Source organism: Balaenoptera musculus, chromosome 7 (genome assembly GCF_009873245.2).
Source record: "Balaenoptera musculus isolate JJ_BM4_2016_0621 chromosome 7, mBalMus1.pri.v3, whole genome shotgun sequence".
In the NCBI taxonomy this organism is placed as follows: domain Eukaryota; kingdom Metazoa; phylum Chordata; class Mammalia; order Artiodactyla; family Balaenopteridae; genus Balaenoptera; species Balaenoptera musculus.
This window is the reverse complement of record NC_045791.1, coordinates 112,484,909-113,041,455: the sequence shown is the minus strand read 5'-3', so window position 1 is coordinate 113,041,455 and position 556,547 is coordinate 112,484,909. Positions and strand designations below refer to the sequence as shown.

Here is a 556,547-nt window from a genome sequence, read left to right as displayed (position 1 = left end):
CAAGAACAGGGGAGCTAAGGGGTGCCTGCGGAAGGAAGGGAGAGACCCCCGGTGACGGAGAAAGACGCAAGAAAGCCCTCTCCTTCCTTCCTTCCCTCTTATTAGTGCTGGAAAGTTGGTGCTTTACGTTTATGGGGATTAGAACTAGGAGAGCTTGTACAATGAAAGCATATTCTCTGCAAGGTACAGGGGACAGACCGCTCTTACATTCTACTTCTGGATTTCTTTACTTGTGCAAATGGTGCCAACAAGCAGCCAGTTACAGACACTAGCTCTTGAGCAAGTCTCTTAAGAGATTTCATCTTCTTGAATATGGAAAAGAGAAAGGCTGTACTACCATATCTTGTCCACTGGCCATGGTCCAAATCAACGTGCTTTATTTATGCTAGCATTTGCTGTATGGTTGGCTTTGTGATATCAGATCTCACTAGAACGCTCTTACAGAAGAAAATACTCCTTCCCTGTGAAATTCCTCATTTAAAATGCCGTAATTAAAATGACTTAAATTGTCTCATTGTTTTACTATACACAGCTACCCCAAACCCAGCAATCAGTCACCAACATCACAGACTGAAATACGCGGAAACAAGCGTGAGCAGGCACACGGCCTCGTCACCGGCGGGGCTCTGGGGCACGCACCAATCCCTGCAGTTGATGGCGTCCCCGTAGCCTGGCGTGTCCACCACGGTCAGCCGCAGCTTGACCCCTCGCTCTTCAATCTCAACAGTTGAAGCCTCAATTTGGACAGTTCTTTCAATTTTCTCTAAAAAAAAAAAAAGAAGCAAACTTAATAAGAGAACGTACCTTAAAATAGAACCAGTTTGCAAAAATGAGAAATTACCTGTTAGTTACTTTATTATTAAACAAATGACTCAGAAGTTCACTATCTCTCTTTAAGGACAGTTCTCAGAAGGTAACATGAGGACTGTGTAAAAATGACCCAGGGTCAGCACGGGAAACATCGCAGCTAAGATTAAAGGGCTGCTTGGGAGTTGAAAATTATAATTTCTGATTCCTGGGGCAAAAAGAACAATTAATGAATCCATTTAAAAACTGTCCAAGGGCTGCAGTCGTGTTGTGGTGGCCCAAGTCCCAGACTGATGTATGCACAGTTCATTCACTCAACAGCCTCACAAAGCCCAGTGTCCAGTGCTGGACGCTCACACCTAGGGGAAGAGGTCAGACGACACCTGTGCCCACAGAAATCTTCTGTGTATGCCGGTTTTTTCATGAGAACACTGATCCTCCCATCAAACATACAACATAGGCAGGAACTATTGCACTTTGTAGACAAAGAAGACAAGCTTGGAGAAGATGGACCATGGTACATGGTCAGAGTGTGTATAATCGAGATCCAAGGACGTCAGGTGCAGCACACCTTTCCCTACCTGACTGACGTTCTCCTTCTGTCTACAGCCAAACAAAAACAAACAAAACACAAAGCTAAGGCACAAAATACTAATTATGCACTCTGTAGCAGCTTTCATGTAGTGCAGCGTGGAAACTTCTGTACCTGCAGCTCCAGGTATGACTCTTTCTGGGTAGAGGTCAGTCAGGAAGAGGCTGTTTATGAGAGTTGATTTTCCGAGACCCGATTCACCTTGAAACAAAAAGGAAATTGATGTCGTGACGTTATATGTGTGACACAGTCAAATCTGTTGAGTGTTTACGTGAGGCCCGGCCCTGGACTAAGTGCCTCACAAACATCCGTCTCTGCATCCCATGTGACGACCGTGAAAATGGCACAACCCTCCCGGTCCCACTGATGGGGGAATAGGGGCTCCAAGGTCAGTAGCCTGTGCGCTCAGTGCTGTCCGGAGCAAGGCCTCAGCTGGAATCCAGGTCTGTGACGCTCCAGAATCCGTTAAGATCATTAACACAATGTGACCTCTTCCCAAATATGTGGAATGGACTTGAGGTGGGTTTTTATTTTTTGAGAAAAGGAATGCACAGTAGGTTTTCAGGTATGGGCTCCGCTAACCCTTAAACTCATCACGTTTCAGAGAACTGAACACACACAACACCGTCAACACCACCCAGCTTCCCCAGCTGTGGGATCAGGGCACGGAGGATGGATGGACAGCTAACCCTTGCACACAACCGGTCCGCCACCTCCCCGGTGACAGCAAGGCAGCAGCAGGCCCCCTGCCCTCTTCCTGTTTCACTCACAGCCCCGCATCCCACCGCTGGCAACCACCGCACGTCAGGCAACTTCCTGCTCACTCTGCTGAGTGTAACGCGACCAATTCAGGCAGCGCATAGCCACTCCAGCACTTCACGAGTTAAAAATTCCACTTAAACCACTGTGTATCACGTATTCTGAATATTTGAAGTTTAACTTCAAAGAAGATGCAAAACACCAAAAATTAAAATTTCTATTCCAAGGAAGCATGAACAGATTCCAACACTTTACTGGAAGTCATCATCTAAGGCTTAAGTTTGCATGTATTGGTCCGACTGTCCCCTGGGCACCTTGGTGTGACCCCCCCCCCCCCCGCTAAGTGCCTGCACAGCCTGTGGAAGGAGCATACATCTGATTTAAAAATTACCTCTGGGAAAATCAAGAACAGAAGATTGAATCTGAAATTTGTAGACATACACAATTAGGACTGCACTTTAACTAGACTGCAATTTTCATAGATGAAAAGGAACATTAAAAGGACAAAAACAGAATTACATTTTGAACATGTCCAAATATGAGAGCAAGAATATGACTAAATACACACTATCCCAGCAAGTTGTCCTTTTAATAGAGTGTCCAGAAACGCCCTTTTACACGTTCACTACGTTTGCAGGGGACGTTACCAGGATGTGCCAAGTCCTCTCCCCGAGTGCCGGGCACAGGTGTAGGTGCGGGGACCCAGCGGACAACAGGACGGGTGAGTCCCTGCTCCCACGGAGCCTGGCAGTCCAGCAGGGGAAGATGACAGGCAAAGCCACTGTCACCGACTGAATGGTGAGAGCTGTAACTAATACAGCTGAAAAGGGACCAAGGCCAGAAGACAGCTGAGCAAACGTGTCTGAGTGGAGATGGCGGATTCTAAATTATGAATCTTAATTTTAAAGGTATAAGTGATTATTTCACTTGGAATAGCTTTTGGGTAACATCTACAAATAATTTGCTTATTAACTCAGAACATGATGCCACCTTTGGGCTGAATCTCTGAGCACACCTAGCTTTGCTGTTCTAATACTTTCACTAGTATCTCTATCCCAGCTGGGAGTGTCCCAAATAGGTGCCTTTAGATGGGGGAAACAAGACACGCATGAAGGTGTGGACCAGTATAAATCCATCACCATCCAAACATTCTAACACAAAACAAACAGCACGCCCTCTCCGCTGTGTCTGGCAGCTTTGGCTCAGCATACAATTAATTAGCTTCTGAGGTTGGTCCGTGCTCCTGCCCCTGTTGGTAGCCTGTTTCTCTGCACTGCCGAGCCATGTTCTGTCGTGCGGATACAACACAACCTGCTGCTGGACAGACACCTGAGCTATGTCCAGAAAACTGGCTTCGAGCATTCACACACAGTCTGTGACGTGCTATCACTTCTCTCGGGTAAACACCGAGGAGGGGACCGCTGAGTCACAGGGTGCGCATGTAACTGTGAAGAAAGGGCACACTTTGCCTTCTCACCAGCTGCTCCACTGCTAACACTTGCACTGCCTGCCTGTAGCACTTCAGCCAGTCTGGAGGGTATGCAGGGCTACCTCATGGTGGTGTTCACGTGTGTTTCCCTGATGACTGAAGAGGACATCATTGTGTGTTTACCACCCATCTGTTTACCTCCCGTGAAATGTCTCTTCAAATCTTTTGACCCTTTTTGTAATTGGGTCATTTGTCTTCTAACTAAGCCTGTGAAAATTTTTATATTCTAGATGTAAGTCCTGTGTCGCATAAACTACGATATGAATACTTGCTCAGTTTATGGCCTATCTTCTTACTGGTGCCTTTTGAAGAAGGCAAATCTTGAGTGAAGCACAACGTATTATTTTCTTTTGTGACTAGTGCTCTTCGTGTCCTAAGCAATCTGCGTGCTCCAAAGTCATAAACGTTTTTAAAGCAATTTTCTCCTAGACTTTTTATAGCTTTCCAACTAGGTCAACAATCCATTCTGAGTTCATTGCTGATGTTCAGTGTGAAGGAGGGGCTAGAGTTCATTTTTTTCCCAAACAATCAAGCAATTGCTACAGCACTATTTGTAAAAAGACTAACCTTTTCCCATGCTGAATTACCTTGGCACTTTAGTCAAAAATCAGCTGACCGTATACATGCGGTCTGGGCTGTTATTTTATGCAGTTGATCTCTATGCCTACCTTACACACTGCTGTGGATTTTGTTGGAAATCAGATTGTTGTCATATTCTAGGCCCTCTGCATTTACATTTGCACTTTAGAATCAGATCGTTAATTCCTGTTTTTCAAAAGTCTGCTGTGATTTTGACAGGGATTTAATTGACTCTATGGATCAGTTTGGGGAGGTAGGACATCTGAAGAGCCCCGCTCCACGAGTGGGTGAGGTCTCGCAACTCAGTCAGCTTTCCTTTGGTTTTTTCAGCTGTGTTTTGAAGTTTTCAGTGTTGGTCTTGCACACATTTTGTTAAAAAAATTTTTTAAGTTTAATACTTTAAAAAAAAAAATTTTATTTATTTTTATTTTTGTCTGTGCTGGGTCTTAGTTGCGGCATGTGGTATCTTTTTGTTGCGGTCCGAGTGCTCAGTAGCTGCAGCGCGCGGGTTTAGCTGCCCCACGGCATGTGGGATCTTAGTTCCCTGACCAGGGATTGAACCCGCGTCCCCTGCACTGGAAGGCAGATCCTTAACCACTGGACTGCCAGGGAAGTCCCCACATTTTGTTATATTATCCCTAAGCAGTATGTACCTTTTGTATTACTATAAATGGTACTGTCTTTTAAAAAGATTTTATCATTGTAATTGTTTTTGATATTGTATTTCTATGTTCATTTTTAAATTACTTGCTGGTAATTACAGAAATAAAGTTGACTTTTGTATATTGACCGGAACCTGCAATCTTGCTAAACTTTACCTATTAGATCTAGCAGCTTTGTAGTTTTCTTATGATTTTAACATACACAAATCATGTTATTTGCCATTAAGGAGACTGTACTTCTTTCTCTCTGTTTTTCACGAGTAAGAGTAATGCTAACTGTAGGTATTTCCCCTTTAGGACCAAAGTGATTCATTTCCAGTGTTAATCCACACATTCCTGCGATCAACCCCATTCGTTTAGGATGCACAGTCAGTCCTGCCATGACACTTGCTTTGAAAGTGACAATTTGTTCCAACACAACTGATATATTATGTAACAATTTCAGCATAATACAAATGTTGCATTTACTTATGTGTGATTTCACTGGTGAGAAACTAGGTCTACCCAGCAGAATCAAGCCACAAAGGAACACTCCCAAGGCATACACCACAGCTACCAGCTGATGTATTACAAGCCACAGCCACTCACCTCCAGTGTCCCAACTGTCCACCCATCCTCAGACAGCCCTCCTTCCACAACCTCACAATAACACACAGGCTGCAACCGTCCTGATGCCCACTTTCACAAACTTCAGTTCAGTGGCTTATGTGGTGTAGTAATTTTGATTTCTTAACCATTTAACGTGTGAAACTGAGATCATTTTTACTATGTTCCTAACACGTCACTGAGGAAGGTTTTGAGTGTTGTGTCCCTATTTTCCCCGCATGGTGATTTTTTAGGAACACACATATATTGTGTTACAGTAGAACTGACTGTATTAAGGGCTCGCTACAATTTTATTAAGGTGTCTGTGTCTAGGCTCATGAGGAATTAAGTCTACTTTTCTCATCATTTGCAACAGGGCAGTGCTTGGCCTAATACTCTCATAATGCAGAGCATGTCTGGTGAATGTTCCACGTGCCTTCGAAGAACGGGTGTCCTGCAGCTGTTCAGCACAGTGCTCTGCACGTCAGCTGGGCTGTATTGTTTGACAGCATAACTTAAACATTCCACAACACTACTGACTTTGTATCTGCTTCATAAGTTACTGTGAGGAGTGTCAAAAACTCCTGTCCTCACAGATTTATCTTTCTCCCATCAGACTCTGCGTCATGCATATTTTAGATGACGTTGTTTTGAACAGATCCCTTTCTCGTTATGATATAAAAAGTTCTTCCTCTCTGGGAATATTCAGGTAGTAGACCTAAAGTCTGCTTTGTCTGATAGTAATTCAGCCACTTCAGCTTTATGACTGGGGCTTGTATCACAATGTCCCATTCTTTTATTTTTAACGAAAAGGGTTTTTCCTGTAGACCACAGGAGGTCATTTAGTCTGATAACGCCTACCTTTCCCTTATACTTTGCCTTGTCCATTTACACATAATTATCGACAAGGCTGTGCTCAAGCCTGCCATCTTGCTGCCCTTTTTCTATTGTCTCATCTATCCTTTTTTCTTTTCCTGCTTTCTTTTGGACTGAATACTTTTTTATATTCTATTTTATCAAAGCTATTGGCTTTTAGCCAAATCTTTAGTTTTCTAGTGGATGCTCTTAAGTTCACAATGGCACCATTAATCCAGCATCTTCCTTTCAATAATGTTCTATCACCTCACACGTAATGTAAGAAGTTCACAGCTGCACACTTCTACTCACCCTCTGTCCTCTGTGCTATCCTTGTTCATTTTATTCCTACATGTTACACACTATCAATTATCTTTGAAAGAAATTAAAAAGCAAGAAGTCTTACTTTTACCAACACATGTGCCATTTCCAGTGCTCTCCCTTCTGTGCCAACTTGAAAACCTCATTTAATCTTCCTTACAGTATACGTCTGATACCAATAAATTCTTTCCGCTTATTTATCTGAAGATGTCTTTATCTTCTTTTTAACCTTCATTTTTAAAGGTTATTTTTGACAAACACAGAATTCTAGGCTGATACTTTTATACTTTCAGTACTTTAAACTGTCATTCCACACGGCTTACATTATTCCTGATGAGCAGTCAGTGGTCTTTCTTACCTCTGACCCTATGTAATGTTTTCTTTTTTTCTGGCTTCTTGTAAGATTTTTCCATTTATCAGTGGTTTTCACCATCTGATTACATGCCCTGGTGTGCTTTTCTTTATATTTATTCTGCTTGGTGTTTTAGTTTGGATGCTTTCTATTGCCCCAGCTCTTCTGCAGTGTACAATTTGCTGTTAGGCCCATCAGAAAATTTTTCATCTCAGACGTTGTATACACTTTTTAACCTCTAGAAGTTCCATTTTGTTCTTTTCTGGATCTGTTTCTACTGCTTGATCTCTGTCCTGGTTACGGGCCATTTTTTTCCCCTTCTTTGCATATCCAGGAACTTTTTACTGGATGCTTAGTATTGTGAAGGTTATACTGTAAGTGTCTAGATTTTAATGTCCTTCTTTAATGAGTGATGGGTTTTTGTCCTGGCAAGTAGGTAATTCATTTGTAAACAAGCTTGATCCTTTCAAGGTTCGTTTATAAGCTTTGTTAGACAGGGTTTAGAACAGCCTTTATGTGAGTTTAGCCCTACTCCTAAGCAAGGACTTTCCTGAATGTCATGGGTGTTCAGTAAGATTTCCCCCCTGGTTGGCTGGAATTCCAATGTCTCCTTGACTCCTTTCCGGCTCTCCAACTCCATGCAGTCTCCTTCCTGGTGGTTCTATTTTGCTTGGCTTCATGGAGGCTTCCCCTACCCATATACAAGTTACTGTTCAGCCATGGTGCCAAAAGGAACCCCAGTGCAGATGTGTGAAGTCGTTCTCTTCTGTGGAATTCTGCCTGCTACCTCAGCTTCCCCGAACTGTGGTCTCATTCTTTAGCCGAGACTAACCGTGTTAGGTTTACTCCTCCATGGGAAAAGGGCAGGTGAATGGCAGAGAGCTGGAGTAACTTTATAGTTCATAGAATTTTTTTTCCTTCTCTCAAGGACCAAAGTCCTGCATTGCCTGTTCAGTGTCTTAAAAGGGCTGTTTCTTATATCTTGCCGAGCCTTCTGCTTATTCAGGTCAAGAGGACTAGTCTGGTACAGCTTTTTCAGGGTTTGGCAAACTGTGGCTCTCCTGCAAATCTAGCCCTCTACCACATGAACAAAACAGAGCTTCACTGGGACAGCTATGCCTGTTTGTTCATGTGTCGTCATGCGTCGTCACTGTCGTGGAGCTAACAGCTGCACCAAAAGCTGTAACGCTCACAAAGCCTTAAATATTTACTATCTGACCCTTTACAGAAAGAGCTTTTCAACCCCTGAGCTATTCTATCAGGGCCAGAAGTAATTGTCTGGTTTTAAAGCTCTAAATTAAGTAACCGTGTGACAGACTGCACTGTGTTTCTCTTTTCTACCAGGAACCGGAATTTGCATTATTATCATCATGTAATTGTGCTCCTAAAACATGTCACCATTCACTTCTCTGGGCCTAGGGTCCCACAGTTTTTTTCATCTCAGATTTGTGAACTGTTTATCCCAGGAAACAATCGTTTGTCCCACTCATGCATGACCACCCATCAAGCTTTTCCAATGGCTACCTTGGCATTTGGGGAGAATTTTGTGATTTTCAGCAATGAAATAAAATGTGATATGGTAAGCAGAATTAATAGTTCATCAAGTTAAGTTTGTTATGGACACACTGAAACAGAATATATATGCTATAATCCATGATAAAATATATCTGATATAATAGAAATTTCAGGTAACCACTCAATTTCAAACGACTTTAAGTACTTATTTTAAAATACGTGTGTGTAGTAAGAATTGTTCCTTGTTTAAAATACACCCACCAGAAAAAGTTGAACAGTTCTTTTTATGAGTATTAAATAAACACGCTTCTGGTTAATTATAAGTATTTGTCATCTTTCAAGTGTAACAAATTACTGTAAAATCCAGAGGCCTAAACCAACAACAAACATTTATCGTCTCATGGACTCTTTGGGTCAGGGGTTCGGGAGTGTCTAAGGTGGGCGGTGATGGCTTGAGGGTCTCTCTGTGGTGACAGTGATGTTGGCCAGGATGGCAGTCACCAGCAGGCTTAACTGGGGCTGGAGGACATTTCTGAGACGGTCACTACACGGTTACTGGCGGGCCTCAGTGCCTTGCCTTGCAGGACTTCTCTATGAGGTGTCCCGAGAGTGACTGACTCAAGAGAAGGCAAGGCGCAGGCCACAGTGCCCATGACCCGGTCCCCACGGCACACACCTTCATCTCCACAGCGTCCTACTGGCTACACGAGTGAGCCCTGCTCAGTGGGGAAGGGGCTAGAGAGCGTCATGGACACCAGGCAGCAAGGATTGGGGGGTGGGAGGGGGGGCTTCAGAGGCCAGCTGTCACACTGAGCAAACACTTTCACTACATACAAGCAAGGAAATGACAGAAAAATTATAATTCTGCACTTCAGCAAAATTTTCTAAAGAAGTTTTTTTTCAAATTCCCAAGTTATTTGACTCCGTCAACAAAGGAATCTTCCCTGTGACTTTATAGGTCACGTTATTATACTCCACAGGTTGGGAAAAGGAGATACCCACATATTTAATAACTTGAGAGTACAAGTTAATTTCTTACCAACCACCATTAGCGTGAATTCAAAACCTTTTTTCACTGATTTTCGATGAACTTGATTGGGAAGATTTGCAAATCCAACATAGCCAGGAGTTTCTGGATTTATAAATTGAGTTGGTTGTTGCTAAAAAAAGAACAAATAAACACCTTATTAGTTGCTTTTAAGACATTATTAAACCTGTGACAAACATAGATATCATTAGTTCTCACAAATCAAAAAAGTATACACATAAATCGATACTTCCAAAAAGTCACTGCTATCAGAAAACTGATGGTATTCATTTGAAAATATTTAAAAAAGAAAAACCAATCCAGTATCATTTCATGCCTACATGCTGACCTAAAATAACATTTCTGTTAAGCAATTAAGCAATACATAAAAGATACATGCTTAGTTCATCTTAGTACAATTTCAAATCTCAACTTAAAAAATTGTCTATAGAGTTGAAGGATAATCTGTCAGACGTACAAAGTAAGGCCACACTTACAGTGGTCTCATTCAACAAACTTCGCTAAGGAACAGCTTCCAAAGTAAAGACTTCGTGTACCAGGAGTGGTGCACTTGTGAAAAGTAGCCAGGAAACAGTCACGTCTCTTGCTGCATTCCTAGCTCAATGGGACCGAGCCCCACCAAGGGTGAGGCAGCCCACTTAGGGGTGGGATTCTGAGAATCTAGCTTCACAGACCAAGGGAAAGAAGACTGAGAGTGAGAAAGGGGTCACAGCGGACGCCGCTGAAGTGTCAATATTCCTTGACAGATGGATACCTGACACAAGGAGATTCAAAAAAGTATAGTAAAACAGTGAAATCTAGGCTATGATATACTAAAAATGGGAAGAAATAAAAAAAGATACAGCAATTGATTTATTAAATGTAAAAGGCAAGATTTAGAATAGTATTTCCTTTAAGGTTACCTTTTGTAAATATATAGTCACACATGCAAAAAGAATATTCACAAAACGTTACAAGCAGTTATTCTGAATAATGGAATTATGGCTAATTTTTATTTTCTTTTTCGCTTATCAAAGTTCCACACTGACACTTGTATAAAAAATGAAAATCACTATGACTGCGCATCACAGTAAGAAACACCCGAAGACTTAAAAATAAAAGGTAAAGAGAAACAATAATCTTGCAATTTTAACTACAAGTTCTGCTTTTCTCAGCATGTCTTTTAGAACCTATTCCTTTCCGGGCTCTGGGCTAATTTGCAACAGCTGACGTAAGCCAGTTTATCAAGTCTGAGAACCCCATAAATTTCATCATGATGAATTATTACAATTTTAAAATTATTACTTGAATGGTCTGCTGGGAATGATCTAGGGAGGCTAAATGTATTGTCACTAATGTTTTTAGAAACAAATTGAAAATCTGAAAAAAGCAAGCTCACAGCTTTTAGGATGACTGTTAAATTAGAACTCTGTCTTAATGAATCAAATATCAGTTATATTAAAAATAATGAATCATAAAAATCTTGACTATAAAAGGTTTCAAACCATAAAGCAGTTTCTCCTTATACTGTAGATGCATGAAGTGTGATCTCTTACCTTAGACATCTTTAGTGAAGTTTTGTCAATCTGTCTAAAAAAAAGAAAAATACATGTACATCCATACACATATACAATAACATGAACTGATATGTAAAAAGGCTTACATGAGGCAACAATAGCTTCTGTTTCACTCAGCTTCTCATTATGTCAAATACTTCCCCAGAAATGATGAAATTATCACCTCATTATATAAATTAGATATAAAAAATTAAGCTAATGAAAGCGACCATCTATACACATGTACACATGTATACATTCCATGTCTTCAACAATACCTTTTTTAGTACTGATTATGCGTTAGGCACTGCGGAGCAACAGGAGAAAAAGACAAATTCCCATAACCTCTGGAATTATGTAATTTCCTTTCTCTCTTTGAAAGCTTTGTACAAGGAAGGGGTGCCTGTCGGAGCCCATCTGTCTGCTGTGTGCTGGAGACTTCCTGAGCTCCTGAGAACTGGACCTTGACACTGGGGCACACACAGCAACACAACTACACTTACAAGTAAAGGAAAAAGGACTGAAGGCACCTGAGTGCTCGAGAAGTGTGACGATAGTTCTGAAGCCTCGGGAGATGTGGGGTCTGCTGGCTAACCTTTGGTGGCAAAGTCAAGAGATGTGAATGCAGTCAAATTTGATTCCTTCTGGCGCTTAGAAACTTATGAGAAAACTTCTTTCACTTTCTTGCCTCCCTATTTCCCCCAGACTGAAACATTCCTGAATACTGCATGCCCCCAAGTTTCCTTTTTGAATGGACATGTTCCCAAACCACCTCTGAAAAAATGGTTAACCAACGTCAAGACAGCAGTAGCATGTGTAACTCTCTAGCTCTGTAGTACGACGTCATAGAAGGTAAGGATACAGTCTTGGTTCTCCCTCTCATCCGTCTGGCAGGAACTAGAGGGGAAGAGGGGGAGGGGTCTGCAAACTGCTTCGTGCTCTGACAGATCATCACTAAAGGCGGGGAAGGAGTATTGGGTGCAGGCTCGTGTGCAAAGGAAGGACCACTTCTGACTAAGGAGACAGGTAAAGCTCCATCTAGGTTGTCCAAAATGCTTCAACCTAGGCAGCAGAATCAAGGCAAGCTTCCAGGACAGCAGAAACGCTAGGCAGCAAGAGAAGCAGAAGATGAAGGGTTCCTCAGAAGGAAGAACCAGAAAGGAAGGAAAAGAATACAGTGAACCCTGGAAGAGCTTGGGAACAGAGACCTTGGGTGTGAGGACTCGAGGGCTAAGGTGACAGGCCCATGTGAGTGTGCCCTCGTCCCCCTGCCTCCAAGATGAGCTCAACAGCCAAGCTGCAGGAGGAGGAAGACAACACCTGGAACCAAGAAACGGTATCGCTATGATGAAGATGCAAGCACAGTAATTCAAACACAACTTTCTGGACCTAAAATCCACCATTTTCAAACCCAAACTGCTGTAGCTGAACTAAATGAAAGGTCACAGTAGAGACTCGGAATGTGACATGGAAGACCAAATATCAGAAATCTTAGTGCACAAGGCAAACAGCAGGGAGAGAAATCATGGGTAAAAGACAGCCTCAGAGACAAAATCTAGGAAATCTACCTGTTAACAGTAAGAGTTCCCATAAGTAACAGGGGAAGTTGGAGGAAAAGAAAACAGTAATAACAGAAGAAAAATTTCCCAGGAAGAGCAATCCCAGAGTTTCCCTGGGACTGTGTACTACACGAGTGACTTAAGATCTCTTGAATAGAAGGAACATCCTAGGGGAGCACTATTCATAGTCCAGAATTTAAAATATTAAACTTCCTCAGCAAAACCTCAGAGTTGGGGGCAGGAGTGACAGCAGAGAGGTAAAACTTTCAAGAGGGAGAAGGGAGCAGTCAGTTGGAAAATAGATAGATGGTCCTGGCAGAAGAAGCAGCGGACACTTTGTTTTAAATAATAAAGAGGTAAGTGTTCGATAACGAAAAAAAAGGAGAAGGTAGCGATTAAAAAAAACTTACTTCCAAATTAAGAGAAAAATATGGAACAGCAACTTGATCAAACCAGTAAAAATATGGAAAAGAAACAGAAAAGTTCAAGAGTATCAGTCACCAGTCTAAATGTGAAAGAAGCAAATTTTCTCCTTAAAAGATGGAGACAGGTTGGGGGTGGCGGGGTGGAGGGAGAACAGCAGAAAACCAAGGTCTGTTACATGGAAGAAATATGCTTAAAGCAAAGTAGCTAAAAAAAAAAATTGCTGAAAACAAAGGGACAGGCTAAGAGATACCAAGCTAGTGCAAACACAAAAGAACAGGGAGAGACATTGTTAATAACCCAGTTGGGGTTTAAGCAAAGTGTGGTCATGATAAAAGGAACAATTTATAAAGATAAACCATTCATAAACCCGTATCTATGAATACCTACAGCAGATAAATACATAGAGCAAAGACTAGAAAAAATACTATGTGAACTTGACAAAAATACAATTCAAGTGGGAGACTTTAATAGCTTCTCTCGGAACTGGACAGACTCCATACACGCAGTATGAGCGAGGGCAGAGGTCTGAGACCACCGACACATCCGAACTAACTGTTATAGAGAACCTTGAGTCAATAGATCAAGAAAGGTGACTAAAGAAAAACACTTTATTTACCGTATAACTGCTGTGAAGAAAATTTATGCAAAGTTATTTTTACAGTCAGTGTTCTCAGATCATGATCTGTTAAAACAAAGATAAAAAGGAACTCCTAGTTATTCAGAACATTCCTGGATAACCCTTGGATCAAGGAGGGATAAAAGTAAAGCCATAAGTTATCTAGAAAGCAATGGAAAGAAGATAAAAGCAAAATCAGTGGGGCACAGTAAAGTTTAATAGACTCAAATGAGAATTTGGGTTTTACATATTTTCACTATTAAAGAACACCAAAAATAACTCAATAGAAGGGTAAATAAAACCAAAAGCTGGTTCTCTAAAACAAATTCCTCACCAGTTCCTTTGAGGAAAAACAAGAAGATATAATCACAGACACAGGAGACCACATGTATAAAGATGGCCACAAACTAGAAAATCTGGAAGAAATGGATGATTTCCTAGACACTGTAAATTACCAAAATTGAAGCAAGAACTGAAAACCTGACTAGAACAAATGCCACTGAACAGGTGAAGAAAAAGTTACCAATGAGGACTTCCCTGGCGGTCCAGTGGTTAAGACTCTGCGCTGCCAATGCAGGGGGCACAGGTTCGAACCCTGGTCAGGGAACTAAGATCCCACATGCTACATGTCGCGACCAAAAAAAAAAAAAAAAAAAGAATTGGGAAAAAAAGAAAAAAAAGAAAGGGAGCAGGACCGGACAGAACTAGACCTGAATTCCATCCAAACCTGAACAGATAACGCCAGTGTCACTTAAGCCACTACAGAAAAAGGGAAAGCACTCCAAGTTATTTTATGAAGACAGCACAACTCCAACAACAAACCCAGACGGAGAAGAAAGAGCAAGCAAGCTGGCTGGCTGCAGGTCAATCTCACTTATGAACAGAAATGCAAAATTTCTCAATGAAATACTTGCTAGCAATTATATCCCGGAAATGTACCAAAAGCATCTATCAATACAAGCTGTTACAACAAATTAAAGGAGAAAACCATATGTGAATGGATGCTGAACATGCATGTGATAAAATCCAACAACCAACTCTAATAAAAACACTAAGTGAGGAAACTGCTTAAATATATTTCGGGAAGCCAACGGCAAACGTTATCCTCTAAACAACAGATGCTAAATTATTTAAATTACAATCACTAATTAGGAAAGGATGCCCATTACCACCACAGTTATCTTAAAACACTTATGAAAAACTCCAAACATATTCAAAAGTAAAACAAAAGCCACAAGGACCACCCCATCCTCCAGATTCAACAGTTACCAACTCAAATATCCGCTCAACCACTGTCCCGGATCCCTGATAATGAGTACTAGATATTTCTAAAAATAAGGACTGAAAAGTGACAAGCCATTATCATGAGGAAGATTAGCAATAGTCCTTCAATATAACAAAATATCCAGGGTTATTTTCCTAATTGTCTCTTTTTTTCGTCGTTGTTCATTTGAAGCAGGATCCAAATAAGACTCTGATGTTGCAGTCTCACCCTGATTATTTACTGCTACTCTGGCAGGTTTAGTGAAAATGATTTTTCTGATATGACTGAATACACACCAAAAACCCCACAAACACTTTGGTTAAAAAAGACTCCAGAATATGGTAATTTACTTAAGGTGGCTGCATACAGGACAGGTGTAACTCAAAAGTTCTATTTTGCGCTAGCAATGGATACCAAGAAATGGAAATGGAGGGAAAATGCCGTTTATAATAGAGCAAAAACAAAACAAATGTAGGAACAAATTCAGAAAGAAAACAGGCCTTGCATGAACCAAATCATTTTTTATTTCTTAAATCAGTAGATAAGTGTGGTCCAATCCCAGCTGGACTCCCTAATGATGAGGTTTTTTTTTTCTTAAAGGACTGGATAAAATGACTTTCAAGTTCACCTGGAGACAAGATGCCTGAGGATAGAAAGGAAGAGCAGGCTCTCGCCTTACCAGCTATCACACGCATGTGATTTCACACCAACCTGGCGGGGCAGAGGACTGCCATCAAAGTCGCTCCGGAGCGTCCACACACCCGCTCCTCACTCAACTCTGGGCCCCTGCCTGTACTCCCAACCAACTTCACGTGAGCACCCTGCCGGTACTGCTGCACCTTGAGCCTACGCATGCGCAGGCCCTTATTCTGGTCAGCAGGCGAGAAGGGGACCATCACTCCTATCGGTTTCCTCCCACTTAAAACCTATCTTGATGCACACATACGGGGAAGTGGAGAATACTGTTGTAATATTATTGGAACAGGATGTTAATTCTCAAAAAAACACTTACTTCAACTTTGCTTTAATTTTACCAAGTTTCTCTTACCACAACCTATTTCTTTCATACTCAGGTTTTTTTTTTTTCCTGAAACATAATTTGGATCCACTACAGTTTTCCAACAGTTTAAGTTATTAACTGACCAATGTAAAATGAAAGTTGAATGAGAAATGTTGAACTTCTGAAGTGCCTGGTTTTCAGTGAGAAAGCCTTGATCCAGCAACACAAAATGCAAAGCACTGTGATTAGTTTAAACCTTGGATGCAGATCAATCAGATCCCCCAAACCTCAGAAATTAGGTCAAATGAAAAATTTATGCACTCATTCTAGATACTAGAAACTATTTAAAACATTTTTTCTCTTTGACCCATGGCTTCCTTCTTCCACAGAGCAATACTTCCACCCCAATCCACACAGAAGAAATCAACTTTTCTAAAACAAAAGGGGACAAAGAACAGATGGCTAAAACTGGATTCTCGGCAACAGAAACTTGCTTTGCTACTGGCATTTCTGTGTATCAGTGGACTACCCAAAGCCACCATCCACTGACACGTCATCCTTGCATTTACATTCACTATCCCCATCCACAAACGACCCTGCAAAGTAGGACCCAAAGGTCCACAGTCCCTCATCCAGAGCCCTTGGAACATCTGGCATTCAGAGCCTTTGGATTTGAGGTCCATGTACAGTATACCACACTCTTAACAGCATGAGGGCAGCACCCCACAATCAAATGAGTTTTCTCTAGTGACAAGTATGACGATGAGCACAAAATGAGATAGTAAGACTATACAAGTGGCTTCACCCCAATTCTGCGGCCAAATGAGCTTTGGTGTCCCCTTCTCTCTGGAGAAAAAAAAAAGGCCAACTTTTCCTTTTACAGCAGTTCCTGTCTTTCAAGTTGAGTATAGAAAGGACCTGAATCACATTTATTTAAGTCCACAGAGGGAGGTTCCCGCCCATCCCATCCTCATTTCCCTAGGTCACCCTACTAGTTCAAGAGCAGTCAGAATGCAAATCTGATTTGACTGAAAAGCCCTTGTTCTTTACCCTGGGCTGCAGTGCTCGCTGAGAGATCAAGACAGAAAACGGGCAAAAAAAAAAAAAAAAAATCAGGGTAACTTTATGGCCGAAAAGACCACTGCCGTAATTCATTGCGAGTTAGGAGGCTGGGCGGTGCAAACAAAGCCTAAGTGGGAGCTACCAAAACCGAAAATAACGAACCTTAAATTACAAACACCAGGAAAGCAGCCTGCACGACCCCTACACCATCATACATCTCTCCCTGTGATGGCAAGGCTGCTTTGGGCATTAAGCTTGTCTTGAGGTATTATAATGATGTGAGTTGTTCAAGAGATACCTGAAAACCTGTTTCGTGCTGACCACCGTCCTAGGCAACAAGTAAGGCTGGGCAGGTCCACACACCCCTGCCCCTCACAGGACAACAACCGCACGGACCACCAGAGGCTGACAGCAGGCGGACACCTATTTCAGGGGGAAGAAGTCTAACCCGGGCGCAGTCCTGAATAACAGAGCAGGAACTAGGCAAGCAAACGGTGGAGATAAGCGGACTCCAGGCAAAAGGCAGGCTCTGAACCAAGGCCAAAGGTGAGAAAGACCACAGCAGTCGGAACTGAGAGTCAGCGCGGTTGGGTCACGCGTCCACGTGCTGGGAACACAGACCAGGCAGCGAGGCACCGACGAAAACTGAGGCCGTAAAGGTAACAGGCGGCCCTGCGGGCCTTACTGAGCCACGGCGGCCACAGGTCGGCCCCATCTCGGGCCTTCAGGGGAACGGGCCCTCCCCGGCGGTGCCGCCCGTCCCTCCGGATTCGGCCCTGCGCGGGGCCTCCCCTCCCCTCCTCCTTCTCCTCCCGCTCTGTGTGCGGCCAGGCGGGGCCTGCTGAGTGCAGCGGGCGGCCAGCGCCCCGCGAGCTTCCTCTCGGCCGCGAGGCTGCGAAGCGGAAGCGCCCCTGTTAGCGCGACCCGCACCGTCCCTCCCGGACCACGACCGCCAGCGAACGCTCCACATCCCAGGCCCATTATTGACCACGCCCCACGTAACTCCCACCTGGTGAGAAGGGCCACTCGGGTTCGCCCGGGAAACACCCCGCCGCCTCCGCCGGCGCCAGGGCCCGGGGGGCGGGAGCCGGGACCCGGTAGGGCCGAGAAGGGCGGAGGAAGGGCCGGAAGAGCGAGAAGAGCGCCGGGGGATGGGGGGATGGGGGGAGATCTCGGGAGGGCCCAGGATGCCGGGCCGGCCGCCCCTCCCCCACACCGTGCGAGGGGCCCCGCCCGCGTCCCCCCCCGGAGCTGACAGACCACCGCCCCGAGCCGGCCACCGCCCCTCTGCGTCGGCCCACAGCTCGCGCCCCGACGGCGGCCGAGACCCACGGTGAGATACTCACCGCGGACGCACCGAAGAACTAGCGCCGACCGACCGCGCCGCGGATCCGCCCAGCACCGACCGCTGACTCGCACCCCGCCCCGCCCCCGCGCGTGGGCGGATTGCGTCAACGCGTCGATCCGCCCCCTTGCCAACGCTTTCCTCCCCGCCCCCATCCGCCAGCTTCCGAGTGCGCAGGCGCAGGCTCGTCCGCGGTTTCCGCCTCTGCGCAGGCGCCGTGCCCCTCCCACGGCGGTTGCCCATATAGAGGCCGGGGGTGGGGGGGAGGTCAAGCGTAGCCTCTTCTCCTTTACCAAGATGGCGGCTCGTCCCTGTTTCGCCACAGTTCCTACCTTATGAGCTTCGTTTCCTTACGCTGATAAGGGTGGAACAGGTAATGTAATTCATTGCTTTGTGAATAACTAGAATGGGGGGAAGAGCATTTCTTTAGATGGAGCTAAATGACCGGTGAGAAGCGAGGTGGACGGGGGGAGGGCAAGTGACGGTAAGAGTTCGGAACGACCACGGGGAGGGGACCTTTCGCCTCTGGTCCTCTCCTCCAGGAAGATGGCGGCAGCACCGAGCAGGGAGCACCGGAGCGGGACTGGGGAGGGACGGCGAGCGGCCGGCGGGGCTGCTCTAGCCCCGGGCCGCCGTCGTCTCAGTGGTCCGGGCCTCGCCTCGATTGGCTGCCGTGGGTCACGTGGGGGTCGGCGACTGGTGCGCGGACCATAGAGTTGGGCGCCCGTCCCCGGGGACGTGGCCTTCGTGCGCCCGAGGCTGGTGCCCGCGCCCGACGGGGAGGGGGGAGGGCGGGCGGCCCCTCGCTTTCGCTAGGTGAGGCCTGGGGGCGCGTCCAAGTCCACTGCGGCGGCGCGGCTCGGGGGCGGGAGGGCGACGTGCCCGGCGGGGGCGTGACCGGCCCGGGGCGTCCTTCCCCCCTCACGCGGCCTGCAGGCCCAGCAGCTGGCCGATGCTTGCTGGGAGGCTGGGCGCAAACGCTCTCGTACAGGAAGCCTTTCTGGGTTACCCACGACTGGCAGTAAACACGGCTTTGGAGTCTTTTCTGGGCGGTCGCGTAGCGTGGGGCGCCTGAAGCTCTTTGTGACCGTTGGGCGTCCTGACAGGGTGTCTTTGGAAAGTGGCAAAGTGCTCAGGGCCGGGTGTCCTCTCCCCGCCGACTCAGGAGATGGGGAAGTCGGCCTGTGCGTGGTGTCCGGGCACCACGTAAAACCAAAGGAAAACTGACCTCTGTGTTTTATTAAGCAACGCTATGGTCAGATGAAACGTCCGAAGGAGTGTAGATGAGTCTTAGAGGAATCTTCAGGAGCAGGATGGTTTACCCTTGAGCTGCGGGGTTTCTGTGTCCTCAGCTGCAGAGCTGCCGAAAACACTCAGGCGTTGCTTTCACCTGCGTTTGGGTGTCTGCCGCAGAACTAAGGACGGACGGGCGCTCTCTTGGCAGGTAGCTTTCTTGAGGCCCTGTTAACACGGGGTGCGTCACAATTAGGATTTTGTCTAAGGCAACTGGTAGTGCTGTTCTACAAAATACGCTCAGTGTTCTTTTATGGGAGCGAACCGGGCTAATGAGACATTGGATGAAGCCTAGCGCTCAGGTTGATGTTCGATCACTTTGAACACTCTAAGCAACCCTAGCTACCCTTACGAAGTACGCTTAATGTTAGGGTGCTTGGAAGCAGTGTTAAAGTGGTTGAGAAGGTATTTGGTTCAGAGTGGCTTCTGTCATTTGAACTCCCAGTTCTCTGGATCTGAGACATCAACCACCCACGTGTCATGAGAGCTTTAGGTTTGGAGAAAACTGAGCATACCCCCTCAAGTCTTGAAGGACAAAATTTGAAAGCCATTGAAAACAGTGAAGATTAAACTTCCCTGTAACTACTATTAATTCTGCTGTGTGTCACGTCCCGAATGGGGCTTACCTCCTCTTCTCTAATCAGGCTGAGGTCACCTGAGTAAAGGAGCAGCGCGTGTAAGGAGAGCACTCCTAAGATGCCTTTGGCCCACATTCCTGGGCACTTGAGGACCCGCTGGAACCCGGTCACAGTGCCCCCTCCAGGGGGCCAGGCTGACTTCTCAGCGTCCTGATGGGAGAATTTCTTCTTGAATCATCAAGTATTTTTTTTCCTTTGGATTTGTTGTTTGGGGTTTCTGGCGGTCTGACTTTGACTTCATGGCTTTACTTCTTTCACAGTAGAAAATATTTCAAAAAAAAATTTATTGGAAATGGCTGTGTGCCAGACATTGTTAAGGGTTCTGGGGATGCAGAGGTAAAGACACAGACTTTTTTTTTTCTTTTCCTCAAGCAGTTTATGGTCTGGTAGGGGAGATTCACTTGTAAAGGAAGAGATTACGGTGTTCTGAGTGCAGTAATGGAAGTATGTACAAAGAGTGGAGGTAGGACAGAGGGGGCAGTGATTACCTGTTGGAAAGTTTTCACAAAGAATGTGGTTCTGAAACTGGGGTTTAGAAGATGAATAAGAGTTTTTCCAGGTGGAGTTGGCAGGATGGGGTGTTCTAGACAAGAAGACTGGCTTATGCAAAGGGGACAAGTGACAGCTATCCACTTAGGGGGTGGCATATATGGGCAAGAGGTTGAGAATTTGGTACGCTGCTGGCATCTCAAATGGTGAAGGACTTAATGCCCTAAGACACTCTGACTTGGACAGCATTTCAAATGATTACACTGTCCACCAAGATGACTTTGTGATCTTTAGTCACAAGTGGATCGGATAGACTTGCCATTAATGCTTGGCAGCTGGAACTTATTTACCTAAAGGGCTTGAGCAGAGAACACTTTTTAAAGTGCAGAGTGATGCTTATATTTGGTATGGCCCATTCAGCACACATGCACCTCACAGGGCTAGTGATCATAGGAACGCATGTCCCTTTCCTATTCAGAAATGACCAAGCTCCTGGAAGAAACATAGCACACAGCTGAATTCTCAGTTGCTGACTTTTGGTGGCAAAAAGTCCAAGGAGCATGTTGTCAAACTTTTTGACTAAGTGTGGAAAGACAGCCAAAGAACCTTAATGTGTTAGAATGCCTTTTCTCTTGAATTATGAAGGCACCACAACATTGAACATTTGAAAGCCAAGAAAAGAACTAAACTTTCTTCAGTGTGTAACATTTAAAAACTTGATTACACAAGTTACTTTGTGGTAAAGCAGGATTTTCATTTATTTTTTTCCTTTTTGTATTTCTAATATCAGAGACATTTTAGAGGTGATATTCCTAGTCGGCCGCTGTTTTACCCGGTGAGGTAAAGTTCCTCAAGTATCATTTAAGACAAGCCAGACTTGTCTGGGTATCCTGTCATGTTAGTCATCTTGCTGATGCTTGCTGTTAATTTGATAACAATGCATTGGCCATGCATGCTCTCCCTTAATACTGTTTATTGGCACTCATTTGGATTTTAACATTAAAACTTAATTTTACTTCAAATCAAGGTTATATCTTCATATACTTTTTAAAAGATCAAGTAAATCTGGAAAAGCTTGTAAGGAACAAAAACTGTCAGTTTTTCCTTCCTCCCATCATGTCTCCTCCGCTGCAGAACACCCACGTTGGTCTCCTAGCTGGTGGCTTTGGTCTTTGCCTCTGTCTGTCACATCCATGCCTGATTTGCTCACTTCCTGCCCTTCCCTCCCCTGTCCCACACATTGTCTCTCCACTCAACCCTGAGAGCAGATGTGACGTCTTTCACTATCTTTCACCCCTCTGCCTTCGCCCTGCAGACAAATCCAGGGCTGCCCAAAGCAGGTGCACCTTTAATTTGCTCCTCAGGTATTTAGTGTTTATATTCTGACTGCTGGTACCATTCACAGTTGGGCCAAATGGTGTGATGGGATTACTTTTCCTTTCCTGGAGAAGTTTTTGTTTTCCCTGAAGTTCTTATCAGTGGTTTGTTTTTTTTTTTTTTTTGGTTGCATTGGGTCTTCGTGGCTGCGCACGGGCTTTCTCCAGTTGGGCCACTCCCCATTGCGGCGCACGGGCCTCCCACTGCGGCGGCCTCTCCCGTTGCGGACCACGGGCTCCAGGTGCACGGGCTCAGCAGTTGTGGCACACGGGCCCAGCCGCCCCACGGCATGTGGGATCCTCCCTTATCAGTGGTTTTTGTTGTTTTCTTAGTTTTATATGCATTTGCCACCAAAAGTCAACCCCAAATTCACTAGTTGTCTAAATCTCCTTTCAAGAAATTCAGTTCTTTTTATCTGATCGAGTTCAGTAGGCGCAGACCTCCAACCTGCTGGAATCTCACTGCAGATCTCACTGCCCTCAGTTTCCTGGAACCCATGTCCTTCTTTTTCTTGATTTTTTTTTTCTTTTTTCTTTTTTTTTTTTACTCTCTAATTTTGATGGAGCACTTCCACAAGGAGTTGCCTGGGAGATAAATTTTGAGAGCCTGGATGTCGGGAATGCGTTATCCTGCCCTTGTACCTGTGTTGAGGTTGGACATCAGTTTACCCCTCTGTCTTCCATCCCCCAGTGTTAGCCTTGAAGTGTTAGAGCTTTCTGATTCTTGAGCCTTTATATGTGACTGTGTTTTCTTTTTTGAAGCTTGAGGGATTTTCTGTGAAATTCAGAGCACCCAGTGCAGTGATGTCCCTTGGAGTCTGTTTTCATCTCGTGTCTTGCCTGCCCTTTGGGCCCCTTTATTTTGGAAACTTCTGTTCTTCAGTGCTGGGCATTTTTCTTGATTTATTACCTTCATACCTTTCCATTCACTTTCTTTCTCTTTCTAGAATTCAACTATTGGACCTTCTGGATTGACAGTCTGATTTTCTTAGGTTTCCCATTTCTTTCTGGAAGATATTCTCAACTTGATCTTTTAACCCTTCTGTTGAGTTTTTCTCTCTTTATTTCTAGGAGATTTCTCTTATTCTTTCTGTTCCTATGTTATAACCTCCTGTTTTTGGTCCATGGATATAGAATCTCCTCTTACCTTTCTGAGGACATTGGTGAGTTTCAAAGTTTTCTTTTCCCCAAAGTCACTGCTTGCTTCTGGCTGCTTTTTGTGTTGCAGTTTTGGCTTTCATATCAGAGCCTTTTCTGGGCTCTCCGGTGATGTTTGCTTGCCCACTTACATGTCAGAGGGACTCGGAGCTTGTGGTTGGTTGTTGGGGCTGGCCAACTGTGACATTCGCTGTAGAGGCATCTGGCTGGGCCGTTTCCTTACAGCACCCTGTCAGCTTCTTCAAGTCTCTTTGGGTTCTCCAGAAAAATACCTCCCAGCCTCTTGCCTGGGGGCCAAGTGAGGGGAGAAGGCCACAATCTTAGCAATAACTATGGAAGAAGTTACTTCCCCTGTCTTCAGAATGGTTTCCCATCACTCCACTGTAACTGGTGTCCCCAGTCCAAAGATTCTATTTCCCTTTCCAGAGGGGGAAAAAACCACACCCTTTGACTAAGAGGCATGAGAGGCCAAAAAAAAAAAAAAAAAAAAAAAAAGAACAAAACGCAGAAAACTGTCCTTTTTGACAGTATTTTCTTACTACTTTTGCCTGGCTGCCCTTTAGCAATGTTATTTTTAGCTTACAACTTGAGTTGCACTTAAATTCATTGTTCTTCTGTTATTTACTACACCTTTTATAGCCCAGCTGTGGGTTTTACATTGTCTTAAATGTGTGCTGAAGGCCCTGGTAGGAAAGTGGACGGAGGTTGTGAATAGGCCGGTCTTCACAGTCAAGAAGTTCACATGGCCAGTATGCAGAGCAAGATTTTTAGTTTTCACTGATGATCAAAGACTTGACATTAAAATCATATTTCCCCTACAGACTGGGGAAAATAAACGTGACCATTTGAGTTACCGAAGGTGAGGGGGACAGGTATACCGCGATGTCGTGGAGTGTAAATAGCTTAATTCATTGGGAGGGTAAATTTTGCCTTTGCAGTGCTTATCCACGCATCTCCTGTCATCATGTAATTGTATTTCTAGGAATTTAACCTGTCGAGGTACAGGCTCGAGTGAGTAGATGGTACTCTTTTCTGCAGTGCTTGTAATCGGAAAAAAATAAAACAACAGCAGGGGGGTGATTTCATGGTTATTCCATGCAACGTGCAGTTGTTAACATAGGTAAACTTGTGTGTAAAACTTGGAAAGACAGCCATATGCATTTTTAAATGGGAGTAAGTGTGGCAAGTGGTGAAACAATGCATGTAATGTGATGTTATTTTTTATTTAGACCACGTATTAATATATCCAAGAAAAAATATTAGATAAAACAGTAGTTTTGGAGATATTTGTTGAGGAAGAATCAGGAAGATTGCCAATTTTTATTTCTGTTGTTGTGTTCTACAGTATTTTTATGCTAAAGATCATTCTTTGGTCGACCGTATTATCATATTCATGCTATCAGTTAATAAAACTGGTATGAATGTAGTCCCCATGGCCCCTGCCCCTCCCATCCCAGGCTCTGCCATGGGTGCAGGATCCTCTCAGGAGGCTTATCTGTGCCCTGAGACCCCGCAGCTGGAACAGCAGCCCTCATCTAGGTCAAGGAGAGGCAGGAAGTTGCTGATGCAGAAACCAGTAGTTAGGTAGCAAGTGCCATTGAGCAATTAGGATGGATTCTTTTCTGAAAGCGCTCTCAGGTTTGCCTTTTATTTGTGTGAATTGCTATTCTTAGACGTTCCTGGCTGTGGACTTTGTCAGACATGCAGCGGTGCTTGGGTCTTAGGCATTGGTTCTTTCTACCAGACAGGGCAGAGGGTGGAGATGTTTGTACAGGTGGGGAAGGTCGTCCTCCACTGGACCAGGAGTCAGGAGACCTGTAAGTGCTTCAGTTTAAACTTGTTCTTAATCAGCCTTGTGATTTTGGGTGTTTCTTGATCTGTAGGACTTTAGCTTCTTCCTCTCAAAGATAAGAAAGGAGTCTCTGAGGTGGTTTGTTTTCTTTCTTCCTTCCTTCCTTTCCTTCATTCGTTTCCTCCCTCCCTTTCCCCCTCCCCTCCCAGCGTTCTGCGCCCCCCCCCCGCCCCGCCCTTGGGCAATTCAGTTTATCAGAAACTTAGTTTTTCAGCTTGGAAGGGTGACATCTGGAGCTAATAGTCACTCATACAGCATCCCATTTTGTGATCTGTTTCAAGGATGCACGAGTGATACAAAAAGCCTTGCCTATTAAAGCTTTTTTTGTTGCTTCCTACACTCCAGGCATCAGGACCTTTATTTCCAGCAATGGTTCAACCAGGCGATCTTACCCCCCCCCCCCCCCCCCCCCCCGAATATCTCGAAACATTTTTGGTTGTCATGAGTTGGGAGTGCTGCTGGCATCTCATGGTTAGAGGCCAGAGGTGCTCACCATTCTGCAGTGCCCAGGACAGCCCCCACAAGGAAGAATTGTGTGGTCATAAGGAAGAACTGCCTGGTCACAAGGTCAGCAGCACTGAGGTTGAGAAGTCCTGCTTTACCGGCTCCGTCCTTGGAGGGCTCTAGGATGTAGCGGTCACAGGCCCCGTTTTTCAGTCAAGGAGAGTGGAGCCTGGTAGGGTGAGGCCACTGGCAGGTGCGGCTGAGTTACTGCTGTGCTGCCTGCACTGCCAGAGTTCTTGTGGCTGTCACGGATACCGAGGAGGGCCATGGTCACAGAAAGTTCTCCCCAGGCTTACTCTGCCAGGCCCGGGCTAAGCGCTGCGTGTAAGCCCTCATAATCCTCACAGTGACACCAAAGGGTCGATGCTAATGTCCGCTCCCTTTTGCAGGACAGGAGACAGGCACAGAGAAGTCAGGATCTGTGATTCTTTTTCCTTGTCTTGGTCCTCATTTTCAGAAGTTCACACATTTAAACATTCAGCCTTGACAATTTACCTAGTGTTTCCTCTCAGCATCTCTAGAGTTTCTCTAAAATTTGGGATCCAGAGGTGATGTAATATCCAGGAGCGGGGCCACCCAGGCCTTTGCAGCAAGGTAGATATTCTACCCTGAAGGAAACACACTAAAATTGGTCTGTGTCCCTTAGAATTTTGAATATCGTTGATTCCTCATCAGGCATTTATTTTTCACCAAGTACATATCTGTCAGTAGGTTTCCCGGAAGGAAGTGAACAAATCAGAGTCCCAGACCTAAAGCCATTGAGCACTCAGGGCCCATCTCTGCAGTAACCTGTAAACGGCTGCTGTCGGTCAGACGTCAGCCACCGTCAGGGCGTCAGCTTTCACTCTTGCTGGACTGGTGTTTCCATCTTCCTATCGCAGCAACCCCGCTCCACCGCCTCTGGCTGCCTCCGTGATGTCATCGTATGACTACACAGGTCTGGTGGGGTAAGTCCCCCCTTAGCTTTACCTGCCCCACCCTTCATCTGGGTTACAGGATAAGCCACTGGTAGACTTGTTCTTGTTTTGGACCCCCTGGCGCAGCAGGGTATCCTGGCTATGGCAGGTGCCCTATGTGTTTGGAGGGGATGAACAGACGGGCCAGTGTTGATTCTGGACTCTTGTCTTTCCTGACTTTTGGTGAATTACCACGGGCTGCTTGCAAGCCAGAGCAGCTTTCTAGGCTCTGAGGGGTGTGCTGGACACAGAAATAAAGCAGTCTGTAGGCCACATCGCAACCTGTTGCTCTTGTGTTCTTCAACCACCATTGACTCTGGGCTTCACAGATGGTTTTGTAGTGCAGCTTTCTCCAGAAGCTTGGATGTGCTCGGCCAGCACGTTGCTGAGATCTGGAAGCATGCTGAGCACGGGCCTTCTTTGCGGCAGTGCAGCTTAGTGCCATGGGGCTCACCGATGCTTGGGAAGCCAAGTGTCCTCCTGCCTGTTTTCTATGCCGCCTCAGTTGTATCGGCATGATTCCTTTCTCTGAGCTTCTAGCATCTCGTTTTGGGGCGTGGGTTGAGCTGGCCTCGCTCTGCTGGCCGAGGGAGAACTCCGCGTAGCAGTGCCGCTGCCCAGCTCTGTCCACGGCCAGGGTTCGCTGTCTTCCCAGCTGTAAGGTCATCGACGGCACTTAGAGTTTCTAGACACGGTGCGGGCTGGACCAGTGCTACTACTGTTGGTTTCTTTCTGGAGGAAGGAAATACCTCTGGCCAGAGGCATTCAGTGTGCAGCGTTACCTCTGTTGCATAACCTGTTGTGCCCTTCCAGGGGAGTTCTGTGCACCACCCGTTAGGCCTGTGCATCGCTTGGCCTGGGCGACTGGAGTTAAGTGAAAGGGCACTGGGTGGGAGGGAGGGCGCTGTGAGTCAGGAATCTCTTTGACTAACGAGGGTCAGGTGCCAGGTGGCGTAGTGCCGAGCTCCCTGCCCCTAGGCATCCTGCAGACCTCTGGGTGGATGGTTCCTGGGGGAGGGAAAGCAGTCTTCGTGCAGGTGCCTTGGTAGCAACGGCTTGCATGGCAACTGCTCTGGCCTCTTAGGAGGTTTCCATCAGAGGCTCTGGAGAGAGCTGCGCTCATGAGGAGGTTACCACAGCAGACAGCCTTGGGGGAAGTGGAAGCTGGAGAACACGCCCTGACCCCCGGGCCCCTCAGGACCAGCAGAGGCCAGAGGGAAAGAGAAAGCAATGCAAGTGCAGAGTTAGAAGAAATAATTTTTGAAAGGGTGTCGTGTATTTGGCGTTTTTTGCTGTTCTTGAAATTCTGGTGGAGGTGAGTGACTCGCTGAGAAGTGGCTCTCCCTCTCGGGGCTCCCTTCTCAGTATACAGGGTGTGGTTTCTGATTCCTTGATGTATAGAGTTGAAAGCTTTTCGTCCTTGTTTTAACTCTTTTTCTTTAGAAATTAAAAAAGAGTAATAAAAGAGGAAAGGATGGCTCTATGTGATCTTTCCTGTCTTTCTGATGTACCATTCTGACAGCTATGAACCGTGTTAACTTTAACTTGGTGGTGTCCTGTAACTTATAAATAGAAGACTTTGAGGTGTCTGGGTGGGACTTTAAATTCACTTCTCCCTCACTTGAGATGGTGCACTGACTCCTGGACGTGGGGTGTTAGGTGATGACAGGTCAGGTGCGAACAAAATCAAGGATGATGCGTTATCCTAATCGGTTTTATTTTGTATGTTACTGTTCATTTCAGTCTTATGTGACATGCTTTCTAATTTTATTAATACTTAGCTCATTTATAAACACTTTTCAGATGGAATTACTGAATTATATTGACTGTTTTGACTTTTTCTCGTAAGTGTAAAGTTAGTTAGATGTTCTTATAGCACTGGCTTAAATCAGTGTGTGTGAGATCAGTTTGAAGAATAGAGTTTTTTTCTTTAGAAACAAGGCTTCTGTTCTGATACATTTGCTTTTGCTTGGAGCTGACTCTCCTGCCCCTGAGACCACAGTGCTGTGTTGCCTTTGTCGCCAGAGCGGTGAGCTCAGCAGTGCTGCCAGGCCGCCGGTGCCCAGGGCCCCTTGGCTCCTAAGCTCAGCCCGGCAGTCTCTGGGACATCCAGACCAGAGCCAGGGGACCCATCAGGCTTGCTGCTGTTTGGGGCCATCCCTTCATTTCACAGGTGCTGGAGATAATCACTGTGAGATTGGGTTAAGTGTAGCTCTTTTCTGAAAGATAGGGCAGGGAGGAAACGATGGTGTTACTGGGAAAGGCAACACTCTCTTTCTAATCTTTGAAAACACGGGTTGGCTTTCCTTTGACCCGTGAGACGTGCCTTTGCTTTTGGAGCAGCGTGGCGTGACAGCCTCACCTTCTCGTCCTTGGTTGCTTGGGGCTTCAGGTATGCCTACCTGCCAAAGATGCCGCTGAGCTGGAGAGAGTGTATAAACCTCCAGCCCTTGATTTCTTCTGGATGGTTCCACACTGTGTGGGTAGTATTAGGACCACATCTTCAAGGAAGAAATGGCATGTGAAGGATTCCCTGGTGATCTGTGGGAATTTCCATCAAATCTCACAGGATTGTGTAGTAATTAGGTTTTTGGTGTCAGTTGGTGTATGGCTTTATTGAAGATGTATGATTTTGGTTTTAGCCTATTTAGAACTTACTGGATATGCATTAGAAGACTTCTTATAGGACTGTTTTAATTCACAAAGGTAGCTTTGCTTGTCTTGTTATCTCCTCACCCCAGTCCTGAAGTGGTAGGGGTATGTGAGGGTTTTTCTCTCTTTTAAGCCGTTGTTGACTGAGTGGTCAGTCTCTTTGCCCAGCCTAAATATCGCTCCCCTCTCCTTGGGCCATGGTCCCTTACGTGGCATGGCTGGCTCCAGCTGCTGGTGTCTCTGAGTTTTGCTTCTCGCCCAGAGAACAGTCTGTGATTGGTGGCTGGCTCAGATGGGCACGTCCCTTGTGCTCCTTCTGCATGTGGTGTCTGAAAAGCTCTCGGAGCACCTGTGCTCTCCCGCAGGCCTCCCTCCTCCTCTGCAGGAGCCGGCGGGGAGTCACGCTGTGGACCCTGACGTCATTTGGGGTGTGCTGCTCAGCATGTTGGCGTGGTGCTGTCAGCAGCTTTCTTGACACTGTCTGGTGGTTTAAAATTCTGCTTTTGGACTTCCCTGATGGTCCAGTGGTTAAGACTCCACGCTTCTACTGCAGGGGGCACGGGTTTGATCCTTGGTTGGGAAAGTTCCACATGCCGCGGTGGTGCGGCAGATAGATAAGTAAACAGATAAATAGATAGGTAAGTAAATAGATAAGTAAGTTAATAGATAAATAAATAGACATTAATAGATAAATAGTTAAATAAATCACAAATAAGAAAATTAAAAATAATTTTAAAAAATAAAATAAAAATCTGCTTTCATGAACTTTGAAAAAATGATGTGTAAACAGGCTTTAGTATCATCACAATATTATAAAATTGAAGTAAAACTTTGTTATGCTCCATAAAATGTGAGTGAGAAGTGCACTGATGTAAATAGGTGAACTCATAGTCAGAAATACATTATTAAACTTGGGTTTGACTTGGAGTTGGATGGTCAGTGTCTTTTGCCACCCCCTCCTACCTCAATGTGTTTATTTCCAAATTAAGGCATTTATTTTTTCTAATTACAAAAGTAGTACTCTTCTCTATTTAAAAGAAATGTTTTTTAATTCTCATACTTTAAGAGCAGTTTCAAGTATGGTACAAAACACTTTTTTCTGAACCACCTGCAAGTAACTTGGGGACATGAAACCTCATCACCCTTGGCTATTTCAGTGTGTTTCCTGCAAACAAGACGCTTAGTACAACCGCTCACACACATGAATACTTTGCTACCTTCAGACCAGTTCACGCTTCACCAGAAAGACCCAGTTGACAGCCCTGTGTTGACACTTTTTGTCAGGTCTCTAGTCTCCCCTACACTGGAGCGTTTGCCCCATCTTACCTTGGCACTTGATGACCACAAGCGGTTAGTTTGCAGAGTGTCCCTCAGAGTGGGTTTGTCTGTTTCCTTCTGATCCGATTCAGGTTTTGCGTCTTCGGCTGGAATAACACAGAAGGCGTGCTGGGTTCTTCTCTTCTTGGCGTCGTATCAGGTGGCACGCGATTTCGATTTGTCCCGTTACCAGTGGTGCTTGCTCGGCTCGCTTGATAAAGGTGATGTCTGCCAGGCTTCTCCACCGTGAAGTCTTTGTGATTAATAAGTGTACTGTGGGGGGAGATGCTTTTGAAACTGAGTGTCTGTTCCTATCAAACTTTCAATTTACTCGTTTTTATCAGTGCAGGCTAAGAGTTTCCCATTTTATTCAGTTGGTTGTCATCTTTTATTATCATTATATATTTTGATGTTTGGCCAGTGGGAGCCCCTTGAAGCCAGCTCCTGTGTCCTGGCTTGGATAAGTCCCCATCATTCACTTAATACTTCTTGCTTTCTTGTACAGCAAGGTACTCTGGGCTCTTCATGTACAATGCTTTCCTGCCCCAGACCTGAAATCAGCCTTTTCTTTGAGGAGGCCCAGTTCCATTTTATGACAGTTGGTACTCAGAGAAGCAGAATGTGGGCACTAGTTGGGCTGTTGTTGGGGTGTTAATGCACTCAGGCCCTCTTAGTGGACAGAGATGGAGTGTGTGTGTGGGTGTGTGTGCACGTACATGTATACGTGCACACACACAGATATACAGATGCCTGTGTACTTACAACACGTTTGTTTTTACATCTCTGTATGTTGAAAGACATGAGTTCATTTCAGAACCTCGGTTTCTATCTAATACCACAGGGTTCGTTCCAGTCTCTCCCTTTCCGAATTGGTAGCTCCCTTTTCCAACAGTGACAATCCTAGGTGCCAGTGTCCCTAATATATTTACTTATTTGATTAGTCACCGTGTGTGTTCCCAGTCTCCTGTGGCTGCCCCCTCTTCTGCACGGGTGCCCTCTGCTCTCTTCATCTCACTCAGCCTCTGATACCCTAGGTATGTGGACACCCCCTTATGTGGAACTCATATCCCAGTTTCTAAAAATAAAATGCTGTGCACTATCTTTTTGCCCTTTCGAGGCTGTTACCTGAGCCATCGCTTCATTGTTGGTGATGCCTGCTGTATGGTATCGATGCATCACTGTGTAGTTAGTTACCATTATCTCACTGGTGCACAGTTGCGTTTTTCCAGTTCTTTGCATGTCACTATGCTTCTATGAGCCTTCTTATGCCTATTATACCTATGCCTTCTGTGTTCTTGTGCAGGTACTTCTGGAGAGTAGCTTCTTTGGAGTGTAACCACTGAATTGGATTATGTGTATGTCGATTATTTGTGGGGTTTTTTTAAAATTAATTAATTTTATTTATTTTTGTCAGTGTTGGGTCTTCGTTGCTGTGCGCCAGCTTTCTCTAGTTGCAGAGAGCAGGGGCTACTCTTCGTTGCGGTACGGAGGCTTCTCATTGCGGTGGCTTCTCTTGTTGCGGAGCGCAGGCTCTAGGTGGGCAGGCTTCAGTAGCTGTGGCTCGTGGGCTCAGTAGTTGTGGCGCATGGGCTTAGTTGCTCCACGGCATGTGGGATCTTCCTGAACCAGGGCTCGAACCTGTGTCCCCTGCATTGGCAGGCAGATTCTTAACCACTGCACCACCAGGGAAGCCCGATTATTTGTGTTCTTAAATTGAGTTCTAATGTTACACATCCTCAGCGATAGAGAAGCCAGTTTTCCTCACCATTTCAAAACCTGCATCACTTCTGTTCATCTTTGTAGATCTCATAGAATAAGGCAGAATGAAGATGAACACATCTGTTCATGGGTTTATGTGCCGTATGTCTTAGTTTTCCATGAACTGTGTGTTGATAGGTCCTAGTCTATTCAGATGTTTCCCAACCAGACAAAAACTCTGTTTTTGTCCTAACTTCTATACGATAGCCTTTACTGTACAAAATTCTTAAGCTCTAATAGGGTCAAGTGAGTCAGTATCTTCCTTGATGATGTCTACAGTCTGTATTATCAATAGGCCTTTGCACCCTCAAATCACAGGTTTTTCTCCCCAGTCTTCAAATTCCTCAAGGCTTGATTTTTTACGGCCAGATCTCTAATCCAGCTGAAATTTATTTTGATGTATGGTGTGAGGTAGGGATCAACCTTTATATCTTTTCCAAAATGGATTGCAAATGGGCCCAGTTCTGTTTATTGCCTAGTCCATCCTTCTTTGCTGATTTGAAATGGCACTTGTTTCAAATGCTAAACTCATAGATACACATGAGTTTGTTTCATTTATCCTTTTTCTTTTTCCTTAGCAAAAACCACCAAGTACTAATTACTATTGCTTTATGGTGTGTTTTACTTAACTTTAGGTTGAATGTTTTTTCTTTTTCCCTCTTTTTTTTTCTTTTTTTCAAATAACCTAGAACAGTTTTATTTTTAGGTGAATTTGGGAGTCTTTTTTACAGCGTATATATTGAAAAACAAAACCTACGGGGACGTTGTGTTAAGTTTCCTAGGGCTGCGAAAATAAATTACCACAAATTTAGTAGCTTAAAACAACACCAATTTATTCTCTCACAGTTCTGGAGCTAGAAATCTAAAATCTGGCAGGGCCACACGCCCTCTGGGGGCTTTAGGGGAGAAACTGTCCTTTGCCCCTTCCAGCTTCTGGTGGCTGCTCCCATTTTCTTTGGCTTGTGTGTTCCAGTGTCTGCCTCCACCTTCATATAAGCTTTCTCCTCTGTGTTGTCTCTTTGCCTCTCTTTCAGAATGACACTTGTAATGGACCCATCCAGATAATCCAGGGTAATCTTTAAGCACTTCTGGAAAGACTTTTTCCAGGTAAGGTAACATTTAAATTCCAAATATCAGGACCTGATATCTTCGGGTGGTCATTGTTTAGCCTACCGCAGATGTTATTCGGCATTTCCTTGAGGGTGTAGATGAACTTGTGGAGGGGGGGGGAACAGACATCTCTGTGATGAGTGTCCTGGATGATGAAACTGCTCCATGACTCGGGCATCTAGTGTGTGTGTTGTTTTGCTAACACTGAACTTCCCTTCAGTTTTCCTAGCTTTTCATTAGAGTAGAGGGGTTTTCTAGACAGATGGTCATCTGCAAATAGTGGCATTTGTGTCTTAGCTTAATTATTTCTCCTTAGGTTGCGTGTTTGACGGTCTTTGACCGTGGTAGACGTCTTTGCTGTTTTGTTACTTACTTTAATAGGATAATTTTGGCTTTTCACTAATTGTGATACATTTTACTTCTGGGAAATAACTCTTCGTATTGCCACATCCTTCTATTCCTGAAGTTACATTCCATAGGAAGCAAGGAATAGGTGGTTGAATTTCATCAGTCAGACGGACGTTTTTTAAATGGCCATCTATCAGTCATGTATATATGTTTTTTGTCCTCCTTTGAGCTTTAAATGTGAGATGTATACATTACCTAATATTGAATCCTTACTGCATCCCTAGAACAGACCTACTTAGTCATGGTGCCTTATTCTCTAAATTTAGAGTGGATTTATTGGGCTGGTGTTTTGTTTAGAATTTTATATGTTTGTAAACTGGTTTGTAGTTGATAATCTCTTTTCTTTGCAGCACCCACTCATTGTTCTGGGGAGGCAAAGCAGTGCCCTAATTTTCCTCTGGGGAGCCACCCTTTTTACCATGTACAAGCCATGTGTTTTGGATGAAATGGCCCAGCTGCGTGGGTGGACCCTGATTGGCTGTAGCTAATAGACATATTCCATCCCCTTGGCCCCTTGACTATAGTTATTGGTCCTCTTATGGCCTCAGAACCCAATTAATGCCAGTGAGATACAAAAATAATTCATGGGGCAAAGAAGCTCCTACTTCCTTGGGAACTACCAGAAGATGTAATTACTGCCATTTATAACACTTGTTATTGCAATACTAGGCAAGGATAATATTGTATCATTGTGCGCTTGTATTCTTTGTGTGCTCTTTCCTTGTCTTTATCAGACTTGGAAGAGTTAATTGCTCTTTAATTGCTTTTTTCAGAGAAACTGATTTTGGTTTTGATTGACCACACCAGCTGTATTTTGTTAGTTTTTGTTTTCTATTTCACCTGTTCTTCGTTTATTTATTCCATGTACTTTCTTTGATTTTCTCTTTCCATCTTGATTTGAATGCTGATTAGCTCATTTATCTTCATTTCTTCTTATAATAAAATTTACAGGTTTGATTCATCCTCAGAGTATAGCTTTGGTAGCATCCTGTATGCTCTGATAAGTAGTGCTCTTTGATCTTTTTCTTTTTTTACACCTTTTTGTTAGGAAAACCTTCAAACATATCCCAAAATAGGAGAGAATATTGGTATTTCATATACCTGTCACCCAACTTAAAGAGTTGTCAGCATTTTGCCATTTTTATTTTATCTTTCCCTTGCTTGTTCCGCACTTGTCATACTTTTAATTTTGAGTTTGAGTATTTTAAAGCAAATACCACATTTCATGTCACTTGTAAATAGTTTAGCATGTATCTTCAGTAGATGAGGGCTTTAAAGAAATTTTACCTAGCAAAATTAACTATATTTTGTTAATATCATCCAGTATCTATTCTGTGTTCAGTTTTCTCCAAATGTCATAAAATATGTCTTTACACTTGGTTTGCTTGAGTCAAAGAAAACCCAAAGAAAGTGTCCACACTGCATTAAAAATCTAAACAATTTTAAAATCTGTAACAATCCCTTTTCTTGTTTTAAAAAAAATGCTACTTGTTTATGAAAGCAACAGGGCCATTTGTGCTGTGGATTTTCCCACATTCTGCATTTGGTTGATTGTATTGTTGTGGTGGCATGTGGTATATTCCTCTGATCCTCATATTTTCTGTAAACTGGTAGCTAGGTTTAGATGCTTAATTGGTTTGGGGGTGGTTATTTGTTTTGGGTTTGGGGTTTTTTGTTTGTTTGTTTTGGCAAAGCTGGTGTAGGGAGGGTGTCAAGAACACATCATAGATTGTGCTGTGTACTTCATATTGCATTATACCAGGAGGCGTAACGTCTGGCTGTCTTTCTCTTCGTTATGTTACAAGTGATCAGTGAATGAAGTGTCCGCAGGCTGATTCTGTCCCTTATTATAAAGTTTTTTATCAACCAGTTATCTAAGGGGCTTAATAGCCATTTTGCTTATATTCACTGTTTCATTGGTGTGTTAGTTTCCTATTGCTGATGTAACAAATTACCACAAACTTGGCTGAAACCATTCTCACTGGGGTTAAGTTAAGGTGTCAGCAGGGCTTCCTTCTGGAAGCTTTAGGGGAGAATCTATTTCTTGCCTTTCCCAGCTTCTTGAAGCCGCCTGCATTCCTTGCGGCCCTTTCCTCCATCTTTAAAGCACATGATTTTAAGGATACTTACTACATTTAGGTTCCACCTGTATAATCCAAGATAATCTTCCTATCACAATATTCTTAACTTAATTCATTTGTAACATTCACAGGTTCCAGGGCTAAGTACCTGGATATCTTTGGGGGCCGTGATTTAGCCTACAGTTGGCAGTGGCAAAATGAGGATTTTTCTGGTTCTGTTTCTACATTTATTTGTTGGCATTTTTACATGAAGAAGGTTTCCCTGATCAATTCTGGTTACTCTAAAATACAATTCCTCCTGAAGAGAAAGGAGAAATGATTTCTTTGCTTTATTCATATTTAGAATATGTTTGGACTAGCAACTTCCAAAGCAACAATGCATTTTTGTTGCTTTTCCCCCCTAGTATTATAAACTTGTAGATGTGTATGTAATTGTGTTTCAACCCATTGAAGCCAATTTTTGATGCTTATATTGTTCCCCCAAGTTGGCTTCTGTGTTCTTTGGACGTGACCCCATTAGTCTGTGACTCCTTCCTTGCTCTTTGCCACAGCGAGATGTCCCATCTTGTGACCTGGACTCAGCCATTTTTCCAAGGAGACTGGTTCCTTTTATTGGGGAATGGTGTTGATTGCCACAGTCTGTGTGCTCAGGGTGGCCAGTGCCACTGCATTGCTTCTCGTAGCAGACAGGCCTAGGAACCGATCATGAGTATAGATATTTCCAATTCAAATAAAAACCTACGTGGTTTTTGCTAATGCTGAAAATTGTTTTTTAAGGATATTAACCTTATTCTACAACATAAAATATTTTTAGATAATAGTAACTAATGTTATTAGATTATATCCCACTTGGAATATACTGTCAAGTTACTGTGTTTTAAAGTTATGTTTTTCTCTGATGCTTGCGCCACTGTTGTGACATTGTTATTTAGGTTCATTTCAATTTTTTTTAGTAAAAGTGTTAAAGAAGTGTAATAAACATACAGAGACCTGTGCAAATCCTTAGTGAAAATTCATTGAGCCATAAATGTTAACTGAACCCAACCATATAAACACCATTAAGACAGAGAAGCAGGACATATTTGTTTTTAGAGTTTGTTCTTCTCTGATTTATATGGTTCTAAAGGCAGAAGGAATCAGTGGTATATTCAGATGAGTTGGCGTCCATTCCTATCCCTCCTCCCTTTTCTTCTCCCAGTGTTGCCTCCCATTGTTTCTTCTTGCAAATACGAGCAGACATAGGTACACGGGTGTTCCTGACACCTTCTTGGAGTTAGGTAGCTTACTCTGCACCTCCTGCCTCCTTCGCCCTTTCTCACTAACCTCGTCCCTAGAGACCATGCGTAACAGTGCATGGAGATCTTGCCATGCATGCCTCTTATGCTGCCTGTTATTTTGTTGCATGGACATAGCATGGTTTATTCAGTCTGTCTCCTCCTTAGGGAATTTGTGGTTATTTCCAGACTTCATCAGCTTTTTTATTTCTCACTTTTTCTGCTCTTGCATTTCCACAGTTCTTTCTTCACACAGTAGCTAGAGTGCATCCCAAGTGGGTGCTTCGTGTCTGCGTGGAGTTGGCCTCTGTGCGGTCACCTTAGTCTGGCACCATCGTGCTGATGCGGGCCCTGCTGCCCTCCTGCTTCCCATCCTCGGCTCCCTGTGGGGCCAGAGACAGGTTGTCTTTATCTTCCTCCCCTCTTTGGTTCTTACCGGTTTTCTAGTAGGAGGGTTAACAGTTTTTTCTTGCCCTGTCCAGGCTTCTCTGTTGACAGATGAAACCTCTAAGGTCCTGCACCCCAGATGCTCTTACAGCATGGTGGTCTACCCTGAGTCCTGGATCTCAGGTGTTTGACTTAGGACAGAGATTAACTATCTCTGCTTTGGTCTGTACCTTGTATTTGTTTTGTTTTTGTTTAATGCTTAAATTTTTAAATTTATTTATTTATTCATTTGGCTGTGCCAGGTCTTAGTTGTGGCACTCGGGGGATCTTCCTTGTCGTATGCGGGATCTTCATTGTGGTGTGTGGGATCTTTAGTTGCGGCATGCATGTGGGATCAAGTTCCCTGACCAGGGATCGAACCCGGGCCCCCTGCATTGGGGGCATGGAGACATAACCACTGGACCACCAGGGAAGTCCCTGTACATTGTACTTTGTATGACTGTGCCTTTATGTTGAATCAGTTCTTTGAGCGGTTGGGGACAGCTGTATCATTAAGGGTTTCTAGGAGGTCTTTAAATCCCAAAGTGAGGTTTACTCCCTAGAGTAGACTCAGAAAGATAGTAGTGGAAGAGATGATGGAGTCCCATCTCCTCGTCTGACAAACGAGGAAACAGGCCAGCTGAAGAGGTGTGATGTGCCCAGTGTCACCAAGCAGATGGCACTTGAGTGCCCGCCGAGGCTTAACAGCCTGCAGAGGAGAAAGTCCGAAGACTTGATGTTTCTGAGGTTTGTTTCTTCCTTTGTAGAAAAGCATTTCATTTCTCTTTGGACGGGACTGGTTCTAATTCTTAAGTATCCACCCATAGCTTTAGCTAGCTTTGTATCCATTGCAAAGTTTTTTATAAACATGAGCTAAAAGCTCATTCTAGCTCATGGAACTTTTCTATGTAAATTGTAGGAAGAAAAAAACACCTTCAGGTATATTGCTCTAGGTCAAACTTGGAATTATTTTGTTTCTTGTAGTTTAATTGTAGGACTGAGGGGGAGAGACAGCCAGAGCCCTCCTCCGTGGCCGTTCCATTCCGTCCTTCTCTTCCCAGAAACGCCCTCCAGCTTGAGGCAGAAGGGTGGGCCTCCAGGCCTGTGTGTGGAGGCGCTGCTCTGAAGCATGGTGTTCAGAGACCTCACGGATGCACTTCCCTAGAAGCAGTGGTTGGTTTCTTTAAGGACACAGAGACTTGTCGAGGCGGAGACCTAAGGAGTCATCTAATCCAGAGGGTCGCCCAGTGGGGAGCACGCCACCGGGTGGAAAGTGCTCTGCCTAGGTTTCCGGGGCGCGGGTCCAGCGAGGTGTGCTCCCTCGGGGACCTTTGTCTTTGCGCTGAGGTGAAAGGTGTCTGTACTCGTTCCTAGTTGTGCTGTTGGCTGCTGGCAGAGCTCGGCCTTCTGTGCTGCCCTCCAGCCACGTAGAGACACCTGAGGTGCCTTCCGATTCCCAAGGGCTTTAATGGGTTAACGTAAAGCCCTGTCCTCCACAAAGAAATTCACCACAAAAAAGCTTACTTCAGACTTCTTGCTGATAACATGGTCTAATGAAACAGAAAAGAAAATCCTTGTGCCTCAGGCTTCCACTCATTTATAGTAGCTAGTGCTACGTAATAGCACCTGTTTCCCTCCAAGTGGAAGTATCTTTGTTGAAAAAGTGAGGCACGTCATATCATACAGCTTCTCCCCCCCCACTCCCCATATACACTCTTGTGAACATTTAGCATATGTCCATCCATAATTTTCTGTACCTGTTAAAACACACTTTTTTTGGTAAGTGGTATATGAAATATATGCTTTTATGTGTGCTCACCTACCAACTTAACAGTAAAATTGCTGACTTTTTGAGTCAGTAAGTGCAGTCCCCCCTCATTTACCCTGGCACTGATACTTCTCAGTACCCGACTCTGTGCTCCTATTCTTTCTCCTATTCACAGAACTCTGTGTTCTCAGTGGCCTGAGTGTCCTTCTAGAGTTATTTTTGCATAGACAAACGTGTCTCTCTAACACCACGGGTTACGTATTGGTATAACATAGAGCTGCCCCTTTATTTTATTTTATTTTTTTTTAAATTTTTTATTTATTTTATTTATTTATTTATGGCTGTGTTGGGTCTTCGTTTCTGTGCGAGGGCTTTCTCTAGCTGCGGTGAGCGGGGGCCACTCTTCATCGCGGTGCGCGGGCCTCTTATTATCATGGCCTCTCTGGCTGCGGAGCACAGGCTCCAGACGCGCAGGCTCAGCAATTGTGGCTCACGGGCCCAGTCGCTCCGCGGCATGTGGGATCTTCCCAGACCAGGGCTCGAACCCGTGTCCTCTGCATTGGCAGGCAGATTCTCAACCACTGCGCCACCAGGGAAGCCCGAGCTGCCCCTTTATTGACACGGATACTGGGTATGGGGTGTAGGTGGGGACGTTTGCTCATTCACCAATCATTTGATGCAGGGCTGTGGGTACTTGAGTGTCTGCTGACTGTATCCTACATAATCTCTTCTTGCATAAACCAAGCTCGTATAGTACGTCATCTAGGACATTCACCATCAGATCAAGAATTTAAGACACTTAATAAAGCAGTTAGAACGCAGGATTCCTTGAGGGTTTTAAGATTTTTTTTCACCTGACATTTTTTTTAAAGCAAACTGGCTTTGTTGAGAATTTCAATGCGGTAAACTTAGTGTTCACAGAAACATTTCTCTTCACTTTTATTTCCTTATTTTTTTAAATTAATTAATTAACTTATTCTTGGCTGTGTTGGGTCTTAGTTGCTGTGCGGGCTTTTGTTGGCGTTGAGCTGGGGCTACTCTTCATTGGGGTGCGTGGGCTTCTCATTGCGGTGGCCTCTCGTTGCAGAGCACAGGCTCTAGGCGAGCGGGCTTCAGTAGTTGTGGCTTGCGGGCTCCAGTAGTTGTGGCTTGCGAGCTGTAGAGCACAGGCTCAGTAGTTGTGGCGCACGGGCTTAGTTGCTCCGCGGCATGTGGGATCTTCCCGGACCAGGGGTCGAACCCGTGTCCCCTGCACTGGCAGGCGGATTCTTAACCACTGCGCCACCAGGGAAGCCCAAAATTTGTATTTTAAATTACAATGTGTAATCAGGTTGCTCCTCAGAAAGGTCATTCAGTTATTATTCTTCCAGCCACACCAGTATGCTCACACCGTTTCTGTCCTCATACTTTATTTTTGCCAATTTGAGAGGTGAAATGTAGAGTCTCATCTTACTTTCAAATCTGTTTTTTTTGTACAAATTAAATGTTTCCTGCATTTCTGTGGAAGATTTTTGTATCTTTTGCCGTTTTTTTTTTGTTTGTTTTTTGTTTTTTAATGGGTTGTTAGTTAGAGTGCTTGGAAATACTGTAAACTATACTTGGCCACTTCTTTCTCAGATCTTTGAGACTATACCCTCTACCACGTGCCCCTGGGTGTTTGTGGTACAGGAGATACTTTCGTGACTAAGACAAGTACCCGTTTTGTATTTTTTCCCCTACTCTAAATTTATTCATTATAAACAGGAGATTTGTAAAAAAATGACTTGAGATTTTCTTCCTTTAAGACTGTTTTGTAAAGTTTATTAATAAAAACTTATTGTCTGGTTACATTTCTTTCTGCTTTGATTTGGAAAACCGACTATAGCACTGCTGTTCAATAAGAGCTACATGTATAATTTAAAATTTTCTAGTTTCCATCTTAAAAATGTAAAAAGAAACAAGTGAAATTTAAGTTTGATAATATATTGTTTGAACTAATGCAAGATATTATCATTTCCACATGTAATCAACATAAAATCATTAATAAGATGTTTTACATTGTGTTTGTTGTACTAAGTCTTCAAAACCCATGTGTATTTTAGCCTTACAGTCTATGTCAGTTCTAACTAGCCACGTCTCGAGTGTCCATAGACACACATCGCCAGGACATATTGGTCAGCATGGCTCAATAGAGTGGTTTCATTTCATTTCTGTGGAAATCCATTCACTTACTCTTTTGAACCTAACCTTTGTCCCATCTGCTTTTTAAAAAGAGTTATAAGGTGTATTTATCTGACACTTGTTCTTGATGTAGGCTCTAAATAAATATTTTTCTTTACTCATCTGTGAAAAGATATTGCTGATTATTTCAGTATTTGTAAAATTAATGTGCTAGAGTATTATGTTAAATGTATTCATTTAGTGGAACGTGGTGATGTGTTTATTTAGTGCAATTAAACACTAATATCCCCAAACAGTGGGATACCTACTATAGAGCAGATTATCTTCCTTGATCTTTTTAACAATTTACGAAGGCCTCAGAAGTTGATAGAGGTGGGAAACGTAGAAAGTCAGAGCATAAACAACCAGCCAGGGTGACCCAAGTAGTATCTGGCAAGATTCTGAACGTAGGTGTCCTGATGGCAGGTGTGGTGTTAATTACACAGTCTCCTCTCACTAGAGACACCTGTCACGACTTAACTAAAACTTAGTTTTTACCTATTTTCACATTATGGAGAAATACATGTCATTGAAGAAAATACTAAGTTACCCTTTCTGTCACTTCCTAAAAAGAAGTGACACTGGGGGCTTCCCTGGTGGCGCAGTGGTTGAGAATCTGCCTGCCAATGCAGGGGACACGGGTTCGAGCCCTGGTCTGGGAAGATCCCACATGCCACGGAGCAACTAAGCCCGTGCGCCACAACTACTGAGCCTGCGCGTCTGGAGCCTGTGCTCCGCAACAAGAGAGGCCGTGATAGAAGCCTGCGCACCGCGATGAAGAGTGGCCCCCGCTTGCCACAACTAGAGAAAGCCCTCGCACAGAAACGAAGACCCAACACAGCCAAAAATAAATAAATAAATAAATAAATAAATAAATTTTTTTTAAAAAATTTATTTATTTATTTATGGCTGTGTTGGGTCTTCGTTTCTGTGCGAGGGCTTTCTCTAGTTGTGGCAAGCGGGGACCACTCTTCATCGCGGTGCGCAGACCTCTCACGATCGCGGCCTCTCTTGTTGCGGAGCACAGGCTTCAGACGCGCAGGCTCAGTAATTGTGGCTCACGGGCCTAGTTGCTCCGCGGCATGTGGGATCCTCCCAGACCAGGGCTCGAACCCGTGTCCCCTGCATTAGCAAGCAGGCAGACTCTCAACCACTGCGCCACCAGGGAAGCCCTAAATATTTTTTTTAAAAAAAAGAAGTGACACTGATAGAATTAGTGGAGAAAGAACAAAGCCAGGTAAAGGAAAACATGGACCACAGCTATTTGTTTCTCTCTCATCTGAACTTGTACTACTATATTTGGGGGGAACAGAGCTGCTGAGTTGAATGTACATATGGTAATAAACACTATCTCTGAGCCAAAGAAAGGAACCTAGTTTTGAGGTGTTCAGTATTAGAATGCACTACAAGTCAACTTGGGTCAACACTACAGTTTATATTTATAGCTCCATATAAATAAGCTTAATCACAAAAGGAGTTTACTGGTATATTTCAGCTATCAAGAAGGATGAAGGCATACTCTTTGCCCATACCTGAACACCACGCTCAGTGAGGGAGAGCAAACTGTGCTCGGCACCCCCGCCCCTTAGCGCCAGTCTCCCACAGGGTGGCAGGGCTGCCGAGGGAGTATCAGACCTGAACGCTCCCACTGCCCCAGCGATGCCCCCTGGCCCACTGCTCTTCCTGACCCCCATCAACGTGACCCTGCTTGGAGGGGTTCCTGTCAGGTAGGTGGGTAAAGCAAAGAGGGTAAGTAGCCTAGGTTACACACCTCAGTTTGTCCATGTTCGTCTGTTGACAGGTTGTTTACAGTTGTTGGCTGTGATGTGGTTCTTGTATACAATTCTCTCACTCATGTGGGAGAGCTTTTTCCTGTAGTATATATATCTAGAAGTGAGGTGGTTCGCTCACAGTATTTGCATCTCAAGCCTTAATTGGCCTTGTGAGTGGTGTGAGGTAAGGACTTAGGTTTTTCTCATGTAAATAATCAGTTTTCCCGGAGGCATTGATTGTGTAGTCCATGCACAAGGTCACCTCTAATGAAGTCTGTCTGTTACATCCACATCTGGGCTTTCTCACCTGCTCCATTGTCCTCTGCCCTTGCTCCTGCACAAGCACACACTGCCTGAATTACTGCAGCTGAAAATCTTGGCTTGGGGAGGGCACGTCCTCCCCACCTTGTTTTCCTCAGAGTTTTCTGTGGCCCTTGATCTTCTGTATAAGAGTTGTTGTATACATATAAATTATATATTAAATATTTTGTATAGATGTACATAGAAGTATTGTATAAATGAAAATTGTATAAAATTGTATAAAATCTGGTTATAAAATTATACACACATATGCATGTGCATACCTCTCTTGGGATTTAAGTTGCATTTGCATTGAATTTCTAGTCTAATTAAGAGAATTGCAGTCTGTATGGTTAAGTCTTCCTATATAGGTGAACTTGGCATTTCTCCATTTGTTTTGGTCTTTTCTGTATTTTGACAAAGATTTTTACAATACTCTCCATAAATTCTACTTTCCCATTAGATTTATTTCTAATAGTCAGTTGCTGGTGTTCTGGAACATAATTGATTTTGCGTGCTGGTCTTGTTTCCAAAAAATGTACGAACTCTTTAATTAGTTCTAGTAGTGTATTTATAGATTTTCCTGGATCTTGTACTTGGACAGTTATATTGTCTGTGAACGCTGGCAGTTTTGTTTCCAATCCTCATACCTTCCTTTTTCCTGCCTTACTGCCCTGGTTAGAATCTCTAGTGTAGGTTTGAATAGAAAATGCTCAGTGCAACCTGCCTTCCTCATGATCCCAATATGAATGCTTCTAATGAGGACTCTTGGTAGGTGCCCATCACTGAGTTAGGGAATGTGTCCTTGTATTCCTGTTTTATCAGGAATGGGTAAAGTGTATCAGATTCTTCATTTGAATGTTTTTTGAGATGATCAAATCATCTTGCTCCAGTGCTAATAATGTGGTGAATTACTTTATTTTTCTGATATTGTACCATGTTGCATAACTGGATTAAACTTGACTTTATCATTATATATTACGTATTTGTTTTTACGTCTCTGGATCAGTTTGCTAGATTATTTTAGGCTTTTGCTTTTAAGTACCTAGATGAAATTCACATATTCTTTTCTCCTGCTACCCTTGTCTGGTATTAAATTTCCCTGGCTTTAAGTGAGTTGGGAAGACAGTCTCTTGGGGCTTCCTTACAAAACCATCTGGGCCTGCCTTTTTGTTGTGATTTTTATATTTGTTTTTTCAAATATTGGAGAGTGTTGGTTATTTAAACTTTCCATTTCTATCAGACTCAGTTTGGGTAACTTACTTTTCTAGAAGTTGCCTATTTCATCTAAGTTTTTGATAATACTTTTCTCAGTAGAATTCTTGTATGATGTTTCAAAGTCTCTATTTTAGTTATAGTTTTTGACCCGCTTTGAATTCTTAGTATTTCCTATTTTTACCTATTCTCTTTTTTTCATTGATCATTTTTGCCAGAGATCTAACTAGTCCTTTTAGATTTAGCTCAGTTTATTTTCTGTGGTATGTGTCTTTTACTTCATTGATTTCTTATCTTTATTTCTGTTTTCTTTAGTTTTATTCTGTGGTTTTTCTAATTTTAGAAGAGGGTGACTAGCTAATTTTTACATTTCCCTCTTCACTCATATGGCTAAGATTATAGATTTGTTTCAAGTAACACTCTGGCTTCATTCCACAAGTTTGGATATATAACTGCTTTATTCTAAATATTTTCAGATTTCTTCTTCGACCCATGAGTTATTTAGGAGCAAGTTTTAAACTTCCAGGATTTTTAAAATTTTAACTTGACTTCTAATTAATTGTGTTATGATCACAGAATGTTTATTAATTTTTTGTCATTTGTTGGAAAAAAATTTTGGGGGGACCTTAGCTCCTGACCAATTTTTGTAAAAGTTCGATGTATACTTGAAAAGAATGTGCTTTCTAGTCATTGGGCAAAGGATTGTATAAGTCCAATAAAGTAGGTTTTAATTGCATTGCTTTAATATTCTGTGCATTTTTAATCTCCGTAATCTATGTTACCAAGAGTTGAGTCAGTCTTCCCTTGTAATCTTGGCTATATCAATTTCTAGTAACCTTCAGTTTTTATTTATACATTTTGTAGCTACGTTATTAGATACCGTACATACATGATCAGAGTTGATTTAATTTTTTATTCTTGACCTTCTTTGTTCTTAATAATGCTTCTTATCCTACAGTCTGTTTTATCAGAAAATAATATAGATAGCCCAGCTTTAATTTGGTTAGTAGTTGTCTGGAGTACTTTTTCTTTCGCTTTACTTTCAATGTCTGTGTCCTCATGGTTTGGGATTCTTAAGTAGCTTATAGCTGGATTTTGTAACTGGCTAGTTAGTGTATTAACATTAGATTATTGCCACGTTTGGATTCATTTCTTCCATTGTATTTTGTGCTTTATTTGCCTTGCTTTTAAATTGCTTCTGTTTTACTTCTCTTGCTTCTTATTTTCTTTTTTTCTCTTTTATTTAATAATTAGTAATACAAAATAACATAACAAATAAGTAATAATGTATATTAAATAAGATAAAGAATTCTAGGGCTTACCTGGTGGTGCATTGGTTAAGAATCCGCCTGCCAATGCAGGGGACGTGGGTTCCAGCCCGAGTCTGAGAAGATCCCACATGCCGCGGAGCAACTAAGCCCGCGTACCACAACTACTGAAGCCTGCGTGCCACAACTACTGAAGCCTGCGTGCCTAGAGCCCGTGCTCCGCAACAAGAGAAGCCACTGCAATGAGGAGCCTGTGCACCGCAAGGAAGAGTAGCTCCTGCTCGCCGCAACTGAAGAAAGCCCGCGCGCAGCAACAAAGACCCAATGCAGCCAAAAATAAATAAATAAATGTATTTTTTTTAAAAAAAAGATAAAGAATTCTAAATTGACAGTTACTTCCTTCAGCGTAATTTATAGGTGTTATTTCATCGTCCTCTGGTAGGCATTGTGCTGTGACATGGTCTGCCCTCAGTCTCATGGTATTCCTTTATAGGTAACCTGTCTTTTCTCTCTAGTTGCTTTTATGGTCTACTCTTGTCTTGGTCGTTTTTGAGGTTTCACTGTTCTGCGCCAAAACGCAGGTTAAATTATCCACCTGGCCAAGTGTTCTGTCTCTTTTAAGGAGGGGAGGGAAATGTAACATCTTTACATTCTAAAATTTTCTCCGTTATTTTTCCAGTATTTCTTCTCTGTTCTTTTTTTTTTTTTTCTTTTTAATATTTATTTATTTGTTTGGCTGTGCTGGGTCTTAGTTGCAGTATGCAGGATCTTTTAGTTGTGGCATGTGAACTCTTAGTTGTGGCATGCATGCGGGATCTAGGTCCCTAACCAGGGATCGAACCCAGGCCCCCTGCATTGGGAGCATGGAGTCTTAGCCACTGGACCACCAGGGAAGTCCCTCTTCTCTATTCTTTGTATTTGCCTCCTGTGGACTGCCTATTAGACATGTGTTGGACTTCCTCATCCTTGTATCTGAGGTTCTTAACCTCTCTAATTTGTTCCATCTCTTGGTTTTTTTAAAATTGTAAACTTTATGTTTTATGTTTCTAGTCGCTTTAAATTTTTTTTAATAGCCTCTGATAGTTCTGTCACCTGGAGTTCTTAAGTCTAATCGTCTTTCAGTCTTAGTTTTTGAACTTTGGACTTCAAGCTTCTCTACAGTGTTGGTAGATCTGTGGGTGTCCTTTGCAGCCTGGTGTGAGGTTCATTCCCTCCCAGGTGGGGTTGCTTTCTGTTTTGTTAATTTCTAGGTTTGGGCTAGGCCTTGGATAAATGGGGTTGTAGGAATTTGAGCCCTAAACCTTTACTGAACCTTAATTAAACTAGTGCATGGTTGCTAGTGCTCGAGAGGGGTTTCCATCTCCCAGCACTGGCCAGTGGGGAAGCGTCCTGTAGTCTCTCTGTGCTAGTGGGCCAGAACCTACCTTATGTTGAGGGTTAGTTTTTGGGGGGGATCGTGGCTTTAAGTGTGTGTGTGGTGATATCTCTGTTCTAACCTTTTTTTTTTTTTTTTTTTTTCTTTAGACATCTTTATTGAAGTATAATTGCCTTACAATAGTGTGTTAGCTTCTGCTTTATAACAAAGTGAATCAGTTATACATATACAATAGGTTCCCATTTCTCTTCCCTCTTGCATCTCCCTCCCTCCCACCCTCCCCATCCCACCCCTCTAGGTGGTCACAAAGCACCGAGCTGATCTCCCTGTGCTATGCGGCTGCTTCCCACTAGCTATCTATTTTACATTTGGTAGTGTATATATGTCCATGACACTCTCTTACCCTGTCCCATCTCACCCCACCCCCTCCCCTTGAGGAGCCCCAAAGCTTCTCCCCTGTCCCCTTGAACACTGAAAACCCAAATGTCACATACTGATGTTCACCTTTCGAGGCAGCCATAAGGGGTTTGCACGTTATCTTGTATGAATATTGCTGGACCCAGATACTCAAAATTTGCCTCTGCAGACTGTTAGTTTCAATGTAGTAAAGCTTGCTGGGAAGGAAAGCTGGTTGTAACTATCAGCACAAAAGCATCCTGAGATGGTTTGTAGCACAAATTTAACATTTGATTTTATAATATCTTTTGTTAATTATATGTTGTTGTTGTTTTACAGTTTTTTAAAAAAATTATTTATTTTTGGCTGCATTGGGTGTTTGTTGTGGTGCGCCGGCTCCTCATCGCGGTGGCTTCTCTTGTTGCGGAGCACGGGCTCTAGGCACGCGGGCTTCAGTAGTTGTAGCACGCAGCCTCAGTAGTTGCGGCTTGCGGGCTCCAGAGCACAGGCTCAGTAGGTGTGGCGCACGGGCTTAGTTGCTCCACGGCATGTGGGATCTTCCCGGACCAGGGCTCAAACCTGTGTCCCCTGCATTGGCAGGCGGATTCTTAACCACTGTGTCACCGGGGAAGCCCTAATTATATGTTTTTAACCATCTCTCTTAAGGCGTCCTGTGCACCAGGTACTCTGTGAGCTTCTCCTGTGGTGACTTCCTAGCTTCCTTGGAAGTTCCTTGACAGTGGACCTGCCTACTTTTTCTGAATCCCTCCCCTCTTCCTCCCTTCTCAGATCCCTCTGTAGTGCTGAGCCCTCAAAAACAAAAAATAACAACAAAACGCACTTGTCGGAGTAGCTGGTTGGTTAATCCGCATGGAAAGACTACCTCCAAACTGCAGTGGTAACATAGGAAGGGATGCTTACAGAGATTCTTCCAAGTCTAAGGAGGTGCCACCTGCCCAGGTACCATCCTGGTGACTTAAGGTACAACTTTGATGACAATGTCCTCAGCTCCATGGTTTCTTCCTCCAGTGATGTCATGAAGTGCTGTCGTATTCTGTCAGCTGTGATGGGCTTCTCCCCAGCCTTCACCTTGTACATACAGTTGCCTACTTGACATCCCCACTTGGCCATCCAGTGGGAATGTCAGACGGCATATCCGAGTTTTTGCATCACACTTCCCCTTACCAATCTAGGCTTCCTTCAGTCTCTCCATCTCAGTGAGGGCAGCCAGGAACCTCCCTGCCGTTCTTTTTTTTTTTTTTTTTTTAATGTTTATTTATTTATTTTTTTCTTATTAGTCTCCCTGCCGTTCTTACTTCTGTCATTCCCCGTGTCCAGTTAATAAGAAACTTCTGGTGCTCCTGTCGGAATCTGTCCACTTGGTGCATCTGCCATTGCCAACCACAATGGAAAGCCATTGTCACCTTTAGACTGAACAACTGCTGTGGCCCTGCCCCGCCCCCCTCTCCATGGTGTACATACTTTGACAGTGTTCCACTGAAAGGAATACCCTGGTCCTGCCTTCTCCCCCTCAACTACCCCCCCACCCCCCGCCCAGCTTCCCATCATCCTGAGCAACATGTGTATCATGGCCGCAGGCAAGCTGACCTGGCCCTGGGGGTCCTCTCTACCCTGACCTCGCCTTCCCAGTCCTGCCAGGGCCCTGGCTCGTGCCCTGTCCTCAGCGTGTGGTGCACTCCTGTATGTCATGTAGGACTCTACTCATGGGCGGCTTCATCAGAGGTGCAGGTCCCTCCACCAGGCCTGTCCCCTTATAAAAAAAAAGAAACCGAGGCCGTTGTCACATATTACACAAGGACTGCAGACCTGGCTTGTCATTCTCACCCAGCAGGGTGGACGCCCCCTGAGGGCAGGGGCTCTGTTCTGCTCCTCTTGTTTGTTTAGGCTGTGAGGCTGGAGACACAGCTGTAGGAGTGGAGTTCTTAAAAGAGGGGTCTACAGTTTTTAAGGGAATTAAACTGGTAGTCAAGGAGTAGAGTAGGGATATTTTATAGACGTGAAGGACACAAGTTGCAGAACCACAGGCGAGTGCGCCAGTGAAAATCTGTGCTCCGAACTTTGGGGGCATGGGATGTGTTTCCATGCGAGTTTATTAGGCCAGCTTGTGCAGCTATTGGAAGTTGTAGATGGTTGGGGCTAGCAGTTCATTTCCTTTGTGTTGTACCTCGAGGTGTCTTGTTTCTTTTTTGGGTGGGGAGGCGGTATTGGGGACCTCAGTGCTAGAGCTGCAGTCCCGCCCGCCTTCGCTTTATGAAGGTGGAGACTGATTTCCCAACTCCCCGACACCCCCCAGCCCCCCAGTAAAAGGCTCCCGAGCCCCCGGGGAGTTGGGTGCTGTAGGAGCAGCGGGCGGGCGGGGGCGCGGCGTTGGCCGGCCGGCGGGCGGGGCGGCCGCGGTCTGACGTGTCCGGGCGGGATTGGAGCCGCCGCCCTATATAGCCGCGGGGGCCCGGGCGCCGGCCTGGAGGGAGCCAGCCTAGAGGGAGCGAGCGAGCGAAGGTCCCGGCTTCTTCCGCTGCGAGCGGACGGACGACGGACACGGACGGACGGACGGGCGCACCGCGGGGTGAGCAGGCCGGGGCGGGGGGCGCGGGCCGGGGTGCCGGGCGGGGGGCGGCGCGGGGAAGTTGGGGCGCCGGGCTGCCGACGTGGAGCCCCGGGCGGGGGGAGGGGGCCGGGGCCGCCTTTTGCCCCAGCGCCCCCAAGCCGATACCCCCCCAGCCAGCACAGCCCCCTCCCCCCGCGGGCGCCCCCCCTGACCGGTCGGGGGTGGGGGGGCGGCTACGTGTCACCACTGCGCATGGGCCGCGGCGCTGGCACGGGAAGAGTGAGAAACTTTCTCGAGTCCCGCGGCGCCGGTTCTGCGCTGCCCACCGCCCTCCCGAACAGCCCCCAAACCCCAGTCCGGGTCCCGCTCCCTCCGCGCGCCCGCCGCTGGTGGGGGTGGGGGGTGGGGGGGCCGACCTGGGCCCAGGTCGGTGACGTTGGCGGCCGGGCCCTGCCCCCTCCCCCCTCCTGCTCCGGCAGGGGCGCCCCTCCCCCCAGCTCGGCCGGCCGGTGGGGGCAGGGGCGGGGGGGGCCGGTGCCTGTCCCGCAGGGCATCCTAGGCGGTGGGGCCGGACGGGACGGCGGCATGGGGCCCGGGCAGGCCGGGCCTCACCTCCACTTGCTGCCGCCTGCGTGGTCGGCCAGGCCCTGCTGCCCTCCTCGGGGCTGGAGCGCAACTTGGATGTGCCCCAGGGTCCGCGGCCGAAAAATGCATTACGGAAAAGTACCGAATTTGGATGAAAGGCGGGGAGGCCCAGCGCGTTGCTGCCCCTTTAAGCCTGTCCCCGCCCGCGGGCTCGCGTGGCCTGTGGGAGGGCCTTGCTGAGGTGGCATCTGCGAAAGTTCCTCCTGCAGGATGGGTGCAGACTTCCAGAACTTGGTGAAACGCACAAATGCCCGCCTTCTACTCCCAGCCGTGTAGACCTTGTGCGGGTGGCCTTAGATTTATGCTTTGTGATCTCGCAGCCATCGGGATTTTATGTTCGTATTCTCAATTGGTTTGTGGGTCTTGAGAAGGACTTTGAAATTTTTTTTCCTTACAAGCTTGCTGTGGAGATAAAAGTAAATAATTTCAACTTTGGAAGAAGTTGACAGAGGTCCTGGGTTTCCTGGTGGTTTTTTGATACCCTCCATACTCAGTCCTGTCTAGTAGGTAAACAAAGCACTGAGATCTCGTTAGTTGGCTGAGATAAATAAAATTCTTCCTGAACTCATGAGTTCTCTTTGCAAAAGACTTTTTCTTTTGAATATGTAATTGGCAAAACATTACAAGGGAATCAACTTACATTTCCTTGTTTACAGGCAAAAAAGTAAAATTTTTCATTTAATCTGTTGTACATTTGTTAGGACCGAGCTTCAGGTGTAATCCATATATGCTGTGACTTCACCTGGGGACCCTGGTGCATAACTGTCCATCCTTGTGGGAGTGCCCCCCCCCGGCCGCTGCACCCCACCCTGGGGAGGGGGGGAGTAGGAGAGAAGAGTCTTTGCTTCTGTCTAGCCTTCTTCCTTTGGTTCTAGTTCTTTCTTACATAGTTGTATTTTGAAATGTGTGTTTTATACTGTGCATATTTATACTCTGAGAAACAAGACAAAGTCCAGGTTGAGAATAGTTTGAGATTTGCATCGGGTGGATCTGCATGCTTCTCACGTGGAAAGTAGTTGAGAGCAACCAAAATGATGAAGGGACTAGGGCATCTTGGGAATCACTGAAGGGGGCTGGAGAATGGGCTGAATTCACGTACCTGAAGGAGTCTTGTAGGAAAGATGGACTTGTCCTCTGTGGCAAGAAGGGGGAAGAAGGAGCAGATCTGGGCACGACCTCAAGCCACCTATCCTGACAGCTACACAGAGATGGAGAAGCAGCGGAGCCCGGGCCCCCCGGGAAGGCTGTGTGGCTCCTGTCCCCCGGGTTATTCAGAGAGTGGGACAGCGTCATCGCTGAGGTCCCTTCCCATCCTGATTTGAGCAGCTGTACCCAACTAAGGAAGGGGCTGTGATAGCAAATGTTTGGCCTCTGCCCCTCGGGAGGGGTCCTGGGTAAGGTCCCCTGGGACTGGTGGCCGGTAGGGGAGCCGGGGTAGGGAGCACACACACGCCTGGACGGGCGTGAGGTGGTTGAAGGATCTCCGAGGGTTGGGGGTAGCGCTGTGGGGGACGGTTTCTTAGGTGCTGCTTTGTGGAACTGGCGGCAGGTTGACAGTCGGGCGGGGGGGGGGGCACGGGAGGAGGACTGGTGCTGGCCTTTTGTAAGATCTACCCCGGGGCCTCAGGTAGGTCTCAGGTCTGCACTTGCATGTGGCTCAGCAGATCGGTTTTAAAATGGATTCTTTAAAGACAGGAGTTTGAGAAGTTTATGAGAAAAACAACACCCTAATTTGATCATATCACACCCTAGATGTTCACCTGTGGCTCGCTGTGATCCATTCATTCCCAGCTGGGACAAACTGCCATTTGAAATCTGGAAACTAGAGACCAGTGTGTCCTGTCAAACCAGCCTGGAGTTTTCTGTAGGTCCACCCTCCGTCCTTAGCTGCCTGAGGGCCTGTGCACACATGGGGGCGTTAGAGGCTCTGCCGGGTTCTTCCTCCCAGACTCGGTAGGTTCGGCTGTACTGAATGAAGCCCCTTTCTCGAGCCGAGCCAGTGAGGAATGCGGGGCTCAGTAGAAAGGCTCACCGGAACTGACTCGTGCAGCATGTGTGAGCTGCTCAGAAGGGGGCCTCAGGAGCCCCTCCCCTCTTGTGTGTGACGCCGGGTGCGGGATGGGGGCTTCTCGTCAGAAATCTGTGGCTGGGGTGGACGTGGACGGTGGCTGCGCTGCGCGGGTTTACCGTGTAGCTGTCAGTGGGCGCTGAAGACTTGCCTGTGCAGGGAAGCAAGAGGAGTGGTCAGTTAGGAGCACAGAGAAGAGGGTGTGGGCGTCATGGTGGTCGCGTGGGTGAATGCAGCTTCTTCGAGGGTGGGTGTCAGTGGGTGTTGAGAAGGGATGTCGGCACCTGGCGTGGGAGGCTGTTCAGGTCGCAGGTCAGCAGTCAAGAGCTGCCAGGAGAGCGGGGCAGACGCCTGGGTCCTGGCTTCCCGTTGGCGCTTTGACCTGGAGCACCGCCATCCTGTTCCTAGACGGGCTAAGTGTGGGCCCCCTGGACACTGGGAATCCCAAGGCGGGCTCACCTTTTCCAGCCCGTCAGGACCCATGCGTGGATGTGCTACTCGGACAGTTTGGTTGAATGGAAAGGGTTTCTTTCTTCCTTGCCTTAGTCACTGAGACTTGCGATTAGAATTTGTTGGAGGCAAATTCTTAAATAAAATAGTCTCGGTCAGTTTGTCTCCACCTTTTCCACTTGGGTCTCAGGTGCCTTTGTGTGTTTGGTGGGACTGGGGCCCCAGAGAGGGTCTGGCCTCTGGCTCATGGTACTTCCCCCATGTGACTCAAGCCCCTACATTGAGAGATTTTTTTTTGTTTTTTTTTATACCACTGGCTCATGTCCCCAGCTGGGACATTTGAGACCCCACTGAGGCACCCCTGACTGCCATGAACCGTCTTCCTAGCTCCTGAACCACGCTTGTATTATGGGCAAGAATTTGGGGGTGTTACTCTCCAGTTAGGTAGGGTATTCTTGTTACTGTTGGGAATTCTCCCATTTTAGCCCATGCCTCACCACTGCCATAATGTCTCCCTTATCAAGCGCACGTGGTGGTTTGCGTAAAGCGGCTGGTAACCTACCTGGCAGCCTCACTATCCTGAAGTCCCCCAAGGCAAGGTGACCCACCCCTCTTTCTTGGTCCTCCCAGGATGGCCTTTGAAGGTTCTTTCCAGCCCTGCTATTTTATGGCCTGGTTTCTAAATCCCCAGTGGATTAGAAGGGACCGAAGAACTTTTATAGGATAACAGCAAGAAGAGCAAAGTAACTACAAAATATACAGGGAACTCTTAAAGACAGTAGCCCTCAGTCACCCTAAAAAGCTCTGGAGCCCCCAAGGTCCACAGTCTGTTCTAGATCATGAAGCAGTGTTGCAGAACCTTTTTTCTTCTGACTCAGCATAGATTAATAAGAGGAATACAGGAAAAATTACTCAGCCACGCGGCAGAACAAACATCAGTTTTGTGAGAATTTTACTTCAAAATGATTACATGTAAAAGGGATACACTTACGGGATTCCCTTGGGTCCCTGGAAAAGTTGCCCTCTAGAAGTTCTAGATGGTTCAGGTTTTACTGTAATATGTTTGTTTTAAGCTAATGGCCTAGGGGCTTCCCTGGTGGTGCAGTGGTTAAGAATCCACCTGCCAATGCAGGGGACACGGGTTTGAGCCCTGGTCCGGGAAGATCCCACATGCTGTGGAGGAACCGAGCCCATGTGCCACAACCAGTGAGCCTGCGCTCTAGAGCCCGCGAGCCACAATTGCCAAGCTCGTGCGCCTAGAGCCCGTGCTCCACAAGAGAAGCCACTGCGATGAGAAGCCCGCGCACAGCGACAAAGACCCAATGCAACCAAAAATAAATAATAAATTAATTTAAAAAAATATAAGAAGCTAATGGCCTAGTGAAAGGGTTTCTTCCATTTTTTTCCCCCAAGCAATTTGCCTAATATTGGTATTAGTAGCCAAAGTATAAGTAATACTTTGACCTTTTCTGGTTGAGAGGTGAAGGGATCTGGGTTGTAGGATGCAGATAAGTAACTTTTCTCTGGTTTTCTCCTTGCTCCCTCTCCCTTCCTGTCCCACACCAGAAAAAGCTGGCAGGCTGACAGAGGCGGCCTCAGGACGGACCTTCTGGCTACTGACCGTTTTGCTGGTAAGTGTGTCCTGTCTCAAGGCTTCCTGGTCCTGGGCTGTGTGTGTACCTTCTTTCGTTATGTTTTATCCTTAAGTTTCGAGCGGTTCTCCGGAGAGAATCACTGTGGCTGACCCCCCAGCGCGGAGTGGCGTGTTTACTTCAGGTCATCTGCTTTCCACCTATTTGTAATCTTGTTTCCTTAAATGTGAATTATGTTTGCTCGGGGTATCTGAATTTGTATCTTGCTTCTCTTTAGAAATACAGAGTTTAATTTTCTTGAACTTGGGGAGGGGTCTTACTGAGTTGTAAAAATGATGAAAAAACTCACTCTTATTAAATTACTTGACCCTCTTATACTTTTTTGCCATGGTGGTACAAGAAGACACTTGGTGCAGAATTGTGTGAAGAGAGTGGGTTCTTCCTCTTTGCAGTAGCATGGGCTCACCTGGAGTTGGAGAGGGGCAGCCAGTGCTGAGTGAGCCCCTTTTCCAAATCAGGGAGCTGTGGCTTTGAGAGCCAGAGTCTCGCCGAGCACCGCGGCCACTCAGGAGTGGGGTCCGGAGGCGGACTGCGGGATTCCTACCCTGAACTGAGGAACTGTGTGCCCTTGGGCCAGGTCCCACCTGCTGCAAGTCCCCTCCCACACCTGGGAGACCAGACGTGGGAGAATAACCAGTCACCACATGTCAGAGGCACTTACACTGCTACCCCTCCTACCTCTTGCGGTTAACACTGTCGCCACAGAGCAAGGGAGGCTGCTCTTCAGGAGCTCTTTGCAGCTACTGTCAAATGATACATTTTATAAGCATTAGGAGGCATGGGGATGAACAGGTTAACCAAATAACTGAGATAGTTGTTAGTAGAACCATCCAGATGTTGATCTGCATCTGGGGCTGGGACAGACATGTGTTGGGTTCCGTTGGGGCCCCGTGGGTGGAGACGGGGGTGGCCCCTGGGCGTCCTGGTCCTGGACCTCTCAGCGGGAGCCTCCGTCTGCTCTGCTACGGGCAGTGGGGGCGGGGAGGTTTTCCAGGGCGCCCCCCACCCTCCCTTGAGTGTCTCCTTTTCATCACTTGGTGAGAGTTTGGGAATCACCTTATGTCAGCAGTTGTAAGTGAGGAAAATAAGGTGTTGCTTGCTGGTGAAGCAGAGTGAGACCCTTGGCTTAAACTCTCCGCTGAGTGGACTCGGGTAGCTGCGAGCTGGCTGTGCTGGACTCGCCTCTCTGACTCAGCCCCTCCCGCTTCAGTGGCTCGCCCGGATCGTGTGGACTCCTGAGATCAACCATGAGCTCCGTCGCAGTTCTGACCCAAGAGAGCTTTGCTGAACACCGAAGTGGACTGGTTCCGCAACAAATCAAAGGTGACGGCCCCTTCCTCACTGCTCTCGTTGACCGTAAGCCTCGGCTCTTTCCGATCCTCGTGAGAGCCTGTGGCCTCTCCAGAGGTGCCGCTCAGCCCTGTGCTTGTGGGGTGGGCCAGGACCCACCAGTGTTGTGTGCTCCGTTTTGCACTGCCCTCGTGTGCGGGGTGAAATTGGCCAGGAGTGGCGGATGGATCGCCTACAGTAAGATTTAAAATGTGGACAACCTTCTGGAAAGCCAGTGGATTTGGCCTTTGTGATTGTTAGGATTCTTCTCCAAAATTGCTATTGCCCAGTTGTGTTGAACTGGACTCTGGGATGGGAAGCGTCCCAGAGCTCTGTCGGGAGGTAGCTGTGAGGATGAAGGCCGGACTCGGGCCCTGCGCTGGCCCAGGCAGCCAGCCCCAGTGGAGACTAGTGCTGCCCAGGAGGGACAGTACACGAGCTGCGGCATCTGCAGGACGGTCACTTCAGCGTCTCTAGCTCATACTTCACAGTCTTGTCTTTCCCTTCAGAGTCTGATGTGTACGTATGACTGCAGGACAACTTGATTTGAATGCTCTGTTTCCATCCAAAGCCCTTCATCTGTAGTTAGATTTTATAAAATTTGCAGCTGAAAGAGTAGCTTGTTCTACCCTTTGTCGTTCCAAACATTCTTTAAAGTTTTCCAATAACTGAATGAATATCAGTTCTTAAGTTTAAATTAATTAAAATTAAAAGTGCGTTTCATCCGTCACACTCACCACATTTCAAGTGGCTTGCTTCTCGGCAGTGGAGACGTAGGCACTGCCACTCGCTTGGGCTCTGAGTGCCTGCAGGCTGGGGCTTCCACGCGACCCAACAGCCCTGTGGGGTCTGCACCCCGTTTTTGGGGGTGGGGGGGACCGGGCACTGGCAGACCGGGACAGCTTGCCACACGGAGTCTGTCTTGGCATCCAGGGTAGCACGGCTGCACGGCTAGAGTCGCGACCCCGGAGTCGGACGTGGGCCTGTCCGGCTCCAAAGGTCACCCGTCTGCTCTGCATACACATCTGTTCACAGTAGTTTTTATTGAGCCCTGCCATTGCCGAATACTGTGTTCAGGCCCGGACCCTGGGGAGACCCAGACAGTCACACTCCTGCTTCCATGGAGCTGTGGTGCACGGTCAGGCGCTGTGGAGGGAGGAGCAGGTGGTCACCGGGCCCTGATTTCCTCCAGTGCTCCCTGCGTTGGGGGTACGGGGGGCCGAGACGGCAGGTCCTGCGATGCTTTCAGCATGGTACGTTACAGTGGGAAATCAGCTGCAGTTTACCTCGGGGTTCTCACGGGCAGTGCTGGGCAGCAGCAGCATTTTGTTCTGCAAATTTAAGAGCTGGCTACGTGCCAGGCATTGTCGTGGTCGTGATTGTTTCTGAATACAGGATTGGAAGACTCTTCAGGACACAGGTCTGTGTCAAGGCCTTCCATCAAGGAGCTCACCCCATTAGGGGAGCAGTGGGGCATCCGGCGTCTGAGCTGAGGCTCACTGAGGCTCACAGGGGAGGCTGCGCACAGGGCAGGGGCGCCATCAGGTTCAGAGTCTGGCCCTTCCAGTTGACAGGCTGAACTTGAGGGCGCTGGGCCTGCGGAGCGGCGGGGGCCCTTTCCTGTGACCGAGGGAAGAGGTGGGGGGTTGTCAGCAGTCAGTGCTCTCTCTTTTTGGCATTAAAACCCTCCTCGTGTTTTTTCCATCTAACACTGAAAGTGGTGTGCTTCCTCTTAATCTATGTTGGCCGGTCCAGTTGCCACTTTAAATTCAGAAGAGGAGAGCGACCCTCCAACCTACAAGGATGCCTTCCCCCCACTCCCTGAGAAAGCAGCTTGCTTGGAAAATGCCCAGGAACCTGCTGGCATCTGGAATAACAAGATCCGGCCCATCAAGGCTTCTGTCATCACTCAGGTAGAAAATCCATTCTTTTTTCACCTGCTCCTCCAAGTAGGAAGCAGTGGCGTCTGATGGGAGGGTTTTGTTTTTGTTTTTGTTTTTGTTTATTTTCGGCTGCGCCGCGCTGCTTGCTGGATCCTAGTTGCCTGACCGGGGATCAAACCCGGGGCTTCAGTGGTGAAGGCATGGAACGTTAACCACTGGACTGCCAGGGGATTCCCGGGAGGGTTTTTGAACATGCAGATGTGAGAGTGCTTTGGACATGAGAGGAGGCCTTTGGACGAAGTCGGTCTCCCCTCCCCCCAGAGCTCTAGGGAAGCACAGCTGCCCTGCACCCCAGCACCCAGAAGGGACGGTCCCATATGTTTTCAGTCCGCTGCAGTCCGGTCTGTGCTCCAGCTGCTGGAACTGCCCTTGCTTTCCGTGTCAGCAGCGTCAGCAGCTGTCCCACTGTCCTGAAGCAGTTTTCTCCTCTTGGCTTTCTGGGACTCCACTAGCCTGTCTTGCTCCCTGGAGCTGGGGTGTTGGCGGGCTCCGTGCTCTCTCTGTGTGCCAGTGTTGGGTCATGGTTGTCGATCACCGCCCGCGCACTGAGAAGTCCCCCTAAGCCCAGGACTCCTCACCGGCGGTATTCTGGTTCCCGCAGCCTCCTGGTGTTGTAAAGGCACCACACTCCACATAGCGGCTCAGGCCCTGAACCGCAGTGCTGCTGGGTCCCTGCTTCCGCCCTGCCTCTGCTCAGCCCAAGTCCTCAGTCAGACTGTGTCCTCCTTCACACCCGCCACTGTCTTCTCATCTCACCCACGGGGTGGGCTGAGGGACCAGCACTTCCCCTCCTACCTCGTGGACCCCTGCTGTGCTAGATGCTCCCCGCCCCCTTTGTGAAGCTCTCGCCTGCACTCCTCCCTTCCCGCTCCTCTGCTCTGGCCCCTCCCAGCATAGCCAGCCAGGTCCTTCTCACCTCCCAGTTTGTTTCCTTCACTGACCTTGCTCATTACTGTTACGTGATACCCCTTGCCTTCATTTGTACTCGGGGGGGCGGGGCGGGTGGTGTCTTCTTCACTAGGACCACAGTCTCCTGCTCTTAGGCACTTTCACCTTGTCTCTTAACTGCCCTCTGGGACCTTAGGGCAGTAGGCAGGGCTGATACTTAGTGAATGAACAAACTCACGTTCTTTACTCTGTACGTTCGGTTTCTGGACACTCCTGTCTTCTTGGTCTGTTAACCTTCCCTTTTTGACCTTTTCTGAGCAGGTGTTCCATGTACCCCTGGAGGAGAGGAAATACAAGGACATGAACCAGTTTGGAGAAGGTGAACAAGCAAAAATCTGCCTTGAGATCATGCAGAGGACTGGCGCTCACCTGGAGCTGTCTCTCGCCAAAGATCAGGGCCTCTCCATCATGGTTTCAGGGAAGCTGGACGCTGTCATGAAAGCCCGGAAGGACATTGTTGCTAGACTGCAGACTCAGGTGGGTGTTCCCCGGCCGGGTCCTCCCCAGGAAGGGCACTCCAGGCACTGCGGACACGGCTCAGACCTGATCAGACTCTTCCCACCAGTGGGCAGGGCCATAGAGTTTGCGGGGAGGACAGCAATATTCAGAGCCTCCTGGCACTTTTAGTGTAAAACCACTAACTTAGTAATAGGACTAGGACACCTACCATTTTTGCTCTTTCGGTGAATGAACTGAAAGTTAAAGGGGTATCCCAGAGTGTCAGACACTTAACTGAGCTTGCCCAGATGGTAGAGTGAGGACATGTGTGTGTAGATCAGCAGTTCCCACTTCAAGCTCTGAGGATCAGTGAGTACGTGCCTTGTTAAATACACACTTCCAGGCCCCAGGCTTGGGAGATCACAAATTCCATAGTTCTTAGCAGTCTGATACCAGTTACTTGGAATTTATTTGGGAACCATTGTAATAAATGAGTAGATCAGTGATGCATTTCTCCCTAAGTGGCATCACTTAAAGACCAAGATAAATGCAGAGAATCGTATTAAAATGTAGTATGACAGACAGGTCTTTAGATGGGTTTGGTTAGAAATGAGGGTTCTTCCCACCTGTTGCTGAGTCTCTGAGCTTTTAGGGGAGCTGGCTCGAGATGTGGTGGTTCAAAGATGGGGATCTGATGCAAGAGGGACCCCAGGGGGCTTAGTGGGGAGGGGGAGCACTGTCCCAGCTCTCACACTCACAGCCGCGGGGCACCTTGGACCTTCCCTGACCCACGCTAGCTTCAGGGAATCAAGGCATTGAATGTAGGAAGCTGAGAATGTGTATAAATTGCTTTCACATTGTGGCTGGCACATGGTAAGCTCTCAGACTTTCACTGTTATCTGCTAGTAGGTGAATACTTGAATATTTTGTGATTGAGCACTGGACAGGGAGAGAACACTTCTGAGGCATCCCTCCCATTCTGTCCCCCTGCCCCCCACCCCCACTTACTTTAAAGCAAATCCCAGACACATTATTCACCTATAAATCTATTTGGGCCCCCCTCTTTTTTGTTTTTTTAAAATATAACCACATCCTGTTAACTCACTTATTAAAGTTAATAGTAATTTCTTCATATCCCCGCATCAACCCAGTCTGTGTATGGCCTTCCCTCATCATCTCAAAGGCGTCCTTCCTGGTTGGATTTTTCCTCAGTGTCCAGGTGAGACTTGCCCACTCGTTCATCCCTGAGCAGCGCCTTCCTCTCCTTTCCTTAATGCCGTTGCTTCGTTCTGGAGGGACAAGCGGGTGTTTGGCTTGTCCCACTGTCCATTATTACTCCTGTAAATCGGAGGGTAGGTCTAGGGGCTCTCGATTGCTTTCATGTTCAGCTTGTATGTTTGGCAAGGAAACGTGTGGGTAGTGCTTTTGTACTTGATGTTGATTCCAGGATTGATCCGTAGACTCAGGTGTCTTCAGCAAATCCATCCATTATAGAGTTCCTGACCAATCTTTTGCTTAATACTTCTATCAACCATTGCTGATCGCTGCCTAAATTCATCTGGGGTTGCAAATGATGGCTTTCTAGTCTCTTCCTCCACCTGAATTAGTTGGTATTCTGATGAAGAACTTCCGGGTGGGACGTGCAGGATAAATCATTGATCCTGGGCTTCCCTTGTGGCACAGTGGTTAAGAATCCGCCTGCCAATGCAGGGGATATGGATTCGAGCCCTGGTCCAGGAAGATCCTGCATGCTGCAGAGCAACTAAGCCCGTGCGCCACAGCTACTGAGCCTGCGCTCTAGAGCCCCGGAACCACAACTACTGAGCCCACGTGCCACAGCTATTGAAGCCCACGCGCCTAGAGCCCATGCTCCGCAACAAGAGAAGCCACCACAGTGAGAAGCCCACGCACTGCAATGAAGAGTAACCCCCCTCACTGCAACTAGAGAAAGCCCGCACACAGCAACGAAGACCCAGTGCAGCCAAAAATAAATAAATTGAATAAATAAATTTATTTTAAAAAAAAATTGATCCTTTTCCCCTTAGTTTTTAGACCACATTGGCACTCTGGCATCTTAGGTCCATGGGTCTTTTCAGTGTCATCATGAACTTCTGGTGTGTTGATTAGTTCTTTATGCAGAAATTGCCTTGTCTCTGGCCCACGGGAGCTCCTTCAGGGAAGCACCCTGCACCTTCTGACATAACTGTTCATCTTGAACCACTTCCTTATTTCTAACACAGACTAACCTTAGCCATTTCCTTCCGCAGACCTGAAATCAGTTGTTTGTCCAAGAATTCTGGATGTTTATGGTGGGAAGTTACATGAGTTCAAACACATACTTCTAATTAAGATGAAAGATCGTGGGGTTTTAAAATCATTGAAGTAATTCTTCTCTCTCTCTTGAGGTTATGCTATCATCTTGATATATAGTTAGGTTCATTTGTTTTTAGTTTATTTTCAGTTTTTAAAAAATACTTAAATATTCCATGATTGCAAAGTCAGAGCCATATGAGGTCCTCTTAGCCCCTTTCTCCTCTGCTGGGTGATCATTCTTGGTCTTTGGGGTATTCTTCCATTGTTTGGTTTGAGAATAGAAGCAAAAGGTTAACTTGCTGTGAACTCTGTTCTGCACCTTGTTTCTTCCTGCGGTGCAGTCTGCATCAAGGCAGGTAGTGGCTTTCCTTGTTTCTTTACACAGCTGCACAGTGCCCTGTGGGTGTGCTGTGATTTGTTCAGGCATTCCTCTTGATGGGCACTTGGGTGGCTTCCAGACTTTTGCTTTTAACAGATCATGTCACAGTTAAACACCTTGTGCACCTGCTATTTCCTGTTTTACCCAGTTATCTCGGGAGAGATTTCCTAGAAGTGAGATGGCTGGGTCAGAGGGCATCTGCATCTGTAACTTTGCCATCACAGCCAGATCCCTCCCCTGAGGTGCTGTGCGTTTGTCCTCCTATTGGCTTTCTCAAAGCCTTTCCATGGTCGTCAGGTACTGGGACTTTCTGGACTTTGGAAGATAGCTGCGTGTACTTTTCATCTGCGTCTCCCCCGTGCACTGGTCTCCTGCCCTTTGCTCTCCAGGTAAAGGTTTCCGTCCTGCTCGGCGCAGTGGGGCTCTTGAAACTCTGCATCAGTCACACGTGTTACAGATGCAGTTCCCAGTTTGCCACCTGGGTTTTGATCTTGGTATGTTTTGCTGTGTGGAAGTTTCATTCTTATGTAGTCAAAATTCGTTAATCTTTTGGTTTTTTGAGTTGTTGTTAGGAAAGTTTCTTTTTACTTTGGGTTGTAAGAAAGTTTATTCTTATTTTCTCTGGTGCTTATAAAGGTGTTCTTATATTCCAAGTCCTGATCTGTTGGGAAGTTACTGTGAATGGTGCCACATACGGATCCAGAAACATCCTTTCTCATATGGCTGTCAAGTCATCAACACCAATTGTACAAGAGTTTCCCCGCAGTGATTTGAGTGGCAGTTCTTATCACGTCCTAAATTTTCATACTGACTTGGGTCTGTTCGTAGGTTTTGAGCTGGCCTGTCTCTCCGTGTGCTCGCGTTCTCTGTTTTAGTGGCAGTGGTTTTGTATTTTCATATCTAGTCCAGTTACTGCCACCACTCCCGTACTGTTCTCTCTCAGGATTTCCTGTCCATTCTATTCCCTTTTGTTCTGCCCTGCAAGCTTGATCATCAGCTTTTTGCTCAGAACGGTGTTAGATCACCCAGGGCTGTGCTCTGCCTTGTGGGACACACGTTCCACCTACTGTGTTTTGTGTACAGCTGCTGAGATGAGTGGTCTTTCCTTTGCATCTTCTAACCATGTGTTGTCAGTATGAGTTAAAACTGCTGAGTCCGGATCCTAATTTTTTCTTCCTCTTACGGACAGTAAGAGTTGGGTCAAGTAGTGGTTTTCCCCAGGGTTCCCCTGTGTGCAGTCACGTGCTGCTTCCTCTCCAGCCTCGTGTCTGCTCTGCTTTCTCGTGTCTCCTTCCGTGGGAAATACTCCGGTGGAGGTTGGCAGTGGCCGTGGACGGTGCACGGCCTTAGTGAGCAAAGCTTTCCTGCCAAATACAGCTCTGGGGCTGAGGGCGCACGTGTATTGGGTCATGTTACAAAAATATACATCCACTGATTTCTATTTTCTTGCAAATTTTTATCATGAAAGGATTTTGATTTTACAGAGATGATCATTTGATTTTTCTTAGATCTAACAATATGATTTGTATAAATGGATTTCCTAATATTGAACCATTTTTAGAATAAATCTCATTTGCTCATAATTTATAAGCCACTGGTCTTACTTTCTGTGCTAGTTGGGAAGTGAGGACCTTTTTTATTGCCTCCGTGATACAATTTAACATTTCTGTTGTGAGTGTTGAAAAGTTGGCTGTGAAGCTGTGTCCTTTGGGGAAGGAGGGAAGCCGGCTGGTCTGTGACTTCTGCTGCACTTGTGGTGGGAACCTTAACACTTGGCCCTTTTCTTTTCTTTTTTTCGAAGTCCTCTTGGTTGATGACTGTTTACTCTATAGATCTAGGAAGACTGGAAACCTCTGTCTTCCTCCCAGATTTTCCTGTGACTTCAGAAAGTTGCTTAATTTCTGGCAGTTTGAGGATTTGGATTATTGTCGTCTTCTTTCCTCAAATGAGTTTTCTATTTTAACTGGTTGTAAAAGAGATAGCAAGAAGAGTTTATTACCACATATAGGGCTTATGTCTGAAAAAAAACAGCATAGCGCTCCAGAAACAAAACTTCATCAGGTTAGTCAGTATGTGCCCGCTTTCCTACTGTGTCTTAGCATGGTGTGAGGAATCACTGAGATGGGAAACAAGCACATACCATTCTTGAATATTCCTGTCCTCGTGATGGCTTAGAGCTGGGCTGAGAAGACATCGAAGGAATAGTTATGATGGCTGAAGGGGTGATGCAGGACCATGGGTCTGTGTCACGTTTGAACTCATTCTAGCCTGAGGCTTGGTCCTGCTTCCCCAAGAAGGTGATGTTTAACCTGAGACTGTTCTGAAGGACGGGGTGGGGCTGACAAGGTGAGAGTAGGTGGGGATGGCATTCCAACCAGGGAGAATGTCGTGGAAAAACGTGCTTTTTCGGAACCTGCAAATATTTTTGCTTTCTTTGGCTCTTTTCCTGCCGTAGGCCTCAGCAACTGTTGCCATTCCCAAAGAACACCATCGCTTTGTTATTGGCAAAAATGGAGAGAAACTGCAGGACTTGGAGCTAAAAACTGCAACCAAAATCCAGATCCCACGCCCAGATGACGCCAGCAATCAGATCAGGATCACCGGCACCAAAGAGGGCATCGAGAAAGCTCGCCATGAGGTCCTGCTCATCTCCGCCGAGCAGGTGTGGCCGGCCACGGGCCTGGTGTGCATGGTGGCCTTGCCCCGGCCGCCGGGAGGCCCGGATCTGTGCCCTCATGGCTCTGTCCTTCCCTCTCAGGACAAACGTGCTGTGGAGAGGCTGGAAGTAGAGAAGGCGTTCCACCCCTTCATCGCGGGGCCGTACAATCGGCTGGTCAGCGAGATCATGCAGGAGACGGGGACACGCATCAACATACCCCCGCCCAGTGTCAGCCGGACCGAGATCGTCTTCACGGGGGAGAAGGAGCAGCTGGCCCAGGCTGTGGCTCGCATCAGGAAGATTTACGAGGAGAAGGTAGCAGCCGGGAGGAGGCCCGAGAACAGCCCGGCCTGCCTCTGCGGCCTGGGCAGCCCCAGTTCCCACAGTTAGCAGGTGGCACCCGTGCCACCCCGTAGCTGTGGGGCAATGGGCCAAGCTCTGCTGGACGGCTGTCCCCACAGCTTCCCATCCGAGCTCCCCCTGCCCTGTGTGCCCCTGGGCACGTGCTGCTCAGAGCTGATCGGGCCTTTGGGTGCGCTCTTAGCCTGAGTCGGTGGGCATTGAGGTCTGGCGCTGGTTCCTTTATTTGGGGAGAGGACGGGGTGTTTTTGTTTCTTCCTAGTTGCAGTGATTACTCTGGGCTTGACTTAAATTCTGCCGTAATTCTTTTGAGGAGAAAACCCAGTCCTTGATTAGTGGAGTTTCTGGGGATTGACTGGTCATCGTCTTCACTTTTCAGGGCTCACTTGCTGTAGTCGGGGCCCCGTGTCTTGCTCCCTGCCCTTCCCTCTGACACCCTTACGGTGCTCTTACTTAGAAAAAGAAGACCACAACCATCGCGGTAGAGGTGAAGAAATCCCAGCACAAGTATGTCATCGGGCCCAAGGGCAATTCCCTGCAGGAGATCCTGGAAAGAACTGGAGTTTCTGTGGAGATCCCACCTTCAGACAGCATCTCAGAGACTGTGATACTTCGAGGCGAGCCTGAAAAGCTGGGGCAGGCGTTGACTGAAGTCTATGCCAAGGTAACTGCTCCCTGTGGGAGACTCCGATTAGCGTTTCCTGGGACCGTGTCAGGAGAGGGGAGCTCTCACCTGTCTCTGAGCCCTGGTGAGCCACCTGGCTTGGTGTTCACGAAACCTGGACTCTGCAGACCCACGGGTTTGTTTCCTGGTTTTCCTAGGCCAACAGTTTTACGGTCTCCTCCGTCTCTGCTCCTTCCTGGCTTCACCGTTTCATCATTGGCAAGAAAGGGCAGAACCTGGCCAAAATCACTCAGCAGATGCCAAAGGTAAGGAATTGTTGTCTGCCGCGTTGAGTTGATCTTGGTCGTCCCATTTCTGAGGTTGGTTTTGTCCGGGGCGGGGGCAGTGCCTTTGAAGACGGGGGCACGTGTTTTAAAGATCAGTTGTTGTGGGTGACAGTCAGCTGCTGCGTGGTTAGCCAGGGGTGAGCAGAATACGTTTTTTCAAATACCTGTGTCACGTCTTTGGGTCTCTTTAACCAGGGAAAGAGTGTATTGCTAAGTTTAATGAATATCTCAAGAAGTATCTCATTTAGTTGTTACGGTGTCGTAACCTGTGAGTAGTTAACATCTGAGAATTTCGTGGAGAATCGTGTGCAGGTGAAGTTCGTGGGCCTTTCTGCCCTCCGCGTCTCTGTCCTTCGGGCGGCAGTAGGTCCAGGAACCTTGGCCGAGAACGCGTGTGTCGTCTTTCGTTCCTGTTCCGTTCAGAGCCCTGGTTCCCGCAGTGGGGCTGGCTCCGTGGCGCCGGCCTCCCGGGTTGCCCTCCCTGTGCGTTATTCCTCGCCTGGTGTGTTGGGCCGGGTCGGGGGGCGGGGGGCGGTGGTGGTGACGTTTCACCCCCGTTGTCGTCTGTCTCATCCCCCTCGCACACCGGGGGGCGTGAGCAGTGAGGTGTCGGTGTGCTTCATGCCAGTGGTTTTGGTGGCGCACAGTGGGGAGGCCTTTGCGGTTCCCACACAGGGTTTAGTACCAACATCATGGTCATCCCCAGACCGCCTTTCCAACTTCTCCTGGTGTCCGTGGATCGGCTGCTGCCCCGGGAGAGCAGCCCAGGCTCTCAGAGGAGCTTGCTGTGGCCGTGCCGTCCCGGTGGGCCGACTCTTGTTTTGGTGCGGTAGGTCCACATCGAGTTCACAGAGGGCGAGGACAGGATCACCCTGGAAGGCCCCACGGAGGATGTAAACGTGGCCCAGGAACAGATCGAAGCCATGGTCAAGGACTTGGTAAGGGGCCCCGGGTGCTGGCCGAGTGGGCATGGGGCATAATCCCGGCACTTGCCAGTCAGACTTCACGTGGGGGCCCTGGAGGCGCGGGAGGGGGGCCCAGTCGGCAAGTGGCGAGTTCTGAAACGGCTGGAAGCTGGCCGGAGTCCGGGAGAGCCGTGGGTAGACGAAACCTTACTGGGAAGGAGGGTCTCTCGAGGGTGCCTGCAGGACGCTCCTGCCGCAGATCCTGGCGCTGAGTGGGAAGAGAGGGCCGCCGCCGCCGGCTCCTGGGCTTTGGTTCTGGCTCTTTGTCTGCGGATCTGGGCCCAAGTCTTGGACTCTGGTCTCCACTGGCCTGCTCTGTGCTTCTCCCACAGATTAACCGGATGGACTATGTGGAGATCAACATCGACCACAAGTTCCACAGACACCTCATCGGGAAGAGCGGGGCCAACAGTGAGTGGGGGGGGGGGCACGCAGAGGGCAGGTGGGGTGTCCTCAGCAGAGCACCAGCGGGGGGTGGCCTAGACTCCTAGCCGGGGCCTCCCCCAGGGCCGAGGTTGGCCTGGAGCTGATGGGCCTAGAGGTGAACGTGGTGAGCCTGGTAGTGAAGGCACGCAGGGGGCCGTGTCCTCGCAGTTCAGCCAGACCTGCTGGGGTGGGGTCTGCCGTCTGCCGTCCTCACATGCACCACTGACCACGCCCCTGCTGGGCTGGCCAGCCCAGGCTCAGCCGGGGACTGAACCGGGTCAGGTTGGAACGTGCCAAGTGAGCGCTCTGCTTGAATCCGCGGATGTCAGATGTTTTTTTAATTCCACTGCTTTGCTCAGTTTAACTTCAGTGCCATTCCAGGCATCACGGTGCTCACCAGTCCTGAGAACAGCTCTGTCCCCTGTGTGTGACCTTTGGTGGAGGTGAGGTAGCGGGCACCCCGCCAGTGTAGGTAGGACGCCTCCGTGTGCCTGCCTTCTTGGGTTTTGCCCTGTGCAGTCCATTCTTTGTTCAGAGTAAACGTAAACTAGTTGCTGCTGCTTTATTTGGTGTCAGTTGTGAGTTCTGGAGCGTTTTAAACAACGGGCCCACGCCCGCACGGAGTGACAGCAGTCCGTGCTGCTTGCACCGTAAATTTGCTTTTCTTTCTTTTGTTTTCTGTTTTGGTTAACTGCAGTGTTTTCTTAAACAGGAAATGTAAGGAAGTGCAGTTCTGATGTTAATTTCTGGTTTCTGCTCCCTGGGAAGTGCAGAGCCACTTTGCGTTGTTCAGAGAATTGTGTCTGTTCCGTTTTCTTCTGGTTCAGTTCCTCACCTTCGTTTTCTTTCATCTAAAATCTGCCGCCCAGCTTCTGTGTCCTTGGCTCTCGTCCTGTGTGGTTCCACCCTGGAACAGCCCCTCCTCACAGCAGCCCCCGAGCGGGTCGGCTCATGGCTGTGTCCCTGTTTGCTCACATCCTTCCTTGGCGACCCTCTAAGGAGCTTGGTTCCCCTTTACTACATGGTGGGCAAAGTGCCACCCCCATTTCCTCGTGATGAGGCTTCCCCAGGGTGTGGGAGCCTGGGTCTCTGTCTAGAGAAGGTGACAGGAGGAGGGTTGTCAACACCACTGGTTTTGCCAAGGCAGTGAAGTGCTCAGGCTGGAGCTGAGCTGACGATGGAGTCTCCTTAGACAGCATGGCCTCCATCGGCTCCAAGGTGGTCGACGGGGGTGCTTTTATCTTCAGGTAATGTGGGAGCTTCTGGTTTTTAATGGCTTCTTATTTTTGTTATATTTTTGAGAGTAATTTTTTTTTTACTTGAACAGTAGTTGTCTGTCTCCACATTAGAAATGCCCTGGCCATGCCCAGACCAGCTGTATCTCAGGCACCGAGTGGCCCTCGCCGTAGGACACTGCAAGTTCTCAGGGAGGTGCCAGCATGTGGTCCATACCAGGCTCCTTGTAGAACATGGAAGGTCTCGCTGTGGAGTTTGAAGGCCTAATCATCCTTTTTGCTTATGGGATGAGTGGTTAGCTTTGGGGGGGCTTTAGCCCTGTCCTGCCGCGTTGTGAGTCATTGGTGGAGCAAGGTGGATTCTGCATCCAGCTGTGTGTGTCCTTTTGTGTTCTTCAGTAAACAGAATCAAAGACCAGTACAAGGTGTCTGTGCGCATCCCTCCCGACAGCGAGAAGAGCAACCTCATCCGCATCGAGGGGGACCCTCAGGGCGTGCAGCAGGCCAAGCGCGAGCTGCTGGAGCTCGCCTCCCGCATGGTAAGCCCGCGGCCGGGGCTGTGTCTGCGCGGCAGCACCTTCCTCCTGTGCCGTTCTAGAGGGTGGCCGGTGCGGCTGTGACTTGCTGGTACCGAGTTTCCTTCATTCCCCCCCATCCCCAGGGCCCCATGTAGTGCTAGGGAGGTGCTAGGGCTCTGCAGTGGGGTTCTCAGCCTTGGCCAGACCCCAGAGTCCCAACTGCAGTGATGACTTTTCTGGAGGTGATTCTCGTGTGCAGCCAAGGTCTAGAAGCACGGCTGTGTGGTTATCTGCACACCCGGGGTGGGGGTTGGTGCCTTGTTCCCCGTCCCTGAGACTAAGCCACCAGCCCTCACACACGTTTCTTGGTTTTCTGAGTCAAATGCAGACAGATATATCCTTGCTCTGGGGTGTCTTATCCTGGTACTGGGTTACTGAACCCTTATTTCTCTGTCAACCTGATGCCAGTCTGATTCAGAACTTCCCAGAATTGTTTGAAATGTTTGGTTGGCTGTTAGTGTTTGTCCCTGTATTCCAGCTCTGCTCGTTTTCTTGTATTTTTCCCACGTTTTGATAGGACCTCTGGGGGAGGGTGAGAGCCCCACAGGTTCAGTGCCCTGTGTTGAACCACTTAATCATCCGCACAGGGACGCGGTCCGAGCCACCCAGTGTTCAGGAGGGCCGTGCGGAGCGCGAAGCCTCGCAGCCCTCCCGTTAAGTAGAATTGCTGGACGAGCTGCTGCAGTAGCACTTCTGCGTGAAGGGTGCTGCGCTCCGTGTTTTCGTGCTACTTTGTTCAGGAGAATAACACGCAACCAGAGTAACATGCAGTGTGGGCATTGCTGGAGAGAGCAGGTGTTCCGTGAGCGGCGCTCTCTGCCAGCCGCTGATGCCTGGCACTGCTGCAGGGGTGCACCTGGGCGCCCCTCACTCTGGTCAGTTGTATTTTTAGGAAAACGAGCGTACCAAGGATCTAATCATTGAGCAGAGATTTCATCGCACAATCATTGGGCAGAAGGGTGAACGGATCCGTGAAATTCGGGACAAATTCCCAGAGGTAAAGGTTTCCCAAAGACATTCTTGATTCAGTATTTTGGAATCCAGTCCTCGCTAATAATCAAACTTGGTCTCCTGATGATTTGTTCTAGGTCATCATCAACTTTCCAGACCCAGCACAGAAAAGCGATATTGTCCAGCTTAGAGGGCCCAAGAATGAGGTGGAAAAATGCACAAAATACATGCAGAAGATGGTGGCAGATCTGGTAAGGGGACGTTTTCCATCCTTTGTTGTGCGACAGTGTCAAGGGTAGTAGGGGGCTGGGGGTGTTCCCCAGAACCCCTGCTTCGGGGAGCACACTCGGGCACTGGGGCAGCCCCCCCCACCACGGTATTTAGACCAGCAGAAATCCTTTTCCCCTGCAGAGTTACTTTGTTTCTTTTTATAAATTTATTTATTTACTTATTTTTGGCTGTGTTGGGTCCTCCTTACTGCACGTGGGCTTTCTCTAGTTGTGGTGCACGGGGGCTACTCTTCGTTGCAGTGCACGTGCTTCTCATTGTGGTGGCGTCTCCTGTTGCGAAGCACAGGCTCTAGGCACGTGGGCTTCAGTCATTGCAGCACGTGGGCTCAGTAGCTGTGGCTCGCGGGCTCTAGAGCGCAGGCTCAGTAGTTGTGGCGCACGGGCTTAGTTGCTCCGCAGCATGTGGGATCTTCCCGGACCAGGGCTCGAACCCGTGTCCCCTGCATGTGGGATCTTCCCGGACCAGGGCTCAAATCCGTGTCCCCTGCGTTGGGAGGCGGATTCTTAGCCACTGCGTCACCAGGGAAGTCCCTGCTTTGTTTCTTGAGGGGTCTTCGGATACCTAGGCAGAGAAATTCTCCCATCCAGTAAGGAGAAGAGAGGTTTTACACAAGTAGCCTGAGAAGTCACTTATTGATTTGTCATCTTCCTCAAAACTTGGAATGCGAAGAGGCAGTTTGGAAAGTGCTGAGGGCGGTTGGTGGGAGGGCTGCAGATGCCCCGTGCTTTCCAGGGGTTCTCGGGGCTTGGACTTGACCTCCTCAGAGAGGTGATGGGGAGGGCTTCCCAGCGCTGCCCTGGAGGGTGCTGCTTTGATGTGCATTTTGAGCTCTCTCCTGGGCCTGGCATCCCGGCCTCTGCCCATCCTCAGGCAGCTCTGCTCCTGGGTGTGACACCCACAGAGCTGGTGTGTGTCCAGGCACTTCTGGATTGTAGAACACGTGTGTAACAGATGGCAGGCGCTCTCACAGGCTGCTCTTCACGAGGGGGACTTTGCGGTAGCTGACGGGCACGCCCCGTTGGTCAGTTGTTGGATAAGTTGTCTCACCTGTTCCTGTGACAGATCTCTGGAGGTCAGGCGGGGAGAGAAGTGGGTCGCAGAATCCTGTCCTCCCGTCCCACCTTCAGGCACAAGAAGGACAAGTCAGTCTGTAATACGACGGTTAATTGTACCATCTCTTGTGTTTTTTAGGTGGAAAATAGCTATTCAATTTCTGTTCCGATCTTCAAACAGTTTCACAAGAACATCATTGGGAAAGGAGGTGCAAACATTAAAAAGGTGACCGGCCGGCGTGTCTCCCGAATCTTGGCTCTGCCCCCCCTGCCCCCGTAGCCCTGGGCTGTTCTGGCTTCAGAGCTGAAGAAGGGAGCCTTGCTGCCCAGCCCTGGGAAGTCAGCCCCTCACGGTCCCCTCGCTCCTTGTAGATCCGGGAAGAAAGCAACACCAAGATCGACCTTCCTGCAGAGAACAGCAACTCGGAGACCATCATCATCACAGGCAAGCGAGCCAACTGCGAGGCCGCCCGGAGCCGCATTCTGTCCATCCAGAAAGACCTGGTAACGGGACGCTGTGTGGTGGGGTGCTCTAGCCTGGGGCCTGGGGCGCGGGGCCGGGTGGGCCACCGAGGGATGCCTGCCGCTTGTCCCACTCAGGTGCTTGGAAATCGTCCCATTCTGAAGGTGTTACTTTTTTTTTTTTTTTCAATTTTTTGAAAAATTAACAGGCAAGAGACTGCACGTGTTTAAAGTGTGCAGTGTAAGTTTTGACTGCTGGAGTCACCTCCACAATCCAGATAGCGCACACCGTCACCCCGAAATACCCTTGTCCCCCTTCACTCCCGCCTCTGCCCCACTGGGCTCCTGGCGCCCCCCCATCCACCCTGGTCTCCGTGCCGCCGTGGGTTGGGGTGAGTTTCCTGCTTCACTGTGTGAGGGGAACCGTGGCGCCTCCTCCCGCACGCAGGCCTAGCTGCGCTCAACCCACAGGTTCCTTTCAGATTCACCACGTTGTCACATGTGTCGGTGCTGCTTTTCACTGCCGGTGACGCTTCATTACAGGAGGTCACGTGCCTTCTCGTGTGAGCTTTGTAGTTTGTGTGTTTCAAAGGGTTTCCTCTTTTATCTAAGTTGTCAAGTTAACTAGCATAAAAATTTTCTTAATGTTCACGTATTATCTCTTTCCTGTCTCTGGTAATGTCATCTTTCTCATTCCTAGTATACGTAATTTGCAGCATTGTAGAATGATCTCCTTTTAACCCTCGTAATATTCTTTTCTCTGAAATCTACTTTTTCTCTTATCAAAGTGAGTTTCTTTTAGGCAGCTTGATTTTTTATTCAGTCTGACAATCTCTGCCTTTTAAATAAAAGTGTTTACATTTTAATCACGTTAGTAATTATATATGTTTGTGTGGTATGTTATGTATGGCATGTTTTATTACATACACTTAGCAAGTTAATTAAATTACATTTAATGTGACTATAATTTTTTCATTTTTAAAATTGTGACGTTTGAAAAACAAAATTCAGCATCCTAACCACTTTTAAATGTCCAGTCCAGTTCAGTGGCACTCAGGCCATTCACACTGTTGTGCAGCCGTCACCACCGCCACCTCCAGAACTGTTTCATCTTCCCAAATGGAGACTCTGTCCCCACCAAATAACAGTTCCTTCCTCCTCTCTCCTCAGCCCCTGGCCCCCTCAGTGTGATTATTTTACGTAGAGCACTTGGATTAAACCTGCTGTCTTGCTATTTGTTTCTCTTTGTCCCATCTACTTTGTTCTCTTTTCTGCCTTCTTTTGGGTTAGATGTTTTTATGATTCCTTTTAACCTCCTTTTTTGGTCTATTGGGTGTACCTCTGTTTTATTTTAGTGGTTGCTTTAGGGTGTTCGGTATACATCTTCAACTTACCACAGCCTGCCTTCAAGTGACTTGATGCTGCTTGAGACGCAGCGTAAGGAACTGAGAACAGTGGGCATCCAGCCCTGCCCCCGCCGCTGTGTTTTGTTGACATACTGTAAACCCTGCACGCATCTTAATAAGAAAATATACGCACGTCACCATATCCTCTGCGCTCTAGCTGTTCATCCCTCCCTCCCTCCAAACCGTGACAACCACCAGTCTTTTCACTGGCCCCATCGTTTGCCTTTTCCAGAATGTCAAATAGTTGGAATAGCATGCAGCCTTTTCATACAGGCTTCTTTTACTTAGCAGTAAGTAATAAGATGGATCGTATCATAATAGTAACATCTGGTTTTGTAAGAAACACCAGACTGTCTTCCCCAGTGGCTGCACCACCTCGCATCCCCGCCAGCCTCCACATCCTCAGGCTGGCGGGTTTCATTCAGCACTCGAGGCTTTGCCTCAGTGTCTCTCACTTAACAGTGGTTTCCGACGAGACACCTGATGTCATCCTTGCTCCTCTGGCCTGTCTGATGATCGTATCACCAGCTTTTAGCAACGTATGAGGTGTCCTGGTGTAATTTCATTCATGTTTCTTTGGAGTTCAAAGCCCTCATCTAGCTTCTTGGGTATGTGAGGTTAGAGTTGTCATCAAAGTTGGAAATATTTGGGTCATTATTTCTTATTATTTTTTTCTATCCTCCAGAAACTCAGATTACCTGGTGGTAGGCAGCTTGACCTTGCCCTGCTGTCCTCCAGTGCTTTTTTTATTTGGTGGTTGGGGAGGAGGAGTGCTTTATTTCCTCCTTTAAACGGTCTCTTCAAATTCATTAGTTTGTTTTTTTTTTTTTTATAGCTACTTTATTTATTTATTTATTATTTATTTTTGGCTGTGTTGGGTATTCGGTTCGTGCGAGGGCTTTCTCTAGTTGCGGCAAGCGGGGGCCACTCTTCATCGCGGTGCGCGGGCCTTTCACTATCGCGGCCCCTCCCGTTGCGGGGCACAGGCTCCAGACGCGCAGGCTCAGTAGTTGTGGCTCACGGGCCCAGCTGCTCCGTGGCATGTGGGATCTTCCCAGACCAGGGCTCGAACCCGTGTCTCCTGCATTAACAGGCAGATTCTCAACCACTGCGCCACCAGGGAAGCCCCAGATTCATTAGTTTTTTGCAATGTCTGATCTGTGATTACACCAAGTATATTTTTCTCTTTCCATATATTGTCTTCACCTCTACAAGTTCAGTTTCAACCATTTGTTTTTATGCTTGACACATTCAACCTTGCCTTTGGCTTTTTGACCTTGTGTAGTCTAGTGATGAAAATACCTGTTTTAGTGTCCTTGGCCCGCTGGCTCTAACATCTATGTCATTTCTGGGTGGTTTTCCATTGTTCATTCCTCGTGATGGGTGGTGTTTTCCTACTTCTTTGCATGTCCGGTTTTTTTGTTTGTTCTTCTTTTATATTGGATGCTAGATGTTATGAAGTTTACTTTGGTGGGTGCTGGATATTTTCGCATTTCTATAAATATCTTTGAGGTTCGTTAAGTTACTTTAAAACAGTTTGCTCCTTTTTGGACTTGCTTTTTAGATTTGTTAGGTGGGATCACAGCGGTGCTTAGTCCCGGGTCTGTGGCGGTCCTTTCCCTGGCCTGGCTGGTCTCCCTGCACGTTCAGCCCGTGAGCCTGCAGTGCTGGGGGCTGCTCTCTCCCTGGACGGTCAGGGCTGCATCCTTGATGCAGGGGCTTGGCCGCGGGCAGGGACCGGGCTCGGCCTGTTGGCTTCCTGTCTCCGGCGTCTTGTCGCTGCGTCACGTGGGAGGTGGATCCAGTCCCTGGTGCTCCGCCTTGAGTAGAGGCAGGGTCGTTGCTTACGGGGCTCTTGCAGGGGTTGGTCCTCGGGCATCTCGGCCCTGCCTCTGCTGCAGGCGCCTGAGGGAGACATCTTGTGTGACGTCACGGCTTTCCCTCCGCGGCATGTCTGCCCTTGCCCGCCACACAGAAACCTGGCTCACTCGCGCTGTGTGTGATTTCAGGCCAACATAGCCGAGGTGGAGGTCTCCATCCCTGCCAAGCTGCACAACTCGCTCATCGGCACCAAGGGCCGCCTCATCCGCTCCATCATGGAGGAGTGCGGTGGGGTCCACATCCACTTCCCCGTGGAGGGTTCGGGAAGTGACACCGTGGTCATCAGGGGCCCTTCCTCGGATGTGGAGAAGGCCCGGAAACAGCTCCTGCACCTGGCGGAGGAGAAGGTGAGCACTGCCCAGGAGGGTCACTGTGTCCGTCCTCATGTCACGCTGGATGCCTCCACACACCCTCTCTGTGTGGCAGGTTAGCAGACACCTATGTATACCTGTATGTCTCTGATTCTTGCCACCGCTGAAGGGCCTTTCCAACTCAGATGCCTACATATTCAGTGTAGAAAATTTGCTGTTAGGCTTGTTATTTGGGGCTTTTTCCCTCAAGTATGTTTTACATACAGTAAATCTTAGTGTATAGCTCTGAGTTTCGACAAGCATATGTTCATGTGACCGCCACTCAAATACAAACCTTTTGACTGTCACCTCCCAAGGTTCTCCGTTGACTCAGTCGCCTTTGTCCCTTTGTTAAAACCCAGGTGCCCCTCTGTTTGTGGACTTGGCTCCTTTTCAGCAGCACCGCAGGTGGATGCCAGCTTTATGGGACGTCTCGGGAGTCCTTCAGCTTTGTGCTTTTTAAAATTGCTCTGGCTATTCTAGACCCTTTGCCTTTCCATGTGCATTTTGGAGCCAGCTTGTCGATTTCTAGACGGAAGTCCTGCTTGGATTTTGATTGGGGTCATGTTGAATCTGAAGGTCAGGTCAGGGCAGGGAGAATTGTTGTCTCGGCAGGTTTGAATCTTCCGGTCCACATCGATTCAATTTTTAAACTCTCTGAGTTTCCATTGGTGTTTTGTCGTTTTTAGCATGAAGGTCTTGTTCGTGTTTTGTTCGGTTTGTATCTGTTTTGTTTTTAGTGGCATCATAAATGGTACTTCTTTATACAATTGGCACTTCAATTTCCAGTTACTGTCACACGTAGAAGCATGTTTGATTTTTGCATATTGGCCTTGTTTTTTGCATCTGGTCTACAGCTCACTTATCAGTGACAGTACCTTTTTTTGTGGATTCTTGTGAGTTTTATAGGTGAAACCCACCATCTGTGAATGTGCAGTTCTTTCTTTCTGAGCCGTACCGCCTGTGTGTCTTGTTTACTACGTGGTTTGGGCCTCCCGCGTGCCGTTCAGTAGCCGTGGTGAGCGGAGAGCCTCTCCTGGCTGTGGACTCGGGGAAGCCCTCGCTCCCGCACCGTGCGGCGTGAGGTGCGCTGTGGGTCTTTGGCACTTGCTCTTTATCCAGCTGAGGAAGTTCCCTTCTGTTCCGAGTGTGCTGAGAGTTTTTATCAGGAACGGGTGTATTGTAGGATCTGTTGACATGATCACCTGGTTTTTCTTTTTTTAGTGTAAATATTAGATTGATTTGGTGTTTAACCAACTTTGGCGTTTCTGGGGTGAACCCCACCTGGTTTTGATGCATCATCCTGTATCATGTTGCTGGGCTGGGCTCAGCTAACTCGTTAGCTTTTGTAGAATGCTGCTATTTGTGAGTGTCTGTCTGAAAAGTTGAGGATTCTCCATGGTGGTCTGTGAAACCGGCAATTAAAGATAACAGAATTTGGTTGTTCACCGTTTAGCTTGGGGGCCAGGTTTCATGACAAGAGAAAGGAGAGTGCGTGCCCGGCGTGGGCCTGTCCACCTGGGGTGTGTCCCCCTCACACTCTCCTGACGCCTCTGCCAGAGGAACCGGCATCTCAGCGAGCTCGCTGGGCCAGGGCCTTTCGTGGTATCAGATGAGGGCCTTGGTTGGCTTGGCCGTCTCCGAGCTGGAGGTTGCAGCTGGTGGTGCGTAGGTCACCTGGAGCCCTAGGGAGTGAGGACTGGACAGGGCGCCGTCCACTGGCGTCGGGAGCAGTGTGGGTGCCCGGGCCTGGGAGGGGCTCCCAGCGTGCCATGGGCTTCCTGTTGTGCGGGTGCAGTCCCCCCAGCCCACGCCCCCTTTGCAGATGGAGATAGAGAGCAGCTTGCAGAAGCTTGGTCACTGCTGGTCAGTGGCAGGCCTGGGGCTCTAGGCTGAGTGCTGTCCCCACCTTGGTGTCTCTGATCATGGAGGGGAGGAAATGCGAGTACCATGTTGTCCGGGTGTCTGTCCGCATGCTTGCTGAGGTTTGAGTAGCCCCCTTGGGAGGGACGTCGGTGACACTGTGAGGAGAACTCCCCCTCACAGCGCCATCCCCTAGGCCCTCTTAGTCACCTGTTCCAGGGCCCAGGCAGGTGGCTCAGGCCAACAAGTGTGGGGTTGGTTTCTGCAGCAAACCAAGAGTTTCACTGTCGACATCCGCGCCAAGCCAGAGTATCACAAGTTCCTCATCGGCAAAGGGGGCGGCAAAATCCGCAAGGTGCGTGACAGCACCGGAGCCCGCGTCATCTTCCCGACGGCTGAGGACAAGGATCAGGACCTGATCACCATCATAGGGAAGGAGGACGCTGTCAGGGAGGCTCAGAAGGAGCTGGAGGCCCTGATCCAGAGCCTGGTGAGGCCCCGGGGGGAGCCGCGCCCTGACCGTGGGTCCCGGGACCGCGGCGCCGTCAGCAGGGCGGGTCACACTGCGCCCTTCTCTCAATGCCACAGGACAACGTGGTTGAAGACTGCATGCTGGTGGACCCCAGGCACCACCGTCACTTCGTCATCCGGAGAGGCCAGGTCCTGCGGGAGATCGCCGAGGAGTACGGCGGGGTGATGGTCAGCTTCCCGCGCTCCGGCACGCAGAGCGACAAAGTCACCCTCAAGGGGGCCAAGGACTGCGTGGAGGCGGCCAAGAAGCGCATCCAGGAGATCATCGAGGACCTGGTGGGCGCCCGGGAGGCTCGGCAGGGCTCCGGGCCCCAAGGCGGGTGGGCGTCGCACAAGGACCGGCCCCCCCAAGGGGAGAGGTCCCCTGAAAACGGGGGCAGTTTCTGAAGCAGCCTTTAGAACCTCGCCCTCCTCGTGGGTCAGCCCGGCCTCCGGACGTCCTCTGGCCCTTGTGGCCACGCTTGCGGGATGGCACCTAACGGCACCTCCTGCGGTGCGGCGGGGGAGGGCCCTCCTTTGTCTGCAGAGCAGTGGGATGTTGTTACGTTCCAGTCCTGGGCGGTAGCCGCGTCAGTGCACTTTTGTACCATAGTCTTTTTGGGAAACGCTTCAGAAAGAGGCCTCCCCTTTGGCCCTGCCCTGCGCCGCAGGCTGTCCATGTGCTGGGAAGTGGCTATAGGGGGACGGAAACAAAAGCGGTGGATGTGAATTTGACCCTAAGCAACGAGCCTTTGCCGGTTTTTTTCTTTTTGCTCTGTCTCCCCACAGGAAGCCCAGGTGACCATAGAATGCGCCATACCCCAGAAATTCCATCGATCGGTCATGGGCCCCAAAGGTTCCAAAATCCAACAGATTACTCGGGACTATAACGTTCAAATTAAATTCCCAGACAGAGAAGAGAACCCAGGTGAGTCCCTGCGGTGAGCCCTGTGCTGAGTGGGAAGCGGAGGGGGGTGGTGTGTGTGTGTGTGTGTGTGGTCCCGGCCTGGGGGAGGTGGTGGCGGGCGGCTGTTGGGTGTCCTGGTGAAGCTCCTCCCTTCCTGGGGCTCCTGCGCGGGTGCACTGCCTGTGCGGTCGGCTGTCCTGGGGGCTTCCAGAGGTTCAGGGTCACTCCCTGGTTTCTCAGAGGTGGGCTGTGTTAGTTGCTCCAGGGTGATGAGGTGCCCTTCAAATGTCCTAGAGGTTCACAGCTGCTGGTGACCAGGCCAGGGGAGAGCAAAGCACCTGCAGCCTCCTGTGCAGTGGGGAGCCCCGAGTGCAGGCCTGCCGCTTTTCCCGGGCCCTCTGCGTGCCACGTGTGCTGGGCTCCGTCCCCGGCAGCACCTCCTCCCCGTCGCCAGCACCCCTCTCGTGAGGCAGCCACTGACCCGCCGGAGGGCACCGTCTGAATGGCTGGCTGCCCTTACGGGATGGCCCTTCAGCTCCAAGTGTCCTGCCTGTCACCTGGTTGTGCTTGTGCCCCCGGGGACGGGGCAGGGCGGGGCGATCGGTGGTCAGGGAGGTGACCTGCGGGGCACGGATCTAGCTGGTGTCTCAGACCCAACTTTGTAAATCCCGTGTCCTCCTTGCTTGCCCATCTCCTCCCTGTTGACCCATCGGGTCTGGTGGCAACCCTGTGGCCTGCAGGGTGCACTCCCAGCGCTCTGTCCTCTGTCCTCTGCGGAGCTTGTCATGGCTGTTGAAGCGCCTAGTTTCCTGAGAAGATGGGCTCTTTTGAGTAGAAACGAGTTAAATCGTATTTGTCACATTTATGTTTCACACTTGAATGTTTACTTCCTAATCTTGAAACTTCACGTTAAAGAAAAATTACACAGGACGGTGTAAAGATACATCCAGATTCACCCCCCTCACTTACACACAGGCACGCTTGTTTTTTCTGAGTTATTTAAGTGTAATCTTGAGAGCCACCCTTTACCTGTAGTGGCCTCTTCGTAAGGATGAGGGCGTTCTCCTCTGTCACTGGGGAGGACCGTGGCACGCTCACTGGAGTCGGAAGATGCAGTGTCACGTGATGCTGCTGCCTGGTCCGTTGCCCACATGCAGGTTCTGCTGATCTTAAGAGCGTCCTGCCGAGCCCACGCCTTTCCCCAGCTCAGCCCAGGGTCACGATTGCTGTAGGCAGTCGTGTCTGTGTGCTTATTCGCCCCTGGGTTCTGTCTTGCTCCATGAATGTCGTGTTGTTTATTTCGGTCACACCCAGATCCTAGAGTGGCCAGGGGAGCCACGCCGGCCGGCTCCCGTGCCCCAGCGCTCTTGGATTTGCTGGCTTCCTGGCACGAGAAGCTGGCCCCTCCCCAGTCATCTTCTCCAGCCCCTCCTGGCTGCCTCCGCCCAGCACGGGTCGCTTGGGTTGTCATGACCGTCCGGGCACCGGTCTCCTTCCCCCTCGGGCGCAGTGGGCCCTGCTCCACGCCCCTCCCGGAGGTCTGTCTCCTCCCCCAGCCAGACAGCGTCCTCCCGGAGTCAGGCGGGACTCTTCCCTCCCCACCAGCACCCCGTAGGCACTGGACTGGTGTGCGGGTCTGGACAGAGGCGAGCGTCCTGCGGTGGCCCGTAGGACGGCCTGGGCCCGGGCGCTCGGCAGCTTGAGCTGCCCCTTCCCTGTCCCTAGTGCACAGTGTGGAGCCTGCTGTCCAGGAGAACGGCGACGACGCGGGGGAGGGGAGGGATGGCAAGGAGGCCGAGCCCGGCTCCCCCAGGAGGTGCGACATCATCGTCATCTCCGGCCGGAAGGAGAAGTGCGAGGCCGCCAAGGAAGCCCTCGAGGTGCGTGCAGAACCCCACCACCACCCCTGCGTCCCTGGGGGCCCATCACAGGCACCGGAGTGGGGGCGGGGAGGGGGAACGGGTCTAGTCACTTGAGCCCAAGGCCCCAAGCACCTCGGCTCGCCCTGCGGAAGGTGCTGGAGTGGGTCACAGCCCAGGAGCGGGGCTGCAGGCCCGGGACCGAGGACGGGCGCGGAGCTGGCGGGGCTCAGACTCCCCCCTCCGCGATGTGCAGCTGCCGGGGCCTGTCTCGGGCTCACGAGGATAAGTACTCGCTGAGCGCCACCTCAGTGGACAGGACAGGGGTCCTGTCGTATCATAGGTCAAGTGGGGCAAGCAGCTTGCCCAGGTAAAGGGCACAGTCGGGGCCACAGTCGGGACAGTGGAGTCGGTGTCCCATCACTCTGACCCACTTTAGGGTCTCAGCGAGGCTGGGATCAGGGCGAGCCTCTGTGTGAGCCCCACTCCCCTCCTCCGTGGGCCCCGGATGCCTCTTCCCCTGGAGTTGCGCTGCTTTGCTTCTGCAAGGGGGCTGCTGTGTTGAGCACAGGCCCGGGTCTGTTTGCTCTGCCAGCGTTGACCTGAAGACTGCATTCCACGTCCTCTGTTGAGTCAAAGGTCTGGGCGGCATTCTCAGTCCAGGTGGAACGGTACAGAAGGTTCAAGAAAGCAGTCTGATTATCACAGGACTCTTCGCCTGTGCTGCAGGAAGAGCTGTTGCTGAGCCCACAGGGTCCCTCTGCTCCTCGCTCGCAGGCCTAACCTCAACCCCTGCCCTGCAGGCGCTGGTTCCCGTCACCATTGAAGTGGAGGTGCCCTTCGACCTTCACCGGTATATCATCGGGCAGAAGGGAAGCGGGATCCGCAAGATGATGGACGAGTTTGAGGTACAGCTGTCGGCGGGTCCTTTCCCTGGAGACCAGGTGTCGGCAGGGGGCGGTGCTCCCCAGGTCGGGAGGTCAGCCCTCGGAGTGGGGCTTCACGTCCCACCCGCCTTGTCCCGAGCCTGCAGTTGTGCCCCTGGCCAAAGGGACAAGTGGGCAGCTGATCACGGCTCCCAAACTCCCCGCTGGTGGGGACCAGATAGACACGTGTCTGTCCTGCATGTGCATCAGGCCTGTCCCCGTCTCCGCACAGGTGAATATTCACGTCCCGGCACCTGAACTGCAGTCTGACATCATCGCCATCACGGGCCTGGCTGCGAATTTGGACCGGGCCAAGGCTGGGCTGCTGGAGCGGGTGAAGGAGCTGCAGGCAGAGCAAGAGGACCGGGTGAGGGCCGGGCGGGGCCGCGTGGGCCAGGGAGGATCGCCCGGGGGGCCCAGACCTCCAGCTCCCGGCTGCCCCTCAGCCAGTGGAGTCAGGTGGCAGCGGGAGAGCCAGGTGACCCCCCGTGCAGCGAGCTTTCATCAGAGGCCATGTTGGGGCCGTGGCCCTTTCTTCCTGACGTAACGGCGGCAAAGGTGGGCTTCCACGTTAATTAGCTGTTTCTTAAGTAAATCTGAAGACATTTGCCAACCTTACGGGGAAGGTTCAGCTGGGGAGGCCTGGGAGCCATTGCTAGGAAAGACCCCCTCGCCCCCCAACGTGTGACTGTGGTCCCAGGCGGCTCCCACTGACGCGCTCTGTGCGGTTTCCCAGCCGTTGGGTGGACGTGAGAAGCCGCTTCGCCTCTCTGGGGGGCTGGCGTTTGGAGGATTACATGAGTGACGCACGCAGGGGTGGGTATTCGGGAAACTTGAAGCACCGTTACATTTTATGTGGGGGTAACGGACTCCTTGCTGAGGGGAACCTTCCTGGCGTCTGGTGATGGGGCAGGGCCCGTGAACCTCACGAGTCTGTGGTCCCCGCTTCTCAGCCTCAGCACAGGCTTTGGGGGCCCTTCTCTGCCCAGGGCTTTGCCTGAGCCTCTGCCTGTGGACATCCCTTAGCGCTTTTGTTCCCTTTTGTGGGTTTTTGGTTTGTTTGGTTTTGATTTTGGTTTTTGGGGGTTTTTTGCCTGCTTTCGTACCCCTACCGCAAAGACCCAGAACTTTTTTATACTTACTCATCAGGTCTCTGTTTCACAAGTTAGGGTAGTAGAGCCCAGGGCTTGCTGCGTGCTGTGCCAGGCCTGTCGGTTACCGGCACGCAGCTTTCCCTCTTTTCTGAAGGACCTGTGCTCGTGGTTGTGGAGTGGTCAGGTCCTCGGGTTCTCATTACTAGCTGATGGCGGAAGGGGCGCAGCGGCTAGCGGGAAAGCCGTGTCTCGTTCTTGTTGCAGAGGTGACGACAGATCCCTTCCAGGTTGAGGATGGAAGGGGCGCGTGGGCGCGCGATGCTGAGGGCCAAGGCAGACGTGCCCCCCCTCCCCCTCACTCTCCCTTGTCTCATCTGCAGGCTTTAAGGAGTTTTAAGCTGAGTGTCACTGTAGACCCCAAATATCACCCCAAAATCATTGGGAGGAAGGGGGCAGTGATCACCCAAATCCGCTTGGAGCACGACGTGAACATCCAGTTTCCTGATAAGGATGATGGGAACCAGGTAAGGAGGACCGCTTGAGTCAGACGCCACGGTGGAGCGCTTCAGGGGCAGAGGGACTCTCACTGGTCTGTGTCCCGACCTGGGGACAGTGGCCACGCAGATTTAGGACGTATCCAGAGGGGCGGTGAGAGCAGCAGGTCTCCGAGGAGCTGATTTGGGCTTGGGGTCTGGGCCCATGTTGGCCCAGGCCAGCGCATGAGGCTTCTCTGTCATGGCTCTGTCGCCCTGTGGGCTTGGGGCACTTTTCCCGTGCCCACCTGGCCCTCCGCCCGCTGCACTCAGAGGGCAGTGGAAGGCGGCCCCTCCCCCGGGCATCGCCCCCAGGCCGTCACACACCCCTGCCTGCCCCCTCCCTCGCCCTTTCTGCCCCTCAGGCTCAGCCTCTGGGAGGTGACCTGGGCCCTCCTGCCCCCCGCCCTGCCTTCCTCTCCTCCTGGCCTCTTACTGCTCTGGAGTCAGCCCCCGGCCTCCTCACTGACCCTGACCCTCCCCGTCCCCAGGTGCATCCTGGGCAGTGCCGTTTCTTCACCTCTGTATTTCTAAGTAGTGTTCATAAAACTACTGTTCTTCTTCATTTGTGATTTTTTAAAATTATCTTGACCTTGAGAATTTAGCTCAGACTCCTCGCCTTCACTACCTTTTATTTCCGCCAACTTTTCCACCTAGTCATCAATTTTTTAGTCACTGTTTAGTGTTTAGATTATTTCGGTTAATATTCCATGAGCCAAGTGGGGTTGAGTGGTCATGTGTCGCATTCATGGCTTTTTCCTGTGAGGCTTATGCTGCGTTTGCAGTCTGTTCAGTGCTGTTGTGTACTTGGCGGACGATGGGCCTGCTGGCTGGTGGGAGTCTGGGCTCTGCTGGGCTGGGTTCTGGGTGGAGCCCGCCGCCCACTGTCTGCATTTGCTTCTTCGGGACCAGAGGCACCTGGCCGCGACCCTGGTGCGTCCTGGCCTTTCTCTTGTCTCTGTCCTGCTGTGGGTCACCGAGTTTCTGCTCTTCTGTTTTGTGTCCAGGTGTTCGTTCTTGTCGTGTTGTGTTCTTCGGTGTGGGTGCAGTGTTTTTCCCTGTCCTGAGGAATGTGGCTTTAGGTTGTACTTTCTAGTTTCCTTCTCTCTGCCTTGAGTTACCCATTTGCTCTGCTCATCTTTACGGCTCTGGCGTCTCACCTGCTGGTTTGAGGGGCAGGGGTGCCGTCCACGGTTGTCTGCACCTTGTCTCCAGGTCGGTCTGTCTGTCCAGCGGAGACGCCTCCAGTGGAGGTCACCCACCCCCGTGCCCTCAGCTGCCAGCGTCCCCTCGGCTTTGTGGCCCGGTGCCCTTCCTCCTCCTCGTCAACGACTGTCTTTCTGGTGGAGTGGGGGGGTGGGGGCGGGAGAACACAGGTGCTGTTAAGCTGCTGTTTTAGGCGCTCTCCCTTCTGAGCTGGTTGGGTTTCCCCTTACGGTGAGGTCTTCCTCACCCAGGCCCGCCGAGCGCCTGCCCCACTTCTCAGCTGTGCCCCGCTGGGTCGGTGCTCGCAGTCAGGCATCCCTGGGTGCCCCCTCTTCTGACTGGATTCTCCTTTCTCAGCCCCAGGACCAAATTACCATCACAGGGTACGAGAAGAACACAGAAGCTGCCCGGGATGCCATATTGAAAATTGTGGGTGAACTTGAACAGATGGTTTCTGAGGATGTCCCGCTAGACCACCGTGTTCACGCCCGCATCATCGGTGCCCGTGGCAAAGCCATCCGCAAAATCATGGATGAATTCAAGGTGAGTTCCCGACCTGATCGTGAAGGGCGTTGAGCCCTAAAAGCACAGCAGGGGGGATCGGCTGGGTGCTCCCTGCGCCATCGAGCCACTTCTTTCCCCGCGAGCCAGTTGAGGGGGCAGCGGGGGCCACCTGGGGCTTCACCTCGTCCTGCCTGGGTCGCTGACCACACTCGGGATCCGGACTGGGAGACTTCTGAGGCTCAGGTGCCCGTCCCTAAGGTAGAGGTCGCGTGGGGTCACAGCTGTGTGTAGTTGACCCTGTCGGCGGTGCCCTGCATGGCCTGCGGAAGGTGGCGGCCCCGTGGTGGCCGATGGCTCTGCCTCTGCGAGGGCACATGCGGCTCTGAACACCAGGTGCCCCACAGGGCCCCGGTCCTCCCGGGGGGTATCTTCACTAGAAATGGACCGTTCCCGGCCGCACACGACGGGGCCCTCAGAGCCATCTCAGCTGCCGTGTGCTCCTTCCAGGTGGACATTCGCTTCCCCCAGAGTGGGGCCCCCGACCCCAACTGCGTGACCGTGACGGGGCTCCCGGAGAACGTGGAGGAAGCTATCGACCACATCCTCAACCTGGAGGAGGAATACGTGAGTCCGGGCTGGGCAGCAGGCCTGGGGCGGGGCCGGGTGGGCGCCTCGCGGGTGCGGGGGGTGCCCGTCGGCATCCCTGCTGCGAGCCGACGCCCCCGCCTGCGCCCACAGCTGGCCGACGTGGTAGACAGCGAGGCGCTGCAGCTGTACGTGAAGCCCGCCCCCCACGAGGAGTCCAGGGCGCCGTCCAAGGGCTTCGTGGTGCGCGACGCCCCCTGGACCGCCAGCAGCAGCGAGAAGGTGAGGCTCCGCCGCCCAGGCCCTGCACGCGCGCCTCGGCGGCCATTCCAGACGCTGCTGGGGGGGCGGGGGGCGGCCTCATCACTGAAGCCGAGCCCCCTCTCCCCCCACAGGCTCCCGACATGAGCAGCTCCGAGGAGTTTCCCAGCTTTGGGGCTCAGGTGGCCCCCAAGACCCTCCCGTGGGGCCCCAAACGATAATGATGAAAGAGCAGAACCCTCTCCAGCCTGCTGACCTGAACCCGCCACGCGATGGTGCGTCCCAACCTGACCCAGCGGCTGGGCCCTCTGAAAATTGTCGATGCTCCCCTTCCCTGAGGTCTCACAGCGAAGCCGGCGCCCCGCGCTGTGTGCAGCCCGGCCCCGGGCCTGGTGGCACCCAGCGTGGCGCGGGCCCTGCTCCCAGCCTTTGCTCTGGGCGGCTCTCCACTGTCGTGAACACTAAGGAGGTCACGGAACGGTGTCACCCAGCACGTCGGTGAGGCTGTGGCCTCCGCCAGGAGAGCACCACAGGTGCAGCCGAGTCTACTTCCTGTGTCATGACCTCAGGAAATAAATTTCCTTGACTTTATAAAAGCCAAAACGTTTGCCCTCTTCCTTTCCCACCTCCCTCTCTCTCTCTCGTGCCTGTCGTCCAGATGCTCCTCCGGTAGAACGCGCTCCGCCTTCTTCCAGCTGCCAAAAAGCCCGCTTACCCAGGCCACAGGGCAGGTCGGGAGGCCCGGTGTGCACCCTGGGCGCCCGCAGACCCAGAGGAGAGCCCAGTGGAGCCAGAGGGATCAGGAAGGCAGGAGGCAGACGCGGTTCTTGGAGGGCCCTGGCTTTCCCGGTGTCACGTCGGGGTCTCTGCCCCGGACCACACGGGTGCAGGCCCCGAGTCTGGTGAGCCTGGTGAGCACGGGGCCTGAGGAACGCCAGGCGGAGAGGAGGGGGCTGGCCGGGGAGGTGGAGATCACCCACGCCTGCTCCGCGGAGGCCTCGCCCTTTGCACACTGGCTGACTTGTTTTTACACCACCTTCCGCTCCCTCGCACCCACCCCTCCCCAGATGCCCCCTGTTGAGTTGCCTCTTTCTACCTCAGAGCTGGTATGGGGTGTCCCGAGCTTCGGGCTGTGTTTGCTGCAGCCTTGGGGGCTGGAAGCCGAGTGCCCGGCTCAAGGCTGTGCTGTCCCTCACCCACTGGGTCGGTGGCCAGTGGGCCCGTCCAGCAGGGAGCACACGGGCCACCCCCCCAGGTGGCCGCTGATGCGTGCTCGAAAGGCAGGCCTCCTGGCCCCGGGGTAGAGAGAGGCCGCCGCTCGGCCGGGACCAGAGGCCCCGGTGCTGCTGGCGGTCTCTTTGTCAAGTGTGTGGTAGGTCAGTCCCGCGGTTGGACCCCAGGCCTTGGCGGGTCAGGGTGCCCCGGCCCCAGCCGGCTTGGTGAAGGTCCACCCTGAAGAGGGAAAGGTGGGGCCCCGTCTCCACGGAGGCGACGGGCCACTCTGAGTTGTCTTGTCCCAGATGCTGGGCTTCCTAGAGGAGCTGCCTTGTGCCCCGGGGACAGTCGTCTCTGCTCTGACCACCTTCTCCCCACCCTCAGAGTTTTTCTCTCAATTTATTAACTGGAGCTCGGCTACCTTCTGACTCTTCGGTTCCGGAGTAGACCCCGAGTCTAACTGCGGTCGCCTCTGCAAGTCCCCGCTAGCTCCGGCAGCCTTAAGTGTGCCCACTCAGAGGCGTGAGCAGCTGGGAGAGGAAAGAAGGAGCGTTTGCTCCTGCTCGGCAGGCTGCGTGACCCCGGAGGAGGTGAAGTTGATTGCAGTAGGAGACAGGAGGAAAGGCCCCGCCTCTGGGAGCCTGGCGGGGAAGGGCCGGCCCTCCTCTCTTTTTGCATGAGTCAGGAGCCTTTCCCACCGCCCCCTCCCTCTGTCTTTCCTACAGCATCCAGCCCTGCCCTCCCCAGAGGTAAATTTTTAATTCTCACAACAGATTTTTGCACACGTGCGTTTACTGCTAAACGTCATAGATGCAAACTCCCCTTTCCTAAACTCTGTTTGGGGTCTTGCTCGCTCTGTTTTTGGTTGTTGTTAAAGGGGATGAGATGACTGTGCCCAGGCCTGTCCCCTGCGGCCTCCGATGCTGCGGGGAGAGCCTGGCGGGAATGGGCGCGTGTGTCCGTCTCCTCCTCGTTGAATGTCTTCCATATCATGTGTGTCCATGGCTACCATCCATCCCTTGGCCTTAACTTTAAAATTTGGAGATTATATGCAAACATGTGTAAAGGCTCATGAATATGGATGACACTGGAATTTTATAAATTCTAAAATAAAACCCAAAACCAGATATAGTGTGCTGGGACTCATTTTATCACGTCCCGTGTGTGCTCAGTCTGTTTTTTTTAAATGGTGGATTTTTTTTTTTAATTTATTTTATCTTTGGCTGCGTTGGGTCATCATTGCTGTGCGCGGGCTTTCTCTAGTTGCGGCGAGCGGGGGCTGCTCTTTGTTGTGGTGCGTGGGCTTCTCATTGCGGTGGCTTCTCTTGTAGCGGAGCATGGGCTCTAGGCGCGCAGGCTTCCATAGTTGTGGCTCGAGGGCTCTAGGTGTGCGGGCTTCAGTAGTTGTGGTGCATGGGCTCAGTAGTGTGGCACACGGGCTCAGTAGTTGTGGCGCACGGGCTTCGTTGCTCCACGGTATGTGGGATCTTCCTGGACCAGGGCTCGAACCCGTGTCCCTTGCATCGGCAGGCGGATTCTTAACCACTGTGCCCCCAGGGAAGCCCTTGTGCTCAGTCTTGTGAAACCAGGGGTGTCTTCAGCATGCTCTTGAGTGGTAACTGGACACCCACAGATATTTGGTGCAGTTCTCCCAGCTGGCCTAGGGTTCTCAGCCATGTGTTAACTGTTCCCGCAGGGGCCACCACGCTGGGAGGAGGCGTTGTTGGGGGTGGACAGCGACCCGGCACCTCCCACTCCTAAACGTGCGCCCTGCGGGGGCGCCAGCGGGCGCCAGGAGCTGCGGACGAAGTTTGAAGGCAGCGCTGTCCCCAAGAGCTGGGCAGAACGGCTCAGTGGCCGTCTTCCTTCAGGGAGCTGACACAGCAGCCGGGGTGGGCCAGTTACGCACAATGCTGCAGGGAAGGCTTCTGGTGGTGCGGCCCCTGGAAAAGGTCGCACCTGTGGGTTCCATCGTTCCGTCCCTCCAGTGGAGGCCAAGGTGGTGGCTACTCTAGGTGGGAGGAGGAGGGTGGTGTGGGAAGGTCCTTGTCAGGACCGCGTCCTCGTGATCAGGGCTGTGTCTTCGTTCAGAAGCTGGTTACACTGGTGTGCTCACTTCATGAAAGCCCAAGGTGTGACCTAGCGTTTCTTATGTTTCCATAAATTTACTTTAAAATTTAAAAAGTTTGAAACAGAAACAACAACAACAAAGCAACCATCTGCAAGAAAATACTTATGGATTTGGTGACAAGGGCATGGTGCGTGCAGCCCCACCACCCACAAGCGGAAGGACAGCTCATTTTCTAAACAGTGGGTGAGCAAATGGCAGATTCAAAAAAAATGCCAGTGGTCACACCACAGCCTCAGCCCCACTGGTCAAGAAATGCTCAGTGCTGCCTGAGGCCCAGAGCAGTGGGTTTTTAAATGTGTCAACCGGCAGTTCTGGGGAGAAGCTGGGCGGTGGTGCAGTGCATCAAAGCGCTTTAAAAATCATGTGCCCTTTTTGACACTGCTGTGCACTTTGAGGAGCGTCCCCTAAGGAAATCGAAGGTGGGCACAGTGTCTCCGGGCGTTTATGCCATGTGACTTCTAACCGCAGAGCAAGAGAACGGTAAGCAGATGGCGAAGTTGGGAGGTGCTGTGTGACCCGAGCGAGGAGAAGGTAAACACAGAAAGAGGTCGTGAAGCCAGTCAGCGGACGAAGTCGAACTGCAGGTACCGTTAAGCTCCCAGCTCTGAAGATGACCACGTGCACCCAGACAGGCAGACTTCCAGAAGGAGATGCACCAAGCATCGCAGGAATGTCCTTTCCTCCAAGCACTTCACTGGTCAGGGGATAAAGTTCAATCTCCTTCCAAACCTTCCCCATCTGGGCGCTCGCTGCCCGGAGAGACGGGGGTGCCCCCTCCTCAGAGCGCACCGCCTGGGGCGTCAGGTGGTGCCACAGGAGGAGAGGAGAGGGCGGCTCAGAGGCTGTGGACAGGCTGGAAGGGAAAGGGGCTCAAGATGAGAAGACAGATCTGCAGGCCTTGTGGGGACGGGGCCGCAGCGGACAGGGCGGGGGTGGTGAGCAGACTCCCAGCAGGTTGCGCAAGACGCTGCGTGGACAGGGTGGGAAGGGGTGGGGCTGGAGAGGGGACGCCGCCGCCGCCATCGCCATCCGAGGGAGAGCATGTGCAGGGAGCACAGGAGAGAAGACGGAGGACAGGAGATGAGCCTCGCTGAAGGGCCGAGGGGGATGGAAGTGTGAATGGAGCAGCCCTCGGTGGAAGCCACCTCCTGTGCCTGCGAGAGGATGGGGAAGGGGGAGGGGCAGGGGCTGGAAGGACCGGAGCCGTCCTGCCCCAGGGGAGTGAGGAGACAGCACTGGTCCGTGGGGCTGGGCATGAGCTGCCTGATACCCCCGGGGCCCCCCGGGCACGGCGTGCCCAGCGCTCCAGGTACCACGCTGCAGTTGGCCGGCCGTGGGCGCCACAGCAGGCCTGGGAGGCCTGAGGGGCCAGGAGACGGGCTGTGGCCTCTGAGGGTGGTGAGCCTTTGACAGCTCCGCATCTCCCGCCCGCCCTCCAGGTGGGGCTGCTCTCAGGGCGACCCCTGTGCCTCTGGCTCCTGGCAGCCTAGGCTTGTGGGCCCAGATTCATCTCTGAGCCCAAGGGCTGGTCCTCTTCCGCCCCGTTTGTTCCAAAAAGAACCTGTTTTCAGGAAAGGGCAGAGGAGGCGCGGGACAGCAGCAGAGCACGGGTGGCGGGGCGCTCACCTCGTTCTCGGCCAGCGCCTGCTTGGCCAGGTAGCACTCCCGCTTCACCTTGATCTCCACAGATCCGGGGATGTCAGGCACCAAGAGGTCAAGGACTCGGCCGACGGAGAACGCCATGTGCTGGGAGCAGGGGGCAGGGCGCCCTCACCCCTTGGCAAAACAAGTGCCCAGAGTGGCCTTCGTGGGGCCGTATGTGGGCACCTGCTCCCCAGGTGTGGGTTGAGCTGGACAGCAAAAGCATCAGTGCAGAAAGGGAAACTCCTGGAAGAGGCAGAGGCCACAGCGACAGAGACCACCCCCAGCTTCCACGGGACACTCCGCAGGGCCCAGGGCATTCTGATGTCCACACGGCTGGAGACGGGGGCCAGGCAGAGGACTGTGACCTGACCAAGGTGACACAGCAGTGAGCGCCCTTGGTCACGCCAACCCCTGCGCACCTTGTCCTGGGATTAGGCAAAGTACTGGGGGTGGGGAGTGGGGCCCACCATGCTGGTACCTCACACACGATGATGAAGGCCAGGCGGATGGCCAGAAGATTCCAGTGGGTCCGGGCATGACGTCCATCATCCCCCCTGAAAGCCCGATACCTGCAGGAGACACGGGGCTCAGTGGGGAGCTGGGCTGAGGGTGCCAGACGCACTTCTCAGCTTCTCCTCCTCCTCCCCACCGGCTGGGCTTACCACCGAGGGTGCTGGAAGCAGGGAATGTCCCCACGCAGGCTGCTCGGACAGTACCTTTTGCTGTAACTCTTGGGGTTTCAAAGGGGTGGAGGGGCTGCCTTGGCCCATTCCCCTACCAGACTGAACTGAGCCCCACGGTGGCAAATGCCTCCTCATCCCGCAGATGTGACAACCCAGTACGTCTGTGCTTCTACAGGTGATGTCAACCTACCTACACCGGGAGAACATGCCATTATGTGAGACCAGCTGTCCACCCTGCCGGCACTGCCTGCCCGGCCAGCTCCTCTACTATCCTGAGCATGACGCTGGGCTTTGCTGGCTAGTTCAGATTGAATGGTCATCTTGCCGTCCTTTCACATCCTCCCGTATTTCTGTGTTGTGGTAAGAAAGCATTACCAGGGCCAACTTTGTAGGAAAAGAAAAAAGCCAAAAATCTTGAAAATAAAAATTCCCCAAAGAATGGGCTATACTTTAAGTGGCTAAACGAGACAGGACAGAAGGGACACACCGTGGGAGCTGGGAGACAGTTATGCAGTGCTGAGGCCCAGAAAGACAGATAAACAGGAGAGAGTGCTCAAGACACATGGGGGAATGGAGATGCTCCAACAGCAGAGAAGGTAAGGGAGCCGGAGAAGCACTGCCTGAAGGCATAGAATGCAGTTGTTCCAGAACTAAAGAAAGGCATCACTCTAGACCAGTGGCACCTGCTGAGTCTCAGTGAGAAACATAAATAAACCCTACCATGACAAGTACCTGTTAGTGACACAAATCAAGGAAAATGAGAAAAAAATCTTAAATGCAACGAATGCTTCTAACAAGAAAAGCCAGTGCACGAAAGAGAAATATTTAGAAAGAGCTGAGGGAAAATAACCCTTAACCTAGAATTTTATACCTGCCATTTGAAGGACAAAGTGAACATACTTAAGAGTTTACCAGCCACACCGTTCCTAAAAGTGCCTATTAAAGGATAAACTTCAGGGAGAAGAAAAATGAACTCAGAGGAAAGACAATGCATAAGAAAACACTGTAGCCACAGAAGTTAATGAAATACACCAGAGTTGTGATTAACAAATGACTAAAAGTGTTTTGTCTTCTTCCAGTAGTAAAATTAAAGTCTGAACAATAAAGTTTAGAAGCCTGACCTAATGGGTATGTATAGAACCTTGCTCCAAAATTAATAAAGATTCTGTTTAGGTTCACTTGAAACGTATGCAAAAATCCATTGTGACCAGCAGATCCTAAAGGAAGACTCAACAAGTGTGAGGTTTACATCATATCAACTCTTCAGGCTCTCTGACCTCCATGCAGTTAAACTACAAATGATTTTTTAAAAGTAGCAAAAACAGGGCTTCCCTGGTGGCGCAGTGGTTGAGAATCTGCCTGCCAATGCAGGGGACACGGGTTCGAGCCCTGGTCTGGGAGGATCCCACATGCCACGGAGCGACTAAGCCCGTGAGCCACAATTGCTGAGCCTGCGCGTCTGGAGCCTGTGCTCCGCAACGGGAGAGGCCACGATAGTGAGAGGCCCGCGCACCGCGATGAAGAGTGGCCCCCACTTGCCGCAACTAGAGAAAGCCCTCACACAGAAACGAAGACCCAACACAGCCATAAATAAATAAATAAATAAAAATTTAAAAAAAAAAAAAAAAAGCTCTTATTTAAAAAAAAAAAAAAGTAGCAAAAACAAAACTCTGTGTGTTTGGGAAATTACTTTCCTAAGTGATTCATGGATAAATAGGTAAATCACAATTGAAGTGATGAAATATTTAGAAGTGAAGGATAGAAGTATTATCAACACTAGTGGAATGAAGCTTTTAAAAAGTATGTTCAGGGGCTTCCCTGGTGGTGCAGTGGTTAAGAATCCGCCTGCCAATGCAGGGGACACGGGTTCGAGCCCTGGTCCGGGAAGATCCCACGTGCCGTGGAGCAACTAAGCCTGGGCGCCACAACTCCTGAGCCTGCACTCTGGAGCCCGCGAGCCACAACTACTGAAGCCCGCACGCCTAGAGCCTGTGCTCCACAACAAGAGAAGCCACCGCAATGAGAAGCCCGCGCGCTGCAACGAAGAGTAGCCCCCGCTCGCCACAACTAGAGAAAGCCCACGCACAGCAACAAAGACCCAAAGCAGCCAAAAATCAATAAATTTATTAAAAGTATGTTCAAATAAATTTATAGACACATAATTTGTTTATTAAAACCCAAGAAGTCTGAAATGAGTTAAGGTTTCAACTCCAGAAAATTGATTTTCAAGAGGAAATACACGTACTATATCTGGAAAGAAAATGGGGCCATAACTACAAAACGAGGTCTTAAGAGAATATAAGTTCATGTCGTTACATTCTAAAGCTTAACTGAAACAGTTTTCCGTAAAAACAAATACTAAATACCAAAATTGACTCAAGAAGAACTAGAAAAAGTAAAGAAGCTTGTACCCATGAAAGGAATGGGGTTGGTGATCACGACCTCTCCCGCAAGGCAGCAACCCGGCTGGCGAGGCCCCGGAGGCGGGAAGCGAGGGGCGCGAGGCCCTCCCCGCCCCGCCCCTCCCGGTAGGAGCCCCGCCCCCGGCACCGCCTCACCTGCACGTGCGGTGGGGCGGGGCGGCAAAAGCGGGCGGGGCGCGCGCCAGCGTGAAGTTGACGGAGCCGCGCAGGTTGCGGGCGCGGCTCCACTGGTGGTAGGTGCGCGGCGGCAAGTCGGACGAGAAGGCCAGCAGGAGGGCCTGGGCGGCCGGCGACGCCGCGCGCCCCGCCCGGCCCCGCCCGGCCCCGCTCTCCCCGCCCCGCCCCGCCCGGCCCCGCTCTCCCCGCCCCGCCCAGCGTAGCCCCGCTCTCCCCGCCCCGCCCCGCCCGGCCCCGCTCTCCCCGCCCCGCCCCGCCCGGCCCCGCTCTCCCCGCCCCGCCCCGCCCGGCACCGCTCTCCCCGCCCCGCCCGGCACCGCTCTCCCCCGCGGACACTCCCCGACCCCGGGCCGGCCCCGCGCGCTCACGTTGCCGATGACCGCCAGGCGGGTGATGGCCGCCAGGATGTGGAACCAGATGCCGATGTCCTGCGCGCACTCGGCCACGGGTCGCCGGCGCTCGCGGCCGAACTTGAGCGCGTCCAGGCGGATCTCCACCCGGTCGTTGAGCAGGGCGAAGAGCGGCGCGAGGAGGCAGGCGGCCACGAAGACGGTGATGAAGCCGGAGTGCAGCACTGCGGGGGTCGGTGGTCGCCGCCAGGCCCTCCGGTAGCCACGGCCCGCCAACCCTGACCCCTGCCCGCCCGGTTGCAGCTGGTGGGAAGGGCCACGCGCGCCTGCGACCAATGGCCGACACCGCCCACCGTAAACCCTTCACCTGCGCCCTTCAGGGGAAGCCCCTGCCTGTGCACAGCAGCCCTGGCCTCTGGCCATTCCTGCTCCTCCTGCCTGTTACTCATCCCGCAGGCTCGGCAGCAGGGCTCCTTCCCTCAGGAAGCCTCCCGGGACTGCTCTCCCCGAGTTGGATGCGTCTCTGGCTGGTCCTGGGCCACCCCATGCTCCCTGAGGTCAGGGACTCTAACAGTCCTCCCCACTGCTTGTCACCCTGTGGACTCGTGGCAGGCGTGGCAGTAGAACCTGCTTCTGATTTTAGGGCTGATTCTAGGAAGGGGCTCCTTGAAAGGGGTTCCTGGCCCTTAGGTAAAATTCCTAAGGAGAGCATGGGGTCCCATTGCCTTTTGTCCAGTGGAGTAGAGACACAGGTCAACCCGGCTCACGTTGTCATGAAAAACCGTGTCTCTCCCTCGTGAGCCTTCTCCCTTTTCTCCACAGAACTATGCCACTACTGTCACCCCTTTTGCTGTGGCTGCCGGGGAGCTCACAGCAATGTGTTGGCTCAGATGCAGCACTTCAGATTGTGCCATGATTCTCTCCCCTATTATCAAAGAGAAGGGCCTGGCTGCAGGGACCGGTGCCCGCATTAGATGCGGACTCTGGCCTCAAAAACTGCAGTCACCCCATGCGGGGAATGAGCCCCAGGCCTAGGCCTCCACCTGGCAAGGGCACTGGAGGGTCCAGCGAAGAGTGCGGGCATTGAGAAAATGTCTGGACAAAATCAACTCCCCAGAGGTGTAAACTTACCTCTCAGGGGGCCTTTGCCCTCACCCCCAGGGCTGGCTCTCCTGAGTACCCCACTTCTCTCCTCATTTCCTACAGGGGGCTCTGGCCCAGGCTTTCCAGGGCGGGGGGAGATTAAGGCCACTCCAAGAGAGCCCCATCAACTGCCCCAGGTCCTCTTCCAAACCCCAGCGCCCAGGGTGCTGCCATTGCTGCCCTCAGCCAGGCTTTCCTGGGCGCTCCCCACTCTGGCCGCCACAATTCCTGATCTTTGCAGGCCTGGCTCCATCAGGGACCCTTACATCATGTTTCAAGGCAGATGTAGACAGGAATGCTGAGACTGGAAGCCCCCCTCAGTAGTACGGCTGCCCCTCCCCGCGCACGGTGGCCGCGGCCACCGCCATGGCTCCTACCCATCTCAAGGTGCCCGTCAAAGAGGCCCTGGAAGGGCAGAAGCTCGAAGTCTGCCTGCCTCCCAGGGCACCTGGCCAGCCCTGCCTTCCTCTCCTTGGAGCGGAGCCGGGACCTCTGCCACCAGCCCCCTAGCTCCCTGGAGACAGAAACCCCCAGGACGATGGTCCTGTCCTCCCAAGCCGGGTCCTGGTCGCTCTGCAAGCAAAGGTCAGCAGGAGGAGGAGGGTCTGGGGCCACAGGGTGGGCAGTGCGAGGGTGAGGCCTTTTGCACCTACGGCAGCAGGGGTGGGGGCGAGGGCGTGCCAAGCTCCCCTGCAGAGCCCTCAGGCAAGTCAGCGTCACTCAGAGGAGATGTGGGGGGATTGATTCCTCCCGGAACGGTAAGGAGGCGCAGGGAGCTGTGTCAGGGCTGGGAGGGAGCAGATGAGGACAGTGGGGTGCACGTGTGTGCATGTGTGTCGCTCACTAGCCCAGCTACACCTGCCTGTTGTAATCTTGAATTCAGCTTCGTGGCACCACCTGCCCTGAGTCAGGGCCACGCCCACAGAGGGCACGTGGCTTGGCCAAGGTCTGACAGCCACGGTTTCGGGAGCCCGGGAGTGTTGCCAGGGAGCGGCCATCACAGGGAGATCGGGTGTGTGGGGATGCTGGAGGGCGTCCAGGTTGGGTCCAGCCTCGGGCTGGATAAGAGGCCATGCCTGGACAGGCCATTGCAAGGGCTCTGGCATGGGAGGGGCCCCAGTTGCCTTGATTGGGGCCCCAGTGGTGCCAGTGGGTGGCACTGGGGAGCTGGGACCCCAGTGTCCCCGTTAAGAACGCCCCGGCCCAGCCACAGTGGGCTGCAGACAGGATGGACCGGCATGGATGGGGCAGGGCACAGGAACCCAGGCTTCCTCCCCTCCAAAGCTGGCCCCTGGGCAAGAGAACTCAATAAGCACCTGCCTACACGGGTGGAGGCGTCAGAGAGCCTGTGGGGCAGGTGGCTGGGGCCGACCCTCCCCCACAGCACCGGAGTCACTGGGGTCCAGGAGGGGCCGGACCTGCCTTCCCGCCAACCTCTTCTCCCAGCTGGGGCTGGACTGGGGGCTGCGGCCCCAGACACTTCCGGGTCCCACGGTCCCTGGATGCTTCCCAGGGACGGGTTGGGGTGGGTGACTCACGGGACAAGAATCTCCTGCACGTTGTAGATGATCTGCTTGCCCACCATGATGACCAGGAGCTCCTGTGCCAACTCAGTGAGGCAGCCTCCGGCCGCACACTACAACATCAGGGCTCCAGGTTAGCTTGTGGGAGGGACCAGCCTCACGGCTGCCTATCCTTCTCTGTGCCTTGAAGGTGGCCCCTGCCATGCCCTCATCCCCCTTTCAGACATGCCAGGGGCACCTTGAGGACTGCAGAGACCCTCCTTCCCTCCCTCCCCCTTCCTGACCTCATTCAAGCCCCCGCAGTCTTCCCCAGGTCCCGCGGGCGGACTGTCACGGGAACACCAGAAGCACGGCTGTACGGCAACCCTGGGCTCTTCTGGGAACCCACATGGGGTCACATGGGGTTGACCCTAGCCTGTGGCTCCAGGGAGGACCCAGGATGCAGGCAGGCCTCACCAATCAGTGACCTGGTCAAGCCAGTGAGAGGTGGGCCTGGGGCTTTTATGGGGAGCTTGTGGGACAGCATGCCTTGCACTGGCTACTAAGCTAGAGGGTGTCGTCCTGTGCTCTTGGGATGTCAGCCCACACTGCAGAATGTCTTCCCTACCAGGTGAGGAGAGCCTGCTTAAGGAACCAGCCGATGCTTGGGAAAGCAGTGCAACATTGTTTAAACACCTGGATCCAGCCATACCTGAGTTCATAGAGTCCTGTATTTTCAACAGAGGAGCCAATGAAACTCCATGTTTTGTTGAAACCATTTTGAGTTGGGAACTTTTCCCACTGATAAGTGATAACAAAGCTGCCTGACTGCTGTGCATCATGTGCAGTCATGCCCTGAGTTGTGGTCCCATCTGCCCTGTCCCTGGAAAGCCCCTCCCCTCTCATGCGAAAATGGAGAGTGTCCCTTGGGGGGCAGCCACTTTGCAGGCAGCTGTCGGGTTGGGTCACAGCCCAGACCCATGGGAAGTTGCTGTTCTCCCTCCTGCATCAGGGAGAAGAGGGTCTTTCAGGTGAGGTGCTCCACAGGAGCTGTTGGACTCCCAGCCGGGTCCCCTTGGCCCAGCCTAGAGGCCACCTGTGGACTGTTCAAGACACCCACTCATGCTGCTTCGTGGTGTGCTTGGCCCTCAGCCAGTAAGGAACCACATGCACATTTTGAGGGATTTTCTACAATGTCTCAGAGGGCGTGGGGCACGGTTGAGCTCACAAGCCTACAGTGGTGACCCCCCCCTCAAGTACTCGTGGGTGCACCTCCTTCTGCACAGCCCCTGCCCCTTGCATGCTTCCCAGGGTGACACCCACACCCATTACTTGAGTCCGGGTCTTTGCCTGGGGGTCTGCTCTGGGGGAACCCACCCTACAGTGATTCTTCATCCTGCACAAACCAGCTTCCACTTTCTGGAAAAACAGGTTCACCCTGGCTCTCAAAGCTGCTGGGCTGTGCAGGTGAGCCTGCTTGTGCTTGGGGGGTGGGGCGAGGGGGCGCCTTGGGGAGAAGCCCCGTGAGGGTCGCCAGCCTCTGCACCCCCCATGTGCCAGCCGAGCTCGTGGCCGCGAAAGCGGCTCACGGTCCATCCCTGTGACTGGAGCTCGGCTCAGGTGTGAATCGGGTGCCATCGGGGACACGCGGATTGTGAGTGTTCCGTGGACGGCTGTCCCGAGTGGGGTCTGGGGAGGGGCAGAGCGGTGCGCAGGGGTTGGCGGGGCGGGGGCAGAAGAGCGGCTGACGGAAGGCGAAGGGAGCGCACAAGGCGGGGTCCTCGCGCGCTCACCTCCTCGCTGCGGACCCCAGGCGAGGTGTGGCAGTTGCCCGGGTGGCCCACGAACCTGGGGGAGAACCATGCCCTCTGCTCCCGCGGCCGCCTGCAGCCCACCTGGCGGAAGCACGAGGGGCACCGCGAGCCGGACCCCTGCGCCGCCCCCGCCTTCCCCGCGTGTCTGGAGCCCACAGTGGGCGGGGCGAGGGCGGGACCGACGTGTGTGGCGCGGCCGGGCCGCGGGTGGCGGGGCGGGGCCGAGAGCGATGGGGGTGTGGCCGGATGGGGGCGGGGCCAGCTGGGCGTGGTCGGTGTGGGCGTGGCCGGGGCGCGGCCGGGCAGGGGGCGGCGGGTGCCGCGCGCTGACCTGCCCTTGAAGAAGGCGATGTAGGTGGGCGAGGAGTAGAAGTTGACGAACTGGAAGATGAACAGCTTGAGGGTGAAGGCGTCCTCGAACTTGGTCTGCGTCCGGTGCGTCTCTGCGGCACAGCGAGCGCCTGTCGTCAGCACCTCACCGGCGCAGGAAGTGAGGAAAGGGCCGCGTCGCCCGGGTCTTTTAAAGAAATTCATTCAAGAAGGGGGCCAAGTGTGGCGTTTCTAACTGTAAAACCATCTAAAAGCGTTAGGTTGGTAAAGGAAGAGCTGGGGCAAGTGACAGTAAAAAGTAACATGATGCGGCTCAGGAAAGCGGACTGGGGCACCGGTCTGGGGGCTGGGCGGAGAGGGTGCCCAGCAAGCAGGTGCTGAGGTGGAGGTGGGGCCGGAGCGGGACACACAGCCCCACCGTTGCAGGAACGTTACCGGTGGCTCCCCCAGGGCCCTGTCCCTGGACCCTCACCTGGAGCCTCTCCCCGGGCCGCCTGCCCACCCCCCATTCTCTCCGCGGCACTCTGGGCCCGCACCGGCCTCCCTCGCTGTGCGCTGACCTCTGTCCCTCTCCTAGACCAGGACTGCAACTTGTGCAATTTGTGGAACGGATGGATTTGTCCTTAGGAAATGGAAGGGGGTCAGAGAAAGGGGGGAGAGGCAGGCAGAGACGGGCAAGGATTCCTGCCGATGCGGGGCGAGGCCTGGGGTGCCCCCCTCTCCCCCCACCGAGGCCCTGCTCACTGCCATTTAAGGGACCTTGGGGGGAGGATGCGGCACGTCCCACCCGTGCCTCATTCAGATATGACAAAAGTCATGTTCTGATTCGGTCCAGCAGGGCTGGGTCCCTGGTCAGCACCCCGCCGGCCTCGGCACTCACCCCATTTCGTCAGGACGCGGGCCAGGGCCACGTAGACCTTGGAGAGGTTGAGAATGAAGACAAGGTTAACCGTGGACCGCATGAGGCTGGCGACGCATGACGCCTGATAGGAGATGGCAGGGTGACGGAGGGGTCATCAGAGCCCACCACCTGCCCAGCAGGAGCAGTGGAAGCTCACCCAGGCTGCGAGGGGGGTGTTGTCTGGCCTGGACACGGTGACGGCCATGATGGCCCGGTGCAGGACGATGGACACCAGGCACATGACCACCACGGCCGCCCGTGGGGCAGCCAGGTGCTTGAGCCCCGCTGCTGCAGCCCTGGCACCCCAGCGCCCTCAAGCCACACCCCCCACGGCAGCTCCGTCGCTGCTCCCACTCCTAGACCAGGCTGTGCTCCCTGCCTCTTCTTGGTGGGGTTGCTGGGCAGTGGGGGGGTGGCAGGCAGGGAGAGGTGGGGGAGGGCAGTCATTGAGAATTAGAGGGTGGGTGACCTCCGGCTGTCAGAGGGGCCTCTGTGCATTGTTGTCAGCCCCAGGTGCTCAAGACCCATTCCTCCTACTCCCCTCGTACTTGGGAATTCCTTGACATCTAAGGGGGTCAGTTAGAAAGCCCCTCTGACTGGAAGACAAGACAGGGTGAGGTGGACCCCTGTGCTGGGATTCCCCCCCCCGCCCCGCCGCCATGCTTGAAAGATGCCCTGGGCCCACAGCCATGCGGGAAACCTTCCCAGAGCCCCCTGCCCGACACACACCTCTTACGTCCCAGATCCCCTAGCTTGGCCCCTCCCTGGAACCCAGGTACACGGGGGCCTTTCTGAGGACATCAAGGGTCTTGTGGGTCCCAGAGGAAGCATCAGGCCCCAGCCCCAAGGCAGGAAGGGGGACGCAGCTGCCCCATGAGGCTCAGGAGGGCAGAGGCATGATGGGGGGCGGACGGCAGCGGGGACCCCTCACCATCGTCATGACCACCGCGGAGCCGGCCAGTACCCGGTGCAGGCGGCTTCTCTTGGGGAAGTAGGGCTCACCCTCACCGGCGATGGGATTCACAGCTGTTGTGGGAGCAGAGGCGGCAGACTGGGGCCTCGGCCGCTCCTGGAGGGGAGCCGGTGCTTAGCGGGGGTGCGCGCTCAGGGAGCGGCCTCTGTCCGGGGACGACCCACCTCGATGTCCTCGTAGTCGGAGCAGCCCCAGCGGCAGGCCAGCGTGGAGCTCTTCCGCTCCCAGAACTCCCAGAGCGGCATGGCCCACAGCGCCATGAACAAGCTGAAGAAGACGGTGCCGCCGTGGTCGAAGAAACGGCCAGCCTGCGGCGGGGGCGTGCGGTTCACGCGTGCTTGGGACTGGTGGTCCTTCACTCCCTTCTCTCCCTCCCTTTAGGAAAGGCCACGCCTGTCCTATGTGTGCCCATCAGTGTATTCTAGAGGCAGTGACTCGTCTCCTAGTGCACAGGGAGGGAGGAAGGTTGCCCCAGGAGGGCCCACGCCCGGAGTCTCACCGTACCCAGGTTAGATAATTTAGATGAGATTGGGGACTTTTTGCATTGTTGATATTTAGATGAGATTTTGGACTTAGAGTTGATGCTGCAGTGGGTGAGACTCCAGGGACACTGGGTTGGGGGTGAATGTATTTTGCACATGGGATGGACATAAAATTTTGGGGGCCAGAGGGTGGACTGTAGTGAATTGAACTGTGGCCCCCATAAGATATGTCCACCTGGAACCTCAGAATATAGCCTTACTTGGAAAAAAGGGCTTTGCATGTGTAATCAGGGTAAGGGTCTCCATATGAGAGCACCCTGGATTAGGGGGAGGGCCTAAAAACAATGACAAATCCCTATAAGAGAAGGGGAGACAGACACAGAGACACACAGAGGGAGAGGCCATGTGAAGACGGAGGCAGAGATGGGAGAGATGCAGCCTCAGCCAGTGAACAGTGGGATTCCTGGCAGCCACCAGAAACCAGGACAGAGGCCCAGAGCCAGTTCTCCAGAGGGAACCAGCCCTGCTAACCCTTCCATACTGGACTCTGGCCTTCAAAACTGTGAGAAAATCAATTTGTTGTTTTAAACCCCCCGTTTGTGGTAATTTGTCACAGCAGCCCTAGGAAACTGGTACAGATGGATTCCCAGCAGTGTGTCAAAGGTGTCTCTGTCTGTGGGTCCTTCCTGGGCACCAGGGCTCGAGGCCCAGGGAGTATGGGATGCCGGTGAAGCCGCTGTTCCCACGGAAAAGCTGACACACCCTGGAAGTGTGCGGGCTGACGGGACCCAGAGGGCTTGAGGACCCCAAGGAGCCCCTCGCCCCGGCCTCTTGAATTCTGCTCAGTCCGGCTGTGCCTGAGAACTTCAGGGTTTATCTGCTCGGGGGTCCTCCAGTTGACCTTCTTGGCCAGCCGTACATAATAACAGCAATAACAGTAAAGGCTCCAGATGGACGTCTGCTGGTGCAGGCTCTCTGCTGAGTGCTGCGAGGGGGGCACCAGTCGCAGTTCCAGCCCAGTGGGGACCTTGCCGCCGGGTTACGTAACTCACAGAGGGCTCTGCCTTAGGTGGTGACCGAGCTGGGCTTACGGGCGGGGCGGGGCCAGAACCCAGGGGACTGCCTTCCTCGCCTCACCTGCCCCTCGTACCTGGACCAGGGCACAGGCGCCAGAGAGCAGCCAGAAGGGGCAGTCCAGGGCTCGAAGCTGTCCCCACTGCCGCACAGCTCCTGCCTTCCGGGCGGGGAGGGCAGCTGTGGGGGCTGGGGAGGCGGCCCTCCCCCAGCCCCACCCTCTTGCCCTCTCCTTCCCCACACTGTCTTTGCCAGGCCCAGCATTTCTTTTAAAAAATGTATGCAATGATAATTTTGGAGATAACGTTTTGAAATTTCAGCTCCATAATAGGATAAAACCCAAGTCCAGTTATTTATTTATTGTAAGAAAAGCTTACACTATTGTAAGAAACAAGGACGAGTGCCAATAAAATTAACCTGGGATCACCCTGCCCACCTGTGTCCACCTGGGAGCACACCTGCCCACGTGTGTCCACCTGGGAGCACCCTGCCCACCTGCCAGCCTTCCAGCCATGCTCGCGGGCAGGGCCCTCCGTGACATCTGCCAGCCTTCCAGCCACGCTCGCGGGTAGGGCCCTCCCGTGACATCTGCCAGCCTTCCAGCCGCGCTCGCGGGCAGGGCCTCCATGACATCCTTAAGGCAGGGGTGTGCTCAGTGCTCACCTCTACCCCCAGCTCTGCACAGGGCCTGGCACCTGGGGGTCCCTCTGACCACACACCCACCTCAGGAGGCAAGGGGCAGGCCTGGGAGCTGAGGGGAGAGGACACTACCTGGGTGCGTCTGAGGACACCATGAGACAGCCCACCAGGGACACCAGTGTGCCCGCCCCCGCCGCTGGCACAAGCCAGCCTGTGTAGAGCCCTGCAGGGGGACGCCGGGGTCAGCTGTCAGGGCCCGGGCGGGGAAACCCTGGCAGTTGGCTGTGGGTGGCCTGGGTACCCAGCGCAGGGCTGAGCCCCAGGTGGGGGTCTACACAGCCGCATGTCCTCTGGGGACCACATGCAGCCAGTGGGGGTGGGGGCCTTCTAGGAAGCTGTGAGGGGACCGGTCCTCAGGGAGGAACCCCCTGGCAGCTCTGGGCACAGCTCCGCCCTCCTCGCCCCACCCGGGACTCTGGACCACCCCCATGTTGACCTCGGCACCTGACCCCCCAGGGCTCCAGCCCACTGTGCTTCCCGCCTCCCGGACACCCCTTTCCTGAGCCCCATTCACCTCCAGCCAACATGCCCAGGATGGGTGTCCCCTCCTTGAGAGGCACATCACCCACCGGACTCCAGTCCTGGGTGACTGGGGGTCATTGTGGATGCCTCCGGCTCTGCACCCCACCCCACCGTGGCCAGGCCCCTCAGTCACCCCCAAGCCCTCAAGTGTGCACCCTGTCTGCCTCTCACGGGTCAAGCCCAGATCCACCCCAGCCTGGTGTCCTGTCTGCCCTGCGTGGGCCAGAGTGACCTCTGTAAAATGCAAGTCTGTCCAGGACCGAGACGAGGACCCCACCTGTCGTGCCCCCCATGGCCCTGCGGTCTGGCCTTGCCCTCCTGGGGCCCCGGCCCTCCTTGGCCCCGAGATGCAGCTGCGGGTCCTTCACACGTGGGCTGTGCCTTGGGCGCCAACGCCCTGGCCACAGCCACACCCCCACCCCATCCGGGTCCCCAGTGGCTATGGGTGGCCTCTCCTTGTGTCACCCGAGGCCGGTACACTCCACAAGGGCAGGAACCGCCGCCCTGCTCAGCACCCCAGCACTGCTCGCCATCTTGACAGACGTGTGCATGCGTGATTGAGGGCAGACACATCGCTGTCTTTGGGGCGAGAAAGTACTTCACAAGGTTGGAGCGCAGGACAGGGGGTGGGCGGGGCGAGACTGTGCTGGGCGGGGGTGGGGGGCATGAGCCCATGAGGAGAGCAAGACCTGGGGCCGCCCGGGACAGACAGCTATCCCCAGGGTGCCAGCCTGCCTGGAGGAGGTGAGAGGGCGGCTCTCCCTGGACCCCGGGCAGGGGCGACCTCCGCCAGGTCGGGAGTTCCTGGGGTGGCCCAGGGCTTCCCGGGACGTGTCTGGTGGGCCAGGGACATTGGGGGCTGGAGTCGAAAGGGGGCCCTGGCTTGCAGAAGGGGGTTCCCGGTCCCTCACCAGCGCATGGGGGGTCCCAGAACAGTCCCAGTGCTGGGTTACCTTATGGGGCCAGGTGGTGGGGCAGGGGCGGGGCTCAGCCAGGGAGCGCTGGCCTAGGAAGGGTCAGCATGGCTGGTGGCTGAGCCCCCGGCCCAGCGCCCCTCTTGGGGGCACCCATTAGCAAACTGTTACCCTGAAGACCAAGCTGGGGTCCCAGGAGGCCCCGAGGGCGGTGGGCACGAGATTCACTGAGCCGGGCGAAGTAGAAGGCCACCTTCTCCCCGAAGTACCTGCGCACGTGGTCCAGAGGCTGGTACTTGTGCCACTGGCGCCAGCGGGCCCAGGGCTGGAGCCGGACCTGCCGCTGGGTGAGGCCCAGGGCCCGTGGGCCCTCTGAGGGTGTCGTCAAGGGGCCCTGGGGATGAGAAGCGGTCGGGCGGGGAGGATCCAGGCTGGTCTGGGCACCCTCCCCCAACCCGGCACTAGTCTAGGTGTGGGGGGCCTCAGGGCAGGGCGAGGCCCACAGGTGGCCCCTGGCCCAGCATGGGCACACGGCAGACCAACCCCAGGATGCAGGGTTGCTGCTCGAGGGCAAAAGAATCACTTTGGGGGCTGGGGGTCCAGGAAGGCCTCTCTGAGGAGGGGACATCTGTGCTGAGCCCCTCGGCCTGGGGTCCGAGTCCAGGGCAGAGGAAGGGCCTGGAGGGGTGGCCCTGGGAGGAGCCAGTGACCGTGGTCCAGAGCGGGCTCCGCGTCTCTGGGTGAGGGTTCTGCCGACCCCGTGCCGTGCAGCCCTGGCCAGCAGGGAGAGCGAGGCCCCCCGAGCGTGATGGAGCAGGCCTGAGTGCCCAGGCACTTCCCGTGCACATCCACATTCACCCCCGCGGTGGCTTCCCGGGACCGACTGTGCCCCAGTCACACAGCAGTGGGTGCGGGACTGACCTGGGGCCCTGAGGCCCCGCTGCCCCTTCGTGCGGCTCTGGGGGCCTCATGGGGAGTAAACAGCCTCCTGACCCATGCAGTGGGCATTTTGTCAAGGGTGACGGTAAGGCTGACCGAGTCCGGTACGGTGGCAGCTGGCGTGGTGAGCACATCCCCCACCCCGGTCTTGTGAGGAACTCGGTGACCTCCCCATCCCCCCGAGAGAGAAGCTGCTCGGGGAGACGACAGGCCGCAGCGGGGCCCTGGCCACACCACGGGTGTGCTGCTGCCCCGCATCCCTGGGCGGGACCTGGGGTCCTCGTCATCCAGAAACTCCCCCCCCCCCGGCGGCAGCCTGACCAACCCGCCCCGCCCCTCCAGCCCCCGGACTCACGTCGTGCAGGGGGAAGGCTGCGCTGAAGACCCCCTCCCCCAGCAGCTGGTCGGTCCCAAACAGGCGTTTCCTCTCGTGGCCGTAGGGGTCTTGGCCAGGATCTCGAACAGCTGGGGGTGGCAGGGATGGCACTGGTCACCTGTCATGTGATGGCAGGGCAGGGACACCCGGGCCCTCCCGTCTTGGGGCTGAGCCCACAGACAGCCTCCCGAGGCCTCCTGGCGACGATGGCGAGGGTACACCCAGCTCTTCCTCGTGTCACCGGCTCACACAGCCCCCAAGGGTGGCGATCGTTCTCACGCTTGGTAGATGGGAGACCTTGGCTGGGACGCTCGGCTCATGGGAGTCGAGTCTGGATGTGAACCCACGCCCTGGCTAAGCGCAGCCCGCCCTGGGCCCTCGCTCTGGGCAGGAGTCAGCTTCCACCTGGAGGCCTGTGTCGGGCGCGGCCCAGCCCCTGCTGGGCAGCCCACGTGGCCTGTGCCCTTCGGTTGTCAGCAGCCGGTTCTCCCGGGCAGGTCTGTCCCAGCCCCTCCCTCACCATAGGCCAGGCGCTGCCCATGCGTCTCAGGGACGCTCAGCCTCTGGTCGGCTCTGCCCGTGGTTCCCGTCCTCACTGACCAACTGGACTCACACCTGCCCAGTCCCCGTGGTCTTGGCAAGTCCCACAGATCCTTGAAGGTGGTACCCATTCGGGGCCCTGGGGGGCCCTGAATGGCATGGAGCAGGGCCCCAGCTGTGCTCCCCTTGTGCAGTGAGGTGGGGGCAGCCTCCAAGCATCCAGCCCCTCACCCCCCCGGGACCTCATCCCTCTGGTCAGGACAAAGGCGAGCCTTCCTGTGTCCGCAGAGACCTCTGCTGCCTGCTGGGGGCCGGGAGGTCTGGGGCCACAGGCCTCTCAGAGCTGGGTCAGGACCCCACTCACAATCTGGTGCCTGTAGGTGATGGGGAAGAAGGTGGCCTGGTTCTCACTCCCGAGGAACCTGTGGGCGCAGAGTCAGAACTCAGGTGCCTGCGCCTCAACCAGGCCTCAGAGAGTGACCACCGCCACCAGGCAGCATGGGCAGCTCCCGTTTGGGCCTTTTCCTTTCCTGAGGGTACGGCAGGACATCACAGAAATCCCCCCAGGGTGGGGGAGAGTGGACTGCACTTGGGCAGAGGAGACCACGGACATCTGCATCCCCTGAAGCTCCAAACTCGGGACCAAAGGCCTCTGGGTGGTGTCTGGTGGTAGCCTGTGTGGACAGGTGGTTGACCAGAGGGCCCTCCCTGGGACACCAGAACGTTGGGGATTCCCTGTGTGGGGACACGTGTGGGTGAGGCTGAATCCCCCCACCAGCCCGGTAAGGAGGTGTCGTCAGCATGGGGTTTTCTGGTGCTGGCCACCCACACGGGTCCCCCCAGGCCTGGACACTGCCCTAAACTGCCTGCTGGGTGTGTGGCTGTGTGACCTGCTTTGGGCAGTAAAATGTGAATGGAAGAAGGGATCCAGGAGCCAGTGTGGACTGACCGCTTGCATTTTCTGTGTGAGATGGAGCCTGAACCCGCCTGGGCCCCAGGACACCCTGCCCACCCACCACGGACATGGAGCTGAGCAGGAAGTGGACCTTCACGTCCAGCCACTGAGGTTTGGGGGATGCTTGTTCCGCAGCACAACCTGCCTACCTGACTGATACAGACGACGTGTAGATAATGCAGACATGCACGAAAGCTCACCCACCTGAGACTCCCAGGCCCTGGGTGAAAACCTCTGGGAAGCAGAGAGTTTAGGGGAAGAGCAGCAGGTTTTGGTTCACTCATTCGTTGATTCTTTCATCCATCCCAGGGCCCTGTGTGAGGCTGTCTGGCAGAGTGGTGGGGCCATCTTACCTGGACAGATTGCTCACTTTGAACTGGCAAGAGTAAGACTTGGGGGGCATGTCGGGCACGTCCTCCAGCAGGATGTTGGGGACCCCACAGCCACTCCAGCAGGCTGGCTGCCCAGTTGGAGGCCTGGTCGGGCAACTCCTGGAAGGAATTGTCAGTTGCCCCTCCCCGTCCTGAGGGGACGCGGACACCAGGCGGTGGGGTGTGGGCGTGTGGGTTTGCAAACCAGGCACCCAGGCTCCCGCCCTCCCCCGGCTCTGCTGTGGGCCCTGCGGAAAGACCAGGCGAGCCCCTTCCCCTTTCCGGGCCTCAGGCTCCAGGGCTGCTCTGCTGGTCAATTTGAGGCCCAGAGCCTCTCACAGCAAGGAGGGCAAGAGGGTGGTGGCACGTCTCTTTTTCCACCCGCACACCATGACGGTCCCAGGCAGCCCACAGACTGGGCAGTAGAGCAGCCCCCAGGCCTGTCAACCGGAGGTCAACTGGGAGCCGCTGCCCCTGCACCCTGTGCCCCTGCCTGCAGGGCTGGCCCTCAGCAGGAGGCCTGGTGGAGGTCCAGCCTGGAGGGGGGCCCAGATGGCCCGCTCAGAGCCTTGGCTGCCGCACGCGCTGCCCGCCCCTCCCCTGAGCCCACCGTGGGGGCACCACCCCTCACCCGACTTGGCCACAAGGCTTCTAGGAGCACCGTGGAATTGGTGGGGGCGGGGTGGCAGGGACCCTCCGGGACACGGAGTGGGGATCCCCCAGGGCTGTCAGCACTGCTGGCTGCCCCCGGGAACTGGGGTGCCATCACGAGCGATCCTGGCTGTGGGGCGCCTCCAGGCCCTCTCTGCCCCCCGCGCGCCCTGGGTACCTGCAGGGGCAGCTTCAGACCCAGGTCCTCCGCGTAATAGCGGAGCACAGCCCAAGGGGCGCTGAAGAGGAGGTAGCGCACCACGCTGTCCTCGTCCTGGACGTCTCGCTGCCGGGACGGGGGGCTCTGTGAGAGCCTGGGGTGCAGCATGCGTGTACACGTGTGTGCCTGTGGCATGTGCGGTCATCTTTATGCGCGTGTGTGCACACGTGTGCGTGCGTGTTTTGTGGGTGCACGTGTGTGTGCCGTGTCTGTGTGCGTGTGCATTCACACTCTTAGGAAAAGATGCATTTCTGTAGCCATGGTAACAGCTCACCAGCGCCGCTTTAAACCTATTTGATAGAAGGCAGCTTACCTCTGTGGACCTGCCTCTGTGGACCTGCCTCTGTGGACCTGTGGAAGCCGGCAGAGGGGCCGCTCCTGTTTGGAAGCCAGCCAAGCAGCGCCAGACTGTCACCGCGAGGCCGCCACCTGGCTGTCCTGACCTCCATGGGCAAGAAACTCTTCAGACAACGAACGCCCGTCTGGGCCTTCGACAAGCCACTGGGCATCTGTGTATGTTATGCACGTACAACAGAGGTGTGCACACCTGGGGTGTGTACACATGGGTGGGCCTGGCCGTGTGTCTGTGTGCAGGCGCGTGCCAGGCTCTCCTGGAGCCGGAGCTGGGGACTTTCAGTTCCAGGGCCCAGCGTCTCTGTCCCAGGGCCTGGCGTCTCTGCTGAGTGCACCTGCTTTCCCGAACTGCCCTCTTCAGTGGCTCTCAGCCCTCGCTACCATATCACAGCCATCGGGATCCCCGAAAGGCCAGAAGCCCAGGGGGCAGGCATGGGCCTCCCCAGCTGGCTGTGACGTGGGCTGAGAGCTGAGGGCCACCATCCGGACTGAAGGCTGAGGGCGCTTTGGGCAGCGTGTGGCTTTGGGCAGCGTGGTCCCCACGCCCAAGGAGGACGCAGCCCAGTTCTGGAGGAAGGTTTGGCAAAGTCATGTGACCACACCTGTGAGCCACACTGTTTCCATCGTACAGGGCAGCTTTGCAGCCCCTCCCTGCACCAGGCTGTCAAGTGGATCCAAACCCGGAAGGGGAGGGGTCTTGGCCCCAATCCCACGGTGTGTATGTCTGCCAACTCTTAAGGCAGCTCTGGAAGGGAGTGCAGCCGGCTGTGGGCCGGGGAGGGCAGCAGGGGGTCCCTTCATGCCTGAAGGACAGGAAACAGAACACGAGGTAGAGGGAAAGCCGCGTGGTCGAAACCAACCAGGACACCGTGATGCTGGGACAGCCAGGCCGACAGCGGAAGGGGTTTGCCACGCATGGAAGCAACAAGGAGGAAGCGTCCAGGATACAAGCACCAGCACCGATGAGAAAATGCGCCCAGCATTGCTATTGGTGGATGGCCTGATAGCAAAAGGTGCAAAAGACACGAAAAGACCGTTCGCAGTACTGGAAGCACAGAGAGCCCATAAACATGCAAAAAATGCTCCATCTCTTTAGGAATCAGGGAAAATGTGAATTAAAACTGCAGCGAGACACCACTGTACACCCACCAGGTTGTAAGAATTGACAACACCAGGTGTTGAGGGCAGTTCCCGCTGTCGGCAGTGCAACGTGCCTGGGGACTCGTGTGGCCCTGCACCGCGCCAGGGACCCTACCCTTAGGAGACAGCCCCGCGAGGGCACGGCACAGGTGCACACGAGAGCACGTACAGCAGCCGATCTTCATAATCGCCCCAAACTGGGAAGAAGTCAAGTGTCTGTGCACACAAGGACAGAGAGGAAGACAGTGGCTTCTCCACAGCAAGGACAGTGGCCAAGTGGCAGCTGTACCAGCGATGCAGGCGAGCCTCGTGAACACTAGGTCAGGAGTGACACTGAGTCCTTCCATCAAGTTCAAACAGACAAAACCAAGCTGTATTGTTTGGTGACGTGAAATGGGGGCAAAAGTGATAAAAAAAAAAAAACCCACAAGAATGTGATTAACATAAAATTCGGGATTGGTTACTCTGATGGCAGAGGCTGTTTCTGGGGAAGAGGGGAAGCCGGTAGGAAAGGAGGGTGGAGGGTGCGGGAGACCGAGGGGATCTAAGTGATACCAACTGTTATAACCGACCTACTGCATGTGAAAGGACGTCTTCAGCTGTTCAATTCTGTAAAACACAGTTATGATTACAAATGTCACCCCTAGACAAAAGCTTTAACGTTGGAGGTGGGACAGATGAATGGAAGGTGGCTTCCGGGCTTTCAGGTGGCCTGAGGGCTTTGGCCTCCTGCGATGGGCGGATATTATACTGGCCTGTGGTTAATGGTCCCATGGGGTGCTCGCTGAAGGGTGAGGCCACCAGCAGGACCTTGGGGCTTGATTTGTTCCAAGCCTCGGGACAGCATGCCCTCAGATCTTGTGGGGCAAGGTCACTGAACGCATGCTGAGCCTGGGGCTCCCCAGCCACCCTACGTACCTGGTCCACAGGTACGGGACGCCCAGGCTCCCGGTGGGCAGTAGGAGCTAGGCACCGGCTGCTCCTCTGTGTCTCCCTCCCAGGCCCTCCCTGGTCCTCGTGGGGGTGAGAGGGCTCAGGAGAGCTTCCGGGACAGCCCTGCATTGGACCACGGGGGAAACTGAGCCCTGGAGAGGGGCTGGGGTCTGCCCTCTGGCTCCCCTGTGGCCCCCATCCCTGCAGAGTGAGCCCCAAACTCCTCAGGAGTCTATGTGGGTCTTGAAGGACGCTGAGAGTGGGTCACATCGGCCTTAGCTCCCTGCCGTAGAGACTGTAAAAGCTGGACAAAGCATAGGAAGCAGTGGATGCCGGGCTAAGGCCCTCGAGAGAAGGGAAGCATTCGCTTCATCTCTCTCCCTAATGGCGTTTTCCACCCTGCAGGGCAGGGCCACAGAGCCCAGAGGGAGCAGAGGCATTGCCGGGTGAGGGGCGGGGGTCAGAATCAGGGGCTGCTAAGGGGCCTTGGGCTTGAGGGGAGTTGCGTGGAGAGGATGGAGACACAGGTCTGTGAGGAGATCCGGGGGTCCTTGGAGCTGCTGGCTGCTGGCTAACAGAGACTCAGGAAGCACAGAGCTGGAGCTCCAGCCACACAGGGAGGAGGGAGACTGTCGGCCACTCTGGCTTTCCAGCTGAGCCTCCTGGGCGATACCACAGGGGTGAGGACTGCACCTTCGGGATGAGTGCAGAACTGAAGCGGGCCGGAGCTGACACCTGAAACCAAGCTCAGGCCCATCAAGGTGACCTGCCAGTCATTGGACCACCTGCCAGAACAAAGCTCAACACTGTACAGGAAGGTGACAGAGTCAACAGAGACCCAGAGGTGAACCATACGGTGGAGCTAGCGGAAAAGGCGTAAAATAATGACAGTTATTAAGTTAAAAGAGAAAAAAAGGGTAAAGAATGGACACAATTGTCCGATTAACAACTGGAATATTTTGAGAGAGAATTAGAATCTATGAAAAGGAATCAAATGAACATTCTGAAATAGCAAAGCAGAGACTTCCCCGGTGGTCCGGTGGTTAAGACTCCATGCTTCCACTGCAGGGGGTGCTAGTTCGATCCTTGGTTGGGGAACTAATAAGATCCCGCATGCCGTGTGGTGCAGCCAAAAATAAAAAATAAAATAAAATAAAATAGCAAAACACAGCATATGAAATTAAGAACTCATTGGACGTGTTTAATAGTAGACTAGACTCAACAGAAGACAGGATTGCTGAACTTAAGGACAGACCAGTAGAAAAAATGGAGTTCAGAGCAAAAAGAATGGCACGAACAGAACAGGGTACAAACAGGATAGGGTCATGGTCAAAGGCCCAACAGACTGTAATCTGAGAACCAGGAGAGAGTAGGAAAGAAGCAATCTTTGAACAAGAATGTTCAAGAATTTCCAAATCTGATGAAATAAATCAGTTCAAAGATTCAAAAAGCTCAGTGAGCTCCAAACAGGATTAAAAAACTAGGAAATCATTGTACAGCATACCTTTGCTGTATTAAAGATAAAGAGAAATCTTAAAAGCAGCAAGAAAAAAAACCATATTATTTTCAGGGGAAAAATAATAAAACAGGCACATGATTTCTCAACTGAAACAACGGAGGCCAAAAAACAATGGAATGGTATCTTTAAAGGGTAGGGGAAAATACTGCAAACTAAAATTCTTTATCCAGTGGAAATGTTCTTCAGAAATGAAGGTTAAGTGAAGATATTCTCAGACAATCAAAATCTGAGAGATTTAGTCCCAGACACATGCTCTACAGGAAATACTAAAGGGAATTCTTCAGGCTGAAGGGAATACTCAGGTGCAAGTGCAAGAACGAATGAACAGACCAAGAGGATAAATAAACAGGTAAATGTAAAAGTAAAACTCTCTCTATTTACAGATGGCATGATCTTGTGTATAGAAAATCCAAAAGAACTCACTACAAACGCTATTAGAACTAATAACAGGTTTGGCAAGTTTGCAGGATACAAAATTAACATACAAAACAACTGTATTTCTATACACTAGCAATAAGCAAGCTGAAAATAAAACAAAGAAAAACAATTCCATTTATAACAGCTCCCCCCAAAATAACCTGAACAAATTTAACAACAAAAAAAGTGTAAGATGTATACACTGAAAAGTACCAAATATTGTTGAAATAAGTTGAAGAAGCACTAACTAGATAAACGCAAAAATATCCCATGTGCATGAATGAGAGGACTTAACATTGTGAAGACAGCAATACTCCCCAGACTGATCTACAGATTCAGCACAGTCCCTATCAAAATCTTAGCTGACTTTTTTTTTTTTTTTGCAGAAATTGACAAGTTTAAAATTCATATGGAAACACGTGAGACCCAGAATAGCCAAAACAATGTAGAAAAAGGAGAACAAAATTTTAGGACTCACAATTTTTGATTTCAAAACTCACTACAAAGATAGGATAATCAAGACAGAGTAGCACCAGCATAAGGACAGACATATAGATCAACGGAATATATTTGAGATTTCGAAAATAAACCCATATATTTTATTGTCATTTTTTAAAACAAAGAGGCCAACAATTCAATGGGAAAAGAATAGTGATTTCAACAAATGATGCTGGGACAAGTGAATTTTCACAAGCAAAAGAATGAATTTGGACCCTTACTTCACACCATATACAAAAATTAACTCAAAGTGGAGTTAAGATGGTAAATTAATAAAATATCTATACCCCAATTAAAAAAAAAAAGAAAAGAATGGGATGTGTTTGTATGTACTGATGTGAAGAGCTTTCTAAAATTTTGTGAAGAACAAAAAACAACAGCAGAAATCTATCTACTTTTAAAACATCTACGTAAGTGTGTGTATGTGTTAAAAAAAAAAAAAGATAAGTTAAATATCACAGACCTAAGGTTTTTTTTGTTTTGTTCTCAGTTTTTTTTTTTTGGCCACACCACGCAGCTTGTGGGATCTCAGTTCCCCGAACAGGGATTGAACCCAGGCCCTCGGAAGTGAGAGCGCAGAGTCCTAACTGCTAGACCGCCAGGGAATTCCCCAGACCTAAGTATAAGGACTAAAATGATAAAACTTTTTAGGAAAAAACATAGTTGTAAGTCTTAATGACCTGGTTTAGGCAATGATTTCTTAGATACGACACCAAAAGCAAGGCAATAAAAGAGAAGATTGGTAAGATGGTCTTCATCAAAATTAAAGACCTATCTGCTTCAAAGCACATCATCAAGAAAGTGAAAAAGGCAACCCATAGACTGGGAGAAAAAATATGTATGCAAATCATATATCTATTAAGGGACTTGTATCCAGAACATAAAAGAACTTTTACAATTCAATGATAAAAAGACAAACAACCTAATTTTAAAAAAAAATAAATTTATTTATTTATTTATTTTTGGCTGCGTTGGGTCCTCGTTGCTGCATGTGGGCTTTCTCTAGTTGTGGTGCACGGGGGCTACTCTTCATTGCGGTGCGCGGGCTTCTCATTGTGGTGGCTTTTCTTGCTGCGAAGCATGGGCTCTAGGTGCACGGGCTTCAGTAGTTGCAGCACGTGGGCTCAGTAGCTGTGGCTCGAGGGCTCTCGTGTGCAGGCTCAGTAGTTGTGGCGCACGGGCTTAGTTGCTCCACGGCATGTGGGATCTTCCTGGACTAGGGCTCGAACCCGTGTCCCCTGCCTTGGCAGGTGGATTCTTAACCACTGCGCCACCAGGGAAGTCCCACAACCCAATTTTTAAATGGGCAAAGAGTTTGAATAGACATTTCTCTAGAGAAGACATACAGATTGGCAATAACCCTATGAAAACATGCTCAGTACCATCAGTCATTAGGGGAATACAAATCAAAACCACAGTGACATACCGCCCAACAGCCACTAGGACAACTGTAATACCAAGACAGACAATAAGAAGTGTTGGATGGAATGTGGAGAAATTGGAACCTCATTCATTGCTTAGTGGTTTGTAAAATGGCGCAGTCACTTTGGAAAACAGTTTGACGGTTCCTCAGAATGTTAAACATCGAGTTACCATATGACCTGGAAATTCCACTCAGTGGTATACGCCCCCGCACCCCCAATGAACACTTACATTAACACAAAATCTTGTACGTGATCTCATTGCTCCATGAATCACAATAACCCCCAACATGGAAACAACACAAATGTTTGTCATCACTACTTTCGGGTATAAACTTAGAAGTGGGATTGCCGGATCATACGGTAATTCTGTGTTTAATTTTTTGAGGAACCGCCATACCGTTCTCCACCGCAGCCGCGCCATTTCACCTTCCCGGCAGCAGGGCACGAGGGTTCCAGTTTCTCCACGGCCTCCCCAGCACTTGTTTTCTGCTTTGTTGTTGTCGTTTAACCATCCTAACGGGTGCGAGGTTAGGGCATCTACTTTTAGCACGGGTCTTTCCGGTGCTGCGTGGAGAACAGGGTTGGCAGGTGGGCACTGGGAGCCCAGGTGGGCACTGGTGCAGAACTCAGGGGAGATTACGGTGGCTCAGGGCAGACAGGAGCCGCGGGGCGGGGAGTGAGGAGAAGTGGATCCGATCCACTTTGAAGGTAGAGAAAGCGTGGGGCACAGGAGAGCAGGGTCTGAGGTGACTTGGAGTTTGTCCCGAGGCCAAAGCAGGAGGGAGGCGGTCGCCCCCTCTGCCCTCAAGCCCTCTCCAGCTCCCCCCATCAGTAGGGACCCCCTTTCCTGCTGTGTGCTGTTCACCCCACCCTCCGGCACAGCGGCTGGCACCAGAGCTGGCTCCAGAGATGGTGCTGGGCGAGCGAGGGGAGGCCTGGCTCCTGGGGACGGTGACCCGGGCCCCGTCCTCCCGCTGCCACCCCTGGGCACCCCATCTGTGTCCCCAGCCCCAGTACCAACATAGGCACGGCTGGCAGATGCTGGGAGGGGCTCACCGATCCAGGGCTTGGTGGGGCTTCCCACCCTGCTGGTGGCTGCCTGGCGTCCAGCTGGCTGGAAGGAAGGGGGAGGGGTGGCAGCTTCTGACCACGTGGCCAGAAGGGCTCACGGCACAGGTGCATCCGGGGGTGAGGCCAGCCCCGGGCCTCTCCAGCCTCTCCGGGGGCTTCCACGGGCCACTGAGCACCTGGGCTGTGGGCAGCATGGGCAGGACCCGGGGCGCCCACCGTGCTGGCCTCCAGAGGCTGGAGAAGAGCTGGACGGCCCCTAAGTGCCCTTCGGATAGGCCAGAGGTGGTCACGGCGCCCAGAGGGTGGAATCCTTCTGCGTTTCTAGATGTTCCAGGTGAGTGTTTCCCCCGAGGCTGTGTTTTGGGGCAGCAGGAAGGGAGGCACCTGTGTCCACTCTCAGGCCGCGGGGGCGGGGGTGGAGGGCAGCAGCTGGAGGTTTGAGGCCCCGGAGGACCAGGGAAGAGGAACCTCCCTGGCGGGGACTCCCGGGTCTGGGACCCGGAATCTTCCCCAACAGCCTCACTTGGGGTGTCTGTGGCCCCCCAGGGACAGGGGTGGGAACCCTAGAGATGGACTTGGACAAAGGGGGCCCACAACAGGCTGCCCGGAGGGAGTCTCCTGCAGGCCCCAGGAGGTGTGTTCTTCTCCAGGTTTGACCCGGGGACAAAGGTTGAACATGAGTGAGCCTGAGGCCGGGCTGAGGCCCTCAGGATCCTTGGGGCCTCACAGAGTGGCTGACCTGGGCCCCGGGGGTCGGCTGGACCCTGAGACAAGGTGGGGCCGGGTGTTCTCACCCCAGCACACTTTATCAAAAGCGTCTGTACTCACCTGGGCCCAGGGTGACCTAACCCGAACCCCGTCACTAATTGTGGTCCTAACTCTAACCCTAACCTTAACCTAAGTCCTACCCTACGAATAACCTCGCGCACACAGAGCACTGAGCCTCACCCTCACCTAGCCATCTGAAGCGCACCCACGCTCGGACCCTGACCCTAATCCTAAAGCCCATCTCTGCCCTCTGGGGGTGAGGGCGTTCCCTCCCTGTCACTTCTGTGTTCTGATAAATTGGCAAATGCAGAATGAAGCAGACACAACCCAACAAGCACCCACGATCTCTACCCAGACCCAGCACTGGCCACCTCTGCCGTGCTTACGGTTCCGTTTTTAGGCAATTGCGTCACCCTGGTGCGTTGCTCTGTGTCCCCTTCCTTCCCCCTTTGCTGGGGGCCCCCCCCGGCCCCGCCCAGCCTGTCCTGAGGGGTTTCTGCTCATTCCTCAAGGGTTAAGGGCACCTCCCTCTTCCCTTCGCTGGGGCAGGGGAGGGTTTGGGGGGTCGCTGGGGGACGCAGGAGGGAAGACACAGTTGGCGTGCATCCAACCCATCAAGGGCTTGGGGCTGTTGTCTCCCGGGTCCCTGCGTCCACCTCCTAAATCGAGAGCAGACTGAGCCCGGACCCGGGGAGGGGAGGACGGTGAGGAGTTGCCTCTGAGGCGTTGGCTGTGCTCCCGTAAGAGTCCCCCGTCTCTGCCCCGGGGCCACGTCGATCAGGACGGCACTGTCCTCTTCCCGGGCCCGTCCTGCAGCATCGCGCTCCTGCATCCCGCCAGGGCCAGGGCCAGGGTGGGCACGGGTGGGGTAGGAGCGGCACAAGGGGCCCGGTCCCTGTCTCACCGCACAGTCCGCAGCGAGCCCACTTCGGAGGGGAGGACGGGGCCTGGAGCAGGGCTGGGTCCGGCCTGAGCGGAGGAAGCCGCCCTAGATTGGGCCCCGACTCCAGGCCAGGGAGGGAGGGAGCACAGGGAGGCTGGCCCCGCAGCCGTCTGTCTGTCCACCTGCCCAGGGAGTGCCCGCCTCCCCCTCCGCGTGGCAGGGCCTGGGAAGGGCCGAGGGTGGGCTCGGAGTGCAGACCCTCCTCCTCCTCCTCGCCTGCAGGGGGAACAGACAACCCTTTAATAGAGACAGGGCCGCGGCTCCTCCTGGGGGATCCTGGGCCAGAGGGGAGGACCGTCTGGCCATGTTGACCCTGCGTCGTCCTTCCTGCCGGCCTCTGGATCCCTCTGTGGGGAGGACGGACACCGCTGTTGCGGCTGCCGGGTCGGCAGAGTGGGGCAGAGGGCGAGGGGAGGCCTGTGGCCGGGAGGGCTGCTGGTGGCCGGGAGGGTGCGAGGGTGGGAGGGCCACAGGAGCTGGGGCGGCTGCCATTTAGCCCAGAGAAGCCGAGGCCTGGAGGAGCAGACGGGAGCCCGCACCAGGCCCCAGATGCCCCGAGCCAGTGAAAGTCCTCGGAGTTGCGAGTGGGCCGGCCGTCCCGCTGTGGCAAGGGCGCGGGCTGGGCCGGGGTCTTTGTCCGCGCTCTGCGCCGGGGGGACAGGGACCGACCGAGGCCACCCCGCCCGCGAAGGCCCCGAAGTGAGCTGCTCTGCGGTGCATCCAGCGGGCACGTGGGCGACCGCGGTTCCCCAGGGCTGGGGTGCCCTCCCCGAAGCCACCCGGAGCACCTGGCCCGTCTCACCCCCCAGGGCCCGGAGCAGATGCCGCGCCAGGCCCGGGGGCCTGTGGAGCCCTGACGGGCCAGGTGTTTGCCCAGCCTCCCTGGGTCCGTCTCCCCCCTTCCTCTGGCGACCCATGCATGGCAGAACGGGCTCCCACCTGGCACAGCGGCTTCCGGAAGAGGCCTCCGAGGTCATGGCCAACCTCCCAGCACCAGCCTGGCCCGGCAGCCAAGACTGGGTCAGCCCTGAGGGCAGAGAGCTGGGAGGGACCCTGTCCTCACGGCCCTGCCCCCACGGCCGTTCCCCTCGCGCCCTTGGCTGCCTGTGGAATTCCCTGAGTCTAACCCTTATCCTGGCTGGAGCCCCTGACCCCGGCACCCCAGGGCAGGACCGGGAGGCATGTGGTCGAGGAGGCGGAGTCCGGCAGGGGGCAGCCTCAGGCCGACCCCGCGGGGCTTGCGGCAGGAGGGCGTGGCCAAGCTCCCCAGCCTGGGCAGCTGGACACTCTCCTCTGGCTGCCGCTGCGAAGGTCGGTCCCGGAAGAGGCCAACCCGCAGGGCCCCAGGCTCTCGGCCCCCGGTGGCACAGCGGCTCTGGCGGCCCCGGCACTGTCTGCTCAAGAAGCGCAGTGGCAGCCGGTTGCTGGAGGCGAGTGCACAGCTCAGCTGGAGCCCTCGGAGGGGCACGCGCGCCTACAAAGGCACACACGCCCTGCATACAATTTTTTACTTTTCACTTTATACAATGTATTACGGTTTGAAATTTTTTCAAGTTGCATTACTTTCGCAGTTAAAAAAAAAAAAATTAGGACTTCCCTGGTGGCGCAGTGGTTAAGAATCCACCTGCCAATGCAAGGGACACAGGTTTGAGCCCTGGTCCGGGAAGATCCCACATGCCGTGGAGCAACTAAGCCCGTGCGCCACAACTACTGAGCCTGTGGTCTGGAGCCCGCAAGCCACAACTACTGAGCCTGCGCTCTAGAGCCCACATGCCACAACTACTGAGCCTACGTGCCACAACTACTGAGCCTGCACGACTAGAGCCCGTGCTCCGCAACGAAGAGTAGCCCCGCTCGCCGCAACTAGAGAAAGCCCGCCAGCAGCAACGAAGACCCAAAGCAGCCAAAAATAAATAAAATAAATAAATTTATTAAAATAAATAAACTTCTAAAAAATAGTCTATTAATAAAAAATAAAAATATATTATTAAAAAAAAATTTAAGCAAGAAGCAAGCAAGCTACAATTAGCACAGCTGTATTGCTGGGTCCCAGGTGCTAGGAAGGGCCTGGGCCCAGGAGCCGCTGCTATACTAGCTTTATTTGACCATAACTTTTAATATATGTTTATGTAATATTCAGAAATACATTAGTTAAAAAAAGAAAAGCCTCCAACTACTGTGGCTTTGTGGCTTTGACACCAGACCTTTGTGTGGCTTAACCCAAAAGGTCTTCTTCCTCACCTCATAAGAAGTAGGGAGGTGCTGGCACCTGAGTGGGTTCAGTGGCTCAAGGGTGTCAGGGCCAGAGCCCTTGCCTGTGGCTGCGGGATTGCTGTGGCAGGTCCAGCCACCACGTCCACATTCAAGGTACTATGCTAGCTGCACCTGCCCTTCTTCTCGGGAAAGCAGGTGTCATCAGCTAAGCACGAGTCTCAGGCCACCCCCGGCCATGAGGCAGTCTGGAAGGGTAAGAGATCCATCCAGGTGGTTTGGAACAAATGCACCTCATCCTTGGGGGTGGACACATTGCTGGTCTGGGCAAAACCACTGAGGTGAGTGCCCACTGTAGTGACTGCCAGCTGGGAAGGACCCTGTCCTCCTAACACTTGCCTGCTCTGCACATAGCCTGAGGGGTGGACCATGGATGCTTAAGGCTTCCTGTGCCCAGACGAGCTACCGTGCTTGCACAGCGTGCTCCCTGCCCCCAGGACCCTCCCCCGCTTCCCCCAAACCTCCTCCTTGCACAAAGGGAGCACCCTCCTCCAGGCAGCCCCCCAGCCTGCTCACCAGCCGTCTGCCGCCATCCTGCCTGCTTGTCTCTGGCTGCACAGGGCACTTCCATCCCCGCAGCCTCCACCCCGGTCCAGTGTGTCTGCATGCCTGTCCCCTGCCCCCCGTCCCCTATCTCTCCTTCGGCCACCCTGGGACCCTACCCCCACTCCCCATCCCCCCTGGTTCTTCCTGCCAAGTGCCCCAAGCCCAGAGCTGGGGGTTTTCAGGGCTCCTTCGCCCTCACCCGACCCCCTTCCAGGCTGCTCTGGCTACGGCTTCACTCTCCGCCCCCCTCCCCACCTCTGCTGCCCCTTCTCAGGTCCCCGCCCCCTCCCCGAGTGCTGGTCTCCTCTTCAGGGTCACCCACTCCTGCCGTTAAATGACTCCTCAGTGAGCCTGTCCAAAACGCTCTGCTTTCTTCCAAAGCACGGGTCACCTTCCAACTACGTAACTGTCGCATTACGGTTATTGTTTAACCTACAGCCACTGTATGTGAAGTTCACGAGGGCAGGAATTTAAAAACCTCTGTCGCGATGTCTCCCAAGTGCCCAAGAGAGGGGCTGGCACAGAGCAGGTGCCGAGTGCCTGCTGAGGGACGAAGGACAGATCCCCCACGGAAGCTGCCTCCTTCCCTTGGCTTATCGTCAGCGCTGTCACCCTGCTGGCCGTGCCTCGCCTTAGCTGGCGGGTCGCTGCAGGCCCTGGTGAGGCCACCCTCCGTCCACGGGGTGCTCTCAGCAGGGACTCGGGCCTCACTTTACCCCCTCATCCACTCCGTCCCCGTCTGTGGGAATCCTCCTACTCGGACGCATCCCTCTGTGATGGACGTGCGGTCCACGCGGCTGTGGCCTCCCGTGGTTTCCCAGCAAGGGCGCTGTGGGCTCCTTCCCACTGAGGAGCATCTACCGTAGCCGGAGGCCCAGCCTGGGCTCAGCCACCACTGTGCCCGGGGCCTGCGTGCAGTGCCCTGCCGGCCAGGAGGGGACAACTCCCGACGTGGACGCCGCAGTCCGTGCCCCGCCTTCCCCCACGGCAACCCCGCGTCGTGAGCTGATGGGCTCCCTGCCCTGGCTTGCACACCTCTGATGGCAGACCTGGCTGGCCCTCGGCTTCTCTGACCTGCCTGATTGTCCTGGGCCCGCGTTTCTACCTGGATTCTCCTTCCTCTGGTTTGCAGGAGTCCTTTACATCTAAGCGTTAGGCCCTTGCCAGTTCCAAACTCCGAGCAAACGTCTCTCAGTCTGCTCTCAGTGGTCTATTCATGGTGTTCTTTGCCCCACAGGAATCTTTATGTAAACTAACCCTTCAAAACCTTGTCTCACGGCTGTGCTTCGTGGGTTAAGGAGCTTTTCTGCACTCGCAGCTCACAAATGTATTTTCCCACCGTTTTTTCTACTGGCTTGCGATTCTACTTTCCCACGGAGACTTTTAATCCTCAGGTCCTCCTGCGTACGTTAGGCTGGGTCAGTGTCCCTTTTCCCACAAACTGTGCTCCTCTGCCAGCCCCACCCAGGACACAGGCCTCTCATCCAGGGACCCACGGGCGCCCTCACCAGCACCGAGCCCATCCGAGGGTCTGTGCGGACGGCTGTGTTTCTACAGTGTTTGCACTGTTTCTACGGTGGGTTTGTAGCTTTTTTTTTCCCCAGATTTTTTATAATCTGGAAGGAACTCACTGCTCTTGACTCGTTTTCAAAGTTGACTAAACTTTTTTAAAGTTTCGAGGTCCAATGTGGATCTTTTTCTTCCATATAAATTTTAGAGTTTAAGGAGGTTCTTAAAAAATCAAATGTCATTCTGATTAGGATTGTGCTGGATTTAGCACAGCTTTCCCATCCCTTCTACTTTTTTTGTGTAATTCTGAAAGTGTCTATCAAGGAGCAGGTGCTGAACTTGGATTTGTGACCCGTCTGCGACGGGGACGGACGGGCTCTGACTCCATCTGCACGTCTATCTGCGGCGCCTCCTTGAGCCTTTCTCTCAGGTGTCCTCTTTGCTTGAAGCTTTTTGGGTTTTTTTCCCACGTGTGAGTTGGATGTTTGATAATCTATCTGTCTACGAGTGGCTGCTCTAAACTTACATTTTCCCGCAAACTCTCTAAGCTCTCGCTCCCTCTCTTCCACACCAAAGTGAAAACCTGCACAATCTCTACTTGCACTTGCCACGGTCTCGCCTCCAGATTTAAAAAAACAAGAGCCACGTGGTTCGGATCACTCATGGTTTTTTAGGGGCAAGTTTCGTGTTTTGTCAGGAACTGTCCTAGCATTTACAAAGCAAGAGCTCACCAACCAGTCAAGCACGTACTTCTAAACCAAATTTTGCTGGTTTCGGTACTGCTGCTAAACCCTATCTTTCCCTTTCTTCGTTCCTTATTTGGATTCACTTTTCGTTTGGGTGGAGTCCCCCACATAATCTTTCCAGCAAGGGCACTCAAATCCTGAAACCCTGTTTCTAAAATGCCTTTCTTTTGTCCTCAGCTAGTGTCTGGCCAAGGGCAGAAGTCTAGGGTCACAGTGCAAGTGTTCTCTCTGGGGCCAGGTCCTACCTAACCCCGCTTTCCTTTCCAAGAGTTCGCTCTTCAACAGGGAGACGCTCACAGATGCAGGTCACACATCGATTCTGGCGAAGATTTGAGTCAGGACTTGGACGTGACCTCACCCTCAGGCCACCCCGGCAGGCGGTCACCTCCGAAGGCTCCTGGCCCCCCATGCAGCTGCCCAGGCTCTGTGACAGGCTCCAGAGCAGTGCTGTCCAGTAGGACTTTCTGTGACCATGGAGACGGGCTGCCCCTGGCGAGATGTGGCTATGGTGTGCCAAGTGCAGCGGAGGACATGAATTTTTAATTTCATTTTAACAGATTTAAACTTGAACTGACGCAGCCACGTGTGGCATGAGGGGGCCCACACTGGACAGCGCAGCTTGAGTCCTGGAAGAAGGAGGAACCCTGGGGACCCTGAGATTTGGTCCTCATTCTGCAGAAGGGAAAATCCAGGGCCCCGAGAGATGACAAGGTCCTTGTCGCGTTCAGCGTGACTGTCAATGTAAGTTTTGTAAAGAACAAGTCAACACAACAGTGGGGTAAGAAGGGGAAGCAGTATTCGAGTGGCCATGAGGGCAGCTCTCTGGAGACAGTCCTTGCAGAGAGACTCAGGCGGGCTCAGACCCGCCAGCGGCCCAGCACAGTGTGCGCGGAGGCGGCTCCTCCTACCCCGAGGGCTGCGGGCGGCCACTGCTCTTTTAGAGAGCGCTGGGGGTCAAGGCACACAGGGCTGAGTCATCCTTTGCCTGCAGGTTTGTTTTTTAATATGTAAAATAAAAAAAGTTTGGCATCAACTGGTCTAAGAGGCTACAAAACTCTGGGCTGACAGGCCCGAGGGCCCCTGGACGCCCGGACGCCCCCCGGGCACGCGCTCCCAGACCTGCCGTTTCACCCTCTCAGGCGGGCTGTGACCTCCCTCTGAGAGGAGGAAACAGAGAGAGACGGGTCGCGAGCAGCGCCACGGGTGGCACAGGGCTGTCGGCCACTAACTCGGAATGCGGACCGGCCGGAGATAACAGCACAGGCGTCCAGGTGGGGAGCGGCACCGCACACGGCAGCTTTCACTCAGTGCCTTTTTATTGCCATTGGGTTTGTGACCGTTGATAGAGTGATGATTTTAGGAGCAACGGGTAGACTAAAAAACCGTGGCTGGGAGGCTCTCGGAAGAGAGGGGCCAGGAGCTTCAGAACCTGACGAAGGTGGCGTCGATCTGCCGCACAGTGGGGAGGGCCAGCATGATCTTCCGCCGGTACTGGGGGTCCTTCTGCAGGGGGTTCCGCTCCAGGTACACCGTCTCCAGGCTCTTGGCGCCCTTGAGCTCGTCCAGGTCACTCCAGCAGTCCAGGAGGTTGTCGTTCATCTGGGGGAACACGCGCACATCGGAGAAGCCTTAGGGCGCTACAGCCCCGCACCACGCCCCTCCCTTCAGAACACGACAGCCCTGCCCCGCCCCCTTCAGGACACACCAACCCGGCCCCCCAGCCTCTCCACGTCGGGCACGAGGCCCCCACTCAGAAGAGGGGTGACCAGCACCTCACGGGGCCTTCCATCCATCACGGCACATCCTGGCCAGGCCGCGTCTCACACGGGATGAACCTGGACACGGTGCCACGACAGGGGCAAATCCACGTTCAGTCCAGCAGAGGGAAGACGGAGCAACACGACCCCACCCCACCCCGTCTCCAGGCAAAGTGTTGCAGCCGGTTCGGCTGTATTTTCTACAAACCATCCTCAGCTATTGTCCCCAAGGCCTGACTATGCGCTCTGATGACAACACGGCCGACAGACCAGAGGTCGCTCGCCGGACGCTCACGGCGCGAGGGGCCTTGATGGCGTGCACCCCCGGGACACCCAGCGCCCGCCTCTGTGGCGGAAATGCTGCGCCACGGCTGATCCCGTCCGGGATGCGCCACGTCAGGAGGCCCCGTCCTGGCTCTGCTGAGGCCTGCGGGGCTGGGGTCTGTGGGTGGGGAGACCTCTCACTTTTCAAACCACCATCAAGGCGAGGGCACTTAGGGCCTCTGGGTTGGAGCACCCGTCACCCGGCTTGGTCCACACCTGTCGCGTGGATGCCGCGGCCCTTCTGCTGGGGCTCCAAGAGACCAGTCTTCAGTTTCCAAAGAATATGGCAGACGGACAAGTGAACACAAACCAGAGAGCTGCCTCTGTGAACGTGAGACGTGCCCTGGAGGGCCGGAGTGGAGGGCGAGGGCAGGGGGCTCGGACGGCACCCGCGGGGACGTCACCGTCATGGCTCCCGGCTGTGCTGTGCCAGCGAACGCTCAGTAACGGGCTCCCAGGAAAGCCGAAGAGCCCCGACGTGCCGTGTCCGCCAGCTTCTGGGGCTCATTTCACGCTGACCGCAGCACCGGGCAGGGAGGCGCACGGCAGGCTCCAGCACGTCGCCACCCGTGACAGGTGACAGGCGACAGGGCTGGGTGTGCAGGGCGGGCGGGGACGCTGCCGCGAGTGGATGCCCCGCACCTGCTGCTCTCACCCCCTCGCTCCGGCCGCGCCCCGTTCTAGAAATCACGCCTCAAGAGACACCAGGCCCGGGGCCCGCCATGCACACAGTGGTGGGAGGGGCGGACCTGTTCCCTCTGAACCTGTGAGGGCGGAAGCGGGGTGGCCGAGGTTACACGGCAGCAGCCCCCCTCAGAGAAGGTATGACACCTGTCCGCGTGCGGGAGATGAAGAAGCGGAGGCCCTTGAGGGTCCCGTCCACGGCCACTTGGTGGGGACAGTGCAGAGGGTTCGAGCACTGACCAGGCACTGGATTAAGTCTCTTGAGAGAAGGGCCCAGTTTCGCTGCAGCACCGGGGTCTCCAGGGAGGGAGAGGATGTCGGCTGCGCCGCAGAGCGGCTGTGTGGTGGGGTCTTCGGGGGGGCTGTGTGGTGGGGTCTTCGGGGGGAAGGTGAGAGCAGCCTGGAGGTGGGAGTGAGGACCGAGAGACCGCAAGCCACCTCCAGGTCCAGGGCTACGTTCACAAACGGTGACTGAAAACCTAGGCTTGGCTTCTTATGACGACTTTTCCTTGAATACAGATCACATTTTCCTATTGTACATCTAGTGATTTTGGGTTGAACAGTGGACATCAGGGCTAAGACGGTGTAGAGACTGCCACAGGCTTGGTTCCACACTTCTTCAGGGCGGGTCTCCAGGAAGTCAGGCCCCTCTGACCTGGTGGCAACCAACCTCCAAACTCTGCCTCCTCTGGACACACTGCTGAAGCTTGCTTCTAGGCTTTATTAGGGTGGGTTTGGAGGGTGTCGTGTCTGAGACTGTGGTCCTTACCCCTAAGGCCTGGCCCGTTTGGTGTCTAGCTGGATGTCAAGGGTGTTGGTGAGACCTCCACCTGGGCAGGGCTGGAGCTCCATCGTCCCCCAGCTCTGCTCTCCTCCAGCAGAGCTCGTGGGTGAGCCGCGAGCGGGGTGGTCTCGTGCCCAGACTGCCCACCACTCAGCCACAGACTGGCAGGCGACCCCCACGTGGACTTCCGGGGCCCTTCTCTGCACAGCTATCCCCTCTCTCCAACACCTTGTCCTGAAGAGTCCAGCTGCCATGAACTTCGACCTCTGCGTCTTCAGCTCCACAGAACTGCAGTGTTCCGCTTAGGAAGCTGGTCCTAGGCAGAGCAGGGCAGCCCGGGGCTCACTGTGCCACCCCCGTTCTCAGGGCCTGCGGCCTGCTGTGCGCTGCCCGAACAGAGCAGCCTCGGGCCTTGGGGTCTGTTCATGGCGGGAGGGCTACTCTGGCACCAGTTCCACTGTCACAGCCAGTCTTGTCTTTAACAACTTACTGCACATTATGAATCTCTCACAGAGATTCTCCTAGATTCTCCCAGAGAGTATACAATGCAGGGTTTCTCAGACTCGCCTATTTAAGGAATGCTATTTTCACAGAACTTCATGTGGGCCTAGTGTGCCACGTGCTTTGGGAAAGCCAGATTTCCAAAACCCAGAGGCTGGCCTTGTGGAGGGCCCGAAGCCTGCTCCTGAGCACGGAGTCATGGAGGACCCGAAACTCAGACCAGGACTCACAGGTGCCTCCACCGCAAAGGGAGACGAGCTCTCCCAGGATAAAGCCTTCAACAGTATTCTGTTAAGCGTTAGTCTACGACACTCCTCTTGTACAACGTGAGCTGCCCATGTGGCCAAGGCAAAGTGTGCAAAATCAGAACCAGAGCGAAGCAATATCCCCCGTGGCGTTGGCTGCAGCTGCTCGGTTACCGGAAAGAGGCCACTGCAGCGGAGAATCACGAAAAAGACGCGCATGCCTTAAGCACTTTTACCTTGAAACGTGCAAGCAGCACATTCATTTAATAAAGGCAGCAATATTACATTGCTTAGGAGAAGTAAGATCTTTTCGCAGCAGAATCTACTTAGAAACCTTCTCCTACTCTGCTGGCGCTGACGCTCCGGCAGGGCCTCCTCTTCTTTCTCAATAGAGTCGTTTGTGCCTGACACACACTGTGCGCTTCCTGTGTCACATGTCACGGCATTTCCAATGCCACCGTGCCGTTAGTCCCCGGTGGTGCGCTTACTATCTTTATAAACCCCAGGTCTTATAGTTTAGGGTATTCCACAGTACAGCCAGCCACAGGGCAGTTTTCTCTAGGATTTAGTAAATGTGGACCTGGGAGTTTTACTCACCACCAATGGCACATTGTAAAGGATGTCTTTGACACAGGTAACTTTCAGAGATTCTTTTTTTTTAAAATACATTTATTTATTTATTTTTGGCTGCGTTGGGTCTTTGTTGCTGTGTGCAGGCTTTTTCTCTAGTTGCGGTGAGCAGGGGCTACTCTTTGTTGTGGTGCGCGGGCTTCTCATTGCGGTGGCTTCTCTTGTTGTGGAGCACGGGCTCTAGGCACATGGGTTTCAGTAGTTGTGGCGCGTGGGCTCAGTAGTTGTGGCTCGCGGGCTCTAGAGCACAGGCTCAGTAGTTGTGGCACACGGGCTTAGGTGCTCCGCGGCATGTGGGATCTTCCCGGACCAGGGTTTGAACCCGTGTCCCCTGCATTGGCAGGCGGATTCTTAACCACTGCGCCACCAGGGAAGTCCCCAGAGATTCTTATCTTTGTATTTTTCCAAAATGGAACTCAAAACCATTCACCTGTATTGTCTCCACAGAAATTCCAGGATCTCTGGAAGCCTCATTGAGGGAAGAAAAAAAAAGGTCTTTATGTCTCTTTTTTCAATTTCTGCACAACTGAGACGTAAAGGAGCAAGGTGTGGGGTGTGACCTTCCAGGTACGCCCGTCTTCTTAAAGAGTCTCCCAGAAGGTACAATTTTTAGTTTTTTCCATCTAGAATGTTTCCCACTTCCTTCTCTCATTCTTTTTCTGTTAAAGGAAGCCGACCTTCAAAGCCACCCAGCTCCTTGCCGTGCAGGAGGCCTCGCTCTGGGTTCAGCCGCCTGCTTCCTGTGGTGCCACCTAGCTCGTTCTCCCAGACCCTCTACTTCCTGACAACTGGAAGTTAGGTCTACATGCTTGGTTACATCACACTAAACATTTTTGGCGAGCACACTTCATAGATGAAGCACATCGGGGGACACAAGGCATGAGGCTGTCCCACTATCAGGGAAAAGTTTGATCCTGTGGACACACTGGCGACACCCAGATGTCTCTGGGGAGCACGTTTCCCCTTTGAAATCAGCAAATTCTCGGGGGGGTGATACTTGGCACATGTGCGAACACCCTGCTCGTCCACGGTTTTAGCGTCTGGTGATGATCCTGCCTGAATCCCGGACTGGAATTCTGCTACAGAACATCACCCTGGCTGACATTCCCCAGCAGATTTTCTCGTGGTTTTCAAGACCCAAACTTCATAGGATGTATGCATTTCCCATTACAATGGTTTTTGGTGGCTGATATTTATATAGAAAATTTACATTTACTTCCCCTCAAATTCAGTAACATTTTAAACAAAATTGAGGTGTGGGAGAATTCCCAAGATACATTTCCTACACAACAGAATCACTTCAACAGAGGGGACGTGTGCCTTGTATGTTGCTGGCATCAAAGAAGGTGTCTGTTACTTCATACAAAGCTGGGGTTCAAGAGAGAGCAAGGGGGAGCCCCTAGGAGACAAGCCAGTCTTTTCATAACCCCGTCACAGGGGTGGAATCCTGTTTTCTGCTGCACTCTGTCGGCTGGAAATGAGTCACTAGGGCCAACGCACACTCCCGGGGGGGGGTTACACACGGCGTGAACACCAGCGCCTCGTGGTGGGTCACAGTCTGCCTTCTTGCACACCTAGCGCTGTCTTACTGCCGGGCGCCCTGGGTGCTGGACTAACCCCAGCCCTCCGTCTCTGGACTCCTCTTCTGGTTGTGCGGATTCTCTGCGTGGTTCCCTGGCCTCTTCAGAGCCAAATCCCTTCGCTCCAATGCAACCAGCTTACCGCCAGCCACACCTTCCTCCGGGGGTGGGCTGCACACCAGACCCCCGGCTCACGGTGGCTCGCTCGGACCCCGCAGCCTCTCAAAGGCTGGTTCTGGTCTTCCCAGACTTGCGCCAGCAACACGTGCTGACAACGCCCACGACTCAGTGCTACCACTAAGGGGCAAGGGACATGCTCACAGCAGGCCACCTGTGCTCTAGGGAAACCGGGACGATCTCGTAAGATGAGGAAAGGAAAGCACACAGGACACAAGCAGGGTCAGCAGGACGGCTAGACAAGGAAGAAGCACGCCTTAGGCGCAGCACGAATCTTGGATCAGACCGAGCGCATCCGGACGACGCTCACTTTGCGCATGGCAGTCACCGGGTGGAACGTGTGGTGGCGCCTGCAGGGGCCACCAGGCAACAAACCTGCTTCAGGAGGACACCCGTGTGGAACCCTGACACTGAGGCCTTCGGCTTGGGGGTCATCCTGCAACCCCCTCAGAGGAGTCTCAAGACATCTTAGGCCCTGTTTCTCTTCCTATGGGCTCGGTGACACTGCTCCTGAGACAACACTGTCACTACGAGGCAAACACAAGGCACATTCCGGGATGACTGACTGCAGAGCCCAAGCGACACCTCCTTCCGTGGTGCCGGTACACACCTGCGCTGGGTGCACTGGCCCCTGGGCTGGGTCTGGAAGCCCTTTAGTCATGTGGCAATCCTCGGGTCTAACCATATACTGTGCAGGGCTTCTCACACTTTCATGTGAACGGCAATCACCCAGAATCTTCTAAAACGCCCATTTTGGTTTGGTCTACATCTGGGGTGTGGCGGGGCCCGAGATCCCGCGTGGGTACCAAAGTCCTACAGCCCTGCCCGCAGTCCCATCCCAGGCCACAGCCTCCAGGGCTGGAGCAAACGGCATTTCACTCGGCAGGACCAGTTCAGGTGAAGTGTCATCAGCCCCTTGTGTATTAAACTTACCCAGAATTCCTGCAGCTCTGTTAGATGGCTGATATTTTCAATCTTTTTGATTCTATTTGACGCAATGTCCAACATCGTGAGTTTGTTCTAAAATAAGGAAATAAAATTTTTCCTGGATTACCTCAGGTCAACAATGAGCACGCGACCATGCACATAGTGTTGGGCGCTGAGCTTAGAGCCATGAGGCGAGCTGCCCTCTCAGGACAGGAGCGTGCTAGCAGGGGGATGGCACTGCCCACCTCCTGCAACCTCCCTGCCCACCCCCAGACCAGGCCAGCTGACACAGGGTCCTCACGACCGCCTCACTGAGCTCTCATCATTGGGATCTGAAACTAGTTCCTTCAGATTCCAAGCCCCAGGCTCCCAGATCCTGGTCCACAAGGACCCCAGCGACACGCCCGGTCCCGGGAAGAGCAGCTAACACGAGGCCGGGGCTCGGAAGAGGGGTAACAGTTGCAGCAGCATTTATTTAGTGCTCAACCCAAGGAAACATACAATTCCAAGTGATCCTTAGAACAGTGTTTCCTTCTTCTCTTAGGGCTGAGGAACCTGGGGCTTGGCGGGGGTGAACGGGCCCTCCTTCCAGCACAGGAGGAAGGGCAGAGAGGGACGCCTGGGCGCTGAGGGACACTGGCCTGGGATTTACCGCTGATGGGAGAGAAGAAGGGGGGCTCAGCCCCACTGGGGACAGCGTCCGGGCTCGCCCGCTGCGGGGCAGGCATCGCACTGTCTCGTGGGGACAAGGCTGTGCTCGGCCCTCTATTCCAGAAATGTCCAGCAGACGCCTACTTCCCAGCACACATCAGCTAAGCCCAAGGAATTTTTTTTAAAGTTCACAGAGTTTCAAGATTTAACAGAATAAGATTGTAGTGAAAACGAAGTCTTTAAAAGCTTGCACTGCTTGCTGAAGTATGTTTAACCAGACCAACTAGCAAGTTTTTCTAAAATCAAAAGGGAAACATTACAAGTTGGTTGACAGCCCCCGACAATACATTCTCTTCCTCTCTGCTCGTTTCTGATGGAGGCTTGCCTTCTTACATTTTCTACTGTGTTCCTGGGATTCTGACTCCAAATACCAAGTTTTAAGGGAAAGTTAAAAAAGAAGTCTCAATAAAATAAAAACAAAACCCACACACACACACACACACACACGAGCAGGCAGCCAGAAGCTCTGCTGATCCAGAAGCGCTCCGGCCCTGGCCTCTGACTCCTCGAGGGCCGGGCACAGCGGCCTGCGCCCTCTGGGCACAGACGCGGGTGAGGAGCTCTTCCACTGGCTTCTGTTGGGCTCATGGCGTCCGCTCAGATAGTTGGGTGACTACAGCGGGCTAGGAGGCGCCTGCCTGCGGGGCTCGGCGACTTTCAGAGCAAACAGGGACTCGGGAGAACTCTGCAGAAGGGGGCCACCATGGGCAGCAGGGCGGGGCCAGGGCAGGCCCGCTGCCCCCTGCTCTGCGGTGCTGGGCGGCGTGGGATGTGTGAGCGCAGGAACTGGCCAAGCTAAAGTGTCTGCGGCCCGCGGCAGGATGTGACCCTTGTGCAGCCCCAGCGGAAGGGCTCAGCACCAGGGGCACCCGGCTGCCAGAACTGGCCCCAAACCTCCAGGCACAAGGATTCCGTCATGCGCTCAATACTACCTCGTGTTTTCCTGGGGAGCTGGACAGTGTTTTGAAAGCTCATTCAAAAGCAAACCAGTAAGAATTGCTTAAAAAAAAAAAAAGGAAGGAGACAGGGTGGGGAGAGCACACACAGGAGAGATTACAACATCCACAACTGCAGACATCCCCGCTAGACCCACAGGAAGACGACCCAGCACACACAGGGGAAAACAGAGGCAGCACCCGGGCACTGGGGGAGGACTCAGCTGCAGGGTCAAGATGGTGGATCTGCCATTTGGGAAAAGGATACTTACTGCCTGACCTCACACCACAAAGGTAAATTCCAGATAAATTAAGAGATAAAGCTTAGAAGAAAGTATAGGTATTTGATCAAAGATATTGATCAAATTGTATTGAACAAGTATAGGTATTTGAACAAAGATGTCAGAGGAAAGCCTGTCTCATTTGATTACGAGAATCTTACAATGATTACCTTTAAAGCCACAACTGCTTTTTTTTTCTGTTTTGTCGCAGAGGCCCCAAAAGGGTCCGGTGCTGATCCCAGACGGAGGTGCAGCGCTCCTACAGGGACAAGTCTAAGCTCCCGCCCCGTCCCGTGTGCCTGGGATCCTGCTGCTTGCTTGCGCCACACCGCTGCCATGCCCTCTCCCGCGTGGACCCTCCGCTGACCGTGGGGACCGGCGGTCAGGAGCCGGAGGGGACACCGCCCAGCTCCAACCACACGGCCTCCGTACGGCCGCACCTCTCAGAACCTGGCCTCAGCCTCCCGTTCTGCACCGGCCGAGTGTGCACCCAGTTTACACACCAGCTCTGTAAACTCTCAGTGTGATTCGAAGGCAGGGAAAGGCGACCAGACTCACTGTAGGCAAGTCCTAGCTTTTCCAAAATTTTGCATGTAGATGTTGGTGAAATGAAATTCAGAACGTGGATTTCCCCTGAAAACATGACTAATGGTGACTAGGCCCAGGGGCTGAGGCACAAAGGCCAAAGGAGGCTTTACGAAGACTGAACGCTGCGTTTACAACAACAGAAGTGGCCAGTCTGGTTACACTTGCTGACAAGTCAACAAAACAGGAAAAAAAACCCAGTAAAATTGAATGAGTAAAAGTATTTTATTTGTCTTGAATACTGCACTGAGGAAAAGCAGGTTTGCCTGCAGGCAGCTGAGGGGCGCAGGGGCTTCCTGGGGGCTCAGGGCCAGCGCTACCCCTCCCTGCCCAGCGCCCCTAAGGCTGTCCTGTGCTGGGCGGGCAGCGCTGCTGACGGGCGGGTGGGAGGGAGCGAGACTGCAGGATCCGGGCCGGCGCCGCTGCTGCCGGCCCCGCGGGCTGGGAAGTGCGTGGCCGGGAGCGGGAAGAGAGGCTGGGCTGCTGACGCCCACTAGCCCTCCGTGGGACAGGGGCACCTAGGAGCAGCTGGGGTTTCCTTTTTTCTTAACTTTAATTTTTTTTTGGCCGTGCCCCGCGGCATGTGGGATCTTAGTTCCCCGAGCAGGGATCGAACCTGCGCCCCCTGCATTGGAAGCGCAGAGTCCTAACCACTGGACGGCCAGGGAAGCCCCCGGGGTTTACTTTTTAAAAATCTTCCCCAACGCCTACAGGGCCATGCAGTGAATCCACCCCCGCGACACACAGCTCAGCTCAGTGCCCGCTCAGGGCTGAGCAGAGACCGCCTGCGTCTGTGTTTCCCAGCGTGAGGAGGGATGGAAAGGTCTCTAGGACAGACCCCAGAGGCAGCGAGTCCCCTCGAGAGCCACCCGGAGGCCGGTGTGTGCTGCCTGCCCGTCGGGCACCCCACGCCCCCACTGCCCCACAGGCGGCCGGCGGGCTTACATTGTTGTCCAGGCCCTCCATGACCTCGATGCCGTTGTGGCTGAGATAGAGCTCCCGCAGGTTCACCAGGCTCTGCAGGCCCTCGATCTTGGTCAGCCGGTTGCCCTGCAAGAGGGAGAGTCAGAGCAGCGAGGGCGCGCGAAGCCGCGTGGCTTCTGGGAAGCGGGGCTGCTCACCGCGGGCGCCTGACGGCGGGGCCTCCGGATGCCACTGTGGGAACGGGACTCACACACACAGAAAAGCAAGACCGAAATCCGGGCTCTGCTGTACTGGGCTGAAGCTCATCCGCGGGGTTAAAGGCTTTTATGCAAAGCACTCACTTTTTCATCTACTTGGGGAAGGTCTACCTCAATTAATTTAGTAATTCAAAAATGTCAGAATCACAGAATACTTTAAAATAAAATCAGTTCTCATTTCTTTCAGCATCTACTATAACTCAAATTAAAGCCTAACGCCCTCTTCTTTTTTTTTTTTTTTCCCTCTTCTTAAAGAAGTCTGTGCAACGTCTGCTTTCCAAAAGGCACCTGTGGTTTTAGGGGACCTGCCACACGGAGGTCCTGTCCCCAGAGCACCCCCCCACACCCCACCTCAAGGGCCTGGTGCCACTCGCCTGCTCCTGACAAAAAGGAACAGGAGTTGAGGCACAGCCACGCGCTTCCCAACCCCCGAGACAGGCTGCACGCCCTCTGCACGGACGCGGGAGGGTCGCTCCCACCATGGAGCCCAGCACTGTAGGTTCTGGAACGAGCTCCACCTTCTGAAGAGACCCTCTGGCTAAAAACCAGCTCGGACTCTTATTAGGAAAAGGAGCGTGATGCTTAGAGAATGAAACCGCGGTCCAGCGTGTGTCACGCACGTCTAAGGTCGGTGAAGTATAATGTCTCAATCGCTCACTGACGGTGAAACAGAGAGCCGATCAAAGCCCGGGCCCTGGGCCCGCAGGACAGGGGCGGCAGGGGCGGGGGCGGGTAGGGCGGTCAGTACCTGCATGCTGAGGACTGTCAGGTTGGTGAGTGCGTCCAGGTTCTGAAGCTTAGTGATCTTGTTTTTCCCCAAAAACAAACTCTCCAGGTTGGTTAACGCGTCAATATTTTCAATTGCCTGTGAAAATCAGGACAGGGCAGCACTTAGCTACCTGGTGAAGAGAAAGGTCTCTGGGCAAGGAGAGAGAGCTACCCGGGGCGTCGGGCAGGTACTTTTCCACTCTGGAAAATTTCCCATGCAACCTCACGTGAAAGCACAACATGAGAACACAGAAAAGGTGGGGGTGGGAGCAGGGCGTCAAGGCCCCCCCTTACTTGGGCTCACTCCCAGACCTCGAGTTTCCAGAGCCCTGGAGCTCTCGGGACTTCTCAGGTCCCTCTAGTCCTAAAATTCCGAGTTGCCACATTATTACGTGACTCTATGTAGGGTTTGTTAAAATGCATTCCACAGGAGAGAGGCGCTGGGAGCTCTGGCCTTGGGATGCCCTACGGGATTCCTGGAGCAGGTGCTCCCGTTCCCTGACTCTCTGCCCCTCTTCCTGTTTCTGCCACCTGCTTCCTTGCTTCTCCTTGCTCCTTGCCGGTGCTCCGCCATTCAGCTGGAGATGGATCTCCCGCAGCGCCTCGGGTAGCAGCCGGTTTAATCAACGCCCACTGACCAGGCCTCAGTCCGCGCCCTCCTCTGAGTTCACTGCTCTCCCAGAACAGGTTAACGATTGGCTTCTTCAGCAGACACTAAATGACCAGACCATGTGCATGGGAACACAGTGGGGCCTCCAGCAAGTGCAGACCGAGCACCCTGTCTGGCCCTTCACAGCAAGACGTGGCTGGGGGCAGTCTACGAGGACGATGCAGAGGGAGGGCGTCCTTAACTGCTACGGCCTGCATCCATTCGTGACGAGCCACCTTTCTCTCGGAAGATTCCACAGAGAAATACTCGATAAAATGCTGACATCTGGGCCACTGTCTAGTTTTAAGTGTGCTGCTTTGCTATTTTCAGCCATATCGCCACCATCGTCATGAGAGGCCCTTTGCCAGAACCACTCTCCTTGGTCTGCATCCTGCCCAGCTCATGAGGGCCAACCTGGGCTGACCAGTGTGCTACGAGCTTCCAAAAGTTGGACGGAGGGGCACTTGCGACACACAAGGAGGGGAAGAAGTGCTCGGAAGCCCCTGCCCCCAGCTGCCCAGCAAGGGAGGACAGGCCAACCGAGCCCCAGGCTGCGTGCACCTTCCTGCGGCCCTGGCGTGGGGCGAGGCCCCGGCAAGCCAGCCCTCTGCTGCCCTGGGACACTTTCACTCTGCAGTACATTCAAAAGCAAAGCGTTTGGGGCTGATCAGCTCACCTCAGGCAGAACCTAATGGAATGGTTTGGTAAGAATCACGTCATGGTTTGAATGGGGAGCAAGTGAACTCTATGTGCAGAAGAAAGGCTAGACCACTGCACCTGGGCACACGCTCTTATTAATACTGACCTCCAGTCAGCACTTTTTCTTATGAAAAATACAGCCGACCACATACCCTGCACCCACACCGTCCAGGCCACGCTGCCGCCACGCTCCCGCCACGCTCGCACCTACCCGGATGCGGTTGGACCCCAGCTCCAGCATCTGCAGTTGATGTAAGCTGCTTACGTTCTCAATTTTATTGATTTTATTGTTGACCAAGAAGAGCTTTTTCAGTCGTGTCAACTTATCAATTCCTTCAATGTTTCTCAGTAGATTAAAAGAAATATCTAGAATCCTGGGAACAGGCAAAACATTTATTAACGAGCGCAGATCACACAGAACTCAGAATGTAATTAACTTAGAGGCAGCACCCCAACCTGGGGGACCGAGCCTCACCCGGGGGCGGGGGCAGAACCCTGTGGCTGCCCAGGAAGGCCTGGGAGAGCTGGGGGGCAGCCTGCAGGCTCCCGAAGCCTCTGAGCTCACAGGACGGCGCTGAGGGCAGAGGCCAAGTCCTCCCCGAGGAGCCCAGCCAAAAGCCTCCACAGGCTTCGTTTGCAGGCTGGGACTGTGGGCAAGCCAACGCACCCCTGGAGCCAGGTGCAGGGCAGGACCCTGGGGCAGAAGCGGCCTCCCTGGGCCTGAGAGCTGGGGCCCAGGGCTGGCTCTGGGGAGGCTGGACGGGCCCCGCCGTTGTCTCCCTGGGTCTCACGACTCACTCCAGCTCTGTCAGTCCCTCCAGGTTCTCAATCTTCTTGATTTGGTTGTCGTAAAGATCCAGCTCTCGAAGACTCTGTAGCTCCTCTAGATTCTCAATGCATTTAATTAAATTTTGACGGAGGCAGAGAGTCTAGGGGACAGAAAGAGGGCAGCTGACATAGGCAACAGGGAGGCCAGGAGAAAGTACACGCTGTTACAGGACAGGCCTTCCGGGTGGGAGGATGCGGTTTTCCTTCCCGTTTTCCAGAAAGCTGCTGGCCTTGGAAAGGATGGGCAGGCACCCGAGGGAGGCTGGAGGCAAGCCCCGTACCGAGCAGACCTACTCAGTGAGGGAGGCAGCGGGCAGCAGAGGGAACCCTCAGCGGCTCGATTCTGAAAAACAGACGGGGCTGAAGCGAGCTAAGGACTGCACGGGCTGGGGAGTGCGCGGCTGCGGGCGGGCTCCGACCTGAGGCACTGCAGGCGGCCGCACGCCCGAGCCACCGCTTGAACCTGGGGCGAGCCACCCAGCCTGCCGTCTGCCCTAGCAACCCTGCCAGGCTCAGGGGGAAAGGTGCCCGACGGCAGCTCCCGGTGCGGCCTGGCACCTTTGCAAGGACTGTCCCTTGCGCGGAACTGACTCTGTTCTGGGTTTATCTATGTCCTTCGGGCGGGACGGACTCTGGAGTGTCACCTCCCGTGCAAGGATCGAGTTCCTCTCACCTTCACTTTCTTCAGCACCTCGAACCCTTCAATCTTTCCAATGCGATAATGATTCAAATCAACGTCCTGAAACAAGACAAGACCTAGCTCAGCTGTAGGCAAGCGCCTGAAGACATGCTTCCTGGAATCGGAGCCACGAGGAGGCCGGGCGGCGGGTGGAGGCGAGGGTGAGGGGAGAATGGGAGAAGCGCTACACGGAGTCCACGCAAACAGGGGGCAGGGACTCAGAGGCGAGCTGCAAAACGCTCCTCGGTTCAGCTTCCAGGGGAAGCGGCTTGATGTAAAACTGACCCTCCAAGCCGGTGGGATGCAAAACCTGCTCTCACCCTTTGCCCCCTTAGCACAGAGCACAAGCCCATGCTCTGAGGCCCGCGTCCCCACGGCCGGCCGGCTGCGGGCTCAGGGGAGGCCCCACGGGCCGCCTAGACACAGCGGCTGGCTCCGCCCTTCCCGGCAGCCTCCACACGTTCCCGGGTCATTAATGCGCGGTGCTTCTCAGAGGCTGGGGATGGCAGGACCCCACCATATACAATGTAATCATCTGACCCATATAATTTATGAGTCAAAGGCATTTCATGTGGTTAAACAGAAACGGCAGGTCAATCACTGGTATTAAAAACAGTGAGAACACAGGGACTCGGAGCCGACGGAGAGGCTCAGACAACTCCTTCCAGGGAGATCGCCCACGAATCTGGCACCTTCGTAAAAGACACCCTGACGGTCAGAGTGCTCCGTCACCATGCCCCCTGAGGCTGGGTTGAGCAGGCGGCATTACCTCTGCATTTCTGTCCAGGTTAATGGTTTCCATATCCACAGGCAGCTCTTGTCCTTCTGAAACAACAAGAAGAAAAGCCCATTCAGAGCCCCCAGTCTCCAGGAGGACGCAGCCCTGGCGTCTGCGGAGAGCTGGGTCGGGCTGCCTGGAGCACAGAGCCAACTCAAACGCAGAGGAGAAACCAGCAGGCAACACCCGGAGGGCATGGATGACGTGGCAGAGCCAACACCTGTCTGACAATGGTCACCTTTCAAGAGTCTCAGTTTCCTGAACTCAGCAAACGCCTCTCAACTTCCATCTGTGCCGCACAACTTCCCAGGAAGGGAAATGCAGTCTGACGCTGTTGTCAGAAAAGCCGGGGGAGGGGGAACGGTGACCGAGCCTCAAGTGGCCCCAGCCAGGGGCCGGGAAGCTGCCCACCACCACCTCCTGGTGATGCCCGAAGCTGCGTACCTGGTGGCAGCCTGCCTCCCAGTCTTTCCCTTCTTGTCTGTGACAATAAATCAGGTCATTTGAATATAGATCATGCTGGGCACATCAGATGTTCTAGGATGTGCCTTTTATTGCTTTGGAAAGTGGCCCAGCATCTACAAACACGTCTCTCTGCAAAGAGCAAAACAAAATGAAGCTCAGCTCAACAGACAAGATCAAAGAGCCTCGCTGAATAATTTAAATACACCTCTTGCCAGAGAGGACGAGGAGCCAATCCACCCTGGAGAGCGGGTCTCCCGGTCCAGGGGGCCTGAGGAGGGCGCCGCCGCTCCCGCGGTGGGGTCTGAACCTACTGCAGCACATGGTCTAAAAGGCTTAAACGCTCTCCCCAGCCTGCGTGCATTAGGGTCTGAATGAGGTCACACACTGTAGCTGGATGGCACTTCTATAAAGTCTCCGTTTGTTCTTGCAATTTGTTCTTGAAGAAACTGGGTCGCCTGCCTTGGAGAGGCGCCTCCTCGGTGACTGCTGTCTGGCCCGTGCCCCCGGGGACCGCTTGTCACGGCTACCGTTTGGCCGGCTTCCTTCAGCTGCCTCTCGCCGATGGCAACACTGCACCTGCCCCTGCGGCTGAGCGGGCTCACAGCCCCGGCCTCACGCCCCCAGCGCCCCCCCCCAGCGCCCCCCAGCGCCCCCCAGCACGGGGCGGCTCGCGGGCTGGACTGGAGGCCTCGGACAGGCACGCCCGCCGCAGGCCCAGCCTGACAAAGACGTGCTGGTGCCACGCTGGCTGAATCCACCGCGCCGCCTTTTCCATAACCATCGACAATGGCTAGTTAAAAAAGCATGTCATTTACTCTAGTTCAGCCATAGCTTTACAAGATGTCAACCAACCCAAAAATTAAATAAAAGGAGCTGGGCAAAACCAAGAGATATGCCCAAACGATCCCCCTACAAAAGACAGCACAGCCAACGGCATGAACTCAGGAAGCTGCCACGAAAGATGCGCGCCACAACAAAGGCAGGGTGTCCAGGCACATGGTCACGAGGCTTAAAGGGTTCTGTTTGTAATACATCCAGCACAGGGCCGTGCTCAAAATGGCAGCTTAACCTTTGAAACAAAGTTACCAGCCATCTTTCCAAACCTATCCTGTAGGTTTTAAGTTTTAAAACAACTTACAGAAAATAAGTGAATGGTAACAGTTGTCACGTTTGAATTTGTTTTACTTGAACTTAAGATCTAAATAAGTACAGGCAGGAGCAAGTCCTGTTTCTCTAAGGACCTATAAAGATGCACCTTCCCAGAGGACTTCCAAGCAGCGAGCGGCCTGGGAGAAAGAACAGCGGATCCAGACAAGTTGGGGTGCAGTCCAGCTGCTCCGCTTTGTAGCCGTGCACCCTTGGGCGAGTCACAGGGAGCCTGTGCTCACGAGCCAGGGGAGAGCCCGTGACAGGGCTCTGTCGACACGCCAGGCATTCAGATGTGAGGGCAGGTGACACTGCCACCGCTTGGCCTTCCTGTGACTGAGTCAGCAACAAGAGCTTTCACCCATCACTCCCGTGTACTTATTCCACCCACATCGCTTCCAGAATATCGACTCTGAAGTTCCAAAGTAATGTGACTGGTACTTTTGTGGTAATCTCCTTTTGCCTTAAAATTAGGTTGCCATAGTTACCAATCATCTTCACTGGCACAGGGCACGATGTTATTTTAAAAATTAGTTCTGTTTTTATTATCATAACGGTAATGCATAACTATTAATACCTTAAATACCCATATACTGTGTATAAATCTAGAAAATGCAGAAGGTACAAGACCCTCTCAAACCTGCTGTTTAGAGAGACTGCCCCCCCGCCCCCCGCCAGCCAACAACAGTTTGATGTGTTTTCTCTCTTAAGTAAGTAAAACTACATACTATTATTAACATTTTAAAAATAAAGATAGGATTTTAACATGCATACCATTTGTAAAAAATTTGCTTTTTTCACCTAATAATGTATCTTGGACATCTTTTTGTCTGTTTGTATGGTTTCTCTCACTCCTTTGAATGTAAACTGATTTTCTAAGCAAGCAAAGAAAACCAAAAAAAAGGCTCAGATCATAGTTTGGGAGGGCGAAAACCCACCATTACACGCTGAGAACTTACTTTTCTCATCTCTAAATGCATTTTGTTGTTGTTAATCACTAAACCAATTTAGAAGTTGATCCTCAGGCCTATAAGTATGCTGGAGCAGGACTCAGAAAGGACTAAGATACAATTAGGTTACATTACCAGGGTAGGAAAAGAAAGCACAGCAGTTAGCCAAACTGTTTATTTCAAATCTCACTTTCTGAACATGTGGTTAATAAAACAATTTTCTGGTTCTGTTTCAGATGACACATTACTATCAATATCATTAGTATTTGCCGTCAATGGAATCAGGAAAAACTTCATCCTGCCTGCAAGTGCCACAAGTGTGTAGCTGGCTCAGGGAGCACCTCAGAGGGCGCCCTACTCCCAGAGCCTACGCCCACCGCCCCTGGCCACCGAGGGCCTCCAGAGTCAGCCAGACAAACGCCCGGGCGCCACCCGGGGGCCGATCACATGCCACAGAGCCCCCCATCCTCCTCCCGCTTAGTGAGTTTAAGGTCCTTAACTTGGCCTGGTACCTTCTGGGTCCTCTTCCCCCCGCTCCTCTCCATCCTTCAGGCTGTGCGCACTGAGGTCGGCCACCATCCCGCTGCTCTGCTTCTTCCCTTCTTCATCGCCCGACTCTTCCGATTCCACCCGCCTGTCAACTGAACCCACACACATCCATAAGAACTCACACCCACGTTAGGGGGCCCTTTGAGGAACATAGAACAGATTGACATCCAGTTGGAAGTCAAAAAGACTTCATTCAAAAATGTTTGTTGAACTCAGTTCAACAAACATTTGAGTGTTTTCCATGTATGTCCCGGGTACCACCTGAGGCATCCAGTGGAGGGGGGAACTGTGGGGGATGGGAACGGGGCACAGCAGGGAGGCCACAGGGGTACAAAAGTGAGTGACATACTATTCCTGCCCTCAAGGAACTCGTGAAGAATTACCAGGTGTTCTGGAAGGCCTGGGTGGTTTGTGATTAAACGCCCTAGTGGTTAACACACAGAGAAGCACCTCCTGTCCGGCTCCCTTTTGGCCTGGATGTCCACGTAGAGGGGACCATGTGACCCTCCCGCCACATACCTTCATCCATGCTCCACTATCCATTTGGCCAAGAAAACCAGCCCAGTTCACAGGCCCACGTTCTGAAAGAAATCAAGACTAACTCAAATCAGACTGTGGGCAGCGGGGAGCTCTAGAAAAAGGAGAAGACAGCCAGTAGTGCTAAATGCCCCACAAAGTCACTGATGCTGAATGTCAGGGCACCGTGACACCAGCGCACAGTTTTGAAAGGCTGGTAAATAAATATTTTTTGAATTAGCAAATCAGGCAATGATTAAATGTGGCAGACTGGTAAAAATTCTTTGGCAAGACTGTCAAAAAATTTCCCTTTTTCCTAACTTTTTTTGCAACCTCTTTTGGAAATCTGTGGAAGACCTGGAGCACTAATGGACTACTTGGAATCATCAGCCACACGGAAAGTATTCTCTTTTCTCCCACTACAGCTTATTTACAAAGGGGTATGCTCTTTGAGGGGAAGGCAGCTATTTCACCTTTGTATCTCCTGCTGGGCCTAGCAAAGCAGCACCCAGGAAAGGACTGCTGGATAAGTCCTGATGAAATCCACCTCTAAAACCTCCAAACCCATTCCTTCTTCCCTGCCCTGGCAACTGCCTTGGGTCGGCTACTCATTACCTGTGGCCTCGGCTCCTGCCTGGCCTCCCAGCCGGCCTCTCGGTGGCTTGTCTGGCTGTTTAATCTATTCTCCGTTGCTAGGGAATCTGATCTTATTCTAAAATCCAAATCTGATCTTTGACTCCAAAAATCTCTGGAATGCCACTGACTCTTCCTGAGTTTGCATCCCGTCTCTATAGACACAGCTTTGGCATGTTATTTCCTTTTCCAAGCCTCAGTCTCCTCACCTGTAGAAGGAGCTAGTATAGTACCTGCATCTCAGAGTTGCTGTCAGGCACAAAAACATGTGCATGACACGTACGTAGACATGTAATAAATTAGTTGTTACCAGGCACAGGTGCTCAAGGCTAAGGGACAGCAAGTTCTACTGGGCAATGGCTGGTGCAGCGGAGCCCAGGGTGGGAGGGGCTTAGCTAATGAAGGGCAGCCGAAGTGAAACTTGGGACTCTCTCCCGAGGGACAGGGGCACGAGACAGCAGATCAGCACATAAGGTGACTATGCGGCACCGCGGACTATGGACTGGCTCAAGGTATCGGCAGTAGGAATGGGAGAGGTATTAAAGATTTGGAGATATTAAGGAAGCAGGGGCAGCAGAGCTTGTTGATTAATTGGATGGGTGGGAGCCGGAGAGAAGGAATTGCCTGGGTTTCCTACTTGCCATTTACCAAGACACGGAAACAGCTGAAGACAAAGTGGGAGTAGCTGGGAGGGTGGGAAGAAGGGAGATAAGAAGAGGCATTTCCCTGCTTAAAAAGACCTAACGGTCTGAAAGTCCAAGACCCTTCATGTGCTTCTCCCCTCCACCAAGGCCCTCCACGACCTTCCCTGCCAGCCTCACGGGCACTCTCCCTCGTTCAGTACGACTGTGCCACTCTTGGTTGAACTCTCCTCCAAACAGGTCACATTCCTGCACACCCCTTTGCCTTTGTGTGGTTTGTTTCACCTGAAACGACCTTTGCTCTTTCCCTCAGCCTATCTCCAACCTCGCTGACTAGTAGTTATCTTTCACGATTCAGCTCAGAGCTGGCTTTGGTTGTGCAGCCATCACTCACAAACATGCCTACTCTTCTTTCGCCGCCCCCCCTTCCCTAGCACTTGACACTGGAGACTGTGGCTGCTCTTCCGGAGCGCTCATGAGACCAGCGGATCGAAAAGTACAGAAGCACTCGAAGACATGACTGGCTCTCCAATTGCGGTAAGCGTGTGCGTGTAACTATATGCACACACAACATGCATATACTTTTTTTCAACAAAGCGCAAGAGTTTGATTTAGTCTTTTTGGAACTATGATCGCTTCGAAAACAGGAACCCGTCGATTTTGTAACTCAGCTCTTGGCTCCTGGTCACCCCTTCCCCACGAGAGGACCCTTCTCCACCCCCGCCACGTTTACCAATGACCCGACTCGGGCGAGTCCCAGGGAGCCCCGCGCCTTGTTTCCTCGTCAGCTGCCCCGCGACCGGGGACTCGCGGGGCTGGCTGAGGAACTCGGTGCGAGGCTCCCACCAGCTGGCGGACGCCGGGGCTGTGGGACCACCGCGCCCTCAGTCCCCACCCACGCGCCCAGCTCGCCCCGCCGCTGGCCCCGGCCCTAGGTCCGGCACCTCCCGGGCCGCCCGCGCCTTCCCGGCCGCTACCGCCTCAGCACGGGGTCCCGGGTCCCGGGCCACCCCCGCCCTGCCGGGTGGCAGATGTCAGGGGGCGCGCGCGGCGGGGTTCGGGCCGCGGCCGCAGGCGGGCCGCCCCGTTTCTCCCGGGCAAGGCCGGTACGGGTCGCCGCCCCCCGCCCGCTGGGCCCCTCGGTCGCCGCCCCGCGGGGCCGCTCACCCTCCATCATCTCCTGCGACTGTTGCTGGCCCGCGCCGCGCTCCGCCGCCATGTTGGCTGCTCTTCCCCTTTCCGGTATCTATCGCCTCAGGCCCCTCAGCCAATGAGGGCTCCCAGCTCAGAGCTTTCCCAGCCAATGGAATCACATGCGCTTGCGCGGCCCCATAGCCTCATGGGAGTTGTAGTCCTTCCGCGAGGCCGCGCCCCCCTCAGACCCCGCGCCGCCAGCCACACCACCCGGCGGACAGGTAATTAGCGCACGGGAGGCTTTGGAGGCGGGGAGCGGGATGAGGGCAGGGATAGTCGGGGCCGCACGCACGGAGCCGAGCCTGCAGGCGGGCGGAGAGGAGTCTGGGAGCCGCTCTGGGCTCGTGGGCTGGTGGCCGGACACGGCGGGGCGGGTCCCTGCGTGGGGCTGCAAAGTGCGGGCCAATGGAACGCATCCCCGGCCCCTCCGGGCCTCAGCGTCTGCACAATGTGGCGACATTGTCCCGGCGTCGCCGCGCGGACTGAGCCCGTGTGAAGGGGCCACTTCCAGTCAACGCTCAGCGCAGGGCGCCCGCGCTCGTTCCGGGCCCGGGGCCTGTCCGCTAGCGGGTCCGCCCGAGGTGCCGGGAGAGCCGGTCGGGGCCCGGGACGCCGACCCGGCCACTGAGGGCGCCGCAGCCCCCGTCGGCCCCCGGCCCCGCGGGCATCGTGGGCCGTGAGGGAGCCGTCCTGCGCTCCCCGCCTTCAGGTCGAGGTCTCCGAGGGGCGAGCTCCGCGCTGCTCACCCTTCCTGAGACCAGAGGAAACGGCGTCCGCGGACCGTGCTGGTGGAGACCCTGTCTCTTTTGGCTCTTCCGAGGCGCCGTAGACGGACTCCGGTGCGTCCCTAGCAACCGTTAGCGCGGGCGTCTCCTCCCGGGCTCGCTGCGTCCCCGCCCACAGGCGCCAGCGGTTGGCCCGTGGGTACTGTCAATCGGCGCCGGTCACGCTGCCATTGGTCGGTGGGGCTAGAGGCGCGGATGGGCTCCCTCCCGGCGGGTGATGGGAGCTCGGCGCGTGACTCTCTGCGGCCTCAGGTGAGCTACCTGCACAGGGGGAGCCGGCCCGCGCCCCCGCGCCGCCCGCGTTCCCTCCGTGCGGCCCGGCCGGCTGGTGGTCCGCTTGCCGCCCTGCGGCCGTTTGCCCCTGGCTGCGCCCTCGCGCGTCTCTCCGCGCGCCTCGGGGTTTTGGCCTCGGCCTGGCCCCACCTGGCGCTCCGTCCTCGCCCCTAGAGGGACTGTGTGCGCCTTGTCCCCCTACTGGAAGGGGGCCAGGAGGAGGGAGACCGCGTCTCGCTCTCGTCTCACGGCGCCCGGCACGTAGGAGCTTCTCAGTAGACGTTTGTGGGGCGAGCCATGGGCTGTAGCGCCATGTCCATGCTTCCCGACGTCCCCACTACACACCTGGGCTTTATCTTTAACCTCCTCACCAGTGTTTCTTTTCCTAGACAAGGGCCGTGGCCTTGGGATGCGGTCTTGATGACTTTTATCCCCTTACCTTCCACATCTCGCCCAGTAAACCTATATCAATTCTATGTCTAATTTCTCTTGTGGCTTCCCCTCTCCGTCTTTCTGCTGTTGCTTTAAGTTAAGACCTCATAATTTTTTGCCTGGATGACTGTAACTACCCCCTCCTCCCCCACTGGTCAGGTTGCTTCCAAGCATAGACCTCTAAATAAGATCCGTACTGCTTGGGCCGGCATAGGAGGCCCTGGGAATCCCAACCAGCTTCTCCAGGCCCATCTCCACCGACTCTCATGTGCGCTGAACTCCTCCCCAAGGGCTCTGTGGGAATCTTTCCCTTACTGTGGTTCTGCCTGGGAGGCTTCTTCACTCTACTTTGCTGGGCTCAGCCCTGCTGGTGCCTCCTCCAGGATGCCTTTGAGGACCTTTCAGGTCTGAGAGGTGCCCTTTGCTTACACCCTCCCTCGCAGCAGCCATCATCCTGGATACTCTGTAGCGTGCCTTGATGCAAGAAACAGAGAGATAGTCTCAAAATGGGTCTGACGGTGAGTGAAGTTATCGGCCCCCAAGCCTGAAGTCCAGAGGAAGGCATGTTTTACGGTAGGTTCATCCAGTGGCTCGAAATGACATCTTGCCATTTTCAGCTCTGCTCGCCACCGTGTTGGCTTCATCCCGAGGCTGGTTCTGCTCTCGGCTGTATAGCAGTGGTGGCAGCAGTTGGAGCTATTTGCTTCCCAGCGTTTGTTCTAGTGGGAGAAAGTCGGTTGCCTCCAGAAGTTCACCCATAAGAGCAAGGAGTACTATTCCAGAAGCTCCCTGCAAACCTCTCCTTCTGTTTGGTCGGGGGTGGGGAGTGTCACTCACACCTTCTGGAATCAGAACTAGCAACGGGAGTAGGATTGCTCTGAAGCACCATCAGGTGCTCTCTGGGTCCAGCTTCCCACATCTTCTGCTCAGAGTGGCTACAAAACAGAACAAAATAATAGCCCCCCCCCCCCAAAAAAAAGAAAACCCACACACACAGCAAAAAAACAACACCCATTCTAAAAACCTAGGCCTGGATTAGGCCTGAGTCAAAACTGAACTTGTAAAAAAGGAAGAAATCTAAGCCTGTGTGAAGCTAGGGTCTGTGCTCTCAGGGGCCAGCCTGGGGCTGTGGCCTGAATGTGCTGTGCAGTGCTGAACTGGCTCGGCAGACTGCAAACAGCACAGGAGGCACCAAGGGAAAACGGATTGTCTTTTCTGCGTCCACTTCTTGATTTATCAACTTTAGACACTATTTACTTCCCCCCAGGAAGGACAAAACATTTTGTTCCCTCCTCCTCTCTCCGCATTTCCTTCCTTCCTTTCTCTCCCTGTTTCTTGTCAGTTTTATTATACAAAGTAAACTTTTGTAATAGTTACAATGTATGCTGAAGAGTTTTATTACTTTCTTTTACAAAGTAAAGTTTTACAGCATTTACTGTGTAGTCTGAAGTCATAATCAAGTCTTCTGGGCTTTGTCTATAGGCTGGTTATAGAAGTGGAAAACTGAAATATGATCAAGTTGTTGTTAGTTATTGCAGAATAATTAGTGCATTGAGATGCTTAAAGAAGGAAATATCAACCTGTGACATTTAAATGTTGCTACTTGAAGGAGAGCAACACATTCTAATAAGTTTATTATTTCGCTTCTTTCTTGCTTCCTACTCACCATTTGGTTCATAGCCAGCTATTGCTTTTTAGGGTCCTGTGCGGGATATAAACATGTACATGGAAAACATCTCAATTTTACAGTATATACTAGTTGATTCATTTGCAATATTAGTCACAAATCAAAACAGTAAAGTGAACATGTTTAAACTCACCACCCAAATTAGGAACTGGGAGACCATGTGCCATTGTGCCCTCCCTCATTGCAGCTTGCTGCTGGACCCTCATAGGACATCTCCTGCCTGAAGTTTGGGTTTGTCACATAACTGTGTACCACTAAACAATATATTTAGATGAAGGGGGTGTGATAGAAGGGGAATCCTATTGCTGATAGTCTTTCGTAACTTGATTTTTTTCACTTATATTGCTAACATTTATCCTTGTGTGTATAGAATTTGTTTTCAGTGCTATAATTCATAGCATGAATATACCAGAATTTTAAATCTATTTTCTAATTGATGAATGTTTAGGTTTTTTCTTTTCTTTATTTCTTTTGCCGTTATGAACCATACAGCCTTGAATGTTCTTGAGTGTGACTTGCTACCCATGTGTAAGAATATCTATAGAATATAAATCTAAGAGTGGAAAGTACTGTCAGAGAAGGAGAATGTTTGACTTAAATTGTTTTCTAAAGAGATTATATTAATTTGTTAGCCTTCCCATTGATCCACATCTTTATCAACATTTGGTATTAAACTTTTTAGATTCTTAATTTTTGCTAATTTAGTAGGTGTAAAATTGTCATGATTATGCTAATAAAGTTAAGCTTCTTGTCATAGGTTTATAGGGTTTTCTCTTGTGAAATTCTTGTTTCTATCGCCCATTTTTCTTTTTATTTTCCTTTTTTAAAATTGAAATGTAGTTGGCATACAGTATTGGTTTCAGGTGTACAACATAGTGGTTTGACATTTATATACTTTAGGAAATGATCTCCACAATAAGTTTAGTAACCATCTGTCATAATACAAAATTATTACAACACTGTTGACTATATTCCCTACATTACATCCTTGTGACTTATTTATTGTATAACTGGGAGTTTGTACCTCTTAATCTCCCTCACCTATTTCACTAATCCCCCCAGCTACCTCCATTCTGGCCACCACCAGGTTTTTTCTCTGTACTTACGAGTCTTTCTGTTTTGTTTCTACATTTGTTTTGTTTTTTGTTTTCTAGAGCCGCATATAAGTGAAATCATATGGTATTTGTCTTTCTCTGACTTATTTTGCTTAGCATAATAACGTCTAGATCCTTCCATGTTGTTGCAAATGGCAAGATTTCATTCTTTTTTTGGCTGAGTAATATTCAATCATATGTGTGTGTATATATATATGTATGTATGTCTATATATAATTTTGTATCCTGTAACCTTACTGAATTCACTTGTTAGTTTTAATATTTTTTTGGTGGGATCTTTAAGGTTTTTAATATATAGTGTCATGTCATCTGAAAATAGTGACAATTTTACTTTTTCCTTTCCAGTTTGAATACCTTTTGTTTTTTTTTCTTGTCTGATTGCTTAGGCTTGGACTTCTAATACTATGTTGAATAAAAGTGGTGAGAGTAGGCATCCTTATCTTCTTCCCAATCTTAGATGAAAAGCTTTCAGCTTTTCACCATTGAGTATGACGTTAGGTGTGGTTTTGTCATATATGACCTTTATTATGTTGAGGTATATTCCCAGTATACCCACTTTGTTAAAATTTTTTGTCATAAATGGAAATTGGATTTTGTCAAATGTTTTTTCTGCATCTATTAAGATGATTGTAGGATTTTTATCTTTTGTCTTGTTAATGTGGTGTATCATGTTGATTGATCTGCAGATACTGAACCACCCTTGCATCTCTGAGATAAATCTCACCTGCTCATGGTGTATGATCCTTTCAATGTATTGTTGAATTCAGTTTGCTGGTATTTTGTTGAGGATTTTTGCATCTGTGTTTGTCAGGGATATTGGCCTGTGGTTGTTTTTGTAGTGTCTTTGTCTGGTTTTGGTATCAGGGTAATGCTGGCCTTGTAGAATGAATTTGGGAGTAATTCTTGCTTTTCAAATTTTTGGAATAGTTTGAAGAATATAGGTATTGACTCTTCTTGGTAGAATTCACCTGTGAAGCCATCTGGTCCTGGAGTTTTGTTTGTTGGGAGTGTTCTGATTACTGATGCAATTTCACTACCAGTAATCAGTCTGTACAGATTTTCTGTTTCTTCCTGATTCAGTCACTTGGAACATTGTATGTTTCTAGGAATTTATCCCTTTCTTCTAGATTGTCCAATTTGTTGGTGTATAACTTTTTATAGTAATCTCTTATTGTCCTTTGTATTTCTGTGGTGTCAGTTGTAACTCCTCTTTCATTTCTGATTTTATCTGTACCTTCTTTTTTTTTTTTTTCCTTGATGAATCTGGCTAAAGGTTTATAAGTTTTGTTTAATCTTTTGAAAGAACCAGCTCTTAGTTTCATTGATCTTGTTAATTTTTTGTCTCTGTTTCCACTCTGATCTTTATTATTTCTTTCCTTCTACTAACTTTGGGCTTTGTTCTTCTTATTCTGTTTCCTTTAGGTGTGATGTTAGATTGTTTATTTAAGATTTTTCTTGTTTGTTGAGGTAAACCTGAATTGCTATAATCTTCCCTCTTGGAACTGCTTTTGCTGTGTCCCATAGATTTTGGCTCATTGTGTTTCTGTTTTCATTTGTCTTGAGGTTGGTTTTTTTTTTTCTTTCCTTTCCTCTTTGATTTCTTTATTGATCCATTGGTTGTTAAGTAGCCTGTTTAGCCTCCACATGTTTGTGTTTTTCCATTTTTTTTCTTGTAATTCATTTTTCATTTCATGATGTTGTGCTCAGAAAAGATGCTTGATATGATTTCAGTCTTCTTAAATTTACTGAGGTGTGTTTGTGGCCTTTCATGTGATCTATCCTGGAGAATGTTCCATGTGCACTTCAAAAGAATGTGTATTATGCTGTTTTTGGATGAAGTGTTCTCTATATATCTATTTAAAGTCAGTCTGATCTGATGTGTCATTTAAGGCCAGTGTTTCCTTATTGATTTTCTGTCTGGATGATCTGTCCATTGATGTGACTGGGGTGTTAAAGTCCTCTACTGTTATTATGTTACCACCTATTTATCTCCCTTTACGTCTGTTAATATTTGCTTTATGTATTTAGGTGCTCCTATGTTGGGTGTATATATATTTACAAGTGTTATATCTTCCTGTTGGATTGAGTCACTTTATCATTTTGTAATGCCCTTCTTTGCCTCTTGTTACAGTCTTTGTTTTAAAGTTTATTTTATCTGATATAAGTATTTCTACCCTAGCTTTCTTTTATTTCCATTTGCATGAAATACCTTTTCCTTGCCCCTTCACTTTCTGTCTGTGAGTGTCTTTAGATCTGAAGTGAGTCTCTTGTAGGCAGCATATATATGGATCTTGTTTTTTCATTTATTCATCCATTTTATGTTTTTTGATTGGAGCGTTTGGTCCCTTTACATTTAAAATGATTATTCATAGGTATGTACTTATTGCCATTTTGTTAATTGTTTTCTGATTGTTTTTGTAGTTCTTCTCTGTTTCTTTCCTCTTCTCTTGCTCTCTTACCTTGTGATTTTTGTGACTATCTTTAGTGTTATGTTTCTATTTCTTTTTTTTTGTTTATGTATTATAGGTTTTTTTGTTTGTGATTGTCATGAGATTCATATATAACAAGCTATATGTATATGTGATTATTTTAAGTTGACAGTTGCTTAAGTTCAAGTGCATTCTAAAAGCCCTACATTTTACTCCCTCCCCATCCCACATTTTATGTTACTGATGTCATATTTCACATCTTTTTATTTTGTGTATCCCTTAACTACTTATTATAGGTATAGGTGATTTTACTACTTTTGTCTTTCAGCCTTTCTACCAGTTTTATAAGTGGTTGATCCACTGCCTTTTCTATGTTTGCCTTTACCACTGGGATTTTTTTTCTTTCACTGTTTAAAAATGTCTAGTTGTGGCCTTTTCTCTTCTGCTTAGAGAAGCCCCTTTAACATTTCTGTAAGGCTGCTTTAGTGGTGCTGAACTTGTTTAGCTTTTGCTTGTCTGTAACACTCTTTATCTCCTTCAAATCTGAATGTTAGCCTTGCCAAGTAGAGTATTCTTGGTTGTAGGTTTTTTCCTTTCATCACTTTGAATATATGGTGGAATTTCTGCAGAATTTCTGCTGAAAAGTCAGCTGATGGTCTTCTGGGAATTCCTTTGTATGTAACTAATGGTTTCTCTCTTGTTGCTTTTAAGATTTTCTATTTATCTTTAACTTTTGACATTTTAATTACAGTGTGTCTTGGTGTGTACCTCTTTGCGTTCATCTTTTTTGGGGCTTTCTATGCTTCCTGGACCTGGATGTCTGTTTCCTTCCCCAGGTTGAGGAATTTTTCTGCTATTATTGTTTCAAATAAGTTCTCTGCCCTTTCTCTCTCCCTTCTCTTGCTGGAACCCCCGTAATTTGAATGTTAGTATGCTTGTTGTTGTTCCAGAGGTCCCTGAAACTATTCTCATTTTTATTAATTCTTTTTTATTTTTTCTGTTCAGCTTGGGTGATTTCTACTACTCTGTCTTCCAGATCTCTGATCTGTTCCTCTGTCATCTAATCTACTGTTGATTCCTTGTAGTGTATTTTTTCATTTATTGTATTCTTTAGTTCTGATTGGTCCTTCTGTATATTTTCTAACTCTTTGTTGAAGTTCTCACTGTGTTCCTTCGTTTTCCTCCTGAATCCTATGGGCGTCTTTATGATCATTACCTTGGAGTCTTTTATCAGGTGGATTACTCATATCCATTTAGTCCTTTCTCTGAGGTTTTCCATTTGGAATGTATTCCTCTGTCTCTTCATTTTGCTAATCTTTATTTCTTTGTTTTAGGTAGGTTGGTTATGTCTCCCAGCCTTGGAGAAGTGGCCTTAGGTGAGAGGTGTCCTGTGGCACTCAGCAGCACACGCGCCTCTGGCCACCAGAGCCAGACGCTTCAGGGCTGCTCCCTGTGTGGGCTGCGTGCGCCCTTCTTTTGTGGTGGGGCCCACTGCTGTGGGTGTGCTGCTGTGTGGAACTGGGCCCCAGCCCAGCTGCTTGTGAGGCCCAGCCGCGGGAAGTTGCTGTGGGCATGCTGGTGGGATGGGCAGAACACCTGGTGCTACTAGGCTAGAGGGAGGATTCCAGAATTGTGCCCGGCAGCCCCGGTGTCAGCACTGTGGAACATGATCACAGAAATGGCCACAGCCAGTGTCCCTGTCCCCGGGGTGAACCGCAGCTGCCCCCTGCCTTTCCAGGAGGCTCTCGAAGATCAACAAGTGGGTTGACCCAGGCTCCTTTGAAACCACTGCCTCTGTGCTGGATTTCAGAGTGTGTGAGAGTCTGTGCACAACCTTTAAGAGCAAAATCTCTGTTTTCTACAACCTTCCAGTTCTACTGAACATAAGCTGTACTGGTTTAAGAAAAAATTAATTTCTGAAAAGCTGGTTTGATTCTTTCAATATCTTCCTAGTTATTTTGAGAAACTCTTGTTTGCTCACTTTTGTGAGCAAAAGACTCCATCTTTTATAGTTTTAAACACATTTGCAGTTATTTCTACCATCTAATCTTCCTGTGTATCTGACTTTGTTGTTTGATTTTTCTGCAGACTTTCACTCATGGTATCTTGTTTTCTTGTCTGTTTAATTGAAAGAGAGCACATTTGGTTAATCTTAATCTTTGGAAAATCTCAGGCCTCTATTTAGGATGCTTTGTTTCTGAGAGGATTGCTTTTGCCAGGATCTTGGGGGTGCTGCTGAATTAGGGCCACACTTCCCTCTTCAAGGGTCCCTGGCGCCTTTTAGCAGTCTAAGGGTAACTCTCTTGTCTCTTGAGGTGACTCACTCTCCCAGTTCTGGTTTCAGCTCATGTGTATTGATTTTACCTTTTGGAAGTTTCTCCTACTTTCAGGTAGCTCACAGATGCCATGGCAACCATATTCTTGGTGAGACCTAGTTGTTCTAAAATGCAAGGGCCACATAAGAGTTACCCAGTCCACTATATTCGTAGTCTTATTTTTTTTCTAGAACTTTTGTCTTTTGTTCTTTAATTCATCTGGAACTAATTTTTGCACATGGAAAGTCATAGGGATGCAATTTTGCCCCAAACTAATTATTCTAATTCCATTTAAAACTAGCAGATCACCGTTTTTAAGCACTTACAGTATGCCAGCCCCAACTTAGGTCTCTGAATCCTCACAAGAGTATCATGAGGCGTGGATTATTGTTAATTACATTTTACATATGAGGAAACTGAAACTGGAAGGTCAGGTGCCTGTCCAGGGCCTCACTGAGCTGGGGAACATGCTGGTGGTGCCCTGCTGATCTTCACTGTGTGCCAGTGTCCCTTCGGTCTGTTTCTGAAATTGGTTATGTTCTACTGTCTATTTTTGTTCCTCTACCTGCAATGACCTTTGTGTATGTAGCTCTGTGGCGTGTTTTGATGTCATCATCTTTCCACACAGGTCTTAGTGGGACCTCCAGTTTTCCCTCTGTCTAGGGGGCCCACCATACCACCGAGCTCAGCATGCAGCCTAGGTGGGCATTGCCAGGCCCTAATGTTAACATCTGAGGGACCTGGGGCATGAGCGTACCAGAGACCCCACATTGCTGTCACCATATGCAAAATGATGAATCAGCCCACAAACTGTTCACTGTGAAAGGCACTGCCCTCCTACCCTGATGAATCTTTATGATGACTTTGAAGCCAGGGTGGGATGGGTGGGTTGGGCTTCCTTAGAGTTCTTTGCTGTACCGTGGTGGCATGGGAAGGGACAGCTGCCAGGTCCATCCTGTGCTGGGAGGGCACCCCCGCCTGCTGTTGAAGCTTGGTCTCTCTCTGCCTTCTCATCGTTGGAGCAGGGCTGCTCCTTGGCCTGTCCTTGGGTCGGTGGGTGCTGTAATGTGGGAGGAGTGACGAGGGGAAGAGGCCGGTGCGGGTCTGGGGAGTGGGCTTCAGGCCCTCTGGCCGGGAGCTCTGGGTTCCGCATGCCCAGAAGGTGATCCAGAAGTGGGGTGCAGGCTCTAGGGGCACGTCGCCCTGGCCCTGGCCTCCTCCTTCATCAAGGCCCCTGGCCTGGGCCTCCTGGCAGTGGATCTGTACTGTAGTGCGAAGTGTCCTTCACAGCTCCTTCCTGCTCTGTTCTGGTTTTCCCCCTCTTTCCTTCTCTCTTTCTCATCCCTTCTTATGCACTTCTCTCCGTCCGACCATCCTCGCTTCGTAGGCTCTGACCCAGGATGGCTCTTGGGCGCGTGTGAGTCTTTTGGGGCTGAGCTGAGCTCAGCCTTGTGAAGAATTAGTTGCCTAAACTGCCTTTGTTCTTGCCTTGCAGACGCTGATCCATTCACTTCATCTTCCGGTGGACGACTGTCCCACTGGCCCGCCAGCTCCCGATGGAGGACAGAGGCTCCATGGCCTCAGAAGAGGACCGCCGGGGCCAGGGCGGGAGCCTCTCCCTGCCAGCGCCGCCGGAGGGCCCTGCCGCGCAGATCGCCTCTGAGCCCAGCAAGGCCCGGTCTTTGGCCCACAGGCAGCCGTGCAGAAGGAACGGGCTGTCGAAGCTCTGCCAGAGCAGGACGGCGCTGTCCGGTAGGCAGCCCTTCTCATCGCCGGGGGCGTCCGCCTTGCCTGTGAAAGTGGGGGCCACGCCGGGCTCCACTCAGGGGCTCTGCTCCTGCAGAGAAAAGGCCTTCGTTTCAGGCGATGCCGGCAGGACCCTCTCCTGTCACGTTTGTTCTGCTGTGATTCTTGTGCAGAAAACTCCTTTTCAGGCGGCGGTTGGAATCGGCCTGCGGTCCAGGGTCAGGGTTTCTCACTCCGGGGTGTGTGAGACGGCCGGGCTGGGCCGGGTGGGCTGGCGCGAGCCAGACTCAGTTTTATTCACTGGGCTCAGCGCATGCTGACTGACCGCGCCCAGGCTCCTGCTTTCCTCCCGGATGCAGGCGGGTTAGACGGGCTGGCGGGCGGCCGTGCCTGGGGTTGGCCAAGAAGTGGTAGGTGCCACTGCCCCCCCTTCCTTATTTCTCTGCATCAGCTGGTGCCTGCGGGGCCCAGACCCAGCCAGGAGGAAGGCGCTGCTCTGCCTCGGCGGCTCGTCGTCGGAGGGGGTACCTGGGGGCCAGCAGGTGCTTGCTGGGGGTTGGGAGGCCCGGACCGCGGGGAAGCCTGTTAGGACAATGGGGAGGTGGCTGGAGCTGGGGGAAAGGGCTGCAGGGGAAGGGAGGGGGTGGGTCTGGTCTTGGGAAGAGGGGAGGAGGATCTGGAGGGGCCGGCTGTGCTCAGGAGGCAGATGCTGTGGCGGTGGCCTCGCTGGTCTGTGAGGCGGGCAGGTCCCCCGGGAGTGAGGGCTCCAGCCGGGGGCGCTGGCCGGGGAGGGGTGGGAGGAAGAGGCAGAGCTGGCGTCTCAGTGCCTGTCCCGAGGCCTGAGGGTGGTTGGATTGAGCTTGGCACTGGCTGCCTGGGAAGAGGAGGCCCAGGGCAGATGACCGTGTGGTTTCCAGCCTCAAAGAATGGTCAGGGTGGGCCCGCTGACTGGGAAAGTCAGGCGTCCTCTCTGAGGGGCCCAGAGCGGAGAGCAGGGAAGAGTCATGTTCGCTTGTTTGGTTTCTGAGCTGCTGGAAGGATGGAGTTGACACTCACTGCGCTGGGAAAGAGGGGGAGCCGGCAGCTGGAGCCCAGGGGAGGGTCGGGGCTGTGGGTGTGAGTGGGGGGCCATCAGCACACGTCCTTGTGAAGTGTATATAAAGCCACCAGGGATGGTTGGAGGTTCTGAGGCTGAGCCTGGGGTCCTGCAGTGGTGAGAGGTGAGAAGGTGGTGCCCTGCTGAGGGCAGGCAGTTTGGGAGGAGGGGAGCGGCCCTCCTGGCCCAGCGCTGCTGAGGCGTGGGGAGGGTGGGGTGAGGCCTGGGAATTGACCGCTGGGACTCGGGAGCCCCTGGCGATGTTGCTGAGAACTGACTTTCTGGAGCAGCGGTGGGGAGTGACCCTGTGGGTGAAGGAGGAGGGAGACCCAGGGCAGGTGGTGAGACAGCAGGGAGCTCTGGAGTTTGTGAGACTTCACAGGGACAGGTGAGGGGTAGCAGCTGGAGGGACTGAGGGTCTTGGACCAATGGACACAGGAGCATGCCCCTTGGAGGGGTGGGTGGGAAGGGACTTCAGAGGGTTGTTTGCATAGTGTTGAGGTCCTTTGTGCTTCTGTGTGGTGGTTGTCTAGGCGGTCTGTGGGGAATGTTCAGATGCACGTGGAGAGTGCGAATCAACCCTGCAGGTCAATTTCGTCCTTGGATCCTTTTGCAGGAGCTAGAGGCGGGGACTGTGTGTTTTGTGTGTTTCAGCCACGCAAGGTTTAAAGTGTCCCTTCCTTTGCTTTCCAGGAGACAGATGGAGCTCCTACTGTTTGTCGTCATTGGCTGCCCAAAATATTTGCACAAGCCAGTTGCACTGCCTGGCGGCGCCTGAGCAGGCGGACCTGGCAGGGTCCCTGGGCAGCACGTCCTGCTGTTCCCTGCTGCGGGGCTTGTCCTCAGGGTGGTCCACACCTCCGCTCCCGGCCCCTGTGTGCAACCCCAGCAAGGCCGTGTTCACCGTGGACGCCAAGACCACAGAGGTATGTGCTTCGGTTTGTGACCTAGCCGTGAGTTTGGGGTCTGTGCCTTCAACCTATAACCTCAAACAGAGGCACTTGAGTGTTTCGGGTGCAATGAGAAAAGGGGCTGGTTCTACCTACATAGTAGCAAAAGAGACGGGACTTTGGAGACCTACCTCAGTGTTAATCAGTCGAAACATATTGAATCCTCTCATCAAGGCAGAGATTCAAGGAAAGGGAAACAGCGCATTATCTACTCATGCTTTTGCTCAAGCACTGCCTCAACTAAAATAGGACTGGATATTCAGTGTTTGAATTAAATGTGTTTGCCTCATGCACGTTGGTGTGCAAAGAGCTGAGACTGTCAGGCGGGCGGGCCGTGGGGCGTACATCCCCGTCTCCCCCGCCTGGCCTTCACGACGTGGTGTGTCCATCTCAGCGGGTGGAGGGTGGGTGGTTTCAGTCTCAGTGCCGCTGCTGCACTGGCCGGTGGTCATTCTTGTTTCCATGCGGTTGAGACGCCGGAGGACCCGGGGCGGCTCTGCTGGGAGCGCGACGGCCGCGGGACGTGGCGGAAAGGACAGGTCTCTGGGCCGTCCCCGCAGGGCCCCGCGCCACCTCCTCGCTGCCTTCCCCTCGGCTGTTCGGGCGTCAGAGGAGCTGCTGGTGACGCGGGTGCCCTCCTCTCTGCCACCTCAGATCCTGGTGGCCAGCGACAGAGCCTGCCGGCTCCTGGGGTACAGCAGCCACGACCTGATTGGCCAGAAGCTCACACAGTTCTTCCTGAAGCCGGAGTCCGACGTGGTGCAGGCCCTCAGTGAGGAGCACGTGGAGGCCGACGGCCACGCCGCCGTCGTGTTCGGCACGGTGGTGAGTGTGGGCCTCTCGGCTGCCGGTGGTCACTGCCGGCGCCGTCCTGCCCTCAACCTCGGCATGGGGAGCAGCTGGGGCGGCGGGGGGAGGCCGTGTCAGAACCGAGACGGTACTGCTGCTGGCCTGGCGCGTCCCCGGTACTCCTGGATCAGGAAGAGCCTTGACCGCGTTGCAAGCCTGCAGGGCCCACACCAGGTTCCCGAGGAGTCGCACGGTTCTGTTGTCTCCCATCCACGTCTCCACGCCCTGCTTGTTTGGTGGTCTTGGAGGGGCTGGCATGGCTGCAGGGTTTCCCTGGAGCTTTGAGCCTCCTTGTGTGTGTCCAAGCTGGACGTTGATGGGCTGACCTGCATGTTAGATGCTGAGCCCTGAGCCTCAGGCACCAAAACAAGTTAGATAGGACCAACTACATCCAGAAAATTACCTGTCCACGAGACGACTACCTAGAAGAAAATTCAGACGTTCAGCATGTATTGGTGTCTGTTCTTTAAGAAATTACAGACACCGCTTTTTCCCCTGCTTTGTTACCATGAGGCTGAGGATGGAAAAAACCTACCCTTCGATAGATCATTCATTCACTCGGAGACCGTAAGGTTAGGTGTCAGAAGCCTTGTTTGTACTTCAGTTAATTTCCGAAACGTGAGGCAGGTGAGCAGCGGCCAGGAACGCCCACGTGCCAGGTTCTGGCCAGGTCTGAGCCCCTCTGCCCCCAGGTGGACGTCGTGAGCCGCAGTGGGGAGCAGATCCCAGTCTCTGTGTGGATGAAGAGGGTGAAGCAGGAGCACAGCCTCTGCTGCGTGGTCGTGCTGGAGCCCGTGGAGAGGGTCTCGGCCTGGGTGGCTTTCCAGAGCGACGTGAGTCTGTGTTTCTCAGCTGCGTGTCGCCCCCCCCACCAGGGCCTTTGGGCAGAAAGAGGGCATGGGGTTCTGGGGGGTTGGCCCCCGGCAGCCCCCTGACTAACTGTGTGCACTTGGGCAGGGAACCCAGTCTCCCTGTGGCCCCATTCCCTCACCTGTAAAAGTGGGATGTAATCCTGACACTCACAGGACTGTTTCAGCACGTCAGTAGAGCGATACACGTACACCTGTCTGCGTGGTGGCTGAGGTGCAGGCGGCGCTCAGAGGCGGGCGTGGGTGTGGCAGCTGTGTGGGCTTCTGCGGGTGCCTGGAGAAGTGCGCGCCTCGTCCGCCCGGCAGAAGGAGGAAGACGGCGTTCTTTGCGCCCGCTGCACTTTGTGGGGGTCGGGTTTTGGGGGAGAGGTAGCACTGATAGCCTTGCCTTCAGCTTGAAGACACGGAAGTTTGGTGAGGTTTAAAGCTGAAGCGCAAGAAACTTTGATTACAAGGTTTAAAATGCTGGCTTCTCCTCCAAGGGAACCGTGACGTCCTGTGACGGTCTCTTTGCCCAGCTGCACGGATTCACATCTGGGGAGGAGGTGGTCGGGCAGCGCATCACAGACCTTATCCCTGCTGTGCAGCTCCCGCCGCCCGGCGAGCGCATCCCCAAGGTAGGAGCCCCGACCGCCTGCACTGCCTGGCCGTGGCTGGGGCCCCGTGGCCGCTGGGCTCTCTTTGTCTGATGACCGTCAAGTTCTTAGACCCAAATCCCTGGCCTGCAGGTGGAGGCCGGGCTTCCCGAGAGTAGGAGTGGCCCGTGCATGGACCCAACAGGACAGGTTCCACTTAGAGCTGTCCGGGCTCTGCAGTCTTGACCGCGGCTCAGAGCCTCCGTGGCTCCCTGACTGAGTGCTCCTGCCCCTTGGTCCTCCCCCTGGAGTGCCTGCTGGGGTCTCTTTCCTGAGAGGTCTGGGGGCTGCGAGGAGCAGGGGGAATTGGCGGGTGGCAGATCTCCCCCCAGGGCAGGACTGCAGGTCGACGGAGGCGGGTCAGTCGGCAGCTTGGGGGGCAGTGGAGGTTTGGGGCTGAAGGTTCTCTTAGCATCTGGACCCTCCCAGTTCCCAGGTGCTCCGTTTACCAACTAGCACGCAGCCTTCACACAAGCAGTCACGGTGCTGGGAATTCACCTGATGTCACATCCCAGTGACCGGCAGGGTCAGCCGGATGGTCGGTTTGGGGCTGAAGTTGGCTCTGCTGCTGCAAGAAACAGGAGGTTCTTTCGGGACACGTGTAGGCGCTCCCTGGCTCTCCCACTGGCCTCAGGCTGAGAGCTGAGCCCTCCGAGGTGGTGCTTTGCTGTTTTTAGGCTTTCCAGCTCAATTGGAAACCTCTCCCCCCGTACCTTATTCTCTTTATGTCCTTCATTCTGTTCTAAAGCAGTGGGACCACTTGGACCCCAAAGCTCTGGAGCATCAGTTGGTACGACCACTTCAGGGGACTATTTGGCAGCCTCTTATGCTTAACTGAACATAAGCAAACCTCTGCCCACCCCAGGCACGTAGCCACAAGAGGTGTGTGCCAGAACGGGCAAGCACCCTCCCAGCAGCCCCACGCTGGAGCCGCCTGACACCCCCGGCAGCAAGTGGAGACAGACACCGTGCCCCCTCTTTCCTCAGGGCTCCCTGGGGCCTGGAGTCTGGCCTGCACCCTTACCACGGGGAGCCTGGGGTCTTGAGTTCTGCCCCTGGCCAGGGCGCTGTGCTGATGCAGTGGGAGCTCCCCCCTGTTCAGGCCTCGGGCCCCTGCAGGTCTTGTGTCTTGCGGGTGGACCCTGAGAAGGGGGCAGGCGGTATGGAGTGAGGGGTAGACATGAGGCCTGGGCCAGCTTGCCATCTCGGGACCAGGAAGGGAGCTGACTGAGAAAGCCTCTGGTTAGAGGCTGCACAGTCAAGATTGGCTTGGGAGACTGGATACGCCCGAGTATTTGAAGCAGAGAAACGTGATGCGAGGCCTTGGTTGCGTGGGTGACGGAGGGGCTAAGGAGGCAGGGGGGATGGACAAGCCGCCCAGAGGTCAGCAACTACGGGAAGCCACTGCCCCCCAGGCTGGAGGACAGAGGGCGGGGTGCGTGGCTGGGGCCGCCTGCAGAGGTGGGCGCTGGGGGCACCAGTGGTCCAGGGTGGACCGCAGGGAGGAACTTGCTGGTGCTCCCTCCCGCAGGGCTGGTGCGTTGCTTGATGGACCCTGTGTGCTCTGCGCTCGGGCTGTTCTGGACTCGGGTCTCCCGGCCCGGCCACAGCTCCCGGTCAGGGCTCTGCGTTCCCTGGGGCGGAGAGGGGTGGCGCGGGGAGATAGAGGAAGGAAGAGCGGTGTGGAGAGTTAGGTGTTGGGGGGGCACCCGCCAACGGGCATGAGTGGATGTAAATCTAAAGCAGCAAAGGCTCAAGGCTCGGACCATAGGAGGTGCTGTGGTCAGCTCAGTGGTGTGTCTTTCTTTCAGAATCTCAAGATTCAGAGGTCTGTTGGAAGAGCCAAGGATGGCACCACCTTCCCTCTGAGCTTAAAGCTGAACTCTAAACCCGGCAACGCGGAGGCAGCGGACGGCAAGGCGGCCCCTGACCAGGGCTACTCGGCATCCATCTGGGTGTTCTCCACCATCAGTGGGCTCATCACCCTCCTGCCGGACGGGACCATCTACGGCATCAACCACAGCTTTGCTCTGATGCTGTTTGGTTATGGAAAGGATGAGCTCCTGGGCAAGGTGGTTCTCCCCACCCCCGCCGCCCTGGGGAAGCCGGTCTTGGCCCGTCATCGGCTTGTGCTTCTGCATCCTCTAGCCCAGCTCGCCGGCTTTCCCCACGGGAACTCGGGCCTAGAGAGGGAGGCCTGTGCTCATGGCCCTATTCCCCCGCCTGTGCCCATTTATCTGGACCCCACAGGGAGTACTTGATGACCCCCCCCCGGGCTACCCCCAAAGCCTTTGGGTGCCATGTGCCCCCCCAGGAGAGGGAAGGGGCTCTCTCACCCCAAAGCCTGCCCCAAGCAAGATCGGGCCTGAGTTACTGGATGAGGGTGTGTGTCACAGCTGTGCAGATTCGCCCCGCACCCACAGTCCGGGGCTTGGCCACACCTCCTCCGACCGTCCTGGGGTCCATTGTGAGTCAGGGTGGGAGGACGGTGTTTCTAGAACCTTCTTCCTTGGATTGGGCTGGGCTCTGAGGGCAGGCGAGCATCTCAGGCTTCCTCGGAGTGGCTTTCCTTGGGTGGTCTCAGCAGTCCTCCAGGGCTTCTGGGGAGGGGGCACGGGCCCCCACTCGATTGGGGGGGTGGTTCATGCAGGAAGGAGAGGCTGCTGCGTGATGTGTTGCTCCTGACACCTGAGTGACACCCCCGCCCCTGGCCCCAGGCCCTGCACCTGGCGGGACTGGCTCCTAGACGTGGGCGCAGGCCCGGCGTTCCCCACAGCCTTCCACTGAGCACCTTGTGCCCCACAGGCAGCCGTCCCCTCTTGTCACTCTTCCTGCAGCCAGCCCTGCACCCCGCCCAGCCAGCCAGAGCTTTAACTTCTTTTGAGGCTCCCCAAACAGGTCCCTTTCTGTTCTCTAATAGAAATACTAAGAAGCAAGTAAGACAAATTTTAGTTAAATTAAGTCAGACTTAGTTCAATTGAAGTTAATGAAAACGCAGTTAGAATAACTTCCGGACAAGTTCTCCCCACAGGAACACTGGGGGCACCGGGTCCTTCCAGGGAGTGTGTGGACGCAGTCTCGTCAGGGTGTGCTAAGAGGAAGGGAAGCAAGTTTGGATTTCCATGTTGAGCATCAGGGGCTTCGTGTCTCCCAGAAGGAGTTTGACCGGGGTCTTTCCTAACCTTGTCCAGAGACTTGCTCGCGTTGTCTTCATTCTCTGCCCAGACGGGACGGAGGGACGGTTCAGTGGGTCAGTAAGGATTCTTGCCAGGTTCTGAAATGTCCTTTTGTTTTCTAGAACATCACTTTCCTGATTCCTGCTTTCTACCACTACATGGACCTTGCCTGTGACAGTTCCTTTCTGCTGCCGGACGTGGCCAACTGCCTGGACGTTGGCAGTCACAGTGGGCCTGGGGAGACCACCGGGGACGCCCAGCACACAGCCGAGGGTGAGAGCTGGCCCCCTCCTCCCAGGTGCACCTGTGGCCGCCCAGTCCCCACCCCCGGCCTCCATGGGTGATGGGATGGCCGTCACGGGGACCCTGTTTGTGTGGGTTTGATGTTCCTCTCTGTCTCTTGTGGGCCTTCTGTGTTCCCAGGGTATGGGACACTTGTGTGCGGGTCTCACAGATGTGTTAGCGCGAGAGGTCCCCAGGTGAGTCACCGCGTGCCTGCGTCTGCAACACCGGCCGCTAGTTGGCGGTCTCGTGTGAGTGATGTAGCTTTACGTAAGTGGTTGAAGACCGGATTCATGCAGCATATCAGATGGATCCCTGAGTAAACAGTCCTGGCAGGATTTGTTTATTTCTAGTACTTTCAACATTTAATATGATTCCAGCAAGTGGCCTGAGCCCCACCACGTGATGTTGCAGGCGCCGGGCGTGGGAGGGCGGTGCGCGGCTCCCGCCCTGGCTTTGGAGCTCCGGGAAGCGGGGGACCAGCAGCCTCCGGGGCGCCCGCCTTCCCCGAGCAGAGGCTCAAGGAGGAGCTGCCCTGGCCCTGCCTCGGGGGCCGTCCCAGCTCCGCGCCCGTGGGGCGTTGTCACCCCGGGCGCGTCCGTGGGAGGACGTGGTGTTTGAGTAGACGCGTGAGTGGGTTTCACGTGGCCGCCGAGGGGGACGCGGCTGCGCGGTGTCCAACTGGGATGTGGACCTTTATCGTCAGACGGCGTCCAGGTTTTAAAAGACGCTTTGTTAGGCTACTGACTCTCTTTGACCACTTTTCTTTTATCTATTTATTTATTATTTATTTATTTTTGGCTGCGTTGGGTCTTCATTGCTGCGCGCGGGCTTTTTCTAGTTGTGGCGAGCGGGGGCTACTCTTCATTGCAGTGCACAGGCTCCTCATTGCAGTGGCTTCTCTTGTTGTGGCGCATGGGCTCTAGCCGTGCAGACTTCAGTAGTTGTGGCTCACGGGCCCTAGAGCGCAGGCTCAGTAGTTGTGGCACACGGGCTTAGTGGCTCCACGGCATGTGGGATCTTCCCGGGCCAGGGATCGAACCTGCACTGGCAGGCAGATTCTTAACCACTGTGCCACCAGGGAAGTCCATGACCACTTTTCTGAACATGGGGTTTCCTTCATTGTATCCGGGTTTTTCTGTCTGCAAAGACTCCTTTTTTTCAAGTTTTTTTCTGTATCACTAATGCATTCCCTTTCCTCTTTTTCCAGATTTCCAAATTATTCCTGGTGTGTGTGTGTGTGTGTGTCGTTCATCTTCTTTGTAGAAAGTGGGGGGTGGGGTCACAGAAGCTCTGTCCCCGTTATTGTCTCCAGGATGCACTCCTGGGCGTGTTTCTGGGTGCGTGGGGACGTGTGCTCTTGCTCGTGGTGCCAGCCCGCCTGTGCCTGTCAGCCAGGGGCCGGGACTCTTTCTAAGAGCCTCCCCCATGCAGGCTGCTGTGTGGCAAGGACAGTCTCGCTCCTCTGACCCCAGGAACCTGTGATGTCCCGGGCCCTGGTGTAGGCAGGCAGGCGGAGGCAGGTGGCACACGAGCCGTAGGAGGTGACCGGCGCTCAAAGGAAGGGCACAGCAGGGGAGGCTGTGCCATCTTGGGGTCTATGAGCCGGAATGAGGCAGGGGCGGCTTTCTGGGAAAGGGAGCAGCGCCGGGCGTGGTGGGGTGGCCAGAGGGCCGGGCCCCAAGGCCCTGGGGAGGGAAGCAGGGCCCAGCCGCCGGGCCTTTGGTTTTCACCCGGCGTCAGAGTGGAGCCCTCGGGGGGCTGTCGGCAAATGAGGGGCAGGTTCGACTCCGGGGTCGGTGGGTGTGGGGCCCAGGGCGGAGCAGGGAGAGCCCAGGGAGGCTGTGGGCCTGGACCTGGTGCCCGTGGGGCAGTGAGGGGCGGGACCTGCTGTGGACGTGGGGCTGGCGGTGTGTCTGAGGTCGGGTTAGGCCCCCTCGCCCCCTGCTCACCAGTCACACGGGCCGAGGGGGTGGTTTTCAGCAGGATGGGCCAGCAAATGGAAAACGCTCTTTTTGCTGTTGCTGCCAGATCTAAGGGTGAACACCGAGACCCCAAAGCCAGTGGAGAGCCAGGCCGCCCCCCCCAGGGCCCAGGTTCCTGCGGACGCCGGAGGCCGCCTCGCCTTCTCCCTCCCGGCGCTGCCCACTCTGGGGTAAGTCCTCTGGGGGAGGGGCGGGTGCGCGAGGGGCAGGGGGAGGCACCCTGGGGAAGTGTTCAGTCCTTGGGAATGATGGAGGTGACACCTGCTGCTGCCCCTCGCGATGGCAGTGCTTCTCCTGTGTCACCCGGCCAGGTCCCCGCAGGCTCCGTGACACGGGCCCCATTTTATGGACGAGAAAGCGTTCAGGGAGGTTCCAGGGAGCTGATTCCAGCATAATTTTCTCATTCTGAAAATAATGTGAATCTGTTTGCTATGCATTTTTAAATAACGAAGTATTCTATTTAGAGGAGACGAGGCACAATGTGGAAAACTTAGGAAAGTAGAAATAGAACATCCACTTGCTCAGCTATCACAGTCCTGTTGTGCATAGCAGTTCGGTTTGTTTTCAATAAGTTTCTCTTTTTAAAGCAATCTCTTTGAAGCGCAGCATACAGTAATGCGCCGACCTCTCTGAACCTTTCTCCTCTTCCCCTGGGAGGCACTGCTCCCACCCCACTCGGTGTCCCTCACTGCCCTGGGGTCAGGACGCAGGTCAGAGGTGCCTGTTCTTGAACTTCACCAAATGCACTCCTTTATCTCCGGCATCTTTTGCTAACCATTGTATGAGATTTATTCACTCACACATACACACTGTTTTCTAGTCTTCTTGAAATTATGTTTTAAATACATACTACGTGAATGTGTATGTTTTTCTAAGTACAGAAGAATAATGGTAAAGAGCAAAGGTCCCTGTGACGCTCTCCCAGGTCCCCCAGAGAGAACCACTGCCAGCAGTGATCTCCTTGCAGACCCCTTTCCCCGTGTGCTTAGATGGAAGTGTGTGTGTTACACAGGCACAGGTAGGCTGCCGTGTGCACCTTGTCCTAAATGTGTGCACGTGCCTGGGCACGCGGTGTGTGTGTCTCGGAGACCTTTCTCTGCAGCGCCGCCTCAGAACCGCCACCTCACAGGTGGCACCATGGTTTGCGAACACGGCTCCTGTCATTTGCTTCAACTTCCTGGCCTTTTCCTATTTAACTTTTGGTGGCTGGAGCAGCGTGACTGCGGGCTCTCCTTGCTGTGTGCATGCATGCACACGCGCGCGCACACACACGCGCGCGCGCACACACACACACGCACACACACACACACACACACACACACACACACACACACACACGGTGAGGAGGGAGGATTCTGTGCTGCCCGGGGGCGCATGGTGGGGCCTGGGCCCAGGGGCACCCGCTGGTGTGGGCGCCAGGTGCCCGGCCTGCGTCAGGGCAGGTGTGTCTCAGCGGTGGCTCACGTGCTGAGCGATCCTCAGCGCGGTGCGTGGGCTTGATTTTCTGGGACGCGGGTGGGCAATGAGGAGGTTCCACTCGATGGGCCGGTTCCTGCATTTCCTCTTCGCTGGACGTTTCTGGTCTCGCGGTTCTAAGTGTTTGAGCTGCGTCCTTCACGGGCCAGTTACCGTCTTCCTCCTTCCTTCACTTGCCGCCTCACCTGCTGACACCGCAGAGGCTGTGTGGCTCCCTGGAGACAGGCCCAGGGCTGGCCTCTTGGCCCGGGTGGATGGTGGCGGTAGATAGAGGTGGCGTAGTGGCGATGGGTCATTCTTGCCTGGTCTCTGCAGGCCCTTGTCCCCTCAGCTGTCCCTCAGGACTCCGCTCACAGCAGCCTCCTCTGCGGGGCCCGTCCTTGAGTGGCGTCCTTCCTCTCCCCGCCTCTTTATGAGCCCCTGGTGTAACATTTACAGATCGCCGCACGCCTCCCCAGCCAGGCCGGGCACTGCCACTTTCTATTGGCCTTGGTGCTGGCGGCCGACCTTGGGCTGACACGGGGCCGGCGCTCAGCGCCGCCTGCCGAGTGGGTGCCGGTGGCGGGGCCGGCAGAGGGGAGTCTGGACGCAGATTGCCTGGTGGGCCGTGGCGGCCTCTTCCTCGGTGGTCCGCCCGTGCTGAGCGCGCTGGGGGCTTTGTGCTCCAGCTCTCAGGACCCTGGGGGCACGGCTCTTCCAGCCTCCTGCTCCTCGTGCCCTGCCCTCTCTGAGCTGTGAGATCCGATGGTGTTTGTAGCCATTGTGGTTTACCGCGTGCAGTGTCCAATGCCTCTGCTTTCTTCCCACACCTCCACCTTGCGGGCAGGAAGAGGCTGGCTGCACGGCTGTCGGGGTGCCACTCACCGCAAAGTGAGATTGCTGACCACAGCCTTGAGCAGAGGGTCCTAGGCACTCAGTGGCATTCTTGGATAAATCATTGCTAAGTGTGGCTTTATCTGGAGAATATGTGAGTTGGTTCTTCATATTTTAATTTTGTTATAAAAGTCTTTTTTTTCTGTCGTAAGTTTATGGTGTTAAATGCATGGTGCGGGTCTCTAATCAAGGGGGAACCCCTGTGATCTCTTTGTTTTGACTCTTCTGTGGCTCCTGAGTGACTGTGTCATCCGTGTAACAATCCCCAGGGTGGACAGCGTCCCAGCAGGAAGCCGGCCAGCCCACAGCGAACACTCATTATCCAAGGACCGGCAGAACGTGCCAGAAGGAAGCCCGCCAGCCCAGGAACAGTCACTGCCCGAGGGCCAGCGAAACATGCCAGGTGGATGCCCGTCAGCCCCTGGCCAACGGTCGTCGCCAGAGGACCAGCAGAGCACTGTCTTAGAGAAAGAGCGGCTGGCAACAGCAGAGAGCCTCAGGCAGGACCTGCTGGGAGGAAACAGGTCTGGGCCAGTGAACACAAAACCATGTGCTTCCCATGAAGATTCTGAAACACCAGTGCCAAGTGCAGATGGGACCAGTGGTGCTGCAAGGGGTGGCCTGTATCAGGAGACACAGCTGGGGCGGAGGGGCTTGAGTGGTGCCAGCGATTCAAACCACAGGGCTGATGGCACCAAGGCCAGGCCCCACACTGCAGGTCAGCCGGCAGGGCAGGCCCTCCCGGTGCGCGGCCCTGGATTCGAGGGAGAGTGGCGCGCCCAGCGGGGAAGCCCGGACTCGGCCCCCAGCCCCTCGGGGACGGTGCAGCCCTTGCTCTCGACGCCTCCTTTGGCTGAGCCGTGGCTGGGGACGTGCTTGATTAAGGAGCAGGTGTGCGCATCGAGCTTCGCGGGGCCTTGGGGTGTCTCCTACGCCGAGCAGCCCCTGCCCTCCGCCCCTGCGTCCTTGTGTGACTTGGGAGGCACAGACGCACACGGCGGCCGCTCGGGCAGCTCCTCGGCCTGCTACGCCCTTGCCACTGACCTGCCCGGTGCCCCGGAGGCCGCGGAGGCCCGGGAGGCTGGCGAGAATTCGTTTTCCTGGAACCTCAAGGAACTCGTTTTCAGTGAATGGACAGACCGAACTTCTTCAAACTGTTCCTGCGCTACGTCTGAGCTCGGGGGGACCCGCTCCCCTTCACTGGGGGTCTCTGATGTGGATGTGAGTGGTTTGCGCAGGCAGAGGTCAGAAGTCCTGGACCACCGGGAGCTGTCGCTGCTGACCGGCGCCTACTTCAGTCTGGGTGGAGACCGGCGGTCCCGCGAGGGTGGTCTGGAACTGGATGGAACCGAACCATCACACACGTGCTTGGCGTCCTCCGAACACGATGACCTGGATGAGAGCCCGGACCGCGTCCCTCCTGTGTCGGGAGCCGGCCCCGTGGACGCGTCCCCGCTAGAGGCACCCAGGCTGAGCCTCCAGGCCACCTCCACGCCTGTGAGAGCAGACGGCCCTGCGCCGCTGGGGGCCGCCGACCTGCAGCCTGAGATCCAGGAGGGCGCCTACGCGGGGAGCTGTTACCACCGAGACGGCTCGCAGCTGGGTACGTGCGGCTGGGGGGCGGGGGGGCCCGAGAGCACGGCGCGGCGGGGTCGGGGGGCCTTCCTTGTCCTGGCATCTGACGGGACTTCACCCCTGGAATCGTTTTGGCAGGAATGAGGTATTATATTAAATAAAGAACCGAGGTTAGAGTTTACCTCTTCAAAGTGAGGATCACAGGTGCATGTGCCGGGGAGGGGCAGCCCCGGGGCCCAGGCCCTCCGTGCGGTGCAGCAGGGGGTGGGCTCCCGGGGGCCACACCAGGAGGCAGGTGTGGCTGAGGGGCTGGTGGTGGTTTTCCGTGTGCTGTCGGGGTTCAGGCTGCTCTGGCCTCAGAATCTCCATTCTGGGGGTGTGGCCGTCAGACCCCTTCACTTGTCCCTTTTTCTTTTCCTAATTTCCTAACGGTGCCATGTTTCAGCCAGTTGTTTCCTCATTGCTGATTTCGTAGTGTTGGTTACCAGGGTTTTTTCCCAGACTTAAAAGAGTTACATAAGTAATATGTGTTATTTGCAGAAATATTAGAAAATATAAACAGAAAGAAAAAAATAAAATCACCTGTAAACCTCCCTGATAGCTACCTTTGATTTGCTGTATTCCCAGGAGGCTGTGTCAGCGCACACGTGTGCCACGGCAGTGTGCACGGTGATGTGTACGGTTAGGTGGCACGTGTGTGTACGTGTGGCTCCCGAGCCAGACTCCTGTGGAGGGTGTTGGGGGCGGGTTTTCCAGGCTCGTCCGAGTCGGCGGCTGGTGGCGGGTCTCTCCTGAGTCCCCTGGCCTCCGGCTGCCCCCGAGGACATGCTGGGCTGCTGGCGCCCCGCCGGCGGGAGGTGATACGGGAGGTGATACGGCCGCTAGCCTCAGCTTTGCCCTCCTCCGGGCTCGGTGCCCTCCGCCCCTGCCCCAGGCGCTGTCTGCTGGCTTTATCCCGTCCTGGGGGACGTGACACTGCGGAGGTGACAGCAGCGGGGGTGTTTGGTCTCCCCTTCCCTCCTCAGGTGTGCAGTTTGAAGTGAAGCGGGTGGCGCTCCAGGGCTCGTCCGCCCTGTTCTGCTGCTGGCTGGTGAAGGACCTGCTGCACGGTCACCTGGCCTCGGCCCCGCGGACCCGCCTGTTCCTGAGCAGCCTGCCCAGCTCCGCCCACTCCACCTGCGAGCTGTCTGGAGCCGGCCTGGGGCAGGTAGGTGACTGGCCAGCTCCTGCCTTCCACCCGCCGCTCCCAATCAGCATCTCTGTCTCTCTCTCTCTCTCTCTCTCTCTCTCTCTCTCTCCTCTCTCTCTCTCTCTCTGTGTCCTCTGGGATGGGAAGAGGGTCTGTGTAGGGTCTGACTTCTAATATTCTGTGTGAGTATCAAGCCACATGTGGGATTTCAAATCTGTGTGTCTCCGTGTGCACGGTGGGGTCCAGGAGTGTGCCAGCCTGGACCGACTTGTCGAGGCCCCTGGCGTACCCCGTGGAGAGCGGGTCTCGGGCCGGGGACCCCGTGGGCCTGGGAAGAGCGGGGAGGGCAGCACAGGGCGTGGGTGCCGCTGTCACCGCTCAGCCTGCCGCTGCCCTGCTCCTTCAGTGCGTTGCGCGTGGTCCCTCGGACCTGCCTTTGCGTTCGCAGGTGCTCGCGAGCAAACCCTGGTTTGAGGAGCCCCCCGAGGCCCTGGAGCTGGAGAGGCTGGCGGCCTGCGAGGGCGCGTACTCCCGCAAGTACAGCACGCTCAGCCCCATCGGCAGCGGGGCCTTCGGCTTCGTGTGGACGGCGGTGGACCAGGAAGCGAATAAGGAGGTACTGGGCTCCTGCAGGGGTGGGGTCTGCGTGCTGCGGGGCCGGCTGCCCGGCCCACACCTCATCCTGTAATGTGCCTTAGAGCCACCGCCCCTCCCTCCCAAGTGCCGTTGTGATGAGATTTGTAGTTGCCTGGGCGCTTCGTGGTTCGGGGGAGCTGGCGTGGTCGCCGTGCTGCCTGTCCCCGCGAACCCCGAAGACTGCCCAGGTGTCCCCGGGCCCGGCCTGCCGATTCCTGGGAGGGCCAGTGTGGGACCCCTTCACCACGGCGGCTTCTAGTCCCTTCTGGAATTTACCAAAGCTCCGTGCTTGGGTTGATACCTCAAGGATCTGTATCAAAGTCTTGTTGGTTTTAGTGACTTTTCAGTGGATCCTTTGGATTTTCTTCCTCTGCCGGCAGTGACAGTCCTGTCTCTTTCTCTATTACTTGCGTCTCACCGCCTCTTTTCCTTCCTGCTGTCACCTTGGCTAGGACCTGCAGAGCCGTGTGGAGTAACAGGTACGCTACCCGACCTCGGGGTGGTCCTCTGTCAATTCCAATGGCTCCTTTTATTTTTTGATGGATACCTTTTGTTTGAGGATACTTCATTTTATTTTCAGTTCACTAAATTTTTTTTTAAAGAATGAGCATTGAGTTCTATCAAATGTCTTTTCAGCATCTATTGCGATGATAGTATCTTTGTTTCCTTTATTAATATATGAATAACAACCGTCAACTTCCATTCGTAGACTCAATCCTCAATTGTGTTATAACATTCCTCTAATGCGTGGCTGAATTTGGCTTGCTAATATTTTTATTTGGGATTTTTTCATTTATATTCATACGTAAGTGTTTTTTCTTTTTTCTCTGTCAGTTTTGTGGGGCCTGCAGAGTTGGGGACACCGGTGGTGACCAGCACCTGTGACGTCACGTTTGCAGGGGTTTCTGTGACGAGTCTCGTCCCCTTGGCTGTCCTCATTCTTGTCTTCACTCTCTCTTCTCTTTGCTAGACTTGCCAAAGAATTGCCTATTTTTTAATCAAATATTTGCTTTGTTTTCTTTAAATTTCTTTTCTTGTACTTTCTACGAGTTAATTTTGCTATTTTTCTAGCTTATTAGATTGAATGTGTGTTTTTTTAAGCTGTTACTTAGTAATAAAAGCTTGTGCAGTGTTGAGTTGTCTGAGTGCACTCGGCCACCTTCTAGAGGTTTAAACACATGCTGCTCTGGGTGTCACGTGTTTCTAAGCAGTCTTGTTCTTAAGTTTCTATTGTCATCTTTAATTTATTTGAGGCAGATCTTCTCACTCTTGGTTTGGATCAGGAATCCAAAAGGCTCTGCGGGTTTCTTTAGACTTTTATACCTAAGGAAGAAGAAAGGAGACCCAGAGTTCTTCTCTTGGTTTAAAAAGAAGCCACATGAGTAATTTTGCCTTTCAGAAAACGGAATGTCAATTTAAATGTTATTAGGCCAACACATTGTTAAGTAAAGCAGCCAATCAGAAAGTATACTTTGAAGGGTTTGGGTCTAGTTCTCAGGACAGAGTGCAGATTGACTTGCAGGGTGTTTCCACCTTAACAATATCAATTCTTCTGATCCACGAACATGGGATGTCTGTCCGTTTATTCAGATCTTTAATTTCTTTCAACAATGTTTTTTAAATTTTATTTCATTTACTTTATTTTTTAAAAAGTTTTATTTTATATTGGAGTATAGTTGATCAACAATGTTGTGTTCATTTCTCAACAATGTTTTATAGTTTTCAGTGTACAAGTCTTGTCCTGCTTTTGTTAAACCTCCACTGGTTTTATATCCAGTTTCTTCTCTTTCCTGTGCTCATGTTTCATTTGCTGGAGTATATTTGTTACTAATTTTTCTAGGAAGGATGTATGGGTGTTCCACTCGGAATCCTTACATGTATTAAGGTGTGGTTTTTTTCCTCATATTTTAGTGGAGATGTGCCTTTTTCCTCTCAGAATGTTTTAGATACACAATGGTGTCTATTGTCATCTACCATTATTTTGAAGTGAATTTTGCTGCCAGCAACTTGATTTTTATCCTTTCTGTTTTTGTCTTTTTTTTAATCTTCGGAATTCAGAAAGTTCACCAGGATGTATTTCTGTGTGTGTGTATGTGTGTGTGTGTGTGTGTGTGTGTGTGTGTGTGTGTATGTATGTGTGTGTTCTTTATTCTTGCTCGACACTTGGTAAGACTTCAATCTAGATGTTTAGAGCTTTCTTTACCGTAAGAGGATTCTCTTCTCTTGTTCCGTTATTCTCCCCCCTGAAGCTCATGTTAGGTGTGCGTGGAGGCCGTGGAGGCCGCCTTCCTTCTTGTCTCCCTAAACCTGCAGCTGGACGGGCAGCAGGCAGCTGCCTGCAAACACGCGAACTCGAGCTCTGCCGTCTGCGCTGCTCCGGCCCCGCCTGACTCCATCATCCTTCCCGTGCCCCGTAACCCCGGTTCGTGGCTCCTCGGGCCGTCAGCCTTGCTTCCACCTTCATCTTCTTGCTTTCCCTCGCGTCTCTCATCTGACCTGTTAAATCGTGGTGACCCTCCCCTCGAAGCACCTTCAGAGTTTGTCCACTTGTCACCACGCACATGCTGGCACCCAAGCCACCAGCTTTTTTCTCCGGATTATTGTGGGGTGACTGGATATTGCAGAAGCTCCTAAGTGGTCTCCCTGCTTCTGCCCTGGCCCTGTGTGCCGTCCCTGCCCCTCGTGCCGCCTGCTCACCACGCGCAGAACCTTCCCCCATCTTCCCTCTGCCTGCAGTGCCTCCCCCCGGCCCCTCTCAGAAGCCGCCGCCCCGGGAAGCCCTCCCCGGCCCCGCCACCCGGCACTTCCCGGTTCAGCTGCTGCTTCTCGGCCCTCGCTTTTCCTGACCCGTGGTGCATCTTGTGTATCGCCTGCTTCCCGGCAGATGCTGATCTCCGTGAGGGCGGGGGTCTCTGTCGTCTGGTTTGGGGTCTCCTGCTGAAGTGCAGAGCAGGCCTGGCCCGCGGTCACTGCTCACCACATGCCCAGCGCCCACCTAGGAGCAGGTGTTTTGTTGAGGGGCAGGGTTGTCATTCATTGACCTAGGGTGTTGGTTTCCTTTACTAACGGTGTCTTTTTTTTTCTATTCCACACTCCAGTTGACTATCATTAATTGATTAACACCGTTTTTTCCGTATTTATCTTGTGTCCATCTGTCTTGCTGAACTCTCTGATTAGTTCTCAGGATCAACATGAATGACAGTTTTTGTTCATTTTTTCTAGTTCTCAGGCCTCTTGTTTCATTTTCTCAGCCAGGACATCCAGTACTCGGTTGAGAAATTGGGGTGACATGCGGTGCTCTGGGGAGCACCTGTCTTTCCGCAGGGCCGCCTGGCTCCGCCGTCACCCCCGTCCGCCCACTTTCTAGATTGGGCAGGTCCAGTCAGCGCTTCCGGTCGGCTGCTGACTTGCTTCTCTGTCTGCTCACGCCGGAGGGCTCTTGTTAGGTTTCTTCTTTCAGGTCCCTGGGGCTCAGCGGGGGTGGGGGTGGGGTTAGGGTGAAGGTAGAGCAGCACGCTTGACGGGCTGCGAGAGGCGTGGCGGGGATGGCTGCAGTCACGTCCCCTCTGTTCTCCTCGCAGGTGGTGGTGAAGTTTATTAAGAAGGAGAAGGTTTTGGAGGATTGTTGGATTGAGGATCCCACACTTGGGAAAGTGACTTCAGAGATTGCCATCCTGTGCAGGGTGGAGCACGCCAACATCATCAAGGTGGAGAGCTGGTGTCACCCCACTTCTCGAGTTCTGTCTGGAAAGCTGTTGTCACCCCACTTCTCGAGTTCTGTCTGGGAGGTACCCCGGCAGGGCCGCAGCCAGCTTTGTGTCTTTCCAGGTACTGGATGTATTTGAAAACCAAGGGTTCTTCCAGCTGGTCATGGAGAAGCACGGCTCCGGCCTGGACCTCTTTGCATTCATCGACCGCCATCCCAGCCTCGATGAGCCCCTGGCGAGCTACATCTTCCGACAGGTGAGAGCCGGCCAGAGCCGCCTGGGGAGAGTGTGCGCTTGGCTGCCTGGGCCCAGGGCTGCAGGGATCAGTGATACACACTCTGTTCTCTCTGTGAGCTGGATCTGGCCTTTGGTTTTTGGATTTTATGGAGTAGGATATGTATTTTGAGAAGAGAATTCTGTGGATGAAGCAGAGAGAGTAAGGTGGGGAAGGAAGAATGAGGCCAGGTACTATCCTGGAATGATAGCAGACGTGGGTTTGATGATTCAAGTTTACTTATATCCCTACAATAGCCACACCAATCTCAAAAATGGACCAACAAAGCTACCAGACTGGGTTTTGAGATTGTGCATTTGATCTGAATCCTTGTTCACCAATGGGAAATCATTGCTCATTTGTACAGAGAGATCATTCTAGTGCCAGCATCATGAGGCTGTTGGGATTAAATCAGAGAGTGCCTCTAAGGCCCTTGTGCAGCACACACGAGTCCCGCACACAGGAAGTGCTTAATAAACGTAGCCGTCCAGTTAATTAGTCCACAGAGCTTGCGGTTCTGGCAATCTCATTTTACAGTGAGTATTTGTCTTGATCTCTTTTGTGTCTATCTGTGTATTGATGTTAGTCCACTTGTTAGTTTTTGGAATGAGAGAGTGACCAGTGAAGTGGAAAGGTGTCCTATGAGAGAGAGAAATTGGGTGGCAGGGTGGGGAGGGGGAGACAGCAATTCCTGTTTTAGTTTTAATATCTTGGTAGTTCCATTCCAGACGATTCCTAGCTCCCTGGAAAAGATGGAGAGATACCTGGGAGGGGGCTGTGACCAATTCACAGATTTGCTCTTCATTTCCTGGAGTTGACTTGATTTCTAATGACAGCTTCCGTGAATTGACATTTCTTCCTCAAAGCTATAAGCTCCCAGAAGTTATTGGATTTGTGAAATTAAATTTCTGAGGCACCTACTTGTAAGTTTTGGTCATCATCGTTCTGCCCAAAGAATGTCACCTCTCCCCCCTTGCTACTTTGGAAGGTTATTTACGCATCTACTTTACTTCATGGCAAAGATTTGTTTCTGAAATCTTCACGGCAAACAGAGTGTCAGTATGACATAACATTAGGAGTCAGTTATCAATAGCTGCTACCTAACCGTTGTTAATTTGGGGCTACTGATACAGGTAATTCTAGTGTTCAATACTTTTTAACTTTTGCAAGAAGTATCTATAGCCCCTTTGTAAATCTATATACATAGTAAGTGTTGTTATATGTAAACGTGGATCCACAACTCTACAGAACTCTATTATTACATATAAACGTATGTATGTCCAGTGCCAGGTATTAGTGTATTGCCTCTCAGCTCCGGATCTGTGGGTCTGCTTGGTGAACTGCTCTCCTGTGCAGCTGGGGTCCTCGGGGGGGCCTGCAGGAAGAGCAGCTACTCCCGTTCAGGTTCTTTACCGCTTTGTAGTTAATACACCTTGATGAAGCCTTCCATGTTCAGATGAACGTATGGTTTCTGTTTCCCCACTGGAGCCTGATATGTACATGTGCATGTGTGTATGTATATGTATGTACATATACATGTAAAAGTGTGTATATATATATGTATGTGAATGTATAAGTATAGACGTGCACGTGTATGTATGCACACGTGTGTATGTGTGTACACGTGCACATGCATGCTTCTTTATATAAATGCAGGTATGTATATATTTGCATGCATGTGTATGTAAATATACATTTATTTATTTATTTAAAGTTAATTAATTCAGCTTAGTTTGTCTGCCATGAACTATTGCTTCTGACTCAAAGATATTCATCTGTAAATATAAAATTGTCTCTAATGATGTAAATGACTGACTACATCCATGAAATCACTATGTTTTTTATTTATTTATTTATTTATTTATTTAAAATTTTTGGCTGCATTGGGTCTTGGTTGCTGCGTGCAGGCTTTCTCTAGTTGCGGCGAACGGGGGCTGCTCTTTGTTGCAGTGCGTGGGCTTCTCATTGCGGTGGCTTCTCGTTGCAGAGCATGGGCTCTAGGCGTGCGGGCTTCAGGAGTTGTGGCACATGGGCTGAGTAGTTGTGGCACACGGGCTTAGTTGTTCCGTGGCATGTGGGATCTCCCCGGACCAGGGCTCGAACCCGTGTCCCCTGCATTGGCAGGCGGATTCTTAACCATTGCGCCACCAGGGAAGTCCCGAAATCACTATGTTTTTGTTTTTGTTTTTTTTTAATTAATTAATTTATTTTTATTTTTGGCTGTGTTGGATCTTTGTTGCTGTGCATGGGCTTTCTCCAGTTGCGGCGAGCCAGGCTACTCTTTGTTGCAGTGACAGGCTTCTCTTTGTGGTGGCTTCTCTTGTTGTGGAGCACGGGCTCTAGGCACGTGGGCTTCAGTAGTTGTGGCGCATGGGCTTAGTTGCTCCGTGGCATGTGGGATCTACCCAGACCAGGGCTTGAACCCGTGTCTCCTGCATTGGCAGGCGGATTCTTAGCCACTGCACCACCAGGGAAGTCCCCGAAATCTCTATGTTGATTGGTACAGTTGGTGTCCAAATTATGAATAGGGTCAGAAATTGTACTAATCTTACTTAAACTTAACTGAGGTGCTACTTTTGTTGATCTCTGTCACCAAATGTGCAGTGCAGGCAGACAGCACTATATTCTAGTAACTTGACCCTTTCACAGTGGAGACTAATGTACTTGACTTGTTGAAATGAAGCCCATTTCCTAGGGAGTTACTTTAAATTCACATGGTTGAGAACTCCACACGTGTTGGGGAACGTATGGCTGACACTCAGGGCTGCTCTTTGAGGAGCTGCCAGAGCCTTGAATTAGGAGTTTGAAGACTTGGCTTCTGTCCCCAGCTCTGCTCCTGAATTGCCGTGTGAACTCTGGGCAGATCACTGTCCCTCACTGTGAACCAGAGGTGGTGGGGTCAGGCCTTCTCTAGGGCCACCTCCCATGCAACCAGCCCACACTCATTAAGGTGCCCACCATGTGTCTTTGAAGCTTCTGCCGTGGTCTGTCTGTCTTTCCTCCCAAGATGGTCGTTCTGTGTCTGCTGAGGAGGTTTCGTTGGTAGCACACAGACAGAGAACTTAAAAATCACATATTTATCTGGGGGAGGGAGGAATGGGGGTGTCAGTGAAAGAATACAAAGTTTCAGTTTTGCAGGACGAGTAAGTCCTAGAGGTCTGCTGTACGGCATGGTCCCTAAAGCTAACGATGCTGCATGGTATACTTTAAAATTTGCCAAGAGGGTAGCCCGTGTCTTAGGTGTCCTTATCACAAAATAATAATAATAATAAATAATGAAATTAAAGAAAAGAATCCTAGATCTGCGTTGCTGCCTTGTGGGCATGATGTGTGCCAGCCACAGTGAGCCTGATGCCTGGAGCTGCTTTTCCTCTGGCTCAGCCGGGTGCAATCTGCAGCCTCCAGAGTCTTTCCTGTCACCTGTCTGTGATGAGTTAGAGAACTCTTTTTTTCTTTGTTGTTGTTCTTTTCTTTTTTTCTTCTTAATCCTTAATTTAAATTCATGTTCTACTTGAATTGCCTTTTAAAAAGTCCCCTGTGGCCTCCTGATTTCAGCTGGTGTCAGCAGTGGGATACCTGCGCTCCAAGAGCATCATTCATCGGGACATCAAGGACGAGAACATCGTGATTGCTGAGGACTTTACAATCAAGCTCATAGACTTCGGCTCGGCTGCCTACCTGGAGAGGGGCAAGCTGTTCTATACCTTCTGTGGGACAATTGAGTACTGCGCACCCGAAGTCCTCATGGGAAACCCGTACGTATCATGGGAGCTGCAGCCTGTTGTCACACCTGCCGTCAGACCTGCGGTTGGTGGGGTTTTAGGGGGAAAGATGGTTTCAGTTTGTGCCTCTTTGACGAGGGTGTTGAGTGATAAAGTATGTTTGGGAAATAAGTGGGCAGGCAGGCAGGAAAAGTAAGGTGGGTCAGGGAAGCTGGGGGATGGAGACAGAGGTTCAGTATATTATTTCCTCAACTTTTATGTTTGGAGTTTCATATAATTAAAAGTTAAGAGAGGGCTTCCCCGGTGGTGCAGTGGTTAAGAATCCACCTGCCAATGCAGGGGACACAGGTTCGAGCCCTGGTCCGGGAAGATCCCACATGCCACGCAGCAACTAAGCATGTGCACCACAACTACTGAACCTGCGCTCTAGAGCCCACGAGCCACAACTACTGAAGCTCAGGCGCCTAGAGCCTGTGCTCCGCAACAAGAGAAGCCACCGCAATGAGAAGCCCACGCACCCCAATGAAGAGTAGCCCCAGCTCAACGCAACTAGAGAAAGCCTGCATGCGGCAATGAAGACCCAACACAGCCAAAGATAAATAAATTTAAAAAAAAAAGAAAAGAAAAGAAAAAAAAGTTAAGAGAAAGATAAAAAGAGTCCCAAAACTTGGGACTCTTCAAATGAATGAAGAGGATGTTTTTTTAGTTGGTTTATTTATTTTGATGACAGAACTAGTAATCTAGTCCAATAATATATTGCTGGGCTGGCCATGTAAGAAATCAAGCAACAGAAAAAGTACTAATGCAGAGGGTCCAGGCGGAAGCTGGGTCCACTTCTGGCTGGAGGTGCTGTCGCTGACTGGCCCGGCATGCGTCAGCTCGGGGCGCGCCAAGCCTCCTGCTCTGGCTGAGAGGAGAAGCAAGGGTGTGGGCCGCGTTTACATCTCTGCACCCCAGAAGCCTGTGAGCTGGAGGGGCCCGGCCTGGGCAGGGCCTGGTCTCAGGGAACTCGGGAGAGGAAAGGACACTGGTGTAGCTCAGGTGCTCATGGGATCGCATGGAAACGGTGCTCAGTGTTTCCCCCTGTGTATGCATGGATTTCTGTTGTCCACATGTAAACGAAGTGTGTCTGTACACATATGAAATGAAATCCAGTCAGATCCGGACCACAGGTATTATCCTGTACCACCTACACGTACTTTGGAGAGGTGTGGTTAGGACGTATCTCTCCAGGAGGGCTTGTGGTTAGAGGGACAGACGCCAGAGCGTTGCGGGGACCTTTACTGCCCGGTTCTACATTCCGTCCTCAGGGACCCCTCTTCCTCCCTCTTGTTTTCACGACCTTCTACTCCAGGGGCGGCAGATCCGGCCCCCACCTGTTTTCTTAACTACAGTCCTGTCGGCTCACGTAGTGTCTGTGGCTGCTTTTGTGCTGCCCTGGTGGACAGAGGCCACGTGGCCCCAGCCTGAAATATTTACTGTTTGGCGCTTTACAGCAAAAGTTTGCTGACCTCTGTTCTAGTCTATTGGATTTTTCTCTTTAGCCTCCAAAATTCTTGAAATCTCTTTCTCCAAAACATAAATGGCACAAAGCAAAGACTGCCAAATCTGATCTTCTGGCTGTAGCATTGTCTCATCCCCTCACTTTCCTGAGGTCTGTCCTCGTGGCCCCTCCCCTCCTGGCCCCTCTTCTCTCCTGGGGCCCAGCCCCCCGCCCCTACTGCCCACTGGTTTCCTGTCTCCTGATGTCCCCAGCCTCTCTGTGGCCTCCTGGAAGGCCGAGGGCTCTGTCCTAGGCCCTCTTCTCAGCAGTTCCTCTCAGCCACCTTGTCTACATTCCTGTTCTGCTGCAAAGACGCTGCTGCCCAAGTCTCTCGGGGCCAGACTGTCCCCCCGCCCGAGCTCCAGACCCGAGGGACCAACCGCGGTGGGCGGCACGGGGGCTGGTGCGTGGGGGCCGTCAGCCTGGCTCCCGTGCCCGCCCAGCAGCGGCCTCACCTCTTCTCCGTGGAACCAAGGTGATATGTATTTTGCTGGTTTGCTGTGAGGATGAGGGTTAAAGCATGTACATGCCTTGCAGAGCGCCAGCATCTCACAGGTGCCCAGGAAGTGGTGGCTGGGATGAGGGTGTTTATAAGCACAGGCGATAACGAAGAGCACCCCGGGGAGCTGCCTCCCTGCAGCCTGCTCCCCCAGCCGGCCGGCTGCCTGCGCTCCCTCTCCCCGCGCCCCTCTCACTCGCTCTCCTCTATCCTGCGCCGCTGCCTCGCCTCAGCCTTAAGGATGCTCACCCACGCCAGTCTCGCCTTGAGCATCCTTCACATCTTTCTGAAGCTGCCTGTGGCTCCCCAGGGCCCCTAGTGAGCCGAGTTCCTGTGGGCCTGGCGCCTGGCACTCTGCCTGCGCTCCCGGGCCTTCTCTCCACCTCCTCCAGGAAGCCCCCTGGGAGACACTCTGCTCTGCCCCCGTGCCATCTCCTGACTGGCTCTCAGCTGCTTGAGTGGAGCTTTGCTTTTCCTCTCCCTCCGCAGCACGTGGCCAGCGCCCGGCTGGGGGCAGACGTGCCGGTGCTGAGGACGTGGTCGAGGAGTGTGGCGTGTCTCGCTGGAAGCCGCTCTCGGGTGACTTGTGCAGGTGCTGGGCTCACGTGCGGGGCCGGCCCAGCGCCCCGAGTGCTTTCTCTCCTTCCTGCAGTTACAAGGGGCCGGAGCTGGAGATGTGGTCGATGGGCGTCGCGCTGTACACGCTGATCTTCGAGGAGAACCCCTTCTGCGAGCTGGAGGAGACCTTGGAGGCCGCGATAAACCCCCCGTACCTGGTGTCGGAAGGTGAGCTCGCGCGGTGGCGGGTGGACAGGCGCCGGCGTTGCGCCGGCTTCCCGTCTGCGAGAGCAGCGCACCCGGGTCCGTGCCGATAGCCCAGCTCTCTCTCTTTTCCATTCTTCTCGGACTTTGATCTGAACGTAAGGACGATTTGAATATGACTTTAAAACATCACAACTTTATTTTTAGGAGAGCTTCCCTTTGGACCATAGGGCCCTCTTCTGAAGGATGCGCACACACTAGCATTCTCTGAGCGTGGCCGTGGCCGTGACTGTAAGGTCACCTGTGGGGGAGGGCAAAGGATGGACTTGACCTCCCGGCCGCTCATGTGGAACCTGGGGGTTTCTGTCCCACCTCGAGCTCCCGTGAGCTGGCTCCCCCAGGGCCATGAGTGGCGGTTTGTGTCTGCAGTGAGGACCGCCGGGCGGTAGGCCTGGAGGGGGACCCTCATGGCCCATACCTGGAGGTGCTCCTGGGAGCTGGACCACGGGGTTCTGAGGTCTCTCAGACACTAGTGACATAGTGACCCTCTGTGATGCCAGAGTAGTCATTCATCGTTGCAGGCAGTGAGGAGATAAGTGTCCTCATGAATCAAGTCTGTGCCTTGGGTTCTTTGCTTAGGTTAGAAGCCTGTGTCTCAGTCCGCTCGGGCTTCCATGACAGGACACCGCAGACTGGGGTCTTAAAGCACAGACATTTATTTCTCAGTCTGGAGGCTGAGAGCCCGAGATCAAGGTGCTGGCAGATGCGGTTCCTGGTGGGAGCCCTGTTCCTGGCTTGCAGACAGCTGCCTTTTCCTGTGTCCTCACGGGGCAGAGAGAGGGAGAGAGCAGGCCCTCTCGTGTCTCTCCTGATACGAGCACTGATGCTGTCGCGGGGGCCCCTCCCATGACCTCATCTAGCCCTCGTCACCTCCCAGAGGCCCCACCTCCTAATATCATCACACTGTGAATCTGGGTAGGGGGGTGCACAGTTCAGTCCAGAGCAGCCTAGAAGAAGATTTGTAGAGCTTTGCTAATGTTCTGGATTCCGCGGTACCATGGCTCTTGCAGCTCTGCCCACGGGGGCTGCTCTGCGGGCTCTCTCACTAGGCTCTCAGGATACTCACTTGGGACAGTGAGGCTTGGAGTGGCCCTGGCTGAGGTGACACTAAAAGGAAATGGGACTCAGATCCAGACTCAAGGCTGGGGACTCTTCCCAGAGCTCGTGCTGCCTTCCTGTGGGGACTGAGCTGGGGCTCCGCTGCCGGCCACCTCCCACCCCTCTCCTGTCACGTGATCCCTATGTCCACAGCTCTGCACCCCCAGAGTCCCTTAGAGCAGGCCCAGGTTAGGAGCTGCCACACTTGGTGTGGTGAGCAAGGTGGGATCTCGAGCTCCAAGCTTTCCTTTCAGAGGCAACAGACATCTCCCACAGGCCCTCCTGAAGCATAGCTGGGACCCCACATTCCAGAGCCCCCGGAGTGCTGGTTAGAAGTGGAGGTCCAGAGCCACCTCCTGTCCCACCAGACCCAGGACCTGCAGTTGTGCAATGCGCTCCACCTGCCCCCAGCCGGGGCCCTCCGTCAGTCTTCTGGCCACACGCCTTTCTGTCCCCAGATCTCATGAACCTCATGTCTGGGCTGCTACAGCCTGTCCCCGAGCAGCGCACCACCTTGGAGAAGCTGGTGACAGACCCCTGGGTGACGCAGCCTGTGAACCTGGCTGACTATACCTGGGAAGAGGTGTGTCGACTAAACAAGCCAGGTGAGAGGCGAGGCCGTGCCCTTCAGGGCTGAGGCGGTTCCCAGGCTGCTTCCCGGGTCTTGGGGGAGGGCGAGGTTCCTTCCTCTGTGCTGCCCTGGACATGAACGTCAGGGCCCAGAGCTGGCTTGTCGCCTGTGAGACAGACTCCAGAGGTCCCTGAACACCACCAGGGGCTTTGGAAGGTGGGTGAGTGCCCATGGGAGCCCCTGACAAGGAGGAACCCACAGACGGGATTGAGGGCTGCGGCAGAGAGTTTGAGAAGTGCCGCTGGCGGTGGTCTGAGCGGGCCAAAAGGGAGGATACGGCCCGGACGAGGAGTGTGATGGTCTGGGGACCCCGGGGGCCCCCAGCTGGGAGCAGCAGCCCCGTGTGTCTGGCTCCCGCTGCTCAGAGTGGGCAGACACTGTAAGTGGCTCTGGACGTAGAACCCCCGCGGCACCACAGCAGGGTCCAGGGAGTCTAGAACATTGCCAGTTGGGTTCTGAAGGGTTCCCCTGATGTCTTTTGCTCCTAAGAATTTCTCCAAAGAGAAGCAAAGTATTTTAGAATCTTGCTGTTGGCAGGTGACACAGTATCTTTTTCTTTCTTTAGAGAGCGGAGTTCTGTCCACTGTCAGTCTGGAGCTGGAGGGCAGGAGCCCAAGTGCAGTGGCTCGGGCCCCGGAGCTGCGCAGGGCTTCATGTGCGAGGGCAGGCCCCTAACCGCCGGGAAACCCAGCTCTCTGCTGCTCTCCTTCACTCAGGAAGTCATGTTATATTCAGGCCCCTTCCATTCAGAGAAAGTACGTTCTCAAGAATTAGGCCCATTACACCATCTAAAACCTCATATGCAAGCTTGATAAATGTTAGAACAAAAGCCAGGGATACTATATTGTTTTAGGGTTATAAAATAGACTTGGAATTCATTTTTTTTCATGGCCTTGAAAAAATTCTAGTGTTAATTTTGAGTTTTGTACTATTTTTTACTATTAAAAGGCTTCTAATTTGTGAAATTCCAAAAGGCATACAAAAGGTTTTTAACCCTCTTTCTACTTTTGTATATGTGCCTGTGTTTCTGCTTCCTGACTTGGTATATGCTCGTCTCTTATGCGGAATGTGTAGAAGCTGTTCACCAAATGACCAGATTATTTCATTAATTTATTTCCTTGAACGTTTTCCAAATTAAAGCAACTTTGTTAGTAAACAATTACCCTGACTTGGACCATGTGAATTCTTCTACAGTGCTGGTATGGGAAGTACTTCATTTCTTTAGTTTTCCGTTTGTGCATCTCCACTTGCCACAGCTGGAGAGAGGTTCAGCCTTGGTCAGTTTGGGGGTCCCGCCTATGGGTGAGCCCAGGGCTCTGCAGCTTGCTTGCTCTAAGGAGACTAGAGGGTGTGGTGTTTCAGGCGTTGCCCTTCTCCTTGTGCACAAGCTCACCAGGGCCAGCCCACCATCTGTCTGTGCTCTGCTGTGCACCCACGACACCCTCCCCGCACTCCACAAGCCAGTCCAGGCTCCCTCCGTGACTATGTGGGGGGCGTCCAGCCCCGACTGTCCCTCTCCCTCCCCCGTTCAGGCCCCAGGGCAGCTCTCACACACTCAGAGGGCCCTTCCCCTCTAGGCTCCAGTCCATCCCCCTCTGAAACAGAGTCAGCTAGCTCAGGCACAGGAAATCCAGCCTCTATTTTGTATCTGTGTTGGAGGGGAGGGAGTGGTTGGTGTCAGAGAGAAACCTTTCATTTTTCCCCTGCTCAAACAGCAGGAAGAAAACAAAACCAAAACCAAGACCACCACCCCCCTGCCGCCCCAACCCATGCCTTTTTCCCACGTTATCACTTTCCGCAGGTGCCAAGGCTCCTGCCCGGAGCTCTCGGGAAGATGCTCAGGGGCCAGCCTGCCTCTAGTGTGATCCTGTGTTCGGTTTCTAGTGTTCATTTAGGAAGCATGCAACTGTCCTGATATTTTCGGATGCTCCGATGACAGTTAATTTGATTCTCAACTACTGGGATGCAGGATATTGCCTTCCCCTTCCTTTAGGAAGTGCTGCCCGAGTCTCCCTGACGTCTCAAGAGACTGACGAGGGACCTTCCTCCATCCGTCAGGGACAGTAAAGGCAGGGCTTTTAGAAGTGAATTTGTAAAGTGTGTAGTACGTTAGTGACATTTACTCTTCAGAATCAAATGAGTCTCGTGATGTTCAAAGAACTCTTGAAGAGTGGGCAAAAATACACAAATGTTTTCCTATGTAGTTTTTATGATGCTTATAACACAAAAGAAGTTACAGAATGTTTTTTCAGACAGGTGTGCAATGGGCCGAGAATGCAAAGTTCTAGGTCTCCAAGAACTGTTACTTCTCTATAAGAAAAAATAATTAAAACTCATCTGATTTGATGGCAGCAGAAAGTCTGAACACTCTGAGAGTGCTCTCTGCAGAAAGAGTCCAGATAGAAAAGTTTACAGCCTCCTTCTTCTTTGGCATAATCCTTCTGTAAAAAGGTTTTTAGCATCCAGTCTGGTGCCTGGCCCAGAGCTCTATAAATTGTATCCATGCAAGAATCAAGTCCCTTTTCTCAGTTCGGAAACAAGTAGATAAAACAAGAAGAAATGCTTATACCCTAAGGCTTGGGCTTACAATTGGTGGAATTTAGGCAGCTGAGAAAGCACACCTTTTTATTCTTTTTCACCACTATCCCCTTTGGAAAGATGCTTAGTCTCTATACCTGAACTGTTACAGGCCTATGTCCGAAATTTAAGAATGAATGCAAATTAGGCTGAAACATCACTGGATTTCATCCCAAGAGGAAACCAGACCTCTAAGCTGGGAGGACCCCCGCACCCCCCTTTTTTTAAACTGTAAAGACTTCTGGAGTTCCATTGGATAGTTTACACCTCTAGAATATGTGTGTGTGTGTGTGTATGTGTGTGTGGGGGGGTGTTTATCAGTTATAATTGGAGCTCAGAAGAAGTAAGGGGGGCTTCCCTGGTGGCGCAGTGGTTGGGAGTCTGCCTGCCAGTGCAGGGGACACGGGTTCGAGCCCTGGTCTGGGAAGATCCCGCGTGCCGCGGAGAGACTGGGCCCGTGAGCTACAACTGCTGGGCCTGTGCGTCTGGAGCCTGTGCCCCACAACGGGAGGGGCCGCGACAGTGAGGGGCCCCCGCTTGCCACAACTAGAGAAAGCCCTCGCACAGAAACGAAGACCCAACACAGCCAAAAATAAATAAATAAATAAAAATAAATAAATAAATAAAATGAAAAGAAGTAAGGGTGTTTGCCAAATAAGGATTGGTTGGGGTCTGAAATGGTTGCATGGTTATAAGGGGAGACCTTGAGACCAGAAGGTTGCAGCTGGCAGGTGCTGTTCTGAATAGGCTGGGGGTGTCCCTGGGTCTGGAACAGTTCAAAGCTCACGTTCTCAGCGTTGCAGACAGTGGCTGAGACCAGGTCCTCCATGGCCACCAGACTCCATTTCGCATGCCTGAACCGATCGCTCCACTACCATTTCAACTTGTCACTAATATTCATATTGAATGCAGATTCCACACCGAATAACTTTATCTGGGACCGGCTCCCTTTGACTCAGACCGCCCGGTCTCTACCCCAACGTGAACCTGCTTTGGGAAGGACCCTGCTTTCTCCGGGGAGGTTACTGCTGGACCGCGGGGCGGTGGCCGGTTTGAGCGAGGTTATAGTTTCCTCTCACCTCCACTCTTCAGAGGAATTTTAAGGTAATGAGAAGCGAACGCATGCGGAAGGAGCTGTTCATTTGTTGCGCTAGCCGAGAGCTCTAGAAAGCGGAAACCCGGGCAGCGTAGGCACCAAGCAGAGAAGCCGCGGTCTCCGCGCCCACGGTGCCGGTGGGCGGCAAGCGGCGGGCGGCGCCAGGCCCCAGAAACCGACCCAGCGCCGGACGCCTGTGGCCAAGGGCTGGGCGGAACTGCTTCCCGCGCCTTCGCGCTGGCGAGGGGGAGAGCGGAAGCGACGGACCCGGAGGACGGAAGCGGAGGACCCGGAGGGCGGAAGCGGCGGACCGGGGAGACGGCTGCTTCCGGCGTCAGCGGCGCTGCCGCTGCCTCCGCGTTATGGCTGCGTTGGGTTGGCAGGTGAGGGGGAACCGCGAGCAGGGGCTCCTGGCGGGTCGTAGAGGTCGGCGCACGCCGACCTGGTGCCGCACCCTGATCTGCGGTACTCTCCGCTCCGTCAGTGCGGCTTTATCCCACTTTCCCCCCGCCGGCGATGGGCCGACCCCGCGAGTGGACCCCAGACAGGGCGAGAGCGGGAGGCGGGAGCAGCGAGCGGGTGGGCTTGACTGGCTGGCGGGGGCGCGGCGGCCGAGGGCGCGGGGGAGGCTTTGGGAAGGGCCGTGAAGGGCGGTTGAGTGCCTGGGGATGTGGGCCTCGTTCGTTACGCGCCAGCCTGAACCCTGGAGAGTTCCGAAGTCAACGGGAATTCTGTGTAGTTTGCCTGCAGGCTACCAGGATTTCTTTTGTTGAATAAGTAGTGAATCTGGAGACTTGTGTGAGGTCCAGATTTTTCAGGTGTGGGTACCAACTTGGACCCCCAGAGTTGGCACGGAAATTACGTTAAGTTAAAGACATTTGAGATTCAGCAGCTACAGAAAGAAGCCTTCTTGGAGCGGCCCTTATCGCGCTAAAAGCAGAACCTTCTGGGAGCGAGGGCGCCGCAGATCCTTTCTCCTCGGGAGCTTTACGGCCATGAAGGAAAAAAGAGAGGGAAGACCACGTGTATCTACATAAACAAACACTGTCACAGACTTTCTGGGCTCCCATTTGTTCGCCTAGGAGCCCACCACCCCTTTGCTCAAGTTAGCCCCTAACTCTAGACATTTAGGGAGCCAGCGCTTGTAGCCACCATATGCATATAAGTAAACTTTTTTTTTTCTGCCTGTTAATCTTTCAGTTAAATTTGCAGGCCCCCCCCCCAAGGCACTGAAAAGGTGGAGGAAACCCGCCCCCCCATACTTCACCTGGTGACCTGGAAACAGTTCTCCCCTGTCCCTCCTTGTCCCTGGCTCCTCAGTTACAGCAGCAATAGCTCATCTCTGTGCTCCTGCAGTTCTCTGTTCTCTGTACGCGAACGTCCTTCTCGGTAGGCTTTTTAAGTTCAGGTATGACTTTGCGGGTTGCTTATAAAAACTTACGTTTGTGTAGGACCAAGGCACTCAATACCCTGGCTCAGAAATCCCGAGGTGTCCATGACGTGGGAGTGGTGAGGAATTAATTCCCTTTGGGGGCTGTGTCTTGCAGGTCTCGGCTTGGCACCGCCTGATCCCCCTCACCTGGTCCCTTATTGCTAGGCAGACTGCTCAGCTTGGAGAGCAGAAGAGGACGACTGCTCTTTTGCTGCGTAAACTGACAACGGTCTCCAGCGGGGGGGGCCTCGGGGAGTCACCCTTTGTTGAACCCCAGAAGTGCGCGCAAGAACCAGAGCACAGGACGGGGCTGACTCAGTGCCTCCTTGAGAAGCAGAGGACGGCTGTGGAGCGAGGGAAGATCGTCAGTTCCCTCCTGGACATGGGTTTCAGTGACGTCCATGTTAACGAACTGCTCAGTATACAGCCAGGTACCCACCCCCAGCAGTTGCTGGACATCGTTTCAGAATTAATACTCCTGGGTCTGAATCCAGAGCCTGTGTGTGTGGCCTTCAAGAGAAGTCCTCAGTTACTGAAACTCCCTATCATGCAAATGAAGAAGCGCTCCAGTTACCTGCGAAAGCTGGGGCTTGGAGAAGGTATGAGAAGGTGTAGCTTTTATATATAGTGCTGAGGAGTCAGAGATGGGGAACGAATAGCCTGGTGAGGTGGATTCAGGGAGGTTTCTGGGGGAAAGGCCCTTGAGAGGAGTGTGTGATTTGGCTTGGGGGTGAGGAAGAAGAATGAGCTCTGCAGAGGGCATCGCAGGAGGGAGGGGGACTGAGTGACCGACCCAGGCGCGTGTCTGGCGTGTTCACTGTAGGGGCTCTGGCATCTAGAACGGCGCTGGGCATGTGGTGTTGGTTTATGTGCATGTATGTGCCCTTTGATGCTCAAGCTGACTTGGGGTGGGCTTAGTGCTTTGTGTCTGTGTGATGGGAAGCCAGAGAGACTTACAGAGTTCCCTGTAGAGGCTTGGATTCCAGTCAGGTGTCTCGATTTACTGTGGAATGTGAGATCTGCCCAGATCCCTGGGACACTGGTGGAGTGAAGGCAAAAGGAGCCACCATCCCCACCCCCACAGGATTCGCGCCCCGGGAGCCCTAGAAGTTCACTGGATCTCTTTACGGGCCTTCTGTGGGGTGGGGTGGGGGGGCTGTGAGTGTCTCCTAGGATCCCTGCCCACTTTGACCAGAGGAATGCCACTCTTGTGTATTCTTGACTCTTGCTGGTAAAATATTGTCGGGGGTAGGGGAGGGGGAGAAAAGGTTTGGGAATTCAGATTTCAGAGGATCTTTACGGCCTCCTTCTCTAGAAGATGAGCAAAAGATAGTGGTGTGTGTTTCTCTTAACAGATTACCTATCGCAGTATAATCTAAAAAGCTAAACTTAGCACCTTACATGCAGTGGTTATATCAATAAATTAACAAGCTCAGCCTGGCCTTAAGCTGCAAAGATGAAGACTAAATTCCTGAAATTCATTCCTGACACGTTTTATCAAGACACTGACTGACTCTCCTGTTAGGAAGATTTTAATTAACAGTTTAAATAAGTGGTTCTAAGTTTCTAGGTACTAAACTTTACTCAGTTACTTGTAGGAAGACCATATGCCCTGATTTGCCTGGGAGAGTCTCAGTTTATACCAGTTATCCTAATGCAGTTACTAATAGGGACTCTGTCACTCAGAAGCGCCTTAGTGTGGATAAAATATATGGTCACCCACTAACCAGGAGATCATCAGTCTCTGTGGTTGTGCATCATGATTCTTGTTGTTATTATTACATTAATTATTATTGTGGAACGCCTTTTCATTGAGTTCAGGCTCCTAGGTCTTAAGAATGTTGGTTGTGAATATTTCAAGGACTACTTTATTATAGAAGGAAACATGAACCCAAAGCCCCGACATGGGGGAAGCTACTATCCCATCTTACTGTCTGAGCTTTCCCGTAAATCCCTGTGAAAGTCTTTTCTAGGTGAGAAGGGCAAGAGGAGACCTAGAATATGAAGTAGGTGCCTTTCAGCTGTGAGACCAGAAATAGGCCTCTTGATACCAGGAGGGAGGGTTGGGGAGTCTGAGAAGTGAGAGGGAGTCAGTGGGGAGATGCGTCATTCTGGCCCATCCCATTTCCACGACGCGTCTGGGAAGACATATCTGAAGCTGGCACTCCTTCTGTGGAGGAGAGGATCCTTGTTTGTTTTTTAAATTCTGGCTTGAATTGGGTGTGGTTGGCCACTTGGGCTTCTGGAATATTCTAAAATTATGTACTTGCCCTTTTTTACATTCTTCAGGGAAATTAAAGAGGGTGCTTTACTGTTGCCCTGAAATTTTCACCATGCGTCGGCGGGACATTGAGATCATCGTCGGGGTTCTCAAGGAGAAGTGCCTTTTCACGGTAAAGCAAGTCACCGAGATTTTGCACAGATGCCCCTGTGTTCTTCGGGAGGACCCTGGTGAACTGGCATACAAATTCCAGGTGAGAATGACTGATGGCGTGATTAGTAACAGCAAGTTTTTGAGTGTAGTCAGGGTTAGCTGACTCGCCGGGGCGAGTGGATGAGGTGAAGGGCTTAGACCCTCTTTGCTTGCACCAGCCAAAGAGAGTTCGGTTTTGGTTCTTTCACTTCTTTACTACAGGTAAAACCTCTTTTGCAACTTTTCTGCTATTAATAACGGATGACCCAGGCCTATTCTTAGAATCCTAATGAGGCCTCTGCTTAGAATACTTAATTTAAAAATAGCTAGAACCTTCCTATCTTTAGAACCTATTTTGCATGTTGATCTTAGAAACGTAATTGTGAAGGGTGTCCTAATTTTTTGGTAACAGTTATGATGGCTTAGGTCAAATCCTAGATGTTTTCTGAATTTTTTGCCTATTTTTTCCATACTCATAGTTTTCCTTACCCCATGAAGAAAAATAGAACTTAATTTCTCCCTCCTGCCCTTTATTTTCTGCTGCATTTTTCTCGACATGAACTTGAAAATGCTTTGAAAGCCATCATGCAGGTGTCGGGATCATAGTGTTCTGCCGTCGCTAGTGAGGCAGGTCTCTCCGAGTGCTTTTGGCCAGTTCAGTTCACTGTGCCTTAGGAGCCTACAAAGCTTTCTGCAGCTGCGCTTCCTAACCACGCTCTGTCTCCAGTATGCCTACTTCAGGATGGGGATTAACCATGTGGACGTGGTGAAGACCAACTTCCTGCAGTACTCCATGACCAAGACCAAGGAGAGGCACGTGTTCCTGGAGCGCCTGGGCCGGTACCAGACCCCCGACAAGAAGGGGCAGACGCTGGTCCCCAACCCTTTACTCAAGGACATCCTCAGGGTGTCAGAAGCTGAGTTTCTGGCCAAGACAGCCTGTTCTTCAGCTGAGGAGTTTGAGGTTTTTAAGAAACTCTTGGCCCGGGAGGAGGAGGAGTCTGAGGGCCATATGGCTGACGACGAAAGTCTGGAGGAGGAGGAGGAGGAGGAGGAGCCAGAGGAAGGGGAGGAGCGGGAGCCATGATGGACGGACTGGAGTGAAAAGAGCCCAGCGAGATCAAAGGGTATTTTAATTTTCTCAGAGCTTTTGGGAACTTCACTTGGATCTTCTCAGGTTATTTTTCATTCTCAAACTGGTCTTTTGATGAAAAATTAATTGGAAATCACCTGAGAAGTAGACTAAGAAGCAGATGCATTGGTTTGATCTGCTGTCAGGTCCTGGGGGGAGGGCCCTGCTCCGTCCTGAATAAAAGGCCGACTTTGCGCCTCTAAGGTCGGGGGGCTCAACACCGCGACATTTGGTCTTACTTTTTCTCTCCCATCTGTGTTGGTGACAGTCCCGTGACAGTGGGGGATGTTTCTTCTGGTTCAGGAGTCATTTTACATCCTTTTCGTGACAAAGACAGAGTTCCGAGAAGACAGTGAGCTTTTAGTATATCACAGCACTTTATTTTATGAAAACAAGGAGCAGGTTTTCCACAAAAATACTCAGGTTTTTAGTTCAAAAATATCTTATTGTTTCGTAATTGCAGTCATTGTACAGCAGAGTAAAAGGAGGTTGATTAGTGATGTATGGTTTTGCTCTGCACAGCTTCTTACCGCCAGCCCCGCGTGGGGGCACTTTTTGCCTCTTTGAGAAGAGCGGGCCCTGACCCTGACCGCTGGCCCTGACCCTGACCGCTGGCCCTGACCCTGACCGCTGGTGGAGTTTGCCTTCACACCAGCTCAGGCCCAGGGGCTTGCGTCCAGGCCTGACGTCTTTGGCGTCCGTGGAGTTCTGACCTGGAGCCAGGGCCGCAGGTCTGGGCTTGGTTTCATTTCAGGGAGCTCTCCGTGACACCAGAGGTGGTGGAAGGCCCCTTGGGGAGGCCAGTGGGTCTGAGGAGCGACCTGAAGAGTTGGGGTTGGGGAGTGGACTTGGATGTAAGCCAGGGGTCATCTCTGAGGTAGAGGTACAGCCCTGATGGCGTGAGCTCTGTGAGGGGTGGGGAGATGGGTGATTCCTAGAAGGTCCTGGAGATTCCTTTCTTGGGGGGAGCTGGCACAGGATTGATGCTGCAGAAGACATTTTTGGTGATGTGCCCAAAACTCAGGTCTTCACAGCATTTTAACAGCTACACGTGAGACTCCTGGTGCTTGGCCTCGTTTTTCTCGCAGAGACCACGTAAGTCCTGTCAGCGGTTCTCACCTGGGGGTGATCTTGACACCAGGGAACACCTAGCAACATCTGGGGACATTTCCCATCGGGTTGTTAGGACCAGGAGGGTGTGCAGTTGGGGTCTAGTGGGGTCTAGTGGGTCGAGGCCCGGGCGGCTGCTGAACATCCTGCAGTCACAGCACAGGCCCACGACAGGGTGAGCCAGCCCGGAGATCAGCAGTGCCAAGGCTCGGACGCGGCTCTAAGGCCTCATTTAGCGAAATGCGACTGTGCTGATTCGTGAGGACTTGAGATTTTAAATGGGCTCACATTTGTTTCTCTTTTATTTAGAAGTAAAGTACATAGCTGATTTTTTAAGAGAGTTCCTTTCTCCTCTGTACTGGGATGCTGTTGGTAGATTTGAGCTGTGTTTTACTGTGGGTAGATTGGAGCTGCATTTACTGAGGTGTAGATGCTTTTGCTTTCTCCAGGCTCATATTCGAGCATGACTGCAAAGAGAAAGACATTTTTTTGCAAAAGAACAGCTCATTGAGTCCCTCCACACGTGAGTGCGACATCGGTGGCAGTCGTTGGGCAGTGGCAGGAGCTCCAGCCCAGGGAAGGCGCTGGAGGTGGGCTGACACCGGCTGGAGCCCTGGCCTGTCGGGGTGGCTGGTGGCTGAGCAGCAGGGCGCCACGGAGCGTTCCTCATTTGCACCCGTGTCGGTCCTCGTGCAGCGGGAAAAGGGAGGTTTTGTCTTCACTGTCTTTCTTGGCCGTGGGCAGAATTATTTGAAAGTACAGAGATTTCAGTTTCCATTTCCTCGTGTGTTCTGTGGCCTCCGGGTGGCGGCACCGTCCCGGGGACCTAGGGTGCTGCTCTTGTGTTCCCCAGGCGGGACTAACAGGATCTTAGATCGAAGCTCGGTGACGTGGTTAGTTGATCCAAGCTTTGATTAGCACAAGGCTGACTCGGCAACTCGGGATTGCTCCTTTCATTTCGACACAGAAACGTGTATGCCCCTGACAATTTTTTGATTCCACTTTTGCTAATTTTTTGGGGTGGACCTTGAGTATCTCCAAGGAAGACGTTAGAGTTTTAAGAAGGAGCCGTGTGGAAAAAAGCAGTGGCTCATTTGTAACGTTTCAAGGATGAATTATAATTCCTTTAGCATCAGGAAGTCTTTTACTAGATGTTTAACTTATAAAACATCAAAATGGGTTAATCATAAGAAAACGCAGCACCAAGCTCAGGAGGCAGCAGACTGTTCCTTGTAGAAACAAGGGCTTCTAAGCTGAAGACTGGAACGCGTTACATTTGCCTCGTGGCTGAGGGGCTTGAGGTCATTGACGTGGCGGTAGAGGGGTTCGTCTTCTTTCCAGTGATATCACTTGATCTTGCTGTTTGCTCGTGACGCCGTAGCTTACACAGTTGCACAGTGACAGGTCCCAGTGCCACAGCACAGTCAGCAGGACGTGTTTATGTATGTGGTTCTCTCGATTCTCCCAGTGTCAGAGCCCCTGCACTGCACTCAGCCGTCTTCTCCAGGTGGGCCTTGGAGACTGGGGACCTTCTGGAGCACCGTAGAGACTTCTCGAAATGACTCTTCCTCCTTGCTGAAAATGACAGAATGCATAATACACAGACATATGCACACAAAACTTTAATAAAAATAAAAAGCCTAAAATATAACTCTGTAAAAAAAATTTTTTTTATGGAAGACGAAAGGAAGAGCCCCTTTCTGTGTCTGTGATGCTGACTCGGGGCAGCGTCGGTGGGAGACGCACGGCGGCTTGAGTTCCGTCTGGCTCGGCTGCTCAGATGTTCAGCACACCGGACGTAGGGTTGGCTTGTCTGGTTTTCACCTCATTTGCAGGGAGAAGCGAGCACTGCTTAGAAGCGTGCTAGAGAGCAGGGGTGGCAGGATGACGCGGCGATCTGTGTGTGAAGGAGGAGCGTGGGGAACACGGTGCTTACTACCTGATAGCCCCACACGGCGTTACTTGAGTCCTGGACTAAGAGAAACCTTCACCAGCATCGCATTTAGGCTTGTGGGACGAGCCCTCACTGTACTTGGTAGAGGTGCTGCCTTGGCTTTCCAAGTGGGGTTTGAGACCCTTGAGGTTTCCGTGAAACCCTTGAGGTCTTTGGCGCCTTGGTGGGACTTGTCATCCAGGGGATAGGCCAAAGCCTATGACCTCAAAGACCAGGGGTTAACCCAGCGTGGCGCATGGGCCAACTCGGCCCTGCCTGTTTTTGTAAATAAAGTTTTATTGGAACCCAGCCACGCCTGGTGAGTCACACGTCTGTTGGCTGCATTTGTGCTACAGCTGCAGAGCTGAGTCACTGCCACAGAGACCATAGGGTCCTCAAAGCCAGAAGTACTGTCTGACCTTTACAGAAAAGGTTGCAGGTAAAAAGTGTCTAAACTCCGTCTTAGTGTTACCGTTTTCTCCCTCAAAGTCAGCTGGTCCATATGATGGAGCAGTAGCCTGCGAACGATCAGCATAAATAATCTGCTGGCAGAGGAGAGCCGGGCGCAGCGCTTCCAGTGTGGCCTCATCGCTGCCCCTTCCTCCCAGCCCCACCGTCTCTGCTTTGGAAGCTGTTGATAGCAGTTCCTCCTCAATTTTGTTGCTAGCTCTCAAAGGGAGAATTCTTCCTCTGACCTCGGAATCTGAGAACTGGTTTCTGAAGGTTGCAGAAGCATTCCTGGCGGACAGCCTTGCCATCCAGGGCTAACGTGTGCGCCGTGGGTGCGCACTCACCGTGGTGCAGACCGCCCCCTAGGAGACCGCAGCCTGGGGTATGTCAGATGTGGGTTCTGTCCCGGAGGTCTCCCTGGTTGTGGCTGGGCAAGGAGGTGGCTGGTGCTTGCCTGGCCTGGCCGTCTGTCTTCCAGAGGCCAGAGGAGAGAAGCCGCTCAGGGCACCGACTCCAGCCAGGACCTTGTTTCAATCCAATTTTAGACCTCGTCTTCCTGGGCTTTAGAAACTCGTGAGGTGGATGGAGCGTAACAAGAGCATCCTGATCCTTAGAAGAGAAAACAGACCGGGGTGTGAGGAGGAGGATAGTGGTACCCATTCCTCTCTACGGTGGCGGCTCCCAGGTTGCTGCCCCGGAGGACCTGAAGAGCTTGCCACATCAGAACTGTGAAGTTTGTTCCCTGTGACATGGCAGTGGGTGCTGGGGGGCAGGCTCGTGGAGGACTGACTATACCCCCCAGTGTTGGGGACATGTGGGTAGCATTGCAGCTTAAATTTGAAGTCTGCAGGCTGCAACCCCCTTCATTTGGTGACGCCTTGGATCTTTTCTCTGAAGGCATGGGCTGTCCCTGGTCTCTCTCGACTGAATGAATTCTTGCACTTTGTTCTTGGATGTGTGTGTTGTGTGAATGTTTCCTGCTTATTTGTGTTTTCTCCATTGTCTTAAGAATGGGTATGCTAAAAGCCAGTATTTGATAATTTAACAATTGAGGGTTTCTGATTTGTTTTTATAGAAGTTGATTCATTGAATGAGGTTAAAAAAATAGATATTATCTCCCAGATGACTTATTGCAACAAATAAATAAATGTCTCACGCCCCAGTTATATCTGTGGGTGGTGAATTGCTTGCAGGCCTTGGAGTGCATGTTTTGGGTACATGGGGGTTGGGGGGGAGTGATGCCTTTGAGTAGGTGGGACCTGAACGCAGAGACTTTTGATGGGAACTGAACGCCTGCCTGAGGTCACACGTTCTCGCTCACGTGCCGCTGCCCAACCTGTGGGTCCCAGCCTCTGCTTTCCCTGCTTGGTTGGTGAACATTCTGCTTTAGTGTCAGCCTATATGTGTGAAGCTCTTTTGCTTCTGGTTGTTTATAAAGGTCTCTGAGTAACATTTCTTCTTCATCTCCTCAGCCGTATAAAAAAATGTAGCCTGTTTGTGAAGCTGCTTGGTACCCAGGAGTCTCACTCCCCTCCTGCACCGCCAGGAAGATGGGCTTCTGGGCTCCTTTATGGAGCTCGAGTGGTGAGCTCTCCTGGGTCAGCCAGAATACCTCTTTCATTCCCAGTGCGTCACGTTGATAAGAAATTGTGTCAGGCTGTGGATGGGTCTCTGTGGCTTAGCCTAGGATCTTCCAAATTATCGTGAAGGTTTCCACAGAGTGTGCGTGTGAGGGGGTGGGAGTCACATGGGGCTCACTTGCCACAAGAGGTTGGGAAATGCTGGATTAAACAAGAATAGCGTTAGAAAGTTTTTCTCATGTCAGGGTTTCTGAATGCTTAGGATGCCTGTGTTCATTGGCACTCTCCCAGTGAGAGAGTCTCAGGACTTACCCAAAGTTATGTGATCAAGGCCGCACACCCTTTCTCAATGGACTTCCATTTACAGGGTCTGGAAAGCACTCCTAGAATTCCTCTGCCTTCTGGCATCCCAGGCCCCTCCCACTGTCCCCCCTCGCCTGCCCTCCCAGCAGCCCGTCAGTCCCACCTCCCTCTGGGTGCAGGTGGTCTTCGGCCTCTCTAAGAGCTCACCCGCCCCCTCCATTGCCATTGCTGATGACCGGGGAAGGGGTTTCTCTGCCCATTGAGATAGAGTGGGATTCGATGTATCAGACCAAGTTTATGTCTATTGGGAGGCCTTCCTTAAGTATTATTTTTCTCACCCATTTTAACCCCCTTAGGCAGTTCTGTAACCTTCTGGTCTGAGCTTATGACACAGAGCACACACTGAGCTTTCTTCTCAGAGCTCCACAAGGAGACAGCAGCCCTCCCGAGGGCCGAGTGCTGGGGGGATGTCCCTCAGACTTCCCAGCAGCTCTGCTGGCTGTGGGAACGTACCTTAAGATTTCTTCAGTGTAGGACTGTTACTTTGTTTCCTGAAATAATTAGAGAAATGTGGTTTATTAAAAAGAAACTGTGTCCCTGTAACTCTGCAGCTTCCTCAGCCCAGGCTGCCTGCTGTGGTCCTGTCTTGTCTGTAGGTCACATGTGTTCCACTTTGGGGAGCATGGTAGTGAGACGCTGACACAGAGATGAGCGTTTGAGTCTGTGTGTGCCCACCTGGCTTGGGGTGGGAGTTGTGGAGTGATGAGGAAGGCTGCCTGGCTGGGTGTGAGTCATGGAGAGTGAAAGGGGGTGTGGAGGATGGGCAATGGGAGACAGGTGATGCGCTCGGGTAAGGCAGCAGCGTGGGTTTTTCCTGGACTCAGAAACGCAAGACCCAGTGCGTGTGGTGACTGGTCTATGGAGAATGTGACTGAGGTTTGGACTCTGTTGTCTGTACTCAGGCAGTGCATTATATAATAATTCTGTGACTACCTTGAACCCTTTGGGGAAAGAACCTGGGTGAGAGTGAATAAAAAGTAAATAGAGATTTACTGTATTTATATAATTGGACCCGTCAGTAACACTTCCCAATACTAGTGCCAGATGCTGTGTGAACGTGCATAACCAGAGTGACCCCCCAGCACCACCACTCAACCTCCCTCCAGCACCTGCCCTGTGACCTTCCCAGCACCCACCATGTAACCTCCCCAGCACCCACTCTGTGACCCCTACCAGCACCCACCAGGCCCAGCTATACCCATCTGTGTGTGCTCACACGTACACATATGGGCACACAGTTCCTTAAAATAGCTGGGCTGCACATCTTGGCAACCTGGCTCAGCCATGGGCCTGTGGCATCCCACAGCCCCAGTCACCAGGGCCACCCTGGCCCTGTGACCCCGTGGCCACCTGCAGGGCACAGCACGGGACTCCTCCCTGGGACGCACCTGTCTGGGGTCCTGGCGCGCGTGCTCTCGCAGCTCTCTTTGAAACAGGTGTCTGGATGCACTTTGTAGACTCTTTTATACCTGCATCACAAGAAGGCTCTGTGAAGCCAGAAACTGAGCAGAATGTTGCCCAGCCCCTTCACCTAGGCTACACGAACCTCCAGGTAACTGTACAGGTGTCTGAGGAAGGGCTGTTATTTTCCTAATAAAACTTTACCTCCTGTGGATGTATTAAAATGTCCAACATAAAAATCATGTAATTAAAAAAAATGACTTTATCAAGGTATAATTTACATAAAATAAGATACACTCATTTTAAGTGTACATTATGATGAGTGTTGACAAAGTGATATATAGTAAGAGATAAAGTGTGCTGGGACTCCCCTGGTGGTTCAGTGGTTAAGAATCTGTCTTGCAACGCAGGGGACGCCGGTTTGATCCCTGGTCGGGGAACTAAGATCCCGCATGCCGCAGGGCGACTAAGCCGGCGCGCTGCAACTACTGAGCCCACGTGCTGCAACTACAGAGCCCATGCGCTCTGGAGCCCGCGCGGCACGACTGGCGAGCCCACGTGCCGCCAGTAATGAATGAGCCCATGCACCACAACTAGAAAAAAGCCTATGCACTGCAGTGAAGAGCCTGCACGCTGCAACGAAAGACCCCGAGTGCCCCAACTAAGACCCAACGCAGCCAATAAATAAATAAATAAATAAATATTTTTTAAAAAATGTGCTATTTCAAAGACATGTCTTGCTTGAGGCAGGCTACTTGGCTCCAAAGCCTTGAGACAATGTGACTGCACTCTTATGGGCAGTTGATGGAGAAGTTTGAGAAGCCTTGGAGATGCAGGCATTAGATGCGGGCGGTGTGGAGCAGGAGACCTGACGCCTAGCCCTGCCCCCCACTTACTAACTGGTGTGCTCTGAGCACGTCTCTGGGACTGAACCCTCCACTTCGTATGAAATGGGAATTGCTTATACTGCCTCTGTCACATGTTTGTAGAGAATAATGAATGAGAAAGTGTTTGACTCTTGGTAAAGCTTTTTAAACGTCGGAGCTGTTTGAAAGAGATCCAGGGGGTTCAGTGGGTAAAACTCCAACTCATGAGCTCAGTCGAGGAGAGTCCTTAGGGTCTAAAGCCTTAGCTAAGACTTCCATTGCCAACCATCAGGCAGTAAGAGGATCTGGAATTAACTTCCACATGTGAACAACTGGAGAACTGGACAAGATCCAGGAAGTAAGTCTTTTCAGATGTTAGAAAAAAGATAGTGCAAGACGGTGACCCAGAGAGAAGGGGAACAAGATGAGCTCTGTGATGGTCCTGGAATTCAGCCTGGAGGCACTTTTTGGACTGTGTTGTGGGTTAGGGAGAATCCAAGCAGTGGTTACACTGAGTGGGCAAAACAGATTGGAGTTGGGGAGGCAGAGGAAGCTGAAATTTGTGGGTCAGTACGGAGAGGAGGGAGCTATGCAGAGAAAGAGCTCCAGAAATCTGGAGGGGGCGGTCCCCTTGAAAATTAAGCTATGTGTGCATAGGGTGAGTAAAGATGGGCAACGAGGAACTACTGAGGAGCTGCACAGTTCCCAGAGCCAGAGTGGAGAGATCTTGATTAATAGTAGGCTGTTCCAGAGAAATAGAAACCCCAGAAAGGAGAAAGGCCTTGCCTTAGAAGTGGGGCAGAATTAACCCCAGAATAGAGGCTATGCTAAAGCCACCCTAAAACAGGCCTCAAAAGGATCCATCTAAACTGCTTTGCAAAAAGCAAAAAGCCAGAAGTAAGACAAAGGAACAGGACAAGGATGCCCACTCTCACCACTTCTATTCAGCGTAGTACTGGAAATCCTAGGCACAGCAATCAGATAAGAAAAAGAAGTAAAAGGTATTTAAATTGGAAGGGAAGAGGTAAAACTGTCACTATTTGCAGATGGCAGATACTCTATATAGAGAACACTGAGGTTGCCACACAAAAACTGTTAGAACTAGTAAGTAAGTTCAGCAAGGTAGCAGGATGCAAGATTAATATACAGAAATCTGTTGCACTTTTTTACACTAATAATGAAATATCAGAAAGAGAAAGTAAAAAAAAAAAATCCTGCTTAAAATTACATTTTAAAAAAGCCCTAGGAATAAAGTTAACCAAGGAGGTGAAATACCTATATGCTGAAAACTAAAACATTGATTAAGGGAACTGAAGATGATTCAAAGACATGGAAAGATATCCCGTGTTCTTGGATTGGAAGAATTAATATTATTAAAATGGCTGTACTATCCAAAGCAATCTACAGATTTAATGCAATCCTTATCAACACAGCTATGACATTTGTCACAGACCTAGAACAAATAGTCCTGAAGTTTATATGGAACCACAAAAGACCACAAATTGCCAAGCAATCCTGAGAAAAATGAACAAAGCTGGAGGTATAACCCTTCCAGACTTCAGACTGTACTACCAAACTACGGTAATCGAAACAGTGTAGTATTGGCACAAAAACAGACATACAGATCAATGGAACAGAATAGAGAGCCCAGAAATAAACCCATACACCTATGGTCAATTAGTCTTTGAAAAGGAGGCAAGAATATACAATGGCGAAAAGACAGTCTCTTTAACAAGTGGTGTTGGGAAAGCTGGACAGTTACATGTAAATCAGTGAAATTAGAACATTCCCACACACCACATACAAAAATAAACTCAGAAAGGTCTAAAGACCTAAACGTAAGATGTGACACCATAAAACCCCTAGAAGAGGACATAGGCAAAACGATCTTTCACATAAATTGTAGCAGTATTTTCTTAAATCAGTCTCCCAAGGCAAAAGAAATAAAAGCAAAAATAAACAAATGGGACCTAGTCAAACTTAAAAGCTTTTGCACGGCAAAGGAAACTATCAACAAAACAAAAAGACAACCTACGGAATGGGAGAAAATATTTGCAAACAATGTGACTAACAAGGGCTTAATTTCCAAAACATACAAACAGCTCATACAACTCAACAACAAAAAGACAAACAACCCAATCTAAAACTGGGCAGAAGACATAAATAAACATTTTCCCAAAGAGGACATACGGATGGCTAACAGGCACATGAAAACATGCTCAACATCGCTAATTATTAGAGAAATGCAAATCAGAACCACAATGAGGTATCACCTCACACCAATCAGAATTGCTATCATCAAAAAGTCTACAAATAGTAAACGCTGGAGAGGGTTTGGAAAAAAGGGAACCTTCATACACTGTTGGTGAGAATGTAAATTGGTGCAGCCACTTTGGAGAACAGTATGGAGGTTCCTTAAAATACTAAAAATAGAGTTACCATGTGATCTAGCAATCCCACTCCTGGGTATATATCCAGAAAAAAGGAAAACACTAATTCAAAAAGATACATGAACCCCGATGTTCATAGCAGCACTATTTATAATAGCCAAGACTTGGAAACAACCCAAGTGCCCATCGACAGACGATTGGCTTAAGAGGTTGTGGTACATATATACAACAGAATATTACTCAGCCATAAAAAAGAATGAAATATTCCCATTTGCAGCAACATGGATGGACCTAGGGAATATTATGCTTAGTGAAGTGTGAAAGACAAATACTATACGATATCATTTATATGTGGAATCTAAAAAATAATACAAATGCATCTATATACCAAACAGAAACAGACTCACAGACATAGAAAACTTATGGTTACCAAAGGGGAGAGGTGGCAGGGGGAGGGATAAATTGGGAGTATGGGATTAACAGATACAAACTACTATACATAAAATAGATAAGCAACAGGGATTTACTGTATAGCACAGGAAATTATACCCAATACCTTGTAATAACCTGTAGTGGAATATAATCTGCAAGACAAACAAAAAACCAAACCAAAAAACCCAAAAAACTGAATCACTGTGCTGTACACGTGAAACTAATGCAATATTGTAAAGCAACTTTACTTCAATAAAAAAATTAAAAACAAAAATAAAACAAAAACAAACATTCTTGAAAAGAATGCCAAAAAAAAATAAAATTCCAACAGTCTGTACCATAAAGTTTATAATGTCTAACATCCCAACAAAAAAATTACAAGAGTATCAGTCATACAAAGAGTCAAGAAAATGTGACCCATAAACAGGAAAAAAAATTGAATAGAAAAACACCCAGAAATGAGAGCAATAACTGAAATAGCAGACATCTGTTATAAATTTGCTGTACACGTTCAGTGATGTAAAGGAAAATATAAACATAATGAGAGAAGTGGAGGCTCAAAGAAAGAACTAAATGGAACTTCTGGAGATGATCAAACACAATATCTGGGACTTCCCTGGTGGCGCAGTGGTTAAGAATCCGCCTGCCAATGCAGGGGACACAGGTTCAATCCCTGGTCTGGGAAGATCCCACATGCTGTGGAGCAGCTAAGCCCATATGCCACAACTACTGAGCCTGCGCTCTAGAGCCCATGAGCCACAACTACTGAGCCCATGTGCCACAACTACTGAAGCCCGCACGCCTAGAGCCCATGCTCTGCGATGAGAAGCCACCGCAATGAGAAGCCCATGCACCGCAACAAAGAGCAGCCCCGCTCGCCGCAACCAGAGAAAGCCTGTGCACAACAACGAAGACCCAACACAGCCAAAACAAAACAAAACAAAAAACCACACTATCTGAAATGAAAATTTTGCTGAATGGGATTAATGGTAGGTTAGACACTGCAGAAGAAAAGATCAGTGAAATTGAAGGCATAGCAATACAATCTATCCAAAACAAAGTAAAGAAAAAAGAGTGAAAAAAAGGAAAAGAGCCTCAGTGACCTGTGGGACAATATCAGTCTAATACGTGCTTAATTGGAGTCCCAAAAGAAGGAGAGAAATGGATGCATAGAAAAAGTGTTTGAAGAAGTAATGGCTAAAATTTTCCAAATTTGATGAAAGCTAAAACCACAGAGGTGAAGCTGAACAAACTCCAGAGAGTAAAAACACATGTACATAACCTACCAAAGCACATCATAATTAAATTTCCCAAAAAACAGTAATAAAGAGAAAACGTAAAAGCAAGCCACAGGTGATGGGGACCACGTTACATATAGGGGAACAAGAATAAGAGTGACTGAAGTTTTCCCATCTGAAACTGCAAGCCAGAAGACAAAGGAATGACCGACCTCTTTGAAGTGCTGAAATTTGAAGAAACCACAATTATCAACCAAAACTTCTGTGTTCAGCAAATGTGTCTTTTGAAAATGAAGGTGAAATAAAAGCCTTTTCAGACAAACAGAAGCAAAGGGAATTCATCACCAGCAGACCTGCCCTATAAGAAATGTTACAGTGAGCTCTTTAGGCCAAGGTAAATGGTACCAGATGGAATCTTAGATCTGCACGAAGGCATGAAGAGCGCTGGAAACGGTAGACGTGTAAGTCCCTACAAAAGACTTTATACTCTCAACATTTTTAAAAAAGATAATTGTCTGTTGAGAGCAAAAGTAACACACGGTGTCGTTCATAGCATATGTGGAAGTAAAACGTCTGGCAGTGATAGAAAGGGGAAGTAGAAGCTTGCTGTTGCATGTCTTCCATGATACTGAAGTTGTGTTGTAATTCAAGGTATATTGTGATCAGTTGAAGATGCATATTTTAAATCCCAGAGCAGCCACTAAAGAAAATAAACCAAAGAGGTGTATCAGTGAGCCAACAGTACAGGTAAAATAGAATCCTAAAAAATAATCCAAAAGTAGGCAGGAAAAGAGAAAGTAACAAAGATAAGATGGGACAGATAGAAAACAATATGTTAGATTTAAACCCAATCACATCAGTCATTTTATTAACATGTAAATGGTCTAAACACCCCAATAAAAACCAGAGATGTCAGACTGGATGTACGGCAAGACCCTCGCGAATGCTAAATACAAGGAAGTCCCTTTCAGATGCAACAGGTTGAAAGCACTGGGTGGAACGCTATGGGCACGTGCAGGGCTCTCCCAGTCAGGTACTTGGTGGTCGCCCCCGGTGCTGGTGTAACTAACACAGTTGGAAGACGCAGGTGCGGGGGCTCTGGAGTGCCATTCCACAAAGTCCAAATTCAGGGGCCTGTAAACCTGGGTTCCCAAGTCCCAGTGCAGCTCAGTGCCTCTGGTGTGTCCCTGCTGCGTGTCACGCTGGCTTCATGTCCAGGCTCAAGTCAAGCCTTCTGTCTTGCCTTCCTGCATCCCATCCCAGTGGTCTTTAAACATGTCAGGTGTCACTTCAGCTCAGTGTCCTTCAGTAGCTCCCCACTTCCCAGAGGACACATGCAGGTCCTTCCTTGGGGTTCCAAGGCCCACCCTCCACGCCCCCTCGCTCGCTCGGCTCCAGCCCTGCTGGCCTTCCTGCTCCTTAGACGGGCGGGCAGTCTCCTGATTTCAGGGCCTCGGCAACAGATACACTCTGACTGGGCCATTCTTCCCTCAGATATCTCCGCCCGCCCATGTCTGGTCATGTCACCTTCTCCATGAGGCTTCCCCTGCCACCCTGCCGAATGCTGCTGCCACCCCCTCCTGCGCCCCGGCCCTGGCTCTCCTGGCCCTGCGTATTCCTTTCTTCCATCCTCCTTTAGCGCTTGCCACCATTTAAAACACTGCAGGACAAACTCGTGCTTCTTGTGTACTGTGACTCCCTCAGCTAGAACGTCAGGACTCCCAGGGCAAGACTTTGGCCCGTTCGGCTCGCTGATGTGTGCCGAGTGTTCCGAACCACGCCTGGCACACGGGAGGTGCTCGTCCGTATTTGTGGACGAAGTAGGTTGTAAGTATGACCCATGGAGTCAAGAGTGTTAGCAAGAAAGGTGCTAAGAGGTGGGCTCGGCAGACTCCCTCCTCAGCCCGTCTTACAGATGGGGAAACTGAGGCATGAGCGCCTTGCCCAGGGCTGTGTCGGGAACTCACGGCAGAACCAAGACTCGAGGTCTCCTGTGCTGAGAAGAGGAGGGGCACTTGCTGGAATCTCTCCGCGTGCCCTGCCATCCCGGGAAGGGAGGCTGATGCCACTCCAGGGCGCCAGGAAGGAAGGCCTGAGGGCAGGAGCACGGGATCCCGCTTCTAGGGGAAGGAAGGCCCGAGGGCAGGAGCAGGGGATCCCGCTTCTAGGCCTCATGTGGCTCTGCTCCCAGCTGCACAGCCTTAGGCAAGTTTTTCAGCCCTTTTGCCTCAGTTTCCTAACTTGTCGCATGGAGGGGGTGGGTGGTCAAAGCAAGCCCCTTCCGTGCTGTGACTACTAGACCTCAGGGGCCTGTGCGGACAGGGCGGAAGCATCTGAGGGTCAGGAACGTGCTACACACGTGGTGAAGGCGGAGGGGAGGGACTTACACGTGGTGACAGACGCCTCCTTCCCAGACCGGAAAAGACTTTGTCTCCGAGAACAGCCGTGTGCAGGGCTGGGGCACCTTTCTGCAGGCTGCTGGCACAGAGGAAAGGGCCGTCGCTTACAAGGAGCTCGAGGCCACGGTTGCCCTCTTCCTGCAGCCACTGTAGGTCCGGGGTTCTGCCCAGCCACTTCCCGGGCTGGCGGCCCTGTCCCCGGGGCTGCTGAGCGACTGCGGGTGCTGCTCTGGGTGGGGGCCCTGGGAGCCTGCAGGCTGGCTTCCCTCGGGGCTGGTCGTCCCCGGGGCTGCTGAGCGACTGCGGGTGCTGCTCTGGGTGGGGGCCCTGGGAGCCTGCAGGCTGGCTTCCCTCGGGGCTGGTCGGAGGCTCTGGGCCTGGCAGGCTCAGGGCTGTGTGGCTCGCGTGGGAACTTCTGTCCACGAGCCTCTCGTCCTCAGCCCGGAAGTCAGAGGCAGGCCCGTGGCCCTTTTCCCTCCCACCGCCTTGTTTGGTCCCCAGGCGAGAAGAGCCCCCTCCTCCCCCCCTCCCTGTGGAGCGGCTGTCGCTGGGTCCCTGTGACTGTCCCAGAGCCCCCAGTTATCTAGGCAGCACCTTTCACCCTGGCGCTTCGGGGCAGTGGGAGGCCTGGCGGCTCACTGCCTGCCAGCCTCCCTCCCTGGACGCTTGGAGGTCTGGGGCACCGTGGCCAGGCCCCTGTCCCGGCACCTCATGGCTGGAGGTCCTTGCGGCAAACCCCCCCTGGGGCCAGCGGTCCCATCGGAGCCTGCCGTCACAAGCGTGTCGAGGCCAGGCCCCAGCCCCAGTGACCCTAGCAGGCGAGGGGAGCGGCCCCAAACTTACCAAGCTCACAGTGTCTGCCTTTGAACCCCGGGCTGCAGTTACAGCTGCGGGCATCCTCACCAGGCACACAGGTGCCTCCGTTCTGACAGGGGTTTTCTGAACAGTTCCCAGGGGCACCTGTGAACGGCCACGAGCGGTTAGTCTCGGGGCCCCACGGGAAGGCCTGACAGCGTTCCCAGGTTGCTGCCTCTTGCTGCCCCCAACACCAGTGGGCCCTAGGGGTGGTCGAGAGCAGAGGCAGAAGACTGGCCTCAGTGTGCTCAGCCCTGACCCCGTTTCCTCGAGGGAGAGCGGGAGGGCTCTCGGTGCCGAGCCGTCGTCACAAGGCAGAGGAGCCTCGGCTCACAGCTTAGGTCATGGCTGCACTCTGGTCGCCTGTGGGAGAGACTGCCCGCTCTGCCCTGGCCTGTGCCCCCTGCCCCACACTTCTGCTGACTTTGCCCCGCTGCACAGGGCTTCTTCTACTTGGAACACAGAGGCCAACCCTAGAGAGCCCTCCTCATCCTCCAGCGCCTGTCCCCGAGCCGCCTGTGTGTCCCCAGCGCCAGCCCCAGGCGGCCTCTGTGCAGGACTCTGCTGGCGTCTGTGCCCCTTGGGCTGCCGTCTGCCTTCCGCACTGCGGGAGCTGGAGGCGGGTTGGTCAGTGGTGCTGCCTGGGAGGGGCAGACCTGTCCCCCCCCCTTAGAGTCCACTGTCCTTTTTTTTTTTTAAAGCTTTGCAAGATAGCTGGTTTCATTTTTAACTCTTAAAAAACTGAGAAACACAAAAGAATAAGAATCGTGCATACGCCACCACTTCCAATACCCCCTCCACACCTAATCCAGCCCTTCCCCCTTCCCCCCTCCTCGGCAACCGCCTCGTGGGGGGAGGTTTATTAACGTTTTGCCAATCTTGTTTAATCTATTTCCAGCTTTCCATCTGCCTTTCTTTCTCTAGTTGGGGAATTTCAAAGCAGTTCACAGAAACCACTTCACCTGTAAATATGTCAGCAAGTATCTAATACATAAAGACTTAAGAAATTTTCACGTAAGCACAATACTATTATTACAAAATTAACAGTAGTTCCTTAATATCACAAGAAACTGCAGTCTGTGTTCAAATTTCCCTGATCATCTTTAAAAATGTCACTTACAGTTGGTCCCATCTAATTCAGATTCATAAAGATACACATTGCCTTAGTTTGATGTATCTCAAGTCTCTTTTAATCTATAAATTTAACCTTCTTCCCCTCTGTATTTATTGAAGAAATGAGGTCATTTGTCCCGTGGAATTCCCATCCTCTGGGTCTGACTGACGGCATTAACTCGCCCCCTCCCCATGTTTCCTGTTAACTGGTAGTAAGAGAAAGGGGCTTAATAGGATTCAGGTTCACGTGGTCTTTGCTTTGGCTTCACAGGTGGTGGTTGTGTGCCCTTCAGCTACACCAGGAGACACATGATGTCTCCGCATTTGGTTTTCATGATGTGAGGATCGATCACTGGTTCAGTGTTGGCAGCCTGATTAATCCAGAGTAAAGTTCTCTTAGGCTCTGCACCTGATGGCTTGAGAAGTCATATAGATCCCTGATCTCTCACTAGGGTCAGGTCTAATGTGATCTGTCACTCCTCTGCCTTCACTAGCTGGGGAGACCCTCTGAAGACCTGCTCTCCTTCACCCACCCCTTGGTCACCCTAAAATACAGTCCATACAGGCAAGGCCAGGTAAATGCTCCATTCTTTTCATTTGTACACTTGCAGAGTGAGTTGGTCCCCCAGCAAGCTCTAAAGTTGACCAATACGTTGTTCTTTCTTTTTGACCATTGTTAAGACCTTGTGGACTTGTATATATTTGATGGGTTTCAGTCTGTTGCTGTCATTAGCTTTCTTCATGCTCAAATTATCCCATCTTTGGCCAGTGGGAGCCCCTTCAGGTTGGCTCCTGTGCCCTTTAGACACAATCCTAGTTGCTTTTGAAAGCTTGCTTGCTTTTTTACAAGTATGTCCTAGGCATTTTTTTTTTTTCTTCTTTTTTAGGCCGCACTGCACAGTTTGCAGAATCTTAGTTCCCCAGCCAGGGATTGAACCCGGGCCCTTGGAAGTGAAAGGGCAGAGTTCTAACCACTGGACTCCCAGGGAATTCCCATGTCCTGGGCTTATTTTGTCCATGTTCTGCTTCAGCCTTGGAATCAGCCATTTCTCTGAAGACCCCAGTCTATATATTTATTTATTTATTTTTAAAAATATTTATTTATTTATTTGGCTGCTCTGGGTCTTAGTTGCGGCACGCGGGATCTTCATTGCTGTGTGCAGGATCTTTAGTTGTGGCATGCAGGATATTTTTTTAGTTGTGGCATGTGGGACCTAGTTCCCTGACCAGAGATCGAACCCGGGCCCCCTGCATTGGGAGCATAGAGTCTTAACCACTGGACCGCCAGGGAAGTCCCCTGCCGGTTCCCTTCAGTGGAGAACGGTGTCTAGAGTCCACAGTCTGGTGTCTAGAGTCCACAGTCTGGTGTCTAGAGTCCACAGTCTGGTGTCTAGAGTCCACAGTCTGGTGTCTAGAGTCCACAGTCTGGTGTCTAGAGTCCACAGTCTGGTGTCTAGAGTCCACAGTGTGGCTGATCAAGGTGCTCACTGTTACTGTGGTGTCAGTGCTCCAGGTCTTTCCAGGAGACAGAACTAGGAAGTCAGATTTAAAAAATAAAAATGAACAAATTATGAGTTCATTCCAGTATTTCCAGTTCAAATGAACAGAATTAAATAAAAATAAAATCAGGGGTTTTACTTAACTTCTTTGATTTTTATATTGTATCACTTTATGCTGAAAATCTTTGTGGCATTAACATAATTATTTTCTTTATCCCACAATGTACATGTAATAGTTTAGAAATGACATTAAGATCACTGAGTACAGCTTAAAATATCTTGGCAATTCTTTTACTCCTTAGATTATATCCCACTAGATGTTAACAGTCAGAATGCTGTTTTATTTATTTATTTTGGCTGCGCCGGGTCTTAGTTGCAGCACGTGGGATCTTTAGTTGCTGCACGTGGGATCTTTAGTTGCTGCATGTGGACTTCTTAGTTGCGGCATGCAGACTTCTTAGCTGCGGCATGCATGTGGAATCTAATTCCCCAACCAGGGATTGAACCTGGGCCCCCTGCATTGGGAGCATGGAGTCTTACCCACTGGACCACCAGGGAAGTCCCTAGAATGCTGTTTTAAAAATCACTTGAAGTGATGCTTTTTTTCCCTGGGTGGTTATGCCATCGGCATGGTTAGTAAGTTTCAGTTTGTTTTCAAATTTTAGGCATTGCTTTTTTTTTTGGTGTCATTTAAAAAAACATTTTCTTATTTCTAAAGTCACATCTATAAAGGTACATTTAGAGATACCTATCCTCCCTCTCCATTCCCTTTACTTCTTCATTCTCGTTCTTTGCTTCATTATAGAGTTAATCATTTTTATTAGCTTTATTTATCTTTAAACATAGGAAAATAGATATATACATTCATATTTCCCTTCCCCACTTTCCTACACAAAAGAGATACCAGAAACACTGTCTGCACTTTACATTTTGGAAACAGCTTTACTGAGATATACTTTATATACAATTCAGCCGTTTGAAGTGTACACTTCATAGATTTTTAGCATATCCACAGATATGTGCATCCGTCACCATGGTCAATTTTAGAATGTTCTTATCACCTCAGAAAGAAACCCAGTACCCTTTAGCTCTCACCCCATATACCTCCACCCCCACTTCCAGTTTGAAGCAACCATTGATCTACTTTCTATCACTATAGGTTTCCCTATTCTGGACTTTCATATGAATGGAATCAGATTATGTGTTCTTTATGACTGGCTTCTCTCACTTAGCATAATGTTTTCAAGGTTCATCTATGTTGTAGCATTTATCAGTACTTTATTCCTTTTTATGGTCCAATAATTTCCATTGTGTGAATATAACACATTTGTTCATCCATTCACCAGTTGTTTCCACCTTTCGGCAATTGTGAATAGTGCTGCAGTGACCATTTGTGTAAGTCCTTGTGTGGACATACGTTTTCATTTCTCTTGGGTGTGTAGCTAGGAGTGGAATTGCTGGGTCATATGGTAACTCCACGTTTAATTCTTCGAGGAACTGAAGCAGCTGCACGACTCTACATTCCCACCAGCAGTGTTTGAGGGTTCCAGTTTCTCCACATCCTCATCAGTGCTTGTGGTTATCTTGACTTTTTAATTCTAGCCATCCTGGTGTATGTGAAGAGGCATCTCACTGTGGTTTTGATTAGCATTTCCCTGATGACTAGTGATACCAAACATCTTCTCATGGGCTTGTTGCCATTTGTATATCTTCCTTGGAGAAATGTCTATTCAGATCCTTTGCTTATTTCTTAATTGGGTTATTTGTCTTCCTCTTATTCAGCTTTAAGAGTTCTTTATATATTTTAGATTCAGATCCCTTTTCAAATATACGATTTGCAAATATTTTCTCCCATTTTATGGGTTGTCTTTTCACTTCCTTGATGATGTCTTTTGAAGCACAAAATGTTTTAAATTTTGATGAAGTCTAACATACCTTTTTTTTTCTTTTGTTGCTCTTGCTTTTGGTGCCATATCTAAGAATCCTTTGGGACTTCCCTGGAGGTCCAGTGGTTAAGAATCTGCCTTCCAGGGGACGTGGGTTCGATCCCTGGTTGGGGAACTAAGATCTCACATGCTGCGGGGCAGTTAAGCCCATGCGCCTCAACTGCTGAGCCCACGGGCTCTCGAGCCTGCGTGCCACAACTAGAGAGAAGGCCGTGTGCCACAACAAAAGATCCCGCATGCCACAACTACGACCTGATGCAGCCAAAAATAAGTAAATAAATAAATATTTTAAAAAAAATCCTTTGTCAAGTCCAAGGTAATACAGATTTACCCGTGTTTTCTTCTAAGAATTTTATAGTTTTAGCTCTTACATTTAGGTCTTTGATCCATTTTTAATTAATTTTGTGTATGGTGTGAGGTAGGGGGTCCAACTTCATTCTTTTGTACGTGGATATCCAGCTGTGCCAGCACCGTTTGCTGAAAAGACTCTTCTTTCCTCCACTGAATGGTCTTGGCACCCCTGTTGAAATCAGTTGACCACAGATGTATAGGTTTATTTCTGGACTCTTAATTCTATTCCACTGATTTATAAGTCTATCCTTGTGCCAGTCTCTGGCACTGACTTGATTACCATTGCTTTGTACTAAGTTTTGACAAACGGGTATGTGAGTCTTCCTACTTTTTTAGGATGGTTTTTGCTATTCCAGTTCCCTTCCAATTCCATATGAATTTTAGACACTGTACATAACAGTTGTCCAGAGACATTTTATGGTAACCTTACAGAACATGGAAGTGTGCAGGGGTGTTTAGAACCTGTGAGCCCACGTCAGCAATCCTTACCCTCTGTACTTGGGACACCAGCCTGCAGAGACTGTGACTGACATTTGTGCCATGCTCGGGCAGCTGGGACCCGAAACCTAGAGTTATATGCAGCAGTGGGGGTTTTACCGGGTCACCACTGTCTGTAGCCTCGTTTTACAAAGCTGTCTCTACTGAATCCTGAGTTTATCGTGACAGACAGACAGACACACACCCAAACACACGCACGAGTAAATAAAAAAAAAAGAGAATGCTGTTTTGAACGGAGGTGGGGGACAAGGGTGGGGGTGCACCCTGGGGCGGGGGCAATGGGCTCCTCCTATATGAAGGATAAATTACAGAATAGAGAGGTTTAAGTTCTGCCCCCACTTGTATGGGTGTCAAGGGGATAAGGCCAGCATAGTCCAAAAGCCCTCCTGGGGTGAGAAATTGGGGGAAACAGGAAGAATTTGACCAGCTTCTGCGTTCACTCCAAGTTCCCAGGATGGCAGGAATCTTGGGAATCCTCCAGGAGCGTCTCCTGGGTGCTTGAAGGAGCGGCCCTGACCTGGAGAGTTGCTTGCTGAGCAAATGCCAAATCAGGAGCATTAACTGTGCTCTTGGGGTGCCTGGGGCTTTCTGGGGATCATCCTTTCCTTGAGAAAGAAAAGTCTAACAGCTACCAGAGGGAAGGAGCAGATTATTCTAGAAGGAAACTAGAACAAGATTGACACCCAGTGACAGCACAGTTGATGACAGTGGACAAATGTTTGAAGAACTGAATGGGAGAGGAACTTTGAACCTCGAATTTTATACCTAGCTAAATTGTCCTTCAAATGTGAGGGCTAATAAGTGTATTTTCAGGCATATAGGGCCTCAGAAGTTTGGCCATGTAAAGTTCCAACATGTACTTTGTGGACCTTGGCAAGCTGATTGTAAACTTTTACAGAAATACAAAGAGTCAAGAACAGCCAAGACACTGACGGGCAGTGAGAGGACTGGCCCCGTGGGACAGCGAGCCTTACCAAAGAGGCAGCCTCTAAAGTGGTCGGGCTCGGCCTGAGGAAGCTAGGCAGCGGAATGGAGGAGGGGGGCCACGACGAGGTGCTGACCGTGCCAGTTCTCGAGAGACACAAATCAGATCATAACAGTGCTCTTCACACCCGTCCTGCTGCCAGGGTCGCGAAACCTGACAAGATCAGATTCTGGAGAGACTGGGGGCCAACTCACTGCACCTCTTGACCGCTGCTGGACGGAGTCCAGACTGATACCCCACTTAGAAGGCAACTCACATTCTCTTGTCACTTGGGCATTCACACATCCCGAGCCCGCACACGTGCCAGGAGATGTGTACAGGAACACAGAGCAGCACTGCTGACAACAGCAGGCACAGCCCACGTGCCCTCGGAGCGAGTTCACCGACGGACTAGATGCTGGACAGTGAGAGTGAACGAGCACAGGATGCTGGGCGAAAACGCGGGTCTGGGGGCGGCACACAGCCCGATGCTGCCCGGCGAGGAAAGCCTGCGGCTGTTGGGACACCCACGCGGGCGGTGAACTCACTCCTCCCTCCCATCCAGCCTCTGGTGGAGCAGAGGGACGGCAGCACGAATTCAAGCTCGTGGTTCAACAGCAAGACACAGGTTACTGCTTGTGTTCTGTCTGGTTCATGGGTGGCTTCCAGGTCTGAAGGCTGTTATTTTAGCAAAAGCTAACCAACCAGACTCACTAAGTAAAAGGGGGCCAGCCTGGCCCGATCGTGAGAATGTGACAGGAACCAAAGACCACGACTAATTTTGTGCACCTGGGGGCCATTAGAGATTGTTTTGTCCTGTTGTCACCTAAAATCATCTCACACTCTCTCAAGGCTTCGTCCCTCACGTTAGCAAACACTGCAGATGGCAGTGACATCTGGGGCCAGCCTGGTGCCACCTCGAATCTCTCCTTCAGAAGGGACCCAGGAGAGGTCACTCACATCCCTCTAAGTTCTGAATTTTGTGAAATGAAACATCTGATATTTAAAAGGGCTGACATAACGCAAACCATCAGATAAAATGTTTGTTTTTTCACTTACAAAACGCCAGCAACATGAGTGTCTTCACTCTGACCGCACCTTAGCCGGTGGCTCTGTTCTCTGACCGCGTCTGACCCGCAAACTGCCCCTCCTGGTGCTCACCAAGGCCTCGTACAGTGAGGGGTGCTGGACTGTGGGGCCGTGGAGCCACTGCTGGCAAATACACCCTCTGGTGCAGGTGCCTGGATGTGTCCAGGTGTCCTTGGGTACGCTGGGGGCCTGCAGGTGAGGCCACATCCTGGGCGCTTGACTCTCCCTTTACCGAGTACTCTGCCTTCTCTGGGGGCTGGCTGATGGGTGAGCCCAGTCTGAGCCTGTGGTGTAACTCAGGAGAAAGGCCACTGGCTCCTAGAACTGTCCCCAGAGGGACAAGGCCCCGAGGGTTAGAACAGGAGGAAAGATAGGGCGAGGGTCTGAGTGTGAGGAAGGAAGAAGGCCTCTTGGAGCTGCCCGGCTGTGGTTCTCACCGGCGGACAGTTCAGGCCCTGCTCGCCGGGCCTGGGTAGCGGCGGCCTCCCAGGCGATACTCCAGCTGGAGCCGCCCAGCGGCTGCCCCTCCACTCGCTCCTGCCATCCTGCTCCACATACGTCTCTGGGAGAGGCAGGGGAGGGCTCTGCTGCTCACAGAGGGAGAGGAGGGGCCGTCCGCAGGGGGCAGCGGTGGGCCAGTCTCTCCGGGGAGGACCCTGAATGTGTGGGTGGCTGCAGCCCCCAGGCCCGTGCTGGTCTGCCTGCGTGATGTGGTTTGGTCCCCACGTTCCAGGGCGGGGCGCTCGGCTGCCCCTCGGGCAGGCCCTGTGCCTCGCCCCTCCCCACTGTGGTCCTTCAGGCCCCTGAGGGTGGTCGGCCCTGAAATCCACTCCTGCTGACTTACTTTCCGCGCCCTTGTCACCACTGCGTCCGGGGAGCTGGAGGGCCAGGCTGACCTGCTCGGGGACCTCCTCTGCGTTCTCCAGCTGCACCAGAGCCGTGGGTTCTAGGAGAGATCAGGACGCCACAGCGCGCTGACCACGAAGCCTGCTGCCTCGCGCCCAGGACTGTCCCTGGGCCGCCTTCTTGAGCGGCTTCTCTCCCTCGGGCGCAGGGCCTGGCGTGGCGGGATCAGGGTGGGTCTTGGCGCTGCCTCAGGTAGGATCAGCTTTTCTCCGGGCGGAGCCCAGCCCTGACCCTCCTGCCAGTCCTCAGCAGGGACCCGGCTTGACTGCCAGCCCCACCGGAACCATGGGCGCAGGTCACCAGTGGCCCAACAGGGCCGAGCCTCCTGCCTTGCCCACAGGCCTAAGCAGCTGACTGATGCGTCAGTCTCCTTCTTATGGTCACATCCTGCTCTCCTCTCCCTCCCTCTCCTGCTCCCTGGGGGTCCACAGCGCCCCCTCCTCCCCCTCTTATGTGCCCTCAGCCAGACCGCACTCTTGGCCCTTCTGGAGCCCCCTGGCGAGGCTCCTGCTGCGGGTCCCAGGACCTCGCGCTCACTAAACAGCACTCAGGGTCCTGACCCGGACCGGCCCCTAACGGGTTTCTTTCCCGTCTTCTCTCACGTGCCTGCCTGCGGCCTGTCCCTTCAGCCCATACAGCCACGCTGGGAAGGCTCCGTGGGAGCCCATGGGTGGCGTGGGCTCCTCGCACTGGCCCTGGAGCCCAGGGCCTCCGACCCCACTGGGGTCCCCCGCTGGGGACGGTGCTGGGCACTGGAGGTGGTCTTGAAGCCCAGGTTTCAGGGACCTCGACCCTCATCCCACTGGGGACCGGCGGGTGAGGTGGCAGCGGGGCCACCGGGGTAGGCCTGGGCACTCACGTGATCTCACAGTGACCCGTCTGCCAGGCGAGCTGCGGAAGCTGGCGCTCACTCGTCCTCTGCCGTCCACGAGCTCCGAGAACCTGTGAGAGAGTCAGCGCGGGTCAGCAGGTGGGTTCAGGGCCCGGGGTCTCGGGGGCGGCAGCTGAGGCGGGCACCTGGGGGCCTGGGTCGGCGGTGCGGGGGCGCCGGGGTCGTTGAGCAGGCGCAGCTCCGGCAGGCGCGCGGGGGCCGGTCGGGTTCTGAGCGCCCGCGGAGGGGGTCCTTCCCGGTGCCAGCGTCTGTCGGCGCCATCCCTCGCGGCTGCGGGCGGTGGAGGACGGGGTGGCCACGCGGGCTGGTCTGGGGCTCCCCGTGCCCCCGTCCTGCCCCGCCGCTCCGAGGTGAGAGCCGAAGGGGCGTGTGCCCCCGGCCCACCCTGAGCCCCGCTCCCTGCCCGAGCAGGGGCTGCGGATGCAGCCTGGAAGCGGTCCAGGTGCTGGTCCCAGCCCCCCACCCTGGCCCAGGCTCTCCGCCTGCAGGTGGGGCCGGGCCTCGGACCCCGTCCAGACTCACCTCATCTGAGGCCCACGCCCTGCACACCCCGAGAGAGAGGGCATGGCTCCTCCGTGGGTCCTTGTCACCTGACCGTGGCCTTCAGCAGCCCCCACCCCCAGGGCTGGGTACCCTCCTCACCTGCGAGCCCCGCCCACCCCCCACCGACTCACAGAGGGGCCCCAGCCTGCCCTGTCTGCCTGGCAGGCGTGCCTGGGGCTGAGCCGGGTCTGGATGTCTCAGGGCAAGTGTACTCCACGCCCCGAGGGCAGGTTGGCGGGCTGGGAGAGGAGGGAGCCCAGGCCACCGCCCACCCCCCTGCAGCACCATCCAGACGGACCGTCCTCTTGTGAGCTTTGCCAGGACCCCATGGGGCCCAGCGGGCCTCCTGTGCCCTCGGGAGCAGACCCATGTCCTCACTGTGGCCTTGAGCCTCCGCGTTCCTCAGCAGCTCCCACCCTCCGTCCGTCCACTCTGCCCTTCCTTCCTGCCTGCCTCTCCCAGCCCGCCCCTTGCTGACGCTGTGCCGCCCCTCTTGCCCATGCTGCTGTCCAGCAGCTCCTCATGGGTCAGGCCTGGCTGCCCGGCTGCCACCCAGGGCCGCCTCCACGCTGCCACTGCCCGCTGTCGGCGCTGGTTTTCAGGGTGATGCCCTGTATTTACCGCTCAGCCATCTGGGGTCCACTCGGGCGGATGGCACAAGGTGAGGAGCGAGATGCTTACTCTTCTGAACCGCTAGCTCGCTGACCCAGCGCCAGCTGTCCAGGAAATCCTCCCCCAATTTTCATGCGTGCAATTCTGGGTCAACAGCCCCGTTTCTAGGCTGCCTGTCTGTCCCTGGGACAGTGTGGCCTGGGCCAGAGGAGGGTCCTGAGGTACAGCAGGAGCGCTGTCTCCCGGACAAGGTGCCGCACTTACAGGTGATGATGTACAGGTGAGCGGGCTCGCTGTGCAGCTGGTCGCCGCCGGCGCTCTGCACGGCCGTCACCGACAGCTGGTACCGCCGTCCAGGCATCAGGTCCCGCACCGTGTAGGACACCAGCCTCCCGCTGGGGACGTAGCGGCTCTTGGTGCTCTGGCTAGTGGTCACGTTGATGACGTAGGCCTCCAGTGAGGTGCCCCGAGTGGGGGCATCCCAGACGACGTGGGCAGAGGTGGCCGTGACTCGGGCGGCGGTCAGGTTGGCTGGCGGCAGAGGCCCTAGGCGAGCACGGAGCAGGGGAGGGAAGTGAAGGGGGGTTGACGGGGTCTTCTGCCCAGGACACGGTTTAAAGGTCTGACACGGATTGCTGACGCTTCATTAGAAGCCAGCTTGGGTGGTTACAGACAACTTCGTGGTCCTAAAGGGTGGCGTGGAGGGGCGTTTGCAGCTGCTCAGGGCCTGCAGCAGCTCCCCCTCCTGCCCCAAGAGGCACCCCCAGAGTGCCACCCGCTGGCCCCCGGTGAGGCGCCCCGCCTGCTCAGTCCATCAGGGTGCCCTCCCGGGTGGCACTTTCCATCCCTCGAGCCTGGCCATGCACACCTGCTCCTGGGATGTAGATAGGGGAGGGGGCTAGACAGGCAGAGGGTGGGCCAGGGCCCCAGCACTCAGGGTCAGAGCAAGGACTTGAGCCTGTGCTGTCCACCTGCAGCACGGGGCGAGGCCCTGCTCAAACCTGCCCTGCTCACCAAGCCCCTGCCCCTTTCCCCACCCCTGTTCACTGTGCCCCCCGTGCCCGGACAGCCCGCGTGTGGGGGAGGGAGGGGCGGTGAGGGCCGGGTGTCCTCCCCGTGACAGCACGGAGCTCCCTGGGGCGGACAGCGTGGGCATCCTTGCAGCTCGCTCCTCCCGTCCTTGCTCAGGGACCCCGGGCCCGCAGGAGCCCGGAGCCTGCGAACACCCACGCGGAGGGCTGCCTAGGAAGGTCGTCCCCGGCAGGAGGGCCACCCAGCCCCCTGCAGCCGCCATCCCGGGCGCCTCTGGGCACACCTGGTACACGTGGCCAGGGCCAGGTTTCTGGTGCTGCGGCCACTTTGGAGAGGACTGAGGGGTCGGAGGGAGGTGAGAGCTTCCAGAAGGCCCCGCGCGACCTGAGCCCTCGCCGCTCTACTTACGGGTCCACACGTGCAGTGGTGCCGAGGCCAGGCTCTCAGTGGGGTGCTCCTGCCCCCCAAGCCCACTGAGGGCAGTCACCCAGATGGTGTATCTCCTTCCCGGAAGCAGGGCCCTGTGGGGAGGGGAGGCCGGGGAGAGAGGAACAGGGCGGCCGTGCTGCCAGACTGGGGCTCCTCCGCGCAGGCGTGACGGGGGTGTGGGTCGTCCCAGGGCCGGTGGCCAAGCAGCCTCCACGAAGGCCAGGTGTGTGGCCTGAGACCTGAGTGCTCCTGGGGTAGGAAGCTACTCCCTGGTCTGTCTGTCTAGTACTGGAGTGGCGGGGAAGGTGACAGGCCTGCCGGGGCGGCTGCAGTGTGGTCAGAGGCTGGTGTTAAGACAGGAGAGGCCAGAACGGGGCAATTGGAGGAAAAGGTTAACAGGCAGGCCGGCCCGCCTGCGAGGCTGGCCCTGGGCTGGGAGCTCCCGGGAGGGTCCCCAGCCCCCTCGTGGAGGAGAGGGCCTCACGGCCCCTAAACGTTTGTGCCAAGTGAGGCTCGTGCGGAGTGCCGCTTCCTCCTGGGAGTCTGGAACCTTCACCAGGCACAGGTGCCCGCGACCACTCCCAGGAAAAGCCCCAGGCGCTGTGTCTCTGACGGGCTCCCCCGGGAGACAGCACCTCACGGGCGTCACGGCTGGTGGTGGGGAGCTAAGCACGTCATGTGAGAGGAGGGGGCCCTGGAAGCTCACGCCTGGTCCCCGACTTGTCCCTGCGCCCCTTCCTTTTACCGATGTTGCTTTGTATCCTTTATCTGTCCTGAATCCAGCTGTGAGCGCGGCCTCTGCTGAGTCCTGGGGGCCCCCTAGTGAATGTGGGCGTGGTCTTGGGGACCCTGATGTAGCCACAAAGTGCCCACCTTGGGCTCCATTTGTGTTTCTGTCCTGCCACTCTTGGGAAGTGGGCAGGACGTAAATCAAGGAGAGTCACAGCAATACTTAAAAGACAAAGTGGAGTGTCGTCTCCAGCACAGACAGCCGTCTGCTTAGACAGAAAGGACAGGCATGCACAGAAAAAGTGGTTGTGAGAAGTCTGCAAACCAGAAATGTACCCAAATGTGGGTGGTTCAGAGGGTGCGGCGGACAGAGCGCCCCGCCTGGCCTGGCCTCACCTTTCAGAGCCCCTGCCCCTGACCGTGGCCTGTGGCTGCTCTGGGCCGGACGCCGCAGAGCTGTTCCCGCTGAGCCCGCCCCGGCTGCTGCACAGGAGTTGGTGGGCATGTCCTGGAGTGGAGCCGAGTTTACTCCCCAGCCTGGGGGCCCCTGCCCGGGAGGCTGCCAGCACCCTTCCTTCCTCACCCTTGCCCTCCAGCACTGCCTGCCCTCCTGGCCAGGGGCTGGAAACCTCTCTGGTTGGTGAGCAGCCCACAGGGGTCCCTGAGCCGGAGCGCCTAGGCCGTGGGGTCCGAGGCTTCCCTGCAGGGTTGCTAAAGTGTTTATTTCAGTCATCGGCCATTCTGAATGACTGATGTTCATTCGAATTTTATTGTTGTAGTTTTGTTTGTATGTAATTTGTAATAATTAAGCCTAAGAAGTTTATATGCCTAGTTTAAGGTTCAAACATATTACTGAACAAGATAAGAATGTCAGGCGACCCAGGGGGGCCACGGTTTGTCCCTCTCAGAGGCGCCTGCGTGACTCAGGCTGGAAGAGCTCTGGGCTGGCCTCCGTGCAGGAGGTGCTGTCCTCAGATTTTTAGGGTGTCTCTGCGTTTTTGGGGGCACTTTGAAACACTTGTCTGGCGGCCCCATGAGGAGGCAAGGCAGGAGTGAGACCCAGGACCGACCAAGCGCCCCTGCTCCTCCGGGGGCCGGGCAGGTGGGGAGCACAGGGTGGGGGGCAAGGCCGCCGCGCTCTTACCTGAATGTGAACCTGTCCACACCCTTGTCCACGTCAGTGGACTCGTCCTCCTGGGCCTCGGGGTGGCGGATGGACACGCGGACGCTGCTGACGGTGGCGTGGCGGATCCTGTGCAGAGCCCACCGCACCGAGACGGCGCTGGCAGTCACGTTGGTGACCTCAAGGCCCTCGACGGGGCGGGGTCCTGGGGACAATGGGGGCATGGCCGTGTGGCACCTCCTCACCCCTGGGTAGGGCGGGGCCAGGACAAGAGAGGAGGCTCGGGAAGGGCACTTGGTGGGGCGGGTCACGGAGAGGCGGCCTCACGATGTGCCAGCCAGCCTGGGCTAGCTGAACGTGTCCCTCAGCCCAGTGCGGAGATGGGGTGGTTGGACACGCCCCAGGCCCCTGCCTTGGGGGGGCTTCAAAGGGGCTGCCATGGGCACTGCTCTGGGCGGTCTTGGCCCCTTCAGACTGCCAGGGGCGAGGTGGGCCCTTCCCGACCCTCTGGCTGGCTGTTGTGGTGGCACCGACAGTGACTACCTGCCCCGTCTGGGTGGTCCAGGGGCCTGACGGGGGAGAAGCCAGGAAGAGTCCTTGGCGACCTCAGGGAAGGGGCCGAACCCCAGCCAAGGGAGCTGAGAGGGGTGCCCGAAGCTCCTGGGGTGCAGCGCCCCATTCTGCGGGCAGTGGTCCCCCCTCCCACCCTGATGGAGCAGGGGAGGCTGTCTTCCTTCCAGAAGCCTTTCCCCGGCAGACCCCACCTTGAGCAGCCGCAAAAGCACTTCTTCCTGAAGCCAAGCTGAGGATGGCCTACTCCTCCCCCAGACCCTGGAGGGCTCGCTCCCCTGCCACATGCCCGGGCCCACCCTGCTGGCCCAGTGTGTCCTCAGCACCGCGTGCTGTCCTTCCCCAGGACGTGCTGTTGTGAGTCCTCGTCCCGCCCTGCACTTGGCCCTCAGTGTCCTCGGTGTCAGCGTCTGCTTGGGCTGGCAGGTGATGCCAGGGTGCCTGCCTTCCTCCTCCCGAGGGACCTGAGAAGGTGCTCCCCCTGCCCGTCCTCCGAGGGGCCTCACCTTCCTCCTCACCCAGCCGCCTGCCTGTGCCCACCTGCCCCGGGCCTCACTCTGAGCCCGTCAGCCACCCCACGGGGCTCTCGACACGCCCAGCGGTCACACCACTTCCCAGTTCTCGCTCCATCCTCCAGCCTCCAGCCGCCCCTTCCCCAGTCTCTTGACCCCCTGGGCCAGCGCCCACCATCCCACCATCATGGGTGTGTTCTGGGATTCTCCCCCCTCCCCTGTTGACCCCAGGAGCAGACAAGCCAGCTGGGGCCCCAAGCCTCTCTGGACGCCCTTACACACAACTTCCGTTCAGGGCAGCTCCCCCAGAGGGCCCTCCCTGCGGTCCCACGCTGCCCCTTCTCTTGACCTGCAGCAAGGAGGCTCCATCCTCACCCCCGGGACACCTGGCCGGCTCCCCTCGACCCCACCCCAGCGTGAGCTGGCACATCAGCCCCAGGACCTTCTCAGGGGACCCCCGCCGCACTCCCCCAGCCTCGCTCCCTAACCCCAGTCTCCGTCTCTGTCCCGCATCTGTTCCTCTCCTCTGTGAGAAGGTTCCCTCTCTGCCCTGCCCGGCAGCGCTGGCGCCAGTGTCGGGGATCGGCTGGATGGCCCCCCAGCCGGCTCCGGGGCGTGTGGCCAGTGGGGCACTCGGGGGGGGGGGGCGGGCAGGGTCCGCAGACACTCACGCGTGCGGGCGAGCAGCACCACGGGCCTGCTGATGTCGTTCTTGTTGTTGGCGTTGCGCTTGACCGAGAAGACGGAGATATTGTAGGCCCTGCCAGCCGCCAGGGCCCGGAGCTGGTGCGAGGAGCGGCCCCGGTCCACAAAGTCCGTGCGGCGGTAGGAGCCGTCGGAAGAGGCGTAGGTGACCGCGTAGCCGTCGAGCATCTGCCGGGCGGCTGGGCCTTCGGGTGGGCGCCAGGAGATGGAGACCCCGCTCTCCTCCACTCGCTCCACCTTGAGGGCCGTTGGTGGGAAGAGCTCTTCAGGGTTTCAGTCAAGAACAAGGGAAGGGGGGTGGTCAGCTGTCAGCCGTGGAAGCCCCGGCCCCCAGGCAGGTGTCTGGCCCATTGGCTCTCGGGCCTGGCTACCCCGGGGCGCAGGTGGGCCACTGCCGGTGGGAGCCCGCCTTGGGCCCCTGGAGGGTCTCCCGTGTGCGCGCACGCGTGACTGCGCTGGTGCCGCCCGTCGGCTTCCCGGGCAGAGCCTGGGAGAGCAGCCGCCTGGGCACTCGGCCCTGGGGGCCGTTCGGCCCTTTGGCCCGTCCCACGGGGTGTCTGCAGCCCTGGGGAGGAGGGGAGTCCGCCCCCCCGACGCCGGCACCCTGGCCGCCTCACCTTTGGCACAGTCCTTGCCCGTGTAGCCCGCTTTACAGGTGCAGCTGTGGGACCCGTTGCTGGCCAGGCAGTAGCCGCGGCCCCCACAGGGGCTGGAGAAGCAGGGGTCGCTCACTGCGAGGGGGGAGGCAGCCGTGAGTGCGCGCACGTCGCCAGGCCCCCCTCCAGCTGGGCCTCGGTCCCGCCCAGGGCCGTTCCCGTGCTGATGCAGTTGCGGGGTGGAGGTGGGTGGTATCACGGCGGCACGTTGGGGAGGTGGATACGGGGGGTGCGGGCACTCTCGGAGGGGGAGGGCAGGGCTTGCCAGGGCCCCGTGGAGAGGCCAGGCAGGGAAGCCCTCTGGCTCTGAACCAGGCCGTGCTGCCCCGACCCGAGCCAAGGTGCTCTGGCAGGTGGTGACTTGGGGCGACCACTCTCGGGGGGCAGCGGGCAGCCGAGAGCACCGGCCCCTCCCCGGCCTCCCTCTGCACTGGGGCTGGGGTGCGGGTGTGGACCCAAGCTCACAGGCCAGAGCCTGCAGTGCCCTCCGCCGCCCCAGGCCTGTGCAGTGGGGCTCTGGCCACAGGCGGTCCGCACTGTGCTTGTGCCCGGGCAGGCTCCTGTGCCCTGTGGTGGCGCTGGAGCCCAGAAGCCCATCCACACTGTGCTAGGTCTGCGTGGTGCCAGCCAGGCCCAGCTTAGGGGTTGCGGACACTCGAACATCCCAGGTCAGGCCACACCCCACCCCGGGGATAGGCCTGTTTTGGGAGGGGATACACATCAGCAAGTTGAGAGAAGTACTGCCCAGACAGTCCCAGAGACCGGAAAGTGCTCCAAAGGAGAAAAATGGTGCTGGGGAGACGGCTGATAGGGTGGGCGCCCCTGCAGGCCTGTGGTCAGGGAAGCCCTCGTCCCGGACGGACATCCCAGCCGGGACCTGGCCCCCGAGGAGCCCCTGCTCAGGCTGATCAGGGGGAGTATCCCGATGTGAGGAACCGTGAGTTCCAGGCCCCCGGGGCGGCCCTGAGCTTGGCCAGTGCAGGGACAGCAGGGCCTGTGGCTGGACATGGAGCTGGGGGGGACGTGAGGTCGCCGGGGAGGGTAAGTGCAGGAGGCGGGGCGGGCGGAGGAAAGGACCCCGGAGCAGGGAAGGGCGGCCGGGCCCCACCTGTCTCGCAGTGGTAGCCGAAGAAGCCCTCTGGGCAGACACACAGGTAGGCCCCGCCACCGTTCTCGCACCGGCCTCCGTGCTGGCAGGGCCTGGAGTCGCAGGCGTCCACCTCTGGAGAACACCCAGAGAGTCGGCCAGGGCGGCAGGGGGGTGTCTGGGGGAGGGAGGAGAGGACAGCGGGAAGAAGGGAAGGGGAGGCAGGAGGGAGGCCGGGCGGGGGCGTGGGGGGGGGGGGCAGCGGGCAAGCCCGTCGGCGGAAGGGGCTGGCGACAGGCCCCTCCCCCTTGGCGGGCACCCGGCCCTCCCCTCCTCCTCCCCCCTGGGGCCCCTCCCCCAGGGGTCCTGTCCGGCAGGGCCACGGGGACTGCCCCCATCCCCCTGCTCTCTGAGCGGCCCAGGGTCTCCGTTCGTTGACAAGAGGTTCTCCCGGGGTGTCGGGGGCCTAGCGGGTGTGGTTGGGACCTGGCACGTGGGGACCCCCCAAGCGCAGCCCCTACCTGTCTCACAGTGGACTCCAGCGAAGCCCGGGGGGCACTGGCAGACAAAGGCCCCCGGGAGGTCCCTGCAGGAGCCTCCGTTTCTGCAGGGCTGCGCCAGGCACTCGTCTGTCTCTGCAGAGACGGGACACGAGACGGCATGACCCCGCGCCCCCGGGGTCTCCTGTGCACCGAGACTTCAGCCTCGCCGCTGCCCTCCACTCTGCCCACAGAGCCTGCCCCCAGGCCGCTCCTGCCTTCACTGCCCAGGCTTCGCAGGGGCCCCGACTGGACATCCTGGGCCTGCCCCGCCACGCCGGGGCGACGTCTCTGTCTCGGGGCTCAGAGGCCCCCGTAGGCGTGCGGGGAGCAGGGCTTGTTCAGCGGTGCACCCGGCAGGCCTCCCCTCCCTCCTCTGGCGCAGACCACTGGGGTGTGACCTGCCCCCCTGCCCCCAGGCCAGAGGCTGCAGGAGGCTAGCTTTTCTCAGCTGAGCTCTCAGTCCCCCCTGGGGAGGCAGAAGCAGGGACATCAGAGCTGGCAGGGACCTGAGAGAGCAGGCGGTGCCCAACCAGAGACCAGCCCAGGGAGAGGGGCAGCTGGAGCAAGGTGACCACGGCCAGGGGACGCCGGTGCCCCAGGCCCACGGCCGGGGTGCCGGAGCTGCCAGCCCGCAGCGAGGGCCGGGACCTGTCTTACCCAGCTCACAGCGGGCTCCTTCATGCCCTGGGCTGCAGACACACAGGTACCCAGCGACGCGGTCCTGGCAGGAGCCCCCATGCAGGCACGGCTGGGATCGGCACTCGTCAATTTCTGGGAGAGGAGAGCCCGGGTGCCAGGTGCCAGGAGAGACCCCAAGAATAAAGCAGTGTTGCTGTTGTTAGAGGGGGTGACTCGAGGCCAGATTAAGATGGACACAGATCAGCTCTGGTGTGAGGGTCTGGACAGAGGTCTGCGGCCTCCCCCAGGTGCTTGGAGAGGCCAGAATCTGGGCAGGGCTGCCTCGGAGCAGAGGGACGCCTTGGACCTGGGCACTCGGGCTGGGCGGCGTCTGGGAAGTGCCTGGGGCTGCCCTCAGTGGCCCTCGGGGGACAGGCCCAATCTTGCCAATTCATTCGATAACAATCACGTATGGAACCAATACATTTGGGGGTGAGTCCTTCATCTTAAAATACTCACCGCAGGCTTTTTAAAAACTTGGGAGTTGTGCTCCTGAATTAAAAGTGTTCAATTTAGAAGAATTTACTTTTAATGCTTAACATATAAATAAGTAAATAAATGGTAATGACATAATGACACCTGGGGGCCGGCGCCCAACCTGGGAGCTAGAACATTGGCCGGCTCCCCTGGTTACAGGCACTTCCCAACTCCTTGTGTCCTGAATTTCTGTGCTATCTCCTCTGTGCCCCTTAAATTAGTTTAAAATTTTTTATGAATACCTTAGACAATATATGGTTTTGATTTTGCTATTTATGAACTTTATTAATAGGACATTGTGGTATACGTACTCTTTTCTCACTCAACATTTATATTAATGTCTCCGCATTGTTGTGGGTTGCCCTTTTTACTGCTGTATAATATTCCTCAGTGTGATTATACCATACTTTATCCTTTCTTGTTTAGTAGGAATTTGGGTTGGATTTAGACTTCTTGCTATTGCAAAAAAAAAAAAAAAAAGCTGTGTCTTTCACATCTCCTGGTGTAGATGTGTCAGTTTTCCCTAGACTTACACCTAGAAGTAGAACTGCTAGGACACAGTTTATATGAATGGTCAACTTGACAGGCAAATTACTAAATTGTCTTCAAAGTGCTTCTACCAATTTACACTTCCTCCAGCAATTCATAAGAAATCCTGTTGCTCTACATTCTCACCAGTATTTGGGCTTTTTAGACTTCTGAAGTTTTGACAATGAAAGTATCTCATTGTACTTTTGATTTGCATTTTGCTGATCACTAATGAAGAGAGTGTTTCTTTTCATTGGCTTCATGTACCTCCTCTTCCATGAAATGCCTACTCGTGTGTTTTACCTATTTTCCTATTGGGTTGATTTTATATATATATGTGTGTATATATATATATATATATATATATATATATATATATATATATATATATATATATATATATATAAAATATATATATAAAATATATATATTACATATATATAATCTTCTCCCAGTTTGTAGCTTACATTTGACTTTCTTAAGGCTGATAAATTTAAATTCCTAATTTTTAGCTAGTCTAGTTGTCCATTTTTTCCTTTTATAGTTAGTGCTTTCTGTGGCTTAAGGAATCTTTCCCTACCCCAAGGCCAAAAAGATATTTACCTACATTTTCTACACAAAATCATATACTTAAAAAAAAAACCCATTTAAGTCCTTAATCCATCTGGAATTAATTGTTGTGTATGGTGAGAAGTGGGGAAACAATGTAATATTTTCCCGAGTACATAACCATTTTATTCCAGTTGTCATGAAGATTTTCTCATATGCTTTCTTTCAGAAGTTTATAGTTTTAGCTTCTACATTTATGTCTATAATTCATTTCACACATATAGAAATTATCATTTTTGATGCTATTGTACATAATATTGTTTCACTTCATTTTCCAAGTCTTCACAGCTAGAATATGAAAATATAATTGGTTCTGTGTATTGACCCTGTATCCTGTGATCTAGTTGAATTCACTTATTAGTTCTATAGCTTTTGTAAAATCTCTTAGAATTTTTTTCTGTGTGCACGATTGTGTCACCTTTACTTCTTCTTGCCCAATAGACATGCCTTTTCTCCCTTTTCTTGTCTATGGCACTGTCTAGGACCTCCAAGACAACGGTGGAAGGAACTGGTGGAAGGGACACCTTTGCCTTATTACTGATTATAGCAGGAAGTCTTTCACCATTAAGTATTTTGTTAGCTGTTGACTTTTTCATGGATGCCCTTTATCAGGTTGAAGACCTTTTTTTCTACTCTTAGTTTATTAAGAGTTTTTAAAATAATAGTTGAATTTTGTCAAATGATTTTTCTGCATCTATTGAGATGATCATATGGTTTCCTCCTTTATCTCCTAATATGGTGAATTACATTTATTAATTTTCAAATGTTAAACCAACCTGTACTCTTGAGATGGGTCCCTCTTGCTCAGGTTGGATTATCCTTTTGATGTAGGACTGGGTTTGATTTGAGTAATATTTTATTAGGAATTTTGTGCTTTGCTCATGAGAAATATTAGTCTGTAATTTCATTTTTGTAATGTCTCTGGTTTTGGCATAAAGGCATTACTGGTCTCATAAAATGAGTTGAGAAGTGTTCCTTCCTCCTACATTTTCTGAAAGAGCTCCGTATATAGTATTATTCCTTTCTTAAATGTTGGATAGAACACGGTGAGGCAGTCTGGTCTTGCCATTTTCTTTGCAGGAGAGTTTTAAATTACAACTTACATTTATTTCATAGCTATGGGGCTATTCACATTTTCTATTTATTCTTGTGTCAGTTGTGGTTATTTGTGTCTTTCAAAGTAGTATTCATCATTTTCTCTAAGTTGTGAGATACATTGGCCTAAAGTTGCTCACAATATCTCCCTGTCCTTTAAATGCTGGTACGATCTTTACTGATGTCTCCTCTTTCATTCTGATATTGCTAATTTTTCTTTTGTTTTTTCCTTGATGAGTCTAGCTAGAGGTTTATTATTTTTATTGACCTTTTCAGGGAATCAGCTTTTAGTTTCATTGGTTTTCTCTACACATCTTTTTTATAATTATATTTTATAATTGTCTGTTATTGATAAATAAAAATGCAATGAATTTTGTTATAATAACCTATATCTACTAAACATGTTACATTTCCTATCACTTTTAGAAGTTTTCCTGTAGATTAAAGACAACAATATCAGCTGCAAACACTGACATTTTTACTTCCTCCTTTAGCGTTTTCATGACTTTAATTTCTTTTTCTTACTTTATTGCACGGACTAGTACTGCCAGTGTAATATTGATTAGACTTAGTGATAATGGGCATCCTTGTCTTGTTCTGAATTTTAAGGGGAATGTTTGTCTACTTAGGATAATGTGCACTCTAGGTTTGAGGAGAGGTACAGTACAGCTGCCTCAGAAGCTAATTTCCTTCCTCCTGTTGGTAGCTCAGCATGTCTGCGTCAGTTCAACAGAAGAACAGCTTTTGAATTCCAGATCCTCCCCTGTATAACAAGGATCAGGAACACACTGTTCCACAGCTCTCTTGATGTAGTCTGTAGCCCTTCTTCTATAAATATGTGGAGTGTACCTGTTGCGCTTCAGATGGTGTGTCCAGCCTGCCTATGCCTGGCCTAAGCACCCCTCTCTGTGGGGTAATGAACACGTGGGGGCTATGGGGGCGCTGCTATTTCTCTCTTCTAAGTTTTCCTTCCAAAAAGTTCTATATTAGTTTACACCACATGGTACTAGAAGGGTGTGTGTATCATGTTATTTTTATCTGGATGAGGAAGTATTTTTTATTCCTTATTTGGTAAGAATTTGTTTCATGAATAGGTATGAATTTTATCAAATGATTATTATGCATTCTTTGAGATTCTTACATGATTTTTCTCCTTCAGTTGGTTACTGTAGCAGATTTTTCTAATATCAAACTATTTTTGCAATAACCCAACTTGATAATGGTGTATATAGTCTTTATAGACTGTCAAATTTCTGCATCTGTGTTCATATGTTTAATGGACCCCTAAATTTACTTTCTCCAACTGTCCATATCTAGTGTTGGTTTAAGGTTGTCCTGGCCTCACAGAGTGGGTTGGCACATACTCTTTTCTACTCCCTGGAAGAGCCTGTATCACGCTGCAACAAGCTGTTTCTTGCCAGTTTGGTGGAATTTACCCATAGCATTGTTTGGGCCTGGTGTTTCCTTGTGAGAAAACTTCTTTGCATCCTCAGCTCTCTGATAGGTTAAAAGGTATGATCTTATGGGTTCTCCGGTGTTTCCTTGATGTTACAGTGAGACTGATGGTATTTTCTAACTGTCTACATCCTAACTGAATGGATCACCTCCGTATGTTAAAAATACCATTTTATTATCTCACTCCTGATGTCCGCTGTTGAGAAGTCCGGTGCCGATCTGATTCTTGTTCCTTTGTGGATTCTTGTTCCTTTTTTCTCTCTGGATGTTTTAAGGATTTTTTTTTCTGTTTTTCTCTGATTTTCTTAACTTTTATTATAATGTGTCTAATGTTTCCCTTTTCTCCTGTTTGATGTCCTGCAGGCCCTTTCAGCCTCTGGTCATTCACCAGTAATTCTGGGAATTACTCCACAGTTGCTCCAACATTTCCTCCTCATTCTTGGATTCCTGTCATCTCAACGTCAGCACTTCTACCCTCCTCAGTGCCTACGTTTTCTTTTGATTTATGAGTGTTTCCCTGCTTCTTTCTCATACAGCCCCGCACACCGATCTGTCCACTCATTAACTTAAGTCTTCGTCTGCATCCATTTGTAAGTTGTGTCTGTTACTTCAACTATTATAGTTTTTCAATCCTCTTATTTCTGCTTTCTTTTAAAAGATTATATATTGATCTTTCTTTTTAATGGCCAGTGCCATGTTTCCTTTTGTATGTTTGTCATGCTTATTTCATATTCTTATTTATCTTCTACACTTCTACCCCCAGGAGTATATGTTGTCTGGACTTTACTGTTGTTTCTGAGGTGGCTGTACTTGGTGGGTGTCTTGATATCTTGGCTTATGCGCTCACGCTCCCTGGTGGTACCCACTCCTCATCTGATGGCATGTTGAGGAGAAGTGGCACTGGGACAGGCGTGGCCTCCTAGACAGTAACCACCAGCCCTGGGGGGCTTGGAAGGACAGGAGTGAAGGAAGATGCTGAGGCCAGGTGGCCTCCACCTGTTTTCTGGAACTCTTCACCTGACAGGGCCGCCCAGGTCCGACTGGGCCTCGCAGGGCATTTGGGAGACAGCAATGTGTTATGTGCCCCTCCCATCTCTGGATGCTGTCACTGTCCCTAAGCTACTTTGTTTAAAAACCTTTCTTTCATGAAAAATGTGTTACCATCACACAGATTTTCTGATGAACAGAGTCTGGGATGCTTTGGCTTAATGCAACATGCCTGCGGTGGTGTCTGCGGCGCCCCTGTCTCCAGGGGCGTGGGTGGGGGGCCTCGCCTGCAGGCCGTGCACCCTGGCGCACCGTAGGGCCCTGGAGGCAACGCTGTCTAGAGCAACAGCCCTCAGATGGCTGTGGGGGCTCGTGGGGGCCTTGTTCAAACGCAGGGTCTGATTCCACAGGTCTGGGTGGGGCTGGGGGCAGGAGGTGAGTCCTGAGCCCTGCTCTGCCTCTTCAGGGCTCTGCCTTTGGGCTCCCTCTTGGCCTCGGCGGCTTCCTCTGCAGAGCGGGCGTGTGGGTGCTGGACCCGTGCTCTGGGACGCTCTGAGGACAGGGAAGCCCTTAGAGAAGGGTACAGAGCGGAGCTGGCACTGGTCATCACCACCATCACCACAGGGTTTTGGCCGCACTTTGCACAGAGGATACCGAAGGGAGGAGGGGCAGGCCAGGCTCAGAACCGCAGCCCCTGTGCTCCTCCACTCGGCCCAGGGGAGGAGGGCTTGGCCCTGCGCACCCACCCACCCACGCACCCACCCCAGAGGGCCCCCAGGTCACCGTGGCACTGGGGAGGCTCGCTCCAGACGCCCTGCGGCTGGCAGACGCGGATGTGGTTGGAGGCGCTCGGGCTGTAGCCTCGGTCACACGAGTACAGGGCCACGGAGCCCAGCCGGGTGCCGTTGAAGCGCAGGGTGGCGTGTGTCACCTCCTCGGGCGGGCCGCAGTCCACCTCTGCAAGGACACGGCAGCCCTGTCCTGCACCGCGGGCTGCCGGCTGGCCCCTCCTGCTGCTCTGCCCTTGGCCTCACCGCGCTGCACGGCCCGGGGCCCTCGCTCCCCACACAGCCCATCCCAGGGTGAAAGCGCCATGGCTTCCAGAATGGGCTTCTCAGAGGTTTCCTTTCCTTCTTTCCCATCCCTCCCCTCGGCCCCCTGCTGGGCCCTGCTCTGCCCTTCAGGGAGCAGAGGACCCCCGGCCCTCTCACCTGCCTGGCACCGGCGTCCTGTGTACCCTGCTTGACAGCGGCAGGAGAAGTCTGTCCCCAGGGCCTCGCAGGTACCCCCATTCATGCACGGGCTCCGGAAGCAGGGGGAGGGGGCTGCGAGGGCACAGGGAGTCCCTGTTGCCCACCACTGTGTCCTCCCCAAAGGCCTCGGGGTTGCAGGGGAGTGTCCCGTCTCTCGCCCCAGCTCCGCCTCCCGCGCCTCCGTGGTCGGGCCATCCCTGCCCACCGGGCCTGTCTTCTTGTCTGCGCCCTGGCCCACTGGCCTCCGCCCCCCTTACCTATCTCGCAGTGCCGTCCCGAGAAGCCTGGGGGACAGTCGCACTTGTATTTGCCGATGTAGTGGAAGCAGGTGCCGCCGTTGTGACAGGGGCCAGAGGCGCATGAGTCTGGCTTCCCTGGAAGCAGGAGGCACCCATCGGGCGGGGGCGGGGGTCACGCGTCCACCACCCCTGCCCCTTCCCTGATCCCTCGACATCCCAGAGCTGGGGCCTCGGGGGGGACGCTCCTGACAAGCAGACGCACGGTGGCGGGGCCGGGGGCCCTGGGTCGGGGCCTGGCTCCTCCCCACTCTCTACAGGCTGATCCCCACCGGCTGGGGCCGCACCGATCTCGCAGTGCCTTCCGGTGAAGCGGTAGGGGCAGTCGCAGTGGTACTCGCCGCCTGCTTCCTTGCACGTGCCGCCGTTCCTGCAGGGCCCCGAGCTGCACAGGCGCGGCCGGGCTGCGAGGAGGGACAGACAGAGACAGAGAGGCGGGTAAACCGCGGCCAGCTTCCCGGCCCCGCAGTGCCCATGACGCCCCGCTCGAGCCCCCTCCGCCCTCAGGCACCGCTGGGCCCCGTGCGCCCAGGCCTGCCTCTCGGCGGAGCCCGAGGCCCAGCTGCAGCAGGGGCCGAGCCAGCCACGTGCGGCCCCTCAGCCTCGGGGGCCCTCTGCCCGCCCGTCCGTCCTCTCTTCCCTGCCCCAGGCTCCGCTGGAGAGCCGGGAGAGCTGGCCCCGCAGTGCGGCCAGCGCTGCACCCGCCTTCCTGCCCGGCGGGGAGCTGACATCCACGGACCGGGCCGGGAGCCCCGCTGTGGCTCCGTTCTGATTTTCCTGTTTTCTGTACCTTTACTGGGGGCACTTCCTTGGACATGCGGGGCCCCGGCCACCCGCCCGAGCTGGAGGAGCCGCACCTTCACAGCCCAGCCAGGAGTTTAGACACTTGGCCTCCTCGACGCTCTTGGGGGGATCGTGAGGCAGGAGGGGGCCTGCCCCCAGGCTCAGGGGGCCTCTTCTCCCCCTGCACCCTGTGGGGCCTCACAGGCTGCCGGTCCAAGTTCCGGCCGCCCCACCCCGTGTCCCTCCGTGTCCACCCTCTGGGATGCCTTTGCCGAGGGTGACGGACCTCAGCGGTACTTGCAGAGGATCAGGCCACTCTCTGGAAAGCCCTCCTCCTGCTACAGGGGTCGGGGAGGCCGCAGGGGCTCCGTGGTCAGAGCGCCGGGGACCTGCCCTCAGGGCCACCGTGGGAGTGGCAGAGGCTTGCAGGTAAAGGTCCAGGTTTCAGCTCTCCGGACAAGTGAGGTCAGTGGGAGGGCTGCAAGGCTGGACGTGGCCTGGGTGCCGACCCCAGGAGAATGGGCCGGGCCACACGGGGTCGGGGGGCCGCACCCTGGGCTCTGACCAAGGGGGCGCCTGGGTCACTGAAAAGAGCTCTGAGCGTTGCTTCAAACTGCGTGGGAGAGACGGCCCTGGGTGGGCGCTGACGAGCACAGTGACGCCTGCGGTGTCTTTACAGAAGAGCACTCGCGCTCTCAAGCGGCTGAACGTCGTAAAATGTTGACATTCTCCAATTGCGCTCAATTTAACAAAGTCCTAATGAATTTTTTAAAAAATCAGTGATTCTAAAAGCTACTTGGGAAAACACTGAGCAGGAAAGGAAGCCCGTCGTGAGGAAAGCGCTGTGATGAGCGGGAGGCGGCCGGGGCAGCCGGGGCCCCGCCAGCCCCCCGCCCCTGGAGTGCCACCGCCGCGCCCCACCTTTCTCGCAGTGCCGGCCGTGGAAGCCCCGCGGGCACTCGCACGTGTAGGAGTCATCGTGGGCGTCACAGGAGCCTCCGTTGAAGCAGGGGTCCGAGTCGCAGGGGGACGGCAGCGCTGCGGGGACAGACGGCGATCACCCTGAGGTCCTGGCTGGAACTGAGGTCGGGGTCTTGATTCCTCACGCTGGGCTCTAAGGCCCGCCCTGGAATTTCTTGTATTTCTGATTTTTCCAGAGTTCACCCTCACTCTTACGTGAGCTGGGACTGAGCTGTGGTCCACGAGGGTCTTGGTACCGTCACCACCAGCACCACCATCACGTGTGGTCACTCACTACCTAAGTCACTGGTCATCCGCGCACTAACAGATACGCGGGGTGAACCTGTTTCTCCGCAGGTGCTTGTCAGGTGCACGTTAGTGTTCTAGCAGCTAAGCGCGGGGCTCAGGAAGGCGCGGCGCGGCACGTGCACACGGCCAGGCCGTCCGCCCCCAGGTCCCCTCGGGGCCCCCTCCTGCTGCGCCCACTGCTTTCTCGCCCACCCCCCACCCCAGCTTCTGGGCGGAGCCCGGCCTCGCAGGCTGGCGCCCGCACCCACCCCACTCACAGTGGCTGACGTTGTGGTCGGTGTGGCAGACGCACAGGTAGCTCCCGCCGTACTCCATGCAGTAGCCGCCGTCGGGGCACTGCGTGTTCATGTTGCAGGGCATGGCCGTGACTTCTGCGGGGAAGGGGAGAGCCCGTCTCACGTCCCCGCGTGTCTCCCTGGAGACCGTGTGTCCTTGAGAAGGACCGAGCTGCCCGAGGCCCGGTGACCCTGCCAGGGTGACCAGGTTCGGGCACCCTTGTGGCCTCCCCACCGCCCCACCCGCCATGCGGGTCCGGGCCCAGGCCCAAGCCACCACTTACACGGTGGCTGTGGGGATTTCTCAGGGTCCAGGCAGGAAGGGCGCCCCCATCCCAGCCCTGGGCACCTACCAAATTCGCAGAGGAGCCCAAAGAAGCCCGGAGGGCACTGGCAGAGGGTGGTGTTAGCCCCCAGGCACCTGCCACCATTGCGGCACTCACAGTTGTTGGGGGTTCCTGCCACGGAGGGAGGGAGGGAGGAGCCGCCAATGTCGGGGTGCCCTCTCCTGACCACCGTCCCGTAAACCCTGCCGCGCAGCCCCTCTCCTGACCACCGTCCCGTAAACCCTGCCGCGCAGCCCCTCTCCCCGCTCCCCACAGCCTCCCTCGTGGGGGTTTGCGTGCACATCCCACGGGGGCCCCGGCAGCCCGGCCCACACGCACTCTCCCTGCATTCAAGGCCCATGAAGCCTTCGGGGCATTCGCACACGTAGCCCTGGTCCGCATCCACACAGGTGCCCCCGTTCTGGCAAGGGGCCGAGAGGCAGGCGTCGGGCACTGGGTGGCTTCCTGCAAGAAAGACGGCGGTCACTGAGGCCGCGCAGAGAGCACGGCGAGGATGGGGCCTCGGGCCGGAGAGGAGCTGTCTTGACCTCTGTCCTTAGCGCCGAGCGCCCGGAAACTGATCTCTAGCGGCCCCTCGGTCCCCGAGCCCCTTCTCTGCAGCAGAATGAGAAGCCCGAGTGAGGAGGGGGCCCCACGGTGTGCACCAAAGGGCCCAGCTGAGGCCACAGCCTCCAGACGTTTCCGCCCAAGCATCTCTGTTAGTTAAACATTGGGGACTTTTAACTTTAAGGTACCTTTCTGCTGCCGATTTCTAGTTTAATTTTGCTGTGGTCAGAGAACACAGTCCTTTTCAATTTATTGAGCCTTATTTCATGGCCGACAGGATGGTCTGTCATAGTTAAGGCTCCGCGAGTCCTGGGAGGGACGTGGCTGTCCGTGAATGTCAGTCGGGCCGGGTCGGCTGGCAGCGCGGCCTGGTCCCCGCATCCTTGCTGCTCCCCATGCCTGTATGCTCTGAGCCACCGAGATAGGAGTTCCGCCGAAACCCCCGCCTGTGACTGGGGACCTGTTTCCCCTTGTAGTTCTGCCAGCTGTTGCTTTGGGTATTTCGATTTGTGTTACTAGGTGTTGCACACTTAGAGTTGTTATGTCTTTCTGATGAACTGGCCCGTGGCCATTATAAAAGGTCCCTCTTCATTTCTGGCTGCTTTCCTACTCGAAAGTTTAATCTGAATGATATGAATACAGCCACTCCAGCTTCTCCTGATTCGTGTTTGCCTTTTCAGTCTTTTTGTTTTTAAATGTTCAATTTCCTCATGTTTTTTCAGAATTTATCTTTGAAATTAATATACAGTAAAATGACTTGTGTCTGAGGGACACGCCTAAGAATTTAATCACATGTATAGATGTGTGTATATGGATACAGGACAGGATATGGGACATTCCGTCATCCCAAAGACCTCTTTGTTTTCTCTCTGCAGGGTCACAGATTCCCTCCCTCCTGAACCCCTAGAACTACTGATCCGTTCATCACTGCAGTTTTGTCCTTTCAAGGATGCCAGAGAAGTGGAACCAAACAACCTGTACTCTTTTGAGACTGGCTTCTTTCACTCAGCGTCATGCCTCCAGGACTGTCTCAGGTGTTATAAGCATCAGTAATTAGTCCTTTTTATGACCGAGTTGTGTGCCACGTCGATAGGTACCACAGTTCATGTGTCCGTTCACCCAGGGAAGGACGTTTGGGTTCCCGGTTTTTGGTGGCTATAGACATGCTACAGACATTCCTGTACAGAGTTCTGTGTGACGTAAGTTTTCATTTGTTTAGGGTTAATAACTAGGAGTGCGATTGCTGGGTCATGTTACAAGTGTATGTTTAACTTTATAAAAAACTATCAAACTGTTTCAGAGTGGCCAAACCGTTCGGCATTCCCACCAAAAATAGGTGAGAGTTCCCATTGTTCTGTACCCTTACCAGGTCAGTGTCTTTTATTTTAGCAATTATCATAGGCTTGCAGTGGCATCTCATTGTGGCTTTAAAAAAAAAAAAAAAAAAATTAATTAATTAATTAATATTTTTGGCTGTGTTGGGTCTTCGTTTCTGTGCGAGGGCTTTCTCTAGTTGCGGCAAGCGGGGGCCACTCTTCATCGCGGTGTGCGGGCCTCTCACTATCGCGGCCTCTCTTGTTGCGGAGCACAGGCTCCAGACGTGCAGGCTCAGTAGTTGTGGCTCACGGGCCTAGTTGCTCCGCGGCATGTGGGATCTTCCCAGACCAGGGCTCGAACCCGTGTCCCCTGTGTTGGCAGGCAGATTCTCAACCACTGCGCCACCAGGGAAGCCCCTCATTGTGGCTTTAATTTGCGTTTCACCAATGGTTAACGACAACAACAGTTTGTTCATCTGTTTATTTGCCTTCTGTGTATCCTTTTTGGTTAAGTGTCCGAGTCTTTTTAAAAATTATTTATTTATTTATTTATTTAGGCTGCCCCGGGTCTTAGTTGAGGCATGCAGGATCTTTAGTTGTGGCATGTGGACTTCTTAGTTGTGGCATGCATGTGGGATCTAGTTCCCAGACCAGGGATCGAACCTGGGCCCTCTGCTTTGGGAGCGCCAAGTCCTAACCACTGCACCACCAGGGAAGTTCCTCTCCCAGTCTTTAGCTTGTCTTTTCATTCTCTTAACCATGTCTTTCACAGAGGAAAAGTTTTCAGTTTTGATGAAGTCCAATTTATCTATTTTTTCTTTGATAGAGCATGCTTTTGCGGTCTTGTCTCAGAACTCTTTGCTTAACCATGAGTCACAAAGATTTTTCTATCTAAAAATCTTTAGTTTTCTTCTAAAAACGTTATAGTTTTCTATTTTCTGTTCAGGTCTATGATTCATTTTGAGTTAATCTTTGTATAAGATATGTTTAGGTTGAAGTTCATTTTCTACATAAGGATGTCTAATTGTTCCAACATCATTTGTTGAAAAGATCATCCTTTTTCTGCTGAATCTCTTTTATACCTTTTCAAAAAATAATACCCATATTTGTGTGCGTCTGTTTCTGGATCCTCTTTCCTCTGTTGACTGGTGTGTCAATCCCTTTGCCGATACCACACAATCTTGATCACTGTAGCTTTATAATAAGTCTTAATACCAGGTAGTGTGATTCCTTAAAATGTATTCTTCTTTTTCGAAATTGTTTTGGCTATCTTAATTCCTTTGCCTTTCCATATAAATTATAGAATCAGCTTGTGTGCAGCTACCAAAAACCCTGCTGAGATTTTGATTGGAATCATGTTAAATCTACAGGTCAGTCTGGGGAGAACTGACATATTTGCTATGTTAAGTCTTCTAATCCATGAACATAGTGTCTCTCTATGTACCGAGAGCTTCTTTGATTTCTTTCATCAGCATTTTGTAGTTTTCAGTATTTAAATCTTGAAAATGCTTTATTACATTTATACCTAAGTCTTTTAATAAATGGTATCGTTTTTAATTTTTTTGTATCCATCATTTTATTGTTTAAAAATTAACTGTAAATGTAATACATATGAACAATTGCAAAAAAAATTATTAAAAATTTCAAGCAAAATATAATCAATACTCCCCAGGGAGAATGGGAGCACTCATTTTCCCACAGCCTTTCCAGTTCCAGATACCATCAACTCTTAAAATTTTTACCAATCTAATGGGCAACACCTGAAATTAGATTTTTTATTTAATTTGTAGTTTCTTGATTAGTGAGACTGAGCTTCTTTTCACTTGTTCATGGGTGTTCGTTTCTCTCTGTGTGTGACTTCCCTGCTTACATTCTTTGCCATTGTTTCCGCTGAGTTGTTTGTCTTTTGCTTATCAGATTACACATGCGCAACCTGAGGGAGCCCAGGAGCTCAGAAAGAACATGAGGGGCTGCCGCCCCAGACCCCCTCCATGCCCTCCCCAGCACATCTCGTCCTCTGGGGCTATGCTTTTGGTCCTCTGGCATGAAATCTGGGCTTAGTGGCCCCACTCTGCTACTTACTTCCTGTGACTGCACTCCTGTCTGGGGTCACGTGGCTGGAGGACAGAGAAAGGGAAAAACAGCAGGAGTTTGCCCGCCCGCCCTTGTGCAGCCCAGAATTCCCCCAGCTGGAGAGGAAGGTTCCCCCACTGCTGCCTCTGTGGGTCCTGCTTCTCTGTCAATGCTCACTTCTGGTTTCGGGGTTGCTCTGAGACCAGGCGGCGGGGTCGGGGGGACACCAGAGGAAAGTAATGAGGACTCGCCCCTGTGCTTCTCCCCACCCGGCCCGCTGCTACATTGGAGTCCTCAGAGCTACTCCCAGCACTCGGTCCAGGATTGGTCGCTGCACTCAGTGTGAGAGACCCATCCCACTACTTTAAAATGATCTGTGTCTTCCTATTTGCAGCAGGTTTCTTGCAGAAAGTATATGGTTGGGTCTTGCTTTTCAATTCGATTCGACAATCTCTGTCTTTTAATTTGTGTTTTAATCTTTTTTACATTTAAATGTAATTGCCAATATGACTGGATTAAACCCATCACCTTGCTATTGTTTTTTATTTGTCCCACTTCTTCTTTGTTCCTTTTTCGTCGTCTTTTTTTTATTTTCTGGGTGAACAAAACATTTGTTTATGTGAAATCACAAGGTGAGAAAGCATATGTAAAATTTCATAAATGCCACTAAAAATTTATTTAAACTTTAACTACTAGGCTTCATTTATTCTTAAAGATATAAAGTTGTGTTTTCATTTTGAGTTAGAAAAATATATTCCTTTTTCTTTTCAATGACTGTAGATTTTTCAAATTTTCCTACACACTTTTATTTTTATTTATTAACTAGAGGTAACTAGTAATATAACTCATTTGCTCAGTTAACATTAAATATTTATTTAAGGATTAAATCCTCTGAGTTCTGAATTCCTTTCCACTGCTAAAATCTGGTATTTTATAATTGTGCCTTTGAATATTTAATGGTAGTTACAGCCAGTAAGTTTATCTTCCTTTTTCTTCTTTTCATACCTTCTGTATTGAGTATTTTTAGGATTCCATTTCATCTCCATGATTGGTTTATTGGCTATAACTCATTATTATTATTTTTTTACTTGCTGCTCTAGGGCTTACAATGTATATCTTTAACTTATCACAGTCGACCTTCAAACAGTATTATACCACTTTGTATATAATGTCAGGACCTTACGATACTATACTTCCATTTCTCCCTTTCTATCCCTTATGCCAGAAGTTGATAAACAAAGGCTCAAAGACCAAATCTTGCCTGCCACCCATTTAAAAAAATGAAGTATCATTGGAACATGGCCATGCCCATTCACTTATGCACAGTCTGTGGCTCACTGCTTTTGCCTTACATTGGTAGAGCTGAATAGCTGTGACCACATGGCTCATAAAACCAAAAAAAATATTAGTATCTGGCCCTTTACAGAAAAAGCTTGCACAGGCTGCTTTAAGCTATTGGTGTCATACATTTTATTTCTATCTATATTGTAAACCCCAAATATGTTGCTATTTCTTTGTTTTAAAAATATCTTTAAAAAGATTAACAAGTAAGAAGAAAAGTCTTTTATTTTTACCCATATATTTACCATTTCTAGAACCCTTCATTCCTTTGTGTAGATCCAGATTTTCATCAGGGACCATTTTTCTTCTGTCAAAAAGACATTTCTTGTAATGCATATATGCTGGTGATGAATTCTCTGTTTTGCTGTCTGAAAAAATCTTTATTTCACCTGAATTTTTGAAAGAGTTTTGCTGGGTATATAGCACTAGGTTGACAGCTTCTTTCTTTCATGCCTTGAGGGTGCTGTCCCACTGTCTTCCGGCCTGCACTGTCTCTGACAAGGAGGCTGCGGACATTCTGGTTTCTCTGTGCGGTCTGTCTTTTCTCTCTGGCTACTTTTAAGATTTTCTCTGTCATTGGTTTTCAGCAATTGGATTATGATGTGGCTTCATACGGTTTTCCTCATGTTTTTCTTGGATATGTGGTTTTCATTTTCATCAGACATAGAAACTGTTTGGCTGTTGTTTCTTCACATACTTTTTCTGCACCCCTGCAGCCCCCTCCCTCATTTCCGGCCCTCCAAGTACACACCTGCCAGCCTGCACGGTGTCCGTGCACAGGCCCCTGAGCAGGTGCTGTCCTTTCATCTTATTCTCTCTGGGCTGCATGTTGAACTGCTTCCATTTCTCTCTTCAAGGTCATGGATCTTTCCTTCTGTGGTGTCTTAACCTGCTGTTAACAGCATCCAGTGTATTTTTAAAATTCAGATATTATATTTTTCATCTCTAAAAGCTTCTTTTTTTATATCTTCTACTTCTCATTATGTCTTTTTCCCTCAACAGTCTTGAACATATGGTGCATGTTCATGATGGACAACTGAACATTTGTACTTGCTGATTCTGTCATCTCTGGCCACTGTTTCTATTGATCTATTTGACTTCTGGCTGTGGGTCATATATTCTCAATCCTTTGTATGCCTAATAACTTTTGGTTGGGTATTTTGGGGTCCTGGATTCTCTTATTATTCCTTTAAAGAGTGCAGGATTTTATTCTGGCATACAGTTAAATTACTTGGGCTCAGTTTGATCCTTTCAAACTTTCTTTTAAGATTTCTTGGGGCAGATCAGATTAGCCATTAGCTTAGCATTTATTTATCCCCACTACTAAGGTGATACCACTGGGGACGCTACCCAGCATTGGCCCTGGGTATGAAGAGCTCACTCCACTCTGGCTGGTAGGCAGGCGGCTTTGAGTTCCAGGAATTGTCTGACTCACCACTCCCAGTGGTTCTTCCCCAGCCCAGTAGATTTCACCCGACCCACATTCAAGGGGTCCCCCTGCAGATCTCCAGAGCCGATCTCGTGCTCTCTCCCCTTACCCCCTTCCCCTCTCAGTAGCTCTGTCCTTGCTGGTATTATCCCCCCAAATTCCAGCCACTGAATTTGAATCTCTGTCTCCTTGACCCAGAGACTCAGAGGAGCTGCTGGAGTGTGGATCCCTCCCCGGCCCCGGCCCGGCCCGGCGGCCTGGAAACGGCTCCGAGGCAGCCTTGGGGCACTTGTAGGGCTCACCCCACTTCACTCCCTTCTCTCAGGGATGACAGCCCTCTGCTTTCTGCCGTCCAACGGCTGAAAACAGTTGTTTCATATATTTTGTCTGGTTTTCTCGTTGTTGACGGTGAGAGGGAAGTTCCCAGAGCAGGTAATCCTTGTGGGCCATAAACAGAAGGCTAGATACTCTTTTTTATCATCTCCAACTTTTGGCCAGCTTCCTGCTGTATGTGTAATGTGGCTAATGGGCTTGTATTGGGGTAGACAAGTCAGTTGTTTCTTATTGTTTGCTTTCATTTGCATTATTCTTCGTACAAAACATGGTTTCTTTGCAAAATCTTTTTAAATCACTTATCTGTTTTCTGACATGCGTTTAGTTAAATACACTGATACTTAGATAACAATCTAGGCAATCATGTGACACATCACGATGATTTCAGGCAACAGGTGAGGTTGCCACCCTCCTGCCCTCTGCACCGTGAAGCCTCACCATCGCCTCAGGACACAGCCCGCCCTGCGTGTGGTCATCCGACCAAAGGCCAACGGAGGGCACGGCGTCCATCCGCGTCTTACTTATGGGTAGAACCTAATTTCCTTCTTAGGTTTTGAGACTCGAAGCAAATCCGATGAGTTTGTCTTGAGCGCCCCCCCACTGGGGAGATGCAAGCACAGCTTTTGTCGGCTCGGGGACCAAAGCCGTGGGAGGTAAGGCGATGTCAGGTGCTAAAGCCCCGAATTTACTCTGTGGGTCTTTTAACTGACCTACCGAGTCTTAACCAGCGTTTAAAACAGTATGCAATAGAACAGAAGCTAGCAGGCTTCATCACTTGTAGGAGAGATCAGCTTTCTTTCTGACGCCCATCGCTTGTTTCCTAGCACGGCGAGGGGTCTGGGGTAGGAAGGAGGGACGTTAAACAGCCAAGAATCTCCTGAGTCGGGAGAGGGGCCTTGGGAGTGTGGTCACCCATGCCTGCATTTTCCAGATGGGGACCAGGCCCAGAGAGGGGAACAGATTCGCTCAGCCTTACCCAGCATGTGGACGGCAGAGCTCAGACCAGACCTCCCCACCCCCGAGAGGGAAAGGGGGCAGCTGACTGCTGTCACCGGTGGGGGGCTTCGGGCACGTGGCCATTACCTGTCTCGCAGCGAGGTCCCTCGAAGGGCTCTGAACAAAGGCAGGTGAAATTCCCCACCAGGTCGACACACGACCCTCCGTTCAGGCAGGGGTCAGAGCCGCACTCGTCCACATCTGGGGGCGGCAGAGGTGGGTGCTCGGCTCTGTGCCAGCCTTTGACCACCTGGCACCCTGAGCCCCTGCTCCCACCCGAGGGCACACTCACCCGTCTCGCAGGCTGCACCCGTGTAGCCGGCTACGCACACGCACACCGCCGAGCCGCCCTCCGCCTGGCACCAGCCGCCGTTCTCACACTCTCTGGCGTCACATGGAGACTGTGCTACAAGCACAAAGGGGTGGAAGGCCATTGGATCCCCGGCTGTGGTGGCCCCGGGGGCTCCCGCTGAGCCCCATGCCCCATTCGACATCTCGGGCTGCAGCACGGGTGGATCTGGCCGTCTCTGGAGGGCATCGGGCCCTGGGGGACCAGGGCAGTCCCAGCCCACCGGCACTGAAAGCTTGCCTGAATTGGGTTTATTTCAGCAGACCTGGGGAGGAGGGAGGGTGTGCCTGTGCCTGGCGGGGGACATGGGGGTGAATGGGACCCAGCTCCCGCCCTCCTGCGCAGTTCCCCTGCTAAGATGACTGTGACAGAGCTGCCATCACAGGACAGGGCTCTGGGGCTGAGAGATTCCTCCCAGCTGGGCGGGGGACACAGCCTGTGATGGAGCCCTGAGGGGGTGCAGGAGGGGCCTGAGTGGTCCTGGGGTGAGGTTCTGAGGTGGGCGAGGCTTCTTGCTGCAAGGACAGTCCTGCAAAGGCCCTCGGCCCCCAGTCAGAGTGGGAGTGAGGCAGGCAGGAGCCTGCCTTTGTCGGCGCTCTGGCCTGCCCCTCACCCAGGATGCTGGCCTCACCTGGTGGCTGCTGGCAGCAGGTGGGGGGGACACTGCCTTCCCCCAGCTATGTCACCTGTCCTGCTGACAGCTCATTCCAAAAAGGACTCAATACAGGAACCAGACGGGATCCCCAGAGCGGGCGACCCACCCTGGAGTCAGGGTGGGGGGCAGTGGGGGAAGGAGGCCTGAACCCTGGGAGGTGTGGAGGTGCTTTGGTGGCTGATGGCACACGGTGACCCCCGTCTCTGGGACCCTGACTCCACCAGAGGGCAGGGCTGGGCACGGGTGGGGGAGGGGAGACTTGGGCCGAGCGGTACCCACGTCCCTGCTGGACTCTGCCCGGCATCCCTGCTGTCATGGGCTCTGGGGGCCGAGGTGGGTCCTGAGACCAGAGAGCCTCATGGGGGACCGGGGGCTGGTACCCATGGGTGTTGCCGCGGTGGCCATGTGGAGGCCAAGGCTCCGGCCCCAAGGCCTCCCAGGGTCCCACCCGGCCCGGACACGTGTATACACACCAGAGTTAAGGACTTTAAAACATTCCCTGTGGCCACAAGTCTCCATTTGAAATGGTTTTTCTAGATTGAGACATTGGTGCGGTTGTTACTTGTACACACTCGATTTAACTATGTGCTATGTTTTTCTAAATAACAGTTACACATCAGTAGGCGTATGTAGGGGACAGTGCATCTGGCCGAGCCGCATGGGGATCAGGGGTCATTGTGCTTTGATTTTAAGGGGCTCCGTTTGTTGGGTTCCCCTAGCAGCTGACCACAGTGACACGGGGGTGGGAGTGGGGCGCCCACCTTCCTTTACCAGGTGGGTGAAGGGCCAGGGTGAGGGGGCCCCAAAGAGGTGCTGCACGAAGGGCAGGGGGTAGAGGCCTGATGAGAAAGCACTGCTTCCAAAGAGCCGCGCTCAGAAGCGGGGTGGCAGACGGGCGTGCGGGCTGGAAGCAACAAGGGGGTCTCGAGAAAGACCCCAACCCACATCTAGGCCGTAGGACCCCCGGGATGGAGAGAAACAGCCTGCACTCCTGCCGGGAGCAGCTGGGGTTCAGGGTTTCAGGGGTGCAGGCCTGCGGTGAGACGGGTCCGGAACCAGGCCCTGCCCTGTCCCGAGGCCTCACCCTTGGCTGTGTGCTGTGGTCAGTGCTCCTGTCACGCCCACAGGGCGGGGCCTCTCCTCTGGAGTCTGGGCTCCTGCCCCCCTGCCCCCGGGCCTCCCTGGGGCCAGGCCCCCTGCGGCACGCTGACCTGATGCCCCCTCCAGGCTAGCCACCACTCCCTGGTCGGGCAGGGCCACGCCCGCGGCCCTGCAGCCCCTGGTTCCTCTCACCTGTCTCACAGGTGGGTCCCCCGTAGCCGGCCGGGCACTGGCAGATGAAGCTGTTGACGCCGTGCGTGCAGGTCCCGCCGTTCTGACACGGGTGGGAAGCACACTCGTTCACATCTGGAAAACGGGGCAGCCGGGGACTCAGTGGAGGAGCCGCTGGGGAGGACCTGCGTGGCCGGGGCGGCGTGGCTGCAGAGCCCGCCCACGTGCTCACCGTCACGGAGCTGCTGTGTCCGGCTCCCCCAGCGGCGCCTCCCGGACGCCACCCACACCACGGGGACAGAGGCCCAAGGCCGGGGCTCTTGGGGCCGTCGGCTGTGCTGCCGGGTTCCTCCAGGTGGGCGGTCCCAGCAGAAACTCACCCAGGTGGCACCTCCTCCCCGTGAAGCCCGAGAGGCAGGAGCAGGTGTAGGAGGGGTTGCCCGTGACGCAGTCGTCGATGCACTTGCCGCCGTTGAGGCAGGGGCGCAGGGCCAGGCACACGGAGGCTGCGGACACAGGGCGGGCAGGGCCGTCAGCCTGGCCCCGGGGGCCCCTCTCGGGGGAGGCGCTGCGAGGTCCGCTGCTGCTGGGTCTCCGTTACCTCGAGGACAGGCCGCCCGCAGGGCTCAGCTCATGGGGCCCACCCCTCCGCAGGAGCCAAGGCCACCGAAACCCGCCAATGAACGAGCACACGTGGGCAGGTGCGGGAGCGTCCCAGGGTTTCAGACCTCCTGTTACTAGGAGAGCCCGGGAAGAGCTGGCTGGTGTCCAGGGAGGGAGGGAGAGAGGGGCGCTCCCGGAAGGGCCCTCGGGCCCCGAGCACCACCAAGGCTGTGGGTGTCTTTGAGGACCGTCCCTGCCCTCACCGGCGCACTCACCGAGCCACACCGGCACTCAGGCCGCGTCGTCCGGCTGCCCTGCAGCGGGTGGCGCTGACTGCCTGAGCCCGTGTCAGCACCAGCCCTTCTCAGAAGGAGACTGCAGGTGGGGACGCCCTGCCTCTCAGGTGTGAACCCACCCTCCCTCCCTGGTCACTCAGACGGACGCGCACGGCTCCATCTCTGGGCTTGCAGCGTCGGGTGGGGACACAAGGGGGCCGGGCCCCCGCAACCCCACGGGACCGTGCTCCTCAGGGCCTCCGTGCGTGAGAGCTTTGAGGGCCTAGCAGGGCCTCCTCCATCTGCCCCCCACAGAGGCCTGGGACGGGAGAGAGGCACCTCCACATGGGAACGGTGTCCCCGAGGGACTGACTGGACCCTCTTCTGAGGACCCCACTCCTCAGGCTCACAGCCGGCAGCCTCTGCAGGGGGGCATGGACCTACCCACACCTGCACACACACCTGCACCCACACCTGCACGCACACCCGCTCACACCAGTCCCCACCTGCACCCACACTTTCACCCTCCGCCACAAACCCAAGTCCCTGGCCGCTGGCAAGAGCCAGACCCCTCTGCTGCCCACGCAAAGGAGTGGTGACCGAAGTATGTCCCCGTGCCACTGAACCACCGCGGCCCTGAGCCCAGGCGGGTGTTGCCACTCTGGGGGAGGGGGGCGAAATCAGTGGCCCCTGGGCTCCTGGCCCTGTGGGCCGCCCCCTCGTTCACACTGGTGAGTGGGTGGGCTCAGGCTCCCCGGGCCTCTCTCACCAGGGCCCACATCCAGTCCTCGGGCGGTCACACCTGCCCTCCCAGCCCTCCCCCCCGGGGTGCGCCGCTGCTCCCCTGGCAGTCTGGTGGGCTGCCTTGCGCTGGGCTCATCCTGTAGGACAGTTTTCAGGAGAAAAGCAGCCCCTCTTGGTGGCCTTGGTCCCCACGGGGGTGGGAGGCGATCTCTGGGGGAGGGTCCCAGCACCAGCCTCACTGGCCCCAGGCTTGGCGGGGGAGTGGATCAACAGCGGATCACTCCATGCATCCTGGGGCGGCTGAGCCAGTCATCTGGCACCACCCCGCCTCCGTTTATAAGCAGGGGTTTCAGGAGGGTCTGTGACCCAGAGCCACACAGCAGGAGAGCCGGGAACACATCCTTCTGTGGCCAGTCCCGCTGTGTCCACAGGCCTCGCGCTCGCCCCTGGGTGGACCCTGCTCCCGTCTGCTCTGTGTTCTGTGCTGAAGGACCCCGGGCGTCAGGGAACTCCCTCCTGTCGGTAGATGTCCAGGTTGTCACACAAGCACGAAGTCCCCCCAAGATAGCAAGGCAGCAAAATGGGTGAAAAGAGGGCCTGCCTCCCAGGTGGTCCTGAGGACGCAGGAGGCCACCCAGGGATGCCCAGGATTCCCTGGGTGGGAATGTGACCCCGGCTCCTCCCCCTTACACCCCTTCACACTTCAAACCGTGGTCTCCAGCAAACCCCTGCCCCTCAGCAGAGGCAGGAAGGCCTCCCAGGGGGAGACTGAGGCTCAGGGGTGAGCCCGGGGGAGAGGAGCCGAGGTGGGCGGGGCCGTGCGCCCCCAAGAAGCCTGGGGCTCCCCCGCCCCTCCCCGCCATCCCGCCTCCCTAATCCATGCCCCTCCGCCAGCCCAGCCGCTCTCTCTGTCCTCTTACTTGTATGGCCGCAGCCCCCCACGCGCACCTGGGCATCATCGATTCTGAACGCCCAGCGCCCGGGCACGCCCACGTTGGTGGTGGTCTCCACCTCCGCCATGTCCGCTGTGCGTGAGCCGGGGATGCTGAAGTAGCGCCGCCCATCACCCGCATTGAAGCCGGCCTGGGGGAGGGTGGGGGGAGAGTGGGGGCAGGTGCGGGCTGCGTCCACAGGTCTCCCTAACGTCCCCGAGACCCGCCTCCGGCGGGGGCGGCCTCGTGAGCTGGGGAGAGCTGAAGATTCAGGGACCTCCTCCCCGCCCCGCCCCAGCCCCGCCCCGCGCCCAGCCCCGCCTCCCCGCGCCCAGCCCCGCCTCCCCGCGCCCAGCCCCGCCTCCCCGCCCCGCCCCCCCGCCCCGCCCCGCCTCCCCGCCCCGCCCCACCCTAACCAGCAGTTCCTCCCGCCGCTCACCTGGTTGGGCCCTGGCAGCCCTGCCCCAACCCCTTCCCGCCCACTCCTGGGCTCCTGGGCCTCCCCTAGGTCCCAGGGCCAGTGTGACCTCAGGAGAAGGTAGAGGGCCTGGAGCCGGGGGAGGGGCACTCCCAGGCCCTGGGGGCTCGCACTTGACCACCCTCCACACCTGGGATTTTCTGCCGCCCACTGTCCCTCCGGCCACGGGCCAGGCCACCCTAGGCCACAGCGCACGCAGAACTCTGTCCCAGCTGCAGCTGGCCCTGTAGGGCCGGCCGTGTGGGTCAGGACAAAGGTGCTTTGGCCCGAGAATGTTTCTGTGGTTCTGGGCTGGGAGAGGCCTCTGCACAGCACTGGGGGAAGGGGGGGGCGGCCACCTGCCTTATCAGCTCGTGACAGTCCCAGCCGTGGGGAGCAGGGGCCCTACCTGGGCCGCGATGCCCCCCAGACCAGCGGCGTCGCCCCCGCTGCTGGCGTGCGTGCCCGTGGTCCACGTGATGGACTCGTAGTTGAAGATGGTGAAGGAGAGCTTGCCGTCGGTGATGAGCACAATCTGGAACGTGTTGACCTGCCAAGGAGGGGCCTGAGCGGGGCCTGCGCCCCCGTCTCCACCCACAGACCCCGCCCCGCCCACACTGCTGTCGCCCGCTCGTCCCTCCTCTGTTTCCCCAGCGAGATGGTCAGCCACAGGCAGGCCCCGATGACCTCGGCCTCCGTCCTCCGCTGTGTCCCCAGTGCCTGCCCCCCCCAGTAATCTGATGCGTGGTGAGCGAGTGAAGCCCGCTGAGGGGCTGTGGAGGCCGCGGACGCCAGGAGCAGACAGTTTCCTCCGTGGGTCTGGTGACCACCTGGCCAAATCCACAAACTCGCCTCGTGTGAGACGAACAGAAAAGTAAAAGGAAAAAGGGGAAAGATAAAAAGGGAAGAGAAGGAAAGGCAGTTTTTAATTATTATGTTTTTTGGTTTTCATGGAATCCTCCATGAAAATATTAGTGGGCAGTGTATACATAAGAGGTGCTATTTCAGAATGGGCAAAGGGTGAGATTGTTTAAGAAATGATCGTGGGACAAATAGGAAACTCTGAAAAACAATTAAATTGGAGCTTTATATCTCTTATGAAAATAAATCCCAAATCGAGTAAGGTTGTAAATGAGGCTGTCGTTGGCCTAGAGGAAAATGTAGGCGGATATGTAGAACATCTAGGGAAGGATTTTAAGCCTGACATTTGTTAAAACTGCAGAAATCAAAAAGGAGATGTATACATTCGACTACAAGAACTTCTGGACATAAAAAAGTGTCATGAGATCAAGCTGAATGGCAAAGAGTGAAGTGAAAAGTGTGTTTATAACATACACAGCAGAAAAACTGGTGATATCTTTAATTCAAGTAGAACTTCCACGGGTCAATAAGAAAAAGAACAAAAAGATTACAGAAAAATTGGCAAAGGGTGTGAACAGAAACATCATGATAGAATACAACTAGCCAATGATTCACCATTACTAGAAATCAAAGATGTGTAAAACTGAAAAAACCAGGGGCATTCCTTTCTTGCCTGTAGAGTTGGCAGGCAGGAAAATAATAGTGCATTTGGCTGGGGTGCAGGGCTACAGGCACTTCTGAAAGTGGCTTATGCAACTATGAGTGGGCACATTTCTGAGGGGAAATCAGACTTCCGCAGGCAGCAATCTCCTTTCTAGCAACTCACGCCAGGATGATTTCACGAACCACTGGGGGCTATGCAGCGCCCCTCGGGGCACCCCGTGATGGAGGCAGCAGGCCCACCGGAGTGCAAGTGCCGCCACGCCGGGCTGGCACGCAGGCATCACACATGGGGGAGTCCCACAGTGAAAGACGACAGCAGGGAAACCGAGCGCTCTCCTGCAGGAAGGCAAGCTCAGGTGCTAGGACTCAGAGGACAAGGAGGGCGCGAGGGCTGGAAGGCCCGAGCAGTGGGAAGGTCTGAGGAGGGCAGGACCACGGTTGGTCGGCAAGGCCAGCGGAGGGGCTTTGCGAGCTATGAGGCCCAGACGTTTGAGGAGGACGAGGACATGCCCGAAGCTTAACCATCACTTTCTGTTGATCGACCTGCCCCTGCAGGTGCCCCCAGGGGAGGGCTTCCCCATCTCCCAGCTCCCAGACTGGTTTCCACCCCAAACGCAGAATCCCGGTTCTGTGTCTCACAAGATAATCATTTTGGAACTGACATCTCTGGGTTTGAAAAGGGGAGAACGTTAAGGTTTCCTCTGTCTGCTCAGGAGGGGCCCTGGGCGCCTCCTTCCTCCCAGGCAGAGAGGTAATAGGTAAAATGACTCTGCAGAGGTGAAACTATAACATAAAAAATGATGTAGAAGAACATATAAGAACGAGGAAAGTGCCCACAATACTGTTGAGTGAAAGAAACACTCACAAAACAGCACGTTCCAGGTGGTTCTATTTATTTTTTAACGTGTGGGTTGATTCACAATAGGACATGTTGAACGGGAGTTATCTCCTGCTGGTGGGGCTGTAGATTCTTTTTCTCTACTTTTTGTTAAAAAGACATTTTTCTTACAAATTGGCGATAAGAAAAAACAAACAAAACATACAAAATGTTAGTGGGCTATGTGTGAATGAAAGTTCAGTCGTGAAATATCTTCGTAGTAATGTTTACAGAAAAAGCCCATCTTTCCTGATATGCTGTCATACTCCTGTTAAAACCCCCAACCGTGACGGTCACTCTCGCAAGGCACCTGACAACCAGCTTGCTTCTCTTTTGCCTCTTGGAGGCTGGGGGATTCGTGAGCCTCACCACCTGCGCGTCCCTCCCCACCCGTCCCCACCTGAGCCGCCGCGGCTGGGGACTCCGGGCTCTGCTCAGCACATCTAGGACCGAGCCCGTCTGCCACCCGTCCCCACCCCTCCCACCCCGTGCCTGCGATGGGAGACCGGGCACCGCCCTCGCTGCTTCTCTCTCCTCCTCAGCCCAGTGTGGTCACAGCCACCCTAACTGCTGTGCTGGGCCCTCCCTCCATTCCCTCCAGCTCCAAACCTCCCCCATGTGGCCGAGCCGGGCCCCCAGGCTTGCACAGCATCAGGGAGAGCCCACGTCCTGCTGGTGTGGCATCCCTGTTACGTGGTCGCTGGTGTCCCCCCTGCTAGAGTGTGCCCCACGGGAGAGGCATGTCCTGTGCTCTCTGTCTGGGGCCGCCTCCCCAGAGCCCAGAACACTGCCTGCCCCAGCCGTGCCCCTAAAGGAATGTGTATTAAATGTGTGGACATACCGTCCTGAAAGGCCGCCCGCTCCCCAGTGCTTTTCTCTAGAGAGCCGCCCTCTGTCCCATGCGGTTGTGACCCAGCACCCATCGCGGGCCTGGCCACAGGAGGTGCCGGTCACGCATCTGCTGCCGGAGGGGCTATGCCGTCCTCACTGGGGATCTGCCCACCACACTGACCACGCTGGGTAAAGTGGTCAGTTATTCTGGACTTACGCTGTGGCCGTTTGGCGTTATCAAGGAATAAGGTATTAAACGGAATAAACTTCCCATTTAACCCTTTGAGTACTGAACCGTTGCAAATGGAAACCTTCTAACACAGACCATCTGCGTCCCCCGAGTGAGTGAAGGACTGTGTTGGGGCACGTGGCGCTTCCCTGGACGCGGGTGGTTTCCAGGAGGCCCAGGCTCCACCCTCCCTCCAGCCTGGCCCTGTGACCTTGGGCGAGCGAGTGGCTTCCGCCCCTGGGCCCAGCTGTCCCCTCTGGGCACGAAGCCCAGGGATTACGTCTGGCCCACTCAGCAAGGCAGGGGGCCCTGGAGGGAGACCCTGGGCCCCAGATGGATGTCCTCCCTGCCCCAGGACGGAACACTCACGGGGGAGGAGGAGCTGCCTCCGAAGAAGGTCACGCGGTACCAGGTGGCTATGAGCGCCCAGGTGGCGGAGAAGCCGGGCAGCTCAGGGAAGTAGCGCCTGACGTCCTCTGTGGCCCTGCGCAGCGTGGCTGCATCGGTGGCCTCCCGGTAGTACACGTCGCCTGCACGCCGGTTGTCCACGTCCGCCCAGAAGGCCGCCACCACGCAGCGGTCCTTGGCAATGGGGAAGGCCACTGGCGTGAACTGCGAGACCTCCTTCAGGAAGGAGATGATCCCATTGTTGTTCACCTGTCGGGGCAGAAAGCCAGAGAGGGGCCAGGTGGGGGCCTACCCAGCCTCACCCCGGGCGCCCTCTCAGGCTGAGCCAGCCTGCGGCAGGGTATTGTCAGGGTGGCCTGACAGTTCCTGGGCCCGGATTCGGGATCCCTGGGCCTGCTCCAACCCCTCCCGCACCGGCCGTGGCTCAGGGCACAGGCTCTGACCTGTTGGCTGTACACGGTGCCCTGCAGAGTGCCTGGCCCGGGGCTGCCAGTGTGGGGTGGGGATCCCCCAGTGTAGGCCCTGGCTTTGGGCGGTAGGGGGCTCAGACCTGCCCAGTGGCCCCAGCTCCTTGGTCCGACTCCCATCAGGGGCCGCAGGAGGGCAGGGCAGCCCCAGCCTCTGAGCCAGGTCGGGAAGGGTGAGCAGGAGGCATGCTTGCCGAGCAGGGGTGGGGATGGGCTGGGACCACTGTGGACAGGGGAGGCTGGGAGGGCCTCGATGGCCAGGGGGGCACCTGTGCTCAGGACTCCAGGTAGTGGAGCCCCAGAAGGCCCCTGAGCACAGGAGGTGGAGCGCATCTTTGTGGTCACACACAGCTGGTTCTAGCGTTGACCCTGCCACTCTCTAGCTATGCAGCCCCCAGGCAGGTTAGGCTTTGCCTCTCTGTGCTCTGGCTTTTCACCTGTAGGATGGGCAAACACTCATTCTGGCCTCACGGGGTGCCGGGCAGGGTTGAGTGGATTAATGATCACAGAGTCGGCTCTAGACCATCACGATTTATCCTGGGAAGACTGTGGTCAGACCGTGCTTTTAGAAATGACCCTTCAGGTGAGGGCAGGCTCTGTAATCCACACCAACCAAAAAGGCAGATAAATACACCTCTCTTCTTTTTTTTTAATAAAATTATTTATTTATTCATTTATTTAATTTTTGGCTGCATTGGGTCTTCGCTGTTGCGTGCGAGTTTTCTCTAGTTGCTGAGGGTGGGGGCTACTCTTTGTTGCGGTGCGCGGGCTTCTCATTGTGATGGCTTCTCTTGTTGCGGAGCACAGGCTCTAGGCGTGCGGTCTTCAGTAGTTGTGGCACACAGGCTTCAGTAGTTGTGGCTTGTGGGCTCTAAAGCGCAGGCTCAGTAGTTGTGACGCAAGGGCTTAGTTGCTCTGCAGCATGTGGGATCTTCCCGGACCAGGGCTCGAACCCGTGTCCCCTGCATTGGCAGGTGGATTCTTAACCACTGCGCCACCAGGGAAGCCCAATACACCTCTCTTCTTAAAGGCACCAAAGAGTGAACAAGGGAGCATATTTCAATTCCAAATCTTGGACAAGAAGAGACTGGAGGTGAGCCCAGTACTCAAAGCTCCTTTCCCCCTGAGTGAGTGCATCTGCAGATGTAGAAGCCACAGCTGCACGACAGACCTGTAATTTTTGTAGCCTCATGGAGGGAAAGAGATAAATGCCAAAACTCGGGGCTAGCTCAAGGTGAGGAACATGATAACCCCCACATTAAGCTGGGACCTCTAAGGCCCCCCCTCATAATCAGGGTGAACCCAAAGTAAGTGGTCCTTATGCAGATGTACACTCCACCTTCCCTTCATCTGGGCCACCCAGGCACTTTGAGCCTGGAACAGATTAAGGTGATTCCTGACAGGGAGCAACCCTAGGTTCCAGGCAGGAGTAAAGAAAAACCCTCCCTGGAGCAAGATGTATCATCTTAGGCCTCAAGTTATTCCTGTAAACATTTGTTCAAATACAAATTCCAGGACACAGTCAAAGATAACCAGGCACACAAGGAAGCGAGACACTGCTAACAGGAATAAGCAGAAATAAGAGAAACATCAGATACTGGAATTATCAGACACAGACTATAAAATAACGAAGTTTACTGTGTTCAAAGAAATAAAATGCCAGCTTTAAAATTTCATCAAGAGACTAGCCAAAATAATCTTGAAAAAGAAGAACAACATTGGAGGACTTATACTTTCTGATTTCAAATCTTATCACAAAGCTACAGTAATCAAAACAGTGTGGCACTGGCACAAAGACAGACAGATAGATCAATGGAGTAGAACAGAGAGCCCAGAAAGAAACCCTCACATATATGGTCAGATGATTTTCAACAAGGGTGCTAAGACCATTCAATGGAGAAAGGACAGTCTTTTCAACAAATGGTGTTGGGAAAACTGGATATCCACATGTGAAAGAATAAAGTCAGACCCTTACCTAACACCATTTACAAAAATTAACTGAAATGGATCAAGGGCCTAAATATAAGAGCTAAAAACATAAAACTCATAGGAAAACATAGGGCAAAAACTTCACAACACTGGCTTTGGCAATGACACCAAAGGCACAGGCAACAAAAGAAAATATAGACAAACTGGAGTTCATCCAAATGAAAACCTTTTGTGCATCAAAAGACACCTTCACCAGAGTAAAAAGGTCATCCACACATAGGAGAAAATATTTGCAAATCATATATTTAATAAGGGATTAATAGCCAGAATATATAGTAAACTCCTACAACTCAACAACAACAAAAAGCCAAACAACCTGATTAAAAAAATGGGAAAAGGACTTGAATAAACGTTTTTCCAAAGAAGACATACAAATGACCAACAAGCCCATGAAAATATACTCAACGCCACTAATCATTAGAAATGCAAATCAAAGCCATAGTGAGCCACCACGTTACACCCATTAGGATGGCTACTATTTTTTTAAAAAGCCAGAAAATTACAAGCATTGGTGAGGATGTCGAAAAGCTGGAACCCATGTGCACTGTTGGTGGGAATGTAAAATGGTGCAGCCACTGTGGAAAACAGTAGGCAGGCAGTTTCTCAAAAAAACTACAAATAGAATTACCACATGATCCAGTAATTCTACTTCTGGGTGTATATCTGTACTAGTCTGATAGGGCTGCCATAAAAAATGCCACACACTGAGTGGCTTAAACAACAGAAATGTATTTACCCACAGTTCTGGAGGCTAGAAGTCCAATATCAAGGAGCCACTAGGGTTGGTTTCTAGTGAGGCCTCTCTTCCTGGTGTGTAGATGGCTGCCTTCTTGCTCTGTCCTCACAGGGCCTTTCCTCTGTGTGCACACGAGGAAGGAGAGAGCTTTCTGGTGTCTATTCATCTTCTTATTGGATTAGGGCCCCACCCCTATGACCTCATTTAACCTCAATTACCTCCCTAAAGATCCTTTCTCCAAATACAATCACATTTGGGGTTAGGACTTCAGCATATAAATTTTGAGGGACACAATTTAATCCACAACAATACCAGAAAGAATTAAAAGCAGGGTCTTGAAAAGATATTTGTATACCCATGTTCATAGCAGCATTATTCACAGCAGCTGAAAGGTGGAAACAACCAAAGTTCCATCAAGGCATGAAAGAATAAGCAAAATGTGATATATGTATACAATGGAATATTATTTAAAAAGGAAGGAAATTCTGACACATGCTACAACATGGATGAACCTTGAAGATGTTATGCAAAATGAAATAGCCAGTCACAAAGGGACACATGCTGTGTGATTTCACTTATATGAGGTACCTGGAGTAGTCAAAAATCATAGAGACAGAAAGTAGAATGGTGGTTGCCAAGGGGAAGGGGAATGGGGGAAGTAGTGTTTAATGGATATAGACTTTCAGTTTTGCAAGATGAAAAGAGTTCTGGAGATAGATGGTGGTGATGGCTACACAACATGAATGTCCTTAATGACACTGAACTTACACGTAAACATGGTTAAGATGGTCAATTTTATATTATGTATATTTTCCACAATACAAAATTTTATTAAAAAATCATCAGGATTGGAAATTATTTTTTAAAACCCATTTAAAAGAACTAAGTAGAAATTCTAGCACTAAATTAAGAGAATTTCTGTTTAAATTAGACATTTAAGAGCAGGTGTGATGGAACTAAAGAAAGAGTGAGTGAACTGGAACTAGAAGACAGGTCAGAAGGAACGATCTGCAATTTAGAACAGAGACAAAAAGGTGGAAAATGAAGAAAAGATCAGGAATATGGGAAACAGTAACATGGCCAAATGTATGATATGGAGCAACAGAAGGCAAAGAGATACAAATGCAATAGTTGGGAAATTTCAAGAACTGATGAAAGACATCAGATTGTATATTCAATAATCCCAGTGATTCCCTACTTGGAAAAAACAAAAACAAAGCTATAGAAAACGAATGCTGGAAATGCAGAAAGTCAATGAGAAGCAGACAATCTTAAAAGGAGAAAACAGATAAATTACCATTAAGGGCATTACAGGTAAACTGACAGCTGACTTCTCATAAGCAACAATGGGAGCTAGAAAAACAGTGGAATTATATCTTCAATATGCTGACAGATATATAAACTGCCAACATAAAGTTTTATACTGAGATAGAATATCCATTACTGCTGAAGGCCAAATAAAGATAATCCATACAAATAATAAATAAATAAATAAATAAATAGCAGACCCCTACTAAACGAAATTCTAATGGGAATGGGACTGGTGTGGTCTTCTAGCTGACCCACACTAAAAGAAATTCAAGTAAAAGGAAATTTAAGGTCAGAGGTGCAAAAAGGAAAAAAGGACAAAGAAGTTGTTATGAGGCCACCATCACCCTGATACCAAAACCAGACAAAGATACTACATAAAAAGAAAATTACAGACCAACATCACTGATGAATATAGATGCAAAAATCCTCAACAAAATGCTAGCAAACAGAATCCAACAACACATTAAAAGGATCATACACCATGATCAAGTGGGATTTATCCCAGGGATGCAAGGATTCTTCAATATACGCAAATCAATCAATGTGATACACCATATTAACAAATTGAAGAATAAAAACCATATGATCATCTCAATAGATGCATAAAAAGCTTTTGACAAAATTTATGATAAAAACTCTCCAGAAAGTGGGCATAGAGGGAACCTACTTCAACATAATAAAGGCTATGTATGACAAACCCACAGCAAACATCATTCTCAATGGTGAAAAACTGAAAGCATTTCCTCTAAGATCAGGAACAAGACAAGGATGTCCACTCTCACCACTATTATTCAACATAGTTTTGGAAGTCCTAGCCATGGCAATCAGAGAAGAAAAAGAAATAAAAGGAATACAAATTGGGAAAGAAGAAGTAAAACTGTCACTGTTTGCAGATGACATGATACTATACATAGAGAATCCTAAAGATGCCACCAGAAAACTACTAGAGCTAATCAATGAATTTGGTAAAGTTTCAGGATACGAAATTAATGCACAGAAATCTCTTGCATTCTTTTTTTTTTCTCTTGCATTCTTATACACTAATGATGAAAAATCTGAAAGAGAAATTAAGGAAACACTCCCATTTACCACTGCAACAAAAAGAATAAAATACCTAGGAATAAACCTACCTAGGGAGACAAAAGACCTGTATGCAGAAAACTGTAAGACACAGATAAAGGAAATTAAAGATGATACCAACAGATGGAGAGATATACCATGTTCTTGGACTGAAGAATCAATATTGTGAAAATGACTATACTACCCAAAGCAATCTACAGATTCAATGGAATCCCTATCAAATTACCAATGGCATTTTCTACAGAACTAGAACAAAAAATCTTAAAATTTTTATGGAGACACAAAAGACCCCGAATAGCCAAAGCAGTCAGTCTTGAGGGAAAAAAACAGACCTGAAGGAATCAGACTCCCTAACTTCAGACTATACTACAAAGCTACAGTAATCAAGACAATATGGTACTGGCACAAAAACACAAATATAGATCAATGGAACAGGATAGAAAGCCCAGAGATAAACCCACACACCTGTGGTTAACTAATCTATGACAAAGGAGGCAAGGATATACAATGGAGAAAAGACAGTCTCTTCAATAAGTGGTGCTGGGAAAACTGGACAGCTACATGTAAAACAATGAAATTAGAACACTCCCTAACACCATACACAAAAATAAACTCAAAATGGATTAGTGACCTAAATGTAAGACCGGGCACTATAAAACTCTTAGAGGAAAACATAGGAAGAAAACTCTTTGACATAAATCACAGCAAGGTATTTTTTGATCCACCTCCTAGAGTAATGGAAATAAAAACAAAAATAAACAAATGGGACCTAATGAAACTTAAAAGCTTTTGCACAGCAAAGGAAACCATAAACAAGATGAAAAGACAACCCTCAGAATGGGAGAAAATATTTGCAAATGAATCAATGGCCAAAGGATTAATCTCCAAAATATATAAACAGCTCATGCAGCTCAATATTAAAAAAACAAACAACCCAATCCAAAAATGGGCAGGAGACCTAAATAGACATTTCTTCAAAGAAGACATATAGATGGCCAAGAAGCACATGGAAAGCTGCTCAACATCACTAATTATTAGAGAAATGCAAATCAAAACTACAATGAGGTATCACCTCACACCAGTTAGAATGGGCATCATCAGAAAATCTACAAACAACAAATGCTGGAGAGGGTGTGGAGAAAAGGGAACCCTCTTGCACTGTTGGTGGGAATGTAAATTGATACAGCCACTATGGAGAACAGTATGGAGGTTCCTTAAAAAACTAAAAATAGAACTACCATATGACCCAGCAATCCCATTATTGGGCATATACCCAGAGAAAACCATAATTCAAAAAGACACATGCACCCCAATGTTCATTGCAGCACTATTTACAATAGCCAGGTCATGGAAGCAACCTAAATGCCCATCAACAGACGAATGGATAAAGAAGTTGTGGTACATATATACAATGGAATATTACTCAGCCATAAAAAAGAATGAAATTGGGTCATTTGTAGAGACGTGGATGCATCTAGAGACTGTCATACAGAGTGAAGTCAGAAAGAGAAAAACAAATATCGTATATTAACGCATATATGTGGAACCTAGAAAATGGTACAGATGATCCAGTTTGCAGGGCAGAAATTGAGACACAGAAGTAGAGACCAAACGTATGGACACCAAGGGGGGAAGCAGCATGGGGTGGGTGTGGTGCTGTGATGAATTGGGAGGTTGGGATTGACATGTATGCACTGATGGGTGTAAAATGGAGGACTAATAAGAAAATAAATAAATAAATAAATAAATAAACATTAAAAAAAAAAGGAAAAAAGGACAAAGAAGTTGTTATGGGCTGAATGTTTGTGCCCCCTCCCCTCAATTCATACGTTGAAACCTACTCCTCAGTGTGATGGTATTTGGAAGTGGAGCCTTTGGGAGGTGATTAGCTCATGAGGGTGGAGCCCTCATGAATGTGTTTAGTGACCTTAAAAATGAGACTGCAGGGAGCTCCCTTGCTTCTTCTGACATGTGAGAACACAGCGAGAAGATGGCCATCTATGAATCAGGAAGTGGTTCTTCACCATACTCTAGATCTGCGGACCCCTTGATCTTGGACTTCCCAGCCTTCAGAACTGTGAGAAATAAACATCTTTTTTTGTTGTTGTTGTTTAAACCACCTGGTCTGTGGCATTTTTGTTACAGCAACCCAAGCAGACTAAAGCAGAAGGTTTGAGAATAAATCTAAATGAACACTGACCACATAAATAGTGCTTTGTGGAATTGTGCTTAAAAATATATAGAATTAAAATCCATGACAATAGTAGCCTGTAAGTTGGGAGAGTATAAATCATGTTAAAGTGATTCAAGGTCACTGTATTTTCCAAGACAAGGACAATGGCATTAATAAACTTATTAGTGAACATTGATAATTAAAAGCACATATTGTACTGTCTAGGATAATCACTGAAAGAATAGAAATAGTGTAGATAGTCCTAACTGATGGGGGAATAAGATGGGATGATTAAAATATTTGACATAAAAGACAGCAAGAAAGGAGAAAAAAAAGAAATATAAAGCAGGTTGAACAAACAGCACAAGAAGATAGTAGATTGAAACACAAGTACATCAATAATTCATTAAATGGATATGATGTTCCAGTTAAAATATATACTATAAATTAATCAATGAATAAAACATTAAAATACTATATGTAATACCATTCAAATGCTAAGCAAAGGAAACCTGGTATAGTTATATTGTTTTCAGGGAAACTAGACCATAAGGTAGTAAGTATTGTTAGAGATAAATAGGGTTACTTCATAATAATAAAGAAAGATATAACAATTTTGTATTTTTACATACCTAATAAGAAAGCCTCAACATATATAGATGAAAAACTGACAAAAGAAAATAGGTCAATTCGTGTGATGAATTGGGAGATTGGGATTGACATATATACACTAATATGTATAAAATGGATAACTAATAAGAACCTGCTGTATAAAAAAATAAATAAAATAAAATTCAAAAAAAAAGAAAATAGGTCAATTCATAATCATGGTGGGACAGTTCAACACATCTTTGCTAGTAAAATATACACTAGGCAGACAAAAATAATCTGTCAGAATATAGAAAATTTGAACAATGTAAATAATAATTGACCTAATATATAACACAAATATAACATTAAACTTTACCTTATACTGACCACATAGCAAGTGTCAACAAATTTCAAATGACTGCAAAAAATATAGAGTTTGTTCTCTGGCCACAGTGCAATTACACTGAAAATCATAACCTCCAAAAGGTAGAAAATTCCTATGTATACGGAAATTAAGAAATATAAATAACTTCGGACAGAAAGATAACAGAAGTGTTATTTAGCAACAACATGTGAAGGTATGGTGAAAGCAGAACTTAAAAGCAAATTTATAGCCACATTTTACCACCACATTACTAAAGGTCTATTTATAGCAGCTCCTTTTACCCAAGAAAAAATTACAAGGCAGATTAAAAGGTAGGAGACACAGTCTGAAGAGACACAGCAAATATCAGAACCAGACATGGCAGGAGGTTGGAATTATCAGACTGGGAATTTAAAACAACTCTGAGTAATATGCTAAGAGATCTAATGATAAAGTAGATGGTATGCAAGAACAGATGGGCAATGTAATCAGAGAGATGGAAACCCTACAAAACAACAAAAAGAAATGCTAGAGATAAAAAGCACTGTAAAAGAAGTGAAGAATGACTTTGATGGGCTTATTAGTAGACTGGATACAGCTGAGGAAAGAATCTCTGACCTTGAGGATATTTCAACAGAAACCTTCAAAACTGAAAAGCAAAGAGAATAAAGACTGAAAGAAGGAAAAAAAAAAACACAGAATAAATTATCCAAGGACTGCTGGACAACTATAAAAGGAGCAACATACATGTAATGAGAATTCCAGAAGGAGAAGAAAGAGAGAAAGGAAGAGAAGAAATATTTGAAACAGTAATAACTGAGAATTTCCTCAAATTAATATTAGACCACAAACCACAGATCTAGGAAGCTCAGAGAATACCAAGAAGGAGAGGTGCCCAAATTCCCTAGGCATATCATTTTCAAATTATGGAAAAATCAAAGATAAAGAAAAATTCTTAGAAGAAAGCCCAGAGGGAAAAAAATACCTTACCTATAGAGAAGCAAAGATAAGAATTATATCTGACTATTCCTCAGAAACAGTGCAAGCAAGAAGAGAGTGGAATGAAATATTTAAAATGAGAGAAAAAACCCACCAACCTAGAATTCTGTACCCTGCAAAATTATCCTCAGTGAAAATAATCTTTAGTGAAGGAGAAATAAAGGCTTTCTCAGACAAACAAAAATTGAGGAAATTTATTGCCAGTAGACATGCCTTTCAAGGTATGTTAAAAGAAGTTCTTTAGAGAGAAGGAAAATGATATAGATGAGATATCTGGATCTACATTAAGAAAGGAAGAGCATAAAAGAAGGAATAAAGTAATAAAGGTAAACCAAAACTTTTATTTTTCTTATTCCTAACTGATCTAACAGATAACAGTTTGTCCACAATAATAATACCAACAATGTTTTCAATCATATTATATATGCATATGTATGTACACACACATATATATATAATATATATATTATAAAACTCTAAGACATTGATGAAAGAAACTGAAGATGACACAAATGGAAAGATATACTGTGCTTATGGATTGGAAGGATTAATACTGTTAAAATGACTATACGACCTAAGGGAATCTACAGATTCAATGCAATCCTTATCAAAATACCAATGGCATTTTCCCACAGAACTAGATCACATAATTCTAAAATTTGTATGGAAACACATAAGACTGAATAGCCAAAACAATCTTGAGAAAGAAGAACAAAGCTAGAGGTATCACACTCCCTGATTTCAAATTATACTACAAAGCTCTAGTAATCAAATAGTATGGCCACTGGCACAAAAACAGACACATAGGCAGTGGAACAGAATGGAGAGACCATAGATAAATTCGCTTACATATGGTCAATTAATATACAACAGAGGAGGCAAGAATAGTATACTATGGGGGGAAAGACAGCTTCTCTTCAAGAAATGGTGTTAGGAAAACTGGACAGATATATGCAAAAGAATCAAACTGGATACTTTCTCACACCATATAAAATAATAAACTCAAAATGAATTACAGACTTAAATGGGGGGGAGGGATAAATTGGGACATGGGATTGATATATGTGCTACTATATATAAAATAGATAACTAATAAGGACCTACTGCATAGCACAGGGAACTCTACTCAATACTCTGTATATGACCTATATGGGAAAAGAATCTAAAAAAGAGGGGATATATGTATATGTATAGCTGATTCACTTTGCTGTACACCTGAAACAACACAACATTGTAAATCAACTATACTCCAATAAAATTATATAAAAAAAGAGTTAAATATAAGACCTGAGGGACTTCCCTGGTGGCACAGTGGTTAAGAATCCGCCTGCCAATGCAGGGGACATGGGTCCGAGCCCTGGTCTGGGAAGATCCCACAAGCCACGGAGCAACTAAGCCCGTGTGCCACAACTACTGAGCCTGCACTCTGGAACTCCTGAGCCACAACTACTGAGCTGCGTGCCACAAACTACTGAAGCCCAAGCTCCTAGAGCCCATGGTCCCACAACAAGAGAAGCCACAGCAATGAGAAGCCCTCGCACTGCAACAAAGAGTAGCCCCACTCGCTGCAACTAGAGAAAGCCCGCGGTGCAGCAATGAAGACCCAACACAGCCAAAAAAAAAAAAAAGACCTGAAACCATAAAACTCCTAGAAGAAAACATAGTCAGTACACTTTTTGACATCAGTCTTAGAAATTTTTTTTTTGGATCTGTCTTCTCAGGCAAGGGAAACAAAAGCAAAAATAAACAAATGGGACTTAAACTAAAAAGCTTTTGCACAGCAAAAGAAACTATCAACAGAATGAAAAGGCAGCCTACTAAATGGGAGAAGATATTTGCAAATTATATATCCAACAAGGGGTTAGTATCCTAAATATACAAAGATTTCATACAACTCAACATTAAAAAAACTCAAACAAACAAACAAAAAAGATTAAAAATGGGCAGAGAGGGCTTCCCTGGTGGCGCAGTGGTTGGGAGTCCGCCTGCCAATGCAGGGGACACGTGTTCGAGCCCTGGTCTGGGAAGATCCCACATGCCGCGGAGCAACTGGGTCCGTGAGCCACAACTACTGAGCCTGCGCGTCTGGAGCCTGTACTCCGCAACAAGAGAGGCCGCGATAGTGAGAGGCCCGCGCACCGCGATGAAGAGTGACCCCCACTTGCCGCAACTAGAGAAAGCCCTCGCACAGAAACGAGGACCCAACACAGCTAAAAATAAATATAAATAAATAAATAAATTTATATTAAAAAAAAAAAAATGGGCAGAGAACCTGAATAGAGTTTTTTCCAAAGAAGACATACAGATGGCCAACAGACACATGAAAAGATGTTCAACTTCACATCATCAAAGAAACTCAAATTAAAACCACAATGAGGTATCACCTCACATGCATCAGAATGGCTATTGTCAAAAACACAAATAGGGTCTTCCCTGGTGGTGCAGTGGTTGAGAATCTGCCTGCCAATGCAGGGGACACGGGTTCGAGCTCTGGTCTGGGAAGATTCCACATGCCGCGGAGCAACTGGGCCCGTGAGCCACAACTACTGAGCCTGCACGTCTGGAGCCTGTGCTCCACAACAAGAGAGGCCATGATAGTGAGAGGCCCGCACACCGCGATGAAGAGTGGCCCCGGCTTGCCGCAACTGGAGAGAGCCCTCGCACAGAAACGAAGACCCAACACAGCCAAAAATAAATAAATAAAATAAAGAATTATTTTAAAAAACACAAATAAAACATGTTGGTGAGGATGTGGAGAAAAGGGAACCCTTGTGCACTGTTGGTGGGAATGTAAATTGGTGTGGCTACTACGGAGAACAGTATGGAGGTTACTCAAAAAATTAAAAATAGAATTACCAGCAATTCCACTTCTGGATATTTTTCCAAAGAAACAAAAACACTAATTTGAAAAGATATATACACCCCTATGTTCACAGCTGCAGTATTTACAATAGGCAAGATATGGAAGCAAACTTAGTGTCCATTGATAGATGAATGGATAAAGAAGAAGTGGGATATATATGTATATGAATGTGTGTGTGTGTGTGTATATATATATATATTTATATATATATATATAGTGGAATATTACTCAGCCATAAAAAAGAATGAAATCTTGCCATTTGTGACAACATGGATGGACCTAGAGGGTATTATGCTAAGTGAAATAAGTCAGAGAAAGACAAATACTGTATGATTTCACTTATATGTGGAATCTAAAAAACAAACAAATGAACAAACATAACAAATCAGAAACAGACTCATAGGGAACAAACAGGTGGTTGCCAGAGGGGAGGAGGGGTGGGACAATGAGTGAAACAGGTGAGGGAGACTAAGAGGAGGTACAAACTTCAGTTGCAAAATAATGCGTCACAGGGATGAAATGTACAGCATGGGGTATATAGTCAATAATATTGTAATAACTTGGTGTGGTGACAGATGGTAACTAGGTCAATCATAATTCAACTAAAAAAAACCAAAAGTCAGAAGAGAGTGGAAGACAAAAGTAGGAAAAAAGAGCAAAGGTAACAAATAGAAAACAGTCACAAGTATTGTAGATATTAATCCAACCATATCAGTAATCACTTTGAATATCAATAGTCTAAATGCACCAATGAAAAGACAGAGATTGTCAGAGTGGATCAAAAAACAAGACCCAACTATAAGTTGCCTACAAGAAACTCACTTTAAATATAAAGACGCATATAGACGAAAGGTAAATGGGTGGGGGAAAATATATCATGCTAACAGTAATCAAAAGAAAGCAAGAGTTGCTATATTAATTTCAAACAGAGCCGACTTCAAACCAAGGATAGTTATCAAGGATAAAGAAGGGCATTTCATAATGATAAAGGGATCGGTTCTCCAAGAAGTCCAGACAATGCTTAATGTGTATACACCTAACACAGCATTGAACTACATGAGGCAACAGCTGACAGAACTACACGCAGAAATGGACAAGCCCACCATCACAGCTGGAGACTTCTGTCGTCCTCTACCAGAAATGGACAGACCCAGCAGGCAGAAGATCAGGAAGGACATAACCGAACTCAACAACACCATCAAACAGCTAGATGTAATCGAAATACCACCTCACCCAACAACAGCCGAAAACACATTCTTCTCAAGCTCACAAGCAACATTCACCAAGATAGACCACATTCTGGGCCATAGAATGCACCTTAAGAAATTAAAAAGCATAGAAATCATACAATATTTTGCTCTCAGACCACACTAGAAATCAGCATGGGGTATATAGTCAATAATATTGTAATAAATTGGTGTGGCGACAGATGGTAACTAGGTGACAGATGGTAACTAGCAAAGATAACTGGAAAATCCCCAATTACATGGAGGTTACACAACACACTTCTAAATAACACATGGGCCAAAGAGGAATGTCAAGAGAAATTTAAAAATATTTGAACTAAATGAAAATTAAAGCACAACTTATCCAAAATTGTGGATGCAGTGAAAGCAGTGCCTAGAGGGAAATTTATAGCACTGAATGCATATATTAGAAAAGAAGAAAAATCTAAAATCAATAATCTAAGTTTCCACCTTAGGAAACTAGTAAAGAAGAGCAGAGTAAATGCAAAGTAAGTGGAATAAAAGAAATAAGAATTCAAGAAAAAAAAATTAATGAAATTGAAAATAGGTAATCAATAAAAAAATCAACAAAACAAAAGCTGCCTCTTTGAAAAGATCAATAAAATTGATAGCCAGGCTATCTATGAAAAAAAGAGGACACAAATTACTGACATCAGAAATGTAAAAGGGAACATCAGTACAGATACCATGGCCATTAAAAGGATAATAAAGAGATAATATGAAAAAAATCTATGACCATAAATTTGATAACCTAGATAAAATGGACTGATTCCTTGAAAAACACAATATGCCAAAACTCACACAAGAAGAAACAGACAATCTGAATAGGCCTATATCTATTAAAGAAACAGAATCAATAAGTAATAATCTTCCAAAACAGAAAGCACCAGGCCCAGATGGGTTCACTGGTGATTCTACCACACTAGAAGAAGTTATACCAATTCTCTACAATCTCTTTCAGAGGATAGAAGCAGAGGGAATAATTCCTAACTCATTCTATGAGGCAGCATCACCCTAACACCAAAACCAGACAAGACATTACAAGAAAAGAAAACTGCAGACCAATAGTGCTCATTGAACATAGATACAAAAATCCTCATCAAAGTTTAGCAAATCAAATCCAACATGTATAAAAGAATTGTATACCACAACCAAGTAGGATTTATCTCAGATATGCAAGCCTGGTTCAACATTCAACAACCAATTGATGTAATCCATCACATCAAGAGGCTAAAAAAGAAAAATCACATGATCATGTCAATAGATGCATAAAAAGCATTTGACAAAATCCAACAGTTATTCATGATACAGACTTCCAGTAATCTAGGAATAGAGGGGGATAAAGAATATATACAAAAAACCTACAGGTAGTTATGAAGAACCTAGGGGCAGGATGGGAATAAAGACGCAGACCTACTAGAGAATGGACTTGAGGACACGGGGGAGGGGGAAGAGGGTAAGCTGGACGATAGTGAGAGAGTGGCATGGACATATATACACTACCAACTGTACAATAGATAGCTAGCGGGAAGCAGACACATAGCACAGGGAGAATCAGCTCGGTGCTTTTGTGACCACCTAGAGGGGTGGGATAGGGAGGGTGGGAGGGAGGGAGACGCAAGAGGGAAGAGATGTGGGGATATATGTATATGTATAGCTGATTCACTTTGTTATAAAGCAGAAACTAACACACCATTGTGAAGCAATTATACTCCAATAAAGATGTTAAAAAAACCCAACACCTACAGGTAACATCATACTTAATGGTGAGAAACTAGACGCTTTCCCGCCAAGATGAGGTAAAAGGCTAGGATGTCCCTCTCACCACCCATCTTCAGCATTGTACTAGAAGTCCTAGCGAATGCAGTAAGAAAAGGAGATAAAAACCTCGGCTCTGTGAAAGACGATATCAAGAGAATGAGAAGAAAGGCCACAGACTTGGGGAAAATGTTTGCAAATATGATAAAGACTGTTATTCAAAATGTACAAAGATGGGGCTTCCCTGGTGGCGCAGTGGTTGAGAGTCTGCCTGCCAATGCAGGGGACACGGGTTCAAGCCCTGGTCTGGGAAGATCCCGCATGCCGCGGAGCAACTAGGCCCGTGAGCCACAACTACTGAGCCTGCGCGTCTGGAGCTTGTGCTCCGCAACAAGAGAGACCGCGATAGTGAGGGGCCCGCGCACCGCGATGAAGAGTGGCCCCCGCTTGCTTGCAACTAGAGAAGCCCTCGCACAGAAACGAAGACCCAACACAAACCATAAATAAAAAAAAAAAAAAAAAAAAAGCCAGACACTTAGCTCTTAAAAAAAAAAAAAAAATTACAAGAACTCTTAACACTCAGGTCTAAGAAAACAAACAAACCTTGTCAAAAACTGGGCCAAAGGCCTTAAAGACACCTCACCAGAGAAGATACACAGATGGCAAATAAGCATATGAAAAGATGCTGCATATCATAGGTTATCAGGGAAATGCAAATTCAAACAATAATGGGATAGCACTATACACCCGTTAGCATGGCCGAATCTGCAACACTGATAACACCAAACACTGGTGAAGGTGTGGAGCAACGGGAACTCTCGTTCACTGCTGGTGGGGATGCGTACAGTACAGCCGCTGTGGAAGACAGTTTGGCAGTTTCTTGCAAAACTAAACATAGTCTTACCACAAGATCCAGCAGTTGTGCTCCTTAGTATTTAGCCAAAGGAGTTGAAAACTTATATCCACACAAATACCTGCACACAGGTATTTAGAGGAGCTTCATTCATAATTGCCAAAACGTGGAAGCAACTGAGATGTCCTTTAGTAGGTGAGTGGATATGTAAACTGTGGTACATCCAGACAGTGGAATATTACTCAGTGCTAAAAAGAAATGAGCTATCAAGCCATGAAAAAATATAGATGAAACTTACATGCATATTAAATGAAAAAAGTCAGTCTAAAAAGGCCACATACTATATGATTCCAACTATATAACATTCTATAAAAGGTAAAACTATGGAGACAGTAAAAAGATCAGTAGTTTGCTAGGGTTTGGGGGAGGGATGAACAGGTGGAGCACAGAGATTTTTAGGGCAATGAAAATGCTGTATGATACCACAGTGATGGGTACATGTCACTAGACATTCGTCCACACCCATAGAGTGTACAACACCAAGAGTGAACCTTAATGTAAACTGTGGACTTCGGGGGATGATGATGGCGTGGAAGTGTAGGTTCATCAGTTGTGACAAACGTACCTTCTGGTGGAGGACGCTGACGACAGGGAGGCTGTGCATGAGTGGGGGTGGGAAGATATGGGAACTCTCTGTGCCTTCCTCTCAATTTTGCTGCGAGCTTAAAACTGCCGTAAAAAACAGTCTTTAGAAAAAGACAACCCAATAAAAAAAGTGCGAAGGACTTGACTAGGTGTTTCTGCAAAGAAGATATACAAATGGCCAACAACCCCATGAAAAGATGCTCAGCATCAGTCAGGGAGATGAAAATCACAGCCACAGTGAGACAACACTTCACACCCACTAGGATGGCGGTCACGGAAAAAACAGATAATAAACGCTTGTGAGGACGTGAAGAAACGGGAACCCTCATACACCGTTGGTGCAATGCAAAATGTGTAGCCACTCTGGAAAACAGACAATGTCACCTCCTCACATGGTTAAACACAGAATAACTATATGCACCAGCAATTCCATGCCTAGATATATATCCATGTACACCCAAGAGAACTGAAAACATGTCCACACAAAAGGGTACACACAGATGTCTATAACAACATTGTTCATAATAGCCAAAGGGAGTAATCAATCCTCTTTTGCATCAACTAAGGAGTGGATAAATGATACAAATAAACGGAATATTTTCGGCAAATAAAAGAAATGATGTACTGACACAGGCCACAACACGAGTGAACTCTGAAAACATCATTTTAAGTGAAAGAAGCCAGTCACAAAACACTGTATGATTCCACTTATATGAAACATGCAGAATAGGCAAATCCGTAGAAACAAAGTAGTTTAGTGATTGCCTAGGTCAGGGGCGTGCTGGGAAGTTGGAGGATGGTTCCTCGGGGGCGAAGGGTTTCTTTTGCGGTGAGGAAAATGTTCCAAGGGTGATTGTGGCGATGGACGTACAGTTCTGTAAATATATGAAAAGCCATTGAATTGTAAGAGGGTGAATTGTACGGTATGTGAATTATACCTCAGTGATGAAGAGGGAAGAGAAAGAAAGAAGAGAAATGAAAAGGAAAAAAAAGGAAGGCAGGAGGAAGGTGGCAGGTAGGCGCTCCTGACCCTGGGCCTCTGGGAGCAGGGAGCGCCCAGGAGTGCAGGGGTGCGGAAAAGAGGGGCTAAAGGCTAAAGAGGGAGATGACCTCTGCTCTGCCCGCGGCCCCTCCACCTCCTGCGCTCCCGTAGGAAGAGAAGATGCCCAAATTCGACTCCTGGGGTTTAGACGGGTTTGCAGTGGGGACGGGAAGCTTCAGGGGCCCTGTGGGTGGATCTGGGCCACGTGGCCTCTGTGTCTGAACGAGTGATCGCTGCCTGCACGTCCGTCCGGCAAGTGTCTGGGCTCTCCTTCCAGGGGCCCTGCACATGGAGAGCACAGGGCAGCACACACCCCGCCCGCAGGCCCTGCAGCAGAAAGGACTTGGCGTCCAGGAGCCAAGCGGAGCCGGAGCCCGGAGGCCTGTCCTTGCCCAGCAGCGCCCCCTGCCCGAGGCAGGGCCCACTGCATGCTGTTTACAAATTGGGGCGCTGCCCGCTCCCCGGGAGAGCTCGTAGGAGCTGAGTGTGATCTGCGGGGCCTGTGACTCTCTGCCCAATATCCCCACTGGGGCGCGCGGACTTGAACTTGACCACTAGCAAGCGAAGGGCCCAGCAGGGGGGATGGCCAAAGAGAGAGGTCCCTGTGCCACGAGCCGTCTCGGTTTTACGTGAAACAACAGCAGCTGCCCTTGGGGGGGCTCAGCTTCCGCCCTGGCACCCGGAGCGCAGCCCTGGCCTAGCGGGACCTCGGGTCCCAGAGGGGCCCTAAGAGCCTGCCTGCTTCGCCGATGGCCCAGCTAAGCTGGGCCCCATGGTGTCCACTGGGGGGCAGCAGCTGTCCGGCTCCAGCGCCCACTCCGAAAGCGGCGCCGGGTCAGTCAGCGCGTGGGCAGAACTGGAAGCACCGGCTCCCCGCCCACCCCCACCCCCACCCCCCCACCCCTCCCCCCGCCCTCCCCCGGCCGCGGAAGCAGCGCTGAAGAACGCGCCAGGTTTGCACTGACGTGCGGGGGCTGCTAAGGGCCTGCTTGAGGGTCAGCAGACTGCCGGCTGAAGGGCCAGATCGTAAACACTTTTCACCCCGTGCACCATATACGGTCTCCTCGCATACGTCTCTTTGCCCCTTTTGTTTTTGTTTTCACAGCCCTTTAAAAACACAAACCACACTCGCAGGTCCCAGGTCACGCAGACGGGCCTGGGCGGGGTTCCGTGGGCCGCGCTTTGCGGGAACCCAGATGCGCCCACGCCTTTGCTCCGAGCCCTCACGGCCACGATGTGCAGAGGTTCACAACCGGACCCTCCGCAGAAAAAGCCGGCGCTGCCACCGGACAGAGCCCAGCCCGGCCAACTAAGGATGCCCATCTTTGGGAACAGACTGCAGCTGATGGTTGCATGGTCCGGGTCCCTCAGGCAGGTGCCCAGGGTGGGGCTGTTCTCTGACGGGACTGACGGGGACGCCCCTGTGTCCCTCCTCGTACCAGGGGTGGCAATGCAGCCACCACCATGACCCAGCGAAAGAAAGGGCTCTGCGTTAGGGGCACAAAATCCACTGCCACACTCCAGGCCTGTGTCCACAGACGCGGCCTCGTGAACCACCTCTGACCCCTCCCAGGCCCAGCATGGGGGTCTCACTGCTGCTGACACTTTGCCGTCACGGTGCTGCCCTTCCAGCCTCATCAGCCCACTCTGGCCACGGCACTGCCACCATCGACTCCCTGGACCATTTGTGTCTGGCAGCGACGGGCCGGGGTCTCAAGGGCCCCCGCAGTGGTTACAGTCAGGTGTCCAATGAGCGTTCCATGCTCCCCATCCTCTGAGGGCACCTGGTGTCACGACCCTGGACCAGCCTCCTCAAAATCATCCCGAAAGGCTTCTGCCCCTGCGGCCTCGCCTGCCCGGGTCCTCGCACCCTGGCCGGGCTGTTTGCTCACCAAACGTGGCCCCAGGAAGGGTTCAGCTCCCCTTGGCTGCCCTCTGGATGGTGGCCAGGACTAAGGGGGGGTGTGGGTACAGGGTTACACAGCCCTCCTTTGAAAACAGGGACTTGCCCGGACCGTTCCTGGCACCGTGACGCATCCCTCTCCCTGAGAGCAGCCCTGCCCAGCCTGGTAGGTGCACCCCCAGGGGCAGCCCCCCCACAGGGGCTGCGGGATTCGAATTTCACTTTCTGTTGGATGACAGAGTTCCAGGTCCTGGAGACACGGTCACTTGGTTGAGGACACTGTGTGTTGTCATCTGTGGTGGTCCACGGGGGCCCCTGTGGGGGATGTAATGGTGTCTGTACATGTTAACGCAAATGCCTGTTGCTTTTGCACCTGAGCCCTCCTGGTGAAAGGTGTGGGTGTGAGCAGAGGATGGCTAGGGGAGGGGGTGATTAATGGGACCAGGACGGGCACACTGGCTTTGTGGCTGAGAAGTGAGAGCATTGAACCCACACCTGGGCAGGGACCACCTCAGCTCCCGGGGGTGCCGGGGGGAGGTGACTGCTCTTGGCCCCTAGATCCAGTGCCTGGATCCAATTAATTTAATCAATTTAAGTGACCAATTTAACAGATTAAAGGTGAGAATCATATAATCATCTTTATAGGTATAGAGATGGTATTTACTAAGAGCCAACATCCACATGTGATAAAAATTCCCTGAATATGAGAATAGAAATAGGAATATGAGGGGACATTCTAATCTGAAAAAGGGCATCTTGAAAACAAACAGGAAGAAGCATCATGTTTAATTGTGAAACGTGGAACACTTTCTTTTTGGGTCCTGCTAACACGGCATGTATCCAGCCAGCACAGCAAGGCAAAAAATGAATCAAAATGCAAAATGATTAGAAAGGGAGAAACAACTATCATCAGGTGCAAATGCTACGAATGTGAATGTGGAAAAATCCAAAAGAATCCAGATAATGCAGCAGAATTAATAAGAGGCTTGGCCTGGTTGTTACATATAAAATTAGAAAAGGTAAGAACTCAATTGTGATTCTACATTCACAGCAGTAAGTACTTCGAAAAGAAATGAAGAAAAGACACCATTTACAATAGTATAGAAAACAGCAAGTCCTTAAGAATAAATCTAACAAAAGATGTGCATGGCTTCCCCGCCATCAGTTCTAAAACTGTACTGAGAATGTCAGAGACAATCTAAATAAACACAGAACGTGCTCTGTTCCTGGGCCACGTGAGTCAACCCAGGTAAAGGTATCAGTTCTCGCACCAGTCTTCATACTCCACGCAATCCCAGTAAAAATCCCGGCAGACGTGTGTCTGTGTGTGTGTGTAACCTGATAAGCCAACTGTAAATTTTATATGAAAAGGCAAAGCCAAGAAGGACCAAGACTTCCTGGAGAAGAAAAGACGGAAGGACTTGCTGGCCCAGGATGGATGCTGTAGCAGACGCTGGGCTCTCACAAGGAATGGTCGTCGGACAGGTGGGCAGGAGGGGGGCCGGGAGACGGCCCAGGCGCACACTCGGCGGGGGGGCGGGGGGGGGCCTACCTCGTGCCCAGCTCCACATGTGCAGGCACGGAGGTGTGAGCGACCAAACCGCACGGCAGAGACGCTGTTGTGGGGGGCCATGGAGAATGTATTCAAGACTTCGAGGTGATTTTTCAAATAAGGCACAGTACGTCCCCGGCGGTCCAGTGGTGAAGAATCCACCTTCCAACGCAGGGGACGCGGGTTCCATCCCCGGTCAGGGAACTAAGATCCCACATGCCGTGGGTAACTGAGCCCGCACGCCACAACTAGGGAGCCCGCGCACAGCAACGGAAGATCCCACAACCACAACTAAGACCCAACGCAGCCAAATAAATAAATAAAATGTTTAAAAAAAAAATAAGGCACAAAAAAACCTCTGACCATAAAAATAAAGACGGGTACATTTACTGCATTAAACTCAAGAGTGCCTATTCACCCAAAGGCGCACTGAAGAGCATGAAGTAAGGTGCAGAGAAAAGGGAAAAGATGTTCGCAACACTCGTGACCTGGTGTATGTACACAAACTCCCATAAAGTAACAAGAAAAAAGGGAACTCGGTAGAAGAGGAAAGACTTAACAGGGGGCTTACAAATGAGGAAATCCAACGGTAAGCGAACAAGATGTGCTCAGCCTCACGAACAAAAAAGAACAGAAGAACCTCGTTTTCACAACTGTCCACAACCACCGGGTTGGCAAGCGTGTCCTGCGGCGGGAACACCCGTGGCCTCTGTGCCTAACGAGCTGGCGGCGGGTGCGGGTGGAGCCAGCAGCCACAGGCCTTAACTCAGGGCCGCCGTCCCTCGGGGCTGGCATCACATCTGCTCTTTTGCTGCACACTTACGTCGGGTCCCCTTTTCTGCCCGTGTTTAGGAAAACAGAGTCAGGGTGAGGAGTCACCGTTGGATGCGGGGGGCGCTGCAGGCTGGAGTGAGGGTCCCTGGGGCCGTGGCCACCTGCCGGGTGGAACCGCCCGCCCCGCGCTCCCTGCATCCTACACCCCGTCTTCCTCGGCTGGCCTGGCCCCCGTCCCGTGGCTCCCACAGGCGCTCTGCCCAGTTTCCTTCCTGCCTTTGGAGTCCGGCGCTCAGGTGTGTGCGGCGTGCGCAGAGGCCTCCGGCCTGCCTGCCAGCACTCGGCCCCCGCCGGCTCCCCTCTCCGCCGCCGCCAGACGGCCGCCGCCCTCCCCACGGGGCGGCGCCAGGGCAGAGCAGGGCCGGGCCACCTGGGCCGGAGCGAGCTTGGACTGCCTTCCTCCAGGGAAGAACGCCTGAACCTCCGGGGGGGCGGGCGGGGGCTGGTGGCGTGGGGAGCGGCACGGCACCCCCCACCCCACCGGGGTCCCTCTCCTTCTTCAGGGCCAGTGAATGCTACTCGCACAGAATATCAGTCTTACTATTATTATTTTTCTACCTGCAACAGCACTCTGTAAAGCACGCAACACGCGGGAAAACAGGAGAAAGGACTTGACCCCGACCCCCTGCCTGGCGCCAGCGTGCTCTTCAGCCACTGACGTATCGGAAACCTGACGTGGGCCCGGCCGTCGGCCGGGTCCGGGCCGGCAACGTGCCGCCCTGCGCCCGCTGCCCCTCAGGACCTGAGGCCAGCCAGGTGGGCCTGGGCTGGTCCCCTGGGGAGGCCCCGAGGCCACGTGCAGCAGGAAGGGGGCCCGTGGGGCGTGGAGGAAGCCTGCCCTTGACCTGGGGGTGCGTGTGGCCCGCAGAAGGAAAGGCACCCAGGCCTTTCTCGCAGGAGGGGCCGGCCCTCCCTCCGCTGGGCCAGGAGAAAGCTCAGAGGGATGGCCTGGTGGCATTTCCGACTTGGATAAAACTGGGAGAGCGCGGAAACGTCCTGGAGAGTCTCTCAGAGGCCACTTGCAGCCGAAAGCGTGTGACATGTGTCTGGCTGGTCCCTGAACTGGGCAGCTTGGGGCTGGCTGGTGCCACCCTCGCTGGGCGAGGGGCTGCTCTGGGCCAGGCGGGCAAGCCTGGAGGGGAGCTGGGGACCCTGCGGTCACAGCACCCCAGCTCTGCAAACATCAGATCCGAAAGGGCGGGGCCTTGGTTCCTGCTTTGACTTCTCTGCCAGAAATAAAACAATAAAGCTCTGAGGCCTTTTATAAGCTTGTTTTGAAAAATGTAGGCATGTCTTTTATTTCCTGGCAGCTTTCTGGGGAACCAGGATTCCTCCCACAAGCACAGCTCGGGGCTGGGGTCCTGCTCTCAGGGCAGCCGTGGGCAGCGCCCTGGGCCCCCGGGCAAGGTGGAGCCCTGGACACCCAGATCTGGCGAGGAGGGGAGGCTGGCCCTCGCCTGAGCACCCGGGGTGCCAGGTGGCCTCGCCTGGCTGCAGGAGGGCCACAGAGGACCGGGGGAAGGGGCCACTGCTGGGCAGCCAGGGCGCGGCCTGCGGGCGGGGCAGTGGGCTGGCTTCAGCGCCCAGCGTTCGGGGGAGGAGGGATCCCCGCAGCGCTGGGGGGACGGCCCTTCCCCCTCCCAGGCCGGGCCCTCAGGGCGCAGGCGCTGGGGCCGCACTCTCTGCCGCCTCCCTCCCCTGCCCCCTGCCGTCAGCTGTCCGGGGGCCTCCCTGTGGCCACCCTCTCGTCTCCCGCCGGGCCTTGTGGCCCTGCCTATGGCCCAGAGCCCAGGCCCTTGAGCCCCACCCCCCTCCAACAGGGGCTGCCTCTCCGGTGGGCGGGGGGTCCAGGCACCTGCCTCTCCCGTGTCCTGTCCCTCCAGCTGTCCTCACGGCCCTTCCCTTCCTTCCCTGTGTAGGTGGCAGCTCCTGCCTCACCTCTGGCACACCTGGGCCAGGTGCCCCCCTAGGACCAGATCCCAAGCCCCCAGAGGCCCCTGGACATGCCCTGCGCGTGGGCACCCACGCCCCCCTCCCCTGGGCCCAGCACAGCCTGACCTTGCTGCCCTGAGCTCTGGGGCCACGTCGGGTCCCCTGTCACCCTGCAGCCACCGCCCCTGGCTGCCACCTCCAGTACAGGCACGGTGCGCCTCTGCTCCCACACCTAGGCCTCTCACCCTGCCAGTCTCTCTGGGGACAGTGGCCACTCCCCCGGGACACCAGCCCTACCCCAGGCCCCATCCCCAGCAAGCTCCAGAGCTGCCTGTGCCCGACAGCCCCTCTGCCCAGAGCAGCTGGCGGGAAATATTCGCTGCAGGATGTATGTGAGGGCCCGAGGGGGCTGCGTCTGGCCCTCGACCAGGCCCCTGGACCTGCCTGGAGGACAGCGTGGTCCTGGGACCTATACCCAGACACGGTGCCCACTCCTCCCACCCTGGACTCAGCCCCCAGCACTCAGACTTCTGCCCAAGCCAAGCCCTCGGGCTGGGGAGCACGGTAATGCTTCGCACACAGCAGGCGTTTAATGAAGGACTTGCCCCAGTGTGTAAACAGCCAGTTTATGGCTGTTGAGGCTCTGAGGCTGGACCCCCTGTGGGGAGGTACGGGGTTGGGGGGGAGCGGGGGGAGGGAACGAGCTGGGCAGCACCCTCCAGCCGCCTGGTTTCAGAGCCATGGGAGAAGTGTCCACTGGGTCCCAGGCTCCTCCTGCTTGTTCTGTCCCTGGGCCTGCCCACTGTCCCCACCCCATCGTCGACTGGACCACAGATACCCTGTGTGGCCTGGAATCTGCTGGCGGGCTGGAAGCTGTGCCCTCCAGGCTGACTCAGGTCAGCTGAGGAGGCCCCCTTCCCCCAGCAGAGGAGGGTGTAAATAAGGACGCCCTCTGGGCAGCAGGGGGCAGTGGGGAGACAGCCCTGAAAAGCACATTCCTTGGGACCCAGCCAGCCCCCTTGGAGGAACTTACTGTGAGGAATGGAGAGAACAAAAGACCTGCGGGGACAAAGATGTGCGTAGGATGGATGTGCACCAGAGCATCCCAGGAGACACTGAAGCCACCCACACAGCCCACAAGCTGTGACTGCTTGAAAGAATTATGGCATAGCCATAGGATGGAATATTATACTGTCACCAAAAAGCACATTTTTCACAGCAAACTTAAGGCACTGGAAAATGCTCACAGTAAAACATTGAACGAAATATGCAAAATGGAAATTTGTATGAACTGGCAGCCCCAAACGCGCTTGAAAACGCATCAGGAAGGATGTCGCCAAAACGTTCAGAGTGCTTGTTTGGGAAGATGGAATTATGGGCGTATTATCCCGACAATCAGAAGATGAACAGCCGACATTTACGGAGCTGCTTCTACAAGCTAGCTCTCTTCCAGAGGCCGGGAGAGCACCGTGAACAGAAGAGACAAAATTTTAAGACTAAAAATAAAACACTGCTGCTGCTGCGTGCCCACTCCTCGACCCAGAGCTAGGGCTCCATCCAGGTTTTGGGATGAATGTGTGACTAAATGAATTAGCAAATAAGTCAACGGTGAGTGAACGGTGGGTTGTCCTGGAGGCACGCTGTGGCGAGCTGGTCATTTCTAGCTTCACACAGCCCCTGAGAGCTGAGGAGGGGGACACCTGAGTCCTTCCCAGCCGGCCAGGCTGGCTTCCCAGTGAGGGTGGCCAGGTGTGTGCCCGGGGCTCCGGGTGTTCCTGCCAGAAGGCATCCCCTAGAGGTTACGTTATGTTTTGACAGAATGTCAAACTTACAGAAAAATTGCAAGGCACTCCTCATACTTTTGATCCACATTCACCAAGTGCTAGGATTCTGCCCCATTTGCTTCATCATGCTCTCTCTCCCTCTACATAGATGTTTCCTGAACCACTTGAGACTACCCTGCAGAAGTGATGACCCTTTACCCCCGAGCCCTCTAGTGTGTATTCCCCTGAGCAAGGACATCCTCTACTGAGAACACACACAGTTACCTGGGGCAGGACACTCAGCACCGAGGCAGTGCGATCGGTACCACTTTCTCCCTCGTTTATACATTTAATCATGTATTTATGCTCATATCGGCGTGAACGCACTGGCTCCCCTTTCCTTAAGGGACTGAAGTCTGTTACCACCACTAACTTAACGCTTCACTTGTCCAGCCATGACCAGCGAGAGCCCCTTGCGGATGGCCTCTGTGTCCTTTTGCCACATCTCGATCATTCTTTGATCACTCTATTACTTTCTGGCACAAGCTTTTCCAAGCTCATTTTCTTCTTTTCCTGCCGTGGCCGTATAATCTCCAAAGAGCCCCAGCTCCTTTCAGTGGCGACTGGTGTTTGGGAACCAGGATCTGAGCCCGAGGACTGCTCACGGCCGCTGAGGTGTCCCTGCTTTGCATTTCCCTCGGTGGGCAGACGCACCTACATACCTGCGTCCACATCCCTCATCATGATGTCCAAATACAGTCAAACACACGTGGGTGCCATGACCGTGTACTGATGTGCCTTGCGGGGCACACGCCCCGTGCAGGGTAAACAACCGAGGTGGGGTCAGAAGCGACACGCAGGGAGCGCAGGGACCAGGCGGGGGGAGCGGGGCCCGTTCAGGGGAGGAGACCTGCCTGTCCTGGGAGGGGCCCTGAGCTGGCAGCAAGCACAGTGGCTGAGGGTGACCTGTTCTGTATGGCTGGAGCAGAGGGAGGTGGGGGGGGGGCTGGCAGGGGACAGGGTGGGCACAGGTACACGGGGCCGGACCGCCCAGCCTCAAGGCCAGGGGGCAGGTAAGGGCAGGAGAGAAAGGCAAGGTCTCACTAGCACTGGGCAAGGCTCCCTCGGCCGCCCCACGGACAGGCTGGAGGGGCCGGGCCAGGAGCCGGAGGCCCACGAGGAGGTGCCGCACGCGCCCAGGCCAGCGGGGTGGCCGCCCTGGGAAGTGGGAGTGTTTCCAAGGCAGGGCTGCAGGCCCAGCTGCCTGCTCTGACCACGTGGGAACGAGGGGGGGTCTCAGGGGAGCTCCCAGGGTGGCCCAGGAGGCAGGACTTCTGTCTGGGCCGCACTACGGCCGGGGTGGAATGGCAAGGAGGCAGCGGGACGCAGGAGTCCCGAGGCCCCTGGGCCTGAATCTGAGGCCCACTCCCCTCTCTGGGCAGCGGAGGACTGCACTGCCCACCCTCTGTCGGGCCGCCGGGAGGTCCAGGCCGAGGGGCCAGCCCTGGATCTCGCCCCGGCGCTCTCCCCCCACGTGGGGCTGCCAGGCCACCCCAGGACCCTCCCTCGACCCCTGCCCACCTCCACCTCCACCTCCACCTCCACCTCCGGATCCCCTTGCTTCTGCCCCGCTCCTCCCCAGGTCCCAGCAGGAAGGGAGCACGGGGAGGGGCCTGCCCAGGACCCTGTCTGCCCCCCGGGGGCTGCGGCCTCTCCTCCCAGCCAGGGGGCGCGTGCGTTTCTGCGGGGGCTTCCTCAGGTCAGAAAAGCCGAGCTCCACTGCCAAGCCTGCCTCCGTCTCACGGGTTTTGTCCTGTGGGTCAGGGTGGGTTTTCCAGATGGCTCGGAGCTGGTGGCCAGCCAGCTGACTGTCTTGGTTGGAAACGTGCCACGGGCTGCACAGGTCGGGAAGCCGGGGCTCTCAGAGGAAGCGACCAGCCACCGGTCCCGGGCCGCCTGCGGACCTCCCCTGGGCGGTCGGTCTGGGAGCGGCTGGGCGGGGACTGTGCCCCTGGTGGGGATGTCAGCGGATGAGCAGACACCAGGTGTGGAGCCAGCCTTGCCTGGGACACTAGAGAGAGGGGCTGCTGGCCAGGGCGCAGGTCAAATCAACTGTCAACATGTCTTCCCCCGGGCTCGGAGATGCCACTGCCCGCCCCGGGCCTACACCCTTCCCGTTTCCCACTCAGGGCTCTCCGCGACCGGCCCCAAGGTGCTCCAAAAGACCGGGACAAGGAAAAGTCCCCAGGATTCAGAGGTCAAGGGTGTCACAGCTCCGTGCGTGAGGGGCCAGCAGGGGCTGGAAGAGGCTCTGCGGGGGAAGGATGGAGGGCACACCAAGGCGGGTACCACGCTGTGCACCACCCCCAGCAGCTCAGCCTTGGAGACACAGCCGGCAGGCCCCGCACCCGTGTCTCGGCCACTGCACCCTCGTAACGGACGTGTGGACCCTCTCAGGGTGCCCGGCACCTTCGCAGACACCGCCCACCTGGCACTCCTTCCCTGATGAAGGAGCAGAAGCGCTCCCTGGGGTTGCCAGTTGGGGCTCCTGATGCCAAATAAACCAAGATCTTCCTCTGCAGCCCTGAGGCCCCACCCTTGGCGGGGGCTGCACCTGGGGGCTTCTGCGGGGAAACGGGGGCTCCTCCACCGCCGGCCAGGCTCACGGCCTCTCAGTCCCCATGGCCGCCCCGGGCGGACGCTGCACCTCGGCCGGGCCTGCAGGCCACAGCACAGCTGCCGTCTCTACCTGTGAACTTGTCCAGCTTTTTTCCCCTGCAAGGAAGTTCCCTCCCAGCTGCCGCGCTCCACGCCCACCAGCAGGGCCGGCCTGGTCTGTGTTCCGAAGGGACTCTCAACAAGTTTCAGAGCCTCACAAGTTACCACATACGGCTGCTACGACGTGAGAAAGAAGCAAAACGATGGCGCTTTCTAGAAAGGGGGCCACCCCGCACGCGGCAGGGCTGAGTCCTTGCCAGGGTCGATTCTGATCAGAAAGCACTGATCTTCACGCAGGGTCACGGCGAGGCCTCCGTTCACTCACCCGTGCGGCCATTCACTCCACAAGCCTGCTCTTGGCCGGGCATCGGGCCGGGGACTAGGGGGCAGAGGCCGGGGCGGGGTGTCCGGCCCTGGAGGGTCCTCGCTCAGCCGGACGCAGGCACCTGGGCTCGGGGCTGGCTGACGCCGCGCCCGGCTGGACGGGGGTCAGAGACGGGGGCGTGCAGGGAAGCGTCCTGTCGGCTGCGCGGGCTGGGAGGCACCGGTCTGACCCACTTGCTTCGGAATAAATGCCTTCTCTTCTCTAACCGGCTTCATTTCTGACCCTCCGCCCTGCTCCCTCCTCGACCACAGAGCCCTGGCAGTTATTTCGGGCAAGGTGTCCTGGGCCCTCAAGATTTCCACTGTCTTTCCTCCTGAGCAAAGAGAGGTGAAGTGGGCTCACTAAGTCCCCACGGGCAGGTGTCCGTCGGACAACAGCTTTTTTCAGGAAAGAGCTCTTGTGGAGACACAGGTTTTGCGAGGAACCACGTGCTGGTTTCGGGTGAAACCGTTACTTTGCTAGCACGTCCCTCCACTTTAGAACCGCGTCTCCAGCTGCTTCGGCAGGGGCAGGTGTTTTTGGTGAGGCTGTTGAGAGGGTCAGCCTTTTAATAATATTTTCACCTGTGACCTGGAGTGAGGAGGTTGAGCCTGGCCCTCCCCCTTCTAGGATGTATGGGCCTCCCTGGCTCCCGAAGACCCTGAGCACAGCTCTGCCCCCCGCCCCATACTTCCGGAAGTCAGCCTGCCCCTCTGTCCAAGTCCTGGCCCAGGGGAACTTGCACTGGGTGGCACCTACAGAGAGAACGGCTGCCCCTCCCGCCTCCGGCGATGGAACGGCTGTGGTGGGAGGGCAGCTGGTGATGCTGGCGGCCGCGCTGGGGTCGAGCGGAGAGAGGCAGTGTTGACGGGGGAGGTGACAGGGCTGACGGGGGAGCTGGCAGTGCAGGCACTGGTGCTGATGGCGGAGGGGGGGGGAGGTCGAGGTGGTGCTGGAAGTGACAGAGGGCGGGGCGATGGTGTTGGAGGTACAGGGTGCCAGCACTTTTCTAGCTGGGATTCAGGGGACAGCACACGGTGCCCCCCAGCAAATGCTCGACGCAGCGATGAGGCGCGACATTGCCTTCCCTCAGTGGCCCCGGGTCCCCCCGGGAGCGGCTCTGTTGTCCTTCAGCCTGAGCTGTCCCCACTCTCCTGAGCTCCCTCTGGGAATCCTGTTTGAAGGTCCGGGCCTGAGTGGCCAGCCCCCAGGCTCAGGAGGAGAGGGAGAGGGAAAGGGCGGCTCAGAGAGGACCAGCTTGCTGAGTCTCCCCCAGCACCCCTGAAAGTCTGGGCGCATCCCAGCCTCCAGCAAGTGGGCCTCAGGTGTCAACTGGGGGCGGGGCCCGTGTGGCCCTGGGAGGGGCTGAGACCTTGGCAGGCCAAGTGAGGAACTGAAGGGGCCAGGAGCCCCACTCGGGAAACTGAGGACCCAGGAAGCACCCGCCTGCTGTCACACTGCTGTCCGTGAAGGAACTGGGAAGGGGCGGGACGGGGCAGGCCTCCCCTCACCCCGCTGCGCTGGGCCCAGCAGGGGCAGACGGCTCAGTGCCCGCAGCCCAAGCCCCAGGCGGTCCGGCAGGGGCAGGGGCCAGGGCCGGGCGCGCCCCGCTCCACTCGCCAAGGTGGCCGGGCCGCAGCTCGGGCCCCCAACCCCGCCCGCCGCTCCCGCGGGCCGCTGTCCGGCCTTGGCCGCCGGAGGGAGGAAGCGCTGTCCTCATTCCACCTCTGGCCGCCACGGTGCCAAGTTGCTGGCGGCGGCGGCGGCGGGACTCGGGGCGGCGGGCAGCGGCCGGGGCGCAGCACCCTCCCTGGCGCCCCCCGCGGGCTCGGGTTACTCACGTAGAGGCCGGAGTGCTCGGCGCCGAAGAACGGGAAGAGCACGGAGAGCGGCCGCAGCCCGGAGCCGCCGTCGTCCTGCTTGGGGGTGACGGCGTCGCCGCGCTCCGCGCCGAACGGGTAGAAGTCGGAGAGGGCCACCGCGCCGCGCACGCCGCGCGCCCCGAGCCCCAGGGCCGCGGCCAGGAGCAGCGCCCAGGTGGCGCCGCGCGGCATCGCCGGGGGTCGGCGGGCGGGGACGGAGCGGGGGACACAGCGGGACGGAACGGGGACAGAGAAGGACGGAGCGCGGGACACAGCGAAGACGCAGCGGGGACGGACAGGCGACGAGGAAGGGCCGCAGGGGGACGGAGCGGGGCTTGCGGTCACCGCGGGGCAGGAGCGAGGCCGCGGTCGGGAGTGGCGCGCAGGGCCGGCCAGCCGGGCGTGCGGGCAGCGCGGCCGCGCCGTTGGTGGACTCCGGAGTCCCGCTCCCGCTCGGCCGGGCCGCGCTCCGGTCGCCTCTCGCTGAGGAAGGCGCCGGGCGGGACCGCGTTCGGAGCCGGACCCGCCCCTGCGGCCGCGATTTAAATATCCAACCGGGCGGTCACTCGGGCCTGGGCGGGGCCGGGCCGGGCCATGCAAATTAGGCGGCTCTTAAAGCGCCAAGAGGGGCGGGAGGCCCAGCCCACGGCCCCGCGCCCCCCGGAGGTGACCTGGCCGGCGAGGAGAGGGCTTTGCGGGCGTGCCCTGCAGCCGGGGCCATCCTCCTCCTCCTCCTCCTCCGTGGGTCCCCAGCCGCCCGTGTGGGGCCGGCCCAGAGGCGGTGCCTTGTCCACAAAGCAGTTCCAGGACAGACCCTCAGGCCTGCGTGAGTTGTTGGGCCTGGGGGCAGGCTTCCTGGGTGTCCTTTCAGGCCCCTGTCGCCCAGGGGACCAGGTCACCCTCCTGCCAGCGTGTCGTCGGTCGGGGGCCACCCCGAGCGGTGCTCGGATGAACCCTTCTGGAAGTGGCCAGAGGCCAGCCTCATGCTGCCCACCCAGCTCTGAGGCTTGCCGTCTGGTTTTATGTGAGGAGGACTCTGGCCTGGGCGACTTCAGGGCATTAAGCAAAGTTTCTGCCCTGCATGGCCACATCAGGAGAAACGCTGGGGGAGATGATTTGGGGGCCTAAGGAAACCTCACATCACAGCAAGAGAATCTGGGGCCAACTCCCGGGGAAAGCAGCCTTCCGTCGGGGAGGCTGGTCCACGCCGGCCTGGGGGCAAGTGGACAGATGCCCCATGGGTGGGAGCAGGCCCTCGAGTGCCCACAACTCAGATTCTGTGTCTCCAGCCTGTGGCCATCGCAACCCTTCTCCTGCCGCAGGACCTCGTCCTCAGAGTCAGACTCCAAGTGTTTGTCCTCCACAGGGGGCCAGCATCCAGCCACCTCTGGTCCCTAGGCCCAGTGCGGGGCCCGACCGCCGGGGCTCTCCACCCTCTCTGCTCTCGGGTGCTGGTGGAGCTGATTCGTGAGGACAAGTCAAGCCTGGCACCCCGCTGGCTCAGATGCTGAGTGGGGAGGTGGTGGGAAGCCCTGAGCCAGGCTGCAGCACAGAGGTCAAGTCATGGCCAAGGTCGGAGGAGGGGTGTGGCAGCCTCGCCCTCCTTGGACAGGGAGGGTCCCTCGTGAGCCTCGCGCTGGCAAAGTCCCGGTGGGGTCAGAGCTGCCAGCAGGCTGGTCACCTTGGTGGGAACCCAGGAGGACGTGCTTTTCCATCTGTGGGTTTTCTGTGGGAACCTGACAGCCCTCTGCCGTCTGTGCCGTGGGTTTGGGGCCCAGGGGAAAGCCCTCTCCTGTTTGTTTCCTCAGGGGGGGAGGGCAGGTGGCCCCTCCCTGACAGGGAGAAGGGGCAGAACTTCCCAGCTTGCACCAAACCACGGGGGTGGGGCGGTGGGTTGTCCAGGCTGACCTCTGACCCCCTCCTAGACTGGCCCACCTCCTGCAGGGGGCGGGAGGGGGCACACGCCCTATCCTCCCCCAGGTGCACTTTCCTCCTCTGGGTAGGCCGCCTAGGCCGAGGAGGTCCCTCCAGGGCACTGCTGACCTTCTCCTGAGCACATGCCTCAGGGGACCCTAGTAAAGGCTCACTTCTGGGCTAAGTTTTGGGTCCACCTGGGGGCCTGTTGTGGGCAGGGCTGCCCCAGGGGCCCGTGCCCTGGGCACACAGTGGCGCTCAGCAGGCAGACCTTGGGTCGCGACCCCAGCGAGGCTGTGTGTTTCCAGGCACAGGCCTGCTGACCCTCCACGGCCCTCACCCTGGGCCATTTGCAGTCCCATTTGGGAGACCGGGGGTTAACAGGAGGCCCCACCATGCTGGGCATTACATTCAAACACACACACACACATACACACACACACACACACACACACACACACACACACACAACTCCACAGGCGAAAAAGAGAAAAAAATTTTTTTCCAGGTGCTAAAAATATTATCAGGAAATACTTTTCAGCAATGTGCTGTTTCAGGTTCCCCTCCAGACTCAAGGGTGCCTTTGTCTTGGCCACAGAAAGTCCACATTTATCAAAACCAAAATCGTTTTATCAAGCAGGCTCGTGTTCCGCGGCCAGGAAACCCGAGACTCCCCAACAGGCCTGTGACATTTTAATTTAGGGCCTGAGTGTGTATGCAATTTAGATGGGGAGCCCCGGAGCCGACCTCGGTAAGCCCCAGGACCCCGTGCCGGCCAAGGTGGGGAGTGTCTCCCCCACCGAACCTGGCCTGGCCGGCTGGTCCCTGCAGGGCTGGGACGGGGGCTCCAGCAGGGCTGCTGGTGGTGGAGGCCGGCTGGCTGCACCCCCCTCCCACTCTCTCTCCTTCCTGCCCGCCCCGCGCACCTGGGGCTTCCACGTAGGTGATACCTCAGGGAGACCCCTACCTGCTCCGGGAATGAGGTCAGGAGGTCACAGGGCCTGGAGGGGCAGGTAGGATCCGGCTCCTGCGGAGGCCCACCCGGCGTGGTCACTACACCGTAAGGATGGATGGGGTCTTGGTGCAGCTGGTTCACTGCGGCAGAGATGGGGGGCCCTGGTTCAGGGTACACAGCGGTCCACACGTGGGTGCGGGCGACCGTAAGAGTCTCACACGGAAGCCACACGCTCACCATTGGAAATATTTAAGAAAATAGCAGTTTATCTCCATCAGAAAAATCCTTTTTCCTAAGTATACAACTTTATGTTGAACAAGTAAAAACAGCGTCTCCTACATTGATTGAACTTTCATTGAAATATAAAAAATCTTACGTCTCCCGGGAGCAGTCTGGGCAAGGAGGGTCCAGAAATCGCCAGCAAGAACATTGGTCAAATAGTGCGTGGCTCTCATTTCAATGCTGAGAAATCTTTCCTACCCCTTTTGCATCTGGGGGTGTATTCCTCTTTCATTTGTGTGCATTTACTAGGCACCTCCTCTGTGCTGGGAGAGTCAGTCCCAAAGATGTGACGCTGAGATGCCAGTGGCCACCGCAGAGAGGCAAGTGTTGACACTTTCCACGTGTCAATCTCCAGCTTCCGGGTCCTTCCTCCCCACCCGCCAAGCCTCAGGTCCTTCCTCCACAAGGGAGCTGCCCACCGGGTCGCCGGGTCGGGGAGGAAGGGAAGGGACTTGCCTACTAAATGCCAGGCCCCGAGCATCAGAGCTGTGTGTGTCTCACGGCCCTACCCTTCCTGTCTGTACCATGCTCTCCACTGGTGGGGGCAGCCGCTGGGTTGCTATGCGTTCCAATGGGCCGCTGCAAGCTGGTGAATATCTGGGTGCGAACACCACCACTAACGCCTCCTTTGCCCAGAGCAGCGTTGTTAATGGGTCACCATGCTCTTCCCCTCTGAGTCTGGGCTGAACTTCAGAATCCTTCTCAACACAGCCACCAATAATCAGGCAGAGCTGACAGGCAGAATGAAACCTATTTTTTGTGCAGTTCACAACATATGGCAACTCCGTTACTAGGTTCAGTCAGAAAGGAAGGCCTGACAGGACAGCCTATTTTAAGTGCGGGATCGTGATTGGAATGGGTGGGCTCCAGGAGCTTTGGCCCTTCTCACCCCCATGAGTCCTGGAGGGAGGAGGTGCTTTGGGGCGGCGGCTAGCACCTGTGGACGCAGGAATTTACTGGGCTGGCTGGTGCCCCGCAGATGTTGTAAACACGTCACTTACAAAAGAGACCATTTGGAGAGGAAACAAATCACTCTGACCAGTGTTCATAGCGGGAAAAGAGAGAAAATGCTAACAGGTGAACCGGGCATCGGCCTAAGATGGCTGCCTCGGTCTCCGTGGCAACCAGGGCTGGATTCCCGCAGGAATTTTCCCAGAGTTTACAGGCTGGGAAAGTGGGTGGTTCTCTAACAACTTTAACGTTTACACCCTGATGCCTCTCACACGGGCAGTGAGTCACGGGGTGGGGGGTGGGGGGACGGGGGCGCGGGGAGCGCGGTGGGGGAACTGGATTCTGAGTCACTTGCAGCCACCTGCCACCGTGACGGCCCTGCAGTTCCTGGATACGGAGGTCCTGCCGCCTCTGTGTGCAGGGATGTGGTAGCTGGGCCCTTCGGGACATTATGTTTTTGGCTCCAGTTGGTGGAAATGTTTTCCACGTGTTTCCCCATGTTTACAGAGCTGAGGGCACGGAATGCAGCCTGTGGCTGCGGAAGCTGGCCTGCTGGGGCCTGGCCGCCGGGGTCTGGCCGGGTCAGCACATCCGCAGCGGTGCCAGGGCCGATGCCGGCCACGGGGAGGCTCCGTGCGGCCGGGGAGGGGCGCGTCGGAGAGCAGCGGCCCCGGAGCTCGGGCCACGCCAGCCGGAGGCCAGGGTCCCAAGGGCTGGGGGAGCTCGGTGGTCAGGGGATCAGAGGGTGCCCACTGACTCCCGGCGCGGGTGGTGGCTTCCCTGGCCCGGTGCCCCTCGAGCTCGGCCCCCCGGCTGAGCAGCACGAGGCGTCGCTTCCCCAGCAGCGCTTCTGCTGCCGGGCCGGTCGGGACAGTGGCAGCCGGGCCACCCAGGGGTCGGGAGCCGGGCTCACTTCTTGGCCCGGAAGGCCTGGCCGAGGCGGGCTCGTCGCCGCTGCTGCACTTCCTGGTCCAGCTGCCCCTTCAGGCTGGCCACCTGGGGACAGGGCAGGAGCTCAGGCAGGCGGCGGGCCCCATGGCTGAGCTCCGTGACCGAAAGGGCTGGGAGGCCCCGGTCCACGGCTCCCGAGGCGGGCAGTGTGCGCGGAGAGAAACCCCGGCAGACAGACAGACTCACCAGAGGCCAGACGGCGCGTGCAGGGTCCCGCCTCTGATCAGGGTCACCCACCCGTGGGGTCTTAGGGACCGGGGTGACCACCACCCACAGTGGGTGGACCTCCTTCCACTCAGCCGTGAACACACTCAGAATGATGAGGAAATAATGCTCCTGGGCTTATAAATTGAGCAAACGTGGCTTGGAGGGTCGGGGACACTAACTCAGGGTGTCAGGGGGCCGTCACTTTATGTCTCTGGGTCTCAGTTCCCTCCTCTGTTCCCTCATCGAGCAGATCCCCCGAGGCAGAGAGCTCGGAGCCCGCGGGGCAGCCCCTGCTGGCATGTTTGTGTATGTGCGCGTGCACGTGTGTGTCTGTGTGTGTGCGCATGCACGTGTGTGTGTGTGCGCGTGCACGTGTGTCTGTCTTGTGTGCGCGTGCACGTGTCTGTGTGTGTATGTGTGCGTGTGCATGTGTGCACGTGTCTGTGCTGTGCACGTGTGTGTGGGTGTGTGTGTGCACGCATGCGTCTGTGTGTCTGTGTGTGCGTGCATGAACATGTGTGTCTGTGTGGGTGTGTGTGTGCACATGCATGTGTGGGGGGGGTGTGGTCAGCACAGGCACACACTCAAGGCTCTGTCCTGCTTTGTTACTGCCCCTTGCCCCCGTACGCTGCTGCCCCCTATCGCTGACTGCAGGACAGTGCAGGGGCCACCGCCACTAGGACTGCCGTGCGCCAGGCACTATCTGGACACTTCACACCCAGCAACCACCGGCTGAGGGACTGTCCTCACCCCTCTTTATGGGGGGGCGATGGCGGCACGGAGAGGGTGGTGACCCACCCCAGAATCCCCCTCCGCCCCTCAGTGAGGTGTGGGAGTGACGGAGGGTACTTTGGGGGCCCCTGGGGGTGGCCTGGAGCCCACCGGGCAGTAGCGCTGCTGGAGGACCTCGGGCTGGGGCCAGGCGGGCGCAGGGACCCTCCCCTCCCTCTGCACCCCCGCCAGGCGCTGGGTCCCCGCCCACCTGCTTCTCCAGCACCTTCACCCGCTGCCAGTGGGTCCTCTCTCGGGACGCCAGGGCCTGTGCGGCCTGTACGTGGGCCCCGTGCAGCCGCTCGGCCTCCGCCGCCAGGTCTCGCTGGTGCTGGGTGGCCAGCTCCTGGAGCCGCTGGGCGTAGGCCTGCTCCAGCTCTGCCTTCTGGACCTAGGGGAGACCCCAGGCGCCTCACTGTGGCCTGACCACCCAGGGCTGCGCGGAGTCCCGGGGCAGGCGCGTCCAGCCCTCCGCTGGGGACCCCCAGTTGGCCCGGCTGCCCTCTGCTGGGGCCCGGGGCCTGGCCAGGACCGGAAGGTGAGCCGAGGGTTTGGTAAACACATTCGGCCCCTGGGCCTTGTCTGCTCCGGAGTCCCACCCACAGGCCGGCAAGGTGAGCCTTACATCTGTTTTAATGGCATCCTAGTTTCCACTTGGCTGGAGCGGGGGTCCCTGAGGCATCACAGGCTGATTCTTGCCCCCACCCCCCCTCGCCAATTCCTTGTCTGGCGATAGAGGGTCTGTCCAGTGGTGAAGGGGAGATACCCCCAAACACACGGGAGCAGCGCCTGGACCTGCCCGCAGGCCTGCCTGGCCCCGTGTTTCCCACGCTCCTCCCTCTCTGGTCCATGCACTGGCTCACGGCCCCCTGATGGTCCCCCCACTCCCACGGGGCCCATGGAGCCCTGAGACCTGAGGTGTCGCCCTGGTGGACCCCTTTGTTGTCTGGGGCTGCGTCTCCGCACCTGTTCTGTGTGGGAGTGGTCCAGCCCGCCCTTCCCATCTGGGCGTGTGCATATGTGTGTCCAAGCGCACGCACATGAGACAGAAGCACTGGCACCCACACCCACCTGGACACCCCCAGCCCCGGGCCCCGGCCCACTCCCAAGAGTGGGGCGCGTGGAGCCCGGCTGGTTTTGCCTCAGGGCCCTGTCCGCTTCCTGGTGCAGGCGGCTCAGGGTATGGTCCCGCGGCCCCTTCTCGGCTCCCGCCCTCATGTCGTCCCCTTCCCTCCTCAGCTCTGTCTGCAAGAGCAGAACCTGCCACGGTCTCTGGCAGGGGTGTGAGCTCAGGCCAGCCTTGTCCCTGGAGAGCACGTGGGGTGCCCCCGGGAAGGGCTCTGGATCCCCTGAGAGCTGGCTGGGTCGGGCGAGGGAGCTCCCTGGCCAGGATGCCCAGTGGCCTGGGCCGTCCAGCGTGTGGGGCTGCTGTGAGAGCGAGGGGGGACCACCAGTCACGCTGCTGTCCTGCTTTGGACCAGCTGCATCTCCTGGTACCTCCAGGCCCCCGCAGCGCTGCTCCCAGCCTCAGGGAGCCTCTGCCCGCTGCATCCTGGCACGCCTGCACTCAGCACCTGCCGCCGGCTCACAGGACCCAACCACCCCCTGACCAGGTCCCGCCAGCCTGTGTCCTCTGTGTCCCTGTCCCCACAGTCCGTCTTCCTGGGACCTGCCCGCCGCTTGAGCACAGCCCCCTTCCTGGCCCCCACCCTCACCACGCAGGCACAGGACGGGAGGGAAGAGCTGGGGAGGAATGTTGGGTGACCAACGAAACAATCCTTTTTGGTGGGAAGGTTTGGGGGCTCCTTTCTGCCCCCTTGTGGATGGTCCCTTTGGAGGAAGGAACTGACACTCAGGGCAGGCCTGGCCCGTCAGCCACTGGGGCAGGATCGGAATCTGGGCCCCAAACCAGACCCCTCCACTTCCCCGGCTCTGGGCCGGGTGGGGCAGTGGTCAGAGGGCCAGCCCCAGCCGCTGGAGGCCCAGGCCTGTCCTCGCTTCGGACCCCTCTGGAGCTGCCCACTCGCCCTCAGGCTGGACAGGGCCTGGTCTCTCGGGGGGCCCTGGGACGTGGAGGATCGGTCTCGAGCGCAAAGTGACGGGGGCAGTGGCCAGAGTGTTCCAGAAGTAGGGGACCCTTTCTTCTTCAGGACTGAGGAAAACAAAGGGTGCCCCTCCACTGAGAAAGGAAGTCCTGTTTCTTTAAAAATCCAGTTACACTCCTGGCCGTGCATGTTAAAAAGAGAAGAGAAAAGTGAAATCCAAAGTAAATAAACGGCCATATCCGGGTTTCCCCTCCTGAGACACCAATAAAGGGTTTATGGGTTTTCGGGCCCCTCACAGCTGACCTCCTGGAACTCATTAGCTGTTCCTCCCCTCCCCCATCTGGGCTCCAGGGACCCACGGTTGGCTCTGCTGCCCGGGGCAGTGCCATCTCGGCCTCCCAGCCCCCAGGCCCCCTACCCCGAGCGGCCACGGGAGCCCTCGGCTTCCCCAGCTTGGCACTGGGCCTGCCCTTCGGGAGAAGCTGCAGGGTCCTGGTGACCATGCCCGCTGGACAACCCTTCTTTGTGAGAGGGCAGGGGGCCTTGTGTGGACAAGCTGGCCGCTGGCTCTCAGTGACTGTCCTGATCTGCTGGCCTCTGTGCCTCCGTCCTGACCCCAGTTCTGTCCCCAGGGTCCCTGCCTTCCGTGGCCACCCCACTGACCCAGCCACTTCCCTCTGGAAAACCGTCCCGTCCCCGAGCCCCCCTGAGCTGGACCGTGTGCACATGGTGGCCAGGGCCTGCCCGGGACACGTGTCCCCATGTGCCTGGGGACACGTGACCCAGGTGGACGCTCTCCTGGAGGCTCCAGGCCTGGCAGCTGCTCACCGGGCGGGGCCTTGCTGTCCTCCCTCGGGGTGCGTTGGTCAGTCTGCTCTGGAGCCTGCCCTCCGCGTTGGGGGGCACCGCCGTCACCCCCTGTGGGGACCCCACTGCTCCTAGCTCTGCACTTTGCTCCTGACACAGTGAAACACTCTCTTTCCTGCCCCTGCTGTGGCCGGTGGCCTCTGCCTCTTCTCCGGCCCTGAGCCTGTCCTTTTCACTCTTTGCTGGTGTCCACACGCACCGCCCCCCCCCCCCGGCATCTTTGTCCTTCCGAGTCTGAGAGCCCTGGGCACTGTCACCTCACCACTCGTCCCAGCGACCACGACTGTGTGCTGGCGAGGCCAAGCCTGGCCCCTGTGGTGCCCGGGCCCTCCTGCCCTGGGCTGCACTGCCCAGACAAACCCCGCCCCCGCACAGAGCCATTCTGCGCAGGACCTGGCAGGCAGATGGCACAGCAACAAGCTCAGGGGTCCACTGGGCCTGAGGTGGCCCCTGCAAAGTCCATGGGCTGAGCCGTGTAACACAGACCCTCCACCTCCCTCTGAGAAGCCCTGGCCGGACACTGCCGCCTGGACCTGCCGTGAGGGACGAGCCCTCCCTTCTCGGACCAGTTCCCTTTACACAGCTGAGCCCGGGCCGGCGGGGTCCACCCACACCTCCGCCCAGGGCCAGTGCTGCGGCGCGAGGGACAGCAGCTGTACCCGGTCATCCGTGCCACGCCGGCAGGGCCGTGTCCCTGTGCCTGCACACGAGTCCAGCTCCCGGCACCAGGGGACAGGCAGCAAGACCTCTGCCCAGGTGTGCTCACACAGCCTCCGGCCACCCCTGCCAGGCCGCCTGGGCAGCAGGACCCAACCATGCCCTCGCCCCAGAGAGGCCTTGGGAAGGCTGCCCTGCTCTGGGGTCCAGGACTGAGCCCCTAGCTCTCCCCACTGCCAGGACTCCTGCTGCCCCCCCGCTCAGGTGGGGACACTGAGCCTGAAGGGACGGGCGCCTCGGGTGCCTGGTCACCAGCCCAGCGCGGGCTTTCCACCTACTGCCCGATGGTCTGTCTTCCCTCTGAGCTCCCTGTCCTGCCCACCCCTGGGGGTGCTGAGGGGGCATCAGAGTCCCAGGCCCAGAGCCCAGCCGCGCGCTCCGCCGGGGTCAGCTGGACGGCTGTGCCTGTTCCTACAGGGCAGAGGCAGGACGTCGAGGTCAAGGGAGCCACCTCTCAGGCCACGTGACCTGGGAGGTCCCTGCACACGGCAGGCCTGCCGGGTGGGTCCGCAGAGCCATAGCTGGGGCTGGGGCCTGGGTGACATTCTGCCTGGTTCCAAGGACGCCATTTCGTTTCACTAGGCTCAGTTTCCCCATCAGTTAACCTGGGCCCCAGGAAGATGCTCTGGTGACCCCAACCCCTGATTTCAACCCAAATACCTCCACTTTGACCCGTTTCATACGTGGAGATGGTCCATTCACGCCTGGGGACAGTTCAGCTGTCAGAATCACTGGCCAGAGGGCCCCTGGGCCTCCCTGCCTTTCTCATCCTTTCTGCCCATCTCTGGGCCGGCCCGTGCCCTGTCCTGTCCTGCATTCATTCAGCCTCTTTGGTTGGTTCCCTGTCTTGCACCCCAGCCTGTGTTGGGTCTGCAAGGGTGACGAGACAGGGCTTCCGGCGCTCTTCCTGGTCTCTGTTGTGTGGGCCTACACCTACCCTCCCATTGCCCCCATCTGCAGGGCACCCCCTGAGCCTTGGCCATCTCCACCACGGACAGGGGAATCTGGGCTCCAGAGGCGGGCAGTGTGCCCATGCCACACAGCTCCAGGCAGGACTGGCGCTCAAACACTGGGAACAACGCCGCGGGTGTGTGCGTGTGTGTGCGTGCGTGTGTGTGTGCGTGCGTGTGTTTGCCATGACCTGTGGTCCTCCCCCGAGGAGAGCAGAGGTAGAGTTGGGGTAACATCACCGGAGGGCTGTGGAGGTCCACAGGGTGACCTGCCAACGCCAGGCTGACCCTGAGCTTGGAGGCGGGAGGACAGGCCCAGGGCGGGCATACTCCCACCGGCCGATTGAGACACAGAAGCCCATCCAAGCCCCTGCCTCCCCGGCCCCCCAGCCCCTGCCTGGACGCCCGCAAGGCCCTCCCCATTCCCCGCCTCCCCACCCCCCCACCCCCCCCCCCCCCCCCCCCCCCCCCCCACCTCGCCAGGGACCACTCTTCCACCCCACCCCCTCTTCCGGGGACCATCCACCGGATCCGGGTACCTGGGCCGGTGCACCGCGGGCTCCCCCTGCAGGCGGGCTGCCCGGGGCGCAGCGCGGCCGCTCCTCCCGCAGGACACGCCTCTCCGCGCGCTGCGCCCGCCGCCCCTTCCCTGCGCCGCCGCCGCCGGAGCACGTGGGCCGGGCAGAGGCCGCGCGTGGGCCGGTCGCTCCGGCCTGAGGCTGAGACCCCGGCTCGGCTGACTATTTTTCCCGGATCTGCGTGTCCACGGTCCAGCCTCTGTCGTAGGGGCGCCCGCAGCGGAGCAGGAAACCCGGGAGAGGCCTTGGGGCTCTGACTCCCCCGTGCCCCTCCCGCCTCGGTTTCCCCTCTGTCAACTGGGCATTGGACGCGTCTGGGTGACTCCAGGCCTGACACCTGCCTCCAGCGTCTCCCTGGACTTCCCTTCACACGGAGGGAGCGATTCCTAAAGGGAAGGGAGGGCCCTGCCCCCCCGGGGCCCCTCACCTGCCGCAGGGCCTCCCTTGCCTGCGCTCCAGGGGGGCGACCTTCTCCTCTAGCAGCGCCCCCTCTGGGCCAGGCCCTGCCTGTGCCTCCTGCTCTCGTCCAGGGCCTGGTGCCGCGTGTCCAGGTGCTTCTGGGGGAGGGTGTCCAGGTGCTTCTGGGGGAGGGAGTCCAGGTGCTTCTGGGGGAGGGAGGCACAGGCCGTCTGGAAGCACGGCCGGGGGTGTGCTCCAGGTGAGGCTGTGGCACCTGGCGTCTGCCCAGACCACGTGCAGTGGCTGGGAAGTAAAGAAGCAAGAACAGGTTGAGTGCCGTGTGCAGGGATCGGGCAGTTTCCGATGTAACCACGGGCGGGGTGGGAGGGGTCCTAGAAGCAGGCCTTGTTGGCCATGCGGCCTGGGCAAAGGCGGGTTCTCCGCTGTGGTCAGAGTGGCTCAGAAGACACATCCATTTTCCCTGCCCTGCTTCCAGCCCTTGGAAGAAAGACGGCGACAGTCCTCCCAAGTCCGCCCAAGCTCCCGGGGTGGGTGGGGCTCAGCCCCCACGCCCTCCACCTGCAGTCCTCTTCCTCTGTGCCCACCTCGTACCCCCGTGACTCAGGCCTCCCCACCCCTGCTGCCCGAGCCCGGAGTACTGCCCGCCGCCTTCCTGGCCTCGCAGCCCATCCGCCACCCTGCCCCCCGCTGCGCGACCCCCTCCCTGTCACCCCTCCTCTCTGAGCCTTCACGAGGACGGCGCCTGTGGTGTCCCCGGGCTGGAGCCGGCGCGCAGTGGGGCCTGGGGACCCTCGGGAGCGCACGGATGCCGTCCTGCCCGCGAGTGTCTGGTGGGGAGGAGGTGGTGGTGACTTTTGGTGCAGAAGACTCAGGAAAATCAGGAGCTGCGTCCACCCCATTGCGGGGGCTGAGCGGGGGTGCGGAGGTGAGGGGCGGAGGAAGGCAAGTTGGGGGCCCCGGGATTGTCCACACGGAGCCTGCGGCGGCTTGGGCTCAAGGGGCCAAGAAGTGGAAGAACGTTCCACAGGGTGGAGAGGTAGCCTGAGGGCCGCGTGGCTGGTGAGGAGCAGGCAGTGCCCCGAGGGCTCCCAGGCTTGGACTGCGCGCGGGGTGTCCGGAGCCCACTTGCTGGGATGGGAAGGCGGGTGCGGGAGCACGTTGAGGGGTCTCCCGGGGGTCACTGCGCCGGGGGCAGTGTCACAGGACCAAGTGGCTATGGATGCCCTGGCACCGAGAAGGCCGGGGGTGGGGGGAGGAGGGGGAGAGAAGGGGTCCAGGCCAAGTGGACTTCAGAGCAGAGAGAAGAGGAGGCGAGGCCCAGGGAGGACCAGAGAGCTGGCGGAGATCGGAGGGTGAGGTCGGGCCCCTGTGCAGAAAGCTCCAGGGGCTCGGGTAGACATGGACCCAAAAAGCACCCTTTGGAAGGGACCAGAGTTGCTGGTGACCTCTGTGTCTATGTGTGTGCCGGGAGGTTGCGGTGCTGACGGTGCTGACGGTTTGGGGAGAGGGGGAGGGGAGATGGGGCCAGCAGAGAGAGGAGGGGGTGTGGGTTGTGGCGGGCAAGAGGCGCTTGTTTAGGAAGAGGGAGACTGGGTCTAGAGCCAGAGCGGGAACGCCTGAAGGTACAGGGACCCCTGAGGACCCACCCAGGCTCAGCCCTCAAGTTTCGGGTCTCGGCCAGCAAACACGTGCCATTCACAAGGACCCAGCAGGTGTGTCCCGGGAGCCGTGTGTCTACAGGGGCTTTGCATCCATCTCCCACTCCGTTTGCACTAAACACAAGAGGAGGACTGGCTCAGAGGAGGGGGGGAGCAACCCCGTCCCAGGCTGGGTGAGGGCGGGACAGGTGCGGTGACCCTGTAGGAACTTTTTTTGGTTTGTCAGTTTAGAAAGTTAAAGGAAAGGAAGGAGGGCAATGCTTGTACCTAAAATTGAGGTTTCACCCTTCTTTACAATTTTGGAAATTACAGTTTTCTGTTTGTACACATTTTGCAGTAGAAAAGCAGAAGTTTCCTTCAAATATGGCTTAAATATTTCATGGTATTTTAAAGAGGCTCCAAACCACTCATGTGAAGCATTACGCTCCCCTTGTAGTGACTCAGCGTTTATGGAATTCAAATGAACCATAATAATTGAACGGGGCACCCTTTATGAACATCTCCCTTTGCCCCACTGAGTCAGTCTCATTGCTGGCTTGCTTTGGTTCTGAGCCCTGACCCTGAATGGGGGGCGGCTGGCCGCGCACGCGTCACAAGCCTGCGCTCAGCGCGAGGGTTCAGCTGCAGGAGCGCAGGAGGCTTGACCGCCAGCTCCTGCGGTTCCACCCCGGGCCTGGGGAAGGAGGCAGGGCTCGGCGCGTGCCCTTGGACCAGCCCCCAGCCTTGGTTTCCCCCTCCGCGGACAGGTGTGATGCGATCTCACAGCGTTTCCGTCGGGAGCAAGAGAAGGACGGGAGAAGAACTGTGAGGGGCGCCCCTCCCCCGCACCCCCCGTATGGGGACTGCTGTAAAATGGGGGTCTGTAGAGGCTGGAAATGCCTCAGGCACTAGCACAGCAGGCAGAGGTAACCTTCCGCACCCTGCCTGTTGCACAAGAGCAGAGCCTGCCACTGACCCCAGCGCATCCTTCGGAGTTCAGGTCCTCAGCCTTTCCATCGACTGGCGACAACGGATGGATTTGTTCATCGGCTGGCAAGTGTCCAGTGTGGGTGAGCGCTGGGCAGCAGTGCACGGCCACCTGGCCCTGCCCTCTGGGAGCCTCACGAGCCCTCTGGCCGGTCACAGGACAGAACTAGCCCTGGGAAGTGCTCAAATATAAGGGGACCCAAGCCCCTTACTTTACACAGTGGGCCTCAGTAGCCCAGACAGGAGGCTGGGATCTGGTGCCGGTTAGGGATAGCTGGAAACTTCTGGACTCTGCCCTGTCCTGCTTGCCTCTTTGTCCACCCTTGTGCCAACCCCTGCTGCTTTGACCACGCCACTGTTACAGTCAGTTTTACTATACTATTTCAAAATTTTCTTAGAAAATCTCAAACATCTATTCTTCCCTGTAAACTTTGCAATCAGCTTGTCCAGTTTCCCTCCAAACATACCACAAACAGACAAAACCGAACCAAGAAAGCAAACAACCGACAACCAAGAAACAACCGACAAACCAGGAACATAAGCAAAGATCCATCCAGAAGCTGATCAAAAGATTATAACTGCCCCAAAGCCAGCCCTCTCTCCAGTAAGATGAGACACAGCAACAAGAAGAGGCACAAACGTTTAGTTATTCTTCTAAATAACCTTTGAATTAAAGAAGAAATTAAAATGGAAACTCCTAGAAAATTGGTAAGAAAGGAAAATAATTCATATTAAAGACCTTTGGGGGGGCTTCCCTGATGGTGCAGTGGTTAAGAATCCACTTGCCAATGCAGGGGACACGGGTTTGAGCCCTGGTCTGGGAAGATCCCACATGCTGTGGAGCAACTAAGCCTGTGCACCACAACTACTGAGCCTGCGTTCTAGAGCCCGTGAGCCACAACTACTGAGCCCACCTGCCACAACTACTGAAGCCCACGCACCAAGAGCCTGTGCTCTGCAACAAGAGAAGCCACCACAGTGAGAAGCCCGCACACCGCAACAAAGAGTAGCCCGCGCTTGCCGCAACTAGAGAAAAGCCCGAGCGCAGCAACGAAGACCCAATGCAGCCAAAAATAAAACAACAACAACAACAACAGCAAAAACCTATGGGGGCACATACCAAACCACAATGAGGGAAAACACAATAACATTGAATGCTTTTACTATTGAAAGAGTAAGCCCAAACATAAACACATCACTTATGCAATTGAAGAAATCAGAAATATTACAACAACAAAAACGTGTATGTTAATAGGGATAAAAGCTGAAACGAATAAACTAGATGAAAAGGAGAAAAGAGATAAAAGTTGATTCTTTGAAAAGACCAATAAAACAGATGCACTGTTGGCAAGTTAAAGAGAGACAAATAAAAATCTCCAACATCAGGGACAGAAACAGATCTAACTATAGATATAAATAAGATCTAACTACAGGTGTAAAAATAAAAAATGGCTACCAAATATAAGAGCGAGTTCCTGGCAACGCATTTAAACATATGAGATGGGTGACTTCCAAATGTCAAAAACTGACTCCAGAAGAGATAGAAAAACTCAAACAGACAGCGAGGGAAAAGCTGGGAGAGGGAATGAAAATGTATTAAGATGACAGGAGGGGCAGAGCATTTGCAGGTAAGTTCAATGTAACCTTTCAAGAAAGCTTAACTCTGAGGCTATTTAGATGATCCCAGGTAGTAGAGAGATGGAAAGCTCACCAATTCCTTTTATGAAGATGAGATACTCAACACACACACAAATCTGACAAGTACGGTGCCCTAAAGGAACACAGACATTCTTGAGCAAGCATCAGGAATGCACTCCGGCCACAGCGCGCCCAGGAGGCCGAGCGGCTCCCCACTTCGCTTCTAGAACCTGGACTGAAGCTGGATTTGGGCCCTGGGGGTGAACTCTCTGGAGAGGAGGGGAGGGTGTGCGAGGGAGTGTGAGGTGCTGGTGGACGCGGTGAGCCCCTCTGAGCCATAGAGGCTGTGACCTGGCGCCGGTCCGAGGACAGCCTCGGGCGGTCTCTCCCGGTGGGCGGGCGCCAGGCCCCCCCCCCCCCCCCCGCCGCGCCTCCCGCTGGCTCAGGCCCCGCCAGCTGCCTGCAGGCCCCCCGGGGGCTGTGTTCGCGCGTGTCCTAACCTTGGGGCTCGGTTCTGCATTGTTGATCTATTGAATTCCCAGGGTAGCCCTGGAAACAGGGAGGGATTTGCTCTCAAACAAGAATCTTACTGTTTGCATAGCACAGCCTACCATTTAATTAGAAAAATATGTTTTTAATTAACTTTCTCTTGACAAACACATTGGCTTATGTGAAACGAGGGGAAAATCCAGTCCATGAGAGTGAAAGATGTTGTCAAACGCAAGCCTCGCTCTAGCTCACGCTGGCCGCCTGGCAACCTGGCCTGGACATGGCGCAGGCAGTGGGCAACAGGCGGTGTGGCCACGTACCCTGAGCCCACAGCCGGCTGGAAACGCTGCAGCCTGGGTTGGCTGTGAGTGGAGAGTGCCCGGGGCCTCCGGTGACTGCGGTGTGCCCGAACCCCCTCCCGGCGCCCACCGCAATGACCAACAGGTTACAAAAATTGGGAAAGACTTTCCTCAGCTGGAGACCAGGGACTTGGAGGGTTCCCGAAAGATGGAGAGCATATGGAGCCAACTGGCCTAAAAATAGGATAATTGAGAATTGCCAGAATTCTTAGAAAAATTGGACAAACGATGGATAGATTTTAGCACACACACTTTGCTAAAAACTTGATCAAGCAGAAAAATGAACAGGGGTAGAGAATATGTGAACAACATCCAGCAGAGCCGTCTGCGCCCCGTGTGGAGACCCCACGTGGGAACCTCAGAGGCCGGGGCTGGAGGGGGCAGCGGGGGGTGTGGAGGGGAGGCCCCCAGGGACGAGGGTCACGGTGGGTGAGGCACCAGGAAGGCCCCCACTCCCCTGGCAGGCAAGTGCCGGGGGGTGGGGGGGAGCCTGGGGACACCCCCGCAGCTCTGCCCTGAGGTCGGGGCCCTCACCCTCCCTATTCCTGGAACAGAAAGTTCTGGTGGGGACTCAGTGCTGTCTCTGCCGTTGTTCCCCACGTCTCCCCTTGGACTCTTCCTCTCTGCCTCTCCTTGGGGCTTGAAACATCTGGCCAGAGACGCGTGACACCCCTGATGGGTTCCTCTGCACCCCCAACTCGGAATAAGACCAGGCCCCCTTCTCAAAAGGAGGAAAAAGAATCACTACGTGAGTCGCACGCGGTCAACTGTGATTCAGGAGAGCAGTCGGTCCACGGAATCTGATCTGAGGGTCTCGAATCAAAAAGAGAACAGAGTTATTGCAAGAAAGGGGAATCGTGTCAGAAAACGGTAACTGATGTTCTCGAGAAGGTGAGCCCGGGGGGAGCCAGGGAGCGAACCATCTGCGGTGCAAACACCAGCGCCAGCCGGGGCCGTGGGGCGGCAGGGAGAGCAGGCAGAGCGGCTAAGCCCACGGAGACCCTAAGTCCTCCCAGCCTTGGTGGGAGACGTGAAGAGAAGGTGAAGTTAGAGGTCAGGAGGAGGGCAGGGCCCAGAGCGCAGGGTGGGCGGCTGAGGGCTGCAGGGGATGAGGGAGGGGAAGAGCCGGTTTCGAAGTGGAAAGAACCTGTATAAACCGAAGGTAGCTTTGATCCTGCACGCGGAGCGGGCTCCCCACGCGCAGGCCAAACATTTCAAAGGTCGACGGGCCCTCTGGCTCCTACTCCGCAAGGAACAGCTCCAGTAACCTAAAACACCCTCACATTTCTTGACACCATCTGACACTGAGGTCAGAGGACAAACAACGCGCCTGAAATCTAAGGAAAAACAGGCCCCGCTCAGAAGAGGTGGGACGTGAGCCTGACTCAGGGAGCCATCTGTGCTCACGAAGAGCTCCGCTGACGTGTTTAACAGAACCCAACTGCGAAGGGCAGCGTTCCGAGATGGCCCGTGACCTTCGGCCGGTGTTGTCCCACGCGTACGTGAGGTTACTGGCGAAGGGATCTGCAGCTGTAATTAAGGCTCTGCCCATTGGCTCCGAGTTCACCCAAGGGGAGGGTACCCAGGTGGGTGGGCCTAGTCCATTACAGGGCCACAGGCCGGCGGGGCGGCAAACGTGGTGGGGGGTGGGGGGGGCAGCCTATGAGAAGGCGTCCAGAAGACAGCTGGGAAACGGGACCTAGTCCCGCGGCTGCGCGGGGATGCTTCCTGAAGCCTCAGAAGGGTGGACCCAGCCTCCCAAGTGTGGGAGCCCGGAGGGAGCCCAGCCCCGCAGGCAGGCTGGCAGGCCAGCGGGACTTCTGGCCAAGGACAGGGGCCTCACACGTGGAGTGAAGTCAGCCGTCCATGGTGACTCGCAGCTGGGCCGTCAGAAAGGAGGATGCCGGCGGGGGCTGCTGTGAGCATAACGGCAGACGCGGGCAGGGCGTGGGGTGGGGTTCAGACTCAGGGGCCAGCTCTTCAGGGACCCCGCCTGGGCGCTGAGGAGCAAGAAGGGGCTGGGGCAGGCCTGGAGGAGGGGAGCCCTCAGAGCAGAGCAGAGCAGAGCCAGGGCACAGGTGCAGAACCCCTGCTGCTGGGGGTGGCTGTGGGAGGTCCCTGAGCTCAGGTGACACACACATTCTCTTTACACTTAACACGGAATATTAGGGGAAAGCGCTTCAATTGTTGTAACACTCCCCCTCCCCCGAGCGGTGACCAAGAGACGGGACAAGGGATGACACCAGGATGCAGACACTGGAGGGAAGGGGCGGGCAGATGACCCCACAGTGAAAGGACAAAAAGGAAGTCGTGAGGAGTCGTTAAAGGGGCCGGTGTCTCATCAGCGATGGAAGAAAAGCAGAGCATAAGTTATCACAAAACTTGTCAGTGGGGCAAATTCTCCTGCGAAAGGGAAAGACTCTAAGGTAGAATTGTAACCAAAGCCAGGCTGATGAAACGATGGCCGAAAACCTACAGAGTGAAGTGCAGAGGCCAGGGTCAGGAGACGGTGGGGGCGCTGCCAGCGTCGGGCAGAGTAGAATTCAAGACAAATAGCACGGAGCAGGGCACAGAGGCCTCCAGACCAGTGAGCAAACGTTAGAGAGAGCGTGTCAGAGAGATCTAGAAATTACAGACCCTTAGAGATAAAAGGAGACATTGCCCAAAGAAATTGTCTTGGGAAAATTCCACACATGATTCTTAGCTTCGATAAATCCAGGAGACAGAATCAAGGTGGAATATTTGAATGATGTAAAGGTTGGTTTAACAGGTATATTTCAAAACGTGTAACCTGCAAACAGGAAACACTATTTTCAAATGCGCATGGAACAGATACATGTGGACATACGTGTAAAATGGAACACAGCCTGGCCCCGCCTCCCCTGCTTCCTCAGACCCCACACTTCCTGGGCATCTCGCAAGCCCCCAGCCAGGCACTGGGGCCCTGGGACTGAGCCCTGCGAGCCTCTCCCCAGCAGCTGCAGCCACTGGGGCCTTTGAAACAGAAATCCCCTCTCAGCTCACAAATGTCTTCCATGCTGAGCTCCTTCTCTGCTCTCTGCCCATCGCCTGCAGGAGGCCCCTCCTCAGAGGCTCCTGGCCTAGTGGGCACCTGGGACCCAGGCCCCTGCCACCAGGCTCCAGGCCGAGCCCCGCACGGAGCAAGTCAGCGCAGGCTTGGCGTCCACACCTGCCCTCTGAGGGGAGGCCTGCCTGCCGGCTGCCCCTGGGGCCCTACAGGCCTCGCCCGGCTCACTGCTGTGCTGACCTGCAAGGCCATCTCTCCCGGTCCCTCCTCGCAAGGCACTGGGTGGGGGGGGCCTGGACCCGAGCCCGTTTCCTCCTCAGCCCCTCCACTCTGCTGTCTCCGTCAGCCTCGTCTTCTCAGCATGGGGCCGGGGGGCCCGATTCCCTGACACCTGGGGGTGGCCGCCTCTGGGGCCTGTACCCCCTGAGCCAGGTGCGCTGTTCTTGGCGCTCTGAGGTCCTCAAGGAGCCACAGCGGCCCATACCCGGCTGAGCCCCGGCCCTGTCCTGCTGAGGGATCTTAGCACAGCCCAGGGTTCCTTGGACTTGTGGGCCTGGGTGGGGTGCAGTGAGGGGGGTCCGGGCCAGCCCCCGTCCGCCCAGGCCTGGCCCCCACCCCAGGCCCAGGTCCTCACCGGAAGACTTCACCCCGGTGGCCGCCTTCACACCCCAAAGGCCAGCACATGGCGTGTTTACCCACCTCCACCCTGTGCAACCTGCTTCCATGTCTGAGTGTCACAGAAGAAAATGCGGTCCCGCGGCAGCATAACTATGACCCACACATCTGGAGAGCTCCAAGGCTAGGCCAGTGCCACCCTATGCCTGCCGCCGAAAGCACAGACCTGGGAGGCTGGGGGTCTGCCCCCGACTCGGCCCCTCGCCGACTGTGCCACCGGGGCCAAGTCGCTCCCTGCTCAGGACTCAGTGTCTGCAAATCTGTAAAATAAGTGCTGGGACCACTGCAAAGACGGCTCCGCCAGGGTGGCCCTGACGAGCTCTGTGGGGGCCCGATGCCCGGGGGCCGCCTGCCCCAGCCCAGCGCAGCCAGTGCCACTGCCCACGGGGACCTGGAACCCGCCCTCCCCCAGAAGCCCTCCTCCCCACCCCGCCCCCTGCCCCGGGGTGTGAGGCGCCCCCACCTGGAGCCTCCGCCCCTCCGCGCCTGCCAGGTGCTCCAGCCTCGGGGACGCCTCCTCCTGCAGGGCCCGCGCGGCCTGTGTGCTGCTCAGCTCACCCTCTGCCTGGCGCCGGCCTGTGGGGCAAGCGGGGCAGCTCGCCTGGCTCCCAAGGTCTGTGGGGCTGCCTCCCGGGGATGGCCCCTCCCATTGCACAGGCTGGGAAACTGAGGCTCGGTGAGTTTAAGTGACCGGCACCTAGATGGTAGGGGCTGGAGAGACCCCCCTCTGAAAATCCCCTGCCCTTCCCGTCCTGCCTCAAAGCTCAAGGTCCCCGGGGGCAGGTCTGGGGTGCCAGCTCCCTCTGCCTGGACTCCAGGCCCCTCCCCACCCTTCCTTCTCTCCTGCTGGCTTTGCTCCCAGGCATCCCTCCCTTGGACTCCGTGCCAGGCCCGGGCCTGCCCCCTGGGCAGACCCACGAGTGGGGGAAGGGGGACAGAAAGGAGGTGGGGTGACCAGCAGGGCAGGGGGCCTCCCTCTGAGGAGCTGACGTGGGAAGAGGGCTCTGGACGGCGGGCACAGCCCGTGCAGATGCCCAGAGGTGGGACTGCAGGAGGCCGGCGTGGCGGAGGACCTGGGGGCCAGGTCGGGGAGGGCCTTGGAGGCCTCTGGACTTTACTGCCTTGTGACGGGGAAGCCACGGCTGAGAAAGACCCACCAGCTGCCAGACGCTGGGGCACCTCGGGGTTGGGGGGGCGCGCTGGTTCCGGGGTCTGGCCCCGTGGCCCGAGCCCGAGCAGCTCCCGGGACGGACCCCCGCGGTGCCAGGAGGTGGGCTCTGGGGGCCCTTGCAGTGGTGCCCAGGGCAGGGTGGGGAAGGGCGGCCACCTTCCTCTGCCTCGGCCAGCGCCCTCTGCAGCTGCCCCGCGTGGCTCTGGGCTCGGGCGCGCTCTCTCTCGGCCTCGCTCAGCTGGCTGCTCAGGCTCCCCACCTGGCAGCGCCAGGCATCCTGGGCAGGAGAACCAAGGTCAGGGGGCAGCTGGTGGGCGTGGGCGGGTGGAGGGCCAAGTACCGGGCTAGAGGGTCGGGTGGGGCAGCTCATGGCTGCTCGGGCGGGAGAGGGCGGTGGGCGGCTGGGCTGGCCTGCAGGTGCGGGGCGGGGGGCACCAAGGGCGAGTGGCGGCTGGGCTCCCGTGTCCAGCTGTGCGGGACGGACACAGAGCGGGGCAGCAGGGCTCCCGTGTCCAGCTGTGCGGGACGGACACAGAGCGGGGCAGCAGGGCTCCCGTGTCCAGCTGTGCGGGACGGACACAGAGCGGGGCAGCAGGGCCTGCAGGGGCACAGGAGCCGGCCCGTAGGTGGGGTCAGGGTGACCTGCAGGGACGGCCCCCCGCCGGGATCTGGGCCTGTGTGGGGCTGGAGGCCATCCCCGGGGCTGGCACGGGTCGGGTGGGGCTGGGTGGGGCGGTGGAAGGTGAACAGGTGTCCGTGGAGGACCCCGGGCCAGGGCCCGGTCACTGTCAGTCTGTCTTTTCCCACCCTCGCCCCTTCGAGTCTGGCGAATCTGGCGGGGGCAGCTCATGCACTGCCCTGAGGGATCCCCGGGGCAGCAGGGTGGGGTCACTGGGGCACTCTAGGGGTGACCTGGCCAGCCCCTGGGTTGGTTCTTCAGAGGATGGGCACTGCTGCCTGATCTGAGGACGGAAGGCAGCCCTGGACAATGGGGCAGCTGGGTTTCGAGGGATGCTGGTATTTATTGGTATTTATCCCTCAGGGTCCTGCCAGGGTCTCAGTGGATTCAGGACGGACAGACAGAAGGACAGCAGACCGAGTGAGCGGCTCCTCGCCGTCTCCTGCAGCCTCCAGGACGGGTCCTCCCCGCCCCCCTTACCCGCTCCCGCTGGGCATCCCGCAGCTTCTGCGCCAAGTCCCTCAGGGCGTCCCTCACCCAGGCCACGGCCCCCTCTGTGCTGCGGTCTCCCGGGGCAGGCGAGGGCCAGCGGAGCGGCGAGCGGGACCGGCCGGGGGCGCTGGCACTCTGCCGCCCAGGGTAACCCTGGGTGCCCTCTGAGCCTGCAGGACAGTGACGACTGAGAGAGCGTGGTGGGGATGCGGTGACAGACACGCAGGTGCCCTGTCCCCCTTTCTCTCTGCCGTCCCCAGCCATGGGGAGCTTGGGGGGGGCACAGGGTTCAGGCCCCTGCTTCTCTCCTGCTGGATCTGCTCCCAGACACCCCTCCTTTGGATTCCTAACCCTAACCCTAACCCCAAGGTCATGAGCCCTTGGGGGGGGGGTGTGTGACTGCCCCAGGAGGGTGACACAGCTGGGACAGGAGCCTGCCTGAAGCCACGGAGGACACTGACCTTTGGTGGGGGAGCCGGGCCGCTCGGGGGGGGCCATGGGGCTCTGTCCCCGGGGCCCCAGGCCCAGGCAGAGCGTGGACCACAGCCGGCCCAGCTGGGCCTCCACCTCCCGCCTGGCGCCCTCGGCCTGGGCCAGCTCCTGCTCCAGGCTGCCGACCCGGCGGCAGGCCCTGTCCAGGCGAGCCTGGAGGCCATCGGCCGTGCCGCTGGCCTGCTGCAGCTTCCTGGTGACGCCGTGCAGCTCGGCCCGGAGGGTCCGCTCGGCGCCCTGGCTCTCGCAGAGACCCTCCTCCAGCCGCTTCTCCCGGGCCTCGGCCCTGGCTTCCACCTCCGCCAGCGTCTGCTGCAGCCTCAGGACCTGTGGGAGGGACTCGGGCGCTCCAGACCCACCTGCCCTCTGAAGACTCCCCAGCCCTCCTGGCCTTACCCCCTCCTCGGCATGTCACAGCTAGGGGGCCCTGGACCTGCTTCCCACCCCCTGTCTGACTATGGGGACACCTGAGCCCAGGTGGGGAGGGACACCCCAGAACCATGGAGCAGGTCCTGGCAGGCAGCAGAGCCCACTGGCAGCCACACGACCCTGGCCAGAGGGGGCAGTGGCCCCAGGCTGTGCCCTCCTTGGCCTGCGTGGGGCCAGCCCCAGGCAGACCCTGCTCGCGGCCTGACTTGTGCCCCCATCCCCTGGGATGGTTCCTCCGTGGACTCAGGCAAGGTGCCCTCTGAATACTCATGAGTGAATGGGGGATACACGGAGACGCCACAGCCCCTCAGGAAGTGCCCAGGCTCCGGGGGAGACAGCCAGTCCCCCAGCTTGCGGCCCCGCGCCTGCCAGGCGGGAAGCCCTGGGTGCTGCTGGGCTCCTACCTCCCTCTGCGAGCGCTCTCTGGCTGCCTGTGCCTCGGCCGCCAGCCTCTGCAGCTCCAGCGCCTCCTGCTGGCTCTGCTGCTGCTGCTGTGCGCCCTGTGCGCCCCGGACCTGCATGCGGCGCAGCTCCTGGCTCTTCCTCTGGTTCTCGGCCTCCAGTGACATCACCTGGGTGTGTGGGGTCTACACTGATGGCGTCGTCTGGGCCTCTGTGCCAGGAGGGCAGGGGGGGCTGGGGGGGGCCTCCCTCCCAGGCAGCAGACTGCACTTGGGGAAGCTAAGGCCATGTCCAGTTCCAGCCTGGGGTCTGTGCCGTGCCCCCCGCAAGACCAGGCCCTTGGAGCTGACTCTCTCGGCCACTCCACACCCTCTCCCGGTGTCTCGTCTCTGGGGCCAGGACACTCTGTGGAGCCCAGAGACGTGAAAAATGCTTGTGCAGAGGCCACTCGAGCGAGGAAGGGTGCCTGTGCCCGTCCCTACTCTAGACAGTTCACCAACCAATTTGTCTGCAGAAGTCTGGCAAAACTGGGTGTGCACACTTTGAAGGGCGGTCTAGAGCCCTCCTGGGTGGGCTTGAGACCAAGGTGGTCAGTTTTAAGTGGCCGTGACCTCAGACGCCAAGGCTAAAGGATGAAGCAGTACCCATCTGTTCACCCTGAGCCCTGAGGCGGCCGTGACGGGAAGAACCCAGGCCACTCGGGGCCACGGGAGCTGCCCACCCCGTCCCCCCGACAGCCAGCATCAGCCGCCGGACGCCTGAGAAGACGTGCTGGGAGAGCCCCACCGTCGGTCCCTCTGTGGAGTGGCGCCTCCTCGGCGTGCGCCTCGGGGGGCAGAGCCGAGCCGTCCCCTCCGCGTGGCGCCCTGGCTGAACTCCTGGCCCTCAGGGTCCGTGGGCGTCCGAATGATTGTTTTAAGCCAATAGGTTTGGGGCTTGTCCTTGTGCCCCACAGGCAGACCCGACCCAGACCCCGTGAGTCTGAGCAGGGCCCTTCTGCTGTGGCTCCAAGTCTGGGGAGGTGGGGGGCGCTCCCGGAGGGGTGTGGGCTCCAGGGCGGCCCCTCACCTGTCTGCGTAGCTCCTGGAGCTGCCGGTGGGCGTCTGCCCGTGCCTGCTCTGCCCCCTGCAGAAGGGCCCGCAGCTTGCCGGCCTCCTTCTGGGCCGCTGCCCGGGCCTCCTCCAGCACCAGCACCTTCCGTTCACTCTCCTCCTTGGAGCGCTGAAAGCTGAGCAGAGGGTCACAACCTTGGGCCGGGGAGCTCCCTGGGGGCTCCGGCATCCCCCGAGGTGACGGTCCTGGCCACCCGGCAGGCCGCCCGCCTCACTCCAGCCAGACACTCCCCACATCCGATTCGAGTGTCCCGAAGCCCAGCCTCCTGGGGCACGCCTCTGTCTGGGTCCGACTGCCCAGCTGGCCGGGCCCCTCGCCGTGTCTCAGCCCCTCTCCCCACACCCTCCCTCTAGCCACGCTCCCAGAGGCCCAGCGTCCAGCATCCGCCGGCACCTCCGCCGCTCCCCGGGGAGGGCCGCAGCTCCGGCCAGGCTGTCCTGCCTCTGGTGGGCATCCCGGAGCCACTGACCAGGTCCTCCGCCTCCCTCTGCTCCCCGGCCCTGGGCCGTCTCCTTCTGGCCACTTGGGGCCTGTCTTGCCTGCTGAACGGAACTTCCTGAGGGTGAGGACAGGCCTGACGGCGTCCCAGCCTCCCCCTCCTGGGCCAGCACCGTAGACCCTTTGGATGGGCAGCTGGCACCCTGGGTCCACTTGGTGTGTCCGCTTCACCATCATCTGGCCCAGCTCAATAGGACCAGGGCTGCTCGGTGGGGCGGCCGCCCTACCTGGCCTTCTCCTGCTCAACTCTGCGGATGGTGGCCCGCAGCTCGGTGTTGGAATCCCGCAGCATGTCCTTCTCTCGGGCCTCGTCCTCCAGCGCCCGGCGGGCGTCCCGGGCCTCCCTGTGCAGCCCCTCCCGGCTCTCCTCGCTGCCCTGCAGCTCCCGGCGCAGGGCGGCCAGCCCCTCCTGGGCCTCGTGCAGCTGTGCCCGCAGCCTCTCGGCCTGGGGAGGAGTGTGCGGCTCTAGGGGCCAGCTGGGGGCCACGGGCCAGGGTCAGCTGTGGCCTCTGGCTCTGCTCTGGCAGCGCCAGTGCCCCCCACCCACCCCGGCCCCGGGTCGTCAAGTGCTCGAAGGAGAAGCAGGCAGCCCGGCTTTGCCCACGCCGCTGAGGCTGCAGGACGGCTCACCGGGGCCCGTCCCAGAGCCCTGGCAGGAGACACCCTGGCCCTTCCTGACCCTGGTGCTGCCCTGCGCTCCCTCCCTGGACCCTGGGGACGTTGGTCACCGGTCAGCAGGGCCTGTGTGGGACACAGCTCCGCCCACACCTCGGCACTGTCCCCACCTGTGTCCCTCGGGCGGCTCCTCCCCTTCAGTAAGGGTGTGGTCCCCGGGCCACTGCCCACCCTGGTGTGGAGAGCCGCCTCAGCAGCCCCGGCTCCGGAGCCCTGCACGGCCGCGGGCACGTCCACTGCCTCGGGCCTCGGCTCCCTCTCGGTGAGGGAGGGGGTGGGGAGGCAAGGTCTCTGGGCGACGGCGCCCTCAGCGTCCTCTGGCCGCAGCAGGGCCGCCCGGACCGGGCTGTCGCTGTCACAGGGGCACGGGTCAAGGTGCCCGCCACAGAATCGAGGGCCTCCTAAACCCCAGGGGTGAGGGCAGCAGAGGCCCCAGGGTGGGAAGGCTGTGGAGCCGGTGGGGACCTCAGGGCCCAGCAGCCCGGACCCTGGCCTCAGGCCACTCCGCACCTCTGTGAGCTGACCCGAGGAGGGGGAGAGGCTGCAAGCGTGTCCTCGTCCCCTGCCAGACCTGCTCCGGGCCCAGAGGGGGACTCCCACCGCGCTGGAGCCGGGACCTGTGTCATCCCCTGCTCCGGGGCCCTCCTCACCCCCTGGCTTCCGGGCAGGGCCTGTGGCTCCGTGGTTTTGTGGGGCTGAGAGCCGAGCTGAAGCGTCGGTGGCGGCCAGGGTTCCTAACCGCCCTGGGACGCGAGCTGCCTCAGGGCCCCCCGGGCTCACCCTCTGGTGGGAGGTGCTGGAGGGAGTGCAGACCCCGGGAAGGGGCAGCCCAGCCCGACGCACGGGCTCTGGGGCTCGGCTGGGATCCCTGGTCTCCCCACCGACCACGGCGCACTCTGGAGAAGGCGTGCCCCAGAGGAGGAGGTGGAGGAAGCCGGCAGGGGAAGCCACAGAAACAGAGCCACGTCCAGGCGCTGGTTTGCCGGAGCGAGCCCCACTTTGCTGGCTGTTTCAGCGGGACACTGTCCAGGCCCCTGGCCGGCCTGGCTCCCGCGTCCGCCGGCTGTTATTGTTGTTCTGTTTTTGGGAAAGGCCCCCCTCCGCTCCCCTCCCGCCCCCCACATGTGGGAGCCACAAGTGTGCAGAGCATTTTCCGCCGAGCTCAGCAGAAATCCACCCCGAAGGTCAAGGACCAGCGAAAGGGCCTATCCATCATAAAAGAAGCTGTTTTCATTTCCCAGGGCCGAGGAGATGAAAACAAGCAAAACAAACGCGGGGGAGCCCCCCCGCCCCGCCCTCCGCCTCATGAGAACAACCATCCCTTTTACAGGAATTTTACAGCCAAATCTCTTAATGTGATTATAATAATTATTTCTTTACTAGAAATTGTATAAACAGCCTCTTCTGAAATCTCCTGCAGAGAGGTGACCCGAGGGCTCTGCACGGAGGAGGGAAAGCAGGGGAGGGGCTGCTGAGGGGCGCTGGCCTGTGTGTGCGTGTTCACGTGTGTGCATGCATGTGCAAGCACACACGTGTGTATGCACCCAGCATGCGTGAGTGTGTGGTGTGTGCATCTGCACACACCTATGTGCAGACATGCGTGCCCACGTGTCCGTTCACACACACGTGTGATGCTCATACATGTGTGTACTCTCGGAGCCGCGTGTGCTGCTTGTTGCACAGATGTGGTGTCCATACGTGTTTGCATGTGTGAGTGCTGTGTCCACGCGTGAGTGCATGTGTGTGCACTGTCACTGTGTGTGCACATGTGTGCATGGGGGTGTGGTCTCCATGTGCACAGGAGGTGTATGTGTTGCGTGTGATACACGCACACACACACACACGCACGCGCGTGTGGACCTCAGGCACGGCTGTGAGAGGCCTGGACGTTCCTCCAGTTTAAAGGCTGTGAAAATGTTATGGTTTCCATGGCAACTCTGGGCCAGCCTGGCGCCTGGGAGGGTCCTCTGGGCTCCCTCTCTCTGCCATTGTTCCCCTTGCCCCCCTCACCCGCCTCAGCCTCCCCATCACCCCATCCCCATTCTGGGGCCCCTCTCCTTTCTGGGGGCGGCCGATCGGGGAACCTGAACTTCCCACGAGGCCTTGCTTTCTCCCTTCACCCACCAGCACAAACGTGCCCCCGGTCTCCCCTGCTCCTCCCCCTGCCGCCCCCAGTTTTAAAATCTCATTCTGCTTCCCCGTGTGGTCGCTGACCGGGCCTGACTTCGAAATCTGTTGAAAGGAGACCTTTCTCTTTGGGGGCCAAAGTAAACAGGCTGTCATGTTCAATCACGCTCTCGTCCTCTCCTGGCCCGGCTCGGGGTGCCGGGGGAGGGCGCAGCCCCTCTCCTCACTGCTGGCCGCCCCCCCGCCCGCCTGCCAGCCTTGGCGCCCAGCCCGGGGAGTGCATGAGGTCGCCGGGCCCCGGGGCCCCTCCCCCAGCCCCAATCCCTGTGCCCGCCTGCCCTCCCCCTCCCGGCGTCCCCAAGGCCCGTCAAATCCCCTTCAGAAACACCTCCCCGGCCTGCCTGCCGAGCTCCGCCGGCCCGGGCCCATGCCGGCCCCCACCCCGGGACACCTCACGAGGCTCCGGGGGCCCTGCACCGGCCTCTGGGCCCCGGCGGGGCCCGCGCGCGGCTGCCCCTGGACACCCCACTCACTCTGCGTGTCCCCCCCCGCCCAGGGCGGCCTCGCCCCCCAGGGCCTGGTCCGGCGGCGTCCAGGCCTCACGCTGCGTGCGGGCTGCACCCGCTCAGCACCGTCTCGCCCGGGGTCCCCCCACGGCCTGTTGGAAGGTGGGTCCTGCACGCGGGTCCCCTCCTACCCCTCAGGTCACACCTGCCTCGCGGGAGCCCCCCTTCCCGCCCTGCCTCACCTCTCGCCTGGCGCTGCTCCGCTCGGCTGCCATCTCCCGGAGCCTCTCGCCCAGAGCCCTGGCCTCCCTCTGACGGGCCGAGATGGCGTCCCCAAACTGGGCCTGCAGGGCCTTCAGGTCTGCGGTCGCGGCGCTGATGGCGGCCTGGGGGGAGCAGCAAGCCGGCCGCAGCGTCAAGCGCGCCTGGCGGTAGGCTCAGGCCCCCACGGGCAGCCCGCTCGGGCCGCATGAGGTGGGCCTGGGGCTCTGGATGACCATGGCCAATGCCTCGAATGCCGGTTCCTGAGGGTCCCAGCGGTGAGGGGGGCGGGGCAGAGGTCCCGGGGTGGGGGGAGCTTCCCATGGGAAGGGCTGACTCTGCCCCCCGAACTTTCAAGCAGGCGGGTGGGTCGGGGGACACCCCCAGGCTCTAAGTGTGTGAGTGCCCGTGACTCGCCCGGGAGGGGGCGGGGGCTCTGCCTGCACCCCTTGGGCGTAGGTCGTCCCTATTCGGCCACGCGGCCACGCTCCGAACTTGGATGTCCATTCGGGCGGGACTCAGCTTGGCCTGAATCTGCTTTCCTGTGGCCACAGCGCCCCAGACACTCCTCTAGAGCTAACCGAGGGGCACCTGGAGCAGCGGGTCCTCTGGGCCACAGGCTTGGCCGTGGCGGTGCTCGAACCCCTCCTGCCCATGAACGAAGACACCACCTGCTTACCCTGAGCCCGAGGCCCAGCCCAGCCTCCTGGCCAGGACACACCCCCGCCACCCGGCCCCGGGGTGGTCTGGGCCCCCAGGGGCAGTTTCCTCCGCGGGGCGAGGGACAGAGCTGGCTTTGTGCTCCGGGGAGGCCTGGTGCCCTGCTGCGCCCCACTGGGTCTCTGGGAGACCCCCCCCCCGGTTTGCAGGCCACTGCCTGAGGGCTCTGGCAGGCTGGGGCTCTATCAGGCCAAGCCTCCTGCTCTCGGGGATGGAACCTCGCTGGTGCCGCCTCTGTTCCTGGCCCCTGCTGTCCGTCTCCACTGAGAAGTGTCACCTTGGACGGCCACGTCTGGCTGTGCCCCCAGGACAGCCCTAGCGAGGCTGCAGTGAGTGCGTGGTGTGGCCAGGGTGGGGTGGGAGTGGAAGGGCTGCCTCTTCGGGGTCATGAACCACAGGGCAAAGCCGGGAGCCCCTCCACCTACGGGGGGCTTGCTCGTAGGTCACCCCACAACTGGTGTTCCTTGGCTGGCATTTCTCCTCACCCTCCCCTCTCAGTGGGTTTTAATTTCCATTTTCCAAGCCGTGGTGGCAAAAGAGCCCTTAATGAGCTCCCGGAAGAGCCCAGCTGGCGGGCAGGCCCCCCCCCCCCGCCACCCATCCAGGGGGAGACTCAGAGCCAGCTCGAGGGAAAACTCCCAGAGAGGCCCCTCTGCGAGCCGGCGCCTCCGCTCCCGGGTCTTGGGGTCTTTCCTGGCCCCCTGACCACAGGGTGGACCGAGGGAGCAGCTAGGGGGAAGGAGGCCCCAGTCCCATGGGGCTCCCACACCACTCGCGGCTGTGCCCATGGAGGGGCCATCTGGACTCGGGGGTAGGACAGAGCAGGGCGGGGGCTCCAGGGAGCGTGGCTCTTAGGCAACACTTTCCCGGGTGCCAGGAGCTGCCCAGGACTTCTCAGCTAGTGACCTGGGGTTCCGGGTCGCTGCATCGGGACGGGGTGAGGAAACACCCTGGCAGCCAACTCCTAATTGCAACACTCTTTCCCCTGCCCAGCGCCCCTCCCCCCACTGTCCGGTAGGTCGGAACAAACTGCCTGGCCTCCCCAGGCCCTGCCATCTGGGCGTCCTGCCCTCGTCCAGGAGGCCTGTCCTGCGGTCACTGAGCACGGCCCCGCTTGTGGGGTCAGAGGGTCGCCACCCAGCCCTGCAGCCTGCGTTCCACCCACTCACTTGTTCACGGACTCACTGGGTCATTAATGCAGCACCAGGGGAGCATCCAACCCCGCACCCTTGGGGCTAGGGACACACCAGGGACCGGGGTGAGAAATGAAGGTGGGCAGGCTGGAAGGACAAAGGCAGGGAGCAGAGGAGACGTGGCGCTGGCCCAGCTGAGCCGACTGGGTGCGGCTGGAGCCCTGGGAGTGTGCAGCAGGGTCCGGCCTTGCCCTCGACCACCCCCACTACCCGCAGGGGGGCTGTGTCCCCCGACCTCACCGTGAGCCGGCCCCCCGGCCCCCTCCTCCCGTGAGCAGCAGGGCCCTGGCCTCCGCATCACCCACCCGGGGCCTGGCACCACTCCGTAAACAGGCCGAGGCTACCCTGCCGGCGACCGCAGCGGTGCCCAGCCCCGCCCGTGGGGTGGGGCACAGGACCCCAGGGTTGCCACCCCTACTCCCCAGAGTCTTAGTTGCTGTTGCCTGCCCTGTCCCCCCCAGACGTGGGCTCCTGAAGAGGAGTCAGGGGCCCCGGGTGACCCCAGCTGGCTGCCCACAGTGGCCTCCATGCACGTGTGGGCCTCTGTCCACTGGCCCAGGGTGGGCTGCTACCTGCTGGGGTCCCTCTGGCCCCTCGGCGGATGCCTCCCTCCGGCTCTGCTGGGGATTCTCTACGGGGTCCTTTCCGGTGAGCGTTTGCCTCAGTTACAATGCCGGCCTACCTGGCTGGGTTTCTCCTTTGGGAGGGGCCTCTCCAGAGAGTCAGCCCCAAGAGGCCCTCGGAGCCTCCTACAGCTATGCTGTGCCACAGGCAGCTGAGGTCAGACAGGGAAGGCCGGGGGCTGGGGGGCTGGCGGGCACAAGCCTGGGTCTGCCCCCTCTGTTGCTGGCGCCAGGCCCTCCCCTCTCTGGCTTCTGCCCAGCGGCACGAAGGTGACTGGCCTGCTGCCCCCCACCCCTGTCCCACCCCATCGCCTTTGCTTCCCGCGGAGACACTGTCCCCTCCCAGCAGGGCATCTGGAGATCCCTGGGGGAAACGGAGGCTCGGGTGGGTTGGGTGGAGGGGATGCATCCCTGGGACCAGGCAGGGAGGGGGCGCCTCTGGGGGTCTGCCGCCCCCGCTGGGCTGTGCAGGCGGCCGGGCCAGGTGTCCCGTTCTGGCTGGGGTGCGGGCTCACCTCGGCTCGCTCCTGCCGGCCCTGGGCCTCCTGCTGCACCAGCTCCAGCTCCCACGCGGCCCGGGACAGTTCCTCCCTCAGCTGGCTGGTCTCCGCTTCCCTCAGAGCCAGGGCCTGGGCGACGGGGTGGGGTGCTCGTGAGAGGGCTGGGGGGCTCTGAGGAGAGGCTCAGCAGAGCTCTGGGTGCCACGGCCCTGCCAGGACGCAGGCTCTGGGAGGAGGAGCCCCTCAGAGGCAGCTGCATCCTGAGGGGGTGGGTCCAGCCTCCCAGCCTGCGCTCAGGCAGCTCCCCTACCCCCCCTGCATCTGCCCAATACCTGCTCTTTCCCAGCGCCCCAGGCCAGGGGGCTTCACGGGCCCCCTCCTCCCTGGAGCCCCCCACCGCCTCCAGGCACAGAGCAGGAACCGCTCATGGTCCTTAACCTCCCCACGTGCTCCGTGTCGCTGAGGGTGAGGGGGTGCGCGTGAGCCCCCAGAGATGCTGCGTTTCACCCACCAGCCCCGAGGTGGGAGGGACCCCTGCTCTGTCATCAGGCTGTGAGGTGGCAGAGATTTGGCAATGCCTGTCAGTCACAAATGCACATCCTCTCCATGCCAGGCCCGCTGGGGAGGGCAGCCTGGAGACGTGCATGACCTACGCTCGGGGTCTCCGATGAGTATTTATAATGTTATTTATAATGGCAGCAAGACTCCCACTGAAGGGAGGCCAACAGAACAAAGGGGGGTCCTGCACACGTGAGGGCGTCATGCAGCTGTGAAAAAGAACCATCGCGCTCTGAACAGTGTGGAAAGACCCCAGATCTGTTGATCCTGAGAAGAGAAAGGCCCAGAACATTGTGTGTCCTCGTCATCCTTGTGCTACAGAGGCGGGCGTAGGAGTGTGTATTCCCACCTGCTGGCCTGTGCACGGCGATCTCTGGGAGAAGGTCTGTAACAAAGAGTGTGTCTGCTTTTTGCCCTGGGTGCTGGGGGAGCCTCTAAACCCCCGGAACTTCACAAGTGAGGGACCCTGGGACCACACCTGAGCTTGTGCTAACAAGGTGGTCAGAACCCTGGGGCAGTGAGGCGCTGAGATCAACCTGACCACCCAACCTCTGGGAGGGGCGGACCCTGAGTTGAGTCCATCACACCCACACCACCCAATAAAACCCTGGAGCTTACCGGCCGGTAAACACCCTAATGTGCCAGTGGGTGACCTGCCCTGACTGCGGAGAGAGAGCCCGTCCCTGTGTCTCTCCACTGGGCTCGCCCTGACCTGTGTCCTTTACAATAAAACTAATTGCAAGTGTAGCGCTTCCTGGAGTTCTGTGAGTCACCCTAGTGCACAGTTGAAACCGGGGCTCTGCCCTCTCCGGACATTCGTGTGATGCCCTCCCTCTACCACAGCCTCCTGATCTCCTTCAAACCCCACCCTCGACACGCCGTCCTCACTCTCAGGAAGCAGGAGAGCGGAGTGGCCAAGGACACGGTCCCCACTGCCCAGCAGGTGTACCGTGCCACTCTGGGCAAGTTATTCAACGTCTGTGAATCTCTGTTTCCCACCAGTCAAAGGGGGCCGATAAGAGCGTGCACCTCACAGCATTGTGAGAATCAAACTAGAAATGCAGAGTCTGACAATAAACCTTGGTTATTCCTGCCACTGTAACTCTTCTCCTGCAATCTGTAGTTTGTACCAGCATCTGAGAGTCCTGTCACAGTGTGACAACCCACATGAATGTGTTTACTTGTCTGTTCCATTCACTCAACAGTGCATGCTTCAGGGTGGCACGGAATGCTGGAACAGCCTGGACTCGGAGGGTAGCTTTTACCTGCCCAGTGTCTGAATTCCAACAGCCTGCGGGATGGGAGGCTGGTCGGGTGGGTGGAGGGATAATCAGACACATGGATAATCAGTGGATAGGGATGGGCAGCTGAGTGTGTGGACAGAGGGAAGGATCTTTAAGTGAATGGATGGGTGACTGGTTGAGTGAGTGGTTGAATAGATGGATGGTCAGGTGAGTGGATGGATAGTTGGATGGATGTTTAAGCAAGTTGAGGGATAGATTTATGGTCAGGTGTGTGAATGAACAACTGGGTATGTTAATAGATGGCCATGTATGTGGGTAGACAGCTGGGTGTGTGAATAAAGGATGGATATTCAAGTGAACGGATGGATGATGGACAAGGGAGTGGAGGGACAGTGAACTGCATGGATGTATAAATGGGCAGGTAGATTAATGGGCAGATGGATGAATGGTTGGATGGGTAGATGGATGAGTGGATTGATGGATAGATGGGTGGATGGGTGGATGGATGGACAGGTGGATGGATGAATGGTTATGTGGATGGATGGACAGATGGTTGGATGGATAGATGGATGGATGTATAGATGGACAGATGGCTGGATGGGTGCATGGTTGGATGGATGGATGGATGGGTGGATGGACAGGTGGATGGGTGGATGGGTGGATGGACAAATGGTTGGACTGGTGGATGGATGGATGGATGGATGGATGGGTGGACGGGTGGATGGATGGATGGGTAGATGGGTGGATGGATGGATGGGTGGATGGGTGGATGGGTAGATGGGTGGATGGATGGATGGGTGGATGGGTGGATGGTAGGTGGGGGAATGTCTGTCCACCAGGACTGCTGTGGAAGGTCAAAGCTGCAACAACGGTGATGTGGAAAGGTTGCCCCACACAGCCCTCTTGCTGGGTGGGAGAAGGCACGGTGAGCACCCATGAGGACGCCCCACTGCCTCGTGGTCTGCCCATCACCTGCTGCATCTCATGTTCCAGCTGAAGGAGACTCTCATCCCGCTCTTGCTTCAGGCTCTGAATTTCCTCCTTCAGAGCCTCGCTCTTGGCTGCACTTTTTGCCACCAGCTCCTTCTCCTGTTCCAGCCTGCGTGCTGCCACTTCCTTCTCCTCTGTCAGAGACAGACTCAGGGTCTCCTGGGCGGAGGAAAAGGGACAGGCTGTGAAGACGCACAGGTCAGGACCGTAAGACCAGCAGGCGCCTGTGTTCCTGAGTGAGACTGGGTTCATGGGACGTCAGGGCAGGACGGGTGCCCAGGGACCAGTCAGTCCAGCCAGCCTCACGCCGCCACCTCACACACAGAGACAAGCGCGGCAGAGGGCGCTCTGGGCCCCAGTGGCCACCACCCCCGACTCGAGTCACAGCTCAGAAACCTTTCCTGAGCCTCCACAGAGCACCAGGCACCCTGACACGCAAAGTGTGTACGGACGTGTCACTCGAGGCCTTCTGGACCTGTGACCAGTGGGACGTCTCAGAGGGGGACAGAGCTCCCTCCGGCTATGGGCCCTCAGACTGCGGCCAGGTCAGCCGACGCCCGTGGGCGCCTCTTCCGTGAGGGACGGGGCCCCGGCCGCCCACGCGCACTGTCAAGGGTCCTCCTGACCAGCCTCCGCGTGGCCTGGGCACCCCTGCCGCCCGGCTGGTGTCCTGGGCCCCTGCCCAAGTGCCTGCCGTCCCTGGGGACACGGTAGACTCCCGGGAAGCGACCGGGCAGCTGGGGGCTGGTCCCAGGGAGGCAGACCTTCTCCCTCTGGAGCCGGGCTAGGTCCTCGAGGTGGGCCAGCGCCTGGCTCTCCAGGGCCAGCTGCGTGTCCTGCTTCTGCTGTACCACCTGCTGCAGGAGCCGCCCCACGTCCCCCTGCAGCTTCGTCTCCTGGACCTCCCAGGTGCTCTTCAGCTGCTCCATTTGCACTGTGAAGGGACAGGCGCATCCGACACCCGCCACGGGGCCCTCCCTCACCCCCACCTCATCCCCCGGAACACCCTGCGGCCCTGTGAGGCCCTGTGGAGTGACAGCCCCCGGCTCTGAGGAAGCTGCCCAAGCCAGCGGGACAGAGCCCCCCGGGCACCACTGCAGGCGCGTGTCCTGATCCCAGCCCGCGCTGGGCAGCCCGCATGCTGGGGGGAGGTGGGGGGGGCGGGGGCTGCCACGCTGACCCTGTGGCCACAGCCCATTCTGAGCCTCGGGCCAGCGCCGGCAGCAGTGCCCGTCACAGAGAGCAGTGGCACAGCCCGTTCAGACACACGCGCTCTAGGCTGTGTTTGGGCCCCTTTGGGGGCCAGGGAGTGGGAGCAGTGCATCAGGGGACGGGCTCATCTCAGGGGTCCTTCTGGGGCTGATCTGGGGAGAGCAGCAGAGCGACCCCGTCTGTGGAGCACCTCGCAGGGCCTGCCGGGCCAGCCTCGCACTCCGGGCCTCTCCCTCCAGCTGCTCCTGCTGTGACTGCAGCTGTGACGCCAGCTGTTGGGCCTCAAAGAGGCTGCTCTCCAGGGAGTCCCTCTCGGCCCTGCAGAGAGTCATCAAACAACAGGCGAGTCACTCACGCTGGCGGAGGATCCTGCCAACGAGGGACAGCGTGGAGCCCATGTGCTAGGACGGTGCCCGTCAAGGCTGGGATGGTAAATCAGAAGGCAAACAGAGGACAGCTCATTCATCTTAAATCTCTAAGAACAAATTGCACCCTGCATAAAAAATGTTCCAGGTGGACTAAAAAGCTAAAATGCAAAAACAAAACAAATAGACAACAACTAAGCAACTCAGAACTGTAAAAATAGTAGAAAAAAATCCGGAAGGGTATTTTATAATCTTAAGCAAGACACAAAAGCCAGAAGACAAAAATAAAGAGGCCAACAGATCTGAATACACTTAAAGAGAGGGAGACGGAATCTTTTGTGCAGAAAAGCTTCCACAAACCAAGTCAAAAGACAAGGGACAGACTTGCAGAAAATATTTGCACTAAATATGCAAAGGGTTAATATCCGTCCTATACAAAGAGCGCCTACCAATCAGTGACAGAAAGCGTCTGATCCTACAGAAAAATGAGAACAATGACTGTTATTCACAAAGAAAACACAAATGGTGAATAAACATAAGAAACTCACTAGTCCTCAAGGGGGTTCAAATCACAACTGTGATGGTTATCAATTACATATCACATTAGCAAAAGCTTAAAATAATGATCGTATCCACTGTTGGCAAGGGTGTGAGGATGACTTTCTCTGGTGGAGGGGGGACTGGGAAATTTCAGAATGTAAAGCGTGCATATCTTCGGGCCAGCAGTCCCACTTCTAGGGCTCAGTTCTTCGGAAATACACATGAACCAATGGCGCAGCGCAGGGATGTTCCCTGTAGCTTCACACAGGGCGTCAATCAGACTCAGCTTCAATGCCATGAAATGCTAGAATGTTTCAGAAGCTACGGGGCATCTCGTCAGCTGCTAAGACAACGAGGACATTCTCTTAAAGAGTCGCTCTGAGAAGCAGCCTTCAGAGCGGAACTCGCGCAGCACGATTCCCCCGCGTGAAGAAGCCGCCTCTGCGTCTGGGCACTGACGCAGCCCTTCGGCAAGTGCCTGGGGTGAACAAGGTGACTCACAGCGGCGCCCGCTTCTGGGGAGGGTGATGACATGGGCTGCATCTCTGACAGCGAATCCATCAGTCACCAGCCAGCCAACGAGCGTGTGCTCTGTCCAGTGCTGGGTGATGTACGGTGAAAAAAACAACCAACCAACCATCGAGGACACACCACAAACACTCAACACAGATACCCACATGAAGACACAGACAGCCGACGCACAGCCCCAAACGGCTCAGTGGGTCAGGGAGGGCCACGGGCCATGGGGGACCTTGCTCGGCCCGTCCCAGCCCCGCCACAGTCTCCCTCGGGGCCCCTGCACACCGCTGCCACCAGTGTCGGAGCGGGGTGTTGTCAGCACCTTCCGGGGCGCCCTGGTGTCTGCAGAGCCCAGGAACCTCACTCCTCTGATATCCCGTCCCCCCTCCAGTCCCCACCCTCTTAAGCACCCCACGTGTTCCCCACTCTCCACGTCTGGACGGCTCTCTCCAGTTTTCTGTGCCCACCTGGTCCCCTCTGAGGGGAGTGGCCTGTGCCGGTCCTGGACACACTAAGGATGTGTCCAGTCTGTCCCTCCACCAGAGCCCGGGAGCATCTCACTTCCTGGAAGGGGGCCCGGCACCACCAGCGAGGGTGTGTGGGGTGCAGGTGGGACCCCAGTCCATCGAGCTGGAGCCGGAGAACTAAACGAGGTCCCCGGCACTGCAGCCTTGTCAGGGCCTGGGACTGGGGGCCGGAGGACCTTGTAACCGGGGCTCCTCGGTCATCAGGAGAAGCAAGCCATGTCCCGTGCCGCCCTGTCACCAGGAGCTCAGACTGGTCCCGGCCAAGTGCTGTTTAGTGGGTGTGGGACTCCGTCTGGGAGCTGCAGGGCCTCCATGCACAGAGGCCCTGGGCCCAGTGCTGAGGCTGGGGGAGGCAGGGCCCATGATCTGGGCGGCAAATGCTGGCGGGAGGAAAGAGGCCCCCTCCCCTGTCCTCTGAGCATCGGTGGGGCCTGGGAGGGGACCAGGAGTGGGGTCTTGGGACCCTCTGCTGCCGCCCACCAGGAGGAGACTTCATCGGGCTTCCTGCTCCAATCTGTGCCCACGCTTTCCTCGGGAGGAGAGCTCTTCTGTGAAGAAGTTCAAGGACCTGGGCCTCTAAGTTTCCTCATGGCCCCCAGTTCTGGAGTTTCGGGAGGAACTCTTTCTACAAAAATACTTCGATGTTCCTGAGAAGGGCACAAGGTGCAGAAAGCTACCAGCTTTTGGATGTCCTTAGAGGTCACAGGCCAGCTCAGCTCACCAGGCAACAGCTGGCAGGGCACCCTGTTCTCGCCTACAGTGTCTGTTCCAGGTCTCCTGGAAGTGGCCCCGATGGTCTTCAGGGTTCACCCCCACCCCCAGCCTCGTGGTTCCCTGGGGCTGCCACCCCCCTGGCTCCAGGGGTAGTCATGGGGCCCCAGCCTGCATGTCGGAGCCCTGCGACGCCCAGGATCTCCTCAAGGATGTCAAGCGGCTCAAGACGGCTGTGGGCAGTGGCTCTCAGGCCTCGTGGGGAGAAGGGCGCTCTGTGTCTGCTGGAGGAGGAGCTGGGCGTGGCCGCTGGCCATCCTGCCAGCTCTCACCCCGAGCTTGCCCAGGAATGAAGTCTCCTTAGAGTTGAGCCACGCTGATGGGGGAAAGGCAGGCTGTTGAGGGCACCACAGGAGCGCCTGGATCCAGCCTTGCCTGAAGCAGTGTGTACCCTGAACTTCTCAGATCCATGAGCAGGACGTTTCCACACCTTTTTTCTGCTGGTCTGAGATGGGCCAGTGCAGCCATCTCTCAGGAAAACTGTCCTAGGAAGGCTCTCGCTGCATTTACCTCTTCTAGGTGCTCCCTGACCCCACGGGCACTGTGTTTGCCCCTCACTTACAGCCTCTCTCCCATGTAGACATACCTGCCCTGCCTTACAGTCGCTGAGTGACTGCCCATCCCTGCCACACCACAGGCTCGCTGAGGTCAGGGCCACATGAACACTCCCTGCCGACCCCAGGTACCTGAGGTCAGCTGCCTCCTCAGCTGTGAGCTGTCCCTGCCTCTCCAGGGCCTCCTGCTTGGCCAGCAGCTGGGCCTGCTCTTCAGACAAAGCCTCCTTCTCCTGCAGGGCCCTCTGGAGAGCGGCCATGTGGGTCTCCTGGTCTTGCAGGCTCTGGGCTAGCTGCTCCTCCAGGGCCTGTTTCTTGCATGTGACCTAGGGGAGGGGGAGGGGAAAGTCCAGCAGAGAGAGTGGAAGTGTGAGGAGGGGCCTCTCAAGGGAAAAGAAGGACTTCAGAAAAAGTGGTTTCATGCAGAACAACATGGAGGAAAGAGTGGAAGAGGAGGGTGGCTATGAGACATATTGGACCTCTGGTGCATGTGTGTTTTCACAGCAGAGGGACCTTCACTCCTGTCACCATGATGGAGAAATTATTGAACTGAGCACCCCCAGGTGGGACCCAGCTGCCAATCTAAATGGTAACCTCTGTTGGGCCACAAGTTTCTGGGGTCAGGAGACATGGCACAGAAATACAAAGAAGGTGACAGAGGAACAGCTTGTTGCAGACTAACACCTCCACCAAGAACATCACAAAAATCTAGACAAAACCTATCACAGGAATCTGTATAAGGCCTCAGAGAGCTGCCAAGGCAGCTGGGACTGAAGGAGCCAAGATCTTGGAGGAAAGGGAAACAGAGGAGTGAGTCCACCACTCAGTATCTCTTCTCTCCTCAGAGCATGTGCTGATTTAAAAGTCTGGGCTGAGGAATTGAGAAGCCAAGGAGAGCTTCTGGCAGTACTGTGACCTTAGGAATACAAAAACTCGAGTTTACAGATATCAAAGCCGAAGGGTCCTGATAAACATCCCAGGTTTCTAGTTGTATTCACAGGAGGGCTTCATCCTAGTAGTGGTGGTGAATCAGAATAGACTCTCCCTCAAAAGACTGAAGCTCAGGTTTGAATCACCTCAATCATAGATTATGGTGATCATCTACCTTCACTGCCTGCCAGAATCAAAAGTAAATCTTCCTTAGAAGAAGAATAGCATCATCAAGATCCTCAAATTATTTCTATAATTTTTATGTATGATACTTGGCATTTAATCAACATGACCGGGCATATCAGAGACAGAATCATATGGCATAAAATCACATGCAAGAACATAAAATAGACACACTGCCTCCCTGTCCCCCTGGCTATCAGATGTTGGAGTTATCAAACACAGACTTTAAAATAGTTGTGATTAACATGTTCAAGAAGATGGATGGTGTAATGTAGAATTTCACAATAGAACTGGACACTTAATATAAATAATATAATTTGAAAATACAATAACCAAAATTAATAGATGGGTTCAATGGCAGGTTAGATAGGATAGAAGACTAATAATCTGGAAGACAGACAAAAGAATGTACTAGATTGAATCATGAGGAGAAAAAAGAATGGAAAATACAGATAAGAGTGTAATAGACATATAGGACAAGGCAAAAAGGTCCAACATATGTGTAATTAGAGTTGCAGAGGGAGACGAGAGAGAATATTTGAAGAGATATTGGACAAGAATTTCCCAAATCTAATAAAATACATCAAGCCACCAATTTAAAATGAGCCACAATCCTCCAAAAGGATAAAAACAAAGAAAATGTCACCTAGATATATCTTAGTAAAGTTTCTGTGAAAAGATTTTGAAAAAGAATATGTATTGGGTTGGCCAAAAAATTCGTTTGGGTTTTTCCATAATGTTACAGAATATATATATACCCAATATATATATATGTATAACTGAATCACTATGCTGTACACCAGAAACTAACACAATGTTGTAAATCAAATATACTTCAACTAAAAAATGCTAATAACATTTCAGAACAAAATTTTTAAAAAGTTTCTGAATACCAAAGATAAAGAAAAAATCTTTAAACATCAGAGGAGAAAAACCACACATTACCTATAAAAGAGCTGCAATAAGACTGGTGTTTGACTTCCAAAGGGCAACAGTAGAAGTCAGAGGACAATGGAATGAATTCATCAAAATGCTGAATGAAAATAATGGCTATTCTAGTATTCTATACCTAGTGAAAATATTCTTCATCAGTAAAGAACACAACTTTCTGCTTCTGATAATGGTGAAGTAGGTTGTTGGAGACCAACCTTCCCACCACAGCAGCTAGAAAAGCTGTACAGCACACCTCCAACATATCTGTGTGAAGGACTTAGAGATACCAAGGCAGTCAAGACCCAAGGAGGTCCAATTACTGAGAGAAATGTGTTCAGGTGACCCTAATATTCTACCACAGATTTCCCCTTGAGGGACCTGCCAGCTCCTAAGAGGCTCTGCCAGAGCCTTGGGAGCCGACGATGAAGCCTTAGCTAAAGGGTTGCAAGGTGTCCTACGGCTTCAGCAGGCTTATAAGACTGAAGAGACAGGATCTGGAGTTCAGAGCTATCAGAGCAGCCATAGCACAGGAGGCTAGGATGTCAGAGAGGAGGTAAGTCTGAGATGCTGTACATTTAAAAGAATGGTACTGCTTTTTTATAACTCACCACAGTATAGGGCCAAGGGATTATGAATCTGAACAGAAAGTGCAGCGGAGCATCTGGAAGATCAGGCAGAACTTTTGGCAATCTCAGAATTGAGACAACAAAACCCAGAGTTCAGGGTGGGGGCCCTAGTTACGAGCACAGGAGAGCTGTATTATACCGTGAGGTCAACACCCTGAGGTAGCTCACTCTTCAAAAAAGACTGAAACCAGTTACAAAACAGCTAAATCCAAGACTGGATAAAGGTGATCTGCCCTGACTCTGATATCCTAAAATGAAAAGCAAATTCCCTTTGGAAGAAGTTTATATCACCCAGAGCCTCAAATTAGCTCTACAAAACCTCAAAATCTGTCACTCAATAAAAATTTATTAAGCACCAGGAGATAAGGCCAAAGGACTGAAAACTAAGAGATAAAAGACAATAGAAATAGACCCAATTTGGGGGTCCAGATGTTGGAATTATCAAACAATGACCTGAAAAATATTATAATTAATGTGTTCAAGAACATATCCGAGAAGATGGAGAATTTCACTAGATAGCTGAAGTGTGTGTGTGTATGTGTGTGGTTGAAGTGACCATTTGAAGCAGAAATATTAATAATGTGTTATAGAGTTTATAACAATGTATGCATAAATAAAATATATGGCAACAAGCCCTAAGGATGGGAGGGGTAAGTGGAATATATTGTTGTCACGATCTTACATTGTTTGTGAAATAGTATAATGTTATTTAATATAGACTGTGCATACCATAACTTTAGAGTAATCACTAAAATAATAATAATAAGAAGTATAGCTAAAAAAAATTAACAGAGAACATAAAATGGAATACTAAATAAATATGCAACTAACCCAAAAGAAATCCAGAAAGGCAAAATGTAAAAATTTACAAAAAAAAGAGATAAATAGAAAACAAACACCTAGATGGTAGACTTGAACCAAGCATATCAACAGTTACCTTACATGTAAATGATGTAAACACTCCAGTTGAAAGGTAGAGATTGTCAGAGTAAATATAGAAGCAAGACCCGACACACTTTAAATATACAGACACAGATGAATTGAAGGTTAATGTATGGAAAGGATATAACATGGAAACAGTAAGCAAAGAAAGTTGGTGTGGCTATATCAATATCAGGAAAATTAGATATCAAGAAAACAAATGTTACCAAAGATAAGAGGGGACATTTTATAAAGATAAAAAGTCAATTCATCATGAAGCTATAAAATACTAATTTGTATGCTCCTAAAAATAGGAATTCAAAATATATGAAGCAAAAGTAGACAAAAGGTAGACAAAAGTAGAACTAAAGGTAGAAATAGACAATTCCACAATCGTAGAGATTTAAATGTCATTAATAGAACAAGTAGACAAAAAAAATCAAACAAATAAAACAAACAAATAAAATAAACCCCACAAGGACACAGAAGACTTAAACAACAGTATCAAGCAACTTGACTTAATTGATATTTATAGGCACTACACTCAACAATGGCATAATACACATTCTTTTTGCATGAACATGGAATGTTCAACAAAATAGATAATATGCTGGGCCATAAAGCATGCTTCAATACATTTAAATCTGTTCATATAATATGGAGTATGTTTTCTGACCTTATTGGAATTATATTAGTTGTTGATAACAATTAGATACTTAGAAAATTCCCATATTTGGAAATTAGGTAATATATGTCTAAATAATCCATGGGTCAAAGAAGAAATCACCCAGAGAATGAGAAAATAGTTTGAACTGAATGATAATAAAAACACAACAGGCAAAATTATTAGGATGCAGAAGAAACAGCCACAGACCAGGTAGGAAATCTTAATAGCCCTATATCTAATAAATAATTAAATTTTAATCAAAACTTTTCTCACAAAGAAAACTCCAGACTTAAATGACTTCACTAGTGAATTCTACCAACATTTAAGGAAGAAACAGAAATTTTAAAACACTTTCAGGAAATAGAAGAGGAGGGAACACTTCCCAACTTATTTTGTGAGGCCAGCATAACCCGCATTCCAAATCTGACAAAAACATTATGAGAAAAAAAATGATAGACTAACGTTCCTCATGAATATGGATGTAAAAATCCTTAACAAAACATTATGAAATTGTTTATCTCAGGTATGCAAGGTTGTTTTAACATTAAAAAATAAACCAATATAATTAGCTGTATTAACAGAATAAGAACGATGACATGATTATCTTAATTCATTCAGGGAACACATTTAACAGAATTCAAAACCCATTCATAATTTTTAAAAAATTCTCAGCATGCTAGGAATAAAAGAGAGCTTCCTCAATCTGATAAGAGGCATCTATGAAAAGCCTATAGATAACATCACACTTTGTGGTGAAATATTGAATTCTTTCCCCGTGGTTGAGTTTGGTAGAAGGATGGCCACTCTCCCTCCTTCTTTTCAATTTTGTTCTGTAGGTCTTTAGCCAGTGAATTAAGAGAAGATGAGATAAAAGTCACTGAGATCAGAAAGGAAGTAAAACTGTTGTTATTCACAGATAACATGATTATGTACGTGTAAAACCCTGGTGCTTATCAGTGAATTTGTCAAGGTTGCATGATTGAAAGTTAATCTATGAGATTGTATTTCTATATACTAGTAATGGACATAGGAAAATGAAATTAAAACAGCAAGGCACAATATCAAAACTAGGAATTAATTTAATCAAAGATGTGCAAGACCTCTACACTGAAAACTACAAAACACAGCTGAGAGGAATTAAGTAAAGAAAAAAAATGGAGAGATATACCATGTTCATGGATGGACAACTAGATACAGTTAAGATGTCCAGTCTTCTCAAATTGATCTATAAATTCAATACAGTCCCAATCAAGGTTCTACCAGGCTTTTTTGGGTATAGAAATTGACAATCTAATTCTAAAATGTATATGAATATGCAGAGGTTTGAGAACAGCCAAACAATCTTGAAAAGAAGGATAAGATGGGAATACTCACATTACTTAATTTCAAGACATTAAAAAGCTACAGTAATGAAGACAGTGCAGTTTTGGTGAAAGGATGAACAAATAGATCAGTTTGCACAGATCAACAATATGATCTGGGCACATATATGCACAAGTATGATCAATTTATTTTCAACAAGTTGCCAAGATAATTCAAGGAGGAAAGGAAAGTCTCTTCAAAAATTGGTGCTGGAACAACTGGATATTAGTATGAAAAATAATGGACTTCAGTTCCTATTTCATACCACAAACCTGTGGTTCTCACACCTTAATGTGCATCAGGATCACTGGGAGGGATGATTAAAATCCAGATTTCTGGGCCCCACCCACAGAGTTTCAGATTCAGTAGGTTTTGGGAGGGCAGCTGAGAATTTGCATTTTAAACAAGTTCTCAAGTGATACTGATGCTGCTGGTCTGAGGAACACACTTTGAGAACCACTGCTGTACAGAAAAATCAACTTGAAATGGATCATAGACCTAAGAGTTAGATGAAAACAGAGCAGGATATTGTCTCGTCCTTGGGCTAGGCAAAAATTTCTCAGACAGCCCCTAGAAAACACTAACCATAAATTTTTAAAAAACTTGGTAAACTGAATTTTGCCAAAGTTAAACTTTTCTGTCCATCAAAAATACCATTAAGAAAATGTATAGGTGAGTCCACAGAAATGTGAGTACATCTGTCTGGCAAAGTACTTTGATCCAAGATATATGAACTCCTATATATCCATAACCAAAATATGAAAACCCAATAAAATAGGCAATAGACTTGAATAGATACTTGACAAATAAGGTATATGAATATTTAATAAGCACATGAAGATGTGCTTAATGTCACTTGTTACCAGAAAATGCCAATTAAAACCACAATGGCATATAACTTCACACACACACAGAATAGCTAAAAAATTAAGACGGACGATGCCAAATGTTGACGCGGCTGAGGAGCAGCTGGAAGCCTCCCACGCTGCTGGTGAGTAAAATGATACAACCACTTTGGAAGACTGCTTGCCAGTTTCTTATAAAGTTCAAGACACACCTACCCAGTGACTCCACAATTGCACTCCTATGTATTTACTCAAGAGAAATGAGAATATCCATACGTGACTTGACCACAAATGCTCATAGCAGTCTTGTCCACTCCCAAAATGGAAAGAACCCAGAAGTCCAGCAGCGGGTGAATGGGTAAGCAAATGTGGTTTATCCGTATGATGGAATATTACTATGCAGTCAAAAAGAAGGAGCTCTTGATACACCTAAGAACAGGGATGACTCTCAAAGACGTCGTGTTGAGGGAGAGAAGCCGGGCTCAAGAGTCTATACCCCATGACTCCATTTACAACAAGGTCTAAAACAGGTCAGGGCAGAGGCCGCCTGGGTGGCTGTGACAGGAGGGAGCCTGCTGGGCTGGTTGGAGACACTTTGCAGCCTGATAGTGGTGGTGGCTACACAGGTGTTTACAACTGTCAAAAACTGTGCACTGGCTGACTGAGTGTAGTCACTCTTTGACTAAAAAAAGAGGAAAAGATGACCCCAAAAAGGATAGGACAGAGTCTGAGAAACAGAAAGAGGCTGGACTGAGTCCCACAGGTGACAGACCATGAAGTCTGAATGCCACTGGGGGCCGGAGACGCTGCAGAGACAGGGTTCCATGTGGACCGACAAGGCTGGTGTCAGGAGAAAGCAAAGGTGCTGCAGTGTCTCGTCCCAGGGAGTCTGACCTCCTCCATGGAAGATCCATGTCAGCAGATTTGGGAATGGACGCAGGAATGCATGAGCGAGTGAGTGATTGGGCAGCTCTTTTGTGTGGATGTGGTCCAGGAAGGAGAGAAACAAGACAACGGAGGAGCAGTGAAGACTTTCCCCCCGCGTGTGTGAGCATCAGTGGGCCCGAGGCCTTCGACCCTCTGACCAGGGGAGAACCCAGCCACCGGATGTTGGGGACAGGCCTATGTAAACGTCCTTCTTTGTGTGCCCCTCCCCCGTTCCCCACCTCCCAGCACTGGGAGGACGGCTTCGAATCAGCCACGTCAGGCAGCATCGCAGTTAGAAAGCGCTGGTGCTGACACCCTGAAGCGGCGTGACTTCCAAATGTGCCGTGTGCCCGGCCACCCCAGAGGCAGCGGTGGCCCTGCTGGGTGGGGCTGGGAGCCCGGAGCGCCGCGGACCCCTCACCTGGCCCACCTGCTCCTGCAGCTGGGCCCGCTCGTGCCGGAGCCGGGCCGCCTGCCCCTCCAGCCCCTCCAGCCCCTCCTCCAGGTGATCGCAGGCCTCCTGCAGGCCCCTCCGCGCGGCCCGCACGAGCTCCAGCTGCTGCTCTGCCCGCGCCAGCTGCTTTCGGGCACCCGCCCGCTCTTGGGTCAGCACCCGCTCCAGCTGCCGCCAGAGGGCAGGGAGGGGTCCATGGGCAGGCCCCGCCCCCACCCCCTCAGCCCCCAAGTCCAGGAGGGGTGAGGATGGGTGAAAGGAGGGCCCTGAGCTCGGGGAGCAGGGCGGGGACTCACAGCCGCGCTGGGGAAGCGAGGCTCAGGCCAGGCCGGTCCCCCTGGGCCCTCGTCTCACCTGCAGGACCAGGTGGCTCAGAGAGCCCTTGTCGCGAGTCAGCCCCTCCATCAGGGCGGCCATCTCAGCCAGGGAGCGCCTCTGCTCCACCCCCTCCGCCTTGAGCTGGCTCACCAGCAGTTCCAGGTCGGTCTTGCTGGACTCGGCCTAGGGTGGGGCGGGGGGACAGAGGGCATCCCAGCAGGGAAGCCAGGGAGGGACTTTCAGGTTCATGGGCAGAGCTTCCCCTGGGCAGCGCTATTAGTGCCGGGGAGGGAGTGAGCCCCGCATCACGGAGGTGTGCGAGCCGGAGCTCTGGGTGGGGCCTGGTGGAAGGGGGCCCACAGTGGTGAGGCCTCTGGGGTAGACGGTGGCCCCCGGGTACCAGGTTGCAGCCGGGAGAGGTGACAGGGCAACCGAGGGAGGGGGCACCCTGAGGGAAGGTGTGCCCAGCGCTCAGGGAAGGTGGGCCGCTGCCCACTGGCCAGGGACCGAGGAGGCCACCGCTGAGCTTGGGGGTATGGGGACGGCCTGAGGGCCCAGGCAGCGGGGAGGGAGGCAAGCGGCCGCGGGAGAGAGGAGCGGAGGGCGTACCCGGGCCAGGGCGCTGCGCAGACCCTCCCCCTCGCTCTCCAGGACGTCCCTCTGCAGCCGCGCTGCGTTCAGCACCTCCTGGACCGACACCAGCTCCTTCTTGAGCCCTGAGACCTTCTCCTCCAGCTGCTCCAGGCGCCCTTGACTGAGACCCGGAAACCAGAGGGCAGAGGGCGCTAGGTTGCCTCAGGGCAAGATGGGGGCCCAGCAGGCAGGGCAGCTCCCTCCAAGCCCAGGGGCCCCAGAGGAGCGTGGCTTGCCCCACAGGCCAGGAACTGCTGAGCCGTTCCTGGCTGGGGGTGGCATCGTCAGCGGAGACCTGGCCGACACGCCTGGGTGGGAGCACGTGCGCACACGCTGGGGCACCCATCTCGGCTGGGCCCAGGGTGGCGGATTTGCCCCGGGGGGGGCGCTGGGACGGACTTGGAGGGGGTGTCTGGGTGGCGGTGGGGGCTGGCCGCTGTGGTGGGGGGCCTGCTGTCTCGCTAGGCACCCCGACCCCTGAGATGAGGCTGGTGAAGGAGAGGTCCCATGAGCAGGTGAGGACACCGGGGCCAAGAGGGGACAAGACAGCCCGCTGGTGGCCGGCCGCCTGCTCTCCAGCTCCCTCTGGCCCTGCTCGCCCTGCTGCACCAGCTCCTCCTTCTGGCCCGCCCCCCGCGGGAGGTTCCCGGCCTCCGGACTCTGCTGCCCCATGGCTGGAAGCATCCACCTTGCCCCCCAGCTCCTCCACCACCTCCTCCAGAGCGGGCTTCTCTCCGGGAGCAGGGGAGGAGAAGCTGGGGGGTCCCGGGCGTGCAGCCGGGGAGGGCAGCCGAGGGACCCTCACTGGGCGCATTCGAGCCTCGGCCGGCCGAGTACTGGGAGGGTAGACAGGGCGGGGGTCGTGGAGGCCACTCGGGGCTCAGGGACGAGTGGGGAGGGGCGAGAAGACCCAGCGGCTCGGCCCCTGGCTGGCCTGTCCCCTGGGGCGGCCACCTGCGGGCTTGCCTGTCGGCTGGTGGCCCTGTGGGGGTCCCTAAAGCCCTGGAGGGCCTTGCGCCCGGGGCATCCCTGCCCTCGGCCTCTGCACCTGTAGGCTAAGCTCCGCCAGTTCTGCAGAGCCCAGCGGGGAGGAGGGGGCGCCTGCCCGACGGGAACCCCACGGCTCCAGGTCTGCCTGTGCTGCTCACCTCCCCTGACGGCCGACCCTTGTCAAAGCTGTGCTCGCCGCTGACCGCCCCCCCGGCCAGGTCCCCTCTGCCGGTCACCCACCAGCCAGAGCTGCAGTCTCAGCAGCTCTCCCCCGGCCGTGCTCTGAAGCACCGAGTCCTGAGGCCCCATTTCCCAAATGGCCCTGGGATTCAGCCCCTCCTCCCCCGGTGCTGAGGGGCCACTCCAGCCTGCCCCTCCCCCCTGCCCCCAGGACGCTGCAGCCAGCCCAGCCCTGCCAAAGCCACGGCTGTGAGGGCGGTGCCCCTGCCAACGGCTCCCCCGCGGCCCCCCGTGACCTCTGCTCCTTGGGGTGGTGAGGTGGCCCCGCCTGCCTTGCTTTGTGTCCCACTTCTGCTCCTGTCTCCTCCTGGCAAGGCCCTTCCCGCCTCCTGGGGCCCCTCCCTGGCTCCTCTGCTCCCGGGCCCCTGTGCCAGGCTGAACCCACCTGCTCCATCTCTTGCCCATCTCTTGCGTGCGTTTTTCAGGAGCGGGACTGGGGTTAATTTATTCTTTGGAGCTCCTGTCTCAGACCCGGGTGAACTGCCAGGACACCCAGAGAAGGGGCAGGCCCCGAGGCACCTGCGGGTCCCAGCCCCCCGGGTGAGCGAGGGGATCGCTGCAGGAGGTGGGTCCTGGCTGCCCCTGCACCGCTCCCTCCTGCAGGAAGCCTGTCCTGGCCGCCAGCCCACTCCGCGCCCCCGTCCCCGGCTCAGGCAGTGTGGTGGATTTGGGAAGGCCCACCGAGCCTCTCACTCGGACTATAAATCCTGGGGAGATTTCCCTTTCCATGTCCCTTCAACCCCAACCAGCCCCGGGCAGTAGACGTGCAGCGGAAAGAATCCAGACAGCCTCACTGCCGACCGCACCACGGAACACCAGATCCGCAGGACAGGCCAGGAAGGCCGCGGGGCCACCCCAGTGGATGGGGCGGGAGTTGGGGTTTTCTGGACCACCTGTGAAGGCTGGCTAAGACCCCCGGAGGAGTCCTGGCAGCCAGCGGGGAGGTGGGAGAGAGCACAGCCTGCTCCCAGGAGGGAGTGTGGAAATGGGGCCGGGCAGCCGGGAGCCTGGGACGCAGGCCAAGGGGCAGGCACGTGCTCAGCCTGGGCTTTGGGAAGGTGAGTCCTGGGGAGACACAGCCCAGACGGGGCGCAGCCGAGGAAGAGGGGGTGTGCTCAGTGTAGGCAGGGGCTGGGGGGTGAAGGGGCAAGGAGGAAAGCCTTCAGGCCGGGAGTACTTCTTCTGTCCGGGAGATGGCCCTCGCTTCTCCTGCGGGGGGCATCGTGGGGCAGGTGAGCCCGGCCCGCCAGCCTCACCTTCCCGGGAGCTCGCTGGACTCCCCGGCAGCGCTGCGCCCCCAGCTTGCCCAGGAGGTCCTGGCGCCCCCGGTCCTGGCTCCTGCCCCCGCTCCTGCAGGAGCCTCCGCGAGGCCCGCAGCTCCCGCTGGCTCTCGACAGCTGCTCGTGGAGCCCGGTCGGCCGCTGCCTCGGAGGACTCCAGCCGCCGGCGCAGCTCCTGCCCGCGAGAGGGAGCGTGGCGTGAGCCCCGTGGCCTGGCCAGGCCTTCGACCCAGAAGCCAGCGGGGCTCCCGACTGCCCGAGAAAGGATGCGCTTCAGACCGTGGAGACCCTCCCCGGGGTGTTGGGGTTCAGGGGGCAGGCGCCTTGTGGTGACACAGGCCGGCCCTGTAGCTTGCCCTTCTCAGCCTGGTGGGCTTTGTGGCTCTGCTCCGGCGGGGATGGGGCACAGCGTTGCCGTCTGTGGCCGCCCACTCTGCTCCGCTGCCGCCGCCGCCTCTCAATGGCCACCTGCACAGCCCGTAGCGCAGGGTCCAGGGCGGCCGGGGAGCAGGCCCGTGGGGGGCGACCGGCCCGTGGGGGGCTCCTTGTTGGCCTCGGCGCCTCCTGCCTTCAGGCTGACGCTCCAGGCTGGCTCCGGGCACCCCGCGTCTGCCTGCGCCACCTCCAGGGCGCAGAGAGGAAGGGTGGAGGGGAGAGAGCTCAGGGCTGAGGTCGGACGGGTCCTTCCAGACCATCTCACGGGCCAGCTCGAGCCACCAGGACCCTGCAGCCCCTCGCTGCTCCACGCGGGAAGGACCCGAGACGGGCCCGCACCTTTGTGATTCTGTCCAAGGTGAGCTGCAGGGCTTCGACCTCAGCCCTCAAGCCTCCCGGGGCCGGCCGGCCCTCCACTGCGATGGGACTCCTGCTGGCGGGGGGCTGCTCAGGGGGGCTCGGATACCCCCACCGCGAGCCGCCCCTCTCCCCCCTCTCCCAGTGCCACGCACCAGCTCCTGAACCTCCGTTCTGAGGGAGGCGATGGTCTTCTCCTTGTCCGTGTTCTGCTCTGTGAGCTTCCCCACCAGCAACGTCTGCTCCCAGAGTCTGGAGGGAAGTCGGGGTGGGGTTGTCAGCGCAGAGAACGGAGCCCGGGGTGCCAGCGGGCCCTGGAACCCCCCCCCCGTCTTCCTCCTCCTGGGGTGCGGCCTGCCTGCTGGCTTCGGCCACCCCTGCCTGTGTGGGCCTTAGTCCCACTCCAGTCAGACACCTCTCTTCTGCTCTAGAACCTGCAGTGGCTCCCGCTGTCTCAGGGTAAAGCGCAGAGCCCGAGGGCAGCACTCAAGGCCCCCGCTCTGACCCTGACTCAGCTCTCTAGCCCCACAGCGTGGCTTCCCAAGGCCCTGCTCTGTCCTTGGGGTGTGGCAGGTGCCGCGCTCACCTCTGGGCTTTTGTCCCAGCCGGTCCTTCTGCCTGGAACTCCTCTGCCACCGTAAGTCTAATGGTGGTATCGTCTTTCCTTCCCGGGAACTGCCTTCTTCTCAAAGACCCCTGGTTGGCCCCCAGCACCCAGGCCTCCCTTTCCGTGGGCCCAGATCACTTGGCTCAGGCTCCGGGCGCTGAACCCTCGGGCTGTGCTGGACCGCCCGTACCCCCGGGCCCGCCATGGCTCTCCTCCTGGCCGGATGGGGTATGTGGGACTCAGCTGGCCCCGAGGGTGTTTGTGACCATGTGAGCCCCAGGTCCCGTGGAACAGAGGCCCGTGGCAGCGTTGGGAGCTGCCTCCTGTTTCCTGCAGAAGCTGTCCTCACGCGACCTTCGAGCGCCACACGTGAGTTCCGTGTCCAGAACCTCCCACGATAACTGGGACTGGACCCCGGCCCCTCTGGGGGCCCTCAGAACAAGCGCCCACCCCGGCAGGATATGCTTTTAGGCCTGAAAATTCCACTTCTGGAAGCAGCCACGGGGAAACGGTCCGAGTGCACCCAGGGCAGTGTTCACAGGGACGCGCCCAGTCTCAGGGCGCTAGCTCTGCCTCCAGGGGGTGGTGGGTAAGGAGGTCTGGGCCCGCCTGCCTTTGCGATGAGATGGCGATTATGAGCCGTGGGTGGCATCAGGGGAAGTGCCCCGGTGTCAGGGTGTGGGGTGAAATCAGGAGTAACAACTGCACGTGAGCGAAGTCCCAGACCCGCGGCCGCTGGGCAGATGGGCGGGCGCGGCGACCCGCCCCCGCCCCCCACCCCTGATCTCCTGCGCCCACCTGGCCTGAAGTGCCACCTTCTCGGCATCCCAGCGGCCCTGCAGCTGCAGCATCTCCCGCACCTTGTCCTGCAGCTGCTGCTTCAGGGCGCTGGCTGGGCGGCTGGCCGTCAGCCGCAGGTTGGAGCCGAGGTTCAGGCAGGCCGTGTGCAGGCGCTGGGCCGTCCTGGCCGCGTCCGCTCGCATGTCAGCGAGGCCCCTGGGAGACAAGGGCGGCACTCGGCTGAGCCCCGGGTGCTGTCTGGGGCTCGGCCTGGAGGCTCCACGCTGGGTGGCAGAGGCCGGGTTCTGGAGATAGGCCTGCGGCAAGGCCCCTCCCGCGCCAATCCTCAGGAGAGGCCCCCGCCGGCTGGCATCTCAGCGGGGCAGGGGTGAGAGCAGGGGCTGGGCCAGGCCGGACAGGACAGGCTTCCACCTTGAGCAGCACTTCCACCCTCTGAGCCTCAAGGGCCCCCGGGTAGACCGTGCGAGGTTCCCGGCGATGGTCGGAGGGAAGCCAAGTCCATGCGTGTGGAAACCGCCCCCTCGCGCTGCGTCTCCCTGGCTGGCCTGCCTCTCCTCTCTCCCCTGCACACCCTTGCCTGCCTCACTCTGTCCATCCGTCCATCTCTCCAACACGGCCCACCTCTCCTGCCGTCTCCACCACTCCCATCGGGCCACACCCGTGGGAGGAGCGTGGCGGGCCCCGATGCCTGGCCCGGCATCAGGTGCCCTTCTCCCCGACCCTGATGGAGCCCACGCCTGGCTCTGGGTGGCAGGGTGGCTGGCACGCACCTCTCAGTGGCCGCACGCAGCTCAGCCAGGTGTCCACGGAGGGCGGTGACCTGTCTCTGCAGGAGGAGGACATCCTGGTGCCGCCCCGCGCGAGTACGCTGGGTCTGAAAGCAAGAGGCTTGCGTCCACTGCAGGCGGAGACCAGTGCTGAGGGGTGAGGGGAGCCCTGCGGCCCCATTCACCCGCCCCACAATCCGCTCCTCCGGCTCCAGGGGGGCGGAGAGCAGACCCTCATCGCTACCCCCTGCATGCGGCCCTACCCCACTGGCTTACCTTCCTGAGCAATGCAACTCACCCCCCTCCCCGGGGGGCAGTGCTTTGCTCCCCCCCGCCGGAGGACCTGGGGAGATGACCACTCCCAGCTCCAGAACCAGGACCCCACTCAGCCTGGTCCCCCCATGGGGCCGTGGGCAGCACTCAGCTCCCGCCCTCCAGCTGGGGGGTGGGGAGAACTACACAAGGAAACAGGCCTTTCTTCTCCTCCAGGACCTAGAGAGCAGCACTTACTCTCGGAGGGGGCTCCTAGGACGTCCCGAGTGGGGGGCCTGGCCCTTCAAGGTGGCAGGGAGGCAGGAGCCTCTGCCAGTAGGAGCCCATGCAGTGGTAGGGGTGGGGAAGCCACCCTGAGAACAGGCGGAGTGAACGAGGTTGTAAGGTGCAGTGGGAGCCCACTGCTGGGCTGTGAACGGGGAGGGGACGGGGTGGAAAGCTGGGGGCAGGAGTGGGATGGAGTTGTGTGGTCAGCGGTGCCAGCCTTGCAGGGAACTAAGCTGAAGCCCAGAAGGTCCTGAGTCTCCCCACCACCTCCCAGCCCCTGCACTGGGCTGTGTCCTGAACACTGACCTCCAGGGACCCCCGGAGGGCTCACCACCACGCCCAGGGCTTCCCAGTGCTCCCACGGCCCCTCCTGCCTGTTACAGCCCCGCCCGCGGCTTTTCAATGTTGCTTCAAACAAAGAAAGTGCTTTCACGTGCCTGCCGGTCCCCCAGCTCAGGACCCACACGCTCACCTGCCACTTCATGAAGCCTTCGCCGATCGCCCTCCCCGGCGCCCCCATCTGAGGGGCCCCCCATCGAGCCCAGTAACACTCTGCTGTGTACCTTGGGTAGGGAACGCCCTTTGCGCCTGGTGCCAGAGCCTTGTGTATACTTGCACCCCACCCCCCGACTGTGATCATCGAAGAGCAGCGATTAGACATCCCTCCTGCTAACATGGAAGAGCGGACACCTGCCCCGCCTGCCCGCTAAGACAGCGGCATACATGAGATTCCGGACTTTACAACTTCTTGAATGCAAGGCTGGGCGGCCGGTATGGTAAGGGACACGCAAGCCAGGAACCAGTAAACTCAGGGACTCGAGAGGGACTTGCCAAACAGTAACTTGAACGTGTTTCCTTGACCACAGGGGCTCTGGGGACAGAGAGGAAAGTTTAAGGTCCACCCAAGGGGGAGTCTGCTCACACGTGGAAGGGATCCCCCAAGCCGCACTCCAAGTAAGGTGTGCTAGAGACGGGCGAATCAGCACGCACGCGTGCACACGCACCTGCCTGCAGGGCGCACATGCACACACACACGCACGCACACACACACACACCTGCCTGCAGGGTGCTGTCAGGAGGTGCCGTGGACGGTGAACCAGCACACGCACACGCACACATGCACACACACACGCACGCACACACACACACCACCTGCCTGCAGGGCGCTGTAAGGAGGTGCCATGGACGGTGAACAAGCACACACACGCACACATGCACACACCACACACACGCAGACGCACATGTACACAGCTGCTTGCAGGGCGCTGTAAGGAGGTGCCATGGACGGTGAACCAGCGCACACACATGCACACATGCACACATGCACACACGCACCTGCCTGCAGGGCGCTGTAAGGAGGTGCCATGGACGGTGAACAAGCACACACACGCGCACATGCACACACACACCTGCCTGCAGGGCGCTGTAAAGAGGTGCAGTGTCCCCCACAATTCACATGTTGAAACCTAATCCCCAATGTGATGGTATTTGGAGGCGGGGCTTTCTGGTTCCACCTTCAGGATTGGTGTTAGTGTCCTTATAAAAGAGGCCCCATGAGGGTCCAGTCCCTTCTGCCATGTGAGCTTATAGCCAGAAGTTATCGTTCTGTGATCCAGGAAGCGGTCTTCACCAGCAGCTGAAGGGCCTGGGACTTTGATCTTGGACTTCCAGGCTCCAGAGCTGTGAGAAATAAATGTTTGTGGACAAGCCTCCAGGCTGGGGTACTTCTGCTACAGCGGCCTGGAGGGACCAAGACAGCAAGGAAAAAAATCTCCCTGTGGTTTTGGAACCACAAGTTAGCCTTGGTGCAGTTTTCAGCCTGGATTCACAAAACCTGGGTGGTTTAAAAAAAATAATAAAGCTGAAAATTTACTTCAATGTGGCCCAAAGGTTGTCAGAGCCCCTAAGAAACTGTCCTAAGCAAATGACAATCCTTTCTGGAACATACCACATTCATTCCAGGTTTCAAAGAATTTTCAGAGTCCCAAGGATAACACGCAGCTCTTAGTTAAAAAAATTTTTTAAAAAACCACCAAAGACACAAGGAAACACAGCACCATGACCAAGACCTAGCAGAAACAATAGACTCACACCTTGAAGAGGTTCAGATATTAGAACATCAGACACAGACTACAAAATAACTGTTTTCTAATATGCATCAATAAACACACGAGAGGCTTGAAAATACCAGTTAAGAGTAAGATATCTGGAAAATATCCTGAATAAAAGTCAGAATTTTTAAAGATGAAAAATACAACGTTTAGAATTTAAGCCTAATAGGCAGGTTTAACAGAGGTTGGACACCAGAAGAGAAAACTGATGACCAGGAGAGTAGATTTGAAAAAGTTATCTACCACATAGACCAGGGGGATAGAAGGAAGGAAAGTCTGGGAGGTTAAGAAGCGTGGGAGGGAGCACGGGGATGGGTAAGGTCCACGGGGCGGGAGAGGGCAGGGGAGAGAGGGGCTTGGGTGACACTGAAGGAGGTAACGGCTGCTTTCCAAGGACAAGGGAAGAACAGCACCCTGAGGAGTCCTAAGCAGGACAGACAGAAAGAAATCTGCACGTCGTCGGCACAGCACAGGAAGCCGGCAGAATGCAAAGTCACAGCAAGAGCAAGCGCTCACAGCGGCCAGAGCAAGAAGACGATGCCCTCCGCGGCGGGCCAGCAGACAGAGGAGGGGTGTCTTTAAGGCGCTGACAGGAAGAGCCGCCAGCCAGGGAGAGTCGTTTTCAAGGCCAAGGGGGAATAAAGACCCTCGATAAACCAGTGCCAAACTGGACCCGAGGCCCGTCTCCAGGGCATTTGTTTCCCTAGCGGCCAAGGCGGGGGCGTGATGTGTCTCCCATGTCTCCCCAACCCCACGCGGGAGCCTGGCCATTGACGACCACCCTGTGATGACAAACGCATTCCCTCTTGGTGCCCCTGATACCCTCCCGTCCCCGTGCAGGGGTGGCTGCAGCAGGAGGGGCCACTCGGCTTCTGATCGGAACAGCTGTCCAGCAGGAGGGGCTCTGTCTGCACAGCGGGGTTGGGCCTCCTGCTCCGCCCGATCCGTGTGGGAAGTGCCGACACGGCCTCTCTGAGATGGGCTTGTCCGAGGGACACCTGTGCAGGGTCAGCCTGAGGCCCAGGCGCCCGGGGACCAGCTCGGCCTCTGCTCCTGCCACGTCTGGGGAGAAATCCTGCCCATGGGGCCCGCGGCAGACGCTGGGAGGTCCGTGGGGACATCCAGGGACGATCGGAGCAGAGGTCGCAAGCCCAGAGGGGAAGATGTGGGCAGGCAGAGGCGTGGGGTGACCCTCAAGTGTGTCCCCTACCTCAAGCTGGACGTCCTGCCCCGGTGACCACCCCGGGATGGTCAACACAGCATCTCCCCCCAGCAAGGCTGAGGCCTGGAGCCCTGTGCCCTGACCCCGCGTCCCAGGGCTGCGGGTTTCAGAGGAGGCTGCGTGGGCCCTGCTGGTCTGGCCCGGGAGTGGGGGGCCGTGGTGTGGCCCAGGCTCCTGAGTCTGACCACGAGTCGGGCCTGCGGAGACTCTTCTCGCTAGAGCAGGGCGGCCACGCCAGAGCCAGGGCTCGGCCCTCACTCTACTTTCCAAGCCCAGCCAGGCGGTCCTTCTCTCAAAGCGGGGGTCTTCCCACGCGGTATCCCCCACCCCGCAGGCTAATGTGGCCAAGCCGAGTGGGGGACATGGTGTGGCAGGAGGCCAGGGGCCGTGCCACCAGGAGGGGCCATGGCGGAAGCCAGCTCACCCTTTCCCGGTTCCTGCCACCCACCCCGACCCCGGCCACGGGCACCAGACCAGGCATCCCCCTGCCCACGGGCGAGAGCCGGGAGCACCTCTCTCTGGGTCCAGCGCTGCCTCTCCCGCAGCTCCAGCTCCGCCCGCAGACGGAGCACGCTGCCCGTCGTCCCGGCCAGCTCCTCGGCCAGCCTGTCGTTGGCCTTCTTCATGTGTCCCAGCTGTTCCCGCAGGAGGGTGTTCACCTGGGAGAGGCCGGTGCTCCTGGACAGGCGGGGACGGAGCGGCGTGGCCATGGGCCTCTCCTTACGGACGTGCTCAGACAGCCAGGCCCCGAACCTCCTGGGCCCAGACGACCCCAGCTCGACTGTGCAGCCCCCAGACTGCCCCTAAGAGGCGCTGCCCACCTGCAGCGGCCCTCAGTGGCCCCGCAAACGGGGGCCAGCCTCTGGGTGCCCCCCGGCACGCCCTCCTGCCCTGACTCGCTTTGCTCGCCCCACCTCCTCCTCCTCTGAGCCCCGCCCCCGGCTTCCGCCGCACCGCTGTGGCTGGCTCCTCACTCCAGGGTGTGGAGGTAGGGACCCCGAGACCAGCAAGACAGTTAGGGAGCCGGACCGAGGTACCAGGGCTGGGAGGGTACCCTGCTGGGGCAGCGCGGGGGGGAGAGGGAGTCAGGCCTGCCCGTGGAGGGGCAGCCCCTCTGTGACCGGGGGGTCTCTCTCCACCCAGGGCAGGCCTGCACGTGGCTGCAGTCGGGGACCCCAAGCCCGCACTCCCCTGCTCCTCTCCGATCTGTGGGCATCAGCTCCTCTCGGCTTATTTACCCACACCCTCCACCCCGCTTCTTCCAAAACGGGTTTTCAAAATGCTTCTCAGCACTTTTCTTCCTTTTCCAGAGTCCCTGAGGATGAACCAAGTCCGGGAAGTCTTCCACAAATGGCTTAACCTCCCCCAGGTCTGGAGACGGAGCTGGCTGTGGAGTGGAGGCTCAGCCCTCCCACTGGCCTCCCTGCAGGGAACGGGGAGAGATGCCCTTCCCTTCCGGGGCTGTGTCCTGGGGCTTGGGGCCACCTCCGGGGGGCTGGGATGTGACACACATTTACCAACGGTGTGCAAGTGAGCCTGATAGTGAAATCAGAGTGGCTTGAAGCCAAAGGGGCCTGGGAGTCAGGGCCAGAGTGTGAAGAAGAGTGGGACTGAGGGGAGAACCCCTGGACCCCCAGGATTGGCAAGGCCAGCCGAGGGCCATGAGCAGCTCAGGCGACCTGCCTGTAGTACAGGCCAGAGCCCCAGACTCAGCAGGTGTCGGGGGCCTGGGGGTGACACATGAGGGAGCAGAGGGCCAGGGAGGTCCCGTGACCTGTGGGACCTGCACTCTCGCCTGAGGCCCTGGGGGTGGTCGTCCTCCCCGAGCTCCTCCTCCTCCCCATGCCCCACCTCCCCGAGCTCCTCCTCCCCGAGCTCCTCCTCCCCGTGCTCCTCCTCCCCGAGCTCCTCCTCCTCCCCGTGCTCCTCCTCCCCGAGCGTCCTCCTCCCCCCCGTGCCCCTCCTCCTCCCTGAGCTCCTCCTCCTCCCCATGCCCCACCGTCCCCGAGCTCCTCCTCCCCGAGCTCCTCCTCCTCCCCGAGCTCCTCTTCCCCGTGCTCCTCCTCCTCCCCGTGCCCCTCCTCCTCCCTGTGCTCCCCCCTCCCCCCCATGCCCCTCCTCCTCCCCGAGCTCCTCCTCCTCCCCATGCCCCACCTCCCCGAGCTCCTCCTCCCCATGCTCCTCCTCCTCCCCGAGCTCCTCCTCCCCGAGCTCCTCCTCCTCCCCGTGCCCCTCCTCCTCCCCGAGCTCCTCCTCCTCCCCGAGCTCCTCCTCCTCCCCATGCCCCACCATCCCCGAGCTCCTCCTCCTCCCCGAGCTCCTCCTCCTCCCCGTGCTCCTCCTCCCCGAGCTCCTCCTCCTCCCCGTGCTCCTCCTCCCTGTGCTCCTCCTCCTCCCCGTGCTCCTCCTTCCCGTGCTCCTCCTCCCCGTGCTGCTCTGCCCTGGAGTCACCTGGGAAGAGGTGCCAACAGCCCTGCAGCACAGTGGCGTCCGCTGCCTTGCGGTGACGGCTGAGCTCCCTGCACCCCCACCGCCCTGCCTGCCCGGCCTCACCTCTGCTCGGCAGCCTCTAGCCGGCCGAGGGCCTCCTCCAGGTTGACGCTGTGCTCCCGCTCTGACCTCCGCAGCCGAGCCTCAGTGGCCTCCAGCCGGGCCTGCAGCTGGAGAGGGGCATTGACCCCCCTGGCTGGACACTTCCAAGCCCAGTGGGCTGGGCAGCTTTGGCACAAAACCCTCCCAGGGACGGGTGAGAGGGTCCCCTGGGGTCCCTAGTTGGGGGGGGCCAGGCTGCGATAAGGGCTGGGGTCGAGCTGGGTCTGCTAAGACGGGTCAGGCAGGCAGCCATCCATGCCATGGCCCCGTGCCATGTGCCCACGGCCGGTGGAGGGGTTGCCCAGGCTCTGGTCCAGCCACATAAGGGGCAGGACGGCCGAGATGCAGAGCAGGCCTGGGGTCACCCCCATGGGAGTGAGTGAGCGTGGGGTCCCACCCCTGCAGCTGCTCTCCTGCCTGTGCTCGACCCTCTGTCTGCTCCCAGCCCCTCATCCAGGGGGTGGGTGGGGACCACACCCCCAGTAAGTGGGCCTGGCAGGGAGGGGAGCCCCCCAAATTGGGCCAGGCCAGCCCCCGAGCCTGCTGGAGCCTGAGCAGACGGGGACCCGGGGCTCTGAGGGGAAAAGGCAGTGCTGGGGGCCCCGACCCGAGGAGGCCGGCTGGTGGGGGGCTGAGGCAGGAAGGTCAGGAGAGCTGAAGGGCACCCCTGTGGCACGACATGGGGCCTGAGTACAGGGAGGTGAGTGGCCCCCGCAGCTACCAGTGGGATTGGAGAGGAGGGGCCGGGGGTCCAGCCCAGCCGGGGGGGCTGGGCGGGGGCTGGGAGTCTAGCCAGGATGGAGGCGCCCACGGAACAGCCACGTGGCCCCCCGCTACCACCATCTGCCCCGCCCACCTGCTTGGGGAACCTGAGGAGGCTGGGCCCCTCTGTGGCCCTCACAAGGGGTGCTGAGCCGCCTGCCGGAGCTGGCGTGGGCCTGTGAGTTCAGAGCTCACTGACTCACGAGGTTTCCTAATCGGCAGCAGGATTTCTGCGGCTTCTATTCCCACAGGCCCTCTTGTTCCCAACATCTCCCCACCCAGTGCTAGGAAGATCCCCGCCCCCCGCCCCCGCCCACGCAGGGCCCAGGGAGGGCGGGAGACATCGCCGCAGTGCTCCTGGTCCCGCCTGGGATGAGGAGGCCTTCCCAGTCCTGCCCGGGGGTGGGGCTGGTGATGAGAACAGGTGTGACAGTTCGGGGTGGGGGGCAGAGAGCCCCCTCCTCTTGTGGGGCTGGTGACGCCGCCTATCCCAGGAAGCCCTCGGAACCCTGGAGGAGACGAGGCTGACCCAGGGCCCTCGGCGTTCGGCACTGGTCACTGGTCATGCCGGAGAAAGACCTGAGTCAGGTCTCAGCCCCAACAATGGCAGCGTGGCCCTGGGCAACTCGGACTAGCTCTGAGCCTCAGTTTCCTCATCTGGAAAGTGGGGTCATCTGCTCTGCCACGTAGACCAGGGGACTCTGCAGACACAGGGGCTCCCAGTACCCCCACACTGTGGCCGGGCACCCCAGCCCAGTCCTGCCTCAGAAGCCATCATGTCTTGGGGTGCAGACATGGGACAGAGGCTCTGGCCTAGCAAGTTTCGTCACCTTTCTGCCTCGGTTTCCCCATCTGTCCACCGGGAGGCCCTCCTAGCCCCACAGGTCGTGACCAAACGGCCTCTATGCTGCAGCCAGTCACCCTGGAGGGCACCACGGCTGCCCAGGGCACTGAGGACAGAGGACCAGGGGCCGAGGGTGGGTCTGGGGTCCGTCCACCCTCGGCTGTCGGGGGGGGGGCTGGGGGCGGGGCCAGTTCCTCGGTAGGCCCCCAGGCGGTTCCTTTGGGCTCCCCCGCCTCCTCCCCTGGGCAGTTGCTGCCACGTGCTCACGCGGGGCTGGATGCTGGGGCCGAGGGGTCAGGACTGCCCCAGCCGCCCCCAGGGCTTCTGGCAGGTGGGGCACAAGTCAGTGCCTAAGCTGGGGGGGAGTCCTGGGGGACCCTGGGGCTGGGGAGACCCGGGCACCTGTCCCTCTCTCACCGGTCCACTCCAGCCTCAGCTTCTCTAGCCACCGCCCAGGGTCCGGCTGTGCCGTGGCCGACCACTGTCATTCCACGTCCTGAGACTCGCTGACAGATCCACTGGTCACCCCGGGCCAGGCTGCCACCCTCTGGCGGCCACGCGTCCCTGCGCACACTCACCTGCTCGCTGACTGCGCGGTACCTGCCGGCCGGCTCGTCCCGCTCGGCCCCCACCTGGGCCAGCAGCTCCTCCTGCACGTGGGCCGAGGCGGCTGGCGGCTCCCGCACCCCTGCAGGCGCAGCAGCAGGTCAGCCTGTGGCCAGGCCAGCCCCCAGCCCCCAGCCCCCAGCCCGGCTCCCTGTCCCCGCCGCCGGCCTGCCGATCTGCCGATCTGCCGGGACTGACCCGGGGGACCCCGATCTGGGGCCGCACCTCAGCCCCGGGCCGCCCTTCCTCTCCTGTCAGTGGACGTCACGTTTCACCCCAGGACAGACCCATGCCCAGGGCGAGCCCCAAACCAGTTACAGTGGAGTGTGCGGGGTGGCCTGGACGCTGGGGATCCCACACCCGCATCAGGCAGTGAGAACTGCTGACTCAGGGTAACCAGATCTCACCCCCAAGAAGTAAGTTGCTGTTCTAACCACACAGTGGGCTTTCCTTTTCCTTAGCACACGCAGTGAGGTCCCCAGTTTCTCTAGGAGGCTGGAGAGCCCCTTATTTCAGAAAGGGGTCTCGGGGCCCCCGCACGAGGGGGTCGGGCACACTCTGGGCCAGGCTGCCCTACTGGCTGGGTGGCCTCGGTGCAGGGACCCAGCCGCGCACGCAGCCGTGACAGGCAGCGAGAGGGCACCGCGAGGGGGCCCGGGCGCTGGGGGAGCAGAGCTCTTGGGGGCAGGGTCTGCCCAGCATCCACGCTTCCTGAGTGTCAACCTTTAGGATTTCATTCATCTAACGAAAAATGAACATAGATGAAATCAAGGCTGGTGGGCACAAACGTGTGACAAACCAATGCAGGGCTAGGTGGGCACGGTCCCTGTGGCCTAGTGGTGAGCGCGCTGTGGGGATTGGCTTCTGAGCCCCGTGGACGATGCCGTGGGAAGGTGTGGTTCTCGCCCTAGCACAGGGGAAGATGATGGGCCGGGAGGGGCCAGCCCGCTCAGGGGACAGGGAGGGGCTTGGCTCCCTGAAGCTAGACTCTGACTGACGGCTCTGCAGCTCCCCTGGTGCACCCCCTCACCTTGCGGCGGCTCCTCGCCCAGGTTGCCAGCCACAATCTCACGGATGCGGGCAGGCACGGGGATGGGTGAGGCCCGCCAGCCTCCCCCACGCATGGTCAGCGCCCGGTCTTCTCTGCTGGCCACAGGGCTCAGGACGGTGTCCTCCAGCCTCTGAAAAACACCCGCTCAGAGATGCCTGGGGCAGTCCCTGGACAGCTGCCAGAGCCCCACGTGAACCCACTGGAGTTAGTGGGGGCTGCCACGGGGCTCCCGTACGGTGGCAAAGTGCCCTGGAGAGGACTGGGCGAGGCTGAGGTCACCCAAGGCCCGTGCCTTGGTTTCCCCACCTTTTAAGGTGGGAGGGTGCCCTGCCCATCCTGGCGCTGCTCTGAGCACAGGTGAGGAAAGAAGAGCTGGTCTGGAGAACTCCTAGCCTAGGGCACCACCTCGCTCCACCCTTCAGCCCTGCTCCGCCTCTGCGGGGGCTGCACTGACCATCGTGGTGGACCTCTCCGGGGACGCTGGGAGGCAGGCTCTTGCCGCTGGCCCTCCTGGAGCAGGCAGCCTCCCAGTTTTCACAGTGGGGTTGGCAGGGAGGGGCCTGAACCCCACCCAGCAGGCCCAGAACCCCACAGCAGGAGGGGCTGACAACAGTAGAGGGAAACTGGTAGAAGGTCCACCCACACACCCCCTTTAGGACAAGGCCAGCCATGTGGGGCTTCCCCGTCCACTGGGAGGGGCACGCGTGGGCCCTGGGACAGGGCAGGGTGGGAGCCGAGGGAGGGGCAGTGGGAGGTTCGTGGGGACGGCCCTCCTTCCTAGCCGTCTAGAGCAGCTGACCGGCTGTGGAAGAGGCCCGAATAGGCCTGGACGTGGGTAGGAGACCCTGGGTCCTGGGTACCCAGAGACTGGTCTTGGGGTCTTGGGCTCGAGCTGGCACTTTGCCTCGGCCCTGGGCATTCTTGACTCCACGAGGATGGCACAGCTGGGAGAGGGCCTGGGCTGCCTTCCAGAGCCCAGGACCGGGGTGGAGCCTTTGTCGCCAGGTCTATCGTGGTGCTGACCGTGGGGGGAACTTGTGAATGCTCCAGGCCGAGGCAGCCAATTCTAAACCAGCATGAACATCTGGACGTTAGAGGGTAACGAGGCAAGATGGCCCAGGAGTCAGGACAGTCCACAGCTGCCCACCGGCCCTGCTGCATTTGTGACATGAGTTTTCAGGCAGTGAGTGAAAATAGTAGAGGGTAACCAGATGCTTCCCAGGGGGTACTGGAGATGGATGTCCCCTCCAGTGACTCTCTAGGGCGACAAACCAGGGTCCTCCCATCACTCCCGAAGGTCCCAGACTTCTCAAACTCACCACCATGTGCCCAGCCCCTCCCCACCCCCGGCTTCCCAAGACCCCCCACCCCGAGACTCCCCAGATCTGCCTCCCAGCCCAGGGCCCTGGTGAGTGACCACCACACAGCCTCCTACCTGCCTGTCCTCCTCTGACCCTCCCAGCTCTCCCTGAAGACCCTCTCGAGGCCTAGACCCCTCCACCTGGCTCTGACCCTCAGGCCTGGGCTGGTAGGGATGGAGGGCTTCCTGGGTGCACCCCTGCTCCCCCCACCCCACGGCCCTGGTACAGTCTCAGCCCGTCCCCTCCTCCTGAGACCCCAGCCTGGCCTCTTCCGCTCACGTCTGGCTGGACACAAGGCCTGCCCCTCCGTCAGCACCAGAGTGGCCAGGGCCACCCCGAGACCCGGGCTCTTGCATGACACCTGGTGAAGCCACGTTCCCATCCCAACAGGAGCTCGGTGCTGGGCAGACACTGAGCAAACTCTCCGGACTGAATTCCACTGCCCTCCACGGGGAGTGAGAGCCCTGGCTCGGGTTCACCTGGACCCCAGTCCTCCTTCACCTGCGTGTAGGAATTTGAGTCCCCTGGGAGGTCTTGGGGTGGCACCTCGACCACACTCCCCCTGGGGGACCCCCCTCAGCATGACTTTGGGTGGGCGGTGAGCAGCCTCCCTTGAGGGGAGGGGCGGAGGTGCCCGCTGCCCCTTCTGGGCAGAGCCGGGAAGGGGGCGCCAAGACCACCAGGGCCCCTCCTGTCCTCAGGGGAGGAAAGGCCGCTGGCAGGGGCTCAGCCATCATCCACCCTGAACCCTCTTTGCACTCAGGGAAACTGAGGCCCAACGGGGAGGCGAGAGCCACCTGAGGCCCGCGGGACTGTCAAGTCCAGGAAGCCTCCTCCTAGGCCAGGAAGGCCCCTGCCCCTCCGCCCTCCACACCACCCTCCCCGCTCCCCCGGGCGTCCGCGGCGCCACCCGCTAACGGGAAAGCAGCAGCGGCACAAACTTGACTCATTCCTAACATTTACAGAGGGTCACTTATTAGCCGAGACGTCCCAAGAGGAGCTGGGGGCGTAATGGGTTCCAGCTGCGGCCGGGTGCCTGCGATGGGCCGTGGCCCAGCTGGAGCCGAGGGAGGCAGCGGGGGCGGCACGGCGGGGGTGCGCGGAGGCCCTGGGGCTGCCCCCTCCCACCCCGCCCCACCTCCTGCCCCCCCCCACTCCCCCCCAGTAACGGGGGGCGGGGAGGGGCCCGGAGCGGGAGGGGCCTTCACCCAGGGCGGGTCACTGGGCCTGCACCAACCTCTGGCCTTGGGGCTTGGTTCCCCCCACGCCCGCCCGGGACCCCGCGATGCCACCTGCAGCCTTGTGGGCCAGGGGTGGCTCTGGGTCGGGATTTTGGCCCAGCTTTGTGGGGGTGTGCTGTCTGCCTGTGACCGGGCAGTGCACTGGGAGACTTCTAGAAGCCCCCTCCCCCCCTCACAGTCTCAGCTGGCCAGAGGGGACACCAGGGCTGGGCATCAGTTCCCCAAAAGACCTCAGACTCTCAGTTGAGCCTGACCATGTCCCCTCCTCCTTTCTGTCCCCAGCGTCCTCCTCCCCGTCAGCTCAACCGGCCTCTAAGGACCTCAGGGAGGTCACAGCCCCTGCGTGACACCCCCGGTGAGCCCTAGAGGGGGGCCTGTGTGTGCACCCCAGTGGGGTGGCCGCCCCTCCTTCATCGCCGCCGCCCTCCCCGTGTGGCCGTGTGGATGGGGAGGGTCTCCGCTCCGAGGACTCTGGGCTCCCCTCTCTCCCACCGGGATGGGAGAAGGGCTCCCCTCGGAGAGGTGGGCTGCGGCCCCTGGTCTGCCACTGCCGGTGCGCTGCCTGAGCCCCGGCTGCCACCTGCTCTCCTGAGCCGTGTGTTTCCATCTTTGAAAGTGGGGCGTCCCAGGGGCCCGGGGGCTGCGGCTCGGGGGACCCCGCCCTCCACCCTCGCAGGTGAGGACAAGAGGCGGCTCGGGAGGGCGGGTGGAGCTGTAAGACGGAAGCGGAAACCACACAGAACTATCTCGCTCTTTCCCGTGCCGGTGACCAGCATCGGACCCCTGAGTGGCCCCTCTGAATCCGCAGGCTGCTCAGGCACAGGCCCCCAGGGAGAGGAGCCCAGCGACTTCTGGAAGGAAGAGGAGGCTGCCCCATTCCCAGAGCCCAGTGACGGAGGCCCCTGGGTGGCCCGGGGTGGGTCCAGATGAGCCCAGTGGCAAGGCAGGGAGGGGCGCCAGAAGCCCCATTTAAAGTCACCCTGCGAGAGCGGGTGTCCAGTGGGGGACCTCAACTCAGCCAGGACACAGGCCACGCGCTCCCACGAGCGGGAGCAGGGGCAGCGCGAGCGAGTCAGGATCCTGGGCCCCTCTGCAGAGTCGGGGGCGGGGGGCCCGGCCAGCAGCCTGGGTCTGGGGTGGCGGAGCTCCAACAGTGCCACCGTGTGGCTGCAAGGGGCGCTGCAGGAGCTGGGCCTGCCCGGCGCTCGAGGAGGGAGGCTGGGGCTCCTGGGGGCGGCCGGAAGGCAGAGGTTCCCTTGCTCACGGAGACGTGAGAAGGGCGTCACCTCTCAGGGTTTCCCAGCACCCGTTTTATATCTGTCATCTCGGCTGGAAGGGCGGCTCAGGGTCTTGCACTCACGGCGGCAGTGTTGGGACTGGGCCCCCGCCCGTGGGCCCCCAGCACCTTCCCAGTGGCCCGAGATCAGGACTCCGCAGGCACGCTGGCCTTGGGTCCCCTCCCTGAAGGCAGAGGAACGGGGGGCGGCCCAACCCTCGCTTCCTCCTCCGCCTCTGCCCCTCAGACCCTCCCCAGCACTCCTGCAGGGCCCCAGGCACCCCAGGGTCAGGCTTTGGCCCTCGCCAGGCGTGGGCACAGCTTGAAGAACACATCTGAGGACAGGGCCTCCAGCCAAATCCAGCCACCGGACGTCTGCCTGCCGTCCTTCCGTGGCTTGGCCGGCTGCAGAGAGGGCCCTGGGCCTGGGCGGCCGCCTGCCAAGCTCCATTTCCTTAGGAGAAAGAGCTCCTCTGTGCCTGGGGTGACCCCTGGCCCCCGCCAGGCTGTGTCGCAGCACCGCCCAGTTTCAGATCTCTGTGCGTCCGTTGAGCCCTCTGGGGCCCTGGGCATCACCCCAGGAGCCGGGTCAGGCTTCTGTGGGTGGTAGTTTGGGCCTCAACTAACAATAAAGGGGCGATCTGGGCCAGGCATGAAAGCAGGCACTGGGGATGGGGGACAATTTCTCATTCATCTCTGCGTCCCCACGCCGGCACCATCAGCGCTTGGCACACAAGCAGGCTCAGACACAGGTCACTACCAGAGGGACTGAAAACCAAGTCCAAGGTATGAATCACCAACTGAAAAATGACTCATGTCACGGGATGACAGAAGGGCAGCATCCTGTCGATCTTGTTTGCTACTGAGTCCTCTGTGCCCACACAGGCTTCCGGGAGGAGGTGGCAGTTGAGTTGGACCTTGAAGGATAAATAAGAGTCCAGCAGCCAGAGGGGACAGAGGTCAGGCGTCCAGGTGGAGGGGCCAGAGGAGGCAGGGGCAGCGGGATGGGTGTCCAGCCTGTGCGGGGCTGGGGGAGGAGGGTGCATGGGAGCCGTGAGGCGGGAGAGGTAACTGAAGGCCTTTCACGTCCCCGTGAGGATGCTGGCGCCCCATCTTCGCTTCTGAACGAGGAAGGGAGACATGTCCCATCTGATTAGCAGTGACCCTGGATGCCGTCCACACAGGGCTTGGCCACACCCTGGCGCTCTCAAACCATCCCGGCTCCTGTCCCAAGGGTGGGCCCTCACTCACCCAGGCTCTGGGGAGCCCCCCAGACCACCTGTCTCACCCTCGTACAGATGGGGACCCTGAGGCAGACAGTCAGTGGCAGAGCCAGCTCCAGAACCTGAACACCACAGTGCCCTCCTTTCTGCTCCGGGGGCAGGTGCGACTTCATGACTGTGCCACCCCTCCCGGGCCTCCTGACGGCACCTCCTCCCTCCCCCCGGTGCCTCTCCCTTCCCCCTCTCCCCCTCAGACCTCCCCACTTTGGAACCTTAAACCATAAGCACCTCTACAAAACCCGTGGGTGGAGAAGGTGTGGGGGGGGGAGGGGAGGACGCAGGACACAGAGGGCCCAGGGAGCCAGCACTCCCTCTGCAGTTACTAGAGCAGCCAGTTAGACTGTGAAGCTCCTACTTCTGAAGACGTCAGAGAGCCACGGAAGCAGTGGGGTAGATGGGCCGACACTCAGGGAGAGGTGAGCGGCAGGGCGTCCTGGGCTGGGGGTGGGTGCTCTGAGTTTGGAAGATCAGCGACAGAGCATTTTATAGCTGCCTGGGAATGGAGCGACCCTCAAAACAGAGCCGGTTTCTCAGCTATTATCATTTCAAAAACGGTAATAGCTTCCCAACACATCAAATACCTAGGAGCCAATGTGATAACAAAATATGTGCAAGACCGCTCCGTTGAGAACTATGTTGAGTAAAATTAGCAAAAACGTAAATGGAAGAATGGAAGACGATATTGTAAAGACGTCAGTCCTCCTCAAATTAATCTGCAGATTCAATAAAATCCCAATCCAAATCCCAGCAGGGTTTTTAGTTTGTAGAAATTAACAAACTGATTCTAAAATTCATATGGAAGAGTCAAAAGTATGTAGGGAATCGTGAAGAAAGACGAAGCTTATGCTCCCAGACGTAACGACACGTCACAGAGCCACAGCGAAGAAGACAGGGTAGCACTGGTATAAGGACCAACTGACCAGCGGAAGAGGTCACGAACTCTGGAAGTACATATGCACACGTGCACATGCAGACACACGTGCACAGACACATGCACACACTGGTGAGTGACAAAGGTGACACACAGCGCAGTGGGGCGATGTTGGGATTTTCAGTCTGGGGCTAGGTCCACTGGCTATTCATATGGAAGGCAATGCGTGGTGGTCTCTACCTCACACCATACACAGAGGTCAGTTCCGAACGGATTGCAGATTTAACTGTGAAAGTAACACAATAAAGCTTTTAAGAGAAAACATAGAAGAACCTCTTTGTGCCTTGGAGTAGGCAAAGTGTGTTTCTTAAATAGCACACAAGCAGCACTAACCTAAGGTGGAAAATGGACGGATTGTGCCGTATTAAAGTTATGAACCGTTCCTCAAAGGCACCATTACAGGAGTGAAAAGGCCACCCACAGGAGATATTTGCAATGCACGTATTCAATAAAGGACTTGTTTCCAGATTATGCAATCAAATCCAAATCAATAATAAGAGAAGGCACCCCAAGAGAAAAACGGGCACATTGTAGAGCAGACACTTCACAAAGGAAGATGTCTGGAGGGCCAATAAACACAGGGAAATGTGCTCAGTTTCATTAGTCATCGGGTAAATGATAGTTAAAACCATAATGCAATACCACGCAATACTACTGTGCATTTGCCATAACGGCTAAATAGGAAATGACAGGAAATGCCAAGTGTTGGCCACGATGTGTGGCAGCCCCTCACACACTGTAAATCCATACAGCCACTTAGGAGACCTGTTGGCAGTATTCACTGAAGCTGGATGTACACAGATCTGTGACCCAGCACTGCTATGGCTGGGTGTGCACCCGACAGAAACATATACGTATGGCTCCCAAAGATAATGTAGCAGAATGTTCGTGGCGGTGCTGTTCATGAAACCACTCAAATGGCCATTAGCTATGAAATGAACACCAAGCGCAGCATATTCACACACTCGAGTGTACAGCAAACGATAACGACGTGCTGCATTCCGGGTGAATTTCACAAACGTGGTGTAGTACAAAGAGAGTGTGTGTGTATACACACGCACGTATATGGCTCCACTTCTATAAGGTTCCCAAGCGGGCAAGGCTAATCTATGCTGGGGCAGGGGGCCTCTGGCATTCTGATAACGCTCTACTGGGGAGGGTGCTAGTCACACGATGGGCTCCGTTAAGCTGCACACTTAGGACGTCTGCACGTTTTTGTATGCATGCAATACTTCAACCAAAATTAAAAAAGAAACTCCAGTGACTTTTCATCTCAAAGGCCAGTTTCTAGAATATGGGGCTCCGCTGTCAGCCCCACACTTTGAGGACAATGACTTTCCATCCATTCTCCAAGCTACCACCCGTCCACCACTCCCACCCGCGCACTCGACCGTCTACCACCATCTGTACGAAAGCCCCTTCCCCCACCCACCCGAACGTCCCTTTGTCCCTTCGTCTGCTAATCCTGAGCTCGGCAGACTCGATCTGTTGGCCAAATCCAGGCCTGCCGCTTGTTCATAAGTAAAGCTTTCTTGGAAAATAACCACATCCATTTGCTCACACACTGTCTGTGACCCCCTTCATGCTCCAATGTCAGAGCTGAATAGTTGCTACAGAAACTTTATGATTTGCAAAGCCTAACGTATCAGTCATCTGGCCCCCTCCAGAAAAAGTTTGCCAGCCTCTGCTTTAATCCATATATCTACTCATCCCACCCCCCCATCCCACCCCATCCCATCCTATCCCATCCCACCCACCCCCACCTCATCCCATACCATCTTCTCTCTTGTACTAAGGACATTGCTCCAGCAATCCTTCCTTATTGCTTACGTATCAGTTATTTTTCTCTCTATCAGACCATTCTTGTCGACACAAACTGTCATAATTTATCCTCGCCTTAAAAAAATGTATTGCCCCTACACGTCCCACGAGGTACCCTTGTGGTCAATGTCACCCATGACCTCCACGTTGTTGAATGCCGTGGTCCACCGTCTCCTCTTTGATTGACCTACTAGCAGCACTTTGTGCTGGCGATCTTTTCTCCTGCCTGAAACTCTCCCCTCACGAGGTTTCCAGACATCGCCCTCTCCCAGTCACTCTCACCTCCTTGGCCTCCCCATCTTGGTCCCCTTGGCTGGTTCCTTCTCGCCTCCCCCATCTTTAGGTGTGGGTGTACAGTCTTTTCCTGGGTACAGTCTCCCCTTGGGATCTCACCCAGTGACCCACATGCCAACAGCCCCGGACGTCTAGTCCGGGGGTCTAGTCTAGTCCCAGCATGGAGCTCTTCCCTGAAACCAGATCCAGGCGTCCGTTTGCCTCCCGACTGCCTCCGTGCGGACACTAATCAGCTTTTCCACTTTATGATGCTCAAAGCAAAACCTCTGAGCACAGGATAGTTAAACTAGATGTAAAGAAAAACTTGAAAATCTCTATATGTTTGAAAACTAAGGTATTTATACCTTTAGATAATCCAGGGATAAAATAAGAAACCACAGTGGAAATTAGAAAACAGTTTGAACTGGGTAATAATGAAACTTATTATATCAAAATTTATGGGATACAGCTAAAGCCTTGTTTAGAAGGAAATGCATACATTGAAGAAGAAAGTGGGAATGTAAAATGATGCCGCCACTATGGAAAACAGTATGAAGGTTCCTCAAATTAAACACGGGATTACCATAGGATCCAGCAATCCCACTTCCGGGTATACACCCAAAAGAGGTGAAAGCAGGGATTTGAACAGATATTTGCAGCACTATTAACAACAGCCAAAGGTGGAAACAACTCAACTATCCATGAACATATGAATGGATTAACAAAATGTGGCCCATCTGTACGATGGAATATTATTCAGCCTTAGAAAGGAAGGACCTTCTGACACTGGCTACAGCATGGATGATCCTTTAGGACATAATACTAAGTGAAATAAGCCAGACACAAAAAGGCAAATATCGTATGATTCCACTCATATGAGGTCCCTAGAGGAGTGAGATTCATAGAGATAGAGAGGAGGATGGTGGGTGCCAGGGCTGGGGGAGGGGGAGGAGGAGTTAGTGTTTAGCGGGGACAGAGTTTCAGTTTGGGAAGATGAAAAACGTTCTGGAGTTGGATGGTGGTTATGCCGCACAATGTGAGTGTACTTAATGCCATTGAGCTCTACACTTAAAAATGATGAAAATGGTAAATTTTATGTATATATAATTTACCAGAGTTTTTTAAGTAAAAAAAATTGTTTAAACAAAGAAGGCTGCAGATCAATGAACTAAGCATGCATCTCAAAAAATTAAAAGAACAACAACCCAAGGAACTAAAAAGCAAAGGAATAATAAATATATAAATCAATGAAATAGAAGACAAAAATACCGTAAAGAGGATCCACAATGACCAGTATCATCAGTGAAAAAGGAGGTGTCAATTCGGGGTGACCAACTCATCCCAGCCTGCCAGGGACTTCCTCAGATTGGGTCCTGGGTGACCCCTGGGTCTCAAACCCCTCAACGCTCAGGGGCAGGTGGTTACCCGGCTTCACATCCTCAGACTTCAAGAAGACAGTAAGAGGATATTGGGAACAACTTTTGGCAGTAAATTTGAAAATTTAGATGTAATGGACAAGTTCTTAGAAAAATACCTTTAATCAAAACCTAACCCAGGGCTTCCCTGGTGGCGCAGTGGTTGAGAATCCACCTGCCAATGCAGGGGACGCGGGTTCGAGCCCTGGTTTGGGAAGATCCCACATGCCGCAGAGCAACTGGGCCCGTGAGCCACAACTACTGAGCCTGCGCGTCTGGAGCCTGTGCTCCGCAACAAGAGAGGCCGCGATAGTGAGAGGCCCGCGCACGGCGATGAAGAGTGGCCCCCGCTCACCGCAACTAGAGAAAGCCCTCGCACAGAAACGAAGACCCAACACAGCCATAAATAAATAAATAAATAAATAAATTTATTAAAAAAAAAAAAAAAAAAAACAAAAAAACCTAACCCAAAAGAGAGAGTGAAAATTCCTGAAGCTTCTAGAGGAACGGGGTCCAGAATTACAAATCTTCCTGCCCATCGGCCTTCTCCACCGCCTCTGCGTCCAGACCCTCAGAGAATGCATCTGTAAGGGTGGGCCGGGGCCGGGGTTGACAGGGGCAGCAGCTCCGGCTGCAGCAAGCGGGGTGTCAGGAGCTCCTCTGGGCAGGGGAGCGCATTCAGGCCTGGTCCCACAGGAGCCCCCATCCTCAAGCCACGCCTTGCCCAGACTCCTCGGTTTCCCCGTCTGTAGCTGGAGGGGCTGGAGGATGCCCCCCTCCTCCCCCTCCGGACGGGCCTATCTGGGCATCTTGAGGCGCCTGCCTGCCTGCTCAGCCCTGGAGTAATTGCACCGCGATCTCCATCACCGTGGTGCAGACAACAGGTGTTGGCTGGGCGGGTGGAGCGGACCTCGGCCAGGGCTCCCCGTGGCTTTTAGATGACGGTTTCCCACGGGCAGCGGGAGTTGGGGGGCAGCCACTTTTGCCAAGCACCAATGCCCACTGCCGGATCTCAGCTCCGTCCTGTGTTTCTCCCTCAAACCGGCCTGTAACCATAGCAACTTGCTTCAACTCTCGAGCCTCTATTTTCCTGGAACCCAAAGGGGTGGTAGAATCCTCACAGGCTGAGGGGGTACCTGGCTTGGAAACTGGCGTGAAAGTGGCCCTCCCTCCCCTGACCCCCCCACCGGCCCTCATGGTCACCGGCACCCAGGACCTCGCAGAGCTGGGCCTCACGGGAGCTGGACAGAGAAAGTCACCCCACCCAGGGCCATCTTGTCAGTCTTGCTGGTGCCCTTGTCGTGGTCTGTCCTGCGTGGGCACCTGTGTGTGTGTGTGTGTGCGCGTGTGCACGTGTGGTGGCTCCGCCATGCTATTTAATTACGGGGACAACTGTGGGCAATTACTTTTCTGTGGTGACCTGTTTGCACAGGGCCATGTCACCCCCCTCACACAGCGTAGTTTTGAGGTTCTAATAACTGGGTTGATAAACAACTCTGAGTCAGCTGGTTCCCAGGGGTTCGCTGGGGTCCCTGAGGGGTGAATCAGGGTGGGGACTGTCTGTCTGTGATGGCCGGCGGGGGGCACTTAAGGGGGTGGGGTGGCAGGGCCGGGCACGGGCACGGGGCTGGAAGTAGGGAGTGACGAGGAGGGGGCGTGGGGTAATTCCCAGTAGTTATCGTTGTAGCTGCTGTTTTTGTTATGCAGGTGGGTGCTGTGAAGGAAAACTGAACCAGCACTTCTGGAGCTCACAGAGTAGACACTGGGCACGGACCACCCCCAACGGGTGCACGTCTCTCCAGGGAAGCCCCCGCTGATTCCCACACCTGGCCCCAAGGCAGTAGTGAACTAGACCCCAGAAGGTCGGGGTGGGAGGGTCCTCCCTGCCCCACCCCCAGCGTGCAGGCAGCAAGCCTGAGGCCCAGAGAGGGGGGCTGACAGCCCGAGCCCACACAGCGCGGAGCAGGGAGGTTGGGCCTGGGGCGCGGGTCCCCGGCCCCCAGTTCAGTCTCTCCCAGGCTCCTGTCCCGAGCAGAGTCTGCACGTGTGTGCGCCTGTGTGTAAGGACGCCTGTGTGTGCGTGTGCATGCTTGTGTGGTGCTCACGCTGGCCACGTGAACACGTGGAAGGTGCCCCTTGGAGCCGGGGGGGTGTAGCCTCTCTGTGTAGGGTCCTTTCCCTCCCAAGGTGCCCTTGGGGCCTCCTCCCAGCAGGGTGCCCTTGGGGCCTGCTCCCAGCAGGGTGCACTTGGGGGCCTCCTCCCAGCAGGGTGCCGGAGGACAGCCACGCCACTCACCTGGATCACAGCGTCCAGCCCCGGCCGGGACCGCTCGGCAGAGCCCCCGTTGCCAGGCTCGCTGGAGGTGGAACTCATCGTGGGCTGGGGCACAGGACCCAAGGGAAAGCAGGGACTCTGCTGCCGGTGAGTTTCCTCCTGGGACCCTGGCCGGGCCAGGACCTCCTTCTGTGCGCCGACCCCGCACCTGGGCAGCACCTGGCTCCTCTGTCCTGGGCGCCCAGCTGCCCTCTCTGGGTTGGCGGGACAGCGTGGCTGACTGAGCCCGTAGGCGTTGCTGCGGCAACCGCGACGCTGAGGGCTGGTTTTCCCTGGAAACAGGAGTGCAGGCCCCGTTGCCACGGGGACTAACGAACGCTGTTGTCCAGAAGCCGTTCCCCAGGAGACCTGGAGAGGCGCTGGGTGAAGCCCTCCACGTGAGCGACCACACCCGGGCGACCGGCCTCTCCCCCAGGCCCCCAGCCCTGCAGGGAAGGACCCTCAGCCCTCCACTGGGCAGCTGCCCCAGGAGGAGTTGTGTGCTTGGCGGCCACACACCAGGTAGAGGAGGCGTGCAGACCACGGGTCCTTCCTGATTGAGACTCATAAACTATGACTCTTTTCCGAGCATTTGCAAAGGAACTTGAGTGCAGTAGTGCAATGCCGTGTAACAGGTGGGCAGACTGAGCCTGCGGAGGGGAGGTCACCTGCCCAAGGACCAGAGGAGACCCCCGTCTTCCTAAGTCGCCCTTGGACGCGCCTTCTGGAATCTGGTTTCCCTCTGGAGCCCTTTCAGGGTGACCTGCCCCATGGGTCGTGTGTTTCATACTTGCCACGGGAAGTTCACTTCTCCCTCACCTGAGCCTCCCCGGAACCACACAGAGCATTGGCAACAGCTGACCCGTCGGGGGTGGTGATGGGTGAGGAGAAGGGAGGGATCGGGGCTGTCCCTGCAGACCCAGAGCTCTGTCCTCCCCAGCCTTGGCCTCTGCAGTGAGCCTGGCACCCCAGTGTTCCCTCCCCACTCATTGCCCTCAGGGGATCCTCCTTCAAATCTGGACCTTTCCCAGCCGGGCTAATGCCGACAGGAGTCCCTCTTGGAAACGGGCAGCCTCAGGAGGCGGGCCCTGCAGCCGGGAGTGACAGCCCCCCTAATAAAAGGAGGTCAGTTCGGGGCCCTGGGGACGGGGGTGGTCCCCAGACTCCCAGAGACCTGGGCTCTTCTGCGGCGGCTCAGGAGATAGAGGTGGCCTGCCGGGCAAGGCCAGAAGGGACCAGCAGTGAGGGTGGACACTTAGTGGGTCAGCATATCTGTCCCCAGGGGTGCCAGGGGCGAGACTGGCGGGGCCCAGGCCACTTCCTCAGAACCGAACTTCACGACGGTGGTGCCGTTGCTTAAAGGAAGCTCTCCCCGAGAAACGCGTGCCCTCTGTCTCCTCCTGGTGTCCTCAGGCTGCCCCCACCCCCTCCCCACCACCCGTGGGGAGAGCCACGAGCGTGCCCCACGCAGGGACAGGCCAGGCTCTTGGCCAGACACAGCCCTGCTGGGCATCCGGGGCTGCTGCGGGGCTCACCGGACAGTTCTGGGGGAAGGGGGGACAAAGCCATCTGACCATGGCCCCTCTGGATTAGTGGTGACTTCTGGCTTCCGAAGGTGCCAAGCTGAGGTCCAGATTCTGGCCGCCATGGCTGGGGCACCTGCCTGGCACCCAAGGCTGCCTCTAGCTCCTTGAGCCCTGGACCCCTGTGGGCCCCGAGGACTGAGCACCTGGGGAGCTGGGGAGGGGGCTGGGGAAGGGGCAGGCTCGGCACCTCCTGCTGCCCGGAGGCTGGGCCTCGTCTGCCCCCAGGGAGCTGGGCTCGGGGGTTGAAGAGTGTGACCCTGCCCTCTGGGGAGAGTTCCTACCTGGGGGGCTCAAAGGGGGGGCGCTCGGACAGTGGGGGGTGAGAGGCTGCAGGGGTGACGCAGGGACCCTGCCCCCTGGCACCTGCTCTCGTGTGGTGGGTACAGCGGAGCACCAGACTCTACATCACGGTGAAGACAGGAGCCCGGGGGAGGGTGCCTCCACCTGGGGCACCTGGGAAGTGTGGGGCTATCGGGGCATTAAAACTCTGCCACGAAAGTCCTCATCGTCAGAGCTGAGACGTAGGGGAAAATCTTCGTGGCCTTGGATTTGGCAATGATTTCTTGGATATGATACCGAAAGCACAGGCAACAACAAAACCAAAAATAATAAACTGGATAAACTAAAAACTTCTGTGCATCAAAGAAGCTATCAAGAGAGTGAAAAGGCAACCCTCAGAATGGGAGAAAATATTTGCAAATCATATACCTGATATCGGAATTAATGTCCAGAATATATGAAGAACTCCTACAACTCAACAACAGCAAACTCCAAACAACTCGATTTTAAAATGGGCAAAGGCCTTGAATAAACATCTATCTAAAGAAGACATATAAATGCCAATAACTCCATGAAAAGATGCTCAACATCACTAACCGTTATGGAAATGCAAATCAAAACCACAATGAGATATCACCTCACACCCATTAGGATGGCCACTATCAAAAAACCCCAGAAGGGACTTCCCTGGTGGTTCAGTGGTTAGGACTCCATGCTCTCACTGCTGAGGGCCCAGGTTCAATCCCTGGTCGGGGAACTAAGATCCCACAGGCCGTACAGCATGGCCAAAAAAAACCAACCAACCAACCAAACAAACAAACCAAAAGCCCCAGAAAATAACAAGTATTGGCAAGGATGTGGAGAAATCAAAATCCTTGTGCATTGTTGGTGGGAATAAAAAGTGGTGCAGATGCTATAGAAAATAGTATGGTGCGTCCTCAAAAAATTAAACATAGAATTACCACGTGATCCAGCAATTCCACCTCTGGGTATAAACCCAAAAGAATTGACAGCAGGGTCTCAAAGAGATATTTGTACCCTCGTGTTCATAGCAGTGTTCTTCACAACAGCCAAGTGTTCATTGATAGATGCATGCATAAGCAAAATGTGGTCTGTGCATACAATGGAACATTATTCAGCCAGAAGGGGTGAAGTACTGACACAGGCTACAGCATACGTGAACCTTGAAGACACTGTGCTAAATGAAATAAGCCAGCCACAAAAAGACAAACGCTCTATGATCGCATTCATATGTGGTCCTTAAAGCAGTCAAATTCATAGAGACAGACTGTAGAATGGGGTTTACCAGGGGCTGGGGGAGGGGGAGGGGGAGTGAGTGTTTAAGGGGGACCGAGTGTCAGTTTGGGAAGAAGAAGAGTTCTGGAGATGGATGGTGATCTTGGTGGCACGATGTGAATATTTTTAATGTCACTGAATTTACACTTAAAAATTGTTAAGATGGTAAAATTTATGTTATGTTTTTTGGTCACAATAAAAACATATCAAAAAGAAAAACAAAAACGACCCAAATCTGCCTGCAGCACCTGGGGATCAAATTCTTCTCCCCCACCTGGCAGCTTCAAAGGAGCCCTAGTAGCTTCTTTGGTCCGGGCTGTGCAATAGATGCCGCATTCTAGGGGAGGGTTGGGGTGACGCCGGTCTGGCCCTGGGCTGACTGGGCCTGTGCGACAGAGCTGGGTCACCCTGCATGACACCAGGTGACCATGTGGCTGCTCCCTGGGCCTGAGAGAACGTCGGCCCTGAGCCCCTTTCTCACCCCCCCTCCTCCCCACCCCTGTGCCGAGGCCCTTGGGACCCTCCTCTCCCCATAGACCCCTCCTGTCCCGTCCTGGGCTGTGGCCACCCCTGGCTTCCTTCCGCCTTGGAAAGCTTCGTGGCTCAGCTGTCTGCTCCCCACCTGGTGGGGGGGTTACCTTCCCGGTGACCCTGCTGGTCAGCCACATGCCTGCTTCTCCTTGGGCGGCCCGAGTGTTCACAAGCACCTGGACGGCTCACCTCCTCGGGGCTCCCCCCCGCAGCCCCCATTGGAGAGATTGATCCTCACATCCCGGCCTGCGCCCCCCTGCCCCCCGACACCACACGTGCATCTTGCATGTTGTGCAGAAACCGACCCGAGTGCCTCCCCAGGCGTCTCCATCAACCTTGGGGTCGATTGTCCCATCACCTCCTTCCACACCTAGTCCTGCAGTCTCCCTGCGTGTTTACGTCAGAGCTGGGCGCACGCTGAGAGCTGGGTCCCTGTGAGACAAGGCAGCAGGCTGGGTGGCCGCCCCCCCGGGGGCAGCCTGCCTCCCCTCCGCCCCCGGGCCCCTCCTAGCGGGTAGCAGTCTCCACACCCTCCGCCTGCCCCGTGCCAGCGAAGGGGGAGAGGCTGCCGTGCTGAGGAGCAGGCCCGCGCGGTGGTGATGGGTGGTCAGGAGGACAGCCCCTGGGCCACGGCGACCGGGAGCGGGGACAGATCCTGGCTGCCAGGGCTCACGTCCTGTAACCCGGGGGAAATGCTTTCCCAGGAAATCACTGGGATCCAGGGGCTCCAGCCCCAGGGGCATCACTGTGCAGGAGTCTGACGTCCAGTAACGGGGGACAGCAGGCGACTTGGGATGCGGCCCAAATGAGCCGGGAACCGAGGGGCCAGGGCGGAGCGAGGCCACGCTGAGGCCAGAGTCCTCTCCTCCGTCTGACGCCGGCCAACCGGGGGCTGCTCTGGAGGGCAGCCAGGGCAGGGCCGCCACCTGTGTCCTTCCGGGGGCAAGCCCCTCGCCACCTGGATTGTCCCTCACCTGTGCCGAGCCCTCGCGGGGGCTGCCATTGTGCTCCCAGGATTCATTTCACGAGCCTGTTCAGGTGGAATGCGTGACCCCTTTCCCAGCACCTCTGGGAGCTCCTGAAATACAGGCTCCCGCGCTGCCCTGAGCTACACTGAGATGGAAGCAGCACAGACACGCGCAGGGCCGCCCGCCCAGGGCCGCCAAGGCCCACGGGGAGCTCTTCAGATCCGCCCGCGACGCTGAGCACGTCTTGTCCTCCCCTCACTCCCCGCTCCTCCCCGCTGGGGTCCCAGCGCTGTGGTCCTGGCGGCTGTGGCCCGAGGTACGTGGCTCCTCCGTGGTCTAATGCTGCCTGGCCGGCTGGGGTGGGCGCCTGCTTCCCCTCCGCCCTCGGCCCCGACTCTCTCGTCTCTCTCCCCGCTCTCCCGGCTGGGTCCTGGCAGGTCCAGACGGAGCTCACATCCAGCTTTCCTGGGGCCTCCACTCATTGTGCCTGCTGCGTGCCAGCCTCTGTGCCCACCCTGGCGTACACTGAGGAGGTCCACCCTGCCCCAGCCGCATGGAGCTTACCATCTGCTGGGGGCATTTACCACCCGTCCAGGGGCTGCAGGGGAAAGGACGTGGCCTGGCTCATCAGGGCTCCGATCAGAGCTGAGGTCTGGGAAAGCACGGGAGGGCAGCGGGCAGGGGCCGGGGCGGGGGAACGTGTGCAGAGGGGCCCGGGGTGGGGCAGCAAGGAACTGGCAGGAGACCAGTGTGCCACAGGAGGGGTCAGGGGTCAGCCAGGCAGGGCCTGCTGTCAGGCCAGGGGAGGAAGAGAGCCCTGTGAGCATGCAAGTACGAGACGGATGACACCAGAGGCGCGCGGTGGGGTCGGATTTCTTCCCCTTGGGTGGGCAGGCTCTGGAGGCTCAGGGCCGTGGCCGGGAGGCCCGGGGAGGAGCGGTGTGGGGCTGAGGAGGGGTGGCTATGGGTGGAGGTGTGCACGCAGGGAGGGGCGAGCAGACCCAGGACTAACTGGGCAGAAGGAGGGCGACCTCGAGATGGGAGCGGGGGGTGGGAGAACCCTCTGGGGGCAGACTGGAGACGCACGTTGAGCTTGCTGGGTACAAGGTGCCTGAGACGTCTGAGGGCAGATGGGCCTGGTCCTGGGGCCACAGGAGCAGGGGTGTCAGCAAAGGGCGATGATGGACACGCACGGCAAGGGAGAGGAGACCACACAGGAGGGAGAGTGGACGGCCAGCCTCAGGAACTTCAATGTCCCCGGCCGGGGGAACGGGGCTCCAGGGGCCAAGAGAGGAGCGCTCCCCGGGCACAGGGCTACCCCTGAGCCGGGAGCAGATACCTAGTGGGGCCCATTGGGCGTGGAGCTGGGCCTTCCTCTAAGCTCAGAGCCCCTTGGCGCTTTGGGTACACAAAGTGTCGCCAGGTCTCCTGGGCAAATTCAGGAGAATTGTGAGATTCCTGGGAAAGTGAAGCTGGAGGAATGTGAGAGTCATCGAATCACAGACAGTGGAGCCAAGGTGCAGACAGGGCCCCATGCCTGAGGGTCAGGGTCAGGAAGGAGGGACCCCAGTTCCTCTGCAGCAGTGCCCCCTCCCTGCAGGTCAGAGTCCCATAGAGACAGAGGGGCCGTGGCAGACGGCTGGGCAGGTGCTGGAGGGGGCGGCAGGGCGAGGCTTCCCAGCCCGGCCGGGCGGTCCCAAGGAGACTGTCCCCGGAACCAGGCTGGGTCCAGCTCCAGGCTCAGGTGGTGACAGCCCCTCTCAGGCGGAAGGGCAGGCAGGGTGGGAGGTGGGCACCTCCAGGGTCCGAGGGCCTGGGGCTGGGGGCCAGGGGCCGGACACACACCCTGCAGGGGGAGGTAGCAGGATACTCACCGGCACTTGGGAGGGCACCAAGTTTGAGGCTGCTGCTTTAAGAGGGCACAGGTGCCTGAGGGGATATCCAGGTTGCTATGGAAACAGCCCCAGCCTGACCCACAGTGGGGTCTCGGGCAGCCATCGCCCTGCCTTACCTTTCTCATCTGAGCAGTGAGGATGCCACATGTCCCACCCAGTTTTGGGGGGAGGCCCCAACGTCACAGAGACCCCGTGGCTGCTGCTACTGGGATGAGGGTGGAAAGGGGGGCACCAGGGACAGCACAGCAGCGGGGAGGCCAGGCCCAGGAGGGGCGAAGTCCTGAGCCTGAATGTGCCTGGGAGGGGGGGTCTGTGTGACAGAAGGGAGGAGCCAGGCCCTGCCCCCTGCCCAATGCTCCTGTGACATTCCTAATTGTTGGTGACTGACTCACCCTCACTTCAGAGGCCTGGGCCCAGTTCAGCCATTTAACCCGCTGCACCCAGCCCGCCTGCCAGTCACCCGTGGGCACCTGTGGCCCCACCTGCGGACCTGCTGCTCACCTGGGCAGGCGCCTCTTCCCAGCCTGTCTGCAAAGCCGGCCTCAGAGCGGTCTGTGCAGGCTGCGCCCTCAGCCCTGGCCGCAGCCATGGCTGTGCAGGTGCCCCTGTGGCACCACTACCTGCAGGCCATCCGCTCGCGGGGGGCGCCCCGGGCCCGGGACTTCCAGCGCGCCGAGGACGTGCTGCTCTCGGTGCTGGAACAGGTGCGTGCCCTGGACCCCCGCCTCCTCGTGGACTACTCCCGGGGCCTGGAGGCCTTCCGGTTTGCCCTGCGCCCCTCACGGAGGTGCCCCAGTGGGTGGGCGCAGAGGGCCTCGTGATTGAGGAGGTGAGGGCTGCCGCCCGGGCGTCCCCGGGGAAGGGCCGGCCTGGAGCGGTGGATGACAGACGATGTCTTCAACACCCCCCGGAGGGCAGCGCCCAGTGCTGTGGCCACATCGTGCCCAGCGAGGTCCTGCAGGTCCCCAAGGACCTTCTGGTGGCGGCCGTCGTGAACCGCAAGCGCCACGGCCTCTTCACGCCACGTGCAGCCCGATCACTCCGTGCACGCGTGCTTGTGTGCGCGGGCGTGTGATTCCTCCGTGTGCACGTGTGTGCGACTGCAGGATAGTGAACGCATGTGTGCGTACACCCGTGCGTGTGCACACGTGTGAGTATATGTGTCGGTGCGTGCGCGTATGTGCACATGTGCACAGGTCTGTTTCCATGTATGGCTCAGTCGCTAATTGGCCTCTTGGCCCTGAGTGGGTTCTGTGGCCGGAAACTTTCAAGTGAGCCAGGGCTCTGGCCTCAGTCTCTCCCCTGGTTGCCTTGTCAATTGATCCGGTGGGTGGCGAGCGCCGGCGTGGGCAGTGCTCCTGGCAGACCCAGAAGTTATGGGCTTCCTTCCCGCCGGGGCTGCCAGGACCTCGAGGGCGTTGGAAGAACGGGCCAGCCTGCGCCGGGCCCAGCAGGGCGGGGACCCTGGGTGATGCAGCCCATCCTCCTGAGGGTCAGGGCAAAGGCGGCAGGGCTGGGAACCAAAACAGAATGTCCTGCTTCCCTTGGGAGGGGACAGGCATGTGGCAATGGTGGCTGCCACCTGGTATACGTGTGGCCCTCACACCTGCCGTGAGGTCAGCAGGAGGGGCTGGTCAGCCCGCCTGAGGGACGGTGAGCTGCCCTGGAGCTCAGGTCTGGCTGCACGTCCAGGCTCGGGCCCACTTGGTGCTGCAGGGACCTCAGCTACCTGGGCCCGGAGGACTAACCTTTCCCCAGGCTGCTTCCCGTGGGCTCTGGGGAAGCCCGGCATGTGTCTGCAGGCTGATGTGAGGGACCCCAACCCCAGAAGGGGTGGCTGCCAGCCCCGGCCCCTCCCCAGACCTGCCCAGTGACCTGGGGCAGGTGACCACCCTCTGGGGGCTGGTGACGAAAGTGCCCTTGTGGGGCGGCCGCAGCCCATCACGGGGAGCTCCTGAGCCCGGCCCCGCCGACAGCCTATCCGGTCATCCTCTGAGTCTTACAGTGACCTCAGGCAGCTCGGCAGGGGTCTTTCTCTCTTCTCCTGTCCCTCCCGGCCCTGTCACCTCCAGGCCTGGAGACGGACCCACCGGTTGGGGTGAGCTCTCAGTCTGAGCGGCCAGGCCCCTCCTTCCCATCCCCTAGGTCCCCGCCGTCCTCTTCCTGCTGGAAGCCACACCCAGGCCTAACTTCTCTGGGCCCGCAGGGAAGTTCCAGGCACTGCTTCCTGACACTTGCCTTAAAAGGGAAGCAGCGCCCCAGGTGACAGGGTTCAGGCTGCCGCCACCCTGGGAACTGGTGAGACCAGGGGGGCTGAGGTGGGGAGTGGCTGGGACAGTGGCAGGGGTGGCCGGCTGCCTTCCGAGCCACCTTTCTGTGAACAAAACGTGTGACCAAAGGTAGATAAGGAAATGAAACTGCCCGTGGTGGCTTTGCATGACAGGTGCCTCAGACATTGAACTGGGAGGGGCCGGGGATCACCGAGCCCCTTTCTTCCCTTAACTGATGGGGAGACTGAGGCCTCTGTGGGGAATGGAGTGGCCCAGGTGTGGCAGGGCCGGGACCTGCTCTGGGCTGGGTCCCAGGAGGTGGCCCAAGAGCCGCCCTGCAGGAGATTGTTGAGAAGGGGCCTGCGTACCGGGGGGCGGGCTCCTCCCTGCAGGACCCCCAGGGCGGTGGGTGGCCCAGGGCAGGCAGCGCAGGCTGTAGGACGGTGGGGAACCGGCTGCCAGGCTCACTAGCTGCGGAGACTGCTCTCTAAGGCGCATGTTGGGGACTCCCTTTGGGACGTGATGACATGCCATTCAAGCCTCAGCTGGTCAGTCCCCTGACCTCTGTCCCAGGCACCCTCTCTGGGCAGTGCTGGGGAGGGCAGGGGGCCGCTGTTCGTCAGGGCCTCGTGTAGGTGCCCCTCCCGGCCCCCTGAGAGATGCCCGCTCAGCCCGCCCTCCTCTCTCGGTGGTGTTCATTTGTTTGGGGGAGGGGATACCTGACGCAGGAGACCAGAGGGCCCTCACCTCCCCAGCCCCACCACCCCATGGAGCAGCCCCTCCTGGGTGGTCTGGGGAGTGGGTGCTGGGCTGGGCCCCATGGGGTCTGAGTCCGGGACCGGGGGAGGGAGTGGGAAGGACGTCAGCTCAAATGTGTTGTCCGCGGTAGCAGGAGGAGAAAGTTCTCGTGCAAGGCCTGGGGTGTCCAGTGGAATCCAAGGCCCCCTCCTGGATGAGGGCAAACCCAGCCAGCTCCTCCCAACCTAGGCCTGCAGGGACACTGTGCGTTCAGCCCTGGGGCCTGGCCCTGACCTTCACCTCCACGGCCCTTCTTACGAGGTGTGCCGCGGGCCGCGCCTGAGATGGGGGCTCTTGTGCATGGACCACACCGGGGCTCTCGGGGACACCTCGAGGAGCAGGAGGGGGCGGGAAGGAGCAAGCAGGTCTGATCAGCAGAAGTCCAGCCTCAGCCTGACCCTCCCGGGCTCTGGAGCTCAAGTGCCCACAGAGGCTGCCCCCTATCCCCAGAGGACCCTCACTGGCTACAGGCTGCTGGGAGGGTGGGGCCTGACTTCCAAACCCCGCCGGGCAAGGTGGCCCAGCAGCCAGGGCTGTCCTCTGCGGAGGGCCTTCTACGACCCACTGGGCACGGGCCCAGGAAAGAGATGCTGGGGCAACAAGGGCCCCCCCCCCGAGACGCTTCCAGAGGCCTGAGGAGGCACTGGGGTGCGTGGAGGCAGTGGGCGCAGCCTCAGAAACCAGCCACTTAGAGGGAAGGGTTAGAAACCTTGCTCCAGCAGAGAGCTGCGGGTCTCAGAGCTGCCTGGGGCCTTGGGGGTCCTGGAGGGGGGACCTGCGGGAAGCACCCGGCCCCTCCCTGTGGGGCCGCCCCACCCCGGGGTCAGGCAGGTGAGGGCCCTCGCACCCAGCCATGGGGCAGTGCCTGGGGACCACTGTCGGCGAGACCCTGCCCTGCAGAGCTGCTCCCCCCTGAGCCATGTCTCTCCTTCCGCAGAGAGGGCGGCCGCGAGGAGAGGCAGCCTGAGTGGCCGGGGCCCCTGGGCCCAGGCATGGAGCAGTGGGCAGGCACAGGTAGGCCTGGGGAGGCGCAGGCCTCGGGGGGCGGGGCGAGGAGGGTGAGGATGCTGCTGACCTGGGCACCCGCCAAGGGAAACCTCGGGGCAGGTGCCGCTGTCTCCCCGGGGCTGCGGAGCCGCAGAGCCAAACAGCATCCGCACCGTGCTAGCATGGGGGCCATGCGGCAAACACCAGACGCTGGGCGGCTTAAACGACAGAAACGTATTTCCTCAAAGTTCTGGAGGCCAGAGGTGCAAGGTCAAGGTGTCGGGGGGCTGGCTTCCCGAAGGGCCTTCCTGGGCTTAGAGATCTGCCCTCTGACTGCGTCCTCAGGTGGGCTTTTCTGTGCGTGCAGATCCCCAACGTCTGTTCTATAAGGACAGTCTCACGGGGTCAGGCCCACCCTCACGGCCTCAGCGCACCTTAACCCCCACTCGAGGGGCCTTGTGTCCAAATACAGTCACAGCCCGAGGTGCTGGGGGTTGGGGCTTCTGCACAGGAATTCTGGGGGACATGACGCAGCCCGCGTGACAGCCGTGCAGGGCTCCCCTGGGGGCGTAGCAGTTAGGAATCCGCCTGCCAGTGCAGGGGACACGGGGTCGAGCCCTGGTCCGGGAAGATGCCATGTGCCGCAGAGCAACTAAGCCCATGCGCCACAACTACTGAGCCTGCGTGCCTAGAGCCCGTACTCTGCAACAAGAAGCCATCGCAGTGAGAAGCCCGTGCACTGCAACGAAGAGTAGCCCCCGCTCGCCGCAACTAGAGAAAGCCCGTGAGCAGCAACAAAGACCCAACGCAGCCAAAATAAATAAATTTAACAAAAAACAAAAAAACCCAGCCGTGCAAGGACTTGGGGGCTCCGTCAGCCCTGTGCCTGGCTCAGGTTCCAGAAGGATGCAGGCCTGGGTGCGGGTGAGGGGTGGGGTCGGCCGGAGGAGCCTCAGGCTTCAGGTGGGGGAGGGCGGCATGGCTGAGCGGGCAGGAGGGCCGTGGACTGCGCAGGTGGAGGCTGGCATGGAAGAGGGGCTGGCACGGCGGGCGGCTCGTTGCAGGCTCTCTGAATGCGGACAGCCTCAGGGAAGAGCAGCTCGGCCCGTCCCTACTGGTGTCCAGCGGCTGGAGAACGATCTGCTTCAACGTGGTGCCCATGGTGCAGAGGAAGCTCAGGGTGCCCGCTCTGGAGGGGGCCCGGCTGGTGCCCGGCTTCCCCGAGGGCGGCCTGGAAAGGATCATCCGCCAAGAGGTGGCCCTGGTTCCGGCCAGCTGAGCATTGGAGGCAGGACGCCCCTCCCGGGTCTGTGAGGTCCTGGGGAGCCGGCAGGGAGGGGCCGTCATCCCGCTGCTCCCGCACTCCGGGCAGGAGGACCTGCGGGGTCCCCCTCCCGCCTCTGCCCTGGCACCTGTACAACGCTGCTATCACTGGGGTCTCGGGGAATTTGGCATCCGACCAGAATGCCCGCTCCCTGCTGCCAGCTTCACAGCTCTCGGAGCTTCGGGGAGGGGGGAGATGTGCCCTCTGTGCCCCGGGACGGGGTTGGGGGGGGTGTCTGTCAGGCAGCAAGGAGGGACTCGGAAGTATAGAGGGCTGCCCTGGACGGGACCCTTCACCACCCAGCCCAGTGCCTTCAATTCAGGTGGGAAAGCGGCAAACAGGTCAGGGGACTTGTCCAGGGCCACAGGGGTCCCTGGGGCAGCTGGGAGGGGTCCCCATGCAGCGAGGGTGGTCAGAGTCTAAGGAGAGGAATTATCACTGGGGTTTTGCTAGCGTCCTCCATCCGGATTGCCCTTCCCAGATGTGTGTCCCGGCCCTGAGGCCCCCATCTGGGGTGTCTAGCTGCAGATGCCCCTCCCCTGCCCAGCCCTGGAGCCCCAGCAGCCCCTCCTTGGGTCCCCAGTCTCCTCCCCAGTAGCCTGCCTGCAGGGAAGGGGAGCCCCCGCGTCCACGTCTGTGAGGGGAGGTGGGGGGCATGGGGCAGAGGCTGAGCTCCCCTGGACAACTCGAACCAAGGGCTGGGGACTGAGTCCCCTCCAGACCTGATACCAGCAGCTTGCGTGCAAGGTCACTGTGGTTTGTCCAGGGTAACTCACCCGCCAGCTCTCATGCCTGGGGTTACACTGTTAGGAATGTGACACGGTTGCAGTCAGCAGGGGTTGCTCTTACAGTCGAGTTGATTCTTGGAAGCGATAAGCTGGCTGTGCCCTCCTGTGGTTTTCTGCCATAGCGGAGTCCCAGCAGAGAGCCTGCAAGCCCCGCCCCCAGGGCTCCCCAGCTGAGCCACCTCTGCAGAGTAGGGGCGTGTCCAGGCTGACCACTGCCCACAGAGGAAAGGGAAGGGGTGAGCTGGGCAGTCACTTTCACAAGTAAATGGGGAATGGCCTTTCCTGTGCCCCGTCCGCCACAGACTCAGGGCACGCGGCCGATGGCCGTCCAGTATTGAGACCCTCAGAGAGGGGAGCCCGCAGGGCACCGTCCTCAGTTTCCGTCCCTCTGGTCCGCTCAGCGAGTGCCATTGGTGTGCAGTGCCCGAGCTCCGAGCCCTGCTGGAGGGCCAGATTCCAAGTGTGCAGCTGCTGGGGGCGGGGCAGCTGGGCTTCTCAAACGGGGCCTGCAGTGGAGACGTCACCCTGCCAGGCCGGGTGGCTCCGCCCAGGCCCCTGCCCGCGGACCAGGAGCTACTGCTTCACCCCGGGCCGGTCACAGTGGCACCTCCCTGTCCACACCAAGAGGGCTGGGCATGCCTGGGGGCACCCTGCCTCCCTCCACGCTCTGGGGCCTGAGCAGCTACGTGGAAAGTGGACTTTTCACACTTGACGGCTCATCAAGTGTACTTTCCGACAAGCACGTGGGTGTGGGCCGGGTGCAGCAGGCCATCCCCTGTCGTGGTCTCGGCCGTCTCACGGGGCTCAGAAGCTTCGATCCTGGCAAGGCCACAGGGGTTGGGGGGCGCTGTCTTCTCTGGGGATGAGCTGGGGATGCGGCCGCTTGGCCGCCTGACCAAGGCCCCAGTGCTGACCGAACATGGTGTGTCTGTCTGGGCTCCAGGATCTCCACTGACCACCTGCTCACCAGGCTGCTGGCTGTGCTGGGTTCCCTCCAGGGCCATCACCTGGACGGCCTCTCCATCCTGGACCGGGTCAACCACGAGATCTGACGAGAAGGCGGCGAGGGCCCGGGCCTGACCCTCGGCCACCTGAAGGTACGCGTGGGGGGGTGCCCCGTACCTGCTCGGCCTCCGCCGGGCCCGTGTCTGTAACCAGGGGCCGAGGCCAGGGGCACCCGGGTTGGACCCTCCTGCCGGCTCCCCCGGTGGACAGCCAGGACTGAGCTCTGTGTCAGAGGTCTCCGAGGCCTCCTCCGGGTTCCCAGGAAGTGAGACCGCAGCTCATGAGCGTGGCCATCGGGCTCAGGGCTCTGGGGCACCTCAGGCCGGCCTCCCCATCCTGGGGCTGGTATCCTCGGAGGCCGTCCTGGGCCTGGGTGCAGGTCTCCAATCAGACCGTGGGGCTGGGCTGCATAGAGTGGGCACTCCGGCCAGCTGGTGTCAGGCCTGGAAGCCCCTCTGTCCCCATGCCCCTGCCATCCGGGCCTGATCCACCCCACCCCGCATGGCCGTGAAGGGGAAGCAGCTGAGGCTGGGAGTCTGGGATCTCCGCTGAGAGTGAGCAGTGGGTGAGAGCTGCAGGTGCTGCCCCACGCCGGGCGTCGGGGTCAGAGAGGAGGCCGAGCTGGCAGGGAAGACGGCTCTGCAGCGAGTCCCCGTGTGCCCTACCCACCGCCCCTCTCAGGCCTTCAGCCCCACCCCTGAGGGGGTGCCAGCTGCTGAGGGGGTCCCGTGGGGTGGCACACACTGTGGTTCCTGAGCCCCTCAGTGAACGAGGGGTGACGGGGGTGTGGAAAGAGAGGGTGCAGCAGGGCACCTTGTGACAGGAAGGGACCCCGGCTGGTGGCTCAGGGTCTGGGGAAGAGAAGGTACTGGTGCGGGGTGGGGCAGGTAAGTCCATCCTGGTGGCTTCAGATGTATTCTGGGCCCAGGCATCCTGGGCACACAGACTAGGGCTGGGACGATGCCACAGGATAGGGCTCTTTGTGTAGGGCTGCAGGGCATCAGTAGGAGTTCGATGAAGGGTGGGGCACATGGGAAAAGCCCAGAGGATGGGTAGGAGCCTCAGAATCTCCTGAGAGGCATCCTGGGAAGCTGGTGTGGGGCCCTGGGGAGAAGAGAGGCTCCAGGGCGGGGGCAGCAGGCAGGGAGTGGCTGGGACTCGAGCTGGGACCAGGGGTGGCACGAAGGATGGGGATCGGTGGGGGTGGGCAGGGGGCTTCCAGGGTGGGGTGCAGGGTGGAGTGGGACAGCTTTGGTAAGGGCGGTGGGCTGCAGGTGGCCAGGTGTGAGGGTGGTGGGGGCCTGACCCGGCCATCCTGCCGCAGATTGTGATGCTACGGGCCGCATGCTCTTCCCGGCGCCCGAGGGCTGGGCGGAGCTGCAGGGCGCCGTGTACCGCCAGCTCATGGTGCTGCTCTGCTGTCTGGCCACCAGGAACCTGCCCCACTTCCTCTACCCCGAGCGGAACCTGCTGCAGGACTCCGGCCTGGACCTCAGTGCCCCCTCCCAGCGCGTGGAGCGCTTCGCCGGCCAGCCTGAGGCCTCCCTGCACATCTGTGTCACCCACCTGGGCCGCAGCCCCCGCCGCGAATTGGCAGCGGGGTCAAGGCGCTCCTGCAGCTGCCCGCCAGTGACCCCGCCTACTGGGTCACTGCCTACTTCGACGTCCTGCTGGACAAGGTGGGGGCAGGGCGGGGCCGGGTCACATGTGGGTGCGGGTGGAGGCCCGCTCCACGACCCCTGGTCAGGAGCCGAGGAAGGCGGGTCAGGTCAGTCCTCGGGACAGCGCAGCGAGAGCATCTGTCGGGGAAGATGTGCCTGCTGGGGTCAGATAAGCCATGAGTGCCCCCAACCACGGGGGGCCTCGAGGCCAGGGCCAGTCTCTGGGAACCAGGGTCGTCTGCGCCTGCCCCCTTTTCCAGCTGAACCTCCCGCAGACCCACACTGGACGAGTGCTCAGAGCCCCGCCTGCCCAGCCTGGGCCCCCCCGCAGCGGCCATGCCTGTTGGGCATTCAGGTGCTGTCTGCCAGCTGTCCCTCCTTGAGTGCCAAGATTCAACCAACTGGGCTCGGCCTCCCCTCTCCCACCCCACAGAGCCCCCTCTAGCTCCTGTCCCCCAGGGCCAACTCCCACCCTCCTTCCAGGGCACACGGGGCTGGGGTGGTGGTAGCGGGAGGGGTGATGCACGCTGAGCTCTCAACCAGCACCTGATGGGGCTTCCCCTGTGACGGGCCCATCCAGGGAAGGGCCAGAGGAGAGGGCCCCAGGCAGGTCCACCTGCAGGGAGGGCTGTGCAGGCAAAGACCCAGAGGCGGAAAGCCCAGAAGCCAGGGAGTGCGTGAAGTCCCACGCTGTGCCCGGGGCCCCGTCATGGCCCCCAGATGTCACCGTGACCCCTCTGTCTTGCCCCATCTGCAGTTCCAGGTCTTCAACGTCCAGGATGAGGACCAGATCTCGGCCATGCAGACCATCTTCCTGAAGACCAAGACCCAGGGTGCCGAGAATTGCTGAGCTGAGTGCCTGTCTCAGCACCCTCCGTCTGGCTACACTGCCCCATGGAGGCTCCTGGAACATTTGGAGACGGGAATGGGCTTCACCTAGAGTGGGTGGGGGGAGGGCGGAGGGCCTTTGTCCCCTGGGACCACCTGAGCCTGTCCAGGGAAGGCCCTGTGGGAGTCTGGGAGTGCTGGACAGTGGGTCTCCAGAGGTCCTGGGATGAAGGTGCCACGTACTTCACGGGACGGCTGTTGATCCATCCATATGATGTCATCAAGACTCTGAAAACCAAGAATCCGCGTGAGACCCGAGCTGGTCCCCACCCGCGTAGTACACTGATCCGCGTGATGAAATCTCGGTGTCTGATCTTGAGTACATCAGTGTGCTGCTTGTACACAGTGGAGACGCTACCTACTGCTTTTTGTGTATCTGCGGGGAGATTATTTTTCCTGGAAACATAAAAGTAGAAAAAGCTTGTATGCAGACAGGCAGTTCAACCCTCCCCCATTCTCCGTGAACGACCCCCTGCCCACCCCCGAATCCTCACCTTCTAGTTCATGAAGGAGACAACCGCAGCCGCACCACCAGCAGCTGCTGATGCTGTCACGCGAAGTCAGGCGGCTTCTCCTGGCATCTGATGCCAGCCCCTCCATCTCCTCTCTCTGCCCTACTTCCCACCTGCATTCTCTCATCACCTCACTGCAGACAGCCGGCAGCCTCTCACCCTCCACGTGTCCCAGCCAGCAGGCATTTTCTACTCTTCACTCTCCTTGCCTCTCAGTGACGTTACTCCTCAGATTCCGAGCCGCAGCCCACGCCCCGGGGTCCTGAGAAGGGCCTGCAGACCCTGAGCGAGTCCGTGTAGCAGCCACTTCCCTGAACCTCCTCCAGAAAGACCTGTGGCCACGGAGAGGACATGCTAGTTTCCCTGAAGGCTGTGGGACTCAGGACCAGAGTTGACACTAACACAAGGAGACAAAAAAATGCCATGATGCCCACTCCCCCCACCCCCTGCCATGAGGCAGGGGAGGTTGCAGAAGACATTATCTTGGTCCAATCTGATTTGTAATGGGTACAAAGTGTCCAGGCCCACCCTGTGGCCATTTCCTTGCTGTTTGAGGTATGTCGGGATGGATGGCTGTACTTAGCAGGAGTAAGAGCCACAGTGGTAGGAAAGGCCAAGGGGAAGCCTTTAAAACCACCTACTCCCGTGGCCAAAATTGTCCAGCAAAACATACTGTGTGCCAGTGCAGTATCAGGGCTTAGAGCCACCTTCAAAGACTGTGACTCACCAGGATGACCTCAGCAACAGATGGGTCAAAAATGAAATGCTTAGATATAAATCCAACAAAATATATCCAAGATCTATTAGAGAAAAACTACAAAACTCTGATGAACAAAACCAAAGAAGATAATAATAAATGGAGAAATATTTCATGTTCATGGATAGAAGACTCAGTATTGTCAAGATGTCAGTTCTTCCCAACTTGGTCTATAGATTCAATGCAATCCCAATCCCAGCAATTTATTTTGTGGATATCAACAAACTGATGTAATGTTTATGTGGAAAGAAAAAAGACCCAGAAGGCAACACAATATTAAAGTAGAAGAACAAAGTCGGAGCACCGACACTGTCAGACTTCAAGGTTTACTATAAAGCTACAGTAATCAAGACGGCAAGAGACTAGACGAATACATCAATGGAACAGAATAGAGAGCCTAGAAAGAGACCCATGTACGTAGTCAACTGATCTTTGACAGAGGAGCAAAGGCAATACAATGGCGCCAAGGTGGTCTCTTCCACAAATGGTGCTGGAATCCCTGGACATCCACGTGAAAAAAATGAGTCTAGACACAGACTTTACACCCTTAACAAAAATGAGCTCAAAATAGATCAGACAGCAAAATATAAAGCATAAAACTTTAAATCTCCTAGAAGGTAACAGGGGAGAAAACCCAAATAACCTTGGGTATGGTATTGACTTTTTGATACAACGCCAAAGGCATGAAGAAAGCAGTGGATAAGCTGGATGTCACTGAAATTAAAAACCTTCACTCCGTGAAAGACAATATCAAGAGAATGAGAAGACAAGCCACATAATGGGAGAAAAAATTTGCAAAACACACATCTGATAAAGGACTGTTATCTGAAATATGCAAAGAACTCTTAAAACTCAACAATAAGAAAAGAAACAACCTGACCAAAAAATGGGCCAATGGCCTTAACAGACACCTCACCAAAGAAAATGTGCAGATGGCAAATGAGCATATGAAAAGATGCTCCACATCATAGGTCATCAGGGAAACACAAGTTAAAGCGAGATACCACTATACATCCGTTAGCATGGCCCAAATCCAGAACACTGACAACACCCAATGCTGGCGAGGATGTGGAGCAACAGGAACTCTCATTCGTTGCTTCTGGAAATGCAGAATGGTACAGCCATTTTGGAAGACAATGTGGTGGTTTCTTGTAAAACTAAACATACTCTCACCATATGATCTAGCAATCACACCCCTTAGTATTTAACCAAAGCAGCTGAAAACTTATGTCTACACAAAAACCTGCATGCAGATGTTTATAGCAACTTTACTCATAGTTGCCAAAACCTGGAAGCAACTGAGATGTCCTTCAGTAGGCAAGTGGATAAATAAACTGTGGTCCATCCAGACAATGGAATATTATTCAGATTTAAAAAGAAATGAGCTATCAAGCCATGAAGACACATGGAGGAAGCTTAAATGCATATTATTAAGTGAAAGAAGCCAATCTGAAAAAGGCTACATACTGTATGCTTCCAACTCTATGACATTCTGGAAAAGGCAGAACTATGGAGACAGCAAAAAGATCAGTGATTGCCAGGGTTTGCGGTAGGGGTAGGGATGAATGGGGGGGGGGGGCGCACAGGGGATTTTTAGGGCAGTGAAAATACTCTGTATGATACTATAATGGTGGACACATGTCATTATACATCTGTCCAGACCCATAGGATGTACACCACCCGGAGTGAATCCTAATGTAAACTCTAAACCTTAGATGATTATGACGTGTCAGTGTAGGCTCATTAATTACAGCAAATGTTCCATGCTGGTCGGGGATGTCGACAGTGGGGAGGACTACATACCGGTGGGGGTAGGGGGTGTATGGGAAATTTCTGACCCTTCCTCTCAATTTTGCTAAGAAGCTAAACCTGCTCTAAAAATGTGTCTTAAAAAATAAATTAAAAAATTAAAAACTCAGTGGGATTGTGGTGAATGGCAGTGGATTATATAAATGGAACCAAGTCGTACCCTGCAACCCAGGTGCTGTGCTTTGTGGTTTCTTTAGTAGAACAGACAGCACAGCCTCTGGGACGTGCTATGTGACTGCTGATCTGGGAAATGCATTCTCTTCGGCCCCCTTTAGAGAGGAGGATCAGAAATAATTTGCATTCACTTGGAAGAGGCAACGATGTGAGTTCATGATCTTGCCCCAGGTTCATCCTCGCGCTCTGTGTCACAACACAAGCCTGATGGGCCTTTATCATTGGGACATCCTGTAGAACGTCACTCTGGTTCACCGTTTTGATTACATCCTGCGAAGAAGACCCGGGGAGCATGAGCTAGCAGTTCGCTGGATGCCTTGTTAGACATATTGATTCCAAAGTGCGGAGGGTAAGTGACTCGGAAGGCTGTGGGTTCCGAGCGGGGTCAGAGCCCAGCTGGGCCCTCCAGCAGGTGCAGGTGCAGGTGCTAGTGGGACCCTGGGAGAGTGGGCGGCACGTGGCATCTCCGGAAACCCTAACGTGGTCGTGGAGGTGGTGGAGCGGGACCACGTCATCTGCAGCCTCACCGCTCAGCACGGTGTCTGCCATGATGCGCGGCCCTGGCAGAGAACGAGGTCCTGCCTGTGAGACCCCAGCGGACCGTGGGCTCCGAGCTGCCCATCGGGAGCCACCTGGTACAGGGTCCTCACCTGAGCAACGAGGTAGCAAAAAATGATGAAAAGATATGAACACTGGAAAAGAAGGAGTGAAAATGTTGTTATTCATAGACAACTTGATTGTCTACATAGAAATTCCCAAGGAATCTGCAAAGAAACTACTAGGTTTGTTTACAGAGAAGGGTTAGCTATAAATCTATATATTAAGAATCACTATTGGAAATGAAATTTTAAAAATACCATCTACAGTAGCATCAAAAATACCAAACACGGGGCTTCCCTGGTGGTGCGGTGCGTAAGAGTCTGCCTGCCAACGCAGGGGACACGGGTTCGAGCCCTGGTCCGGGAAGGCCCCACATGCCGTGTAGCAACTGAGCCCGCGAGCCACAACTACTGAGCCCGCGAGTCCCAAGACATGAAGCCTGCTCACCTAGAGCCTGTGCTCCGCAACAGGAGAGGCCACTGCACTGAGAAGCCCGCGCACCGCGATGAGGGGTGGGGAAAGCCCACGTGCAGCAGCGAGGACCCAATGCAGCCAAAAATAAATAAATAAAATAAATAAATTTATATATAAAACAGAACCCCAAACACCTAGGAATACGTCAAATAAAAGATGTGTAAGACCGCTACACTGAAAACTGGAAACACGGCTAAGTTTAATTTTAAAAGACCTAAATTAATGTTCATGAATAAGAATTTGTAATATTTTAATAGTTTCCATCGTCCTTAACTTGATATATAGATTTAGGGCAATTCCTACCAAAATTCCAGTAAGCTATTCTGAGGAAATAGACAAGATGACTAAAATTTATATGCAAATTCAAAAGATCTAGGATAGGAAATACAATCTTTAAAAGGGAGAATGAAACTGGAGAACGCTCACTACTTGATTTCAAAACTCTCTATAAAGCTGATGTACTTAAGACAGTGCGGTGTGGACAGAAGGGCGGATAAATTCAGCCACGAAAGGGAACAGAGAGGCGGAAGGAGACCTGCACCTATGGTCGGCTGGCAAAGGGGCCATGTCAACTAGATGGGAAGGAAAGTCTATTTAACAAACATTGGAAAGACCGCGTATCAGTCTGGATAAAAATGAACCTTGCCCCCTTCTCGACTCCACGCACAGAATCAATGGGAGGTGGGTCATAAACCTCAACATAAAACCTGACACCGCAAAGTTTCTAGAAGAAAACATGGGAACAGATCTTCAGGACCTCAAGGTAGGCAGAGGTTTCCTAGGGAGGAACCAAACAGCACAGACCATGAAGGAAACACATGAACAAATAGGACTTTAAAAATGGGATTTCAGGCCCTCTGGCCTCTCAGCTCCTGTGCTGGCCACAGCCACCCTGTGACAGCGTCTGGGTCTCCCTATGAGTGCCCTCTCTCCCAGTGGCTGTGAGCACCATGGGGCAGCGGGCCTCGGGTCTGCTCAGAGCCCCACCCCAGTGCCCAAAGCTGTGCCCGGCCCCCAGCTGGGTGAGCGACGGGGTGGAGCCAGGCCAGCCCCAGCCCTCCCCAAAGACACAGGGCTGCATGGGGTGTGGGTGCCCATCTCGCCCAGAGGGAGGAATGGCCTGCATCCTGGAGGTTCTCAGGACGGGTGAGGACCTGGAAGTGTGGACGTGGCTGTGGCTGGTCTGGCCTGACCCTTCCCAGGAAGGAGAGGCGAGGGAGCCTGGCACAGGCAGAGACCAGTGAGGGGCAGGAGCGAAGGGACAGGGGGTCAGGGGGAGCCAGGCAGAGGAGGGGGAGGGGGCTGGGGGCTGGGGGCCCCCCTCGGCTGCACATTCGAGGGCAGAGTGGCCCCAGGGCTGCGAACTCCCAGACGTTCAGCGCCTGCAGTGGCCTGCGTGCCTGTGGTGTGCCCTTGAGTCATCAGGGCTCAAGTCCTGGCTGTTTGCTCTTGGGCGTCTTGGTGCCCTAGTCCCGTGACCCTGGGGGCCTTCCGTGGAGGTTGTACGTGAGGATGTGTTGTGCAGGTTCAAGATCTGGGCCCAGAGTGTGCAGTGTCAGGGCCCCCGGCCCAGCTGACTTGGTCGCACACCCCGTCCTCCAGCCCTGGGGAGGCCCTGGGGAGGCCCAGGCGAGGCTCCGCTCCCTGAGCTCCCCGCAACAGAGGTGCAGTCAGGCAGCGGGGGGCCTTCCTGCCAGACCCCTCTGCAGCCCAGCCCCACGCAGTGAGGACAGATGACCAGCTGCTTCTTTATTGAACGTTCACAGGCCAGTGACCTATGGGGACCGCAGCTCATTGGGGAGGCGCTGAGGGTCCAAATGGCCCACATCCAGGAAGCTCCACTCGGAGGGGACGGGCCGCTGGGGGCGGGGGCAGCTGCCCGGCCCTGCCCCTCCCCCCTTCACCTGGGCTGGGTCAGCAGCTGTCCTGTCCCCGGGGCCTGTCCCCCTTGCAGAGTCTGTTTGCCCCTGGGCCCCCACCCCCAGTCGACTGCGTTGGCGTGGGACAGGCAGCCGGGTCACAGCTTGTTCCGGGGGCAGCGCTGCAGGGCCTCCTGCAGGGCCCCGATCACTCGGTCCACGTTCTCCCGGGAGGCGTTACAGCCCAGCAGGCCGATCCGCAGCACCTGGGGCAGGGGCGGGGCGCAGACGTCAGCCTCTGTCTGGGGCCCTGCCTGGCTGTGACTGAGGTCAGGGCAGAGCCAGCTGGTGTCCCCCGTGCGGGAGGAAGGGGGCAGGAGGGTACACTTGGCCTCGGTCACTCCCAGTACAGTTCCCGGGGATCAGAGAAAGGTGTTCCCTTCCTGATGCCCTGCTGTCCTGGGTCCTCAGATGACCGCTGACCTCGGCCTGGGTGTGGAGCACTCAGAACCGCAGGCCCCCCTTACCTTCCCCACCGAGGGCCCAAGGCCGCCCGTGATCTCGATGTTGAAGTGGTCCATGACGTAGTTGACAAGGTCTCTCCAGTCGTAGCCCGCAGGTGCGGCCACGGTGGTGACGGTGGGCAGTCGGATGGCCTGCAGGACAGGCCGGGCTCAGCCACCTCATGCCATCACAGCCAGCCCCACCTGCCCTGGCCTGGCCAGCCCCGGCCGCAGGCTCCAAAGGGGCGGGCAGGGGTGCATATGGGGGACGGAGAAAGGGCCCCAGGAGAGCGAGGTCACCACCGCCCCAGGAGCCACGCCCACCGGCTGGTGCTCAGGGCAGGGCTTCCAGCCTCCAGGGACCCCTCCCTGTGTCTGTTCTCTGACAGGCCACACACTCAAACTCGGGGCACCTGGCTCATTCAGCTGAGCCCCTACCCCCAGCCCCTCCAGGACGGTGTCTGGCTGGGGTTCTGGAGGCCGATGGGCGTCTTCCAGCTCAGGGATCACCCATAACTACTCCAGGTGGGGAGGCTCTGGGGGAGGTGGAGGCATCCAATTAAATGTCCTAAGATCCGGAGGCCAGGAAACCGTGACAATGACGGTGACTGCCCCCCCATCCCCAGGACCGTCCCTGCCCCCACCAGAACTGCCGTATCCCTAAAGGGGGCTGGAGAGGAGCTCTCCCTCCCCCCACCGCCACCTGATGCCCTCTGCCCTCTGCCCATCCTCACCGGATCCTTCACGAAGAGCTGCAGGCCCAGCCCCTGCAGGCGCCCGTGCAGGTACTCTGAGGCCTCGCGGTGCTGCTGCCAGCTGTTCTCCAGGCCCTGGGTGGGGAGAGGGCAGTGGGGTGGGCAGGGGGCGCTGGGGGCCCTCCTCGGTGGGCAGAGAGGGAGAAACTGGCTGGCATCCACAGGGGGCAACTTTGGCCGGCGGAGGGGCTCCTCTCCTGGCCTGGGCTCTGAGCCCCTCGGGAGCCCCCTGGAGCCCCAGGTTCAGGGCCCTGACTCTGCCCCAGGGGCCGGGCCCGGGCTACCTCAGGGAGGTGGAAATAGTCTGGGTCTGGGAGGGGGACGTGGAGGCCCAGCCGGTTGTTGGGTCCTCCAGGCCCCTGGGAGGGGCGGGGACGCCCTGGCCAGAGGTGGGGGGCCGGCAGGAGGCAGAAAGGCTTCTGGGCCACATGCTGCCTCCTGCCCTCCCAGCCGCTGAGCCCACAGTCCCTGTTCCACGGGGGTCCAGCCTCTCCTGCCTGCGCAGCTCACAGCCGTGGCCCAGCCCCCTCCCCCGCAAGCGTCAGCTCCCGGCCTCTCTCTCGGCTGCGCACGCCAGCCCGGTGCTGGTGACCACCCAGCCCATGGGACACCTCGAGTCTAGCCCGGCCCTGGGGCGGTGGCGACGTGAGTGGGCGCAGAGGGCGAATGCGGCCAGCGCAGCACTGCAGCCTCTCTGGAGGCAGGCCTTGGCCCAGGTCTCTCCCGGCCTCTGGACCGGCAGCTGGCAGGGCCCCTGGGGGCGGGCCTGGGGCTGTGTTTCCTGGCCTGGGCCACACTTGGCCTCTTGGGTCCCGAGAGTGTGGACCTTGCACTGGGCCAAGGCACCACCCTGGTCGTGGTCACACCCAGCTGTCCCCACGTGGCTCCTGCCCACACCCTGGAGCGGGTAGCGGCTGAGGGCACAGCCCAGCCTTCTGACGGTGGTCTCACCCCACCCCCCTGCCCTCTGGCTCCACTTCTTGGCCGCCCGCCCTCTCTTCCTCCCACCTGGCCCCTCTGCTCAGCCAGGCCCGCGCTGAGCGCTTCACTGAGAACCGAGGGGTTGGAAGGGGGTCCACACCTGCCCTATCACCGCATCTGCCCTCAGGGCTCTGTCCTCCCGGGCCTCTACCCTCAGCTGGCAGCCGGCTCTCCCACCCCCTCCCTGACGCCTGCCCAGAGCCTATCCCCCTCCCCACTCAGGGCTACTCTCCAGCAAGGCCCCCAGCACCTCTCCCTTCCTGCGGGCCCCTCAGCAAACCAACCAGCAGTTCTCCGAGTCTCAGCATCCCTCTCACCCCCTGCCCCCAGTCAGCTTGCGGGAATCTCGGGGGGGGGGCCTCCCAGCGGCTCGCCAGCCTCAGCACCCGCCGGGTCCCAGCTCCACGCTGCTCAGCTGCCCCCTCTGCTCACCTGCTCTGCTAGATGGGCCAGGCTCTCCCTCAGGCTGTACAAGCTGATGACGGGGGTGGTGTGATGGTATCTGGAAGACAGGAGGGGGTGGCCAGGTCACTGGGCGGGGCCAGGGCAGTGACTGTGTCTCTCCCAGCCCCAGCTGGCCCAGGCCCTCTGACGACGGGTCGGCCCCCACCCAGGGGAGCGCGGTCCAGCTTGGGGGCTACAGACCTGCAGCCAGATCTGGGGAGAGCCTGGCTCAGAGCAGGGCACTGGCCGGGCTGCGGGGGGAGGCTGATGGGCTGGAGACCAGGAGCTGGCTCTCACCTGTAGCCCCAGTGCCCTGCTGTGCCCGCTGCGTAGGACACAGTTCCTGGTGTCCCTGTCTACGTGTGTCACGTAAGGGGCCTCGGGTTAAGGTCAAAGCCACCTCACAGAGAGCCCCCTGGTCCCCTCCTCCCTCTGAGAGATGGGTAAAGGAAGCCCAGGATTGGGAAGATGTGTCAGGCCAGGTCCAAAGTGCTTGCAGATGTGCTGGGACTTCTGGGAGGAGAGGGCCGCATGGAAAGGGGGGTGGGGACCATGCCTGGGGGGAATGGGGGGGACCCCGTTGGGGGCATTGAAGGCCTGGCAGTGGTGAATCCCGGGGCCCCAGCTGGGGTGTGAGGGCATGAGGGTGGAGCCTGCCCATCCCTTAGCACCTCCCTCCCCCTCCCCACCCACTCCTTCCCTCCCTGCCCAGCCCCGCCCCCTCTCTCACGTCCTGGGCTTGTCCTCACAGCCCCAGAAGTTGGCCAGCCACTTGATGTCCAGGTAGAAGGAGAAGGGCTTGGTCCTCCGAGTGTAGATCTTATTTCTGGGAAGGAGAATCAGCCTGCATGCCCCCCCACCACTGCTCAGAAGTGAGCCAGATGGGTGGGGCCCCCAGGACCCCCATGTCTGTATTCAGGCCCCTGGGGCCCAGCCTCTGCCTCTGCCTCGGGTGTGCGCTTGTCACTCGGGATGGGCTGATTCCCATGGAGTCACCCCAGCTCATTCCTCAGGTCAGAGAAGGGGGACCGGAGGGTCTGCTGTGTGGTGAGTTCAAACACATAAGAATGACAGAGGGGACACTATTTGAGGAAAGCGTCCTGGGAACTTGTTGGAAAACCTGGAAAATTTGAAGAATGCACTAACCGTGGAGTCTCCAGACTGCTGTTCTAACCTACAGGCCGGGACTTGAGCTGCAACATTTCCAGGCTCCAGGCAGCCCCGCTCACTGCAGACTGGCCCACAGTCCCAGCTGGCAGGAGCCCGTTCCTTAATACCTACCCTGGTTTGCTACTGCTCCTCCCGAATTCAATGGTGTTTATACACGGGCAGAGCCCTTGGTTTGTCTCAAGTCTGAAGTCAAGGGCCTCTCTGTTCAGTCCTCCAGTTACCTGGCTGGTGCCTATGCTAAATGTATACCTAATGTATAAAGGCACGTAGTTATATCACCCCTGAGATTTTCTCTAATTGTTTGATATATGGTACAGCATTTATTGCACTCTTCCCTTATCTGCCCATTTATCTTTGTTTCAAAAATCTGAACATAGGGTCAGCATATACTTATGCTCAGTGTTTAATGGTGAAATTTAAACGTAATTAAAATAAAAATAGTATACCCATAAGAAAATGACAGAGGGGAGACTGAGGCTGGGAGTTTAGAGCTGAGGCCTCACCTCTCCTAGAAGCAAGTGCAGCCTTGGGGAAGAAACTGTGAAGCCGGGGTCTGCCGGAGGGGCCTCTGGGGCAGCCTGGGAAGAGCCGCGTCCCCGGGCCAGGTAACCCCAGGCTGCCCTGGCAGGCCTCTCCTCCCCACCCGGCCCGTCCTGTTCTCTCCTCTCCTTCCCCCTGGTCTCCCCAACCCCTGCACCCCGTGGGCTCCTCTGCTCTCAGGTCCCAGGCGATGCTGGCTGATCTTGAAACGCTAAATAGAGGAGTTCTCCAACAGCTCCAGGTGGACGTGAACAGACGGGGGCCACTGTCTCACCTCTGGACTCAGACCCAGATGCCTCCTTGACCTGCCTCCAGGCCCCTCAGACTTCGCACACCCACACAGAACTCCAGATCTCACCTCACATCCTCTCTGTTCCGTCACCTGGGTGCAGCTCGCAGCAGGTAATGGCCTGCTGGGGCCGGTCCTCAATCCCCTCCCCCAGCCCACCCAGGCCTGGTTCAGGGTCTGGACACCGGGGACATGGGGCGTGTTGAGGCTGCAGCGGGTGAAGGGGGCCTGTGCCTAGCCCGGGGAGCAGCTCCCGCATCGGCTCCTGGATGCTGAGCCAGGGTGGGGGCAGCAGCGGGCTGGCACTGCCCCCCATCCTGGGCTTGAGGCCAGGGACCTGCTGGAACGCTGGGCCCTGCAGCCCATACACAAGCCCCGGGTCCACAAGGAGCACCTTCTGGAGGCCAGCCTGGCCAGGCCACTCGGCCACACGCGTGGCCCTCAGGCTGCCCCAGACACCCCGCTCCCGGGGAACCCAGACAATGGGCTCACCTGTCCAGGGCGGGCACCTGTCCAGGCTGGGCGGAGCGTTGCAGAGCACGGCCCGCCCGAGCAGCCGTCCCCTCCCTTGCTCTGTCCCTCCCTCCTCGGGGCCATCTGGCCTTGCTGCCTGTCCAGCCCTGGCTGGGGGCGGGGCTCACTCACTTGGCCTTGTCGCTGAAGGAGATGAGCGAGGTGCCTGCAGGGGCGTTCAGGACCTTCTGGGAGCCCGAGTATAAGACGTCGATGCCTGTGGAGGGGAGGGGCACGTGCTCAGGGGCCGAGCCCCACGTGGGGGAGGGGTCATGGGGGGCCGCCCAGCGCAGGTCCTGAGGGTCCAGCAGAAGTTGCGGGAACCTGGGACCCACCAAGCAACTGGTGTCGGAAATGCGAGGGACAGCGCTGGAGGACTAGACCCTTAACCTGTGGGGTCCGACGCCATTGCAGGGGGGCTGAGCTACCTGGAGGGCACCCCGTCAGCATCTGCTTGGTGTGGACAGCCCACACGCCTGGGTGAAGCGCTGGGAGAGAGCGGGGGCGGCGGAGCGTGGAGGGGCAAACGGGTTTTCCCTTCACGTCTGGCTGTGCCCGTCCCCCGGCCTTCCGCACAGCCTGAGGGGATTTTCAAATCATGGGGCAGCAGCAGAGGGCGGTGGTCAAGCCCAAAGCTGGCAGGACAAAGGCCAGGGTTCCCAGCCAAGCCCTGCACCCGCCTCTGACTCCCTGAGGGTGGGGACCCGAGGGAACTGCGTGCCCAGGTGCACGGACAGGTGGACCCGGAACGTTCTTTGCAGTTCATTCCTAAAGCCTAAAACTGGGCGGACCCGAAGTTCTCCCGAGAGGAAAGGGATGAAGTGGGTGTTTTCACACAAGCGATGAATACTCAGGAGCAGCAACACGAGGGACCCTTGTTGACATTAGGTTGACGCCTGCTGACCCACAAGGTCCCGCGGCGGCCGGGATGGGGCAGTGAAGGCCAGAGGCCCTGAGCCTGGCCTTGCTGTTCCGCGGCCTGGGCCTCAGGCTGGAGCCTCCTTGCCCGGCTTCTCCCTCCACGGCGGGGGCGGCCAGCCTGGAGCCCAGGGTGGGCACCCCGGGGACAGCACTGCCCCCCTGCTCCCATGCCCAGGGCCCCCCTGTGCGCCTGTCCTTTCAGAGCAGTGGTTGGGGTCAGCCCAGAAGGCTCGCCCTTCAGCACTGGACCCCGCGGAGCAGAGCACTCTGCAGAGCGAGAAGCGGGCCAGGCCACGTGGGGCGGGCAGCCATGGGCCCAGCACCACCCAGAGTGGATCCAGGCTTTGCTCCCCGAGGAGATGCGGGGCCTGGAAGGCTTCCCTGGGCTGGCCTGCAGTGACAATGTCAGCGGCGCTCCCGGCGTGTGACAGGCGTTGGGGGGGTCTTCGCCCTGATTGGCAGGGGCCCTGACACTGCCCCCACCCCTCCTCCAAGGCTCTGAGTGCCTCTCCAAATGTCTCCCCTGGAGGGTCCCTTCCTCCCGCCTTCCCCCTGGTCCCGGCCCGATGCCCAGCAGAAACACGGGGTGTGGCCAGTTTACGGAGCGTGCCCTGCCCTGTGCGGAGTTGGTGCTCCTCCCACGCCTTGTGGACACCAGCGCCTAATCCGGTGTGCGGCTGGCGGACACCAGGCCCTGGCACAGGACGCCTCCCAGCCAGGGCTTCTGACGCTTCGGGCCACCGGTGGCTGGGGGGGGGGCACTCCCTTACCCTGCTGGTCCATGTAGATGGGGACCCCGCCCAGGGAGGCCACCGAGTCCACCAGGAGCAGGCACTGGTACCTGGGGGCAGGGGCAGCAGAGAGCAGGAGGGGCTTCAGACTCTGCCCCTGGGTGGGGTTCCTGGAGGGGCCTTACGAGCCTTCAGAAGGGCCACCGGGGAAGCAGGGGGAACCTCCCGCCTCCCACAGGATGCCTCCCCCGGGGCTCTCAGCCCCCCCGGGACCAGCTCTGTGTCTGAACCGGGGTGAGCCCCCGGCACAGCGAGCGTCACCCTGGGGGCCCCAGGTGGCCGGACCCAGGTGCTCATGAGGCCAGCCAGGCAGTCTGTGTCCTGGAGGCTGGCTGGGTGCTGAGTGCTCAGGCCCAAGGGCCGTGTGGGGTCCAGGGACCAGCCTAGCACAAGGCTGCATCTCCTTCTGCCGACAGCCCACAGGGCAGAAGTCCAGAGCATGGGGAGGACAGAGTCCAGAAACAGCCTGAGCTGAAACCGCTGACTTCCCTCCACCTCCACATTTTCTTTAAAAAAGGCACAAAGAGTATCCCACGCGGACCTATGGGAGTCGTAGCCCAGGTGACATCTGTGAGCTTGATTCACTGGACAAGACTCCAGGCGGCAGGCGGTCCTGGCTGGGCTGTGCCCAGTGGGCCCGAGGCCCCCATGGAGGATGGCAGCCCTGCCGGGGTGACCCTGCCTGTCGGTGGAGCTTCTCTCCTTCCATCCTGTGGTCAGCTGTCCAGAGCACGACTGCTGGTCCCGGGAGGGAATCCCACCTGACCCCACGCAAGGCCCTGGGCAGCCCGGGCAGGGGTGGCGGGAAGCTGGCGGAAGGCAGTGGAGCACGGCGCTGTGTTGGGGCTCTGGGACTTCGGGGCGAGGGGGGCAGGCCGGGGCGGCCCTGGCACCAAGGCTGCAGGGTCAGTGTGAGCCCACCCTAGTCATGGGCCAGGAGGGCAGTGGCGCTGGGGGGACACCTGACCCTGCTCTCAGATGGGAGGGTCCACCCAGCCTCGGCCCAGGGCCAGGAGGACCCCCGAGGACGTGCACCCCCGTCACACGGCAGAGGCTGGGGGGACCGGCCAGCGGCCCACCACACTCCTACCCTGTCCTCAGACTGGGTCTGAGCTGTGCTTGGCTCTGCCCCCAGCACTGCCACCCTGGAAGAAGCCCACTTGAGGGACAGGCCCACCTGTGGGGACAGGCTCACCTGAGAGGACAGGCCTATCTGTGGGGACAGGCCCACCTGAGGGACAGGCTCACCTGAGGGGACAGGCCTATCTGTGGGGACAGGCTCACCTGAGGGACAGGCTCACCTGAGGGGACAGGCCCACCTGAGGGACAGGCTCACCTGAGGGACAGGCCCACCTGAGGGACAGGCTCACCTGAGGGACAGGCCTACCTGTGGGGACAGGCTCACCTGAGGGACAGGCCCACCTGAGGGACAGGCTCACCTGAGGGGACAGGCCTACCTGTGGGGACAGGCCCACCTGAGGGACAGGCTCACCTGAAGGGACAGGCCCACCTGAGGGGACAGGCCCACCTGAGGGACAGGCTCACCTGAGGGGACAGGCCTACCTGTGGGGACAGGCCCACCTGAGGGACAGGCTCACCTGAAGGGACAGGCCCACCTGAGGGGACAGGCCCACCTGAGGGGACAGACCTATCTGTGGGGACAGGCTCACCTGAAGGGACAGGCCTACCTGTGGGGACAGGCCCACCTGTGGGGACAGGCTCACCTGAAGGGACAGGCTCACCTGAGGGACAGGCTCACCTGAGGAGACAGGCCTATCTGTGGGGACAGGCTCACCTGAAGGGACAGGCCTACCTGTGGGGACAGGCCCACCTGTGGGGACAGGCTCACCTGAAGGGACAGGCCCACCTGAGGGGACAGGCTCACCTGTGGCAGAGCTCCCCGTAACCATCGAGGGGCTGCAGCACGCCGCTGGATGACTCCCCCTGGGTCAGGAACAGCAGCACGGGCTTGTGCTGGGCCAGGGCCTGAGGGGACGGAGGTTACAGCCGTGGGTGGAGCCAGTGCGGGGAAGGGGCCTCCGCCTGGTGGGGGCCCCCACACATTCCCTCCCCAGGGACAGCACACATCTGGGCAGCGGGAGCTGGACGCCCCTCAACCCCTCCTGCGCCCCAGCTGACCGGCCCCCTCCCCGGGCCGGCGCACCCCCATACCTCCTCCACCTCCTGCAGCGTGAAGTGGCCTCCAGGGTCCTTGAGCATCGGGTGTACGCGGGCTCCTGGGGCAGAGTGAGTGGTGAGCAGCCCCGCACGCTGGGGGAGCCGGTGCTGGGGCCAGAGGCCGGGCTGAGCAGGCGGGCCCTGTGAGGGCCGCCCACGCCTGCCCCCAGCCGCTGCTGGAGGGGGAAGGCGGAGTGTGCTGGGCGAATCCAGGTTCCGCGGTGCCGTGGATGAGAGCGGCTCCCCCAGCTCCACTGCCGCCTCCCAGCCCACCTTCCCTGAGCCCAGCCAGGCCGGGGCACCCCGGTGCTTGGCAGTGCTCTCCACACGGGAAGCAGAGAAGCATCTGTGCAGGGCTGAGCAGACGGGAGCTTCCCAGCAGAGGGCGCCGTCGGAGGGGCCGCGCACTTGACGGATGACTGGGTGACGGATTGAATGCACGCGGGAAGCAGGAGCAGGCGTTGCCCGCTCTGGGGCCCTGGGGCTCCAGGGAGGCAGGCCCTTGTCCTGCTCTGCCTCTTGAAGCCCTGCACCCCCGTGCACAGCAGGCCCCCAGTGTCATAGGCAGGAGGCGGGGAGGCCCTGGGACCACCCCAGCCTCAGGGGCCTGAGGTGTGCGGTGGAGGCAGGGGAGGGGCTTGCCCAGGCCAGGAGGGTGGCCGAGGTCCGCTCAGGGTCCTGGACCTTGCCCGACCCGGGCTCCCCTTGAAAACCAGCGTGTGCACTGGAGGGGCCCCGGTGAGGGGTCAGGATGCCCTCGGGCTGTCAGGGGTTGTCCATTAACCTGGACCGAGTGTGGCCATGTGTGGAGCTGACCAGGCAGGGGTTCCGTGATGTTTCCAAACCCGCGGTCAATCATTAAACCCAATGCACCCTCAGGCTTTCGACTTCTGTCTCTCCCTTTAGTAAATTTTACTCTGGAAGTGGAAACCCTGTCCATACCTCCGTATTTTGCAGCTCTAGAAACAGAGCTGTTTCTGAGATTTTGAGGGGGGGATGTCAGCTTCTGAAACCTTGTCCTGTGACAGAGTGGAGGTGGCCCCTGGGGACCTCAGACAGCTGCGGGGACGCTCTGGGTTCGTGCTGAGACCAGAGGAGCCCCTGCAGTGCCGTCCCCACCACGGGCTCCGGAAACAGCTGCTCCCCAAACTCCGGGAGACCAGGGGGTTGGGGGCCCCTCGAGCATCCCGACGCCCACTTGGAGGAGACAGCAGGCTGGCGGGCAGGTGGATGCGTGAAGGGCCTCCAAGGGGGGTAAGTGCTCAGGGCCCGAGGTTGGTACCTGGAGAGGGGGGCTTCCGGGCTTCGTGCCGGAGGAGGGAGGCCTCTGGGGAAGGATGGAGCGAAGGGCTGCACCCCACGCCCACACCGTCTCTTACCAATGCGCTCCCCGATGTCCTGGGCCCGCTGCCCCCAGACGCCGTTGACCCCGACCAGGAAGGAGTCCCCCGGCTCCAGGAGGTTGAACAGGGCGGCCTCCAGTGCACAGTGCCCCGAGCCGCTGATGGCCAGCGTGAGGGGGTTCCAGGTCTGGAACACGTACTGGATGCCTTGCTTGATCTCGTCCATGATCTGGGGGCAGTGGACATGCAGGTCACCGCCTCCCCTGCTCCCACCCCAGGGAGGAGGCCACTCAGGGCACTGACCGCTGTGTCTCAGTGGCCTACCTGGAACATCTCCTCGTGCATGTGTCCTATTGTCTGCCGCCCCCCAGCCGCCATGACGCGGGGGGTCAGGTTAGAGGGGCCGGGCCCCAGCAGAAGCCGGCTGGGGAGGGACAGGGGCTTACTCAGGGCTTCTGGGGGGGCCACCAGCAGTGGGTGGGAGGCCATGGTCCTCACCCAGCCCGCCGCCTTGTGCCTCAGGGCCGCACTGGCCGCGGTCAGTGCCCGGAGCATTTCCCAGCAGGCCCTGCACTGACGATGGGCAGCGGAGGACACGGGGGCGCCCAGGAGGTGAGCCTGGTCGATGGATTTCTGCTCTACCTGCTGCCTTTGGCTGTTTGTCGTTGTTACCAGACCGTTATCAATGCTCGTCCTGCACGTGAAGGCTTGGCAGCCGGGGTGTTGAACCCTCGGCGGGAGAGGAGGAGCCAACAAAGTCCAGTCCGTGAAAAACAGATCTTGGCAAGCGGTCCTCTGCTCTCCAGCTGCCCCTCCCGCTCCATCCCCGAAGGATGCCCAGCCTGGTGCATCTGGCTGGGCTCAGGGGGCCCCAGCGTTTTTCTTATGGGACCACAGCGCCAACATTTCAGACTTGGCAGACCTACAGGCTGTGTTAAAACTACTCAGCCCTGCTGTGGTGGTGAGAAGGCGGTTACAAGGGTGTGGCTGTGTGCTAATAAAACTTTATTTACAAAAGAAGCGGTGGGCCAGATTTGGCCCAGGGCCACAGTTTGCTGACTCTGGCTTAGCTCCTGGAAAGACTCACTTTAGAAAATATATATGCTCCACGTGTATAAACACACATACGCACACACTGAGGACATGTCCATTCCTGATCCTTTTGGAATAAGTATTTCCTCTGCCCGTCTACACCTGAGGGCCCCGATGCTTGGTCTCCACACACGTAACCAAGGGGTCCTCACTGGGGAGCCTCCTCAGCTTCTGAGTCAGCACGTGGGTAGAATAAATGCAACCAAGACTCCCTGCAGGAGGAGCCAGGCCCAGCCCAGGGTGGCAGCCCAGCAGAGCCGCTGGCGTCCTGGGACATCGAAGGAGCCCTGCATTGTGGGTGACCAGGCCAGGGAGGCACTGGACCGGATGCTCTCTGAGTAGCTCTTGCGTCTGACAGCTCTCGAGGGGCCGGGTTGGAGCTTGCCAGGACTTCCTGTTTTGTGTTTAGGGATCTGATGCCTGGGCCTCAGTAAGCAGGGAGCCGTCCGGGCTTCCACGGAGCCTCCATGGTCGACAGGCACCTGCACGTGACCTTCTCCCACGGGGACTTGCTGCTCGGCTCAGCAGAGCCCTGCCTTCAGCACTCGCTGCTTGGGCTGGGTTCGTCTGGCGTCCTGGGGCGGCAGGGACTCCACGAGCTTTAGCCAGGATGGACAGGCATGGCCTGAGCACCTGGGGACCCTCGCAGCCCTGCTGGGTCGGGGCGCTCCGTCCATCGCGGAGGAACAGGCAAAGGGGACAGGCCCCGAGTGGTGGGCAGAAAGCAACTCAGGGAAGGGGGCCCAAACGTGTCCCTGTTGGCCCAGGGCAGGCCTGCCACGCCACCGCTAGCCTGGCCCTGTCCCCACAGGGAGGCCCCGCGGGCGCTCCCCTCCTTGCTCCTTCCTTCCCTCCTTTCCTCACTGCCCCGACGTCTTCCTTACCAAGCGAACCCTCTGGGCCAGGACCCAGTCTGGCAGCTCCAACTGATGCAGGGTCAGCAAGAAGAGAAGCAGAAGCCCCTACCAGTGGCTGGTGGGTGGGGCAGAGGACCTGGGGTCTGCGACAGCCTCCTGGGAGCTGAGAGGAGAGGCCTGAAGGGCCTGAGAGCCTGGAGGAGGGGACAATCCCAGGGGGCTGCTGGGCAAAGTTCGTGGGGGCTTCGGAGCTGGGCCTTGGAGAAGGGAGAGGCGGGCCCACCCCAGGGTGGGAGGGGTGGTGAGGGCCTGCTAGGCAGAAGGAGCTGCAGGGACCTGGGCTCAGAGGTGGAGGCCTGTGTGAGGAGGGCCTGTGCAGACCCCTGCTGGGGCCGGCAGCCTCAGGTCTGGCCCGGCCACGGCGTCTGGGACCCGCTGCTGGCCTGGTGACGCCCGTGCGGCCCTGGGCCTCTGCAGTCACAGGTGTGTCAGCCCTGCCCAGCCCTGGTGCTGACCTGCCACAGTGAGGAACCTTCTCCTGCTGGAGGGGATGCCAGCCCCACAGCTGTGTCCACCCTGGGGGTCCCCTGCCTGCTGGGAGCGGGAGGACCCCTCGACTCTGCGCCTGCCCTGGCCACCTTGTCTGCAGCCACACGGTCCCTGGGATCCTTCCCTCAGTCACTGAGCCCGTCCTGCTCGGCCCGCCCTCCGCCCACCTGGGCGCTGCACCACCTGGACCAGTTCATCAGGGCCTCCCGCCAGGTACACTGCCGCCTTCGCTCCAGTCTAACAAATGCCTCTGTGCCTTTGCACGTGCTGTTCCATCTGCCTGGGAGGCTTGTCCCTTTCTTCGCTCAGCCCCTCTGGCTCTTCTCTCAGAGCTGTGGCCAAGCCTCCCGTCCGGGGGGCCATCCTGTCTGGGGTTCCTCAGACGTCCTTCCGCCACGCCGCAGGCTGCATGGGCCGCCCTGTCTGTGCAGGCCTCAGGCAGGACCCCACGTCGTGCAGCCCTGCGGGGTGCCCAGCGCGGCACGTCGGGGCGGGAGGAGCCTGGGCCCGGGGTTGGCCGACCCGGCCTGGCCGGTGGATGGGTGGGGGCGGCCCAGGGCAACCAGGGAGGTTTGTGTCCTTTGCTCCAAAACAGGAAGACGTCCTGCGTCGACGTAAGTGGGACGGGGTGTTGCAATCCGGAGAGGCGTCTCCTCAGCCCGAGAGCAGATTGGGAGCCGCGAGCCACTGACGACAGCGAGCAGCGCGGCAGGCACCCGACCTCTGTTTCCCGGATCCCTGGAGATAAGGGCCACCTGGCCAGGTGGGCTAGGCAGATCCTGGTCTTGAGGCCAAGGTCGGCACAGCATCTCCCGGAAGCTGCGTCTTGTAGCTCTGGAAGGGCCAGCCGGCTCACCCCAGGCCACCCTGCGGGGCCTTGAACCAGCAGCCGTGGGGCCTGGGGAAATGACGTCCAGACCAGTTCCTGGTGCCTGCCCACGGGGGGCCTCCCGGGCCCAGCTTCCCCTAGACCCAGGAGTGTCTTAGTCCCCCCGTCGGTGGTGGAACCCACGGGCTGATGCCTGCCGCCCACTGCGTCTGGTTTTAAATTTCACCTCTGGTTTCCCGCAGCTGATGTGAAAAGCACAGATGATTGCTTTTGCCTGAGGGTCTGCAACCTGCCGCGCCCCAGAGGCGTGTCGTGAAGGCAGGTGGGTGCCATCTGTCCCTTTGGCCCTCCGGGCAGACAGTGACCTTGTTTGCTGGTGCCGACGGGCTTCTCGTCCTATCTACCAGCTGGGAGTCTCCCCGGATGCTCTGTTTCAAACCTACGGCTAAAGCCAGCCTGTCCTGACATCCTGGGCCAGAGGAGGCCGTCAGAGGCCCACGGCTCACATTTTCACAGACAGCCCGCCAGGTGCCAGACGGCCTGAAACCCGCAGCCTCGGCCAGAGCGGTAGGACCCCCAGGGCTGCCTGGTGTGAAATGCAGCTTTGCCTCAGGGCGTCCGGGCCCAAGGCGCCACGGCCAGGTCACCGCCTGAGTGGTAGGGGCGGGTCTCTGCTGGGAGAAGGTCACTGGGAGCCTGTCCCAGTGAGCAGCCCCTGCTGAGACACCACGTGTCTGGGTATTTGTTTAGTTGTGCCCTGGCAGGTGCTACAGGGCCAGGCTCTGGACACCATCGATTAACTGCCGCCCCTCCACCCAACCGCGGTCCAGCATGATGCTGCTTCCCGGTGGTCAGGGCGCCCTGGGTGAGGACACCAGGTCTTGGTGTGGAAGCCTGCACCTGCGGCGAGGGGCCAGGAGCCCAGCGGAGGGCACCGCCCAGCTCTGCCTCGGAGAATCAGGACTGAGTAGTCTCAGGGCGCTGCCACGGGTATGGCTCACGTGCTTCAGCTCCACTACGATGAGGGTGGACGGGCAACTTGCGGCAGCCAGTCACCCCTGTTCTCCAGGCGCTGAGCAGGCAGACAAGCCCCTGGCCACGTGGTGACGAATGACACATCGATCACCACAGCAAGCACCCTCGCAGAAAAGCCAGGCGTTCCTGGGGCTCTCGAGGTGCCCGCTCTGTGTGTTGTGATTCTCAGGGCCTCATGGGGGGCTCAGCCCCTTTCCCATATGGGTCCCTGGGGCGCTGTGTCATTCATAATGTGACAGTCGTGACAAACCAGAGAGGATCCCGGAGCCTCGCGCCTGCCCCATGAGGTAGGAGCTTTGGCCAGGCTGCGTCCCAAGTGCCCTCCGGCCCCTGTGGCCAGTGCCCCAGCGGGACAGCCGGGTACCAGCCTGCTGAGTTTACCAAGAAGTAAAGATACTTTTGAGTATTTCCCATTGACATTTGGACTTAAAACATTGCTTTTAACACAGCAGAACCCGGGTCTAGGATCGCCCAGGGCGCCCCACCCTCTCACACCCCAAAACCCAGGAAGTGGCTATTTGTAAGTCCCACCTACAGAGCTCAGGAGATGACACACAGTGGCCTCACAAACGTCACACAAGCCAATCCAGGCTTTGCTGTCAGTCGGAGGATACATTTAGCATCCACTTTAACGTCAGTTTAAAATCCAACATGAGATGAGGATCGTCAAAACCAGGACACAAGATTTTGCGGAAAAGTTTGGCGAGACTCAGGCCAGACTGGATGTGCATGCCTGGCGTTTCCTCCCGCGGGTCACCACGGCGCAGGCACTGAACCCCCTCTGACTGTTTTCCTGTTAACGGGAAGCTGCGGTTTAGCTGCAAGGTAAGGTGAAAGGTGAAAGGTGAAAGGTGAAAGATCGCCCCGCCCTTCGTGTTTGGGATCCCAGGGACCCGTTCCAGTTCTGTTGTCAGGGACTGCACGGCCTGTCCGGCTGGTCCTCCGGAGGCCGTGAATGCAGGTCCCCAGGAGGGAGGGAGCTGGCCCAGGGCCCGCAGCTGGACGGGCTGGACCGGCACCTTTGCTCCACTCTCTTCTCTGAGGTGACCGTGGAATCCAAGCCAGAAGGCGGGTTGTCTGCGAGGACTTGCTGCTCAGGGCAGGACTGCACGCGGCTCTGCGGGGTCAGTTCCACCTCCACGTGCCTTCGCTGCAGCGTTCCCAACACTGGTGCCAGGGAAACAGGCCCCTTGCAGGTAGATCTCAGTGCTCTCAGGTGTTGTGGGTTGCATTGTGCCCCCCAAACTGTATGTTCTGGTCCTGACCCCTGGTACCCGTGAATGTGACCTTATGATAGGTCTCTGCAGATGTGATCCAGGTAAGACAAGGTCATCCTGGGCACAGCAGGCCCCCATCCGATGACGGGTGTCCTTACAAGGAGAGGGAGATTTGGACAGAGATACAGACACACAGCAGAGGCCATGAGACGGGAGGGACGCAGCCACAAGCCGAGGGACGCCAAGGATCGCCAGCCACCAGCAGAAGCTGGAGGGACAGGAAGGAGCCTCCTCCGGAGGCTTCAGAGGAGTGCGGCCCTGCCCACACCTTGGCTTTGGACGTCTGGCCTCCAGAACCAGCAGAGAACACATTTCAGTTTGCGGGGATGTGTCACGGCAGCCCTAGGAAGCTAACACAGCAGGGAACCCCTGACGCTGGGGCTTTACCTTTGGGTTTTGCTGTCAACAGCTGTTACGTGTTGAGAGCTAGGGCACTGCTGGCCGCCGTGCTCACAGCCGGGCGCTCCAGCCTCCCGCTGCCCGTCGGTGCCAGCCCCGCACTCCAATCCCCCCACCCCGGTCCCACTGCCTGGCACGGCTCCTCTGCAGGCTCATTGGCGTCTCTTTCACAAGCCCTCACTCTCCTCTCCAATCTCACACCCCCAAGATTTCTGAAACTCTGATTCAGCCAAACACAAAAGCGGAAGTTGTTCTCTGGCTACGCAAGCGCTCGGCTGATGACAGGGAGGCCGTCTCTGCGGCCGCTCAGCCCGGTTGGCGAGGCCGAGAGAACGCAGAGGTGGAGCCAAGTGCCGGCCCCTCCCGGTGGGCTGCCAGCCCTGCCCCACCTCCGAAACTCACCCCAGCTCTTACGGAAAGAGTTGAGAAACGGCCCGCGTCCCCTGGGACTCTCGTGCCCACGGCCCTCCCATGTCTGACCCTCACTGAGAGCTTCCGAAACGTCCACTGCCCTAAACGCAGTTATTTCTGGGGGCCGGGTGAACGCTGTTGGAGGAGGTTGGGAGACCTGAGTGGACCCTCTTCTTCCTGGGGCCTGGCCCTCATCGGTCACTTAACCTCCCCGACTGGGATTCCTCTGCAGCAGGAGGTATAGGTGCCCACCCTCACTGGCATCCCAGGGGTTTATGAGCCTCAAAAGACATAGTATGTGAGAAGACACTTTGCAAACTCTTGCCCTGAGTCACCTTGGCCTGATGCTATGGAGAGCCTGGGGGACTTTGCTATTCTCAGGAATTTTCCCAGGAAGAAGAGTTCAATGCCTACCTGACACTCACTTTTTAAATTGAATTTTAAAAGATGAAAGTATTATATGTTCACCATAAGTAATTTTTTAAAAGACGAAAGAAATTTAAAACAAATCAAGTGCTTGGAAACCCTCTATTGACACTAGGCCCCTTTTACACTCTATGTTCATCTTGCCAGGTTTTTGTCTGCATCACTGAAATCATTTCATATACGCTGATATTTCAGTGGTGTTAACACCGGCGCCTTCATGGTCCCTGAGGGAAGAATACAGAACAGGTCAGAGCCGGTGCTGCCTTTCACTCCTGAGACAGTCTGGATGCTCAGAGTTTGTCAGCCTTTCCCGTTCCAAGCTTTTCTTAATGAACAGGAAAAGAAACGATTTCTTAAGCCAGTTCATAGACCTTCAAGAGGCAGAGAGTTGATACTCTCATTTGTTAGTGTGTCGGGTGAGCAGGTCTGTTTGATTCAGCTGCAGCTGAAATCATTTACCTTGGCGTTTCTAGAGCAACATCTTTTCAGTGTCTCTCCCTGACATCCCCGCAGCTGCTTTCCACCTGCTGTGGAGAAAAGGGTTAACAGGCAGGCCCTGGGCTGGGAGCTCCCAGGAGGGTCCCCGGCCCCCTCGTGGAGGAGAGGGCCTTGCTGCCCCTAAACATTTGTGCTGGGAGTCTGGAACCTTCACCAGGCACAGGTGCCCACGACCACTCCCAGGAAAAGCCCCAGGCGCTGTGTCTCTGACGGGCTCCCCGGGGAGACAGCACCTCACGGGCGTCACGGCTGGTGGTGGGGAGCTAAGCGTGTCATGTGAGGGGAGGGGGCTCTGGAAGCTCACACCTGGTCCCCGACTTGTCCCTGCGCCCCTTCCTTTTACCGATGTTGCTTTGTATCCTTTCTCTGTCCTGAATCCAGCTGTGAGCGCGGCTGCTGCTGAGTCCTGGGGGCCCCCTAGTGAATGTGGGCGTGGTCTTGGGGACGCAGACAAATATGCACAACTGACTTTTTAAAGCTCAGGGAGTTGAGTGTTTCAACACTGACAACTCTGTAATTAGATCCATGTTTCTGTCCTCTGTTCAGCAAACTTCAGCCTCATTTCTTTTTACATTTTTTTAAAAATTAATTAATTAATTAATTTATTTATTTATTTTTGGCTGTGTTGGGTCTTCGTTTCTGTGCGAGGGCTTTTCTCCAGTTGCGGCGAGCGGGGGCCACTCTTCATCGCGGTGCCCGGGCCTCTCACTATCGCGGCCTCTCTTGTTGCGGAGCACAAGCTCCAGACACGCAGGCTCAGCAGTTGTGGCTCACGGGCCTAGTTGCTCTGCGGTATGTGGGATCTTCCCAGACCAGGGCTCGAACCCATGTCCCCTGCATTGGCAGGCAGATTCTCAACCACTGTGCCACCAGCGAAGCCCGAGCCTCATTTCTTTCCTATCCTGAGAGAGGTTCTGACGTTTTGCTTCATTAATTCATGTTTTTGTTTGTTCACCATCATTGACTGATGGTCTTCTCTGTGTCAACCGTGTGAGAATAAATGATTGTGCATAAGATGATGAGAAAACCCGCGGGCTCACGGCTCCAACATGCTGGCCCAGGGGAGGGACAGACGCAGCTGCAGGCTGTGGCCTCTGAGAAGCCCAGGCGGCAGCAGGGAGCATGTCCAAGGTGAGGACAGGCGGGCAGGAAGCTCTGAATCTGACAGGGGAGAAAGGTTGACCGGGGCCATGAGGGTGGGAGGCACAAAGGGTCAGCCCCAAGGAGCCGGCACCAGGAGGAACAGAGGAAGGCACGTTTGGCGTCTCTCCTGAAAGCCCCGCGGAACCACGGACACTACCTGAGCAATGATGGATCCAGCAAGGAAGGTGCTTTGAGAGTTGGCCAGGAGAGGAGGGCGTCTCCCCTGGTGACCTCCGGTGTGCCTGGAGAGCAGAGGGTCCCAAATGGGAGTGAGTATCAGAATCCCCAGATTTCTGCTCAGCAGGACTTGGGTGGGCCCGGGAATCTGCATTTCTGGCCAGAGATCCTCAGCAGGGAACCCGAGGAGGCCAGGATTCCCAGGGGACACACAGGACAGGGAGGCTCAGAGGGGGTGGGTCTGGGGTCAGAGGTCACCTGACTCCAAAAGCCTGTGCTTGGGCCCTGGGAGCCTCCAGCCTGGGGATGGGACAGAGGAGGTAAGGGGACCACGTGCTGGCCCCGTGGGGAGCAGCGACACCCAGCGGCCAGACTGAGACCCCACAGGAAACTTCACATTCTCCCCCCTCAAAACGCAGCTTTCTTGCTCTTCCTGATGGCAAAGTGACACAGGCTGGTTGTTCCAGGCGGGCGCAGGGGGACTGCAGGAAGGTCTAAAGAGGACGGTGCCCCTCACCCAAGATCCCACCCAGGGCAAGGCCAAGTCTGCTGGCTGGAGAGAGTGCCAACCCTGCAGAGGGTCTGGGCTGTGCACGTCGCCCCAGGAGGTGGCTAGATCCTCGCCTGCCTGCGCGGCTGTGCTCTGAGCAGCGCGACAGTGACCCCTGCGGAGTCTGCGGGGACGTGCAGAGGGAGAGATGGGTGAACCGCGGGAAGGACGTGGTGGTGGAACCTCACACGGGACAGTCACAAATTTAAAATATCTTCAGTGTGAGTCACAACAGAAACCCTCGAAGCAGACACAGATATAGAGCTCATCGAACCTGGTTCCCACCAGCAGCCCAGGCCCACTAGCCGTCTACATCTTGTCGACCTCATTTCTTTGATCTGGTCCCGCAGCCCCCAACGTTCACTTGTCTAATTTTCCCTGTTTCAAAGCAAATCCCAGACCTTATGGTGTTTTACCTAAATCTTCCAGCGTGCATCTGAAAAAAATGGACATTTTCTTACAGAGCCTCATACTTAACAAAACTAAATCAGATTCCTTAATATCATCTAATGGCCCATCCGGAGACAAATTTTCCCGATTGTCCAAAAAAATGACTTTTCAAAGGTGGTTTGTTAGAGTTGGGGCTCAGACTGGGTCCCTGAGTCGTGTGTTGCTGGGTGCAAGTCTCCGTTAATGGGTGACCGTCTCTCTTGCGTCGGTGGAAATAGGCCTCAGCAGGAAGCTTGTCTAAAGTCAAATCCTGGCTCAGGAGGTCAGGGTGGGGCCCAAGACTCTGCATTTATAACAAGCCCCCATGTCATGGAAAGCTCTGGGTCTCAAGGGCTTTGCTGGCTGCCCACAGCCCCTGGCCACCTGGCCGGCCTCCTCTTCCTGCATCTCTCTCACCCCCCAGCACCCCCGGGGCACAGACATTCCGTCCCAGGAGCCTCTGAGAGGGGAGGGATGAAGGGACTGGGCAGGAGGGTCGCCTTTCCGCAGGGTCTGAGGTTTGACCCCGTGAGGCGTGGGGCCCCAGGCCGCACCTGATTTCCTGGTGGGAAGGGTGAGACTACCCTGAGAAGGGTCATCCCAGGCCAGGAGATGTCCCCGTCCTCAGGACAGAACCCCCCCCTCAGGCTCCTTTCCCGAGACCCCAGCTCAGACCTTCAGCCGGTCCTGCTGGAAACCCTGGGGTCCAGCTCCCAGCCTGGATGGCCCTCTAGCCTCTGCCCTGCTCTGGTAGGGGCTCTGAGAATGTCGGCACATCCTTCGGTGCTGCCCCTGCCCCAGAGCCGGTGCTTGCGGGAAGACGGGTGACTGAGGTCGCGGGCCTCCTGCTGACCTCTCCCCGCGCCCCTGCCCCCCAGGAAGCTGGTGCAAGGCATCCAAGCTCCTGAGACTCCAGACGTGGCCCAGGAGGCTACAGACAAGGCCGGGGGAGGTGTCGGGGAGACGTCAGGACCCCGAGAGGACGCTCATTCTCACTGTTCCTCCAGAAGCACAGGCCGTGGGAGGTCCTGAGGGGGACTGGGGCCCCCTCCTCTGCCAGATCCTTCTGCGAAGGGCTGAAACCAAAAGCCCAGGGGGGAGGTGGGATTCCCGTGTGGTCCAGAAGCCCAGGGCATGGTGAGTGGGCTCTTGGTTTGCCCGTCCTCACTTCACAGAACTTGACTCAGCCAAGCCTGGCATTCCTCAAGGAAGGTAGGCTGTTTAAATTCCCTGTTTATGAATTAGGACACTGAGGCACGGAGCAGGGACCGACTTCCACAAGGGCAGCTCCATTACAGTGGGGAGGAGCGCGGGGAGAGGGGAGGGGACCAAGCCGGCCTGAAGGAGGAGGGGCCTGGACCTGTGTCCACCCAGACCCCGGCCACCGTGAGCACACACTGATGGGCGTCAGGGGTGAGCTGGGCTCCCGGGTTTCAGCCCCGGGTGGGAGCGTGGAAGGAGCAAACGCTGGGTCATTCCGAGGGGTGCTTGTCTTCAGGGCCTCAGCCCTGATCTCCCTGGGAGGTGGCAGGCGCCCCCCAGCTCAGCCAGGGCCGTGGTCCTCCTGGGGGCGGCGGTGCTGGGCCAGGCCGGGGCAGCTGTCCCAGGCAGGCAGGACCTGGTGTGGCAGCTCACGTGAAGACTCGCCCACCAGGAGCGCTCCGCTAACCTCCCTGTCATTTCCAGATGCATTCCGCGCTCTCCCGCTTTCCCCACTGCTCCCAGCACGTGGCTCAGACCACGAGGCCACCGGCATCTTGCTGCGCGCTGACCTGTCCGAGGGAGCTCACTCTCCTCCGTCAGGGCCTGCACAGGCCTCGCCTTGGTCTTGGGATCCCCTGGTGCACTGCCGCCTCCGTTTCACCCATTTTTCCCTGGAGATTGCACCTCGGGCGGAAGGCGTTCAGGCTCCCAACTCAAAGCCCGTGGCCGCTTAGTGAGGAGGCCTGAATGCACGGGAGAAATCGAGGCTCGGGGTGGCCGGCCGGCCGGACCCCAGCCCCACGCTCATTCCTGGTGAAAGCTTAGCCGATAGCAGCGTCATCGGGGCGTGGGGTGGCCTCCGGCTTCCCTCTCCTCTGCTCCTGAATAGCAGACGAGAAAGGAATTGATCCACAAACTGCTTCCTCCCAGGTCAGCCTCTCTTCTGACAAGATCTAAGACAAGATTTCACTTCAGCCACTTTTGCTGCCCATTTCATTCCTGCGATGTCATCTTCTGGATTAAACCCTCTGTGAGCTGCGTTTTCTTGGGCTGAAGCCGCTCTGCCGGGGCTCCGTCTGCTCCCGAGAGACCCACGTCCGGTCAGTCCTTCAGAGGAATCCTACTCGCAGGGTTGTCTGCACAAAAGAGGTCCCAGATGATTGATGGCTTCTTTAGAAAAATACCAAGCCCATCATCATACGGAGGGAAACACAAATTCGGGGGAAAAAAAACACAGACAGGAAGATACCAACACCAAAAAGTGTGGAGGTGAATGACCTCTGAGTACAAAAATTCTGTGTTTGGAAACTTAACCTAAGGGGTCGGCAGAAGTGCCTAATTAGGGGAAGGGGCTCCAGGCAGCCTGTGTGAAGCCGGTGATGGACCCGACCAGTAACAGAAGGCCGTCTGGATGGGCCATGGGGTGTCCCAGCGCTGACTGCTGCGCTCGTGGAGCCCGATAGAGAGAAATGGAGTGAGATGATTTAAGTCACATTTTAGTGGGACAGAAGCCGATGCCTCTGCAGATGGGCCGCCAGAACAGTGGTTCTCAGCCCAGCTGCACACGTGGGTCAAACCCATGAGCCTTAAAAACGGCCTGGGCCAGACGCCTCCACAGACATCCTGATTCAGTCGGTTCCGTGAGGCTCAGGCATGCTCCCCGGGGATCCCAGGTGCAGCAGTGGACGGGACCCACAGCTTTAGAGGGGTCAGTGAGAACTCACTATGGCTGGTTTGAGGAGAAAGGGGTGTATTGAGGGGTGCTGGTCACCATTCCTGACCATCGGGACCTTCTCAGGTTTCCAGGAATGACCCAAAGCCATGTGACTGACCTGGGCCACCAGGAAGGGCCACCACCCACTGCAGCCCTCTGCCTTCAAAACCCCTGTGAGCTCACGGGGTTGGCAGAGCCTATATCACAGCAAGGGCTACGCAGCCTCTGCAGGGCAGGAAAGCACACATGGTGAAACGAGACAAAGTGCAGTGCCCACGTGTTCATCTATTTTGATATCTCGGCATAAAAGAGCGACACGTGGCACCAGGCCAAACGAAGACCCCAAGGATATCAGGGTCTCAGCCCTGGCACCTGTGAATGTCACCTTATCAAGTAAAGTGTTTGCAGGTATGTTTAAATGAAGGATCCTGAGATGGGGACATTTTTCTGGATTATCCAGATGTCCCTAGATGCCATCACAAGAGCCCTTATAAGAGAGGGACAGAAGGAGATTAGACACACAGAGAAGGCAGAGGACAATGTGACAATGGAAGCAGGGATTTAAAGATGCTGAGATACTGACTTTGAAGATGGAGGGAGGGGCCATGAGCCAAGGAATGTGGGTCCAGAAGGTGGGAGAGGCCAGGAGAGATTCTCCCCTGGAGCCTCCAGAGGGACCCTGCTGACGCCAACACCCTGATTTCAGTGAAGTGAAACTGATTTGGACTTGTGGCCTCCAGAACCAGGAGAGGATGAATTTGGGTTGTCCTGAGCCACATTTGTGGTGCGTTGTTACAGCGGCCACAGGAAACTCATACGCGTGACCCAAATGACAGATACAAACACACACACACAAACACACAGTCACAACAAGGTGGGAGCTGAAAGGGCCTGGACCCCACGCTCCTCCATGCCCCAGTCAGCCAGGACCCTCCCCTGGAACCCCCTGCTTCCTGACTCCTGGGTGGGTGGGGGAGGGAGTCACCCAAGTAGAGGCCACCCACAATTTTCTGAGTCCTCAGGGCACTTTTTTATAACCTCATACTTTCTTGTAGTTTTTAAAAAATTGGTTATTTATTTCTCAAAACACTTCAAAGTTAGAACCTTCTTTTATAAACACTCAAATGTACCTGAAGCATTGATTTAATATTTAGAGGTATTTCAATGTTATGAATACAGATACACAATCTTTTTTTTTTTATGTCTGGGAGAACAATTTCTCTTGGCCATTGCTCTTTTTTTGTTTTTTAATAATTCTTTATTTTATTTATTTATTTTTGGCTGTGTTGGGTCTTTGTTTCTGTGCGAGGGCTTTCTCTAGTTGCGGCAAGCGGGGGCCACTCTTCATCGCGGTGCGCGGGCCTCTCACTGTCGCGGCCTCTCTTGCTGCGGAGCACAGGCTCCAGACGCGCAGGCTCAGTAGTTGTGGCTCACGGGCCCAGCTGCTCCGTGGCATGTGGGATCTTCCCAGACCAGGGCTCGAACCCGTGTCCCCTGCATTGGCGGGCAGACTCTCAACCACTGAGCCACCAGGGAAGCCCCAGATACACAATCTTTTATGTGTGTTATAAACATTTTCTCCTAGGTTGGATCTTTTTTTTTTTTTTCATGTAACTCTGTCTCTGGTTGATTTTGTCACATTCAAGTTCTAGATTTTGGTGTGGCCCCATCTGTCAGGTTTCTGGATTTCTTATGTTCTGGAAAGGTCTTCCACAGCCCAAGGAAGTGAAAAATAGGATTTGTATTTTTTGTGGGACAAAAATAACCAGAAGTCTTAATTTTTATTTTAGATTTTGCATCTGGAATTTTGTGTGTATGTAAAATGAGGAAGACACCTTATTTTTTCCTCCCCCAAATAGGTCTTTAATCAACAAACACAGTTCAGAAAATAGACTGATTTTCCCTATTGGTTTGAAATGCCATCTTTATCACAAGCTAAATTCATGTATGTCTGTTTTGTTTCATTTATCTTTTTGTCAGTTCCTTTGCCAGTATTGAACTATTATCATTATTATAGCTTTAAGGTTGATTTCCCACAAGATAGATAAATTTCCCTGAGTATTTTTTCTTTTACTTGTGTCAATTTTTTCTTGCTATCCACTCTTCTTGGTTTTGCCTAGATTAACTTGAGAACCAACTTACCTTCCTAAAATACTCTCTTACGATTTTTATAGAAATTACATTAAATTTATAATACTCAGTCTTTCCTTCCAGGAAAGTATACTATCTCTCAATTATTCATATAAATTCTATGTCTTCAATAACCTTCTATAGTTTTTTTTAATAAAGAACTTGTCCGTTTATTGTTTAATTTATTCCTAGGTACTTATATGTTTTTGTTGCTGTTGTGGTTGGAATCTGTCTTCCATTACATATTTACATTTTTAAATATTTTGAAAGGTTTCAAAATCCATGGACCCACCACTAGATTTAACAAATGTTAACATTTTCCTCCTTTTGCTTCAGATCCTGTTTTTTAAAACAATAAAGTGTACAGATACCTACAGTAATCAAGACAGTGTGGTACTGGAAAAAGAAAAGACCAGTTGATCAATGCAACAGAACAGCGACTAAAAACGGACCCAAAACATACGGTCAACGGTTCCTGTCAAAGGTCCCGGTGCGGCTGACCAGCGAAAGGAAGGCTCTCCAGTGAGTGGTGCTCCAAAAATCGGGGCTGCATCGGAGACCTAAAGGTAGAAGTGAAAACAACAAAAGTGCTAGAATAAACCACAGGAAAACAGGAGGAAATCTTTGCAGCCTTGTAAGCAAAGATTTCTCAGGACACAAAAAAGCACTAACCAAACACACAAAAAAGGATGAATGGAACTTCATAAAAATGAAACACCCCTGCTCATCAAAAATATCATCAAGAAAATAAACAGGCAAATCACAAACTGGTAGAAAATATTCACAGCACATATGGTTGACAAATGAGTTGTATCCAGAATATGTAAAGAATCCTGCAATTTAATAATAAAGAGACAAATATCCCGCTTTTTTTTAGTGGGCGAAGACTTGAACAGACACTTCACACACACACAGATATACAAGTGGTCAATAAACACATAAAAAAGTTCTTAACATCATTAGCCATCTATCAAGGAAAATAAGGTGGCTAAAATTAAAAAAGGCTGACAATACCAAATGTTGGCAAGACTGTGAGGCAGGTGGAACCTCTCACACTACTGATGGGAGTGGAAATTTTTACTGCAGTTTCTTGGAAAGTTAAATATATATACATTTTTTCTATGACTCGGCAGCTCCTCTTCAGTTTCAAGAGAAACTAAAAATACATATCCCCCAAAAGCCTTGTACAAGAATGTTCAAGCTTAATTGATAATAGTCAGAGACTAGAAACAACCCAGATGCTCACCGACAGGAGAATGGCAAGCAAACTGTGGCATAGCTACAAGCCGGATCACTACTCAGCAGTGAAGAGAGACTGCTGGTGTATTAACAGCATGGGTGAAGCTCAGAAATATTGTGCTGGAAGAATCCAGACACAGAAGAGTACAAATTCCATTTATAAATTCCATTTACTGAGATTCTAGAGTTGGCAAAGGAACACCTGATACTAGAAATCAGGTCTGAGATTGCTTCTGGGGTGGGGAATGGACCGGGAAGGGACACGTGAGAACTTTCTGGAGTGATGGAAAGGTGCCTGGCTTGCTGGGTATTTGTCAAAACCGATTAAGTGGCACACATCTGAGCATTTCACTGTGCGTAAATTACACCTCGATAAAGACTAAAGCCAAGAATATCTCACAGACGCAATTGAAGCTTCTTATGTACCCTTCCCTAATCCTATTCTCCTTCCTCCCTCCCCAGAGAAACTCAGCTCCAAGGTCTTTAAAATTAAAATCGTGCCTCCAAAATTTTACTATATTTGTATGGATTCATAAACAATAAGTAAAAATGTCTTATGTGGTCAAATGCACATGGTAAACACTGGCTGTTTGCCCCTTTTATCCAGGGTTATGTTTTGGGGGTTTAATCCATGCAACTATACGTAGATCTGGTCCATTCATCCTAACTGCTGTAGCACTTTTTACACGAGCACATCACACTTTGTTTATCCACTCTTCCACTGGTGGACTTTCAGGGGCTTTCTAATTTTGGGGTGTTGAACAATACTGTGATGATTGTCCTTGTGTGTGTCTCCTCTGGACTTGTGCTGGGGTAACATCCTGAGTGTAATCGCTCACCTTCCGAACCCTAGTCCCTGAGCAGGGTCGGGGTGGGGTTTACTGCATGGCCGGCAGCCTGGCTGCCTGGGGCTGTGCAGGCTGAGTGCTTATAGATCTGAAGGCCGTGGCTGCTATGTCATTACCGTCATAATCGTGATTTTTGGTTGAGCACCTTTTCAAGTGTTTGCTGTGTCTGCTGGTTGTTTGGGTTTCCTCCCTATGAGTCCTTCTTGCCATTGTGTTCTTTCACGCTTACTGCTGGAATTTTTTCTGGTTATTTTGTCATTTGGCCAGCTTACTAAAGTCCTTGTTTGTTCTCTTAAATTTCCCAAGTAGTGAAAATATTTCATCTGGAAAGTGTAACTCTTTCTTCCTTTCCACACTTAGATCTAGCATTTGTTTCCTCTTGCCTTCACATGGAGTAGAAGCATCATAAAACGCTGAACTTGAACGGCAATAGCATCCATCCTTGGTTGTTTTTAACCTTGATGGAACTACGTTGAGTTATTCATCCCAATATTTATTTGTTTCTTTGTTTATTCAGTCATTCATCAAATACTTCTTGGCCTGTATTTTTTGTGCCAGGCACTGTTCTTGATTCTGGGTGCACAACTATGAACAAGGCAAACAAGATCCTTCCTCCCTGGAAGAAGAGAGGAAGTAAACAAGAAAAAACAATAAAACAATTTCAGGGACATGTAAATATTACAATGAAAATAGAGTAGGGTACCATGTCTGAGAGTGATGGAGACTGTGTCTGATGTTAGGTTTTGATCTATCTCTTTTTGAAGTTAGGAAGATTCATGCTATTACTAGTTTAAGAATTTGTATCAGGAATCATTGTTGAATTTTATCAAATGTATTTTTTGCATTGACCAATGCAAAACATGGTTTTTCCTGTTCTACCCTATTAATGCAATGAATTTAATTATAAGATTCCTAATGTTGAACCATCCTTTCATTCTTGGAACAAATTCTACATGGTCAAGACATGTCATTCTTGTACTGTACTATTCAACCCCACTTAGGATGTTTGCATGTATATTAGAAAGTGATATTAGTCTTTAGTTTCTCTTTTGTGCTATTGTTGATGTTGATCTCAGGACTACGTTACCTTCAGAGGACAAATCAGGGATCGTGCCATATTTTTTCTGCCTCGGATCACTTTAAATAACAGATATTATGTTCCTGGAGGAGTTGGGAGAACTTGCCCATGCAACAATCCGGGCCTAACCCGTGAGCATGTGTGAGGGAAGTCAAATCATTTACTGCGTCTCCCATTATTTCCCCTGTGTTACTGGACCATTCAGCTTTTCTCTCTCCCTGTGTCTTAGTCTGTTCGGGCTGCTACAACAGAACACTATAGACTGGGGGGCTTAGAAATAACAGAAACTTATTGCTCATAGTCCTGGAGGCTGGAAGTCCAAAACCAAAGAGCTAGCAGATTTGGTGTCTGGTAAGGTCTGCTTCCTGGTTCACAGACATCCGACTTCTCCCTGTGCCTTCACACGGTGGAAGGTAGGTGGGAGCTCCCTGGGGTCTCTCTTCTAAAGGCACTAACCCCATTTGTGAGGGCTCCACCCTCATGACCTAATCACTTGCCCAAGCCCCCACCTCCTAACACCATTACATCAGGGGTTAGGATTTCAACATATGAATTTGCAGGGACATAAACATTCAGTCTATAGCACCTTGTGAGAAAATCTTGGTAATTAATATTTTCTTAGAAAGTTATCAATTTTATTTAGATTTTCACTTTTTATATAAACATTGCATTTTAAATATCTTTTCTGTAGTTATATCCTCTCCTCATTTTCAAAGAACCAATCTTTTTTTTTTTTTCTTAAGTCTAATTGTATATTTTCTATTTCATAATTTCAGGTTTTCCTTAGCTTCTTTCTTGTACTCTCTGTTGAATTTTGTTGTTGTTACTCATAATCTAAATTCTGAAGTTGGACTTCCCTGGTGGCTCAGTGGTTAAGAATCTGCCTGCCAATGCAGGGGACATGGGTTTGAGCCCTGGTCCAGGAAGATCCCACATGCTGCGGAGCAACTAAGCCTGTGCGCCACAACTACTGAAGCCCACGTGCTCTAGGGCCCGCGAACCACAGCTACTGAGCCCGCATGCTGCAACTACTGAAGCCCTCACGGTCTAGGGCCTGTGTTCCACAAGAGAAGCCACCGCAACGAGAAGCCCGTGCTCCGCAACAAAGAGTAGCCCTCACTCACCACAACTACAGAAAAGCCCACGCGCAGCGATGAAGAAGACCCAACACAGACACAAAATAAAATAAAATAAGATAAAAAGATAAATTCTGAAGTTGAATGTATAGGTCAATCATTTTCGATCTTTCTTGAATTCTTACCAAGCATTTAAGGCCTGAATTTGTTTCTTTTAACACAATGGCTACATCCCATTGGTTTTGACAAAGCACATTCTCATTCATTTCTAACTAGAGTATAATTTCAGTTGTATTTCCTCATTTAACCAGATAAGTTTTTTAAGTTCTAAGATGTTTGATTTTGTCTCCCGGAGCTACACTTTTCTTGTTTACTTCCTGTTTCATTACCTGGGGCTCAGAGAAAGATGACCTGTACAGTTTCTTCTTTGAATAATTTACTAATATTTTGGAGGGCTCTAGGCCTAATTAAAATTATGTCAACGTTCTTGGGCTTTTGCGAAGGGGCAGCATGTACTGGTGAGGGTTACAGGAGGAAACTCGCTGGGGTGGCTGCAGAGAGTTCGTGAAGGGCTGTTTCTTCAGCGGAGGCAGGGCTGGGGGCCCCTGAGGGAGGGGGAGCCCCAGGAGTCAGCAGCCTGGGAGTCTGTGTCGGTCCTGGAGGGCACAGGGAGGGGCCGCACCAGAACCTGGAGAAGGTTGTGCGGGAAACAGAGCCCTCAACAAGGGTGGCAGCCCCCCCAGGGAGATCTGAAAAGGAGGCGCTGGGGAAACCTGCCCCCACCTCCCCCCACCCTCTCCCCCTGCCCTCTAACCTCCTGCTGGACCCTCCCACTGGCTGAAGCCAAAGCAGAGCCCAGAGGAGTCAGGGACAGAGCGGGCGGAGGCTGACTGGGGAAGCGGGGGGTCAGGGAGGGGGTCCTGCCCTGTGCACTGCCGGGCATCGCCACCTCAACACTTCCCACCTCGCAGAGATTTCCTGGGGAAGGTTCTGTCTTCTGTAAGGCTGCAAAGTTGCCCTGAGCAGGACGGTGTCCTACCCAGCCCCTGACCCCTTGCCGGCATCTAGCAGTGTGCCGGACGCCCTCCACTGTGAACCCCAGAGCACCTGCTCTAGCCCCCAGAGCCTCCCCCGGGCTTTACATGCCGGCTGACAAGAGAATCCGTGCCGCATCACTGGGGAGCCTCAACCTTCCCGCCCTGGACGTGGCTCAGGGTGGGTGGCGGGAGAGTCCTGATTCCTAGCCCTACCTAACAACATATTCATGATACACAGAAGGACACCCTTCCTGTTCCCTCACCCTACAAGCCCAGACACAGCTCAGAGCTTGTGGGGTCTTTGCAGATGCGCAGAGGAGGGAAAACAGTGGAGGGCCCGGGAGGGGGGTGTGTTGGGGACTTTGATTGACCTTTAAAGAGTCAGCATTTCCTTCTGGGCTGGGTCACAAAGGGAGCTTCTGGAAGCAGCTGCTGTTCGGACACGGTCCCCCACAATGGGCTCTGGCCCCAGCCCAGCCGCCCGGCTGCCAGCTGCTGCTGGCCAGACACTGAGTCAGCAATTGGCCGTCAGGCGCACCAGGAGCAGAACCCAGCAGAGCTCTCCAAATGCAGTGCAGATCCCCTCCAGGCCTCCCAAGCCCGAAGCCCAGGGACCTGTTCACTTGGGGCCTCGCCAATCTCCACGCTCGACTGGGGGCGGATCTCCCAGCTCTGCTCTGGGTTCCAAATCTGGGGCCCAGCAATGCCTCTCTCCTGCAGGTTATTTCCCTTCTTCATAAAGTTTGATAACATTAATCCTACCTCCTGGGTGATTCTGCAGTGAAGTGAGATTGGGAGTGGTTAAGGGGCAGGGTGTTTTCCTACAGATTCAGACTCCTGGGCCTCATCCCAGCCCTGCCCACTTTCCAGGGGAGGAGCTCAGGGGTCCGGCTAATCAGAGCCTCCAGTAATTAAAGGCTGGGGTGGGCCAGTCACCTGGGAACCTGCTTCCTACCATCCCCCAAGGGCTGCTTCACCCCCTGTGGCTCTGGCCCCTGAGAAGCTACTGGAGTCGTAGAAAGTGTGTTCAACCAGGGGTCTGGCTCAGGCTGACCGCGAGTACCTGGGACCCTCAGGGCCTTTTCAAGTCTCTCAGCCTTGGTTTCTTCATCCACAAAATGGGGTTGATAATTGTGCCTCCCTGTGCAAGGGGGCCTGCGTGTAAGGAGCTCAGTTATTCAAAAGTAAATTTGCAAATTCTGCAGCATGATGCAGACGCTGGCAGGGCCCAGGTTACTGGTGCGAGCCCAGAGCAGTGTCCGTATGCGAGCTTGAGGCTCTCTCCCTGGCTGCCCCTGCGTGTTAACGTGTGCTCAGCCTCAGGCCGCCCTCAGCTCAGCCTGCTTGAGAGTCCCAGCCCTAGGACTCGAGTCTCTGGCCAGTTCTGGACCCCAGCCCCACTGCACATGCCGGGCCAGCGGCAGGAGCTCTGCTGGGCCTCTTCCCCTGCACCCAGGTCTGTGGCTGGTGTCTGGTCCCCACCCCATCTCGGCAGCCTCCGGGGGGTCATACAGGAATCCTGCCCGCACTGTTGCTGAGGTTCCTGGATGCTTGCACACGTGTTGGCCCACCAGCCTGAGGGGTCTGTGTCGTGCTCTCCTGCCCAACACTGACCCAGACAGCCTGGTTCTCAGACAATTTACACACTGCCTGTTGGCTCACTTGCTTCACTCTTCCCCAAACCCCAAGGAGGGTATTGGGCCCACTTTAAACACAACAACATGAGACTCTCAGAGGATGAAACAAATGAGAACTCAGAGGGTGGAAACGTTCCATCCAGTGGTGAAGGCAGGAAGGCTGCATGGAGGAGGCTTTCTAACAGCGCTTTGGAGGATGGGAGTCTCAGTTTTAGGGAAAGGCTGCAGAAACTGAAGAGAGAGTGTGACTTCAGTGTAGCTCGGCAGATGCCTACAGGGCAGCGGTTCCCAACCTTTTTGGCACCAGGGACTGGTCTCGTGGAAGGCAATTTTTCCACGGATGGGGGGAGGTGTGGGGGGGATGGTTCAGGCAGTAATGTGAGCGATGGGGGGATGGGGAGCAGCAGATGAAGCTTCGCTCCCCCACTGCTCACCTCCTGCTCTGCGACCCGGTCCCTCATAGGGGCCCGGGGGTTGGGGACCCCTGCTATAGGGGATCAGCGGGGACCAGGTGTGCAAGGGAGCTTCAGCCAGATAAGGGAGCTCTGTCCAGCTCTTCCTGGACATCAACGCGTTGACTTGGAGCAAGTCCTTCCCTTCCTGGCCTCAGTTTCCCCATCTGTAAAATACAGATAAAGGCCTTCCAGCGTTGGATCTGGAACCCCACCGCGACGCAGCTCGAGCCCACAGAGCTCCCCCCGCGGCCTGGCCTCACCTCAGGGTCCGGATCCGTGCCCCGCGGGGCCCTCTCGCCGCAGGGGCAACGGCACCTCCGTCCGCGGGGATGCGCGCCCCGCTCTCAGGACCAGGCCAGACACGCCCCGCCGTTGCTGTGGCAACGGCGTTCCCCTGCGGCCCCGCAGAGCCCGGAACTCAGCTGCAGTGGGTTGCCGTGGCAACCAGGCGGCACCTCCAAAGGGCGGGGCCTCCAACGAGAGGGGCCTCCAGTGAGGCGGGGTCTCCAGGGCCAGGACCGCAAGAACACCAGATGCTCTGCGGCCCCTGAGGGGAGGCGGGCTTGGGCAGAGGAGGCCCAGGTTGAGGCAGTGCAGCATTGTTCAAATTCCACGTGTCCCCTCAGCTCCTCCAGGGCTCCCACCTAGTTCCACAGCAGCCTCACATCCCACCACTCCCCCAGCTGTGGCTCCTTTTCAGGCGACCTGTCTTTTCATTCCATCATTCATTCATTCATTCATTCATTCATTGTCTCTGGTTTCTGCAGATTTGGTTTTCTTTTTCCTATTCGGGATCATGCTGATTCCTCATTAAGTATTTCCGTCTATCTACAATTCTGGAAAAGTCTAAGCCAATATTTCTGCAAATATGGTTTCAATGACTCTATGCCTCCCTCTGGAATTTCAGGAACGCTTCTCAAGCACAGGTCACGGGTTCCACCTGGTTCCCAGCTTCCCCGGACCCCACCACCTGCCCTTGGCTTTTCTGCTGAGCCCTGGCCCAGCCTAGACTTTGGGTGCCCACCAGGCAGGAGCCCCGGCCCAGCCTTTTCCTCCCAGCTTCCCCCCAGTTCAAGCACGTTCAGGCCCCAGGGATGACCCGTGTTGGACAGTCGTTTTCCTGCCCTGGACCTGCCATCCTGCCCGCAGAGCTCCTTCAGCTGGCTCCTTTCCCACCTGGTTCAGCTGGTCCCCTCTGCACCTGCCCAGCTGCTGTCCAGACATTACCATCCTGCCCCCAGCTCACCTTGACTGTAGCCACCACTACATTTTTAGTTTCCTCTTGGTTTGTGACACCTGGGTAGTTTTTCTTCTCTGTTTGCAAGTTTGGTTTGTGTATTTTGAATTTTGTAATATATTTTTCTACAACTTATTCTTATGAGGTTAAACCATTTGAAATTACCATTTTTCGTGATCCAAATTAGTTGAACATAAGCAATTTTATATAACAACCTAATATTTGGAGGGGCTGGGGTCTTTCAACAGCCTTAGGGAAGTCTACAGCTTTGATAGATTTTTAAAACTTAAAAAACTTAATGTAGTATTTATTAGTATTGTAAATGGTGCCAAAAAAAGTAAAAAATGAAAATGGGTCTTAATTTCTACTCTTAGATAGTGCCACTGGCCTACAAAAGATATCCCTGAATATGAGTAGAAAATTCAAACTATATAAACAGAAAGTAGATAGATCGATCGATCGATAGATAGATGGATACTTTTTTTTTTTTAAGTGAATGCAACCTTGCTTCCCTCCCCCAACAACAGTCCCAGCTCTGGCAAACACTGCCAACCGTTTCTTGTGATTGTTTGGGTATATTATGCACACTCTTCTGTGCCCCCTTTAAATAACTGAACAAACATCTCGGTGGTCTTTCCACACTGGCACATAACTTTTGAGAATCATTCTTTTCAGTAGTATCAGAGAAATCTCTCCTGTGCACCCCGATTGATTTAACCAGGGCTCGTGGGTGAACACCTTGGTTATCTTGTCTCTTGGGAAATTTTTGTGCGCAGATACTGCAGGCAGATTTCTAGCCGTGGGATTACTGAATCAAGGAGGGGGCACCTGAAGTGCAGACACGCCCAGAAAAATCTCACCCCTTCCCCAACCACAGCCGTGGTGTGGAGGGGCTCCTTTCCCCACACCCACAGAGTGCTGGACGCCACCAAACATTTAAATTTTGGACAATCTGACAGGTCAGAAAAAAGATCTCACTGTTCTGATCTGCATTTCTTTAACTATGACTATCTTTGCTTATTGACCCATTTTCTTTCTGTAAAGTGTCCCTTTCATAGTCCGTGGCCATTTCTCTGGTGGTTACTTATAGTTTTTGCTATTAGTTTGCATAAGCTTTTTATACCTCGAGGAAGTTCCCTTCATCTTCATATGTTTTGAAATATTTTTTCCAGGGTAGGGTTGGCCTCTCAATTTTGTTTATGTTGTTTCGGCCATGTAGATGTTTAGTTTTTAGGTAGTCCATCTGTCTTCTTTAGAGCAATCAGCTTGAGTACCCTGATTTCTCCACACTAAGATGCTGAATGCATCCATTCACACTTCATTCTAGTTTCCTAAAATGTCATTTTTTACAAATAAGCGTTTACTTCGTTGGAAATTTATCTTGATGTCGTGTCAGGTGGGATCCAATTTTATGTATTTCCTATAGTGTCCTACACCAGTTATCAAATCATCTATTTTCTCCAAATTTTTTGAAATGATACCTTTATCATAAACTTTTGATCTATTTTCTTTTAATACTGGCATATTTTTAATGATTAGAATATCACGATATGTTTTAATATCTAATAGGGCAAATCCTCCTCATTCTTCTTTCTTTTTAACAAATTGTCTCACTAGTCTTTCATGTTTGTTTTTCTACATGAACTTCTGCTGCTTTTTAAATTGAGATTGCAACAAATGTGTAGCTTTAATTTAGGGAAAACTAGACCTTTTACAGTATCACCTGTTCGTTTCCAAGAGTATACTATACTTTTCCATTAATTTACTTCTTTTCATGGATTTTCAAAGTTTTCCTACCTAATTTCTTTGTAAACGAGAAACCTGCACATTTCCTGTTATTTACCTTTCTTAGTACTATTGTGATTAGACTCCTCCATTATAGGCTCTAACTGGTTATTATTTGTTTATATGGAAACCGTTGGCTTCTCAGTGATAATTTTTCTTACCTCTCCCTGAAGTACTGTTTCCCATAGCTTTTCACTCATCCCTTAAATTTTCTTGGTAGATGATTACGTCATCTGCAAATATTGATAATTTTGTTTCTTTTTTTTGTTTCAATAATTTTACCTTTTTTTCTCATTTGTAATTGCATTGGCTGATACTTCTAAATAAAACAGAGATGATAATGCACATCCCTAATTAAATGGGAATTCTTTTGCTGTTTCACCATTACAAGTATTGTTTGTATAGGGCGTACCGTGTGCCCAGCCCTGGACCCAGCATTTCATACATGAATCCTCACCACTGCCATTTGATGTTGGTACTGTTCTTATCCCACTAGCAGGAGAGGTGACAGACATAGCTGCTGCTGAACTTGCCCAGAGTCACACAGCTGATGGAGAGTGAAGTCAGACACTAATCCATGCTGCCCCTTGGCTGGACTCTTATCCCCCAAGACCCTGAAGGGATGCTCTCTCCTAAAGTGAAAGAAGAAGCCACCTTTCCCCGAAGGGAGTAGTTATTCGCTTTTTAACCAGAAATGGATGGCCCTTTGGTCAAATGCCTTTTCAACACCTACTAAAACCATCCTATTACTTTTTGTCCTGTGACTTACTAGAATGGTAGATTATACTGATGGAGTCCTTAATATTGAACCACACTTGCATTCCAGAGAATTTAGTCAAGGTGTAGGATCATTTTAATGTCATTTAGATTACAAGCCATGTGTGGCTCCCAGTCTCTGAGTGCGGCCTCCTTTCCACACTGCAATGAGGTGAAAGCAAGAAGGTTTGTTATGCTGTGGACACTTCTGCAGCATAGGTCTGATCATCTTTTCAGGACCTGTCTGCAGGAAGAAAGAAGGGCAGCAGCCCCCAGCCAGAAGCAGGGAGACTCCTTGACGTCAGTTCTGAACCTGTCAAATTTACTGGTTTTCCTTTATCCATGAAAAAAAAAATCCACAATTTCACCTGCTGCCCCCATCTTTCCAGAAGCTGTTTCGAGTCCATAGCGGAGTGACGCCCTAGAGTTGATACATTTGAAATGCAACCTAAGTGGACATTTTCAAACCAGAAAGCATCAAGATGAGTGGTGACGGCGTGGAGCCCACAACTGAAAGCAGATGCCAACATGCACCTCAGAAGGGGGTCAGAGCGTGATTTGGAAAAACACAGGGAAGTGTGCTGTGGCAGGGCTAAAACATGAAGGATTTGATTGTTAAGCTAGCCATTTTAATGGTGGGGAGGGGCACTGATGCTAGGCATCCCAAAAGAAGAAAGGATGTTAAAACAGAGAAGAGTAAATATTTGAAAAACAAAGGAAATGAATTTTCCAGAATTAAAGAAAAATAAACAACTTCAGATTGAAGGACTCACAGACTGTCAAACAGGAGACACAAAAATCCACACCATAAGAAAATTCTAGAAGCATCCTGAGAGAAAGAACATGGAACTAGAACCCAACAAGTGTTGGACTTCTCAAAAGCATACAAGGGGACCACAAAGTCATATTTTTAAAGTATTGAAGGAAACAAACTTTGCACCTTGAATTTTACATCCAGTGAAATTGAAAGTATTATAAAAAATATTCTCAGAAATACAAGGTTTCAGAATGTTTCCACCCATGACCCACATTAAAGATACTTTGTATTTCATAAGTAACACAAATGAAGAAGACTCTTCAAGAGGTATGGACAATAAGGATGACCAAGTTTCTTAGAATGTGTATTAATTGTCTTAAAAGTGAGGACAAAAGAAAAGGAATAGAGTATATCCACAATAACTCAGAACTGTGTAATTCCACACAATCTCATTATTGCCAGGGAGTGAGGAATAAGTGACCAAACAGATGGGAGTAGGGAAAAAAGAAAAAAGAAAAAGAAAAAGAAAAAAAAAGAAAGAAAGAAACAGGGTTTTAAATTAAGGGCAATTGCCATAAAAATAAAAATAAGAATAAGGATGAACCACCAGAAGAATATATACTCAAAGAATATATACTCAAAGAGAAACAGGAAACAATATATATAATAAATGGAAATTTTTAATAAGATGGCAAAACTAAGTCTCAATATAACAGTTCTATAAACGTGAGTGGGTTAAATTCCAAGTAAAAGGTGGAAGCAGTCTAGATTTTGAAATCCTCACAATGGGTTGCCTAAAAGAGGTACACTTAAAGATACAAAAAGTTTAGAATAAAAAAGTTGGCAGAAGACATACTAGCCAATATGGACCAAAGGAAACTGGGTTGACCTCTTCATATATGACATTCAAATTTAAAGCAAAAACAAACAAACAAACAGAAAAAAAACAACAACAGATGAAGGACATTACATGCATGCTGATGAAAGGGGCTGCAGAATGATAATGCACATCCATCAGAATCATTTAAATACCTAAGAGTATGCCTCAGTGTCCATCAAGCAACACCTGCCAGATTTGCACGGAAAAGTAGGTATTTCAACAATTGTAACTGGAGACTTTAACTTAAAAATAATAATTTAACAGCTCAAGCAGACAAAAATGAGCAGAAATCTCCAAATTCTGATCAATACAATTAATAATTCTGAACTTTTAAATACATACAGAACTTTACACCCATCATACAGAGAACACAACCTTTTGAGCACACGTAGAATATTTACAGAAATACACGATGTGTTAGGACATAAAGAAACCTCAATAAGTTCCAGAGGAGAAATACACGCAGCCTGGGCTGCTGTCCTCCATTTGTGCTTCTAAATCCCCTTTGCCCGATGCTCTAAGAGATTGTCCTACATAGACCATGTCAGTGGGTGGGTTCAGCCAAACAGAGCACCGACAGATAGCGGAGAGTGAGGTTCGGGGTCTTTTTCCCAAGTCCCTTCTGACGGGTGCTCAGGCTGGCTGCATTCCTCAACTAAGGCCTCTGCTCCCAGCCAGGGCACCTCCACCGCCCACCCCCGGGGCAATCAGGAGACAGTGTCACTCAGCTCTGTGGTTTCCCTACTTCCTACCCACACCTTTGTAAGTACTCCCTTTACCAAGCCCTGCTCAGTTTGAGTGTGCCATCTGCCTCCTGCCAGGATCCTTATAGAACACAGACTATGTTCTCAGACAATAATGCAATTAGATTAGAAATTGGTAACAAAAGTTTATCATAAAAGAAACACTATTGGAAAATAAATAACATTATTAAGTAACCCATGGGTTTGGGTTTAAAAGGAGATCACCAGGAATATTAAGAAATATTTAGGTCTGAATGAAAATGAAAACATTGCATGTTCAAATTTTGTGAGACCCAGCTAAGGCAGTGCTATAGAAGGAATTTTGTGGCTTTAAATAGATCAGAAATTTAGAAGAGTTACAAGTAAATGAGCTAAGAATTTACCTCGAGATGGAGCAACGGATCAAATCCAAAGAACCAAGAAGGAAGGAAATGATAGATAAGGACAAAAATAAATGAAGTAAAGGGAAAGGTGAGAAGATTAACAAAGGACAAGTTTGTCCTTTGAAAATATTAAAAAAGAGAAAAATTCAAATAAGCAAAATACAGAATAAAAAGGAGAAATAAGTACAGAAACAGTAGGTATAAGAATAAATATGCTAGTATTTATTCTAAAACCTCAGTGAAATGGATTAATTCCTAGAAACATGTAAAATGTCAAATTTGGCTCAAGAAATAGAGAATTTGACCAGAGGGATAACTATGATGGAAATAGAAAGGATAAAAGACCCACCCTCCCTGGGGGGTCCACATAGTTTTATTGTTTCTACCAAAAGTTTGGAAGAACAATAACTTCTCTTTTATGCAGGTGGTGCCAGGGAATAGAAAAACAGAAGCTACCTAGGGGGCTTTGGAGGGTAGGGTGGTCTCCTTTGCAGAAGTGTATGTGTCTGTGCCCTTGCTACTTTCAAGGCACAAGCCCCACGGATGCTGCAAACTGAGGTGAAGCACCTCCCTTACTGCACAGTGTGAGGAGTAAATGGTTAACCGGGTAAACCTTGGGGGCAGCGCCTGGCACCCGCCCGACGCCACCGAGGCCCTGGGGATGCGGAGGAGGCTGACGCAGGCGCTGCGTGGGAAGGGGGTCCCGGCGCCCCGGCTTCCGGGCGGCAGGACGTCACCGCACCCACCGCAGTTCCGGTGGGTGAGCTGGCCAGAGGCTTTGTCAAAGTCGCCCAGCAGTGGGGTATGCGGATGGACGTCGGTGGCACGCAAAGATGCCAGTCCGTCCCCGGTGGCCTGCTTTCCGGCTGGGCGATTGACAAAGGCTGGGGTTTGCCAGTGTGGACAGAGAGCCGCGTGTGGCTTGGTCCAAGGAAGTTAAGCTGGAGAAACAGGGTGTGAGGACGGGGGCGCTGACGACCTGGAGAAGTGGGGCGAGAGGATGGCGGGGGTCTCCACCCGAGGCATGACGGGAGGAGAAGCGGCAGGTCCACTGGCCGGCCGGGTGCATCATCCCTGCCAGGAGGGCTGTCTGCGATGCTCTGGTCTCCCTCCAGGGCTCTGGCCCAGACGCCAGGCGCGATTGAAAAACTCACCTGTTACACCTAGAAGTCAGTATCCCTACCACCCCCGACAGCCCCTCCATGGTGCAAGGAAGGAGGCCACCCGAGTTTTGTCCCTCCGCGTCGATGCGTTTGTACTGCTGGCATCGCGGGTGGGGCAGGTGAAGCTTTAGTGGTTTCACTTAAAAGAGGTCCGAGTCGGGGAGGGCCCGGCGCGCGGGATCCGTGGGTAAATTCGGGGGCGGTGGGGGGGGGCCCGGGGCTGCGCCAGGGGAGGGGGCGGCGCGTCCGGGCCCGGGTGTCGGTCCCCCACTCCCCCACCTATCGCACCGCGGTGTCAGCGGTGATGTCACAGCCCGGCCCCAGCCCCATCCCCGCCGCAGCCGCGACGCCCGTCCCTCTCCCCGCGCGACAAACCAGCTGGCGGCTGGGGCTTGGGCGCCGCGCGCAGCCAACCAGCGAGGCGGGAGGGGCGCAGGGCGGGCCGGGCCGGGCCGGGGGCCCGCAGCCGTCACGCGGTGCCGCCGTCAGAGCGCCGAGAGCAGCCCGGGAGCGGCAGCAGCTCCGCGCTCGGGGACCCGCGCCCATGCCCGTGCTCATGCCGGGCCGCCGCCAGTGACGCCGGAGAGGTAGGGCAGCGGCTCTCCCGGCCCCCCGAGCCCCGCGTCCCGAACCTGCACCCCGCATCCTGCACCTGCATCGACTGCGCCCCGGGGCGGGGAGCTCGCGCCCTGCGCTGGCGTCCTCTTCTCGGCCAGAGGCGCTGGCGCCGCGCGGCCCCTTCCCTTCCCCCGACCCTCCCCCGTCCCCGCGGAGAACAATGGTGCAAATTCAGGGGTGTCCGCCCTTCTTTAGCAGCTGAGCAGTGCCCTCTGGAAAGGCCCCTCCGTTGCAGCCCCGGCTCAGGGGGACTCTCGTCTGGGATGGGCGGGGGTCGTTACGGGGAGGGCGCAGGCAGCTGGCTGCATCTCGAGACACCCTCCCCCTCTTCCCCGATCTTCCCCTCGCCTGGAGTGGAGCCATTCCTAGGGATGCGGCCGGGATTGCGACCGGACCGGCGGGGGGAGGGGAAGGATGGAGAAAAGGCGAGAGGATGCGGATGGGGCATCCGAGAGGGGGCGCGACTGCAGCGGCCGGGCCGGAGGGGAGGGCACTCAGGGCGGCCGGGCACGAGCAGAGGCCCTGGTCCCCGGGGTGGGGGAGGGCGGATGCTGGAGCCAAGAGCCAAACAGGCGGGCGGGCGGGCGGGGGCTGCGGCGGGAGGGCTGGGCCGCCAGCTTGGTGCGCACCTCCGAGACTGCCCATCGCCCCACCCCAAGTCGCGTTCTCCTCCCGAGAGACCCCTTCTCCCTTCCAGAAAGACCCACGGTTTGGGAGGGGCCGCCTTCGGACGCGGCCTGCGTCCACGCAGCCAGCGCCCCAGTAACAGGTGTGGCCTGCAGGAGGGGAGGGGGCTGCGGGGCCGCGACGTCTCGGCTGGCGGCGCTCCCCAGGCGCCTGGGCTCGGATGACAGGGACACTGCAGCTTAGACCCTTTCGCTAGTCCTTTAAGCTGCCTCTCGCCCTTACTTGCCCTCCAAACCCACCGCGCAGCCCTCGCGGCGGGCAGGGAGGGTCCGCAGTCTGCCTGGCGCTGGGTGGGCTGGGGGATCGCGGGCCGCAGGGGCGGAGGGGGGAGGGGAAGGAGGGAATGCCAAGTCATGGGGCCTGCCTGGCGCGGGCGCGACATCGCCCCGGCGCGGACCCGATGCGCGCCCACGTTCCCGGGAAGAGGGACTTTCCCACAGAGACCCGCGGACCCCTCCCCAAGCGGCCGCCCCCTCCAGGGGATGCCTGCGTTGCTGGGATAAAGGCCTGTTAGAGCAAAGGATTGGATCTTGCGGCTGCGGAGAGGAGGTGGCGCGGAGGGGCCCCTGCGGCGCAGGGCTGTCCCTGTCCTAACCCTGGGGAGTCAGCGCGACACCCAGCGCGCGCTTCTGCAGGACAGTCACACCTAACCCACCCTCCCCCTGCTCCCGAGCTGGCTGAGGGCCCTTTACCGGGGCAACCGTGCCCATCCCCCTCTCGGTCTGAGAAAGCTGCTGCAGGTTTGAAGGGAAGCTCTGGGGTTTGGAGTGGGGGCTTGGGGCTGTACCTGCGGCGGCCATTTTGCAGGTGTGGTCGGCCGGCCGCCTTGGCTGAGCCTGAGGGATGGGGGGAGTCAGGGATGAAGCAGGTGTGGCACTTGCCGTGGGTTGCAGTGTCTGCAGTGTAGGGTGAAGGGTGCTGCCGGGCCAGGGCCAGGTCTCAGGGCTGCACTTGGTTGGGGTCGAGATCCAGGAACCTTCAGGGGCTGATGCTTGCAAGGAGGCCACTGGCTGAGAGACCCAGACGGGGTGGAGGGGACAGTCAGTCTCCACCTGGGTGTGAAGTCTGGTGAGGGTACTGGGTCAAAGCCAGGGAAGGGACTAGAAACTCCATCCCATGCTCTGCCCGGATCTGAAGCTGAGCAGGGAGTTGCCTGTGGGGTGCGGTCCACAGGACAGAGGGAGGGTCAGGTGTGCAGTCAGGGCCCCTCAACCCCAAGGCTCCCCGGGGGGGGCCCCTTTGAGGAGGGCCTGCCAGAGGCCTGCTGTATGTCCACCCACTGGGTGCTACCCCTACCGAGTGTCCTCCCTTCCGCCTGCCCCCGCTGGAGTGGCCCATAGACTGCCCGTCCTGGGGCCTCCCGATGGGCCAGCCACGGCCGGGTGGAAGCTGAGGCTGTGCCTAAAGCCCGGAGGTGGTGCGTAGCCGGGATTCACAGCCAGACTCACTGGGCGCAGGGGGCCCAGCCACCCGGCCTTGTCCCCCTTCAGTCCCCCTGGTGTCACCACTGCTGACCCAGGGCTGACCACGTCCTTTGGACGCAGAGCAGCGAAGTCCTCCCATGGGCTCTGTGGAGGGTGGGATGGGGTTGGGGGAGGGACCGGGAGTGGGGGGACAGACATGGGTGGGAGGTGGAGATGGGGGGCGTAGCCTCAGGAGAAGGCCAGGAAGGGGTGGGGCAGTCTTCATAGGCCCATTCAGCTCAAATAGGCCAGCCAGGTTGGGTGAGCTGGGCGTGGCAGGGTGGGGGGACATTCTCATGGGGTCCTGCTATCACAGGATTGGGGCCCGTGGAAGGGTTACCAGCACCGGGAACCCCACCCTGGACTTTAGGATTGACTGACCAGGGCCTGTGCTCAGGCCTGCCAAGCCCTTCAGACCTGAGACCCTCCTGAGTCTGGAGCGGCCTGGGCTGCCTCCCCTGGGATGGAGAGTGGCTGGCCAGGGGTCACTCCGCAGCGAGTGACCCCCAGGACGAGCGCATGGCTGCCCTCCTGCCCAGTCCCACGTGCTCCCTAGAGCACTCCCCGTTCAGTGTTCTTAGGCCCAAAGGACCGGGCTCAGCACCCCTACTCAGGTGTGCCACTCCCGCTGTCTCCCCTGCCCATACCCCGGAGCTCCTCTGAGAGTGCTGGGGGGGCTGGGCCATGCCCTCCCCCAAACCTCTCGGCTCTGCCAGGGTGCCCAGGGGCACCGCCAGGCTGCTGGGCCTGCTCGGTACTCTGTTCTGTCCAGTTAGCTGATGGAACTCTCCCCACCTCGCCTCACCCTGCACAGGCAGGCCCAGGGCAGGGGGCGGGGATGGGGTTGATGGCAGGTGTGCTTCACCGTCCCACCTGTTCTAGCAGGTTTGCTGAGCACCACCGGGGTCCTGGCTTCGGGCCGAGGGGCGCTGGCTGACCCCAGGCTCCCCCAGCGCCCCAGCCCAGAGTAATGGAGACGTTGGAAGGGTGGAGGGTACGGTCAAGGTCAGCTGAGGCTGAGCCTCCTGACCCCTCTGGGTTTTTTCCCAGCCCCTCCTGCGGGCTTTGCCCTCCCCCGACACACACCACCCTGAGACTGCTCCCTCCCAGCTGCCCCCCTGCTTGCCGGAAGCCGCTCCCCTTGCAGCCTCCTAGGTGTCACCCCTGGGATCGGGAAGGACACACCGCCTGGGTGGCTGGGCCTCGCTTCTGCCTGCCGCCTCTCTAATGCCTCTGCTGGATTTCATCTCCTAATCCTGTCCTTGTGTCTCGGCCGGCTGAGCCCTGGTTCCCCCGCCCCCGCCTCATCCCCCGCTCAGGAGCCCCCGGGGTGGGGAAATGCCCCCCCTGTCCCTCCCTCTACCTGAGTTTCAGGGCTCCCTGGGGTCTGGGGAGGACAAGCCAGGACCCCCCAGCCCTGGCCTCCTGTTCTCACTCCTCACCCTTCCCCACTTGGCCCTTGGGCTGACTGGAGCCGCTACTCGGCTACACACTCACACAGACACACGCAGACACACACACACATTCACACACACACACATTCACAATCACACACATTCACACCCACTCACACATTCACACACATGCTCTCACACACACTCACACTCACATACACACACACATTCACACCCACTCACACATTCACACATTCACACACACGCTCTCACACTCACACATTCACATACACACACATTCACAATCACACACACACACACACTCACTCATTCACACACACGCTCACCCATTCACACACACAGATTCTGCAGCTCTCGCCCGGCTTGTTCCCGCCTGGTCCTCTCTCCCCTGGAGCACTCCACATGACCCCCCACTGTGAGGTTCCAGCCCCGCTCCAGTGCCGCCAGCACCTTGAAGCCTGCCGTAAGCACCCCTGAGGGCCACCCCACCCCACGTAGGTAGTTTGGGGGTCAGTGAGGAGGAGGTGAACACCGATTAGGGGCAGACTGCATTGCACACCTCCATGTGCCCCCTTGTCCGTGCTCCCAACACCTCAACACGCAGGTGGCATTGCCCCCATTTTTCAGATTTGGAGGCTGAGGCTCCTGAGAAAGCATGTGACTTGTCACAGAGGACCTGGGATTCCACCCCAGCTGCCTCTGACTCCAAAAACATTGCTCTTCTAGCACTTTCTGCTCCCCCCACCCCACCCCATTGCCACCCCATCCCGTGCCAGCACAGTGCCTTACACGCAGTGGCCACTCAGTAAATGCCGGTTCCTTGTTGGGCCGCTGGCTTTAGCCCAGGGAGTTGGTTTCCTGTGGCCCCAGGGCGAGCAGCTGCCTCTCTGTCAGGGGTGGGGATTGTCTGTGTGTCTCTGTGTTTCCATCAGGGCCCGCCAGGGCTTCTGAAATGCAGCTCTGGGATAAGGGTGGGGACGCCCCAACTGCTCCTGTAGGCCCAGCTCCCTGCAGGCCCCCTCCCCTAGCCCAGCCTCTGGCCTGTCCTCAGGGGTGTCAGGAGTCCTGGCCCCCCACCCCAGTCTCAGCCCTGCAAGTTAACACTCAGGTGGTCCTCAGTTTCCTTCCCCATCTGTCATCAGCTCAAGCCAGGATGGTGAGGGGCAGGGCTTGGTCATCAAGGCCCAAGGCCTGTGGGTCTGTGGGGACCATGCTTCTGGGGGGCCGTCATGGGGCTGGGGCAGAGGGTCACTCAGCTGCTAGTGTCATCTGGTCTTCACTCTCCACCTGCTTCTGGGGCCAGGGCTATACCACAGCCGAGGCTGCACCCAGGAGGGTGGCAGCTCCAGGACGAGCAGTGATGTGGTGGGCCAGGCCCAGATCAGGGGCGATCTCAGCTGTCCCTTTCTTGTACTGAATGCATTTCTTTCATCCTCACCTTCCCCCAGCTTCTCAATCACATTCTCTCTTCTGCTGCGTCCCCTCTTTCCTGGCACTCGCACCCCCGGAAGCCACCTCCCTCCTGCTGCTCGCCGCATCCCCTGGGCTGGATTCTCTGTTCTCTGGGCCCCGGAGCAGCTTCTTTCTTAGTTTCCTGTCTTGTTTGGCTCAAGCACATCCTTGTGTGACATCCTAAAAAGGGTGACGAGTCCTTGGCTTCTTGAGAGTGTCTTTGCTCTGTCCTCACGCTGGGTCGATGCTTTGTCTGGGGGCACTTTTTGTTGGTAAATCACTCTGAAGCCTTTGTCATCATCACTTTCTGCATCCAGTCACCTATGAGAAGTCTTTGTCAGCAGCTCGACTTTCCTCCCTGAAATCTTTTAGGATCCTTTCTTCATCCGTGGACTCCTGACCAGCCACGCAGTTGGGTTACGTGTAGGTTTATGTTTTTATTGGTGCTCAGTGGGACCTTTCAACTGAAGACAAGCTCTTTCTTTCATCTGTTCATGTTTCTTCCCTTTCATTTTTTCTGTTTTCCTCCTTGAGTTCAGGCATTGGTCTTCTGTGTTCTGGCCTTTTCTCTCATTCTGTCTCCTCGTTTATGTCCTATTTTCTGGACAAGTTTTGGACTTCATTTTCGAGTTCTTTGGGGAAGATTTGTGTTTCAGCATTTACACTGTTTATCTCTAAAAGAACCATCTTCCTTGTCTCTAAGTGTTCCCGTTTCTTAGCATCCTGTTCTTGTTTTGAGAATGTAGCATCTTCTTGAAACATTCTGAGTAAGTTTATAAAGGCTTTTTGTTGGTTTGCTTGTTTTTGCTTGTGGTTTAACTCTTTCTCACAGGGCTTGTTTTCTGCTGGTTTACTGGTCTTTCACTTTGAAGCCGTTGGGAGGTCTGCTGGGTAGTGGAAGGGTTCCTGCGATCTGGGTGGGATTCCAACTGGAGCCGAGTGTGGGGTGGGGGGGTGCCCAGTGGCAGGTTTGCTTTAGGCGAAGGTGTGGGAGCCAGATGCCAAGCTGTGCCCCCAGCACCAGAGTGCAGGGGGCCAGCGTCCACATCGAGGACCTCACTCTTGCTTGGTGTTTTCTTCCATTTCTGTAGGGAAGAGCCTCCTACCTTTTGTCTGAGGATTTGGAAGCCATGGCCCTCTGTGAAGAGGGGGCAGGGAAAGGGGTGAGGGTTTCACCATCGAAGTGGTGGTTCCACAGGCAGACTTGCACCCAGGGCCCCCTCTTCAGTCTCACTCCCCACTCCTGCCCAGCGCTGGGTCCATGAGCCCTCAGCCTAGAGCCCCCGGAGGCCCCCGCTATTGTACTACAGAGGACCGCTCCCCTAATCCTCATGGAGTCGGGGGAGGGCCTGTCTTACCCACTTTGCACATGGGGCCACAGAAGCGTGCAGAGTTCCGTCCGCGCTGCTGACATCCTGGAGGTCCACGTCGAGGCCTTGGCCCCAGTCGGTTGGACCCCTGACCAGGGATCTCCCCGCCACCCTGAATTCGGCGTCAGCATTCTCAGAACTCCATTGCTTACCCCTGGGCTCTCAGTAGTGTTGCCAGGAGTGTGAGGCTTTACTGACTGATCTCACCGTGTCCACTTGTCTGCACGTTGCTGCCTGAACCATGTTTGTGAGATTCCCTAGGATGCTTCATTCACTTTTATGTCTGGATGGAGCTCCTGTATGACTGACTGGTCTCCAGCTGGGGGGCATTTAGGCGTCTCCATTCCCTCCCTCCCAACTCCTGGGCTCATGCACAACATCTCTAGTTGCACAGCTGCTGGCCACGTGGTCTGCAGCCTTACTAGAAAATTGCTGTGTTGTTTTCAAAGCAGTTGAACCAATGAACTTTTCCCAGGTGATCTGTAAGTTCCTGTTGCTGTATCCTTATAACAGTTGGGGTTGTCAGACGTTTTAATGTTGTGATCTGTCGGGTATGGTTTTAGACAACACTTTGTTAATTACTATTGTGGTTCAGTATCTTGTCCTGTAATTTGCCTGTTCATATCTTTTTGCCCATTTTTTCTTTTGTGTCTCTTTTCTTTGATTTTGTCTGTCCTTTATATGTTCTGCACATGAATCCTTGTTGATCATATGTGCTACAGACATCTCTAGGTGGGTGGGCTTCTCTTCACCCTTTCAATGGTATCTTGATGCCTGGACTTTTCCTTTTGGTGTCTTCCATGGGCTTAGAAATCCTTCTTAAAGGTGAGCATGGAGATAACAGTGTTCGGTTTCTTCCAAAACTTTGTTGTTCACATTTAGGTCTTCAGTCTGCATGGAATTTGTTTTGGAATAAAAAGGGATCTAATTTTGTATGACTGGCCAGTTGTGTTAGTCTGTCTTAGTCTGCTATAACAGAATACCACAGACTGGGGGGCTTAAAAACAACAGAAACTAATTCTCACAGCTCTGAGGCTGGAAGTGCAAGATCAGGGCACGAGCTTGGTCCGGGCGCAGCATGGTCACGGTACCAGTATGGCCAGGTTCTGGTGAGAGCCTTCTTCTAGGTTGCAGATGGCTGAATCAACTGTGTTTTCACATGGCTGAGAGCAGAGAGAAGGAGCAAGTTCTCTTGGGACCTTTATAAGGGCACTAATCCCATTCATGAGGCTCCATCCTCATGACCTATAACCTCCCAAATGCCCCGCCTCCTAACACCATCACACTGGAGGGTAGGGTTTCAACATAGGAATTTGGGGGGGACACGGACATTCAGTCCATGACATCTGTTTTCTCAGCATCACTGGTTCAGCACCCCTTTCTCTTCTCATCAGCCTGTAAAGCCTCCTTGTCAGATGTCAGAAGGGCTGTGTGTGCAGATCTGTTTCTGGGGTCCCTTCTGTTACAATGGTGATGACTTACTTGTCCCAACCACCTTGTCTTAATTACTACAGCTTTATATTAAGTCTTGTTATTGGTGGGGCCTGTTGCCTTCTACCTCTTGTGTTTCTTCAAGCTTGTTATTGATATTTGTAGTATCTTATGCCATATAAATTTTTAGAAGCAATCTGTCCAGTTTCACAAAAAGACTTGTTTGTGATTTCATTTGAAATTACATTGAATGTTTTGATTCATTTGGGTGAAAATAAACATTTTTAAGACATTTAAATTTCATTTTCATGAACAGGTTGTAGTTCTTCATTTATTTAGATTTTCTATAATGTTTTTGTAAAGTTTAAAAGTTTTCTTCATAAAAGTTGTATGTATCCTTTGTGACATTTATTTCTATGAAAGTACTTTATATTTTTGGTTATTTTTTAAATGCCACCTTAAAAAATATTTTTAAACTGTTGTCTCTAGTGCATACTCACGTGGTTGGTTCCTAGCAACTTTGCTGACCCTTCCCACTAATTCAAATAATATGTCTCTGGATCCTCTTGATTCCTGTGTAGATAAGCAAATAGTCTGCAAATAATGACAATTTGTTTTATTGTTTTCCAACCCATATTTTGCCGATGTTATTCCTTTTTCTTGCCTTATCACTCTGGCAAGAACCTCTGCTACAGTGTTAAATACAAGTGGTGACAGCAGGCATCTGGAACTTGTTCCTGAATATAAAGGAAATGTTCCTACTATTTCACCATTAAGTGTGGTATTTGGGTAGATTTTTACTAGATACCTATTATGAGATTAAAGAAGTTTTATCCTCCTATTGCCAAGAGTTTTATCACAAATGGATTTTGAAAATGACTGAATGCTTCTTCAGTATCTATGGAGGACCTCATTTGGCCTTTTTCTCCTTTAATCTGATATGTGGTGAATTGTATTAATAGATACCCTAATGTTAAACCATGCATTATATTACCATACTGGTATTCCTGAAATAAACCTACTACATTATCTTTTTTATTTTCTGCTGGACTGTCTTGCTAATATTTTGAACTTTTCTATCTATGTTCATCAGTGAAATTGGTCATTTCTCAAATGTTCTTTGTCTAATTTGATGCCAAAGTCATATTAGCCTCAGTGAATGAGTTGGGGATATAATCTTTCTCCCTCTGTTTCCCTCTCTTTTTCCTGTTCTCTTAAAAAGTTTGTATAAGATTGGAAATATCTGTTTTTTTGTATATATGGTAGAACTCATAAAAAGTATCTAAGTCTTCTACTTTTTTTGTGGTTAATATTTTAAACTATTGAATCAATTTATTTAATGATTGTAGGAAAATTCAAGTTCCTACTGACAAATTTTTCTCCTGGTTATAGGTCATCTTTTCTGGCTTCTTGGCATGTGTAGTAATTTTTTAAATTGAATTCTAGACATTTCTACATTGTGGAGCATCTGAATTGTGCTTTCTTCCTGTAAAGAATGTTGGGCTTTGTTTTGGCAGGCAGTTAAATTACTTGAGGACTTATCTGATCCTTCAAGGCCTGATTTTAAGCTTTTTTAGAGTTGCTCTAGGGTAGATTACACTTTGGGAATAGTTAAGCCCACACTAAAGTATGATTTCTTTGGGGTCTCTACTGAATGTCTGGGGGCCTGGGGTGGAGGGATCAAGAGAACTGTATTCTAGCTGGTGGAAGCACAGATGCCTTCTGACTTTGTGTAGCTTTGGGAATTCTTCAGTCTTCAGTCTTCTTTGTCCAGTCCATGGGCATGGGCTAGGAGTCTACAAAGATGCCAGGGTATCCCTATGCAGATTTCTGGAGCTCTGTTACTGAGCAACTGTTTCCTTTCCAGAACTCTGACCCACAGATTCCAGCAGCTGCAACCTACCCAAACTCTGACTTCCATCTCCCCAACTCATCAGAGTTGCTGAGCTGTTTGGGTCCCACCTCCCAGTGCCTGAGGTCTGTAAATTGCCTCTGGGAAGATGTGGAGTGATTGGAGGGAAGGGAGACTCATATGTTTTCCTTCTCTCAGTGCCTTTTGTGCCATGTCTGAAAACAGTCATTTTCATCTATTTTGTCCAGTTTGCTAGTTGTTGTTTACAGTGGGAGGTTAAGTATGGTCCTTGTAACTCCTTCATGGCTGGATGTGGAAGTGCTGTAAATTTTGCTGGTAGTATTTGCATGATCATTTACTACTAAGTTTATTTATAACTCTATAGTGATTTTTTGTTTTTTGTGTGTTGGTTATTTAGCAGTTTATTTTTTAAAATTTCTAAACATATGGGTTTTAGTGATCTTTTATTGATTTTTAACATCTGAGGTCCTTGAGGATCTAATTCTGGTTTCCTTTTCCTTTTTTTTTTTCCTGATTCTCATGGTGAATTTCATCTCTTGTGTTGGGTAATATTTCACCATCAGCTCCTATGTGACTGATCTTCATCTCTGGGAATACTGGGACCCCAAGGGTAGGAAGCTATTTCCAAGGAGGATTTGTATCTGCCTTTGTGAGGTGCTTTGGGTGCAAACACCCGAGACCTACTGTGAGCTAATTTCTCAACCTTGGGCTTCCCTGATCGTGCAGGTGAATTTTGGACCCAAACCTGCATGAGGTCAGGTCTGTGGCCTCAGATTCTCAGAAGCACTGGCTTGTTCACCACATGGAGCTGAGTGTCATTCAGACCAATGCCCACGTCCCTCTGACGGCAGACGGCTTTCCCCAGCCTTCCACTGCACGGGGCTGTGACTTTGCAGGATCCAGCTTTCTGTGATATTTGGTTCCAGTCCCGACTGCCTGTGCTTGAGGCTATGTCTCCCATCCCCCCACTCAGCAGGTGAAACCCAATTCTCTGCGTTTCTGGCATCAGCAAACGCCTGCAGCTTCCTTCTGGGTGGGCTTGTGGGATGGGCTCCCCACTTTCATTTCAGCTCCTCCTTCCTCTTTTCCCCCCTTTTCCAGAATTCTCCTCTTTTATTCTTTTTTTTTAAAGGAACTCCTTTATTTATTTATTTATTTATTTATTTATGGCTGTGTTGGGTCTTCGTTTCTGTGCGAGGGCTTTCTCTAGTTGCGGCAAGCCGGGGCCACTCTTCATCGCGGTGCGCGGGCCTCTCACTATTGTGGCCTCTCTTGTCGTGGAGCACAGGCTCCAGACGCGCAGGCTCAGTAGTTGTGGCTCACGGGCCTAGTTGCTCCGCGGCATGTGGGATCTTCCCAGACCAGGGCTCGAACCTGTGTCCCCTGCATTGGCAGGCAGATTCTCAACCACTGCATCACCAGGGAAGCCCTCCTCTTTTATTCTGATGCTTGTTATCTATCCCAAATTTCTAGGTGATTTCTAATGGGAGGGTATCTCATCCATCATATTGCCAGAAATGGGAGTCTGTCAATCACCTTTCTTCCCCCATCAGTTTTGAAATATTAATTTTAATGAGCAAAACTGATTTTTGTTTTCATGCACACCAGCGCTTGTCAACCGAAAGTGAGCTAGCTTTCTCTCTCCCTCTTTCCCTGAACCGTTTGGTAATTATTTTAAAAATAATTCTTTTTAGGTAAAATATGAACATTATTTAGAAGAGTCGAATGTATCTACAGAACTCATTTAGAAAATCAGCAGGTTTTGCTCTCTATCCGCAACCTCTTTCAACTCCCTTTAGCTGTTTGTTGTTACTTTTTTGTTGTTGTTACTGTTGTTATTTAGCTCTAGATTGCTAAATAATGTGCTATGCTGCTCATTTTTGGCCTGTTTCAGAAGTTACATAAATAGAATTATATAGAATTTAGTGTTTGGTTCATCATTTCTAATTTATCTTCTCTCCCTCCTTAAATGCCACTGAAATAACAGTAGAGGTAAACTAAAGAAAGACCTAAATGCTTCCGTAAGGGTAAAAAAACAGAAGACAAGGCTCAGCACCCACATTTTGGAAAATGAAAAGCAGACCCATGTAGTAACTGACAGCAGGTCCAGGAAAGCCAAAGGCACGGAGGGAAATTGGGAAGCAGCAGGTGGACGTCCTCACAAGGCTCAGGAACTGGGCCCCCAGCTGCCCTGGGCAGACGGGTCCAAAGTCTGCTAGAGAAGCAGCTAGATTCCTGAGAATTCTCCCCACCTGCTCCTTCCGCATTTCTTTCTTCCTTTCTAACCCTTCTCCCTCCTTGATCTCGTCCATCTCCATGACTTAAAAGAGTCAGTGCTCACAAGCGACTGATGCACGTTTCCTGCCCTGACGCCTCCTCAAATGCTCACATCCAGCCTCCTCCCTGACATCTCCAGGCATCTCCTGCCGGCGCCAGGGTTAAGGGGTGAACAAGAGGACAATCCTGCTCTGGCAGAGCCTCAGCTGCTGGTTCATGTGCACCGGGTCCTTCTCAAGGCAAACCTTCAAGTCCCGAAGGTCCGCCTGGCAAACCCATGGCTCCCTGGGGGACGGTGGGTTCTGGATCGACCTGGGACTGCTGTGAAGGACTCCCCACCTCGACCCCCATGACTTAAAGCTATACATTTCCTCGTGAGTTCTGCGCGAACTGCACTCCACAGCTTTGATATGTTGTATCATCATTATTCAGTTCAAAATATTTTCTAATAGTCAATGAGTTTTTTTTTCCTTTGACCCATAGGTTATTTAGAATTGTATTGCTTTATGTCCAAACAGTCGAGAGGTTGTAGGTTTTTTGGGTTTTTTTTTAAATTAATTAATTTATTTTTGGCTGTGTTGGGTCTTCGTTGCTGCGCGAGGGCTTTCTCTAGTTGTGGCGAGCGGGGACTACTCTTCGTTGTGGTGTGTGGGCTTCTCATTGTGGTGGCTTCTCTTGTTGCGGAGCACGGGCTCTAGGGTGCGCAGGCTTCAGTAGTTGTGGCACGCGGGCTCAGTAGTTGTGGATCGCGGGCTCTAGAGCGCAGGCTCAGTAGTTGTGGCGCACAGGCTTAGTTGCTCCACGGCATGTGGCATCTTCCCAGACCAGGGCTCGAACCCATGTCCCCTGCATTGGCAGGCGGATTCTTAACCACTGCACCACCAGGGAAGTCCTGGTTGTAGGTTTTTTTATTGCTTTTTTGTTTGGTATTGATGTATAGCCTAATTCTACTGTGGTCAGAGAACATATGAATTTAATTTTATGAATGTAATGAATTTAATTTTAAATTGAAATTCGTTAGCGTTTACTTTATGACCAGCATATGGCTAATTTTAGTAAATGTTCCATGGGCGCTTTAAAAGAATGTGCATGATAGACATTTTTCCTTTTCAGTAGCTGATAGAATAGGCAAACCAGGGACTTCCCTAGCAGTCCAGTAGTTAAGACTTCGCCTTCCAATGCAAGGGGTGTAGGTTCGATCCCTGGTCGGGGAGCTAAGATCCCACATGCCTCGTGGCCAATAAAGACAATAAAACAAAAAACATAAAACAGAAGCAATATTGTAACAAATTCAATAAAGACTTTGAAAATGGTCCATTTCAAAAAAAAAAGAATAGGAAAACCAAAAAATTTTATCTTTTTATTTTCAGCCTCTCTGTGTCTTTTTATTTAAAGATGTCTCTTGTCAACAGACTATAACTTTAAAAAAAAATCTGTTCTGACAACTGTAACATTTGACTTGGAGTAATGCTCCGTACTAATTGACTTGAGCTTTTATCTAGGGTCTTAAATCTTCATTTTCCATTTGACACTTTTTTTTGTTCTGTTTTTCCTCCTTTATTGCCTTCTATTGGATTAATAAAAATATTTAAAATTTTTTCTGTTTATCTTGCTATTAACCTGTTAGTTATACATTCTTTCTCTGCTGTTTTGATGGTTACCCTAGCAATTGAAACAAGTATCCTTGACAGTCTAATATAAATGATTACTTTTCTACTTAACGTTGAAACCTTAGAATGTATCTTTTGGCTTCCATCATTTCTGTTGAGAAGTCAATTGTCAATCTTTTTTTTTTATATACATTTATTTATTTTATTTTTGGCTGCGTTGGGTCTTCAGTTGCTGCACACGGGCTTTCTCTAGTTGTGGTGAGCGGGGGCTGCTCTTCCTTGCGGTGTGCAGGCTTCTCATTGCGGTGGCTTCTCTTGTTGCGGAGCACAGGCTCTAGGCACGCGGGCTTCAGTAGTTGTGGTGCATGGGCTCAGTAGTTGTGGCTTGCGGGCTCTAGAGCACAGGCTCAGTAGTTGTGGTGCATGGGCTTAATTGCTCTGTGGCATGTGGGATCTTCCCGGACCAGGGCTCGAACCCTTGTCCCCTGCATTGGCAGGCGGATTCTTAACCACTGTGCCACCAGGGAAGTCCTCAATTGTCAATCTTATTCTTGTTCCTTTAAAGGTTTTTTTTTTCCTGCCAGCTTTTAAGATTTTTCTTTTCATCTTTGGTACTCGACAGTGTTATTATGATGTGCATTGGTGTAGTTTTCTTTGTGTTTGCAGAGCTTCTTGAATCTGGATAGATATATATACTTCAGTAGTTTTAGACAATTAATGGTCATTATCTTTTAAAGTATTGCTTCTCTCCTATTCCACTATTCTCCTTTTAGATTTCAGTTACATGCATGTTCGACCATTTCACTGTGTCCTGTATTTCTCTGACTCTCATTTTTATATTTTCCATTCTTTGTTTTCTCTATTCTTTAACTTTCTGTTGACCTGTTCTCCAGTTCATGAACACTGTCTTCAGATGTGTCTAATCTCTTCAGTTCTTAATTTCAGTTATTGTGTTTTCAGTTCTAACATTTCCATTTGATTCTTTTTTATAGTTTCAAATCCTCTTGCAAAATTCTCCATTTTCCATTTATTTTCTCCATCCTTTTCTCTCTTATTTTGAACATATAAGTCATGATTTTTTTTTATAAATATATACGTATTTAGCATTTTTTTAAAAATTTTTGTTTATTTATTTATGGCTGTGTTGGGTCTTCATTTCTGTGTGAGAGCTTTCTCTAGTTGCGGCAAGTGGGGGCCACTCTTCATCGCGGTGCGCGGGCTTCTCATTATCGCGGCCTCTCTTGTTGCGGAGCACAGGCTCCAGACGCGCAGGCTCAGTAATTGTGGCTCATGGGCCTAGTTGCTCTGCGGCATGTGGGATCTTCCCAGACCAGGGCTCGAACCCGTGTCCCCTGCATTGGCAGGCAGATTCTCAACCACTGCGCCACCAGGGAAGCCCCAGTCATGATTATTTTAAAGTTCTTGTTTGATAAGTCCTAGATCTGGATCATATGTAGGTTTGTTTCTTTTTTTCTTTTTACCTTTCTTTCCCAATTTGTTTTGAGTCATATAGCCCTGTCTCTTTTCATGCCTTGTGAGTTTTGATTAGCCTCAGATGTTGCCTCTGAATGCATATTCGAGGCTCCAGATGGCTCAGATTTTCTCTTCCAGGCAGATGGAGTGAAGGTCATCCCTCATTCAGTCAGAGACCAAGCTGAGTCAGGGCTGGCTGCAGTTTGATAAGGTGTAGCCTACGTGTGGTTCTGCCCTGCTTTTAGATTCTGTGCCTTTCAGGGCTTTCAAATAAGACCCTGGCGTGATTGCTGTGGCCCCTCCTCCCAGTGGACCCTGAACTCTAACCTCTGACTCCTTGGCACCTGAGACCGTGGAAGACTTCTCTTTGATTTCCAGAGGCTTCTACTTGAGTTTTAAACTTCCGCCCCTCATGCCCTCGGAGTTTGGCAGATGTCTTAAGGGGAGAACTGACCATTTGTTCAGCTTAAGTCTCTGCTTCTTTCTCCTGGGACCTTGACCTCTCAAGTTTTGTTTTTCTCGACCAAAAAGCTCTGCAGGTTCTCCATCCCTCAGCAACGGCTTTCTGCCTGGGAAAACTCTAGATTCCCAGCCTCGAGCCCGTGACCAGAATGCAAAACACTCAGGGAGAAAGTGCTGGGGAAAGTCCTCCCCTGCCCCGGTAGCCCCATCTCTGGAATCTTGGCCTGCCTGTCTGCGTGGCTTCTGTAGCTCTTAGACCTTCAAACAGATTTAAAAATTGTATGCAGCTCCTCTAGTTGTGCACAGAGGGGAGGGAGCAACCCTCTGCTGCCAGCCTTTCTGCCATCTGGACGCACAAGTCCTCCTTTGTTTTTCATGCTTGGTGTCAATGCAGAGTTTCTATCCAGAGCCATAAGCAGAGTCTCCTATATGTTCTTGTAACACATTCCAAGATAAAGTTCTAGCTCTATTTTTCAACATGGGATAGCCAATTGTCCGATACCAATCTTACCCAATCCCTGCAATGCTGCTTTATCATCTGTTGGATTTGTCTGTGTGTGTGTCTGTCTGTCTGTCTGTGGCCAAGCTTCATCTTTTCCATTGATCTCTCTGTTCTGGTGTCACTACTAGACTTTGTAAATTATTGTAGCTTTAGAGTAAATATGATAGCTGGTAGGGGATGCGCCCCCTCTTTGTTCTTATTTTTCAAAACTCTCTTCCAAATACTTGCCACATTCCACTGAAAATCCTGTTGGAATATTTTGCTTATTGGAATTGCGCTGAATTAATATAGCTAAATCTGAGGAGAACTGAAAATTTTGCAATGTCAAATTGAACATCTTTCATAAATATTTTCTTCGTTTCTAATTATTACCTATTTCGGCACTTGGGAATCACGTATTCAAAGGATACGGCCTTTATTTTTAAGACATACGGCCTGTTGCTAAAGGCTTGCTGGAAACCTCACCCCAGTTTGCGTTCTCACCAAGAATTCCTGACCTTGTTCCTGCTCTTCCCACTCCAGCCAGAATGGCCTAAGGCTTTTCTCAGTTTCGAAAGGGCAGAGATTTTCCCGCATAAGGAAACATGGATGCTCAGAGAGGTACGTCCTCCAGCCCACCCTGGATGGCCATTCATGGATGTAAGAAGGTGAAACAGTGCTGGAGAAAACATTCATGGTGTGTAGATGAGGGCGCACTCGTGACTGTGAGGGGCTGTGGGGTGGAGCTGGGCATGATTCCAGCCCCTGAATTCTGCCCCCACCCACCTGGGCTTTTGCTCGTGTCCTGAACCCGTTGGCCCTCAGTCTTTGGCTGCTCTGGCACTTCCCTCTCTCCCTGTAGCCTCTGGAAGAGCTGTGTTGCTTGAGGGGACGGTCCTGCTCCGTGCCCAGCCTGCTCTGGGGAGTTCTGGGGAGCCTAGGAGCTGGCCCTGGGACTTTACAGCATTGACCTCAGCCCTGGCCATGCCCTCCCCCATCTGTAGAGAGAGGGGCCCCAGGGTCTCTGCAGGCCCCTCCTGCTCTTGGTCCTGGGGTCCATGCACAGAGGTCCCTGCCCCATTCTAGAAGGGGGTCTTTTGGCCAGATTCTCCTGAGGGTGTCAATTACAGGCAGGGAGACTGAGGCAGAAGATTCCCTGTTCAGAAGGGGAGATGTCATGGAACCTCAGTGTGGGAGAGTCTCCCCCCGGCCTCTGCTCTACTTGGGTGCCTCTGGTGACAGGGGGCTCACCACTTAACCGGCATCCAAGTTCATTTTAGACAGCAGTAGGGGGAAGCCCCGAGAGCTCCTGGCTGAATTCTGTTTCCTGTGACCAACAGCTCTCTGCCCTGAGCCTGTCCCCCTCCCTGTTCCCAGGAGCCCCTCCTGAGCCCCGAGTCCCCGTGGGTGAGCAGCTGTGGCATTGGCCGGTGCCCTGCAGCCCCAGGGAAGGCAGCGTCACAGTTTGCAGAGGCTGCAGACATTCCCCAGAGGCCCAGGACCCCAGAGGCGAAATCACTTTGGGACCAACCTCCTCAACCCTGTCATTTTGCAGATGGGTAAACCGAGGCCCAAGGGCTGAGTCACACAGCTGAGATAAAGGCAGGACCAGGACTGGTCCCCTGACCCCAGGCTTGCACCCGAGTCTCTGTGACACGGTTTGCTCCCCTCAAGGTGACCTGGGTGTGGTCTCAGGACTCGGACCCCGGGATCTGGCGTGAGTTAGGACAGGGGGATGTTGTGTAGACTTCTGTCCCATTGGTTAGGGCTGTCTGCCCTATCCTTTTGGTTTGCTGAATAAATCATCCCTTTTCCTGATGGCTTGGAGACCATATCAAGTTGTGGCCGCCAGCTAGACCCCAGGGGGACGGAGCGCGTGGACATTCTACTGTAAACATCCTTGACGCGTTGGTGATTTAAAGGCCTGGCTGTGCCAAGGTCATGTTTCCCTTCACAGAGAGCCTGTCTGGTCACTGCCCCTTGTCGCAGGGGAGGGCACGCGCTCTGGGTCTCAGGCGGGGCTGGACGGCTGGGCTGGGGCTCAGGAGAGGGAGTCACAGGGCGGTTCCGGGCCCGGCTGAGCCCCTGTGGGACTGGCCCCATGTGGTCCCTGACAGCCCTCAGCCCGGGGCTGCCTGACCCTCTTCCTTCTGTGCCACGGAGGCTGCCTGGGCCACGGCCGTTGGGTACCGGCCTTTCTTGGGAGCCGCTGCGGCCCTGCCTGGGGCGGGGGCACCGTCGGGGCTCGAGGTGCTCGGGGAGGAGTGGAAACAGCTCTGCAGAGGCTGAGCCTCGGGACACACATGACGGTGTTTTTCTGTGGACACGAGGACTTGAGGAGCGCTCTGATCCAAGGACGCTAAAACCTTCCCTTGATAGGCAAGGCCCCGCAGTGGCCCCGCGGGGACAGGAGCCTGAACACAGGAAGGGGCCTCTCAGCAGACCCCACCCAGCTGTGTGGTTCCGGGCTGCGGGCCGCCTGCAGGGCAGGGCGGGCTCAGCCTGCTAGGTCACGGGTTGTAGGTCGGCCATGGCAGCTCAGGCAACATATCACCTGGTCTTCAGCAGCGGCAGCTTTGGTGGAAACAAGATTTTCTTTTACTTTTTTTTTTTTAATTTTTATTTTATATTGGAGTATAGCCGATTAACAGTGTTGTGATAGTTTCATGTGCACATGGACCCAGCCATACATATACATGTATCCATTCTCCCCCAGACTCCCCTCCATCCAGGCTGCCACATAACATTGAGCAGAGTTCCCTGTGCTCTACAGTAGGTCCTTCTTGGTCATCCGGAAACAAGATTTTCCAAGCCTTTTCGATTCCCATGGATTTTACCTTTCTGCCAGGTGAGGGTTGAGGCTCTGTGTGCCCCCGCGTTATGGACTGTTCCCTGTGCCTGTGACTGGGCTGGGCTGCTGCCCACAGGGACACTCAGCCCCCGTGTGTCCTTGCCTTGGAGCCACGGGTGGCACCTCGCCACGCCTCCCCTCCCCCTGGCCCTCCTGGGCCCCTCAGGCCGCTGCCCCTGGACATACCCCTGCCCTGATCTTGACACGTGGGGGGGTGGACCACTGCCCGCTGTACTGGGTGGAGCTAACTGTCCTTGCTGGACTCCGGGGCCCGCCTGGAGCCGGCTGGGAGAGGCGGGTGCCCTGTGCTCCAGGCCCTGCCCCAAGGCGGGAGGAGGGCTGCCACCTAGGCCTGCCCCTCTCCCCAGGGTTCCCTCTCCTGGGAGTCCAGGAGCTGCCCCACGCGTAGGGTAGGCAGGTGGATGCCCAGGGGCCACCCCTCTAAAGGGGAGGATGGGGTGTCATGTGGGCACCCCCTTGCCAGATGCAGGCCTTGCTGCCTGAGTCCCCACTTCCTTGGCCTGGATACCCCCCTGCTCCACCCCAGGGAAACCAACCCCCTCCTGCCCTGCCCACCCTCCCGGCTCATCCGAGTCTTGTGGGCACTGCCCTGTCCATTCATCTCGGGCCCGTGGGCTTCCAGCCCAGGGAGGGACAGTCCTCTCGAGGCGGCACAGACCTGGCCTGGAGCCTACCCGGGGCCTGCGTCCTCGGGGGGTGGGGGGGGTGCCTCCTCCGTGTGAGTGTGACCTTCAAGTGGACGTGAGGGTCAGCTTCACATTCACCCCCGGGGGGTGGCCAAGCAGGCCCAGGGAGTGGCAGCCGCGTGCAGAGGCTCACTCCGTGGTGGCCGACATCGGCCGCGCCCTCGCCCTCCTTCCTCAGGCATTTGCCCCGAGCCTGGCCGCACCGTGGGTTCCCCCTTGGCCTTTCCCTTTTGTTTGTTCTTAAAGTTTTGCCAGAGTAACACATGGAGACGCGGCATCGAGGTCCGTCAGGGCTGCGAGCCTCCCCGGGAGAAGCAGCCCCGCCCGGGCCTCACCCTCCCCAGTCCACTTTTGGTTTTCTCTGATCCGTTTAGATCCCACTGGGACAGAGTCAGCTTTTCTGCCCCATCGCACTGCTAACGACCCCGCCACATGCAACACCTCTCCCGGTCTTCCTGCTGTGTTTCCTGTGTGTTGATTAGTGTTTTGTGTTTACACCAGCAGAACTAGTGAACATTCTTTCCTGCTGCTCTCAGGAGTGCACTCTGCTTATATTTTCTTTCTTTGAAGAACATTGTATCAGGAGTAAGTGATGACATAATGCCTGGGGTCATCACTGATCTCTCATCAAACCCTCTGACGGATGCTTCTCCACGTGGGGAGACCACCTCCCGCCTCGCAGCCGGGTCTTCTCCCCGGCTGGTTCCCCTCCACTGCCCCCCAATGAGGGGCGTCCCCCCCTCGAGGCAGCCCCAGGGTCCTGCTGGGACCCCTTCACCATCCTCCGGGCTGGGCCCGCACCCACGTCTGCCCCACCAGCTACCTGCTGGAGCTCAGGTTCTAGCCTCCTGCACAGTCTTCCTGGGTCTTCCTCTCACCCTCCCTCCCGGTTGTGGTGTGGCTGAGCTCAGAGTTCTAGGCTGAAAGTCGCCGTTCCTCAGCAATTTGAAAGTGTTTCTTCATCTGGTATCCATGAGATGCTGATGCCATTCTGAGTCTCCATCCTTTCTCTCTGGAAGCTTCTGGAATCGTTCCTTTAGCCCTGAGGTTCTGAAATTTCACAGTTTGCTGTGGTTTCTGACTTTTTATAGCAGGTGGGGTAGGTAGACCCTTTGAATTTGGAAACTCATGACTGGCTGTGCTGGGAAGTTTTCTTGAATTATTTCTTTAATAGTTTCTTTTCATTGATCCCCAAGTTTTATTTCTCTCCTCACACAGAAAATTACTTAATTGTATTTCCAACCTTTTAATTTACTTTTGAAGGTTCTGTTTTCATAGTCTTAATTTCCAAGGACTCTTTCTTATTCATTAAATGGTCCTTTTAAAAAAAGCATCCTTCACTTGCTCATGGGTGAGTAAATTTTCTTTCTGAGGATATTAATTACAAGGTATTTAAACATTTTTTTTCTTCTCTTCCTGCTTTGTCTCTTTCTGTTGTGTTCCTTTTCTATTTGTTTTAGTCTCTGTATTGCTTGCTAGAGGGTGTGGTCCTGTTCAGTTTCCCCAGCAGAGAACCCTGCCCTCTTCCCTGGCAGCCAGCAGGTGGGGGCCCTGCAGCAGGAGGAGGAGGCTGGGGTCCCACTACTGGGCATCTTCACTGGGCTTTTCACACCCACCTTCAGCTGGTCCTCAGAACTCCAGGCTGGACGGAGCCTCACTCTCCCAGAGGGTAGCCTCTGGCCTCCTGCCTGATGGTGGCATGGGGCAGGGGGCAGGTCCTGGATGTTCACTAGGTGGGGTAGGTGGTCTCGGGGTCTTCATTACTCTGCTGGGGTTGCCGTAACAAAGTACCACAGACTGAGGGCTTAGACAACAGAAATGTATTGTCTCACAGTGTGGAGGCTGAAAGTCCCAGGTCTGCAGGGTGGTTCCCTCCGAGGCCATGGGGGAGAACCACCGCCTGCCTCTCTCCTGCCTCTCGGCAGTTTACCCCCAGTCCTTGGCTTGTAGACCTCTGTCTTTGTCTTCACGTGGTACTCTCCCTGTGCGCATCTCCTTTTATAAGGACACTGGCCACCCTGGGCAGGGCCCACCTCACTCCAGTGGGACCTCATCTTAACCAGCTACAGTGCCAGGACCCTGTCTCCAAATAAGGTCACGTTCTGAGGTCCCGGGGTTTAGGACTCAGCATGTGAATTTCAAGGGATGCAATTTAACCCATGACATGGCCTGACACTCCCTCTGCTAACTTTCCACAAACACATGTTTTCAGTCCCACACAGCCTCTGACCTTCAGAGGCACCTGGAGTCTTTCCGGGTCCCAGAGAGCGAGTTGGCTATTTCCTGTTAGGTTCCAGCTTTCCTAGGCTCCTCTCCTCCGGTTGGCCTTCTTTCCCAAAACTCGTGGCATTTCTCACCTGCAGCTGCTCTGCTCTGTTCCCCTTCCTTGCGGACTGGTTATCCGAGCAGGTGTCATTTAGCCCCTGTCATTGCCAGCCAGAAACATCTGTTCTGCCTTTTTGGATATTGTTTCTAACTCACGTCTCCCTTTCTCCCAAGGTGTCTCCTGTGCCTGCTGGGGCTCCTGCCGCTACTAGGAGTGACCCACAAAGGCCGCAGAGATGTCTGGGGCCTCGGTGAAGGTGGCGGTGCGTGTCCGCCCCTTCAATTCCCGAGAAATGAGCCGCGACTCCAAGTGCATCATCCAGATGTCCGGAAGCACCACCAGTGAGTATTGCGATGCGATTGCCGTTGCTGCTGGTCCCTCGGGGCCATGGCTCCTGGGCCTCCCGGCCCTGGCTCCCTCCTTGTCCACCCCGGGTGCTGGTTTCCTGGGACTGCAGTAACAAATGACCACAAACTGGGTGGCTTCAAACAACAGAAATTTATCCTCTCACAGTTGTAGACGCCAGAGTTCAAAACCAAGGTGTTGACAGGGCCACACTCCTCTGGAGGAAGATCCTTCCTGCCTCTTGTGGCTTCCATTTGCGGCCGCCAGCTTGGCCTGCAGCTGCATCACCCCAATCTCTGCTCTGTCGTCACGTGGCTTCTTCCCAGAATGTCTGTGTCTTTGTGTGGCCTGATAAGGACACTGACCATTGGGCATACCCTAATCCAGTATGACCTCATTTCAACAACTGATTACATCTTCAAAGACCCTGTTTCTTACATTCTGAGGTTCGGGGTAGACAGGAATTTTGGCGGGGGCCGCTTTTCAACCCAGGGCACAAGGTTCCTGATTTCTTGTCTTGTTTCAGCTGCTTTTTGCTTTGTCTGCTCTTTTGTTTTGTTTCTAATTGTAAGTCATCTCAAGCCTTGCTGAGAAGTAGGAGGCCTGGGGTCAACAGGATGAACAAGGAGTAGTAAGAGACAGAATGGCAATTTCGAGAAGGTCCGAAGGACAAGCATGGCCTCCAGGGCCGCTCTAGCGCACAGGACCTGGCTGCTGGGGCAGCAGAGGGGACTTGGCCCCGAGCCTCCCCTTTTGCTCTTTCTGGTGCCGCAGACTTTGTCCTGAGTTGGGACACGTTTGCAGAAGAGTGGACAGAGCCCAGTGTGCAGCTCAGGGAGTTCTCAGCAGCACCCCGCTGCTGAGAACAGAGCGATGCGGCACCCGGAAGCCCCCCTCCCCGGCCCCACCCACCCACCCTTACCCACAAAGGGAGCCGGCATCCTTGCTTCTAACACTGTAGGTTAGAGGGCTTGTTTGGGGTCCCCTGGAAGTCAAACCAGTGTTTGGGTCATCTCCTGCTGGTCAAGAGCCCACCTCCACGCTTGGTGACTTAGAGCAAGAATTCGCCGTCCTCTCTCCCAGCTGTGGGGTTGGCGGGGCTCAGCCGGGAGGTTTGCACTTAGAGCTGCTGCCGTCACCGCAGGCTCCGGTGGTGTGAGCCGCACCGAGCGGACCTCGGGGTGTAGGAGGAAGATAGGCCTCGCCCGCACCTGAGTAACGCCACCCCTTCTGTTATCTGCCAGGTTGGAGGGAGGGGCTGCCCCAGGGGAAGGGCGCTCAGCGCTGATGGCGGCCGCCTCCCTAGGCCTGTTGAGGGGCTGAGGCTTCGGGCGTGGCTGGGGGGTCTCTGCAGGAGCCCCTGGAGCAGGTTGTGGAGGCCCCACTCAGAGCCTGTGGGGGTCTGTTGGGCATATCTGGGGGCTCACAGTGACTCTTGTGAATGGTGCTGCCTCGGCTTGGTCTCTGGAAGCAGAACTGAGATGAGGATTTGGGTGCCAAGGGCTTATGTGGGAGGTGGTCCCTGGATGCACTGCGGGGGTGCAGAAGCCGCGAGGGGCCGTCGGCGAGCAGGTGGCCGCCACGGGCAGCAGGGGCTCAGCTCGCTGGGACCCTCTGAATACAGAGTGCACCTCTGGGGTGTCCGCTCCAGGAGGCTGGGGGTCTTGTTCAGCTGCTGCCCAATGCGGGCGGAGGGTCCGTCCAGGTCCTGGCTTTCTTGTATCTCCAGCCTGGCCCCCTCGAGGCTGGAGAAAGTGCTCAGGAGGTGTGACTCAAGCCTTAAGGTGGGAAGCCAGGGGCTGTGACCCCGGGCGGGAACGTGACCCTGGGTGGGCAGGGGGCATCCGCACGAGGAGCTGATAGGGTTGGCCACGTCACTGTTGGGTGACCCAGGACATCAGGAATGGCTGTGAGAATCGCCGTCCATGCTGGGCCAGGCCCCAGCGGCACAGTCGCCACCTTAGACAGTAGCTGGGGGTCTCGGCTTGAGGGGCTCACAGGTGACCAAACCCTACGGGAGCCTGTAGAATGGACAGAAAGAACAAAGGATCAGAGGCAGACCCCGTGTCTCCCCTGGGACTTGGGGGCGGCCCAGGACAGGGTGGGGCCGGTGTCACGGAAGCAAAACAGCTGGAGGTGACGGTGGGCTGCACTCAGGGGGGCTTGTGCCCCGCCTGGGGCCTGAGAGACAGAGAGAGACAGAGACAGACAGAGAGAGACAGAGAGACAGAGATATAGAGAGAGATATAGAGACAGAGACAGAGAGACAGAGAGAGACAGAGACAGACAGAGACAGAGACAGAGACAGACAGAGATACAGAGAGAGATAGAGACAGAGAGAGACAGAGACAGAGATACAGAGAGAGATATAGAGACAGAGACAGAGAGAGACAGAGAGAGAGACAGACAGAGAGAGAGACAGAGAGACAGACAGACAGAGATAGAGACAGAGATACAGAGAGAGATATAGAGACAGAGACAGAGAGAGACAGAGAGAGACAGACAGAGAGAGAGACAGAGAGACAGACAGACAGAGATAGACAGAGATAGAGACAGACAGAGAGAGATAGAGAGAGACAGAGAGAGAGACAGAGAGACAGACAGACAGAGATAGAGACAGAGATACAGAGAGAGATAGAGACAGACAGAGACAGAGAGAGACAGAGACAGAGACAGAGAGAGAGAGAGACAGAGAGAGAGAGAGAGACAGAGATAGAGGCAGAGACAGACAGAGATAGAGGCAGAGATACAGAGAGAGATAGAGACAGACAGAGAGAGATAGAGACAGAGACAGAGAGACAGAGAGAGAAACAGAGATAGAGAGAGAGAGATAGGGACAGAAAGAGATAGAGAGACAGAAAGACAGAGAGACAGAGAGAGACAGAGACAGAAAGACAGAGACTGAGAGAAAGACAGACACAGAGAGAGAGGCAGCCCTCAGCACGGGGAAGCCTGCCTGAGGAGTGGCGTCGGAGGGCAGGGTGAGCTTTACTCCTGGAGGTCCTGGGACAGGGGCTAGGGCAGGGCAGGCGGCTCCAGAGCCGACCTGAGGCAGATGCTCATAGGAGCTGGGTTTGGGCAGCAGCTCGTGGCCGTTTTGTCCGGGTGGGAGATGATCTGGCCAGCCCGGCCAGCGGGGGTGGTGACATACTCCTTGAATCTCAAAACGAGGGGCACAGCAGGAGACCCCAGTTCTCTGAACGTGCCACCTGGAATCTCCACTGGGACACAGAAATTAGAAACACTTAAAAGTCAATTTAAATTCTTATCCTGTAATCATGGCCTGGATAACAGCACTCTTCATCTGAAACACAGCAAATCTAGCAATTCTGTGAGCCAACCAAATTGTACGTGACGTGTGCTTCTGTCCCTACAGCGGGGACCCTATTTCCAAATAAGGTCACAGTGTGAGGTTCCAGGGGACACTGTTCAACCCAGGACAGTGCCTGGAGGGGAGGGACCCGCCCAAAGCCACAGAGTGACGCCTTCAGGGCCGGGCCGCCAGCCTTCCTCCTGGACCCTGGCAAGCTGGGCCCGGTGTGTGCTTTCAGGGAATGGACCACCGTTCTGGAAGGTCCACCGGGATCCGCCTGACCAGCAGCCCCTGTGCGGTCTCAACACTTAACCCATCCGAGAAGTCGGCCCCATTTGCCATCACTCTTCTAGAATGTTCTGGGCTCCAAATACAGTGAGACTGGGCCTGGGAGTCCACAGAAGGGAGCTTGGTTTTGCCAGGAGGTGGTGACGCGGTGCAGGCCTTTCTAATAGAGGAATGGCTCCACACACGTGGTGTCAAAGGAGGGACCCTGGGGGCCAGCGGAGTCCTGGTTGGCAGCCTCGGCCGAGGGTGCTGGGGGCCTGCCGTCACTGGCTGGCCCCAGGCCAGGATGCCCCTGGCGCTCGCTGCCTTGAGCTGCCTCTCCCCGGGGGTCACCCGTGAGAGTCGCAGCGGGCTCTCCACTTGCAGGGTTAGGGTTAGGGTTAGGGTTAGGGCTGCCTGAGTCCCTCAGGGCTGAGGACGCTCCCACGGCCCAGGTGGGGAAACGAGGCTTGGTGGGGTCAGGTCAGCACACGTCACCACACGGGAGGAGAAGGTGGGGGTCCCTCCACGTCCACGTCTCGCACATCACTGAGCTCCAGCCCGCGCCAGGCTCCACTGCTGGCATCGGGCCCCGGGGAGCAGGACAGAGGCTCTCACTGCCCTGGGGGTGACGTTCCAGTGGGGACACGGAGATGGAACTAGATGGGCTGGTGACAAGGGCCACCGATCGCAGTCAGGCAGGCAGTGATGGGCGTGGGGGGCCTTGCCGGGGGCGTGGGAGCCTTGCTGGGGGCGCGGGGGCCCTGCCGGGGGCGTGGAGCGTGGGAGCCAAGCCAGGTCAGTGGGAGGAGCCGTGCCATCCTCCGAGAGCCCCCACTGACGGTTCATGAGGACTGGCACGTGCCCCGTGTTGGGAGAACATCCCCGAAACTCCTGACACTGATGTCTTGGTCTCCATTTTAGTGAGGCCCCTCACTCGCTCTCTTACACACACACACACACACACACACACACGCACCCCTGTTCGCTGGTTTCCGTGGTGTCAGTGCTCTCCCCATGGACAGTTGCAAGCTACGCAGGGTTTAACCACAGAGCCGTGGAATTCCTCAGAGTTGGGCCACGGCGCCCGGAAGGAGCGGGCACGGCACACGGCTGTGGGGCTTCAGACCCTGAGAACACGGCTTCCCTTGCTTAGCGCCTTCCCTGCTGTGCCCGCCCCCCATGCAAGCTGGCCCCTCACAGCTGTCGCCTTTGTCCTCTGTGCTCCTGCAGCAGGGGCGGAGGGCACGGAACCCCCCACTCAACAAGCCCGCGGTCCCGCCCCCCTCCTCAAACCCATGGGAGGAAGCGACCCGAGAGCTGCGCGGGAAGCCCCTCCCCACCCAATCGCCTCAGTGCTGACGGGGGGCTGCCCATCCAGCCCTAGTCCAGGCAGGCCGCCCTGGTGAGGGCTCAGAGGCGTCGGTGGAGAGCAGGCCTGGGGTGGACCCTGGGGAGGGCCGTCCCGTCTGGAGCGCAGAACCCCATCTGTGATGACGGAGACACCACAGGACCCCCGCAGGACACCTGGGGGTCAGGACCAGGGCGGGAGCCAGAGCCGCACCAGGGGACCCCACCCGAGGGGGAGGGGGCAGGTGACAGCAGTTCCCACGGGCCAGAGCAGCTCTGCCCGGTGGTCCCCACGTCAGGCTCTCCTCGTGGCCCACTCCACATTCACTGACCCTCGCAGCCGGCTGTCCCCTGCCCACCCAGCGTTCCTTGAGCATATCCGTGCCCCGTCCCTGGTGGGGGGGTCCTCAGGGAGCTCCCGGTCCACACAGGGTATACAGCAGACGCCCCGGCACCAGGACACAGTCAGAGCAAGGTCAGCGCCGGGGGCAGGTGTCGCAGCCGGCAAGCGAGAGCGGCTGGATGGGGTGGGGGGAGGAGGTGGACGGAGGTGGGGCACTGGTGGGCGCCGGGGGCCCTGCCCAGGCTGCGTGCGCTCAGGAGACGCCGTGATTGTTGTTTCCATGGCGCCGGCATTACCGCGCTTGGGTTCTGGCGGCCGCATCCCCAGGCCCAGCAGGAGTTGAAACCGGGATGGCTAAGTCTCCTCTCAGCCTCACTCCCGGAGCCAGTATGGACGTGACCCCCTCTCGGCTCCAAAGAAAGGGCTGTGATGGCCAGTCACCTGCTCCCTCCTGCCGGCCTCCCGAGGGTGCCGGGTCATCTCCCAGAACCCCTCAAGCCTGGGGTCTGGGACCCAGAGCCAGTCAGCTCCTGCCCGCCAAGCCGTGGCCCGGGGCAGCTGCCGAGGGGGGCGAGGCCGGTGGGGGTCCCAGCGTCCCAGGGCTCCGGAGCAGAGCACCGTGGACGGGACGGCTTAGACGGCAGTTCCCGAGGCTGTTAAGTCCCCGATCAGGGTGTCACCGGGTTGGTGCCTTCTGAGGTCCAGAGGGAGAATCCATTCCCTGCCTCTCTCCAGCCTCTAGTGGTTTTCTGGCAATGCCTGGCATCCCCTGGCTTGTAGAAGCACCATCCCAGTCTCCCCCTCCCCGTCACATGGCCTTCACCCTATGTGTGTGTCTGTGTCAAATTTCCCCTTTTATGAGACACCAGTCATGTTGGATTAGGGCCCACCTGACTCCAGGGTAACCTCATCCTTACCAGTTACGTCTGCAAGTATGTAAATAAGGTCACATTCTGAGGTCCTGGGGGTTAAGACTCAACATGTGAATTTTGAGGGGATATAATTCAACCTGCAGCAGGGCCAGGGCTTGTTCTCTTGGTGTGAGTTACAGGTCACCCTGGACACGCGCTGGTGGGGAAGGGTGGGGGTGTCCTGGAGTCCAGAGAGGCGAGGCCCCCAGCCCACTGCAGCTGAGGAAAGCCAATCCAAGGGGTGGGCAGACATGTCCTTCATCTCCAAGTAGGTGGGGGGAATGTGGTCCTCAGATGGGATGAGGTGGGGCGGTGGCCTGGAGCCCTCTCCCACCAGGACGGCCCACGTTCCTGGTGGAGGTGAAAACCCCCGGCCAGGTGGGCCCTCGGGGGTCCTCGGGGTCCTCTATCAACACAGACATCGGGGGTTCAGACAGTGTCCCAGAGGGCAGCCTGGTGGGCGCGGGGGCCGCAGCCCCTTCTGCCCAGCCACCGAAGACCCGCCGCCTGCTGAGCCCAGGCCTCGGGGAGCCGAGACCTGTCCAGGGCCTGGGAAACATGGGGTGCTTCAGCCCTGCCTGGGGGGCTCCCGGGGCACTCGGCAGGCCCGGCGGGCTGTGCTGGCGGCATTGCTCCTCCTTCGATGAACCGACGTTTCGTGAGCACCGCCTCCCGCCAGGCCAGGTGCAGCTGCTGGAGGAGGGGGATGGGGTGGGGGAGGACCTGAGCAGAGGACAGTCCCACAGCCCCTGAGAGCAACCTGGATGGGACCTGCAGGTGCCCCGGCAGGAGGAGGAATATGTGTGGTGTCCCTGCGGGGGGACAGCCAGCACGCCCCGGACACGGATGAGCACGTGGGTGTGATGGGGCCCCAAAGCAGCAGGCACACGGCTGTGACTGTGCTGCGCCTCCTAGCGCTTGCATGCAGAGCAGACAAGACAGACCTGGGCTGGTGGGGCGAGCAGGGTGTGGACCCGAGAGGTGGGATGGGCCAGGGGCTCGAGGTCTGACCCAGTGCCTGCACCACGGGACCGCTCTGGGCTGCCTTGGTGGGGGGCGGGGGGAGGTCAGACAGAGGAGGGGGCAGAGATGGCTCGTCTGCCTGGAAACAGGGCCCTTGTCCCTGACCATTGGCAGGGGGGCTGGCTTTGTCGGGGCCAAGTCCTCTGAGGACCCCACCTCCCTGCCCTGGGGTCCCTCTTGGGTGGGCACATCCAGGGTCAGCCTGTCCCTGCAGCACAGCGCTGAACACCTTGCTTGTCCCCTCCCCGCAGCCATCGTTAACCCCAAACAGCCCAAGGAGATGCCCAAGAGCTTCAGCTTCGACTATTCCTACTGGTCACACACCTCGGTAAGCCCAGGGCTGGGGGTCCAGATGGGTGGGCTGCTGCCGTGTGGATGCCAGCTCAACCCTGCTCGCTGTGCGGCCCTCAGCCAATCCCTTGACCTCTCTGAGCCAATGGGGCAAGGGACCACCCTGCTCCTCTGCAGGGCTGATTGGGAGGTGGGGGCACAGGTGTGAGGCCTGTGGGGAGGGGCCTGCTTTCCTAAGTCGCCTTGTGCGTGGAAGGTCACCTTGAGCCGTGACACACACTGTGCCCAGCTGCGGCAGGGACCAAGGGGCCATCAGCCCACTGTGGGCAGTTTCCCAGGGTCCTAGCCGTACAACCATTTGCCTGCCAGCATCTCCTGTTCCCCAGACACCCCAAGCTCAGTGTCCGAAGCTGAAGCTGCCCACCTGGTGCCAGCCCCTGCACGCCCTCCACCTTCCCCGGGAGCCTGGGAGACCCCTGGACTTTGTGCCTCCACGTCCCCCATCTGGTCTACACCAGTCCTCCCATCCCCCAGCCTCCTGAATCCTAGAAGGTGTCCAGGCCCCCTGCCCCAGGGCCAGGGCCCACCTTGGCTCACACCTCTGAGTGCCTGGTCCGGGGACGGCCCCAGGGCTCCCCATTTCACCTTCCCCCTCCAGCCCCTCCTCTCACGTCGTCAGGGTAACCCTGGGCCTGCCTAAAGTGACCACTGTCTTCAGGACAGCGTCCAGGGGTGATAGCCCGGACCATGGACTCCTTGGGCCCCTGCCCTGCTGCCTCTCCAGCCCCACCTCATCACTCCCACAGCTGCTACACTGAGCACCACGTCATGTACTCCCACCTCTGAGCCTTTGCACATGCTGCTCCCACTACTAAAATGCCCTTCCACTCTGTCTGGCCCTAGACTGGCTGGCTCCTCCCACCCTTCCTTCCGGAAGCTGCGGCCCAGGCAGGATTATTTCCCCTCTCCGGGTCTCCTGTGAGTGGATGGGCCGAGCAGGCGTCCCTCCCCACTGTGCTGGCCCTGGCGCCCGGAGGCCCTGGGTGCGATGCAGGCTCTCAGTGAACGTCATGGGCCGAGACCCCAGCACAGCACGCCCAGCCTCCTGCAGCTGCTCCCCCTCCTTGTCCTGCAGCCGGAAGACATGAACTACGCCTCACAGAAGCAGGTGTACTGCGACATTGGCGAGGAGATGCTACAGCATGCTTTCGAGGGCTACAACGTCTGCATCTTCGCCTACGGGCAGACCGGGGCCGGCAAGTCCTACACCATGATGGGCAAGCAGGAGAAGGACCAGCAGGGCATCATCCCGCAGGCATGTGGGGCGGGGGCAGGGGTGGGGGACCTGGTGAGGGCAGGACAGGCGGGGGAGCACAAGCTGAGACCCGGGAGAGCAGAGGGCCAGGAGGGAAGGCAAAGCATGAAGGGGGGTGGAAGGGCAGGGCAGGAGGGGCAGCGTGGGGCAGACGGGCTGTGAAGAGGCTGGAGACCCAGATCCGCGGATGGGGAGCTGCGGAGGGCCCCAGGCCTGGGCAATGCCCACCATGGTCACACCCATAAGACAGGGAGGCTGGGACAGCTGCTGGTAGGGGCAGACCTTCCCTGGGAGGGCTGTGAGGGCTGGTGGTCCCGGCAGGGAGAGGCCCGGGACAAGGGGACGCCCACTGGGTGGGTCTCTGAACCTGAGCTGGTCAGTACTTGACCTGGTCAGGGCAGGGGAGAATGCTGGGTGGTCTGTAGCATGGTAGACCCTTCACCTCATGCAGGCAAGGATGGTGTGAGGAGCAGGAGGGGATCAGACATCGGCTGGGGGGACCCCCGAGTTAGCAGAAGACAGTGGCTCCTTGGCTACAGACCGTCTCAGTGCCTTTAAGGTGGAGTGGGAGGGTGCGGGAGAGGCCCGGGAGAGCAGAGTCCAGCCTGGGTTGCAGGAGCCACAGCGCCTCGAGGGGTGAAGCTCGGGGGACAGCCCAGCCTCACGTCTGGTGGTGTGCTCTGTCCCTGCAGCTCTGTGAGGACCTCTTCTCCCGCATCAACGACACCACCAATGACAACATGTCCTACTCCGTGGAGGTAGGGCTCTCCATCATCTGTCCCTTGGAACGTGGCTTTACTGATTTAAAGCCAGTTCCCGCCGCTGGTCTGTGCTCTTAGCTTGTCATTCACGCGTGCATGTTGCAAACATGCCAGCCCACGCTGGGCACAGGAGCGAGGGGCAGTGTCTGCTCTGCGGTGTCTATTGAGCAGCTGTTCCGAGCTGCGTGGCCCAGGCTGAGCCGTGGCCCGGGTGGCCCCAGTGTGACCGTGCTGGGTGAGCCCCAGGCATGGCTGTGTGTGGGGAGGGCCAGGCAGGGGGTGGGCTGACACCCCCACTGACATGTCCGTGCGGGGGGCCTGGCCGCACCGGCTGGCTTGGAGCGCACTGTGTGCTCCCCCCACCTCAGAGGTCCCCGATGTCATCTCTGTCCCGCAGGTTAGCTACATGGAGATTTACTGCGAGCGTGTCCGTGACCTTCTGAACCCCAAGAACAAGGGCAACCTGCGCGTGAGGGAGCACCCGCTGCTGGGGCCCTACGTGGAGGACCTGTCCAAGCTGGCTGTCACCTCCTACAATGACATCCAGGACCTCATGGACTCAGGGAACAAGGCCCGGTGTGTGCGGGGCGACGGCCCCACCCTCCCTGCCCTCCCCCTACCACCCACGCAACTCCGAGTCTCTCCGAGGGACACCTGTCCTTGGGGCGCCTGTTGGTATCCCCATGGGGTCTGTCCAGCGGCCCCCATGGAGGTGTGGGCCTTGTGGGCCTAAGGACATCCAGGGCACATGCCAGCCCATGGGGGCCTCCAGCTCCCCCGGGAAGGGGACGCTGTCACCTACACAGGGTCTGCTCCTCCTGGGGGGTCAGGCTGTGCGCCCTGGGGGGCGGTGGCTGCCCTGGGTGGGGCCAGGCTGTGAGGACCAGCCCTGCCTGCTTGGAGGGCAGATGGCCCTCTGGACGGGGGCACGTGGGGAGGGTCGGCCACAAGGTGCTGCCGGCCATGAGCTATTTGTCTCCGTGACCACGCTGCCCCGGGCCTCCCAGCCTAGGAGGGTCTGCCCTGGTTGTCATGGCAACAGTCCCCCACCTTCTGCCACGCAGGGACTCCCGGGAGGGTGAGGATCCCTGGCCAGTGGCCTGCCCTGCACTCAGCAGGGGTCCCTGGGGGCTCTTCCACCTCTGTGGAGGCAGCTGTCAGGCAGGAGCCCAGCCTGGGGGCTTCCCTGGGGGCTCTGCACGGCAGCGACATCGGGACCAACCACTGGCCTCCGCTCGGCAGCCTCGGGCCTTCTCCCCCAAGGCCGTGCTGGCCCTCCCCGGATCGGCCGTGTGGATGGACAGTGGAGCCCCCTTTCCCTTCTGGGGGTCTTTCCACGTCACAGCCTGCAGGCCTCCGCCCAGGGGGCTCTGCTCAGCCCCTGGAAGCAGGGCACCCCCAGTCACGGGGCCCCGAGTGCCAGGCTCGAGTTGGGGGCCGAAGGAGCCACAACGGACGCAGTGGGCAGGCAGTGTGGGCCCCGCCCGAGCTCTACAGGAGGCACGGTCGCCACCAGGCCGGGCAGGGTGGCCCCGGGAGCCCGGGGAGGTGACGTCTAGTGACCTGGTTGAGCGGGCCAGCAGCACCAGCGGCCCCCACGCCCGACCACGGGACACTGGGTGACCGCGTGTGGCTTCTGTTCCCCAGGACCGTGGCAGCCACGAACATGAACGAGACCAGCAGCCGCTCCCATGCCGTCTTCAACATCATCTTCACGCAGAAGCGCCACGATGCAGAGACCAACATCACCACAGAGAAAGTGAGTTCAGCCTCGGCGGGCGGGGCCCCCGGCCGGGGACTGGGTCGGGCTGGTCAGGCGGGCGAGGAGGCCAAGCCGGATGCCGGCCCGTGAGGCATGGGCGCAGACCATTCCCTGCCCAGCTTGGGCCTCGGTGAGGGGCTGGCCAGGCCTGCGAGGCCACCTCCTCTCGGTGTTTGGTGCCACGTGGGTGTGGAAGGGACTGAGTGGAGGGGCCGTGGACCCTGGAACAGCCTCCTGCCAGGCAGTTATGGTGGAGACTGTAGGGCCGAGGAGGGACGTCTCCAGGGCAGCCCCACTGGCCGGAGACGCCTCGGGGGCCCTTGGAGGGCGGTGTCAAAGGCCGCAGGTTGTGAGTGCCCGTCACAGGCTGACCGTGGGCCCTGGTGCAGGCTGGGGGTGCCCGTCACCCCGTGGGCGCCGGCATCTGTGAGCACAAAGGAGAGGTTGTGCTGAGTGGCCCCGCCCACTGCCCCCGCCCCAGATGCCTTTCCCACGAGCCTTGGCCTTGTCAGTGGACCCAGGCAGGGGCCTCGTCTCCTGGGGCCTTTATCCAGACACGCCGCCTGTGGGCGCTGCAGGGGCAGTAGGGCGGGCGCCCTCCGTGGCTGTGACCCTAGGCATCTCGATTTCTCTGACTGGGCAACCCCCATCGCCGCCCTGCCAGCCAGGCCCTGCTCCCGGGGGCAGCACCCTGGGGTCCGCAGAGTGGCCGGGGGGAGTTCGGGGTGCTCAGTCCCTGATGATGCCGGGTCACCCCGGCCTGGCGCCGTCCTCCCAGGGGCCTGGGAGGGCGGGGGTGATGGAGCTGGACCTGAGCCGGCGGCCTGGCTGCGGCTGCCTGCTGTTCCCACCCCTCGGGCTCAGGGCAGCTGGCGGTCCCACCAGGCGGCTCCTGCCCGCAGCCCTGGGCTTCCCCGGGTGCATGCGGCTGCCCAGCCCGGGCTGTGCGAGTGCGGGGGAGGGGGCCCCTGCCCAGGGCCCGGGCGGCTCCGGGGGCAGCGGGCAGTGGGGGAAGGGGCTCCCGGAGCCAGGTTCAGATCCCACCACACGATGAGCCTGGTCTGTGGCACGGGTGATAGCGACAGTGACATGCGGGTGAAGAGCGGCCAGCAGGCAGGGCACAGCAGGCGCCAGCTGCTGCGGGCAGGCCGTGCAGCCTCCCAGGGAAGGTGGCCTCCTCCTCAGAGGAGAGCGGGGAGAGCTGAGAGCAGAGGTCGCTGTGCTCCGCAGGGCTGGGCGCTCCGGCCCCGGGGAGGGGGGGCCCACGCAGCGTCACAGCTCCTGCACGTGACACACGTGTCCCCGCAGGTGAGCAAAGTCAGCCTGGTGGATCTGGCCGGGAGCGAGCGGGCCGACTCCACAGGGGCCAAGGGCACGCGCCTCAAGGTAGGGCCGCCCCCCACCAGGGTCCCCTCCGGCTTGCCGGCGGGGCCTGACGCCCAGCGGCTCCAGGGCCAGGGGGCGGCGGGGAGCAAGGACCGAGACCCTGGGGGCGGGGGAGGCGGGCCGGCCTCGGGTGGGCGCCCCCTTTGCTCCTGCTCTCACGGGACGGGGAAGCGGGGAGGGTCAACGGCGGAGGGCTGGGCGCTGGGCCTCCATCAGGGCCGAGTGGCTCAGGCCCGGTCCTGCCGGAGCGAGGGGCCTGAGGCCTCCTGACGCCCGGCCTCATCTTCGCTACGCAGGAGGGAGCCAACATCAACAAGTCCCTGACCACCCTGGGCAAGGTCATCTCCGCGCTGGCCGAGATGGTGAGCGGGCTCCAAGTGCCGCGACAGCTGGGCTCGGGGTGGGGGGACAGCGGGCGCCTCCGTCCTGCCCTGCTGGGGGGATCCGGGAGCGGCACCGGTCCCTGCTGTGGGGCCAGGTTCACGGAAAAGCCCAGAGGCTTGGAGGGGAGGGGGGTCCCCGGGTTGGAGATGGAGCCATGACCCTGTCACTCTCCCGAGCCTCAGTTGTCCCACCTGTGAAATGGGGATGTGCCACCTCCCCACAGGGCCGTGGGGGTGGCCTTGGGCTGCGGGCGGGGCAGTGACCTTGGGTGGCCCCCCGGGCTGTCTGTCAGGGGGAGCCGGGACCCTCGGGGTGAGGGGCTGGGCCTGGTGGGCGGTGGAGGGGAGGCAGTGTGGCGAGGGGGGCTCGGGCTGTGCTTGGGCTCCTCCCACCCCTTCGCCCCTGGGCCCAGCACGCTCCGTCCTCAGACTCTGCCTTTGCTTTTGCAGGACTCTGGGCCCAACAAGGTAAGCACCTTCTTTCCTCGCTTCTCGGGGAGTGGGGGGTCTCAGCCCTCTCGGGCGGGTGTGGGGGGAGCCTGAGAAGCAGCGCAGCCGCGGGACACACCAGCCCCGATCAGAGCTGGGCCGGTGCCGGTGCGGGGAGAGCAGCGCCGCGGGGGTGGATGAGAGATGGCGGGAAATGAGGTCATGATGAACGAACGGGGGTGAGCCTCGCAGAGGACAGAACTGGGCTGTGAGGGTGACCCTGAGCAGGACGGCGGCCTCTCGTCAGCATGGCTGGGGGCCGGGGGCTCCAGGGCGGGGGCCTGGGGGCTGAGGAGCACCCGGTGGGCACTCACCCTGCCGTTGGAAAGCCCGCCGAGAGGTGTGAGGTGCCCAGGTGGGAGGAGCTTGGTTTGCGTGAGGAGCGGGGGGAGGAGTCGGGCGTCAGGGGCCGCGAGGAGGCGCGAGGGGAGCCGCGGGAGGACGTGCGTGAGGACGTGCGTGAGGACGTGCGTGAGGAGCGGGGGGAGGAGTCGGGCGTCAGGGGCCGCGAGGAGGCGCGAGGGGAGCCGCGCGGGGGCCCGAGAGGAGCTAACCGTGCGGATGTGTGTGAGGAGCCGTGGGGGGACGCACGTGCGGAGGCGGGGGTCCCGGGAGGGGCTGTGAGGAGCTCTGGGAGGAGGTGAGAGAGTGCGGGAAACCGCGACGCCGGGTGGCACCGTGTGAGGAGCCGTGAGACGCTTCGGGGGCAGGTGCACAAGGACCTGTGAGATGGGCTGTGTGGCGAGTTATGGGCAAGTGTGGACCGTGTTGGGGGAAGTGAACGGGTAACTGTGAGGAGACGGAGGGACTCTGGGGACCGTGAGGAGCCGTGTGAAGACTGAGGGGCTGTGCGTGAAAGGCGCGGGGACCGTGTGTGGGAGCCGGGGCCCTGGGAGGAGTTGTGCGCACGGCTGTGCTGCAAGCCTGGTGCTCTGGGCAGGCACCCTGCGTGAGGAAGTGCGGGAAGTACTGAGGAACCGCGTGATGAGCCGCGAGGGGAGCTCGGCAAGGGAGTGGGAGGAGCTGCGCGGAACTCTGGGCAACGGTGTGGGGAACCGTGTGAGGGAACAAGGAAGGGACCGTGAGGAGCTGTGATGGAGGCTTCGTAGGAACAGGGCGAGACCAGTTTGGGGGCAGCGCCGGGAGCCGGGAGCGCGGGGGCCCGTGGGTGATGAGGCCGGAGGGCCGGGCCTGACCTGCTCCCCAGCGCCATCAGGAAGCAGCTGACCGTGATCCAGCGGAAGCGGCCATGGGTTGGCCGCGGGCTCAGGAAGGCTGACTGCAGCTGGATGCGCCCGCGGTGTGAGGAGCCGCTGGCAGGGGGGCGGCCGGCGGGACGGCGGAGGGTCAGGGTGGCGAAGGTCCTGGAGCTGAGGCACTCGAGGCCGGGCAGGCGGAGTGGAGGGCGGAACGCGTGAGGGAGCCACCGAGCCAGAGGCGCCGCTTGGGCTCCTCGTGGGGTGACCGTGGGGCGTTTAGTGTGGGAACGAGAATGTGACAAACGTGGCAGGGAATTCACTCTCAGGAGTTAAGTGATCAAAACACGCGATACAAGTGGAGTCTCTTCACCCACCAAGTTTGCAGTGGGAAAGAAGCTGCGCCCTGGTGGCCAGACGCTCCCACACCTGCCCTCTCGCGGGGGAGCCGCGCGGCATTTCCTCCCGCCCCCCAGTGGCGGGTCCCGGGAGCGGCCATGACTCGCGGGCCCTGCAGGCTCCCCTCGGGGATGCCGTGTCTGCACCCTGAGGACACCCTGCGGGGCCCTGGGGGCCGCTGCTGAGCGGACGCTCCGGAAGCAAAAATGTGCACGAACGAGGGACGTGGGGAAGTTCCTCTGCCACGATTAGTGGCGCTTGAGGGGGCCTCGTCCTGACGGGGGGAGGGGGTGGGGAGGGGGACCAGGTTGTTGGGGGCTTTGGAGCCGCTTAGGCGGGACGGGCCTGGGCCTGGCGGAGGCGGAGGCGGCTGCACGTGCACGGGGAGGGGGCCCCGCAAGGCTTCCCGCAGGCGAGGGGTCTCTTCCCCTCAGTCGGCAGAGCTGCTGGCGGCGTCTGTGGGCCGATGGGCTCGCGCTGGTCCTTCTGACGGCGCGGAGTGTGGAGGCACTGGTCCTGGCCGCTGGCATCAGCCTGCCCGGGCTCGGCCGGCCGTGTGGCCCAGACACACCGTGGTGACGGAGGAGGGGGAGGCCGGGGAACGTGCTGGCAAGTCCCTGAAGCAGCCGGAGCGGAGGCACTGGGGCTTGGGGTGGGCTGGAGAGGCCTTGGGAGCGGGCCCCGCCCTGATCCCCAGGCAGCCTGGACCTCGGGGACCCACCTGTGCTTGAGCCCCTCTTCCTTGCTCCTCCGGTGGGCTCGGGGCTGACCTTGGACGCTCCTCTCCTGCAGAACAAGAAAAAGAAGAAGACAGACTTCATTCCGTACAGAGATTCGGTGCTGACCTGGCTTCTCCGGGAAAACCTGGGTGAGGACTCGCCCGACCCGGATCCGACACCCGGCCCGGCCGCCGCCCTGTCCTCCCCGGCTGGGAAGGGTGCCCATCCTTTCCGGGCGGAGCAGCGAGCCTGGGGGCTCCTCCCGGGGGCCTGACGCAAGCCGGGGACCCGGGTGGCCCTCGGGGCTGCAGATGAGCAGCCGCTGTGTCGGCGCTGCTGGCTCAGGGTTGTGACGCCCAGACCGAGGCCACTCTCTGGGCCTCGGTGATTCTGGGGAGCCCTCTGGCTGGCTCTTGGGGGGCTGCCTTGGTTCCCCCTCCTCCCCTCCACCTGAGCTCTGAGCCAGTGGGACGGATGGGGAGACGGAGCCGGAAACGCCCCGACTCCGATGTCTTCCCACCCAAAATGGCCTTGGGGTCCTCCCCACCTACACTTAACAGTGGGGGCCTGACACCCAGGAACGTAAACTGAGCCCCGGGCTGACCCAATGGACGTGGACAGCTGGGGGTCTCCAGCCTTCCTCGGCTGCATGGCTGGACCCTGCACCCCAGAAGCAGCCTAGCTGGTCCCCGGCTCGGGCCAGCGTCGGGTGCAGTGTCAGGCCACCCGGTGGAGGAGAGGCCAGATGGGAGACCCCGGGGGCAAGTGGGCCCCCGAGAGAGGACACGAGAGTCACAGGAATGAGGGTCCCTTCACCTGAGACGCGGCCGGGAGGGAGGCCTCTCCCCCAGGGCCACACCCAGGTCCCGCCCCAGGGTGGGTTGGGAGGCCCTTCACAGCATGGCACCTTGAGCCCTTCGCAGTGTCACCTCGCAGTCTGTGTGGAGGCCACACCCTGGGGATGTGGTCCCCGGGACACAGGTCCCTGAGGTCTGTGGGTCCGTGCGTTTCCTGATGCCGGGATCCATGTGACCCGAGCTGGGAATCTGATATGAAACATTAGGAAATGTGTTCCAAATAGGAAAGATAAAAGTGAAATTTTTATGGGACAAAAACAGTCCTTGTAGTGAAGGCCATAAAACTCTCCACAACTTTTCTCTTTATTATGGGGAGGGGGGAGGTCTGCTGGTTGTAATGTGACCCCAAATGTCAGAGAAGCATGGTTTTATGTAGACGAAAAGTGAGCAAGGTGCCCGGCTCGGTGAGGGAGGCCGGCCGCCTGCTGTCTGCTCACCTCCCAGCTACACCTGTGCGGGGGGAGGGCGGGGGGGGGCTGCAGCAGTGGGGCTGACCCTCCGCTGGGACCACCTGCTCTCCTCCCACAGGCGGGAACTCGCGGACAGCGATGGTGGCGGCACTGAGCCCCGCAGACATCAACTACGATGAGACACTGAGCACGCTGAGGTGTGTCCCGAGGGGGGTGGACCCTCCCTGTCCCCCACCAGCTGGCTTGGGCAGTAGTGGATCCTCTAGGTGCCTCCTTGCAGGGCCGGCTCACCTGGACTTCTTGAGGCTCCAAATGGCTGGCAGGGCACCTGGCGCTTCTCGGGCCCCGTTCCGTTTCCCACCGCTTGTGGCCTCGAGTGGCCCAGGGCCCTGCCATCTGACCAGGAGAGCTGGGCTCGCGGGCTGAGCGTTTCGCCCCCACCCATGGTCCACGGAGCCACCAGGGTCTTTAACAAGCCACGGGGGGGGCAGGCGTGTCTGAAGGTCCCTCTGGCCAGGGGCCGTCCCGGGCTGCGGGAAGCAGCTTAGCGGTCTGGCTCGGCGCTCTGGCCTCTTGGCTGCCACCGCAAAGGGCTGGAGTGCAGGTTAGATTCGCACCGTCCACCTGGGACCACAAGTCCAGGTGCGGAGGCCTCGTCATGCAGAGAAGTTTCCACCCTGTCCCTTCCCCTCCCGGGGCCTCGGTTTCCCCAAGTGGCAAGCCCCCCTGTAGGTCAGTGGCCCTGGTGACTCCCTGTCGGAGATGCCCCTGCAGGTGGGCGCAGGCGGGGCTCCGGGTTTCCTTGGCCGCCGGGCGGCACAGCCCCCAACCCCCCTCTGCCGCCCAGGTACGCGGACCGGGCCAAGCAGATCCGCTGTAACGCCGTCATCAACGAGGACCCCAACAACAAGCTGATCCGTGAGCTGAAGGATGAGGTGACGCGGCTGCGGGACCTGCTGTATGCCCAGGGTCTCGGTGATATCGCTGACAGTGAGTGTCTGCGCCCGCCCGCCCGTCCCGGGCAGGGCAGCGGGACTGTGGGGCTGGGGCAGGTCCCACTGCCCTCGCGGCCCCTCTGGCCCGAGGCCCAGGCTCTGCTCCGGGCTCCAGGCGGAGCCACCTCTGGGTGGGGGGCCGGGGTTCTGGGCTGGGCCTGGGGAGCTGCACGGTTTGGGTTTGCCGCTGGCCCAAGCAGGCTGGTGACGGTTTCCCGGAAGCCACAGCGGCCAGCCGCGGTGCCGGGGTTGTCCCCCCGTCCCGCTGAAGACCACCGCCACCCTACCTGATGCCTGGCCTGCGACGGCGCCCTCTGGAGACAAACCTGTTCTTCTGTTTCTGTCTCTCCCCCTCGCCTCCCCCCCCTTAGCCAACACTGTGCCCGGAGGACCCAAATGTGTGTATCCCCTCCGCTGCTCTCTGCGCATCCCTGCTTCGGCCCGGCCCCGCGGGGCGTAGGGCAGCACGGTGGGGGGGCGGGGCGCACGCACCCCTCCTTGGCCTTCCCCCTCTGGGGGCTGGGGGACCTGAGCCCTCTCTCTCACGGCACCCTGCGAGCCGTGATCCTGGTTCACCCCCGCGTCTGCTGGGAAATTGAGGCAACAGGGAGGCGCGGGGCAGTCAAGGCCTCCTCTGGCCGAGCGTGGCTGAGGTCAGGCTCTCTGCCTGCCTTGCTCCTAGAGGCCTGAATGTCAGCACAGGGGCTGGGACAGCTCACAGGGCCGGGTCCATCCCCGGCTCCTGGCTCCGGCCCCCCTCTGACCCCACCCACCCCAAGGCCCCTTCCCCTGGAAATGCCAGGAGTGTGAATGCTGCCACGTCCTCCCAGCCTGCGTCTCCCGCTGGCTGTGGGCCCGGCTCCCTGGGCAGGGGCACGTGCTGGGGCCTCCCCACCCCAGGGGCCACAGGGCGCCCTCAGTTTCCCTAGTGCCCGTGCTGTCCTACGTCTGCCGCTGCTCTGCTGTGTGTCTGCTTCTGCCAGGAGGGGCCTGGGCACCTCCCACCCCAGGGGGTGTGGCAGCCCCAACTCCCGGGCCTTGGGGGACAGGGAGGCTAGGGCGGCGGGGGGCCCAGAGCAGCTTCTTGGGGTGGAGGAGTGGGGGCTCCCTCGGAGGTCCCACAGTCCACGGCTCGGCCAGGGCGCTCAGCGGGGCGGACAGCACCGCTCGCGCCCACAGCTCAGGGTGCGTGGCGGGCCAGTGGGTGGCGGGCGCGACGTGGGGCAGAGAGGATGAGGAGGAGCGTCAGGGCCTGGGTGCAGGGGGGCCGCCGGGCAGTGACAGCAAAGGGCGGTGGGCAGGAGGGCAGGGAGGCCGGTGGCCCGCAGGCTTGGCATGTGTGCGGGGGGAGCGCAGGCCCCGGGCGGGGATGCCGAGGGACCTGGCGGCGCAGCCGCACCGTGGCGGGGGCAGCATTGCATGTGCTCGTCCGGGCGCCCAGCTCGTGGTCCCTGCTTGCTACCTTCTCTTTTCCTGCCTCTTGTTTTTTCCCAACTTGGTCTTTCTTTTCTCTCCTCCCGTCTGTCTGCCCCCCTTCCTCCTGTAGACGTGTCCGACCTTGAGAACAATAACCGTAACCGTGGCGGGGCGGAGCTGAGTCCAGCCCCTGACAATCTCTCCACAGTGACCAACGCCCTGGTGGGCGTGAGCCCCTCGTCCTCGCTCTCGGCCCTGTCCAGCCGTGCCGCCTCTGTGTCCAGCCTGCACGAGCGCATCTTGTTTGCCCCGGGCAGTGAAGAGGCCATAGAAAGGCTGAAGGTGAGGCAGGGCCGGGCTCGGACCTGGTGGGCGCTAGGCCAAGATCCCTCCTCTTGGATGGTCGCAGGCGGAGGGGCTTGGTCAGAGGTGAAGTGAGCCATGCAGGGGGACGCAGGGTGCGTCTCGGCCCCCGACCCCAAACACCCCATCCAGGGGGTCGGTGCGCCCTGTCCAGGACCATGGGGCCCATCTGCTGATTAGGGCGGGGGTCCTAGGGCCTCTGTGTCCTCCTTCCCGGGTTTCCGTGCTTATACCTGCTCCTGCGTGGTCTTCACCCTCCTGGCTTGGCCACGGGCGGCTGCATTTAGGGTTTGGGTTACTGGCTTCCTTCAGCGAGTGGGAACAAGGTGTGGGTGTGAGCGGTGGACGGCGAGCCCAGACAGAGGGGACAACGGCACAGGCGCCAGACCCGGGCTGATGAGGGGTGGGCTGTGCGGCCCACCTGGGGCCACCTGAGGTGGGGGGCTCCACTGGGGGGATAGGGTCCCACTTGGGGTGTGGGAGGTGTCCACCCGGGATGGACCTGGGGTGCAGAGGCCCACTGGAATGTGGGGACTGGGAAGGAAATGGGGAGGCGGTGCTGGTGTGGGAAGTGTCGTCCGTCTCACCCATGGTCCAGGGGCATCCGAGCCTCAGAACCGGTGTCAGCGTCTCCCCGCGTGTTTGTTTCTCCCTCTGGGTTTATTCTGCTTTTCTCTCTGTTCTCTGGGTGTGTCCACAGGAAAGACACGCGTCCTTTGCACGTATTAGCTCTCAGCCCTTCACCTTGATCTTTCAGACTTCGAGCAGCCTGGATGGACCTGGGAATTGGGGTGTCGGGCCTTGCAGGCCCGGCTACTCGCCTCCTCTTTGCCTGGCACCCAGGCCTCTGCCCACTGCCTGCCCCCTGCCCTGACCTCGCTCTGCTCTGTCTGCTCCCCAGGAGACGGAGAAGATCATCGCTGAGCTCAACGAGACCTGGGAGGAGAAGCTGCGGCGGACGGAAGCCATCCGGATGGAGAGGTGGGCGGTGCGGGCGGGGGGCCGGCAGCAGCCCTGTGCTCAGCTCTCGGCTCCTGTACCCAGGGGTGGCCGCGTCCAGTGCAGGACATACCCGTCCCCTCTCATCCAGTGACCCCCCCCCCCGTCACCAATGGCCCCATTGACCTGATTCCCAGTCAGGGGACCAGTCCCTCAAGTGGGCACCTGAACTCATTGACCAGATGAAACATCGTGTGGGTGCTGACCCCGCTCTGTCCCCAGGGAAGCGCTGCTGGCCGAGATGGGCGTGGCCATGAGGGAGGACGGCGGCACCCTGGGGGTGTTCTCTCCCAAAAAGGTAGGAGCCGGCCATTCTCTGGGCTGCCCCGATGTGGACAGGGCTGGGGGACCTGCGGCCCCTGGCAGGGTGTCAGCTCCTGGAAGGTCAGCAGGGTCCTCCTGGGAGCAGGGAGAGCGACTCCAGGCACCCGGCCAGGCTCCCCCGCAGCCATCCCTTCCCTGTGTGGAGCCTAGACCCTGCCTCCTCATGGTGGTTTGTCTCTATGGCCTTAGGGCGTCAGAGAGGTCACTTAGCTGCCTGAGGGGTGGACTGGGCCCCTCAGGTTGGGGTGAGACCGGGGTCCTGAAACAGGTGGGGCCTGCACCCCCCAGGAGCCTGCACCCCTCATGGGCAGGGCCTGGCTGGACACAAGCTGGGAGCCAGCTGCCCTCTTGGAGATTGGCTAAAGTAGGGTTTGGCTGTCCCAGCAGGGACCCCTCTTCTCCCACCCAGGCCTAGCTTGCCCATGGCCCCGGCCCTCAAATGGAGCAGAGCACCACCCCCTGTTCAGTAGCTCAGATGGGGCGAAGCATGAACATCAGGGAAAGTCTCTGCATGATTCTAGGGCCCAGACCCACACACCCATGCACCCACCCCAAAGATTGCCAGACCCTTAGAGCCCTTAGGAGCTTAGCTTCAAGCCCAGAAGCCTTCCTGGAAGGCAGTGGCGGTCTGTTCTGACCCCAGCACGGGACTCTGCAGGCCTTGCCCCTGCTGCCTTGTTGGTGAGGAAGTGCCTGGCTGACTTTTCACCCCAGCAAAGCGTTTCTTTGTTTGCCAGTCTCCGAAGCTGGCGGCATGTAGAGCCCCCGCTGAGCCATTGGGGCCCCAAGGGAAAAGGAGCACGGGGCGCTGGTACGATGGGCACATCCGCTAGGGTGGCTGCTCCCTGGGGACAGGGACAGGCTCCTCAGGCTCCTTCTGCACCCATGCACTCCGGCCCAGGGAGCACCTGAGGCCTAGAAGCAGGAAGGAGGGGTGCCTGGGAGGACCTCGGCAGGGTGGGGAGCAGGTGGCACCCTGGTGGGGTCCTACTTCACTCCCTTTTGGACAGGCCTTTGGTTTTCGTTTAGAATGCATTGTTCTTGAGCCGTTGCATTGCCTCTGGGCACAGTGCCCCGGGGTGGGCAGGCGAAGCTGGGGTACAGGTGTCCTCCGGAGACTGGCCGTGCAGTCTTTTGGCTTCATTGGTAGCAGAGGGATTTGCTGGTGGCCCCGGGTCTGGACATTGTCCAGGAGTGGGAGGACAGTGGGGTCCCCAGGACTCTGGAGAAGCACATGGGCCAGCTGGGTCCCCCGCTTGGCCCCGTGGAGGGAGCACAGGCCCTTCCTGGCTGGACGCCTTCTGTGCTCAGGGGAAGGGGCCGCTGTGGATGGTCCGTCCTGTGTCTGATGACCAGGTGTCCACAACCCTGTGCAGGGGTGTTAGAGGGGTTTGTAGCTCAGGGTGGGGGCAGCTTGCCCCAAGGTGCCAGGTGGGAAACAGGAAGCTGTTCCAGTCTCTGGCATGTTGCAGGATCCTTGCCCGGGACCGGGTGTGAGGTCAGGAAGTGTCGGGACCCAGAGACCCCGGGTGAGAGCAGCGGAGAAAGTGAAGATAGGGGGTGCTGGTCCAAGGCCCAGTGGACAGAGCCTGCAGTGGCTGCCCTGGGCACGGGATGGGGTGGGGAGCCGAGGGCAGTGCTTAGACGGGGCAGCTGGCGAGAGGTGGTCACCTTGGCTTTGGGTCATGCTTTGGTAGACCCATGGTTAGGACAGGTGTGGGCGTCTGACCTGGGGGGCTCAGGGGGACTTTTTTCACAGCCTCTCTGCTCCCTGGCATCCAGGGCCCGACCCCTCCCTGCCCAGCGTCCTAATCCCGGGGCCCTCAGCTCCTGGCTGCCCCGGTTGGAATGGGGACCTGCAGCCCTGTTCTAGGATGGAGGACCAGGCCCAGGCCCCATGGGACCCAGCCTTGCCCTGCACATCCCAGGGCCTACCACAGCCTCCGAGCACTCCCTGGGCCCTCAAGTGCTCAGAGCTGGGGTCCCAGCCCCTCCCGAAGCCCAGCCCCTCAAGTGCCGCCTGGCAACTGTCCTACCAAGACTCTGGGGTCCCCATCAAAGTCTCCTCCTCAGGAGCCTTTTCCTTCACATCTCCTCTCCTCTCTGCCAGGTTGGGAGGATATTGTGTCCCCCGAGAGGCCAGGCCAAGGGCAGGTGGCGGTAAGGTCCTGGGGAGAGAGAGGGCAGCAGGCAGCCCGGGCCGGGCTCCCGCTCCCCACAAAAACAGGTGACCCTTCTATCTCCGCAGACGCCGCATCTCGTCAACCTGAATGAGGACCCGCTCATGTCTGAGTGCCTTCTCTACTACATCAAGGATGGGATCACCAGGTGGGGGTCGGCGGGGTGAGGGGAGGGGTGGGCTCCCCCACTGAGGGGTCGCTGAGCCCCCGGGCATCTGCTGGCAGGGGTGCTGTGGGCCCCTCTGGGCAGTGTGGCTCCCCCAGGCCAGGCCGCTTGGGGGGCTGTCCCCCGGACCCCCGCTTGTGCTCTCCAGGCATTTCCCATAAGAGCTGGGCATCCTGGGGGCTGCAGGGGGACCAGGCAGGCCAGTGGGTGGCGTCGTGGTGCCGTGGGTCCAGCCGGCGCTGATGACCGCACCACACACACAGAGTGGGCCGGGAAGGCGCAGAGAAGCGGCAGGACATAGTCCTGAGCGGGCACTTCATCAAGGAGAAGCACTGCGTCTTCCGGAGCGACTCCCGAGGGGGCAGTGAAGGTATGGCCTCCCCCGGCCCCGCCCCTACCCGGCGCTGCTGGTGTCGCCCTCCTGGCTCCCCACTCAGTCCCGGGAGCCCCCCCGCCCCCCCCCGAAAGGTGCTCTGAAGGCTGGGCTGGGGACATGCAGCTCCGTCCCTGCACAGGGGGCTGGTTCGGGTGCTCACGGGCGGGAGGGCACTGAGCCTGGATCGAAGGGACGGTGATTCTTAGGCCACACCTTCCCGTGGGCTGGGAGCGGCCGTCTGTCCATCTCCCTGGCCGCCTGCCCTCGGGCCTCCGTCCCCACTGCCGGTTCTGGGCATGACCCTTCCTTCTCGAGAAGGCACCTGCTGGGCTGTCCCAGTGCCCACGGCCCCCGAGATCAGGGCAGGCGTCTGGACAGCCTCTGGGATGCAGACCAGTGACCAAAGTCCCCTCTGTGACCAGGCCACTTCAGGGTGGTGGCCTTAAACGGACGTTGGTTCTCCCAGAATTCTGTCCCCGAAGCTCTCTCTCCCCTCGGTGGGTGGGCACAAAGCCAGGAGGGGCTCTGGGACTCCTGGGGACATGTGAGCCACTGTTTTCCATCCCACCTGGAGACCCTGCAGGATGGGGTGGTCACCCAGCACGGCCTCCCCACCTCTGACTTGGGCCCGTGAGCCTCCCAACTGGGCATCACTTTCCTCATCTGTGAGGGGCTGAGAGGCCCCTCCGGCTTCTCGAGGCCCAAGCCAGGTGCCACAGGGAGGAGAGCGGCCTGGCGGGGGCCGCGCCTGGGTGGCAGGTGGCCAGGTGGGTCGTGCCCCCTGCCCCCGACCCTGAGTGGGGCTTGCTGGGCTCAGACGGGGACGCGGCCAGGAGGACAGCCCCTCACGGTCCTCCTCTCCGTGCCCCCATCTGTCCTATAGCCGTGGTGACCCTGGAGCCCTGTGAGGGGGCAGACACCTACGTCAACGGCAAGAAAGTCACGGAGCCCAGTGTCCTGCGGTCAGGTACAGTGGGGGCAGGGGTGGCCCCTGCGCCGCCCGCTCTGCACGCGCGCCCCTCCTGCTCGTGCGGCACCCCAGTCCGCCCCCCACCAGCCGGGCAGCACACAGGCCCGGGGCGCTGGGGGGAGAAGGCTGCTCCAGCGCTGAGTCGACGCGGCAGGCCAGGCGAGGCGGGATTCCGGGCGGGGGGGCGCCTGTCCCAGAGCCCCGGTGGGACTGGCGCGGTGTGGAACGGAGGAGCGGCCAGCGGGGTGCGCGCCGCACCGGCCTCCGGACGCCGGCCCCCGGCTTCGTATCCTCACGTTCTAGAACACACCTGGAGATCTGTCTGTCCATCTACCCAGAGATTTATTTAATGGAATTGGTTCAGGAGGCGGTGAGGGCTGGACAGGCACGTGTGAAATCCACAGGCGGGACCTTCTCCTCAGGGAAGCCTCAGTTTAGCTCCTGAGGCCTTTCACCCGACGGGGGGAGGCCCACCTGTGTAACGGTGGGTGGTCTCCTGTCCTGAGGTCACGTGATTGTAGGTGCACCGTTGGGCTCCCCAGCCCGGCCAAACTGACACACAGCACTGACCATCGTGTCAACTTGGCTGGGGTGACTCTTTGCTGAGATTGAGGGGGACCCTCCCCTTCCCCAACTGGAGGTGCAGGGGGGATGGGAGGCCTAGGAGGTAACGCCTGGCAGCCTGACGTCCAGACCTCTCCGGCCACCCTGAAGGGCCTTGTTTTTAGCTTCCAGGACTCAGGGTCCTGCCTTTGGGGTCCCGAGGGATGTTTTGAGGGAGGGACACACCGCGCGTCCTGGATTCATGGGCCTCGTGTGGCTGCCAGTGGCTGGCGTCCTCGCCTGGCAGCCAGTGTGGGGAGATGGGGCGGTTGAGCTGGGCCAAGGGCAGGTCCAGAGTTTCCTTCTCCCCCCTGTTGTTTCACGATGGGGCCTGGTGTTTGCGGGCTCGGGGCAGGGCCCGGGCTGGGAGGGGAGGCCGAACTCGGGAGCTGGAGGTGGAGCTGAGGGAGGCCTGGGGAGGACCAGCCTGCAGGCCTGGGTTCTCTTGTGGGTAGTGGGGCTGAACCAGCTCTGCAGGCCTCAAGGCAGAGCTCAGGTTCCTGGAGAAAGTTGGAAAGAAACCAGGCCGTCCAAAGAGACCCCCACCGGCAGGACTATCCAGAGACAGCAGGCACTGCCCTCGTGGGACAGGTGTGCCCTGGAGGGTCCTGCAGACAGGGTGGACCCTGGCTCTGGAAACATGCAGACCCCTGCCCTGCTTCCGTCGGTGGGACAGATGGGAAGGGAAGCTCCCGGCAGGAGGGGGCCCTGCAAGAGGGGGCCAACCCCAGCCCTCGGGTAGGGGAGTGCCAAGGCCCAGGGCACGGGAGCAGGAGGCCAGGCTGGCCCAGGGGTGGTACCTGTGGGGCTGTGGAGAGGACGGGACCGTGGAGAAGCCCCAGGACTGTGTTTTGCCAACATCGCTGCTACTGAAAGGGGAGGGGCCGAGGGGTGGAACCGGGGAGAGTGAGGAGGCCCGCTCAGGTCCTGGTGGAGGAGGTGGTCCCCCGGCGGGGGCGAGGGTGACAGTGGGCACAGGACCCGGGGGGCCGGCTCCTGGCAGCTGGAGGCCCTCCCAGGGGTGGGCAACGCTAGGACCCCAGTTGCATTCCTCCTCTTTCCCTTCTCCTCCCCCCTCTCACCCCCGAGACCACCCGAGGCCAAAGGTCCACCAACTCTGGCCTCGCCTCCGTCCCCCAGGAAACCGCATCATCATGGGAAAGAGCCATGTGTTCCGGTTCAACCACCCTGAGCAGGCAAGGCAGGAGCGTGAGCGCACGCCCTGCGCGGAGACGCCCGCTGAGCCCGTGGACTGGGCCTTCGCCCAGCGTGAGCTGCTGGAGAAGCAGGGCATCGACATGAAGCAGGAGATGGAGCAGAGGTGAGGCCCCAGGGGCTGCCGCCAGGGCGCCCCCCGAACCCGCCGTCGCCCGGCCCGCCCTCACCCCCGCGCGCTCTTACAGGCTCCAGGAGCTGGAGGACCAGTACCGCCGGGAGCGCGAGGAGGCCACTTACCTACTGGAGCAGCAGAGGCTGGTGAGGGCGGCCCGCCCGCCAGGCCCCTCGCGGGGCTCAGGGCACCCAGGGTCCCTGCTCGCCCGGCCCTGTGCTTGGCTGCCCGAGCGCTCGCTGCGGTGGGGCTGCGTCCGGGCGCCCTGGGCCCAGGCCCGGGTGGGAGGGCTGGGGACGGTCTGGTGTCCACGTGGCACCACAGGCCTTGCGTCTGTGCCCAGGACTACGAGAGCAAGCTGGAGGCCCTGCAGAAGCAGATGGGCGCCCGGTTCTACCCGGAGGTGAACGAGGAGGAGGAGGAGCCGGGGGATGAAGGTGAGGGAGCTCGTCCGGCGTGGAGGTGGGCTGGGGAGGGGTCTCAGGGAAGAGGCGGCCCCGGGCCGCTCCCTGCAGGTCAGCTGGTTGGCAGCTTTGCCCTGGGGTCCCTGGCCTGAAGGCAGGATTTAAGAGGCTGTGCTGCAGCAGGAAAGCACCTGTGCATACACACGCACACGTGTGTGCACACGCCTGCTGGTTGTGGCGGGGGCGGCCTGGAGCACGAAGAGGACGGGGCGGGGTGGGCGCTCCCAGGCGGGTGCCCTGCGTCCACTCACCCCTGTCCTGCCCGATGGAGGCTGGTGCTCCTCCCCGGACAATGTCTCTGCTCCCCACCTTGGGACCCGCTGTGGGAACGTTTGCTTGGGCGGCCCACTGGCTGACCTCTTGCTGCCCGGGGCCCGAGGATGGCTTAGGGGCAGGGTGTGCACGTCCAGCTCGGCCTCCGGTCAGCTGGTCGGGACCTTTGTGCTGACGTGACCAGGCCTCCCCCGTCTGGACTCGTCCACCCGAGAGGGTGTGTGGGACAAGCCCCAGTCTGCCCTCCTGCCCCCGCCCCACTGCTGCCCCCCAGGTCCTTGCTGAGCTCCAGCCCGACTCTCAGGACCCTGGCGCTCACACTGGTGGAGCTGGCGGCCTCTTTCGGGCGCAAGGGTCGTTCCCTGCAGCAGAGCTTGCTGCCAGTTAGTGTGAAAGTGGAGACCCGAGCCCCGAGCCCCCAGCCCCGTGATGACCACGTGCGCCTCTCCCCACAGTCCAGTGGACGGAGAGGGAGTGTGAGCTGGCGCTGTGGGCCTTCCGGAAGTGGAAATGGTACCAGTTCACGTCCCTGCGGGACCTGCTGTGGGGCAACGCCATCTTCCTCAAGGAGGCCAACGCCATCAGCGTCGAGCTCAAGAAGAAGGTGGGCCCCTGCCGCTGCCCCTGCCCCCGCTGTCTGCGCCTCGGAGGGCGGGCGTCACCCATCCTGCTTCCTGCCGGGCCTCGGTGCCAGGCTGCTCTGCCTCCCGGGAGGGCGGGGCGGACCCCCTGACCTGCAGCCCCCAGGAGGAGGGTGGGCAGTTGGAGGGGGGGCCCGGGACTGACAGAGGGGGACACGCAGGCAGGCCGGTGGGCAGGTGGAGCCTCCTCTCCAGCGGCCGGTGGGAAGGTTCCGGGAACGGTTGAGGGACAGGCAGCGGGATCTCTGGGAGCGGGAAAGAGGCCCTTCCAGGGCCAGGCTCCGCCCTCTCTGGGGCTGACGGGCGTCCTCCTCACCGGTCACAGGTCCAGTTCCAGTTTGTCCTCCTTACGGACACACTGTACTCCCCACTGCCGCCTGACCTGCTGCCCCCAGAGGCCGCCAAAGACCGAGAGACTCGCCCTTTCCCCCGAACCATTGTGGCCGTGGAGGTCCAGGACCAGAAGAACGGGGCCACCCACTACTGGACGCTGGAGAAACTCAGGTGCAGCGGGTGGGCAGTGGGGCGGGGCTGCTCCCCGGGCCTGGGCTGAGGCCACTGAAACGGAGGTGGACGTGGGATGCACGGGGCTCATGTGTCCAGGCAGCTTTTTCTCCTGTTTTGATATCTTTTAAAATCAGACGAAAAAAAATAAGTTCCTACTTACTCCAGCCTCGTTATAGAATCCATATTCTCCTCGACCAGAGCAGTGGCAAAGTTTGGAGGAAGGGGCGGGTGAGGCGCTGCAGGAAGCTGGGGGCTCCTCCACCTGGGGGGGTGGAGGAGGGCTGGGTGGGGGCCCAGGGAGGACGGCCAGGTGTCCTGGGAGGTGTCTGCCCTACGGCTCTACCTCAGGTCCCACACGCTCACCCTGACGTGCGCCTGGCTTTTCCTGGGTGAAGGTGACAGGACGGCTTTTTGCCACTGAAGACAATTTTAATGTTGCTCAAGTGCCCCTAGAAACGAGAGGCGCGTGGGCACAGGGCTGTCCGGGGGCAAAGGAGGGAGGGGAGGGCCTCGCCACGGCCTCTACGAGGTTTTCATGGGCAAAGCAGGGCAGGGTGAACAGCGAGGAGTGGCTGGTTAGCGTAACGCCTGCGGGCTTCAGGCCCGGCTGTACCCGGGCGATTTAGGGCTGGGGAACCGGCTGGCGTGCGAGTCGGCTAAGGGGCGGGTGGGGTGGCTTGTGTGGAGGTGGGCTCACCCACAGGCTGTTCACCGTTGGGGCAGGCCCCAGAGTTGTCGAAACGTCATGAGAAACAGAGAACGAAAAACGTGGTCAAGACGCGCTCACGCACGGAGACACGTTTATACGCACTCCGTCCCACTCACACACCCTCACACGCAGACGCCTTCCCTTCTTATGAGGTCCCCACCCCCGGCACATGCACTGACCCACACGCATTCACGAACACGCGCCTGCCCCTGCCCCGTCCTCTTGGGCTACCGTCTGCTCTTGGAGGGCGGATGTCCCCCCCCCACGTCCCTCCTGTTGTACCTGAGCCCCCGAGGGAGACGTCTGCGTCTCTCCCACCACCTGCCGGTTTTCCGGGGGATAGCTTCTAAAATGCTTTGTTTCCTGTGTCTTCTCACCACTCATCCTTTGCTCCCCGAGCTTCCGGGGCTCCGTGCCCTGACGCCCCATCCTGAGCGTGGCTGGTCACTGACCCCCCCGGCTGACATCCCATGGCCAACACGGGGGCTGAGAGGAACGTGTGGCGAACTGCAAGCCCCTTGGCCACAGTCGGCCGACTCCAAGGACCCCAGAGGGTCCGCCTGGCAAACCAGCTTGAGCCGTGGGTGACCCTGAGCAGGATGCTGTGGCCTGAGCCGGGCTGGGCCTGAGACCCCAGGATGCTCCGCCCGGGCCCACGCTGACCTCTGCCCCGCAGGCAGCGGCTGGACCTGATGCGGGAGATGTACGACCGGGCGGCCGAGGTGCCCTCCAGCGTCATCGAGGACTGTGACAACGTGGTGACTGGTGGAGACCCCTTCTACGACCGCTTCCCCTGGTTCCGCCTCGTGGGCAGGTAGGCGCCTCCCTCTCCCTGGGCTGAGAGATGGAGAGAAGGTGGGGGGCGGCGAGGGGTTGGGCCCCGACACGAGGAGGGGCCGGCCAGACGCCTTTCTCCATCCCGACTCCCCGGCCCTGGTCCTTCCTGGTCTGAGCCCCCTGGCCAGTCCTCTCCACACACCAGTGGGCCCTGACCAGGGAGGGGGTCTCAGCATCGCCACCCACCCCCACTTCGGGACCACGGCCGTCAGGTGACAGCTGTCCGTGTGTGTGAATGTGAGGCTCGGTCAGGCTTTCAGGTGGGGTGCGAGCAGGAGGCAGAGCCGTGTCCTCCCAGAGCTGAGTCCATGCCTGCTGTCCCCAGTCTCCTGGTCCGGGGGCTGCACCCGGCCCCTGCCCCCCACGGGGCATGGTTTCTGAGGCCTCGACGCAGCCAGGCTCCCGAGGCCCTCACCGACCTCAGCCACACCCGGCCAGGATCATACCTGCCGGTGCCCTCCGGAACCTTCCGGAGCTTTACACTGATCCCCCCATGTGGTGTCTTCCCACGCCTGGGGACCGGGCACTTTGGCTCTCTTGCCCGTCGAGGCAGCATTCTTGACGGTCTGTGTGTTTGGTTTGGGATCTCCTCGGCAGCCCCCCCCCCGCCCCGCCCGCCCCCCAGGAGCTGGCGTTAACCTCTCTCTGTCTTGTCGTACTAACCCCAGTTCAGTCATCTCTGGCTGCAACAGCTACCCTCTTCTCAACACATGCATGAGCGAGCGCATGGCTGCTCTCACCCCCTCCCCCACCTTCTCGAGCCCCGACTCCGACGCCACCGAGCCTGCTGAGGAGCAGAGCGTGGGGGAGGAGGAGGAGGAGGAGGAGGAGGAGGAGGAGGAGGAGGAGGACCTGGAGGACGACGTCTTTCCGGAGCACGTGCTGTGCGACGGCCGGGACCCGTTTTACGACCGGCCCCCCCTGTTCAGTTTAGTAGGAAGGTTGGTGAGGTCGAGGACAGCATGCTGGGAAGGAACCAGCTCTTTTGCACAGGAGCACTGCTGCGGGCACAATTTGACCGCCGTCAGGGCGTGACCCCCGGCGAGCAGGGCCTCCCCGAGGAGCGGGCGTGAGGGAGCGCAAGGGCTCCTGGCCTTCCTGGAGGGGCCCGGCGGGGAGAGGCGGGCCCCAGTGGTGGAGGAGGGCAGGGTGCCCTGGGGCACGGGCTCCGCACAGGTGGGCCTGTTTCCGCAGAGAGGCCTCCGGGACCCGGGAAGAGCAAGGCCCCCGCCCGTTCAGGGCCCACGGGGGCATTTGGAAAGGTGGAGCCATGCATCTAGCCAGGGTGGCTTTCCCTCCCTCCACTGTTTTCCAAAAGAGATGGCGGGTCCTGGTCTGCTCCCAGGGCCCCTGCCCTCTCTGTGGGAGGAGCAGCAGAAGCTGGAGCCGGCCGGCCCGGGGGCACGGAAGGAAGGGCAGGCGCCCGGGCAGTGGAAGGGCCTCCTTTTGAAGCCCTGGGTCCCGGGCAGCCCGGCCTCTCTTGAGCCAGTCTCTGTCTAAAGGTGAGGGCGTCCTGTTCCTCCTGACCCCCAGGCCGTCAGTGCCGGAGACGGTGCCGGTGGCTGCGTGCCCTCATGGGAAAGTGCCCTTTGCAGAGGAGCCCATGATTCAGTTTCCTGGACAGAGGAGAGAGGTCAAGTTCAGGGGGGGAGCGGGGTCCCCCGCCCTGCAGGCAGGTTGGGCGTATACAGTCCATCCTTATGTCTATTACCATGGAATGGAATGCAAGCAAGAAGGTGAAGGAAAGGCCTAGAAACCTAGCTGTAGTCGTAGTAGGAAATTCAGCTCACAAAAACTGAATTTGCATATACGCAAAGGTGTAAGATAATTTTAACAGCAACCTCTTTAGGAGTTTGAGATTGCTTCCTTGGGCTAGACTGATGGAAGTTTTTGGAAGTCTTGACCTTGGAGCACCAGTACTGAAAGCTGAAGACAGAGGCTGGTCCCCAGATAGCGGGGTTTGCACTGGGAGCCCTTGGGTGCGGGTGATGGAGTGAAGGCCCCACTGGTTCCTCTTGGAAGGAAGCAGGTTCTCAGCTGGCGCGTCATGGATTTATTCTGATTAGTCTTCCCTGAGTGTGAGATGCTGGCCCACTGGACAGAACCGCGTGGCTCTCTCCGAGACGCCCCGGCCGGGCTTCCTGCTCTGCTGAGCCCGAGCGGGAGGTGCGGCCCCAGGGCCAGCTCCACGCAGGCCTCTCGGAAAGCCCGGCCGCTAGGGCGAGGGTTGCCGGGTGCCAGGCAGGTGTGGGGTCAGGGCACACGGGGGCGAGGACACCGGGAGAAATGGGGGTGGGCTCTTGCAGTCTCAGCCGGAAAGAGCTGGGTCCTTCCGACATTCCCCCCTCTGTGGATCTGGGATGTGACAAAACCACCAAGCCAAACCAAAGCCACGAGTGAGAGGCCAGCTCCCCACGGCGGCGGTCTGCGAGGGGCTTCATCTGGAAACGTCCTGATCTTTTTGGTTTGGCAAGAATTGGCTTTTCCCGCGCAGCAGCTGTGCAGGCCCAGGCACTGAGAAGGACCCCGTCTTTGGTTTCCTTTTCTCCCTCTGGTAGCTGCTGGCTCTCTCTCCAAAGCTTAAGCAAAATTGGGGCGCCCACTCTTGTCTCCCTTCGGACAGGCTTTCCGGGCCCCAGCATGCGTCTGCACCTCACCAATCTCGTGGTTAGCGCTGCCCCACACTCAGCCCCGGCTCTGCCACCTCCTCTCTCTCCGGCGGGTCTCAGCCTGCTTCAAGGTGCCCTCACCTCTGTGAACAGGGCCCCTGGCAGGGGCCTCCCCCGTCCTGACCCGGGGCTCCTCACCCAAGTCCAGGGTCAGCCCCCCAGGGGGCCTCTCCCTCTGGCGGTCTGGGTGCCAGTGAACTGGGAGGTGAGATGGGCCAATCCAGGTGGAGGAAGTGGGCCTGGGGGCTCAGTTTTCCCCGATGATCCTCCCTGCTCGGGCCGTGGCTTTCAGAAGGCGGGTGGGCTGCAGAGAGAGGAAGGCGAGGGCGTGACTGTCTGGGATGGAGGGTCCCGGGGAAGGGGGACTGGCGACCGCCCAAGGGATGTGTTCAAGACTCTGGGTGGAAAAGCACTGACCCGCCGTGTCCGCTCTGTGCCATCTGGGCTGGCGAGGCCGAGCCCTCAGCTCCCAGCTGGGTGCGCTCTGCGTGCCGAGCCGCTCAGCCCGAATCGTCACCCGCGAGGCTCCGAGCCACCCCGTGTGCGGGTAGGTGCGCCGTGGCCGGCAGGGTCCTCTGGACAGGGCTGGGCTGTTCTGGCCCAGGGGGGCGGGTGCTGACGTCAGGTTGTTTCTGGCACCTGGTGGGCAGTGAGGGGGAGGCCCAGCTTCTGCAGCGTGGGCCCCATCCCCTCAAGTTCTGGGGCTGCCGGGCGGGGTGGGCCTGGGGTCTTCCGGCCCCCGCCCCCTGCCCTCGAGGCTGGTGCTGCCAGCAGGGGCCGTGGCTGCTGGGCCCCAGGGGTCCCTCCTGGATGAGTGCACCGGTCACTGTCACCGGTCAGACGGGGACCAGGGGCAGCAGGAAGGAGAGAGTATGCAGTGTGGCTTCCTCCGCCTCTGGGAGCACCGGCCCCAGAGCCGCAGCTGGATTTGCGCGCGAACCCACCTGGGCGCCCCAGCGAGCGTGAGAGCAGGCCGTCCACAGGCGAGTAACGAAGTTCAGAGAGGGTGGGCGTGGCCGTGGGTTCCAGGCGTCTTTTTCATTGTAAAACCCAACCTCCAACCAAGGGGTCCCTCGGGGCCCCCGGCCCTGGCAGTTTTCAATGCCAGAAGTGTCTGGGCTTTCTCGCCCCTCTCACTTGGGGAAATCCTGAAAGACCAAGAAAGGCTTGATTTACTTAATTAATGAGCTGCGTTAATTAAGCCGGTGGGGAATGGAGCGTGGTGTCCACACGGTTGGGAGCCGCACAGGAGCCAGCCTGTGGGGTCTCATCCCAGCTGGGGCTCTGCTGCCAGCAACTTCCTTAATGTCCTTGAGCCTCCATCTCCTCACCTGTGAAATGGGGCAGGAATGGCGTATTTCACCAGCTCTAGCATGACGTCTTAGCTCTCCGGCACCGTAGTTGTGCCCCTAAGAGAGAAAGACGCAGCCAATCCAAATAAGACGTGTCATTGGAGGGGGCCCTGGTCTCTGTGTTGGGATGTGAGCGGAGGAGACGCGGGCGCACCTGCCGCCCGGGGTGCTGGGGGCTCCAGTGCCTCCCCCGTGAGCTTGGAGGGGCAGGCGCAGACGGTTTTTTCACCGGAGTTTTAAGTCTCGCGGGCTGCCAATGGGATTGTTTGAGCCTTGGGACACGAGGGGCGCAGCCCCCTCTGATGTGTGGGACCCTGGCGTCTGTGCCCACGGGTGGGTCATGTGGCAGAAAGCGCCCCCCAGGAGACCACAGTAGGTTGGTGGAGCAGTGAGGCCCTGGGGGGGAGCCAGGAGGGGGCCCGCCTGCCTTGGCCTCGCCTATGACCTGGGCTGGGTCTGGCGCCTGCCTCAGTTTACTTCTCTGTGCAGTGCCTCAGATTCCCTCTGGCCTGGCCTTTGCGGACTCAAAAGGGGAGGGATAACCTCCTGCCCCTCCGTTACTGCCCCTCAGGGGCGGTCCCGGGTCGCCTCCAGGGTGCTGTGAGTGGCCTTCTGGGAGCTCGAAGCCCCTGTGGAATTGCCCCCTGACCCTTCAGGAAGGCAGCCCTGGGTGGGCCGGGGGCTTTGAAGCGGCCCTGAGCCTGGCTTTCCCTTCTGGCCAGGTGGCCCTGGACAGCCCTTAAACTCTCCCTTGGGCAAGCTGTGCTGATTAAGCACCCCCATGCCTGGCACCATGCCCTCACCTAGCCCACAACCAGAGGTGTCCCCGCCTTTCCTGAGGGTCCTCCTGTGGGTTCCCTGTAGGCTGCGGGTGGAGTGGGCAGGCCGCGGCCCCTCCCTTCGGCCGTGCCTGGGGCTCCTGGGAGCCTCCCGACACCCGGCTTTCTGCAGCGGGCAGTGCCCCGGGGAAGGGGTCCTGCCCTGGGGAAGAGGTCCTGCACCTGCTGGAGGGTGGGTGCTGACTTGGCCGTGCAGCTTGGGGCTGTCCTACCTAGTTCCGTAAGCGCTCTCAGGCAGGGTGGGGTGGCTGGGCGGTGCCCCAACCCAGGGGACAGGCCTCCGGGTGCAGGGGCCGAGCAGGGTCTGCACCTCTTCCCACGGCCTGAGTCCTGGGCCCCCTCCGTTTCCCCTTCTGGACCTCATGACTTTGCTCGTTTCATGGTAGCCCCCTTCCCACTCCCAATGTCAATCAAAGGCCCTTGGCCAGGAGCCCAGGTGCCCGGCAAGGGAAGGCCACCGCCGTCCCGTCCCGAGGCAGGTGCTGGGCGAGGCCAGCAGCCCACCCCGGTCGGCCCCTGCCTGCTGGCGCCCTCTGCTGCTGTGGCGAGGGCTTCCGCTCTCTGGGCCTCAGTGTCCTCTCGGGACCAGGGCTGGGGCTCGCCTTAGTGGGTGGTTGGGGCAGTGGAGCCCCAGGCCCCCGCCAACCGCCGCGCGATCCATCTACACGCTGCCCCCAAAGAGTTCGTGGAAGGAAGGGGCACTGTGCTGGGGAAGAGGGGCTTCTTCTAGCCCCAGGAGGGCGGCCCGGATAACACTCAGGCCCGGGAGGCAGCACACCCTCCCCTGACTGGGGCCTGCCTTGGCCTGTGGGTGCCCAGAAAGCGAAAAGCAGTCAACAGAGATGGGCCTACTAGTGAATTCAGACAAACAGGGAGAGCCGTGCAGAAGGCGGCCTGGATGCGGAGATGGGAGCGGCTGGGGGCAGTGGCAGGAGCAGGGAGATGGGCGCCGGGGGCCTGAGCGGGGCGGGCGGGGCTGCCGCAGGGGCTCAGGTGCCTCTTGGATGCAAAGAGCTTGGGGGCCACGGCGGGTGCGGGTCTGGTCACGCCTCGAGTCCCCTCTGGCGGCTGTGGAGGCCGTGAAGGAAGCGGGAGGGAGGCCAGGGGTGATGGGCTGGGTGGCGGATCTCAGAGAGAGTTTTGAGGTAGAACTCATAGATCTGAGATAAAAGCCAGGACGGTGCTCAGATTTCCGACCTCCTGCGGGGGGAGGGTGGCGGGAAGACACGGCAAGATCAGGAGCCCAGCTGAGAGGGGACACCAGGGCCTGTAATCAGGGCCCCCGGGGAAGGGCCCCTCCCCGTGCCTCTCACCACAGGGGGTCCAGAGTGGGGACCCTGGAGCTCTCAGCGTGGGGTGACACCAGCGGCTCAGCCTGGGAGAGGGGCAGGGTGACTGGGATGACACGCCTCTCCTCCCGTCCTCCCAGCTCCACCTCCCCCACCGGCCATGCACCTGGTGCCAGCGCCCACCTGGCCAGCAGACTCCCACCTCCCCTCCACTGTCCTCCCTGCTGCTCTCACCTGTGTTCCCACCTCCCCCCATCCCTGGCCGAGGCCCTGGGCCTCCCTCACCCCACTCTCTGCACTTCCTCCCCAGCGCCTCCCACCCTTTTCTGTCCAAATCCTGCCCAAGCCATGACCCTCCCCCAGGACCACCCCCTGGACCCCCAGCCCAGAGAGCTCAGGGCTGCCGAGGTCTGCTCCTCTGGGCTGGAGGGGAGGGCAGAGCAGGGTGGGAGGCAAGGGTGCCCCCCGAAAGGAGGGTGCCCCGAATGGTGAGGAGCTATGCTCACAGCAGACCGCCCACCCGGCAGGGCAGCACAGGCTCTTCCAGGGACCCCCCTGTTCTCCTGGCTGCCCATGTGACTCCCACGCGTTGGCCGGCTCAGGGAGAGGGGCACCGCCGGGGTGACGTGGCCTCTGTCCCGCCTGTGCTGGCACTAGCTGGGTGCACAGCTGAGCTGCACAGGAGAGGGGGCGCTCTGGGCACCCTGGAAGCTGGTGGGGCCGTGCCAGGCAGTGCCGCGGTTTCTGGGGTGTCCTCAGGGCTCCGTTCAGCCGGACCCCAGGCCCCGGTGAGGGGGGGTGCCCTGGCTTTGCTGACATCATGGAGCTCCCACCCACTGTGTTCCTGGAGGGGCTCAGAGGGAATCATGAGGCGTATTCCGTCGTGGGGTCTGTGAGCAAGCGTCAGGGGCCACTGGGAAATGGGTGGGGAGATGGGGGCGGGGGGGACATCAGCACCAGCGTGAGGGTCGTAGGTCAGCGAGGCGGGTCCCAGGTCCTCCTCCTTGAAGCAGGCTGAAACCTCCCTCCTCGGCTGTTCTCTGCTCAGGCCGTGGGCTTCGCCCTGGCCCACCCCCTCACCACAGCCTCTGCTCCCGCCGGCGCCCGTGCCCCCTGTCCCTGCGCCTTTTCCTGTCTCCTCTGCGGCCGAGGACCCCTCTCTCCCCACCCCGCCCAGCGCAGTGCCCTGCCTGCCCACCCGCCCTGCTGCTTGCCACCCTGGCTGTCCGCTTCGCTCTGCTTTGCAGTGTTGTGTCGTGAGCCCGGGCCGTGCAGCCGCTGCCGCCTGTCACAGCGCACAGCGGGGTGGCCCTGACCGCGGCCTCTGCCTCCCCCCAGGGCCTTCGTGTACCTGAGCAACCTGCTGTACCCCGTGCCCCTGGTGCACCGTGTGGCCATCGTCAGCGAGAAGGGCGAGGTGAAGGGCTTTCTCCGCGTGGCCGTCCAGGCCATCTCAGGTGCGTGCGGGGCAGCCCGGGCTGGCTCTGTCCCTTCACCGATGGGGCCCCTGGGTGGGGAGACCTCTGCGGGCCTCACATGGTGGTCCGCGTGCATCCAGCCCCACCCAGGCCCCTGGCCTCCTCTGTTTCTCCCTGTGGGAGAAGCCCCTGCTGCCCGGCTCCTGGCTCTGGCCTCCTGGACTCTTCCTGGTCGGCTGGGGCCTCCGGGGCTGTGCAGGCCGAGCCCAGGGCTGTCTGAGCACACTCTGGCTTGGGCCTCCCACCAGGCAGCCCCAGGTGGACCCACGGAGCCAGCCTGGCGCAGAGGTGCCCCCCGCCACTCCCCCTCCACCGCCATTTCAGCCCCAGGGCAGGCGCACAGACTTGTAGCCCTTAGCTCCGGCCCTGCCCACTGCAGCCCCCCAGCCTTCGTGACTCCCCAGCATTGCCCCCTTTAGACCCCTTGACCTCTTATGTGCTGGCCTGTGTCCCCAGAGGCCATGAACACCCCCCTCCACCGTGGGCCTGGCGATACAGCCCCCCTCACTGCAGAGGCAGACCCCCTCTCACTGCCCAGTCACCTTCCCAGCACCCCCTCCTGGCCGTGGCAGCCACACAACGCCTCTGAGCCTGGGTTTGCTCCCTCGAAAATGGCATCCGCTTTGAAGTTTCTGAGCGGCAGGAATGTGGAGAGATCATTGGAGAACACAGACGTGGGAGCGCTCGGCCAGAGGGCCAGGTGCTCGCACTGTAACGTCCGTTCCTCCCTTCTCTGCCCTCGGGCCCCTGGCGCCTCCACAGGACTCTCTTTCCTCTACACGTCTCAGCAGCCCAGGCACCTTGGGGCCAGAACCGGGCAGGACAGACAGAGTGTGTGGCAGCGGAGTGGCTCCAGGCCGAGACAGGGAGGCTCGGAGTGTGAGCAACCTGGGTGGCCTGTACTCCCACCGGACAGCTCACGCGACCCCACTCTGGATGTCTGGTCCCCCCCTCGCCAAATTCTCACTACCCCATCATTCCAGGTGCTCTTTCCAGCACCTACCAGTCATGTCACCATGGTGCCGAGGCCCCTGGGGACCCAGCTGAGAAGGGGGAGCTTGGGGTGGGGGGTGAGGGTGGCTCTAGGGAAGAGCCAGGTGACAGGGATGCTGGGAACATCTAGTGCCACCCTCATCCCTCCGGGGACACTGCCCCTGCAATCTCCGGGGGCTCTGTCCTCCCTGGGTTCTTCCTTGGCCCTTCCTGACCCGCTCAGCCCTGTTGAGTGGATCCCACTGAGCTGGCTGCTTTATAGGTCGACGCTGTCTGTGCTTGGGCCACACCTGACGTCCCCTGTCTAGTGGCTGTGGTGGAAGAGAGGGAACTTTACAAAGCCGCAGGGTGTTGTTTCAGCGGTCTCAGAAGTCACACCTGCCCCTGCCCTCGACCATGGCAGGGGTCGGCTGATCCAGTCTCCCAACACGGAGCCCTGCTGTGCACAGGCCCTGGGCCAGCCCTGGGTGATGGTGGGACAGAGCCACGGCCCCTCGGGCAGCCAGGGTGGAGAGCATGGTGGTGTTAGCACCCTGACAAGGCCGCGGAACAGAGGGTTGGAGCCCCCTGGGGTCTGTGAAGTCTGCTGGGGTGGCATTTAGCCAGAGTGGCTGGACTTGGGGGCCAGGGAGTCTGTGGGAAGTCAGATCTGGGGTCCTTTAGGCAGCAGGAATAGGGTTGGGTTAGGGTTTTGTCCCAAGCACAGCGGGGAATCCCAAACTCTGTGAAGGAGGGGGTGTGAGAGCGTGTGGGACACTGAGTGTCCAGATGGGTGACGGTGGCGGCAGAAGGACAGGTGCGATTCCCAGAGGAAGCCAGGAGGACCTGGTGGGGCAGGCCCTGCTGAGGGGGAGGTAGGGCCTGGAGGGCCCCTGGGTTCTGCTGGAGCATCTGAGTCTGGGCCAGGACAGGTGGGGGAGGGTGGGCGGGGCTGGGGGGGGAGAGGGGCAGGGGTTGAAGGTTTTGTTTTGAAAATGTGGAGTTCGCGGGCCCATCAGAGCAGGCCGTGCTGAGGACGTGGCTGCCTCTGGCCCCTGGGCTAGCACAGGCTGGGGGTCAGTGTGCCCAGGGTGGTGCCCTCGTTCTTCCAGAGCCAGTTGACAGTGTCGGGGTTCCCCCCAAAGTGGGTCAGAACCCGTCCTGGTTCCCGTGCCCTCCCCGCACCGGGCAGCTCTGCCACTCCCACCGGGGGGCAAGCTGGGCCCTGACCACCTGCTCCATTCCCATTTCAGCCGACGAAGAGGCCCCTGATTACGGCTCCGGCGTCCGCCAGTCGGGAACCGCCAAAATCTCCTTTGACGACCAGCATTTTGAGAAGGTAGCGTGCAAGGGTGGTGCAGCCGTGGACGCCACTAGACAGGCCTCCAGCCCGACCTTAGCGCTCCGGGCCTCACTCGGGGGAACAGTAGACAGTATCTTTCTTCCAGGGCTCCCCTTTCTGCTCTCAGGCGAGAGGGCAGAGAGGGGGGTCCCGCTCGGTGCTCCCCGGAGCCGGCAGCTCCTTCTCTCTCCTCTAGGCCCTTTCCTAACCTGACACCACCCGGCCACCCACCGCCCCACCCTGAACCTCAGTGCTTCTGAGGTCTTGGGCCCAGAGCCCCCCAGCGGTCCCTCTTGGAGGGGTCGTCAATGCTGGGGGCGCACAGGAGGGGCAGAGGGCATCGGGCAGAGAATGCGGGGGCACGGGGGGCACGGACGGGGCAGCAGAGGCTATGGGGGCACCTGGTGGCGGGGTACCTGGCCAGGGCCCTGATAGCCAGTGGGAGAGTCTCACTGCGTCCTGCCCACGGCGGGGAGGAGCTGAGGGAGGGGTACTGGCTGGGGAGAGGGGACAGAACTTAAGGCCAGAGACCGTTTCCCACCTTCCTTTTCCACTTGGTAGACTAACATAGGCCATGACAGCATGGGAGACAGGTCTGGGGAGGTGGCTGCCGCCCACGGCAGGGCAGGCCTGGAACGAGGCTTCCGGTCCTCGACGCGGCTCTAGTGGCCGCACCCAGGCCGGCTCTGTTTGACTCTGTCCCCTGCCCACACAGTTCCAGTCCGAGTCCTGCCCCGTGGTGGGGATGTCCCGCTCAGGGACCTCCCAGGAGGAGCTGCGGATCGTGGAGGGCCAGGGCCAGGGCGCTGACGCGGGGCCCTCGGCCGATGAGGTCAACAACAACACCTGCTCAGGTGGGTCCCCGCGGCTGCTGGGACAGGCTCTGGGACACGGCCCAGCCCCGCGAGGGCCTGGAGTTCCTCCTCGTTCCCCCCACCCCCTCCCCGCCTCTTAGCCGGCACGGGTGGTGAAGCCCAGCCCTTGAGCCCGGGCTCTAGCCCCTTCGGGTCCCGCCATGCCCCTCTGCCCTTGGCTCCCAGCAGCGGTGACCCCGGAGGGCCTCCTGGACAGCCCCGAGAAAGCCGCCCTGGATGGGCCCCTGGATGCCGCCCTGGACCACCTCGGCCTGGGCAGCACCTTCACCTTCCGCGTGACCGTCCTGCAGGCGTCCAGCATCTCCGCCGAATACGCCGACATCTTCTGCCAGTTCAAGTGAGTCTTGTACCGGGGCCGGGCTGTGCGGGTGGGTCTCGGCAAGGTGCGGGGGGCACCTGCTGACCCCCTGGAGGCTGTGGGTCCCCGTGCTCAGGCCCCACACCCGCCAAACATCTCCTCCTCGTTCACAGCTTCATCCATCGCCATGACGAGGCCTTCTCTACGGAGCCCCTGAAGAACACGGGGAGGGGGCCCCCACTCGGCTTCTACCACGTCCAAAACGTACGTCCTTAGAGCCCCCCTCTCCCCCGCCATGATCGGCCCCTCCTGGGGGCCGGGGCTTTGTGCGGGCTCCCTGAGCTTCATTCATTCTCTTTGTCACTGCTTCTCTCTCTTTTGAGCACCAGCCCTGTCCTGGGCACTGGGGGCCTTGGTGGGTTTAAGACTGGGGGTGGGGGCAGATCAGAGCCCCCGAGGGCTCCCTGCAGTGAGCCTTGGGCAGATGTGGATGAGCAGTTTTTGGGGTGCCCGGCGAGGCCACCCTGGCCTGGTGCTGGGGCTGAGGCCGGGGCAGGGCACACGGAGAGCTGCAGGATGCCCGGCCAGACGCCCGAGAGGCCAGGAAAGCTCCAGGCCGGGGAGTGTCTCCAAGTCAGGCTGTCAGGAGAGCAGGGACTTTCTGGTGTGAGGCAGGAAAATGGGGCCATGACGGAAACTGTCAGGTGGCAAGGCCTCAGGGGCCAGGCCAGGGACTGTGAGTTTGACCCTGGGCTGCCCGGCTGTGGGGGTGTGGCCTAAGCAGGCACAGGGACCTTGCTCAGGAGGGCCTTGCGGACTATAGCCTGTCCTGACCCTCAGGGAAGAGGGGCTCCCATGGTTTCTAAGGCAGTGAAGTGACGCCAGGTCTGAAGGTGTGCTTGGTGGATTCCTTTCCTGGCTGCTCCAGCAGAGCCCCACACCCTGGGGGCTTCAACAGCAAAGACTTAGCACCTCTCAGCCCTGGAGGCTGGAAGCCCAAGATCCAGGTGGGCAGGGCTGTTCCCTCTGAGGCTGTAATGGAGAATCTGTCCCCGCCTCTCTCCTTGGCTCGTAGACGGCCGTCTTCTTCCTGTGTCCTCACGTCATCTCTTCATCCGTGCCTGTGCCCAAACGTCCCCTTCTTACAAGGACACCAGTCATGTTGGATTGGGCCCCATTCTAACTTGATCACCTCTGTGAAGACCCTGTCTCTAAACATGCGTGCGGGGGGGCAGTTAGGACTTCAGCATGTGAATCAGGGGGGACACAATTCAACCCATAACTCTTGGTGAGTGGGCGAGGGCCCGAGAAGGGTCAGAGCGGATCACAGAGGCCCCTCCAGCTCCGTGTTCTGAAAGAGCAGCTGAGCCTAGTGGCCCCCAGCCCCATCTGTCCTGGGGAGCGAGCCCTAGGGCCGCTGCCCGGTGGCCTGTCCACTGGGAGTGTGACGGTAGGAGAGGTGGGCTGGACAGACCTAGGCAAGGAGCACTGCCCCCCCTCGTGGGCAGAGGTCAGCCCGGCTGGGGGTCTCCAATTTGGGCCTGGAGTGCTGGGTCCTTTGTGGAGGCTGGGCACTTATCTCTGTGCCTCTCCTTCCCCCACTTGACCACACCTCCCTCCAGATCGCAGTGGAGGTGACCAAGTCCTTCATCGAGTACATCAAGAGCCAGCCCATCGTGTTCGAGGTCTTCGGTCACTACCAGCAGCACCCATTCCCGCCCCTCTGCAAGGACGTGCTCAGGTCAGCGGCCCCGGGTCAGGGGGGTCAGGGTGTCATGGGGGTCAGGGCCTCTCCACCTCCTGGCCAGCAGGGTCGGCCCGTGCCCTGGACGGGCCTGGTGTGGCGGCTGCAGAGCCGTGCGCCTCCCAACACCTGTCTCCCTGCCTACGGGCGGCCGGTTTCCCGGGTCGGCAGGACCCAGAGCGGGTCAGAGATGACCCCTGAGGACTGAGGAGGGGTTTCTTAAAGACCGTCGCTGTCAGAACCTCAGCCTAGGCTGCGCACAGACTGCATCCTGGGGACGAGGGGAGCCGGGTGCTGGGCTGGAGGAGGCCGGGGTGGCCCACGGGGAGACGGCTTCTGTGGCCCCCCGAGAACTCCGCCGAAGCGTCCCGGAGTCCTCAGCTCCCCAGACTGAATGAGGGCCCTTCGTCTGCTCCCTCGTTGCTGCAACCTGCCGGGGGCTCACTTGATGGGTCGGGCGAGTCCCCTCTGAGGCCACCCCACCCGGAGCGTGGGGGGAACAGCCGACGGGCATCAGGGACAGTGGGACCCCCTGTTGTCACCTCCATCTCTCCTCTCAGCTGACATGAGGGACCCAGAGCAAAGCATCTGGGGTGTCGGGGAAAGAGAGGGCCCAGCGAGGAGCTGGTATCGGGGCATTTGGCCCCAGGAGCCTTGTCTGTCCTTGGGAGTGCCAAGGGGGCCCTGTCCTGGGAGCCCCTGGCCCTTGCCCCGCTTCTCGGGGCCTCGTGGGGCCTCCCAGGTGGGCTCTAGGGTCCTGCGGGGCCCCCCTCTCGCTCCGAGCTGGCGGAGGGCCTGAGGCCGGGCCTTGCCCAGGCCCTGTGGGAGGGAGGGAGGGAGGGAGGAAGGAGGGAGGGAAGGAGGGAAGGAGGGAGGGAAGGAGGGAGGGAAGGAGGGAAGGAGGGAGGGAGGGAGGGAGGGAGGGAGGGAGGGAGGGAAGGAGGGAAGGAGGGAGGGAAGGAGGGAGGGAGGGAGGGAGGGAGGGAGGGAAGGAGAGAGGGAAGGAGACCCGGGCTTGGCGTCGGCAGCCTGCTAGCCTCCCCGGCCAGCCCCTGCCCCCGGCTGCCCGCTCCAGCTTGGGGTCCTGCAGGCGCCAGTCTCTGGTCACCTCACACTGCTGCTTCTGTCCCCACAGCCCCCTGAGGCCCTCGCGCCGCCATTTCCCGCGGGTCATGCCACTGTCCAAGCCAGGTAGGCGGGGCCCTCGTGGGTGCACGCCTGGGCAAGTGGGTGCCCGTGTAGGCGGCCCCTCCAAGGCCGAGCGCAGTCCTGGTGATGGGTCGGTGCTCTCCCGGCCTCCTGGGGCCACCCTGCCCCTGCTGGGCCTCATGGGGTCCCCACGGAGGAAGGGGCTCACACTGGAGCGGGGGGCACAGGGCGAAGGTACAGGGACATCCTTTACTCCTCGGCACACACAGGGCAGCAGGGCAACGGTCAGGTGGTGCCTGCCCAGAGTCCCGTGAGGCTGCCCGGCACCGACAGTGGGGGGCAGGGGCTTCAGTGGTGCCGGGACATCTGAGCTGACTCTCGCAGGATGGACAAGGTTTGGGGTGGAAGGCAGACCAGGAAGCTGGTCCACGGGAGGCTGAGGCTGGTGGTGGGCAAGCCAGTGGGGCCCCTGGACGAAGAGCACCGGACGGTCAGCACCCTTGCCTGGCACCCAGAGCCCCAGGAGCAGGTGGGAGGAGGAAGAGCTCTTGAGATCGGGTGGATTTTAGTTAAAAGGGGTTATAGGGTTTTTTCCTGCCCTCACGACAAAAGCTGAAGCCCAGGGACACAGTCACTAGAAGGTTGGAGCGTCAGCACTGGGGCGGGCGGTGCAGCTGAGGCCCTCGCAGCCCAGGAACCCGCCTTGAGGTTGGGGGGCATTGTCCCCGGCATGGGTGCCCAAGGGGGGCCATGCAGGAGGTGCGTCTGCTGCTTCCTGGGCCGCGTCCGCGGTGACCCTTGCATTCCCGCCCCAGAGTCCCCGTAAGATGGTGGTCTGTGGACTGAGGGTGCCTCGGGGATGCACGCCAGCCCCTCCAGGCCTGCTGACCACTTGTGGACATTATTCTTGGCCTCTCTGTGGGTCTTAGGTTGGCCCCTTATGTTTCCTGGGCTGTTCAGCCTTCCCTGCAGCCTCCAGGGGGACACCCAGATGCACATTTGTAGTGGAGCAGTGGGGCTCAGGTGGGACTTGATGGAGGAGCGGCCTCTGGGCTGGCCCAGAGGAGGGGCCGTGGAGGGCAGTGGGAGCCAAGGGCCGGGGCCCCTTGAGCTGGAGGCAGGTGCCTGGGCTGGCGCAGTGGCTGAGGGTGAGGGTGGTGTAGCGGAGGATCCTGGGCGGGTCGTGTGGCCTCCGAGCAGGCAGGGCTCCTCTGTCCTGCTGCTTCTGTGGGGCTCAAGCGCTGCCCTCTTCAGAGGCCTGTGCCCAGGTGTGTGTGGCTGAGTGCTCCTCCCGCTGGGCACAGGGAAGCCCACGGTCACGTCTGTTCCCAGGTCCACCGGTACCCAGAGCGGGGCGTACCCTGGGGCCGGGGGAGGGGTCCGCTGGTGGTTTATCTTGGAGGGCAACGACCTCACTGCTTCTGAGGCGTCCCCTCCCTGGCCTCCCCTCTGAGCGCGCCCTCGGCACGTGGCTTCTCAGTTTCCTACCAGTGTGTGCTTCTCCCCTGTCGCCCCCAGTGCCCGCCACCAAGCTCAGCACGCTGACGCGGCCCTGCCCCGGGCCCTGCCACTGCAAGTACGACCTGCTGGTCTACTTCGAGATCTGCGAGCTGGAGGCCAATGGCGAGTAAGTCCCAAGGCTGGTGCTGCCCACGCTGGGGATGGGCTGGGGTCCTCTGGGGTTGTGGAGCAGGGAGGGGTCCAGGGGCTGGGCCAGGTGGCACGTGGTGGCACTCTGGTCTCCCCGGACCGGGCCACCCCACCTTTGCTGGAGGGAGCAGCTGATCTGTTTTCCTGTTTTCACCCCTTCTGCTCCTGGGGGCCGGGTGTGTGTGCTGTGGGTGGGGGGCTGGGAGGAGGGGCACGGCCCTCAGCTCTCACATCTCTCTCCCAGTTACATCCCTGCAGTGGTGGACCACCGTGGCGGGATGCCGTGCATGGGGACCTTCCTGCTTCACCAGGTGCGAAGCGCTTGCTGCTCCCACCAGCCTCGAGCACCCCCCCCCACCCAGGGACCCCAGGACATCTGACCGTGTCTTCTCTCCTGGTGCCTCGCAGGGCATCCAGAGACGGATAACCGTGACACTGCTGCATGAGACAGGCAGCCACATCCACTGGAAGGAAGTGCGAGAGCTGGTCGTGGGTGAGTGGGGGGGGGGCCTCGGGGGAAGAACACAGACACCCCGCTCACCCCCAGCCCCTGGCCAGACGCCTGCGTTCTAACCACGGCTCTGCCCCTGTTGCTGTGTGCCTTTGGCTCTCTGTGCCCCAGCCCCTCACCTGAAAACAAGGGCTTGGCCTCAGGTGATGATTCCAGATTTCTATTTAATCACTGTACTAGCTTGCTAGGGCTGCTGTAACAAAGTACCACAAGCTGGTGGCTTAAAACCACAGAAATGTATCCTGTCACAGTTCTGGAGGCACAAGTCCTGTGATAAAGGTGTCAGCAGGAGCCACGCTCCCTCTGGAACCTCAGGGGAGAATCCTTTCTTGCCTCTTCCAGCTTCTGGTGGTTTGTAGGGAATCCTTGGCTTGTAGACACATCACCCCGGTCCTCCATCTTCACAGGGCCTAGATACTTAGATGACGGCCCACCTGACTCCAGTGTGATAGCATCTCGACTGATCACGTCTGCCAAGGTCCTATTTCCAAATAAGGTTCTGGGGGTCAGGGCTGCAACACGTCTTTTTGGGGGGACACAGTTCAACTTAACAGAGATCACCCAGGAGCTTAGACGCTTTTCTTCTGTAACTTCATGTCATGAACTCTTTCATCTACTGGAAACGTTTCCTTTGCTGATTCTTTGTAAAGAATTTGTCTTCCCAGTTTCCATTCAAGGATAGGGACCACTGTCCATTCCAGCGTGTCATCAGCATGAAGGCGCCCACGCCACCCTGGCCTGGAGCTGAGGGTCCCATGGAGGGCCCACCCTGGGGCATTGCTGTGGCTGGTGGGCAACAGCTCCAGGGCAGTGTCCCTGGGGGCTTGTAGGGGGGGTTCTGAGGGTGTAGTAACAGGACTGTGACGAGGGACCCATCGTCCTGCACCCGCAGTGCAGGATTGTGGGCAGGGAGGTTCTGGGGGCCCCAGGACAAATGCTTTTATTTTAGACGTTTCGTATCTATTTTCACACAAGTCAGAAAAACGGTAGAACAAGCATATACACCCCCATTTCAGATGTTGTTTAGGGTGACTCTAAAAACTCTGCATCAGTTTAAAGAGAAAGATGAAGCAGACACCCAACTCGCTCACGGACGTACTGCACGTGGGTGGGAAATGATGCCGCCTTCACCCCAAGCCTGTTCTGCCCAGAGGGAAGGGTCTACACTGCCTACTGACCCAGCTCTGGTCCTGGTGGAACCTCTCCCTGACGCCCCACCCCATCACCCTCATCCCTAGGATAGTGACCAGCACCCCTGTGTCTGCACAGAGGCTGCACCCTCGCTGGTCTTGGGGAGCCAGGCCCTGGTCCCGGGATCCCACCTTTCTCTCTGCTCTCCCGGCCACATCCCATTTGAAAATGCAAACAGGGGTGTTCGCTTATGTGTGTGGTGAGGGGATAAGGGTGCTATTGAAGGGGATTCGGGGAGATGCTGGCAGGAACACCAAGGCCCCCACTTTTGGGTTAAGGGGTTTGGGCTTGCCCCTCTGGGCTGCATCAACTCGCAGACCTGTGAGTGGACGTCTCGGCCTGACCGGGACTCCGAGGGCATCAGTTTTGCAGGTGGAGCGCCTGGGCGGACTCGGAGAGGACAGAGTCCCTCGGAAGAGCCTCCGCTGAAGCCCACGCCCGGGGGTGAGGAGGGGTGAGGCTGGCACACGGGCCAGGTCTCTTCCTGCAGCTGAGCCTCCCCAGCAGGGGCCGTGTGGCCCTCACCCGCCTTAGCCTCCAGCCATGGGGGACACACCCTGCGGGGACACGTGGCTGGAGGCCCACACCTGCCTCCTCCCAGAGCTCAAATGTTGCAAGAGACTTCCAGGAAGTGGAGCCCCAGCGTGTGGGCTCAGAATTCTGGCCTGGTGTTGGGTCTTATTTCATCTCCGTGCATGGGGGGCGGGGAGGAGGGGAGAGGCCAGGGATTCCTTTCTGGCTTAACACAGAAAAGTCAGTATTTGTTTATTCCGCGAGGAAGCAGAGCAGTGAATTTAAGGATCTCTACAAGAGCACGAAATTATTAATGAAACCACCAGGAGGGAGTTCTGACTCATAGCCGTTCTGGTGCCGTTTACAGAGTCACTCCCGCCCCCCACCCAAGTGCGGGCGCCTTAGAGGGCTCTGATAGAGATGCTTCTTACAGAGAGAGATTTTTGACGCAGATAGTGTTTCTTTTCTTTCTTTTTTCCTTTTTTTAAGTGTAAAGAGAAAAGGGAACATTTTCTCTTTCTCATCTTGCTAAGATTTCCTTTTCCAGCAGGTAGGAGAGCCTGTGAGTTCTAGGCTGAGGAATTGGAATCTTATCAGTTGGGGTGGGGGAGATAACTGCGAGAGTTATCGACGGCTGAGAAACTAAGAAACTCAGAACTTAGGCTGCAGGAGAAAGATGGCAGGACGCCCACTGACAGGTGGCACCATGTGCAGGTGCAGATCCTGTGTAGGCCTCCCTGTCCCCCACCCCCCGGTGTTGCCTTTTGTCAGGTGCTCTTGTGGCCACGTGGGGAGCCACATGACGTGGCCTCACAGGTGGAAGCTCCGGCCCAGGCAGAGGCGGAGAGCAGGGACCCAGCCCCCCGCCTGCCCTCCTGGGAAGTGACACATGGCCTGTCCGCTTTCCTGTAGGTCGCATCCGAAACACCCCGGAAACCGACGAGTCCTTGATTGACCCCAACATCTTGTCCCTCAACATCCTCTCGTCTGGATACATCTACCCGGCCCAGGACGACCGGTGAGTCCCCTGGGGGCGGCGGCAGGGCTGCTCCCCAACTCCCTGGAGGAGGATCCGAGTCAGGACCCAGGGTGCGTTCTCAGCTCGCCCACTTGGCCCAGCAAAGGGCCCAAAGCTTTCCAAGCCCTCCTTTCTGAGCCCTCCAGGAAGGGGTGCAGGGAGGGGTGCCTGTGGCCGCGACTTCCCCCGGCAGGATTGTCCGCGCACCATCCTGTCGCTAGCTCACTCGGTCACCCGACGGAGGGGCCGCGTGGGAGTTGCCGGTGGATGAGCTGGGTCCCGTCCTCGGGAGTTTCGTGGGTGGGTGGGCGGGATGGGGCAGTAGGCAGCATGGGGCGGACAAACAGGTTGGATTTCCCAACCACGCTGCTGCGGGCAAGTCTGTACCCTCTGGCAGGGGTGCTGGGGACAAGAGTCCTGGAGGAGTTCAGGGTCCAGCTGGGTCGGCAGTCTGGTGTCCCAGGGTGGAGGTCTGCCCAGCGGCACAGCTTAGCCCACACTCCTTGTCACTGGGCTGTTCCTTTCCAAGCTCCCAGGTGATGACCAAGATCTCTGCAACCTGGGCAGTCTGAGCTTGACCGCATCAGGGCGGGTGGATGTGGCCCCCCGGCAGCCCCTGACAAAGCAGGCCTGTCGGGGTTTGCCAGGCTGGGCGGGGATGTGAGGGGGAGGCGTCTGGGGGCCAAGCCAGGGCAGGCAGCTCATGACTGCTGAGAGCCGCCCTCCGGGGAATGTCGGAGGGCTTGGCTCTATCTGAGATGCTGCTTTCTGGGGCTTCGGGGACACAGGGAGGGTGCTCCCGAGTCCCAAGGGCTCAACCTGGCCCAGGAGGAAGAAGCCGAGAACCGACCCTGAGCTTGAGCCATGGGCGTCTCCACGGCCTTCTGCGGCTGTTTGCAGGAAAGATGTCTTGAGGGCTGGGTGTGCTCAGAGTGGAGTGCGGGGACCCCACACGTGCAGGGAGAACTGGATCCATAAGGGTCCTGGGTCCAGACGGAGCTCGGTTTCCTTATAGACTCCCTGGAGAGTGGGCTGTAGGGAACCATCCCTTGGTGCGGGCAGCTTGGGGGGTGGGGGCAGAGACCCTGACAGGGGCAGGTGTGGCTCTGGTTCCAGCCCTGCCCCAGAACCTTCCAGAAGAAACTCACCCTGCACTCATGTCCAGAGGGGGGAGGGGTTGGGTGAAGATTGCTGAGGGGTTTTCTCACAGGGGCGGGGGGCACCATGACAGGCTGGCTGGGCTTACCTCGGGGCGGGGTGCAGTGAGGCACGGTGTGGGGGGCCTGTCACCATGAGAACACACCCTGGGGACATGGCAGAGAGGGCCTGGTGCCCACCTGCACGGGCTGCCTGCAGGGACACGGGCCGCTGTGCCCGGGCCGTCAGGGATGGGGACCCCGGGGGAGGTGGGGCCTGGGAGGGCTCTGTCTGCCATGCTGAGTGCCGCTTTGGACCTGGAGAATGACCTCAGCATTCCCCTGACCTCTGACCCTTCCTTTGCCCCGGCAACTCCTAGATTCTTGGGGCGAGAAGGGGTGGGGGGGGAGAGAAGGGGGCAGGGGTGCCTCTGGGCCTCCCGCCCTGCACGGTCTCCCTGCTCTGAGGACTGCGTTTCTGGGTTCCCGTCCTCTGGCCAGCGCGGCTGCTGCAGGGCACAGGGGACCTCGTCCTGGGCTCAGTCCCCAGGCAGCGGAGGGGGCAGCTGCTCCTGGCTGGACCCCGGGTCAGTGGGGCTTTGGCTAAAGAGGTTCGCCCTGTTCCTGGAGGCCAGAAGACCCATCGCTGATGGGCTCTGTCCTGTTCCCTGGGGGCTGTGGGAAGTGAGGCCGGCCAGCTGTGGGCCAGTCAGGGCCCTCAAGGCTCAAGGACGTCCTTGGGCTGGGGCTGTTGTCCTTGCCCGTAGCTGCTTTGGCCCCTGCTTGGCTCCTGCCCTTGCTGTATGGCCCCAGGACTGCCGCGACCCCAGCCCGGCCTGGAAAATCTCGGGGACGCTCCTCAGGGGGTGGCCCCAGGCAGGAGACATTCTGAGGCTTAGCTGGCCAGGCCGGCAGCTCCTCCTGAGGGCCCTCTTCTTCCCTGGACCGTGGCTGACGTCCTCGGAGCCGCGATGGGCCCGGCTGCCCTGTGGGTGACCAGGCAGGCCCTTCTGCCCCCAGAGACGCTGAGGCTCAGAGACCCAGGTCTGGCTTGGGCCTCGGAGCCTCAGCTGCCCACCTGCTTTGCCGCGGCCTCAGCCTCCTCCCCGCTCAAAGGCCCCGCGCTTTGCAGCCTCCCCGGCTCAGAGTGGGCCTGTCGCCGCGGACGGCTTCTCTCCGCGCTGCCCCCGCCCTCGCTGCGGCCGCCCCTCTGCCCCACTGCCCGGCCCCCGCCCCTCACTAACCTGTGATTGTTTGTGTTTTGCAGGCAGTTTCTTGATTCGGACATGCCTAGGTACCATTTGTGCCCCTTGGTTTCCTTTCAGCCTCTCCTCCCACTCCCGCAGCCCTGAGATTTCATTTCAGCTTTTTGGATTCCTTTCACACTTGCTCACCTCTCCCTCCTGTCTCTCCCATCTTCTCCTTTCATTTTATTTCCTTTTGTATTTTTCTCTTCCTATTGCTTCCTTCCCCATCACCCTCCCTTGGCTGAGTCCCTTCTGCCCCCACTCTTGATTTTGCCTGCTTTGGGAGTTTCCTGCCCTCGGTAGACAATGGCTGACCTCCTGCTCCCCCTCCCCCCCCCGCCCCACTCCTGAGCCTTGCCCATCCCCCGCACCCCAGCGGGAGCAGGCACCCGCATGCAGGCTGGCCGGCCAGGCCCACTCCCCGCAAGGTGAAAGAGAAAAGAGGGAGGGAGGGAGGGGCTGTAGTGGGCACAGGCCGAGGGGCAGACAGGAGCAGCCCGGCTGAGATCTCCTCTCTCTGCACCTCCCAGGCCTGGGTGCGAGCCCCTTGCCTGGCCAGGTGGGTGGCTCCAGCCATGCTCCTGCCGTGGCCACCGCACACCCTTTTTGGAAGTAGGTGGGTGGTCAAGCTGTGAAGGGCCCAGGCTCTGGACTCGCTCGGGTGGCCCCAGGTCCAACCCCCCGAGGCACGGGCTCCTGGGCCGGGGACAGCAGATCCCTCCCGACTCGAGTGAGGCCCTGGCATGCGGTGACCGGGTGCAGGGTCCTTGAGACCCTGGGGGTGGACAGCCTCACGGTCCCTAATTCAGACTTTGTCCGTGAGACTCTAGTCTGTTCTGAGTGGAGGGTCAAGGCCGTAACCGTCTTGCCAGGCTGGGCGGGATGTGAGGGGGAGGCTTCTGCGGGCCAAGCTGGGGTGGGCAGCTCGGGGGTCCCTGTGGATGGTGGCCAGAGCTTGGTGGCCCTGGAGGGTCACTGTTTTGAAGGATGAAAGGAGCAGCAGGAAGGCTTCCAGTGCGGATGTTTGAGGATTTAAGCTGCAGGGAGGGGAATGGGGTGGTGCCTGCCCCTTTATGAGGGGGGAGCCCGAGGACCAGGTTGGGGGCACAACAGGACCTTCTGAGGCCGTGTCCTTGTCAGGTCATGGGGGTGGTGTGTCAGGACAGATGGTCACTGTGAATGTGCCCCGGGCAGCTGTAGCTGAGGCCCCCTGGGGCAGCGAGCAGACTGTGGTTCCTTTGGGTGTGTGCCCGAGGACGTGTGCCCCCACTCCAGGGACAGATCCTTGCCCTCCCTGGGGACACGCAGCTGGGTGGGGCAGAGACCTGGTCAAGGAAAACAGCAGTGGAGGCTGTACCAGAGGAGGGTCACAGCCCTGCAGGGCCCAGAGCAGGGACCTGCCTCTCGGGCAGTCCGGAGGGCTTGCTGGAGGTGGCAGCTTGCCAGCTGGTCCTGGAGGCGGACTGGGCTGGCCGAGGCGGCTGCAGCCTGCCCAGACAGTCTCCCGGTTCTCAGAAGGCTCTGGGGCGGGATCCCATCGGCTCGGGTTCATCCCTGGAGGGGACCCGATTTAGGGGCTGTTTCCCTGATGAGTGGAAACTTCCAGGCCCATCAGTACGATCGCATGGGGGTGTGTGGGCATTCTGTTCAAGTTTGCGTTTCCACAACCAGCCCAGCATGATAGAGGGGTGCTCAGGCTGGTCCTGGACACCCCCCTACAAGTACCTCATGCCTCCAGGAAGGTTCTGGGTAAAATGGAAACATACCTTCCGGCCAGGAGGAGACATGGCACCAGGAAAGGAAGGGAGAGCCCCTCCTTCCCAGCAGGGCCTCCTTCGCCAGCCCCTAGACTTCAGGAGGACCTCACCCCTGTACCTGAGCAGGGGGCCCCAGCCCCCAGTTTCAGAGGTGGGCTCATCGGCCCCCAGTGGACTTGGCCTGCAAGAGGAGGCTTAGGGCGCTCAGAGGGGTGAGGGGTCAGAGCCCCAAGACTCGGGCTGGTGCCTCTTTCACGGGGCTATGTTTTGCGGGGCAGGAAACCACTGTGGTGGGTGGTACTGGGGACAAGTAGAGGGTCCCGTCCCCAACATCTGGAGTGGGGTGGGGGCTGGGGGCTGTACCGACTGGGCTGGGGCAGCCTAACTGTGAATGTGGACAAGTGGCAGAATCTTCTGGAACCTTGGTTTCTTTCCGCCTCAGGAAGGGGATTTTATTAGGGCCTGCCTAAGGTTGTGATGTTAAATTAGATGAACATGAAAAGCTCTTAGCAGGGGTCTTGCATGTGGAACTTTATTAATGTAAGTTGTGTGGTTTTTTTCACTACTACCTTGTTAGTATTTAATTTAAAATACTTGTAATCAATTTAAAACACATACCTCCTGAGCAAAAGCCTGGGTTTTTTTTTTTTTCTAACCACTCCAGTTTTGCCAAAGGAGCCCCACTTAAATACCAGGGACTCACGCCCACCTTGTGGAGCCCCTGAGACGCGCAAGAGGGGTTGTGACACAGCCTGTGATCCATGAAGAGTTGGGTCAGACCTTCCACCCTGTCTGCGCATCTTACCCCAGCTCACGCTCCTGTCCAGGGCTCGGGTTTCCACCTGCCCGGAGCAGAAAGGGTCCTCAAGACCCTTTAAAGCACAGAGGTGTTGAGGAGAAGGCTGGGAAGCAGGGCAGTCCACGGTGACCCTCACCCATCCCACCAGGCGTGGGATCTGATTTCTTCAAACAGGTGGCCCAGGTGCCCCCAGGGCTACTCCAGCCTTCCCGGGAAGGGCCCAGATGTAGGATCTTGTTGGGTTTCCCCTTCTGCCCTGCCGTGCTGCGCCGTTTATGGGGCCATGACCCTCACTCACCCATTCATTCATCTATCACATGTGAGCCACGTTCTTCGGGGTGTTAGAAAGGGGGCTTAAAGACTAAGACAGGAACAGGCAGTCCCCAGGAAGCTCAAAGCCTGGCCAGGGAGTTCGCTTGTCCCCTCATCCCCTCGATCCTCCATCCCCTCTGTCCCTCTGGTCTAAGCTCGCTCTGCGTGCTGGGTGATGCCGCTTGGCCGAGCCCGTGTGGCATCCAGACACTGAGAGAATTCCTGAGTTCGAGGCCGTTCCCTGCTCTTAGCCGTGTGAGCACGTCTTGGGATCACGGTTCCCACCGGACACGAGGGCTGCCCTAGTTGCAGTCCGGGGGCTCAGTCCTGGAAGCCTGCCCATCAGACCACCTTCCCCAAGAACCTGGGCCACTCCTGAAAGTGACACTTTTTCGAGAAACATAGTTCCCAGAGCATAACGAGTTTCTGGTTGAAACCTCGAGCGTGGGGTTTAATTTTCAGATTCTTGACAGACCCATTCGCCTTAGGATGCCCGCCATGCCGGCCTGTTGGCACACGATGGCTGTGACGCATGTCAGAAGTTGTCTGAACGAGCTCTGATGGGCCGTCGGCAGCAGGCGTGGTAGAGTCCCATACAGAATGACCAGGCGCTCGTGTTGAGAGCCCTGAGATTCCATCACCTCCCACCCAGGCAGCCCAGCCGAGATGAGGACCAGCCCCACCTGGGCCTCTGGGCAGCCCAGGGCCTCCCGCGGACCCACACGTGCTCACAGGCAGGGCCAATACGGGTTCCCGTTCCACCAACCCCAGGGAAAACGAAGCAGCTGCAGCCTATTTGTGGCAGGACAGAAAAGATGTTTACAACATGTGACATTTTGTCAACAAAACTTTTTAACTGAGTTTTCAAGTTTTCCCCATGTGGGTCCTCGCTTGTTTGAGCATCACGCTCATGTCCCAGAGCTGAATTTGGGGCGGTTCTGTTTCCGGGCCCCTGCTGCCTGACCCCTTTGGCTGGAGGAGAGCCGCCAGACAGGCCTCCCCATCCAGGAACCACCCCCTGCCAGGCTTGGAAGGCTCGCTTGGAGTCAAGATGTCAGCTGGAGGCTCCTGGAAGTGGACCGGAGGTGTATGGGGTGGGGGGGACTCCTCGATGCTGGGTCCCCACTCTGCTGCAGAAGGACTGTGCTGATGGGCATTTTCCGTCCGGCTGGGGGCCCTGCAGGAAGCCCCCGGGGCTCTGCTGTGGGTGCAGGCTGGCCTGCCTGTGGCCCCTTTCTTTAAAACGGGGTCCCAGGGCCCGGCACGCAGACGGAAGGGCAGATGGCTAGGCTCCATGGTGGAGCGTGGCACGGCCTCACTGGAGGCAGGGGGCTGGATGCAGAGGGTCCACGGCACGACAGGGATGCTGAGCCGATGGTGAAGCTCTGATGCTCTGCCCTTGAGGTGGCCCCACCCCAGCGGTTCTGCCTCCCTGGGTGCGGGGTCCCCGGAATCTGCATTTCTGACCAGTTCCCGGTGGTGCAGATGCTGTGGGTCCCGGGACCCCAAGTCTGGGCCACACATTTCCCTTAAAAGTGTACCTGGGGGGTTGACTGAACTTCGCTCGGGTAGAGTGGGCAGCGCCGCAGGGGAGGGGGCGCCCTTCCGGGTGACCTGATGCCCAGAGGGGTCTCCTGGGCCTGCTCATGAGTCGGGGTCCTGGTGTGGTCTCCCCGCCTGCCAGTCCCCTCCCGGATGCACCGTGGCTCCCCCTCAGCCCGCTGGGTCTTAGTTTCCTGCCGTGTGACACGCTGCCCAGCAAGCTCAGGGCCTCCTGGGTGGCTGCTTGGGTCCCATGTGGGTGGGCTGCCACTCTCCCGCCCTGCTGGGGTGGGCTGGGTCCTCACGCCCCGAGCACTTGCGGCGGGAAGGAAGCCGGCAGCGTCCTGTAGCGACGTTTTAGGCAGGTGGACAGAGGTGGCAGCGCTGAGCCAGGCCCTGGGCCAGCGGGAGGGTTTGGGGCTGGCTGGCCTACCAGGGCCGGGACCTCAGGCTGGGCCTTGCCCAGGGTGCGGTTGGGCCTCCTGGGGTGAGGACTAGTAATAACAACAGTGCCTCCCAGGCCCTGTCCTCAGCTCCGCACTGGCTTACTTAACCCACAGGACATCTCAGTCAGGTGGAGCGGTGACTGCCCGTCATTGGTCCAGGAAGCAGGGCACAGAGATGTCTGCTGTCAGCCTGAGGTCACATGCTGTGAAGTGGCATTTGGAGCTGGGCTGTCAGGGGGGGCATTTGTTCTGAGCTGCACTGCAGCAGGCCTCTGGCTCTGTCCGCAGGCCTGGCGCCTCAGAGCTGGGGCATTTGGGGACCCGTGGGACAGAGGGCATCCTTCTGGGTCTGGGTGGTGGCACCAGGTGCGCCCAGCTGGTCCTGCTGGAGATGGACCCAAGGCTCTCCCTGCGGACACAGGGAAAGGGGGTGTCTGCAGTGCCTGGGCTGGGGGCTTAGAGTGGGCCCCACCCACAAGGAGCCCCCCACCCCTGTGGGCCGCGTCTGGGCCCCATGAGAGCGGTCAGCAGCCCCGTGGCTGGTGTGGCACGGCCCCGCCTGCTCCATGTCAGTTAGCTGGTACCTGGCCGGGTGACAGTGCTCGTTCTGACCTGTGAATTTCTTCTGTGTGTGTACGTGTGTGTTCTGGCTGCCACCGCCTTTAGCGTTTCATTCGGAAATGACACTAGGTACAGCTCACTTTTCTCTTCCGCGCTTGCTCGGTCTGTCTTTTCTGACTTTCAATTTCCTTTCTCCCCCGATGTCTCCCCGTGCTCTCTGCCCATTCTCTGGTTACCCTGCTGTCCTCACGTCCTGCCTCTGGGTCTTTCTCCTCAGTGACGTGTCCGGCAGTGGCCCTGCCCTGTCCCGCTGCTTCTCCCGCGCCCCTGGACTGCGCCATGGAGAGAGGGGGTGGCCGTGGCGCTGTCCCTGCCCCTACGCGGCTTCTCTCCTCTTCCCTCTGCATTGCCGGGTGGGCCCGGCTCCTCCGAAGGGGCCGGGCCACGTCAGGGCGTGTGCTGTGGCCGGCTGCTTGTGTTGATGCGTTTCTCAACTGTGTCTTTGTGAGGATGCTTGGATGGAAACCGGGTGAGGCTGGGGGCTGCCGGGGCCCACAGAGCGGCCACATTGTGCCTTGAGGCAAAGCCCCAGCTCGAATACGAGGGTCCTCAAAACATGCACCCGGCCTGAGGCAAGAGTTTAGGAGCTCTGCCATCAGATGGTTGAAAACAGAAACTGTCCTATAACAGGAAACCCTGCCCTGGAGTGGAGACCACCAAATTGTCTGGGCCCTGGGGCTGTCCTGAGTTGCCCTCAGGGGGGTTTCCTGGCCACTGGCTCACTCTCTGGTCATTATTTTCCGGGTTACAGACTGGGGACAGAAAGAAGCCACCACTGCCTGCTCTGTGCTACGTGGGGCCCTGCCTTTCCACGGGGCCTGGCTGAGGTGGGCGGAGGCCATGCCGTCTGGGAGAGGGGCCACTCCGGTTTTCACCCCCAGCATCCTCCCCCAAGGGCGAGTCGGTCGGTGGAGGAGATGGCCATGGAGAGTTTTGGCAAAGCCGGGCGGGCTCCCTTTGAGTCCAGGGAGAGGCCAGGGCGCCTCCTTACTCAGGCCGAGACTGAGTGGAGCCGGTCACCCCTTCCCACGGTCTCCCCGCCACCACCGTCGCCTCTGCCCCCTTCACGCCCTCCTCTCACCCTCCCTCCCCTTTGTCACAGCCCCGTCCCCTTTCCTCTCCTCCCCTCTCCATCCTCTCCTGCCTCAGCTCCAGGGGACCCCCCCCCTCTCCCCCAGGGTGGAGCTGAGAGAGCTCTGCACTCATCCTGGGGGGTGCCTGGAGACCCCCACCTGGCATGGTCCTGAGTAAGGAGGGCTCCATCCTCCCTGGACACCAGCACCTGGGCCTCTGACCTGTGGCCCCAGCGGCTCTCCCTGCGGGTGGCCCACACGTCTGTCTGTCTGTGTCTGTCTGTCTGCATGTCCCCACCCCCACCAAGAGCAAGCCGCATCCGACCTTCTACCTTGTCTCTGCTTCCATCCAGGACCTTTTACCAGTTTGAGGCCGCGTGGGACAGCTCCATGCACAACTCCCTCCTGCTGAACCGGGTCACCCCTTACCGAGAGAAGATCTACATGACCCTCTCTGCTTACGTTGAGGTAAGAAGCCTGCCCCCAGGGCACTCCACCAAAATCATCCGTGCCCCAAGCCTCAGCTGCTTGCCAAGGGGCAGTGAGGGTGCTTGTTAGCCCTGGACAAACCCAGTCAACCCTATTCTCTTCTGAGAAGGCTTCTTAAGTCCTTGAATTAAATCTATGTACTTTTAATGGCTATGCTCACAATTAACTAACGCTGCTATATTTAGTGTATGGGTTTGTTCTTGGGGTTGCAAGATGGCTGCAGCACCACCAGACATTGCATCTATCTTCCAGGCAGCACAAAAGCAGAAGCCTCCCCTTCTCCATCCCCAGGGTCTGAGGCCATGACCTCCCTTCGAAGCACAGGAGGAGGCTGGGGGCATGGGCATTTCTTGCTGTGCACAGTAATGAGGAATGGGGGCGGGGATTTGGGGTCTGCAGCCAGCGGGATGGTAGAGACAAAGGCATCCACCCCCCTAGAGCCTAACTACTCCAGCTGTAATATGGGGACCTACCTGTGTGACTGCCCCGTGGGATGAGGTTTGCTCAGGCTGAGAAAACACTTGCAGGGCTTTGCCCAGACAAGACCCCAGCTTTGTCAGCAGTTATCTTGGAGCTTCGGGAAAACCAAAGAACTGGCTGTTTAAGACAGCACCTCGCTCGCTGTGCAGTAATTTCCTGTGGTGTCTGAGAGTTAAACTGTGGGTGCACAGACAGGGTCCGGTCGGATCCTCACAAACGTTTTGGGGACAGTGTCGCCCCGATTTAATGGTGAGGCAGCTGAGGCCCGTGTCCGGGGCACTTGGGGCCCCTGCACGGACACCGGCCCCCGGCAGTGGGTGCCCGGCTCTCTCTCCCGCCTGGCTGTGGGTCGGGCGGAGGCTCTCGTGCCCCGAGGGGGAGATGGCTAGGTGCAGCTGGAGCCGAGCGCCCTGGGCTGTCCTTGGGTCCGAGCCCCTCCCTGCCCTCCGCAGCTGGAGAACTGCACACAGCCGGCCGTCATCACCAAGGACTTCTGCATGGTCTTCTACTCCCGCGATGCCAAGCTGCCGGCGTCACGCTCCATCCGTAACCTGTTCGGCAGCGGGAGCCTGCGGGCCTCGGAGAGGTGAGCCTGCAGTGGCGCCCTGGGCGCAGCGAGCACCAGACTGGGCTGTGCGCGGAGCAGCATGTCATGTGGTGCACTCCGGGCCGGCTGGCCCACGAGACGGAGGACCCGCCCCGGTCCCGTCGGGCCTCCGGCTCTGGGGTCCATCTCACTTGGACCGTCAGTGGACGCCGCCGGGCACTTGTGGGGACACCGATGTCATGTTGGGGGGTGTGAGAGAGCCAGGCTCTCCCCACGGCACAGTGGGAAGGCCTGAGGTGTGCACTCTGGGGCCTCCCTGGGAGGTGCCGGTGACCTTCGTCCCCAGGGGCCATGCGGATCTGTGCTACTGGGACTGCTCCCCTCACTCCGTGGGAGAAGCTGGGTAAACACGGGGCTGGGCGGGAAGGGGGACTCTGGACAGCACTTCCTGAGGACTTGTGCTGAGCCAGTGCCTCTCGGAGGCTGGCGGCACGTGGGGGAGTCGGACACCAGGACCAGCGTCCCTTCTTGCGCTCTGACCACTCCCTGCATTCTTGGGGGTAGGGCAGGAATGGCCGAGAATGTCAAGGCAGTAAGAGGGGGCCCTGCGCCAGCAACAGGGACCACCAAGGGTGCCAGGTCACCGCTGGCTGCCTTCAGTGAGGCTCCCCGTGCACTGTTTCGTGGGCCCCCGTGTCCAGGCTGCTCTGGCACAGCCGGGAGGAAGGGGGGGTGGGGGTCCTGGGCTGGCCATGATCCTGTCGTCCAGGAGGTCACCCCGTGCGCGTGAGCCCCTCTCCATGAGCGGGTTAGTGGGGTGCCCTTGGCAGAATCAGTGGTCCCAAGAGAAAAGGGGGCCCAGCGGGAGTCTGGGATGGGAACCATGTACAGGGACTGCATCGCGGGGAACCTAGCACCTCAGCCACCCCGTGCCAGGCCGCTTGGCGTGGGCGGCTGCAGGACTCGCGCCCAGTGTGCGTTTGATGGTGGCGAGAGTCGGTGCCTGGCCGACGCGGGGCCAGGTGACGACGTTCCTCCTCCCACCCCCCACCACTCCTGGCAGCAATCGCGTGACGGGTGTGTACGAGCTCAGCCTGTGCCACGTGGCCGACACGGGCAGCCCAGGTAAGCGTCTACCCTGGGCTCTCTGGTCGGGGGTGGGGTGGGGCACCGTTGGAGGTCAGGGAGCCCGGTCCCCTGGGATCACCTGGGTGACTTCAGCCACGCTGCCATTGGGGGCCCCTCACCTGGAGACTCAAGTGCCCACCTCGTGCCCCCCGGTGTTGCTGGGGGGCTGGAGGGGAGGGAGGAAGGGAGAGGAGGGGCAGCCGAGACCCCGTGGGACACCTGGCTCTGGAGGCCTGGGGCGGGGGTCCCGCCTCCCTCGGTGGATAAGCCTGCAGCTAGGGCTGCGTCTTGACGGTGTCGCTCCAGGGATGCAGCGGCGGCGCCGGCGGGTGCTGGACACGTCCGTGGCCTACGTCCGGGGTGAGGAGAACCTGGCGGGCTGGAGGCCGCGGAGCGACAGCCTCATCCTGGACCACCAGTGGGAGCTGGAGAAGCTGAGCCTCCTGCAGGAGGTGAGAGGGCCGGGCCCGCCGGGCTCTCACCCCGCCCAAGATGGGGCACGTGGCACTCGAGCCGCCCCGCCGCATGACGGCCACCGGCTTAGGGGGGAAGGTTCATCCTCGACCCAAGCGCAGACTGTCGGGCAGTAGATGAGACAAGAAAGAGACCGGGTGGGAAGCTAGCGGGCAGGGCGAGGCCCTTCTGTCGCTCGGGCCAGGACGGCCAGTGTCCAGCCGCGGCGCTGACTGCGGGCCAGGGCGCGGGTGGGAAGCGGCCATCCGGGGCCACGTCCACCCTCTGGGCCCTTCGCCGGGCCACGGCTGCAGTGCGCACGGCCCCCTGGAAAGCGGCTGCGGGAACGCGGTGTCCGTCCCGTCGGCTCACGGCGGGCGCACGGGCGGGTCTGTTGGCGCCACGTCCCACGCCACAGCCCGGCTGGGCGGCCGGCTCTCCCGGGCCTAACCTGTCCTGAGGCTCAGAGCAGCCGCCCACCCTCCCTGCCCTGGCGGGAGCAGAGGCAAAACCATGCTCGTGCTCCTCTGTGCAGGTGGAGAAGACCAGGCACTACCTGCTGCTGCGGGAGAAGCTGGAGATGACCCAGCGGCCTGCTCCCGAGGCCCTGTCCCCCATCTCCAGCGAGGACTCTGAGGCCCATAGCTCGTCCACCTCCCCGCTCGCGGCTGCGGGCCGGCCGTCGTCCCTGGAGGCTCCCAACGAGAGGCAGCGGGAGCTGGCGGTCAAGGTGGGCGGCAGGCGGGCGGCGGCCGTGCTCCTGGCCCTTTCCTGGTGCCAGTGTCTTGTCATGGCCACCAGGACCTGGGAGAATGAGTACGTAGGGTCACCTTGACCCCGCCCCCACCCCACCCTACCCACATTGGAACCCGGGGACCTCTTATAGCCGCCTCCCCAAGGCAGTGCCCTGCTCTCTCTTGCATACTTATGCTGATGGGGAGCTCGCCACCTACACCAGAGCTGGCCCTTTCTGCTGCTGGGTGGGCCACAGGGATGGCCTCCCGCACTTCAGGGGATGCTGGCCCCACCCCCAGCCCCGCCCAGGCCCCAGGCCTGCCCCGGGGGCTTCCTCAGACGGCCGCATCACCTGGGAGAGGTGAGGGTGCTTCCCACCTTGACCTGGGGTGCCTGGCCCCTCAGCCAGTCTCCCGTGTCCCGGGCCTGTGTCCGTGGCGGAGCCGGGTCCCGGGAAGCCCCTGACCAGGCGTCTGCTCTCCGGCAGTGCTTACGGCTCCTCACCCACTCCTTCACCAGAGAGCACACCCACGGCCACGTCTGCGTCAGCGCCAGCGAGAGCAAGGTGGGCGTGGAGGGCCGCCCGCGGGGGCTGTTGTGGCCGAGAGAAGGGGATAAGGGTTTTCTTAGGAGCATTCCTCTCCCAGCCTAAAGGGATGCCTCAGAGCTGAGGGCTGGCCTCCCGGGGCCTGAGGCTGGGGTCCTGGAGGGCAGGGAGCGAGGGGCCCGCCGGGTCCAGGGCTGTCCGCTCGGTGTCCTCCCTGGCTCCAGTCTTCCCAGTCCCCAGCCCTATCCAGCCTGGCCCTCACCCAGCTGCCTCTGTCCCGGGCTGGTCAAGCCCCCTCTCCTCGGCGTCCTTCCCTCCTCGGCGTCCTTCCCTCCTCGGCGTCCTTCCCTCCTCGGCGTCCTTCCCTCCTCGGCGTCCTTCCCTCCTCGGCGTCCTTCCCTCCTCGGCGTCCTACCTGGGGGCCCACCCTGGTCTTGCTGCCTTATACCCATGCCCAAGGCTGGGGCGGCTCTTGTGCCGCCCTCCACGGAGCTGCTGGAGGCTGGCCCTGCCCCGCGTCAGGCTCCAGGCTTCCCTTCCGGCGCTCTGGCCCATCACCAGTCCCCCACCCAGTGGTCCTGGCTCTGTCTTTGGAGCTCTACAGCCTCGAGGACCTCCTTCGGCAAGGCAGAGCCTGAAGCGCTGGGAGAGGGTGGGGAGGCTGGGAAGAGAGCCCAGCCCGCAGCTGGAGTGGGGTTGCCCTAAACAGAAGGTAAAATGCAGGCAAAGGTGCCGCGGCAGGGATGCCCCCACCCACAGAGGGCCCTGAGGCTGTCCCCGAAGAACCGTCTCTCCTCCGCAGCTCTCTGAGATGTCTGTCACCCTGCTGCGGGACCCGTCCATGTCCCCTCTGGGAACGGCCACGCTCACCCCCTCCTCCACCTGCCCCTCCCTGGTCGAGGGCCAGTACGGAGCTGCTGACCTGAGGTAAGTGAGCTCCAGGCTCCCGGCAAAGCTTCCGCCTCCACAAGCTGACCGACGACAACGGCTGGGACTTGGGCACAGAGCAAGAAGGCAGGGCTCGAGGGGCTGGCTGTCTGGGGACAGCCACACACTAGGGCAGGGCCGGGGGAGGGGGTCTGCCCTGCTGGCTGACGGGCCCTGTCCAAGGTCATTTTCTGCTAAAGAGTAGATTTAGAATACAGTCGTGAATAAAACCAGGAACGGGTCAAAACACTAAACAAAAAGCCCTATTCAGTGGCAGCACTCATAAAATACTCAGTGGGCAAAGTGGTGACAAAGCAGAGCCTAGAGGCCACTTAAGCCCACCTGACACCTGCTGAGCGGTGTTGGGGGCAGGGGACGCGTTGCCGGCAGTGCTCGTGTCTGATCCATCAGGTCTCATAACACCTCAGGCTTTCCAGATTGTCTTCTTGAAAGAAAAAGGCATCAAGCCCTCTGGGCGCCATCCTGAGTCAGGCCTCCTTGGCCACCGGGTCCGTCGCTTGGGCCTGGTGTCCACAGTCGACTAGCAGCTCCCTCCACGCACACGGTCCCTGAGAAAGTCGGGTCAGCTTCAGTTTAACTTTGGAGACAAGAGATGCGGAAGCCGCTTTCACGGGGGGTGTGGAGGTGGGGAGCCAGAACGTGCCACGGGAGAAGGCGCCGCGTCGGCGTGGACCCTGCCCGCCACACAGCGCAGCGCGGCGCAGCGGCGGGCCGGCCGGAGGTCTGAGCCGGCGTGGGGGGCAGGCCCAGGCAGGCGCCCCCGGCCGTTCTGAGGGGGTAACACTGGCTGTCGGGGAAGCCGGGCCAGAGAGGCACCTCCTGGCAGGAGTGCAGCGGCTTCACTCTGCTTTCCCAGGACCCCACAGCCCTGCTCCCGGCCGGCCAGCCCAGAGCCTGAGCCCCTGCCGGAGGTGGATTCCAAGAAGCCCCCTTCCCCTGCCCGGGCAACGGAGACCAACAAGGAGCCCCAGCGCCAGCTGGTTCCCGACATCCAGGAGATCCGGGTCAGGTGCGTGGGGGCCCTGCCCCAAACGGGGGCCCTTCTAAAGCACCGCCCCGCCAGTTCTGCCCCTGCAAGGACAGGTGGGCTGCCCCTGACCTGGAATGGAGACAGCTCTGTGCCGGGGGGTCGGGCAGGGCCCCCTGACCTAGGACAGGGGTGGAGAATGAGCAGACATAAAGGGCAGGAGGGGGGACCAGAGCCAGAGCCAGGGCCAGTGCCGGGCGGGGGCTGGGCAGCTGGTGGGCAGCTGCAGAAAGATGGTTTCGGTGCGTCCCCGCCCCCAGCCCGATCGTCTCCAAGAAGGGGTACCTGCACTTCCTGGAGCCGCACACGGCCGGCTGGGCCAAGCGCTTCGTGGTCGTGCGGCGGCCCTACGCCTACATGTACAACAGCGACAGGGATGCCGTGGAGAGGTTCGTGCTCAACTTGTCCACGGCCCAGGTTGAGTACAGCGAGGACCAGCAGGCGATGCTCAAGGTGCGACACGGCCGCGGGCGGGGGGAGGGCGGGCGCCGGGCCTGGTCCTCCTCCGCGGGCCCTGCGTCCGCTCGCTGCCCGGCTGAAGCCAGGCCCGTCTGTCACGGGCCGGGACATGGGGGTCAGCCTCCCTGTCCCTCTGCCTCTCGTGTCCCGGGGTCGCTCTGCCCACCCATGGGGCTGGTAGTCCTGGTGACAGCAGCGGTGATGGGTGGCGCAGGCGTTACTCCTCTCCCATTTGACGGCTAACGACACAGTGCCCTCCTCCTGGGGACGCCCACAGTGGGTGTCATGGAGCCCTGCAGGGCCAGCGGGCAGTGGGCCCAGGAGTCCAGCCCCCTGTGCCTGGCTTTGCCCCTGCTCGTCTCTGAGCAAGCGGTGGCCCTGGATGTGAGGAGCCCTGACTCCTGGCTGGTGGCCACGGGGCCCACTGGGCACTGATTCCCTCTGGTGGGGGAAGGGGAGGTGTGAGCTCAGCCTGCCACCCATGCCCGCCACGTCGAGGGCTCGGGCCTGAGAGAAGATGCCAGGATTAACGGGCCCCAGAGGATACATCTGGGCCAGCAGCTGAGCCAGGGTCCCCGGGGGAGGGACCTTGGCCTGTGAGGGGTTGACTCATCCCACGGGGACACAGAGCAGTGACAAGGTAGCCTCGGGCGTGGCCACGGGGACATGAGAAGATACGGGTGTGCTGACTACAGAGGCTTCCGGATGGGAGCCACCGCCTGCAGGGTCAGGATGGGCTGTGCACGCAGCAGCGCTGCCCCCTCCTAGGGGTCTTCTTTTCTGCTTCCTCATCCTTGACACTCCCCCTGGGGCGGGGAGGGGCCTTTCCCCGCCCACCTGGGCCCCGGTGGAGTGGCGACCGCCCCTAGCTGACCGCGGGAGGCCTGGCGCCCCTCACGGCAGCCTCCCTCCACAGACCCCCAACACGTTCGCCGTGTGCACGGAGCACCGGGGCATCCTGCTGCAGGCCAACAGCGACAAGGACATGCACGACTGGCTGTACGCGTTCAACCCCCTCCTGGCAGGGACCATACGGTACGTCCTGCCTGCAGAGGGTGGGGGGGACGGTCTTGAGGACGTGAATTCTTGTTTTCGGGTCGTTGCTCCTCACCGAGTGTGTAAATCCCCAAGATTTTCAGAACTGACACTCAACCAGGGTGGGCCTCGATGTTGGGGACATACTGCAGCCAGGCTTGGGGACAGGCAGGCCCTCGGTGGGTGGAGCCTCGCCCCTAGTCAGTGACTTACAAAGGAGGCTGGGGTGGGGGGACGGGACTGGGAGGAGGGCTGCTCCCCCCGAGTCACAGGGCCAGGAGACAGAGGTTACGTCTCTCGGGCGATCGGGGAACCAGAGACACTAATGCCGCCATTCTGGCGCCCTGACCGCCACTTCTCTCCCGCCCTCGGCAGGTCCAAGCTCTCCAGGAGGAGGTCTGCCCAGATGAGGGTCTGAGCCGAGCCCTCCTGGACAGCCAGCAGGCCCGGCCCCGCTCTCCCACCCTCGTCACCATCTGTCGTGTCATCCGCCGCCCAGCCCTGCTCCCAGCAGACAGCCAACGCGCCCCCTCCTCCTGGGGATGCCCGCGCTGGGCCCTGAGAGCCCACCTCTGGCCGGGGACCTGCCACACGACCTGTCGTGCTCCCAGCAGAGGCCGCGTTTGTTGTCCTTTCTTCATTCGGAACGCGCCCTGGGTGGGAAGAGCTGGGAGACGCCAGGAAGGCCAGAGGACGGGAGCCACGGGGGCATTGCTGCCCTTCTAATATTTTTTTAAGCATAGACAGACTATAATTAACATACATCAGTTAGTGACACTGAAACAGTCCACTGAGAAATTAACTGTAAGACTGTGTTTTATTTATAAGTGTGCATCTCTTATGCCCTCACATAGACCCGCAGGTCTCAGGTGGACCCACCCCGCTTGCTCCCAAATGCACCTCCCAAGCTTCTTAAGGACACACAAGGCGGGGCAGCCGCCTGGGAAGACCACAGTGAGGTGGCGTCTGGACAGGCCGGGTACCTCCTGGTTGGCACCACGGGGACACCTGCCCGGCCGGAGCTGAGGCCTCTGCCCAGCGGCCTGTGGGGCAGGCCCTGGTCCCAGGGCGTGTGTGTGCGTGCGTGTGTGTGCGTGCGTGTGCATGTGTGTGTCTGGGGGGCTCTGATGCCTGAAGTCCGAGCAGCGCAGAAGGTGGGTGCACTCCTCCTCGCAGGAGGGAGGACCCACGTCTCACCTGGACAGCAGCCACCTGAGGTGCGACTGTCCAGGTGACGCCGGCAGCCTGTCCGTGGCAGCACGTGGGAGGTGAGGCAGCAGGCGCCTGGCTGGGGGCCGTCCTGGTGGGAACCGAGCGGGAGGGTGGTCAGGGTCCCACCGGGTGTGTCATGTGTCCAGGCCGGCTGGGCGCGGGGAGCTGTGTTTAGAGGTGGTCTAGGCAGCGAGGGGCTTCTGGTGCGGCATCTCCAGCCACTGTGAGACCGGGGTGAGCTCCAGGTCGCTCCAGGGAAGAAATCGTGACTTCCCCTCTTTGTCCCAAGAGAGGAGTTTCTGTGAGTCCCGGTGAGAAAACTCCACGGGGTCAGGTGAGGGCAGCCAGTGCTGGGGTCATCCGTCATCAAGGGGGCTTCCTCCTGTATCCGAGGGTGTCACCCTTGTCTTGTTCTGCCCTCTCGTGACAATATCCATTTCGTCCCCTTTGCAGACCCCACGCCTGAGGGCTGCCCGGGACCGGGCAGGAGCCAGCCCCGGGCTGAGAGTCTGGCCGTGTGTCATGCCCAGGCCATAAACCCTTCAGAGAAACCAGGGCCTGGGGTCTTCAGTGACCTGTTCCTACACTCAGAGGCACATTCAGCCTCTTTTTAGCTCGAGGGAAAACAGCAACCGCAGCACAAGACCCGTCCCTACCACGTCCCCCCAGAGGGGGTGACGGAGGGTTCACATTCTGGACTAAAGTCAAACATTGTCCGGAAACCAGCAGGCCTGTGCTCCTCCCACAGGGCTTCCCTGGAGGCAGAGGTCAAGACGCAGGACAGCACGCTCTGGAGCAAGCACTGACGCTGGCCTTCGTGATGGCCTTGAGGGCAGGGAGGAGAGACGGGTGGGGTGAGTTGTCCTAAGACGGGTCAGTTCCGAGAGCCCCTCCTTCCTACAGGGAGATTGGAGGTGCAGGGCTCAGGCCACGGCCACTCAGGTCAGCCAGCCTGAGGCCATGGCCTCCGGAGAGTCTGAGGCCCTCTCACCCCGGGCACAGGTGTCTGGGGCCAGCCAACCTGCAGAGCACCCGCTGAGTGGGGCAGGGGGCCCCCAGGAGGGTTTCTGGGAATCGCCCCAAATTCAGGGGCCTCCACGGCCATGGAGGCCTCCAGGGCTGCTTCGTCTGGGCCTTGTGCCATCTTGGCAGTGACTCGGAGCCAGGTGTGGCCCACCTGGTGTCCCCTACCCGTCACCACTTCCTCCTCTCAGGCCGGCTCCCATGCGAGGGCCTGGGTCCGAGAATTCCATCTGTGAGTCGGGAAAGCTGCTCTCCCGTGCCCGGTGCCATGTAAGCCAGAGACAAGTGGTTTGGGACTCAGTTGCCACATCTGTGACATGGGAGGCTGGTCTGGAGGCCCGTGAGGGTCCTCAGGTTGTGGGGTGCAGACAGGAAAGTCAGGTCTGGCTGTGGCTGCTGTGTCCTGCGAGTGGGGAAGGAGAGAAAGATCGAGAAAGCCATCTCTCTTGGACGGTTTTTGTTGCAGTGCTTGCTGCCACTCAGGCTGCAGCCTCATTGTGCTTGAGGCCATGCTCGCCTGGAGGGGGCTCTCTGTCCCCCAGGGAGGAGTGGGCTCCTTCCGCTGTGGCCCTAGGGAGGAGCCCCAGGGAGGGAGATGCTGGGCTCCCGGCTGAGCGGCCCGGCTCCAAAGCGATCCGGCTGGTGCCCAGGGCCAGCTGTTGAGACGCTCGTAAGTTTCAAGGCCTCTCTGTTCTGAGTAATGATTGTCTCGCTCACCGACAGTGCACACACACGCACGCACACCCACACACACACCAGGGCGGCTGCAGTGACGTGGTCTCCTGGCAATCCTAGTCCCCCCTCGACACCTCTGGGGTGGATGTCGCAAGGCACTCGGGGAGGGTCCCCAAACGTCGCCGATGCTGCAGGCACGAGCAGGGTGGCCACACTGGTCCTCCGTCAGCTCTCCTCAGCGCGGGGACCCCACAGGCACCCTCCTGTATCCCTGGGGCTGGGCCACGCGTTCCCCCGGGAGAGACGACAGGCTGTGGCTCCTTCCCAGGTCCGTGCGTCCCGCGGCCAGCTGTCCCCTGAGTTCCCCCGTGGCTTGTACATACGTGGTTGTGGCACACCCCAGCCCCTGCACTGTAAGTGCCATCCTGATGTAACGACTGTAGTTCCCTGATGTCCGAAACCCAAGTGTTAGGCTCTAGGCTCCTGTACCGTGTGTGTGCACTTAAGGCTCTGTCCAATTAAGAAATAAACATGGCTCTTTATGCAACACCAGACCCGCGGGTCTCCGCTTGGCTTTGTGTGTTAGGTCTGTTTGCTGGGGCCTTAAATAGCCACAGGGCCAGGTGTCCAGCGCTGTCTGGGGACAGCACGCATCTCCCAGTGGCGAGGTGGGGAGGGGAGAGAGCCTTGAGGGGTGGGAGGTACAAGACGGTGTTTATTGTGGTCGCATCCACCTGCTTCCCTCAGTACCCGGCTGCACCTGTCTGAACAGCTCCAGGTGCCCTTGGGTATGCCACCCCTGTACTGCCAGCCTCATGCCCAGGCAACCCCAAGTCCTTTTATGTGGTCAACATTACCTCATACCAAAACCAGACAAAGACATTCCATGAAAATAAAACTACAGACCAATATCCTTCATCAACATAGAAACAAATATCCTCAATAACATTTTACCAAATTGAATCTAGTAGTACGTAAAAAGGTTAATACCTCATGACCAAGTTGGGTTTATCCTGGGGATGCAAGCTTGGTTCAAGAACTAATCAATGTAATTCACTATATTAAACTAATGAAAGAAAAATCATGTTATCCTCTCTATAGATGCAGAAAAAGCATTTGACGAAAATCCAAAATCCATTGCTAATCAAAACTTTAAATAGAAGATAACTTCCTTAACCTGATAAAGTGTGTCTACAATAAATCTGTAGCTAACACCATACTTAATAGCAAAAAAATTAATACTTAACCCTTAAGATTGGGAACGAGACACGGATGCCCTCTATCATCACCCCAATTCAACGTGGTAATAGAGATCCTAACCAGTGCAGTAAGGCAAAATGAAGAAAGAAAAGGCACACAGATCAGAATGGAAGAATGGCATAATAGGTAGAAAATTTAAAAAGACTCCCTGGCGGTCCAGTGGTTAAGACTCTGTGCTTCCATTGCAGGGGGCACGGTTCGATCCCTGGTTGGAGAACTGAGATCCCACGTGCCACGCAGCCAAAAAAAAAAAAAAAAATTTTTTTTAAGAGAATATACCAAAAGTCTGCTAGAATTAATACATGAGTTAAGCAAGGTTGCAGAATACAAGGTCAATATACAAACACTAATTTTATTTTATTTATTTTTTTGTTGAAGTATAATTGATTTACAGTGTTTCAGGTGTACACCAGAGTGATTCAGTTATATATGTACACACACACACACATATATATATATTCTTTTTCAGATTCTTTTCCATTATACATTATTACAAGGTATTGAATTACAAACAGTAATTTTATTTCTATATACTAGCGATAAACAGTTGAAAATTTGAGTTAAAAAATGTACCACATGCAAGAGGGAAGAGATATGGGAACATATGTATATGTATAACTGATTCACTTTGTTATAAAGCAGAAACTAACACACCATTGTAAAGCAATTGTACTCCAATAAAGATGTTAAAAAAAATAAAATAGCAAAAATGTGAACTACGTATGTATAAATCTGACGAAACATATGAAAAATCAGTACGCTGAAAACTACAAAACATTGATGAGAGAAATCAAAGACCTAAGTGAAATGAAGAGTTACACTGTATTCATAATTAGAAGATTCAATATTTGTTAAGTGGTTATCTCTCCCCAAATAGATCTATAAATTCAACATGATCTCAATCAAAATTCCTGTAGATATCAACCACCTGATTCTAAAAGTTATGTGAAAAGTAAAGGAACCAGAAGAGCTAAAACAACTTTGACACAGAAGAATAAAGTAAAAAGAGTCACACTACCCAATTTTGACTTACCATAAAGCTACAGTAATCAGGACAGTGTGGTGTTGGTAAAGGGACAGACACATAGATACAGGCAACAAAAGAGAGAATCCAGAAGTAGACACACACACAAATATAACGAACTGATTTTTCTTTTTTTTACAAAGGTGCAAAAGCAATCAATGGAGAAAGGATAGACTTTTCCACAAATAATGTTGGAACAATTGGACATTGATATGTTTTTTAAAATGAACATCAACCTAAACCTCACACCTTATACAAAAAGTAACTCAAAATGTTACGTAAAATCTAAATCTAAAATGTAATGTAAAAATGTAAAATCTAAAATTTTTGGAAGAAAACATACAAGGAAATCTCCAGGAGACAAAGCTAGGCAAAGTGTTGTTGGACATGACACCAAAAGCTCTATCCATGAAAGAAAAGAAATGCAAGATTGAACTTCATTACAATGAAAAAACTTTTGCTCTGTGAAAGAAAATGAAAAGACAAGCTACAGATAAGGAGAAGACACTCACAGATCATACATCTGGCACAGGACTTGTCTCCAGAACACAGTAAGAATTCTCAAACCTCAATGATAAGAAATAAAACAACCCAATTTTAAAATGCTAAATGATACCACTACACACATATTAAAAAGGCTAAAATTAAAAACAAAAAACAAAACCTGACAATATCAAGGGTTGGTGAGGAAACAAAGCAACTGGAATTCTCTATTGTTTGTGAAAATGCAAAAGGTACAGCCACTCTGGACATGAGTTTGGGAATTTCTTAGAAAGCTAAACATACACTTTCATATGACTCAGCAGTCCTACTGCTGGGTATCTACCCTAGAGAAATGAAAAACTATGCCCTAGAAAACTGATATTCATATGTTTAAAGCAACTCTACTCATCGTTGCCCCACATGGGGCGATATAAAATAAAAATGAAAAGAAAAAGTCAGTGACTTCCCTATATACCAGAAACAAACAGCTAGAATTTCAAATTTTAAAAACACCATTTACAGTAGCACCCAAAAAAGGAGAGAAATAAGTAAAACAAAAACAAAAACACAAGGTAGGTAAAAATCAAACAAAATATGTTCAGAATCTGTATGCAGAAAACAACAAAATTCTGATGAAAGGAATCAAAGATGTAAGTAAATAGAGAGACATTCTGTGTTCACCGATTGCAGGACTGACTACTGTAAAGATGTGAGTTTTTCTGGTTGGACCTACAGATTCCATGCACCCCAATCACAGTGCCAGGACACCAGATATTGACAAACTGATTCCAAAGTTTGTACGTCAAGGCCAAAGCCCCAGAAGAGCCAACACAGTACTGAAGAAGAACAAAGTTGTAAGACTCATACTACCCGACTTCAAGACTTACTATCAGCTTTCAAAAATCAGGATGGTGTGGTGCTGGTGAAAGAGCAGATAAATAGATCAACGGAGCAGGACAGAGAGCCCGGGGATAGACCCACCCAAGCAGAGTCAACTGATTTTGATAAGGGAGCGAAGGCAGTTCAAGGGCACGAGGACAGTCTTCACGACAAACGGTGCTGGGGCAATGGGATGCCCACAGGCAAAAAAAGTATTTTAAAGAATCTGGTCACAGATCTTACACTTTTCACAAAGTTAAGAAGTTGAGCCAAAATGGATCTTAGACCTAAATGTAAAATGGGAAACTGTAGAACTTCTAGAATTACGTATCCGAAGACCGTATCAAGAAAATGGACCAGGACCTGGGAGGAAATACTTGTAAAACAATTATAGGACAAAGGACTTGTATCCAGAATATATGAAGAATTATTATAACTCAATGATAAAAAAGATATACAGTTTAGTAAAAAAAGAACCAAAGGTATTTGAATGACCAATAAGTAGGCTCCTGACAATGTGTGTAACATCACCTGTCATCAGGGAAATGCAACTTCCCACCACCGAGAGAACTAAACACCAGGGAGAACAGGAAATGTGTGAAAGTCTTCACAGCACTGACTTTTATAGACACCATGCATCTCATACATTGCTCCTGGGAGTGTAAAAACTATAACTACCCTGCAGAAAGTAGTGATGGTACCTTACAGAATTAAGCATTCACCTGCCCTGTGGTCTAGAAAAATTCTTTAGGTATTTACTCAAAAAAAAAAAAAATTTGTCTACAAGGACTTATACGAACGTGCGATAGCAGTTTTATTTGTATTAGTGGAAAAAAAAATGGAAGAAAACCTAAATGTTTGTTCATCATCAGGAAAAATGGATTAACAAGTTGTGGTTCATCCATGAAACAGAATTCCATTCGGCGATAAAAAGGAGCAAAACTCTGACACTGGAAACAAAATCAGTCCACCTCCCTGCTGGCCCCCAGGTGGAGACGCGGGAGTCTGGTTACATTTGATTGTCCCCAAGCCTGTGATGAAGTAAAGCAGGAAGCCAGACGCCTCTGATTAGGGGCAGGGTCGACTGGGAAGGGACGCGAGACTTTCTGGGAAAACGTTCCTATCTGGGTAAATGTGTGGGTTACCTGGGTTTGTGCACTTGTCACACAGGTGGAAGTCCACTATTAAGACTGGTGGGCTCCGCACCACTTAAGTTTTATCAGAAAACAAAGATTGGGCTTCCCTGGTGGCGCAGCGGTTAGGAATCCGCCTGCCAATGCAGGGGACACGGGTTCCAGCCCTGGTCCGGGAAGATCCCACATGCCACGGAGCAACTAAGTCCGTGCGCCACAACTACTGAGCCTGAGCTCTAGAGCCCGCGAGCCACAACTGCTGAGCCCATGTGCTGCAACTACTGAAGCCCACACGCCTAGGGCCCGTGCTTCACAGCAAGAGAAACCACCGCAATGAGAAGCCCGCTCACTGCAATGAAGAGTAGCCCCCGCTCGCCGCAACAAGAGACAGCCCGCGTGCAGCAACGAAGGCCCAATGCAGCCAAAAATAAAAATAAATAAATAAATTTTTTAAAGAAATAAAAACTTAATTAACATTGATTATTCAGTGTGAATGACCGTGGAACTCCAGTCAGGAGGTCTGTGCGGTCATGCGGTTCTGTGTGCTCTGACCTGAGCAGGTGTTGGACACCTGGAGACCAGGCCCCAACTGCTGGGAGTGGGGTAACAGTTAGGGAAGGACGAAGGCCAGCAGCTCCCGAGGCGGACAGGAGGTCTCCCCATGCACTCATTCACCGCGTGGGCCCTGAGGGGAACCCGCTGTCGAACAAAATAACCGATAATCTGTAATAGGAAGAGAAGAGTATTACTTAAGCCAGACTGAAGACTATAGTCCGGAAAACAGCTTTCCAGATGACTGGGAAACTGCTCTGCAGAAGCAGAGTTTTCAGCAGTTTTATAACCTGTCAGAACAAAGAACATCAATCAAGTCAGGGTTACATTCCTTCAAGGTTTAAAAAAAAACAGACCAGCGGGTACACAGCGAGTCAGCGTGACTTGGTGCCTGGGAAGGAGTCTTGTCCTCAAAACAGCACCAGCATCGGCGTCCCAGGAAGGGAGGCATTGCATCTTTATTTTTAACATGGACATTCTTTACTTCTGGTCAATGTGCCCTTTTCTTTAATCATTAAAGCAGAGGTATCCGTACAATGTGCGTCTGATAAGCCACAAACAGGCTGCTCGAGTCAGCATCAAATTCAAGCTAACGCATGTGTAAGCCAGAATGACTTCCCCAGACCTCAATAGGTGAACATTTCTTTTATCACCGGCTTCTGTGCACCCAGCCGTCAGGTCTCAGTGGCTTCCAGATTGTTCCCAGCTCCTCTGAGAGGGCGGGGGCCTCGTACAAGGGAAGGACAGACACACACACACACACACACCGCACACCCCAGGCTGGAGTCTGGGGGCTTGTCCGCCTTCCAGGGCGAAGTCGGGGGCCAGGGGACAGTGGGTGGACTTCTGGCAAGACTGGCCCTGGGGGACCTTCCTGCGGGGGCAAACCTCACCCCTCTCCCTGGAGGGCGGGGGGGCCAGTCGCCTTCCCCACCTCTGGGAAAGTCCTAAACCTCCAAACTGTGTACCGGGGCAACCGAAAAAATCAGCTCCTAATCCTTCAGGCTGCGGGTCCCCACTCCCTGAGTCTGAGCTCCAGGAGGGACAGATGCTGGGTGGGAAAAAGAAAACAAGAGGGCCTGTAAGGGGTGGAGACACGGCCCTCCGAGCAGCAAGACTGGTTCTGGTGGCAAGGCTGGAAGCCTTGGCTGGTTTCGGGCCCCAGCGTTGAAAGTGCCGTGACCTGCTCGGGGATGCGGATCCCCAAGCCGGGGCATCGCCAGGAGCAGGGCGTCTGGTGGGGAAACCAGGGATGCTGCAGGTGACAGGTTCCATCTGGGGCGTAGCCAGCCGACGAAGGTGGCCAGGCCCTGCTCTCACCCTCCACGCTCAGCACCCTCTGCAGCGCTGGGCCCAGCTGAACTCCTTGGAAGGAAATTCATACTGGTTTTGACGGGCTTTTTTTCTCCAATCTTTGGAATCGCTGCCTGGGAAGGAGGGAGGGGGAGGTGGCGGTGAGGGGTGGCCTTGCCGTCCACCGAGGGGCAGGTGGAGGACAGCAGGACAGGGATGGGACGTGGGGGAGAGAGCAGCAGCTGCTGCGGGGCCTGGGGGCCCTCCAGGTGGGCACGAGGTGGGGGCTGTAGAGGTGTCACCTGTGCCCCTTTCCCGGGGGGTCCCCTGGCGGTGTTTGGACGCCAGGCCTTTGCCCGGCAGAGACCACGGCTCCTGGGCTCAAAGCCACCTCCCCTGCTCTGTCCACCCTTCTGCAGGGGTGAGGGTGGGGGCTCAGGGAGAGGGAACCCGTCTTCCCCCGGGCGACCCCGCCCTGCTGATGCCTCCGCCCCACTGTGCCTCGGCCCCTGCACGGGCTGGCGGGTGACAGAGCCGTGTCCCAGAGACCCGGACCTGGGTCTTCAACAGAAGGTGCCTCCGACCCCCAGCTCATTCCTCCTGCCCTGGGAGCGTCCTGCCAGGACTCCCTACTGCCCCGGCCCGGCCCCCTCTTCCCGCTCCAGGACAGGCCTGGGAGAGGGGGTTCAGCCCAGCCCCCGGCCCCGGCCCCTGCCAGGCTCCCTCCACCCCAGTGGCCTCCAGCCTCACTCAGCCTGTCCCCTCTGCTGGAATGACTGCTGCCTCAGGGCTGCCCAGCGGATCCAGTGCAGCCCCCACCCCCCCGAGTGTCTGCCCCTCCTCCTGCACGTCCTGGGGTCCCTGAGGAGCGTCCATGACCACGACCTCGGGCCTTGTGTTCTTGCAGCCCGGCCAGCGTCCAGCACCGAGTCACCAGCAGAGTCCTGGACTCCCGGTCCCTCCGACTTGAGGCCCAGCGACGTGTCTCCAGGAAGGGGGTGCATTGTGGGCGTGACTGGGGTGCGGGGAGGGGGGTCACAGGGGATCCCCGCTTGCCCTGGAACAAGTTCACCACATGCTGGGAGCTGGAGGCAGCCCCTGAACTTCCCAGCCACCTGTTTTGCTCAGGACTGACTCACTGCTCTCTTAGAAATGCATGTTACGTGCCCACCCTCCAGGCAGACAAATTAAGTATAAGGTGAAGTGGGCCCATTTCTGCAGGTTCAGCTTCCAAGGCGTCCAGAGCAGCCCTGCCAGGCGCCCACAGTTTCCCCACGCAGGGACTCCTGGCCCAGCATGCAGCTGCCTTCCCCGGGCGAACTGGTGGCAGCAGATCCACAGGGCAGGCGGAGCCGGGGACCTTCGCACAGGAGGGGACACGGCGCAGGTGCAGGGAGCTGCCCGGCTGTGCCCGTGGAGCCAGGAGCCCGGTGGGGTGGGGGTCACAGAGCCCTGCCGGCTCCGACGGAGGCTTTGAGGAGCAGCGCAGGGTGGCCGAGGGGCGGGCCGCTGCTGGGGGAGTTCCTGGCCCACCTCCCGCAGGGTCGCAGAGGCGGGGCTGGCGGTGAGGGCACAGGTGTGAGGACACAGGTGCGGCGAGGGCACAGGTGGTGTGAGGGCACAGGCGCAGCGAGGGCACAGGTGTGAGGGCACAGGTGTGAGGGCACAGGTGCGGCGAGGGCACAGGTGTGAGGGCACAGGTGTGAGGGCACAGGTGCGGCGAGGGCACAGGTGTGAGGGCACAGGTGCGGCGAGGGCACAGGTGCGGCGAGGGCACAGGTGTGAGGGCACAGGTGCGGCGAGGGCACAGGTGCGGCGAGGGCACAGGTGTGAGGGCACAGGTGCGGTGAGGGCACAGGTGTGAGGGCACAGGTGTGGTGAGGGCACAGGTGTGCAGGCACAGGTGTGGCGCTCCCACAGCCCCCACCCCCCGCCCTTGGGGCCGGGCCGCCAGCCCCTGACACGTCAGTCAGCTCAAGTCCCCTGCTGAGCCCGGGCCCTCTTGGAGCCTCCAGGCCGATGGCCAGTCTGAACACGTCCCTCTCCTTCTTCTTTGCCACCTTCGCCCTCTGCCAGGTGGCCAGGAGGGCGGCCAAGGCCCTGCTCCCCGGGGGCACCTACGCCCGCTTTGCCCGGGAGGTGGTGGGCGCCGCCCAGCTGGGGGCCTGCTGCCTGGAGATGCGGACGCTGGGCGACGTCGGCCCCTGGGGAGGGGGCTTTGGCCCCGACCTGCTGCTGACCCCGCTCTTCCTGCTCCTCCTGTTGCACGGGGCCGCCCTGGACGGGGCCTCGGCCGATCCCGCCGTGTCCCTGCAGGAGTTCCTCCTGGCCGAGGCCTCTCTGCCCGGCACGCTGCTGGACCTGGCAGCCCAGGCGCTGGGCATGCAGGCGGCCTGTGCCCTGACGCGGCTCTACTGGGCCTGGGAGCTCAGCGACATGCGCGTCCTGCAGACCCTCACGGACGTGCACTGCGGCTCGGCCCTGCGCGCGGCCGTCCCCCACGCGCGCTGGTGGAGGGTTCCTGCGCCTTCCTCTTCCGCCTGACCCTCCTCCGCTGCCGGAACAGTCTTCCCGTCTACAGGGTGCTGGCCGGGGCCCTGCTGGTCACCATCATGGCCTACACGGGTGAGACCTGGCTGCCCGTCCCCCGGGGCCCGTGTGGCCACCCCGCACACTCGTGCCTGTGGACACGCAGGAGAGGGGCTGCTGGTCGAGGGGCTGCAGAGTCTGCGGGTGGCCGTTTCCTGGGCACCTGGTGGGGATGGCGGCCAGATGGGCTGGACACAGTGTGTTGGGCTGGGACCCCGGCCCCTATCAGGGCTGTCCTTCCTAGCTGGGTCTGTCTACACCCCCCAGCTGTCCCTGTTCATCCCTGAAGGCCTGCACCTGAGGCAGGTAGGGCGGCCGGTGCAGCTTCTTCAGGGCCCAGGCTCTGGTCTGGAAGGCCCTGCACCCTCGCTCACCCCTCCTAGAGCACCCAGGGCTGCCGTGTCTTCCTCAGTCCCCTCCCCCCTCCCTCTGGGCCCCATGTGTCACCCGAGAGGCAGCCCCCCACCGCTCCCATCCCCCCTCCCATCCCCCCTCCCCCTCCTACACCTCCCATCCTCCTCCCTTGTCTGGGTCCGTCCCCCGACCCAGGCCGAGCCTCCTGACCAAGCTCTCATGGGGCCCCTCAGCCCCTGTGGAAGCCGCCCAAGGCTCTCCCCAAGGCCCAGGCCCTGCTCTGGCCCTGCCCAGGGGAGGTCCCTGATCGCCAGCCATGGTCAGCTGGCCTGGGGCTGAGGGACACTGGTGCTTCTCCACGTGACCCCTCTCGGTCCCCTCCACCCCTCTCTCCTGTTGCTTCTTCATTAGGCCAAGTCTCTCTCCACGGTCTCTCTGTCTCTTTGCCTCCCCTTCTCACTGCCTCTGTCTCTCCATCTCTGTGTGTCTCTCTCTATCTCTCTCTTTCTCTCAGAGATGACCTCCTGCAGCTGCAGGGTATGGAGAAAAGGGCTGGGGAAGAAGAGTCCATCCAGGGGTGAGAGGTCAGGATGGGTGTTGGATGTCCCTGGAGAGACTCTTGTCCCGGCTGCTCCCTGACCCCATGACCTTTGGCCTGGTGAGTGGCCCTCCTCCCTGTGTCCCCGTCAGTACAAGGGAATGAGGATGCGCCGAGCCCCCGGCCTCTGTGCCAAGAACCAGCTCAGGCCCGGGCCCAGAAGGACTCTCGGTGGGGATCTGGGGGCTGGGCCGGGTCCCGGTTGGAAAGGTGGCTGCAGGCAGGGCCAGGAGAAGCCCGTGTGCGCTTCCTCCCATAGCTGGGCCCCTCACGTCTGCCTCCTTCAACCCCGCCCTGGCTGCCTCCGTCACCTTCCACTGCTCGGGGCACACACTGCTGGAGTACGCCCAGGTATACTGGCTGGGCCCTCTGACAGGTAAGGGGCTCAGGGAGTCCCTGGGGGCAGGTGGGCAAGGCCAGCCCTGGGCGGTGGCTCTTATCTGGGGGACAGGAATGATACGCAAGGCATTCCAGGTGGACATACCTGAGGGATTCAGGAGCTGCTGGTACCCAGAGTGCTTCCTGGCTGCGAGGTCCTGTGGGGAGGGGAGAGGGCCAGGTCAGTGATCCCAGCTGCCCTCATGGGGCTCCAAAGGCTCCCTCTGTGATGTAGACGGGGGAAGGGGGGCTCCTCGGCTCCAGTTACAGACCCTGCAGTTAAGGTTCCCCAAGCCACGTGCCCCTCCCTGACCATCCTGGAGGGAGGGGCTGTGAGTGGCCCATCTTGGTCTGGACATCGTCACAGAGGGGGCTGGAGCCAAGGAGGAAGGTGGAAGGGTCTGGGGAGAAGCAGACCCTCCGAGGGTGCTGGGCAGACAGGCGGGGACGGTGCCCCTGTGGGGACTCCCAGTGTCCGGTCCCGTGGTCCCTGCAGGGCATCCTCACAGACCCCAAGCCAGGGTCCCTTGACCAGGCGCTCGCTGGGCCTGGTGACAGTGGAGTCCCAGGGGAAAGTGGGCCAAGTTAGACAGTAAGAGGGACCACGCCTCCGGTGTAGGGCTGTGGACGTGGGAGTGGCCTTCTCCTGCGGCTCCTGGGTGAGGGCCCCCGGTGACTCCCAGAAGCGGGGGGGACCCCCTCAACTCACCCTGCCGTGGGTGCCCTTCCTTCGCTGTACCTGTGCCGGGGCAGAGGAGCAGCAAAGGCCCACTAGCAGTGTGGCCGCAGGGCTAGGTAACGGTGCTGTCCTCAGCCACCAGATCCCAGGGATCCGGCCCCGGGGAGTCTGAGGCCCCGGGTGGAGGTCACACCCTCCCCTGCCTCTGGTCGCAGCCCCTTGTCTCCACTGAGCTCTCCACAACCTCATCAGATGGGAGTCGGGGTCCAGCGGAACTCTGGGAGCTTCCTCCCACTTCTGTCTACACGGGGTGAGCACTCAGGGAACCTGGCCTCGGCTTCCTGGGGGAAGGGAAACAAGCGAGGGGGGCTCCTAGGCCGTTGTTACTGTTTGTAACTTCCGCTCTGGGTGCACCTAGTCCTAGGAAATGTACAAAAAAGGCCGTGTCCCCTCCCCCGCCCGGATCCCCTCCTCCAGGCCGCGTCTTCCCTTTCAGCTGAGTGTTTCGGGTTTACTGGGCCGCACGGGGATTTCTCAGTTTAGGCCTCACCTTGGGGAGGGCGCAGATCCGCTGGGTGAGACCAGCGGCCAGGCTCCACTCCGCTCTGACCCTGTCAACACTGGCCCAGAGGAGCCCGGAGGCCTCGCTCGGTGTTCCACGTATGTTTCCTGACTCCAACACCAGTGTCCCCTTTGTCAATGTCGCCCAAGAGGTATGGACACCCGGGAGTTCCCCCGACAGCTCCATCCTTCCTCGGGGGATGCCCTGGTCGCGTCCTCTGCTCCCTCCGCTGGATGGGGTGGGGCACGTCTCCCCCAGAGTCCTGAGACGGGGTCCTGGCAGGGAAATTTGAAATAAGACGTCTTGGCTCCGAGCCCACATGATTGCTGGTTGGGCGGGGATGGAACTCTCCTGGTCTTGCCTCAGCCCCGGGCACCACAGCAAAGCACCCACAGCGAGAGGCTCGAGACCGCTGGTCGCGTGCTCACCCAGCTCCCCAGCTGAGCAGCAGAAATCGGGGTGGGGGCCGTGCTGTGTCTGAGGCCGAGGACGTCCCTCCCTGACTCCCTGGCTCTGTGCTCCCCGTGCTCCCGGGCGCCCCTGGGCTTGTGGCCGCATCGCTCCCGTCTCTGCCCGTCCTCACTGTGTCTCCGCCTCTCCTCCTCCTAGAAGGACACCAGTCACACTGGATCGGGGTCCACTCTACTCCAGCGTGACCTCATCTTCATTTAAGTACTTACACCTGCCGAGATCCTATTTCAAATAAAGTCACACTGCGAGGTTCCGGGAATGGCCTGAATCCGGGCGAACACCATTCAGGTCCGTCCTGCCTCTAACTCCAGAGCTGCCATGGCGACGTCGAAGCCGTCAGGATCCCCTCGGGAGCCGCCTGTGGAGGAGGCTGGGGGCGAGCACCTGTGGGCACGCGCCCGCTTTTGGTCCCCACGGCCTCTCTCGACCGTGATGAGGGCCCAGGCGGGCGTCCAGGGTCCTGGGACCCAGCACTTCTCCCGCAGACCTGCAGTTCTTCCTCCCAGCTTGGTGCCAGGTGAGCCCCACCTCCAGGGGGCCTGGGCTGCCACCTGCTGAAACTCTGGGGCACCCCCTGGAACACTCTGGGCGGCTCCCCGGCTTTCTGCACGGTGCCAGAGGAGCCTGCCCCCTGATTCCGTTAGCGTTTGTCTCGCCTTGTTTTCTGCTCCCCTCGCCCGATCCTGGCGGGCTGACACCGTTTCCAAAACCTCTTTCAGTCTTTTTAGAGCCGTTTCAGGAAACAACAAAACAAGGCCTTGTGCTCCATTTTCCATCTTTATCCAGAAGTTCAGTGAGAATTTGCCCTGAGGACTCGGAGGCTTGGAGGCAGCGCCCGTAGTGGTCACGGGCGGGAAGTCAGGGGTTCCCCTGTGCTGGCTGACCCCGGGCAATCACTTCACCTCTCTGGGCCTGTCCCTCCTCTGTAGCGGGGGTGGGTGGTACCAGCATCCACCTGAGGGTTAAAAGAGGTGCAGCAAGAGGGGCTGGGCACCTGTGGGTACAGGGGCCATTCTCCAGAGCCACGGTGTCCGCGGAGCAACGGCCCCTCGCTTGGAGCACCAGGACCCGAGGTGGGGCACCCGCACATCTGTCCCCGCAGAAAGTCCCTGCAGCCTCTGCACAAACCCTTCCAGGACAGAAACCGCTGCTGCCTGGGCAGTAAATTGTATCAGGAAATTAGTTCAAGAAAAGCAAATATGTGGGCAGCGCCATAAAGCATATCAGCAAGTTATTAGAATTATTCCAGGAGTTTAGAATCTCTATTTTGAAAAATGTTAACATTGCAAACCAAAATCCACAGGCTTGGAAACAAAAATTAAATTTAAGGAACCTGGCGTTAGAAAAGAGCACAATTTCCACGTGAAGCGTTGATGAACCAATTACTAACATGCACGACAACTTAATAATTAATTTTTCGATATAATTGAAGATACAGTGATAAAATGCACAAAGAGGTGTTTGCAATTACACACAAATTATGAGTCAGTTTCTTATATGACCTCCACAAGCTACAGGAAATATGAAAATGGCACTGTATAGATTTACATTTAAATTCAAACTGTCACAAAACTGATTTGTATGAAGAGTTAAATCTTTTTAGAAAACTTGCTCTGAAAGAATCATCAGCTCTAAATGTCCTAAAATTTACATTTCAAAATGATTAGAAAGTATCCCAATGCTCTCACAGCCTATTCATACTCTGAACGGTCCGAGCAACAATTTCATCAGCAGAAAGAGCCTTCTCAAAGCTAAAAATTGTCAAAAATGATTGCAATCCTGTATTTGCTCAGAGTGACGGATACTGCTTTCAGTTAGATTAACTGAAAATGAAGTTGCCGAATGTATAAATTTTGATTACCTAATTAAGGAATTTGCAGAAAAGGGAGACAGGAAAATCGGACGAGGGATCAAAATCTCTCATTGATAAAGTATTGTTTATTGTGTGATATAAAAGTCACACCATGTTTTTCACACTAAGTTTACATTGTAAAACAATAAAACAGCCAGTGATTTTACCAGCAAAATGGGTTTATTTAGGAGCCGCAAATAATTGCAGTTCGGGACACGCAACCATATGCGAGTCTGGTAAAGCTATGGGGCGGAAACTCTTCCATAGAGGAGAAGCGGGTTTGGGAGGGGCTGTTAATAGGCAAAAAGTCCATTGGACCAAGCAGGACTCAAGACCGGTTCTTGGAGAAACAGAACCATTCGAAACAAAGGGACTCCACACGGTACACAGAGGAATATTTTGAATATTTTTGCTGAGCTCTAAGCATTTCAAAAAAAAGAGTCACGTCTCCCAGGCTTTAGAGACTGGCTTTGTATGGGCTAAGGCCTTCCCCAATCAGCCTGGCTAGATTTCCAAGGGGCCCCTGAAACCGGTTTTAGGAGATGCAACCTTTCTGGGCTTGTGCGTGTGATTTCCAAATTAGAGTGATCTCCTGGGTCTTTTTTTTCCCCCCATAATCTCGTGCTCCCCGTGGTGTGTGTCTGTGACGCTGCGGGCTCTCTGGGGCTGGCAAGCCTCCCCGCCCTCAGCTGCTCTCCGGAAAGCCTGTCACCTCTGAAGTCCTCCTGCCAAGCCCGTGTGAGCCAAATCCAACAGAGCCTCTAACCCAATTTTAATTCACCGGAAGTGCAGGGACGGAGGGAGCGGAGTACAGCACCCACCTCCGGGAAGGGGTGGGGTGCACCCAGGGCATGGGCTGTTCTACAGGAACCCTGACCTGGACTCCGAAACGCCAGAGTCACGGAAGAGGCAAAATGAACAAGCCCAGGGGGTGCGGCCACGCACTCACACACACGTGCTTACACACGTGGTTCAGGGCAGAGCCCCCAGAAGGCCCCTCCAGCAGCCGGCCTGCCCGCGGCGTTCGTCGGGGTCTGGGCCCCAGGCTCGCCTGGCCATTGGCAGCACCTGTGCTAACCTGCACTAAGTGGCCTGGACGCCTGCTTCTGTGGTGGAGGGCACGCACTGGTCATCGTCCTGACGGGTGCTGGTTAAGCCCCTACGCTGTCCCCGTGCTGGCCACTTAAGGAACGAGCGTCGCTAACCTGCTCCAAGGGCCTTTCCTTGGTCCCCTGGCTGCGCCCTCACAGCCCCTGTGCCAGGGGTGGGAGAGGCTGGTCTGACCGCGCGGTGCCCATCGCAGCCCACGGGCCCTCCAGGGAGGAGGCGCGACGGGAAAGAGGTCAGTGGGAGGCCAGAGAGTCCGGTGCGCAGCTGAAGGAGGCCTTGGGGCTGCCCTGCTTCTCTGGGGGGAGCCCCCCAGGCGTGGGCTGCTCAGGGCCTGCTGTGGTAGATATAGGAATCAGGGGAGCCCGCTGTGGGCAGTGGGCGTTAACCGTAACCTGGCTACAGGGCGAGAGGGGCTGCCCTCTGCTGAGGCCTCCAGGCACAGCCCAGGAGCTTTCTCTGCACCCCTACTCCTCCTAGACCCTCCAGCCCCTGATGGTCTAAACTGCCCATTTTGAAGGCAGGAAGTGACCAGGGTAGTGGCGGGAGGGGCGCTGGGGGGGGTGCACTCCAGGGGCTGCTCTACTGGGCCTGCAGGGAGGGCCGGGCTGCCCTGTAACACCTCTGGCTTCCTGGGCTCCAGACACCAGGCTCCGGAAAGAGCTCCCCATCTCTGGCCCGCTGCCCCTCCCTCCCCCCAGCACACTCCCACCCATCCTGGCTGTGTGGGGTGTGGGAGCCCGGCTGTGGCGAGGGAGGGGTCTTTTGGAGAGGAGTCCCGTGCCTGCAGAGAGGGCCCAAAAGCACCCCTCCAGCTCCCAGAGCTTGATTTCTAAACCCATCCTCAGATCAAAGGAACCAGCACTTCCTGGAGAAATGGCTGCTTCTAGGGCTGGGGCTGGAAATACACAAGGTAAGCCTGGAGCATCTTGTAGCGCCAGGAAGGTAGGAAACCCCCCCAAACACCCACACTGGTGGGAGTATGTCAAAGGGACAAGGACCCAACTGAAAAGGTTCCCCAATGGCCAAGACTGGAACAATTTGGGCAACAACAACAACAAAAAACTACTCACAGACTTAGAAAACAAACTTACGGTTACCAAAGGGGAAAGGTGGGGGAGGGATAAATTAGGAGTTTGGGATTAACATATACACACTCCTATATATAAAATAGATAATCAACAAGGACCTGCTGTATATCACAGGGAACTCTACTCAATATTCTGTAATAACCTAAATGGGAAAAGTATCTGAGAAAGAATAGATACGTGTATATGTATAACTGAATCACTTTGCTGTACACCTGAAACTAACACAACATTGTAAATCAACTATACTCAATATAAAATAAAACTTTAAAAAACAACAAAAAAAAAACTGAGTCAATAACCCAAAGCATAAAATAAATATCCACGAATCCATGCTGATAAAAATAAATGATCGCATAAATAAATTAATGAGGTAGAAGAAACTCCTGTGTGGAAGAATTCCAAACAGTTGATGCAGATACTCTGCTCTCAAGGAGGGGAGCCTATCTCCCACTCCTTAGGTGTGGGCTGCGCTTAGTGAATGCCTTCCAAAGATGACATGATGGAAAGAGGGGAGAAAGAGCAACTTTCCAGTGGAGACACCTGACATGCACCACCTGAGGCAGGTGACCACTGTCAACATCCACAATGAACTATCATGCTGATAGTACGTACACAGATATGACGAGAAGAAAATAGCACTTTACCTCTGTGTCTTCCTCCCCAAGCCCACAATCCCAGTCTAATAGTGAAAAAAGGCCAGATAAATTCTAATAGAGGGACATCCTACAAAATATGTGCCCAGTACTCCTCAAAATACGTGCCCAGGTCATCAAAAACAAGGAAAGTCTAAGAAACTGTCACAGCCAAGGAGAGCCCAGGAGTTAGGACAGTTAGATGTAACGTGACATCCTGGATGGGATGCTGGGACATGAAAAGTACATTAGGTAAAACTACACTATAGGAATGAACTATGGACAGTAGTCAATAACAACAGTCGATATTGGTTCGTTGACTGTACCAAATGAACCACACAAATGTAAGATGCTAATAATGGGGAAGTGAGTACAGGGCACATGGGAACTATTTATACGATCTTCTCAACTTGTCTACAAATCTAAAACTATTCTAAAAATAAATTCTACAGAAGAAAGACAAAAACAGAAGGAACGAACAGTAAATAAAAAATGAAATGGCAGAACAAAGCCCTATCATGTCAATACCCACATGAAATGTAAATGGATCAAATATGCCAGTTGAAAGAGCCTGGCAGAATGGACATGAAAACACTAGTCCACGTTGCCTTTCACAAGCTGACTTCAACCATCATCAGACAGGGAGGTTGCAAGTAAAAGGATGGAGAAAGATACGCCATGCAAACATGAACTAAAGTCAAGTCAGAGTGGCTATGTTCATATCAGATATAGACTGCAGAGCAAAGAGAATTACCAGGGACAGAGAGAGATATTACACATTGATAAGAGGGGTTAAATGCACTAAGAAGACAAGGCAATCGTTAATGTATGTGCACCAAACCGCACAGTCGCACTAGAATCCTTCCCCGTTTCTACAAGTCTTTCTAGACTTGTATAGTTGGACGAGCTTCTCCCTCACCCCCTTTCCCTGGACCCCCCAGGAAAACAGAGGAAGCGCTCTGGGAGGAGCTGCCCGTGGCCCCTTGTGTTGAGGGTGAGCACACACCGGCCCTTTGTGCCACATCTCCCCACCGCTTAGACAGCCAGTGTTTCAATCGCCTGCTCCAATTCTCCGTCAGACCATTACTCTGAAGATGAAAGTGTCTTCTCTGGTCTGAAGAAACGGAACTCGACCGTACAAACTGGTGCAAACCCTGCTGTTCCAGTTATTTGCTGGCCCTCTGAGCGCTTGCATCTACCACTGGGCCCGCAAAGCCCAGGGCACGGTCAGCATCTGCTCCTAGTGGGACCCATTTGTGGCCACCTGGGGCCATGGGGCATCAATCTGACTTGTCAGCCCTGTGGGAGCCACTGCCAGCCGGGAATCTACCCCCAGCCGTCTGCAGTCTCAGTCTCTCTCGCTGATGGACACACAGTCTTTGTTGGCACTCTGTGCCTCAGCGGGTGCAGGAGGACTCTGTAGAGATTCAGCCCATCTCTGCAGGGCTGCAGTGCCCACATGTCCACTCATTTCATGGGTCCCTGTGGCCACCTTAGGCAAGAGCACCGGGATAGCCATTTGCCAATTCCAATCACCTCTGATCCTGGAAGGGGGTTCTTCTGTTGGGTATCGAAATGTCCTAGTTTAATGCACCCCTTAAATTTCCATAGTAATTTGCATGGGACCATCTCCTTAACAGATCAGTTTTCTGTTGACCATCTACCTGATCGTATGGCCAGGCCACTGGCCACCACCCATGAGTCAGTAAAAACTCAAACGCAGAGGCAAACAGCACGCAATTCAGCCCATTGAGCTGATTCGTTTTTACCTTCTTTGATCAGATGGTGACCATCCAAGCAGAATGCTGCCCATTCCCCTTGGAACTGCCGTCCGAAAACCGGGCAGCCCTCTGTTGGTCCGTTGAGAGCTGCTTATCGGGCACCGTCCATGCGGTAGTGGCGTCTGGCGGCTCCTCAGGGGTTCCAAAGTCAGTGCAAGGGGGAAAGAGGCTCCCTGATCGTGGATATTCCTCTGGGAGCATGCACCTGTATAAATAAGTAAATAAAATTTCCATCTTATTCTGGAGCTCTTCCGGTCACTGACCTCCCCACTGGCGGTTTCTTTGGCATCACTTAGGATGTTTCAGAATTACTTTATGTCCCTGGGTAAGAGGAGTGGTCTCGATCAAAGCCCAATAGCTGACCAATCATCTCAGACGGAAATGTTCCGGTCCAGCATCCCAGTGGTCCCCGCTGGGTGGCGCTCACTGACTTTTACTCTAAGGCCCAGTCTGTGCTCCACATGGGGCAATAGTTCTTTTGCCTTATAGTTCAATTTGTCCTTACTGCGCTCCAGCTTCTACCGGACATAATGAAGATGGTAATCCCCTTTCGTCCATCAGGCGCCCTATACTATTTCATATTAATAACCTCTGTGGGCTGGACAATCTCACTGACCCGCATTTAGAACTCCCAATCAATGTTGGCTGAAGGGTGGGTTTACACGCCTCCTGTTTTACAGGATTAGGTAGGGGATGACGTCCCCAGTCAGACACAGTACGTATCCCCAGAATACGTCCTGCTACAGCAGATGCAAACACCTCCCCTGCAGTCTGTTCAAGCATTTCAATTTTCATCCGAAGTTTCACCTCAATCTCATCAACTCTTGCATTCCTTTCTCCTCCTAAGATCTAACGTTCGCTTCTATTGGGACTTCACCCACAGGTTTTGGAAACACAGGGCATGGGCTCTAGGTCAAGGGGTCCCAGAAATGAGTCACCTCCGAGTTGCCCCCACCTTCCCACGAGCTTCTGAAGATCTAGAACCAATAGAGATGCTTTTCCCCACTAAAATCATTTTTATTTTCCCTTAGAAGGTGAGGGCTTCCAAGTTATTCCATTTGTGGGAAGTGTAATTACAGTATCTTGTTGTCGCAAACAGGGTAATAAAATAATCCAGTACCACAGCAAGAATTTTGTTTTGTCTTCTAAAATAATTTTGATGTTTTTCTCTTTCAGTTTTAATGCTATCATCTAAGTGATCAAACAACGTCTCACATGGGGACCTGATAGAATTATAATTCTTAGGATAGAGTTTTATAAATGTACCTGTTATAAATGTGAATCTTATTAGTCCCCCACTGCAGTGAGTAATAAAACAGATGCTGATTGCTGACGGAGCCTTCCTGGTGATCTTTGGCTCTGGCCTTTATGCAGGTGACCGTTTTATCAAAGGTTTCACCGCTAAATATCATGGGCGGCCATTTATCCTGACCCTCTAACGGCTTCCCCACTTCCAGGCCTCAAAGCCGACACCCCGAAACTCAAGCTTTGCCTGGGGTTCTCCAGGCCCACAACCTTCCCCGAGTCTGATGCAGAGCTGCCTTGGCATCTTGACAGGAAGATAGTGACCATTTGTGGCAATATTACATACAAATAGAGGGACCAAGGCCTGCAGTGCCTGGACCCACAGGGGCCTTGCAGCAAGTCCAGGGGATGAGATGGGAGGAGCATTGAAAACCGCTTCTCAGAGTTGCTCACAGGGACAGTGCAGGCGGGACGTGCCCTTCCCTGTCCTCTGCTCACGTGGTGGTTTGGGGGAGTCCTCGGGATCCCAAGTCTGAAAAGGGGTGCCTGAGGGAGGCCACCCTGACCCCCATCATTCCCAGCCAGGGAACCGCTCCCAGGAGTCCTGGCCAGCCCCTGAAGATGGGGATATGGCTCAGGTTCCCGGGGAGCCCTGCCAGGGATGGGCCCCCTCCTCAGCCCCTGGGCCCCCTGTGGTCTCCAGGGCTGGGGACCTGGGCTGGGAACTAAGGCCAGACTCCGAGGGTTCGGGTGTAAGTTCAATACTTGGATGTGCCTGGGTCTCACCTGTACTCATGTCCTCAGCCCCACAAATGTTAGAGGTGACCCTGGACCCAAGGATCCCAGGATACAGGCGAGAACACTGAGGCTGGTAAGGAAGCCCCGCGCGTCTGCACTCAGGCAGCCGGGCTGCAGGACCTCGCTCTGGACTGCGGGACCTCGGGCTCTCCTAAAGGCAGGTCAGAGCCTGCCGGCCGGGCACACTGGGCTCCCAGCTGAGGCCAACAGGGCAAAGGCGGGAGGGTTCCAGAGGCTATGGCAGGCTGGGGACAGGGCAGCTGGGGTGTAAAACGTGGAGGTGGTAGGAAAGGCAAGGGGAGATGGGTGCTCTCGCGTGTGTGCTGGAGGGGACAGGGCAGGGGCCCAGGTCTCAGTTTTGTTTCTCTCGGGTGGCACATCTCACTAACAAAGTGCTTCTCATCTAGGGGGGCTTGGAAGTTCCTAATAGACACCAGCACTTTGTGATACTATGTGCCAGGCAAACTCTAGGTGATTACCTAAGTCAAATCACTTGCCCCTTGCTATGGTCACAATGTCTGTGTGTCCCCAAAATTCCTATGTTGGAATCCTAACGCCGGATGGGATGGTACTGGGTGGGACCTTCGGGAGCTGATTAGGTCACGACAGTGGAGCCCTCAGGGACGGGATTAGCGCCCTTATGAAAAAGATGCCGGGGATCTCCCGCATCCCTTGCATCATGTGAGGACCCAGCAGAAGACGGTGGTCTGGGAACCAGGAGCCGGCCCCACCAGCAGCCGGACCCAGTGGGTACTGATGTCGGGCTCCGTTTATAAACCACCCAGCCTGTGGTTCCGTTACAGCGCCCCACCCGCCTCGGCAGACTGGTACAGTCCTACAGGAAGGAGTCAGGGCCGAGGGACAGCGGCAGGCAGGACAAACCCATGACCCGAGCTGCCTGTGTGCCCCCGGCTGGGTCTCTGTTGAGCATGCTATCCTCACCCTGTTGATCTGGGTCGCAGTGCAGAATTCACATCCCCTTCGTAAATTAACTTTAACCAAACCTTAACCAGAGCTGGACACAGCTGCGTAGTGAGAGGCAGGTGAGGGGGGAGGCAAAGCCCCGGCCCTCCTCCCCCTCCCCACCAGCGCCGGGAGCCGCCCCCGGGCTCTTTTCCTGGAGCCTGAACCGTCTTCGGGGAGGGAAGAGGGGTTGCACCAGAGGCCCCCAGCCCCACAGGGCGCGGAACCTCCTAGGAAAGGAGGGGAGTCGGCGGGGCGGGGCGCTAAGGGGCGGGGCCCTGGGCATGGGCCGGGCCTGGCGCCGAGGGGCGGAACCTGGAGGGGCGGGGACGTGGGCGGCTCCGGTGGCCTGGCCCCGCCCCTCCTCGCCGAAGCTCCGCCCCCGCCTGCCAGGGCTGTCCTGTCCAGCCTCTCCCTGCCCCGTGCGGGGCGCCGGGCTGGGACCAGCAAGTTGAGCATCGCGAAGGACAGCGATTCCGGCCTCCAGTCCAGTGTGTGAGGCGCAAAGACTGCAGAACCGGTACCTGCAGGGGTGGGGGTGGGGTCCGGGGTGTCCTTGAGAAGAGACGGAACCTAGCGTGACCCCTTGGGCAATCTCTCCTGGTCACGGAGGGTCACTCCGCTGCCTCTGCCTGCTCCCTGCTTCCTTCTGGCCCTCACACCCCTCCGCACTGGAACCAGGACACCGCGACTCCTGGAGGCCCCCTTTCTTCCTCCTTAGCCACGCCCCTCTAGAGTGTCCCACTGAGTCCCGTGTTGCCCCTCATCACGGTCGGAGCCCTCATCCTGGCCAACATCTGCCCTTGCCACCCTGGCCCTGGCCATCCCTCCCTTGGACCCCCCAGAGCAGCACGAGGAGAGGCCAGCACGAAGAGTGCCTCCCGGCTCCTCTGACACAAACCCTCCCACACCTTCAGAACACCCATGAGCCCTGCATCCCCCTGCAAGGCCCCATGATCCTATCTGGCCCACTTCCCAGCTTCTCTCCTCCCCGTTCCCTCCATGTGAGGCCTCGGAACGCAGCCCTTGAGGCTCCAGGGTGCACGTTTGGGGTCCAGTGCCTGTCACGGGGCTGGTTTTATCTCTACTTGCTGATGAATAAGTCAACTCAGGTCTGGCCCTCTGGGGGTCGCTCGCAGCTCAGGGTTGTATTCCAAGGCGCTGCCTCTTCACGATGACACGGCGGTGCCCCCTTCAGGAACCCCCTCCCCGCCCACTGGTGGTCAGGATTGGACCCCGTGGGGCGGACTTCATGCCCTGCAGTTTCCAGAGCGGGGGATGCCGGGCCAGGGCCACACCTCCTTCTGCCGGCCAGCTGCCACTCTGGCCAGCCCGCAGCCCCGAGAGGAGATGGGGGCAGGGGCTGTGGCCGTGATCTTGGCACCCCGAGAAGCTCTGCACTTGAGCCGAGGACAGGACAGCTGCTCTTGACCTCCTCGGCACTGGAGCAGTGGCCAAGAGCACTGATGCCGCCACCGGCCTTGGCCACATAAACAGCCTCTTTGAGGAGCCCGCTGATGGGCCATCTGAAGCGTCCCTGTGCCTGGGCCCAGAGCAGTGTGCCCAGGGGCCAGAGGTACCCCCCCCCCACCTCACCAGAGCAAGTGCGGGAGGGGGCAGGTGAGCAGCTGCCGGCGGTCAGCGTGGCCGGGGCAGCCAGGTGAGCCTGGACCTCCTGGCAGCGGAAGACCCCGGGGCCAGGCCATGGGTGGGGCACCTGCATGGGCGGAGGGGGGTTTACCAGCAGGCCACGCTGACCAGGTCCAGGGCCCTGCTGCTTTGTTTCAGTGCCAAGAAGTCTGTCTCCCTCAGGTTGAGGCTGGTGGCCAGGCAGGAAAGCAGGTCTGGCCTGGGACACTGCCCTGCCTGCGGCCTGTCCGCCCTCATTCTGCACGAACACATCTCCCTGTGTATCTGGGGAGGCCAGTGAGGGGCCTGGGTCTCCCGACCCTTCTGCTGGTCACCTGGTCACCTGAGGTTGTCAGGAGAGCCCACCGCTACTGCCCCGGCCCCAGTTTGGGGGTTCCGGGCTCTGGCACGAGTCCTCAGGATGGTCGCCTTCCTGGGGTTCTTAGCGCAGGTGTTTGTGCTGATCCAGTCATTTAATTCCAAGCCAGGCCCTCTGGCCCCAGTGGAGTGGACACATCCTGAGATCCATGACGATCTGGGCATAGCAGGGTCCCCCGGAGCTTCCCCTCAGGCCGCGCTGAAATGACACACCTGCTCCTGTAGGTGTTGGCCTAGGAGACACTCTGCAGGACCTCGCACGGGGCGTCCTCCCGGCCCTGGGGAAAGGATCCGTCCAGCTCAGTAGCAGCGGGCGGTCACCACCACCTGGTTGACCACTTGATGCGGGTCTCTGCCCACCTACGCCGGCAGTGGCAGAACACACAGCACGCCGGCCCGCTGAGGGCAGACCCAGCGCCGTGAGGAGGCAGACGGAGACACTGGTCACCACCTGGACAGGACACTCCTGCCCGTACCGCAGCCATTGGAGTCGTTCCCGGGGACAGCGGCCACAGACACCGAGGCCAACGGCCTGGGAGGGGGCGGGAAGATGGTGGGAGCTTTAGCGGGCTCAGGGCCAGGACTGCCCCGGCTGGGTTCAGCTTCACCTGGGCCGGGGAGGGAGAGGCCGCCGCCTTTCTCTTCCCCCTCCCCCAGCCCCTCCAGCTTTCTCTCCCTCTCTCTCCCCGACTTCCAGTGCCAGCCCCAGGGCTCCCGGACAACCTGGGTCAGGGTGCCCCCTCCCCTAACCTCAGGGGGTTCCACCAAGGCCCCCTCCAGCCTGTGGACCCGCCACCTCCCCTGCCCCGCCCCGTGGGACAAGGGGCCCCAGCCCTTGGCCTTGTGCCTGGGCATGGACCGTGGCATCCTTCCAGACAGGGGGCTCTGTGGGGGGTCCTTTCTGGACCTCTCCACCCAAGGCTTCCGCTCAGCCCAGGACCTTTGCCGGTCCGCACCTCTGCCCAGTTACCCTGTCTGCCCAGGCCACGTGGCCCCTTGTGAGGTCCATCCTCCTGCAGCCCTAGGCGCGGGGTCCCCAGACTCCTGGGCAGGCAGAGCTGGCCCCCGGTCCTTCCTCAAGAATCCAGGACCCCCACCTGCTCTCGGGGACCCTCTGAGGGACCAGGAGGGCTCCCAGGCCAGCCGTTGGGGCTCCCGGTCTGCAGGAGAGCATGAGGGCCTGGCGCCTCGGGGAGACCAGGCTGACCTGTCGTCTCTCTCTGTTAGCCTCTCTGTCCCTCCTCTCCGGCTCTGCCCTCGTGCTCTCTCCTCATCCTCCTCGGATGCCCCTTCTCGCTCTGCTTAATGTCTGCCTCACTGTCGTCTCTGGCCTGTCCTTCTCTCCTCCCGTCCCCATCACTCTCCCCCCGTTGTTTTCTGTCCCCGCTCCCCCTTTCTTTCCTCCACACTTCCCACCCCCAGGCTCTCTCACCACCCCCATTCCCTCTTGCCTTCTCCTCATCTGTCTCTCATTCTCTCCCATCTCTCACTTTTTCTCTATTCCAGAGACTGTCTCTGGCTACAGGGCCTCCTAACGCCCCAGGCTGAGGCACAAGATGGCTCATGGGGCTCCTCCCACCTCTGGCCCTTACAGACGCTCACTCGTGTCACCTGCCAGACACAGAAGTTAACTGTCCCCTCCGCCCCTCCTTACACTTGGACTGAGAGCTCAGGACCAGCTGCCTAACTCAGGCGTGGCCCGGGCCTGGGACTGACAAGGCAGATGCGAACCAGACCTCCATGGCGGCCAGCGTGGCCCCTCCAGGAACTGCCAACAGCCCCGCCAGAGCTCCAGACGGATGGGGGGTGGGCAGGGGTGGGAAGCAGGTGGCAGGGCCCGAGGAGAGCCCCCAAGTGGAAAGCTCTAGAAAGTTACCTGGGAAGATGCCCCCAGGCCCCCCACCTCCCACCGTGTGAGTGTGGGTGGCACACACAGAGCCTTGGTGGAGAGCTTTATTCCGGCCCCTGTGGGGCAGCAGCAGAAAGCTGGCCATCAGAGCTTCCCAGCACCCAGAAGGCCCCACCCTCCAGCGCCCCAGATGTACCAGGCTCCGGGTGCAACAGATGTGCAGCCCCACCCAGGGTCCCTGGGGTTGGCCTCGCTCAGGCCTCGTCCTCCTGCCCTCCTCGGCCCCAGGGGTAGGGGTGTCTCCTCCCCAGGTTCCGTGCCTGGGTTGTTCTGCCCACCTGGGCCTCCTGAAAGTGCCCCCAGCCCCGTCCCGGAACTCCTCGTCTCTGCTCACAGGTCCCCGCCTCGGCAGCGCCTCCCAGGAGCCCGTGGCCCGTCTCCTAGGCCAAGGTCACACACAGAGAGTCCTGGCTCTTGTGGGCCTTGGCCCTGGCGGGGAGGGCGGTCAGCGCAGAGGCTTCCCGGAACTCCTTGGCCATGAAGTAGTAGCAGATGGCGTCCAGGCAGCAGTTGGCATCTGAGAGTCTGCTAGTGATCTGGAGGGCAAGATGGATGGCACAGGTGTGCAGGCCCATGGCCATGCGCAGCGTCAGCACCACGTGGAAGGGCAGGTAGCAGACCACGAACACGGCCAGGTTCGCCAAGACCATGCGGGAGGCCTTCCGGGTGGCTTCCTCCTGGCCCGCGTCGGCGGCTGGCCTCTGGGCCAGGGCGGTCACCACCTGCAGAGAGCAGAAGACCAGCACGGCCAGCGGCAGGTAGAAGCCCAGCAGCGAGAAGACCACGGTGTAGGAATTCTGCCTGGAGCGGCTGGAGAAGCAGAAGCCGCCATCCTGCATGTCCAGGAACCAGCGAAGCACCAGGGAGCCGAGCACCAGCACCCAGAGCACGGCACACACGGCCACGGCCTGGCGCGGGGAGCGGAGCCCGCGGGCTCGCAGCGGGTGCCGCACGGCCACGTAGCGGTCCACGGCGATGGCCGTGACCAGGCTGATGCTCATGTACCTGTTGGCCAGGTAGATGCCCTGGGAGAGCTGGCAGAGTGGTGTGTCTGTGGTGCTGTTCAGGAAGTGCAGAAAGAAGGGCAGGGCGCACAGCAGGCACAGGTCAGACACGGCCAGGTTGGCCATGTAGACGCGGGTCTCCGTCCAGCGCAGCAGGCGGCAGCACAGCACCCAGAGCGCCAGGCCGTTGAGCAACAGACCCAGCACCAGGAGCCCGCCCATGTAGGTGAGGAAGAGGTACTTGGCCGCCTGGGGCCCGGGGAGCTCCCTGGAGCCACAGGTACTGTTGTTCATGGTCCTGGGGCTGCAGGAGGGGAGAAGGGCGTGAGGCACGCAGGCCGGGAGGGGAGCCTGGGCCCGCCCACCTCCGGCCAGGGATGCAGGCGGCGAGTGCCCACCCCGCAGTCAGGAGCCCCCAGTTCACATTCCCAAAGAAGAAACCGAAAGGAGCTCTGAGGCACCCTCCCGGCCACCCCCCACCAGCTGGGTGGGCGGGGAAGCCAAGGCCTTCAGAGGCCCGCGGGCCCAAGGTGGCACAGTGAGCGGGCCCAGGGCTGGACCCAGCTCCCCTTCCCCTCTCCCGAGCCCTCGTCTGCAGGGACCTGCCTGCCGCTGGGCAGAAAGGAAGGCGGGAGCCCACCGCCCACCTCCAGTCCCAGCCGCCCCAACTCCGCCAGCTCTCAGATCCCAGGGACCCTCACTCTGCCAGCTCTCGGGAGGTGGGGGCCCGCCTCGCCCCAGACCCAGTACCATTCTCACAGGGTAGGGGGACGCTCAGAGGCGACTCCAAGACAGGCCGAGGACAAAGCCCAGGGCCGCCTACTGCCGCCTCCACCCGCTCGGCACACCCAGCTGCAGGTGGTGCCTGAGTCTGACCCACACCTGCACCTCGGTGGGCCGGCATCTGCCCCACCTGGCCTTTCCTGGCTGCTGAGGTTCAGGACAGCAGGGTCCGTGGCTCAGTCAACCAGCTCTCCAGAAAGCTCCAGAACTCCATCTCCCTCCTCCCTCCCTCCCTCCAGTCCTTTATCCTCTTCCTGAGGGCACAGTGGCTGCGGCCACCCCAGACACCAGCCTCCCTCCCTCCCTCCGAGACCCTCCCCAGCCCTCTGCCCTGAGGTCCCACTTAGCTTGGCCTGAGGCCCCCTCAGGGGTCGGGGGTCCCCTTGAGCTCCCTGCAGTCAGGGCCATGAGGGCAGCCCTGCTCCTCCAGCTGCAGGCCCGCGGCGCAGAGCCGGCCTTAGGGTGGCACTGGGCGTCGCACACCCTGTCATCAGCAGAAGCACCCGCGTGCCCTCACCCTCCATGCCTCTCGCTCCCCTGGACATGCTCCGTGACACCGCCCAGGACTGCTGGGGTCAGCGGTCTGACATTCTGGGCGTGGCAGATGGTGCAAAGGTCAGGCTCCGGCTTCACCCTGAGCCGGGCAGCACCCAGGGGTGCTGGTGTCAAACGTGTGGGACCACGGAGCACGCATGCGTGAGTGGCGCACGCCCCCCAGACCCCCTCCCATCCCCGCACCTTTGTTTCTCTGGCTGGAAGGGCCAGGAGGGGTGGGGTGGGAGTGGCCTTCCTTCCCCCATGAGCACAGGCCCTCTTGCGGGCTCGCTGACCTTTAGGCGAGGTAGGGAAGGGGGTTCAGTCCACTCAGGGGAGGGCCCACAGCCAGGTTGGTGGGTTCTGCTCCGCCCGCCCCCTCCGCACAAGGAAGGGAAGAATCATCCAGAGCCCAGCGGCCGCAGTGTCAGGTTCACTGGTGCCTGGCCGGGGGTGCCCGTTTCCTCAGCCACGGCCCCCTGGGAGCCTCCAGGCCACAGTCCCCTAGGGAGGCGGGAGCGCCGACTGTAGCCAGAACAGAAGTCTTCCACCAATTACCCGTTCCATCTCTGCTGAATTTTAAACGGCACGTTAGCCAGCAATTAAATTTTCATGGACCCTTTCACTGTGTACGAAATCTCTACAGCCCCTAAGGAGCCTCTCTCCTCGTTTCTGCAGGATTCTGCTCGTTCTCTCCCTGTTCTGAGCGACACGTCACTCTGCACAGGTTCTGTGACCCCCAGACCCACGCAGGCAGTCTCCTCAGACCCCGGAACCCACTGGAACAACTGCTGGGTTCCTCCCTTCCTGTCCGCCTGCCCTGCTGGCCTCAGCCAGGCCAGCTGTGTGTGGCACCCCCAGCCCAGAACCCTCGGAGCCTACTGGGAATATCCCCCGATTCTGCAGGCCCAGCTGCCACAGGGGCTCCCCACCCGAGCCGGGTGCAGGGCCTGCCCCTCGCTACTCTGGCCAGCGGTGCCCGCAGCAGTGGATGCTTGCTGTCCCTTCTGGGTCACCCGCGGCCCAGGGCACTGCCTGGGCGGGAGAAGAAGGAGGCGGGCCTGTCCCCTCCACTCAGACGGCTGCCTAGGGTCTGGGCCCCGGTCCACACACCTGGGGGCGTATAACTTTCAGTGTAGCCTCAGTGTGGCCCAATATTTTGTGCAGGAAAGTTAAAAAATCTAACTGCAGTCTTTCAATTTTCCCTTTTATAATAAAACAAACTAACTGTCAGGGAGAAGGACACCAACTTTGCAAGAGTCTCAAGGTGCACATGAGACTTTGAGGAAATGCCTTGTTCATGTCACCTCATCTCTGTCCTTTAGGGTGAAAAAAGTTTGGGGAGTCAAGTCCCAAGGTCCAGCTCAAATAGCATGGGGTCCCCAGAAGGCACGGCAACCAGTTCATGTCCCTGCTTGTGCCAGGCGAGGGCATGGGGCCCTCTGTGGAGAACAGGGACGCCAGCTGGCCTCCTGCTTGGATGCACAGACCTGTCACCTCCAACAGACACTGTGCAGCCGTTGCCCTGTGGCGGCTGGGGTCCCTTGCAGCACGGCCGGTGCTCAGCGCGCTCGGCTGTCAGGGGTCCTCTGCCCGTTCCTGCTGGGGGAGGCTGGCCCGAGGGGTAGGAGTACCTCAGGGGTGTCACTTCCTGCTCCAGGGGTGACAGTGAGGTCAGGCTGCTTCCCCTACGAGACGCAGGAAGCCTCCCTCTGATTATGCGCTGAGATACCTTTGCTGTCAACTGGAGATAAGTCTGCTCATGTCTGGGAGGTCTGAGCACAGCACAGCCTCCCGCCAGCCCTCCCTGCTGGCCCCCCAAGGAACCCCGCAGACTCCCTGAATGGGATCTGGGGCAGAGAGTGGGCGCAGACCCCCGTTGCCTGGGCACCATAGAGACCTCTGGAGCTGGGACCCCACTTTAGAAATAGCCCAGGATCCAGGACAAGTTTCACAAAGCAGCGCTCACTGTGCGAGGAAAACCCCACTCAGACACCTCCTCTTCCAGCTTCACATGCTTGTCTCAACCCACGGATACATTTCAGAGACTTGAATGAGGTGGGAGTCCAGGCCCTGGGAGACACCCTAAGTTCCTCTGCACTGCTGTCCACGCTCACGCCCCCTTTCTAGAACATCACCTCCCGCAGAGCTCCTCCATCAGGACACTCTGCTGAGGTTCAAACCCTATCCCAGCTCCCACTTGCTGAGACCCCCATGCCAGCCCCCACCTGCTGAGACCCCATCCCAGTCCCCACCTGCTGAGACCCCCATGCCAGCCCTCACCTGCTGAGACCCCCATGCCAGCCCCCACCTGCTGAGACCCCATCCCAGCCCTCACCTGCTGAGACCCCATCCCAGCCCTCACCTGCTGAGACCCCCATGCCAGCCCCCACCTGCTGAGACCCCCATGCCAGCCCCCACCTGCTGAGACCCCCAAGCCAGCCCCCACCTGCTGAGACCCCATCCCAGCCCTCACCTGCTGAGACCCCATCCCAGCCCTCACCTGCTGAGACCCCATCCCAGCCCCCACCTGCTGAGACCCCATCCCAGCCCTCACCTGCTTAGACCCCATCCCAGCCCTCACCTGCTGAGACCCCATCCCAGCCCCCACCTGCTGAGACCCCATCCCAGCCCTCACCTGCTGAGACCCCATCCCAGCCCTCACCTGCTGAGACCCCCATCCCAGCCCTCATCCCGCTCTGAGACCCCTGGCCCCAGGGGCACTGACCTGCTGGCACTGACCTGCAGTCAGCCTTGGTTTTCCTCCTGAGCTGCCGAAGCCTTTGCAGGTGCTGCCTGATGGGGGTGGTGGGGAAGCAGGGTTGGGGTGAGCCGGTCCCCCTGACTGTACCCCTCCTTAAAGCCGGCAGGCGGTGGGCGGGCTGATGACAGCAGAGTTGGGGTGGCGGGGCTCCCCACCACCTGCACCAGCCCCACCCCAGGGCTGCCTGGGGGAGTTTCTGGGAGAGGAAGTGGGGTGCCAGAGGCCTCCTGTGTCAACACCTCCAGAGGAGCGGCGTGCTTGCTAAGACAGAGCACGCGCTCTGGAGACGCCCGAGCTAGCGGGTCCAGACCACCGGGCGGCGGGCGGCATCCTCTCCCCGTCGTCTCTGGCCTCTCTGGACGGCGCGAGCCTTTCCCAGGACTGAGCCCCGTGGCTGCGGTCAGTGCCCGCACCCCACCCCGGCACGCTGGCAGGAAGGCCTGCACCTTCGCACGCACCACGCCCACGCTGACGCTGACGCGGTGACCGCCGGCACACGTGGGCTTCTTGACACTCGGCTCCAGCCGCCGGCTCGTCCACCAGATGCACCTCATCACACCCACATCCTCAGGGGACTTCCTTCCAGACCGTCCCTCCCCTGGTCTAGAGTGTTCTCCTCCCCCGCTCCGCCAGGCCCTCCCGGGGTTGTTCTCTTCTCCCCACTCTGAGCTCAGGGCTGGGAGACCCTGCTCAAAGGGCTATTCCCGCCCCCTGCAGAGCCCACCTCCTTGGGTCCCACAGCACCTGACCTCAGCACCTCTCTCTGCACAGACTGCGAGGGGCTAGGGAGAGCTCCGACCCCAGCCCTGCCCGTTTCCACAGGTGGAAACTGAGGCCCCGAGAAGGGGAGTGGCTGGCCCAGGCCTCCTAACCCTGGGACCAGGGACCCTGCCCAGTGGCCCCTGAGGCGGGGCCTGGGCTCCACCCTCCAGACCCAGGCCTGAGGGTCCCACCGTGGGCTCCTCCCCTGCCTTGCCTCCTCTCTGCCCGTCCCCCGGCCCCCAGTCTCCCCAGCTTCCTCCGCCGGCCCGTTCCTAGCCTCCCACCCTGCCTGGTGTCCTCCACAGGGCTTCCCCTGAATGTCTCCTGTGTCCTTGTTCTGGCCAGTGGCTGGGACCCCACCCACTCTTGCGCATAGTAGGGCCTCAACAAATCCCATTAACCGCTCAGCAGGGGCCCCAGCCAGAGAATCCAACCGGGTGGCCAGTGCCAAGGAACAAGCAGATTCTTGGCCCATAGCGGGCGGGCGCTCTGTAAACAGGAGTGGCCGCAGGCTCAGAACCCTGTCGGCCGGGATTGGGATGGAGCACCTCTCCCCACCATCCTGCCCCGTGGCCCTTCCCTCTACTGGCCCTTTGGCCAGCTCCCTCCCAGTGGAGGGAGCTGGGGCGGCTCAGGGCAGGCCCAGTCCCACTGGATCCCTGGGGCTCCGAGAGGCCTGGCCCATTCTTGCTGCCTGCTGGTCTCAAACCATAAAGGACCCTCCTCAGAGCAGGACCGGGAAGGACCCCACTGCTGGCACCCACCGTGGAGCCCCCGGAGCCTCGGTGCTCAGGCTCAGACAGAGCCCCCCGCGCCTTGTCCCAGCACCCTCCTCTCCTGCTTTGCACCTGCTAGGGAGCCCACGTGGCAGGCCCGTGGGTGGTGGCGGGCCAGGCGCAGGTCTGAAGGAGGGTCTCTCCTGCCCCTTCCTCCCAGCCCCCCGCCCCTCCGAACGTTTGGGGTTTGAGAGAAAAAAGGCTGCTGGCAACAGCTGCAGCTGGGAGATATGCTCACAAGGGTGGAAATTGGCATCGCTACCCTATCTAGGTGAGCCTCCCTTTGAGGGAAGTGCCCCCCGGGAGGCGGAGTCGCTCCAGCGGAGGCTGTGGACGTGGCCCAGGGCCCCTACCGCACCGCCACCCGGGAACCCCACTGCTTCCGGGAGCCCCCGCCTCCTCACCTCAGGTGGCAGCGAGGCCCCTGCCGTCAGTGTCCAGGAGGGGACAAAGCCCTGAGAGTGGGGGATTCAGGACGCTGGCCTAGAAAGAGGACGAAGGACCCTGAGGACACCCAGGTGGGGTGTCCTGAGCCGGGCAGTGCGGCCACTGGCCAAGGGCCTTGACCCACCCAGGCTGTCCTCCCCAGGCTACACTCTGTCCACTCCGCCCTCACTCTACACTACGGTCTGCCCCTCTTCTGTGCCCACCCTCGCCGCCCCACGCGTGGGCAAACATGCTGGACACGGCTGGCGGGGGGCGGGGGCGGGGGAGATGGCCCAGGTGAGCGTGCCCAGGTGAGCGTGCCCAGCACGAGGGGAGCGTGCACTCACATCGCGAGGCTTCACAGAGGGCAGGTCAGGACCTGGAGGCTTCTTGAAGGTGGAGGCCCTGGAGCTGGACCTGGAAAGTGGGAGGAGTGGGGAGGGGGAGGCGCTTCCTGGAAGATGGAAGGGCGCGAACAAGGCCTCGGCCCTGGGAACAGAGGCTGGAGATGGAGCCGACAACCTCTCTTGCACAATCCCCAGCACAGCTGGGCGGAGGGGGGAGCTTGACTGCCCGCAGGGAGATGTGGCCATTGGTGCAGGCAGAGGGGGACCCTGTGCAGCCTGACGGGCCGGGTGGAGGCTGGTCTTCCATCGCGCCTCTCAGCCTGAGGCAAAGGAATGCCCGTCCCACCACCCTGCCTTTAATCTAATATGCTGATTCTTTGTTCATCGTGGATTCTGCATTATCTCTGATGTATTAAAATATTGCACTGAAGGAGTTTATCTTGATTACTGACTTCTGTGGAGCCTCTTAGATGTGCCGAGGCCGAGGCCTCACTTGCCTCACCCTGGTCCCAGCCCTGGCCCAAGCGCCCGGCCGGGGTGGGCGATGGGGGGCACCCGAGGGCCCTGGGCTCAGCCTTGGGCCTGGCATCCCTGCTGAAGCTGAGAGAGAAGGCGTGGACTTCTGTCACTGCAGGAACTTTCTGTTCCCCTCTTCTCGGAAACCAGGCCTGGGAAACATCCCTCCCGCCTCCCGCTGGTTTGGCCAAAAGCCAGCCCGGGGGCCCTGTTATCTGCCCCTGCTATCACCGTAGTGGGGCAAGGCGGGGGTGGCTGCAGGATGCCACGCGGGGGAGTGGAGGAGGATGGGGGGCACATGCCTCAGGAAACTGAGCGGCATGGGGACACGGCGGGGGGGAGGCCGAGGAGGTGACCGGTGCAGGTCGTCCGCGGTGGCATCGCCCTTGCCCTCCTCCCGCTGGCCGGCAGCCCTGCCCTGGGCCTCCCTGTCCTGCTCTTACTCACAGGCCCTTCAGCCTTGTCCCGGGTCCTCACGCCGGCCACTCGAGCTCCCGCTCAACACTCCCCCTTGGCGGGTCACCGTCCCTCCCACCCCGCAAGAAAACAAAACACCCTGAACTCCACCCCAAACCTGAACCGCTGCAGGCCCTGTTCGCACTGGGCGGACTGATTCTCCCCCGCAGGCCCTGGGCCCCGGGGTCCCCCCTGAGCCGTCAGACCAGCCTCAGCTCCCCAGAGGAAGGCCGGGAGAGGCAGGGGACAGACCCTTCCTGGCCGGGCTGCCCCTTCGCCCCCTCCTCTCCAGCACCGTCCCCCCGTCACCCCACCCAGCAGCCGCTGGCCTCTAGGAGCCCTTCTCTGCTGGGCCTGCCCACCCCCGACAGCGCCCCCCCCCGCCTGGGTCTTCCCAGCCTCGCTTCCTTTGTCTCCCTGCAGGTTGGTCTCTCTCTCTCTCTCCGTCTCTCTCTCAAAGGGGCAGTGGATGAACCCAGGCCCCCGGCTCTGCCCCCAGCCTCACAGCCCGTCAGGGGACCCGGCGGTGGGATCCACAGACCAGAGGCACGGCCAGATGCGGCCTCGCGGGCCCGACTGCCCGCCACCTGGGGAGAGCCACCTGGGGAAGCATCCTTCTGTGACTGGGCGATGGGAACCGGCCGGCAAGGGGACGAGGCCAGGAACCAGCCCTCTGTCCTTGGGCGCCGTCATGGCACCTTGGCTGGACCCTTGTCTGCTGGAAGCGCACTCAAGTGTCGCTGGCTGGGGTGACACAGTGGCCGGAACTGGACACGAGCCAGGGAGTTGATCCTCATGGGGCAGGAGACCTGGGGTTCTCTGTACTAGACTCCCTACCTTGATATATAGTTGAGCTTTCCTGTAATAAAAAGTTTATAAAAATAGAGACACAGGTGCGTGGCTGGGGAAGGGTCTGTGTTAGGTGGGCAGATGAGGTGGCCGGTCAGCAAGGGGACGTGGAGCGGGAGGGGCTGGCTCCCTGAGTCCAGCCCTTCGGCCCGAGGTGCCCTCAACCCGAGACTTGCTCTGTGCCAAGCCCGGCGCTCACCCGGCCGCCAGCGCAGGGCCTCGGGAACGACCCGTGACTCATCTCCGTGCGCTGCCCGCTGGCCAGGCGGAGAGGGGACAGCACCACGGAAGTGGTCTGAGGGGCAGGGAAAGCCAAGGCCTCGGCCCGTGTGGGCGGAGAGGAGGGGACGGGCACGCGGCAGCCGGCAGCTCTGCCACCCGCCTCCCTCCTAGACCCCACCTCCTGCCCTCCAGCCCCGCCTGGCTCAGCTGCAGATGCCGCCCCAGCCAGCAGGGGCCCTCCTGCGGGAAGGCCTCCAGCCCCTGCCCCTGTGGCCGCCACCTCTGTCCTTCCACAAAGCCACTACATGGCCTCTGAGACCCGCCCTGCTCACCACCCCCCCCCCACCGTTCGCTCATTCGTTCACCCACTCAGCAAATGCGGCTGAGCGGGGAAGGGTGCGGGCAGGAGGGCAGGGGGTGCCAGGGCCCCAGCAGCCGCCCTCAGGGCCTGGCTGTGCCTGTGGACAGGGGACGGGGAAGCCAGCTTCCACGGGCCACCTTTGGACGCCCACTGTGTCCCCCGCACGGGCTCGTGTTTCCCCCTCTAACGGTGGAGTCAGCGGGACGCAGCCAGAGAGGGAGAGCACCGGGCGTGGAAACACCAGGGAGGACGTGGCGGCCACGCTGCCTGCCTGCCCTCGGCCTCTGGCCTCCACTGCCACCCGGTCCCCACCCGGCCAGTGAGCCCACGGGGGGCAGGCTCTGAGTGGCCCAAGGATGGCTGCCCTGTTTCCAGGAGCGAGCAGGCACGTCCGGGGCGGGAGCCTGTGGTCCTCTGGTCAGACGGCCAGCGCTCCAGACGCTCTCCAGGCTCTGGACTGTCCCTCCATCTGTGACCACCGCACAGGCCAGGGGCCCGGCGGACAGAGGCCATGGGTCCAGGGCGCGCACTCCGGGGCCCTGGGGCGGGCATCTGTGGCGTCCGGCGCCCCGGCGCCCCTGCTCTCCCACTGCAAGCTCCCCCAGCTGGTCCCCCTCGTAAACCCCTGGTGCCCCTGACAGACCCCGCCTCCGCCCTGCTCTGCTCTGCAGCCCTTCCTTCCCCCGGCTCCCTTCGCCCTGGGCCCCGGGGCGCCCAACAGAGGCCAAGCCAGGGATGTCCAGTCCTCTCCCAGCTGGCTGAGGGCAGGGGCGCCTGAGGGCCCATCGGGCCTCCTCTGGGACGGCTCCCAGGCTGCCCACTCCGCCTCCTGCCCTGAACCCCGGGACCCCTCCCGCAGGGGCAGTGGGTGGGCCGTGGTGCTGGTCCAACCGCAGGTTCCTGCCTGCTCCAGGGCCTCCTTCCCCTTTCTCTGCCCGGGGTTTCTCCGCCTGGAAGGCAGCTGCTGGCCCCAGGCCAGCCCCCTCTGGGACGCCACGTCCCCGGGCGGCCCTCCAGCGCCAGCGCCCCGCCTGGCCTCGGGCTTCCCTTCCCAGCAGAGATGGCCATCCTGGCCCGCGCCGCCCCGCCCGGGCATCCCCTGCCCACTCTCCACCCTCCTTCCTCACCAGGTGGCCACTCTCCTGCAGGGGCCCCCACTGCCCAACAGCAGCTCCCAGGCCCTGCTCCCGGCGGCGACCTCAGGCTGGGGAGTCTGATGGGCAGAGAGCAACCCAAGTGTGTGCCCAGCACACACCATCCTTGCCTTAAAGTCAGCAGCTGGATTCAGAGCAGGAGGGGCGCATCTCCCTTGAAAGGGTCCTGTCTCTCCATGAGGGGTTCTCCCCATCCCCCCTACCCTAAGGGCAGCCAGCCTCTAGCTCAGGCTGGTTTCAGCCAGTCTGTCTGGGGCGAGCCCAACTTAACAAGCACCCCACCCACCTATGCACATGTATGTATATACACATGCATGTACATACACATGCATGCACACACACACACGCACACGCGTACATAGACACACAGACACAATCACAGACACACATACATGTACACACATATATGTGTACATGCATGCACGTATATGTACATGCACACACACCACAGCGGTTCAGGGCGGATTCAAGGCCCTACCCTTGCACCTGCTCACCCTCTCCTGGGCCACCAACCTCTGCTCTTACCTCCCCCACCTGCCCGTCCTGGGCCCCTTGCGGCAGGCCCGCCACCCCACCCACCAGCTGTTCGTTTCCCCCCACTATCTGCTGAGCGCTTTCCGGCGGCCCCGAGCCGAGCAGCTGGTCTCCTGCTCGAGGTCAGAGTCAGTCTGCACAGCCCCATGCGGTGGGGTTGCACTTCCAGGAAGTCAGCACTGGGGCAGATTGGTCAGGCTGCAGGGCTGTGGAAAGCTGCTGGGACTGCTCCTGTTTGGATAAGCGGCCAGGAGAGGGGTGGGGCCTGTGGAACCTGCCCTGGGGGGCGGCTGGCTGCAAGAGCAGCTGCAGGACAGGGCACGGCTTGTGAGACCGGTCCCCAGGGAAGTGCTGCCGGCCGAGAGGATGGGCCCCCTGTCGGCCATGGTGCTGCGATGCCCCCCCCCGCTGCACTTCCCCTTCTGGAGAAGCTGGCCTGGGTCTGGCTGACTGCTTGCCTCCCCTGGGGGCCCAGCCCTCTGCAGAGCCTGGCTAGAGGGCAGTACGGTGCCTCAGGCCCACACGTTCTCCCAAAAGACGTCTGCCCGCACAGTGTCTGCTTCTCCCAACCCCTCCTCACTCCGCCACTGGGGTTTGGGACCCACCATGGTCGGCACATAGAGGCATCCGCCCTGAGGGCCCTCTGGCTGCCATGTCGTAGACCCAGCAGGCCCTGGCAGACCACCTTGTCCCATCTCCCAGCAGCGTTTGGCAGAGATGAACCATCCCTAGTTCTTTACTTTTAAAATGTTTTAATAAAATGTTAACTAGGTCTAAGTGCACACCAGGTACCTGTGCACAGGTAAGGAGGAGGTCCTCAGATGACCTTTGAGGCGCCCTTGCATACTGTCTGGATCTGGCAGCAGGACCCAGGGGACAGGCTAACTGCTGGGCCACTGCCCTTCTGGCTCTGTGACGGTGGTGCACTTGCCTTATTTTGCTCTTTCCTCTCTGGCTTCTCCTCTCACATCCCTGTTGTTCTCCATGTGGGTCCCTAACTTGGGGTTCGCTGGGGTTTGGTCCTGGGCCCTTTCTCGCCCCATCACACACTCTCCATACAGATTCACCCAGTCCTGTTGATTCAAGTATCACCCCTATGCCCTGACCCCTCTGCCAGCTCCAGCCCAGACCTCTGGACCACACATGGACTGTCCACAAGGCATCTTCTCTTGGACATATAACAAGCACTTTAAGCGCAACTTGACCAGAACTGACCACGTCATCAAGCCCCTTCATCATACCCCCATGCTGTAATCTTCCTTCAAAGTTCCCCATCTCAGAGAATGATCCCTCTTGTTGCCCAGGCCAGATATTTGAGTGTCATTCTTAACACACAAATTTCCCCTCCCTCCTACATCTAATCAGTCATTGATAAGTTAAATATGCAGATTGTAAGCCCAATAGCAACCACTGAAAAGATAAAACAGAGAGGCATAATAAATAAACCAACAGAGGAGATAAATGGAATACAAAACAAAGTACTCAATTAATCCAAAAGTGGGAGGAAAAGAGACAAAGAATAGATGAGATAAATAGAAAACAATCGCAAGATGGTAGATCTAACCCAACCATATCAATAATTACATTAAATATAACTGGTCTAAAGACTACAATTAAAATGCAAAAATTATCAAACTGGTTACAAAAGCAAAAAGTGACAATACACTCTCTAAATGATATACACTTTAAACAAACAGATAGATTAAAAGTAAAAAGTGAAAACAAAGGGAAAGAATGGAAGAAGATGTAAAATGAAAACACTAATCATAAGAAATTTGGGATGGCTATATTGATATCTAAGTAGACTTCAGTACAGGGACTCTTACTGGAGATAAAAAGGTGACACTTCCTATTGATAAAAGGATCAACTCAGAAGAATAAATAGACAAATCCACACTTATGATAGGTTATTTTGACACTCCTCTCTCAGTAACTGAGAAAAAATTATTAAGGATATAGTAGACTTGAACAACATCAATCGACTTGCCCACACCTATGTCCACAGAGCAGCATGCCCAACAAGAGCAGAATACACATTCTTTTCAAGTACACGTGAATAGTCTCCAAAATAGGCCATATACTGGGCCAGAAAGCAAGTCTCAAAACAATTAAAAGGATTTAAATCATATAGAATATGTTCTTCAAATACAACACGACTAAATGAGAAATCAGTAGCAAAAAATATAAGCTATCTAAAGAATGCCCAAATATTTGGAAATTAAGCAACATAAGTATAATAAACTCAAGGTTAAGTAAATAATCAAAGGGAAATCAGGGCTTCCCTGGTGGTGCAGTGGTTAAGAATCCGCCTGCCAATGCAGGGGACACGGGTTCGAGCCCTGGTCCAGGAAAATCCCACATGCTGTGGAGCAACTAAGCCCGTGCACCACAACTACTGAGCCTGCGCTCTAGAGCCTGTGAGCCACAACTACTGAAGCCCGCGTGCCTAGAGTCCGTGCTCTGCAACAAGAGAAGCCACCGCAATGAGAAGCCTGTGCACCGCAACAAAGAGTAGCCCCCACTCTCTGCAACTAGAGAAAGCCCACGTGCAGCAACGAAGACCCAACACAGCCAAAAATAAATAAACAAAATAAATAAATTTATTAAAAAAAAGGGAAATTAGAAAATATTTTGAACTAATTAATAATGAAAACACAACTTATCAATATCTGTGAGATAAAGCTAATGCAGTGTTTAGAGAAAAACTTACAGCTTTAAGTGCTAATACTGGGAAAGAGAAAAGGCCTACAATCATTCATCTAAGATTTCACTTTGGGAAGCTAAAAAACAACAACAACAAACTAAACCAAGTAAGTAGAAGAAAGGAAATAAGAAAAGGTAAAAAGGGGCTTCCCTGGTGGCGCAGTGGTTGAGAGTCTGCCTGCCAACGCAGGGGACACGGGTTCGAGCCCTGGTCTGGGAAGATCCCACATGCCGCGGAGCGGCTGGGCCCGTGAACCACAATTACTGAGCCTGTGCGTCTGGAGCCTGTGCTCCGCAACAAGAGAGGCCGCGATGGTGAGAGGCCCGCGCACCGCGATGAGGAGTGGTCCCCACTTGCCGCGACTGGAGAGGGCCCTCGCACAGGGGCGAAGACTCGGCGCAGTCATGGATAAATAAATAAATAAATAAAAGAACGTGAATTTCTTTAAAAAAAAAAAAAGAAAGAAAAGGTAAAAGTAATATAATAGAAAAATCAATAAAATAGAAGGTGGTTCTTTGAAAAGATCAATGAAGCTGGTAAACCTCTGGCTAAACTGATCAGGAAAAAAAAATCCAGACAAAGGATCATTCACTCCTTGATCAGCTGGAGGCAATGGAACTCAGACTGGATACAAACAGACTGACTTTAAATCCCAGCACTTGCTACTTACTAGCTGTGGCCAGATGATCTCTGTGTTCCTCTTTATCCTCATTTTGTAAAACACACATAATACAAGATTATGTATTGGAGCCTGAACCAAGATGACGGAGTAGAAGGACGTGCTCTCACTCCCTCTTGCGAGAACACCAGAATCACAACTAACTGCTGAATAGTCATTGACAGGAAGACACTGGAACTCACCAAAAATGATACCCCACATCCACAGACAAAGGAGAAGCCACAATGAGAAGGTAGGAGGGGCGCAATCACAATAAAATCAAATCCCATAACTGCTTGCTGGGTGACTCACAAACTGGAGAACAATTATACCACAGAAGTCCACCCACTGGAGTGAAGGTTCTGAGCCCCACGTCAGGCTTCCCAACCTAGGGCTAGGGCAACGGGAGGAGGAATTCCTAGGGAATCAGACTTTGAAGGCTAGTGGGATTTGATTGCAGGACTCTGACAGGACTGGGGGAAACAGAGACTCCACTCTTGGAGGGCACACACAAAGTAGTGTGTGCATCGGGACCCAGGGGAAGGAGCAGTGACCCCAGGGGAGACTGAACCAGACCTACCTGCTAGTGTTGGAGGGTCTCCTGCAGAGGCAGTGGGTGGCTGTGGGTCACCGTGAGGACAAGGACACTGGCAACAGAAGTTCTGGGAAGTACTCCTTGGCGTGAGCCCTCCCAGAGTCTGCCATTAGCCCCACCAAAGAGCCTGCAGGCTCCAGTGTTGGGTCACCTCTGGCCAAACAATCAACAGGGAGGGAACCCAGCCCCACCCATCAGCAGTAAAGCAGATTAAAGTTTTACTGAGCTCTGCCCACCAGAGCAACAGCCAGCTCTACCCACCACCAGTCCCTCCCATCAGGAAACTGGCACAAGGCTCTTAGATAGCCTCATCTACCAGAAGGAAGACAGCAGAAGCAAGAAGAACTACAATCCTGCAGCCTGTGGAACAAAAACCACATTCACAGAAAGATAGACAAGATGAAAAGGCAGAGGGCTATGTACCAGATGAAGGAACAAGATAAAACCCCAGAAAAACAACTAAATGAAGTGGAGATAGGCAACCTTCCAGAAAAAGAATTCAGAATAATGATAGTGAAGATGATCCAGGACCTCAGAAAAAGAATGGAGGCAAAGATCGAGAAGATGTAAGAAATGTTTAACAAAGACCTAGAAGAATTAAAGAACAAACAGAGATGAACAATACAATTACTGAAATGAAAACTACACTAGAAGGAATCAATAGCAGAATAACTGAGGCAGAAGAACAGATAAGTGACCTGGAAGACAGAATGGTGGAATTCACTACCGCAGAACAGAATAAAGAAAAAAGAATGAAAAGAAATGAAGACAGCCTAAGAGACCTCTGGGACAACATTAAACGCAACAACATTCACATTACAGGGGTCCCAGAAGGAGAAGAGAGAGAGAAAGGGCCAGAGAAAATATTTGCAGAGATTATAGTCAAACACTTCCCTAACATGGGAAAGGAAATAGCCACCCAAGTCCAGGAAGCACAGAGAGTCCCATACAGGATAAACCCAAGGAGAAACACATCAAGACACATAATAATCAAATTGGCAAATATTAAAGAAAAAGAAAAATTATTGAAAGCAGCAAGGGAAAAACAACAAAAAACATACAAGGGAACTCCCATAAGGTTAACAGCTGATTTCTCAGCAGGAACTCTACAAGCCAGAAGGGAGTGGCATGATATACTTAAAGTGATGAAAGCGAAGAACCTACAACCAAGATTACTCTACCCAGCAAGGATCTCATTCAGATTTGATGGAGAAATCAAAAGCTTTACAGACAAGCAAAATCTAAGAGAATTCAGCACCACCAAACCAGCTCTACAACAAATGCTAAAGGAACTTCTCTTAGTAGGAAACACAAGAGAAGAAAAGGACCTACAAAAACAAACCCAAAACAATTAAGAAAATGGTCATAGGAACATACATATCGATAATTACCTTAAACGTGAATGGGTTAAATGCTCCAACCAAAAGACACAGGCTTGCTGAATGGATACAAAAACAAGACCCATATATATGCTGTCTACAAGAGACCCACTTCAGACCTAGGGACACATACAGACTGAAAGTGAAGGGATGGAAAAAGATATTCCAAGCAAATGGAAATCAAAACAAAGCTGGAGTAGCAATACTCATATCAGATAAAATAGACTTTAAAATAAAGAATGTTACAAGAGACAAGGA

General features: G+C 56.0%; 14 protein-coding genes and 1 non-coding gene across 65 annotated transcripts in view; 8 read left to right on the top strand and 7 right to left on the bottom strand.

The window, feature by feature from the left end:
• SEPTIN2 (septin 2) overlaps positions 1-18,484 on the bottom strand; it is a 32,720-nt gene extending 14,236 nt beyond the window's left edge. Inside the window, exons 1-5 of one of the 3 annotated variants that reach the window (XM_036858176.1) lie at positions 18,373-18,484; positions 11,100-11,133; positions 9,556-9,676; positions 1,514-1,600; positions 640-763 (exon numbers count right to left, since the gene is read on the bottom strand). In XM_036858176.1, coding sequence (XP_036714071.1) covers positions 640-763; positions 1,514-1,600; positions 9,556-9,676; positions 11,100-11,108 — 341 coding nt within the window. In that variant the 5' untranslated portion in view covers positions 11,109-11,133; positions 18,373-18,484. Of the gene's footprint in view, positions 1-639; positions 764-1,513; positions 1,601-9,555; positions 9,677-11,099; positions 11,134-18,035; positions 18,116-18,372 lie in introns of those variants that run through there. The other 2 variants (XM_036858177.1, XM_036858178.1) reach the window with 2 other exon arrangements.
• TRNAG-GCC lies at positions 14,235-14,307 on the top strand. Its single transcript has one exon. It is a non-coding gene; the product is annotated as a tRNA-Gly (tRNA).
• A 121-nt stretch (positions 18,485-18,605) lies between the features above and the next one.
• Positions 18,606-87,108, top strand: LOC118898164 (high density lipoprotein binding protein). Of its 4 annotated transcripts, XM_036858172.1 has the most exons (29): positions 18,606-18,744; positions 33,399-33,471; positions 55,255-55,319; positions 56,551-56,663; positions 58,425-58,582; positions 59,822-60,037; positions 65,146-65,352; positions 65,449-65,664; positions 66,167-66,373; positions 66,532-66,639; positions 67,494-67,598; positions 67,958-68,036; positions 69,686-69,825; positions 70,757-70,861; positions 70,953-71,066; positions 72,298-72,384; positions 72,531-72,662; positions 76,036-76,254; positions 78,389-78,610; positions 78,709-78,927; positions 79,420-79,558; positions 81,263-81,417; positions 82,200-82,304; positions 82,555-82,689; positions 83,797-83,940; positions 85,513-85,698; positions 86,167-86,283; positions 86,398-86,526; positions 86,640-87,104. In XM_036858172.1, exons 4-29 carry the CDS (start codon positions 56,588-56,590, stop codon positions 86,724-86,726), a joined length of 3,807 nt encoding a protein of 1,268 aa, XP_036714067.1. In that variant the 5' UTR covers positions 18,606-18,744; positions 33,399-33,471; positions 55,255-55,319; positions 56,551-56,587; the 3' UTR covers positions 86,727-87,104. The 4 variants fall into 4 exon arrangements, with proteins under 4 accessions (XP_036714067.1, XP_036714069.1, XP_036714070.1 ...); XM_036858174.1 differs by lacking the exon at positions 33,399-33,471 and having other exon boundaries at positions 18,613-18,744; XM_036858175.1 differs by lacking the exon at positions 18,606-18,744 and having other exon boundaries at positions 86,640-87,108.
• A 3,964-nt stretch (positions 87,109-91,072) lies between these two features.
• Positions 91,073-118,490, bottom strand: ANO7 (anoctamin 7). Its single transcript, XM_036857691.1, is given in 28 exon segments — positions 91,073-91,412; positions 91,478-91,597; positions 91,974-92,064; positions 94,737-94,879; positions 95,147-95,352; positions 96,649-96,785; positions 97,810-97,907; positions 99,567-99,621; positions 99,919-100,030; positions 100,798-100,900; positions 100,976-101,072; positions 101,748-101,887; positions 101,956-102,099; positions 103,424-103,473; positions 103,476-103,507; positions 104,119-104,209; positions 105,711-105,876; positions 106,777-106,865; positions 106,868-106,886; positions 107,702-107,759; positions 108,646-108,731; positions 108,733-108,783; positions 109,493-109,600; positions 110,270-110,455; positions 116,217-116,383; positions 116,876-116,933; positions 118,375-118,421; positions 118,424-118,490. Coding segments are annotated over 28 exon segments (2,796 nt in total). The 3' UTR covers positions 91,073-91,337.
• A 6,481-nt stretch (positions 118,491-124,971) lies between these two features.
• On the bottom strand, positions 124,972-145,572 carry PPP1R7 (protein phosphatase 1 regulatory subunit 7). 4 transcript variants are annotated; one of them, XM_036857535.1, is made up of 11 exons: positions 145,444-145,489; positions 143,006-143,067; positions 142,438-142,578; positions 139,368-139,423; positions 138,593-138,658; positions 137,890-138,020; positions 137,303-137,465; positions 135,724-135,840; positions 134,740-134,844; positions 131,289-131,375; positions 124,972-125,272 (listed from the first exon to the last, which is right to left on the bottom strand). In XM_036857535.1, the coding sequence occupies exons 2-11, from the start codon at positions 143,013-143,015 to the stop codon at positions 125,096-125,098; spliced, it is 1,053 nt and encodes a 350-aa protein (XP_036713430.1). In that variant the 5' UTR covers positions 143,016-143,067; positions 145,444-145,489; the 3' UTR covers positions 124,972-125,095. The 4 variants fall into 4 exon arrangements, with proteins under 4 accessions (XP_036713430.1, XP_036713428.1, XP_036713429.1 ...); XM_036857533.1 differs by lacking the exon at positions 143,006-143,067 and having other exon boundaries at positions 145,444-145,572; XM_036857534.1 differs by lacking the exon at positions 143,006-143,067 and having other exon boundaries at positions 142,450-142,578; positions 145,444-145,572.
• On the top strand, positions 143,935-185,519 carry PASK (PAS domain containing serine/threonine kinase). Of its 5 annotated transcripts, XM_036857524.1 has the most exons (19): positions 143,935-144,147; positions 144,711-144,813; positions 156,002-156,258; positions 158,042-158,274; positions 158,953-159,123; positions 159,840-159,980; positions 160,499-160,633; positions 162,463-162,723; positions 163,950-164,100; positions 166,141-166,264; positions 168,713-170,046; positions 171,044-171,225; positions 171,656-171,823; positions 175,425-175,550; positions 175,672-175,806; positions 179,380-179,579; positions 182,241-182,374; positions 183,967-184,113; positions 184,705-185,519. In XM_036857524.1, the coding sequence occupies exons 3-19, from the start codon at positions 156,063-156,065 to the stop codon at positions 184,812-184,814; spliced, it is 3,948 nt and encodes a 1,315-aa protein (XP_036713419.1). In that variant the 5' UTR covers positions 143,935-144,147; positions 144,711-144,813; positions 156,002-156,062; the 3' UTR covers positions 184,815-185,519. The 5 variants fall into 5 exon arrangements, with proteins under 5 accessions (XP_036713419.1, XP_036713420.1, XP_036713418.1 ...); XM_036857525.1 differs by lacking the exons at positions 143,935-144,147; positions 144,711-144,813 and adding an exon at positions 145,639-145,691; XM_036857523.1 differs by lacking the exons at positions 143,935-144,147; positions 144,711-144,813 and adding an exon at positions 146,439-146,507.
• A 2,582-nt stretch (positions 185,520-188,101) lies between these two features.
• Positions 188,102-200,061, top strand: MTERF4 (mitochondrial transcription termination factor 4). 4 transcript variants are annotated; one of them, XM_036857530.1, is made up of 5 exons: positions 188,102-188,195; positions 189,360-189,843; positions 191,534-191,718; positions 192,238-192,784; positions 200,037-200,061. In XM_036857530.1, exons 1-4 carry the CDS (start codon positions 188,175-188,177, stop codon positions 192,742-192,744), a joined length of 1,197 nt encoding a protein of 398 aa, XP_036713425.1. In that variant the 5' UTR covers positions 188,102-188,174; the 3' UTR covers positions 192,745-192,784; positions 200,037-200,061. The 4 variants fall into 4 exon arrangements, with proteins under 4 accessions (XP_036713425.1, XP_036713427.1, XP_036713426.1 ...); XM_036857532.1 differs by lacking the exon at positions 200,037-200,061 and having other exon boundaries at positions 189,360-189,675; positions 192,238-193,015; XM_036857531.1 differs by lacking the exon at positions 200,037-200,061 and having other exon boundaries at positions 192,385-193,015.
• On the bottom strand, positions 193,168-284,364 carry SNED1 (sushi, nidogen and EGF like domains 1). 17 transcript variants are annotated; one of them, XR_005020571.1, is made up of 32 exons: positions 283,872-284,364; positions 252,808-253,095; positions 249,387-249,527; positions 248,509-248,671; positions 246,347-246,472; positions 245,988-246,101; positions 243,983-244,096; positions 243,778-243,891; positions 235,975-236,100; positions 235,663-235,767; positions 235,292-235,405; positions 234,687-234,803; positions 233,270-233,386; positions 232,944-233,060; positions 232,645-232,758; positions 232,217-232,390; positions 226,262-226,375; positions 225,584-225,697; positions 225,084-225,197; positions 223,937-224,050; positions 223,286-223,582; positions 221,554-221,737; positions 219,660-219,772; positions 218,484-218,765; positions 217,190-217,334; positions 217,032-217,114; positions 216,111-216,212; positions 207,795-207,911; positions 206,940-207,030; positions 199,614-199,694; positions 197,895-198,716; positions 193,168-196,891 (listed from the first exon to the last, which is right to left on the bottom strand). XR_005020571.1 is itself a non-coding variant. In XM_036857506.1 (32 exons), the coding sequence occupies exons 1-31, from the start codon at positions 284,082-284,084 to the stop codon at positions 198,680-198,682; spliced, it is 4,245 nt and encodes a 1,414-aa protein (XP_036713401.1). In that variant the 5' UTR covers positions 284,085-284,364; the 3' UTR covers positions 193,168-198,063; position 198,679. The 17 variants fall into 17 exon arrangements, 16 of the variants coding, with proteins under 16 accessions (XP_036713401.1, XP_036713400.1, XP_036713403.1 ...); XM_036857506.1 differs by having other exon boundaries at positions 193,168-198,063; positions 198,679-198,716; XM_036857505.1 differs by having other exon boundaries at positions 198,679-198,716.
• On the bottom strand, positions 284,234-359,453 carry CROCC2 (ciliary rootlet coiled-coil, rootletin family member 2). Its single transcript, XM_036857690.1, is given in 41 exon segments — positions 284,234-284,375; positions 284,448-284,677; positions 286,774-286,901; positions 288,346-288,503; positions 288,908-288,990; positions 290,135-290,314; positions 290,995-291,168; positions 291,534-291,666; positions 295,508-295,565; positions 295,568-295,637; positions 304,777-304,889; positions 305,641-305,761; positions 306,644-306,825; positions 307,117-307,474; positions 307,981-308,061; positions 308,092-308,148; positions 309,047-309,206; positions 309,817-310,034; positions 313,140-313,283; positions 316,210-316,323; positions 318,969-319,145; positions 319,751-319,920; positions 320,389-320,516; positions 323,607-323,800; positions 331,290-331,490; positions 331,677-331,823; positions 332,250-332,394; positions 332,842-332,946; positions 332,948-333,008; positions 334,744-334,837; positions 334,839-334,955; positions 335,216-335,345; positions 335,347-335,405; positions 335,731-335,827; positions 336,981-337,178; positions 337,754-337,857; positions 342,136-342,301; positions 344,177-344,283; positions 346,400-346,509; positions 347,458-347,608; positions 359,376-359,453. Coding segments are annotated over 41 exon segments (5,643 nt in total).
• A 979-nt stretch (positions 359,454-360,432) lies between these two features.
• MAB21L4 (mab-21 like 4) lies at positions 360,433-376,508 on the top strand. Its single transcript, XM_036857689.1, is given in 11 exon segments — positions 360,433-360,634; positions 366,393-366,728; positions 366,731-366,791; positions 366,793-366,851; positions 366,854-366,973; positions 371,068-371,288; positions 373,054-373,218; positions 374,212-374,227; positions 374,466-374,693; positions 374,696-374,799; positions 375,539-376,508. Coding segments are annotated over 11 exon segments (1,605 nt in total). The 3' UTR covers positions 375,632-376,508.
• Positions 376,509-381,723: 5,215 nt separating this feature from the next.
• On the bottom strand, positions 381,724-394,163 carry AGXT (alanine--glyoxylate and serine--pyruvate aminotransferase). The gene is made up of 11 exons (XM_036858082.1): positions 392,607-394,163; positions 392,319-392,511; positions 390,934-390,998; positions 390,647-390,747; positions 388,741-388,811; positions 387,182-387,266; positions 385,268-385,363; positions 384,526-384,595; positions 383,092-383,187; positions 382,382-382,510; positions 381,724-382,120 (listed from the first exon to the last, which is right to left on the bottom strand). The coding sequence occupies exons 1-11, from the start codon at positions 392,835-392,837 to the stop codon at positions 382,013-382,015; spliced, it is 1,245 nt and encodes a 414-aa protein (XP_036713977.1). The 5' UTR covers positions 392,838-394,163; the 3' UTR covers positions 381,724-382,012.
• Positions 394,164-396,440: 2,277 nt separating this feature from the next.
• On the top strand, positions 396,441-400,218 carry LOC118898008. The gene is made up of 3 exons (XM_036857687.1): positions 396,441-396,599; positions 397,496-397,840; positions 398,529-400,218. The coding sequence occupies exons 1-3, from the start codon at positions 396,441-396,443 to the stop codon at positions 398,973-398,975; spliced, it is 951 nt and encodes a 316-aa protein (XP_036713582.1). The 3' UTR covers positions 398,976-400,218.
• Positions 400,219-422,537: 22,319 nt separating this feature from the next.
• On the top strand, positions 422,538-514,379 carry KIF1A (kinesin family member 1A). 20 transcript variants are annotated; one of them, XM_036858371.1, is made up of 51 exons: positions 422,538-422,662; positions 444,745-444,912; positions 452,375-452,451; positions 453,550-453,729; positions 454,422-454,487; positions 454,888-455,066; positions 456,138-456,249; positions 457,561-457,638; positions 457,935-458,000; positions 458,472-458,489; positions 460,898-460,973; positions 462,210-462,288; positions 462,939-463,081; positions 463,458-463,484; positions 464,711-464,844; positions 465,767-465,846; positions 466,087-466,162; positions 468,437-468,516; positions 468,798-468,904; positions 469,794-469,877; positions 471,624-471,804; positions 471,887-471,959; positions 472,157-472,250; positions 473,006-473,154; positions 473,517-473,695; positions 475,084-475,221; positions 475,913-476,185; positions 482,732-482,850; positions 485,097-485,182; positions 485,901-486,039; positions 486,229-486,397; positions 486,532-486,622; positions 487,981-488,099; positions 489,238-489,293; positions 490,770-490,878; positions 491,146-491,212; positions 491,310-491,394; positions 494,029-494,134; positions 496,538-496,564; positions 502,040-502,063; positions 503,421-503,535; positions 504,489-504,622; positions 505,647-505,708; positions 506,018-506,163; positions 506,700-506,894; positions 507,387-507,464; positions 508,249-508,373; positions 509,251-509,403; positions 509,682-509,874; positions 510,797-510,915; positions 511,291-514,379. In XM_036858371.1, the coding sequence occupies exons 2-51, from the start codon at positions 444,807-444,809 to the stop codon at positions 511,331-511,333; spliced, it is 5,415 nt and encodes a 1,804-aa protein (XP_036714266.1). In that variant the 5' UTR covers positions 422,538-422,662; positions 444,745-444,806; the 3' UTR covers positions 511,334-514,379. The 20 variants fall into 20 exon arrangements, with proteins under 20 accessions (XP_036714266.1, XP_036714262.1, XP_036714267.1 ...); XM_036858367.1 differs by having other exon boundaries at positions 464,633-464,844; XM_036858372.1 differs by lacking the exon at positions 463,458-463,484.
• An 8,089-nt stretch (positions 514,380-522,468) lies between these two features.
• On the top strand, positions 522,469-534,073 carry AQP12B (aquaporin 12B). Its single transcript, XM_036857686.1, is given in 8 exon segments — positions 522,469-522,952; positions 522,955-523,074; positions 524,250-524,366; positions 525,300-525,357; positions 526,392-526,597; positions 529,888-529,952; positions 532,545-532,690; positions 534,001-534,073. Coding segments are annotated over 8 exon segments (1,269 nt in total).
• A 5,714-nt stretch (positions 534,074-539,787) lies between these two features.
• On the bottom strand, positions 539,788-544,633 carry GPR35 (G protein-coupled receptor 35). Its single transcript, XM_036858364.1, has 2 exons — positions 544,515-544,633; positions 539,788-540,773 (listed from the first exon to the last, which is right to left on the bottom strand). Exon 2 carries the CDS (start codon positions 540,761-540,763, stop codon positions 539,846-539,848), a length of 918 nt encoding a protein of 305 aa, XP_036714259.1. The 5' UTR covers positions 540,764-540,773; positions 544,515-544,633; the 3' UTR covers positions 539,788-539,845.
• Between the last annotated feature and the right edge of the window lie 11,914 nt (positions 544,634-556,547).

Excerpts from the sequence above, each read along its gene's own strand:
- PASK (XM_036857524.1), top strand. The coding sequence starts at position 156,063 with ATGGAGGACAGAGGCTCCATGGCCTCAGAAGAGGACCGCCGGGGCCAG. Across the intron at positions 156,259-158,041 it reads GAGCAGGACGGCGCTGTCCG|GAGACAGATGGAGCTCCTAC; the intron begins GTAGGCAGCCCT and ends TTTGCTTTCCAG. Across the intron at positions 179,580-182,240 it reads GAAGTCCTCATGGGAAACCC|TTACAAGGGGCCGGAGCTGG; the intron begins GTACGTATCATG and ends TCCTTCCTGCAG.
- KIF1A (XM_036858367.1), top strand. The coding sequence starts at position 444,807 with ATGTCTGGGGCCTCGGTGAAGGTGGCGGTGCGTGTCCGCCCCTTCAAT. Across the intron at positions 473,696-475,083 it reads TGGACGCTGGAGAAACTCAG|GCAGCGGCTGGACCTGATGC; the intron begins GTGCAGCGGGTG and ends TCTGCCCCGCAG. Across the intron at positions 482,851-485,096 it reads GGCCGTCCAGGCCATCTCAG|CCGACGAAGAGGCCCCTGAT; the intron begins GTGCGTGCGGGG and ends TTCCCATTTCAG.
- MTERF4 (XM_036857530.1), top strand. The coding sequence starts at position 188,175 with ATGGCTGCGTTGGGTTGGCAG. Across the intron at positions 189,844-191,533 it reads AAAGCTGGGGCTTGGAGAAG|GGAAATTAAAGAGGGTGCTT; the intron begins GTATGAGAAGGT and ends TACATTCTTCAG. Across the intron at positions 191,719-192,237 it reads AACTGGCATACAAATTCCAG|CCATCATGCAGGTGTCGGGA; the intron begins GTGAGAATGACT and ends ATGCTTTGAAAG.
- PPP1R7 (XM_036857533.1), bottom strand. The coding sequence starts at position 145,495 with ATGGCGGCGGAGCGCGGCGCGGGCCAGCAACAGTCGCAGGAGATGATG. Across the intron at positions 134,845-135,723 it reads TGACAGTCCTCAGCATGCAG|GGCAACCGGCTGACCAAGAT; the intron begins GTACTGACCGCC and ends TCCCTCTTGCAG. Across the intron at positions 131,376-134,739 it reads TGGAGGGCCTGGACAACAAT|AACAAACTCACGATGTTGGA; the intron begins GTAAGCCCGCCG and ends TCCTTATTTTAG.
- LOC118898164 (XM_036858175.1), top strand. The coding sequence starts at position 56,588 with ATGAGCTCCGTCGCAGTTCTGACCCAAGAGAGCTTTGCTGAACACCGA. Across the intron at positions 72,385-72,530 it reads GAGGTGCAAACATTAAAAAG|ATCCGGGAAGAAAGCAACAC; the intron begins GTGACCGGCCGG and ends CGCTCCTTGTAG. Across the intron at positions 85,699-86,166 it reads AAATCATGGATGAATTCAAG|GTGGACATTCGCTTCCCCCA; the intron begins GTGAGTTCCCGA and ends TGCTCCTTCCAG.
- LOC118898008 (XM_036857687.1), top strand. The coding sequence starts at position 396,441 with ATGATGCTGCTTCCCGGTGGTCAGGGCGCCCTGGGTGAGGACACCAGG. Across the intron at positions 396,600-397,495 it reads GTCTCAGGGCGCTGCCACGG|GTGAAAGATCGCCCCGCCCT; the intron begins GTATGGCTCACG and ends GAAAGGTGAAAG. Across the intron at positions 397,841-398,528 it reads GGGAAACAGGCCCCTTGCAG|ATTTCTGAAACTCTGATTCA; the intron begins GTAGATCTCAGT and ends CACACCCCCAAG.
- GPR35 (XM_036858364.1), bottom strand. The coding sequence starts at position 540,763 with ATGAACAACAGTACCTGTGGCTCCAGGGAGCTCCCCGGGCCCCAGGCG.
- SNED1 (XM_036857506.1), bottom strand. The coding sequence starts at position 284,084 with ATGCCGCGCGGCGCCACCTGGGCGCTGCTCCTGGCCGCGGCCCTGGGG. Across the intron at positions 248,672-249,386 it reads TGGGGGGCATCGCGGCCCAG|GCCGGCTTCAATGCGGGTGA; the intron begins GTAGGGCCCCTG and ends ACCCTCCCCCAG. Across the intron at positions 246,102-246,346 it reads GGGGAGGAGGTGCCACCTGG|ATGTGAACGAGTGTGCTTCC; the intron begins GTGAGTTTCTGC and ends CCCGTTTTCCAG.
- AGXT (XM_036858082.1), bottom strand. The coding sequence starts at position 392,837 with ATGCTCCGGGCACTGACCGCGGCCAGTGCGGCCCTGAGGCACAAGGCG. Across the intron at positions 382,511-383,091 it reads AGCTCTTCGTGAAGGATCCG|GCCATCCGACTGCCCACCGT; the intron begins GTGAGGATGGGC and ends CCTGTCCTGCAG. Across the intron at positions 382,121-382,381 it reads TTGGGCCCTCGGTGGGGAAG|GTGCTGCGGATCGGCCTGCT; the intron begins GTAAGGGGGGCC and ends CCCCTGCCCCAG.